The following is a 549,424-nucleotide window of genomic DNA, read 5'->3' as shown; positions in this document are numbered from 1 at the left end:
TGAGAAAAGGCTGCAGGGAGAGTCAGATGGGCAGCATGATTCTAGTCTGATATTTACCACTTTTCAATCATTAGATTCTATTAGGAAGCACCTTAACACAGATGTTTTCTAAATAATCAGTTATTGAATCTGAGGCCTGGAATGCTCTTATCAATACTAACTACACTATAAAGGTATTCAAGGGAAATTTTCATGAAAATTTAAGAGCATTTAGGGTCATTAGTCTATTGTGGTGAAGTCAGAGAATAATTCCTGGAACTGGAAAGTGGAAGTTGAACACAGAATGAAGTGGAGAGGTATGTTCTAGGAGGAGTGAAGAGTAGAGAGGTTAATTGTAAGAAGCACAGAGGCAGAAAAGCACAGTGGAGTGAAAGAATTATCTTGGAATTAATAACATTTGGGGAGTGACAGGAGATGGTATTAGATAAGTCAGGGGGCAAGTAATGGAAAACAAATAAGTGATGGGGACCCACTGGAAGATTTTAAGCAAGGAAATGACATGCTTTTAAATAGGAAGGTTCAGAAAATGGGATTGAAGACTAGAGAGATTGGTATAGTCATGATACTACTGCAGTGGAACAGGTTAAAGACAGAAGCCTGATGTCCAGGGGGAAGTAGTCTGGATTGGAAGTTTTAGAGTTATATTTTGGAATTATCAGTTCATAATAGGTAATTAAAATCAGAGTAAATGAAATAAACTAAGGAGAACATGTAAAGTGAGAAGAATTTCAAAAGAACCCCATGATGTATTATAGACTTGTTTGCTTGAAAATCATATAATTTTATTAAACAATGTAACCCTAATAAATTCAGTAAAATATTTAAAAAAAATAAAACAAAAAGCCCATGAAACAGCATCATTTAATGAGCACGTGCAAGAAGAAGAGCCTGGCCCTGGCTAGTGTGGCTCAGTTGGTTGGAGAGTCATCCCATAAATCAAACCCATAGGTTTGATCCCTGGTCAGGGCACATACCTAGGTTGTGGGTTCAGTCCCTGGTTGGGTACATACAAGAGGTGGCCAATGGATATTTCTCGCTTGCATCTATGTTTCTCTTCTTCTTTCTCTCCCTCCCTTCCCCTCTCTCTAAAATCAATATGCATGTCCTCAGGTGAGGATTAAAAAGAAGAAGAGGAAGAAGAAAAGGAGCCTGAGAAGATTTCTCATCCAATAATTCTCATTCTCAAAAGTCCTTTTTTATATCTAACTTAGATCTTTTATATTGTAATCAAAGTTCATTTTCTTCCATTCACTCCCCAGTTGAGACAGAAAGCATCTGTGCATCATCTCGAGTACTGTTATTAAGAAACGTGGTAGTCTTCTCTAACTTAGGCAAAATAATTTCTAGCTCCTATTTTTCTAATGTGGCTCCCTGTTGAGTCCCTTCTACTTTCTCCACATCCATCTTTAGGTTGTGGAGTCTGTTGCTGGACGTTGTACTTTTGAGATCCACTTTGAGTATCGTGGAAGAATTTTCTAAATATCTTATATCACAACTTTACATATCCCAGTGCTATGCTTAGATTTGCTCCATGTTAAATACGGATTTCCAGTAAACCAGCCTATTTTGTGTATTTGAACCAGCTAAGTCCTTGTATTTATTGTTAACATTAAATCCCTGCTTGCTATGACGTATCAGAGGTAATTCTCAATACCCTTATGTGATTGAGTGAAATAAGTTGATCTGCCCCGGGCTTCATGGATATCAGTTTCAGTAGGAGGTAAGAGCTTTGTACTCCATGTACGTGCATAGGTTGACATAGATTAAGAGTATTTTTTCATCTCCCTTTTCTTGTTTTAACTGTGAAATCAGATTAAACTGTAAATATGAAGGAACCTCCCTTGTTCCATTTACCTCACACATCTATCTCCCTTACTCCACTGTGAAATCCTTTTAATTCAAGAAAAACACATTTGTTGCCTGCCTTAATTCGAGTGGAAAAGGAAGATCTTGACCAGCAATGGCACTCCAAGCAGTTGATAGTAATTTAGTTACTGTCGAGCAGTGTGATTAGGATGCTGAAGCAGACTCCTGGATCATTAAAAGAAAAGCTGTGGATTTGTTGGGAATCAGAATTCTGAATTGCTATAGCAAACTGTTTGCCATGGACATGGGACATAGGAGAGGGGGCACCGGTAGCCCATACTAGCCATTAAAAACAACAGGAATTATGCCTTCATTCCTAAACAATGCCCTGGTCTCAGACTAGTAATGTACTACTCCCATAAGATAGAAAATAGCATTTTGTTCAGTTTATAGATCATAGCAAAGACAACAGGAAACCTCAGAGGTCATGGCCCTACTTAAAAAAAAATCTACCCACTGATTTTGCATAATTGTACATGGTCTAATTTTAGTAGCTCTTGGAAATGGTGTGAGTGCTGATCAGCATGGTTGCGATACACAGTTCTGAAGTGTCATTACAACAGTTTTTTCATTCTTTCCTTGAAGCTGCTCAAAAATAGATTTGATTTAACTTAAAAAATAATAAAGTATTAAAAAAAAGTAATCAAAGGATTTAGCTGCCATTTTAAAAGTTCCCCAAAGAAATCTGTCTTATGGTGCTATTGCTAATTATTATCTTGATGGCATATTGTCAAATTATGTATTAATGTCAAAGAATTAAATCACTAAAAAATTAATGACACCTTTGCTAGACAGGTAGAGTTTGGATAAGAGCTGAACTAAGAGGTAAAACAAACTGAAGAACATAGCCCAGGACATCCAGCAAAGATGGAGGCATAGGTAGACATGCTTGCCTCCTCCCACAACTGTAAGAAGGATCTCAACTAACTTCAAAACAAAAAACAACCAGAACTGCCAGAAAAATAAAACTGTATGGAAGCCCAACAACCAAGGATTTGAAGAAGAAATATTCATTCAGATGGGTAGGAGGGGCAGAGGCAGGGAACCAGGGCAGGGAGGATACAGTGTGGCAGTGGCAAGGTGGTGGTGGCAAGGCAGCAGCAGTAGCTGGTGGAACAGGTGGTCCCACACTCGTGTATGGTGGATAAAAGCCAGGAGGAACACCTGGGGAGTGATCCCAGCCCCAGGCCAGACCATGCAGCCCAAGGTTTCAGGACCAGGAAAATAAAACCTCATAGCTTCTGGCTGTGAAAACCAGTGAGGGTTAGAGTGGTGTAAGAAACTGCCCATCTCTCAGGAGAGTCCATTTAGAGAGCACCCCAGTTGTAGAACATATGCAAATCCACCCACTCTGGGAACCACCACCAGGGCAACAACTAGAGGGGCACCAGTCACATACAGGAAGCAGTTGAAATGACTGGAAAAGGGGCTAGTGCTGAGCAAGCGGCATTGGTCCCTCTCTGACCCCCCACCCACAGCACCACAAAGTGGTGAAACCCGTCACCCTGCACTGATGAATACCTAAGGCTCTGCCCCTTACTAAGTAACAGGTGCAACAAGATGGAGTCAAATCAGCTCTACCTAATACACAGAAACAAACACAGGAAGGCTGCCAAATTGAGAAGACAAAGAAGTATGGCCCAAATGAAAAAACAGGTCAAAACTCCAGAAAAAGAACTAAGCGAAATGGAGCTAGCCAACCTATCAGATGCAGAATTCAAAACACTGATGATAAGGTTGCTCAGAAAACTCACCAATTTCCAGCCAAGATGGAGGCTTATACTGACATGCTCTATCTCCCTCCACAACTAAGAAGGACTACAACTACCACAAAACCAGAAATAACCAGAAGTTCCAGAAAATAAAGCTACATGGAAGTCCAACATATGAAGTTATAAACAAGTGGTGCTCATCCGGATGTGTAGGAGAGTGAAGCCGGGGCGGAGAGATCAAGCTGTGCCAGCGATGGCAGCAGCTGCGACAGTGGTGGTAAACACAGACACTCGTATTTAAGGGGAGGAGAAAAGTGCCCGGGGGACCACCCCTGGCTGCAGACTGAACCCATCAGCTCGTGATTCCAGCACCAGGGAAGGCAGACCCCCGTTGCCTCGGACTATGAGGCCCAGAGGGTGTGGGGACAGAGGAGGAGGCTCCCAGTCTCTCAACGGAGAGTAACGGCAGGAATCCATCTTGGATCCCCACCCCCACATGAAGCACCACACTGTGGTGAGAAGGGTCGCCCAGTAGTGATGCATGCACAGGGCTCTGCCCCTGATAGTGTAGGAGGTGTGACAGCCCCGCCCAAGAAGGAAAGATAAACGAAAATGGTCATGATTGAAATACCAATCACGCAGCTGACCAAAAAGCAAATACGTGAATTAACCAACAAACAAATAGATAATCTTTCTGAGGCTCAGTTCAGAGCTATAGTCATAAGGCAGCTTACAGAATTAACAAAAGATATTGAACAAGACGGGGAAGGAATAAAGGCTAGTCATGCTGAAATGAATGAAAACACATACAAGACAAATGGTGAGGAAAGGAAAACCAGTTTTCAAATCAACAAATCGGAACATAGGGAAGGAACAAACAGTAAACCAGTGCAGAAAGAGGAAACAAAAAGTGAGGAATATGAGGAGAGGCTCAGAAACCTCTGGGACAGCTATAAGCGAATGAACATCTGAGTTATAGGGTTACCAGGAGATGAAGAAGAAGAACTAGAAACTGAAAAACTATGTGAAAAAATAATGAAGCAAAACTTCCTGAACTTGGGGAAGGAAATGAACTTATAAGTCAAGAAAGCACAGAGAGTTCCAGATAGGCTAGACCCAGGGAGGACCACACCGAGACACATTATCATCAAAATGTCAAAAATTAAAGATACAGAGAGAATCTTAAAAGCAGCAAGAGAGAAGAAAAGAATTATGTACGAAGGGGTCCCAATTAGACTATCAGCTGATTTCTCAAAGGAGACTCTGCAGGCAAGAAAGGACTGGCAAGAAATATTCAAAGTAATGAAAAGCAAAAACCTACAACCACGATTACTCTATCCAGTGAAGCTGTCGTTCAGAATAGAGGGGCAGAGAAAGTGCTTCCAGTACAAAGTAAAACTGAAGGAGGTCATTAGATCCAAACCACTGTTATATGAGATTTTAAAGGGACTTGTTTAGAAGAAGGAGGATCAAAACTATGAACATTAAAATGAAAACTGTATCACAACAACCAACAACAGGAGTTAGGGAATTGAAACGAAGGCAAACTAAGTAGGCAACAAGAGTGGGAAAAGAATTATAGGTATGGGGAACATATTGGGGGGAGATCAGTGGAGGGGGGGAAGGGGGAAAAGGGAGGGAGATGATGCAGAAATTAAGAAGCATAGTAGGAGGGAGTGGAGTAGACAGGAAGATGTTGAGAAGAACTATATGCACAACCAATGGGCATGGACTAAGTGGGAGTGACAACTGGAGGGAGGGGGGTCACTGGGTGGAAGGGAGCAGAGAGAAAAGAAATTGGGACAACTGTAACAGCATAATCAATAAAACATTTTTAAAAAAGAAAGAAAACTCACCAAGTACAGCAAATGCATAAAGGAAGAAATTAAGGTGACACTGAGTGAAATAAAGAAAAATACACAGGGAACCAATAGTAAAGGGAAGGAAGCCAGAGTTCAAATTGACGATTTGGAACATAAGGAAGAAATAAAATGTCAATCAGTACAGAATGAAGAAACAAGAATTTTAAAAAAGAAAATGAGAGCATAAGAAGACTCTGGGACATCTCCCAAAGTGCCAACATTTGAATCATTGGGATGCCAGAAGGAGAAAAGGAAGAGCTAGAAATTGAAAACTTACTTGGAAAAAATAATGAAGGAAAACATCCCTAATTTGGTAAAGGAAATAAACATACAAGTCCAGGAAGCACAGAGAGTCCCAAACAAGGGTTTTAAGCCAGGGAGTGACATAATTTGATTTAAATTGTTCTAACAGTGGTGTGGATAATGGAATAAAATAAGAACTGTCACACTGGTGTCCATGTGTTCTTTTTCTTTTTTGCTTGATCCCTCCACCACCACCCCAAACCCTCTCAGAGTTGTCAGCCTGCTCTCTATCTATAAGTCTGTCTCTATTTTGCTTGTTAGTTTAGTTTATTCATTAGAGTCCACATATGAGTGAAATCATATGGTATTTATCTTTCTCTGACTGGCTTATTTCACTTAGCATACTGTTCTCCAGGTCCATCCATGCTGTTGCGAAGTGTGAAATCTTCTTCTTTTTTATGGCCAAGTAGTATTCTATTGTGTAAATGTCCCATGGCTGTTTTATCCACTCATCTACTGATGGGCACTTAGACTGCTTTCAAATCTTGGCTGTTGCAAATAATGCTGCAATGAACATAGAGGTGCATATATTCTTTTGAGTTAGTGTTCGCTGTCAGCGCATAACTTTGGGGAACCGCAGGAACTGGAGAGCAGGCCAGTGCAGCAGAAGTGCCCAGAAGCTGAGTCTCGGGCCCTGGTTCCTCCCAGACTGAACTGGAGATTCTAAGCAAGATGTTTAGCTTCTCTGAGCCTTGGTGTCCCTTTCTGTTAAATAGGAATAGTACCTTACAGGTTCAAATCAGAGTATTTCATGAAGTGATATACTAATGTTCATTGTTGCTATATTGAAAAGTAAAAGCAGACATTGTCAATAAACAAAAGTAGGAATTTAAAGAATTGAACTTTGGAGACTCTGGTCCAAAAATACCTTGTCTTAACCTGAATTTACTCCTTTTCTATTGTTGCATTATGTTTTTCCTCCAAAAAACATAAATGTTAGAAATAATATATATTCTGGGTCTTTTAAAAGATGTGCTCTGCAAATATTCAGAATCCATTAGTAATTCACGTATGAGTATTAAATTAGAATATTTTAATGGGAAGTTAAGTTAACTACACTGAGAGCATGGGCATTTTATTAGGAAAGAAAGAAGGAATCATTTAGAAATATGACATTTTTAAGGAGCTGGAACCAGCCCAAATGGACGGAAGCAGTGAGAACTGGGGATAGCATCGGGTCCTGGAGGAGAGGGAAAAGGAGAAAAATGTGGCAATAAGACAGACTGCAAAGTTTTCTAGAATTTTCCTCTTTATGTAGAACATAGGAGGGGGGCTCTCTTTATTCCACTCTCTTTAGTACTGCTTTTAGGTCCTTGAATTCAAGTAAGTGGTGCACACCTAAGGTTGACGAGGTTTTTGTGCACATGCCTGGGAACTCAGCCATCACAGTGTTTCTGGAAGAAAAGTGTGTTCCAGCTTTTAAAGAGCTAACCCTCATATGCATTTTTGAAATGCATCTTTTTGGAAGTGAAATAACCAGGAAGCCTATATAAGTTATCTTTTCTAAAAGATTTTGCAGTTAGAAATACATCAACTTGTGTGAAAAACTGGTTTTGAATGGGAGCTGAATTTTTTGGAAGGAGATGGTCTCTCCATCCATACTTGAATTGTTTAGATAAAAAACACTTAAGCATATTTTAATATTTTTAAGACAGGTACAGAATAGTTTCACCACATTCAGACACCCTGGAAATCTCCCTTTTCCATAACCTTGTATTCAGCTCTTCATTTTAGGATATAATAGGGTTTCCTTAAGTATATTCTAAGACTAATCTCATTATAAGAAGCACATCTATGTGAAAAAATATTCTGCAAAACTTTATGATCTCATAACCAGGTCCATGTCTTATTAAACCCCCATGGAATATTTAGAATTACTGTCACTTATAGTTATAATTTAAAAACTAAAGTGGCAGGTTGGGGTGAATTGGTTTTCAAAGTTCAACAAGTACTTGAACTTTTTTCAATAAGGATATAATTTAGAACTTCTACAGTAATTTTATTCAGATAAATGAATAATGAATTATTACTAAAGTATTCCACCACTTTGGCCAAAAAGATTGTTTTGTTTTGTTTTGTTTTTTTTTTTTTGTAATCTGGCTCTCATATCTCTTAGTTGCCTTTAACTTCATTCGAAACAATTTTTTTTGGATTGTATTGTGGCAGCTGTCATATCACTGTGCATTTTAAAAACATCAATATTGGTGAATTTTTGTGTAGCCATTTTAATATTGAAGATGGAAGAAAATAACCAACAGTTTTGGCATATTAGGCTTTGTTATTTCAATAAAAGTAAAACAACTGACAGAAAAAGAAACCAAAAGATTTATGCAGTGTATGGAGAAGGTGCTGTGACTGATTGAACATGTTGAAAGTGATTTGCAAAGTTTTGTGCTAGAGATTTCTCCTTGGACAAAGCTCCACGGTTGAGTAGATCATTTGAAGTTGATAGTGATCAAATCGAGACATTAATTGAGAACAATCAACATTATACCACACGGGAGATAGCTGACATACTCAAAATGTCCAAATTAAGTGTTGAAAATCATTTTCACTAGCTTGGTTATGTTAACGCTTTGATGTTTGGGTTCCACATAAGTTAAACAAAAAAAACCTTCTTGACTATATTTCCTCCTGTGACTCTACTTTTAAACGCAATGAAAACATTCCATTTTAAAATAATTTGTGATGAGCGATGAAAAGTGGATACTTTGCAATAATGTGGAGCGGGAGAGTTCTTGGCGCAAGTGAAATGAACCACCACCAACCACACCAAAGGCCAGTCTTCATCCAAAGAAGGTGATGTTGTGTGTGTAGTAGGATTGGAAGGGAGTCCTCTATTATGAGCTCCTTCCAGAAAATGAAACAATAAATTCCAACAAGTACTGCTCCCAATTAGACCAACTGAAAGCAGCACTCGACGAAAAGTGTCTGCAATTAGTCAACAGAAAACCCATAATCTTCCATCAGGATAATGCAAGACCACATGTTTCTTTGATGACCAGGCAGAAACTGTTACAGCTTAACTGGGAAGATCTGATTCATCTGCTGTATTCACCAGACATTGCACCTTCAGATTTCCATGTATTTCAATCTTTACAAAATTCTCTTAATGAAAAAATTTCAATTTCCTGGAAGCCTACATAGGGTCACCTGGAAGTTCTTTGCTCAAAAAGATAAAAAGTTGCCTGAAAGATGGCAGAAGGTAATGGAACAAAACAGTGAATATGTTGTTCAATAAAGTTATTGGTGAAAATGAAAAAGGTCTTTTATTTTTGTTTTAAAACCGAACAAACTTTTTTGGCCAACCCAGTACACACTAGCTAATGACTACAATTCCAGTTAAGTTTGTATTATAGAAAAGAACTAACTTATTTTTCCTTCTAAAGGCAATCAGTCATAAGTAAGATGTCTATAATTTATGGTCCAGACCAGGACACTCTGAAAAAATGTTAGAACAGTTGAGGTATCAGGAATATAAGCATAAAATAAAACTGTCTTGAAAAATATTAACTATGGTACCTGATTCATAGCTGTGTTTTTAGCCACCCAAATTTCCCTCTCAACACACCATGATCTGCAGGGTTGGAGAGAGAGCCTGACTTAGTGCAAAGGACAGTGACCCAGCAGATTTAGGCTTCATCCTAGGGAACAGACACACCATCTACCAGCTCTTTAAACCAGAAGACTAGGAAACACGGGCCTCCTTCCAACCAATTATCAAGTCTCATTATTTTCATTTGCAAATTCCATCCACTTCTACCCACTCCACACTCACCGTCTCAGTTCAGGTCATCATTATCTATCACTGGCATTATTGCAACAGCTTCCTATGGGGCTTCTGTCTTACTTTCTGACCCCTCCAGTGCATTCTTCACACTGATGCCTAATCTCTCTTGATTAACCATTTTCCTTAAAATTGTTATTGGTTCCCTGTTGTTCTCAGATCAATCTTTAGCTTGTCCTGTAAGGCCCTGAATAGTTGGATACACATCTCTAGCCTCCTGTCTTAATCAACCTTAGCCTGCCCACTTGCCCACCGCAAGTCAGCATGTTGGATTACCTTCATTTCCTGAATGCACCTCCCATTTCACTATATTTTGTGCAAATTTTTCCTCCTCCTTACTCTGCATTCTAGCCCATCCCACCTCACACCTGTGCCTGAAGTCCCAGTCTTCATTATTTAGATCTTAGTTAAGAAAGGATGTCATCCTAGAAACCTACCTCTCTCTAGGCCCCACATTTTTCCTTTGTGCTATCACAGTAATCTTTACTTCCCTCCTCAGAGCCCTTCACAGTTCACAAACCGCCTGCGGGTCACTTCTTTGTGTGAAATCCCACTGGAGTGTGAGCTCAGTGAGGGCCTGGACTTCAAAGGGTCCTGGACTTGATCTTTCAGAAATCTGTTTTGCATAATAACTCAAGAAAATCCACTTGTTTTCATGAATACTAGCCTGATTTGTGGAAATTCCTCATCCCCAAGTCCCCAGTCCCAATTTTGATATCCTTCTGCATATCAGAGTAAATAGCTGATCATACCACCCTGTCTCACTCACCCCCTCCTCCCACTCCCTGCTCTAAGGCTTCTCCTTCAGAGGAATTAATTCCCAGATTCCTCACCAGTGCCCCACACCAAACAGCATATGGTTAGAAAAATTGGCTTACTGCCATAAGAAAACACAAACTCAGCAGATTTCTCTTTCCTCCTAAATATAACCCAATGAAGAAAAGTGCTTACATCACCAAAGTTTCAAAGACCCCAGGGAAATCACTGACAGCTGATTTCTCAGTCTCTCCTCAGAGGACCACAGAGGGCAAAGGCCTCCAGTTACAGAGTTTGTGCTTCACCAATGAGTGAAGGTGCTTAAAAATCATAAAGTACACTATAGATATTCATGAAGTTATGTGTATGATTACTACATTCTTACATCAAGTTTGAGGTTGTCCTTCAAACACAGAAGGATATACAAACATGGCCTCTCCTCGTTTGGGAGAACACCTTAGGATGCAAAACTTCAGCTGAGGTGAGAACGATGATAATAAACACATCAAACAGTATGGTGATCTCATGGAGTTCAGGTGCACAGGCAGCAGCACCTGTCTCTGGCTTCAGTGGGTCTGCTTCTTTGGGTTCTATCTCAGGTCAGACCCTGTTGGAAATTTTACAGCCAAGACAATAACCAACAGGACAAAATGTTGCCGTGTGAACCCAGTGTTCCCAAAGTTAAAGAGAAAAAAAAATTGCTCTTTGGATCCTGATTTTAATGGCCCTCTTTTTCTCTGTAGATACCTTTTGAGGTTTGTTGAGAAGGGTGACATGAAGGTCCAAGCATCTATCAATACCCAGTAAACTAGCTATATCAGAATAAACCTCTTATTTTGGGGAAACGTTCAGTATGCAGTGTCCCTTCTATATTCTGAAAAATAAATATTTTCATTAATACTGCTTGAGTATCTGAGAAACACAAGTACTTGTTTGTAGGCAGCACAAGTTAGCACTGTCTTAAGTAATTTAGATAGACAGTAGCCTGCCCCTCGTCATGTCCTTCCTACTGTGATTAGAAGGAAATCCCATACTTCTAATGTCCCATACCAAGGGACACAGGTTTGCCTGCTTCTCTAAATTTACCTCACTCCTTGCCCAATATGCTGTATTCACACTGGCCTTGCTTCAGTTCTACAAACACCTGAGCAGCTTTCTTGGCTGGCCCTTTGCATATGCTGACCCCTCTATCCAGAATGATCTCATCTCTTTTCATTCTGGCTGCTTCTTACACCTTAGATCTTAGTCTAAAAGTCATTTTCCTGGAAAGGCCTTGTTTGGATATCTGCTTTCTTCTCTGCTATTGTTTTATAACTTAGCTCCCTGTTTTTCCTTCCCCAGGGCTTGCCCAATTTCTTGTTTGTTGTGTCTTTCCTAGTAGACTGTAAACACCTTGAGGGCAGGAGCCACATCTAACTTGTTCAGTGTATACCAGTGCCTGACACATACAATGCTCTCAATATTTATTTGCTGAATAAATATATGAGTAAGTAGATTGAAAAATATATGTAATGATGTTGCTTTTGTGCATTAAGTATTGCTTTAAATGGGTTTATATTTTATTTATCTCAAATATCAACGTGCATTTAAAAATATTAATATAGCATCATTATTGAATTACACAAACCTAGAAATTTAAGCTACAGTAGATTAAAGATCATTTTAAATAGTTTTGAGGAACCTCATTTCTCTGAGTTTTTGTGGCCCCTGGAAGAGATGTAGAAGGTTTAGAAAGTTGTGTGAAATCTTGCTTATGCTATGATATGTCCTAGAAATTGCCTTTTCATTCTTTCATTCATTTTTAAGAGATCTTTGGTAAAAATATTTTCTTTCTTCCTGAGATATTTTTTAAGCATAAGCAGTGGAAATCTTCTCTCTTCAGAAATTCCAGCAAATTCAGTTAGTTGGTTTAATTAATTGAGGTTTTCTTGCACCTAACAATCACTGAAATCTAACCTTTGCTTTTTTGTAATTTAATTTTCTTATGCAAATGCTTATTTACTGATTTAACTTTTATTTTACTCCTACCAGGTACTATGGAGACAAAGACAAGCTCCTTTCGTTGTCCATGGTCCAACGGGAAACGGGTATAAACAGTAATAATCCAGTAGTCCAATGATGGAGTTATGCACAAGGACTACCCGACTCAATTTGAGGGCATCAGAGATGGTTTCCTAAGGGAAGTGGCATCTGAACTGGAAGGTTATGTAGAACTCAGGTGAGAGAGTGGAAGGTCAGGGTGTGGTGGGCACCAAGACACCGAAACAAAAAGTGTTCCACTGTGTTCCAGGAATTACAAGCTGTTCACTGTTGCAGGAGCTTAAACATTGGAGGACTGCAGACTTTTGTAGCCTGAGAAGCAGGCAGGGCTGGAGGCAGGAAATGGAGCTTGAACCTTATTAAAGCCCTTGGACTTTATACTCCAGGCCATAGGGAACCACCAAAGGGTTTTGTGGGAATTGTTGTTAATAGTTAATCTCCAAGAACATGTGAATTGAAGAATTTTATGGAAATTACTTTCCATTTTTACACTACTAGCAGTTGGAAGAGATATGTCATAAACAAAAACTTCAAAGGACTTACAAGCTGGCACCCTTTTAATTATGTTTATTCCAAACACTTTCCACATCAGAATGGATGTTTAAAGTGAATAAAGTTGATATTGTGGAGTGGTTCATCTTTAGTCCTGATGTTTATTAAATAGAAAGATTCAAAAATCATCCGATTATTCTTGGAAAATGTGCATGAGTGTGTGGTATTTGGAACTCTGTTTTAGAACCCAAATGTCGTAGACATTTGGACACAAAAATTATGCAAGCGAGACCTTTAGAAATGTGTTACTAATTATTGACTCTTCCCTGCAATAGCACAACTGAGCCTTTGTTACAGGCACTGTGTACACCAGTGCTGTGGACTGTGTCTTTTTTCATGTGTGATGGTTTATTTTCATAAGATATTCTTCATAACTTGATTCACAAAGCCCTTCATAGAGTTAACAATAAAGCCAGTAAGCCTCAGAAATAAATGAATTATGTTAGCACTGTTGAATGAACAAAACAATAGCTTAGAGAGAATGTACAAGGAAGGAAGAGGAGATATATGAACAAACCAGCTGAAGAATTAGGGAAAATCGAGGGCTACCAGCCACAACAGAGAGGTGGGTTCTAGCGCTCAGGGATGGTATCTAAGGGCAAGGCGGGACGTCTGCGGAGCCGCACAGAGAATACTTGCACATTCACTCACACCTGAGCATCTGTGACCAGGGAAAGGCAGAGGGAGGTGATGGGACAGAGAGCCTCTCTTTCTGGCCTCTGGCAGTGAGTAATTCTTCTCACCTAATATAATTTTGTGACTGTCACCTCCTATCTTCTGCTTTTGAGTGATGGCAGAAAGGGAAGTGTTTTGAAGGGTCAGTAGGAGAAAAAAAACAGTTCTTTGTGTTTAAGTTTACCTCCTCCTCTTCAAAAACTTATCTTGGGGCAGTGGTTGTCAAGACCACCAGGGGAACTACTGTTAGGTGCTTCTAGAATGTTATTCTCTAAAAATAAAATCAGAAAGTATGAAAATATGGAGGATGAGACCTGTCTTCCATAGATGAGACACATTTTAAAATTATATTTTTTCCATTACCATTTATTACCCTCTTCCACCTCCACTCACCCCTCTTCCCCCCAACAACAAATGTGACAGATTTTAGTTGAATGCATGACAAAACTGTGACCATCATCCAGATCTTATCAGGGGACTGCCTTATTCCCTGATCTACCTGTAAGGTGACTAAGAGGAAGTGACTAGGATAATAAGGCTAGACCAGAACAGAAGGCCACATAGTGAAGGTGGTTGGGCCAGCCCAGAGTGAGAAGGGATGACTTTGAGGTCACTGTCTACTAAAACAAGACTGTCAAAACAAAACTGCTAGCAGAAGGCAAGAACCTAGGCAGTGGGAGTGAGCAAGCCCATCCCCTCAAACAAAAAGTTTGTGATGTTTCTCCTGTGTTGTTGGAGGAATTCAATTACTCTGCCAGACATAGTGTGTCCAGATCCTGGAGAGGAAGAGTGCTCTGCTACAGAAAAGACAGTGATAGGTCATCAGGCTTTTTTCTGGTCTGGCAGAAACGTCACATAAGACCAGCAGTCTTCCTTTGCTCCAAATGCACACTCAACAAGTAGCCTCCTGATTTCTCATTTTACTCCCTGTTTAAGGCAGGAGTAGATAGGTATTCAAGGTCTTTGAACACATCTATGTATTTTATTGTTAATTAATACATTTTCATTTTTTTGTATCTCAAGCTTTTATAATATGAGCCTGTTGAGGTTAATACTTAGGCCTCATAATCTAATCAGTTCAAGTTTATTTTCAAAATCAAGTTTCTTGGACACACCTAGACATATCTGGACTAGAGAACTTAAAACGTGATTAGAACAGAATAAGGCAAATAAGTTAAGTCAGCTAACTTTTCTCTGTGATTCCTTTATGCCATGCTGATACAACTTCAACTCCAGGAAGGTTTTGTGGTAGATGAAACCATTTTTCCCATAAGACAAAGAGTGAGTGAATGCTCCAGGTGACGGAGCTGCAGGTGATGAAGCTCTTTCAACTCCAAGCATCTGGCTTTTGGAAACATTTGTATGAGAGAGAAAAAATGTTTAAGAGTTATCCATGCCTAATATTGTTGAACATAGTGGAAGCCTATTTATATGGTGTTAATGAATGTGATCATTCCTTAAATTATGTGTGCCTATTTTGTGTCAGGCCTTGTGGGAAATGTATGGAGATCTGAAATGAATACGGCATACAAATAACCCCAATAATAAGTGATGGGTTATGAGATTATGTCCAAAGCACAGTGACAGCAAAGGGCAGAGAAATCCCTGTCCTGTGCTCACAGGGCCAGGAAGGCTTTCTTTGAACTAGGTATTGAAAGAAATACAATGCATTATTTCCTTTTTGGCCTAGGAGAAGAAAGGGAATAGCAGGTAGAGGAAATGGCTGGAAGCAAAGCCTGGAAGGTATGAATAGATTGGCCTTTAGAGCAAATTGCTGGAATATCCTTGGAGAAATAAGAGGAGATGGGAGGAATGCCTGTGAAGGACTTCATCAGGAAGGGGTGATGGAGAGGTGGTTGGTGACATTTAAAATAGGAAAACAAAATTATATTGAGAAAAGTCATCGTCGGCAGCCGTCCGTCTTGAGAGACGATGGTGTAGCTTCTTAAGAGTCTATCTGCACCGCCGAGAATGGCTGTGCAGTCCAACTCGGGAGTGACACGGTATCTGTCTCCTCCCGTGTTGAATCGACATCTTGCGATGACGCTGGAGTGTCCTCTCCAGTGAAGCTGAAGCTACAGAGCCTGGGCAGGGTGATATGGAGGGTCTGCTGTTGCCCATGCAGCAGACCCCCCCCTTCTCTTCGCAGCTGAAGGGTCCAAGGGAAAGACGGAGTCAATACAGCTTGGCTTCAGGTGCGCCGCAGGAGTTGCCGGTGTTGACTACAACGTCAAACCGCCTTAGGGACTCCGGCTCCGGATTTTCTGTCGGGGTTTACTCCCTTAGCCTTTCCCCTGAAGAGGTATGCCGCAAGGCAGCGGAGGTTTTTTTGGAGTCAGAGTTTTCCTTCTCTGATGTGCCCTGACTGGAAGATCGAACCAGCGACACTTAGCTTGCAGGCCGACGCTCAATCCACTGAGCCAAACCAGCCAGGGTATTGAGAAAAGTACAATTATGATAATGACTCAAAAGTGAGCAGGAGAAAGGAAGACTTACGAAGAGTCTAAGGTCCTCCATTGTAATGACAATGGAAATGAAAAGACAGGTTGAGGATGCTTTGGCAGCCAGAGTCTTCAGGGCTTGGTGACAAATTGTGTTTGAGGGTGAGAGACGGAGGAATAGCATAAATCCAAAATTACTGTTATAGCTCTGTCTACACCATTATACACTACTCGTTGTGAGAGTAAAGATGCGCCTACATTGTGAAAGACCTCAGTTTTCAACTAAGGGAGCCGCTACATTGGAAATCAATCCCACCCACCCCATCTGTTTTTCCTGTTCTTTCTGGGTTTTGCTCAGGAAGCTGTGAGATATGGCTTCAGGCAAATAATGCATACAGACCCATTGTCCTAGAGAAAACTGTGAAAGCCAGAAGATACAATTAAACACATTTGGGATCTTCAGAACCAGGTGTCCATGAGTTTATCACTGCGGGTAGCTGTGCCGATATGTACATTTCAGCCTGGTTTTCATTAAGCAAAGAAACTGGCTTTCTAAAGAAAAACATAAAAACTTACTTAGTTACAGCATAACCAGAGGCTTTCACTTGGCAATTGAGATGTTTATTAGCAAATTACACCTTGATTTTTTTCTGCCAGATAAAAATAACAAAGCAAATGCATATTATTCTAAATAGATACTGCATTAGGGATATTTGAGCATTAAAAAGTTTATGTGAATATTACTTATCTTTTTAAAAAAATATTTTAATTTATTGAGAGAGAGAGAAACTGATTTGTTGTTTCACTTATTGATGCGATCATTGGTTGGTTCTTGTATGTGCGCACACAACCGGGACTTGTCAGGATGGCGCTCTAACCAACTGAGCTACCCGGCCAGGGCATTATTCCTCAAATTATGCAATTTAGGGTTTCCTATTGTTTTCTTGTCCTGTCTCTGTGTGGCCGTTAGGGAGGCATTCTAGTACAGTGGTTAGGAAGCTAAGCTTTGGAGTTAGATTGTCTGACTTCGAACACTGGCTCTGTCACTTAGATCTTTGGGCACTCCATTAGTCATCCCTATTATCTCGTTGTGGACACACACATGAAACTTTTAATATCGACATGATCTTTGACTAGAGCCCAATCCCAACAGGACTTGTTAAGCCCCAGATTGTTGGGCCCACACCCAGAATTTCCAATTTAATAGATTTAGGGTGTGGATCAGAAAAATTTACATTTCTAAAAAATTTCAGGTTATGGTCTGGACTGATAATTTGAGAAATGCTGATCTAATTAGAAAGGGAAATCACTTAGGAAAAAAAGAGACAGAGACAGAGACATAATAGCAATTAGCAAACGTGTAAAGGTTTTAAGAAGCTAAATTGTATTTGGGAAATCCAGAAGCTGATGAGCTGTTCATTTAAAACAAAATCACTAATTTTATTATTAGGATTACCTTAAGTTTATACCATTCTAGGAATATATCCCTGTAATTAGAGTATACATAGTAGTTACTGCAACTCATTTTTTCCAGTATTTCAAGATTTTATGCTTGAACCTAAACCCAGCCAAACCATAAACCACTTGACTGGGATATACTAGGCTAATTTGGTGAAGTCAACAACTAAATCAAATCCCAAATACCCTTTCCCTGAAGTGTGAACTAGTTCAAATTAGAAACAAACATTTTGTTTTTTTTAAACAAGTGAAATGCAAGATTATATTTCCTAACAAACCAATTTATAAAAAAACAAAACAAAAGAAAATTCTGTTTAAGATACCTTTATACTCAGTAACCCACAGTTGATTGAAATATTAAAGTCATAAATCTCTATAAGAGTCTAGGTCCCAGCAAGAAAGAGCATTGCACTCACAGAGTTCAAACCACAACACATGTGAAGGAACTTGTGAAGAGACGTGGGAGGGGAGCTTAGGGAACTAGAGAGGGGTATTGGGGTCCAAAAAACCAGCAACGCAGAAGTCATTACCACCCTCACGCCCGGGAGCTGAAGAGGCTGAGCAAGGACGTGGTGTTGTGGTGTTGACTGAGCGTGGGGAGAAGAGGAGCTCTGGAAAAGAGGCAGGAGACTGAATGTGGGAAATCACTTCCATACACCCAAATTAGGAGAGGGTTGCTCAAGGAGGAAGTGGGGAAGGAATACCCAGGCTCTCTCTCCTCTAGCCTCTATATCTCTTGCTGTCACCTCCCCCACCTGAACTGAAAGTCAGTGTCAAGGGTGCCCTGCCAGGGAGCTGCAGGGTCTATAGAGCCCACCCAGTTCTCTGCCATTTTTGCTCAGTGAATGTTACACATTGATGAAGTGTTATTGACACTGACTTAATATATGCAAACTCCCTAGAAGAGCCCCTATCACATAGGAAGCATTACCCTCTAAATCTTAGCTATTATTATTGCAACAGAAATTAGCCCTGTTTTACGGAGAAAGACACTAAGGCTTGTGGACTTGGAGCAACTTTGCCTCAGTTAACATTAGTGACAAAGCCCATAGTCAGATCCAGATTTTCAGATTCCAACTGCTGTGAGTGTTGACTATAGCACCTTGTAAGTGTGAGGTAATGTGTTGCATGACTAATTAATTTTATAATTTATTATAGAAAAAAAGCATCTTTATTCTCTGGACCTGAGTGAAGGAATCTGTAACCCAATCAACATCTTATACATAAAAATAACCAAAAAAATCATATTTCAAAGACAATTCTACAAGTTCAATAAAAATAGTAATAGTAATGGTGATATTAGTAATAGTTAAAATTTTTGAATGTTTATTATGTGTTTAACAGTGTATTTTTCCTAGTATTGTACTAATATAACCAATGACCCATGTCACCCATTTGTAATTTCTTGTTCATTCTTTCAGGTCTTTTTTAAACTTGGGAATAATCTACTTTGGAGAATTTCTTAATGGGTGAGTTAGATACATTTCATCTGACTCTGTTGTCCCTTGTCTGGCCATTTAAGGTTTTATAAAATCACTGAAAATGTATATGTATTTACCCTAGATAATGATATTTTTTTCCTATAACTGTTGGAGAATTTATTCATCCCATTATCCCACCTTGATAGAAAATTAACCCTGAGGTTGGAGGCATGAATTGGCCACACATTCAGAATTTTCATGAAATAGGACTTCTTGAAAATAAATGTAGTTAGCAGCTTATTTGTAATAGGTCAGCTTTTTTGGCAGCAGATTTTAAACAATGAGGTAGCATTTACCCTTACATCTTTGCATTTTAGTTTTTCATAATTCCAATTCAAAGAAAGTATAATCATTATTAAGCTGAAACATCACATGTACATTTCCAGTCAGCTAAAGACACAAACGAGGAAGGTTTTTCTGTGGGGTGGGTTTCTACCCTGTCACACTATCTGTCAGCTTTTCTCTGAGGATGGGAGTAATTCTCAGGCAAGGGCACTCTAATCAATGGCTCATCATGAAATTTAGATGCTCTCTTGGCAGTCAAGTTTCAGGGTTGTCATTTAAAAAGTCTGGGTAACAACGGCATTAACCAAATGGCTCTATTTGAGAATCACCCACATGAAAGAAAACAATCTTCCAAGCACAACCTGTGCTTTGACTTCCACTTTGTTGGCTAGTTAGAGCATAGATTGGCTCAGACGAAATTTCCTGATTACAGTATAGGCTGAACCATATAAAATTGCCATAGTTGGCTAATAGTTGATGGTCAAATGTCGGTTTGACAGGGAACAGCCTAGTGCTGATTGAAGCTACTTGTGGAGTTTCCTAACTAGTTCTGGTGCTGCGTGAAGCCATCTGTGAATCATCTTACTAGTCCTCATGCTGACTGAAGCCATCTGTGGATTGTGTTACTAGTGCTGGTGTTGACTGAAGCTACCCATAGAGCATCTTACTAGTCCTGGTGCTGATTGAAGCCTTCCATGGAGCATCTTACTAGTCCTGGTGCTGATTGAAGCCTTCCATGGAGCATCTTACTAGTCCTGGTGCTGATTGAAGTCATCCGTGGAATACCTTACTAGTCCTGGTGCCGATTGAAACCAGCTGTGGATTCTTACAGTCCTCATGCTGATATAAGCCATCCGTGGAGCATCTTACTAGTCCTGGTGCTGATTGAAGCCATCCATGGAGCAGCAGCATTTCATTCACAGCCTTTTTAAAGCTCATGCCATTAGAACACATTGCTTTTACACATTCTACAAATGAAGGTCATTTCTGGCTTTTCCCCCCTCTTGTTGAGGATTTTAGGCATATGTGAACATCCAAGAAGTTTTTGAAATTAAAATTTTAAGGTGTTTTTATGTGTGATTTTCCTGGCACATAGTACATGCTCAGAAGAATTGAGTGGTTAGGTTTCTCCACAGAAGTTATAACTGTGAGACATCTGATGACAATAGTAACATATTGTGATATGGTCTTTACAGGTTACACAGTCTTTCCAATATATCATCTTACTTGTTTAGAGTCATCTTACTAGTTTGGAGTCAAATTTCCATTCCCAAGACATTCAGTTGAGATGTCAAACCATACTACAAGTATTTATAGCATAGTATGCATGGTGATTTATATAGTCTTCCAACAGTTAACAGAGAAGTTGAAAACAAAAGATTTTTCTATGCATTTGTATAAAATGGATATTAGAAAATGTCAGAGTTATGATTATTTCTTCTGCTGAGATTGGGAAATGGTTTCTTACACAGAGATGTCTGTCTTGTGGTGAACTTGAACTGATTTAAGTGATTAAAAAGGGCACATCAGTACTTATAAACTTGGAGCAAGGAATTGAAAACTCTTGTGAAAAAATAATGAAAGAAAACTTCCCCAATTTGGTGAAGGAAACAGACATACAAGTCCAGGAAACACAGAGTCCCAAACAAGCTAGACCCAAAGAGGACCACACCAAGACACATCATAATTAAAATGCCAACGGTTAAAGATAAAGATAAAATCTTAAAAGCAACAAGAGAAAAGCAGAGAGTTACCTACAAAGGAGTTCCCATAAGACTATCAGCTGATTTCTCAAAAGAAACTTTTGAGGCAAAAAGTATTCAAAGTGATGAAAAGCAAGGACCTACAACCAAGATTATTCTATCTAGCAAAACTATCATTTAGAATGGAAGGACAAATAAGGTTCTTCCCAGACAAGGTAAAGCTAAAGGAGTTCATCATCACCAAGCCCTTATTATATGAAATATTAAAGGAACTTATTTAAGAAAAAGAAGAAGATCAGAATTATGAACATTGAAATGACAACAAACTCACAACTATCAACAACAGAATCTAAAAAATAAAAAATGGAAACAAACTAAGCAAACAACCAGAATAGGAACAGAATCATAGGTATAGAGATCATCTGGAGGATTATCAGCTGGGAGGGGGAAGGAGGAGAAATGGAGAAATGGTGCAGAGATCGAGAAGTATAATTGGTAGGAACAAAATAGACAGGGGGGGTGTTAAGATTAGTATAGGAAAGGGTGAAGCCAAAGAACTTACATGCACGACCCATGGACATGAACTAAGTGGGAGCATTGCTGAAGGGAAGCGAGGTATTGGGCAGAGAGGAGCAAAAGGAAAAAATTTTGGGACAACTGTAACAGCATAATCAATAAAATGTACTTTAAAAAAAGAAGAAAATTCTCATGAAAAAAAAAAAGCACAACAAACACGAAAAATTATTGGAAGCAGAACTGTCTATCCCATGTGCCATACACAGGACTCACCCTCACTCCACATTCACAAATGCCCTCTTCCAAGGTCCTATGAGAAGCTCTAGCAATGTATGCTCTAGGTCCTGTTTTGGAAAATGTAGAAGACTTTGGATTCTATTTCCTAAAGAGTGCTCCAACATTGTATAAACTTCAGGTTCCAAACCCCGGATCCTCCTGATTGAACACCTGCCCTGTACCACACACTACACTCAATGCAAGAGACAGAGAGGAAGAACCCCTCGGAAAAAGCATGATGCAGAAGAGAAAGGAGAAAAATAATAATCCAGGTCTCTGTTTGGTTGTGGATTGTTGAATGGAACAGAGGCCCAAGGAATGCTTTGTGGTTTGTATTAATCTACTCATTAAAAATTTTAACTTACTGAATTTCTTATACTAAATGAAGAATGTTCATTAAGTAAATCCAACTATACAGAAATGTAGAATAATCTCTCTAGATATCCTTATTAGCCTCCAGGCTCAGTGAAATGACACTTGTGACACAAATCCCCAGGCTCTTTTGGGTGCTTAGGACAGTGGGTAGCCTGCATGAGACACTTAAAGTAACAGAGGACCTTTGGACCAGTGAGGGGAACCAAAAGCATTAAAGATGTATAGATCATGGGAGGTAATTTATTAAGGTTCTTGTAAATGAACATTGGGAGGTAAGAATGGAAAAACTGGACCAGGAGCTTGGGGCCTGGGGTTCCAGGTCAGGGACTCTGGACTCTATTCCAGGTGGGTTTTCAGCAGAGTTCATATCAATAACTGTGCTTTAGAATGGCAAGTGTGGGTGGAGTTGGAGTTGGTGGAGTGGAGACTGGAAGGTCTGGGAAGGAGGGGTCCTACAGGCCAGGGTCCTGGGTCAGGACAGTTAACAGTGGAATGAAAAGGGATGGACATGGGAGACACAGGGAAGGATCAGAAGAAGTTCAAAACCAATTTGGATGTGATGGTGGGAGGGATAAGAAGAAGCCTCACATTACTGTATTGTTAGATGAAGAATTAATAGTGGCAAAAATTAGTAAGAACTCAAGAGGAAGACTGCTTTTGGGTAGAAGATGACAAGTTTGAGCTTGATTTCATTACCCCTGAGATTCTAGTAGGCCAAAAAGGTGGAAATTCCTAGTTCTTTGCTACTCAGAGTAAGAGCGGTTCATGGACCTGCCACATTGGAATCACCTTGGAACTTACTGAAAACACAGTGCTCGGAGCCTCAGGCCTGCTGGATCCAGTTTGTGCCATCTTTCTGCACCTGTAAAGCCCTGTCGCTGACCTGGCTTCAAATTATGGAGGAAATCACCAAACTTCCTCTGTTCTGGAGGTTAAAACTTCTAAAAGTTCAGGTCTGTTCTGTAGATGTGGTTACTGCAAAGGGGCTGTGGAAGAAATAGATTTGTGAAGTTGTGTGGGACCCTTTAAAAACGTCTGCCCGTAAAGTACACTGAGGCCAGACGCATACCTGTGGCCCATGTGTACAGCTGTCACAGCTGGCTGACTCATCTGCCCAACCTCAGTTCCATCACACATTTTCCTCTGTATTTCAGAGCAGCAATGATAACATCAAAGAGAAAATAACTTACAGGGGTCTTAATGAACTTACCGAATTGTAAGAAGTGGGGTATCCACAATAAATGAGAATTTGAGTATAGCATTATAATTGTAAAATCAGTTTCCCATTCTTCAAAACTCTCCAGGTTTATAAATACTGATGTGCCCTTTTTAATCACTTAAATCAGTTTAAGTTCACCACAAGACAGACATCTCTGTGTAAGAAACCATTTCCCAATCTCAGTAGAAGAAATAATCATAAGTCTGACATTTTCTAATATCCATCTTATACAAATGCATAAAAAAGTACTTTGTTTTCAACTTCTCTGTTAACTGTTATAAATACTTGCAGTATGGTTTGACATCTCAACCGAATGTGTTGGAAATGGTAATTTGATTCCATACTAGTAAGATGACTCTAAACCACTAAGATGTTACGTTAACACTGTGATAGGGACCCACGTTGTTTGTGGAGCACTGAGGAGGTGCACCTTGCTCAGAATGAAAATGGGGGCATGGGGTTTGCAGAAGAATCTTCAAAGGAGACAACAGTGGGTCTGAGTCTTGACAGACACAATGAAGTAGCCAAGTGGAGACACAGGAGGGTGGTAGAAAAGTGGGGGAAACACCGAGCAGCTGGGGGGTGACAGCTGGGCAGCTCTGGATCCCATGGGCCTGGTATGCCAAGCCACAGAAGAAGTTTTGAAGGGTCAGGGAAGCCTCATGAACAGAATGATAACATTTGATTGATGGCATTGGCAGCACCATGGAGAATACGGTGAGCCTGGAGTAAGCAGAGGCTGTTACAGAGAGGCCTGAATTCAGGCAGTGGTGACTGACATACAGTCAATTGTGTCAACAGCGTTTGTTGACTAAATGGTAAAGTGATAGAGGGCAGGATGAGCAGGGGGCTGGTGCACAGGAAAGGGGAGGGAAAGCACCTGGTTTGACCCTCTGGATTTTCTGGTACTACTGCTCAACAAGACAGAAAATTTGGAAACACAAGCCATTTCTTATAGAAAGATGTTAAGTTTGAGGTGCCTTGTTGGGCAGCCAGTGGGGAATTCCAACAACTAGATACATGCCTAGGTGCAGAACTCAGACTGCACAGCACCTAAAAAATAATTTTCCATATGCACATAACTGCTAGATGTGGTTATTTCACCCCAGAAGATTGACAGTGCTGAGGACCCCAAGATAGTTTTGCTGTGTTGGCTGTATTGGAAATTAAGATCATCATGTAACACTTTACATCCTTGGTACAATGCTCTGGATGAACAGCAAAGCTGGACCACTCTGCTGCTATAATCCCAGAGGATTCGTAGAGCCCCTAATGCAAGACTGTATTTCAGTGGAAAATGAGAACTGAAATGAAACAAAAAGTTCTGCTTCTTGGGCAGCTGGGGGGTAATCTCAACCCAACCACCTCATTCTACTAGAAAAGTATTAATTTATCCTAGATAACCCAATTAGATAGAAATTTAAACCTATAAGCATCTTATCTTCCCAAAGGGGAGAAAGTGAGTATGTGTTTTAAGAAGTCTGAGTTTAATGCTGGAAGATGGAGGAGGTTGGGGGCTGGGGGTGGCAGGAACCTCATCTGTACCCTCTCAAGCAGTTATGTCCCCTTGTCCTGTGAGCCTGGCACACAGGATATGGTGACCTGGATTGTGACCGCTCAATGGCATGGAGGTACCCACAGTTTTGCAGGGCAAAGTCTATGTGAAAAGTGGCCACCACAGATTCCAGTCAGTTGCTGCTGGGCATCAACAAGGAGGGGACGACCTGAGGATGCGCAGGAGCTTCAAGCACCATGGCAAGCCCACATCTCCCTAGGAACTTGCAGCTGCTCCCAGGCCAGTGGAGCATGGGGCTGTGAGAAATGAAGCTGTTCTTTTTGGCAAAGAAATACTGTATCTTGCAAAGTCTCAGAGGCAGAGATGCAAACAGCAACTAGACTTTCCCACAATTCCACGCAGCTGGGAGGTATGGTGAACACAGAATCCAAAGTGATCTCTGTAGGCTGGGATGATCTATGGCCCATGTATGTTAGAATTCATTAAGGATAAATGATGAGACAGCACACTAAGGAAACCAACAGCTAAACAAAAAACTGCACAGGTACTGATGAAAAGATGTGGTCAACTAGGAGCTTATGTAAAAAACCCTGAGGAGCTCTGATTATCTCAGTGTGAGTCAGCCGGGTATGATGAGGCTGCTGAAAAAGTTAACATGGGTTCAAGCTGTGTTGGTTGTGTTCCAGTCCTCAGGGTAGGGAGGTGACAGTTCTTTCCCACCTTATGTTGATAAAAGTGGGAATATGTTTAAATTTTATACATGGCTAAGGTCTACTAAATGCTTACTGTATGCCAGGTGATAGTCTGACACTATCCCTCAGTGAGGCTGGGCCCCAAAGCAGATCAGGCCAGGGGCTGAGCCAAGGCCATCTGACCCAACTCTGAGCTGGGAAGAGTGTTCCTGAAATTCACTATTGAGAAATGCGGCCTAGAGCAAACAGAGAGCTGGATGGGGAGGATCTAGGAAATCTAATGCACGAGGAAGAGCAACAAGTGTTGAATGAGATAAAGAGACTATTCAAAACATGTGGAGTCCCAGAGAAGAGGATGGAGGCCATGCAGCACAGCTCCAAGGACAGAACAGGACCGGCTGTTAAAAGAGCAGAAAGGGAGAAGAGAGTCTTTTTAAAGATGAATTTTCTCTATAAAATAATTATATGTGTTCCAGAATGGACCTGGCTGCCTTCTGAGGCCAAGTGCCATCTGTGAAGGGATACCCATAGGAGGTAAATGGTCACTGAATGGGAAGAGGCCAGCACATCCTCAGTGCAAAAGCAGAGCATTATTTTTTAAATAATGAAAATGTATTTACATGACAATATTCTGAAATCTGGCACTTTATCTAGTGAGGAGAAAATCTCAGGTCAGGTCTGAAATGCAGGAAGTAGTAAGGTATTTGAGTTTAAGCAGATATGGTGATGGCAGAAAAAATGTAGAAAAAAAAATCTTGATAGTTTCTTTTCTGAAGAAAGCAGGAAGATCACAGCATTTGATTTATAGAATCTAAATGAAGCTTTTGTGTCCCCATTTTTGCTTTGATAAAAATATAATAAATTTATTTTATGAAATTATAAAATAGTTTCTTAAAAGCAAAGTTAATCAAGGGACTTCTGCCTGCTTCTTTAAGACTTAGCAGAGTCTTCATCTCATAATAAATTAAGATAACATATAATATCATAGATTCTACAACTGGCCTTTGGCTCTCTTTACCTTACTAATCCCAGAGCAAACAAAAACCTCATGACAAGCAGTGTATTTCCACCTCTCAGCAAACTTTCTGGAAAGAACATATATTGATAAGAACAGCAATGAACCATTTTACTGTCCATTGTAAATGAACAAAAATAATTTAGCAATTAAAACTCAAATTACTCATTATTAGGTTGGCACACATTCTTTTTCAGCGACATTTTTTTCTTTGTCCTAGGAATCTGGTGGCAGAAAGGTAGTATTATTCTCAGTGTAAACTGATAACAAAATTAATTAATCAATCCTGAGTGCTCTTTCATGTGAGTTCACTTAGAAGTAAGAACACAGCTTGTTGTTAATAGCGCCAACAACGCAACTTTGCTGTGGATTCTCACTAACTTGGAATATAAACGTCATAGAAAACCACTGTGCTAGCCACACTGGATGAGAATGACAGGTGGGGAAAGGCTAGGAGATGTCCCAACATAAAGAGAGGCCATCTCTCTTCTCCATGGATAGGGACACCAGGAAGGTTTTGAAGTACACAAGTTTTTAAAAATCTTCCATATTCTCCTTTTGTAAAAGAATGAAGTTTACCTTTCTTAAATGAAATATAGGTTTGCCATTTGGCACATTAGGCTGGCCTCCTAGGAATCAGAGCTCCTGCCTGCCTTCCTTAGTGCTGTGGCAATGGGGTCGCTCACAACGTCGTGCTCACATGCAGCTTAGCCAGAGTGACAGGAGGAAGGTGGCATGTAGCCTGAACCTCATGGATGGAGCATGTGAAAGACCTCCTCTGGGCACATTTGGGAGATCAAATCAATGGCCTGTGTGCTCCAGTGCAGGTGCACTGAGCACAGTTGCGGGGCAGGTGAAGCCTGCTTTTGAGTGTCTACTTCCCTCTTTTCGGGGTGGCCATCATTCACAGAACCAGATCAGGGACATGGTAGTGAGTAGAGACTAGTCTCATGGCACTGGCTCACTCTTTGGTGGACACATGATGGTCATGTGACTGTCTCAGGACAGTGAAGGAGGCATTTCAGGGTGCAGCTCTCTATGCCAGGGACACCTAAACCAGATTGGAAGTCAGAAGAAGCTTCCAGGTGTGCACACATTTGCACTCTTAACTTATGACCCAGACCTGTCCTCTGATGCCAAACCCAAACCAGTTGTCTTCTGGCAATTCCATTTTGATGTCTCATGAGCTTCTCCAACTACTATGGTAAGTCCAAAACGAGTCTTTTGAGTCTAAGCCCACTCTTTTCCCAGGCTTCCCTTTCAGGAAATGACCCACTTAGGACTTTTGGCCAGAAACCTGGAGTCAGCCTTTATTCCTTTCTTCCCAGACATCTGTATCAAAATCATTAGCAGGTCACACCAGTCCCCCTGTCATCTGCAGCCCTGGTTAGACAGCAATCCCCCTTTCCTCTGCCACCACACTACTGTGGGCATCTTGTCTGGTTAGACCTCTGCAGCCTCTTGCCTGTTGGCCTCCTTGCCTCCATTCTCGATGTCCCAACCCATCACAGAGCGGATACTTATTTCAATGACAAAGGGTTGTCCTTTTTCTTGCGATAGAATCCAAACTCTGTCCCAGGGTCTGGGGCCGAGAACCTCAGCTCCTGCGTCTGTTCATCTTGTCCTAGCCATACAGACTTTTTAAAGTCCTTGATTATTCCCTACTGTCCCCCACTTAGAGCCTTTAAATGGTTTTTCAGCCAGTTTTCCTTCACCCAAAGAAGCCCTAGATGCCACCGCCTGCAAACACTGCTTCTCTCAACTCAGTTCCCATTAAGAGTAGCTTGTAAATGCCTGTCTGTTTGTTGGCTTGTTTTTCATCTGTTCCCCCTATTAGAGAGGTAAGTAGGACCCAGACTACATGAAGGTCATATTAAAGGGACTTGATCCTAAGAGAAAAGCAGAGCCAATGAAGAGGTTGAAGCAAGGGAGAGAGGAATGAAATTATACTTCCAGCAACAATGTGGCAGAACAGTTCTCAGAGTAAAGAGCAGTTTGGAGAGTGGTGACAGAGGGAGGCCATCACATGACTCTTGTGGTAGCATGAGCTAGGGGTGGTGGTGATGTGACCTCAGTAATCAGCCTTTGGGTGGAAAGAGTTATATGGATTTAAGATATATTTAGGAGGTTGTATAAACAAACATAGTGATTTGATGCAGGGAGAGAGGGAGAAGAAACAATCTAGGTGATCCCCAGTTTTCTGGCTTGCTCAACAACAGATAGCATTGCCTTGGCTGCAGGGGACACAGGGTGAGGAGCACACTTTAGGGTCTGTGAAAGGCCTGCTTAGGATAGTTTGAGTTTGAGGATCATGAGAGTGGAGGTAATCTGTTGACAGAATCTTCCAAAATACATCGGGCTTGGAGATATAGATGTTTATCCTATACATGTCTTTTAAAATATATAAACTAATAATTGTAGTATCAACAAGTGGTATCAAAAGTGTATTATCATAGTCTAAGAATATTAATACTTATATAGGTTAATTGGGGATGCAGGAGGGCGCAGTGGTTAAGAGTTGTGCTCTGTTGTCAAAGTCACTAAGAGTCCCAACTGTGTACCTTGTGACAAATTGCTCTGCCTTTTGGAGTTTTAGTTTTTTTATATGTCAAATTGGACATGTCTACCTACCCATGGTATTGGGCAGAGTAAATACAGTGACAGAGGCAAGGTGCTTAACACATACAAAGTGCTCCATAATGTTAATTACTATTGCTGTCGCAATCACCCCTCACCTTCAAAAGCATCTTCCTGGACTGTGTATGGGAGAAAGAAACTTCTAGCCTACCCCACTATCTGCAGGTTATTAATTGCCTTTAAAGCTGATTCCAGCTCAGATATATAAGATTAATGTCTGTAAGGCTAATTTAATTCAACTTAATTTTTTTGGTTAATGTAAGACTTTACTTGGGATTAAAACTATAAGCATTCTGACTAAATTTACGCAAATGTCCACAAAAGGTTATGATGATTTCAAAGCCAAACACCCCCAAGTGAAGAGAATATTTGGGTGAGCAATGTCTTAGCTTTAAGTAGTCAAACTTCAATAACAGCTGAGGCACAATCAGGGGCAAAAAATGTAGTATTAGGAAGATTAGACACCTGTTTAACTAGGACAAAATTCAAAGACTTCTTTCTAATGCGTGTGTGGTACTATATGAATGGGGGGAGATGCTAACAGTGGTCCCTATACTGAATTGGAATATTCTGTACCAAAGCAACTCAAGTGTACAAACACTTGTGGAGACAACAGATGCCACTCCTAAGTAAAGCTCCCCATTTTGTAGCTTTATGCTACTGGGACACTCCATGAGTTATAATTAACTACTAATGTTCTTCTTAGTCCCTTACTCTCTGTGATATTCTCCTCTTCCTCTTTTCCCCACAGAGCTGTTTTGGAGATAAACTATACTTTCCTTCTCCTGAGCAAAACATAAAAATAAAATAGCAGGAGGGAGTGTATATTTTATCAAGAAGACATGCAACCAATTTGGGAAGTAATGTTCTTATTAAGTTAGTCCCTAACACTTTGACATTTGTAGAAATTTGAAAATTTGTGTCTATGACTGCCAGCAAGTCATTAAAATTTCTTCTACATTTCTTTAGGCAAGAAAAGTGGTTATCTAATAAGTGGCTATAAATGACTTATTGAGTCATCTTTTCTGATTTTCTAACTCTCAGATGCTTGTGAATGAAGCAGAATCAGTGACTGAGTGAATAGAAATGAACTTGAAAGTAGAGGACGTACATGATGACTCTCCAAAGAAGCAAGTTTGAATCTGTCACTCCTTCTCCAAGAAGTTTTTCAGGGCAGTAGGGCGTATTAAGGCATGAGCACTGGAGACACACCATAAGGCATTTTCTGCATGACTTTATTCTTTCTCAGACACAAAGAACAGATTTTGATGATTTACTATGATCAGTTTGAATTCATAACATTGGATTGCCAGCAGTAAGGAATTGCAGAGTATTTGTTTAAAGGAGAATGAAGGGGGGGGGGATGCTTATATTGTCATGGTCAGCATATGTCCTAGATTTTCTTGGACAGTCCCAATTTCAAAAATTCTATCTTGTTATTCCTTTAATTATTCTTGTTACCAGACCACTCATTCAGGCTTGCAAAATATGTTCTTTAAAGATTCTCTGTGTTGTTCTTAGGTATATGTTAATATTTCCAGAATAAAAGGAAATATCTTTAATATATTACATGAATTAAAATATCCCAGGAAAAGTACATTTCTTTCTTCCAAATTATGGCAAAGCAGCTTTAGCAGCTAGCTGTTGGCATAGATTGATGATGATTTAGCAATTTTCATATTATTGCAGTGGTGTTAATACACTGGGAATTTATGATTGTCAGACATGCTGAAACATTTTTGAAGGACAACTAAGAAGTAGCATTTTAGTTGAATTCAATTCTTATTGCTACTTTCTAGAAACTGTTAAAAGAAGTTCTAGAGTGTACATGACAGAAAGTTGCTAATCAGAAACAATGGGACCTTTTTTTTTTGTCTGTTTGTTGCTTTTTGTTATTGTTGGGAACAATAAGATATTTAGACTACACGATTCAGATAGCCACAAGACGACCTGGAAAAATTGTATTTATACTAAAAATGGTTAACATTTTTATGAAAATGTTAATGTGAAGTACTTACACTGCTGAAATTTGATTTGGATTAAAAGTGAACCTTCAGATAGCCTCTCTAGAAATGAAAGTCATGGAAAAATTTTTTTAATTCCCCCAAATTCCTAAGTGCTTTGGAACTAATTTTGAAAAGGGGCTGTTTAGCCTACAGAAATACTATTTCCTTATTTACATTAAACTTGTCAAAGATTTCAGAGTTTGTTAGGTACATTCTGGTAAAAAGGTAATATTATATGTCTTGCAAGTAGTGTAGTTTGCTGATATCATTTTGAGGAGCCTCCATTATGTTTTTTTATGTTTTTAACTACTGTCCAATACTAATATTGTCATTAGTACTTTGCATCATCATTTGTGTAGCACCTGGCAACTTAAATCACTTTCCTATTAATCCTATGTAAACTGCCTTGCACAAAATTTCTCCATTTATCCTTTTCCTGCCCTGCGGGCTGAGGTCTTATTTCTATGGTTTATACACTGAAGAAGTCAAAGGTATTAGCCAATGGATTGGAATGTTTTCCCCCGTCCAGAACCTTTCCTTCCTTTCCAAGGCCAGGGGCAAGATCCAGAGACATTCTGGGTATGTTTTCTGAAATTTCATTCTTATTTAGCTGCACAAGAATACAGTGCTCACCACAGTAAAGTGGAAAAACTAGGTTTACAGTAGTGCAAATGAGAGTTCAGATTCCTGTACTGTTGCTTACTGCTTACAAATAATAATATATTCCAAGACACTCTAAGACTCAGTTTTGACATCTATAATGTGGGGACAACCCTAAGCTCATGGAATATTTTTGAGGACAGGTATATTTAAAGCACCCACCTTTAGTACCTGGTTGGTAGTAGGCTCTGAATAAATGTTAGCTGATTTGTTTAAAAATTAAATAATAAGTATAAGAAGTACAACACAGAAGAGAGTTTCATGTCAATAAACAAGGCATCCTAGATGCTGATGTAGTTATGATATACAATGGAAAGAGTGTGGGATTTAGTGGCCAACCTTCTTCATCAGATTTCCTTTTGATTGAGCATTATGTCTCTAATCCATGAAAATGAGCATAATCGCAGAGCCTCATGGAGTTACTGTAGTGGAGTTATGCTCATTGTGTGAGAATACTTAATCTTAGTTCCACTTTTTTTGCTTCTCCTTTAATATTCTTTTTTTAAAGTATATTTTATTGATTATGTTACAGTAGTTCCAATTTTTTCCCCTTTGCTCCCCTCTGCCCAGTCCTTCCCTCCAGCAATCCCACCCCCCTTAGTTCATCACCATGGGTCATGCATATAAGTTCTTTGGCTTCAGCCTTTCCTATATTATTCTTAACTTCCCCCTGTCTATTTTGTACCAACTAATTTTGCTTTTTAGTCCCTTCACCATTTCCTCATTTCTCCCCCTCCCCCCTCCCAGCTGATAACCCTCCAAATGATCCCTGTACCTATGATCCTGTTCCTATTCTGGTTTGCTAAGTTGGATTATGTTTTTATCTTTTAGGTTCGGTTGTTGATAGTTGTAAGTTATCATTTTAGTGTTTATAGTTATGATCTTCTTTTTCTTAAGTAAGTCCCTTTGACATTTCATATAATAATGGCTTGGTGATGATGAACTCCTTTAGCTTCACTTTGTCTGGGAAGCACTTCATTTGCCCTTCCATTCTAAATGATGGCTTTGCTGGATAGAGTAATCCTGGTTGCAGGTCACCTTTCATCACATTGCATACTGCTTGCCAGTCCCTTCCTGCCCGCAAAGTGTCCTCTGAGAAATCAGCTGATAGTCCTATAGGCACACCCCTGTAGGCAACTGTCCGCCTCTCTCTTGCTGCCCCGAGGACTCCGTCTTTATCTTTCACCTTTGACATCTCAGTCATGATGTGTCCTGGTGTGGTCACCTCTGGGTCCAGCATGCCCGAGACCCTCCATGCTTCCAACCTGTATTTCCATCTCCTTCGCAAAATTTGGGAAGTTTTCATTATTTTTTCAATTCTTGCTTCCTCATTCTACACTGGTTGACTCTTTTTTTCTTCCTTATGTTCCAAATCATTTATTTGAACCCCGGTTTCCTTCTCTTCACCATTGGTTTTGTGTGGATTTTCCTTCATTTCCCTTAGCATAGCCTTCACTTCTTCTCTTAATGCATTTGCCACACTCAAGCATATCTGTCAAGCCTGTGAGCATCTTCATCACCAGTGTTCTGAACTCTGTGTCTGTTATGTTGGCTATCTCCTCGTTGCTTAGTTCTCCCACTGGAACCTTGATTCATTTCCCCTTTTGGGCCATGCTTCTCTGTCTGCTGATTCTGACAGGCTCCTGTGTTTGTTTGCCTCTGTGTCCCAGGTAGAGCTGTCATTCCTGTTACATTGTAAGGGGAGAAGCCTTAGGGATTCATCAATTCAGGGCAACCTGTTTCACCACATTGTGGTACTGTAAGTGGGAGAAAGGTCCGAGAGGGAACAATGCCACCTGCCCAGCACTCACCACTTTTCCAGGCACCTCTCCCACTTCTGCACCAGTCTGCCGCCCCTCTAGCTGCTGCCCTGGCCATCGTTCCCAGAGTGGGTGGGTCTGCCGACGTTCTTGGACTGTGGGGGCCCTTTAAACAAGTGGACTCTGCTGAGACCAACCGTTTCTACCTATACCCCAACCCCCACTCATCTGCACAGTCAGAAGCAATGAGGCTTGATTTTCCTGGTGCTGGGACCATGGGTTGTGAGCGCTCCCCAGGTGTCCCTCCTGAGTTTTTAAAATGTGTGACTGCTTTCTGTTGGCCTGCTGCTGCCGCCGCTACCACACTGTGTCCTCTCCACCCAGGCTCCACCCCTCCTACCTGTCTGGATGAGTATTTCTTCTTTATATCTTTGTTTGTTGGACTTTCATGCAGTTTGATTTTCTGACTTCTGGCTGTTTCTAGCTTTGAGGTTGTTGTGTTCCTTCTTAGTTGTGGAAGGAGACACAGCATGTCTGTCTACGCCTCCATCTTGGCCAGAAGTCTAATATTCTTTCTTTCTTTTTTTAATAGTACATTTTTTGAACACTCTTTTGGACAGAGATTAACCTATAATTTAATATTACTCATGATGTTTGAAGGATAACAGAAAGGGAACCAAACTTGAAGCAATTTACGTTCTTGCTTTTATTTCTGGTGGGAGGAATATATTTATACTGACAATAACATATCTTTGTTGCCTGTGGGTCTCAGCTTCGAGGCAGATGACTGAGGACTGTAAAGTGAATGAATCAAAGATGCCTGCCACAGCCCAGTAAAAAGACCTAGCTGTTCTGATTTACTGATTGCAGTTCATTCATCCTACTTATATATACTGTATTAACTTCCTGCTGTGTATAGGCATTATACTGGGTGCTAGGCATGGAACTATGAGTAGAACAGTTCTTGTTAACAGAGACTAATTACTACAGCAATGTAATAAATGGTATACTGTAACCTGTTTATTTACTTAATCAGAATTTATTGAGTTCCTGTTAGATACCAGGCACACTGCTATTGCCTTGGATACAGTAGAAAGGAAGAGAGATCCGGTCCTTGACCTAATTAAGTCTATTGGGGAAGACAGACAATTACTCAAGTAGTAACAATAAAGAGTTATGATAAGGGGAACAATGAGATCCATGAGTGATCTTAAATAAAGGGGACTTAAGCCCATGTAGAATCAAGAAGGCCTCTTAAGAAAGTGATATTTAGGCTGGCACTAAATGGGGAAAGGAAGTTCCTGATATAAGAGGGAAGGCCAGGTGCCACACAAAGTCTGGCATATCTAAGGAACTAACAAATCACATGTGGCTGGACAGAACATGTGAAGGGTGGTAGATACAGGTATTATGTAAACTCAGAAGAAGATGCACTTAACTATGCCTATGGAGACAGGGAAGAATGACCAGGTGAGAGGAAACTAGAACCAAAAGATGAGCACATGCTCACCTGCAGAACAAAGGTGAGGGCATGTATGATGGAAGGAAGGAATGTGTATGTTGTCCAAAGATGAGAATGAGACTGTCCTGGAACTGAAGGTCAGTTATGGTTTGAGTAAAGGGATGGATGGTGGACACAGTGATGGGAACAGACAGACAGAGGTCAAATAGGTTGAGACTTGGTTCCAAGGAATTTGGAGATGATGCCATGAACCAGGACAGGGGTCCAGAGGAGAACTTTAAGAAGAGAGACGGGTGGGAACATAATTGTGTCTGGGAGAGTAATACAGAGGATGGATTGTAGGCTGGGCCAGACTGGATGCCAGAAGACCAACTGGGAGATTAGTGTCATTGTTCAGATGGGATGTAATGATTGTGTAAGGAGATGGGGATTATTTATGTAAAATTGGCAGGTCCAGATAATTGCTTAGATGAAGACATGAGGAGCAGGAGGGATCAGGGATCATTCTGATCATGACCCCAATGAAGAAATAGCTATGGAAGGAAGAACAGATTTTGGAGACAATATAGACAGTGCAGTTAAGAAAATGGTGAATGAAGGTGTCTATGGACATATAAGTATGGGCAGTCTGTACCCAGGAGAACCTACCTGTTGGCCTGGGACTCAGAACAGAAGTCTGGGCTGAAGGTGTGGATTTTGAAGTCAACCACAGTAAGTGCTCAGTAATAATTGAGAGAGACAGAGTAGAGCTGAGTTCATACAATGTCTGATTTTCTCACTTTCTACATTCAGTGTGTAATATTATTATGTAAAAATTTAGAGACGTAATCTCCAATGCTCCTAAACATTAGAAGAAATATCTGTGGTTCTGAGAACAAAGGTAAGGATACCAGGTTGTACATTAGTTTCTAGGCAAGAGGAGGAATGGTAGACAAGAAGTTTTTGAAAAATGGTCTCCTTTTGGCTTTCCCACCAGAAAAATGATTGAGGATTGTTGCTGAACAAAGAGGGTAGGGATTGGAAAGAGTGCAGACTTGTGTCACCGGCCACATAGTGAAGAGATGAACAGTGAATTGTCCAAAGATACATTTAAAAAGATTGAAATGAGAACTACATTCTTTTTTCAAAAATGGTGCTACCAGCAGACAATGTTCTTAGCAGACAATGAGACAGGGTCATTGAAATCTGGGCTGCACGTGATTTTTCTAGACAATAACATGAATTGGGCCACAGAGCATTATTTACAGAATGCTGCGCATTCCTCAAGTTAATAGTTGTTATGCCGCCAAGACAATGCAGTGCTCTCTGAGCTCAGTGAGCAATAATTATATAAGCTTTACATTTGTCCAAATGCTCTTGAAACTCTAGCAGACTAACACATTTGCAGATTTAATAAGGTTAGACCAGTCCAGAGAGCCATCACACAAAAACTTGTAAGGGTACATGTCTTAATTTTTAGGTCAGAGGGAGAGATTGTGGATGTAGCCTACAGTGCTGATATGGCAAGAATTCTCTGTGTCTCTTTGGAGTACATCAGCTAACCCATTTTGTGGCTCCTTCAATAATCCCAGGAGAAGCCACAAGTCCCAATGTGTGTGCATGGCTACTTCCAGCTGAGAGAGGTTGGTTCACTTAACGAGAGGATTGATTGAATTTTTTAAAAGTTTTCCTTTTAAGGACTCATGGGCATGGACAACACTGTGGTGATTGCTGGGAAGAGGAGGGTAGAAGGGGACTAAATGGTAATTGAAAAAATACAATAAATATTAAATTAAAAAATAAAATAAAATGTTTTCCTGTTGTGATTTTTCTGACCCAGAAATATGCTTCCTATTTCAGCAGCTCTCTCAAAACAGCTGCATAAATGAAAACTTCCAAACAATTACCATTAACTATAAATCAAAATGTTGTGTTTCTCCAGTCATTCTAGGATTCTTCTGTTTGTTTTCTTCCTATCACCAATGAAGTATAATCCACCACTAGAATGATGATTAAAGGCATTCTACCAAAAATATTTATCTCATCCTGTGGCAAACACTGTCATCTCTAACTTAACTTGAGCAGCCCTTGGTTAACTGTCCTATGCTGCTGTGATATAGAGGCATCTGGAATTTATTCTCTGATTCTCCTTCTAATTATAGCTTCATTTATCAACCACACATTTTTAAGATGGTTATTCCTAGTAGGCTTCTCTATTACAAAACATACCAGAAGTATTCATCTCAAAATAACATTGTTTCTACTCTTTTTAGGGGTAAATATCACATCACATCTATACATTTTTCTCTCTATACTGAGAAAGTTCTAAAGTTCACTGTTTTCCAAAATTATCTCCCTATACAACATCCCCACAACCTCAGTCAAAAATCTCATCTGTTCAGTGTGACACTCCCTACTCCATGCAGACTGCTGGCCATGACCTTTAGAACTGGGACGGTCGTGGACATCATTAGTTCAATGACCATCAACTTTGCAGCACATTAAGACCCTCCTTGAGTCTTAAAAACAGATTTAGACTTCAGTCCCAGAGATTCTGATTCAGTAGTTCTGTAGTAGAGCCTAGAAATGTACTTAAAAAAAGAAAATCACCCCAACTAATTCTGAGCCTAAAGACCATACATTACAAAACCCTAAATTACTCCAAATTCTTCCTTCTGTAGGTGAGGATGTTGAGGGTATGTGTTGTAACATTGTCCGTGAGTTTTGGAAATCTAATTAATGTAATTGTCATCAAAGTGTTTCCACAGCTATTCTTGAAATCCCTCTACTTATATTCTCAAAAACAAACAAACAAAAACAAAAAACAGGGACCAAACGTGGTTGCCTTCTTCAGACAAGCTGCTATCCCTGCCCTAAAGGGGGAGGTTGGGCTAGAAATTTGTGAATATTCACACATCGTTGCTCTACAAAGTAGATTAATCAAATGTTGACCTCATCAGCAACAAGAACCATAATAGTATATTAATGTTTTTATGTGTTCCTCTGACAATTTTTGTGGACAGAGAGTAGACAATGAATGAATGATTTACATGGAGAACACATGAATGAGTGAGCCAGAAAGTCCTGCCCAAAGACTGGACAGAGAAGGTTCAGATGGTGTGATGACTGTCCCAGGGCTCCTGAAAATTCCCACCCTGGCGTCTCCTAGTTAAGGCCTTTGTCAGGGAGCAGGAGAATGAATTCATCCTTAGAAAAGGAAATGCTTCCATGGTAAGTCAGTACAATTTTATTATACTAGTAATGTCTTTTTTATTTGTTATAAGTAGATGGAAGGCAGTTGCAGATTTCAGTAGTTTAGGTACAGTAGTAGGTTATAATTGGATTGTTCAGAAAAGAGTTTCTCTTCCTTTTCTTTTGCTTACCCTCCTGGGAGGGGGAAGGGTGTCAGTGTGGGTGGTTTCATTCTGTCTTTAAGATGACTTTTGCTGATGAAGAGGTTACTTCAGTTTGTTTGGCGTCCTGATCATATACATTATTCATCTGCAGTTTTGCTTCTAGACAAAAGGCAAAGCATCTATAGTTTGCCACTCTTTAATGCTGGAAGATGACAGGAAGCTGGGTTTTATTTGTTTTCCTCTTTGAAGTGATACAGCTGAGTAGGCAGACATAAGAGTTTTCATTTTAACCAGAAATTGTGCTTAACCTTATAGAAACAGCCATTTCATTAAAAACTGGCCCGTTGAGCTTGGCTTTTGCAGAATTATCAGAGGAGAAGGATGGGTGATTGATGGTTCCAGAAAGTATTTACACCAGTGAATCCCGAAACACAGTTAATTTCATACTTATAAAACAAAGCAGGCCCAACTAAAACATGCCCTGTGAGCCATATGGGGCCCATGGCCTCCCTCACGTCTTTAGTCCTAATTTAGATTCTCTACAACTATGAATGGAAGCACCTACACCAACCAGAAACAAGATGCCCTTCAGAGACTTTGTGAAGACTGCCACAGGCGGCGGCGTTCCAGGCCCAAGCCCAGCTCCAGTGAGCACCAAGTGGGGATGGCGGTGTTGTGGACCAGGGCCCAAGAGCTGCCTCAAGACGGACAGCTTACCACATGCCTGCATCTTCATGTAAAGTCTTCATGCTGGTAATGTTCATTATTTTCCCCCTAAGTTTCCTAGATTGTAGCTAAAACTACTCTCTGAAGCCAAAGCTTTTGCATTCTGAAGTCTAGGGTCGACTTTGTTCTGTAAACAAAGGAAATTCTGAGTCGCTTGCCAGATTTCTATATCAGCCTATAATATACATTTATGAAAATAATTCTGACATGGGGATTGTAATTTTTAATGTCCTATAAAGCAAAATTACAAGACACATAAGAGGCCTCTTGGGATGGAGTGGTGGAGGGAGGAAAAGCCGTCCTTATCAGTGGGCCATGCTAAGCGCAACAGCCAATGGACTGGAATATTTCCACTGATGATAGTGACATAAAAATGAATGTTAGGAAAGAAAAAGGACTTATTATTTTTATATGTGGCATCTTGGTAACCTTCCTAAAACACAGACCTTGTGGCCCTATCCTGTTTGCTGTCATCAATAGTCACCCATCAAGAGCTCCCATTGCTTAAACCCGACCTCCTCAGCACCCTGTGTCATCTTTCCTACTCATCTTTGCTACTCTCATGTTATTGCACTAATCTAATGGAGCTAATAGTCATATACAATGAAATGCACAGAATCTACATGCATAATTAATTGAGTTTTGAAAAATGTATATACTTGTGTAACCAGTCTCTCTGTCAAGATCTAGAACATTCCATCACTCCCTGAGTTTCCTTTGTGTCCCCTCTGTGTGGATGAGTTTCACCTGTTCCTGGACTTCACATCAGTGGAACCACACAGGGTGTACTCCTTTGTGTCTGGCACCCATGTGCTCCTGTGTATCAGTTGTTCATTTTTTATAATTGCTGAGGAGTATCATATGGTATAAATGTAGCACAATTTGTGTATCTGTTCTTTTCAGGGACATTTGAGTCGCTTCTACACTTTGGCTATTATGCATAAAGCTACTAGGAATATTCTTGTGCAAGTGGATATTTGTTTTTATTTCCCTTGGATAAACAAGTACCTATGAGTGGAATTTCTGTCTGTTTTTATTTTTATTTTTTGGTAAGGAATTGCCAAATGTTTTTCCAGTGTTTGTACCATTTACATGCCCATCAGCAATGTATGAGAGTTCCGGTTTTTTCCACATGATCACCAGCACTTGGTGTTTTCAGCTTTTAAAATTTTAGTTACTCTATTAGTGTGAAATGGAATCTCACTGTGGTTTTATTTTGCATTTCTCGGATGACTGATAATGACGAATACCCTTTCATGTGTTTATTGACCATTTGTAATTTTTTGTGAAGTGCCTGCTCAAGTCATACTCATTTGTTTATTGGGTTGTCTCTTTATTATTGATTTTGTAGTTTTTAATATATTCTGGATATACTACTTTTGTTAGTCTTTAGTTGGTTACCAGAATATATTCCTCCACAGGAACTATTTGGATGATTTAGAAGGCCACAGCTATGGGCAGTTGGTGATGGGCAGCTTCATTACAACAACACGCCCGCTAATGTATCATGTCTTGTGCAGTTTTTTAAATCACCCAGATGACTCAGTCCTGCTACAACCCAGATTTGGCCCCCTGTGACTTCTGGCTTTTCCCAGAACTAAAATACCTTTGAAAGGAAAGCGATTTCAGACTGTTGATGAGATTCAGGAAAATATGACAGGGCAGCTGATGGCAATTGGAGAACCATGTAAGGTCCCAAGGTGTCTACTTTGAAGGGGACTGAGGCATCATGGTTCTATGTACAATATTTCTTGTATCTTGTATTTTCTTCAATAAGTGTCTCAATTTTTTGTATTGTATGGCTGGCTGGATATCTTATGGACAGACCTCATATTTATTATAATATATGTATAATATATATTAATATTATATGTTATATATTGTAGTTATAACTATATTAATATTAGTGGTCTCTATTATCAAAATTGATTGCAGTAGTTTATGTCTTGATACTAGTCTGTAATGAGATTTTATGGATTTTATCTTTGTTTACAGAGTTAAGAACTGTCAAATACTGTTACTGCTTCATTAGCTTATGATTTTAATTGAACACATTTGTTGCTTAAAAGGCACTCACAGAATCCCATTAATTACTTTCTAAATGTTTGTCTCTCAGGGTGTCATTACAATACAGACTTAATTGCATAGTTAAACTGATTTTGAAACATGGAAATCTCCTTTGGATCCTGCATTGAATTGCAAAAAAATCTGCTGGTACTATAGTTAAAACTTGGAAAACATATACTATGAAAAACTCTAAGGAGATGGAGATCTCTCTTCTTGTTCTCACTTTTTATAACTCAGGAAGTACATAAAGCAATTTGACGTTATTTGTGATTTAAACTATATTGTGTTCAGAATGACTTTGCCACAATAAGTTTCACATATAAGAACTGTTTTAACTAGTAATTTTAGGTTGAATTCATTAAGAAACATGGTCAGGCCCACCCCAGGTGGCTCAGTTGGTTGGAGTGGTATACTGTACACCAAAATGTTGTCGTTTTGATTCCTGGTCAGGGTACACACCTATGTTTGGGGTTTGATCCTCAGTTGGGATACATATGGGAGGCAACCAATCGATGTTTCCCTCTCACATCAATGTCTCTCTCTCTCTCTCCCTTCCTCTCTCTCTAGAATCAATAGAAACATATCTTTGGGTGAGGAAAGAATGAAGGAAGGAAGGAAGCAAGGAAGGAAGCAAGGAAGGAAGCAAGGAAGGAAGGAAGGAAGGAAGGATATAGGCAGATCTGAAGCAAATGCTATTCCAAAGTCATTCAGTGTTCAATAATAGTAGGTGAAGGTGGTCCTTCTCATTGAGAACAAAGTTAATCTCAGCTCTAAACTAAAAGTCACAACAAAACTTTACCACTGCTGCTGCTGTATGGTTGGGCATGTCAAAACATTCAGTTTCTATTTCTGGCAAAAAAAAAGTTGTGGAATTAACAATGGTTAAGTCTTCAACAGGAAATGAAATTTACCATTGACTGCACAGTAAAACACACAATAGATTTCAATAACACACAGTTGATTCCCATGTTTTCTGCAATTAACTGCTGCTGAACAACCTTATGTTTTTACAAGCTCTGTAAATTTGTCCAACAAAGCCTTTTTCTGCTGCACACATATCTTTTCTGCCATCAATTGTAACACATCATAGCAGATTCCACTTAAGGTTGTACTGAACTTTTTTTTTTTGAGGTTTTGTTTTATTTTATTTTTTAATTCTCTTGCTGTGCCTAGTGTTTTCTGAACTTCTATACATTTTCCATGCATACTTCTCATGGAGGCTAATTCTTCAGTCAACTTCCAACTAGGCTTGGACTCTTTAAATAACCATTGAGGATTATCTATAACATCTGCCAATTCATCAAGAACCGAGGAAAACAATTAAAAATCATTTGCTTTGTTTTTAAATTGACTATTGACATGTCTCCCCATACCCTCAACTCTGCAAGCAACTGTTCTTACCAAAAGGCTAATAGTCTTAAAATGTTTATTTTTATGTACACATTTCTTCAGCTGGTGGAATCAAGTACAATTTAATTAACTCATATTGGTAAATGGCTTTCCACTTGAATAACAAATCACTGAGAAACCTGCTTTGATTGCAGCCTCATTTTCATTTTTTATTTTTGTGCAGAAATTTTGCTGTGATGACATATTCTATTTTAAATGAAAACTTTTTTTTTTCTCCTGACTGGCACTTTCTTGTGAGTTGGAATGTTGTAATGAGAACTTGGTATGGTAATGCTAATGTGGATTGTATTCTTTGAACTTAGCTATCATGTTGTCATGGCATAATAAACACAAAGCTTTGCCATATAATAACAAAATAATCCACCCTCCCCTATGCCTTGAAACATGACAATTGAAATGTACTTTTCTGTTCTTGTTTTAACATGATAGGCATGCATTGGTAGCAAACAAAAATGTTTTGGTGTAATGACGTGTGTGGCACTGACAATCTGTAGAGTTGTGACTGTGATACTAGTGTACCTAGCAGCACTGAAGCAGTGAGGGTGTCCCACACATTCTAAGTTTCAAGGACCCACCTCTGCAGGTATAGTGCAAAAGCAACCAGGTATAACATGTAAACGAATGTGTTTGTGTTCCAATAAGACTTTACTTATTGACACTCAAACTAGAATTTTACGTAATTTTCATGTGTCACAAATTATTCTTCTTTTGAGCATTTTTTACATTTAAAAGTGTTGTAAAAACCAGTTTTAGCTCATGGACCCTATGAAACTGGGTGACTGGCCATATTTGGCCCATAGGTCCCAAGTTCACCAAAGTCTGCTCTAAAGCAATCCTGGACCATTTTCACTCTTCTCCTTGTCTCCACCTCTCATACCTTCATGCCCCTGCACACACTAAACCCCTCACTGGGATGTTCCTTCTCTGTGTCTTCCTGATGTCATTTTCCCAGATACCAATACATTGTCATCTATGAGATTTTTTATGTAGCTCAATAGCTGTACTTTCTGGGTGATTTTGCTATTGTGTAGCTAAGTCCAGAAAGAACACATAAAAGAGTGAGAATCTATCACTTCACTGTTCCCTAAATCATGATAAAACAACCTGTTGTTTCACTTTGTTTTGTTTTTAAGTAATTCACTAGAAATTGTCCTGAGAGGGAGTATGTAACTTGCAAGATCAGAAAAAAAGCAAAGAAAAATGTCATTTACACCAAAAGATTGTTATGAGGATTAAATAAGAGAATAAACATTCTAAGCACAGAGAAGTCTAGTAATATACTTTCTTCTCTCTTTCCTCCTCTGAAGATGTTTGGTTTTAAGAGCAAATTGGTAAAAGGATACATGTGCTGCCCCACACAAAATTCAGCTGCTGAGCACCAAATCAACATACATTTTCTTAAACACTTATCACCTTTATTATCCACTAGATTTCCCTGTGATCCCATTTCTATTTCTGTGAATAATATCTAACTTTCAAAAGTATTTAACTTTGTTGGAATGCTTTAAAAATACGTAGGAAAAAACTGTTTCCTCTAAGAACCTATTTATGTTACAAACCAGTTTTGTCACAGGCTTGTGGCATGTTGTGAGATATAAGTACCTTGTGAGGTCTGAGAACCATGTTAAAGCTTTTGTTGTGTTGGAAGAAGCTAGTTCTTGGATGTGGACAGATCTTAGATCTCGTATACTATATATACAATGAAGAACAGGAACTGGAGGACCAAGATTTTGTTATGCCAAGGAGAGCAGAAGAATCTTATAGAATCCAAGGGAGGAAGAGGATTCTTTGGGCCAAAAAGAAAAAGATAGTTTTTTAAAAAATGCACATCCTCAAGAAAGGAGAATAGACTGAGTTCTAGGTAAAGTACTGAGGTTAAGTTAGGTCAAGTGGTACTTCCCTTCTGAAGCCTTCCCTGATGTCACCTCATCCAGATGTTACCAGATTTGGCCTCTGTGCCTCCAACATTGCACCTAGGTGGCCTGGGCAAACTACAATCCTGATCTTGACAACTTCTCTTAGCATTTTTTTATTTTTTTATTTTTTTTACATTTCTGCCTCCCACACTGCTGGAAGCCAAAGTTGGGTTTGAAGTGTGATTCTACCACCTACCTCTTTAATAAGTGGAACCTTGTCTTACTGCTAAATATCTATCTGTATCTAGCAACTAGCCCAGATCTAATAAATATTTAGGGAAGAGAGAAATGGAGGACTGGATGGATGTGATGAAAGACAGGGGAAGACAGCTACGTGGAATCTGTTATGCAGATGGGTGGGCCCTCTGACTTCCATAGCACTTCCCACTGCCACAGCCACCACCCACACACCCACACACCCCAGCTCTAGACATTGGGTGTTGCCAAATTCTGAATCAAGAAAGGAAAAATCAGAGTTTAATTACGGCAATTGACAATGAATGATTGCTAAATTGTATCATGAGAGAAAGCACTTGGTCTATAGAGGGGTGTGTGTGTGTGTGTGTGTGTGTGTGTGATTGTTTATAAACAAAGCAAGAAAGATCAAGAGTAGTAGGAAGAATAAATTGGAATCATAGAAAAAGAAAGGTGCTTATGAATATTGTTAAACAATGTACTAACAGGGTCAAATTTCCAATAAGCCTCAATTTCCATAGATGGGGTCACCTAAAATAGTATCAGCATGGCTTGGTGGCCATAAACATTCTTTTCTCCATTCTACATAGCTTAAAATATCTTCTCTCTCCCCTTCCTGTTACCTGGGGCTTCCTGCAACTAGTTAAAATTATTTACCTTGTCCCAATGCCTAGACAGGCAGAACAGTCTATGACAGCAACATAAAGTTACCAAAGAGGGAGAGCTGAAGAAAAGGGAAGTTGGAAGAATAACTTCTTGGGACACCCTTTTTCCCCTTCTGTTACCTCTCTGAATTCAAATTTGGCCTCCCAGCAGGTTTCTAATCTTCACACCTGTGCTTCTCAAAGTGTGGTCCTCATTAGAGAGATCACCAGGGAAGCTTATTAAAAATGTAGTTCTCTGACCTATGCCCACCGGATCAAACTCTCCAAAGTTTGGGCCCTGGCATCTTTGAAAGCTTTTTAGGGTGGCAGTTTGTTTGTATGGTATGTTCATTATTTCATCTTTTGAATAAATAATATAGTCATGTGGTTCAAAACTCAAAAAATTTACAAAGGTACGTGGTGAAAATTCTTTCTTCCACCTGTTTCTTCTCTTCCCAGGCCTCCAGTTCCTCATTACAAACTATAGCCATAGCCACTACTTTCTTATTTATCATTTTAGAGTCTCTCTCTCTCTCTCTCTCTCTGTTTGTCTCTCTCTCTCTCTCATCTGTCTGTCTATCCATTCATCCTTATCCTTGCCACTAATTTTACACAAAGGAAGCACAAAAGCAAGCCATGTACATTGCCCTCTACTATGCTTTATTCACTTACTAACATATCTGGGAATCTTTTCATGTTAGTACAAGGGAGTTTCTACATTCTTTTTTAACAACTGCATATTTTTTCATCGAATGGACATACCATTATATAAATTGTGTGTGTGTGTGTGTGTGTGTGTGTGTGTATTTACTGTATTGTACCAAAATTTATCCTTTTTGGTTATGTTATTTTTATGCCATGCAGACTTAAAAAATTCTTTTATGAAGTCAAAATGATCCATCTTTTCTCTTAGGCTTTCTGGAGTTTGAGTTATATTTAGGAAAATGTCAAGCATTTTTCTAGGTGCTTTCACACATTACATAATCTAAAAAGTGTTTTTGCTGTATAATTTCAGCTAGAAGGAATTCAATAGGGTAAAATTACTATTGTTCCATCAAGTGTTTTAAGTGTACCTAGTGTAGCTAAGTCAATTTAAGGCAATATAGGAATAGAAATTCACCCATGTGTAGTGATTTTACAGGTTTTTTTTTTAACCCTGAAATCTTTGCTTTTGTGTTTTAGCAAGTCCCCTGGATGATTCCTATATATGTCAGAAAGTTTGAAAACCACTTCTTCATCAGATCTTTCTCCTTGTCTCACCTCGGAAAGTCTCATTCAGCTTCAAAGATCCACTATTATCACCACTGTGGTCTCTGTATTTTCCTGGAAGAAGACTTGGTGCAGCATCAGGAAAAGCCCATTTCTATGGTGTTACTGGGTGTGTCACTTAGGCACCGGTGCTGCTTGTCTCAGGAACTGAACCGAGATAACAGTGTCCAAAACATATCTTCACTACTTAGGGTCTTGGTAGGTAGTTTGAGCTCTCAGGACTTCAGTTCCTGGCAGGGAGACAGCAATGCCTATCTTCAGATTGTAGTAAAAGTTAAACAATGTTATGATATTAAGTGTATAGTGGAGTACCTGACACCCAGTGAGTGGTCAATAAACACCAGCTGGTGCAAAAAAGGTAAGCCACTTGGGAAGCTGTCTTCTGCCCTCACTGTACCAAGGGAGGACATGAATGCAGTTGGGAGTAACAGGTGGGAAGCAAACACGCTAGCCAATCCCTGGGGCTCAAAGAAGAAAGGAAAGAGGGCTTTTGGGAGCTGGCCGAAGACCCGGAATGTCCTATGGGTTTTCTGTTGGCAAGAGGTCTTGGCCTCCCACAGCTGCTCACCTACCAACTCTCTGGAATTTTATATTTCAGGCATGAGATGTTTATAGTGTTGCTTGAGAAGGGTCAATAATGAAGAAATAAAATATTCATAAAAGAACAATTTAGTAAAACTTCTGTTTTTTCTTTCTTTGCTGGTAGCGCCCTGTTAAAACCTCCATCCAAACTTAGCTCACTGTTCCTCTAATCTGTGACCCAGAGCTTCTTGGTGAGGTCACAGGCTGGTCATTGTCCCTTAGCCTCACTGGCTGTTAAGCCTCACCCTAGACTTCTGCAGTGTGGAGGCTCAGGGCTCTCTGTTATGCCATGAAAACATGCAGCACTATAAATGGTCTCCTGGCTACTTGATAGAAACCAATGAGGAAAACCTGCTCTACAAGCTTCCACTAAAACTTCTGGTAGAATAAGCAACTGATAATTCTACACCAAATGTCTGGCTTTTAGCCAGGACTAACAACTGTTCCGTTTTTGCAAGCCATATTCTGGTGACCATCAGAGTCAAAATAGATGTTTTAATTCTAGGACATTTTTTAAAGGAAGGTGGAAATCACAGTGCCATTATGCAAATTAATGTAGATTTAGGATGAGAAAAAAATGAGCTTAAAAACTTAAAAGAAATTGGTTGACCTCCAATCAAATATTCTTTTTTAAAAATAAAAGGCCTCAATAAGTTATTACTATTTTTCGTGTTAGTAGTACTCATTGTTGTTAGATTAGGGTTGACAGATTTAGCAAATAAAAATACAAGGAGTCCCCAAATATTACATGGGATATACTTATGCTAACAAATGATTGGTTGTTTATCTACAGTTCAAATTTAACCAGATGCTGTTTGTTTTATCTGGCAACCTTAATTTGGTTGCATTTTCAGTCTGATGCCAAGGAGTATGAGGAGGGCAGAGTAACATTTTAAAATTCCAATGAGGCAGTTAAACCTCTTTGCTAAGTCAAAAGATAATACTGACCTTTTCTTTTTGCCATTTGTCCTCTACTAAATTTAATTTTATATTTTCCATGATACTTTGGAGTTAGGGTTTTCATTATTCTTTTAAAATATGTGAGGGAAAGAATACTATGTATTGAGTACTCACTAGGTGCCAAACACCTTTCTAAGCTCATTAGATGTTATATTACTTACAAATTATTGTCCTGTATAATTTCCACTTGAGAGTGCTCAGCAGGATAAAGCTATTATCATCTGAATGGATCTTTGTAATATATAGAGTAGCTAAGTCCATAAAAATTTACTGAACCCAAGAGAATCAGGAACTGTGCTAAACAATAGCTCTAAGGTGGAGTGATATTTATTTACAGTATTTATCTTTAGGGAAAAATAGTCTTCATTTCAAGCAGTAAAGCCTTATTAGCAGCAGACCATACTAATTCAAGCTTGAGAGGAAAAGAATAAATGAACTTTAACACATTTGCTAATTATTCTTGCATGTGGATATAATTATTTGCTCAGCTAACCTTCATGCAGTAGATATAAATGCCAGGCAAAGAGGCTGGCGGGGGTGTGACCTTCGTTGCAAAGGACCCCCTAGGGTGTGAACACAATTGTGTCTTCCAAAAAGGTTTCCCACAGGCAGACAGTCAACAGTATGAGGGTACCTCAGCGACACTACACTCTGCACGTGCACTCAGATGACCCACTTGTCACAGTCTGGAAATCCAAAAGGATTATAATGGGAACAGGTAAGTAGAATTCTCTATGAGTTAAAGTAAATACAATTTACAGGAATTGCCTTAGTGACTGACATTAGATTTACCAATGCAGGTACACTTTGTACTACAGTATTCCCTCACTTATCACAGGTATTATGTTCTAGACACACACACACACACACACACACACACACACACACATACACCCGCGATAGGTGAAAATCTGTGAAGTAGGAACCTTACATTTATTTTAGTATTTATATATATTTTAAGGCTTTATAAACCCTTCCCACACACTTATAAACTGTTCCCAGACCCTTATTAACCTTTCCCACTCCCTTATTAACCTTTTCCACACTTTTATAAATACTACTTATGTTCTTAAACATATTCTACACTCTTAAACCTATGTAACTTTAACAACATATGTATATAGTACTGCAAAATCCCACAAAATAGCAAAAAATCAGCGATAAAGAATTAAATATATTTTTTAAAATCCTGTGATACAATGAGGCTGTGATAAGTGAACCACAATATAGAGAGGGACTACTGTAATTGGACTGATAACATCACCTTGATAGATGATCTACTGGAGTATAATTTTAATTCCATTTTTCAAGTAGTCTATCATAGGCAGACAAGAATACTCCATCGTGATGAGTATAATATGTTTGGTTTTTTTGTGAGGGAACTTCATGGGCATCTTTGTGATAGCTGTATTAATTTGTTTGCTATGGCATGTTTGACAATAAAGACAAGTGATGCACATTTTCTAAAGCTGCACATGTCATATGGTCATTTATGTAAGTACATGCACACACACAAGATCTGTCCAGAAAGTATTCATCATGTACTATGAAAAATAGAGACATTTATTGAGGAAGACACAGGATATAAGAAACATTGTACATAGGACAATGACACCTCAGTCCCCTTCAAAGTAGGCACCTTGGGGCCTCATACTGGTCTCCCAGCATCTCTTACACTGTTTAAAATACTTTGTTGGAATTGCCATCAGCTTCCCCATCATACTTTCCTGAATCTCATCAATGGTCTGAAACCACTTTCCTTTCAAAGGTGATTTTAGTTTTGGGAAAATCCAGAAGTCGTAAGGCACCAAATCTGGGCTATGGCAGGGCTGAATCACCTAGGTGATTTGATGTTTTGTCAAAAAACTACAAAACGCTGCATGAGACATGATGTAAGAGTGGGCACATTGTCATGATGAAGCTGCCTATCACCAGTGGCCTGTAGCTCCAACCATTTTAGTAGTATTACATCTCTCAACTGACAAATAACATTGAGGTAGTACTCCCCTTCATTGTTTGGCCTGGAGGGGTATACTCATGATGGACAATGCCTTCCCAACAAAAAACATAGTTAACATGGTGCTGATCTTGCTGGGACTCTGCTGCTCCTTTTTTGGGCATTGAGAGCCAGGTAACTTCTATTGGGACAACTGGGCCTTCATTTCCAGATTATAGATGTATGCGTAGATCATAATCCACTTCTGATTATGACCTTCTTGAGGGAATCTGGTTCATTGGTAGAGGTTTGAATCAAGTCATTAGCAACTGCAACATGATGTTTCTTCTGTTCTGGTAGCAGAAGACGAGGAACAAATTTTACCATGACACATTTCATGCCAACATCTTGTATCAAAATCTCAAGACACAGTAGTTTTGGGAGTCCCCAGATCAGCTTCTAGTCCTTGCACTGTCAGTCGCTGATCTTTGTTGATTGAAGCCCATACACATTCAACACTCTCAGGTGTTCTGCTTATTGCAGGCCTTCCAGGACATGGATCACTTTCAATAGATTTTTGACCATTTTTTGAAGCACTTGTGTCACACTTTTATTTGTGTTCCACTCATTGCATCATCCCTGAAAGCTTTCTGAATCATCTGAATAGTTTCTGAAGAGGAATGTTCAAGTTTAACACAAAATGTGATGGAGATTCATTGTTATACTCACTCAGTCATTTTGAATGCAATGACTACACCAGTACACATGCTCACTCACTGGCATCTACTACCCCCATTGACTAGTACAGTGAAGTCATCATTGTTCACACAGGTGCATTCCAGTCCACTTGCCTTGGCTGCCAGATTGCGTAGGCGTTGCACAAACCATTCTTGCTATATTAACAATGGCTGTACTTTTCCCAGGCAGACCTCATATATACCATGTACAGATAACCACAAATCTTTCCAAAGATTAAATGCACCAGGGCTACCTCATAGCTGTAACTTCTTGGAAAGGTGCTGTTTGTCTTAAACTAAGAGTTAACCTGAGAACAGCAGTTGGCATCATGTTCTTAAAATCATAGGTGCTGTGGGTGTTGGAGATATTTAGTTAGATAGGCTGAAACCAGGCAGTGGAAAATGAAGCATTGAGACAATCCTCCAATTTCACTTAAATTTTTAAAAAATTTTAACTTCAGATAATTGAGTTAAAATGCTTAGAGACATCAATTTTTCAGATTCCATAGCTACTTGATTTTTCCTCTTGACATGCATTCTCTTCAATATAAGAGTATGAAATAGATCATTGAGGACATTGAAATTTTAATTAGCCTGGGTGTCCAAGTGGCCAAGACTCCAGTGAGTTCACTCATGATATTCAGAACCAGGACCTTCAGTTTTCTTCCATGTCATCTGACATATGGTTGAGTTGGTACTAATTCCATCTTGTGTCTCGGTTGCCCCAGGACCACCTCCAATGTATTCAGAGAGGGGAAGCCTGATTAAGTGAACAATCTTGAAGACAAGAATTCATCAAAGGCATTATGCAAAACAAGATGTTAGTTATTTATGTAAGAGGAAGGAGAATTCCTACAGTTCTTTGATGATAAAGCAGGGTGAGAGGAGTTATGAACATGGGCCATTCCTTTTTATCCACTTGGAGCCTTTCATCTTTCTTGAATATCTGCAATGGATTCTTCCCTGACTTTCTATAATTTAAACTCATTGTCCAGTTAGAATGAACTCACACTTCACTATTTATTTCCTCAATCTGGTTATATTATTTCTGAGGCTCTAATTCTATTGCCACCCAACATTTTGGCAATCATCAGTTTGAGACTAATTAAGAGCAAAATAATTACCACACATCCTGCCACAGTGGAATTTCCTTTTTTCAGTCATCTATAGAGTCTCAATTTAGTCTTTTACAAAGTAATTAATCTAGTTAACTTAAGTCTTCTGTCCCTGTTTCATTTAATGCAACAAACACTCATCAAGAGCCTGCTTTGCATTGGACACCAAGTGATGGTTTCACTCAAATTGGTAAGGATTAGATGTAGAATCCTGGAATATGTAGTTTGCAGCTGAGAAGAACTTTATAAATCACCTGGTCCAAGTTCCTCACTTTACAGAGGATGATACTTCTTGATAAACTATAAATTTCGTGCACAGAAAGCAGGTTAAGATCAGGCCTATTCCAAATTACAGTTTATCATTTACTGTCATTCAAAGTGCTGTGTGTGCTTCAAATGAAAGTTTGAGTTCATTTCAAAGCATCTTTCTGAGGGAATGAGAAGGGTGAGATTTAAGATTAGAAATCACAGCATTGCCCTGTTCCCTCCTCCTGAGGACAGAAAGGCCGGACCTCAGATCCCCAGAGGAGGTGAAAGGCAAGAAGCTGGCTCTTCCCCAGAATATTTGCAGAGGAGCTCAGAGTCTCTGGGCTGCCTCCACTCTTCTACCAACACTGTGCTCACCAGTGCCTGTGCAGCCAATCCCTAGGACTATAGATGGTTTCATCACCGAAAAATAGTTGAATTCCAAGGGTTTTAAAGGAACAGATAAAGCAACATTCACAATTGCACATACATTTTCAAAGACATTCAGTTCCAGGTATATATTCTAAGGCAAACCTTTTTGCTTTTGTTTTAGTGAGAGCTCATAATCATATCATTGGATGCATTTTGGCCCCTTTGGTCCTCCTTTTAAGACATATAGATAATCAGAGAATTTAGAAGGATAGAGATCACTCTTTTATGAGTGTACGTATCTCTGAATGTTGAGTGTGATTTCTCTTATGAGATTTTGCTTACTTCTGTGTCTTTTGTCCATGAATACCTAACCAGAAAAAAATTTAAATCATGTTTCTTAATCTATCAAGAGCATGTGGGCATAGGAACAAGAATAAATATGTTCTTTGTGAGGTGTTTATACTAGCACAAAGACAAAACAGACAAGCAAACCCAGTGGTTAAAAGAATTAAAGACACAGAATATTGTGACTCAGTCTAATGTCTTTCTATAGGCATTAGTGAAAGCCAATGAAAGATTATAAGCCTATAAAAAGGGCGCTGAATATTTGCATGAATTTCATGGGGAAATATTTATGATAAATGTTACATAATGTGATGTATACTGTGAACCCATTTATACTGGAAAGGATATACTAATCTCTTAATAGTATTTTGTTTTATTCTGAGGGTGGGATTATAAAATAAATATAACTTTCCCATTTTAGATATTGTATCAGTTGTGTAGGGTTGCCAAAATACCAGACTGAGTGGCTTAAACAACATAAATTTATTTCTCACAATTCTGGGGCTAGAAGTTCAGGAACAAGGAGTTGGCAGGTTTGGTTTCTTCTGGGTTCTCTCTCCTTGCCTTGCAGATGGCTGCCTTCTCTCTGTGTCTTTACACAGGAGTCCCTTAGTCTATATGTGTCTGTGTCCTAACATCCTTCTCTTACAAAGACATCAGTCAGATTGGATCAAGGTTGACACTAAAGGCCTTATTTTAATGTAATCATCTCTTTGAAGACTTTGTCTTTAAATTCAGTCACATCTTGAGATAGTAGGGTTAGGACTTCAACATATGAATTTGATGGGGGAAGAGGGTACATAATTCAGCTCATTACATATACCATATATTTCATTTTCAGTGAGCTTGCAATCAAGTTGAGGACAAACAGATAAGTAAAACAGTGACTAATACACAGTATTAAAGAAGGGATGGTAAATTATAACTGGGGTGGTAGGTCTAAGAAAACATAAATCAGTGTGGATTTGGATAATCGGGGACATATTGAGAAGGAACTGTGATTAGACTGAGGTGTTTAGGATTGGAAGTAAATAGAGGGAAGAAAGTAGGACATGCCAGACAAGAGGGTAAAATGATGATGAGGGTAAGGACAATGGCAATGAGAATGGATAACTTTTAGAACAATTAGTACATCACTCCTGAGTGGAGTGAGACAGATGAGAATATAACATGAAAACCAAGCTGAATAAATCAATTAGTGCTAATTTACAGAGAGCTGTGAAAACCAGGGAGAGAAATTGGGAATGAACCCTGTTACACAATGGAAATACAGTTTATTTCATTCTATGGAGAATGAGAATGTTAAGTAGCAGTTTAAGGAGACTCATCTGCCACCAATATGAAGGGACCCCTGGAGAAAGGGAGAGTCTCGGGCATAGAGACAACCAGGCAGAGAGACAACCAGGCTGAGCTGGTTTGAGGTGAGTGGAGAAGAGGGATGGTCTTGGGATATTTCAAGGGAAAAAATGTCCATGATGTAATGAAAAAGAAGGTACTTGTCTGATGCAACATGTGTCCATCCAAAGATAGGAGCATATAAATCCCCACCTGATCCATTTCCAGACCTGCCCTACTCTGAGAAATCAAATCTTCCTGGCCTCTGAACCAGCACTCAGTGGTTTGGCATCAGATTGATCCCTTGTGGTATCCAAGCCTGATTACTGAACTCTTACTTTTTATATTTGAGCTTTTGACTTGGTTCCGCATTAATTTCCCTTCTTAGAATCTTTTAACTATAGTTCCCTGTTAGGATTGGGTCCTACCTTCTCCTTATCAGATCTCCTCCCAAGAATGAATGTGTTTTTCCTGAAATTAAAAAACAAGACAAACAAAAATATGAAAAGTTATAAGCCAAAATGGTATATGTGAATATCTACATAGTAAGATTACACTTTCTTTTTTCTTTTCCTTTTCTGAGTTATGTGAGCTTTCTTGATGCATGTAGTATTTTTAATGCAAAATTAAATAAGGAAAAAATTTAATCCCTCATATTAAAGGGAAAAGAATTGGCTATATAAGTTACTGCCCACAGTACAAAGTTGATGTTGTTGTAATAAGAAACACATCTTGTCATAGGAAATTAACAAGAAACTCATCTCCTGTCTGTGAGTGAAAAGGGTGAGGACATTTTTTCATTTTTACAGATTCAGGGAAATCATGTGCATTCTTGGTTCTCATTCTAAAATGGAAATAATGTTTTCTGCTGAAGTCCAGCCATGAGATACATCTGTGCGCCCTGAGGAGACATGCTTGTTTCAGTCAGTGACCCACTGACCTGTAATACTCAGTTCTTTTCAGGACACACAAAACTGCTTTGACCTGATCTGACAACCCATGCCGAAGGGTGACATCTAGGCCAGACACAGAATAGAAATCTGACCTGAGAAGTCTTCTGTTAAGTTCTAACCTAAAAATATTTTTCTCTTTTGATTTTAGGCAATGTCCAGGTCTCTAACAATGAGAATTCTGTTGACATGTAGGGAGGGGTCTTCACAGTTGAACTCTGATCATCCACCTGACGGGAGTCGACCCTAAGAGAAGACGTGGATAGCACATCAGCACTCATGCCAAATGACCCTTGGGTCCTCCCATGGAGTATAGCACTGCCATTAGGCCACAGTGATGTGGATGACTCCTGGGCACTCCATCAGACCTGCTTGTTCTGGTACCATAAGTCTTGCTGACTGTTGTATCCAGGAAGGACACTAACTAGCCTATGTGACCCGAGCCAATATTTCTATAGCCACAACTTATGGGTTCCACAGGGAACTATGGAATTAAGTACTATTTAGTTGGTTTTTTCCTAAACACAAACTTTTCCTTTCTATAGCCTAATCTTTTGGATCTGATGTGTTCTATATATAATCATATTCTGTCGTGTTTGTTCAGCCCAGAACCATTGCTCCATGAAGACCCTTGTTCTCTACTTGACTCACTCTAAAATGAATGTCACCTGTGTGGGCACTTGGCCATTGTCATTATTTTCTCACCTTTAAAATCACCAACATTAGTGTCACTGTGGCACACTATTGAGAAAATATAAATTTTTGTAGAATTCATTTAAATTCTTGACTCTTTTAAAGTAAATTCTCAATTCCTTTATCCCTTGAAATCTTTTGCCTCATATCTGCAAAATGTCAACTAATGAATTCACTTTATAAAAATCCAGATAGAAAATATAGGCTTTTCAGTATTTAAAAAAGAAATCTCAAACTCTGTGGTCCTCAATTTCCTCATCTTCAAAATGAAGAGGTTGAAAAAACTAACCAAGTCCCATCTAGTTCTTTGACTTTGTGATACATTCACAACTTACTTATTCTCTAATCCATGAGAACCAACTCCAAGTAACACATATTTGGTATTATCTTTAATAAAACATATTTATCCATGAGACATGACACATGTTTTAATGAACTAAAAAAAGTGTTAACTCTTTCTAATAAAATCTAAAGAGCCTATTTCAAGACCTGGTTCTACTAATAAGTCATGTGACCTTGGACAAGGTACCAAGGTGGCTCAGCTTCCCAAAAACCACTACTATTTATCTCAAAAGTGTTTCAAATATTGAAATATTGCCCTAACTGGTATGGCTCAGTTGGTTGGACATCATTCCACAAAGCAGAGAGGGTTACCAATTTGAGTCCTGGCCAGGGCACATGCCTGGGTTGCACCTGGTCCCTGTTTGGGGCATGTGAAAGAGATGGTCAGTGTTTCTTTCTCACATTGATGTTTTTCTCCTTCTCTCCCTCCATCCCTTCCCCTCTCTCTAGAAAATAAAATAAATTTTTAAAAAATATAAAACAAATAAATATTGAAATATTTATGAATGAAAGTTAAAAAATATAATGAAACGTTTTGGATTTGTTTCAAAATAACCTAGAGAGCTAGAGAGAGTGGGAATAGTTTGGGTGTATTATAACAAAATGCCCTATGTATTAAAAATTGCTCAAGTTCAGGATTTATTTCAATTTAAGTCACTGTAAGGATAAAATTAAATAAAATGACCAAAACCTCTGAAAAAGATTTTTTTTAACTTTGAAATCTTTCCTAATGCAAGATCTTTGTAGCAAATTTTGAATGACATACACAGGAGCTAACATAGGCATTTTTATCTTCCGTGCCTTTTTAATAGTAGAAACTGACTAAATAAGGTGATTTTTTTCAATGCAATCAATTTTAAATTGAAAATATATGTCAACTGGACAGTATACCAGTATTTCACCTCTGAAAAATAACTTATAGTTTCTAAAATATACTCACCTAGATTATCTAATTTAACCTTTGACAGGAAAGGTAGGTATTTGCAACCTCATTTTCCAAATGTGAAAACTAAGACTGAGTATAATTTTTCATTAGGCCAGAACAATTTCTTAATTATTTCATGTTTATCATGCTTACCAGGATCTAAAGAGATGCATGTGGTTTGGTTTTTATAGTTCCAATCTAGAAGCTCAGAATCATTAATATGACTTTAAACTGGATTATACTACTCCACATTTTGTTCAACATGTGGCTGCTGTAAACTGTGTGCTGATTGTGTTCCATGAAAACCCAGAGGCTCTTCTAGCTGCTGGGGAAGCAGGTCTCAATCCAGGCCAAACTGGAAAATCATGTTATGACCATACTAACTTGTCTGAAATCTAACCTGAGAAAAGGTTAATTGTAAATATTTTCAAAGGAATTTGGTCCTGAAAGAATGTGAAGCAGTGGGTATAAACAGCCACGTACCTTTGGGAGTGCACTCTGCGGCCAGTGTCCATGTGGAGAGACCAGGGAGCATCAAGGCCCCGGGGAGTTTCCAGGGGTGATGACAGACTGCTCCTCCTCCTCTTCCCATGAGACAGAGTGGGGATTTCTTCCATTGCAGAATAGTCCTTAGGACTTCCCCAGGCTCCTTAGGAGAAGGTACCAAAGTGGGGATCCCCAGGCTTTGAGACTCCCGAAGGTTCCTTTGGGCTGGGGTTCTTGGCCCAGGCTGCATTTCAGAATCACTGGGAGTTTATAAAATCAGCTCATAGGCAATGATCAGGAACCTATTCACATGAAAATATATTAAACTGATTACCTAAAATGATCACCCTCTCAGGACCATCAGTGCATTACTCATGTTTACTATAGAATAAAGCCAAGGGAATTAAGCTTTAATTCACCAAGGACACTGGGCATTGGTGTAGCCCCATCATGCCACCTCCTTCACTATGCCCATGCTTAGGACATGTGGCATCTGTCTGCCAGAAGACACCTGCTTTCTATGGCCTCCTGGTCATGACTCTGAGGGCTCCACTTGACACAGCTGTGTCTGGATCGGGTCCCTTGGGAGCAGCCTCGTGCAAAACCTGAAAGAAGCAGAGAAACAGAACAGCACACTTAGACACCCAGAGACATTCTGTGTGACTTGACAAGTGATTGAAAAGCAGAATAATTCTGTTATGCCAGGAACCAGCTTTCTTTCCCTGAAAAAGGAATATATGCTGTGAACAAACATGGGGAGATAGAATATGATTCAGGAGTAAGGAAGCAAATAGACATTTAGCTCAATCCTGCTTACCTATATGACAAGGAGTCAAAACCAAACTATGTGTCTTGGGTGGTTTGAATTGAAGCCATAGATGAGAGTGCAAAGGCTGAGCCATTTCCTGCTTTCAGGATGTTTCATTGGAGAGTGGGCACCAGGCACTCCTGCCCAAGCAACACAGGCTTCACACAATCCAAACAGCCTGTTTACATCAAATCAGATTTACTGCATTTACATTCTCTGGGAAAGTCACCGTAGAACAAATAATAAGGTGGTGCATATGGCTTAGCAAGTATCAGAGAGAACCAAAAAGTTGTCCTTTTTGAGTGGTTGGTTCAAAATATTTATCAGTTAAATGCAACCAATGTTTGAACCCTGGTTGCTTATTAAATATGTAGCCCAGAGTTCTAAATGTGACAAGCTAAGTTAATTATAAGTGACATATAAATAACATAGGAGACTTAGCTATGTTGTTAACTTGCCCAAAAGCTCTCTGAACCAAACTTCTGTTTATAACATGTCATCAGAGAAGGTGAGCAGAAAAGAGATATAGGCTATATAAATATAAATTTATATTCTGTCCTAAGAGCTGGCACGTGACTGATGAATGGTAGCCATGGTCAAGGATGAGAACAAACAAGCAATTGCTACATATACATTAAACTTACAAAAACTCTTCTAGACTTGTCTTTATTAAACAGAAACAGCACCAGTCAAGACATTTTTAGATGGTACTGTTGTGGTAAAAATAATTTGAGGTTATTCTATTATTAGAAATTTGGAAGGAATCTGTTGACATATGGCTATAACAAATTAGACACCCCCAAATTTTTGTTAGGAAAATATGTTGTCAACTGAAATGTATGGCTCATGACTACTGGGAAATGCTCCTGTAGTAATTTAATAATAACCATAGCAATACATCTAACCTCTGGCTATTTCAGAAATTCTGTTTACCATATCTTGGCTAAGTTTGCAGTGGAGCCTTCAAGTTTACCTTAATAATGAGGATGATGACATCTAAAATTAATGAAGCCCTATCCATGTGCTGAGGATTGGGTCAGGCAGTTTGGTGTATTATCTCCTAAAATCATCATTATTTCATTTTGCCTATAAGAAAAGCAGCTCTGAGGACTGAGTTGCCCAATCAAAACCACTGTGCAGAGGCTGCAAGTTTCAGTTCCAGATCCATCTATTTTGCATGTCTTTACTCTTGAGCACTATGATATCTTGTCTCTCTATAAAAACTCATTGGCAAACTAAGACAAGTCAGTTTAGTGAAGCTGTAATTGGAAAGTGTAGACATTTAGTTAGGTTATATTCAAATATTTCTCAAGTACTTTGTACCACTTAGTAGTATTTTTTTTTTATGGGAAACAAAGTAAAATCATCAAAAAATACATTTTGATACAGGAGAAAAGCTTAACAACATTGAGGCAAGCAAAGATTCTTTAAGACACAAAAAGCTAAAATAATAAAGAAAAAGTCCATTAAGTTGAACTGCATTAAAAAATTTTAAATATCTTCTCTTCAAAAGACACCATGAAGAAAATAAAAAGCAATTTGAGTACTGAGAGAGACTATATGTAGTACAAATAACTGACAAATGACTTTTTTCCAGAATCTATGGAGAACTCTAATATCTCAATAAGAAAACAGTAACCCAACTAAAAACATGGGCAAGTGATTTGAACCAACACTCTACTGAAGAAGATATATGGATGGCTGTTAAGCAAATGAGAAGACACTTAACATCCTTAGTCACAGAGCAATGCAAATTAAAACCACAGGGAGATAACCACTGTACACCCATCAGAAGAGCTAAAATTAAGAAGACTGAAAAGAGCAAGTGTGACCAAGGATGCAGAACAACAAGAACTCCCACACACTGCTGGGAACAGAAAATGGTGCAATTGCTTTGGAAAACAGTTTGGCAGTTTCGTATAAAGTTAAATATACACTTACCATATGACCCAGCAATTTTAGCTAGGTATTGGCCCAAGAGTAATGAAAGCCCAGCCATGCGAAGTTTTGTCTATGAGTGTTCTGTTAGTGTTTATTCAGCTTTAGTCATAAGAGTCCCAACTTGGAAACCAAAATAACCATCAGCTGGCGAATTAATAAACAAGTTTGATTCATTCTTAAAATGGAATATTCCTCAGAAATAAAAAGGCATGAACTACTGATATGTGCAGCACCATGGATGAATCTCAAAAAGTTATGCTGAATGAAAGACACCAGACACAAAGAATACATAGTCTAACAATTCTGTTTATATAAAATTCTGGAAAAGGCAAATATAATCTCTAGTGATCTGCATCATCTATTTTTCTTCTCTGCTGGATCCTTCCCATTAGAATAAAACGTGTTGTTCTCTCTCTTGCTCCCACCCTCATCATTAAAAAGCATATCAATTGTTGCCTAGAGCCAAGGTTGGGGAGATAAATGTACTGCAAAGAAAGGGGAACATGGAAACTTTTTGCTGTGATAGAAACTTCCTATATCTTCATTTTGGTAGTAGTTACATTGATATAAATTTTTCAGACTCAGCAAAATACACAAAATGGGTGTTTGGAATTGTATATAAGTGTGTGTGTGTGTGTGTGTGTGTGTGTGTGTGTGTGTGTGTGTAATTTTATATATGAGTCAAACCACCAAAAATTTTAATTGTCTTCTCTTCAAAAGATACCATTTATATACAGAATGGGGCAAAAGTAGGTTTACAGTTGTGAGTATACAAAACAGTTTATTCTTGTATTATTATTTATCAATTATTACATTACTTTCCATATGCTCAATGGTAGACTTATTTTTGCTCCACCCTGTATATATAGTTATATTTATAACTTTATATGTATGTTTATAAAGTTAAATGTTAGTAAATGGTACAGAGAAAAACAAAGCCAGGAAGAAGAATGCTGGTACATGGGGACATGGTTTGGGTGTCATGTTTCAACAGGTGGAGACAGGGAAACCAATGCGGCTACCGCAATGATCCCTGAGAGGGGCAGCGGTGACTTGGAGCACATTGGCCACAGTGGAGATGGTGAGGAGTGGTCAGACCCTGAGGGAAGAGACAACAGGATTTGCTCATGAACTGTATTTGGGGTGTGAGTAAAAGAGGGGAGTCAAGCATGACTCCCAGATGTGAAGCCTGAGCAGCTGTGAGAACAGCATTGAGATGGGGAGATCTTCACAGAGAGACCATCAGGGAAAGACCAGGATTCATGTGGGGACCTGTGAAGTTGGAGTTGTATGCTAAACATCCGAGTAGAGAGAGGTTGAGTAGGTAGATAGGAATCTAGAGTTTAGAGGAGAATTCTAGACAGGAAATATAAGTTTGGAAGTCATTGGCATATCAGTGGTTTTGAAAACATAAGACTGGATGAGCTCACCAAGAGGGTAGAGAAAGAAAAGAGTTCCAAGCACTGAGCCTGTAGCACTTCAGCGTCAAGAAGCCAAGGGGATGAAGAGGAATCAATTTAGAGGTTGAGAAGGAGGGGTCAGTGAGCTGAGAAATCAGGAGCCTGTGTTTTCCTTGAGGCCTTGTAGTGGGTGGGGTTGGGGAGAGGTGTTTTTAAAGGAGTGAACAGCAGTGCCAAATGCTGCTGACAGATCCAGAAAACTGAGCACTGACCATTGGGTTCAATAATGTGATGGTCAGTGGTAACCTTGACAACAGCAGTTTGGATAGACTATGGGGCAGAAACCTCATTGCTGAGAATGTGAGGGAAGTAACTAGAGACAATGGACTAGAAAACTTTCTGAAGGTATTTTGTTACAATGGGAGATGTGAAATAGCAAAGAGCTGTAGGGACAAGGGGCGATAAAGAAGGGACTGGGAGAAATGACAGTGTTCGTGCTCATGGGGATGATCCAGTAGAGAGGTGAAATGGATGATGGAGGGGAAAGAAGGAGCAGGTAGACCATAACTGGAGAAACATAAGACAGGAAAGGACCCTCCAATGACACATATGTTGTGATTCTCCGGGTGCTCCCAGTGCAGTTCTGGCTCAATACCTTCCAGATGGTGGACCATTTGTAGGTAACAAAAAACCTCCCACTGCCCAACTGTCTGCAGGCCATGTTTGCTCCTACCTCTCCCTGGCAGCCTAGCCACAAATGCAATCACCCAACTTCTGAAGGTTGCAAACACCCTCCTCCAAAGTGTAGGATATGACTTCCTTAAAAGTAGTAAATCCATTTCACATTTGATGAATTCTCCCAAATACTTTCTGGCAACATGAACCCACGTGAGCTTATTTTAGCTCTCTCTGTTGTGTTTCCTGTGGCATTTTTACTATGCCAACCCAGCTAAAGAGTGAGGCCTGGTCAACGGCTGCTGTGGTGCTAGTGGGCCGCGGATACAGGTCAGGGAGCAGTCCTGTAGAGTCCACCAAAACCACGAAGTTAAAAAAAAAAGTAAACAAAGTCACCAAAAAAACAACAAGGGTTACACAAAAGTTCTAACCAGGCAGTTATATCAGCCATGATAAGGTATAAGAATTTTAAGCAAAAAAAGCCCAAGGTATACAGCACTGTAGGATGTTGCCCTAACCTATGCCTAATCATTTTGACCATGGTAGGTATGCCTTGACTGCCAGGAGGATAAATATTTTGAAAGTCTTTGCAATTTTTATTATTCTAAGAGTGCGCTTCTAGTTTCCATGTAATTGAGTTGAAATGCAGACTAGTACAATTATCTTGATATCTCTGGTTACTAATGGTTATGTGAATTCATTCAAAAATCCTTAACCATGGCCTTGTATATGTTAGGTATTATGCTAGCCAGTGGGGATTTTAAGAGGTTGAGGACAGGCTCCTGCTTTCAAGGACCTCGCTGTGTAGTCAGGGAGACATGGAAGAAGAGGATGGCAATATAATGCGGCGATGCGATGGAAGCAATTGCATAGGTTATTAGAACAATACAAATGAGGAAACTTAACCTATCTGGAGGATCTCTGAAGGCTGAGAAGCTGATAGAAGCCTCATAGATAGTGGAATCACTGGACACCAAACAGATGACAAGGAGATGCATGGGGACCAAACATTACTGCACCGTAGAGCAGGAAATTGGGGTGGGTGAGACTTGTAGCTGGAGATGTGGGCAGAGGCCAATGGCAGCCAGACTTGAAGGTCACACAAAGGCATTGCGGAGGTAAGGAACATCTACTGAAGGCTCTACAGGGGAGGGCCATGGCCAAACCATTATTTTTAGATAGGCTTCTGTTAAAGGAATTTTAGGGATGGGTATGAGTTGGGTTCTCTCAGAATCAGAGCCTGAATCAAGAATTTGAGTTCAAGTAATTTTTTTTAAAGGAAGTGATCCGATAAGAAACTTGTAAAGAAGTGGGAGAAACAGAATAGAGAAAGTAAGAAGCTAAGCAAAGGGGAGATTTCAAGTGAAATATAGCATCAGCCTGTCCCTGAGTAACTGTCAATGACACCTCAGAGTTTCTCTCACCTGAAGGCAAGTGGCTGGGTTTGTGTTCCCATCCTGGGCCATAATCATCTGTTGGCCATGCAGGGAAATGAAGCCTCTTGGGCAGGTCCCATGTTCCCTGTAGGTCAGGCAGCTCATTGACAAAGGACAGTCCCCTTGCACCTACAAGAATCAGCAAAGCATGCAGGAGCTGGGGGTTTACAGACAGAGCTGGCGAAAGGGTGGAAGCAATTTGAGCAGGATGCCAATAGCATCGACAGGGGACTAAACTGGAATAAAGTGGGACTTAAAAAAAACTTTTCTATCCCCTGTCCCATTCCTGAATCTTACCCCATCCCTGATTGCCATTTCACTTCCAAATGAGTGGTGACATGATTGACATCCTTGGGCTAAGGAATTAAGGAATAAAAGGCAAGGTGATCATCAGGGATGAGGTAAGAATAGCCAGAGTACTCATTAATTGGTAATGAAACCAAGTCTAACATCCCCATCTACAGTATTCTAAGTAAAAGAATATGTATAGAAGTGACATTTACCTGGCTTGAGACAAGAAACCAATCAGGAGGTGCTGCAGTATCCAGGTGAGAGATAATGAGGGCTGAACTGAACTGAAGAGAAACCAATGAATTCAGGCATCATTTAGAATTTTAAAGAGGCAGAATTGATTAAATGTTAGTGATGAACTAAAGAAGGTACTCTGGTTTCTAGCCTGGGTGTCAGAGTGGATGAAAATATCATTATATGAGACTGAAAAATATAAGAAAGGGAATGAGTTTGGGGTAGGGAGAGGATGGTGACCTATCTCCTAGTATTTTATTCTAACACATTTTGAAAATTTTGGTACTGAGACCCAAACCATCTATACCCACAGAGTTTGCTGTCTACATTAATATGACATGATTATTCAACTGTCTACATTAATGGAGCTTGACAATTCCAAGAAACTCTTGCCCTTGAAAATAAAGTTGCAAATAGCTTTATTGTTAGAGGAGCATCCCCAGATCTATCTATCTGAACTTTAGACTACTCTGCTAACCCTCAGTACAGTAAATATCCCCTTCTTGGGCAATACATATTTCATCAATTACTACTTACTTTGAAACCCTTTCCTTGCTGCGTCCTCCAATCTTAAACTATTATGTCACAAATTTTGCCTAATTCCAATTAGGCCTCACATTGAAAGACACACTTGTAACCACATGCCATAACATCGTAAGAATCCTGCCTTTGCCCTCCACCCTCTGAAACACCTTCAAAACTCTGTTAGACTGAAAGCTTCTCTTACTGCAATACACAATAAATAAAGTCGCTCTCCTTTAGTTAGAATAGTTTTGCATAGTGATCTGCTTTATAAGAAGGCTGTTCCAGTGGTATTGGGGCAGGGAGCCAGGTTCTGACAGGATCCAAGATCATTTATGACAACCACTAGATCCTAGCAGAAGAAATGTAGGCTGGTTTTAGTTCTCACACATTTCCTGTTGGTCTTCATATGTGCCCAGCTAGAAGCAAATGTTTATTTCCTGGGTCATGTTCCTTCTTCAAAGGTGTCGCATACAGACGTGACACTAAAACCTTTAGCTTCAGTTATTTGCCATTTTAAAGGTTTAGGAAACTTTATAAAGGATTGGAAAGGATCCAACAACATTTCCAAAGCTTTCTTTCTGAAGAGGAAGAGAGTAAACCTGAGATATTTTGGACTTAGTGTATGCTATCATTTGAAGTTATAAAAAATAGAAATTGTGTGGAAGCTCTTGAAGTGTGAAGAGAGGTACATGGGTTCCTCTGACCTGTCTCTTGGGAAGGACAGCTGGGTGAGCTCTTCCCTTGGAACGTTATGCCTTCTATTTTTACAGACAACGTCTGTATCTCAAGAATAGAGGTGCTCTGGACTGGCTGAGTTGTGACAAATAATAATTATGTATTTCAGAGCTTTTGATCATTAAATCTTTGATGTTGGACAACAGCTAGAGAAACAGGCTTCTTAAACTCTGTCAACCCACAGCTGTGACTGATTAGCTATACGTCATATTGGTCTCAAATCGGAATCTGAAGTAACAATTAAAATGGAATCTACATCAATGGTTCTCAGTGGGGGGTAGGAGGTACAGTTTTGACCCTCAATGGACATTTGTCAATATTTGGAGCTACCGTGGGTGTCACAGCAGGGTCTGGTGTGCAGAGCACCTTAGTGGGTAGAAACAGGAAGTGCTGTTAAACATGGTGCCCTGCACAGGACAGTCCCCTCAGCAAAGAATTATCCTTCCCAAATGTAAAAACAAAACAAAGCAAGGTTATAAACTACTGATTTAGGTAGTGTTTTTGTAGTGGGGAAATAGGGCAAGCATCTCCAAGGGCTCAGGTGACTGTGTCTTCGCTTCTACAACCCTCATCCTACAGAATCTGCACCCTGTCCCCCATCCAGGTCCAGCTCACAGCCAGCTCCTCAGACATGCCTGTTCCCTGCTTTGGGTCCCTGATGCACTGTGGTATGTCTGTTGTGACATCATCTCACTTTGCCTTGTGTCAGTGTCTTTTTGGAACTTGCTTCATCTTCCCCTACATGACAGGAAGCCACTGAGGGCCCTGAGCTTGACACCCTCCAATATTCTTGGGTTTTTTTTGTTTGTTTGTTTCTTGGTTGAATAAAGTTGAAATGGGTTAAATTTAATAACTGGATCCCTTTATATACAGCAACGGAGTCACAATGGACAGGATGTTTACTTTTAGTCTTCTGGCCTCCTCTTGTCAACCTTCTCTCCTGAGGGTTTCATTGAACTGAGAGACCATCTTTTGCCATTTTCCTTTTGTATGACAGCCAATTCCCTTGTAAGAAGCAGCCCCTATTGTGGAATTCTTTGGAAATCAAGTCAAGAACTCTAGTGAGTAGATGGTCAATAAGGAATCTATACTGATAACGATACTACTCCAAGCTTTAAACTAGATGAGTGTTTTAAGATGGATGGTGTGGTAGGCAGAAGAATGGCCTCCTAATGATATTTGCATCTAATTCCCAAAACCTATGACCACATTACATGACAAGGCAAAGGGCAAAAGGGAATGAGGTGGCAGATGGAATGGAGGTTGCTAATCAGCTGACCATGCATTGGAGAGATCAGCCTGGATTCTCCAGGTGGACCCCATGGGGTCACAGGGGTCCTTAAATGCAGAAAAGAAGCAGGAGGGGCAGAGTCTGAGTAATGTGGGAAAGACTGGTCCAGCCAGTGCTGACTTGGAAGGGACCACGCACCAAGCAAGAGCAGGAAGCCTCTCAAAGCTGGAGAAGGAAGCACAGACTTCCCTGGAACCTGAAGAAGGAACACAGTCCGGCCAAAATTTTTATTTCAGCCCATTGAGACACATTTCAGAATTGTGACCTTCAACATCATGTTGTTTTAAGCCCCTAAATATGTGCTGATTTGTTAAAGCAAGAATAGGAAACTCATACAGATGGAAACTTAAGTTTGTTGTCTGGACAAATAAGTGACACTTTCATGTAGCAACTTCTAAAACTTGCTTCTTACTGTATAATTTTCTAAAGTTTCCTCCTGATCAGCTTCTCACAAACAGTTCCTAACACTAAGGGGAAGAAAATTGGAAAAACCTACATTGAGACGATTAAAGACAAGCATGAAGCTTATCAAGACTAAGAAAAATGGGGCAAGACAGACTTATTTTCTAGGACTTGTCTGTTCAGATTCCCAATGCCTCATATTTGGGCAAGAATGAGAGAAAAAAGCTCTAGAGCTAAGAAACTTTGAAATCCTGTGCTTCCCCAGCAGGCAAAATACTTCATTTGAATATGACCATAACAATGGAGGGGTTACACCTGAAAGTAATACAAAATAATTTAATGTAAACTGTAATTTAAAAAAAGAATGGAGTGGGGGATTTGTATGGATGGGGCAAGATTAAGTGGCTAACTAGTTAAGGTGTCAGATTTTAAGGGGATGCAAAAAGTGGTACTAAGTAATAAAACATCCTGAAAATGTAAATGGACATAGACACAGTATCTGCCAGGATTTCCCTCACAAAAGGTATAGACAGACAACTACTCTGCCAAGCCCTGCTGTTTCAGGAAAAGGGTCTCTCTGAATTCATGGTAGCTGTGGTCTGATGGGGTAGGCAGAGCTTGGAGACACAGCTGGAGTGCTTAAAACAGTAAATGTGATCCTACTTTTCTATCTCTTACCCTGTTTTTCCTCAAAATCAAGAGTCTTACAGAGTATCATTTTGCAGGGTTCTTCCCGGTTATCCTGTCCCAGGGTGGCCCTGGTGTGTGAAGAGATTCTTCTGCAATAATGTTCAAGGTCATTTTTCTAAACCATGTTAGGGTTTTAAAGTAATCTCTGACTTTTAGGAGCCTAAGGATATTAACTTATCCCCTTGGTTTTATTATAACCAGGTTCTCAGAAGTGACAAGTTGTTTGGTTGACATGTCAGAATGAAGTTGCATTTCAAATAACCAGAACTCTTAAATGATTCTGAACCTCTTAGTATTACAGAGTTTACATGTTATAGAACAACATCTTATGGAAAATATAAACACACTACCTTTAAACAAAACAGAGCAAAACCCACACTGGCTTTACTATAAAAAGGGTGTATTTTATGATGAGTCTGATGTTGAGGAGTTGAAATTAGAATATAGTATTTTAGGTGTAAGATCCTCTATCCCCTTCTTACTATGCAGTCAAAATTAAATTAAAAGACTGTGAATTAGTCAAATGTATGTTATTCAGTTTTTTTGTGCTTGGATGGTTTTGAAAAGGGTGATATATATGAGATTTCATCCACTAAAGAACCATTTTAACTTTAAAGGTTTGAAAATAATATAAAAGCAAAGCTAAACTTTCATTCTCAGTAGAAAAGATGTGCATTTCAATTATATAAAACAAATCAATGGGGCTTGAATATAGGCATTTAAATATAGGTAAGATTAACTGATAGAAATCAAGACCTCCTTCTGGTTTCTCTGAGAAAAATCAATTACATCAGTTAGGTGAAGAAAACCAGTGGGGAATAAATAAGTTCAAAGAATCCCTTTTCTTCTCACCCGTGGCCTTTGCAGGGGTGGCTTGGGGGCAGGGGGGATGGACTTCAGTTCTCTAGAACCGCCCCAAAGTCATTTACCAAAACCAAACAGACTGACAAGTCAAACTGTGCTTGTTTGGTCAACACAGCTTCAAAACAAAACATTTCTTCCAGTCCATTGGTTAACCCCTTGCCTATCCCTATACCCTCCTTCCCAGAGATTCTGAAGTCTTCCCGGCTCCTCACTGAGGACTCAGTAAGTGGAGTTTACCAGGCAGGGCCCTAGGTTCTTCACATACCTCATTAACACCTGGTTATAAAGAGTCATCTCTTTGACATTGGTATTTTTTCCAGAAAAGTGAACTATTTATTTCTTCTTATAGCCACATATGCTGTCCAGAAGCTGCCCATTTACCTGACATGTTTTATTAAGGAGACCAGATGTCCCCATAGTAAGTTTTAGGTATCACATCCTCTAACAGAGTCCAGAGGAAAAACAGACCTTTAAGTAACTGTGCACAAAGACTTCATCTGCCTGTGTAAATTAAATTTATTTTCTGAGGTATTAGCATACAGATGCTAAGAATTGACCCATTCTACCTCCTAAAATGTAAATAAAGAATCTATTCATATGCCTTTTCTTGCCCCTATCCTCACCCACCAACCCCATTGCCTATCCCTGCCCATTCTCCTCTCCCTTTCTCCTCCCCAAACCCAGGAGTTATTGAAAACTATTAAAACCTCGAGTTTTACTGCCTATATCTCTGTTAAGTTGATTCTGGACAATAGTTTACTTTGATTCTCCTGATGTCTACGCAGGCCAAAGTAATTAGTCATTAGCATTTATATGCTGCTAATTACCACACGGAGAGGTGCCTGGGAGCTGCCAATTTGTTTTGTGGGCTAGGGAGGAGGTGTGACTCTATCTCTTCTGATATTCACGATGACTCCAGTCTAAGTGGCTGTAGATTTGAAGTGGCATTTCACTTTCAGCAGGGGACATTCTTCATCCCACGTGGGCATTTAGATGCTAACACAGCCCCTGTCAAAACTCTTAGTGATTGTGGTGACAGATGCTACATGATACATGTCTAAGTAGAAAGCTGGCATCTAACACTTTGAGCTTCCCCAGAACACATGTCATTGTGCCGTAAGCACAGGCACTCCTCACAGGACCTGGATACACACTTCTTGCCCAGCCTCTGCTGGATCACTTTGGAACAGATGGGTCACTGTTTTTCTGATGTATTATGACAAGCAGCAGCTACTAATCCTAGCTTCAAGAGTTGCTGGTGTCTAACACTGCTCTTTTTCTCCATCATCCATTAAGTCACTGTTCTGTTTTGAAACAGAGAGTTTTTAAAAAGGGAAGAGGAAAAAGAAGATTACTTGATAGTCCTAAAGGAGAATGAGAGAACCCTTGGGCCTAGGATTTTTCTCTCCCTTTTTATGCTCTCAGATCCGCGTTGGCACACTGTCATTTATACATATTCCTAGGCCTCAGGCTTTGAAACCAGGTATCTGGGCAGTGTTTTCGGGAGACAGGACAGGGGAAGGGCTGGGACGACCAATGCCAAATCAAACCTGGAGCTCCATCAGAACAATTAACCTTTCCTATCTCTCCCTCTTTGTTCAGGTGCTACGGTTATTCCCTTTCATCCCTCCAACATATGCCATTTGAGGGTCTGTAGATTCACTTTAACCTGATTTTTTTTGTACAAAACCATCAGGGGTTAGGGTGATTGAAGTCTCCTGTGGGAGTCACCCCATGCATAGCCCAACGCTGTGTGGCAGCCTTGGGTCACGCATGACCTCAAGGTGTCCCCGGCACCTCAAAGCAAGCATATCAAATCACAGGGGAGCCTCAACATCCGATTGGATAGCAGAGGGTGGTTTGGGGAACCAGAGCACCAGAAAAGGGGATCAAAGTGAGCTTAGAACATCACCATCCAAGTCCAAAAGCAACACTACCTTCCCTTCTGACAAAGTCCACCTTCATAGCGTGGGGGCCGCCTTCCCTGGGCACCATGTGGTGGTGCTGGCCAGGTTTGTTTGCTTTCGAAAGAGAGTGTAAAATTATTCCGTTACTTTGGTGACAGTTACACTGCTTACAAGCTGGCTGATATATAAGGAATTCACTGAGTGTGAAATGGGCCTCTGTGGGTCAATAGGAGCCAAGGGAAACCACAGCATGATTGATTGCCTGAAGGCACTATTCACAGATGATGGAGGAAAGCAGCCTCCTGTCTGGAGACCAGGTAGTGAAAGACAAAGACAGCTTAGCCAGTTACTCCATGACCTTGATATTCCTGGTTCACTTCGAGGATGCAAAAAAATCCACCTGAAATTTAGAAATTGTATCCCAGCAAAAGAAGCAAAATATAAGTGCCATGGTTAGCAGTGTGGAATTTGGAGTCAAACATTTACATTCAAGCTGACTCTTCACTTGCTGCGAGACCTTGGAAAAATTACTCAAATTTGGTTTCCAAATCTGTGGAATGAGGAAAATGATAGGGTCTATTTTACAGGGTAATTTGAGGGTCAAATGAAGCCTTGTCTGTCAAATGCTCAGAGCAGTGTCTAATACAGAAGAAATGCTGCAGAGATACACATATTATTATTATTAGTTATATTAATAAAGCAAGGTGTGGGGAAGAGATGGTGAAGGCACGAAGACACAAGATTTATGTATATATGATCATGGTTCCCTTTAAAGATTTTTCCCTAAAGTGCATATGCTATTTTGAGGATTCAGTAAATTCAACCTATTTCCCCAAAAGGGGATTGAGAATTGTTTTGCATTACGATCTGCAGGATACAATCTGACAGGTTCTATCACTTTACCCATTTAACTTTGGGGGGAATTTTCTCTACTCCTATAAGTCTAACCTCAAAATAGCTACATTTTCTCCAGATGGTGCCTGTTAACACAGCTGAGAAGCCGTCATGCCCCAGAGGGACTGCACACAGGTTAGTTCTCTCTCCCACTCAGGGTTCTTTTATTTTTTTCTCAGTAAATGACATAACTTTATGTAAAACAGCCATGTATAAATATTAAGCAATAATGATAAAGCCAAATGTTTAAATAAATTTGGAAGTACCCCATTCTCAAGTTCTTCAATGTCATAAAATTCAGTTTAATTTAATGCTGGTTTCATCTCCAGGCTTAAAGAGAACACTTTTTTCTGCTCACCATAAATCTTGTCCTTTAGATATTAAAGGGCCAGCAATTTTATTCTGATAAATATCCAGGAATACTAAACAGCTCAGAAAATAGTCCTACAACAGCTTCCTTAAGTGAGGGAAAGGAAATGTTTAATAATCAGATCATAATATTTTATTTTAGTATCAAAGATTCAAATTTTGTCTTGAGTACAAACCTTTTCAATGTCAACAAAAATAAAAGGTCTTCCAGAAAAAAAAAAAAAAAAGCATACTCTTCAGAGGTAACTTAGAGATTTGTTGCCTTTATTCACCATTCTTGTAAGACAACTGGTCACTAGTCACAGTAACAGAGTAACAGTAGCCTTACTAGTGTGCTTTCTGCTCTTAGTCTAGCTAGTTTTATCTTTCCCAGTGTCTCCTCTGCTCTTCGGAGTTTTTGATTCTTCATTCTACTTAAAAAGTGAAGGAGAGATTAAAAAACAACAACCAAACCCTCCCAGGTAGTGCCTCTTAATACGATCAGTGCGGGTCATATTTTATTTTCTAATAAAATATCTTCCTACCTCACTGTGGGTAGCCCTCTACTTGCATATACATTTCAGTTCATTTCTATAAAATCATTTGTAGATCAGAAGTGTGAAAGCGGAGAATCAGATTCATATGTTGCAATAGGCTGAATAGACATCCATGTCCTCATCCCCAGAACAAGCAAACACATTACCTTACGTGACATAAAGAATTTTGTAGCTATGATGAAGTTAAGGATCTGGAGTTGAGGAGATTAGTCTGGATTACCCAGGTAGGCCCAATGTACTCACAAACATCCCTATGGGAAGGAAGCAGAATATCAGAAGAGAGGCTAGGCTGCTGGCTTTGGAGATGAAGGGAGGAGCCTAGAGTCTAGAAGCTAGAAAAGGCAAGGGAACAGAGCCTCCCTGAGAGCCTCCAGGAGGAAGGCAGCCCAGCAGAGCTGTGTTAGACTTCTGACCTCCAGAATGGTGAGCAAATATATTTATCATGTCTTAGTCGTTACATGTGTGGTAATTTGCTACAGTAGCAATAGAAAACTGATACACATGTTATATGGGGGCTTTGGGTACCAAAGGAATAAACTGTATTATAAAACACCTTAATTATAATTCCCACTTTTGCTGCTGCTTTCAGGAGCTGAAAGGTTCTGAATAGGTAAGAATCTGCACAGGTACCCAGGTCCCAGGATGGGAAGTGGCAGGATGTGTGTATAAAGTCTATCTGTTCTCTGTCACCCCAGGGCTTCAGGAAGTTAAGGTGGATATTGACAAATCCACCTCCACATCTCTCTCCTCTTGTGCCCAGTCATGCCAACTGCCGCTCACCTGGCCATCTTTAGACCATAGGCAGTTCTGATCTCTAACGTGCATCATGATGTGTGAGCATAAAAGGAGTCTGTCTTCTTCTATTACGCCAGCCAAGTGGTACTCTGGTCCACTGTCCCTAAATCCACATGGCTGCCAGCTGAGGCTCACCTGGCTGATGGTCCAGCTCACCTGGCTGATGATCCAGCTCACCTGCCTTTGCTCCATGCTCACCTGTGAGAACTGTAAGGAGGCAAGGCAAGGGGTTGATACCTGCCCTGGAAGGTTTTTAAACAAAGGTACACACTTGTTTCTACACCTACCCCAAATTTTTGCTCATCATGTAATAAATGTGATCTAAGGAACAAAGGCTTAGTTCACTTGATGTGGTTTGGAATTGCCTTAATCTACTTTATAGCAACAAACTTAACAAATGTGACCTTCATAACTTTCAATATTGAGGTAAATGTGATAACACTTTGTAAAGATGAGCTGTTGGGATAGATAAGCCAAGTATTCTCTACCATGAACCAGTTCAAGCTGAATCAAAACCTTTTTTTCCTAAACTTAATAATCTAGAAAGTCAGTTTCCTAAACGAACTAATATTCTATTGGCCTAAAATCTTTGTGTTATGGTGTTGCTGACTTTGGTACTAAATTGTGAACTCTTTTATACTATGTAGAGTGGTTTTATTACAAATTACAGATTTTAGATCTCTTAGATTTTATTTTAAAGAGCTCAACCTTTTCTTTCCAGTTGAGCAAGGATAGGATTTCAAGTATTGAGACAAAATTTGGTTTAATGAAAGACCAGATTGGAATGGAAAGAGCCCTGGGTTTATCAGCAGAAGACCTTGGTTCTTCTCTCAGCTCTGAAGTTTCTTACAGAGACACTGGCTAAAACGTTGAACCTTTCTATGACTCTGCCCATATTCATAAACTCAAATATTCATGGTACCTACCTCTTGAGTTTATTCTAAGGAATAAATGAAATACTCTATGTGAAATGTGTAGCATAAATCCTGGCACATAGGATGTCCTCAATCAAGATTAGTAATTCTTGTTATTTTATTTTTATCATTATTATCTTTGACTCGCACTAAATCACTGGATGAGAGGTTACTAGATCCACTTATTTCTTGAGTTCCTGCAATGTGCCAAGCATTCATTCCAATAGGTGCAGACTATAAATGTGAGTACTTTCAAGGAACTTATGCAAGAAAGGCACTGGTTTGATAAAACAAAGTTCTACAGCTCTGAATATAGGTATAAATATAAAATGCAGTTCTGTAGCTCTACAGTAATAATAAATTAATATAAACCTACCCTCAGTTCACCAAGCTTAACTAAAGCAGGCATTTTCCCAGGCTATCTCATGAGGAAAATGCTTTGAAAAATGAAAAACCTACAATAATTTTGTACCACATGAATTTTATCTTTAAGAGTTATAGGTCCCTTGGTTTTTCTTGAAAGTCACTGAATATTTACCTATAGGTACCAATGGAAGAATCAGCAGAAATATAAATAAATGTAAATAAATCCTAGTTAGCAAGATAATATTTAAGCACATGCTACAACTAGACAACAACTCAAGAAAGTATATAATTGGTGTAATCTGTGTGGGGAATCAGAAGAGGGGAGGTATCGATGGGTGGAGATATGTTGCTCATCCTTAGTGTTTGGTTCTAAAATGATGGCAAAACATGTAGAGTGAGAACCATCATCAATAACTCTGGCTGAGCCAAGACACTGAGATCCTTTTAGAAACCGCCAAGCAAGTGAACTTGAAAAGCTTTCTTGACCCTGCTTTCCACTCAAGAATTCTTCCCAATTCTTTTTTTTTCCAGTGACAAATTTTTCTTATAAAAATAATGTATGCTCATTATGGAAAATTCAGAAAACTCAGAAAAGTTGAGCTAGAGCAGCCTATCTCAACCTTACCACTACTGGAATTTTGTTCAGATAGTTCTTTGTTGTGGGCACTGTCCTGTATACTGTATATTATTGAGTAACGTCTCTGACCTTTACTCACCAAACACCCATAAAAAATAAAAATCATTTGTAATTCAATACTACAGAGATAACTACTCATAATAGTTTGTCCTTTTCCTAGGAATTTCTAAAAAGGTTAAAATTTCGTGTATGTAACCAAGATGTCAACTGAGATGATCCTGAATTTTGAGATATAGAAAAGGCTGACTCAAGGCCCCTCCTGTATCTCAATGGAGTTGCAGTTCATTCTCTAAGTTGGCTTCAAAATCCCAGGGGTTTACAGTCTCAGTCATTTCTGGCTCCACTTCTAATTTCACTGAATTTAACCATGGATTCACCCTTTCAAGCTGTTTTTTTTTTCTTTTCTCTATTCCTCAAATCTAAAGGTTTGATTTTTCTCCCTTGAAACTACCACAAAAGGCATTTCTATATTTAGCAGATTTTACTGAACATCTAGGGAAATGAAAGGGAAACCTTATATTATTTGAGACCTAAAATTGAAAATTAATATCTCTTTTCTGAAAACTTTTGATTACCTCAGCGAGAAGGATTTCTTACTGATCTCCCTCTCTCTGCAGGATCTAGCCCTTCTGTCTAGAATCACTTTGTCAGATGATCCCAAGAGTGCACTGGGATTTTGATGAAAGTTGTGCTCAACATTTAATTTGTGAATAACTGATACATATATAATATTGAACATCTTATATCCTTCTACTTATTCAGTCCTGGCTCTTTCCCTGTGTCCTGCCCTCTGTGGGTCAGACTTCCCTGTCCCTTCTTTGCCTGGCTAACTCCTACTCATTATCCTTCAAGTGTCAGCCAATATTTCACTTCTTTTAGGAAACCTCTGAGGCCCCTGCTGACCTTTCCCCAGATCACAATGAGTTGAGCTAGAGCAGCCTATCTCAAACTCACCACTACTGGAATTTTGTTCAGATAGTTCTTTGTTGTGGGCACTGTCCTGTATACTGTATATTATTGAGTAACGTCTCTGACCTCTACTAACCAAACACCCATAGACACTTCCCACTCCCACCAGTCATGACAACAGAAAACATCTCCAGATATTGCCAAATATCCCTTGAGGGGCAAAAGCACCCACAATTGAGAATCACCAGGCTGCAGATAGGCATGTGACCCAAAATGGGTTGATGGGAGTTCCTCCCAGGGGTTTTTTGGATTACAAGTGAAAAAGATGACCTCATCCTGTCTGAGTCAAACCCTGGGTTGATGTGAGGCTTAGAATTGATGGGAGCTTTGCTTCCTGGTCTGTAGAGAGGGCTGGCCTGCAGTGAGGGAGGAGAAAGCCCACAGGGGAAGAAATACAGGCTGCTGGGGATAGCCAAGTGTTTGGTTCCGGCTGGTACTGAGTTCTCGCTGTATCCCAACCTCCTTTCCTTAAGCCAGGAAATATTAATACCTACACCTAATCAATTTTTGAATTAGGTATATGGCTCCTGTGCCCATGAGAGTACTGACTACATGTTATAACACTCCTCTTTCATGATCCCTCACCTGTATATGTTATATTTACTCACCTGTTTCTGCAACTAGACTATAAACTCCTTGAGGGTAGGAACTTCTCATTCACTGTTATGTACCCAGCACCTAATATGCTACCTGGCACATGGTAGAAAAGCAATACATATTTGTGTAGTAAATTTAATAAATAGGTGGGTGGATGAATGAATAAAGCACAGTGTTACTCTCCAGCTCTCCTTACACTCACTCTGCTTCTCATCCTTGTGCCTCCAGAGGGTCCTTTGGACAGGAACTAAGGTGGTCCCCTGCAGAATTCTCTTTCCCGAACACTGTTTAGGAACTGCAGTGTTCCAAAAGTTCCGAGGACTAGCTGCCATGGCCCCAAGGGCAATGCATGACTAGATAAATTCCTCTGGCAGTAATGAAATAAGACAAAGCCAACTCCCCAGAGAAGAATCTGTGATGCAAGAACAGCACATGACAGGAGACAGTCCTCTGAGATCTCTGTGAGCTGGCTTGGAAAGATTCCCGTCACTGTCAGAATCCAGTGTCACTGTAAAATAAGGGATGTGTTAGTGACAGGTGGACAGTGCTCCCATGCTTAACCATCATACTGATACCAGGGTAAAAATAGTAGCTACCTCATGAGGTTGTTTTAAATTTATTAATACAGTCTTTGCACTGAGGACTGTCCCAGAAAAATGGCAAGTGCCTAATAAATGACAGCTATTGCCATTAATGAGTGAACTAATCAATGAATCAATTTAATTAGCATGTCCAAAGTAGAAGTTTTTATTTCAGAAATCTTTTTCTTCTTTACAGTCAACACCCTCTTGAGGAGAAAAATGAGAGAAAGTCTTGGAGAGAAAAATAATTTTTTTTCTCAAACCTTCAATTAATTTACACTTGATTTTTCAAGTTAAAAAAATCCTCATACCTCCAATTATTGCAATCTAATGAGTGAAACCAATTATTGAAATGTGTTACCATAAATAAATCTTAAGTTAATGGCCAGATGTAAAAGATTTATGAAATATAAATTATTCTTTCATCAAATATTTATTTTATGCCCACTGTGTGTTAGATCCACTGTCTTCATGGGACACACAGATTAACATCTGGAAAGATATTGAAAATTTATGCAAATATAATTATGATAATGCTGAGGACTACATACTGTTATGTAAGGGTCTAGGGAGGTTTACAGAGCCTTTTCTTGAGGATGGGATATGTATGCATAGACCTAAAGAATAAGGTGGGGTGGGGGAAGGTGTGGAGAATTGTGGGGGATGACCCAGGAGGGGTAGCAATATTGATATATTCCAGGCAAAGTCCCAAGGTAAGAAGATGTGTGTCTTCTCATTGCAAAGAACTGAGAGGCCAGTTTCTGGAATGAAAAAGAATGAGACAGAATGATACGCATTGAACCTCTACAGCTAGGTCTTAAGGATTTGGGCTTTTATCTCAAAGGGAAACCTTTAAAGAGTGTGAGGAGAGACATATGTCAATCAGATGTGCTTCAGTGGGAGGATGAGAGGTTGTCACAGAATCCACCTGAGAAATAATGGTCCCTTGGACTTGGAGTGCTGACTGTGGCATATAATGTGGAGAATGCATTGAGAGGTATTTAGGAAATAGAATGGAAAAGAGATGGTAATTCATTAATGAGAAGAGGGCGCATAGTAAGGAAGAGGTAAGTAGAGGGTAGATCATGAATGACTTCTGGTGGGTGGTGGTGGCCTTTACTAAGAGAGCACTTGAGAAGACACAGATTTGGGAGTAGGAAGACAGTGAGTTCTGTCTTAGAATACATTAAAGTTTGCATGCCTGTACTGAAACATCTTGTGGACACAGCCAGTCCACCATGAGATGGACAGATAAGAAAGGTCTTCACTGGAGAAATGAGTTTGAGGCTCACTGGTAGGAAGACAGTATCTGGAGTCTCAGGAGTGAGACCACTGAGGGGTTTGTAGAGTGACATGAGCAGAGGAGCTCATGAGCTCTTAGGAAGTCCAATATGAAATGAAACAGAGAAGAAAGAGCCTTCTGGGGACACTGAGAAGGAACAGACAAAGCAGATGGGTTTCCAGGAGGAAAGACAGGGGTGGATATAACATCATAAAACTAGGGAAAGAGAAGATGTCATAGAGGGTGATCAGGTGCATCAAACACTAGGAAGTCGATTTTTCAGTGTGGATTAAGAGTTCATTAGATTCAGCAGCATGGAAGTCTTTGTCGATCATAATAAGAATGTATGCAGATAAGCAAAGGCAACAATCTCTTCGGTAGAAAGTGAAAGGCCTCTGATCCCAGACCAGTTGTTCTTGAAGCAGACTGTGCTTTCTTCCCAGGGTGAACTGAAAAGTCAGGAGACCTACTCATGAGGGAAAAGTCATGCAAGCAGGAGATGGGAACATGGGGACAATTTATGGAATGGCACCACAGGCAAATTTTATTTATTTTTTCTTTTATTATACTACTTGTATAATGGTACATAAAATATCCCATGGATTATACTTTAGGGGAAAATTCTTAAGAGTTAAGGAAAATATAGAGGCTAAATTGGGAGGCAGGGAATCCAGAGGATGACAAAATAGAACATTGAAAGTGGAGTTCTTTGGACATGGTTGACTTTGAACATAAATGACAGAATCAAAGAAGTACAACCTGGGAAACAGTGCTCAGGGGAAGGTATGAAAGTATTAAATGCTGATGGGAAAAGGCTGCAGAGAGGGCAAGATGAGAGTCACAGGAACAGCACAAAATCCAGGGAGAAGGGGAAGGTAGTGTCATCATGGAGGCTGGGGGGCAAGGAGTTGGCAGAGGTCTGGTTGAATCACTGTGTTTTCTCTATGAAGTTAAAAGTGAGGTCACTAGTGAGAATAAGAGAGGACAGCCAGTAGCCAAGGAAGTGAGGAGCGTGGAGGAGGGCTGAAATATGTTTCAAAGAGTTTTTTACTAAAGTCAGCATGGTTCAAGTCTGAGGGACTCGCAGCCTTGACCATTCCTACATGTTGCAATTAAGTAATAAATATTCAGGACAACTGATATGGCTAGTATTATATTCTAAGTATCAATTAAGAAAATTATATTAGTCTAGGAGGAAATTAATAATTGCAATGGAGTACACAAAAAGTTACTGTAAAGGTAGCTTTTGATTCATTATATATGATTAAGTTTAAAACTTAAGTCCAGTCAAGATGGAGGCATAGGTACACACACCTCACACACTTGTGCAACAATAGAAAAAATTATTACCAAATCTCAAAACAAATAATACCCAGAACCATCAGAAACATCAGAAAATCAAACTGTATGAAAGTATGACAACCAAAGATTTAAAGAAGACACATTCATCCAGGCAGTATCACAGAGATGGGCAGAAGTGGTGTGGTGTGGAAAGGTGGCAGTGGCAGAAGGGACAGGAAGGATAACTTGTGAGTGAGAGATCCCAACCCCAGGCCAGAACGCACAGCCCAGGGTTCCAGCATGGGGAAGATAGACCCCCTTTACCTCTGGCTGTAAAAACCAGTGGCAGTTGGGGTGGAGAAAAAAATTGCCGGATACTTACTGCTTAAAGGGCCAGCATGGTCTTAGAATGTATACAAACCCACCCTCTACAGGATCCATCACTGGGTTAGCAGATGGAAGGGCACCAGTCACACACGGGAAGGTGCTGAAGTGACTGGAAACAGGGCAAGCACTGGGCAAACCACCAGAAGCCAGGTGGAGGCATTGTCACCTCTCTGAGACCTCCCCACACAGCTACAAGGCAGTGAAGTGGTTTTCCGAGCCCTGGCAATTACCTAAGGCTCCGCCCCACATAATTTCTACATAGGCCACACTACTTAGATAGGAGGTAAAAGCAACTCTACCTAATACAGAGAAACAAATACAGAGAGGCTGCTAATTGAGGAGGCAAAGAAATATGGCCCAAATGAAAGAAAAGAACAAAACCCCAGAAAAAGAACTAAGAGAAATGGAAATAGCCAACCTATCAGATGCAAAGCTCAAAACACTGGTGATTAGGATGCTCAGAGAAATCCTGGAGTATAGCAAAAAATAAAAGGAAGACTTGAATGTTACACTAAGTGAAATAAAGAATAATCCATAGGAAACTAACAGAGAAGGAAAGGAAGCTGAGATTTAAACCAACAATTTGGAACAAAGGAAGAAATAAACATTCAACCAGACCAAAAGAAGAAAAAAAAATTTTTTTTAAATGAGGTTAGGTTTAGAAACCTCTGGGACATCTCCAAATGTGCTAACATCCAAATCACAGGGATGCCAGAGGAGAAGAGTAAGAGTAAGGAATTGAAAACTTATTTGGACAAAACAATGAAAGAAAACTTCCCTAATTTGGTGACGGTAATAGACATACAAGTCCAGGAAGTACAGAGAGTCCCAAACAAGTTGGATCCAAAGAGAATCACACCAAGACACATCATAATTAAAAGCCAAAGGTTAAAGATAAAGAGAGAATCTTAAAAGCAGCAGGAGAAAAGCCCCTACCTACAAAGGAGTTCCCATAACACTGTCAGATGACTTCTCAAAAGAAATTTTGCAGGCAGGAAGGGACTGGCAAGAAGTATTCAAAGTGATGAAAAGCTAGGACCTACAACCAAGATTACTCTATCCAGCAAAGCTATCATTTAGAATGGAAGGGCAGATGAAGTGCTTCCCAGACAAGGTAAAGCTAAAGGAATTCATCACCACCAAGCCATTATTACAGGAAATGTTAAAGGAACTTATTTAATAAAAATAAGATCAAAACCATGAACATTAAAAAAACAACAAATTCATAATTATCAACAACTAAATCTAAGAAAACAACAACAAACTTAGCAAACAACCAGAACAGGATCAGAATCATAGATATGGAGATTATTTGAAGGGTTATCAGCTGGGAGGGGAAAGGGCAGAATGGGAAAATGGTTCAAGGATTAAGAAGCATAATTAGTAGGAACAAAATACACAGGGGGAAGTTAATAATAATATAGGAAAGGGTGAAGCCAAAGAACTTATATGCATGACCCATGGACATGAACTAAGGGGAATACCAGGTGGAGGGGGGCAAATGGGGAAAAATTTGGACAACTCTCATCTCATAATCAATAAAATATACTTCTAAAAAGTTTAAAACTTAAAAATATAAAAGTTAGCCCTGGCTGGGTAACTCAGTTGGATAGAGTGACATCCCAATACACCAAAGTTGTGGGTTTGATCCCCAGGCAGGGCCACATTCAAGAATTAACCAATGAATGCAAAAACAAGTAAAACAACAAATCAATGTTTCTCTCTCCCTCTCCCTTCTTCTCTTGCTAAAATCAACCAATCAATCAATAACATTAAAAAATATACAAGTTATATTTTCAAATGTCTTAGAAACTTGCCACAATTTTATGTCGGGCAAGTACTAAGAATTTTTTTTTAATCAAAATGAATTTAAGTAGAATTTGCCCCTGTCCTTCTGCAGTATTTTACCAACTTTTCTAACCCATCTAATAGTGCATTGTCGTACATCTGTTCTGTAAAATATAGATGTTTTCCACACCCTTCCACCCTGCTGAATAAACTTCACTGCTAAAATATTACCACATTCTTCTCCCAATACACTAATTATATTCCCTTTATTTAACAACTATAGCTAATAATACACAGTAAGTCTTAAATTTTAAAAAATACATTGTCTTATTTATCACCATAACAACACTACAATGAATATGATCATCATTCTATAAAGAAACTGAGGTAACTTGCTCAAAATTACACGACTAGCAAAGAACAAAGCTAGGATTTGAATCTGTCTTCTGATCCTTCAAACTCAAATGCACTTTTCTTTTTTTTTTTTTTTAATGTTTTTTATTGATTATATTGTTACAACAGTTCCAATTTTCTCCCCCTTGCTCCCCTCCACCCAGCACCCCCCTCCCCCAGCAATCCCCCCCAAGTCCATACCCCTGGTTCGTAAAAATTAACTATCCCCCCCCCTCAAATATTAGGACCCTTTGTAATCTTGTAAAGGACAATGGGCAAAGGTCTCAAGCTCCTCTAGCTGCTTCAAGCTGGACATGGTCGTCATCCTACCTACCCTTGGGTCCAGAAAACCCTAATAAGAGTGGGGGTGTGGAGGGGAGGGTGGCCTTCCCACATGGGGAAGGATCGTGCAGACTCCAGGTCAGTTGACTGTCTCCGGACAACGGCGTGCTTGGTTTAACAGGCTGGTGTCCTTGTTGTGTTCTGGGGGCAACAGATTTGGCGAAAAGGGTTAAAAGACATCATTCAATCCATAACTACTAGATGACAAAAGGCAGGGATTAATTTTTCAATGTTCCATATTAGGAAAAAAAGGGGGGGGGCTTTTTTGTAAGAAGGTGTGCTAGGCACATCTCACCTGTCCAAAACCCTTTTGCCCATTATACTTAGTTTGGGCTGAGGTAAATAGTTTAGGTTTTCCCCCTCTCAGACCTCTGGGCCTTTTCTGTCCAAGCCATTAGGATAGAAAAGAGAAACCCGTTTTAAAGTGAAGCCCACAGACCACCCCATTCTTCCCCAACCCAGCCATTTAGTTCAGCCAAACCGTTGAGTCTCAGGAGGCAGCGCTGCAGAGAGGATTAAGTGAGGCTTATGCGTACAGATAATCACTCAGGTAATGCAATCATAGGCTTATGTCCTTTGAAAACAAAAAACACGTGTTAATTTATGTAACATAACCCACAAACAAGTCTCTAAATCTGTAAGACTGTCTTATTGGGAAGACATCTAGTTGCAAGGCACTTGAAATTCTATTTGCCTGCAACTTGAATATCTTTGATGATATCACAGACATGGTTTAATTTTCAAGTGAAACCATATTTTAAATGAGAAGAAACTTTTAAGACAGTTAGTTGCCCTGTTTTATACTCTACTACTGATCATTGTGATTTTCCTTGAATAATAATCTTTCTCCCTAAGGTTACCCTCCTTGTCTTTAAAGGGACTACATTAAGTCCATTTTTAATTTATCCTGTTCGTTTGCATAAACATAACAAGAGCAGCAAATGATCACTTATGATCTTTAGTTCTGCTTTGCTGGAACTTACCCAAGGAATATTTGGGGTGACCTTCAGTCTGTTCTTCAGGGCACAGAAGCTGAGCCACATATCTGGCATTCATCCTTGCCTGTACACACCTGTTTTTTCCAAGTCTTTCTGGTTTTTCCTTGTGCCTTAAGGTCCCTTCTAGCCATCTTTCAGGAAAACAACCTTCGTTCCTTCCCTGGAAAGATTGCTATGGACCGCACAACCAACCATGGTACCAGGCCTTTTATCTCACGGGCTTTTATTACCTTTGAAAGTCATTCCCAGTTCCTCAGGGCTTTTTGGTAACAATCTGAGCCCAAGTATGTTTCCTTTAGGCTTGACATTCCAGTCAAAGACTTGGTCAAAAAAAAAAAAAAAAAGGAACCTCTGTTGACAACTGGTCTTATTAGTTCTATGCAAAGAAACTTATGTCATTACTTACTTGTTTAGAATGCCAAACTCTGGAGGGATCAAATAGGGAGAAAAATATACAACGTGAAGGAAAATCTTTGTCCTAATATTCACTGAACTGGCATTTCCATTCTTCATATTTTCATTTTTCCCCCACTTAAAAAAATTTTTTGTTTGTTTTTCCATTACAGTTGTCTCACTTTTTTAGCCCTCTTGTTTCCCTGCACACTGTCCCTCCCTTCCCCCACATTTAGTCCCCACTCAGTTGCCCCTGTCTGTGGGTCATTCATATATATATATATATATTTTTTTTTTTTTACTTGACCCTTCCCCTTACACCTTTCTTTTCCTCCCCCCCGCCCCCCTTGTTACTGTTAGTCTACTTCTTGTTTACATACCTCTGGTTCAATTTTGCTCACTTGTTTGTGTTGTTCATTAGTTTCCTGTAATAGGTGACAGCATAAGGTATTTTTCTTTTGTTGCCTGGCTTATTTCACTAAGCATAATTTTCTCTAGTTCCATCCATGTTGTTGCAAATGGTAGAAGTTCCTTCTTTCTTTCTGCTACATAGAATTCCATTGTGTAAATGTACCATAGTTTTTTGATCCACTCATCTACAGATGGGCATTTAGGTTGTTTCCAGCACTTGGCTATTGTAAATAGTGCTGCTATGAACATTGGAGTGCATAGGTTCTTTTGAATTGGTGTTTCGGGATTTTTTGGATATAATCCTAGCAATGGAATTGCTGGTTCAAAAGGCAGTTCCATTTTTAGTTTTTTTAGGAAATTCCAAACTGTTTTCCACAGTGGCTGCACCAGTCTGCATTCCCACCAGCAATGCACCAGGGTTCCCGTTTCTCCGCATCGTCTCCAGCACAAGTTGTTTGTTGATTTGTTGATGATTGCCATTCTGACTGGTGTGAGGTGGTATCTCATTGTGGTTTTAATTTGCATCTCTCTGATGGCTAGTGATATTGAGCATACTTTCATATGTCTATGGGCCCTCTGTATGTCTTCTTTGGAGAAGTGTTTGTTCAGGTCCTTTGCCCATTTTTTAATTGGGTTGTCTGTCTTCTTGGTGTTGAGTCGTATGAGTTCTTTATATATTTTGGAGATCAATCCCTTGTCTGAGATGTCATTGGCGAATATATTTTCCCATATGGTTGGTTTCCTTTGCATCTTGCTGATGTTTTCTTTAGCTGAGCAGAAACTTTTTAGTTTGATGTAGTCCCATTTGTTTATTCTTTCCTTTATTTCCCTTGCCTTAGGAGATATATCAGTGAAAATGTTGCTACGTGGGATATCTGAAATTTTCTTGCCTATTTTTTCCTCTAGGACTTTTATGGTATCACGGCTTACATTTAAGTCTTTGATCCATTTTGAGTTTATTCTGGTGTATGGTGTAAGCTGCTGGTCTAGTTTCATTTTTTTGCATGTCCTTGTCCAGTTCTCCCAACACCATTTGTTGAAGAAGCTCTTTTCACTCCATTTGATGTTCTTTCCCCCTTTGTCAAATATTAGTTGACCATATGAACCTGGGCTTATTTCTGGGCTCTCTATTCTGTTCCATTGATCTATATGTCTGTTTTTATGCCAGTACCAGACTGTTTTGATTACCGTTGCCTTGTAGTATAGTTTGATATCAGGTATTGTGATTCCTCCTACTGTGTTCTGCCTCAAAATTGCTGTTGCTATTCAGGCTCTTTTTTGGTTCCATATAAATTTTTGAAGTATTTGTTCTAGGTCTGTGAAATATGTTGCTGGTATTTTAATAGGGATTGCATTGAATCTATAAATTGCTTTGGGTAGTATGGACATTTTAATGATGTTGATTCTTCCCATCCATGAGCATGGTATATGCTTCCATTTATTTGTATCTTCTTTAATTTCTTTCTTCAGTGTTATGTAGTTTTCTGTGTACAGGTCTTTTACCTCTTTGGTTAAGTTTATTCCTAGGTATTTTATTTTTCTTGTTGCTATGGTAAATGGGATTTTTCTTTCAGTTTCTATCTCTGAGTTTTTATTGTTGGTGTATAAAAATGCCTTCGATTTCTTGATATTGACTTTGTATCCTGCTATTTTGCCGAATTCACTTATTAGATAGAGTAGTTTTTTTGTGGAGTCTAAAGGATTTTCTATGTACACTATCATGTCATCTTCAAATGCACTTTTCTATACCAGTGTTTCTTAGTAGCATATGAAAAGTCAATTTTTAATTTAGAGAGCTCAGTACTTTAATGTTATTTTACATAAATTATTTAAATTAAAAGTTATTTAATTTAAATAAAATAAGTAAATAATAGTGATGGTATGCAGATTTGCAAATTTTTTGAATATATGTGTATATGAATGAAATTTTCATAATCAATGAAAGATGGGCAAAAACCAGGGCTAATTCTCCCCTGTTAAGATAAAGGATTAGTCAAATGAGTGGCTGTGACATTAGCTAGGGTAAAAAAACCCTGATATTAAAATCCAACTTCCCCCCATTAAAAAAATCAACTAAAGGAGATCGAAATAATGACCTCTCACTGTGAAGATGTTTAAATCATAGCTATAAGTAACAGTTATATTTCTGGTGCTTGGCTCTGGGCTCTTACAGGCTAAATTATATAATCCTTCTACCACCTTGTAAGGTAAGTACATTTATTAATCTAATTTTTCAGATGAGGAAATATAGTAAGATTCAAAACTGTCATCAAATTAATAAACTTTCATAAAGCAGAAAGCTCCAATTAATGACAGCATAGAATGAACAATCTTAAAGGTTCTATTTCCAATTTTTTTCTCTAGAATAAGAGTCTGGAGACTCCGATTCCAACTCTGGTTTTGTCTATCACCAGCTGAGTCACAATCCTCAGATAAATCTTAAATTCTAGGTCTTGGTTTTCCACACCTATAAAATTAAATGTTTGAATGTTGTCATCCCCAATATACACTTTATTTCTAATAATCTATACATTTACTCTTCAAATTGCTAATAACATTTATTTGTATCATGTCAGGAATGCATAGATGGCACGTTAGGTGTATTGTTGAGGATTTAATGCTGAAATAAAAAATTGTTCCCAATTCTTCTGATAGAGCACTCGCATAGTAACACCTACTGCTTGTCCTGAAAGAGGGAAACTGGGTTAACTGACCTATTTCAAGCAGCTATTAATGCAGAACACTGTAAGTGATAACCTAGAAAATTCACAAACCTAGAGCAACTATGCTAGCAGCACATTCTGGGAAATACAAATAGTCTCATCCTTAACAAGTTTACAGACGATTGAGGAAATGGATCAAATCCATGTAAATTTAAATTGCTGATCAAAGTGTAGGTTTGGAAAGGCCCTTTGACCTCATCTAGTCACAAATTCACAGAATGTGAGTACCCACAAAGGATCTTCAAGATGGGTCCACTCCCTTCCCCTCCCTGTAGCATCCCTAGCTCATGGTGGGACAACCCAGGGCAAGCAGGGTGAGCTCACTGGTCTGCAGTGAGTTAAGAAAGAGCAGGGAGGGATTAGAACTCTATTCAAGAGCCACAGTAGGTCAGTTTAATTGAAGTGGAGAATTTGGGTTAAAGAACTGTTGCCAAGAGGGACATGGTTGCAGAGGCTTTTCTGTGTCATATACCTCAGCCCTGAGAAGCCATAAAAGGTCTTCCTGGTAGAGAAGGGTTCACCGGGCAGTCAGGAACACAGCCGTTAACAATTAATTTAGGCCTGTCTCTCTGTGTACCAATGTACAGCCATCAGCATATGCTGTTAGAGAAAGAAGAAAAGTAAGGTGTACAATGTTTTGTGTGTGTGTGCATGCGTGTGCAAATGCATACTATTTCTTTGGACAGATGAATAAAAAGGTGGTTACTGTGTTTGCCTGCAGGGAGGGGAATTAAGTGTCTGAAGTGTGGGCATAGGAGTTGGATAAAGTTTTCATTGTATGTTCTTTTGAACATTTTGATTTTGGGAAGTTTTGTATGTTTTGCTCAAATAAAATCATTTTTTTTAGTGGTGATATTTTTTCTAATTTAAAATAATTTTCAATTATAGTTGACATTCAGTATTATATTACTGTCAGGTATACAACATAGAGATTAGAGATTCTTATAACTTGTGAAATAAATCATAATTTAAAAAAAGATTTTTGTCTAGTCTAGAAAGTTTTTTAAATTAAATAAAAAATTTTCTGTTATAAATAGTACCTTTTGGTAAAGTAGTCATCTGCCTTCAGAGCAATAAGATCAAGGTTAATGGTACAATTACTGCCTCATTCATATTTTTTAAAATGTTACAGAGGGTGTGATATCCTGACATTAAAAGTTGATTTATTTCCCTCTGTGGTTACTCTGCAAGTAAGGACTGCAGTTGTTGAAAGAGCGCCAGACACTGTCACACACAACTTGGACGGGAATCTAAATGAAGACATCTTGTCCCACAGCTGGCTGAGGACTCAGTGTGTACTATAAATAAAACAAATTCTGCTTTTAAAATGCAATTCATGATACATCTGCAGCAAAGTGGGCCTGACAACACACTGGGATCTTTCTCTCACAGAACTGGAAGAAAGAGGCAATCCCTACCCAGTTTGATCAGACTAAGCCTTTCCTGGTTGTGTAGTTTCTGGAACACAAGGGGACCCATAGCAGGTCCAAATCCACTGAACAAGCTGTTACAACAGGGGTAACCAGAATCTACAAACGCAAAGTGCTCTTCCCCCAGAGAAATATGTGTCCACCTGGGTGTGGTTATGTAGAAAGACAATGTCTCAGAGCTTTTGTGAGTTCATCCACAGCCTCACAACTGCATGTTTTGGCTAGGTTTAGATTTTCTAGAAAATAATAGAGCATCTTCTCAGGACTGTATGCAATTTACTCTTAAAGCCCTTTTGGGGATAGAACAAGTAGTCCCAGAGGTCTCTTCTGGAAAGTCTGCCCAGTGACTTGCCACTTTGAGTATTTACCTGGCCTTCTTTGTAAACTTGAGTCAAACCCTGATGCTAACAGGTACAAATTCATAGAAAGCCTAGGATGCATGTTTCAAATTGGCTCCATCACAGTCTAGCTGCTTTCAACCATAGCAGTGGTTCAGAAGCCCCTAAAGAGCTTTGGAAAAATTCAGGTACCTGGAACTTCCCTCTCCCCAAATGCCCTGAGCTGTGAGGAGCCCTGAGATCAGTGCAGTGCAAAGAATGGAAAAGTCATGATGTGAGGTATGGAGAAGACCAGAGAGGTGAGCAGGAACCAGCTTGTTCATGGCCTCTAGGCTACAGTGTAGATTCTGATCTTCAATCTAAGAGCAAAAGACAAGCTACTGGAGTCTGTTAAGGAGATGAAGCACTGCTCAGGTATGTGTGTACTTTTTTAAGCCATCTGGCCACAGTGTGGGGACTTGATTGCAGGGGGACAAAAGCAGATGGATATCACCCACTAATGCAACCAGTTTGGCCTGGGAAAGAGATGGTCGAGTAAAAGGGGAGTGGACAGCCCTGGCCAGTGTGAACTCAGTTGGTTGGAACATCATCCTGTGGACCGAAGGGTCTTGAGTTCAATTCCCGGTCAGGGTACATCCAGGTTGTGGGTTCAATCCCCGGTCAGGGTGTGTACCAGAAGGCAGCCAGTTGATATTTCTCTTTCACATTGATGTTGCTCTCTCGTAAAGCAATGAAAAAAATGTCCTTGGGTGAGGATAAAAAATAATAAAATTTAAAAAAAGAATAAAAGGGGAGTGGACCGGTTGGAGGAGTGTTCAGGGGGTAGAACAAGTTGGGGGATGTTGATAATTGCCTTACCAGTGTAGCTCAGTTGGTTGGGCATCATCCAACAAATCAAAAGGTTGCTGGTTCCATTCCCAGTCAGGGCACATGTCTGGGTTGCAGGTTTGGTCTCTGGTCAGGGTGTATATGAGAGGCAACCGATAGATATTTCACTCTCACATTGATGTTCGTCCCCCTCCCTATGTCTCTTCCTTCCCCTCTCTCTAAGAGTAAATAAATATAAATAAAATCTTTAAACAAACAACAAAAAGAATAATTTCCAGACACATAGGATTCTGACAAAGGCAGGAATTTGTACATCTGTCTAGTCCTTCCTGGATGATTTCCTGGTGCTGGCTGCACTTGCCCTGGGGTCTGGACGAAGGCCATCCCTGGCAGTGTTCCGTGAATCAATGATTCACCAGCCTACCATGTCCTAAGGGGCTGAGTGCCCGCATTATCACAAAGAGTAATGCAGTCACGGAATTTTTTGTGCCTCTTCCTAGCTAGAAAATATAGTTTGCAAGTGTTGGGAAGACATTTTATTTCATATTGAAAAACCCAATCACCAAGTGGAACTTGGAAAAATTTGTACTATGTAGAAATAAAATTGAAAAGGGCAAGTATTTATTTAGAGAAATATTTTTCTAATGCTTAAAAAAGTGATGTAGAAATATATTGTAACTTAGTTATTTACCTGTACATGTGTTAGGTATGTGTGCATGTAGGTGTGGCCATTTTGAGAATCTGATCAGCCTTTCGTGTTTTCCTTCTTAATTAATCCCTTAAAAGCAACATAATATCATTTTGATGAGTATGTTAAGAAAATGATGCCATTTTACAAAATAAGTTTGGTTTTTAATATGTGAATCCATGCTGAACTATGAGTTGAGTCTAGACAGACTGGGGCTGAACCTCCACTCCCTTGCTTCCATGACTGAGAGTCTGGGAGGTACAGCACCCCTTTTATAGCAATAGAGCAAGGGGTCCAAATTTCAGAGAGTCCCCTCTGAGTGGCTATCTGCTCTTGCAAGTGTTGGTTAAGTACCAGTTTCCCTCTCCACAGACTACCACAAAGCACGTTCCCTTTGCAGAGGTGCTCTTAGTCCTCCATCTTACCTCTCTTGGTGAAATGACTTTACCAGTAAACTGCTGGTAATGAGGTGGTTTATCTGCTTTTATTGCTTTTAATTTTATTACTTGCCCAATATAATCTTGGCTCAAGCTTCGCCTGCTTAGAGGCATAGTAAAAGCTTTATGTCTAGTTAAGCCCAATCCTAGAAGAGATTTGGCTTTCTGAGCTGTGAGTTCTGAACCAGGCCTGCTGACTGAGGCTCTGGTCCCTCTCACAGCCTAATTTAGGAGCTCTCAACCATTCTAGTATCTTATTTTCTGGCCTAGGTCGAGGCAAAGACAATCCAGAGGATGGAGATTTGATGAGTCCACAAAGAGAAAGACATAAAGACCAAAGACCCATTTCTCCATCCGCAAGAGTATCAGAATCTCTGTTTCAGATTTGACTTTAGTATGAAGCACTCAGAGGCATTTGTGGCCAGGGGGTACACATCCATCACCCAGTGTTGACTGGGGCTGAGCTCTAGCAAAGGCCCTCACAATATTGAAGTAAAGAAGCAGAGCTAAGAGCAGTGGGGTGAGAGAAGACACAGCAGGTGGAGAATGGAGGAAGTGAAGTCTGGTTTTCAGTGAAGGAGGGTGGGGCCTTCCCTGTCCTGGCTCTGAGCCTAGTCTGGCTATCTTGCTATTTCAGTTCTCTGAGGGGTTCTGTTTCCCTCCGCCCCCCCACAACCTCATCCTCTCACCCTCTCTCACACCCACGTCCACAGATTATGCTTTCATATGCAGCTGTCGCTACCACTTTAACAGCCCAGTGTTCCTGTATCCACAGCCTTTTAAACCCTGTAGAGCATTCTTCCTGATACCTTTTTTTTATTTTAAAAAATAATTTTATTTTTTTTATTTTTTTTTATTTTTTTATTTTATTTTGGTTTTTCAATTACAGTTGTCCCCTTTTCCCCTAATTTCTCTCCCCCACCCAACCCACCCCCTCTCCCGCAATCATATCCGTCCCCGTTGTCCATGTCCATGAGTCTTTTATACAGGCTCTTTAATTAAACCCTTCCCTTACTTATCCCCCTTCTCTCCCTCTCCCCTCCCCCCTATTGACTGCTATTCTGCTCTTTGTTCTATTTAGTTCCTTTGTTTGTGTTGTTCTTTAGTTTCCTGTATTAGGTGATATCCTACGGTATTTTTCTTTCTTTGCCTGTCTTATTTCACTAAGCATAATTCTCTCTAGTTCCATCCATGTTGTTGCAAATGGCAGGAGTTCCTTCTTTCTTTCTGCTACATAGTATTCCATTGTGTAAATGTACCACAGTTTTTTGATCCACTCATCTACAGATGGGCACTTAGGTTGTTTCCAGCACTTAGCTATTGCAAACAGGGCTGCAATGAACATAGGGGTGCATAAGTTCTTTTGAATTGGTGTTTCAAGATTCTTCGGGTATAATCCTAGTAGTGGAGTCGCTGGTTCAAAAGGCAGTTCCATTTTTAATCTTTTGAGGTAATTCCATACTGTTCTCCATAGTGGCTGCACCAATAAATAAATGGAATTACATCAAACTGAAGAGTTTCTGCTCAGCAAAAGAAAACATGAGCAAGATGAAAAGGAAACCAACCATATGGGAAAACATATTTGCCAATGACATCACAGACAGGGGACTGATTTCCAAAATATATAAAGAGCTGATACGACTCAACATCAAGAAAACAAACAACCCAATTAAAAAATGGGCGAGGGACCTGAACAAACACTTCTCCGAAGAGGACATACAGAAGGTCCATAGACACATGAAAAAATTCCTGATATCTTTTATTTAAACACATGGAATAAAACACTTTTGGGTGCTAATACCTTACATCAGTTTGATTTTGCTCCTGTTGCTCTTTCTCAACGACTCCAGGAGAGTGTTTTTTTCTTCCTTCTTTGCTACCCCAACACCCACCCACACCCTATCTGCTGCTGGTGTGACCACAACCCACCGCAGGCCAAGAAAACATGGGTGAGCAGGTGCCAGTCTCTGCTGAAGCTATGGGGGCTGAGACTGGGGAGTTCCAGGGGTGACAGGGAATGAGGGTGTAGCCTGCTGAATTTCTCACCAAGCTGCAGAGAGCTTCTTTAAAAAAGTTGTGTCGAGAATATTAAGAAATACTCTCTAAATATGAACAGCTATGATGCTCTTAGAAAACACACCAGTACATACTAGTAAGTGAAAATGCTAGTGATAACCAAATAGTAGTATCTGATTCCGTTTGCTGCTTATTTTCTAAAGATATGCATTCTTTTTATACTTTTATATGCATAAGGTGTTTCTCGGGGTTGGGGGGGCAAAGAATTGTTTATAGTGATTACCTCTGAGGAAAGGGTTGTGTGTGGCAGGGGGTAGTCAACTTTTTGTTGAACATGCTTCTGTACTGTTTGAATTTTTTTTTTACTCTAGTGCATGTATTGCCTTAATAATAAGCAAGTGTAAATATTTTTTAAAGAAAAATTAATTTTCTGTCCCTTGGTGATTCTCCAAGAACCATTAGTAAGATCTAAATGGGCTCTGGTTGGTGTTGCTGATTTGATTCCCAGTCAGGGCACATGCCTGGGTTGTAGGCCAGGTCCCTGTTTGGGGGTGTGTGAGAGGCAACTGATCGATATTTCTCTCACACATTGATGTTCCTCTCTCTCTCTCCTTCCCTTCCCCTCTCTCTAAAAAAGTAAATAAAGTCTTAAAAAAAGAAATCTAAATGAAAATTGAAGCTGAATAATACAGAAAATTCTGTCTTAACTGATAGGTTGAACAACTTACATTAATACAATTTTGAGCACTTACTATATGCTATAATAGTTGTCTTTGCTTTATATAACTACTTAATACTTATCAAAATCAAATGAGGTAGCTACTTTACTCCCCAGTTTATGAATGAGAAGACAGGCGTAGAGAGGTTACATAACAGTCAGAAGCTCACACAGCTAGCAAGTAAGTACTTGGGAGCTGATCCTTCCATAAGGGTAGATTAAACATCTGCCTCTTCCATTGAATCCCCAGATCCTAGCAAAGTGCCTGGTACAATGCAATGGTATAAATGTTTATTGAATAAATGATTAATACCTAATATAAAGCTATGCCCTTAAATGCCCCTCAGAAGATATACTTAGGGTAGGCAAAGGCACATTGTCAGTACATTCACAGGGCAAGCTCAGGTCCTGGATCACTGTAGCATGGAAGGAGCCCCCAAACCTAAGGTGAGCCCTCACCTTCAAGCGCTGTTCTTACTGCCTGCTGGTTCCTGTCATGCCCCTCCCCCATTTTCTGGGGCCATAAAAGACATTTTCATTTTTCCTGACTCACTTACTATCCTAGCATTTCATTAGTTCATTTATTCACTCATCAAATATTTATTGAGACGTTGAAGATATAGAAGGAAAACACAGATAAGGCCACTTTTTACCTTTTGTATTTGTCCTAAAAAACAGCACAGACAAAAGAGGAATTAAAAAATTAATAAATGAGAAAATAGTAGGTAGTTTAAATATTTTAAAGAAAACATGGTGCAACAAATCTTGGTTATTTTTAGGAAAAATGTAATATTTATTTTTCCAAATTCTTTTTTAAAGTTATTGGATGAAAATAACTCACACCATAAAAAAAATTAACTTAATGAATCAGAGACAAAAATGTAAAGGTGAAACCTATAAACTATTAGAGGACAACTAGATAAACAATCTTTGTGAACTTGACTTAGGCAAAGATTTCTTAAATACAACACCATATTCAAATACATTAAAGAAAAAATTGATGTATTGGACTTTATCAAAATTTAAAACTTTTATCTTTAAAATACATTATTAATAAAATAAAAAGATAAGTTGCAGATTATGAGAAAATATTTGTAAGTGATATATCTGATAAAAAAGAACATTTGTGAAAACATATAACAAACTCTTACAATTCAATAGTAAAAAGAAAAACAATATAACTTTTAAATGGGCAAAAGATTTAAATATGTGTCACTAAAGAAGATATATGAATAGCTAATAAGTTTATGAAAAGATGCTTATCATCATTAATCATTAGGGTAGTGCAAATCACATGTAATACCACTTCACACCCATTAGAAAGACTATAATTTAAAAGACAGCTAACCCTACTCAGACACATCATAACTAAGATATCAAAGTTAGAAACACGGAGAGAATCTTAAGAGTAGCAAGAGAAGAATAACATGTTACATACAAGGGAACCCCCATAAGACCATCAGCAGATTTTTCAGCAGGAACTTTGCAGGCCAGAAGGGAGTGGCATGATATACTCAAAGTACTGGGGAAAAAAAACCAAAAAATTGCCAACCAAGAATACTCTAGCTAGAAAAGTTGTCCTTTGAAATAAAGGCAAGAGATAGAGTTTTCCAGACAAGCAAAAACTGAAGGAATTCAGCACCACTAAATTGGTGTTAAAGGGACTTCTCAAAGCTGAAACCAAAGGATGCTAATTAGTAACAGGAAAACATATGAAAACGCAAATCTCATTGGTAAAGGTAAATATACAGTTAAATTAGGAATACTCTAATGTTGTAATGGTGGGTAAATCATTTATAAATTTAGTATGGAGGTTAAAAAACAAAGCATTAAAAATAAATGTACATCAATTTGTTAATGGATATACAAAGGAAAAAGAGATAAATTGGGACATTAAAATGTAGAGCTTTAGTATGGTCAGAGTTTCCAGCTTAAAATAGACTGTTATAAATGTAAGATGTTTTATGTAAACCTCATGTTAACCACAAAGCAAAAATCTATAGTATGTCAACAAAAGATAAAGTGATATAAGCATACCACTACAGAAAATTATTAAATCACAAAGGAAAAAAACAAGAGAGAAATAAGGGAATTACAAAACAGCCAGAAAATAATAACACAATAGCAAGTCCATACCTGTCATTTATTACTTTAAGTGTAAGTGTACTAAATTCTCCAGTCAGAAGACATAGAGTGGTAAATTAATGAAAATAAATAAACAAGACCCAAGTATACGCTGCCTACAGGAGATTCATATCAGTTTTAAGGACATACACAGACAGGTAAATGAGAAATTCAGAAATGGTTTTAGTACAGCTGGTCAAGATGGTGGCATAGGCAGACATAGCTTGCCTCTTTGCAGAACCACATCAAAAATACAACTAAAATATAGAACAACTATCAGCCAGAATTATCATAAATCAAGGTGAATGGAAATCTGACAACTACAGAATTAGAGAAACCACATCCATCAAGACAGAGCTGGCAAGTTGGTGCCGTGTCTGAGACTCCATCATCCTGCCTAACACTGTTTGACTCACCTTGTAAATCACCAGAGACTCCGCCCCACCTAATTTATTAGCTCAACCAAGCTGCTTTTCCATATGAATGGCTGGTCTTGGCTTATGCTTCACAACTTCCTAAATCCTCTCAAATAAGCAACAGCTGGCCTCAGTGAGCTCCAGGCCCCACACTAGCAGCAGGCATTTTAGACTCACTGCTTGGCTTCACCTGGGAGTCCTCAAGCTCAGTACAAGTAGCAGCCATTTCAGGTTGCTTTATAGCTCAGGCAGGGTGTCTCAGGCAGAACACAAGTTGCGGCTGACCTTGGCCTGCACCAACTGAGAAATCCTAGGATCAGTGCACCCAGTGGACAGCTACAGATCATGTTAGAGCACCACCATCATGACCCTGCACAGCTGATCCTCCACAAAGGATGGAGGTTGGTGGTGAGTGGTCCCAGCCAGTCCTTGCAGCTGACTGGCCTAGGTAAATCCCTCCCATTGATCTGCCAACAGCAATCAAGGCTCAACTACAAAAGGAGGGTATACTCAGCCCACACAAGGGTGCGCCTTGAGTACCCACCTTGGGTGATAGGGGAGGCTGTACCACTGGACTCTACAGGACACCTACTATTTTAGGCCATACTGCCAAGACACGGAGTCAAAGCAGCTTCACCTAACACACAGAGGCAAACACAGCGAGGCTGACAAATTGAGGAAGCAAAGAAATATGGCCCAAATTAAAGAACAGAACAAAACCCCAGAAAAAAACTAAATGAAACAGAGATAGCCAACCTATTAGATGCAGAGTTCAGAACACTGGTTATCAGGATGCTCAGGGAAATGACTGAGTACAGCCACAAAATAAAGGAAGAACTGAAGGTTATACAAAGTAAAATAAAGTATACAGGGAACCAACAGTGATGGGAAGAAAGCTGGGATTTAAATCAACAATTTGGAACAAAAGGAAAAAATAAACATTCACCCAGAACAGAAAGAAGAAATAAGAATTGTTAAAAATGAGAAGAGGATTAGGAACCTCTGGGAGAACTTTAAAAGAACCAACATCCAAATCATAGGAGTGCCAGAAGGAGAAGAGGAAGAACAAGAACTTGACAATTTATTTGAAAAAATAATGAAAGAAAACTTCCCTAATTTGGCAAAATAAATAAACATACAAGTCCAGGAAACACAGAGAGTCCCAAGCAAGTTGAACCCAAAGAGGACCATACCAAGACACATCATAATTAAAATGTCAAAGGTTCAAAATAAAGAGAGAATCTTAAAAGCAGTGAGAGAACAGCAGAGCATTATCTACAAAGGAGTTCCCATAACAGTGCCAGCTGATTCCTCAAAAGAAACTTTGCAGGCAAGAAGGGACTAGCAGGAAGTATTCAAAGTGATGAAGAGCAAGGACCTACCACCAAGATTACTTTATCCAGCAAAGATATCATTTAAAGTGGAAGGGCAAAAAATTAAAAAATAAAAAAAATAAATAAAATGGAAGGGCAGATAAAGTGCTTCCCAGACAAGGTGAAGCTAAAGAAATTCATCATCATCAAGCCATTATTATATAAAATGTTAAAGTGACTTATTTAATAAAAAGATTGAAACTATGAACATTAAAATGACAACAAACTTATGACTATCAACAATGGTATCTAAAAAACAAAAACAAACTAAGCAAACAACCAGAATAGGAAGAGAATCATAGGTATAGAGATCATTTGGAGGGTTATCAGTTGAGAGGGAGAAGATGGAGAAATAGGGAAATGGTGCAGGGATCAAGAAGCATGATTGGTAGGAACAAAATAGACAGGGATGTTAAGAAGAGTGCAGGAAAGGGTGAAGCCAAAGAACTTATATGCACAACCCATGGACGTGAACTGGGGGGTGGAGGGATTGAAATGGGTACTGGACAGAGGATGGCAAAGGGAATCAATGGAGACAGCTGTAACAGCATGATCAATAAAACACACTTTAAACAAAAGAAATGGTCTACACTGTGATATTTGAAGGAGGGCTTTGTCTGATTTTTTAAATATAGCTCCCAAAAAGTACAACGAGCATACAATATACAAATTCAGTTGTTAATCCAGGGGTCATCTCAGTCACTGAAAAAAACACATTGATTTCACTGTAAAATGTAACAAAGTTTAGGCTAAAATAATCGGACAAAAAGCAATAGCATCTTTTTTCTACTTAATTTTTAATCTATTTTAAAAAATAATCCCTCCTACTCTGAATAGACAAGGCTATCTTGAGAGAAAAAAAAAAAGCTGGAGGCATCATGCTCCCTGATTTCTAACTATATTATGAAGTTCTAGTAATCAAAACAGTATGGTACTAGCATACAAACAGGGACATAGATCAATGGAACAGAATAGAGAGTCCAGAAATAAAGCCATACATATATGGCCAATTAATATATGAGAAAAGGACCAGAAATATACAATGGGGAAAGCACAATCTCTTTAATAAATGGTATTTGGGAAACTTGACAGCACATGCAAAAGAATAAAACTGGACCAATATCTTACACCATACACAAAAATTAACTCAAAATGGATTAAAGACTTGAGTGTAAGATCTGAAACCATAAAAATTCTAGAAGAAAACATAGGCAGAAAGCTCCTTGCCATAAGTCTCAGCAAAGATATTTTGGATCTGACATGTAGAGCAAAGGCAACAAAATTTAAAATAGACAAGTAAGGCTATGTTCAACTCAAAAGCTTCTATGCAAAAAGGGAAGCCAACAAAATGAAAAAGCAACCTATGGAATGGAAGAAAATATCAGTAAATCGTATATATGGTTAAGAGTTAATATCAAAAATATACGAAGAACTCATACAGCTCAATAGCAAAAAAAAAAACAACAAATTTTCCAACTTTTAAAAATAGGCAAAGGAGCAGAACAGTTTTGCATAGAAGACATTGATTTGCAGAAGTGCTTAATATTGTTAATCATCAGAAAAATGCAAATTTTTTAAAAATCAGCAGAGGACCTTAACAGACATTTCTCCAAAGATGACAGACAGATGTCCAATAGACATACAAAAAATGCTCAACATCAACATCACTAATCATTAGAGAAATGAAAATTAAAACCACAATGTGATATCTCCTAACACCTGTCAGAATGGCCATCATCAATAAATCAACAAACAACAAGTGTTGGCAAGGATGTGCAGAAAGGGGAATCCTTCTGCCTCATTGGTGGGAATGCAGATTGGTGTAGCCACTGTGCACAACAATATAGAGTTCCTTTTACAAATGAAAAAATAGAACTACCTTATGACCCAGCAACTCCACTTCTGGGTATTTATTTGAAGAAATAAAAAACACTGAAAAGTTAGATGCATTCCTGTTTATTGCAATATTATTTACAATAGCCAAGATAGAAAAACAACCTGCATTTGTCAACAGATGAATGGATAAAGAAAATGTGATATATATATATATATATATATATATATATATATATATCACACACAAATATATCTCACATAAAGACAGACAATAACATAAGTTGGAAAGGATATAACAACAGGCACATACATTGTTGTGCCTTCATATCATGTTGGTGAGAATGTAAAATGGAAAATCATGGCAGTTTCTTAAAATATTAAACTTAACCTTATCAAATGATCCAGCAATTCTACTCCTAGGTACCTAACCCAGAGAAATGAAAGCATATGATCACATGAAGACTTGCACTTGGAATGCTCTCAGCAGAGTATTATTCATAATAACCAAAAGTGGAAATAGTCCAAATGTCCATCAGCTGTTGATTAGGTGAACAAAGTGTGGTATAGCTGTATAATAAAATACTATTCAGCAGTAAAAGAATGAAATAGTGATATTTGCCACCACATGGATGAACTGCAAAAACATTGAAAGAATCCAGTCACAAAAGACCATATATTGTATAATTTCATTTATATGAAATGTCCAGAATAGTCACATTTTTAAAAACAGGAAATAGATCAGTGGTTGCCTGGGGCTTGGGGTGGGAATGGAAACTAATGGCAGATGGGTGATGAGATCTTACTGGGATGAGAGCAAAGTTCTAAAACCGGATTATAGTGATGGTTGTACAGATTCATCAAAGATAATTGAATTGTGTGTTTAAAACTGGTGAATGTTATGGTATGTTACTGTACCTCAATGAAGTTATTAAGAAAAAACATTTGGGGGCTTTGGGGTAAAATATCACAGTCAGTTCACACTCTCAAAATCAATCCCATCACTCAAGAGCAAATTAAAACATAAAAAAAAATTCAAAGTAAAAAATTATTAGAAAAATAATTTTTTAACTCATCATAGAACCCTATCCTAATTTTAAAGAGTTTACCAAGTAGATCTCAGTAAAAACTTCATGATTTACTTTTAAAGTTTCCATTCAGTCATCCACTAGCCAAATAAATGAAGAACTCTTCTATTGGATTTGCAACTGTTTTCTTGGTGGAGAGAAGAGGAAAAGGAGAGCCTGGTGAATGAACAATGTTCAGTTTCTGAATTGTGTTCCTCTTCCTTCTATGTCAGTCCTTAGTGATCGATGTCTGATCTGTTCTTTGCTCATCCTCCCTTATTGTAATTGGCCTCACCTTTGGTTTGATTTTTTTGTTTTGTTTCTCGTTTGCCCTTTGTTTTCCTGTCCCATTTCCTTTTATACTGTCCCTCCAAGCTTCTTCTAGTCCTCTTTCTACGGCAGAAAGGTTCTCATCCATTGTCTCTGCAGTCCTGGCTGGTGGAAATTACTGGAATGTGACTTCAGCACATTCCAGTTTACCCTAACTGCGCTGAGGAAAAGGGAGCCCTTACACAATTAGGGAGAGTGTTTTATGGTCTATAATTGTTACTTTCACGTCGTCAGACTTTTCAAAGAAACAAAGGATTAATTATTGACAAAGCTGTGATGAAACTTTCACTAAACTACTTCCACACCTGGGGGAAGAAAACCAAGCATTTCAAGGAATTAAAAAGAAAAAATGCATCTGATTTTAATTTTCATTTCTCTCAAACATTCTAAAATTGGAAGAGAGAAAGGCTCTTTGTAAGACAGGAAACTATTGGAATTTTTTTAAAGGTACTAAATAATTCTTATCATTTTTTTCTAACTACAAATAGAGACATAAGTGAATAATAAATTTATTTTAATGTCTGATTTTTTCTTTTACAGCTTATAGAGGGACTTTCATGAATAATGATAAATTTCCTTTACTTCCTGAGAGCCTGTGTGAAAAAAAAAAACAAAAAACACCATCCATAAGAGAGAGATTCTAATCATGGGTGGTAATTACACAAAACCCTGAGTCATTAGACACTATTAATTGTGTGAAATATAACCAGAAGAAAAATAAATGCCAAGAAGGAAATTTAGCATGACTGCAATTGAGTTTAATCACGAATCCTCCAGTCTATAGGAAAAAAAAAATCTCTAAGTATTTCAAAATTGACTTTTAAGTAACTATTCAGTAATGTGGAAGTAGTTTTTTAGTTACTGAACCAGCTAGAAATCATTGTTCTTTATTTAACTAGGTCTGACTCCAAAACTCCTTTTACCCAATGTTTTCGGATACCACTCTTTGAGAAAAAAAATCCAATGATGTTCATGCAATTAACGTTTAATAGGGATCCACTCAAGTAGAACACTTCATGCTACAACCCTCATGCCTGGGCAGATGGCTACAAATTTGAGCTGGAGGTCAGGACCTTGCTCGGATGTCCTCTGAATTGACAGCTTCTGAGCTGTCATTGGCCTCATGAGGCTTTTCACCTCCTCCCATCACCTTGATTTCCACACACCCACACCCCAGGTCCTTTGCTCTTCCTGCCCTCCTTCCCACACTTCAAACCGAGCTCCCCTCCTCATAACCAAATCGAGCATGGTTAATAGGATCCCTCTTCTGTGATCCTTCCCAAATTTGACAGTCTTCATGATGATTCCCTTCCTCTCCTCCATGCCCCATCTTAGCCTTCCCTAGTTGAGCAAAGATGTCAGGCAGGTATCTCTGTCTGCTGGCCTTTACCTGCTTTGGACACCCTTCCCCAAGAAGGCTTCTGGAAGAGGCTGCCTTCAGCAGGAAATGATTTCAACCTCCCCTTCTTTCTTTCATCAACATGCTTAATCCTCTCTTAGACACTTAACATGGTCCTTCATCTTTATGGCTAAACTCTTCCTCCCTAAACAGATTAAAAACTCCAAGAAAGTAGGCAAAATGTTTTTTTTTCCTACTTCTTTTTTTGATATGTCAGGCAACAAAGTATAGTGAAAGAATATGGGTTTTAGAGCCAGCAGGTATGAGTGAATCTTGACTGTGCTACTCACTGGCTGAGTCACCCTGAGGAAGTTACTTAACTTTGCTCTGAGGTTATTTTCTCATCTATAAAATGGGGACACTGAGTAATATTAGTGTTAGCCCTTAGAATTAAATGATTAAATAGCATATATTCAAGATAGATTCTTCAAAAAGCATGTTTATTTTCCACTTTTTTCCTCTTTATTTGTCAATGTTGATATTACTGTATCTCTATGTAATGGTGAAAATAGTGCTCAGATGTAAGAGAGACAATAAGACTTCGCGTGATGTGTCTACCTAGATCCCTGGATCCACAGCTTTGAGAGTTCCCTCTTGATCAAGAGGTTGTAGGCTCACCATTGTTTTGCAGCCATTGAAATAACATCTGCCACCAAATTGACCACCATGTATGTTACTTGCTCTATACTTTCTCAATTTTCCTTTTGAATCAGTCAGGATTTGGGTTGGGGGAAAAAAGGGAGAAGGGGAACCAAAAAATCACCTGGGGCCTTTGCTGACCACACAGAGGACCCAGTGGTGAACACTGGAAATACTTGTGTTCAGGAAAGTAGTTAGAACAGTTATAAATGATAATTGAAATTATGTGGGGGGGGGGGGCTCTCCAAAAAGATTAATAAAAGCAGCCAATAATAGAGAGAGAATAAAAATAAAAATAATTTTAAAAAGAAAGAGAGAGAATAAAAAAGATCTAACACCCAAGTACTAGAAGAAATAAAACAGTGCTGTCCTTTAGAGCATGCACAATGTCCAGATAAGAAGTCAATCCTGCTGAAAATGCAGATCCATGGGCCCCACCCCTAGAAAATCAGATTCAGATCATTTGAGGTAGGGGCCCAGAAATCCACACTTGTCGCAATGTGCCTGAATTTAATGTGGATCTACTTACAGAAGCATTTATACCTCTTGTTTTATAAATAAGAACCCCCCCAAAAAACAAAATGTTTAATGTAAGTTCATTTGACATCCAATTTCTTCTTTATATTTCTAATATTGACTTTATAACATGTGAGACAAGAAATTTTCTTTTTTTGCTCAAAATGTGAGCTAGAAGAAACTAATTAAATTAATAAAATTCAATTCAAGTTAAGCTATATCAGTACAAAATAGGTTCTGCTATAGTGGAGTGGGGAAGAATAATTTTGTTTGTGTACAAGATTCAGATGTTCAGCAAACAAGACCACAAATGTGATATCTGTAGTACTAACTACCTTCGCCATACTACTAGTAATAAAGCCTGAGATGGTAAATGCTATAGGAAAGGAGGATCAGACTGATAGTTTTATTAATTAATTAATTAATGCCTTCATTCAACAAGTATTTATTCAATACCTATTATGTTAGATACTGTTAGATAAGCGATACTAAAGTGAATAAAATTCTTGTTGCTAATTATCGCTACATAGGCAATCACATAACAACATATAAAAATCCCAGGTTAACCTGTCCACCTTAAATTTATACAATGTTATATGTCAAATGTATTTCAGTTCAAAAATCAAGTTCCTGTCCTCATGGAATTTACATTCCATAAGTCAGCAATTCCCCCAATATTTATTGAATACATTCTGTGTGTTATTGAGCTAGGCGTTGGATTAGGAGGCTTAAGTGAGATGCCCTCTCCAAAAGTGGTGATGGCCAGTTATTCAGAAAACATTCATTTCTCAGGCACTCTGCTAGGTACTTCAGATACTGAGATTCATAAGGGCCGGTCCTGACATATGGAGTTGAGACTACAGAGCGAAAGCTCAATGACTAATTCCAAAACAATGTAGAGACAGAGTTGGAGAGCTTTTGGAGCATGGGCTAGGGAGAGATGAGGCTTGGAAAATGCTGGGGCCAGATTGTGGAGACATTGAATGCCATGGTCAGGAGCTTGGACTTCACTCCACAGGCTGTGCAGCCTTTAAAGGTCTTTAAGTGGGAAAGAGGCTGATCAGACTTGTGTTTTAGAAAGCTCACCTGGATACAGAGCGGCCCATCAGACAGTGAAAATGAAATAAGTAGTCAAATTCCAGAGTTCCAGAATAAAGAATGACAAGATACGTAAGAGGAAGGATGTGGAGGGGACAGAGGGAGGAGGAATTGAAACTCGTAAGACTTAGTTTGGAGACTGTGAGCATGGAAACAATGGCCTGTGAAAGGTGTGGCTGGAGTATTTATGAGCAGTTGGAAATACAGGTCAGGAGTTCAGAAGCAAAGTTGAAGGTGGATGTGGAGATTAATTATGGGAGGAAAATACATGTTGAGGGGTGGCTGGGGTCAAAGAAAGTGATGAAAGAGATCAGAAATGATCTATTGCCCAAGTAGCAGCACAAGTAGAACAGAATGATGTTCTTGGAGCCACAGCAGTTTCTACAAAAATATAAAAAGTCAAAGATGAGAGATCATGAATGAAGAAGGCTTGTATTGATAATCTCATCTTTCTGTTAGTTTAAACATCGCCCATATGCTGATGATCCTATTCTGTATTTTCCATGCAGACCTTTCCTCTGAAGTCCATCTCATTCATCCATTTATTCATCTAAATAAAATGTATAGACTAACCCTCTACAGGCCAGCACCTCTTGGAAGATCATGTTCCATAGGACAGCCAAGGTCTTGCCCTCTAGGAGTTCCCAACAGCCTAAGATTCACAGACATGGTGTTATAAAGGCTATGAAAATACATAGAAGGATGCTTTGCCCAACCCAGGCTTCAGGAGTTATGGAAAAGTTTCTAGAGGGAATGACATCTTATCTGAGACATGAAGAAGGAATGTAGTTAAGCAGAAAAAGGGGGAGGGTGGAGAGTTCTCAAGTCTGGAGGAGAGAAGGCCAGTGTCCTCAGTGAACTGGAGCAGCTCTTACGTAAGCAAGAGGAATGAGGCTAGGTGAGTCTGGACATGGACAGAGGACAAACACAGGGCTTTGAAAATTATATTAGTTACTTATAGAATCATAATTAATTATGATAGCAAATGTTCACATGGTACTTACTATGTACACTTACTAGGTCTTAAGTATTTGATTTGCATTAACTAGTGTTTATACTAATTTAGGAGGTAAGCACTACTAGAATCCCATTTATCTAAGAGCAAAGTGGCTCATTGGCAAGTTTTGAGCAGGAAGTCTGTCTGAGCCTGTGTCGCCACATGGAATATGGAAGTCATCATTATGGGCCCCTGCCCCAAGCCAGCCTCTCCTACATTCTCCATCTCAGTTCTGGCACTACCACCCTCCCAGTCCCTAAGCTGGAAACTGGGGCATCCACCTTTACTACCCACCTCTGACTACTCAGAACCCTTGTCAGTTATACCTCCAATTCTTTCTGCTCCTCACTCAACTCTTGATTTCAAGACCTCCTCTCACTCAGATAGACCCTGCCACAACCTCCTCCTCCCTGGCTCCTGGCCTCCTCAAGACTTATCCCCTCCTTTCAATCTGCCTCTCTCTAAAATGCAAACATGACCACATAGGCCTCTACCTTAAACACACCTAAGCTTCCTGCAGCCCATGAGTGTGGTTGCAGCCAAGGAACCCTCACTTTCAAGACAAGAACACACTGTCCGGGTGACAAGTTAACAGCCAGAGCATAACCAATATTTACTACATGCTGGGCTCTGCCTTCAGTTCTTTACATGAATTAACTTAATTCTCACAATAATCATCCATGTCACAGTTGGAAAAACTGAGGCACAGGAAGGTTAAGTAACTTGTCAAAGGACACAGGTTAATGAGACTGGTGTGGGCACCCTGACTCCAGGGTGTGTGCCCCTAACCTCCACTCTTACCTGGAGGGCAGGGTAGAGAAAAGCAGGCCCAATGAGGTTTGGGAGGAAGCAGCTGTGCTCTCCCGCCACACACTTGGACAATCACACATGTACTAAGTCCAGATGCTTGAGGCTCTGGTCTACCTTTTCCAGTCCTCTCTATCCTCAGCCCTCTATCTGGCCCTTCAGTTTCCAGGTCCTGGCTCACAGCCCTTCCTCCCTTGCAGTGGTGCCACCCCTGTCTCATCTCTATTTCTCCTCTAGGCTCTAAGACCCCTTTCCTCTTCTTTCACCAATTGCCCCAAGTCGAGGACAGGATGGTGCCACCAAGATAATGTTGTAGATTGACCATCGAGTTGAGCCTGATCTTCCTAACAACCTTCCTTGGCTTTCCCTGCCTCTGTTCAGTCTTATAATGCTATACCAGTATTGTAGCTTGGGAGTTTTTCTTGAAACTGACAGAGGTCTAAATTGGTTCTATTCATTCAACACATATTTTTTCAGCTCTGTAATTACATGGCAGGCACTGCGCTAGGTCCTGGAACAAACAGTCCAGTGGTGAAACCTTTCATGGGCCACAGTAAGATGAGACCCCAGGGAAAGCCAGCTGCTGCTCCCTGCCCAGTCCCACAGCATAAAACATAGGATTGTCATTACCTTTCCATAGGTCTGTGTTTACGTCAAGACCCAATTCCTCAAGGTTGGGACATTTTCTTCCTCCTTGTATCCCAAAGCCTAATGTGCTATCTGTGCAATGGAAATGATTCTGACTGCTTTTTAATAATCTAGCCCTCATGGTATCTATATTCTAATGTGATGCTCCCCTCACAGTATCTTATTTAATCCTCCCAAAGGAACAAGTGGTGTAGGAACTAAGACTCTCTATTTTCCAAATGAGGAAACTAGAGCAGAGAGAGGTTAAGTGACTTGTCCTAAGACACTCCTCAATGTGAAAACTATGTTCCTTTTTGTCTTGCTTCAGCCAGAACCCGAAACTCCCTAATCCTATTAAATTGTCCAATCTCTGTGGGGAAAATTATGACTTGCAACAAAGTCAGGAATGGAAGAGCATAATTCTCTTTTATGTTAGCACTCTGGGTTTTAAAGGAGCCCTGGTGGGTTAGGGGTACTGTTTTACAAAGCAACTTCACCTTTACTTCTGTAGGTAGTTTATTTTTGAAGCATTTTAATTCCAGCCACACACACAAAAAAAGCCTTTGTTATGTGAGCTGTCTCTTTGTCCTCCCACTTCCCTACCCCCCACCCCCAAGACTGGATTTAGATAAGCCTAAAGCCAAAACCACCTTGTAGATTACAGAACAATTGGCCTTCAGGTGGGGCTTCGTGAAAGCTTTGTAGATTCTTAGGGGTCACCTGAGAACTGGTTTCTTTGCTAACCTTCCTCTGTTCCCCCTGGGGGTGTTTCTGTCTCTGTCTCTCTCCCCACCCTCATCTATCTATGTAAAGGCACTTCAGAGACTACTTGGTGACTCCCCAGAAGGAGATATTCCAGGCTTCCTGCAATCCCCACCCTCTGGCCCAGACTTGGTTACCCAATACTCCAGGACCAAGGGGGGCAGGGCAAGTGTCCTTCCCAGCAGACCTGCCTCTTTCTCTCCAGTCCTTTCCCAATAACCAGCAAGCATACCTTCTTCAGCCTTGGACTTTGTTCCTGGCGTGCCACCCCCATTTCCTACCTGCCCCCTAAATGCTTTCCACTCTGGGCCACCAAGTTCCAAAGTAAACTTTACATTCCATCTCTAGACCCTACTTTAAAGAGACTCCAAAACAAACTTTCCTTAACTAAAACTCTGGTATTTTTCCAAAGACAGGCCTCAATAACTTTATTAGTATTAATCAGAAATGTATATATATTTACATATCTTCATTCACCTAATGTTTTTATTGAGCATCTGTTGCATGCTTGTCTGGTATGGTATTAGGCACACAAAAGAACAAGTTTTTTCCTTAAGGATCAGGAAGGACCCTGGGGGACAAGTGTCCACAAGAAAACCCCCAGTGTGAGAGGCACCAGGAGGTAAATGGAGCCCAGGAAGGAGCCTTTCCAGGTTCCTCTACTCTTCCCCTCTGCCCTCACCTCAGATAAAGGCAACAAACCCTCAGCCTCCCTGGGGCTTCAAGTGTTTTCTCCTAGAACATCTCTTAGTCCATCAATTCATGCATCCACTCATTCATTCAACAAATGTTCTTTAAGCATGGTCTGTGTCAAGGGCCTATTCTAGGCACTGGAAAAGATGGCGGTGACAGGAATGAGACATCCTGGTGCCAACATTGTTGTGATGGGAGACTCAGAAAGTACATGTGTGAAAAAGCAAACCAATGAGTTCAGAGAGTCATTAAGTGCTGAGAAGAAAATGTAAAAGGGTAGAAGCTCCAGAATGCCTAGAAAGAATGGTAGATTACTTCCTAGAAATGAGAACCTCTCTAAGGAGGGGTGTGGGGCTGAGACTTGAGTGAGAGGAATATCTCCTGTGCCAAGATCAGGTTGAAGAAAGAGACTGGGGCAAGGCCAGAAGCTGGGCATGAATTTGTCAGGATTGAGGGGCAGCAGGCAGGTTGGGTCTGGTGTCCCAGGAAGGTCAGGAATGGGAGGGTGAGGTGGCAGTTAGGGCGGATCAGGTCGCATTAGGCCTGGTAGGGACAAGAGATGTGGATTTGATTCTAAGGTAGTAAGTTTGGAGGCAGTGAGCAAAGCTAGACACTCAGTTCATTGTTTTGTAAACAAAATTTATACAAACCTTTCTCTGTACTAGGCTCCTGTCTCAGTACTTTGTACGTGTTCATGCATATGATCCGAACAGCCCTGTGGGGTAGGTATTACTATTCATTTCGGGCAGGAGAGACAGGCCAGCTTTGCCATTTGTCCCTGGTGACTAAGTTGAGTGTCAGGATCTGAAATGCATCATTCTAGAAGCATGTCCCCATGCTCACCCAGTGTTCCCTGGCCCAGAGTAGGCTGAAGAACCCAACTTTAGATGCGTCTTTAAAAATAAAAGGTTTCTTCCTCTTTTGGTCTTCAACAAGAGTTTTATCAGATTCTCAGAAAGCACTTTTTTTGTCCCCAAGTCAGGGAAACTTAAAAATCACTCCCACATTCCTTCGATAGGTTTCCCCCAGGGGCAGGGAAGTTTGGAGACCCACTCACCCGCCCGCACCCGCGGCAGGGGAGCTGCAGTCCTTGAGTCATGTTTTGTTTTGTTTTAAATACGGTCGATTAAATGTTCTTAAGACTATAAACCTTCCTTTGTCCCGCTTTGGCTTTTTCAGAAATGTAACTTTGTCTCCTTTGGGATTCTAATGGCACTGCACCAGTTCATCAGTATTCATCGTTGTGGGTTCCTCACCTGAAGCCGCCCCGGGCGCCCACCTTACTGTGAGCAGGAATCACCTGGGGTCTTACTGAAAATGCAGATTCTGAGCCTTACGCTCTAGGGTGGGTCCCAGATGTCTCCCCTTCCCTCTGGCTCTGGAGGTCCACTAGTGCTGCTGGGTGAGGACGACCTCTGCTCCCCCTCGCAGCGCCCCCCCCGCCCCCCGACACCCCCAGACCGGCCAACTCAAACGTTATCTCTGGTGGGCGGTTTTCCTGGGCTGGGCACAAAGGAGAATGCGTGCTGAGGTCCAGAGAGCCTCACTCGGGGCTTTTCGCTGCGGACCTGGACAAAACATTAAACAATTTCACTATAAACTTTGCACGCTCCGGGACCTGGATAAGATCACCACAGACGGGGCTGGCTGCAGTCTGAGCTGACACGTGCCTGGAGGACTGACTCAGAACCTGCAAACCCTCAGTCCAAGGGCAGAGCTGGGTCCACCTTCCCAAATTCCTTCCACTGCGGCCCAGCCTATGGTGTCCACGCACTCTAAGGAGCACCCTTGACAGCAGAGATGCTGCTTGCCGCGGCCTGCGGCACGGGGCGGACAGAGGGTAGGGAATGTGGGGGTGGGGTGTTTAAGGGGGCCAGGCCCACCGAACCCCACACACCTGAGGCCTAGCTCTTTCCCTGGACTAGCAACTGGCTGACAGGGCTCCCATCCAATAAACTCTCAAAATCACTCATGACGACTGGCGTAGGAAAGATTTAGTTTAGTGCATTGTCAAGTGAGCCAGCCCGGAGTTGAAGCTAAAATAAAAACAACTTGAAAACAAAGACTGTCATTTATAAAATATAGGAATTAATTATGCCTTAAATAATCAATTTCAGTAACTGTCTTAAAACAAGTAAAAAGAAAAAAAAGAAAAATGATTGTGGCCTGTTTTATAACTGGTCCATGCTTTTATCCATATCTGATTTGAATTCTGTCTGATAGTAGAATTTTAAACATTTTTATTTTATAAGCTATAAAATTTAGCAGCAAAATTAAGGCTCAGGTTAGATATCTGTTACTATATTACATTATTCTGTACACTAGGAAATTAAAAAGTAACATATGGGTTCTTCTGACCTCACCACACCGTTCCCAGTCCCAGGTTTTCCCTTTGAGGCACGTACAGTGTCCCTCACCTCTGGTCTACACTAGCTTGGTAGGTTGCTTCCTTACTGATTTAGCCAGGCCTTTCCTTTCCCATCTCAATCAACTTCCTAAAGCACATTTTCCATCAAGCCATGCCCCTGCTCAGAAGCCTTCACAACTCCCCCACTCTCAGAGAAATTGTGCAGCCTAGCCCTGAGATGTCCTTCCTGGCTACTCCCATCTTTCCAGGTTGATTCAAATCACTTAACCTCTCTGAGCCTCCCTTATTCATTTAAAAACTGTGGCTCATCATGCCAACCTCTTCGATGTGTTTGAAGGATTGTATGTGATATAAGAAAAGATCCTGTCTCAGACAGCCTGGCACACGGGGAACTCTCAGAAAATGCGATTTCTGTTTCTGCCCAATGAACAATACTGGATATATGTATTGGATGACTTATTCTTAAATTTACTGAGCACTTTCCTGACTTGGCCCATTTCCTGAAGTCTACAAATACTCTTATACCTCTTACATTTTCTTCTTTTGCTTACCATTTTACTTTACATTTATTTTTGTAATTGTCAGATGATGCTGTCTCCCACACTGTCTCTCGAACTTCCACAGGGCAGTGGGGCAGAATCCCTTAGGGACAGTGTCATATCCCTGGCCTCCAGCACAGGACCTTCCATGCACAATGGGCAATTTAAAAATTCATTTTAGAATACAAGCCCAGTTGACATGCCACCTTTTCCTAACCTTTTGTCATTTTTCCCAACCTACCCCAGCTGTTGATCTCTTTTAACACAACTCAATTGGTCTTGTTCAATGGTTATTTGAGAATAAACTTTACCCTCTTAACTGGCACCATGTATGTACAATGTGAATTTATGTAGATTATAAAAATTAAGTAAGGAGAGAGAGAATAAAAAATATAGCAAGGTGATGAGCAGTGATGTTCCTGAGCAAGGAAGCAAGCAGGTCATGGCAAGGATGAGTGACCCCGAGGAGCAAAGAGCCAGGAAAGTAGGTAGTGGTGGCATCTCCAAGAAATCGAAGAATTAATTGAGAACTTTAGAAAACCAATTCAGAGTTAGCAGAATCTCACTCTGTTAGAAATGCAATTGCATGGAATATTTGTGTATTCTATATTTAGAAGGTGATTTTTAAGCATTTTTAGGGGTTATTGTGACTTGGTACAATTTTTACTTTAAAATCTTAACCACTACCATCCCCATAAAATTAAATTCTACTAAATTATAAGCACTTTGAGGCAAAATCTGAGTCTTTTACACCTTCGTGTAGTCATATGTCACAGACAGGGAATAATTTAGAAACCAGTATATCTTCTGGTGATCACCAGCCAACACACTCTTTTAAGTAATTCTCTTTGGTATATATCAAAGCTTATTGAATTAACATATATTTGTCAAAAATGGTATTGTTTAGCCTTAATAATGCATCTGAAATCTCTAACATGCACTAGTTGAAAAAGTTTCTTTGCTCTGTAAGTCTGCTACATTTTCCCAACTGCTGACTATGTTTTTGGCTGTTTAGTACTAAGTGGAATTATATATTTATTACCTAAATTATACAAGCTCTCCATGCTTATTGGGGAAAAAAGGTATATACTTAAGCAAAGAGAAGGAAAAAAATAAATATGATCCAACTACCCAAAGACAGCGATTATTAATAGTTTAGGTTGTAATTATTCATACTTAAAGTGTGTGTGTGTGTGTGTGTGTGTGTGTGTGTGTGGCCTCTAAGTGAATACAGGTTTCCCTTGCTATTTGAAAGTTCCTGTGAAACCTTTCATAAGCCAAAGTGGCATAAAGCAGAGAAGGGATTACCTTGGACACCTGTAGGATACCTGTACTTTAAAATCATATTAATTTTACATAAAAATTAATCATAGAATGTCAGCACCAAGTGACTATAGCCTAAGCCCTTCATTCAATCTGCAAGATTCTTTCCTGAGGGTAGAATGTAGCTGGACTGTAATTACAGCCACTGAAACTACGAGGCCTTTGCGTACCAGAATGTAATTCATGTTCTTGCTTGTCCAAATCACAGGTGCACAGTGCTCTAAACCCTTACTATGTTCTAGATACACAACAGGAAAGTGAAATTAGATAGAAGGAGGTTCAAAATAGTCAGATAATGTTATCATAGTGGTAACTGTTAGGTTTTGGGAGGTGGATGGAGGTAGAGAAGGCCAGCAGCCAAATGTTGAACAAGATGGTTTATGGGACATGGGGAGCTGGGGTCTTGGAGTCAGACACCAGCAACCAGGGTCAGGGCGGGGTGGGGGGTGAATTCTAAGGAGTTCTGAGGCTTGGAATGCGGAAACAGCACAGAATGGGCTAAATTGCTCCTTATACGGCCAGCAGGTTGGCGATTGGCCCAGTTGCAACCTCCTGATAGCTGCCTGAGTCTAGGGCAGCTAGGGACAGGGTGGGGGTGGGGAGAGCTGCCTCATGTCGAGTTTTTGTTTGGAATGGCAGGCTTTTGGATGGCTTGTTTAGAATTGCAGGCTTCAAAATGGCGGGCTTCTTCCTCACAACAACAAGGTTACTTATTCTACTAGAAAAGTACCTTTAACTAAGAGTTAGAAAACTGCATTCTAATTCTTACTGGTATTTACAAGACATATGATTTTGGTAACTTCTTGCTGCCTATTTCCTCATTTGTAAAATGGGAATTATTCTTATTATCCATTCCTATTTTAATTAAATCAAATGAAACACAGAATTGGAAAGTCCTTTTTAGAAAAATTCTAAGAAGAGCAATATTTTATTGAGCATCTCTTCATTTTTTTTCCATCTTCCTATCCCCTTCCTTTTGGAAACCACCAGCTTATTCTTGTATCCAGGGTCTGTTTCTCTTTTGTTTGTTCATTTATTTTGTTTTTTAGATTCCACATATAAGTGAGATCATATGGCATTTGTCTTTCTCTGACATATTTTACTCAGCATAATACTCTACATGTCCATTCATGTTGTTGCAAATGACAAGCTTTCATTCTTTTTTATGGCTCAGTAATATTCCATTTTATGTATGTACCACAACCTCTTTATCCTAGAATAGGATAAAGTGTCACACAAAGTGATATGTTGTTGAGAGAGAGAGAGAACAAGAGAGAGGGGGGAGAGGTGAGAGGAGATTGATTGATTCAGAGAAGCAATAAATGCATAGGCTAATAGTCTAACAACTTGTACAGGTCCTTGTGTCTTCCCTCAGGCTGCAGTGTTCTTCCCTGCCTGGTACCTCTCAACTGGAATCAATGTTGTGTGTGTGTGTGTATGTGTGTGTGTGCACATTCATAGTATGTGCATATCTCCTTCATACAACTGTCACATTTTCTTGTCATCCTTGGTTTCTAGTTCTGTTTCATTGCGTGTGTGTGTGTGTGTGTTCATAGTATTCTGTGCATATGCCCTTCATACAATGATCACATTATCTTGTCATCCTTGGTTTCTAGTACTGTCTCCCCCACTAGACAGTAAACTCTAATGATTAGAACCAAGTCTTACAGCAGTAGGTGGGTGGACAACACTTTGGCCCTGTTCTCCCTCAGCCCTCCCCAAGACAGAATCCCTTCACTCCCTCACTCAGGCTTTGCCAACCAGATTCTCTAGCCCCCCTCCAATTCCTCCCAGAGTTTTAGAAGCACCATGAACCCTCTTCATTCTTATATCTCCAACCTCCAAAATACTGCATAGCAGAGAACACTATAGGTGGTTAGTGAAAGTTGGATGAGGAATGAATGAATGAGACAAATGATTTATTATAACATTCTTTAAGAATTTTCTCTCCTTGTCACCCAAAGGTCCCTCTATTTAAATATCTGAAAACTGATCATGGACCATTTTGAGTTTGATTATTCAAGAAGGGTCATGATTTGTGATAACTGGTGATTTTGCTGAAAAAAGACTGTGGATGAGGTACAGGACAGGCTGGGGTCAGTAGCCATGCCCTTAGCTCCTGGGTTGGCCTTCCCAGTCACCCAGCTCCTCAGTGAGGCTTTGTTATCACACACTCTTTAATGTGTTGGATAAAGTTGGGAATACACCTGTTTTGAATCTGAAACTCACATTTTCTTCTATAGCACTCAAAAAGATGCAAATTTTCAAAGCATTTTGTTATCTCTCTAGACTCCCACAGCAACCCAGTGAGAATGGATGGGTTATTTTATCATCCCCTTTTTACAGATTAGGGAAAAGGCTCAGAAAAGTAATTTGCTGAAGGTCATTCAACTGATAAGTGACAAAAAGGGCCTTAGAAATTAAGATCTCTGACTCCAAATAAATGCTCTTTTCTCTAAATCACAATACAATGGTGTTGGACAGAGAAACTACCAATACATTTATTAATTACATGAAGGAAAAAATAAAAGTTAGTAGAAGGAGGGGCAAAGTGAGCATTAGGATCAGTTATGTATGTAATATTTGTTCTGTACGAAAACTTTTTGGAGACTTAATAAGTATTAGTTGATAATAGTATTTATAAACCCTTGGAGGAGATGCTATTATATCTTATATGTATGTTCTCATGGTTTTACACAAAGCTTTCTGTGTGGACTCAGTAAATGTCCATTGAAATACACCTAGAGGGGACCATTGGATGAATTTATCAGGTGACTTTCCTGCCATGACAGGTAGTGGAGAATAGGTCTTGTTAGAAGAAGTATGATCTGGTGAGTGGTGCAGAGGCTGAGAATGGGATGCAATTTCCTGGGTCACCCACAATCTGGAGATACCCATGACTGGTGGAGACCAAAACAAGAAAGTGTCCAAGTCCAGGGATACAGCGTGTCACCCCAGCTCTGCTTCCAGCTTAACCCTGGATTTCAGTTTCCTTATTTTAAAAGTGCTTTCTAAGAGTTGTCTGATGGGTGACTGATTGGGAAGTCCAACATTTGGGTCAAGCATAAGGCTCTGGAGACAGAGTGGGTATGTGTCCCAGTTCAGCTTCTTACTGTGTGTGTGGTCTTGGACAACTCCTATAGTTCATGGGCCTCAGATTCCTCTTCTGTAAATTGGGAGAAAAATTCTTACTTCATAAGTTTGCTGGGACAGTGAAATAACTTTTAAAGTGCTTAGATCAGTGACAACATGTGCTAGACGTGTTAGCTATTGTTATTAGCATCAGTATCTATGATTATCTATTCATTTTCCATTATCCATTAGAGATGAGAATCTCAGGTCAGTCCATTTTTAATTAGTTCAAAGCCAGGGAGCTGATGTTGGTGTCCAACGTGTTGGTGGAGGGCAGGAGAAAGACAGGAAACTTAGCAGAGGAGCCCAAATGCCCTACCCTTCCCAATGACATAGATGGTGACTGGGTTAAGAAAATGTTTATCAGGGATGCCACAATAATATGAACAAAAATCCCTTTAAGTATTGTAATTTCACAATGCTCACAAGAAAAGGAAAAAGAAAATGACTTTTACTTGGGACAGAATACAGTTTCCAAAAATAGACCTGCACTTATATGGTCAATTAATTTTTAACAATGGTGCCAAGTTAGATAATTCAATGGAGAAAAGATAGTCTTTTCACAATAGGTACTGGAACCACTGGATATTTTATATGGAAAAAATTAACCTTGACTCTCACTTCACACCCTTCAAAGATTAACTCAAGGTGGATTCATAGACCCAAATGTAAGAGCTAAAAATGAAATCAAGCCTCTTTCATATGCCACATGAAAAGAATAAATTCAAAATGGATTAAAGACTTAAATTTTAGACTCAAAACCATAGAAATCCTAGAAGAAAACATAAGCAGTAAAATCTCGAACATTGCTCATAGCAATATTTCTTTCTGATATATTGCCTCAGGCAAGGGAAACAAAAGAAAAAATTAACAAATGGAACTATATCAAACTAAAAGTTTTTGCACAGCAAAACCATCAACAAAATGAAAAGACAATCCACTGAATGGGAGAACATATTCGCCAATACATCTAATAAAGAGTTAATATCCAAAATTTATAAAGAACTTATAAAACTCAACACCAAAAAAACAAACAATCCAATTTAAAAATGGGCAGAATTCCTAAATAGATTCCTCTCCAAAAAGGACATACAGATGGCTGACAGACACATGAAAAGATGATCAACATTACTCATCATCAGAGAAATGCAAATTAAAACCACAATGAGATATCACATCACACTGGTCAGCATGGCTATCATCAATAAATCAACAAACAACAAGTGCTGGCAAGGATTTAGAGAAAGGGGAACCCTAGTGCACTAGTGGTGGGAATGCAGACTGGTGCAGCCGCTGTAGAAAGCAGTATGGAGTTACCTCAAAAAAATTAAAAATGGAACTGCTTTATGACCCCATGATTCTACTTCTTGGAATTTAGCTGAACAAACCTGAAACACTAATTCAAAAGAATATATGCATCCCTATGCTCATTGCAGTGTTATTTATAATGGCTAAGATTTGGAAGCAGCCCAAGTGTCCATCAGTAGATGCGTGGATAAAATAGCTATGGTATATTTACATATGGAATGGAATACTACTCAGCTGTAAAAAAGAAGAAAATTTTACCCTTTGTGACAGCATGGATGGACCTGGAAAACCTTATGCACAGTGAAATAAGCCAGTCAGAAAAAGACAAATACCATATGATTTTACTCATATGTGGAACTGTGGAATCTAATGAGTAAACTGAACTAACAAGCAAAATAGAGACAGCTTCATAGATAAAGAGCAGGCTGACAACTCTGGGGCAGGTGTAGGGGGTGGAGTAATTGAGCTAAGTATAAAGAAGAGTCATGAACACTGACAACAATGTAGTAATTGCAGGGGTGGGGGTTGGGTGGTGGTGAATGAGGTTATAAGGGGGATAAATGGTAATGGAAAAAATACAATAAAAATAAACTATTAAAAAACTTATAGAAGAAAATTGTTGTGATATTAGATAGGGAAAAAACAACATAAGCAGGACACAAAAGCACAAACTGTAAAAGAAAAAATGATAAATTGACTTCATCAAGATTAAAAATTATTGCTCTTAAAAGTAAGCCACAAAACTAGATATATTTTTGCAAAACATATATCTGACTTAATTTACAAAAAACACAATAAAAGAAGAGGTAAAGGACTTGAAACAAGGGGGGGGCAAAAGATTGGAACAAATTCTTCATAAAAGAAGACATATGAATAACAAGTATCAGAAAACATTTTCATTATCTGTAGTCATCAGAGAAAAGCAAAGTAAAACCACAATGAGACTTCTGGCCAAGATGAAGGCGTAGACAGACACGCTGCATCTCCCTCCACAACTAAGAAGGAATGCAACTACCTCAAAACTAGAAACAACCAGAAGTTCCAGAAAATCAAACTACATGGAAGTCCAGCAAACAAAGATATAAAGAAGAAATACTCATCCAGACAGGTAGGAGGGGCGGAGCCAGGGCAGAGAGGACGCGGTGTGGCGGCAGCAGCAGTGGCGGCAGCAGCATTGGCAGCAGCAGGCTGGCAGAAAGCACAGTCACACGTTTTAAAAAGTCAGGAGGGACACCCGGGGAGTGTGCCCAGCTCCTCACTGGACCTCACAGCCCACGGTCCCAGCATGGGGGAAAATCAAGCTTCATTGCTTCTGACTGTGCAGACCAGTAGGGGTTGGGGTGGAGGCAGAAACTGCCGGTCTCAGCAGAGTCCCCTTGTTTAAAAGGCCCTCATGGTTCTAGAATGTCCACAGACCCAGCCACTCTGGGAACGATGGCCAGGGCAGCAGCTAGAGGGGCGCCACTCCAGCGTGGAAGTGGGAGAGGTGCCTGGAAAAGGGGCAAGTGCTAGACAGGTTGAATTGTTCCCTCTTGGACCCCTAACCCACATACAGCGTCACAATGTGGTGAAACAGGTCACCCCATACTGATGAATCTCTAAGGCTCTGCCCCTTACAACATAACAGGAGCAACAGCTCTACCTGAGACGTGGTGGCAAACAAACACAGGAACCTGTCAGAATGAGGAGACAGAGAAGTATGGCCCAAAAGGGGGAATGGATCAAGGTTCCAGTGGGAGAACTAAGTGACAAGGAGATAGCCAACTGAACAGATAAGGAGATAGACAACCTAACATATGAAGAATTCAAAACACTGGTGATAAAGATGCTCACAGGCTTGACAGATATACTTGAGTACAGTAAACGTATAAGAAAAGAAGTGAGGGCTATGCTAAGTGAAATGAAGGAAAATCCACACAAAACCAATGGTGAAGGGAAGGAAACTGGGGTTCAAGTCAATGATTTGGAACGCAAGGAAGAAAAAACAGTTAATCAGTGCAGAATGAGGAAACAAGAATTTAAAAAATGAGGAATACTTCCCAAATTTTGCAAAGCAGATGGACGTACAGGTCTGGGAAGCATGGAGGGTCATAGGCAAGCTGGACCCAGAGGGGACAACACCAGGAAGCATCATGAGTGAGATGCCAAAGGTAAAAGATAAAGACAGAGTCCTGGGAGCAGGAAGAAAGATATGGAGAGTTGCCTACAAGGGGGTGCCTATAGGACTATCAGCTGATTTCTCAGAGGACACTTTGCAGGCAGAAAGGGACTGGCAAGCAGTATTCAATGTGATGAAAGGCAACCTACAACCAAGATTACTCTATCCAACAAAGCTATCATTTGGAATGGAAGGGCAGATGAAGTACTTCCCAGGTAAGGTGAAGCTAAAGGAGTTCATCATCACCAAGCCATTATTATATGAAATGTCAAAAGGACTTACTTAAGAAAAAGAAGATCAAAACTATGAACACTAAAATGACAACAAACTCACAACTATCAACAACTGAATTTAAAAAATAAAAACAAAATCCAACTAAGCAAACCAGAATAGGATCAGAATCACAGGTATGGGGATCATTTGGAAGGTTATCAGCTGGGAGGGGGAGGGGGAGAAATAGGGAAATGGTGCAGGGACTAAGAAGCATGATTGCTAAGTACAAAATAGACAGGGGGAAGTTAAGAATAATATAGGAAAGGCTGAAGCCAAAGAACTTATATGCATGACCCATGGACATGAACTAAGGAGGGTGGGATTGCTGGAGGGAAGGGGGTTACTGGGCAGAGGGGAGCAAAGGGGGAAAAGGTTAGAACTACTGTAACAACATAATCAATAAAATATACTTGAAAAAATACCACAATGAAATATTTTAAAATTATATTATATACATTAAAGTTTAGAATTGTTATATATAATGGCACCATTCTTTAAATTTGAATTACTATGTACAAAGTTGTGAATATATTCTCAGAACAATATTATATCTTAAACTTCTTTTCTTTAAATATATACAAATATATTTAGAATATATATGCATTATAATCTTGTTTATGTTTTTAAAATTAGTTTTAAATAATGAAGACTTTTAGTAAAAAAATAATAAGATACATACATGTCCACAAATATGGCTAAAATTAAAGAGCTTGACAGTTGCATGTTTTGGCAAGGATATGGAGCCCTTGGAACGCATACATTGCTGGTGGAAACACTAAAGGGTACAACCAGTTTGGAAACTAGTATGGCAGTGCTCTATAAAGTTGAACACACGTTTAGCTTATGACCCAGCAGTTCTATTCCTAGGTAATTAATTACCCAAGTGAAAAAAAATGAAAAGGACCAAAGTTTTGCCATCCTAAAATGTGCCCTTTGGCTTATTGATTATAAACTGGTTATTAAAAAACAAATTCAGAAAACTTTTGACCATCTCCCTTTCCTGCCTAAGGTAATTGAGAACGAAAGGCCTGTTTCAGGAAGGAAATTGTAGCCTAAATGAATTAAGTATGGTAGATGGGAAGGATCCAAGCAGGGTCCCGTGACCTAGATTCTCCACTGTATTTTTGGGTTGTCTGGGAGGAATCTGTTTACCAAGTGTATTCTGCTCATTCTCAGCTATCCGTGAATTGCGTATTTCCCCTTTGAAATCCCAGACCAGCTTCTCTGTCCATAATGGCATATAAGCCTCAACTGCCCATGCATTCTGGGTCTCATTATTATGACACCTTCCCTTGAGTTACAACCATAATACTCAATCTTGGACCTATATCCTATTAATTTATCTCTGTTAATTTGATTATTAGCCCAGAAAGAAGAACTTAGAAGGTGGGAGGAAAATTTTTTTTATGCTCCACAAAAAAAAAAAAAAAAAAAAAAAAAAGTCCACATAAAAACATGGACTTGAATGTTTTTGGCATTATTAATAATAGCCAAAAACTAGAAACCACCCAGTGTCCATAAATAGGACAATGGATTCAAAAAACAACAACTGTGGTATATTCATAAATAAAAACATTATGCAACCATAAAGCAGAAATGAACTATGGTCATGCTACAACATGGGGTGTCTCAGGAACATGATGCTAAAGCAGAACACAAAACATGGCTCGGTTTGCTGGTCAGCTAGTTTCTTCAAGTAGTTCTTGTTCCTTGTCTCAGCCAATCGTACCTTCCATCCTGGCATTTTGGCCTCAGGAAGTTGATAGTTTGATGAATGAGGTGAAGAATTGATCTGAGGGCCCTCGCTGGTATGACTCAGTGTCTCATACATCGATGTTTCTCTCCCTCTCTTTCTCCCTTCTTTCCAGTTTCTCTAAAAAAAAAAAAAAAAAAAAACACTGAGCAAAGGGAGACATTCTGGAATAATATATGTTGCTACCATTCCAAAGGTGTCCCCGGGGTCAGAAATACCACTGGTCCCTCTTTTAGAAAGAGTCCTAGGCGTATAAGTAATAATATCAACAGATCTCAAAGAGATCTTGAAAGATAGGATAGAACACATTCTGTATAGTATCATGCAAAATTTAAAAGCCTATATATACAATACTGTATTTTGATGGCAGAACCATATCGTCGTCGTCGGCAGCCGTCCGTCTCGAGAGACAATGGTGTAGCTTCTTAAGTGTCTATCTGCACTGCCGAGAATGGCTGTGCAGTCCGACTCGGGAGTGACACGGTATCTGTCTCCTCCCGTGTTGAATCGACGCTGGAGTGTCCTCTCCAGTGAAGCTGAAGCTACAGAGCCTGGGCAGGGTGATATGGAGGGTCTGCTGTTGCCCATGCAGCAGACCCCCCCTCTCTTCGCAGCTGAGGGATCCAAGGGAAAGACGGAGTCAATACAGCTTGGCTTCAGGTGCGCCGCAGGAGTTGCCGGTGTTGACTACAACATCAAACCGCCTTAGGGACTCCGGCTCCGGATTTTCTGTCGGGGTCTACTCCCTTAGCCTTTCCCCTGAAGAGGTATGCCGCAAGGCAGCGGAGGTTTTTTGGAGTCAGAGTTTTCCTTCTCTGATGTGCCCTGACTGGAAGATCGAACCAGCGACACTTAGCTCGCAGGCCGACGCTCAATCCACTGAGCCAAACCAGCCAGGGCTTAGCAGAACCATATATATGTTAATAAATGTATAGCTACATAGACAGAAAGTATATGCATTAACTTCAGAATGATAGTCACTTCTGGGGAAAGAGAGAATAAGGGCTGAGGAATAGTAAGAGGGGGACATTAATTACATCTGAGTCTATTTACTATCTATCCATACTAAACAGAGATCTAACACAAGTAAGAAAAATTGTTGAAATTTGTTAAATTTGTGTTGGGGTGGATACTTTGTAACAGTAGTCTCTGTACTTATCTCTGTGTTTGAAATTTTCATAGTCAACCATAATCTAATAATTCAGACTGAGGTCTTTCCTTTAGTGCTGACCAGTCCTGGTCCTTGTAGCATCTCTCCCAGTTCTGCCAGCCTTTAGGTACTTAACAGATGAAAATAAAAACCGCATCTTGCCAAGAGTCTTCTCAGTAGCATCTTGAGGAAGGAACATCTCCTTTCCCTTTTAGAGACTGTTCTCAAGAAAATCTATTGATAAATCTTCCCTTTCCTGAATATTAACATCTATGAACCTATAATTCCCAGGAAATGAAGCTCCAGTCCACCATGGTTTAAGTCAAACTAGTCACATCAGAACCAAAGCCCCTTCCAACCTGGAGTTTGTATGGTTAATTCTTTTTTTCAGGTTATGAGATGTTTTTCCCCTTACCCATCGATAGAATCAATACCTATAGTTCTGGGTTTTTTACTTTGTTTTTTAATAATGCAGTCAGCAAATTATCCACTGGATACTACTCTTGTTGCAAACAGAACACAATAGAAAATTAGCCACTTATCTGAAAGTAGCATATAAAAATTTAAAGGGAGCTCTTAACTGTCAGAGGATGAGGAGGCTGCTTTGCCTGGGACACAGATGATTAGAGAGAACACAATGTACTATTAATGAAAGAAATGAACAAAAAGGTCATGGTCCAAGACCAGCATTAGTCTCCAAGCACATCCATGACCAATGTCAGCATTCGTTGATGATGGTCAGATTCAATGGGTGTCCACATTGAATACATGACTTGGATAGTCACCTAAACCTCTATTTATATTTTTCCTGGAACACAAACCACATTTCAGTATAATGTGTAATTCACTCATTGATTTAGTTTGTTGTCCATGTCCCCACTCCAGCTGACAGCTCTGGGAGATCAGGATCTCAGTCTGTGCTATTCAAAGGGTGCCTGTAATGAAGCTGGTTGTAGAATAAATGAATGCATTTCTGCCTCTTACACCCCCTGTCTACCAAATGATGATCCTGATGATAAAACAGACATAGTTGCTCTTTATTGAGGGCTTCCAACATACCAGTTCTGGAATTAGTACATGACTTACATCTCGCTTAATGTTTCAGCAACCTCCATGACTGAGCTATTAGTCCCACTTTGTGAATAAGAGAAACATGAGTCTTAGAGAGGCGTGCATGGTCTGAGATCACTCAGCTGCCAAGAAGCAGAGCAGGGATTGAATTCCAGTCTGGCACCCGCCACACTGGTGTTCACCACTATCTCACATGCCACTCCATGGGAGGGTGATGTGTATGGGACCAGAAGAAAGCAGACTCCTCAGCACCCCAGTAAGAACTGGTAACTTCCAGCACCCATTACCCACAGCTGATTCATGGGAGGAATCACTGGGCTGCCCTTCCTGAGTCCAGCCTTGTCCACCCTCCCACCACCTGCCATAGGACCTTGTCATGGTGTCACCCTTGTTAACAGTTATGTGGATTTGGCAGACACACTCATTTCTTGAAGTTAAGATACAATCATGATATTCTTAGAGGTGTTGCTGTTTAGGGGGAAGAGTTTGAGCTTCGGAGTTCTACCAACCTGGAATCCAATGCTATTTGCTCCCTGTATGACATTTAGAAAGGATTCAATCCTTCTGGGCTTGGTTTTTTAATTTTGTTTTTTGTTCTCCACTGGTACAATGGAAATGTGGATGGCTACCTTGCAAAGTTGTTGAGAAGTTAAAAAAGATTCTTGCAATAAATATTTCACATGGTCACATAAGGGACAAACCAACATTAAAAAAAAAAATTTTTTTTTAATGACAGTTGACATTAAACCAGCATTCTTTTTCCCTGTTAGAAAAAAGGAAGATGAAGAATAAAGTGAAAAGCTATTTAAGATCTCCACACACTAAGTTGTCTCATCTTTTTGGGTCCTGCTACCAGGAGAGAACATGGGTCAAGGAGAAAGGAACTGGGTAGTTTGTCATCAAGACCCCCTGGCCTGAACAGGTGAGGGGTAGAGAAATAGGAAGCCAGGGGAAGATTTGCAGTTGACACAGAACAACCAGAACAGGTTCTCTTTTTCTTATTGTTTTATAGGGCTATTTATGTGTTCTGGGTAGATACAATCATGCAAATACTTCTTTACAGCTTATGAAATATCTTCTAATTTTTTTCTTTGTTGTTTGGTTGTATAATTATTTATGAATTTAAAAGTTTAAAAACAGCAAATGAAGGCCACTGTTAGCTTTAAGAAAAAATGATGAGGTAAATGGGCATTTGACTAGTAAACAGTGTTTTTGAGCCTCTTGGTTATAGTTATGCTTTTCTATATTTTGTGATATTTCCAAAAACAAAAATAAAATACACCAAAGTAAAGTCTGAACCTCACTGCCCTCCCATCAAGCCCTGAAAGAGCTAACTCCACAGGCTCCTTTCTCTTCCAGATCCAAAACTGACATTGTTGAGGGCTACTGAACACAGGATAAGAAAACCACATCTCGAAAAGACTTGGACTTCTGGGAACATTCTTGGCCAAGACACCCAATCCCAGGGACAGCCCCAGGCCAGATTGTGAAAGAGGCTACGTGTCTCTGGGTACCTCCATTCCTGAACCCCCACCTTGGCCTTTCAACATTTCCTCCTCCCCCAGGCACCTGGCATTCTCCTTGGATTCTCAAAGTCACCTCTCCCATCACCAGACACACACACACCGGGTCTCGCAAATGTTACTGAGAGTGGATGCAACCCCAGAAGTATTTACATTTGGAAAGTCTGTAGGGAGTGGCCAAAGAAAGGCAAATGGAACCAGGCTCCTCAGGGGGTCTCTCACAAACCAGCAGAGTGGCCCCAACACTTCCACAGTGACACTGCTTCTGGAGCAGACAGATCCCTCATGTCAACAAGCCCACACACTGTGCTTTGTACACAACAAACAGATATGTGTGGAGTAGATGAAATGGCATCCAGTCCATCATCTGTGCCAGGCATAGGGGCTCTGTCTGTGAAGAAAATGTCAAAGTTCCCCATTTTAAGTAGGCAGTGGGGAGGGAGGGGGTGAGGGTGCCGAGAAAGACTATCAGTACAAAAGTACACCTATATTGTCTTTGACAATAAATACTCAGAGCAGCAAAGGTGACCAGCAGTGCAGTGGGAGGAGCCTTGCACTCTGACACAGGAGGGTCAGGGTGTCATTTGAGCAAAGACTTTAAGAAGGTGAAGGGTGAGCCAAGGGGCTATGTAGGGAAAAGAGAACAGCAGTGGGTGCCCCTCTCCCCAACCCCAGCCCTCTAACATTCCCTGTCATTCAAGACTGAACCTCTCAAGTCCTAAGACATTATGTAAGGTCTTTCTTCAGTGGTTCACAGACACTGTTCCCTTGGCTGGGTATCAACCTGCCTGTCTTTTCTGCCTGGCCAATTCCTCCTTGTCCTTCAAAACCCATATCAGATGCTGCCTTCCCTATGAAAACCTTCCTCAAGGTCTCTGGGCAGAGTAATGTTACTGCCTTTGCACGTGCATGATACAGTGTCCACATCTTGTTAGAAGCTCTGCGTTCTTCTCCTGAGGCGTCCCACATGTCCTGCAGAACTATCACAACAGGAGGTGAGCTGTTATCACCATCAACATGGTCACAGGAGAAAACAGGTTCCAGCAGGTTAGGAACTGGTGCCAGCCACAACCAGATTTGGAAGGCAGGACAGTAATGTCAACAACCCACACTCCACATCAAGGCTCTTCCTGCCATTCTAGGGATCTTGCTTTGTGTTGGTGAACTGGATTTGTGTCAGAATGCTCAATTACTTCTTAATTAGCTTGAAGATAGACACCATTTCTGTGTGAGGGGAAGGATTTGTCTGTGGAATACTAGATACATATTCAGTGATTTAAGGGCTGAATTAGTTACCAACAGCATAGGCATTCACGCAGAGTATTTTTGAGTAGGGATCTTTCCATGCTACCTGAGTCCTATTCTACCTGACCTCACCAGAACCAAGGCATGCTAGGGAAGGGCTTCTTGGGATTTGGCTAGTCCTTCCACATCGGGCATTTTTAACTAAGTTGATTTGCAATGGTTAGGGAGGGAGAGGCCGGCAATGGCCCAACAGAGAGTATGGGAGGCAGAGGCAGCAGCCCAGACCCCGGTACTTAGCCATTTTCTCCTCAGCATCTTTCTTGTCTGTGTATCCCTTTCAGACACACAGACACACATCGCATTCCACATCTCCAGGCAGGCCTGGGAAGGGACTGTAGTTCCTTCAGTCCTTCTGAGAAGGTAGATTATATAGTCTTTTGTTGGCTGGACCCTGAGATAGTAAATGAGATGCTCTGTTTTCATAGTCCAACAGGGGAAAAGAGGAGGGGAAGGAGGTTGAAGAGGGACTGAGATTGGTCTTCAATAAGACAACTTTCTCATGAAGGACTTACCCCTGAACCTGAAATATTTACTGAGTGAATCAGCTGGATGCATAGGAGGGAAATACTTTTGCTCCTCATAGAGATGGTGTTTTTCTTCCAAATTAGGGTAAGGACACATTCATGTAGCATATTTTGGTTTCTAAAGGGCTTTCTACATGGACCATCTCAGTATTAAACTCAGGGTTGCTAACTGTTTTTACCCCACCTTCTCACTCTCTCCCTCAACATTAAGATCTCGAACGTGCCAGGTATATACGATGAGCCTGAGGTACCCAGAAGCCTGGCCTAGCTTCAAAGAAGCTTTAGTCCAGAAGAGGAGACAGACAGGTAGGTGTAGAAGCAGGAACCATGATAGGTGTCAGTGAGGCCACTACGGCTGCCCAAATGGGGAAGGCACCAAAGATGAATCACAGTGAGCGGCTTCTTGGAAATTTGTTTAGTGGTTTTTCTTTGGGGGTGGCTGGGTATGGGGAGAAGGAAAACAGTTCCCTTTAAAAAATTTATTTATTTATTTATTGTTTTTCTATTACAGTTGTCCCACTTTTCCCCCCATTGCTCACCCCCACCCAGCCCACCCCTTCTCCCACAGTCAATCCCCACCTCGTTATACATGTCCATGGGTTATATATACTAGTTCCTTTATGAGGAAAATAGGTCTTTTAACTGAATTATTTTGTTGTTCAAACTTGAAAGCAATTCCTTATGTTTGTAAGGGGGATGGAAGGACTGATGCAAAGCTTGTGAGTCTGTCTTCTGTTTCCACAGATCTCTGGGGTGGGTGTGCTCTCAGCTCCACAGGGAGCAGAGAGGGCACCCCATGCCACCCCACCTGCTCTCTCTAGCCCAAAACACCAGGTTCCACAGTCCCAGCTCAGGTCTAAAGCACTGACAGAGGGAAGCATGGCCCCTGGGGGCCTCTGTGTAACAGAAGAGTCACACTAGGTGATCTCTCCAAGGTTGAATCTGCACTCCCTTTTACAACTTGGGTATATCAGCCATTTCATCTCAGCATGCTTCACAGTTTGTTATCTTGAGAGTTGAAGGTTTGTGATCAGGGAGCCAGGGCAGGGAGGGGGCGGCTCTTAGGGAGGTTGAGAGTGAGGGAGCACCCTGGGGTGAGGTGGGTGTGGCAGGAAAAAGGTCCTTATTCTTCCCTCAGTGGAGGGTGTTTTCTTTTCTCCTTGGGTCCAGCATTCCTTCACTCAGAGAACGATAAATGACCAGTGTCACCGAGGTATCAGTGTAAGCTTTGGCCCCCTTTTTAGGTCCTACTATGGACCAGGCACTATGCCCTTTCACACACAATGCTTGGACAGAGAGTTGAAACAGATGCCTTCAAACTACACCATAAAAGAATAAATAAGTAGAGTTAAAACAATTAATCTTTGTTTAGAATCTTGCAATTTACGAAGAGGTATATCACTTCATTCCACCCCAGGCACAGCCCTTTGAGTTGGGCCGTGCTTGTCTGCACATCACATGAAGAAAGCAGAGCTGGGTAGAGTTCAACCTACTACTCGTGTGGTTATTACTGGACATGAGCAGCAGGACACCAACATTATGAAGACACAATATGGCCAAAGGTCAGTGAGGTAAACACCACCCACTCACTCACACCAGAAAAAAAACAAAAAAGGCGACCCCCTCCCCAATTGTACAACAGAGTGAGTCCATGTCATCTTCTGCTGAAGATTTAAAAACTTAGTAAGGATAATAGATTTTCAGATCATGACCTGTCCCTGGGTCTCCTTCTGCCATAACCAACTCCATAAGGAATACCTGTTCTCTGGGGCATCTAGAACTGGCAAGTCTGTGAGTGCAACAAACAATTACTTTAAAGAGCAGCCTTCTCCACCCATCCCTGTAGGGAGGGGGCCATGACTCAGCAGACACCTGGGAATGTGGAGTGCACCACAGTGTGACCAGGCTTTATTTGAAGTACCAAGTCCCCTCCACCCCAGCAGTCAGAGGCCTCAGCTGGGTGGCCATGTGCCTTTTCCTAGCTCTGAAGGGGCTTCCACCCAGACCTCAGGCTTGGACATAATCCTCACTATAAAAATATAACAATTAAAAATAGAAAAACAAATAGACACATTATTGCTTGTCTTTTAAAAACATAAGTGCATTATACAGGGTCTCTATTATAATTTCTTGCTCAAAGACTTTTTGGTATTAACACCTCCCAACTCTACCACAACGTGAATTAAAGTTGAACTCCCAGAGCCTAGCAGGGTGTTTGCTGCTCAGCAAGTATTTGTTGACCATGGGCTGACTCTTCCAACTCCCAACCTCACACACCTGCAGCAAAAACGTAGGGTCAGGAGATGAAGCAAGCTCTGAGTCTGCTATAGGGGGCTGGGATCTTGGCTGGTGTGTGCTCATGAGAATTTTAAACTTTAGCCAAGGATGCTATAGTCTGGGGTGGTCGATGAGGACAGGGTCCCTGAAAGCAGGCATCACAGCCTAGTTTACTTCTCCATTGAGGACTATCCTGGCTTTGCCTTTGGCCTTGAGGACATCATTTAATCCTTCCTCCCTTCAGTTTCTTGTCTGCAAAATATGAAGAGTAGATCCCCATCTCAGTGGCTTCAATCAGGCAACATGTGTGAAGTCATTTGGGAACTGGAGACCATAACTGAACATTCCCCAGGTAGAGATGGTCACATTCATGTGTGTGTCCACATTGTACAGAGGGCATAACGAGCATTCAGCAAAGGAGTAACCCAAGGAGGGTGAAGAGCGATTAGCAGATTCCAGGTGAGCAGGAAGTTGGGAGGGTATTTCAGGATAAATGGAGGAGACAGGAGGAGGTGCTTAAATGAGGGGATGGAAAGTATTAGAACAACCAAACACATGGTGTGTCCTTGGAGAAGTAGGGGTCAAAGAGGAGTCATCAGGGACCTTGACATGTCCCTTGAGCATCTATCTCCACATAGAGTTGCGAAGCAAGGGGGTCCTCTCTCCTTAATCTACCGCAGGCTTTGCTCTGCAGATGCAAGTGATGCTTTGAGAAGAGAGGCAGGGTTAGGGGCTCTTCTCTCTGTCTCTTTCTTTTTTTTAATTGGAAAATTTGAGTACACATGCAATCTGAGAGGAAAGGACCAGCAAAAAGGGAAAGACGTTATTTATTATTGCCATATTTTACCAAACACAATATGCCATCAATTAAAAGCAATTGCCAAATTATGACACTCATCTTGATTTCAGAGATATTAAAATAGGAGGAAATATGCAACATAGTCAAATAAGCACTACCATGCCCATTTTAAAGTTCAGCAAGTAATCAGCAAAGTATTAGATAGCCAGTATTTATTTAACAAATCCTTATTTAGTGTTACTGTGGGACAGACACTGTTCTAAGGACTTTATAAATAATTTATTTAATCCTTAAAACAACCCTGTGATGTCAGTACTATTGCCATCCCATTTTACAGACCAGGAAATTGAGGCACTGAGAGGTTAAGAAATTTTCCCAAAGTTAATAAGTGACAGAGGCAAGCTTCCAACCCAGGTCATCACCCCAGAGTCTGTTTTTCTCAGCACCAGGGTATGTGTTGACCCACAGTTAACATTTGATGAATGAACAAATGAGTGAGTGAGTGAATGAATGAATGGAAAAAATAGTTGCATCTGGGCTTCCTGCATAGAACTTAGCCTGAATGTCTCTTGTCCATCCCTGTTTCTCTTAGAGAAAGGGCCAGCATGTCTTCCATAAGTTCAAGGTTGTAGGGCACAGGTGAAATTCTCAAGAAACTGAGAAAACAAGAGCAAGGAGTAGGGTGTGACATATGGGAGGGAAGAAAGGTTGCAAAATCATCAGCATGACTATCTTGTATTGCCACTATGTTGTTCATCTATCTGTAATATAATGATTAATCAAGAAATCTTCTGGACTGCGAGGAAGGATGATGTTGTGGGAGAGAGTGCCATCTATCGAATGACCGTCGCAACAACCTGAGAATTTTATTAGGGTTGTGCAACACTGTAGTCTCTGAAAGAGGACAAAGCTTCAGAAATGAACTTAAGGAAGGGTGGGAAGGCCAATCTACCAACACATGATCTTGAACTTAAAGCTAAATTCTTATCCAGGCCATGTACAAGGGAGTAGCTCAGGAAGCCTTCTTTGTAAGAGGTCAAAAGACGTAGCAAAGACCTGCTTGTCCCTAACAATGAGGACTTGCTGACTTCCAATGCCTGACTCAGGCAGGGATTCAGTCCAAGTCATTTTCACATCACACGCTGCAGAGGGAAAGCTAAGCTCTTAAGGAGGAAGAAAACCAAGTTACCGAGTCTCTATTATGTGCTCTACAGATGCAGTCATCTCACCTTCATTCATTCAGTTGATATTTAATGAGCAGGTATTACATGGCCAAGCACTCCCCAGACAATGAGAGAACAGCACCATGGAAAAGCAGCAGTCCAGGCGCCTGCCTTCAGAAGCTCATGTAGGGGAGGGGCCCTGGATGGAAAATAAACAAGCACTCCGTTAATTTCAAATGGACAAGAAAATAAAGCCAGAAAATGGGGTAAGAGTGGTCATATCATTTAAAACTACCAATAATCTCTCCTCTGGCCAGTGTGGCTCTGTTGTCTGGGGATCATCCCTTAAAGCAAAAGGTCACAGGTTCCATTCCTAGTCAGGCATGTCCGGGCACGTAGGAGAGGAAACTGGTCAACGTTTCTCTCCCTTCCTTCCCACTTCTCTAAAAATAAATAAATACAATCTTTTAAAAAATAATAAAACTACCAATGATCTCATGAGACAATATTATTCACATCCTTCAGGCTCTAGAGTTGAATGCCATTGCGAGCAAGTGAGTGAGCCCTCCAGCTAGCTGAGCTTTCGTCCTCTGCCTCTCTGAATCCACAGCCTGGCTCTCACTTGGCATTGAGGCTGCCAGGAAAAGAGGTAAGGTGCACTCAGTGCAGGGAGTCCCCATGGCCCCTGGCCTCAGTTATCATTTCTAGTTCATTGTCAAGGTTGTTTCCACTACCTACATGTCTCTAGCATGGCACATAGTTAAAAATTAATACTGTGTGGGTATTTACATGGATTCTCAGCATCTGATGTCCCTTGATCTTTAAGGGTGCAGCCTTCAGAGGGAAAAACGAGCCAACACACCGAGTTCTTATATTGGTGGTGTATTTGTCAAGGAGGCTTCTACTGATCTTGTACATTCAAGAAACTTGTATAATTTTTTACTACATGAATCTCATCATGTAGAGGGTATGTGGAGTTCCTTGTGCTTTCACAGCAAACTGTCATTTCCAAGAAGATGAGAAGAGAATGTCTGGAAAGTTCAGTCATGTGGTTCCTGCTCAGTCATCTGTGGGACAGGGATATTGGGTGAACTCCCTGGAGGAAGGGCTCCTTTTGTGTTTGAGCTGGGAAGGATGTTGCCACCTCCTCTGGATGTCCAAGGCAGGATCCCCACACTGTTCCAGCCCCTCTTGGACAGCATGCTGCTGTCACACCCCTCGGAAGCCAGAAAGGACACGTGTTTCCTTTCCTCTACTGCTCTCCTTCTCCAAGGGGGCCCAGGGTCAAAGATGCCAGTGAGCAGAGTGGCTAAAACTACTTCAATTCAAATGAAGTCTTGGAGAATTTATGGTAGCGTCTAAGCACTAGGAATGACTGTGTATCCTACAACCTGGCTTAGAATTGCTGTTTGCAAGTCCCACTGCCCGCTGACTTAGAAAGCTGACTCTCCTCAGACACATAGGTGACAAGTGGGCAATGCATTGTTAACACACAGGCCCTGAATACATTGTTGTCACTGTGGACAAAAGAGTGACTTATGCTAACCCAGGCACTACTTCTTCCTCAGGCCCTCCCGTATTACCCCTAGGACTGCGTTCCTTCCAAAAAGCAAGACGCCATATCATGTGCTCTCATTGAATTTGAAAATCACTGTGAACATTTTGAAGAAATAACACATCAGGAAGCATAAAACAGCTAGAGCAGATACTAAAGTGCTTTTTAAAAATTATGACATGGGCTCAGAGTGCCAACACTTCACTCTGTCATCCCTCCCTGCATGATTCAGGGTGAGCTGCATCCTGCTCTAATCCTTGAAGAAATGTCTATAAAATGTTCCTGAACACGGATGGGGCTCCGCTGAGAAGATCCTTCCTGGGCAGAGCTTGGTGGACTATGCTTTTCACAATTTCCCCCTCTTTCAACATATGAATTCCTGAGCCCAGGACAGAGTTCTCTCCTGTGTTTAAGTCACTTCTTTCTCTCTGGGTTTTGCGTTAGGTACAGTAAGCAGGCCAGAATGCCCTTGAATGAACCTACATGAAGTGGTGTTTCCCCCTTACTGTAACATCTCCCAACTGTCTTGACACTCAGAATATTTTCATGTGACTCTAGCTTCTATTTTCTTCTGTCATTTTATTATCATGGGTTTTTTAATATGGATCTCTTAGCAACTTGGTCTGTTATCTGAATGTCTTGAGCTACAGAAATGTGTTAAGCAGGACAATGACAGTATATTTCCTCTGAGACAGTTCATTTATTCAGTCAGCATTTTGTGGAGAGTTGGCAGTTTTGAGCCAGCAGTGGTTAGGAAACCTATGCTAGGTAGGCCAGGGAAGAAGCGTGGGAGAGAACAGTTGAGGCAGCCTTGGAGACATGCCAGGTTTGGAGAAACTCGAGCTGTGACTCAGTGCGGCAGAAGTGAAAGGGACACTTGAGGGACACAGGGAAGAGTGAGGGGACCTGTGACATAGGTTCACTTGCTTTAGTACATCAGGAATGCCCCGTCCTTTGATTACCAACCAAAAATCCTCTTAGACTTCTTCATTTACCTTGAAATTTTAGAGACACACACAGATATTCACAAGCACATCTCTTTACTTTTTGGGGGGGAGATAAAAAATATGTTTCTAAAATTTTAAAAATGTTTACTTTTAATTTTTTTAACATATGAAAAGTTGCATATAATTAATGTATACAACTTGATAGATTTGGAGACAAGTATATTCCCATGAAGCTATCACCACAATCTATACCATAAATTTTTTATCAGCTCCCAAAGTTTCTTTATACCCCTTATTATCAGTAGTTTTACTTTTTACCCTTTACTTTTGGTTAAAAAATAGTATGTCTGTCATCACTGGGAATGTGATTATGGCATATGGGAAGATTTACATTATACCTGGGTGCCTCTTCGACAGCTTCCATATATCCATGTACTCGTAAACAGTGTCTGTTCTTGGTTATATAATTTGGCTTACAATCTCCTTTTCAAACTCATTTTTCCATCTTAAGTAGTAGAATATTTAAAGCATAGGAATATATATATATACACACACACACACAAACACACACATATATGTATGTGTGTGTGTGTGTATCTTTGTTGATGCGGAGGCTTGTTTAATATAAGCACCTATATATATTTTGGGAAATTCTGAGAAATTTGAAAAATCAGATGTGCAATGAAATGGGCATTGAATTAGCTGTGAATTAGAGAGCCCAAAGTACAATGGTCTGGAAGAGCTGTTTATTGTTCGAGTCCCTGCACAAACAGTTGCAGTTCTGTGCCTGTCCCGGCACAGCAGTCATGAATTGTTCTCCTCTGACTGGTGCCTGCGGCTCTCTACATGCTACTACCTGACTGTGCAGATTTCTATAAAGACACATTTCAGTGTTTTTCTACTAAAGTGATGTTAATTTCAACTCAGGCAAATAGTTGTTTCCAGCAAGTTAAGAATGGAGACCCTTCTGCAGATCTTTTAAATTTTATTTATTCATTTAATCCTCATCAGAGGAGGTTTTTTTTTTTTTCTTGTGTGTGTGTGTGTTTTCATTGTGTTTAGAGAGAGAAAGAGAGAGAGAGGAAGGGAGAGAGGAGAACACCAATGTGAGAGAGAAGCATCATTTGGTTGCCTCCTGTATGCATCTGGACCAGGGATCACATACACCAGCGCTCTGATGGTGGGGTGTCAAACCTGAAACCTTTTGGTTGCAAGATGATGCTCCAACGAAATGAGCCACACTGTCCAGGGTTAAGTTCTTTTTTTTTCTTTTTTCTTTTGCTATTATAAATTATGCAGTGACATGAACGGGGGTGAAATCACATCAGTATGACTCAAGACAGCCAGGGAGAGAATCAATTGGCTTTTAAATGAAATAAAAAATAAGTTGGATACCCTGGTTGCAGGTTCAATCCCTGGTTGGAGCCCATAGAAGAAGGCAACCAATTGATTTCTCTCTCTCTCTCTCTCTCTCTCTCTGTCTCTCTCTTTCTCTCTCTCTCTCTCCCTCTCTCTAAAAACAATGAAAAATGTCCTCAGGTGAGGGTAAAAAAAAAAAAAAAATCAAGCTGGGCATCTTAGTTTCCAGCTGTAAGAGTAAGGAACTCAGAAAAAAAATCAGTGAAAATAATTTATATCACATACATTACTTATCTTCAGTGAGAGTATCTCATAATAACCAACATTTTGGTGGAAATTCAGACATGAGTGAAGTAGCAAAGTAATGGGTCAGAAAACCATGCTTCAAAAAAATGTGAAAACATTCATGCTGGTGGTCATGTATGGAACTGTCAAGAAAGAAAAGCTCAGCGATTCTGAAGAGGTGAATAATATACAGGAGCAATTCTCTGGGTCAAGGCCTGCACTTTTGCTCTTGAGGAATCAAGGCTGACTCATTCGTATGTTGGATGCCTCCCGATCATTATTCTAGAAGCATTCTATTTAGTCATCAGGATAACAGTATTTCCCTTTTACTGCTCTTTATTCTTAGGTGGGGGTGGGTTATGAACTTCTACTTAAAGGAAAAAGAATGTGAACAGTGTGGCAGACCCACAAAATGTTAAGCCTAAAGTTACTGTATGACCATTAATTCCATTCCTAGGTATCTACCCAAGTGAAATTAAACCTCACATCCACACAAAACTTGTCATTGACTATTATATAGCAGCATTTTTTAAGTATATTTTATTGATTATGTTGTTACAGTAGTCCCAATTTTTTCCCCCTTTGCTCCCCTCAGCCCAGTAACCCCCTTCCCTCCAGCAATCCCACCCCCCTTAGTTCATGTCCATGGGTCGTACATATAAGTTCTTTGGCTTCACCATTTCCTATATTATTCTTAACATCCCCTGTCTATTTTGTACCAACCAATTATGCTTCTTAGTCCCTGCACCATTTTCCCATTTCTCCCCCTTCACCCTGCCAACTGATAACCCTCCAAATGATCCCCATACCTAAGATTCTGTTCCTATTCTGGTTTGCTTAGTTGGATTTTGTTTTTATTTTTTTTAGATTCAGTTGTTGATAGTTATGAATTTGTTGTCATTTTAGAGTTCATAGTTTTGATCTTCTTTTTCTTAAGTAAGTCGCTTTGACATTTCATATAATAATGGCTTGGTGATGATGAGCTCCTTTAGCTTCACCTTGTCTGGGAAGCACTTCATTTGTCCTTCCATTCCAAATGATAGCTTTGCTGCATGGAGTAATCCTGGTTGCAGATTGCCTTTCATCACATTGAATACTGCTTGCCAGTCCCTTCCTGCCTGCAAAGTGTCCTCTGAGAAATCAGCTGATAGTCCTATAAGCAACCCCCTGTAGGCAACTCTCCATCTCTCTCTTCCTGCTCCCAGGACTCTGTCTTTATCTTTCACCTTTGGCATCTCAGTCATGATGCTTCCTGGTGTGGTCTCCTCTGGGTTCAGCTCGCCTGGGACCCTTAGTATTTCCTGGACCTGTATGTTCATCTGCTTTGTAAAATTTGGAAGTTTTCCTCATTTTTTTCAATTCTTGTTTCCTCATTCTGCACTGGTTGACTATATGTTTCTTCCTTATGTTCCAAATCATTGATTTGAACCCCGGTTTCCTTCCCTTCACCATTGGTTTTGTGTGGACTTTCTTTCGTTTCACTTAGCATAGCCTTCGCTTCTTCTTTTATGCATTTGCCGTACTCAAGCATATCTGTCAAGCCTGCGGGCATCTTTATTACCAGTGTTTTGAATTATGCACATAGGTTGTCTGTCTCCTCATCTGTTAGGTTGGCTATCTCCTCATCACTTAGTTCTCCCACTGGAACCTTGATTCGTTTCCCCTTTTGGGCCATACTTCTCTGTCTCCTCATTCTGACAGGCTCCTGTGTTTGTTTTCCTCCATGTCCCAGGTAGAGCTGTCACTCCTGTTACGTTGTAAGGAGTGGAGCCTTAGGGATTCATCAGTATAGGGCGACCTGTTTCACCACTTTGTGGCGCTGTATGTGGGGGAGGGGTCCGAGAGGGAAAAATGCCGCCATCCCAGCGCTCGCCCCTTTTCCAGGCACCTCTCCCACTTCCACGCTGGAGGGGCGCCCCTCAAGCTGCTGCCCTGGCCATCATTCCCAGAGGGGGTGTGTCTGCAGATGTTCTAGGACCATGGGGTCCCTTTAAACAAGCAGACTCTGCTGAGACCGGCAGTTTCTGCCTCCACCCCAACCCCTACTGGTCTGCACAGTCAGAAGCAATGAGGCTTGATTTTCCCCCGTGCTGGGACCGTGAGCTGCGAGGTCCAGTGAGAAGCTGGGAATGCTCCCCAGGTGTCCCTCCTTACTTTTTAAAACGTGTGACTGTGCTTCCCACCAGCCCGCGGCTGCTGCCACCACACTGCGTCCTCTCCACCCCAGCTCCGCCCCTCCTACCTGTCTGGATGTGTATTTCTTTTTTATATCTTTGTTTGCTGGACTTCCATGTAGTTTGATTTTCTGGAACTTCTGATTGTTTCTAGTTTTGAGGTAGTTGTAGCAACATTTTTGTTATGATAAACAAATAGTGAAAACAACCCCAATGTCCATAAACTGGCAAATTGATAGATTGGTATATCCATACAATGGAATACCATTCAACAATAAAAAGGAATGAAGTGTTAATATATATTACAAGTTAAAAGCATGCTAATGAAACATGTCATTCATAAGAGGCCACATATTGTATGAATCCATTTCTATGAAATGTCTAGAATACTCAGATTTATAGAGTGGATTAATGGTTGCCTGGGGCTGAGTGGGTGGGGAAAATGGTGAATGAATGCTGATGGCTAAGGAATTTCTTTTGAGATGATAAAAATGTTCTAAAATTAGATTTCAGTGCTGGTTGCGCAACTCTGTGAATATACTGAATAGCACTAGAATATTAAGAGTATGCACAATAATAGCCTAATCACAGTGAACCTAAGCTGCTCTTGCTTAGTGGGCAGGAGGTTGTAACCTGAGGGCTGGCTTGTTTCCCCAGGTTTCTCCAAAGGTGGAATAAGGGACAGGTGACTTAACTAACCCTGAGGAGTAGGAGGATGAAGGATGAAGAATGAAGATAGCTTAGTGTGGAAAGGAGGTTAGTAGAGTATCGGTGCTTGTGAGGGACTGAAAACTGCAACCAGCTTTTGTCTCCTCTCCGGGAGCCTGGAGACCAGCCCTTCCCGGTGTGGACAGCCACTGGACTGCCATCCTCTCTTCTTTAAGGACAGATGCCACTTCCCTGCATGGGGTCAGTGATCCAGTGTGAATTCTGCTTGGCAGTTCTCCAGGTGGAATTCGGGAGCAGAGATTTGACTGCCAACAGCAGAGGGCGCTGTTAGCATGTGAGGTCTGGGCTGAGGAGCCCAGGAAGAAGTGGTTGGGTTAGTGGGCATTACATAGGAATTCAAGGCAATCAGACCATAATAACATGCTTTGGATTTTGAACACGATTGCCACATCTTGAAATAATTATTTGGCTTACCAGTTATTGTATTACAATAAAACCAGCTCTGGCTGGTGTCCTTCTGTTGATTCGTGTGGTCCTGCATACTAATAGGTTGCGCATTTGATTCCAGGTCAGGACACATGCCTGGGGTGCAGGTTTGGTCCCCCGGAGGGGCGCCTATAGGAGGCAACTAATCAATGTTTCTCTCTTACATTGATATTTTGCGCTCTCCCCCTGCCCTCTCTAAAAACAATGAAGAAATGTTCTCTGGTGAGGATAAAAAGAAAAAAGTAAAAACAAAACAAAACAAAAAAACCCTCCAACAGAACTGTTCATTCCTAGAAGGATGATTTGTATAAACAAGACAGGCCATTTCTTTCATCCGATGTGTATTTATTGAATCCCTATTTTGCCCAGATATTGAGTACTCTGATATAGCTTAAAACCACAAATCCAAGGTACGTGCTGCTATTTATGGATCTTAAAAATGAAAAACATTATCTGTATGCACACCCATCACTTGAACTCAGAATACAGTAGAATGCTATTCCAGGATGTGTAATTGTCAGGAAATATCTGATACAGAAGGAGGAAAATTATTGGCTTTTTAATCTAGTTTTCTTGTCAACTCAACCGTGTGGAAGCATAATGATAGCTGAATTTATTTAGTGCACACCATGTGCCACGAACTGTTCAAATGCTTTCCATCCTTCATGTTACAGCAAAAACCCAGGGGGCACCCCAGACCCGCTGACTCAGAATCTGCATTTTAGAGATTTGGAAGCACATTAATGTTTCAGAGGTACTTCCCTACTATGTATGATCTTATTAAATCCCCATAACCATCCTGCAACAGAGGTACTATTGTTATCTCCATTCTAAAGTGGTAAACTGAGGCAAAGAGAAGTTAAGTAACTTGCCCAGTACAAAATTAGGATTTTTAACTCTGGCAAAATAGCTTCCATGCTCACAGTCTTGTTCATATTGCCTAAATTTTCCTCTTCTTTATCTCCTCCTTCTGTTTTCAGATGCATATAATGGACATAGTGAACACATCTGCCTTGTTGTTATATTGGTTAAATAGTCACTGTTTATAAATGTAGTTGAGATCCTTAAAGTAAAACTATATGGGCTACTTATACAAAATAAAGTATAAGCATTCCTTTCTTGGGGGTATTTTATTTAGCACAAGTACTATTTATCAGAAGTGTTTTTTTATGTTTGCATCACTTATTTTTAACACATCAGGTAAACTCCTACCTCGGAGCCTTTGCACTGGCCCCACAGATCTTCATCCCTGACTCTCAATCCTTTTGAGTCTGTGCTTAAATAGTACATTTTCTAGAAGCCTGCCTTCACTACCCTATTTGAAATTACAACTGTTCTTCTCTAAGAAAATAATTCATAAAATTAATAGAAATAATGAAATAAAAAGGAAATAGTAAAAATAAAAATGAAATAATAAATAAATAATAAAATAAAAAGGAAAGAAAATCCTTTCTCAAGACTGAAGCAAAAGAGACGGTAAAACTGAGAAGACTGTGCAGAAAGAAGTTGACAGCTACAAGGAGAAAAAGATCTATTCATCTCTCACCTTCTGGTGGCCCAGGAAGACTATACTTGACCATTGTGCTTCCCTGAGGTTGCCCCCAATTTCCAAGTGGGTAATGACCAAATGGACAGCAACAAAAGGCATGCTCTGTGTGATTGTCAAGGGCAGAGCAAGCAGGCTGTGAAGAAGCTCTGCGAACCCTGTTGTGGCCAAGGTCAACACCCCAAGGACAGCAGAACCCATACCTGATGCTAGACCTCACATAATGCTTTAAATCTGCTGACAAAGCTGCAATTGCCTAAACGGAGTCTAGCTCATTAATTTTAACATACTAAGGTTTCTCTCTGATCCAAGAAAAGGAATTACAACTGTGCCCCCAAAACACACACACACCCCTACTTTATTCTTCTTCTCTGCTTTATTTTTCTCAGTAGCACTTTTTACAACTTGATAAATGTATTTTATTTCCTTACTTGCTTATGGGTTGTTTTTTTCACTTAGGATCAAGGAAAAGGATAAGGAGTTTTGTTTATTTTTGTTAATTTTTCTGTTCACTGTGCACCATTCCCTGACCCAACTCTTAGAAAATCACCTGGTACAATACAGGTGCTTTATAATATTTGCTGAGTGAATGAATGAACAAGTGAATAGTCCCTACCTGATTGCAAACTTCTCAAAATGTTGGATCATATTTTACTCAGTTTTATAGCTCAAAATTCTAGCAGTGCCATTGGTAAAATGAATGCTTATTGAAATGGAGTTGTTGTCTTGAGAGCATACTTATAGAAATTTGTGTCACCACTATCCTTTCCTCTGTTGTTCAGAAAAGATCAGGTCACAAATCTGGGTATTGTACCACAATTCATATGAGAAGTCCACTCAGCTGTAAGTAAAGACCATTATATGTTCTGCATCTCCTGTGTTCAAGTTTTGAGAATTTCATACTTCATAGGCAAGAATGAAATATAAAATTTTTAGTAGCTTGTAAAAAAATATCACTTTCTACTTAATGCTTTTGTGTTACTTTAAGAAGTTTCTCTGTACGTCAAAGTTGTAAAAACTATTATTTGATGTAGCAGTTGCCAGCATAACCATCTTAACAAGCAAATAAGTATGTGAAATCAATGGAACTCATCCATGCACAAAATGTTAACGCCAGTGGTTCAGAAAGAGATACATCATTATTTTTATGTTTTAAAGTGAAATTTAAATTTTAGTTATGTGCAGGAGTCAAAGGCATCAAGTTTCCTTCCATACTAAATCATCTGACTTGAATTTTTGGTCTTCTTGGGATTTGTAGGGTATTCTGTAAAATACTCTTCTTTCTGAGCCCTGGCTGGTTTGGCTCAGTGGATTGAGCGTCGGCCTGCGAGCTAAGTGTCGCTGGTTCGATCTTCCAGTCAGGGCACATCAGAGAAGGAAAACTCTGACTCCAAAAAACCTCCGCTGCCTTGCGGCATACCTCTTCAGGGGAAAGGCTAAGGGAGTAAACCCCGACAGAAAATCCGGAGCCGGAGTCCCTAAGGCGGTTTGACGTTGTAGTCAACACCGGCAACTCCTGCGGCGCACCTGAAGCCAAGCTGTATTGACTCCGTCTTTCCCTTGGACCCTTCAGCTGCGAAGAGAGGGGGCGTCTGCTGCATGGGCAACAGCAGACCCTCCATATCACCCTGCCCAGGCTCTGTAGCTTCAGCTTCACTGGAGAGGACACTCCAGCGTCATCACAAGATGTCGATTCAACATGGGAGGAGACAGATACCGTGTCACTCCCGAGTCGGACTGCACAGCCATTCTCGGTGGTGCAGATAGACTCTTAAGAAGCTACACCATCGTCTCTCGAGATGGACGGCTGCCGACGACGACGACTCTTCTTTCTACTGCATGAGTTTCAAACTAATAAAGAAAGAGACATCAAAGTCCAGCAGAGAGAGAGAAAGTGATCCATCCTGTGATTTATGAAATTGAATTGAGGACAACAGCTTGAATCTTTGGTTACAATCCAGTCTGTGCCAGGTCTAGATCATGCGATGACTTACCTGGGGAGGATTTAAAAACTCACTCAGAATCACTGCTCTGAGTGCATTGATCTGTCTTGAGCCCTAGTCATGGGCGGAGACAAATGGACCTTCTGGAAAGCAAGCTAAGCCTGAAGTCTACCATGTTTACTAGATGGAAGAGGGAGAAGAGTAGACCAAAACACAACCACTCTACAGCCATTTGGAAAAAGTAAGAACGAAGCCACTCTAGGTCAGTTCTTCTCCACAGCTCACAAAGTTCTCCACCATCATCTGCGAGGATCCATGGAGCACAAACAGGAGGTGGGTGCTCTCTTCCCATTACATTTTTAAGGAAAACTTATTACACATATTTATAAATCAGAAGGTCCAATATTTTTAGATGCCAATTATCCCCCAAATGATCTGACGATGCAATATATTCAAAAATCAGGAGGCACTTTTGTAGAAATTGAAAACCTAATTCTAAAATTGATGTAAAAATGCAAAAATCCCAGAATAGCCAAAGCAATTTCTATTTAAAAAAAGAAAAAAGAAAAAGAAAAGAGCAAAGTTGGAGGATTTACATAACTTCTTTCAAGATTTGATTTAAAGCAGTGGTTCTCTGTCCAGGGCGACATCGCCCCCTAGAGGACATTTGGCAACGTCTGGAAACATTTTTAAATTTTCATAACCTGGGGGAGGGGTGCTATTGGCATCTAGCGAGTAGAAGTCAGGATACTGCTAAACATCTTTTAGTGTACAAGAGAACCCACCCCTGTAGCCCCCTCAACACATGGGTCTAAAATTTCAATAGTGCTGCTGTTGAAAAATCCTGCTCTTTTTCTATAGTAATCAGGGCAGTGATAACATGTTTAGGAGAAATGAATAGAGTTCAGAAACAGACTCTCACAGTTAATTGTCGACAGAGGTGCCAAGGTGATTCAGTGAGGAAAATGATAGCACTGGGGAACACAATTTTTGTTGAGTTAGATCTGACCCTTGTTTTTTACTCAGTTTTGGCACCTGAATCCAAAAACGACTGCAGTTTTTCTCTATCGTGTCAACTTTTTCAAGTACAGGATGCCCTCCATTTGTCCCAAAAATCATACAAAATGTACATACAGAGGAAAATAAAAAAAACTTACCTGAATATACTATTTATTTAGAATCATTTTATTCACATAAAGGCTATATATTGTTACTGTAAGTCAAATTGTGTACAAGTAGTAAAGTTCTGCTACCAAACTTACATATTAAGGTATTTTATCTATTCAAATGACAGGCTAGGAAATGCCAAAATGAGATACTTGAAACAGTCTCCTTCAGTTGACAAAGCTTTAACAAATTGTATCATGAGACACAGTTTTATGTGCAGAGGTGGGAATATAATGTGCTTTCTGTCAATAAGTGGCTCATGCAGAATGTTTGGATCACCAGATTTGAGGTCAGATCTTGGAGGCCAATTTGACTCCACCCAATGCTTCTCATGAGCTCTGCTGTCCCACATACAAAGAAAACAGGGATACTTGGTGTATCCACGTTGCTGTCCAAGAAGGAAGCAGACCATTTTAAGGTCAACACAGATGATCCAATTGTGCTTGAAATATTGCAGCAGATCAATGACTCTCTTTATGTCTTCATATTCTTTACGAAAACAAACTGAATGGCCAACTGGGACTGCACCAAATAAATTGCCATTGTGGAGGAGGACACACCTCAAGCTCCGCTTTAAGCTGTTGATGAACAGTTGCCATTCAGTTGCGTTACAAATTGGAATTCCTAATTCCTCCACTAAACCATGTATGTTATGGCAATACACAAAGCCACTGTCATTTCAAAAACACTGCAGAAATGTACTTTCTCTTGATTGAAGGTAGGTTACCTTCACTCCTTTTTCAAGCAAGTTTTTCTCATGCAGTCTTGATGCTAGGAGTTCTGAAGCCTTTTTGGATAGTCCCAAATCTCATGCCAAATCATTCAACTCATGTTGATCAAATCCCTTATGAACTGAGTCATCTTCAGTTTCAAAATCTTCATCATTGCTGTCACTTGGTTCTTCAACATAGTCCTGTTTTTCAAAAGAAGGTAGTTCAGTGAAAACTGGCACTGGGATTTCAGCTGAATGAGGCACTGGGCATATACTGATGGTAGACTAGGATATTCTATTTTACATCTATTTTTCTTGTTATATCCTGATGTTTTCACTATACAAAAGTAACAATCACTTGAATGATTTCTGGGCTCTCACCAAACCATAGGTATACCAAACGGCAATTGATCACATGTTCCCTTCATCCACATTCGTAAACTATCAACACACTGCTTGCACACCTTGTGAGGGGCCCAAGACTTATCTTGACCACCAAGTTTTACTTTAAAATATGCAAAATAGGCTTGCCTGACAAATGCACTGATGTTTGTCCTTTGACTGGGAATGCTGAAACTGTCACAGATATAACAAAATGAATCAGGGTTGTTTAGGCACTTACGATGAGAAATAACAGAGGCAGACATGATCTGAAGGAAAGGAAATAAGTACATATGTAAATAAAAAAATAAATTCTGCTAACTCCTTGTATACAGACAAGAACTCGGACTACATTCTGGAATACAATTCACTATATAGAGTGGCACACAACCTCTCATCACACTGTCTCATGTGTAACTGAATAGCCTAAACAAGTATGAACCTGTCACTGGTCTCCAAGGTCATCCCCACCCCTCCCCACTTGAGGGAGGTTTGCTCTCAGCCATAGGAGAGCACTAGTGCTTCCCTCCATCCAGACTCGATCCAGCCTAGAGTGGTCGCATTAAGATAAGCTGTAGAGAAAAACTTGACATGACAGAAAAAAACTAACTGCATTTTTGAAATCAGCATGCCTTTTTAAGTCTAAACAGCTGAAAAATTGAACTCAGCAGGAATTATGTTAAAAATTGTTCTCCTGTATAGTTTTTTCAATAAATCGTGCTGGGATAACTGAAGTTCCTTATGAGAAAAAATGAACCTCAATCTTCACTACATACCATATACTGAAAATAAACTGAAATGGGCAGGAGACATCATTGTAAGAGGAAACATTCTAAAACTTCTAGAAAAAAAAGTACAGGAGAAAATCTGAGCAACAGTAAGGCAAGAATTTCTTAAATAAGAAAAGCATGAAGCAAAAAGAAAAAGTTGATAATTTGGATTTCATCAAAATAAAAACTTCTGCTCTTCAAAAGTCAGTGTTGAAAAATAAAAAGGCAAGCCACAATTGGGAGAAAATCTTTGCAAAAATATGTACATAAAATACAGAATTTGAATGTGGAATGTAAGGACTTCTTACAGCTCAATATAAACACACAAACAAAAATAAATAGGCAAAATATTTGAAGACACTTCATCAAAGACAATATATTTGTAACAAAGACATTAGTCACCTGGAAAAAGCACATTAAGACCATAATGAACTACCATAACATATCCACCAGTATGGCTTAAAAAGATTGATACTACTGAGTTTGGTCAAGGATGTAGGACTCTCATACATTGCAAATAATACAGACAGATTGGAAAACACTTTGGCAGCTCCTAATAAAAATAAACATACATGTATCATACAACCCAGCAAACTTGCTCTTACGTATTTATCCAGGAGAAATGAAAAACAAAAGGTCTCTGCAAAGACATGTATATGAATGTCAATGATTTATTCATAGTAGCTCTGCACTTTAAATAATCAAAATGTTTATCAATTGGGAAATTATAAAAACTCTGTAGAATAGCCAATCATATCTTCTAAAGAGATGAAGAGAAGACTATGTTTGTCTATGTGTGTATGTATATATGTGTGTGTGTATATGAAGGGGGTCAGTGGGCAGGTGTGTTTAACAGCTCCATACACTTTTCTCTACTCTTCACTCTTCTTGCAGGTAGAGTTTAACATGATGTCAGTCTCCTTTGGCCTAAAGAACTGCTTTTAGCATTTCTTGTAGTGCAGTTCTGCTGGCACCAAGCTCTCTCAATGTGGGCTTATCTGTAAATATCTTCAGGTCAATTTCCTTTTTTCTTAACAGCTTTATTGAGCTATGACTTACATGCCATTCAACTCTCCCATTTAAAGGAAACAATTCAATGGCTTTTAGTATATTAACCGAGTTGTGTCTCCATAATCACCATCACTTTTAGAGCCTTTTCATTACCCTTCAAAGAACCCTTTGCCCCTTAGGCATGACCCCCAATTCTGCTATTCCTCGTAGCCCTACATAACACTAATCTACTTTCTGTCTCTATGGATTAGCTTATTCTGGACATTTCACATAAAAGGAATCATTCCATATGTAGTTACTTTCCTCAGACCATCACACTTTTGGTTGGGTTCTGGGCTGCAGGCACTGAGATGAAGATCAGCACAGAATGTTCATTAGAGAGTGGACCTGGGTGCACACTTGGGCTGAGGGAGGACCTAGGCTTTGATGCAGGCAGCTCTTTATTAACCAGACATTGGATGAAGACCACCACTAGGAAAGGGGTGCAACTGTGGGGAAGGGGATACTCTTCAGCATGGACAACTCCTAGGGGAGGCTGACAGCTGGATGTCTGGGTGGCATATCACAGTGACTGTGACCCAGACTGAGCTAGGAATAATGAGGAGGGAGGAGAAATGATGCCCTTAAGAGTCTTGTCAGGGCAGAGCTGTCTTCTCTTAAATCTTTAGGCTAAAAGGAAAAATCTGTTCTTGGTGGTGTCTCAAGTTGAGGGAGAAGAGGCCAAGATCCTAGCCGAGGTGTTGCCAACTAAATGAGGGTTTCTTAGTAAGCAAATCTTGGAGGATGTTGGGACAGAGCCAGCAAAGGCACCACCAGCCTTTTACAAAATGCTCTAGGAGGACATATTGCTCTGGTTATAGAAGCTGAAGCCCAGAAAAATTGTTCACTGAAGGCTACTATGGACCCCTACTCTTCATTCCAAGTAAGGCTACCAGCCAGTGAAGTGGTTGGTAACAGCTAATAAGTTTAACACGACAATGGCAATAAGTGGTCAATTACATAGCAGGGTGGGATAAGGTCACTTTAACTCCATACAGGCCTTTAAAAGCTAAATTAGTTTCTCTGCCTTTCATTCAACTATCTTCTTCCTACTATTCTCCTGTTCTTTCTTTTCAGGCACGCCTCTTGTGTTTTTCTCTTCCACTTTTGACTTCATTCCTTGCATTTTTCTTCTGCTTATTTTTTTCTGTCTTTTTCCTTCCCCCTCTGGCCCCTTTCCACCTCCTTTCTATATGTTACTTTAATTTTCCCATGTATAGTTCACTTTTTGTACCAGCTTTATTGAAATGTCATTTGCATTCCATACAGTTCACCCATTTAAAGTAAAAATTTCAATGGTTTTTACTATATTCCTAAAGTTGTGCAACCAGCACATTCATTTAAAAAATACTTTCATCATCCCTAAAAGATGCCCATTTCCTCCAGTCCTAGGCAAACACTAATCTCGCTTTCTCTACAAATCTGCTTATTCTGGGCATTTCTTATAAATGGAATTATAAAATATGTGGTCTTTTGTGATTGGCTGCTTTTACTTAGCACTTAGCCTAATGTTCTGAACGCTCATTCCAATTTTATGTATCAGAGCTTCATTTCTTTTAGGCCAAATAATATTCTATTATATGAATATACCACATTTTGTTTATCCATTTATCAATTGATAGATATTTGGGTTGTTTCACTTTTTGCCTATTATGAATAATGCTGCTATAAACATTCATGTAAAAGTTTTTGTGTAGGCATAGCTTTTTATTTCACATTGTCCAGGAGTGAAATTGCAGGATCATATGATAACTATATATTAAACATTTTGCGGAATTGCCAGATCATCTTCCAAAGTGTTTCCACCACGTGGCATTCCCACCAGCAGTGTGTAAGAGCGTGGATTTTTCCATATTCTCACCTACTCTTGTTATTATCTGTTTTGTTGATTCTAGCCATCCTAGTGGCTATGAAGTGGTATTTCATTGTGGTTTTGATTTGCATTTCCCTGATGATTAATGACACTGAGCATCTTTTCATGTACTTATTAGCCATTTTCATATCTTTTTTTGAAGAAACATCTATTCATATACTTTGCCCATTTTTCAGTTGGGTTGTCTCTTTATTATTGAGTTATAAAAAATTTTTTTTAAATTCTAGCCAGGTGAGTACTTGAAATATTGAGGGCACCACTCTGCAAAGTACATGATTCTCTATCCACTATGCTGTACATCTGAAACTAATAGAAAATAATATTGAATGTATACTGTAATTTAAAAAATGAAAAAATGATATATATTCTAGATACAAGCCCTTAACAGATGTATAATTTGCAAAAATCTCATCCCATTCTGTGGGTTGTCTTCTAATTTTTCTTGGTAGTGTTCTCTGAAGCACAAAACTTTTTATTTTAAAGTTCTATTTATTTATTTTTTCTCTTGTTGCAGGTGCTTTGATGAAATCTCTAAGACACTATTGCCAAGTCCAAAATCATATTTACTCTCATGTTTTCCTCTAACCGTTATAGTTTTATCTTTGATCCATGATCCATTTTTAATTTTTATGTACAATGTGGGGTAAGTTTATTCTTCTGCATGTGGCTATCTTCTTGTCTTAACTACATTTGTTGAAAAGACAATATTTTGCCCATTGAATAGTCTTAGCACCCTTGTCAAAAAAAAAAAATCAATAAGCCACAGATTCCTGGGCTTATTTCTGGACTCTCAATTATATTCCCTTGAACTATATGTCTATCCCTTTGCTGTCCTGATTACCTTTACTTTGCAGTAAGTTTTGAAATTGGGAAATGTGGGTCATCCAACTTTATTCTTCTTTTACAAGATTGTTTCTTTTTTTAAAATTTATTTATTTGTTTGTTTGTTTATTTATTTTATTTTTAGAGAGAGGGGAAAGGAGAAAGAGAGGGAGAGAAACATCACTGAGTGGTTGCCTCTCACTCGCGCCCCCAACTGGGGACCTGACATGCAACCTAGTCATGTGCCCTGACTGGGAATTGAACCAGTGACACTTGGCTTGCAGGTTGATGCTCAATCAGTTGAGCCACAGCAGCCAGGGCTTAAGATTGTTTCTTAATTTATATTTTTTGATATGTGTGTGTATGTGTGTTTTCATCTTCTGTGTACCAATGAAGGGAACAAAATAGGACTGGTCAGCCAGGAGAAAGATGCACTTAAGGAAAATGAACAATGTGTGCTGGAGATTAGGAGAGGAGAACTACAGATACTTGTATAATGAGGAGACTTAGCCATATCTGGGGTTTGTGAAAGACTGACTGAGGAGACAAGGTTCAGACTGACAGCTGGGGAAGGCATAGAAGATAAGCAGAGGAAGGGAGAACATACTGCATTCTAAGCCATTCTAAGGAATAGCTTCTATAAATCCTGGGGCCCAGGGATGGTTGTAAAAAGACAAAGCAAAGTTCAGAAAAGCTTTAGTGGAGAGTGGTAAAGCTGAGTTTAGAGAAGAGGCTAGGAGGGCCTGCTTTCTGTCTCAGTGTGGATGAAGAGCCATTGTGGGCATTGAAAGAAATGATGGGAGCCGTGGGGTGTCATCATTTTATATGGGTAGGGACAACCCTGGCTCTAGAGTGGAAAAAGGAGAGCAGGGAGTGACACCAAGAGAGGAAAACCAGTTAGGGGGCTTCTGAAGTGAAAGGTAATATAACCCAGAATACGATGGGGGTGGGGGTGAAAACAGGTGTGGAGCGACTCTGAGGTTCTTCCTAAGCAGAGTCCATAGGATTCAGTGATTCCTGAGAAGGGAGGGACAAAGGAGAGACAGGATCAAGGATGGCTCCTATTTTGTCATTATGTGGAACTCATACATATTTTGAGCAGGTTGTAGATATTGAATAAAGGTAAGTCCCAATTAAAAATAAATAAAATAAAATGGGAAAGTGGAATGTTATATATTTCAAAAATCTCCCCACAAACAAAATTAAGTTGCTTGCAACTGGTGTGGTCTCTTAGTATTGTTTTTTTAAGACCACTCTGAGTGATCCTCATTTTTTTTTAAAGCAGGTGCAACCAGGAAATACAAAAACCAAGTGAGAGGCTATATCTGCAGGAGTTTCCCAGGCATCTCAGATAGTGGGCCTAATGATAGACAGCTTCCTTCCATCAGCTATTGTCTCCTACCTGGGCTAGCAGGACAGCTTCCCAAACGGTTTTCCAGCCTCCAGTCCTGTCCTGTCCTTTCCGGTTGTTCCCTTTACCATTGCAGTGCAACAGGAATTATTTTTTTTAAAAAGTACATATCAGCTTGTCACCTTCTCTGATTAAAACTTTTTAGTGGCCATTAGGACAAAGTTCAGACCTTTCACCCAGTTTTCAAGTTCCTTCATAAATTGATTTCTGCCTGCCTCCTTGACCTCCTGCCATTTCCTCCCTTATATACTGAGGTCCAGCCACACTGAACTTTCTTCAGTTCCTTGAACATTCTCATTCTCTCTCTCTCCCCTCTCTTCTTCTCTCCCTCTCTCCCCACCCCTCTCTCTCCTTCTCTCCCTGTCTCTCTATCTCCCTCCCTTCTCATCCTTGGCTCTTTTTCCATCACTTTTCTTTGCCTGCTATTATGCCTACTTATCTTCCAGGTCCTGCCTTAGACATCACTTCTCTAGAAAGCCTTCCTGACATTTCACATCTGGGTGAGGGATCCCCTTTTGTGTAAGCAACCCTATAAGCCCATGCCCATTGACCTACTGGGGCTCAGCTCTCTTTTGCTCCAGCTTGGGCCAGGGATAGATATTAGACTTTCATAAGAGTGAACGGAATGTGTTCCCTTCAAGTGGCCCTAGAAGAACATCGATGCTCTCAGCCGCTGGGTTAATGAGCTGCCTGCTGCTCCTGGCTCTACAGGCACTCCACTTTTGCCAAGAGGCAATGCGCCTGCCCATGTGAAGTCCAAGGAGATGAATGGGGAATTGGGTCTTATTGGAAGGCCAGTGCACCTCCCTGCACGGAAGAAGAACAGCCAGTGTCAGTGTTCCTCTCCATCTCGTTAGCCCGGGTGGTTTCTAAAGTGGCTGTATCCACACTTCCTTGTCAGCAGCAACAACGAATTTTCTCCAGTAAACCATTCATTCAGTACTTGGCATTGAGGAATGCCACTTTCTGACATTTCTTTTACAATGAACTCCCTGCAAAATGGACTCCAAGACAGATAAATGAGGAAACCTGTTTAATGAAATTATTATTTATAAACCAGTTAAAAGTGAAGCAACTGCTTATCAAAAGCAATCAAAATTGAGAAAGCCAGAAGCAAGAACAATTGGACTCTAATGCTCCCTTCTGGTAATAATTACCCAGCAGCTCATGTATCTATTCAGGTGACTCCAACTTCAGGTGGGGGTTTGTGATAAAAACACACCTGTCTTTCTGGTCTCTTTAAAGGACAGGCATTCATACAGCTCATCCCAAACTCCTATCAGTCAAAACACAACTGGCTTTAAAAATAAGGAAGTAGGAGAAAGGAAAAGAAGGAGAACACACATATCTTCCATAATTCACTGGAAAGTCTTAGGACCTCTTCAAAAAGCTCTCCTCTTTGACCCCAAATTTCATAGTAGTTCCAGGTCCATATAAGCATCAACTAATGGCTCTCTGGCTGGAGCACCTGCCACTTAGGCTAAACATATTCCCAAACCCAAAGTCAAAAGCTCAGGCTCAGAAAATTCCAACCTTAAATAATCCAATCAAATCTATTCTCCAGGTGATGGTAAATGTATCATAATGTCTGGGATAGAAAATCCACATTTGAGAAAGTTTTCTCTCTCTCAGTCTCTCTTTCTCTATCTCTCTTTCTGAAGGTGAAAGGTTTAAAAACAAGTCTGGTGGACTGAGCTAGGCAGAGAGCTGGAAAGGATGAGAGGATAACTCACCATAAGGACAGGAGGACACAGGACAGGTGGTCTGGCTTCAGTACTGTGGTCTGAAGGAAAAAAGGATTATTACTGGCTCTGGGTCTGAGAGGGACCATGCTTGGAACAAACTTGGTTTGGAACAAACTGGTGGTAAGCTTGCACCCTAAAGGCTATTCAAGTGCACCTGAAGGCTGATTTCAGTGTGGACAACTTTTAACAGAGGTTGACATAAAGGGAGGGGGGCACTCTAGTCTGCAAAGGGATTAATTTAAGTAGCATCGGCAGCAACGAGAGCATCCTTGAGGCTGTCTGGGATTCAGTTGGGTAGCTACATCAAGCCTCTGGTTTACATAGTGACAACAACAGCACAGTGGTTCAAAAGCAATTGCCACCAGAAAGAGGACTTGGCCCTGAGTGCATCTGCCTTGGGCCAGCCTGTAGTGTGGGGGTTCTTAGCTTCATGCAGGGAAGATTTCACATGAGTCCAGGTGACTCTGAGAGAACATTTATTAAAGCTGGGGACAATGAAACAAGGGAGGGCTTAGGATAGAAGAAGCAACAGGAGAGAGCCTAGGTGGGGCTGCTTTGGCTTGTTGGAAAGTCAGAGAAAAAGAGGCTTTGGTGACAGGTTCAGGGGATTATCTTGGGTCAAGCTGCAGTTGCCCATTGTTCCCCTTGGCTGTAAGCCTCATGAGGCCCCTTAGAGTTTCAGAGACTCATGCCTGTCAGGGAAGAAGACAGGGAAGGGAAAGGCATGGGCTTGCTCTTGGGAGGGAGAGCGTGTACTGGGACCTTCATTATGAAGGTTTTTTTTTTTTTTTTTAGTTTCTCTTTTTTTTTTTAAATTTTGGTTTTTCAATTACAGTTGTCCCCTTTTCCCCTAATTTCTCTCCCCCACCCAACCCACCCCCTCTCCCGCAATCATATCCCTCCCCGTTGTCCATGTCCATGAGTCTTTTATACAGGCTCTTTAATTAAACCCTTCCCTTACTTATCCCCCTTCTCTCCCTCTCCCCTCCCCCTTATTGACTGCTATTCTGCTCTTTGTTCTATTTAGTTTCTTTGTTTGTGTTGTTCTTTAGTTTCAAACAGTAATCCAAAATCTCCCTGCACACAAAAGCCCTGGACCGGATGGCTTCACAGGCGAATTCTACAAAACATTCAGGGAAGAACTAACTCCTATCCTCCTCAAACTGTTCCAAAAAATCCAAGAAGAGGGGAAAATCCCAAACTCTTTCTATGAAGGTTTTTAAGTGGTGGGAGTTTAGGGGAGGTCTTAGGAGAGATCTCAATAGAATATCAGTTTTCTAGGTGTGCCCTTTCACAGTTGAGGTCTCCAATGATTGATCAGCACCAGGGCAGGGGGTCATTAGTCACTGCAGCTGGTCCTGGTTTCACCAGACCTGTTTTGCTGCTTTTCTGGGCCTGGAGCTGAAATACAACTGAGGACTAGATGTTATCTCTAGGGAGGTGACCTTCTGTATCTGGCTGTAAATTGCTCGGCCAGTTTGTCTGCTCAGCTATCTGTCTCAGTTTATCCCTTCTACTTGCCAAGGAACTTTCCTAGCTTCTTACTATCCTACCTCACAATGAGCTTTGGGGGCAGCCATTGTGATGTGTCCCAGTTCAGGGGCACTTGCCTGAGATCCAGCTCCACTGAGAAGGGCAGCTGCTTCCAGGACACTTGTGGAACAAATTAGAATGCATTTGTTGGGTGTTTTCATATGCACCATGGAGCAACAACCTGGTAAAAGCTGAATTCTTAAAGGCAGAACATCCTAAAGTTTTTTCAGGTGTTGGCACACATTAAATAACACATTTAGATAAACTGAAGATTCTACTCATTATCAGAGACAGCTGTCTTGGGAGCTCAGATTGATTTAAACTCTGCTCGATTACCATGAGGGCTGAGGAAGTCCATATTGAGGCTAACCCATTTGGGCCTTACAAGCCTAGTAAATTATCTGTGAGGGGGTAAGGCAACTATAAAAAATCAGGGCCATTAACCGAGGACCAGATTTTAAATTTTGTTTAAACCAGTTTTCAGAAACTTTTTTTATCATGGATATCATCACATTTCCTTAAATGGTGGGCAAGAAATTTTCACAGCCCCAACTCAGCCATGTCCCTATATTTTAAGAACTTTCCAAGAGATCTGGTCAAGATGGTGGTATAGGCAGACATTACTCACCTCTTCACACAACCATATCAAAATTACAACTAAAATATATAACACCCATCAGGCAGAACCATCAGAAATTGAATTAAATGGAAGACTGACAACTAAAGAATTAAAGAAACCAATGGGTAGGAGGGGTCCAGACATGGAATGGGCTGGTCTCTCACACACGTGTGGTGGATAAAAATTCAGCAGGGATATTGAAGGAGTGAGGATTCCCAGACCCATACCAGGCCCCCCAGCCCACAGTTCCAGTGACAGAGCGATAAGTCCCCACATATTCTGGCTGCAAAAAAACAGTGCGCATTGAGTCGGTGGAAGAAACTGCTAGAGTCTCAAGCAGTTCCTTTTAAAAAACGCATACATGGACTCACCTGCTCAGAGTCACTCCCTCTGGACTCCAGTACTGGGATAGCAGCTTAAAAGGCACCAGTGATATACGGGGAGAAATTGAAGAGTCATGGCATCAGGCGAGCAGAGGTCTTTGTCTCTCTACTAAACCCTCCCCCTACAGAGCCAGCAAGCTGGTGCCATATCTGAGACTCCATGAGCCTGGCTAACACTGTTTGACCCACCTTGGAAATCCCCAGAGACTCCATCCCACCCAACTTATGGGCCTAACCAAGCTGCTTTTTCATGTGAACAACTGACGTTGGCTCATGCTTCATAATTTCCTAACTCCTCTCAAATAACCAAGGGCGGACCTCAGTGAGCTCCAAGCCCAGTACTACCAGCAGACAGCTTGGATTCACAGCTTGGCTTCACCTGGGAATCTCCAAGCCCAGCACAAGTAGCAGCCATCTCAGATTGCTTCATAGCTCAGTCAGGATGCCTCAGGCAAAACATAGGTTAGGGCAGACCTTGGCCTGTACTACCCAGAAAACCCCAGGACCAACAGACCCAGTGGACAGCTACAGACTATGTCAGAGCACCACCACCCTGCCACTGCACAGCTGATCCTCCACGAAGGGTAAAGGTTTGTAGTGAGTGGTCACAGTCAGTCCTTGCAGCTGACTGGCCTGGGTAAATCCCTCCCATTGATCTGCCAACAGCAACCAAGGTTCAACTACAAGAGGAGGGTGTACTCAGCTCACATGAATGGTGCACTTTGAGTACCCAGCTTGGGTGATAGAGGAGGCTGTGCCACATGACCCTACAGGACACCTACTACATTAGGCTATCCTACCAAGACACGAAGTCAAAGCAGCTTCACTCAATACACAGAAACAAACACAGGGAGGCTGCCAAATTGATGAGGCAAAGAAATATGGCTCAAATAAAAGAACACAACAAAACCCCAGAAAAAGAACTAAAAGTAACAGAGATAGCCAACTTATCAGATGCAGAGTTCAAAACACTGATGATCTGGATTCTCAGAGGAATGATAGAGTATGGCCACAAAATAAAGGAAGAAGGGAAGGTTATACAAAGTAAAATAAAAATATGCAGGGAGCCAACAATGATGGGAAGGAAGCTGGGGTTCAAATCAACAGTTTGGAACAGAAGGAAGAAATAAACATTCACCTGGAACTGAAAGAAGAAACAGAATTGAAAAACAAATGAGAGGATTAGGAACCTCTGGGACAACTTTAAAAGGACCAACATCCAAATCATAGGGGTGCCGGAAGAAGAAGAGGAAGAGCAAGAAATTGATAACTTATTTGAAAAAATAATGAGAGAAAACCTCTTTAATTTGGCAAAGGAACTAGAAGTTGGACCTGAAAAGGACACATCATAATTTAATGCCAAATGTTAAAGATAAAGAGAGAATCTTAAAAGCTGCAAGAGAAAAGAAGAGAGTTATCTACAAAGGAATTCCTAAAAGACTACCAGCTGATCTCTCAGAAGAAGCTTTGCAGGCAAGAAGGGACTGGCAAGAAATATTCAAAATGATGAAAAGAAGCACCTACAACCTAGATTACTCTATCCAGCAAAGCTATCATTTAGAATGGAAGGGCAGATTAAGTGCTTTCCAGACAAGGTAAAGCTAAAGGAATTCATCATCACCAAGCCATTATTACAAGAAATGTTAAAGTTACTTATTTAAGAAAAAGAAGATGATAAAAACTATGAACACTAAAATGACAACAAACTTAAAATTATCAACAACTGAATCTAAAAAACTAAAACAAACTAGTGAACAACCAGAACAGGGACAGAATAATAGGTTTGGGTATCATTTGAAGGGTTATCAGCTGAGAGTGGGAAGGGGGAAAAAGGGGGAAATGGTGAAGGGATCAAGAAGCATAATTGGTAAGAACAAAATAAACAGGTGGGTATTAAGAATACTATAGGAAAGGGTGAAGTTGAAGAATATATATGCAAGACCCATGGACATGAACTAAGGGGGGGGGGTGTACTGCTGGAGGAAAGGGGGGTGCCAGGCAGAGGAGTTCAATGAGAAAAGAATTGGGACAACTGTAACAGTATAATCATTAAAATATACTTAAAAAAAAGAGAGAGAACCTTCCAGAGTGCAAGCATAGCTAGTAATTAAAGACCATTCTTTAGACCATTGCCTCTAGACCATTCTTAATAGCCAGATACTAAACCACCCACCATAAAAGCAATGGATCCATTAAACATCTTTGAGAGATCACGGTAACTCTAGCCAGCTTCTCTTTGATCCCCAAGAAAAGAAAGCTGGAAGCATCTATCATTTATGACTCCTGTGATTCTCTAAGGAGGGGACTCATTATGGTATTAAGAGGGTAGAAACAGGATTTAGAAGTGGTGCCGATATTTTGGCTGCTGAACTTATTCTCTGACACCTTCTTTCAGGGTCAGAGTCCAAGCCATCACCTGATCAGTTCCTCCCCCATGCCATCAGACCATGGGTTTTAGGACAAACCATTTTTTATGAATGTCCAATATTGGAACATGTCTATAAATAACACTTTTTAAGGAAATCAAATATGCTGTCCTCACTGTGGAATGTATGGCCCTGGAGAGACTTAAACCCATGAGTTTGCAAAGTTTCCTCAGAGGAAGTTCTTCTGAGAGACTTGTTAAGTGCATTAGAAATTTGTTTTCACGGAGGACCAGGGGACAGGTACCTAAGCAGATGGTGAAAGGTTTTTTGTTTACAGTGTCGCACTCCTCCAGGCCCACATTCTGGGCAAATAGTATAAAGACAAGTCATCATAAAGGAAAAACAAAGAGGAAATGAAGGAATATAGAGGAGGGGAAAGTAATTAAATAGATAAAACCAATAATACTTAAAATGGGCCCTGTAAGGCCATCGCTCTCTAACACCAGTGCTGCCTCTAGCTCCCTGAACTTCAGACAAAGGAGAGGCGGGGTAAGTAAAGAGGTCTCTATGCCATGGCTTGGACAGAGAAAACCGGCAGACTGCCCACAAATCGAGTGGTCATAAAGCACTAAGGAGGCAAGAGGCTACCAAAGCCACTCACAAGAGTGGACCTTCTACTGGTGGGGTAAAGAAACCTCATAGTTACAGCAGGCCTGGTACTGTGGCACTCTGTGAAATTAGACATTATCAGAAGTCCACTGAACTTCTGATTCACAGACTTCTCTTCCAGCATCTGGTGTGAGGAATTGCTCAGGACCTCAAAATAGATCCATGCTTCCGGAGTACCATTATTGGTGCTTTGCGGGAGGCAAGTGAGGCCTAACTGATTTACCTTTTTGAAGACACCAACAACCTGTGTGCTATACATGCCAAACATGTAACAATTATGCCAAAAGTTGTCCAGCTAGTGCGCTGCATATGTAGAGAATGTGCTTAAGAATCCACTATGATGAAAAACATTTCATTTTTTATATTTTCATTTACTTATTTTTAATTATATTTTATTGTTTATGCTATCACAGTTGTCCCAGTTTTTCCATTTGTCCCCCCTCCACCCAGCCCCCACTACCCTCCTCCCTCAGGCAGTCCCCACACCATTGTCCATGTCCATGGGTCATGCATATATGTTCTTTGGCTAATCCCTTCACCTTTTTCCAAACAGTCTCTACCTACCCTTCCCCTCTCACAGCTGTCAGTTTATTCCATGTTTCTATGCTTCTGTTTCTATTTTGCTTGTTAGTTTACTTTGTTCATTAGATTTTGCTTGTAAGTGAGATTATATGGTATCTGTCTTTCACTGTCTGGGTTATTTCACTTAGCATAATAGTCTCCAGGTCAATCCATGCTGTTGCAAAAGATGAGTTTCTTCATTTTTTTCTGTTGTGTAGTATTCCATTATGTCAATGTACTACAGTTTTTTAATCCGCTCTACTGATGGGCACTTAGGATGTTTCCAGGTCTTGGCTATTATAAATAGCTCTGCTATGAACATGGGGTGCATGTACTCATTTCAATTGGTGTTTCAGGATTCTTAAGCTATATTCCAAGAAGTGGAATTGCTGGGTTAAAAGGCAGTTCCATTTTTGATTTTTTGAGGGAACTTTATACCTATTACCAGAGTGGCTGCCCCCGTTTCTCTTCTTCCTACTATTCATAGTTCTGAATGTTAGATACTTTTTTCCCAGGAGATCAAAAGGTACCTAAGTATATGACTGCAAGAGGAAAATTGTCGGCAGCCGTCCGTCTCGAGAGACGATGGTGTAGCTTCTTAAGAGTCTATCTGCACCGCCGAGAATGGCTGTGCAGTCCGACTCGGGAGTGACACGGTATCTGTCTCCTCCCGTGTTGAATCGACATCTTGCGATGAAGCTACAGAGCCTGGGCAGGGTGATATGGAGGGTCTGCTGTTGCCCATGCAGCAGACCCCCCCTCTCTTCGCAGCTGAAGGATCCAAGGGAAAGACGGAGTCAATACAGCTTGGCTTCAGGTGCGCCGCAGGAGTTGCCGGTGTTGACTACAACGTCAAACCGCCTTAGGGACTCCGGCTCCGGATTTTCTGTCGAGGTTTACTCCCTTAGCCTTTCCCCTGAAGAGGTATGCCGCAAGGCAGCAGAGGAAGAGGAAAATAAGGAACAGAAATCAGGTATTGGCAGTTTTTCCATTTTCATATGTGTGTGAATTTTTAAAACACAAATGTGGGGACATAAAGCCTTAATACAAGACAAAATGTTTCAGTGAACAAGTTTCAGCAGTTCAACTTTATAACAACATAAATAAGCCCATTAAATATTTTTTGGAAAAAATAAATAAAACGCAACCTGTAAGAGTCTAAAAAGACAAAAAATGTTTAGAACTAATATTTCCAAGTTCAAATTTAAGAATAAAGAAATGAAATATTTTGGAAGGTGATTTTCCATTATCTTAATAATATTTAAACTATTTCTATCTTTTGAGTTATCCTCCAGTGAGAACTTGTCTTTCAGTGACAGTCACATTAGTGTATAAACATAAATATACAAGGATATCCAAAGCAGAATTATACTAAAAAAAGTGGAAAATTAGACACAACCTAAACCATCTCAACAAAGATTTAGTGAGCCCCAGTTAAGTCCTCTGGCTCAGCCTCATGACTTCACCTCTGCCCTAGAACTCGTCCCTTGTCACATTTTCAAGGCCTTTGCTCCTGCAGTCATTTCTTCATAAATCACTATTTTTCTCTCTCAAGTGGACTGTTTGCATTAGTATAAAACATGATGTCATCATTGTCATATAAAAACAATCTAAAAACCAAGGAATACTCTTCCTTGACTTGATTCATTTCCAATTGCTCCAGCCTTTACTTAGCTTTGAGACAACTCTTTCATCAGTATTTTCGCTCCCAGATGTTTTGATTTCCACACCTTCCATTTTCTCTTTAACACCTGACTCAAATTTCTGCCTCAACCACTCTGGGACTACCTTGTAAAGGTCCTCATTGACCCTCATCTTGCCAACTCCTATAGCAATTCTTAGTCCTCATCTCACTTTTTTCTGTCAAAATGTTGAACTGAGTAGACCTTTACAAGGCACATTCCTATTATTTCTTCACATTTTCCTGCCCTTTCCCACAGCTAAGTGTTCAAAACCCTGGCAATGGAGGCCTCTCCCCCTCAGAACCTGTATTATCTTCCAAAATGACCTTATCCCATCCTATGGCTTTAAATGGCATCCATATGTTGAAGACTTCTAAAGCGATATCTCCAACCCTCTCATCGCCCCTGGTAGAACTCAATCACCTATATAACATGTCTATTTTGATAGCTAATAGGTCATTAAGCCTTAACACATCTAGAACAGAGTTCTTTCTTTCTTCAAGTCTCCTCTCAAAACCTAGCTTTCCTAGTCTTTTCCATCCCTGCTTAAATCCTTTCAGGACTTTTGCTGCCCCTGGAATAAATTGCAACCCTTTTACCATGGCACCCAGAGACTTTTCACACCAACCACCACTCTCCCTTCCTGCCAGTTCCAGTCCAAGCCTATCGGTCTTCTCTGGGTACCTTAACAGGTCAAGTTCACTCCCAACCCTAGCACTTAGCACCAGCTCTTCCCTCCCCTTGAATGCCCTTACCAGAACATCCTGTGGTCTGAGATTCTTATTATTTACATATTGGCTTCCATTCATCTTCTTGAAAAGATTTGTTTACAAACCAACAAAGAATAAAACTTCTCCTATTTCTGCCTCCTTACTGAGTTTATTTTCTGTGTAGCTATTACCACCTATTTATTTATTTGTTTGCTTGTTTTACCCCTTCTACACATGAATGTTGATGTTGGGGACATCATGTTTTTCACTGCTGCATATCTAGTACCCAGATCAAAGCCTGCCACATAACAAGTGTTAGTATATTTTAAATGAGTGAATGAATGCTAGAAAAATTCTCAAGATACAGCTATATATTAACCTGAATAAAAAAGCAAGCTTTAAAATGATGTATACAGTCAAATCCCATTAATATTTATACTAATAAATACTTTAGTACATATTTATATTTGTATGTAGTATTCAAATGAATGCATGGGAAAATCTTCAAGAAATAGTTTTCAATTGAGATATAATTGACATATAATCTTACATAAGTCTGTTGCTTTGCTACATTTTTAGATATATTGCAATATGGTTATCAACATAGTGTTAGCCAACACCTCTATCACATCACATAATTATTTGTATTATTATTTTTAATCCTCGTCTGAGGATATGTTTATTGATTGAAGAGAGAGAGAGAAAGAGAGAGAGAGACAAAGAGAGAGAAACATCAATGTGTGAGAGAAACATGGATTGGTTGCTTCCCATACCCCCCTCAACTGGGGACCAAACCCACAACCTAGGTATGTGCCCTGACCAGGGATTGAATCCGCAACCTTTTGGTGTGTGGGATGATGCTCCAGCCAACTGAACCACCACTCACTTTCTTTCCTTTCTTTCTCTCTTTCTTTCTTCCTTCCTTCCTTTCTTCCTTCCTTTCTTTCTTTCTTTCTTTCTTTCTTTCTTTCTTTCTTTCTTTCTTTCTTTCTTTCTTTCTTTCTTTCTTTCTTTCTTTCTTTCTTTCTACAGTTCCTCAGGGATGACAGCTATGGCTCCCTTTTAAAGTGGTTCTGTTTGTTTGTTTGTTTGTTTGTTTATTTATTTATGGTATGTGGAGTCACATTGGATCATTGTGCTGTTGTCTGATATCTTTGTGGGGTTGTTGTAGGGTCATGTGGTGTTTATGGGGCCTTGTGGGGTTACCTGGGGTAGGGGTGGGGCACAAGTGTGCTTGTGGGGTTGTGTGGGATCACATGAGGTTGCATGGGGTCATTGTAGAGTGGTTGTGGGGTTGTGCTGGGACTTGTGGGATCACAGTAGTATTAAAAGGAAACTACAGCACTGGCCAGGTAGCTCATTTGGTTAGAGCATCATCCAGATATGCCAAAGTTGCAGGTTGGATCCCTGGTCAGGGTACATATGAGAATCAACAAATGAATGTGTAAGTAAGTGGAACAACAAATTGATTTCTTTCTCTAGTCTCTTAACAACTTTGAGATACATAAGACAGTCTTGTTGACTGCAATCTCTATGCTATGCATTAGATCTTCAGAACTTACTCATCTTTTAACTGCATATTTGTGCCCTTTGACCAATAAAATATCTCCCTAATTCTTCTAGCCCGAGCCCCTGATAAACATCATTCTTCTGTCTCTATGAATTCAGCTTTTTAAAATTACACATAAAAATGATATCATACAGTATTTGTCTTTCTCTGAGTTATCTCACTTAGCATAATACTGTCAAGTTTTATTTATGTTGTTGCAAATCGTAGGGTTTCTTTCTTTCTCATGGCTGAATGATAGTCATATATATGGCATGACTTCTTTATCCCTTCATCCATTGACAGACATTTAGGTTGTTTCCAAAAGTCCCAAAATTATATAGTCGGACAGTAGTGGTAATCCTTTGATACCATGTTCTTTGCTTTTGTTACCATGCAGAATTTCATTGAACAAAGTATTATGAAGGCAATATTATTCTAAAGAATGTTAAGACAGTGAGATTTTTGAGGCTAACAGGGTTTGAGGGTTTGTTGAAAATCATACTATCAATTGGTAGGCCCAATCTAGACAGGAAATACCACTATGGGATTGTATATATTATGACACTGAGACTCTAGAAAAGAAAAGAGGAATAGTGTGACATTTGTCACTCTAACTGGGTTCTTCTGATATCACAGAGCTGCTGCTAAATCAAACCATTGTGGAGGCTGCTCTACCTTGAAACCAATTCTAGTTATTGTTGACCAGTTCGATTGGGCTTTATGTCTTGTAACTGAAAACAGCCAGAACTTCCTGCTATTTATTGATCGAAAAGCCAGTGAGAATTTTTAGCAACCTGAAATTGTCGAATGCATAATACCATAGATCTATGCTTATTTTCTTCTGATTTTGTTTTCTGAAATGCTATAGTCTTTCCCAAATAAACAAAAGTTTTTATTTTGCATATCCAGGAAAACTTATTAAATATTTTAAATTATCCAGATAGTATTTAACTTGTAACATATTTGAATATTTGTATTTTTTGAAAACTACTCATGATATAGGGTGAAAGCAGGTTATGAAGTTATGCATTTTATCACTACATTCTCCTCTTTTTTAAACTAGTGGCTCTTGTTTAAATTATGAAGTGCTAATTTAGTTATTCATAAAATTAATTTGGGAGAGGGATGATCAACAAGACTATTAGTTTGCAAACAAAGAGACTGCAATTCTGCTGCAAGAATACCATTAACTGTTGCTTTCCAATAAGAAAAAGTGGACATTCTGGGGGAAAAAACACTTCAAACATTTTTAATGCTTTGTCCGATCTCTGATGTTCCCTCTGTTCTGTTGGAATGCCAACATCAATGAATTCAGTACGGATTCATTTCAAAGGCCCTACATCTTGAAGGATTGAGAGAGACTGAAAAGAAGGAAAGAAAATTTTTCCATAGACTATATCAGTTTCCAGGCACAGAACCCATACAGAGAAGAACACATCAGAATTACTGTTGTCCCTTTCTCAAATGTGGAAAAGAAGTCTATGGTCAGGGTGGGAAGAAGTACTACTGATTAATGAGTAGATTTATATTTTAACCAAGATCTCTGCATTCCACCAAAGTAAACCTAGAGTGTAATGTTGTGACCATTTTTGTTTTCCATATTGGTCTGTTACGTTCACACTGCACACTTTGCCAGGCCTAGTTGTATAGGCTCAAGTTTGCACATAGCGGGCATTCAGTAAATGGTGCATGACTGAATGGGCTGGCTGGCTGAGATAATGGGAGACTGTAAAATTAGTTTAAGTATCTTTATGATGTAATTTTTCCTTCAACATGCTCACTCAGGCATGTTAAATATTTTGATTCTCTACTTTCAATGACAAAAAATGTAGGGTAGTAAAAAGAGTTCCAAGAAGGTTTTGTGACTGCTGTCATTTAATACTTCCCGTGATATAATACATCAGCTCACCAAAATTTTAAATTTTGGCAGTAGCTGATGTAAATAGTAACATTTATTGAGTTCTTACTGTATACTGGGTAATAAGCTATGTTCTTTACATGAAGTTTAAAATTTCTTCCTCACAATGACTTTTTAGACAGATAGTTTTGTTTCTTGTTTAAAGATGAGAAAAAATGAATAGCCTGTATTGTTTCTTGGGATATATAAAATATATACTTTTGCACAGAAGGAAAATAAGGACATTAGTGATCTTTTTACAAAGAGATTCTTTTTTGAGTGATAGGAGTCACTGTAGTTTTTTAATATAACAAATATTCCTAGTTCATTCAAAACCTTCCAATTATAATAGTTAAATTTTTATGCTTTTCAGTTATAACAACTCTGCAAGAACACAATTTTATACATGAAAAAATACCATAGGTTATTGCTTCATCATGCTATTTTTAAAAGATTTTATTTATTTATTTTTAGAGAGGGGAAAGGAGGGAGAAAGAGAGGGAAAGAAACATGATGTATGAGAGAAACAGCAATCAGCTGCCTCTCTCATGCCCCCACCTCGGAACCTGGCCCACAGTCCAGGTATGTGCCCTGAATGGGAATTGAACCAGCCACCTTTTGGTCCTCAGGCTAGAGTTCAATCCACTGAGCCACACCAGCCAGGGCGTTAATGCTATTTTTATATTTGAAAGAGACACAATTGCTTGAACTTAAAAATAAATTAATAGTCTATATTTGTTTAAAGAATAACTATAAAAACTCAACTATAATATAAATATATTTAAGATCTTTATTATGTAAATTAAATAAATCTCCATATACCAGTCACCCAGCTTCAAAATTATTGAAATTTTTCAATCTACAAATATATTCTAGAAATATAATTAATAAGAAGGGCACCCATATAATTTATTACCCAAACCAGGTCACTTTTGAGAGTAAACAAGGGTGTTATATTAATTCCACCAAGGACAACATGCATAGTTCAAGATAGTGGGGGAAAACCAGGACGTGTGATCACCTTAGGAGAAATTCACTTTTGTAATATTTAATGTATTTAAAAACATACCCATATAAACAAAATAGTTCTGATATAAAAGAAGAAGAAGAAGAAGACATATCACCTCTCTTGTTAAATAGTTTTCTATATTCGTCATTATTATGGGTTGAATGTGTTTTCTCAAAATTTGTATCTTGAAGCCCAAACTCCCAATGTGCCTTCATGATGGTACTGGTATGTGTCTCAAGAAGAGACACATCTCTCTCTCTCTCTCTCTCTCTCTCTCTCTCTCTCTCTCTCTCTGTCTCTCTCCCCCTGTCCCCTGCATGAGGTCACAATGAGATGACAGCTATCTATAAACCAGGAAGTGGGCTCTCAAAAGGAACCAATTGGGCCAGCACCTCAATTCCAGACTTCCAGCCTCATAGCTGAGTAGAGATGTCTGTCATTGAAGCCGCTCAGTCTGTGATACTCCATTATGACAGCTTGAGCAGACTAAGGCAATCATGTTGAATGGGATTTGTACTATTCTGTGGCAGAATTAAATAAAACACATATTTTTAATAGTGTGTATTTGGCAATAAGTCTATGCCTATAATCTAGCAGCCGTGTAGTCATACTGACTCTAGCATAGCAGCTACCATATCGAAGAAGACACCCCTGAATGTGTGATTTACACCTGCCAGTTGCTAGCTGAACATGCTCCTTGCCTCTCAGAGGCACCTTTTCTTCCTTCACTCTGGAAATAAGGATAATGACAGGATTCATAGGGTTTTTGTGAAGATAGATAGGTGATGCAGGGAAGCACAAAACATGTCACCTGTCTCTCTCTTTTTCTCCTCCCTCTCTCCTCCCTACTCTGGGGGCTGAGTTGAGACTTCCCAGGCATGCTGGGGTGGAAGAGCAGGGGCTGCTCCAGGACCCAGACACTCACCAGATACTGGCGACAATGCGATGACAAGTCATTTCCTGTCCTGAGTCAGAGGGAGTTCAAAGTATCATAGCTTGAGTACTTAAATTATGAACTTATTTATAATCAAAGACTGGTGCAACATGAGTGTATCAATTAAAAGTAAAATTGAGATATCTTCACCTTAGGGAATTGCTATGAGGTGTCAATCAAATAGCATATGGAACAATTTGGTCAGGCTAGTGTAGGCTTCACTAGAAAACCTTCTGAGGAGACACGATGAATGGAGAAAAGTCACCCAAAGTTTCTTTCTCTGCCGCAGAGGAGGCAAATCTTTAACACCTCATATCAGTCCAGGGAAGATTCCTCCTGAATGGTCAATGTACTCTTTTACCAGCTCAGAGCACCAGGTCAACATGTAAACTTAAAAGATCTCACTCATGACTAGATGTCAACAGAATAGCAAAAACATTTATAAAGAAAATTTTTATGACAAGATTTCTATTGGTTATTAAGTTCCATAGCTTATGACTTTTGTCAGTCAAAAAATCTTCATGAAATAACTAACAAATATTTCATTTTGGGCAGTGATGCACGTGTGAAAAATAACATTGTTCTCTCGTTGTGTCTGTGGTATATAAGAAAAGAAAGCTTCACAAACCAGTATGCATATGCTACAGACACTAAGAAAGATGAATCTCCTCCAGGGAAATGAAATGAAGCCAGTGGCCATCAGCTAATAAAACTGGAACACTTTGTCTTAGTCACACAGAGGAGGAACACTTAAAATCTGGCAGAATACCTGAGGTAAACAATCAAAGGAAAGCTGTTTGTTATATCATGTCTCCATTTTTCAGCAGATAATATATTACTATTGAATCATGTGAAGAGTGAAGCAAAAATGTTACCAGACATGAATACCTTGACTGAGTTATGAACATAGAATTTCAGTGTGGGATATATAAAAACAGGAGCGTATTTTTGGCATTGAAATCAGGCATTAGTTATTTTCAAAGCCATAAACATGGACACTGGAGAAGCGAAGCCACAGAGAGAGAGAGAAGCTTCAAGTTCGACCAGATAAGCAGTAATGACCTCATTATCTTTACTGCACGCAAGAGGAGCACCTTCCCTTTTTCACATGGCTTTTCCCGGACCATCTCACCTCTGAGATATTATGGTTTTTCAAATCTCCCAGGAAAAACAGGGCAGTCCACTAACAGTGACAAGAGCCAGGGGCTTCTGGGAACTCAGTTTCTTTCTTTTGTCTGAGGTTCACTTTCCTGTTTCCTTGAGGGACATGTGGTTTCAGAGCTCCAGGTCAAAGGCACATTTTCATCCACATCTACACACATTCCATGCACTTTAGAATCTGTATGTGCAATATGAACATCCCAGAAATGGCCAATGCAGCAATGATTCATGTTCTCCAAAGGCCAGAGGTCAAAGGCCACTCAGCCAGCTTAGCACCTGACCAGCAGCCCCAGCAAGGCAGTCCTTTCTTCCCTCTCTCCCTTCTCCTCTCTTTCCCTCCCTCTTTCCAAAAATATTCTCATCCTAACTTTAGGAGCTAGAGCCCAGCCGGAGAGAAGTCAGTCACCTTGTCTCAGCAGTGACATAGATGTCCAGCATCTAGGACCTAACCACATAAGTGTCTCATTCTATCTCCTCTTAAATTAAAAAAAAAAAATCAAAAGTGCTTAAAAGAGGATGGAAAGTGTGATTCCTTTGTTCTCACTAATAGAACTGGAGGTTTTACTGTCTCCAACTCCCCTGCAAACGTAGGTCTCTCCTCCCCATTGCCTTCTTCCTTTTCTCTCCCCTTCCCTTTCTTTCTGGTCTTCCTTTTCCTGAGATTCATAGTTGCTGAAACCTCAAATCCCTGTGCTCCCTCCAGGTTTCCTCCTTGTAAATAAACAACATCAACTTTTTTTTTTTTTTTTTTACCAGAAAGAAAGCTGTTTTAAAATCTGGCAAAAGCAAGCAATAAAAAGAGGGAATGTTTAAAGGACATAGCAAATTCATTATTGGGAGGCTTACTTCTATGCCCCTCTAAATTCTAAGCCTAATGAAATGTTCTTATCAGTTTCTATGAGGAAATATTGGAGTCATTTGCTTGAGCAGAAGTCACAGCCAAGTAGTCATTACTGCTTGAATTCCTACAAGAAGCCTTAACCACCAAAATATATAAATCTAAAACGAGGTTATAGAATCAATCAGTACTTTCATGAAGTAATAGTAAATAAGATTAAGTAAATTTACTCCAATAGTAAATAATGGAGTAAATCAACTCCATTTCAAAAGATCCACAAAACAATTCCATATTAGTGAAGGTGCTAATTGTCCTACCCTGTGGCTACAGCAGTTTCCACTGGTTCTCAATCTGACACATACACTTCTGTACTTTTATACTGTCTGTCTCAGAAGTTGCCTCAGGGACAATGAATTGAGTCGGTTTAATTCTCTGTAACCACTGGTACGCTGGAAGGTGATCAGTTGGATGGTAGAATAAACATGGCTGCTGGGTTCAAGACGGTGCACAAAAATAAATCATGCTGCTCCTGTTTATCAAATGTTGTCACCACAATCAGTAGTTACCACACCCCAAATAAAATAAGCCTATTCTTCTCAAATGGCAGTATTGCTTCTGGATACACAGTGAATGGAGGAGGTTGCCCTCCAGACTCAGAACTGGGTTCTGATACATGAAGTGCCAGATCTGAGAAGCCTCAACCCCCTTGTTTGTTAAGTAGGCGTGTGCATGGACAGAATGATGACTCCTCAGAGATGCTCATGTCCTAACCCCGAAATCTGCAGCTTTCTAAAGAAAAGGATAAGAATTTAAGAGCATAGAGAGAAAGACAAAATTTATTGAGCTGGGCAATTTATATACTGGAATGCCCACAACAAGATAGGTAGGTGGAGCCCTGGCTGCTGTGGCTCAGTGGATTGAGCGTCGGCCTGCGAGCCAAGTGTCGTTGGTTCGATTCCCAGTCAGAGCACATGACTAGGTTGCACATCATGTCCCCAGTTGGGGATGCAAGTGAGAGGCAACCACACAGTGATGTTTCTCTCCTTCTCTTTCTCCTTTCCTCTCTCTCTAAAAATAAACAAACAAACAAATAAATAAATTATAAAAAAAAAAGATTGGGAGGTGGGCTCCCTGAACTCAGAGAAGTTAAGTAACCTGCCCACCATCATACAGCTAGATAGATATAAATCCACATTTAAATCCCCTGTGTGTGAATGAAAAGCCCGTGATTTTTCTAACATTTCTTTAGACTTTACAATAGAAGATAAAGCAAAATTTCTATCTTGAAACATGTGTTTGGTTTAAGAAAACATATATCTTCATTATCAAATAATTCTGTGTGAAATCCTATCCCAAGTTCACAGTACAGTGATACAGTGAGTGTCATTTTGCCAGCTCTGCAGGGTAACAGTGATAGTGGGATTAGTAATAAGTTTATTATATTTGTAAAGCACTTAATATATAGATATATATATGTATATATATCTTGATCCTTTCAGGAGTGCCCTGGAAGGTGAGGTGTACTATTCCCTTTTGCTGATGAGAACTCTGAGGATCATGGCCATGTTGCCCAAGGCACATATCTAAATGACAGAGCAGAAAGCAGTCTCTGGGTTCAGAATTTCACTGCATGTTCATTTCATGGGTTTTTGAAAGTGTCCTTCCCCTCATGGTCTGAAAGTGATTTGCAAACTCCTTTGGTACAGGAACTTGGCTGTGGTCAGCAGGCAAGTGTGCATTTAGGCAAATGAATCCGGAAACCATGTGCTGAGCATGGGAGTTATTTTAAGGTCAAAAGCCAGATCTTCTTAAGCTACACAGGAGACTCCACAAGAAGGCTTATAAATTGCTTCCATGCAGTTTGGGGTACAGTTTTACTGAAGGTCATTGTATTCTTCAGCCTGCTTTAAACTCTCTATTTTGTGTACTAGCAAATACACACTTACAGTAGACTCTTACATTTTATTTTTAGTTGCAGTGGTGTAAAAAAAACAAATAAACCATATTTATCTTTGAAGTTCTTTTGTACAGACACAGTAGTTTCTCTTCTTTCTCCAAGTTTGGTAGCCTGTGTTCATTTGTTTCCAGGAATTTTTCTTTACACAATATAAATTTATTCCCACAGCCTGGAGATAATTTCTCAGCAGTCAGTTCCCTTCCTTTGGAATTATTTACCATCCTCTGTCCTCCCTGAGGACATGCATAATTGGTCAAATAAATGCACTTAGTACCCTCTCACTTTTTATATAAGTGCACATGCTTTTCTAAAATGTGCATAAATTATATAGAGAACCCCTAATTTTGCATTTATTTGTTTATGATTTTAAATGTTATTGTGTGGCTCCGCCGATGTTTCTTGTACATTTAAATCTTTTTTTTTTTTAACCACAATTTTGACATTCATTGAATTTTATGCTTGATTTTATTTTGGAAAAAAAATGTGCACATTTCTGATCTCTTCCTCCCCTTCTACATAAATGCTATACATTCATGTGTATAAAGGATCTGATTTTTTAGCATTTTTATTGCTAGAAATTTTGAATGAATTGATGCTTAAAGTGGTAGATGAGACAAACGACTTTCTACTACACATACAAACTCATTTTAGCCAGTTGTAATGATGATATACTATTAGTGGAGTTTTTATAAGCAAGCTACTGTAATTCATTCACTCTAAGACCGGAATTTTTTCACACTTTATCATTTCTTAAATTGAGATATGACTTGCAATCAATGTGGCCAGAAAGCATCCATTAACAGTGTTTTCCTTTCTTGGCAGTATGCTATATAAAAAACAATGCTGTATTATCACTGTGGTAGCATCTTAGATTGGAGTAAATGCAATAAGTATGAAGACTATTTTAGATATTGGACAGATTATCTCAAGTAATCCTCTAAGCAATCCCATGACATAGGCACAATTCTCCACATTTTACAGAAAGAAATAGATGAAAGAGCCTGTCCCCACTGCCTATCAGCTACACCAAGGTCTATGAAATGCTGATAACCAGCTGCTTGTGGGGTTGTGGAGGGGTGGCTTCAATTTGTAGCATTTGCTAATTTCCAATGTGTAAAGTACTCTCAGTGTGGCCAGCTACAAGGTACCAACATGAAGTCACATAGACCCAGGAAGATGTCCCAGCACGTAAAACATCAATATCAATTAGACATCATCCTAGGAAAACAGTATAGCATGGGGTTCCACTTAGAAGACCCTCTTACTTCTTTTTCCTACATTAAACCATGGTCAAACCCCATTAGCTCAATCCGAACCCAGTTACACCTGAATCCTACTTCACACTTGTTATTTCCAGTTATATGAACCACTTAGAAAATCCCTTTATTTCTATTTTTTAGGTAAATTTTATAGATTATGCTGTTACTGTTGTCCCAATATTTTTCCCTTTGCTCCCCTCTGCCCACTAATGCCCTTCCCTCCAGCAATCCTTCACCACTTAGTTCATGTTCATGAGTCCTACATGTAAGCTGTTTGGCTCTTCCATTTCCTATGCTATTTTTAACATCCCTCCCTGTCTATTTTGTTCCTACCAATTATGCTCTTAATTTCTGCAACTTTTCTCCCTTTCTCCCTCCACCCCTCCCAGCTGATAACCCTCCAAATGATCCCCAAACCTACGATTCTGTTCCTGTTCTGGTTGTTCACTTAGTTTGTTTTTATTTTTATTTTTTAGATTCAGTTGTTGATAGTTGTGAGTTTGTTGTGATTTTAATGTCCATAGTTTAGATCTTTTTTTTAAAGTATATCTGATTGATCATGTTGTTACAGTAGTCCCAATATCTTTTCCCTTTGCTCCCCTCTTCCCAGTATCTCCCTCCCCTCCAGCAATCCCACAGACCTTAGTTCTTGTCCATAGGTCATGCATATAAGTTCTTTGACTTCTCTGTTTCCTATATTATTCTTGACTTCCCCTGTCTATTTTGTACCAATCTATTATGCTCCTTAATCCCTGCACCATTTCCCCATTTCTCCTCCTTTCCCCTCCCAGCTGATAATCCTCCAAATGATACCTATACCTATGATTCTGATCCTATTCTGGTTTGCTTAGTTGGATTTTGTTTTGATTTTTTTTAGATTCAGTTGTTGATAGTTGTGAATTTGTTTTCATTTTAATGTTCATAATTTTGACCTTCTTTTTCTAAAGTAAGTCCCTTTGACATTTCATATAATGGCTTGGTGATGATGAACTTCTTTAGCTTTATCTTATTTGGGAAACATTTCATCTGCCCTTCCATTCTAAATGATAGCTTTGCTGGATAGAGTATTCTTGGTTGTAGGTCCTTGCTTTTCATCACACTGAATACTTCTTGCCAGTCCCTTCTTTCCTGCCAAGTTTCTTTTGAGAAATCAGCTGATAGTCTTATAGGCAACCCTTTGTAGGTAATTTTCTGCTTTTCTCTTGCTGCTTTTAAGATTCTCTCTTTATCTTTCACCTTTGGTGTTTTAAGTATGATGTGTCTTGGTGTGGTCTTCCTTGGGTGTAGCTTGTTTGGGATTCTCTGTGCTTCCTGGACTTGTATGTCTATTTCCTTCGCTGAATTTGGGAAGTTCTTCTTCATTATTATTTCCAATAAGTTCTCAATTTCTTGTTCTTCCTCTTCTCCTTCTGGCACCCCTATGATTTGGATGTTGGTACTTTTAAAGTTGTCCCAGAGGTTCCTAAGCCTCTCCTCGTTTTTTTTTTTTTTCAATCCTTGTTTATTCTTTCTGTTTCAGGTAAATGTTTATTTCTTTCTTTTGTTCCAAACTGTTGATTTGAATCCCAGCTTCCTTCCTTCACTGTTGGTTCCCTGTAGTATATTTTCCTTTATTTCACTTTGTATACCCTTCACTTCTTCCTTCATTTTGTGGTTGTACTCTATCATTTTTCTGAGCATCTTTATCACCAGTGTTTTGGTCTGCATCTGATTGGTTGGCTATCTCCCTTTCATTTAGTTCTTTTTCTAGGGTTTTGTTCTGTTCTTTAATTTGGGCCATATTTAATTTGGCAGCCTCCCTGTGTTTGTTTCTGTGTATAAGGTAGAGCTTCTTTGACCCCATGCCTTGGTAGTGTGGCCTAATGTAGTAGGTGTCCTGTAGGGTCCAGTGACACAGCCTCCCCTATCACCCAAGCTGGGTACTTGAGGGGCACTGTTCGTTTGGGCTGAGTATACCCTTCTCTTATAGTTGAGTCTTGGTTGCTGTTGGCAGAACAATGGGAGGGATTTACCCAGGCCAGTCAGCTGCAAGGACTGACTATGGTCACTGACCACCAACCTTTGCCCTCTGTGGAGGATCAGCTGTGCAGGGGTAGGGTGGTGGTGCTCTGACATAGTCTGTAGCTATCCACTGGGTATGCTTGCGCTCAGGTTTTCTGAGTGGTGCAGGCCAAGGTCAGCCCCCACCTATGTTTTTCTGGGGCACCCTGCCTGAGCTATAAAGCAATCTGAGATGGCTGCTACTTGTGCTGGGCTTGGAGATTCCCAGATGAAGCCAAGCTATGAGTCTAAGCTGTCTGCTGGTAGTGCTGGGCCTGGAGCTCACTGATGCCACCTGTTGCTTGTTTGAGAGGATATAGGAAGTTGTGAAACATAAGCCAAGATCAGCCATTCCTTTGGCAAAGCAGCTTGGGTGGGTCCATAAGTTGTGTGGGGTGTAATCTCGGTGGACCTCCAAGGTGTGTCAATCAGTGTTAGCCAGGTTGATGGAGTCTCAGATATAGCACCAGCTTGCTGGCTCTGTGGGGGTTGGTTTATTAAAGAGACAAAGACCTCTGCTCACCTTGATGCCAGAGACTTCAGTTTCTCCCGGTATACCACTGGTGCCTTTTAAGCTGTTACCCCGGTGCTGGAGCCCAAAGGAAGAGAGTCTGAGTAGGTGAGTCCCTGTGTGGGTTCTTAAGAGGAATTGCTTGGGGCTCCAGCAGTTTCTTCCACCAACTCAATGACCACTGTTTTTTGCAGCCAGAAGTTGTGGGACTTATTTCTCCTTTCAACTCTGATGGTCTGGCTGATGGTTGTTTTATATTTCAGTTTTAATTTTGATGTGGTTGTGTGAAGATGTGGGCCATGTCTGCCTACACTGCCATTTTGACTGGATCCTCCCCCACTTTTATCCCCTTAAATTAGCTCAAATTGGGTTTCTATTGCTTGCAATAAAGAATACTGATGGATTCAGCAGAAACTTACAAGATGTGACAAGAAGTATTGTTTATACTCTGAAAGTCACAAATAATCACAAGTGAAGGATTTTAATCGAATGAGTGATATGGTCAGTGTATTTGACTTTCTCTCGTTTGGTCTGAGTTGGAAGCGGGGATGAAAAATAGGGAACTGGCAGTCATTGACCAAGTCCTGACTGTTCTGGGCTGTTCTGCACAGAGGTTGTGGTTTGGCTTCTTGAACTGGTTGTGGTTCAGGCTATATTGTCATGTGTGGTCTCTGGTCTTTATCTATTTCTATATCTAGTCTCTCAAGCCCTCTTTTGGTCATTTTTTCAGTTTTGAGAAGTTGACCATCTCAGGGAATGCTTGAGATCTAGATCTTTGCCTCATTGGGATTGTCCAGCTATCTCCATAGCCAAGTGTATTGAAAGTTTGCCTTGATGTTTTGTTGGGTCATCCTGATGATCATCCAGCAGGACTGTGACTTAGTAGGTGCATTTAAAACTCTCAAGAGAATACAGTGCACCAACATCATGACTGCTATGATATTACCTGTAAGGTGCTTCAAAACCAGGGACCCCAATTGCCCAACCCAGGACAAGAAAATAAATCTCATTAATTATCAGAGAGATTCATATTAAAACTACAATGGGATATCATCTCACACCTGTCAGAATGGCTATCATCAATAAATCAGCAAACGAGTGTTGGCAAAGATGTGGAGAAAAGATAACCCTTGGGCTCGGTTGCAGGGAATGCAGACTGGTGCAGTCACTGTGGAAAATAGTATGGAGTTTACTCAAAAAAATCAAAATGAAACTGCCATTTTGCCCAACAATCCCACTTCTGGTGATAAGAGTCTTGAAACACCAGTACAAAAGAATATAAGCACCCCTATGTTCATAGCAGAATTATTTACAATAGCCAAGAACTGAAAACCGCACAAGTGTCCATCAATAGATGAATGGATTTAAAAAATGGTACATTTATGCAATGGAATACTACATGGCCATAAAAGAGAAGGAAATCTTATCCTTTGTTACGGCATGGATTGACCTGGAGAGTATTATGCTAAGTGAAATAAGCTAGTCAGTGAAAGACAAATAACATAATCTCACTTATATGTGAAATCTAATGAACAAAGTAGACTAATAAACAAATAGAAACAGAGACATAGATACATGGGACAGACTGACAGCTGTCAGACAAAGGGGGTAGGAGTAACTGGATAAAAGAAGGTAAAGGGATTAGCCTAAGAACATATATGCATGATCCATAGAAATGGTGGGGGGGGGGGGTAGTGGGGGTGGGTGGAGGAGGACCAAGGGGGGAAAAGTGGGGACAACTATACCAGTGTAATCAATTAAAAGAAAAGAAAAGAAAAGAAATCACATAGACCTCGAAGATTAATCTTAGAAAGCCGAGTAACTTTATCCCTTCTGTCGAGGCATAGTCTGTTTATCTAGCCTTCTTTCTTTATCCGAATACAGCAAGCAGTATTAGCAATGATACAAATGCCCCAATGACCAGACAATCCTGCTATTGTTTGTCTGTTCCCATTTGTGCCAAACAGTTGTAACTGACCTGCATTCCATTATGGGCAGAGTGGTCTTGTTAATAACTTCTACCAGAATTGGTGAAATGTTTCTCACAGTCTTTTTTATTTGTACTATTTCCACCCTCTTGGAAATATTGCTCTGGTTGTTCAGCTAAGCAATGAGCCGGTAATTGCCCCAGAAAGAGTACCTGAATAACCACGTGTGACCCTGTTTCAGAGCTTGAATATGAGTTAGAATTTCCAGCCTTGGTGATTTGTAGAATTAGGAGGGTCTTTGCTCTAGACAAGTCTTGGAATACTATTCCTAAAGTGGCTGGCATGCTGCTGTGTACCTGCCATAAAGCATATAGGATCCAGGCATCCATCCCACAATGTTTTCATCCTAAGTCTGGCCATTGGGAGGGCACCGGGGTCATGGGTTAAGTACTAAATATTTACTTGTGGGTTTTTTTTCCTGAGTGAAGCTGGATCAGTACATTAATTCATCCTTGGAGCTGTTTTGCTGTCATGATGTGGCAGAACAATCTAAATTGAAAAAGGGATTTCTGGTGGGTTACAGGTCTGACATTTAAGGGGTATGTGATTTTGAGTAAGTTTCTTAATATCTTTGTGTCTCAATGTCCTCATTTGCAAGATGCTATTTTGTTGTTCCAAGGTTGTGGAGAAAGTCAGAGTTATATTAATGTACCCTCACATTGATTTTATCTTCATTAAAATACCTGTATTGACTATAATGAAGTGTGAATTGGAGAAAACAGTTTGTTTGTTTGTTTGTTTGTTTGTTTTCAGTGCAGAATTTAAAACTTAAAAGGAAATGTTGAGAACCATAGGAAGTATTTTTCAGACAATTCAGGCCAGCAAGTAGGACTCACGAGTCCCTTGACTAACAGGAAGCCCTCAGACAGTTTATTAGTGGAGACTGAAAAGAAAATGTTTTTCTCTCCTATGTTAGAAGTACCAGCTCTTTGGTAGGTGATTTCACATCCACATCTAATAGTTTACTTCAGAAGTCTCTGCTTCTTGAATTTTCCCTGGGGAGGAAGCCAGAGAAAAGGTAAGTGAAAGAAGAAGGGATTCTCTTCAATGATCCATCATTTTAATTTTGGTACATTTGTGGAGGAAGGGCACTTACCCAACTGTGTATCTTGTGCTTTAGGACAGATCTATGATGTGGCTTCCTTCTATCCTTCCTTTATTCCCTCCTTCCTTCCTTCCTTTCCTCACCCTCCTCCTTCTTCTTTTTCTTCTCTCTCTCTGTCCCTTTCTTCCTTTCTCACAATTAGGCTTAAAATGCACCATGAGTTAAGTTTTCTTTGGAGCTTCTTTAAAAATATTTTAGTGACAGCATCATAGATTATCATTACAATGTCATTAGGAGTACATTTTTGGCCTTTTGAGGAAGGTTCTTGGCCAAGGACCTATCATCTGGGCAGTGAAATATTTTTCTTAAACTTCAGTTTCATTGAAAGGTAGGCTTAGTTTTTATTTCCTTGCTTGACACTCATTAGTTCTACACTGATTCATAGTAATAATTTATAATATAGGTAGAAAAGCTCAAGAAATTCATGGAGTATGATTGAGAGGATGCTAAGTAGTACCACCCACTCAGTCCTGAAGGCCTGGGAGTGTTAGCAGTTGATGGCTGTCCTCCATGTTCCTCTTGGAGAATTGCCCTCAGTGGGAGAAAGCCACCTTGCCCAAGATTCTTACCTGAGGGCAGCTACTTCTTAGGATGGGTCAGCATAGGGTACAAAGGCAGGACCCCTTGCTTCAATTTGGGAGAACTCTGAAGGGACATCCCAGCTCTAGAGCTCCTGGAGGAATGGGATGAGTCCTTCGCTGTGACTGCACTAAAGGTCACATTCTCTCAGTTTAATTTTGCTTGCTTTCCTTTCCACAGGTGTGATTCCCCAGTCTGCTTGCTGCACACAAATCTTCAGCTCACAATTCATTTCTCAGGAAATCTGACTGTAATAATGACCAAAATATTTTGCATAGGGGAACTATATTATTTTAATTTTTTCATTCTGTCTTCAGAATTAGACGTTTCTTAAATTCATGTCCTCAGTGGAACAAAAAACACTTATTTCATTAAAGAAACTTTGAAGTTATGTCCATCAGGGGTTGCCTTCAGGAAACATGACTTATTCAGTCATTTACAGCATTTAGCGTCTTCCTCAAACTTGTTCAATTCCTATGATGAGATCTGAGAAACACAGAATTCAAAGTGGCTTAAAAAAATACAAGGAAGAGTAAGTGGTCTATGGCTTTCTTAACAAAATCAATAATGCAAGTCACTTCCTGTGACTGTCTAGGGATCCACATGTCTAACTTCCATTAGTATGAAGTGCTCTTTCCTGTCAATTTTTACACACTTTCCAAGTCGTTTATTTCACATTCACATTCTTTTCCATAGCTGAGAGAATGCAAGGCTGTAATATTTCCTTTAGCAATTAAATATTAATTACCTGACATTAAATCAATATTTCTCCAAAACTGGTTACTGATTTCTTGGACTTTCTAACTCTGGATTATGGTAACGTTTTCAAAATTGTGATATCATCTGCCTTCAGTTGTTTGAATAATGAGAGAGCCAGAACTGCCCATAGGATCAGATAGGGCTGACAATCAGCAAATAAAAATACAGGGGACCCATTAAGAATTTCAGATAAACAATGCATATTATTTAAATATACGTGTGTTGCAAATATTGCAGTGGCTATACTTACACTAAAAAATTATTTGTTGTTCCCCTGAACTTCCAAGTGAACCGAGTGTCCTGTATCTTATCTGGCAACCCCAGCCTCAGGCTCCTAAGTGCCCTGGATAGGGCCCAGGGCTTTAGAGACTGCCCACCAGCTCCTGTCCAGTGGGAGAGCAGTGCCTGGTGCCAAATGGACAAGCCCACCCATACCTATGCCCTCTTTATAGATCATGCACTGTTTGCCTGCAGCTCCCTCCCAAATCTCCCCCCTAAACTGTTTTCTGGACCTTTGTCTTGGCCTTTTCCCTAGGACAGTGTTTTTGAGTGCAACTTAGGCTGAGATCTGGCCAAGGGGTAGCTAATGGGAAAGGGTGGCAGGAGATGGGGTGTGTGGCTAAGATGCCCACACATAGGAGCATGCAAGCTCTATGGATATAAGACAGACCCAAGGTGAAAGGACAGAGCTGGACAGGAAAGGCAGGACCTGAGTTTGAACCCTTGCCTTGAGCCCCATAATGGGAGGGGAAGCCTGTGGAGAGTACCACCCTCTCCACATTCTGTATGCTTTCTGCTGGCTATCAGGGGCTGGGTACATTGAGGGCGGAGTGTAGAGGTTTCCACTTACAGCATACAGCTTCCATGCCTATCCAGCCCCTTGAATATTTTCATGTTTCAATTCACCTGCTTTGGGGGGAATTTCCTTGAAGACATTTCACCAACAAATGGGTCTTTGAAAAAAGAAACTTAAAAAAGAATCTACATCACCATGAACAACAAGAACACTACAAAGTAAATCTCATGTCTTTCTTGTGTGCTGAGCCTTGAAGGGGTGGTTCAGCTAAGTGCACCTGGGTGCTCTGTGTTAGCGCTGGCCACTCTCCAGAGATCCCCCCCAGGTGCAAAAATATCAGCTCTGTTGATTTCAGAAGGAACACAGCCTGAGTTGTTTGTGCAGTTTCTGTTTTCCAGGAAAAAAAAAATAAGTAGAGGGAAAACACCAGCGAAAAGCAGGATTTTGTAGAAATATGATATATTGGACTGATGGTGTGGACAGTGCTTATTTAACTCCATAAAGAAAATAAGTTAATATTTATTTAAGGCTCAGGACTGCATGAACACACCTGTGTTAGTACATGACAAGAAGGGATTTTTTAAAAAATGGCATGATAGGATTGCATTTGGCTCCATGTAGCAGGAAGCTAACTAGAGCAACTTCAAAATGTCAGGTGTCTGTTTCTTCATGATGCCCTTGAAGACCCTGCTTTTTTCTGCCTGTCTCCTCTGCCATCCTTGGCTTAGCTTTCTTCTTCTGCTAGTGAGATGGCTGCTGCCCTTCTAGGCAGGAAGGGGATGGGAGAAGGGCAAAACAATGTTGCCAACTCTGTCTTCTTAAATTATTCCTTGGAGGTTCCAATTAGCAAATCCTGCTCATATCACCCTGGCCATTAATGTGCCATAGAGCCAACCCCAGCTGCAAGGGAGACTGAAGTGGTTTCAGCTGGACACTATGCTTCCCCAAACAACATCTGGGCTCTCTTAGAAAGGGCAATGGGAAAGCAAGATATTGGGTAAGCTGTTAGCCTTTTCTGCCACGAGTGTGAACAAACAAACATCTACATTCTTTAAAAAACAAGGCATTTTTTCCTTCCAACATACATAATGGTCAAATCCATCACTACACAGCAAGTTAAATAGATATAAATAGAATAAATAATATTTCCAACCAACAGTTAATGCTATTTATTTGTCCACAAGTTAGTCCACAGGTTTGAGAGATGGTCTCTCCAGATGTTATAGCTATACAGTAAATCTGAGCAGCAGCTAACCAAAAATTCTTTACATAATGGAATTTCCTGCCAATGCCAAAATTTACCTTACCATTATTACACTTAAAAATTAAGTTTAAAGAAGTATATTATTCATATCTTTGTTACAAACACTGGATTGTTAGCAGGTACAATATACCTAGTTTTAAAATGCAAACCTGAAAGCTAAACTTACAATATTTTTCAATGCACGTTATAATAGAAAGGATGAAAACATGACCAAAATGATCCTTGACCCACTGGAGATTATAAGCTACTAGGCTATATATAACCTAGTGGTACATTAAGCTGGCCTGAGGGATGAATGCCAGGTGCGAGTGGCACCAGACAGGAGGCAGGTGCAGTGGGAGCAGCAAGAATCCAGAAAGAAGGTCTCCGTGTCTGCATACAGTGCACCAGCACAGAGTCTTCAGCTGATTATGGTAACTCAAAAACACATTAGTAAGAGCCTAGGCCACATGGTATTCTGCCACGCTGCCAGACAAAGGCCAAGGCCAAACCCAAGGTGGAGTCTCCAGGTAACATTGAAGAAAGAAATTGCATCACTTGCCAACTCAGCTGGCTGATGAAATTAAGGTGCCACCTTAGAGTGACAATCAAAGTGACTTCATGGAAGATGAGTAACCACAAAACACACTTTGAAAACAGTGCTAATGCTAATAACTACAAGTCCTGTTCCAGGCACTTCAAACTGTCCCTTGATCAAAGGACAGGAAGCCTCAAAGTACATTTTCAACAGATCTCTGTTAATAATGCTGTCCTTTGTTAATTTAATTCATTTCAAATATTTCATTTAATTCATTTCAGAATGTTGTCCTTAACCCTGTACTCAAAACATTTCTTATTACGTGAAAATCTTCCTAATTTGTCACCGAAAACTGCACTTCCTGTGAAAAGAAAGTAGTACGTAAAATTTTGAGATTCTGTGCCATTTTTGCCTGTTGGCACCTAGCTGGTGAAGATGGCACAGGGTATGATTTTCGTCAGAGGAGAATAAGAAGAATATGAGGGAAAATGCAACTCTAAATATCCTTCTGTGCATCCCACTCAGTAACACCTGAGGACAGGTATTCAGAAGGCAGAGAAAGGACATCGTGGAGGCCTCGGAGGAAACTTGATGTAGAAATGACTTGAGGGCGGGGCGCGCAAACGCCACCCCAGTCCCAAGTCCCCGTTGCTCTCCCCGCCGCCGGACCCCCCCCCCGCCGCCGCCCAGCTACGTGGCGGGCATACCAGTCTGGTAGGCGGTCAGGTGGTTGAGTGGCGCTCCACGCCTCCTCTGGGGGCGGGGACTTGCTGGGAGTGTCAGCGGAGGCAAGGAGGAGCCGGTGGCGCAGTCTGAGAGGGGACTGGCTGCGGGCGGCACAGAGGACAGGAGGAGGAGGCGGCGGGCAGGCGACATGGACCCCGGCGAGCCAGGTGAGGGCCAGGGCTTGGGTCGACTGGCGGGTGCAGGAAGGGCGGGCTCGCGGCCCAGCAGGTGCACAGCGTAGTCTTCCAGCTGGCACCCCGCACCGCTGTCGCAGCTCCGTGGTCCGATCTCGCTTCCTGGTGTGGCCGGCTGGAGGAAGGGCGCTGGCAGTCAGCTGGACTGATGACAGAGAAGGTTCTGGGAGGTGGCGACAGGCCGGGATGCGATTTTGATGCGCCTTGGGTGGAAGGTGGTGCAGATTTATTGCCGCACAGCTGGCTTTTATCACTGGTAGAAACTGAGGCACTGGGACCAGGTCGTTTTGCCCCTCCGGATGGGAACACGAACGTCCTCCTCCATGTTAAGACTCACTCTGCCCTCTCCTACTTAACATAGGATTTTGGTGACCTTTGACCTCATGGTGATGGTTTGGATGCAGATATTTAACATGCCAGGTGTCCCCAACTGTGGAGCGGTGTCTGTGGGTTTATTTGAGGCGGGGTGGGAAGGTAGCTTTTCATAGTAAGGGTCTTTTACCCCACCACAGAAAACCCTTAGTCTTATTACTAGAGCTTTGGACGCACATAATTCTGAAAACAATTTGTCAACTGCAAGTACCTCCAGTAGAGTCATTATTTAAGAGATGTGGGATTGTAGGGTAGGGTTTTCAGATTTCAGTATTGCTATATCCTAGAGATCTTTGCCCATAATAACCCAGTAACTGTAACAGATGCTCAACATGCGTTTAAAAGATACATAAATGCTAAAAAATACAAAAGGGAACAGTAAGGTCAGTTTATGAAAGTCAGGATAGGAATGACTTCTGTTTTGAGTCCCAACACGACAGTTTTCGTTTTTTGCTTATTACTTTCCAGGATTTACCTTCATGCATATGTGTTTTTATGTAAATAAAACCATATTCCATATATATAATTTTGTATTTTACCCTTGAGAAGTTTTAAGCTAGATTGTTTGGAACCTTCCAACCCTTACTTTCTTCTGCCCCTCAAATTAATCTCACACTTATTATCTGAGTGCTTATAATATATATGTTTTACATATATGCATATATAATACCTTTTATATGTATATATATACACATGCACACATATTGTCTACATTTTAAACTAATTGAAGTGAGAAGCATGTAGTTCATCTTTGTCCACAGTTGGGTAACATGGTGATTTGCACATAGTAGACTTAAATGTTTGAGCCAGAGAGCTCGTCACAGGTTTTATATGTATTGTTAGGAGAAGGCCAGGACCACCATGTAACCCAGCACTGTTTTGTCTGATTTTTTATGAGGAAAATGAGGGTGTTAAACACATGAACATGGACATTTGTACATGTCTTCCCCTGTCATATTTAACGCAATTATATTTTTAGAATGGCTAAGTTTGGTACTTGTCAATAGCTGACTTAGGTGAGTAGAGTGACTAATTTTATTAGATTTTGTATTCTAGCGTAGCTGGTAGAATCAGCCAGTAAGCACCTCTGCCATATTCCAGCTGACTAATAAATTTTGTGTTGTTTTTATAGAATTATTTGTGTGTGTGTATCTAAGACATATTTTATAAATTCTTTGGCTTATAAGAGGATTCTTCTGTCTCTAATTTTCAGATGTTTTCTCTGGTCAAGATATTAGTCAGTCATGTTAGTCCTTGTTTCTAATTGTGTTCCTTGAGGGCAAGGGATCCATCCTCTTCAGGTAGAGAGTCTGGAGACTGGCCTCAGAATGACAGATGAGTTGCCTGCCTTGGGAAGGCCAGTGGACTCCCTGTGCAGCCTTGCTGGGTGACAACCACATGGCCTGGCCTTACATTTTCGGTTCCACCTGCCTGTCTCTTTTGCCTTTTTGTCTTTATGTTCCCATGGCATACAGTAGGTGCTCAGAAATGTCTGTGGACTGCCTGTGATGGAAAGGGAAATGCCCAGAAGCACCTTCCAGCTGTTGGAACCACTGTTGACTCTTCAAGTTGGACTTTTGCTTCCTACTTCCTCTTGCTCTTTTTTCCTCTGTAATTTAAAGAAGGAGAAATCTGTGATTAGGTGGAGAAAGTTGCTGATGAGGCTGTGCAGAGCTTGAAGGGTAAGTTACATGTGAGGTTTTTGAGCTAGTGGAGTGGATGGCTCAGTCGTTAGTGACTCTGTGAGACGCCTGGAGGAACCTGGGATTGTAAACCTGCATGTTCACTAGCAAATAATGTTGGCTGAAATAAGGCTTATAAAACTCTGTGTTATCTCTTGAATTGTGATTTTTTTTTTTTTTTTTTTTTTGGCAGGGTTTTAAAAACTAATCAGAACAATTTGAGGATTTGTTTAACTTACTTTTTTTGTTTTAAATCCTCACCTGAGGATATGTTTATTGTTTTAGAGAAGAGGGGGCAGGGCAGGAAGGGAGGTAGGAAGGAAGGGAGGAAGGAAGGAGAGAAGGGAGTGGGGAAGGAAGAAGGGAAGAAATAGAAAAAGAGAGAAATAAAGGAAGGAAGGAAGATGTGTAAGAGCAACATCAGGTGGTTGCCTCCCATACTCGCCCTTACTGGGGATTGAAACCGCAACCTAGGTATGGGCCCTGACAGGGGATTGAACCTGCAGCCTTTTGGTGTATGGGACAACTAAGTCACTTGGCCAGGGCTCTTTAATTTACTTTTTATTTAATACATGTGGACTTTCCTGCATTTGTCTGTCCCTTAAAAAAAGGAATCTCTAGATGCAAAATTAAATATCTTGCCTCTTGTCCTAAATGCATTTCTCTACTGAAAATCTCTCTTTATACCTTCCTTCTTATATGAAGCTGTCAAAATGTATCCTTTGCTAGTGGTTTTATTTAACAGAGCTATAGAGTTTGGAAATGAACAGTTTTCTTTGTGTTTTTAATGAACACATTCTAATACTCTTCAGTATCAGGCTCAGATTCTACTAGTTCCTCACAGGTTTCTGTACTAAGACTTTGCATAAAATATTCTGCTTATATTGAGAGCTCCATCAACGTCAATTGATGTAAAATATACTTTAACCTGCTGATACCTGTCAAGAATTTCAACCTGTTAAGCCCCACACAGCACATCTAATGTGTGTGGTATTTCCTCCTCCGTGCTAACTAGAGCATACATTGTGTAAAAAGAGCTCCTGGCTACCTTTTATGGCGCTGAATATTTATACTCAGTACTCTCTTCTGTTAGTAATAATCTAGTTTAGCACCATAATCTGGAAGTGATAATCAACTAGCCACTAAGCATTTTATCTGTGTTTGAATTAAACACACACATGCACACACAGAAATTTTATTTTAAGGAGAAGGAAGGCCAAAAAAAAAAAAAAAAAGGAAAAATGGGAAGAGGGGGAGGCTGCAAGAAAACATTGAGACAATAAAACAACTGTGATTTCAACATTGTAATTATGCCTTCGAGATAACAAAACTGTGAGATGTCACTTATTTAAAAGTAAAAGAAGTGTGGAGATGGCTGGATAACAATTTTGAAGGTCTGCTCACAAATCTTCCAGTGTGACTCACACAGGTTCTTGGTTTCTTTGGTCAAGTCTCGCTTTCCTTATGGTGCTGGTGTCTTTGTTAGCTCACGTTCACTTCCTGCATTTATTTTTATGCTAAAGTCTGCCTTGGTCCCAAGGGAAAAGCTAAGTGGTAGGAGGGGTTGTGAGTGGTTCACAGGATCTCAAAGCAGAATAATCCATGCACATAATCTAAACAAATACTCCCACAGTTCAGAGCAAAAAGAACACCCAATCCCCTGAATTTATGTGCTACTGATCCTTTTGTTGTAGGTTACAATTGTTTTATTTTCCTTTGGGGGTTCATTATTTATGTTTTAATTGTTGACTGCTGTAAAATCCTTCTCCTGAGACTCTCCTAAATTTTAATTAAACTGGGTGGGTACCATAGTCTTATTTTTCTTAGAAAATGTCGAAGGGATCAAAGGATTTAATTCTTAGTGGAAGTTAAAAAATGTTTGAGTTAAAAATACTTTTTGGTAGGTGAGAATAGTTGTTTGTTTTAGAAAAATCAGAAAATATAGGTGGAGAAAAAAAATAAAATCACCTATGATCCTACACTGAAAAAGCACTATTACCATATTGGTTTATAGCCATTCATATATCGAAACTTTTCAACGAATCACAAAATAATCTCTTTTGAATATTTCATTTTATTGCTTGCCTTAAAAAAACTCAGTATATTTTTAAAACACTTTACCAACATCATTTTGACTAGTGTGACCAGGTAATTAATGCACATGACACAAAATTTAAGATGACTAAAAGGTTGTAAAATGTATATCTTCCTGCCATTCCTGTCTCTCTCTTGGGCTATGTCTCTTGGAGTGGCAATGCCACCACTGTTACCAGTTTCTTCTCTATCCATCCAGAGGGAGCCTATGTATGTGCTCTACATACATTTACATTTAAGTACATATTTCCATATATACATTTGTATGGATATATAAGCTGACACAACTCATTTAGCATAAACTTCACTTAAACAGTGTATGTTTTAGAGGTTACTGAACATGTTATGTAGAGTGGCTTCATTTTTAATGGCTGTTTGTAGATGTACCATGTTATTGAGGGGAACCAAAGTTTTGCCACTCCTGAAAAACCTGCTTAAAGGAAGGGAGCATCACCTTAGCATCATAATTTGAGCTAAATATGGCAGATTGGGAAAATTTAGCAGAACTAAATTTCTGTGTCCCATTTTTTCTGGGTGGCCCAGCAAGAATTTGTTTACCACATGTTTGCTCTTTCTTGTCTCCCTGTAAATTACCTCTTTCCCTTTTGAGCTCCCAGACCCCTGCCCTCTTCTCCTTTGTCCAAAATGGCATATAAGCCTTAACTGCTCAATGCAGTGTCTTCAGGTCTTATATTCTTATGGCAGCCCTGAATGTACATCTGTAATAAACTTTGGACTTTTTCTCCTGCTGATCTGTCTCATGTGAATTTGATTATCAGCCCAGCTAGAAAAATTTAGAAGGTAGGAGGAAAGTTATTTTTGTGCCCCCACATTATATACCATAATGGGTGATATTTAACTTGTTCCCTACTGATGGACATTTAGGTGTCCTTTAATCATTTGGCTCTTAAAACAAAGCTGCAGCGGATAAATCTTTATCCAAGCCATTCCATAAATTTGCCAGTTTGTCTGTGGGAAGAATTCTTGAAGAATGTGACTGTTCAGTTTGACAGTGTTAAATCCTGCTCCATGGAAGTGGTGCCAATTATATACCACCAGCAATGTGCGAGCAGCTGTGTCCTCCATCATCCAGCCAGGGTTGTCACACTTTGTCATTTTTGTTTATCTCACAGGGAGCAGAAGTTTCTCAGTATATGTTTCATTATATATTTTTCTTTATATGAAGGTGGTTGTATTTCTTTTGATATGCTTAATATCTACATTTCATTTTTTGTGAAATGTCTGTTCATAAACTTTGCCAATTTTACTATTGTGTTCTTAATTTTTTTCTTCTTGATTTGTAGATATGACCCTCTGTCCATGATATGAATTGCTAATATATTTTTTCCTAATTTGTTGTTCCTCTTTTGACTTTATCATATTTGTTTCCAAGCAGAAAAACTAATTAATGGGTTTTTTTTTTTTTTTAGCTTCTAGCTTTTGACTCATTCCTAGAAATGTCATCCTCACTTTGTGTGTACATTTTTATGGTTTTATTTTTTACATTAAAATCTTTCATCCATCTAGAATTTGTTTTGATAAAAAGTGTAAGGTGTCTTGAAGCATTATATACAATCTCCCTTTTTCTTTCAAAAGTATTTTTCAGAAGAGCAGCAGGCTATGGTAACAGTCATGGGCAGGGAGCAGTGGGAAGTGTGTCTACAGCAGAATATGTCCACATGTCTGTCCATGTGTCTCAGGACTAGTTATAAATGGTTTTTTTGTTGTTGTTGTTGTTGTTTTTTTTGCTGTTTGAAAGTGATCATTTTAATGAGAAGTTCTTCACCTGTGCTAAACTTCCACCCCTCAGAAATCCCTTTCCTATTGAAAGTCAGTATTTTTAATATCCCAAAACCAACACCTAAACTCCAGCTACAGCTGTCTTCCACCTTCCTCAACCTCTGAGTTCCAACTTTAGAGGAGAGAGCATCGTGTGGACAGAGGGAAAAGACTTGTTGGAAAAAAGTGATGTTCCTCATGGTTTGCTTCTGGCTCTCTTCCCAAGTTGATTTACAACCTCCACAATAAGGTCAAATACCCAACGGCTTGCACTTGCATCACAAAGTGTTTAGAAAGTGTGCTAACATCTCTGATTCAGACCAGGTGCCCTCTCCACATCAGCAAGGCCTGGTGGGAAGAATACTCAGGCTTTTCAAACAGTGACAAATGATAACCGGGTGGCCTGAGTAGTGTAGAAGGTTGGCCAGGAAACTGTCCACTGTTACCGCTGTGGGGCCAGGCTTGTGTCATAGCCCTCCGTCCTCATGTCGTTGAGCCCTAGCTCCTCATTTTGTTCAAACGTGCGCTCATAACATTCCACCTTCGTCTCGGGATCATCTTCAGGTGCATATACATTTTGTAAGTAGCTGTTTCCTGCTGGATCATTCATAATAAAGTGGGCCTTCATTTTACCCTCAATGATCTGGTCCAACTTCTGGCTACACTCCTGCAGTTCGTTCACCTGGCCAGGACTGGAACTGTCACCTAGTGTGCACCTGGCCAGGACTGGAACTGTCACCTAGTGTGAAAGGGTCACCAGTTCCCAGATATCTTTCAGCAGCCCCTCCAGGGTAGTGAACTTGCTGGACTTAAAGTTATGCCTGGGTGGGAAATTCAGCTTCCCCATTTTTATGGTTATGAGATATTGGATAAGTCACTAAAACTCTTGGAGGCTGATGATACCTCACATATTTGTGGAAATTAAGTAAAAATCTGTGACTAACACTGGGACTCAATACATACTGATTGCAAAACAGAATATTACTTATTTCTGTAAAATGCTAATTCCCAATTCAAATTAAACATTTCATTGCTTTAGAGACAAATACAAACATATAATGAGGCCACTGCAGTAGAGTGGGCATTATAAGGCTGTATGACCATAACCAAGAAGGAAGTGAGCAGCTTAGGTTGGGTCCTCAGAAAAGGATTCTCAAAGTGGATGACCTTTGAATTTGGACTTGAAGGCTAAGCAGAAAATTTTTGTGAGAGAAAAAAGGATAAGAAAGGGAATTGGGAGTTAGATCTGGGGTGGGAGGGCGTCTGAGGACAAAGGCCGGTAGAGAAGGGCTTTCAGATTGAAACGTATAGAATCTATAAAAGAAGAGCAGATGTGGGGAAGGAGGGACTGAGCTTAGTTTGGGGGTCTGTCACAGTTGAGGCCTGTTCTCGTTATCTGGAGCTGTATGACAAACTGTTGCGAAACCTAGTGGTTTGAAACAGCAACATGGATCACAACCACAGGTCTGTAACATGGCAGGACTCCGTGGGGACAGCTTGTCTCTGCTTCCCTCAGCCTCAGCAGGGACCACTTGAAGCCCGAGGCTGGGATCATCTACAGAACCACCCGAGGGCTGGCTGTACTGGGAAGATTTGGACATTTGGAGCTCAGGCACCTGTCTTTCCAACTTGGTCTCCAGCCCAAACAGCTAGCTCTGTCTGCTGATGACTGTTTGCTTGCCTGTATTGAATATTGTTTTTTGCTGGAGACCATGCTGTTGACATAGCAGCATGCCACTCAGGATGTTAGCTGAGGGCTCCCAAGTTGTGAGTCCCAAGAGAGAGTCGGGGAAACTGTGTAGCTTTTTATGACCTAGTCTTGAAGTCATGTGGCATCAAAAAGGCCAGCCCATATTCAAGGAGAGGGGACTTAAACTCCACTTTTGGTGGGAAGAGTGTCAATGTGAGACATCCATGTGCATAGGAGTGAAATCTGGATCTCTAATTGGATCTGGGTAGGGTGTCACAGTTTGGGAGACCTTAGCACACATGATGTGTGAAGCTGTTAAGTTGCTGGATGACCCAGGAAGAAAAGTGGAGCAAATAGGGGACAGAGCATGGAGTGTGGACATTTCAGGTGCAAGCCCAGAAACAGGGAGTTTGACGCTCAAAGGCTGGGAAGAGGCCAAACAGATTGAGGAGGAATATAGCTACTGACCTTAGTGATGAGGACAGTCATGGATAATGCTGAGAGTCAAGCCCCATGGATTCAGGTGGGGGTGCAGAGAAGGGGTAGGCAGGTCCAGTGGACTGGGAGCCAGTGGGAATGGTAAAGAGAAGCAAAGCAAAAGGCCAGGCTGCTCTTTCCAGAAGCCAAGTGCTGTTTGGAAGGGACATTTGGGTTAAGTGATGGTGAGTTGCTTGTCCGTGTTTGACATTTGTGTTTGTTTATAAAATAAGCGAAGACAGTAGAGGCAAGGGGGAGTAATGGGGTTTGCTATTCCTATAGTATATGTCACTGATTTTAGTGAAGATGCTTTTAATGCAAAACGTATTTGAATAGTCATATCTAGAGACTGACCTTCAGGAGCTCAAGTCTCTAAGCAAATTAACTTTACTGTGTAAGAAGAGCCTTGCAGACAAGAACTACTTATTAAATATTAGTGGAATGAAAGTATTATACTTTCCCTCGGTGATGTGAGAAGCAGTTTAGCCAAGAGGTGACATTTGAGCCAAATCCTAGGAATGCTGTGATTTTTTTCCCCATGCCAATGATTTCAGTTGTGGAGCGTCTTGGTTGTGGGATTGACTTGTGCAGTGTCTGTATTTATCCCAAGTTCTCTTGGGAAATAATTTTCATACCAAATGGCAGTCCTCCAACTGGAGAGTCAGTCAGCTATTTCTTAAGGTCATTTTTGAAAGAGGAACCGACCTCCTCTGGCCTGTTCTGCTGATTTTGAAATGGTTGCTACTTCTCCTTGCTTCTGGAGAGAAGGAGGATAGCATGACAGATTCTTCCTGCTGAGGGGACTTATTTTTCCCAGTCCCTTCTCCGGCTTGCTTCCTCTTTTCACCTTCTGCAAAGGGCTCCAGGCCTGGGGGTCCTGGCCTCTACCTGGGCTGGAGTCACTATACATAAGGGTCTGATGGCATCTCCTAGCCTGGTTATCCTGTTTGTCATGGTGATTGTGGATGTTACATGGGAATAGCAGTGAATGCTGATGAAATAACCAATTTTTCCGAGTGCACTGGACAACTTTGATAATTCCCTAAAATCCAGAGTGACACATCAACCTCCAGTCACACATCTCTTTGCACATCTGTGTTTCTGTGGCCTGTCCTCCGTTTTCCTTTCTCCTGCCATAACCTCTCTCTTTTCCTATCTTTTTCCTCCACCTAATTCCATTTTCTTCTTTCTCTTTTTATCTTTCGTCACTTGAGCCATAAAGTGGAACACAAGAGGTTTGTTGTTTCCATTTTTTTTTTGCTTTGTTTTTTACTTAAGGAATTTCATGGATTTATTCAATATATTTTATGTTTATTATTAATTTTTTTCCAGTAAGAATTTTTAAAAAAACTCTGAAAATAGATTTTTCTTATTTCTTCATTTATTATTGATTGATTGCATTGCTATTGCAGAGCTAATTTAGACCTCTCCTCTCTCTCTCTCTCTTGTGTAATGATTCAAATCTTAGAAAAATACTTCACATTATTAATTGGAATTTTTAAAAAACCATAGTTTATTAGTTTAACTCTTTGGGTCTCTATGAATTCTGGGCAAAGTAGAACACTTAGAGGCCATATACAGTATTCCCTCACTTATCATGGGTATTGCGTTCTAGACACACACACCCCCGCCCCCGCGATAGGTGAAAATCTGTGAAGTAGGAACCTTACATTTATTTTAGTATTTATATATATTTGAAGGCTTTATAAACCCTTCCCACACACTTATAAACCATTCCCAGTCCCTTATTAACCTTTTCCACTCCCTTATTAACCTTTTCTACACTTTTATAAACACTACTTGTGTTCTTAAACATATTCTACACTCTTAAACCTATGTAACTTTAAAAACATATGTATACAGTACTGCAAAGTCCCACAATATAGCGAAAAATAATTAACTATAATATTTTTTAAAATCCCGTGATACAGTGAGGCCGCAATAAGTGAACCGCGATATAGAAAGGGACTACTGTACTTTAAAAAACCTGTTAGAAGATGAGGAGGAAACTTGATTTTTCTTTCTAATCTGGTGTCATGCCAGGATGTGAACCTCTGTCATATTGTCACTGAGTCTCTTACACACCAGTCCCAGCAACTGCTAGAGCTTCCTGAGCTGAGGGCAAGGCTGCTAGCTGGGCACCCTTTCCCTTGGGCCCCTTGGGACTCTCAGGACACTTGCCCGCAGGTAAGAGCATGGACCCCAGGGCCTGACTCCCCAGCTTCTCCTGACCATGGTGCCCATTTACCATTTCCCTTGTGCTTTGGGGGGAATTTTTCATGTATGCCCATTTTCCCATTAACAGCATCACCTCACATTCATATTTTCTCTGCCAAACAAAAGAAAATGTCATTGTGTCCTTCACAGTGTGACAGTTCTGTTCATCTTTCTTTAGAGGTGGGAGAAAATGAAGGGAGGGAAGCAGAGAATGAGATGGGGGCTGGTTTGGGCCTTTCAGTTTTGGAGGAATTAGAAGTTCTTAGTTCTTTTCCACCAGCACTGTGTGGAGAAGGAGGAATCTGTTGATGATGCCACATGTACTTAAGCCTCCTGGGTCCTGGCTCTAGCTACACATTTATGGGCCTTATTTGATCCTTGCACTGGGCAGCATCCTGAGCAGCCCCCTCACATTTGTGGGTTTTTTTTTTTTTTTTTGGAAGCAATTATGACCATCATTGAGTCCCTCCAGTTACTGGGCCTAGTGTAAAGCAGCTGTGGTTACTCTATTTAGTATTTTTCTGTGGTTTTCAGTAATTCTTTATCATTTTTTTTGCATAAGTTCAATGTAATCTTAATAGAGAAACATACGTAAACACTTCTTTTTAATAAAAAGCCTGGTGACCTCAGTAATCTTAAGCACTCTTCTCCCACATTTACTCATTGGTGTCTAAGCATCAATCTTCCTTTGAATATACATGTTAATTAAGGGACCAACACACTAATGGAAACATAAACTTGTTCTAATGAAAGTGAAAACCAAGGCACAGACTCGTGTTCTTTGTTTAATAATATTTGTGCTCCACCCTCTCCTTCTCCCCACATACACCCCATCAAGTCAATATTCAGGTTCTTAATCATAGCATTGACTTGACTCGCAGGCTGCTAGCCTTGGAGGTCAGGTTTCCTCTGTTCAAAGGGAAACCGAGAGCCTTCGTTCCTGACTCCTGTCATAGAATAGGTCTTCTGCAAAGCTGCATGCCAGGTGCAGCCCTGGTTGTTAATGTAGTGGGTGATTGGGTAGGAGTGTCGAGGAAGAAGGGTGTTGGCCCAGTGGCTTCTCAGACCTGGTTGTGATGCAGAGCTGCCTTAGGTTGCCCTGCCCTAGCCACGTGACTGTGTCAATGACTGAGGAAGGTTGGCCTGACTCCTGCAGCTTCCCCTCCTCTCCAGATCATCCCTCTACTTCTGTATGGGGGTATCAGAGCAGGGGGAGGAACAAGAGGTTTAGGATTGATCTGTTTCTAAGATGGGGGGCCATGGAGGAGGTATAGCCAGATTCAGTCCATTTCCTTTCCTGAATATTCACAAATGTCGACTCTAGAAAGTGTCTACAAGAACCATCACGCATGAAACTGGTTTCCCATAACAGACGGGTGAGGGTTCTTGTGTATATTGAAAGCAGTTTATTAGTAAGTGCCCAGACCTTCTCTAAAAAATATTCACATAAAGGCAGTACTATCCATTGTCTTGCTTTTAACTTAACTTGTTTTCTAGCTCACTCAGGAATAGATGCAGTACAATAGATATAATATAGAATGACATTATAATGTATCTTACACTGTACACATATTCCTCTGCTCAGGTTTTAAGTCTGTTCTCTTTAAGGTAAAGATATTTATATGTATATTTATAATACATATTATAAATATAAATATAATATAAATAATATAAATATTTATAATAAATTTATAATGTTTATAAATATTTATAATATAATATCCTAATATAAATAAAAGGATATTTATATATATAAAGCCATCTTGTAGCACATGTTTTTTTTCTTTTAATTGGATATTTCTGTTCTATGAGGCTATAATAACACTTTTTGCTTCATTTTCTCTGGGTACAAAATCCAAGTTTCTTAAATGGATATAACTAAAAATTTGGTCTTGCTAAAGGAAGAATTGACTAAATGGTGGGAGATGAGAAGAACTGAGTAGCTTTCAGATTTAAAAAAGCAAGGATTTTTTTCTGCACCTCGGAGAAGCATGGCCCAGAAAACTGGATGGCACACAGATGCTTCTTTGTCATTGTACAGTCACTTCCAGCATGGGGCTTCACTCATATCAGAGACCATGCAGGCTGTGATGGCCTTGTAATATCCAGGACAATGAAGCCTGAAACTGAAGTAGCTGGTGTCCCTACACCCAGGCTCGAGAGTGTCCTTTTATTCAGCCTTTTCTCCTCAGTGAAATTTGAAGAGTTCTTTTTATAGAGAGTGAAACTTTTACTTGATCATTAATTGCAGAGTTGAGGTAAGACTATCTAGGCTGTCTTAGATGTTGGCTTTTACATTTGTTGCAGGGTATGAGTTCAGGGTGATACCATGAACTTTTGACATCAAATCAGCTAAACTTACTTTAAAAATTATTTAGAAGCAAAAAACTCATAATTCTTTATAAAATTCCACTTATTTTTATGCCTCATTTGGAACAGGATTTGTAACAATAGTATAGAAATTAATAGATTACCTCTTATTGCTAAGTCTCAACTGAAATTTTAGTATAGCTAATCCTATTATTAGACATATAGGTTTTTATAAACCTTATTTTAAAGTGGATTCCTGACTACAGTTGTGCATCAATTTTATCTTCATAAATATTGGCAGTAATGATTGGTTTTGCTTCTGACTTTGAAGTTATTGGGAAACAAAGCATTGTATGTGCACGTGTATTTGCATGTGTGCATGCTTGTGTGTATTTCCAGGCCCCTATACCATTTAGAGAAGTGATATGATCTCCTAACTAAGATTCGTGACTTAGATTTCAAAGCTCCCTTTCTTGTCACCTGTGAAACTGTCCCAGCAAACATAAGGATGACGGTGGGGGCTGGGAGCGGTATTGTCTGCTGCTGTGTGTAGTGCCACAGAATCCACAAAACAGGACAAAAAAAAAGACCTTATAAAGGTTTAGCTTTTCCAGAACACTGTCTGCATTGTCCTGTCATTTTGATCCTTTGGGAGATAGCTGTTCTTCCTATGAGCTGACTGTTATGTACTCTCTCCTTGGGAGACACCACCAGTAAGACCAGCTGAACCCTGTTGAGAATTTTCTTTTTCTTTTTATTCAACTACAGTTTACATTGAATATTATTCTGTATTAGTTTGAGGTGTACAGCATAGTGATTAGACAATCATATACTTTACAGAGCGTTCCCCTTGATGTTTCTAGTACCCACCTGACACCATACATAGTTATTACAGTATTATTGAATATATTCCCTATGCTGTGCTTCTGTGCTTTATAACCCTATGACTACTCTGTAACTACCAATCTGTACTTTTTAATCCCTTTACCTTTTTCACCCAGTCCCCCAACCCACTTCTCCTCTGGTAACTCTCAGTCTGTTCTATGTGTATCTGAGTCTGTTTTAGTTTTTTGCTCATTTATTTTGTGTTATTTAGAGTCTACATATAAGTGAAATCATATGGTATTTGTCTTTCTCTGACTGACTTATTTCGCTAAGCTTAATACCTTCTGGGTCCATCCATGCTGTCACAAATGGTAAGATTTCATTCTTTTTATCTATTGTTGGGCACTTGGATTGCTTCCAAATCTTGGCTATTGTAAATAATGTTGTAAATAATGCTGTGATGAACATAAGGTTGCATATATTCTTTCAAATTAGTGTTTTGATTTCTTTGGATATATACCCAGAAGTGGAATCACTGGGTCATAGGCAGTTCCATTTTTAATTTTTTGAGGAACCTCCATACTGTCTTCCATAGTGACCACACCAATCTGCATTCTCACCAACAGTACATAAGGATTAAATTTTCTCCACATCCTCACCAGTACTTATTGTTTGTGGGTTTATCCATGATAGCCATTTTGCAGGTGTGAGGTGATATCTCATTGTAGTTTTAACTTGCATTTTTCTGATGATTAATGACTTGGAGCATCTTTTCGTATGTCTATTGGTCACCTTTATGTCCTCTTGGAGAAGTGTCTACGTATTCAGATCCTCTGCCCATTTTTTAATTGGATTGTTTTTTTGGTGTTGACTAGTATGAATTCTTTATAAATTTTAGATATTAGCCCTTTATTAGATGTATCATTGGCGAATATGTTTGTCCATTCAGTAGGCTGTCTTTTCATCTTGTTGATGGTTTCCTTTGCTGTGCAGAACCTTTTAGTTTGATGTAGTCCTATTTGTTTATTTTTTTCTTTTGTTTCCCTTGCCTGAGGAAATATACAGTAGTACCTCCATGTTTGTTGTTAATTTGTTCTGGAACTTGTGACAAGTGCCAAAACCAACGAGTACTGAACAAGCAATTAGTGATGAAGGATTTTCCCTTGTGGGGTGGTGTCATGACTAATACAAGTTCTAGCAAGTGTGACAAGTCCCAAGCAATCACCAAGTGCTGAGATATATATTTTTTTCTCATCAGAATGAAATGAGTACAGGATTTGACAGGTTCTAAGCTGATGAATACCGAGGTATAGTCATAGAAAGAATGTTGCTAAGAGAAATGTCAGAGATTTTACTGCCTGTGTTTTCTTCCAGGATTTTTATGATTTCAAGTCTTACATTTAAATCTTTAATCCATTTTGAGTTTATTCTTGTCTATGGTGTAATAAGGTGGTCCAGTTTCATTTTTTGCATGTATCCAATTTTCCCAACACCATTTATTAAACAGACTGTCTTTACTCCATTGTATGCTCTTGTCTCCTTTGTCAAATATTAATTGACCATAAAGATGTGATTTTATTTCTGGGATCTATTCTGTTTCATTGATCTATAGGCCTGTTTTTATGCCAGTACCAAGCTGTTTTGATTATTATAGCCTTGTAGTATAGTTTGATATCAGATAGTGTGATTCCTCCAACTTTGTTCTTCTTTCTCATGATTGCTAAGGCTAATTAGGGTCATCTGTGGTTCCATATAAATTTTTCGATTTCTGTTGAATATTTTGGATTAAAAAACTTTCTGGGTTTTGTCATAATTTTTGTGACTTCAAACATCTCAACAGGTCTTGGGAAGCCTCTCTTCCCACAATCCATCAGCTTTCCCTCCACCACAGTGGCAGAGTTAACCATTGCTCTCTTCGTACCTGCAGTATCTAAAAAAAGGTTACTTTTAACTTGAGGGAGCAATGCATGAATATACTGTACTATCCCTGTTAAAAAATGTGGGGTGGGGAGACAGAGGCGGGAGCCGGGAAAAAGACTACAGATAAAGAAAGTTGCTCAGAGACCTTGGTTGGTATGAGTCCTGTTGGATCTCTTCTGAGTCATCTGTATACAGACCTGTGTGGACATCTGAGGCATGTCCAGACACCTATGGCTAGATTCATGCTGCTGATTCAGTAGGTCTGGGGAGACCTGAGAATTCTCATTTTTAGCAAGTTCCCAAGTGAAGCTGATGCTACTGGTTCAGGGATCTCACTGAGACTTTACGATGTTCACCACCTTAGTGCCTAGCATGGGTCACTTGTTTTATTCTCCTTCTAATCTGGGCTAAACCAGAGCTGCTAGGAAAATTATAAAATATGCTTACTGGGCTCCTCACAAATTCTACCTTAAATGGGCTTTGGGCTGCTGGTCAATCTTTTTCATTATTTGTAGAATTCCTAAACAGAGATATTCAACCATTTTTTCCTCCTCTTGGGACACTTGGTTGATAAGAATTGCCCTCAGTAACAATGGCTCACTCACTAAAGTTTCCAGAGGATATTGGTCCAAAGGTATCTTTTTATATGAAGTCATTATTAGACTTCTCCAATCTTCACATTCTTCCTCCTGTCAGACTATATTTATAGTCAAATGCAGCCTTCCCTGTACCCCTTCCCTACCCCACCCCCAACCTGAACCTTCTAAACTGGTTATTCCTCTTTTAATGTTCTGTCCTGAAGTGATTCATATTAGGTGAGTCCGGCAGGTCTTAGATAGGGCTGCAATCACAGGGGAGTTGTACACATATGTAAATGGGTGTGACATCTTAGCACCACCATTCTTAGTATTTGGGATCTCACAGATTAAAATTAAAATTACAGGGTTGCCATTTCTTTGTTTTGCTAAATCATTAAAAACAACCAACAAAAAACCAACGTTTTAAAATATGAGATCTTAAAACACCTTTTTACCATCTCCAAAATCAGGAAGAATATTATATTATAATAACGGGCATTGCTTATAAGTTTAGTTTTAGGGAAAAAAATTTTTTTCTCCTTTTGCCTTACAGAAGTGCAAATGTTGATTTTGTCTAGAGTTGTCCTAGTATGTGGAGGAACCTGCCATTTCTTGAATATAGGATTTGATGTCTGGATTAGTCTTCCCTAGTTTGCCATGCCCTTCTTGGTGCTCCTGTCTGAGAGTGGCGGCTGGGGTGGGGTGGTCCTGTAACATGCTCCTCTCCTGAAGGAGGAAGAGTCTGAGGACTGCCACAGTCACTCATTCCCATCCTTTGAGCAACTGCTGTCTGCCAGGTGCTGAACCAGGTCCTGCATAAAATAAGCAGAAGGGGTTCTTGTATTTCAGCTCCCCCTGATAGTCTGAGAACATGTCCAGACTTTTGTGGTGACACTGCTCAAAGTTCACTCAAAATCTTTACACATGTTCATCACTTCTGGCTACAAGCCTGGCTTAAACAAGGTGCCTATTGTATCTTTGAGCTTTTTGGGAGCATCTGCTTTTAAAGCAAAGAAATCCTTTCCATCATTGTGAAATCTGAATACCGTTACCTACTTTTGTGCTTCTGCTTTGGGATGTGAAAATACTCTAATAAATAATAACAATTTGTACTAGTTTTAACACAGGGCTTTCCAGATTTAGAGCGAACCCCCTCCAGAAGTACTTCAGCCTGAAATAGTTATGCATTTTGAACCTCATGTGGTGTGTGGAAACAAATTAAAAAATAACCCACAGAGTAACCCATTATAATGTGAATTCTTTCCAAACAACCAAGATATAAGGGGCTTATTATGTTTTAAATAGATGCAGTGCTTTATTAGATTTTTGTTTTTCTGTTAAAATTTCTTGGATGTGGTGCTAAGGGGATTGAGATGACCTAAAAAATTTTAAAAGCCTTGGGTTTGGTTAAAACAGGCTCTTAATGCCATTTAAAGAAATGGACTCTGAATGCCATGTGAAAGGGTCAGTCCATCCCCTGCCTGTCCCAGGGGACCGGTTGTGGGCAGTCCCTTTCTGGGTTAATTCAGCGAATCTGATTGAAAGGGTTTTTTTTTGCAGGAAAAACAGTGGGCTCTGAGTTGTGTATGCATCAAACGAACTTCCCCTAGATGACCACTGTTCTGAAACCTAATACATATTTAATGTAAGGGGTGGTATCTGATGCCTTCCTGGCACTGACGGGCTTGCTACAGTTGCTATGGGGAGGTTGGGAGTGGTCTCAGCTATGTGACAAGATTCTGAAGGAACCTTTAGGAGGGGGAAGGGTCATTTGACTTCAGGCAGCTTGCAGAGCCCTGCTGTTCCTGCTGAGTATTGATCCTTTCCTTATGGTGTCCATATTGTAATATGTCCACTATTCAGTGTGCAGATTCCAAAATAACTTCATTATTTTTAAGTACTGTATTAGTTTAGTCAGAATTAGCTTCCTATGGCAAAATCCTAGCCTTGTATGTTGGTAAAATTAAGATGTAGTTTATTTACTAATTGCTCATATTATCATGAGATTCTGCATAGTAGCTAAGAGAAAAAAATATTACAATACCTGTCTGCTTGACAAGGGTTACTTCCATTTGAAGAAGTATAAATGCCTTGGTTGTTTCTGACTATACCTTGAATGTTTTTTGAAAAGCTGATTACAGAATTTGTTATATATTATTTCAGTTTGGAAGTCTCTTACATGGATTTCATCTTATAGATTATCCAATATATGAACTAATGTGTTGTTTGTGATTGTTTAAAAATTTAATCTCTGTATTTCATGAACATTGAGAGAGCACAGATAACATTTTTTGAGAAGTGTTTTGCTTCTTTTTGTCTGCTTTGGTGCCTAAATGCACTAGAATCTTAAACATTTAGCAAATGACCTTCATGTTGAAAATGGATCTATCCAATCCCTAGTAGGTTTTTTTTTAATATACTTTATTGATTATGCTGTTACAGTTGTCTCAATTTCTTTTCCTTTTGTTCCCCTTCACCCAGTGACACCCCTTCCTCCAGTTGTCCCCCCACCCCTTTAGTCCATGCCCATTGGTTGTTCATATAGTTCTTCTCAACATCTTCCTGTCTACTCCACTCCCTCTTACTATGCTTCTTAATTCCTGTATCAGGTCCCTCCCTTTTCCCCCCTTCCCCCTCCCTGCTGACCTGCCCCCATAATGTTCCCCATGCCTATAATTCTTTTCCCACTCTCGTTGCCTACTTAGTTTGCCTTTGTTTTGGTTCCCTAGCTTCTGTTGTTGGTTGTTGTGATACAGTTTTCATTTTAATGTTCATAGTTTTGATCCTCTTTCTCCTAAACAAGTCCCTTTAACATTTCATGTAACAGTGGTTTGGATCTGATGAATTCCTTCAGTTTTACTTTGTCCTGGAAGTACTTTCTCTGCCCTTCTATTCTGAATGACAGCTTTGCTGAATAGAGTTATGGTTGTAGGTTTTTGCTTTTCATTACTTTGAATATTTCTTGCCAGTTCCTTCTTGCCTGCAGAGTTTCCCTTGAGAAATCAGCTGAAAGCCTTATTGGGACCCCTTTGTACATAATTCTCTTCTTCTCTCTTGCTGCTTTTAAGAGTGTCTCTATATCCTTAATTTTTGACATTTTGATTATAATGTGTGTTGGTGTGGTTCTCCCTGGGTCCAGTTTATTTGGAACTCTCTATGCTTCCTGGACCTGTAAATCTATTTCCTTCCCCAGTTTAGGGAAGTTCTGCTTCATTATTTTTTCACATAATTTTTTAATTTCTAATTCTTCTTCTTCACCTTCTGGCAACCCTACAATTCGGATGTTGGCTCACTTATAGCTGTCTGATAAGTTTCTGAGCCTCTCCTCATTTTCCTCACTTTTCATTTCCTCTTTCTGCACTGGTTGACTGTTTTTGTTCCTTCCCTATGTTTTGATTTGTTGATTTGATCCCTGGTTTTCTTTCCCTCACCACTAGTTTCGTATGTATTTTTATTCATTTCAGTAGGACTAGCCTTCATTCCTTCCCCATCTTGTTTAAGATCTGCTGTTAGTTCTGTAAGCATTTTTATAACCAAAGCTCTGAACTGAGCCTCAAAAAGATTATCTATCTGCTGGTCCACTAGATCAGATATTTGCTGTCTGGTCTGTTGTGTCACTGGGATCTCTATCATGATCTGTGCCATCCTGACAGTTTTGTGTTTACCTTTACTTCCTGAGTGGGGCTGTCACACCTCCTATGCTATAGGGGGCGGAGCCCCATGCACTCGTCACAACCCAGCGACCCTTCTTACCACACTGTGGTGTTCTGTGTGGGGGTGGGGGTCCAAAATGGATTCCTGCCGTTCACTCTCCGCTGAGAGACTGAGAGCCTCCTCCTCCATCCTCACCCCCTCCTGGCCTCACAGTCCAAGGCAATGGAGGTCTGTCATCCCTGGCTTTGGAATCACAAGCTGACAGGTCTGGTCTGCAGCTGGGGGTGCTCCCCAGGCGCTTCTCATCTCCCCTTAAATATTGGTGTTTGTGCTTACTGCTGTCCCGCCATCATTGCTGCTGCTGCTGCTGCTGACTGCACAGCTTGACCTCTTCACCCCAGATTGGCCCCTCCCACCTATCCAGATGAGCACCACTTCTTTGTAACTTCCTACATTGGACTTCCTTTTATTTTCTGGAACTTCTGGTTATTTCTGGTTTTGCGGTAGTTGTATTTCTTCTTAGTTGTGGAGGGAGATGGAGTGTGTCAGTCTAGGCCTCCATCTTGGCCAGAAGTCTCCCTAGTAGGTTTTTCAATGTTTATACATTCTTAGCCCCCATAGCATAGTTATGTGATACCTGTAAGTTCTAGAAATAGTCGATTTCTAGTTAGTTGATCAGTTGGTGGACATTGCACTAACTACAAAGCTTGAGGAAACAAAACAAGAAATAAACCCATGGCTCTGGCACCTGAGGAAGGTGTGGCCAGGTGGGGGCTGCTAACATAGAGTTCACTACAGAAAGTTACATGGGCTGATACTACATGTAATTAGCCTAGGACATGCTTATGCATGGCATTTGCCAAGTTGTAATGAGTTTTGGTCAAAGAGAAAATGTATATTCCAAAAGATCCAAACTCTTAAATTGCAGCTGATGTAAATTGAGAAGTGAATTTGGGGGTTTTCTTTCCAACCCTGGAGTTTCTTTTGGTATTTTTAGCAACAAAAACAAAAAGAGATGACTTACTCGAGTCCTCCTATTAGGGCTCAGACCTTCCAATGTGGTGCACAACTTCTCAGAAGGCCAGCTCTGGAGAGGGGAAGGAAGTAGATGAACTGACAAGTCCTTTCTGGGTGTTTTCACAGAAACTTGTAGATTGATCTCATTTAGTCTATTTAATAGCCACCTTAGTAATTTGTAGTAATTGACAGGTGGGAGATCTGAAGGTCCAGGAAGTAGAAGCTTTCTTCCTGGGTCACATGGTTCCTATGTGTGGGCTCAAGATGCAAACCCAGACCAGCCTGATTCCCAAGTTCATGCTCTGTGACCACTGCCATCAGCTGCTGGAAGCCATAGCAACTACCTTTCGGGTGCCGTTCTGTTGACTCCTGATCTGCCTGCTTTACCTCACTTCACCACTCTCTTCTGATGGGGTCACCAGGGAAAGGGTCGAATTCTACCCATGACCAGTCTGATTTGTACTTTCTCTTGACTGTCCCCATTTGCCAAATGTGGACCTGAAGTAGAGCAGCCTCTCTGCAGTAGCCAAGTCTTTATTACTGGGGACGAGCCCAACCCTCATGTCCAGTGGTTTCACTTTCTAGTCTTTCTGTGCACAGGTGTGGGATGGCTGAGAATCCCTGATTTGACAGGGCCTGATTGCTCTCAGTGAGAAGATAGAGACCCTATGCTTCCTGGCTAGTGAGGGATGCAGGCCTGTGAGCTTGTGTAGCATAAGACAGAATAACCTCTGTTAAAGAGATCCCTGCAACTGGACTTCAGAGAAAGGAGTAAGTAATCTTGGTGAGGGAGTGTCCAAAGCATTTTTATAAAAGATAAGTCATATATGAGAATAGAGTACATGCTGGATTGTGTGTGTGTTTGTGTATGTGTGGTTGTGTTTCTGTGTGTGGTGTGTGGATTCAGGTGGACGTCAGCATTGGGTGCCCCGCCCAGTGGGTATTTTTCCCCACAGGGAAGCCTTAGCCATTCTTACTCACAATGGATTACTTTTCAGAAATTTGTTAATCTCTTTCAGGCTATTAAAGGCTTAGTGACTAATGAGCACACCCACTAAGTACTCCCTTATGTCTGAAAAAGTGTTAATGTTCCTGGAAAAAGTGAGCTGTTCTCTCTAGTTAACAAGGTAGAGCAGGTGTTCCCAGTGGGTCAGATTATATCAAGCTCTTGATGAGTAAGAAATGATGTTATTCTGGAGACAATTGGAAAGTAATTAGAATTTAACCTCATTTTAATTAAGTTTCTAAGTCTCACCTGTCTTCCCAACTGTGTGGGAAAGGCACGGATATGAATGCTGGTTAGTTATGTCCCTCTGCCCTTTTGAGGTGACCTCAGGGAACCCAGGACAGGCTACAGAGAGGGCTTATGTTCTCTCTGTGAAACAAGAGAAAGCATTTGCCTTGGCTGTGGGACCAGCGTCTGTGGGTCACAGTGGGACCAATGCTGAAAAAGTCTCCAGGGCCTTAGCATAAAACAAAGGCACATTTTGTTGTGCTGAGGGCATACATAGGCTTCTTTTCTTTTTTCCAGTTAGATATGAAATTGGAATTGCTTAATAGTAATACAGAGTCTGCTCATGGAGCCGATCGAGTGTGCGTTCAGGAAAAAGACCAGAAGTCAGGAGAACTGGGCTGGGGCCCTGCCTGGTTGACTGTGAGTCAGGTGTGTGCCCTGGACATCAGGCTTCCCACTTATAAATGCTGGTCTTTTAGGTCTACTACCTATCAAGTGGCTCAGGAGGATAGGAGAAAGCCATTGCGTGTGAGCACATTTTGTCAGCCCTGAAGCTCTGTCCAAATCCACACTGCTCTTTACTGTTGTTTTAACAGCCCTATTGTACTTTCCCCCAAGGCAAAGATTTAGTGACACCCTTTCAGTTCTAGATCACATACTGTACATGAGTGTTTTATAATTTAAATGTTTTAAAAGTTTGTAAGACTGAACTCTGAAAAAATATTTTTTTCATAAAAGCACTATCCTGGGTACTGATGGGTATAGGGTTTCTTTTGGGGTTGATGAAATGTTCTAAAAGTAGATCATGGTGATAGTTTTCCATCTCTGTGAATGTACTAATTACTACTGAATTGGACCCTTTAACTAGGTGCATTTTATGGTATGTGAAATATGGCTCAGTAAAGCTGCTACTGTATTAAAAACAAAACAAAACAAAACAAAACACTGTCCTAAACATTATCTAGAAAAATCCCATCATTTTCTCCTTCCTGCCAGTGTTTTGGGTCTGGCAGGTATTCAGTACACAAAGGTGTCTGAGTGTGGAATAATGTATTGGGAATAATCCAAGCAGCAAGGTAGTTGGGGCAGACAGTAGGGGCACAGTGCCAGTTGGGTGTAAACTCCAGGAGGCAGTGCAGCAGCAGGGTGGGCCAGTTTGGTGTGAGCAGGCTTGGTTGGGGGGTGTGTCTTAGGGCAAGAGGTGACAGTGATGGTAGATGTTGTCAGGGTGGCTCAGGAGGAATAAGACATGCCACATTCAGGTGAAGATCTGGGTAGGAGGGGCCACAAATAATCCTGGATGCAGGTCAGATGTGAGTCCTGTGCTTGAAGGTTGAGAACATGAGTATATTATAGTCCAAGTTCTAGTTACCCTGGCTTTCTGAATCAGGGAGCCATGTGATGATAGAGTGGGCTGGAGGGCTAATGATGGCTGCATTTGGGGGTGTTCAGGGAGAGGGTGATGTGGTGAGTCACAGATCTTCATTTGCAAAGTGTCTATGTTCTTGAGTAGATAGGTAAAGAGCCTGATTAGGTACCTAGACTGACAAAGGCCAAGAAGTGCCCATGGCAAGAAGGCAGAGCCCAGGCTGAGCAGCTACCAAAGATCTGCTCACAAGCTTTGGTGTTGGGTGGCTTTGGGGGGCTCATTTTTCAGTTATTTTTTCTTTGCGTATTCTTTTTATTTATTTTTTGCATTTTTTAAATTTTGCAATTACAGTTTATTTTCAATATTGTTTATTTTCCATATTATTTTTTATTGATGTATAGCATTGTGGTTTGATATGTTTTTTGTTTTTGATAAATGTTGATGAAGAGTATATTTTCAATTCCCAAGATGCACTCTGTTCTCTATTGAATGCCTTTCCAGACCTACAGTTGCAAGCGTAAATGACTTGAGTTTTGTTCCTACACCAACAGAAGCTGAAGACAAAATCTTATGAAACCACATTTTCCTCCTCAAAAGGTATGCAAATTCCCCTCCTGTGGGTTTTTATGCAATGAAGTTTCAGACTGAGGATTCTGTCACTTTTGCCATCCTCTTGCCAAAGATAGTCTGCTTTTTAACATAGTCTTCTACTGAGAACTGTTTCAGTTCTGAAGGTTTGAACTAGCCCCTCCCACAAAAGACAGTGTTAACTAGCACTGTACTTAATGAACATGGGACTCCTTCAAAGGGTCTGCTGCTGAGGCCTTCTACCAACTTAATTTTGAACTTTTGAAAAATAATACACGTCAAGCCAAAAACATTCAAGCAGTACAAGGGAGTATACAGTTAAAATCAACCTGTCGCTCTGGCCGATGTGGTTTAGTTGGTTGGAGCGTTGTTCCATAAACCGAAAGCTCACAGGTTCGATTCCCAGTGAGAGCACATACCTAGGTTTTGGGTTTGATCTCAGTAGGGCAAGTACAAGGGGAAACCAATCAATATTTCTCTTCTCTCTCTCCCTTCCTTCCTTTCCCTCTCGATATAATCAATAAACATGTCCTCGGGTGAGGATAAAAAAAAAAAAATCAAACTTCACCCTCGACCCATTTCCCAGACACGGCTGCCCTGATCAAGCTCCTGGATGTCCTAGAAATATCCACACAGATAATATGTGTAGCTATTTAAAAAATCCAAATGGCAACACATCATACACACTATTTGCACTTTGATTATTTTGACTAACATGTATCTCCTGGATGTTTTTCCTTCTCTAACACATATGGGTAGATCTTTTTAGAAAAACAGCTTTATTGAGGTACAATTTGCAATAAGTAACTACCATACAATTTACCTCAAATTTCACTTGTTTTAAGTGTATGAGTCAGTGATTTTTTGTAAACCTACAGAGTCCTGCAACTGTCCCCACAGTCCTATTTTGGAATGTTCCTATTAGCACTTTGCCTGTTTTTAGTCATGCATGTTCTCACCGCCAGGCAGCCACGAATCTTAATTTCTGCTTCTGTGGATTGATTTCACTTTTTAACTGCAACCAGTGGTTCATTTTGTGGAAGTACAAAAAATGTGTTTAACTGGTCTCTATTCAAGCACATTTGGTGTTTTGCTGATGTTTCATTTTGCTGCATTCCTACTTCCTTTTTAAAAATTTGACAAGGTTGAAAATTTGCCTTTGAGCCAGACTTGGTAAGAGTGATAAGGAAATTTTAGTACAAACTGTTGTGGATTTTTCCAGTCACCAGCTGTAGGACTAGAGGAATTGCAGGGCATGGGTGATTATGAACATTTGAATAGAAACTGTCTCAGGTTCTCCCTGATTAGGTGGAAGCGAGAAGCATTAATACATATTTTATGGCTGTGGGAAAGTGGAACTAAGTATTTACACATGATTGGCACTGAGGGGAATTTATCATGCTGGCTTTTCCTTTTTCACTTTTGTCTCTAACTAGGAGAATTTCAGGAGTTGCTGACTGTTCAGGAGTATGTCTTAGGATTTATTTTTCAAACTGTGTATTGGGACCCATTATTGGGTGTGGATTCTGACCAACTGTTTTCTAAAAAAGAAAGAAAGAAAGAAAGAAAGAAATAGAACATAATAATAGTAAGCATCTTACATGTTGTTGTTAACCTAAAATTAAAAAGGCAAAAATGAGAGGCAATAAGCATTTATTTGGGATCAAATAATTGCAATTTGGGGGGCACAGATTAAAGCAGAAACTCAAATAGTGTCCTGGCTACAGGGTGAGGACAAGGGATTTTTATGAAAAAAATGTAAGGAATTAATTACATGAATAGAAGAGATCTCTATTGGTGTTAATGAGCCGAGTCACTCTTTAGCTGTGCATGGCTGGTTGCTTATTTGGTCTTCAGATAGAGAGTCCATATCAGTCCTGTTTCAGTTCTGAAGGTTTGAACTAGCCCCTCCCTCCAAAGACAGTGTTAACTAGCACTGTACTTAATGAACATGGGACTCCTTCAAGGGGTCTGCTGCTGAGGCCTTCTATCAACTTATTTTTGAACTTTTGAAAAATAATACATGTCAAGCCAAAAACATTCAAGCAGTACAAAATAGTATACAGTTAAAATCAACCTGTCGCTCTGGCCGATGTGGTTTAGTTGGTTGGAACATTGTCCCATAAACTGAAAGCTCGCAGGTTCGATTCCCAGTGAGAGCACATACCTAGGTTTTGGGTTTGATCTCAGTAGGGCAAGTACAAGGGAAAATCAATCAATGTTTCTCTTCTTCTCTCCTTTCCTTCCTTTCCCTCTCGATATGATCAATAAACATGTCCTCTTCCTACTGGCTTTACTAACAGCTGTTTGGCAGATACCATTGGCTTGGCCCAGTGCAAAGGTTCAAGGAGCAAGACAGGCATGGCAGCTCCTCTAGAATGGCTGCTCCACTGATGTCAGCTATCATGTTGCAATCCTGAACATTGGTTCTGAAAATTTAGTTTCAGTTGTAAATTGTGTGTTTATGTGTGTTTGTGATGTAAATATTAGAAATGTTGAAAAGTCAATGCCTTAGGAGATAATTTCAAATTTCAGCCAAGGATACAAACACATTATGTTCAGTCTTCCTCTTCGTCTCGGCTGTGTTGGAACTCTTCTTGAATCAGGTATGTGAGAAGATGAGGACAGGGTCCTTCACTGAGATAAAAATAAATTGGATATTAGCTGGGAAAGTGAGCCAACTTGTCTGGGAGGATGGGAGCTAGAAAAGAAAATGTTCAGGCAAAATTCCTGTATGACCCCATTTCTAAATCAAAATAGTGAGTTATTTTTAAAGTTCTCAAGAGGAAGCTTTGGGTGGATGCTAGTCAGTGTATCATCTATTCAATTCTGGATTTTTCTTTCTTTTTTTTTTTTTTTTTTTTTACAGTAACAAGATACACATCTAGACTAGGGAGATCTTCAGACTATTTCATTGGGTCTTATAGTTGGAAGCAACTTAAAGTTACTGCACATGCATCCCTTTTATAGTATCTGTTTGATAGCTCTGATCCTGCACTGTACAGTATTCCCTCACTTATTGCGGGTATTACGTTCTAGACCCCCCTGCGATAGGTGAAAATCCACAAAGTAGGAACTTTACATTTATTTTAGTATTTACATATATTTTAAGGCTTTATAAACCCTTCCCACACACTTATAAACCATTCCCAGTCCCTTATTAACCTTTCTCACTCCCTTATTAACCTTTTCCACACTTTTATAAACACTACTTTTATCCTTAAACATATTCTACACTCTTAAACCTACGTAACTTTAACAACATATGTATACAGTACTGTAAAATTTTATGTGGGTACTCACCAGTGAAGTATACTACAACTTGAATGATAAAGATGATGAATTAGCTGTGCAGTACTGATGATGATGAAGGTGATGAAGATGAGATGAACGTACTGCACAGCAAAGAAGAGCATTACAGCTCTTCTAAAGGCACCACTTCATCAGGCGCTTCTTCAGGTGGTGCAGTAGTATCTTCGGCCTCGTTTATAACTTCTACTTCCGCTAAAGGCATAGGCGTAATCGACCGCTTCGTTCGAGTGATGAACATAGTTATGGGGAGTTGCTGGCACTGCTTCTTCTTCTGATTGAGAATGGTTTTGTAAACTGACATGGCACTGTTAATTGAATTTGAAAACTGCAACGAATGAACCATATGGGGGTCCCATTCTTCAGCCACTTGTTGAAGTTCTTTGACCATTCTGACCATGGTTGCAAGATGATCAAGTGTTAGGCCAACCTACTCTTCTTCAACCCGTTGTTCGTCTTGTTCCTCATCCTCTTCTTCACTTGCTGACTTGGTCAGCTCCTCCAGGTCTTTGTCCGTCAATGGTTGAGAGTGCACATCGATCAGGGTATTTACGTCTTCAGTAGTCATGTCACTGAAGCCCTCTCCTCCCAGTACTTTATCAGATTCATGGCCGTATCCACTGCAGAGTGATGGATTTCATGAGGAGAGAATCCCTTGTAATCATGGACCACTTCTGGCCACAGTTTTTTCCAGCTGGCATTCAAAGTCTCACTCTTCATCTCCTTTATGGACTTTTCAATATTTTGGAAACACGATGCAATTGTGTACTCATGCTAGTACGCCTTTAGTGAGAAGTCTTCATCTGAGTCCATAGCTTCAATGAGGTTTTGCAGGGCATTTCAGGTGTAGGGCACCTTAAAAGCATGAATAATGCCTTGATCCATGGGCTGAATGAGCGATGTGGTGGTCAGCGGCAAGAAGTCTATCTGGATGCCATCATACATCAGGTTGACAGCATGGCCTTCAGCATTGCCCATTATCAGAAGTACTTTGAAATCAAGGCCTTTCTCTGCCAGATAAACCTTAACCTCTGGGATAAAACATTGATGAAACCAATCAGTTGTGAGGAGTTTCGTGATCCAAGCCTTAGGGTTGTGCATCCATTACACAAGCAACACATTCTTATTTTTGTTTTTTAGGGCCCTTGGGTTCTTGGACTTATAAATAAACACTGGCTTTATCATAAAGCCCACAGCATTCCCACACATGATTAAAGTTACTCTATCTTGTTGGGCCTTGAGACCAGGGGCTTTTGCTTCTTCCTTCATAATGAAAGTGAGAGACAGCATCCGTTTCCAGAATAAGCCCGTTTCATCCATGTTGAAAACTTGTTCAGGCTTATAGCCTCCTTCCTCGATGATGTCTTTCAACGTGTTGTTCACATACTCCTCAGCTCTGGCTTTATCCGCAGAGGCAGCCTCTCCATGCAGAGAAATGCTCTTGAGTCCAAAGCGTTTCTGAAATTTGTTAAACCAGCCCTTGATGGCACTGAAAGGGGTTGGTCTGGTTGGAGAAGCACTCAAAGGTCCTGCTTCAGCGTCGTCATCATCGTCCTCTTCTTCATTCTCTTCACCATTGTGATCATCTCTTTTTGCTGCTTGGCCTTTATCCAGATGGTGTTTGTATCCAGCGAGATATTCTTTTTTCTGCAGTCGTTTATCCACACAGCTAATGCAGACTCCATCTTCACAATGATCTTATTGCAGGGAGTAACCACCCTCTTTGCCATTTTGTTGAAAGTTACTGATGCTGTAGACCTGATATTCTTCTCGTCCTTCTTTATATACTGAACTGTAGACTCATTGATCCCGTAATGGCAGCCAACAGACACATAGTTTCTCCCTTCCTTCAACACGTCGAGAAGTTCAACTTTCTGTTTTATGGTAAGCATCTTCCTCTGGTGCTTGGGTTCACTGCCAGAATCCTTAGAAGATGCAGAACGTTTGGGTGGTATCATAGGGCTTGCAATAAATTCAGTCTTTAAGGAAAATTTCACAGAACACAACACTGCAGAGCAAAACTACACACCGCAATCGGAGGTAGGAGTGAAGTGGACAAGACGAGATGCTGAACGTATGCGCAGAGTGCGGGATAGCAGACAGACTGATGCTACGGTTACTGAGCCAATCAGCACCCAGGATACACAAGACAAGGCTCTGGTTGGTCACCTTCCATCAATCAGCCAATCGTGTGCTGTGTACACTCTCATGTAGGCAAACGAGCTCAAGCTACATCTCGTTTTCAGCATATTGTATGTGTTCATCCACAAAAAAAAATACATACTATAAACAGTGTGCAGTATTTTATTTCGATTTAATATTCTTTAAATGTTAGAATCATTTATTATATATTTTATATATTTTTTGAAAGTTTTTAGGCAAAAATCATTAAAATCATAAATACTATGCATATAAATATATATACAGTACTGCAAAATCCTGCAGTATAGCAAAAAATCTGTGATAAATAATTAAATATAATATTTTTTTAAATCCTGCGATACAGTGAGGCCACAATAAGTGAACTGCAATATAGAGAGGGACTACTGTATATATCTATTAAGAGGAATTTAGTAGCTCTCCAGGCATCCAGCTTCATGTTGAGGACCCTCAGGTGTCACGTATCTCAGGTTTGGGATAGGGCTCTGTTGCTGCATAACGTATTTCCTCAAAATCTAGTGGCTTAAAACAAAAATATTTGACCTGGCTGGTGTGGCTCAGCAAATTGAGTGCCGGCCTGTGAACTGAAAGGTGGCCGGTTTGATTCCCAGTCGGGGCACCTGCCTGGGTTGCGGGCCACGTCCCCACTTGGGGGCCTGTGAGAGGCAAGCGATTGATGTATCTCTGGCACATTGATGTTTCTTCCCTCTCTCTCTTCCTCCCTTCCCCTCTCTCTAAAAATAAATAAATTTAAAAAGTTATTTTAAAAAAGAGCAAACATTTATTATGTCAGGGATAATCCAGGAATTTGGGAGCAGTTTATCTGGGTGGTCTGGCCTAGGGTTTCTCATGAAATTGCTGCCAAGTTGATAATTGGGCTGTAGTCATTTGAAGGTCGAGTGGACCAACGGATCCACTTCTGAGATGGGCCACTCATGTCATCCTTGACAGGAGGCTTCAGTTCCTGGCTGTGGGACCTCTGCATGGAGCCTCTTAAGTGTCTTTATAACTCTCTTTCTCAGATCTGACTTTCCAGGCAGGAGGCAGAATGTCTTTTTATGACCTAGCCTTGGAAGTCACGTATCATCCCTCACTTCCCCATTTTCTCGGTCATGTAGACCAATGCTGATAGGACATGGGAAGGGTCTTCATGAAACTGTGAATATCAGGAGGCAGGGATCACTTGGGCCATCTTGGAGGCTGGCCACCATCGCAACTGAGTGGATGGTGGTTGTAACTTTCCAGGGCACGTAGGTGAAAAAACACAGTTCATTTTAACTGAAAATGATGAGTTGGGTTTTGCTGTGTTGGGTTTTATATACTTTAAAACAAATATGGCATAGCTGTCCCTCAAACAGAAATGCTCTCCCTGAACTACCTGGGTGGGAAATTGATGCCAGCATCAGGTACTAACTCACATGTAATAAGTAAGAAAAGGAATAATCCTAAAAGGGGACTGAATCATTGCTCCATAAAGTAAATTCCCTGCTGAAAGAGCATCTTTTAAGATTTGGATGCAGATGGCAGAAAGGTGTGCCACGCCCCCCACTTTTCTACCTATTAAAATGTGGCTGGGATGGGTTGCTCTGGGATTTAGGTAAGGAACAGGTTAATTGGGAATGCTGACCATGGTTAGAAGAGAAAGCAGCTGTCTTCTGAAGGTCATGCTTCTCAAAGGTTATTCAACACACCTACAACATCAGTGGCACTGGGAGCTTGTTAGAAATGTATGTTCTCAGGCTTTACGTCATGGAGTGAGAATTTCTGGTGGGGCCCGGCAATCTGTGCTTGGAAAGCTTTCCAGGTGATTCTGATGACTTGTAAAGTTTAAGAACTGCTGTTGATTCCACTACCAGGTCAGTCTCCCAGGGTAAAAACAAGAAAGACTTTTCCATATCCTGCTTGTCTCCCACCAGAATGACATCTGCTCCATCTAGAATGCTGCCCTGCATTTCTCCAGCCTGGAGAGCTGAAGTAGCAGCCACATTTTGTAGCTCTGTGTTTTTGTTTTTGTTTTGTTTTGTTTTGCCCAAATTGTTTTATTTTACATAACAAGTTTATTTTTCTAAAGGTATATAAACAATAAGCAAAGTAAACATTCAATTGGATCTTAACTTCTGCCAAGCAGCATCTGTCCTGCAATTGTTCCATGAAGTTCCAGTGCTTAAGGATCCTAAATAATCATCATCTTCATCAGGGTCCATTACTTTCCTTCTGTTGAATTTCACTGTGGTTTTCTTTTCTGTTTGTTGGCTTAGTTTTTCAAGGATTTCTATTAAACCTTGTTCTGTTACCTTCCCACTTAGTTGTCCATATCTTACCATCTGTATAAGGTAATTCTCTACGCCTTTAGTTTTCTCAGGCTTTACAAGTGCTAAGTTACGTTACTGGGCCCAGGATGACTGATCCAGAACTCGGGCTAAGGTACTGTTTCTCATTTCTGCTTCTCTGTGTTTTGCCTCCTGTTGTGCTGCATTGCCAGGATCCTGGCACACAGTAGACCCTCAACAAATGTTAGTCGACTACTGTAGTCAGAGTTTTAGAAAACAATTCCGCTGGAACCAGTAGTCAAAACAGGCTAGCAAGGAATACCGAGAACCGAGGACCTAAACATTTTGCTTCTAGACCTGGCGCGATCTGTGGGGGGAGCCGAACTCTGCCTGAGAGAGGCCCTGAGCCGGACCCATGGGATACAGCACGCGGTCGGCTCACTGCCTGACACCCCACGCGATCTGCCAGGGCTGTAGCACGGCTTTTTCCTAGCTGCATTGGCTAGCTTTATTCCTGGGGAAAGGGTCCAGGCACCGTGGAAGACAGGGCACAGAAAGGAGACATTGGCAAGTCCAGAAAACCCCTTCCGTCCCCTCACCACTGGGCACGGATGCTGCCTTTCTGTGCCAGCTTGAGATGGAGACCGTGCAGAGATGTTTCAAGTCAAGAAGATGGTGGCCTTCACTGATTGTGGCAGCTTTTCTCAATTGCAGGTCTAGGGTAATAACCACTGTTATGCCTGCCATGTAGGATAACTGTGAAATCCAAGGAGATGATGGCTATTCCGGGCTTTGGAGACACCAAGCTAATAGAGCAGTATTTTCTTTCTTTTTTTAAGAAAAAGATTTTATTTATTTATTTTTAGACAGAGGGGACGGGAGCGAGAAAGAGAGGGAGAGAAGCATCGATGTGTGAGAGAAACATCGATTGGTTGCCTCTTGCACACCCCCAGCTGGGGGCCTGGCCTGCAACCCAGGCATGTGCCCTGACTGGGAATCAAACTGGCAACCTTTCTGTTTGCGGGACAATGCCCAACCCACTAAGCCACATCAGTTAGGGCGAGTAGTATTTTCTTATTGGGGGCAAAGTGTTTTCCTCATAGCCCCACACTGCCAGTTCTGGTATTTCAATGATTGCAACACCCTCATTGGGCTGTAGTAAGGACCAAGACACACACAATTAATAGCTGTTGTTACTGTTAATGAAACAGATATGACCACAGATTAGGGTCCACTTATGTCTGCTGTCTCACCTGCTGCTGGGAATACTGCACATGGGAAACAGCTCTCGTGTTTATTTTCTGTATTTGGGTGACCTCCCCAATCTAACTTCCAACCATGACTTCTAGACCCCTGTGTCTTCATCTTCTTGTGCTGACATGATCCACCTTAAGTCCAAAAAAATGAAGGTCATCCTACTGTTTCTCCTTGCTGTGTTTTAGCTGTCCTTCTCCTCAGTGCCCAGCTCCCTCCAGATGTACCAACAATTATGGGTCCCTTTGCTTTTATAAGCACTAATGGTATCATCAAGTTCCTGGACTCCAGGATGGAAAATGAGGCAGTTTCTACAGGTAATTCATGGAGAATTGAGGAGGTGATGTGAACTAGGGCTAAGGGGTGGTGGGAGGTGTGCAAAGAAGAAATGGGGGTGAAGGGGACTGGAGGAAGAATTGTTTGTCCTCTGGCCAAATCTCTAGATGGTCCAAAAAGTAAAAAGTATGGAAGGTTTCAGCTTGGGTAACTGGAGAAAATGGGGGTGTGGTTCATAAGAAATCAGGAGGAAATGCATCAGGAAATGAATAGAGGAAAGAATATATGGCATTGGAGGGCAGGAGTAAAATTCAGTGTCAGTCTTGAATTTGAGGGGTTAGCATCCACCAGGCAGCAGACGACCCATGATCGGCCACAGCCCTCCTTGCTGCCATCCCTGGAACCTCTCAGAGTCATATGGGGGGTGTCAAGTCCCTGTTTGCCTGAGAGTCTTGTCCCCTACAGCAATATTTGGGGTGGTTTAGGAAGAGGGTCCTATCATTACAGAAGGAAAGTAACAAGGGAACAAACACATCGGAAACTGGTTTTGAAGGTCACCTTGATTCTGAGAAGCAGCTATACAAGGTTTATATGGTTACTCCAGGTTTTACAAGTACAGGTTGGTAAAAAGGACCGAAGAGGTACATGAGATGCTAGAGCTGATTTGAACTCTATGAATGAATGAATCTTCTTTTTCATAAGCATCAAAGGACATGATGGCTGGTTGAATTGTTGGAATCTGAAAACTATAAGAACTCAAAAAGGGAAAGGACCCCTGGTAATGAATTAGTTACTAAGGGTAAATAATTGCCCTTCCAGCTAGAGGAGTTTCTCATGTGGTACCATATCTTCGTAAGGACACTGTTCCCTCAAGTTAGTTAAGCAGGAACCTGTGTGTGTTTCTCTGAATCAATAAGGAAGCAAAAGGAAGTCTATTTTCATATATCCTGTCCTTAACAAACCATGCTTCATGAACTCCTCTACTGTCCTAACCATGCTCATGGTCAGTCTAAGAGACACTAGTCTCTGTAGGCCACTGGCTATTGCATTGTGTCACATGGAGGACAGAGGGCTGGTTTACAGATAAATTTGCACATAAGATCCTGATCCTTTCTCATAAACAATAGTCATCATAATTTCAATGATCAATTATGAAACATGTACCATGTACTGAATGATTTGCAGAGAGAGATTTAATTCTCACAGCAACCATGGGAAATAGATTTTTCTTTTTTAATTGAATTTATTGGGGTGACATTGGATAATAAAATCATACAGGTTTCAAGTGTACAATTCTATGAGATATCAACTGTGTATTGTATTGTGTGTTCGCCACCCCAAGGATAGCTATTTATTAATCCAGTCTTTTTGATAAGCAACTTTAGGTTCAGAGAGTTTCTGTTTCATAATTTTAGTGGTAGAGCTGCCTTTACATTCCTGGATTTTCTGAGTCTACAGCTGTGTTCTTAAGTAGGATACTGACTTGCCTTTCCTTGTAAAATCTCTCTCCAAACAAAAGCCTTTGCCACCCACATCTGGTCTTATACCATTTGGTATAGATGGCTGCCACCTGGAGGAGCTGTAGGGGATGTGTGGCTGCAACTGGCCACTGGTACCTTGTATTTCAGAGTGAAGTCTTCTCAGGTGTCACTGCAGGGTACCTGGTCCCAAGGAGGACTGGATGTGGCCAAATTGAAGCACTGTTGAGTGGGAGTGGGGGAATGAACTGTTTAGCAGTGACCTAGCAAATCTGGCCACAACAGCCACCAGGTAATAGCAGTGGCTAGAACTCTAGGAAATCAGCTGGGGTCTGGCCCAGAAGGAGTTGGACTGGAGGAGTTGGGAGACACACTAATCTTTTGAAGACAGAGGAGGAGAATTCCACCTGGATGTTAGACAACATCAGAGTAGTGCTTAAAAGGGAGTCTGTATTCCTTAGTGTTCCAATTAGTATTTAGGGCATACATCGTGCTAGGTGTTTCACTGTGAAATATGTATACTGTGTCAATAAAGCAGATTTATCAGAACAATAGCTTAGTGATATCAAAGAAGAAAATGTAACAGTCAAGGAGAATGGACTCTGGGCCAGTTGGTCACATTGTTTCTTCTTTATGAGGTGAGCCATTTTGGATAACTTGGCCTTCTGTGCTGCTTCCTTCTCATCACCTCAAAACTAGGCTTTCTCCTTGGACTTCCTCAATATAAATTTAGTGGATATATAAATTTTAATATTATAATGTTTAATACAATTTAATTTTAGTGTAAATAATATGCTTATACGAATGTCCTATTTTATAATTAAACATTTATTCAGTATTTTGTGTCTGGTTGTGATTTTAAAAAGTAATAACAATTATTCAAGAATTGTTTTTTTTAAGAGTTCATGTTCTGATACAAGCAGATGTGAGTAGGAACAACCAAAAACTTTTCATTGTTAATAAACCTATGTAGATTTAATATAAATGAGGAGATGTTGAGAATGAAGAGGTGTCAAGCTGGGACCTTGCTTATACATTTAAATTCTTGAAAATAAGTGAAGGGACATATCAACCTAAATTTACCTTCAAGTTATAAGACATTCAAGCAAACCTCATAGGTTTAAAGTTTTAAAGATCTTATAATTTATATTTTTTTGTGGTTGGAGCATAATCTTACATAGGATGAAGTCATTCTGGTAATCTATCCTGCCTCACCCCCACAAAATCCAGATGGGAAAATGATGTGGAGAAATTTAGAAAACATGAAAAAAGTGAAGTGCATGTTTTAAAAATTATGCAAAATTTGATGGAAATGACAAAATTCTCACTGATCAATTATTACTGCTTCATGTAAGATAGGTAGAAGAAATGACATGTACCTAAAATCCACAAATATTTTACTTATTGAAAATAGAGTACTATAAGGCATGATATGATTTTTTCCCTTTTTGTGCATGAAGTAAGTATAAATCAGAATAAAAGCTAAAAGTAAAAAACTTTTTATTTTATAAATTCTTAAGCTAATGAGTACAAAATGAACAAATTCTGAGTGAGATAATAAAGGCTGAAATGTAGGATATTATAAATGAGATAATTATTTCTTCTGTTTATTCAATAATGTGATGACAGTCTATACTGCTATGGACAGCTGACAATTTGTTTAAGATAATCCTTGACATTTTTCAGCAACTATCTGATTTTCATGACTCCATTTTAGTAAATATGTATATAAAAAAATAAACAGTACAGAGAAGTTATTAACTGAAAAGCAAAATAATTCTTATATACTTCCCTTATCTCTTAGTTCCATTTCTGAGAGGTAACAGCTGTTGATAGCTTAATATGTACCTTTATATTTTTTTTATAATACATCAACATATGTGTGTGTATGTGTTTTTGGAAATTACAAACGGGACCTGTATTTGTCGGGTTACAGTTCACAGGGTAACTACTGTAACACCCTTGAAATTTCAGTGTCTTATGTAATGAAATTTTAATCATCACTCACATAATGGACCAATATGTGGTGCTATTCATTGGATGGCTACCTTGGCAGCTTTGTATTAAGAAGAAACTGGACAATTCAGGCTCCTCTATCCACAAGTTTTATTCCCACTCATGGAGATGTAAAGAAGAGAACATCAGAAGTCACGAGAAAGGTTTTCATGGGTCAGGCCAGATAGTGATGGGGACCACATTTGCACACAGTGGGTTGCAACAGAGAAAGTCCTAGTCACACTGTTAAGACCTAATTTCTCGTTTTCATGAGATTTTAGCCTAATTAAATAATATACTTGACTTTCAGTTTTTTTAATCTATAAAATGGTGATGATGATAAAACATTACCGCCTAGTGATTTTTTTCTGAAGACTTAAATGAGATAGTATAGTCAAAGCACAGGGGAATATGTAAAGCGGAAATAATAATGATAAACATAATTCCTTTAGTTTTAATTATATAATTACTAATGGTTGAAAAAACAATATCATGGTGTCTTATTTCCCATAGTTCTAGAAACTCAGCTAACACTCTGTGGAAATATTCCAAAAGAATAAAGAAAAGGACACAGTCAACTGGAGCGCTGTCTGTAAACCAGGCAGCCTGTGTGAAAGGCAAGTAAGGTGGTTACCCAACACAAGTTTGGTGTCTTATAGGCAACCTGGCTAGGTCTGGGCTTGCTTTATTTTGGAATTGATTTCAGGCATTTGTACTGAGAGTGTCATCGCAGTAGGAAGTCCACGTACAGACGTACAGAGTTCAGGGGAATATAATGATATCACGCATTCCAAGTGACCCCTGAGGCTTCAGAGGCTGAATATAGCTGGTCTGTCTGGCATTGTCTATTTTTATACAACGTTTTTGTTAGTTTTGCAATATGGTGTTCATGTGGATTAGTGAATGGCTGCATTAAGAAAGAACAAGCCTAAGACTTTGAGAGCTCGTTGTAAAAGCATTTAGTCAAAATGCCTAGTCTGTGTGACCATAATCTCTGAATGAATTGAATAATGTGACCTGTTATCCTGCACAGAGAGAAAGGTCCTGTCACTTCATATATATTTAGAGTTCACACCTTCCCTTTTCTAGGGCTGTGAAAGGGTGGCAGTTTTGCTGTATTCACCTTAAATAACCCCTGGTTTTAAATTGATTATTTGTTCTTAATGGGAAATGGTAGTGTTGATTTTTGGTTATTTTGGTAATGATCTTGTACCTAAATGGATAGATTCACAAATTTGTGTGAGTAGAGGAAGAGAAAGCAACATAAATAAATTTGAATGTTCAGTGCAGACTTTTTGGTATTAAACACCACATGAATACTGTCTCTATAATGTAAGACATGTGGTCATTAGAAAACCCTGTGTACTGAGAAATATTTGTCTTAGTATTTTTTAGCTGAAATAATTACAAGAAATATTGTTTTATACTGCTCACTGAGGAGGGTTAGATAACAGTGTTGGTAAAAATACAAAGTGTTCTTAAGATTAAAGCTGTAGTTGACTTCTGTACATACATTGTGTTGAAGTTCCTTCATTAACTTTTACAGAATCAACCAGTAATTTAATCCATCATTATTTTATTTAACAATTTAATTCCAGTTTTGTTATTTTAAGATACCAGCTATTGAATTCTTATTATATGTATGATGTAAAGTATGTAAAATTCCATCTGTTGAAAATATTGTCTTGCCAGCCAGCATTTGACTTTTCACTTAACTTATGCTATCTTTTGTCATAACAAAGTTTAAATTTATATATAAACAAATTTGTCATTCTTTTAGTCAATTTTTGGACTTTTATCTCAAAAAATTCATCACTTATATTAGGAGATTAATTTTCTATAGTTTTTCTAACATTTTTATTTGGTATATTAACTGTTTGTCTATAGCTTTTTATTACATTTGGAATTTCTGGTCTTAGTTAAGGAAGGGTTATCTTTTCTCTGTTGATATTAATTCTTATTACATATAAATTCCTTTGTGTATAAGGGTCTGTTTCTGGACTTCAGTTGGTTTGGTAGATTTGTGAATCCCTTCTTATGCCAGTACCGTGTGGTTTTCATTACCATTCAGAGCTCTTATTCTTTTAGTTTTTTTAAAAGGTTTACATTTTATATTACATGGTATAAAACAAATTTTAAGTGAACAAGGGATAAAATTAAAATTTCTTTATCTTTAACCCATTCTCCATAGTCTCTCCCTTCCCAGTTTTAATTACTGTTAAATTTCTTGACTTCTTTTTTCACAAAATTTTTATCTGTGTTCTAGCACACACACACTTACCTACAGGCAAAAATGTGTTCAAATGGGATCACACTCTATATACTATATACAGTATTCTTCTTTACCTTTTTTTAAAAAAAAATAACAGTTTTTATTGACATAAAATTCTTATACCATGCAACTCATCCATTTAGTATACAATTCACTGGTTTTTAGTGTTTTCACATACTTTCACAACTTTATTTTACCACAGTCAATTTTAGAACACCAACCCAAAAGGCATCCCTTACACAGTAGTAGTCATTCTTTCTCCCTCATCCCCACATCCTCCAGTCCCTTGGCAAACACTGATCTTTCTGTCTCTAGATTTGCCTATTTGGGATATGTCATATAAATAGACTCATATAGGAGTGGTCTTTTGTGACAGGTTTCTTTTCACTTAGCATGATATTTTCAAGATTTATCCACGGTATAGCATGTATCAATCAGTACTTAATTTCTTTATTGTCAAATAACACTCCATTTTATGGATATACAACATTTTATTTATCCATTCATCAGTGAAAGCTTTGGGCTGTTTCTACTCTTGGGTTGTTTTGAATACTGGTGTACATTTGTGTTCGGTTTTTTGTGTGAATGCATGTTTTCATTTCTTTTGGGTATATACCTTGGGGTGCAATTGCTGAGTCATCGAGGAACTGCTAAGCTTTTAAAGTCACCGTGCTATTTTACATACCTACTAGCAGCGTGTGAAGACTCTGGTTTCTCTATATCCTCACCAACACTTGTTATTAACATCTTTTTTATGATAGCCATTCTAGTAGGTGTGAGATGGTATCTCATTGTGGTTTTGATATGCATTTCGCTGATGGCTAATGATATGGCCATCTTTTTTATGTACCTATTGGCCTTTTGTATATCTTCTTTGGAGAATTTTTTATTCAAATCTTTTGTCTGTTTTTAAATTGGGTTATTTGTCTTCTCATTATTGAGCTGTAAGAATTCTTTATATATTATAGTTACAAATCCTTTATCAATCAGATATATTTTAAAATATTTCTTCCCACTCTATGAGTTGTCTTTTCACTTTCTTGCTGATGTTCTTGAAACATAGATGTTTTAAATTTTGATAATATCCAATTTACTTATTTCTTTTGTTGCTAGTGCTTATCGTCGTCGGCAGCCGTCCGTCTCGAGAGACGATGGTGTAGCTTCTTAAGAGTCTATAGCTCTGCTAGTGCTTATGGTGTTATATTTAAGAAACCATTGCCTGCTCCAAGGCCAAGTAGATTTAGATCTATGTTTTCTTGTAAGAGTTTATAGTTTAAGCCCTTACACTTAGGTGTTTAAATCTTAGTGTGTAATTTGAGGTAAGAGTCCATCTTAATTCTTTTGAGTGTGGATATTGGAACTGTCTTGGCACTTTGTCAAAAATTGGTTGACTTTAAATTGTGAGTATTCATTTGGGCTCTCAATTATATTCCATTGATCTCTATGCCTAAATGAAACTGGAAAAGCCAGTGTTCATGCTGCCTTTCATCTACCAGACCCAATAAGCAGAGACAAGGATTGAATCTTTATGGGCGCTTTATTCAGATGGTGAGCGATATGAGAAGACAACAGGTTTGTAATCTAACAGATTGTTTTAAATTCCATTATAAATGGTCCATTTTTATAAGAAGAAAAGTGTAGGTAAGGGGTTTGGAATTCAGGAAAAAAGTTAATCAGCATTATTTTATCTGTGTCTTGCGGGGTGATATTTGTGTTCTGGACTGTGGTCATCTCACCCTGGAGTACAATGGCTCACATACCATCTTGACTGCTTGAAGTCCTCCTGAGGCACAAAGGTGGAACTGCTTATGGTTTCCTGGAGTCAAGGTGGGTCATGCCTCCAGTTCCTGAAACAAAAGCTTTTTACATACATTGAATTACTAAGCTTATTAGCTGTTACCTGAAACTAAAATTTTCCAACATTTGAGTCCCCCATCATAAATACTATGATCGCCTCAAAATTTTTATGTTGAAGCCCTAGCCTTCAATGTGACTGTATTTAGAAATAGGGCCTTAAAGAGAAAATTAAGGTTAAATGAGGTCATAGGGGTGGGGTCCTCCTTCGATAGGACTGGTATTCTTACAAGTAGAGACACCAGATATCTCTCTTTCCATGCTGCACAGAGGAAAGGCCATGTAGCAACGGAGCAAGAAGTTGTCTACAAACCAGGAAGGGTGACTTAATCAGAAACCAACCCTGACAGCACACTAATTTTGGACTTCTGTCCTCCAAAACTATAAGAAAATACATTTCTGTTCTTTAAGCCACACAGTCTGTGTTGTTTTGTTGTGGCAGCCTTTATCACGTCTTCTAAAATTTTTTCTTATTTGTAGTTTTTTCTTACCTTGTTGGGCATTTTTGCCATACAGAAGTGTTTTCATGGTTGGATTTATTCACCTCTTGCTTTCTAGGCTCTATCTTGGTACCTAGTTCATGTTCTCAATCACTGCTGATTGCTGCCTCTCTTGTAATTAGGCTCTTTAGGCTTGAATAAACAGATGTGATTGGTTCACCTAAGTTGATAGGTTTTATTGTAAGAATTTATAGAGAATAAGAAAACTAGGATCAGCCACCTAATCAGTTTGCGTTGTGTTGTTGGGACATAGCAGTAGTCCAGAAGTTAGACTGTCTATACGTCTGTTGTCTCCTTAGAGACAGTATTCCTTCCTAGCTCTATGCTGTGACATTCCACCCTGACACTCCCCCCACCTTTTCCACTGCTGAATGACTTGAACCTTGTGGCGTCTGCTCAGCCATTGCTCTCCTTGTCCTCTCTCTTTATGTCATTGTGACTTTTGTTCCCATCACCAAGTTCTGACTTTCTCAAAGTCCCCAACTTAGTCTCCTGTCAGAGAAAAGATGAGATTAGTTGGTCCGGTCACTGTTCCTTGGAGGCCACCCTATATGGGTAGAGATTTTCTGCCAAACCTCTCAGTCTATTAATTGACTGCTCTTTGGGGTGGGCTTTCTAGCCAATTGGATGTGGCTTCAAATGTTGAGTCAAGTGATAGAAACTAGGGCAGCCTCCGTGTTTAAAAGAGTTAAAAAGCTTTAAAAAAGTACAAGGGACAGGAATTTTGAAAAAATTCAAAGAGAGCATAAGTGACGAGAACCTCACTTGGCCTGACTTGCAAAATGTACAGCTCTCCTGTAGGAAGACTGGCACCATCAGTTCCCTCCACCAGCTCCCGTTAGTGAAGAACAGGTGATCCAGACACGACTAACTACAACACAGGGAAGTGGGGGAGTCGGGAATTTGGGAGAAGATAAGCCTTTAGAGTGGAGCCCTCTATGCCTCTGGATTCGAGGAAGTATTTGAAAAAGAACACCATTTCAGAGGTCTTGGAGGGTGGTGTCTGCTTGACTGTAGGGTGATACTAATAGATATCGGGCAAGGCATTCTAGGAAGAGGGGGTACAAGAACAAAGGCAGCAGGAAGGAGCGGAAATAGTGACTCCCTGGATTTCTGAGTCTGATTTAATTAGGTAAGTTAAGGATTGGAAAGGTCAATTAGTGTCTGGAACCCCTAGAGGGTGCTTGGACTTGATTAAATAAGCAGTGGGGAGTTGTTGAAAGGTTTAGAGCTGGGCGTGACTTTGATTCAACAAATATTTATTAATATTAGACACTGTTTAGGAACTTTGGGATAGATCAGTACACAAAATAAACCAAAAAGAAAAAGAAAAACATTCCTGCCCTTATATAACTTATGTTCCATTAGGAGGAGACAGTTACTAATCAAAATGCCCAATGAATATATTATGTAGTACGTTAGCAAATATGTATTATTAAAAATGAAATAGAGCAGGATAATGGGAACCAGTTATGTGGGGATGGGTAGGAAAGAGCACAGTTGTGATTTTAAGTAGGTAGGCAAGATAGAGTCAGTGGGCATGTGGTAGATGAGAGGTAGCTCAGTGGGAGAACAGTCTGGGAAGCCAGGTTCTGTGGCATTGAATGTGGAGCGGGGGGATGGAGAATGTGGAGACAAGATCACTCGTTTGATTTGATGCTTCCCTTTGGGAGTGGAATTTCTTTTCCACTTGGGTGTGTACTTTTGTACTTTAGCAAAGAAGTCCAGCTGTTAACTACCCTGATAAGTTCTGCTTTGTTTTTTTTTTTTTTTTTAGATATGGAGAGATACAACTCTACTATTATTTTTTACCACCAGGAGCCCAGTGTATTCATGGACCATTCATGTCAGAATTACTTGGGATATGAGTTAAAAATATGGATGCATAGGCCCTCCTCTAGACCATCGTGGAGGTGGAGTTGGATGCTGGTTAAAAACACAGTCTTGAGATAGTCTGTTGCTGTAACAGCACAGCACTCAATAAGCCTTAGCTGGCCGCTGAAAGGAGCTAACTCCTACTCATTTCTGAGACGCCACATGGTGAAGCAGCCTTTACTCACAGCCAGAATGAGCCTTTTAAAAAAATTATTTTTTATACAGAATAAAGTTTTTATTCACTCTCCAAGAAAGGAGAGGAGCCTAGTGTGGAGAGATACAGGAGCATTGAGGAGTAGGGGCTTTGAAGTTTTATTGGATTATAATAGGGTTAAAAAAGGGTGTGGGGGTTGCTGTTGTATGGCTCTGGGCTATTGGGCATTGTAACTTGAGGCTGCAGTTTGTTCCAATGTTATCTTCTGCCTATGGCTGTAGGGAGTGCTTAGTCATGTTCTGTTCTTGCTTTCCAGTAATTTCCAGTCCTGGGGACATAAACTCAGAAGAGTAAAATGGCAGTCATGTTTAACAGGGTCATAGACCTGCTCAGCAAATGGTGCCACAATAGCAACTGGTGCTAATTTTATCCTTTCATTCCCTCTTCCGGTTTTAAAATGGATTTATTCTTAATGACCTGGCCCAGTTTTGGTTTTGGGGAATATGGACAAAGTTCTCTTCTTCTGTAATTACTTCAGGTGGGCTAGGGGTATAGAGCTGTCTCTATCTGTGGGTCTGGGTCTGAGTCATTAAGGAGAAGAGAGTGGAATTGGGCAGCCTGAAAAGTGAGAGCTGTGGCCAGAGGCTGTTTGAGGAGGGAATCTTCCAGAGCCTGGACCCTCTGTTGAATGAAGGGTATGAGATATTTGAGGAGATGTGGCCTAAAAACAAGAATAAAAGGGCTGTTATAGGTCCTAGGAGGGTAATTAGCCAGGAAAACCAGGACCAGATATTGGCCTTAAAATCCCAAAAAGAGAGAGTTGGAGCAATAGGTAAATTCTGTATGGCAGACACTGCATCAGTAGCTCTCAATAATTCCAAGTCGAAGGATGAAAGAAAAAATGAAACATTAGCTTGAAAGAAAACTAGAAAAACTAGGATTTAATCAGTTTGTGGGTGACAGTTGAACATTGTGATTTCCATTGAAACACAATTTATCTCCCTAAAATCACCCTCATTTTATCAAAGAGACTGAACTAAGTCCAGTTTCAATTTGGTCTGATTATTTACATGTACACATCAAGAATAGTAATTGATCATGTAGACCAGCAGTTCTCAACCTGTGGGTCGCGACACCTTTGGAGGTCGAACGACCCTTTCACGGGGGTTGCCTAAGACCATTGGAAAACACATATATAATTACATATTTGTGTGATTAATCACTATGCTTTAATTACGTTCAATTTATAATAATGAAAATACATCCTGCATATCAGATATTTACATTATGATTCATAACAGTAGCAAAATTACAGTTATGAAGTAGCAATGAAAATAATTTTGTGGTTGGGGGTCACCACAACATGAGGAACTGTATTAAAGGGTTGCGGCATTAGGAAGGTTGAGAACCACCGATATAGACTCTTTCAAATCTCTTTTGCTGGAATTTTACAAGGAACCTTCAGATTGAGCTTTAGTCAGCCCTTCAGGGCACAGAAGCCAAGCCACACAGTTGCCATCTGGCTTTGTCTGCAATACCTACAGGTTTGGGTGGATTCCTCAATCTTGAGGTCCCTGAGATGTCTTTAGGTTACTTCCTTGCCATCTTTCAGGAAAGCAACCTTGTTCCTTATCTGGAAAGTCTACTGTGAACCACGTGATCAAGCAAGGTACCAGGCGATTTTCTCCAAGGGGCCCTTACTGGCTTCAAAAGTCAATCATAATTCCTTAAGGCTTTTTGGTGACATCCAGAGTCCAGGCATGACTCTTTCGATCATGGCATTCCAGATAAAGACTTGGTTAATAAAGTCACATTTGAAAACTAGTGTTATTATAAAAAATAACAGATTCTAATTGGGTTTATGCAGACAAACATATTGCCATGAAAATAAGATTTACTCATTAAGAGTTGTCAAATTTTGGAGGGACCTGGTAGGTAGAAAAATATAAATGTTTCAATATTACTTATGCGGATATAATTTACAAATTGTTCTAGGGGGGATAAAAACAAGTTTTCTTATATCTAGAAAACAAAGATTTAAAATTAGCAATATTTTGAATAAAATCATAAGAATAACAATTATCTTTATTCCCATATAACCAATTTTGTTGTTTTGATTATTTGCCAGTATTTCCATAAATTCAGTTATTCCTTAGGGTTCTATAAGTCTTAATTTACTTTAAAGATATGACCTACTTAGATACCTGTAATTTAGAGTAAGTCAGAGTCTTTTTCATCAATCTACACAAAACACATTTGTAAATACATTTAAAAATGTGACTTTTTATAAATGCCAGATTTAAAATGACATGGTTATAGATTCAATTAATATGCAATTGATAAAGAACTTTGCTCCTTTGTAAAATATAATATTTCAAGATAACAATTTTTTGATAAGTAATTATCACTATGAAATGATGTAAAAGAATAATATAAAGCCCTTATTTTTAGATTTAACACAAAATTTTAACACATGTATAAAGACCAAATGGTGTGCAAGGTTTTAGAATGCTGTACAGGACTTATTGGAAGTGTGCGTTGAGCACTGGAAACAATTCATAAATTCCCAATGTGTGGGTTACAAATACCCAGAGTACCACTGCTGATACCCCCATAGGGAACCATCACTCTTGGCTTGTCCTGTGTCACTGACAGGACATCTGCTACCCCTGAGAGCTTCCTGTTTAAACTTGATTCTGAATCTTTGCAAGTTCCTCCCTGGGGCAGGTTGGGATTTCTAGAAAATCTATTTTGATAAAAATATATGTATAGAAATAAAATAATTATTATTATTCTGTTTGGCAAAGCTTCCCATGTAATTTTAAGCATATTGAATAGGCCTAATTAGTTCAAAAACTTTTCTTTTGTGAGGAGAAAACAAATCCTTGAGGTATTCCAGGGGGTCCATTGGAATAACTCAAAGTCACATCTCAGTTTTTAAAATTTAAACATTGGGAAGGTTTTCATATTTAACCAAAAGATTATAACATAAAATTTTTGTAAAACAACACATTTTTGGTAATAACCCTAAAAGACATTAATCAAACTTAAAACAAGTTTTAATATCAAATTTTTTGTCCAGATTATAGGACCCTGCCTAATTTATATAAGTACTTAATATCTTTAGGCCAATAAAACATTACAACCTAGTTATACCATGTGGAGGCAGAACACACATCACATATAACACAGAGACAAATACATATAATGTTAATAAATACCACACACATGAAGACTGAACACATAAAGACCATACACATAATTTGAATTACTAATTTTTGTAGAGAAAGTATAAGATTTCTCTTATTTGCTTTTGACAACTTTTAAGAAGACCGAAAAGCAAGAAGACCTGCTGAAACTCTCAATAAAAGCTTTAAGGACTGTTAATGAAGGGTGGAAATAATTATTTCTTGGCTCCAAGGAGTCTAGCGGCAGGGAAGAGCCTGGGCAGGGCTGCTTTGGCCTCCTGAAAGGTCAGAAACCTGGTAACAAGATATATGCTCCAGATGGAGGACCGGGAGTCATAGTCACACCAGCAGAGAAATAGAAAGAGATAGATGTGTTTAGCCTGTGCCTGAGGGTGACCTTACCAATGACTAGAGCATCAGCCAGATGCCTTGGGAATGGATTTAACCCACTTAGACAGGGCACTCAATAGAAAGCCCATTTCAGAGAGCCACATTGGTGGAGAGAGAGGGGGGGTGGGGAGGGAGGGAAGGAGGGAGAGAGGGAGGGAGAGAGAGAATGAGAATGTTTGAGAGAGAAAGCCCATTTGACCCATGGATGTGTTTACCCCATGCTCTGACGGTGGCCTTATCCATGACCAGAGCACCAGAGCAACAAAGGGGAAGGAATAGGTCCCATAGATCCCTTCAAACATCAGGGGTGATAGATTCCTGACTCACTGGACCCTGTGTCCCAGGTGTCATGTGGGGACGGTTACGTAGAGTGACTCTGTGTCCAGAGGGCAGCCTTACCTTCTATTTCAGCATGGAAAATGCATTTTGATGAAGGATTTATTCCACAGCTGACAGGTAGTCCCCCCCACCATCCCCACAATGAGAGCAAGAGAAAATGTAATGAAAAAACTCCAGGTCCCACCAGAGTCATCAAAGAATGTCACCAGAGAGAAATTAAGTGGAGGAAGGGGTACTGAAGCCTGAGGTTTCTTTCTTCACAAATTTAAAACTTTCCAACTTTCACAAACTTTCTTATCCCTTTAGAAATAACCATCTTTAGAATAACTCACTTTCAATCCTTGTCCTTCCAAATTGCATCTCCATGCCTTATGCCTTCTATTATTAAAAACCATAGTTTCTTTCCAACTTAATTTGAACTTTTAACTTTTAGAAATCTCAGTTTCCAATGATAAAGAGTAAGCAACTGGCATTCCCCAGATTGACTTTTATAAACACATGTTGTAATCTTTAGTAACATAGGTTTCTCTATTGGCAAAAACACTCACTTTCAAGAAATACACCTCCAACAAAAGTACAAGGCATTTATCTACAGCTCCAAATCCACTCCACAGCCTCTTTGTAATAAAAAGCCCTGCTGAAGATTAAAATTTTGTCTCCTCCTCTCAAGAACTAAACCTAAGGAAGGGATCAAGACAGTGACAGTAAAGGTCAAGTTGGAGGATAGTATTATAGTTAAGAGATCAATGGGCCAGACCTCCTGGTCACCCGGTTTGTATGGAGGCCAGGCCATGTTGCAACAGAGAATCAAGAGTTTGGGCTTGAGATTAGTGGGTCCCAGGGCCTTCAAGTTACATCCCAATGGGGAGTCTTTGAGAGGGGTTGATTGAGTATTGCCCATTTTAAAAGGAAAGGAAATCTCAGGGATGAGAACAAATGGGTGACGGCAGGCAAGGGAAGTTTGTGAAGGATGTCCCCAATTTGAACCACCTAGAAGTCTGTGGTCAGAACTGAGCATCCTCAAGCCTGAGGTCAGACTGAACACGAGGATCTGCCTCAGAGTCAGGCATCCCTGGGCCCTTAGAGCAGAATGAATCATGAAGGTCTGTCTTAGAGCCAGGCATCCCTGGGCCCCGAGAGAAGACTGAACAAGCAGGGAGATGATTGGAGTGATGGACCCAGTACCAGGTTTACAACAATGACAATGAGACGAGGAGATAGCTATCACTTCTCAAAAGATGTTTTTCACCAATCACTAGCTGTGAAGATGGGTGAGGAAGAGGCTGTCCTCAGAATATGGAGAGACAGAGAAGGATTAGAACTCTCTCTCCAAACCTCACAGAAGCAGGGTTAGGGAGTTAGCCTGGGTCAAGCTTCTGCTGCCCACTGCACCCCTAGTTGCAAGTCTTAGGAGGCCAGGGGAGAGGGAGAAATAGAGAATGTCCCGTACAGGCCACCAAGATGTTTGGGTGGTCAGTGATGCGGGCTGTGAAAGAATTCACGAAGTGAATAGAGTGTAGAGAATAAAGTTTTTATTCACTCTCCAAGAAATGAGAGGGGCATGGTATGGAGAGATACACAGCCACAGCGAGAATGAGCCTTGATTCAGATAGTTTCTCAGGGAGGCAGATTCTGGTTTCTGTGGTTAAAAACTCTTGGTTTTGGATGGAAGTGTTGAAGGTATCCACTATCTTCCTGCTTCTCTCCCTCTGCTTAATCTTATTAAGCCTCAGAGCAAATTCTATAAAAAGTGAGCTTGAATAGTGTTTCTGGTTTTGTTTAAAAGTTAAAAAAATGTGGCAGAGGAAAGTCATTAAGGCCTAGATCATTTTGCTTAAAGCAATCATCTTCTTATTAAGGTCATCATGTTCACTACAGTTCCTGGCCCTTCAAAGCTGGTTTCTGTGCCATTCTGCCCTCTGCAGTTCTTTTCTTTTGATTTCCAGATCCCAAAATTGGGAGGCCACATTTGCCCAGAGGATTATCTTTCTAAATCGAATCCTCTTATGGAGAATCTGAATTTGGGATTGCTCTCTGTTTTGATAAACACTCTGGTTAAATGTTTAGAATGTTACTTCCTGGAGATGCTGGGACTGCATCTGCCTTCTGAGAAATCTACGTGAAGAATGAGGCTGCCAGTAATGATTGTATCATTGGACAGGGATGGGTTTGTCATCTTGCTCAACTCTTTTCACTGTATTTTTCCAAGAAAAAAAAAGAAGAAAAAGACTTGAAGGACCAAGTGTAGACCTTGAATGTGGTGTCCTACTTCTGTACTGAATAGGTATCTGTTTATGTTTAGTGTTAGAAAGATGTTAGACCCCTCGCGGGTGAGGGAACACATGTGAGGGAACACTCCTTGAAGATGATAATACTCTTCCATAAATTTAATAATACTCTTCCTTTAGCTAGGAAGCAGACATTTAAACCACTATGATATTTAAAAAAATTCATTGGAGGAATTTAACCAGGTCTGCCCAAGTGATTGTCTACTTTGTATTAATAATGAAGCTTGATCATTAAGTCATCCTTTCTCTTATCAGGAGCTCAGGCCTGCCATGGAAACTGCACATAAAAGTGCTTTCTGTGGTCCTTCAGATGCCCAAGCAGATGAGTTTCAGTGCCCTGGGTGTTTTCCCCCAGGTAGAGTGGCTGAGCAAATGAAACTTTTTTAAAAAAATTAATAGATTATTTTTAGAGCAGTTGTATTTCTACAGAAATTGAACAGATAGTATTGAGAATTCCCATACTCACCCCCAGCATAGTTTCCCCTAGTCTATGGTATGTGTTGTAATTGATTAACCAATATTTATACATTATTATTAACTAAAGTCCATATAGTTTACATATGAATGTCTAACCACTATGCTGTACACCTAAAACTAATACAATATTAAATGTCAACTATAGTTGAAAAAAATGTAAACACAGTAAATCAATTTGGTGATTAGTTAGTAGTCTTAGCCATATGAAGTAAAATTATTAAAGCACACACCTGGTTTTTTATTTTGAACTTGCAGGGACAATGTGACAGAGCTCTGGATATTGTCCAAGAAAGCAAGTGTCTGCTCCATGCTCCCGTCCCACAAAGAATCTTGAATTATTCTGCCCTTTACCACTGGGAGAGCTTACTGAAATAAAGAACATTATATGCTGTTTTGATAAATACCTGTTCAGTAATGGTGTTTGATAAAACTGAGGAACACCAGTAAGGAGACTTCATAGCAGTAAATATAGGTATTGTCATAGTCTGATGGTTAAAAGTGTCAGGCTCACAGTTAGTCTTATGCTAGGAGACAGAGAGGTTGTTTGAAGCCTCCCAGTGATTCATTTGGTTTAGAGGTGATGTGTAGTGTGAGGAAGAAGCCCACCATTTTGAAGCCTGCTATTCCAAACAAAAGCCCACCACGAGGCAGCTCACCTTCCTACCCTCCCCACCACCACCACCCCTAGCTGCCCTAGACTCAGGCGGTTTTCAGGAGGTTGCAGCTGGGCCAATCACCAACCTGCTGGTTGTATAAGGAGGCAACTTAGCCTATTCTGTGCTGTTTCCACATTCCAAGTCTCAGAACTCCTTAGAACTCACCCCGCCCTGCCCCTGGCTGCTGGCATCTGACTCCAAGACCCCAGCCCGCCACTTCACATACTCTGTAAACCATCTTGTTCAACATTTGGCTGCTGGCCTTCTCTACCATGCTGACCCCCCCAAAACCTAACATGTAGCATTGGTATTCTACCTTAAAAAGGAAATATGGAAGATACATCTTTAAAAGGGAAAATATGTGAAATGTGTCAAAGAAATGACATTTCTTAACCAGCATTGTAGATTCAGATAGAAATGCTATACATTTTGGCATGAGAGTATTTGTTAATAAAATTGAGGCTAAAATGGGCAGTATTCATACTGTGTATTTTTTAATGGCCGCTCATTGTAGATGCCTAATTAAGTTATTAGGGTTTGACAGCAGCTTAGCTGTTTAAATGTCTGACTTGGTGGTGGAGTATTTGGAGTGTGTTTTGTTATGCTGCAGCCTGCTGACAATGGAAGTCCATGGCCAAATATTAATTTTAAGTAAGTGCCTACTGGTCTGGAGCAACTCCCCCATTCTCTGAAGGAAAAATGTTTCATGTGAGCCTATATAGTTGCTGGGGATAGCTGTGCAAGCAACGTGGAAGGTTTTCCAAATTAAAATCTGTTCTGCCAGCTCATTTATTCCTTTAAGGTTCTGACAATTGGGTGTGTTTATGCCCCCTCCAGAGCTCTCCTTTCACCCAGTCAGAAAATTAGAAACACTTAGCTTGGAAGAAACCTCTTTATCTTCCAATACTTTCACTATAGAGACCACTGTGCTCCTAAATACATTGTTAATACTCAGAGATGAAGTAGCTGTTTTCATTCCCTTATTCCCTAGCCATTTTCCAGACTCTATTTACATGGCTGTAAGTCCAGACTACTGAAACGACTAGACAATTGTGTGTCCTGCCACGACATAGCCAATTTGTCTCCTTTCTAAACTTGCACACTTTGTGACCTATTAGGATAGTAGAAAAACAGAAACACACCCCACAAGCAAAAGCTCTTCAGCTACAAAATCTGTCTCTTATTTGCAAAAAGAGATACCTACTTAGAAAGTGCTAAGACTATGGGGAATGACAAGTATTCAGTTTGCTCAAGCTTTTATCCTTAGGCAGATTCAGCCACTGCTGTCTAAAGCAGGCATTACCAGACCCCCGGAGCTTGTCCAAAGGCAAAATCTCGGCCCCACCACAAACCTGTTCATTCAGAAGGAATCTGTCGTTGAACATGGTCCCCAGGTTGTGTATGAACATATGAAAATTGGAGAACTTTTCCAACAACCCTGTCATGGAAATCACCAGGGCAAGGAGGGACCAGCAAACTCTGTTTATTAAAAAAAGAGAAAATTTTGGATATTGCAGTTAATGATCTGTGTACCTAAGGAATATTGAGCTATCTTTCTATTATTTTCTCATTTGCTAATGAAACTTGTTTAGTCTGAGAACAGGAACATGACCTGAATAGATAAGAGGTGACCTCGTTGAAATAATGATATCTCTTTGTACATTTTGGAATCTAGTCTCTGACTCCCTCATGACAGAGAATTTGGGAATTTTTGAGATTTCTCAACAGGTCCTGGTTTTCCTAGTTAAAGGCTCAATTAGAAAAACATGTTTGAAGATAGGTTGAGGGGGGAATGCAGTCTTGTTATCATTATAACTCTTGCTTTTTAATATTTCAGAAAACATATTTAAAGCAAAAAAAAGGTTCCTGGCCTATACATTGGACACAAATTCAATTTCAGTTATTTTGGGAGGGCAGGAAAACATTCCAGCTTGAATGCCGGGAGTACCTGTCAAGTGAGAACTTCCCTACAAATTAATTGGTGAAGTAAATGGGGTCATATTTTGTAGGGATTCCTTTACTCAAAGAATATTTGCACCCTGTTTGGTGTGGCTCAGTTGGTTGGAGCATCATCCTGTAACGGGGTTGCAGGTTTGATTCCTGGTTAGGGCACATGCCTGGGTTGGGGTTTATCCCTGGTCCAGGCCAGAGCACCTACAATTCCTGGTCTGGGTATGTGCAAGAGATAGCTGATCCCAATCGATGCTTCTTTCTTGCATTGATGTTTCTCTTTCCCTTCCTCTCTCTTTCTAAAAGCAATGAAAAAAAAATTACTTGTGAGTCTAAATAATTCAAATATGTTTGCTAGTTTGTGCATTTTTATTTTGGAGATGAGCTGCAAAGAGGGTAGTTTTTTCTTATTTTATACCAAGCCACAATAGGCTTTCCCCTTGGGATGGACAGTATAGGGAGAAAGTGCTGGAATTCCCAGGGGATTTCCTAAAATTTGAGTGTAAAGTTTCTAATCTGAGTGCTCACCTATTTTTAAGGGGAAGTCAAGATGGTCCCATCTAGGCACAGATGCCCACTGGTGAGCTGGGCTGAGGTCCCTGTCTCCATTATCTCCTGCATGACACACCCTACAAACAGACCCCTCCAGACCTTGACTCATTTCTGCCATCTCTTCCCTGCACTGGCCTCTACTTATCTTCTCTGTCTCCCATCATTGTCCTCATTAAAATTTCTTGGCAAGATCACCAGGGCACCAAGTCCCATGACTGTTTTTAAGTCTCTTCTCCCATTATTCCTGTTACATTGGTCACTCAGAGTTTTCCTCCATGATTTTTGCTCTTTGAGAGCACTTGAACTTCAAACTGCCCAAGTTTGAAACCAGGCTTCACCACTTGCTAAATGTGTGCCTGCCTGGGGCAATTTCTTTAACTTCTTTGTACCTTAGTTTTCCCATCTGTAAAAAGGGGATAGAGCTAAAACCTATCCTAAAGGTTTGGTGTGGAGTGCATAGACAGACATCTGGCACGTAGAAAGGGTTCCTTAGGGATGAGTCATACTGCAATCATTGTTGTCATCACCAAAGGGCATTTCCTGCTCCTGTGCAGGCTCTATGACCTGCTTCCCACTTGTAGGCATTTATACTTCTTTTCTTTCTTTCATAGGGACTCTCTTCTCTTTGAGATTTTCCTTGATAGCCTGGGGTTTCCCATGAGTTTAATTTCTAATGGCTGGCTGTCTGGTGACCTTCAGAAGTGTTCTGAATATAATAAACCAAATATGCCTGAATGGGATCCATTCTCAGGTCATCTGAAGGCTCCTTTTTCCCTCTTACCATTGATCTCTTTGCCACCATCATAATTAATACTGTTACCGGCTTATACAACTTCCACTGGGCAGCCAGTTACCTCTGGGTTTCAGAATTTTTTGGTGATCCCTCTGTGTGTCTAACGACATGTCTTTGCTTTTCTGTTCCCACTGTGTTCCTGGAGCACACTCTTGGTATTAGTCCACTCAGGCTGCCATAACAGAATGCTACAAACTAGGGGCTTAAATAACAGAAGTTGATTCTCTCACAGTTTTGGAGTCTGGAAATCCAAGATCAAGGTGCCCACAGGGTTCGTTTCTGGTGAGGACTCTCTCAAAGGCTTGCAGATGGCTGCCTTCTCTCTGCATCCTTATGGACTCTCCTTGTACATGTGTGTCTCTAGTGTCTCATCCTCTCCTTATAGGGATATCACTCCTATGGGGTTAGGGCTCCACTCTATGATGTCATTTCACCTAATTACTTCGTTAAAGGGCCTATCTCCAAAATACATTGTGGATTCAGACTTCAGCATACGAATTTTGGGAGAGGGCACTATTCAGTCATTGGAAATAGTTTTCATTGATTTTCCATCTGCCCTCTGTAATCTGCCTTCATACAGTGGCGGGAACAATCTTCCTTAAAGCACAGCTCTGAGCATCTCCCACCTGTTACTGATAAATCGACTTAGATGCAGGGTGAGGGGGATTATTGTGAGGAGATGTTGGGCTTCACCCTTCATGTCTTAAATCCTTACATTTACATATCTGGAAATTGGAGAGTACATCACTAACCCCATGTTGCTGTAAGAATGAAACAAATGCTAACAAACACTGTTGCTAAAATTGCGGTCACATTCCTCAGCAGGGCCTCCATCACCAGGTCTCTCCAAGTGTGGTCCCCACTGGCAGCCTCCCATCACCTAGAGCTTGTCAGTGGTGCAACCTCTGCATTGTAATAAGACTCTCGGGTGATTTGTATGTGAGGTCCTGGCTCCTAACCTGGTTCTTAACCACAGTCTACTTTCCTCTTCTCCAGAAAGGACACAAGCCTTGAAGCAGACCACCTGGTTTCACATCCCAGCTCTTCACCTACAGCTTTTGTGGGTATGGATGTTTGCAGAAACTGTCTTTGCTTTGTTTCTCATTTGAAAAATGGGAACAATTCCAACTCCCAGCCCTTACTGCACAGAGGTTTTGAGGCTTACCAGGGAAAGTATGTAAGTGAGGGAGCATCTACCCTTGTGATTTTCAGTTGAACTTTGTATTTAAAATGAAGTTCTCTTTTGCATGTTGTTCATATTACTCTTGTATGTGCGTGTGTGTGAAGGAGGTGTTTGCTAACTCTCACCTTCCATACTGTCTTATCCTGACTGTGGAACATCCTCCTAGCCATCTCCCAGGAAGGTGTGACCAGTGAAGGATGTGGTGGTGAGACTTATTTATTGGGGAGCATCAATCAACTGCTGCTCCAGCAGAAGGTGGAGCTAATCCTTTCAGTTCTCAAAAGTGGCCGGGAACCAAGATGGGCCTGTATATCTAAGTCTCTATAGAGACTTATTATGGGGAATTGGCTTACATGATTATGGAGGCTGAGAAGTCCAGAGATTTGCAGTTGGCTGCAGTGTAAAAATTCTAGTCCAAGACCAAGTCCAAAGGCAGAAGACTGATGTCCCAGCTCAAAGACAGATAGGTAGAGAGAGTGAATTCTCCCTTCTCAGCTTTTTTGTTCAATGCATGTCTTCGATAGATTTGATGTGACCCACTCACATTGGGGAGCAATCTGCTTTGCTCAGTCTATCAATTCAAACGTTAATTCCATCCACAAATAACCTCACAGACACAACTGCAATAATGTTTAATCTAATATCTGGGCATTTTATGGCCCGATCAAATGGACATAAAAATTAACCTTTACCTATGGACTCTTGGATTCCTGTTTTCAGTGATTTATAATTTTGCTGTCCTTGATTAGGTTGGTGGTTAAGTTGTCCTGTATTTGGCCAGCTGGAGCACCTTCCAGCTGGCTGCTATGGTGACACATCTACTGTATCTGGTATGAGTGGCCTGCCTGTCCTATTGGGTAATGACATCATCTGTGTGCCCTTTGAGGCCCCCCTCTCAAGTGAATTTTTGTATGCATCTTAATAGCTTTTACATGAGACCATCCCTTAAGTATCTTTCAAATTAGGGACAACCTACCCAAAACTGTTTAAGTGATGTGTTAATGGGCAGGTGGAAACTTAATATTCTTTATAGTCATTTTTGCTTCCTCTATTTCCATTTGCAATAGTATGAGTCATCTACTGGGTCCTTGCTCTGTAGTGTGCCCTTTGCTGGCCAGACTGTTAACAGCTAAGCTGCCCAGTGGTGCCCTCTGCTGACACTGCTGTACATAAACACTTTTCTGGGGGTGGACTACATGGATTTCTCCTGACCATTTTCTTTCTTTTGGTATCTCTCTGTCTGTCTGTCTGTCTCTCCAATTACTACACATTTATGGATCATACAATACAAATAGTTTTGGAACCTTCTTTGTTTCCTGAATGTCTCAAGAATATCTTTATATATACTTGTTCACATCATCATGTTAATGTTTGCATAATTTTCTATTATATGGGTGTTCTATTTAGCATTTAAATAATTTACTTTTATTAGGCATGTGTGCTTGGGTTTTTTTTTTAATTTTAGGTAGCACTAAAATGAACATCCCTTGTACTTATACCATTCATATGTGACTTACTAAGTTGAACTTCATGATTAGGTAGGAATTTGACAGGAAATAAATATAGGGAAAAGGGCTCTAGTTTGAGTAAATTGTCTTGGCCAAGTTCAAAATGTGTTCAAGAAACAGAAATACCAAATTTGGCTGAAACGTGGTGCGGATAATAGTGGGAAATGGTTGGAAAGTAGGACTTTTTCTACTGAGATGGTAGAATCCAATTTGAACCATAAGTGAAGTTGCACAGAAATTGGTTTATAACCAGGAAGCCAGTTAGGTGGATCATAGGGCTCAGATGCGGCTGTTCCATCCCTTACCTGTCTCTTTTCTTTTTCTGCCCCTTTCCAGTCTCAGCACTGGGTCTGTTGCCTGTTGACCTGGGCAGAGAAAGGGCCCCCTGACCCCTCCAAACTGGCATCCGACAGCTCAGGTTACAGAGTCATGTTCTCTCATTACCTTCCCAGTGAACATCAGGAAAGGCCTGTAGGTGGCACTGTTTGGGTCAGTTATCTACCCTTCGGCCAGTCCCTGTGAGCTGGGGCATGGGGAGCCTGCATGGGCTTAATATGAAGCACACTCGCACTTGGAGCCGGGGCAGAAGTGGGAACTGTGGGGTACTCTCCCCTGTGGAGCAGATGAGGTAGAATTCCTCAAGGAAAGGAGGGTGCAAGATAGACAACAGCAGGGATCTACCTGCTGGTCATGATGTGGATGGGTCTCTGCCAAAACACTACAGGTACTACAGGTAGGTCTGAGCTAGGGTGTTGTCAGAGACAAACAGAAAGAGGAAAGGACACACAAGGCATAGAGTGTGGGTTGGGTGAACAGCTCTGGTGGGTGCTGCCTTAGAGTGAGAAGACTTGGGAATGATTCCTCTGAGGCCAGGCCTCTGTGACTCAGCGTGGTGAACGTGGACATAGGAACATTGTGAGGAAAACTGTGAATTCAGTCTTGTGCATGTCGATTTTGAAGTACTTTTGGAACACCCATGTGGTAATGTCCAGCAGGACAGGACCCTAAGTCTTACTTGGTTTTTCCTCCTTTGGATCCACGGCAAGAAATAGAAAGAGCTGCCACTAAATCAAAGGCTTCTCTCTCTTGCCTAGACTGTAGCAGTAGACTGCCTCTGAGTCCACTCTCTTTTAGCCTCTTTCTACCTACAGTGCCTCCTGTATACCATTTTCAGACTGATCTTTTTATAAAATTTTATCCTGTCTCTACCTGGCTCAAACACTGTCAGTGGCTTTTTTTCCCCACACTGTATTAAGTATAAAAGTTTGTCACTCAAGGTCTTTAATGGTTTGTGCCCAAGCTACATTTTCATTTTTTGTATCTTACAACTCCCTTCTCCATGGTACCTGACTCTTAAGTCAACTGAATTTCTCCCATTTCATTGAGGTGCTTTTCCCACCACTGGCCTTCTAGAACATCTTGCTAAATATTCTAGAATGTCTTGACAGGGATCTGACTGGAGAATTGTAGCAGAAACAGGATGTTAGGGGTTTTACAACATGGCCGCTATCCAGAAACAGATGTTAAAAAAATGTGCCATGGAGATCCAGTCAAAATGGCAGTGTAGGCAGACCTGGTTTGCCTCTTGCACAACCACATCAAAATTATAACTAAAATATAGAACAACCATCAGCCAGAACCATCAGAAATCGAGGTGAATGAAAGCGACAACTATGGAATTAAATCACATCCATCAAGACAGATAGGAGGGGTGCACGCAGAAAGGCTGGTCTCTCACCCATACATGGTGGATAAAACTCAGGAGGGATCTCAGGAGTGAGGGGTCCCAGCCCCCCAGCAGAGGGCTCCAGTGCCAAGAAGACAAGTCCCCACACTTCTGGCTGCAAAACTCAGGGGGGATTGAGTTGGTGGAAGAAACTGCTGGAGCCCCAAGCAGTTCTTCTTAAGAACCCACACATGGACTCACCTACTCAGACTCACTCCCTCTGAGCTCCAGCACTGGGTTAATAGCTTAAACAGCACCTGTGCATATAGGGAGGAACTGAAGTGTCTGGCATCAAGGTGAGCAGAGTCCATTGTCTCTTTTCTAAGCCCTCCCACCACAGAGCTGGCAAGATGGTGCCATATCTGAGACTCCATCAGCCTGGCTAACACTGTTTAACCTGCCTTGGAGATCCCCAGAACTCCACCCCACCCAACTGATGGGCTGGCCCACCCAAGCTGCTTTTCCATGTGAATGGATGGTCTTGGCTCATGCTCCACAACTTCCTAAATCCTTTCAAAAAAGCAACAGTTGGTGTCAGTGAGCTCCAGGCCCAGCATTACCAGCAGGCAGCTTGGATTCACAGGTTGGCTTTGTCTGGGAATATCTAAGTGCAGCCCAAGTATCAGCCGTCTCAGATTGCTTTATAGCTCAGGCAGTCAAGGAACTAGCATAAATGACCCATGGACATGGACAACAGGGTGGGGATTGACTGAGGGAGAGGGAGCGGAGACAGTGGAGAGCAACAGGGGGGGGAAGATTGGAACAACTGTAATAGAACAATAAAAAAAGAAATCAGACAAAAACAAACAGCTCAGACAGGGGGCCCCGGGCAAAACACAGGTGGGGGCTAACCCTGGTCTGCACCATCTAGGAAACCCCAGGGCCAGCACACCCAGTGGACAGCTACAGACCACATTGGAACACCACCACCCTGCCCCTGCACAGCTGATCAGTTGGTGGTCAGCGGTCACAGCCAGTCATTGCAGCTGACTGGTCTGGATAAATCCTTCCCATTGATCTGCCAACAGTGACCAAGACTCAACTACAAGAGGAGGGGTGTACTCAGCCCATATGAAGGGTGTACCCTGAGTACCCAGCTTGGGTGAAAGGGGAGGCTGTGCCACTGGACCCTACAGGACACCTACTATATTAGGCCATACTATGAAGATATGGAGTCAAAGCAGCTCCACCCAATACACAGAGGGAAACACAGGGAGGCTGACAAATTGAGAAAGCAAAGAAGTATGGCCCAAATTAAAGAACAGAACAAAACCCCAGAAAAAGAACTAAATGAAATGGAAATAGCCAACCTATCATATGAAGAGTACAAAACACTGGTGATCAGAATGCTCAGAGAAATGATTGAGTTCAGTCACAAAATAAAAGAAGTGAAGATTATGCAAAGTGAAATAAAAATATACAGGAAACTAACAGCGAGGATTCAAATCAATGATTTGGAACAAAAGGAAGAAATAAACATTTGCCCAGAACAGAAAGAACAAAGAATGCAAAAATATGAAAATAGACTTAGGAATCTCAGGGACAACTTTAAATATACCAACATTCCTTGTTGGCCCCAGAAGAAGAAGAGGAAGGGCAAGAAATTGAAAACTTATTTGAAAAAATAATGGAAAAAAAACCCCCAAAAACCCCAAACTACCCTAATTTTGCAAAGGAAATAGACATACAAGTCTAGGAAGCACAAAGAATCCCAAACAAGTTGGACCCAAAGAGGACCACACCAAGACACATCATAATTAAAATGCCAAAGTTTAAAGATAAAGAGAGAATCTTATAAGCAGCAAGAGAAAAGAAGAGGATTAGTTACAAAGGAATTGCCATAAGACTATCAGCTGACTTCTCAAAAGAAACTTTGCAGGCAAGAAGGAGCTGACAAGTAGTATTCAAAATAATGAAAAGAAGCACCTACAACCTAGATTACTCTATCCAGCAAAGCTATCATTTAGAATGGAAGGGCAGATAAAAGTGCTTCCCAGACAAGGTAAAGCTAAAGCAGTTGATCATCACCAAGCCATTATTATATAAAATGTTAAAAGGACTTATTTAATAAAAAGAAAATCAAAACTATGAACATTAAAATGACAGCAAACTCAAAACTATCAACAACTGAATCTAAAAAATAAAAACGGAAACAGACTAAGCAAACAACCAGAACAGGAACAGAATCAAAGGTATGGGGATCATTTAGAGGGTTATCAGCTGTGAGGGGGAGAGGGCAAAATGGGGAAATGGTGCAAGTATTAATAAGCATAATTGGTAGGAACAAAACAAACAAGGGGATGTTAAGAATAGCATAGGAAATGGTGAAGCCAAAGAACTTACATGCATGACCCATGGGCATGAACAAAGGGGGAGGCATTGCTGGAGGAAAGTGGGTATCAGGCAGAGGGGGCAAAGGGAAAAATAATGGTTTAACTGTAACAGTATAATCAATAAAATATACTTAAAAAATAAAGAGACAGGATGTTATATATCAGCCCTGAGATTGTACCCAAGAAGGCAGAGTAGTAATTTCAGATATCACTTAAATACTAAATCCTCATATTCCACATTGATCAGAGCCAAAACTTCAGGGTAGGTAGCACAGTGGAGACTTGGCACCCGCCTGCCAGGGAGGATGTAGACACAGAGGGACTGGTGCACATCCCATTCTGCATTCTGCTGCTGTGAACACAAGAGCTGGGAGGGAGAGGGCTTCAGAGAAGAGAGGTGGTGTTTCTGCCTGGGTCTTGAAAGATGAATGACTTTTTTAAGCAGATAAAAGGTGGCATTTCAGGCAAAGGGTATAGTGTAGCCGTTGACACTAAAAGTCAAGGGCAAGGGGTTTTTGAGGGATAGTGAAAAGTGTGGAAGAGGCCGTGGTTTACAGTGTGTGTGTGTGTGTGTGTGTGTGTGTGAGTATTGATGTCTCTGTTTTAGTTCAGGTTGCTCTAATAAATTACCATAGACTGGATGGCTTTTATCACAACAGACATCTATTTATCACAGTCTGGAGGCTGGGAAGTCCAATTAATTTGATTCCTGTTGAGAGCCCATCTAATATTTTTGTTTCTAGGTAAGGAAGAGCAGTTTAGTGACCAGCACAGAGAGTATTGAAAGGATACGGACTCCATTAACCACACTCTGGTCCATGGACATAACTTGGTGCATGTCCTATTGCAGTAAGAGATACTGTGGATCTCAAGAAATCAGACAGTTCATTCTTTCAGATAATAATAAAAATTAATCTATTTCTGAGTATGAAATGAATAGCCTTTATAGTTGCCCAAATTTGGGTGTCTTTTAGGAGAAAAAAATAGATTTTTTTTGTTGTTGTTAAAAATCAATTTTATACAATTAAGATAAAGATTTGCCAAAAATAGAGTACAACATGAGAGAAACAAATAAAATATGAATCATAAGTCGAGATGAATATAGAGTGTCTTGGTGTGTTTATAGTTTATACACTAGACCACTAGACACTCTGATTTTTTTTTTTTTTAATGCTTAAAATATTGTAGGTTTCCTGTTTGTTTACAATTTAGGGAGAGTATATTGAGTTCCTTTTTTATCAGGTAGATTTGAGAGGGTAGAACAGCTTTTCTTTGTTGTCCTGCAATGACAGACCATGCATCCTAAGGGATGGTCCCCTTTATTTTTACCTCCATAATAGTAGATGAGCCATGCAAGTAGAAGCATGCTGGCAGGTTCCTTGAGCAAAGGCCCGAGTTCCCGTGGAAAGGGTCTGCTGAAAGACTGGTGTAAAGGAAATGAATCTGGTGGCTTAAACATTTTGTTTGATGGGTGAACTGAGGGCCAGTCCTTTGCAGGGCATACTGAGCAACAGGAAATGCGCTCTTCCTGCATGTATGCACACAGGTTTGTTGCACCTGCATGGGCGTGGCCAAAGTTCAACAAAGAAGGTGCAGGAAACTGAGTGCTTTCTGCCTTGTGAGTTGATTATTCTCTTTGCACTACCTGTAACCAAAACAAGGTCTTTCCAGAAAAGGAGGGAAGGAAGGTCAGACTGAAGTTTTGTTACACAAGGTCAGACATTGCTTTAGATGAAATGATAGCAGAAATAATTCTGTCACAAGTTGTACTTAGAAAGCTAAAGGCAAACGCAGGAAGGTTGACTTTAGAACTGTGCTGTAAACCAAGTGGAAAACTGCATCGCCCAGATGCCCAGATGGCATTTATGGGAGATTACTGCCTGGTAATCCTTTGTTGTCCTAGAGGATTAAGTCTGCCCTGGTGTCATTTCGGTCAGCTGACTGTTTTTGTTTTTCTTGTTTTGTTTTTAAAAACCAGGTAGATTCTGTGACTGTGTAGCATGTGGCATTTCTGGAACAGTTGGTACCTGTGGGTGGCATTGCAGGACCCAGCCCTTCTTTGTTGATCCAAGAAAGTGCCACTCCTGCATGCTTGTTCCTTGTTGGCCCCAATGAACAGCAGGTGGGGAGCAGAGCCCTTCTGAAGTCATTTATTAAACAAGCCTGTGCTATCTGTGGGTGTGAGGCTCTCGGAGGCCTGTCACTAAACCCTGGGTGGACTCTTTGGCCAGGAGAGGGTGTGGCCATGGAAAGCAGTGTGGCCAGAGTGGCCCACAGCTGAAGGACACCTGGTGGTGACAAGCCATGTGCCCCACATTCTGGAATGGACCTCAGGGACATGGAGCTTGACGAGGACTACCAGTCCCCATTTGATTTTGCTGCCGGAGTGAACAAAAACTACCTCTACTTGTCTCCCAGTGGAAATCCATCTCCACCTGGATCACCTGTTCTTCAGAAATCTGGTAACTATGAATTTTCTCAAGTTCACTTTGCTGTAATAAAAGCTGGACCCCATTTGGGGTTTCCCTGGCTTTGAAATTATTAGTGTTGAAGATGGACCAGGGTGTTTCTGAGTTGAAACTGGTGAAGAAAGTTGTTACAGATTTTAAGAAAAGAGACAGATAGCTCATTAAATGTGTAGTGTGTGTGCATAATGTGTGCATGGATCTAGATTTTAAAGGTAGTACTATTTATATGAACATGAGTGTTCCTCTGATCACTCTGAATTCATTGGGCTGATAAGTAATCAAAAAGGGGCAATCTGAAGGCCTTTGTTTCCACTCACCTATCTAATTGATGAAGACCCCCAGCCCGGATTTTGTCTTTGCTAAAATGACAACATTCCAGGTCGTACTTAATGGAAGTTGTCCCAGATTTTGTTCTGCAATACTAAGAGCAACATTCGGAAGTACCCAGGCAAGAGATTTTTTTTAAATAGAAGAACTCAAAGTGGTTGTTTCTTTGGCCATTCTTGTATCCACAAGTACGAGAGTGTTCTGAGAGCCAGGACTACCGTCAGAAGTGTCTGGATTCATGAGCACCAGGTAGCTCAGAGCTGGTCTCAGCCTGAGCCACTGCCCGTGCCAGTTCCCTAGTTTTACAGCTGACGCTTGGCAACAGGGAAATGACCTCCTCTGTTACTTGCCAGAGAAGTAAGCAGATTTTTTCTTAAAAGTTCATTTTTTTCTTATAACATTTTGCTTTTTGTAAGTTTAGAAAGTGGATGATTTAGGGGAAAAAATGGTAAAGGAGGCAGGGAGAAACCTTGTTATCAGTGTTTAGGCAGTGGGTTTGCAGCCTTCCCTGAGGGGTTGGTTGCAACCCATAGTCACCCTTGGGGTGTAGTTCAGGTTTCCAGAAAGGGAAAATGTGGAAAATACTAGGTTAGAGCTGGTCTCTAGAAATTGGGAGCTGGTAGCCAGTGGCGAGGTATCTGCTGGGGCCACCTGGGACCTCTGTCTTGAGGAGGATCTTCCCTTATGCCTGGCCCCTAAAAGAATGGGGCTATCCATCCTGACTTCTAATCCTGTGTGTAGGAAACAATTTAAGAGCAACACACACAGTGAGAGTGGGGGAGTCTGATTTGGTGACAGAGTGAAGCCCGAATGACCAGGGGCGTGGAAGCTGGGTTGCAGTGACCTGACTTCAGGTCAAGCTTCGGGTCAGCGTGAGTGGAGCACGAGGTTCCAGGAGGATTTGTGCTGCTGGTCCTACTTCTTGTCCATTCTTGTATCTGTCTCAGCTCCTTTCACTTTCCCAGTCGCCATAGTTGCTGCCTTCAGATGTTTTCTGTTAAAACAAAAGTATGTGGTAGGGTTGGGTCTATCTCCACGCACATTTCCAACAATTTGTATTTCAGTTCCTAGGAGCAACCCATAGGAGTCTGGGCTCATGGGATTAAAAACAAAATTATGAAACAGCAAGTGAGCAACAGAAACCGAACTCCCATTAGCATTCAGATTTAGTGGTTTGCTTCAGTTAGAAAAGAGGAAGGGGAGAGAGCATTACAGTAAACAGAAAACACCATAAGGAGTCATCTAGTAAGAACACAGTGATTCTCAAATATGCAAGTGGAGTGGGACCTGGATTAGTCATCCCCAGTCTCTATTCGTGGGGCCCCTCAGGGCACAGGTAGTCTGCCAGCTGTTTGAACATCAGTTGATGCATGGGGCCTAGATGGAATGAATCCTGTGTCTTCTGTGTGCTGGTTTTCTTTGTTTCTATGTAGGAGCTCTCAGGACAGATATACCATCAATCTTGTGTGGGTCCTGGCTGGTGTGGCTCAGTAGATTGAGCACTGGCCTGTGAACTGAAGGATTTCTGGTTCTATTCCAAGTCAGGGTGCATGTCCGGGTCACAGGCCAGGTCCCTAGTTGGGGACGTGCAAGAGGCAACCACACATTGATGTTTCTCTCCCTGTCTTTCTCCCTTCCTTCCCCCCTCTCTAAAAATAAATAAAATCTTAAAAAAAAAAAAAAAAATCTCTTGTGGCTTTTGGCCACTTTGTATTTTCTCTTTCTCCCTCTCTCCCTCTTTCCTTTTCTTCCTTTCTTCTTTCTTTTCCTCACCTAAGGATATCTTTATTGACTCTAGAGAGAGAGAGAGAGAGAGGAATGGAGAGAGACATTGGTGTGAGAAAAAAAACATTGATTGGTTGCCTCCTGTATGCACCCCAACTAGGAATGGAACCTGCACTGCAATCTATGTATATGCCCTGACTAGGAATCAGACCCGCAACCTTTTGGTGTATGCGCTGACACTCCAACCAACTGAGCTATCTGAACAGGGCACTATGCATTTTCTTAATCAGCAGAAAAGTAGTGCTCAAGAAAGGACTGATGTTCAAAGAACTCCTACTCAGAAAGGTTGGAAACACTGATCTGAAACACAAATTCTTTGATATTTATCCAAAATGCCACTGTGAGGCCACTGAGGAGATAATCAGATTTAATCTATGTGCAGAGTGTTCCTAAGAAGCAATCTGCATTCAGGACAGGATGAGAGCTAGTGGCTGGAGCAGAAAGAGCTCTTTACCTGGTCAATAGAGACAGCCCACATTCAGAAGTGTCTTCTACTTCTTGACTCCCTTCCCTCGTCAATGCAAATATCAATGGCTGAAACAGAACTTAACCTTCCCATCTATGATGTACTCTGAGATTTTAAACTGTTCCATTGATTCTTTTGAAAATGCTCATTTGGTCCTGCTAACTGGGTTTTACAACCTATAGTCTGAAAAACACTGATTTCCAATAAGCTTCAGAATCTGGAATATAAGGTCCATTAGGGATGTTTCCTGCTTTCCCCCAGCACTTGGAATAGAGCTCAACATCTGTGGCTCAACAAATATTTGTTGAATGAATGGATGATGAATGAATGACACAAAACTGGCAATGACTAGTTCCCACGTCAGTCCATTTTACACATGTGAACATTGAGGTCAAGAAAGGTCTTGTGAAGTCCCCACTGTGAGAAACGCTCACACACAAAAAAACTGGGACACAGGACTTGAGCAGTAAAGCAAGGCGTTTATTCACGAGTCTGCAGACCTGGGCGCACCCTCAGCCAGGAGAATGTGTGCGCCAAGTAGACAAAGATGGCTGGTTTTATAGTCTTAGCTTCCCCACCCTAAAGCTTCCCCGCCCTGAAAGTGCCCTGAAAGTGATTAGCCTCCTCACCCTAAAGCCCTAAGGCAATTAGCTCTCCCCAATCCCTCTCCTTCTTCCCCATTTCTCCATTACTGGTTACTCTGGAGTTGCAATCTAAGGCAACTATCTAAATGCCCCTATTGTGATTTGTGAATATGCTAATGCTGTCAACTCCCCTCTCAGAGACCCTTTAATTACATTTGCCCTTTGTTATTACTAATTTTGTACTGGTTTGGGAGTTATTTCCTTGTTTCCTACAATTCCCCTCATCTTTTTTGGAAAATTGACTACTCAAACCACTCTATCCCTTCAAATCTAAGGAGGATTTCTTGACTTTCTTCCTCATAGTTAGGATTCCCTTTGGCATCTAGGAGGAGGAGATTATGAAAAGTTGCTGCATCTGTTTAATTAGTGCAGTCTCAATTAGTCTCTGAACCAGACCTCTGGCACATGGAATACAGCAACCTAAAGCTGTGAGGACACCTGCTACCACTACAAGGGATATGAGAGCTGATGAGATCATTCCTTTCAGTTGGCAAACCAATTTTCTAACCATCCTGTTATGGGATTGTCAATACCTGAGTTTTCCGCTAGCTCATTTACTAAGGTAGTTAGTCCCTGTAGAGCCTTAGTGATAGATCCATCAGGGGCCGTATTATTAGGGATAAAGGTGCAACACTGTCCCCTGAGCATTACACATACACCTCCCTTTTCTGCCAACATCATATCCAGTACCATCCTGTTCTCCCAAGCCACTCGACTGGTGGCATCTAATTGTTGAGCAATTCCTTCTATAGCATTCCTACTATATAATTGATAAACCTCTGTTGGTTATAATAAATATAGTTTATACAATCGGCATTTTTATTAATGGTTGACCACCAGAAGAGCACTGACTCAAACTCTGCTGCTATCTGATTTCTAGCTTTAAACTCATCTGGAACTCCTCTGGGGACCCCAATGGCGTAAATATAGATATGAGGATCAAAGGATCCACCAGGCGCCATTGACCTCTTTTTCCTAACAGGGGCAGTCTGCATCGGTTTTGGAAATGCTAGGGTAAATGGGATAGCCGATTGAACCAGGGCACAGGTTCCACTCCACCTGTCAGGTAGGATTTTCCAGAGACTCCTCTGCCCACAATACCACCAGACATCTGCTCTGGCGATTTGGAGGGGAATATAGTTGCCTGCCCTGCTGTGAAGATGGCTCACATTTCTGGTATCAGTGCATATTAGGAGTTCTCCCACAGGGGTATCGGAATTCACTTCCCACCTAGAGAGGCAAGAAGAGTAATTCATGGGCCCCACTGAGTATGAAGGGAGGGATTGAGTCCCATTACTCCTTATAGAGGGAAGAGGAGAGACAAGCTTCTTTCTGCAAGTCTCATTCCCCATGCATTCTCATCCTGGTAGAGAGCGAGCATACAGGCCATTCCCAAGAGGTCAGAGTCCTAGCCTAGAGGAAATGGTACGACTTGTGCCTGCGGTCTCACTGTGGTACAAGCATAACAGTTGCTTTTATTCAGGGATTTAACGGTAAATTTGACCCATTCTACCCAAGCATTTGCGTCTCTGTACCCAGTCTCTATCTCTAAGGTTTGTCTGAGATCTAATACTTCAAAAACTTTTACCTTGGCTGGATCATTCTGGGGTCTTTTCTGAGGTGTTTCTGAGGTCTAGCTGAGAGAAGTTAGATTTTCTAGGGAAGGGGGAGTGTCACTAAGTGAAGACCTAGCCACCCTACTGGATTTATGCCAGATACATCAGCTCCTAGGCCATAAACTCTGGTAGCCACATGGGGTTCCTGACTTAAGGCCTGTGGCTGGTTAAGTGTTAGAAGAAGAGGGTTGCACTGGAGAGGCTGGCAGTTTGGGGGAGGAGCTCCTTTGCTTAAAGTTATTTTAGGCAAAAGAGAGACCAGTTTTAAAGTGAAGCCCACTGACCAACCCATACTTCACCAACCCAGCCACTTAGTTCAGCCAAACTGTTGAATCTCAGGAGGCAGCAATGCAGATAGGCTTCTTAAGTGAGGCTTGTATGTACAGACAACTACTCAGGAAATGAGATCATAGGCTTATGCCCTATGAAAACAGAAAGAACACACATGTTAATTTACACAACACAATTCACAAACCAGTCTCTAAAATTGCAAGACTGTCTTATTGGGAAGACATCCAGTTGCAAGGCATTTGACATTCTTCTTGCCTGTAAATTAAGCATCTTTGATAATGTCACAGACCTGGTTTAACTTTCGAATGAAAACAAACTTTTAATTAAAATAAACTTTATAGACACAGTTAGCTGCACTAGTTTATAGTCTACCACTGAGCATTGTGATTTTCCTCAAATCATGATTTTTCTTCCTTAAGATTACACTCCTTGTTATTAAAGGGACTGCATTAAGTCCAGTTTTAATTTAGCCTGTTCATTTGCATAAACACAACAATAGCAGCAATTGATAGCATAAATCTTTTAAGTCTGCTTTGCTGAAACTCACACAAAGAACCTTAAGGTTGACCTTCAGTCTGCCCTCTGGGCACAGAAGCTGAGCCACACACCTGCCATTTGGCCTTGCCTGTAAAACCCATGCTTTTTATAAGTCCTTCAAGTTTTCCATTGTGCCTTAAGTTTCCTCTTAGCCATTTATCAGGGAAGCAACCTTTGTTCCTTCCCTAGAAAGATTGCCATGAATCGCACAACCAACCAAGGTGCTAGGCCTTTCCCTCATGGGCTTTCATTAGCCTCAGCATGCCTCCTTCAGGCATGACATTCCAGTCAAAGCCTCAGCTGACAAAAACCACTATTAGCAACTGGTCTTATTAGTTTTATGCAAAGGAACCTTATGTCACTTCTTACTTCTTTAGAATGCCAAATACTGGAGGGTTCCAGTAGGCAGAAAAATATAAAGGCATGAAGGAAAATCCTTGTCCTTCAAAACTGCATTTCCATGCATTATACCTTCCATTATTAAAACCATACAATTTCTTCTCAAAATCTTTATAAACTTCTAACAAGCCTTTTCATTTACATGCCTTACACTTTCCCTGGTTCCCCTTCTTTCATGTGAAGTTTTAAATTTCCCTGGGAAACCTTGGTTTTTCCTTTCAGAGCATAAACAGAGCAATAATTCAAAACACAGATAGCTGGGCCCTTTCTCTCCAGTATGTCCACTGGCCTCCTAGAGAGACATGCCCTTGGCAGAGACATGCTCACTTGCCCAGGCTGGAGCACTTGACAGCCCTGAATGACCCTTCCTGGATCCTAGGTGGCAAAAGGAATTTTTGCCAACTGGTTTACAGACAACCTTTCCTAGATCTCATTGGTCAAAAACAGATACAGAGAATTCCACAGCAGAACAGACAAAGGTGCACTTTTATAAAATCAGAACACAAGCAGCTGAGGTTTCCTTTTCCCAGGTTTAAAACTTCCATAACTTTCCTTTTTATTATTATAACTTTTCTTTGACCTTCTGCAACATTCACAAACTTTCTAAATACCCTTTACTTCTTTAGATTTAACCATAACATGCTTCCAATCCTTGTTCTTTTCCACACGGTGAAGGACTGTACTCAAACTCAGTATCTGGCAGCTAAAAGTTCCTAGATTTGCAGAGATATCCTGCATCTTTTTGAAGTTTCTGCTTCTCCTCCACTCTTCTAACATACACTTTCTGAGCTTTCCTGAGGAGTTTTTCAATTGCTTTATTTGGCCCATTCATTTACTTTTTGCCATTTCTTACAAATATTTGGCCAGTTTCTGTTACAATGGTGACTTTTAAGAATCCCTGTCCTACAGCATTCTCTGGATTTAGACCAGAATACTTCCTCATTTGGTCCCTGAGCTTCTGTAGGAATCTGATGGAGCTGTATTTCGAATGCCTTGGAGACATTCTGTGTTTGGGGAACGGACTCCTTGATTCCCCTGATGACAAGGCTCTTAAGGTCTCTCATCTGAGCCCTATCCTCCAGCCTGTTATTCCATTCAGGGTGTATACTGGGAAACTTTTGTTAGGCCGGGACAATTCCCTGACTGGGAGGATGTTCCCCTTTCCCATATCCTCATAGCAGCTTGTCTGATCACTCCCTTTTCTTCCCCACTGAAGATGTCTAGTATAGACATTAATTCCCTCCACATGTATATGCTGTGTCCAGGGAACTGATCTAATTGTTCTGCCAATTCAAAGGGGTCCTCTACCAAGCGCTTCATATTGAGCTTGAAGTTTCTAACTTCAGTGCCTGTTGAAGGAGCATTTGACATATCTAATATGTCCTGGACCCATGGAGACCTCCCTAAGGGGAAACATCGGCTGCTCTGAGGGAATGGGGAAGTTCTTTAGGTCTTGCTTACATCGTTTCAATTCCTTTCTTAATTTAGAATAAGTTCCGACCAGTGCTGTAGGTGTCATGGGGGCGGATACTGGTAAGGTATCTGCTAGGTGTTCCTGGCCTCTTCTGCCTGTATTGTCTGTCCTGGTGCCTCCGCCCAGTTGGCTGTTGGCTGGCCAGGGCTATAAGGCAGTGGGAGACACGACAGAGGGTCCCAGGCTTTATCTTCTTTCTCTTTTACAGGGAAGAGACCTGTGGATCTGCTGGTAGGTGGTGATCAGCAGAGAGCATATTCCCTCTCTTCCTTAAAGGCTGATGCCTGGCCCTGGCTGCTGTGGCCCAGTGCGCTGAGCGCCGGCCCACAAACCAAGTGTCGCTGGTTTGACTCCCAGTCAAGGCACACGACCAGGCCGCATGCCAGGTCCCCAACTGGGGGCATGAGTGAGAGACAACCACACAGCGATGCCTCTCTCCCTCTCTTCCTCCCTTCCTTTCTCTCCAAAAACAAACAAACAAATAAATAATCCAAAAAAAAAAAAAATAAATAAAAGCTGATGCCTGATCACTCATATATAAGACCAGGGCTTGATAAACCCAACATTCATTAGACCCAAATTAGGGCCAGAAGACAGATTTCCCCTAAATGCGTTCCTTTAGCTAAAGGAAACAACGATAATTTACCATTGTCTGTTTTTCTATACTTTTGGTCTGGGGATCCTTTCCCCGGTGCTCTAACATTCTCCCTAATGGACTGTTGGGTGGAATGTCTGTGGGGCCTTCCTTGGCCCCACCCCTAGGCCTAGCATTTCTATTTCCCATCCTCAGCTGATTCTCGTGGCTGAATCTGGTTGTGTTCTCAACCTCCTTCACCAGAGATTTATTGAACACAGACCCCGTGAGCTCAATCCCCCTATACCAGAGAATTTCTACCCACGTCCTGTATACTCAACCTTCCTTGCTTGAAGTTTCTTGTATACAGTCCTGTGTGCTCAAGCCCGAGATGCTTCATCCGCCTCCAGCAGTTTCCGTCCCAGGAGAACAGACCCAGCGGAGAGGCACTCCACACTTGTACCAGCCACACACACAATCAGCTTCCCAAGGATGCCCAACCACCAAGGCAGTACTTAAGTCCAATTTTCTTACCTTGGCCACTGTCCGAGGTTGCCTGGTTGCCACGGTGTTTGCTTTTATTTTCCCCCTGCGTCGATCCACTGCTGTCCCAACAAGAAGTCTCGGGTCGTTTCCGGACACTGAGGTGGGTGGGCCCAGGGTCAAGCAGGCCCCCCTAAAGCGGGTAGGACGTGTCTCCCCGCCTTGGCTCAGAGCCCCTTCCTGCACACAGGCAGAGGATCCCAGACGAGCCTCCAAATTGTGAGAAACGCTCACAAAAAAAAAAACAAAAACAAAACTGGGGCACAGGACTTGAGTAGTAAAGCAAGGCGTTTATTCATGAGTCTGCAGAGCCGGGCATACCCTCAGCCAGGAGAATGTGTGCGCCAAGTAGACAAAGATGGCTGGTTTTATAGTCTTAGCTTCCCCACCCTAAAGCTTCCCCGCCCTGAAATTGCCCTGAAAGTGATTAGCTTCCTGCCCTGAATGTGATTAGCTTCCCCGCCCTAATGCAATTAGCTCCTCCCCACTCCTCTTCTTCTTTCCCGTTTCTCCATTACTGGTTACTCTGGAGTTACAATCTAATGCGATTATCTAAATGCCCCTATTGTGATTTGTGAATATGTTAATGCTGTCAACCCCCCTCTCAGAGACCCTTTAATTACATTTGCCCTTTGTTATTACTGATTTTGTACTGGTTTGGGAGTCACTATTTCCTTGTTTTCTACACCACATCACAAAGCTCAGTTCTCAGGCCAGTGAGTGGTTGGATTGTTGGGTTCTTTTCTTTAGTGTTCACTATTTTAGCCTCCCTGGTAATGGATATTATAGGTCAGGTTATTCATTCAAGGTGTAACCTTTCCTTTGGTCAAGAGTTTTACTGGGGGTGTGGGTAGGTGGGTGGTGGACCTGAACATTCTATCTCAAGTCTGCAGTGGCTAGTCAGCACAGGCATGCCCAAGGATGGCAGCTAGGGTCCTGTGTGCCATTCTCTCTTTTGTTCTGTGATTGCCCATAGGGGTAACTTCCCAAGTGATATTTATGTAGGATCCCTCCTCCTCTTAAAAATTTTCTGGTGTACAGAAGGAGGCAGGCCTGCTTTATAAAAAACAAAAGAAAACAAAACAGAACAAACAAAAAATCTTGGGTTATTTCTAGTGGCTTCAGGAAATAGGAGCCGATTAAAAATCTGTTATTTTAGTTTTATGCAGTTACATTAAAGCCTAAAAGCCCTGCGGAAAAAAAAAGACAGAAAGAAATGAAATGAAATCCTTTAGCTCATTCTATTTTATTGCCCTTCGTGATTTCTGCTCTATTGTCATTTTCACTTTCTTTTAGAGAAGTTCTGATTACTTCTGGAAAGTTTTTAATGATTGTAAATCAGAGCGAAATTCAAGAAATGTAGTGGCTCCCCCCCCCCCCCATATCTACAGAGGAATTTTAAGGATGGAAGTGACTTCCCCTCTAATTTCTCCATGGCTGAACTTTTGCTTCTCTTGTGGGTTGCCCCATTATGAGTTTTACACTTAGAGTTGTAGGAAATGATGGCTCTGAAGTCACTGACTGAACATTTTTCCCTCTTTTTATTTTTATTTTGACATGAAGGAGGTCCATTTTGGAATATTTGGAGGAGGCAATTCAAGCATTTTGAAAGTACCACCTTCACGATTTTTTCTTCCTCTCCCATTCTTTCTGTGTGGTGGTTTTGTGAGGTAAATTTTTGGGAGGGTGACCTTTTTGGGGTAGGAAGTTCAGGGCCATGCTGTCAGAGCTGGGCCTCAGGTGTATCTGGGTCTGCAGCTCGCTTTCCTTTTATGCTTTAGTGCTGTGTGCATCCCCTCCTCAGCCCCTGCACCGCCCAGCTAGTCTCTGAATTCTTGGCTCTTTCTCAAATGGATTGTGTCAGGGTTCCTCACCTTTCCTGTTCCTTGCTGCCTCCACTACAGTAAGTTATTTTCCTCTCCCATTTTACTGATCTCACCATGGGCAAACCTGGGAAAATTGCAGCCTCAAGCAATGAAAAGTTTTCATGGCTTGTGCTACTGAATCTCTTTCTTCTGAAGAGAATCAGTGTCAAACAAGAAGTATCAGATGCCCCTTTGCCTAAGTCCATGGGTTTCAACCTGGAGCTGTTTTGTCATTCCTGCCTCCCACACTTTGGGCATTTGGCCACTTCAGGAGCTGATGTTGAGGTGACTTTGGTTGTCATAGCTGGATGTGGGAACAGACTGGTACAGACATCAAGTGGGTAGATGCCATAGGGGACAATGCACAGGAAAGCCCCCACTGCAAAGAATTATGTGCCTCAAAGTGTCCCTCACCCTGTGGTTGAGAAACCCTGTCTTAAATGTGTCCTTTGTTTTTAGGGCCTCTTAAGAGGAACCACTTTGGTATGGGGCCCTTTAAACATCCCCCTGCCTCTTCTGGGATTCTGTTACATCGGGAACAAAAGACTAAGCACAGAATTATAAGGGGAAAAATATCTTTACCTTGTTATTTTTTTGGATATTACCACTAAAGGTATTTTGAACTATAAATTTTACCTCTTCCTATGTCTCTAGGTTTAAAAAAAGGGGTGCCTATTTCCCCTTGTTTGTGCTTAAATAAAATAGTCTCTTGAAATTAAAGTTTCCTAATCCTACTTTGGTCTTAAAACTGTTTTTGCCTCTTTGAAGATTAGGAGAGGTGGATACAGTTTTTTTGCCCGAAGCTTCTGGGGCTTGATTATAACTGTGACCAATCAGAGCTTCCCTGTCTGGGCAGCCGACATTATATTCTCTCTTCTACAGTATCATGTGTGCCCCACCCAGACCACATGTACGTGGCTCTCTACACACGTTCTCTGTAATGTGAAGGTAGGTGGCCTGCTCCAAATGTAATCATCTTTGGATAGGTTATGGGACACAAGTTGTATTTTTTTTTTTTTTTAGAAAAGAGACATTTTATTTATTTTAAGTAGGAAAACCTTGGTAGGTGAAAGCAATGAAGTGAAAGTGAAATACGGAAAATAGATAATGAGAAAAACTGAGTCCTTACCTTTGCCCCTAACCCACCTGTGGACATTCTTGTAATTCACATGTTCAGGGCATGTTGCTGAGTGTCTGTGTGCCAGACACTGGGCAGGAGGCATCACATAGCTAAAAATGCAGGGTGGAACTTGTGCTGGGGTCCTGGGGTGCCCAGCCTGACAGGCTGTGTCCCAAGAGCAGTACACATTACACTAGCGTTTTATACCCAGAACGGGGACTGGGTCATGGGGTCCAGGAAATCCTCCAAGGCCAGGAGGTACTTAAAACTGACTTATTGGAATGAATGGGACCTGGAGATAAGGGTGGGGGTTTCAGGAAGAGAAAGTGATGGGTGCAAAGATAAAATGAAGGAGCATGCTATGGAAAGAGATGTTGCAAGTGATTGTACAACACTGAAGATAACTAATGCCACTGAATTGTACATTTAAAAATGGTGAAGATGGCCAATGTTATTTAGACATTTTACCACAATAAAAAAATTAAGTGGGCAAAAAAGTATGGTAGGTAGTTTATGTTATTTTACTTTTTGAGTTAACACATTCTCTTGGTGGGTGAGGACAGTAGCATGAGGTAGAGTGGGTAGGCCTCAGTTGTCAGGAGCAATGAGCTTTATGAGGAGATGGGGGCCATGGGAGGAGTTAAGGCAAGGGAGTGCTGAAGTTAGTCATGCGCAGGAGCTCACTCTGGTGGCAGGGTGGTCAGTGGTTGGAGGGGGCAGAGACTATCATGGAGCTTTGGGGGCAAGAGTCTAAGCAAGAGCTAGTGAGAGCCTGAACTGAGGCAGGATGGTGGGACTGGAGATGAACCATATCCCAGAGAGGTCAGGAAGACCCAGGAAGGTAGATGGGAGGTACCAGAGGGGCAGAGGTGTTAGTCTGAAGTTCAGAGCTGGATGTCTTGATGTCACATGTGACCATAACCAAGAACTGTTCTTAGTTGAAGGGGTGGAGGAAGGGACAGATGCCCGGTTGCAGGGAGTTGAGGAGTGATGGGAAGTAGGGAAGTGAGCCTGTGAGCCCAGCTTCATGGAAGAGGAGAGGAAGGAGAGAGGAAGTAGCTGAGATGACTTGTGGACGTGGAGATGTGGGGAATGATAAATCCTTACGAAACATAATATGTGCCCACTCTTCTACATGTTCATTATCCTTTAGAATAGTCTCATTAAAACCTAGAGGGCTTTGTGGTATTGCCTTTTTGTTTTTCTTTAACAGGGAATGGGTTTTGGGCTCAGTTTCTTAGGGCTGTTGCAACAAGGTGCTATAAACTGAGTGGCTTAAAACAACAGAAATTTCTAGAACAAAAATAAATTAATTACAAACAAAACAAAAAAGAAATTTCTTTTTTTACATTTTATTTTTTAAGTAATTTTTTAATTACAGTTGACATACAATATAATATTAGTTTCATGTGTACAACCCAGTGCTTAGACATTTATATAACTTATGAAGTGATCACCCCAATAAGTCTAGCACCCATCTGACACCATACATAGTTATTACAGTATTATTGACTATATTCCCTATGTCGTACTTTATATCCCTGTGACTGTTTTATAACTGACTAATTTGTACTTCTTAATCCCTTCACCTTTTTCACCGAGCCCCCCAACCTCCCTTCACCTAGCAACTGTCAATTTATTCTCTGTATATGAGTCTATTTCTGTTCTGCTTACTTATTTTATTTTTTAAATTCTACATATAAGTGAAATTATACAACATTTATCTTTCTCTGTGTGACTTAGTTCACTCAGCACAATACCCTCTAGGTCCATCCATGTTATTGTAGGCAGCAAGATTTCATTCTTTTTTTGTGGCTGATTCATTCCATTGTATATATGCACCACTTCTTCTTTATCCATTCATCTATTGATGGGCATTTGGGTTGCTTCCATATTATGGATATTGTAAATAATGTTGCCATGAACATATGAGTACATGTGTCTTTTAAGTTTAGTGTAAAATGACAGAAATTTCTTTTGTTTTTAAAGATTTTATTTATTTTTAGAAAGAGGGGAAGAGAGTGAGAAAGAGGGGGAGAGGAATATCAATGTGTGTTGCCTCTCATACGCCCGCAGGTAGGGAGGGACCTGTCCCACAACCTGGGCATGTGCCATGACTAGGAATTGAACTGGTGACCTTTTGGTTCACAGGTCGGTGCTCAATCCACTGAGCCACACCAGCCAGAGCCAGAAATTTCTTATGTCTCAGTTCTGGAGGCTGCAAACCCAAAATCAAGATTTTGGCAGGGCCACACTCCTCTGGCACCTGATGGAAAGCCTTCCTTGACTCATTTTAGCTACTAGTGGTTGCCAGCAACCCTGGGCTTGTGGCTGCATCACTCCAGTCTGTCTCCACCATCACACAGTGTTCTCCATGTCTCTTTGTCTCTGTAATTTTAGGTGATGTTCTCCTCTTTGGATCTCTGGGTCTAAATGACATTCTTAACAGGACACCAGTTTTGGATGAGGGCCCACCCTAATCTAATATAATCTCATCTTAACTTGATTACACCTGCAAAGACCCTGTTTGCAGGTACTAGGATTTAGAAAGTCAAATGTATCCTTTCATGAGACACAGTTCAACTCACAATACCATCTCATTTCAAAACTCATGCTTGTCTTTTTATTCTTTAAAAAAATCTCTCCACTTTCTTCTTTATACAATGAAATGTTTGGACTAAATGATGCAAAATCTTTTCAGATCTAAAATTGTATGACAATAGCCAAAAATGTTTTAATTGATGATCACAGAAAGTCTTGAAGGAAGTAGTTGGTCTTAACTGGATGCAAGGTCAAGGACTGTTCAGGTGGGTGCTCCAAAATGGGAGTGCATGGGCTGTACCCACACCACCTGAGCAGAGAGGTGCTCACCAGACTCTCTATCAAGGCCTTATTGTAATTGTAGGTTCAAATTTTGTATAAAAAGGCTTTGCTTCCTTCCCTGGTTGACGTTTTTGGGAGCGTGTGGTGAGTATGTGGTTGTCTATGGGAACGTAAAGAGAAACTTTGTTTGAATAAATCCATTACCAATAAATCAGTTCACATGAAACATTTCTTAACACTTGCTCTGTTCTAGGCACTGCACTCAGATGAAAAGATAAGGGTGTGACATCAGGACATTATAGTCTAGAAGTAGAGATGTGTTCACAACTAAAATCTTTCCCCTTTCTTCCTCATTCTTCCCAAACATTCCTTGCTCACCACACACATTCCCACTGAAGCCAGAAATCCAAGAACTTCATTTTCCTCAAATTACTAACAAGTTCCTTGAAGTCTGAAGTATCGTATTTCAGCACATCTAAGACACTACAGATTTTTTTTTCTCTTTTTTTAAATCTTAAAAAACAAATTTATTATCTTACAGTTCCCATGAGTCAGCAGTCTGGAAGACACCACACATTTTAAGATGTACCATTATTTTATGTTTCAGTAAGTTGAAAGATTGGCTTCAAGTTAAAGTAAAAAGAAATTTGTATAAAAAGGCTTTGCTTCCTTCCCTGGTTGGAAAGCAAAATTTTCACTTAGAATTTTAATTTTAATGCTCATGAACATTCTTTTAAATTTATTCAGACACATACATTGACCATAACACTCCTGTGCACACTTTTTAAAAAAGAAATAAATGAAAGTTTCTTGAAACATCTTTACATGCCCTAACTTACCTGAATTGATTGTCAACTAGGAATAACCCGTGTCTATTTTGTTTATTGAATAAATCACAAAAAGCCTGTGATACAGCCTTTCTGAAAAGAGAGGTCTATGATTGTCTAAGCCACTCACATCTGTTTGGCAGAGTTTGAGGCACAGTTACAGGTGGTAAAACAACTCCGCCCTAAAGACTGCTCACCTGGCTGGTTGTTCATTACATCTCAATTCAAAGATGTAAAAGGGAAAACTTTGTTTTAGGTTTCATGGGGATGAACCTTCTGGTTTCTGTCCACCTTCTCCATCGCTCCCTGGGCTGTGGGATCTCACCTGGTCACCCATCCCAACAGCCTGTCTGTTGGGCTCCAGGATCCCAAAACTCTCCAGGGGGACTTCATGGGTATAATTGAAGACTGGCAGGTAATCCATGTGCACAACAGAAGAAGAATTAAGAAAGTGGCTAAAATGTTACTAACCCAGTGGAACAAATTATCACTAATATTCAGTCACTTGGGCTCGATTGTGGTACCTGTGACTTTCGAGCCAGGAATCCCCATGCATTCTCACACTCTCAGTGAGGTAAAAAGCCCCTGTGGAGAAAGTCTGGCCCTCTACCTCCACATTTCCTCTGGACTTGCCATTCGACCTCCCTGCTCATTGGAATTTCTCTATAAGAATAAGTATATGTGAAGGATGAAGAGTTTAGAGTCAGAAAGACCTATGTTTGAATCTAACTTCTGTGACTGCGCAAGTTACTAACCTCAGAAGGCCTTGATTTCCTAATGGAAATAAATATCACTCCAGTGCTTTTGGTAAGGTCCTTTTGTTTTTAATTTTTTAATTTTTTATCTATTATGAGATAACATGAAAATCTCCCTGACTGGCTGGTGTATTAGACCTCAGTAAATATTCATCTTCTTCCACATTTTAAAAATTGCTTTCCATCAGATTCTGAAGGAGAATATTAAAGTTAATAATCAAATAAGAATTTTTTGATTACTTACGGTTTTATGTAGACAAGGTCTATCCAGAAAAAGTCCAGACATCATTAATATAACGAGAACAGTTTGCATGATATCAATGTAACCTGGTAGCCAAGAAGAGTGGACCGGAATGCCCATGTGTGAACAATGACGACACCACTGTACTAGTCAGTGGGGGCAGTAGATGCCGTTGAGTGAGCATATATACTGTGTGGCTGATACATTCAAAATGAGCAAGTGGAGCAATGGAGCTGCATCACATTTTGCATTAAGCTTGAACATTCCTATGTAGAAACTATTTGGATGATTCAGAAGGCTGCAGCTGTAGGCAACTGGTGATGGGCAGCTTCATCACGACAATGCCCACTCATGCATCATGTCTTGGGCAGCGTTTTTTGGCGAAACATCAAATTATCCAGGTGACTTAGCCCCACTACAGCCTGGATTTGGCACCCTGCCATTTCCAGCTTTTCACAAAACTAAAATCACCTTTGAAAGGGAAGAGATTTCAGACTGTCGATTAGATTCAGGAAAATACTACAGGGCAGCTGATGGAGATTGGGAGAACTGTGTGAGGTCCCAAGGTGCCTGCTTTGAAGGGGACTGAGACGTCATTGTCCTATATACAATGTTTCTTGTATCTTGTGTCTTCTTTAATAAATGTCTCTGTTTTTCATATTACTTGGCTGGATACCTTCTGGACAGTCCTCATACATTAAAAAGTTCCCATTTCCCAACTTTCATGTCAGTGAAAAATTAATATATTGTCTTCCAAAGGCAAATTTTCATCTCTAATCTTTTTTTTTTTTTTCAGATTTAATGTGTTTTATTGCTTAAAATATTACATTTGTGCCAATTTCCCTTCCCTCTGCTCCCCTCCACCCGGTGGCCCCCCTCCCTCCAGTTGTCCCCCCTTTTAGATTATGTCCATTAGTTGTGCATACAGTTCCTCCCAACCTCTCTCCGTCTATTCCATTCCCTCCTACCATGATCCCCAATTCCTATATCATCTCCCTCCCTCTCCCCACTCCCCCTCCCTGTTGACCTCCCCCCAATATTCTTCCCGTACCCACAGTTCCTTTTCCACTCTTGTTGCCTGTTTAGTTTGCCTTTGTTTCATCTCCCTAGCTTCTGTTTTTTAAACCAGTCCCTTTAACATCTCATATAACAGTGGTTTGGATCTAATGAACTCTTTCAGTTTTATTTTGTCCTGGAAACACTTTCTCTGTCCTTCTATTCTGAATGACAATTTCGCTGGGTAGAGTATTCGTGGTTGTAGGTTTTGGATTTTCATTACTTTGAATATTTCTTGCCAGTCCCTTCTTACCTGTAGGGTTTCCCTTGAGAAGTCAGCTGATAGTCTAATTGGGACCCCTTTGTACATAATTCTTTTCTTCTCTCTTGCTGCTTTTAAGATTCTCTCTTTATCTTTAATTTTTGACATTTTGATTATAATGTGTCTTGGAGTGGTTCTCCCTGGGTCCAGTCTCTTGGGAACTCTCCTTGCTTCCTGGACCTGCAAGTCTATTCCCTTCCCCAAGTCTGGGAAGTTCTCCTTTATTATGTTTTCACTCAATTTTTCAAGTTCTAGTTCATCTTCCTCACTCTCTGGCAAACCAATGATTCTTATGTTGGGCCTTTTATAGCTGTCCCAGAGGTTTCTGATCCTTTCATTGTTGCTTCCCATTTCCTCTCGCTGCATTGGTTGACTGCTTGTTCCTTCTCCATATTCCAGTTTGTTGAAATGAACTCTGGATTTTTTTTCCTCACCATCTGTCTCGTATGCGGTTTTGTTCCTTTCGTTATGAATGTTTTTCGCTTCTTTCTTATCTTTTTCCTGCTCTTTTGTGAATTCTGTAAGCCACCTGATAACAATGGCCCAGAACTGAGCCTCTGACAGGTTTCTTATCTGTTCATCTGTCAGGTTCTCTATCTGATGCCTGGTGAGCTGTGTCACCGGGATTTCTATAGTTGTCTGCCTCATTTTGACAGATGCGTTTTGTTTTCTTGGGCCGGCTGTAAGGGGCAGTGCCTGTGTACGCGTCACAAGTCAGCGACCGGCGCCTGTCTGCGACCTATTTCACAGCCCTGTGGTGCTTTCTTTGGGGGCGGGGGTCCAAGATGGATTCACACAGTTATTCAGCTAGGAGACCGGGATCCGTCCTCCCGCCCCCTGGGCCTCACTGTTCAAGGCGATGCGGTGGCTGCTTTCCCCAGCGCTGGGGTCGCGCACTGCCAGGGGCTTGACTGCCGCCGGGCTTTTTCGCCGCCCCGCCGCTGACCGCAAACAGCGCTGCCCTCTTTAACTCTTACCTGCCCAAATGGCACCGCTGGTTTATAACTTCATATGTTGGGCTTCCGTGTAGTTTTATTTTCTGGAATTTCTAGTTATCCTTTGTTTTGAAGTAGTTGTATTCCTCTCTAGTTGTAGAGGGAGACCTAGCGTGTCCGTCTAAGCCTCCATCTTGGCCGGAAGTCCCCTCATCTCTAATCTTTTAAAAAATATATATTTTACTTATTTATTTTTAGAGAGAAGTGGGGGAAGGGAGAAAGAGAGGGAGAGAAACATCAATGTGTGGTTGCCTCTCATGCGCCCCCAACTGGGGACTTGGCCCACAACCCAGGCATGTGCCCTGATTGGGAATCAAACTGGTGACCCTTTGGGTTTGCAGGCTGGTGCTCAATCCGCTGAGCCACACCAGCCAGGGCTCAATCATCTCCACTCTTACTGAACATAGAGGAAACAGGGTAATACGAGAAAGACCTCCAAGACAATTTGGATTCCCTAGGTTAGGGAAACTGTGTATTCGGACATGATGAAGCAATTGCTTTTGATCTAATGTACAAGGTTCTTTTACTTGTATAGGGTCTTATTTGTTGTTGCTTCTAAATAGCATCCCAAATCTGATCTATTAGCCCCTACCTTCGTCTTTATTTGTATTTTGGATATCAGTGATTTGAAGCATTTGCTTTCAAATCAAACCATCTAGGTTCAGAATGCTAACTGCACCATGTTTTCAGATGTCACCAGGGGCAAGTTACTTAACTTCTGTAAGCTTCAGATTCCTCACCTGTAAATGGTAAGGGTGATCCCACCTAATGGATGTGTTGCACGTGCATGATGTAATACATTCAGACCAATCAGCTCCGATATAGGTATAAATAGCATGCACTCTGTAGTGGCTGTGGTTATTAATAATTTTCCTCAATCATGATTGTCATGTTGTGATGGTGATCTCAATATCTATCATTTTGTTCTCCTTCAGGTCCTTTATTTTCCCACCCCCACCCCTTGAAACCTCACCTTTAAATTATAATATTGATAATTTGCTGCCACCTGCAAGCTAATATGGAAAAAGCAGACCATGTAATTATGTGCTAACTTTTCTTAGATTCTGAATATAAAATCTCAAGGTCATTTTGGAGCCCCCGAAGCCAACTATGGGCAACCTCATGACCCCATTTTCTAGAACATTGTTTTCCCCTGGACTCTTAACTAAAAACACTTGAATAGTACAGTATTAGAATCCCCTTAGATTCTTTCTGGAATTGGGCAGGTATGCATAAAGCATTAATAATAATCAGATCCTACATTTTCCTGCTTACGTAGATTTGCAAAATGCTGTTTATTAAACAGTATGAAAGAGGCTTTGCTGTTTAGGGCATAGTTTAACATTGAGTTTTGGGTTTGGGGGGCTGTCTTGTTTTAGTTGGAGAATTTGAAAGGTCTGAAAAAAACATTGAAAATAAACATTGTTTATAAGAAACTGTATTATGGTTCTTCCCATATTGCCTGTAAGGTTGCTACTGGTGTGCTTGTCTTCCATTTTCAATCTCATACTCCTTTGTAACAGAACCTGGTGTCAGGGTAAATTTGTACACACACACAGATCCCCCTAAATGGTTTCCAACATCACATTGTATGGCACCTTGCCCACAGTTTGAATTGTCTGGAGTTGGAGTCTGAGGGGCCAGCTGCCAAACAGCAGGAGATGAGCCCAGTAAGGCCTGTGTGCTAACCTATGGGGTTGATTTTGTCCTGAAAACCGTAGGGGACAACAAAACAATTTTAAGCTGGGGAGTGATGTGATCTGATTTCTATCATAGAAATACTCATATTACTCAGTCAGCCTGTTCACAGCTATTCAGAGGAAACCCATAGAAGCAATTATTCTTTGAACCTTGCCACCACTGATTGCACATGTCCTGTGTTGTCTCTGCAGGAGAGGGCATACTCCTGGCTTATTTGCCATTCCAGTTTGTAGTTTCAAATTGTTTTATTTGTATTACTTTGATGCCTTTAACAATCCTGTTAACACTTTTTAGGCAGGCATTGTTTTTGATACTGTTATGCTCACGATTAATGTTATTATAATCACTAACTACCATTATGCAGTTAATATACAATAGACTGTGTAGCAAGTGTCTTTGTACCTTTTACAAGATGTTATGTCATTGATTTGGCCACTCCTCTTAGGTTGATCACAGTGCTGGCTGCTTGTTGAATGTATGGTATTCCTTCTTCCTCTCTGCCTGGCTGCTAAGTGTCATGTGCTGCTGGCACCTTGCTTTGGATGGGTGCCACATAGCTGCTGTGGCTTAACTAGTGTTTCTCAGAAATAGATGTGTTGGGGGTGTAGGGGTGGGAGGAAAACCATGGTGGCATTAAGACGAGGAAATCTTCTCTTGGTCCCCTACATAAAAAAAATCTGCTACCATGGGAGATTACGAGAACACAAACCTGAGACATGGAAATGGACGGGCTGAACCTTTGATAAGGGTGTGGAGTTTAAGGGGCACCCAGAAGCTCAGTGATCAATTATAAGTAATGTAAAGTAACCCATGATCAATAATATACTAAAATTTTAAATAAAGACAAGATCAGAAACAATGCTGTGCAAAGCTATTTTTGAGCCTGTGGCAAAAGAAAAAATTAGCACCATTGAGCCTGTCAATTTAAATTTGGGTATTTTGTTCATCTGGGATTCTTTGAATTAACTTTGATTTTTACAAATGATTGCATTAAAATATTAAAATTATTCATATTGAGTTTTGGGCACCCCCTTAAGTTTTACACCTAAAGTGCAGGGGCCTCAGTGGCTTCACCCTCACCCTGTGCATGGTTCTGTGGGCAGGAGGAGAGGACAAAGGTGCTCAGAGGCAATGCCTTCCTGGTGTTCTCTAGAAATACTGGAAATACTGAGTTCTTCCTGATGGACGGGCAGAAACTGGCTCTGTTCTAGGGGATGGGCGCCATGGGATTGGTCTTAAATAATGTGAAAAGCCTTCACATGGATGTTGGTCTTCTCTCCAAATAAACACATTAAGAATTTTTAAAGGGTATCTGGATAATATATATATGTATAAGGTGGGGCAAAAATAGGTTTACAGTTGTTCATATGAAAAACAATACAACAATTAAATAATAGTACGAGAATAAACTGTTTTATGTTTTATGTACTCACAACTATATACCTACTTTTCCTCACCTGCGTATGTATGTATGTATGTGTGTATGTGTGTGCGTGCATATATATATATATACAAAGCTGTAAAAAGGTGTTTCTTACATCCACTAACTAATGGAAAGAAATAGATAGAATAAAGCTTCTTTAGCACTGAGTCTGCTCAGCATTTTTTCTCCAAGATTGTTCACTGTTGGATCTGACAACCAGAGGATTAGAGCTAACCCCCCTCCCACCTGACTTCCTGTGAATTACTAATCCTGTTGATTTACTGGTTCAGCATTTGAAGCCTTGCCAAGATCCCATTCTTGGTCTCTTTACTCTTCTGCTTTGCAGTGACTTTATTGTGACTGTGGGCATTAATGGAAGCTGAGCAAATGCTGTAATTTCTAAATTTGTATTTTGGCAAAGTCTAACGTGGTGCTTTTTAGTGATTATTGCCAACTTTTCTGTGGTCTTTTCTGAAGGAGCTAGGTCGTTTGAAAGTGCAGCAGATGATGCCTGGATATAATCTCATTGACTCGATTCTGACTCGGGCAGTGAAGGAGTGTAAAGAAAAATTGTACTTAGCTTTCATATCTTACAGACTTTTTTGTAACCTTCATCAAGGTGTCCTGAGAACAGACCCAGTATACGAGGCTGGAGAAGATGTTGCTGCCACAATCAATGCCACAGAGACCTTGTCAGAGGAGGAGCAAGAGGAACTAAGGAGAGAGCTTACAAAGGTAAGGAAGCATTCTTTGTGGAATCTCCTGCTTTGCACTTAAGATACATTGTTTGTTTTTCTTAAACACGTGGTAATATTTTATAGGTACGTAGTTCCACAGGAGAGAAAGCAATGTTTGTTCATTCACTTGTCCTAGAACGGGGAAGAGGAAATAGAAGAGATGCTACTTTGTTTTTACCTGAGAAAAGGTATATATAGGTAAAGTGAGTCTGGGAAGTAGAGTGAGAAGTAGGAAATGGACGAGAGAAGTGCTGGTCAATGTCTTTTAGGAATCTTCCTATGTTTAATACACTTTGCTATTGTCTGCAGCAATGATTTTGTTCTACTCTTGTCTGTGTTTTGGATATAGGCACCCTTGAGCTTTTTTTACCCCCCCCCCCTCAGAATTAACCATTATAAAGTGTACAATTCAGTGGCATTTAGCACATTTCATGATGCTGTGCAACTGTCATTTCTATCTAGTTTGAAATAATTTCCACAATCCCAGAAGAGACCCATATTCATTAAGCAGGTGTCCCCTAGTCTTCCCTCCCCTGACCCCTGCTGTGAGAAATGCTCACAATAAAAACCGGGACACAACTTGAGCAGCAAAGCAAGGCATTGATTCACAAGTCTGCAGAGTTGGGTGCACCCTCAGCCAGGAGAATATGCTCACCAAGTAGACAAAGAAAACTGGTTTTATAGTAATGCAATTAGCTCCCCCTCTCTAACGCAATTAGCTCCCCCACCCCTCTCCTTCTCCCCCGTTTCTCCATTACTGGTTACTCCGGGTTCACAATCTAACTCGATTAACTCCTTAACTCAGGGTGTGATTAACTAAGGGTAATCTAGTTATAGGTCTATCTCCAATTTATTTGCCAAGTTATCTAGCTACATCTTCCCATTTCTCTGTGTTTGGTGACAACAGTCTTCCTCCTTTTGATCCCAGAGATATGTATGAGGAGCTGCAGAATGTCATTTCCTCGCCCCTTTTCCATGATTCATCTGTTAATTATCTCCTACTAGTTTTGAGAGTCACTGGCTTGCTTCTTTATCCCTAACACTGCTAATCTGTTTCTATGGATTGATCTATTCTGGATATTTCATATAAATAAAATTTTACATGTGCTGTTTTTATTGGGTTTATTTCATTTAGCATGTTTGTGAGGTTCATTCTCATGTAGTATGTGTTGGTATTTCACTGCTTTTTATGTCTGAATAACATTCCATTGTCTGTATCTACCATATTTTGTTTATCCATTCATCCATTGATGGACAGTTGGGTGGTTTGCAGCTTTTGACTCATAGATGCTGAGGAACATTTGAGTGAAAAGGACTTCTTTAAATACTTACTTTCAATTTCTTTAGTTATATACTTAGAAGTGGAAATGCTGTGTCAATATGGTAATTTCATGTGACTTTTGGAGGGACAGTCAAAGCTGTTTTTCACAGCAAGGACACTATTTTACATGCCCACCAGCAAGTTCTGTACATCCTTACTGCCAACATTTGCTATTTTCTGTCTTTTTGGTTATAAGCATCCTAATAAATATTGAGTGATATCTTACTGTGGTTTTGATTTGTATTGTTATTTTCCTAGTGAGTAAAGATACGAGGGGCGACCCCCCAAAATGGAATTATCTTCTGGAGGGTAGGCCCCTTGTAGTACAGACTTCCCCTGCTAGGTGAGTGTTCTAGGAACCCATCTGTTTCAGTGTACCACCTGGCGTTGTTGTGAGAGGCTATGTTTGGCTTCAGTGAATTTTTTTTTAAGATTCTTTCAGCGCATTTGCTTATTTCATGATGGGTGATTTATGAGCTCTCCTGCCTATACCATGCTGACTGTTCAACAGTTTTTGACCAAAGATGACACGCCCTCTGTGTGCCACCATCCCTATTCAACTAATCTCACCCTGAACAACTTTTTTGTTTGTTTGTTTCCCCAGATGAAAAAGTCCTTAAAGGGAAATATTTTACTGATGTGGAAGAGGTGAAACAAAAAACGGCAGAAGCACTAAAAAGCATTAAAATCAATGAGTTCAAAAACTGTCTTGAGCAGTTGGAAAAAAAGTCTCAATAGGTATTGCAACAGATGGAGAGTATTTTGAAGGGGACTGAAGTTTAAACGTGTAAGATTAAATACACAATTTTTAATGAATAAATTTTATTTTTTTTGCCCTACCCTTGTATTGAGCCTCTTTTCATGTGCTTAATAGCGATTTGTGTACCTTTTTAAGAGGTATTCAGATCCTTTGCCCAATTTTTCAAAAATTGTGTTTTGTTTTTGTTTTTGTTTTTTTGGTCTTTTTGTTGTTGAGAAAAGAGCTCTTTATGTGATTTGCAAATGTATGATTTTTTAGATGTTTTCTTGCATTCCATATGTAGACTTTTCACGTTCTTCATAGTGTCTTAACGCACAAAAATTTTGCATTTTGATGAAGCCCAAGTTATTTTTTCTTCAATTCACTGTGCTTTTAGTATTATAGCTAATAACTCATTTCCAAAACTCAGATCATGAAGATTTATATCTGTATTTTCTTCTAAGACTTTTAGTTCTTACATTTAAGCCTTTGATCCATTTTGAGCTAATTTTTGTATGTGGTTTGTGGTGGAGGTCCAACTTCATTCCTTTGCATGTGGATATTTAGTTTCCCCTGAACCATTGGTTGAAGAGACTTTCCTCAATGCATGCCCTTAGCATCCTTGTCAAAAATCAATTGACTATCAATATAAGAATGTATTTCTGGATTCTCCATTTTGATACATTCACCTACATGTCTATCCTTCTGAGAATACCACAGTTTTAATTACTATAGCTTTGTTGTAAGTTTTGAAATTGGAAGTGTAAGTTATTCACCTTTTTTTTTCCAATATTGTTACTTAGGGTCCCTGCAATTCCATATGAGTTTTAAAGTCTACTTTTCCACCCCCCCCCCAAATTACATTGCAATTTTGATGGCGCTTTTATTAAATCTATAGATTGATAGGAGAGAGTATCGCCTTCTGAATAGTATTAAATCTTCCAACCCATGAACATGGAATGTCTTTCCATTTATTTAGGTCTTCTTTAATTTCTTTTACCAGTGTTTTGAGTTTTTAGTGTACCAGTCTTATACCCTTGTGGTTACATTTATTTCTAAGTATTTTATTCTTTCTGATGTGATTATAAATGGCATTTTCTTAATTTCCTTTTCAGATTTTTCATTGCTATAATACAGAAATACAGCTGCATTTTGCAGGTTAATCTTGTGTCCTACAGCTTTGCTGAAATTTTTTTTAACTCTAATAGACTTTTTGTGGACTATTTAGAATATTCTCTATATAAAAGTCATATCATCTGTGTTAAAGGTAATTTTACTCTTTCTTTTCACTTTAGATGTCTTTTACTTATTTTTCTTGCCTATTGCTCTGGCTAAAACCTTCGATATGATGTTGAATAACAGTGGTGAAAGTGGGCAAACCTGTCTTGTTCTGCATCTTATGGGGAAAGCTTTTAGTCTTTCACCATTGAGTGTGACATTAGCTTTCAACTTTTCACAAATGCACTTGTTCACACTGAGGATGTTTCCTTGTATGCCTAATTTGTTCAGTGTTTTTATTGTGAAGGGTGTTGGATTTTGTCAAGTGCTTTTCTGCACCAATTAAAATGATCATTTATTTTTTTCTCTTTTTATTCCATTAACGTGGTATATTACATTGATTTTTTAAAATATATTTTATTCATTATTTTATTACAGTTGTCCCCATTTTTCCCCCTTTACACCCCTCCACCCAGTATGCCCAGTCTCTTCAGCAATTCCCCCGCCTTAGTTCATGCCCATGGGTTGTGCATATAAGTTCTTTGGGTTCTCCATTTTCTATACTGTTCTTAATACCCTCTGTCTATTTTGTACCTACCAATTTGTGCTTCTAAATCCTGCACCTTTTCCCCTATTCTCCCCATTCCTCCTCCCAGCTGATAACCCTCCAAATGATCTCCATACCTTTGATTCTGTTCCTGTTCTGGTTGTTTGCTAAGTTTGTTTTTTAGATGCAGTTGTTGATAGTTGTGAGTTTATTGCAATTTTAATGTTCATAGTTTTGACCTTCTTCTTTTTCTTGAATAACATTTCCTGTAATAATGGTTTGGCGATGATGAATTCCTTTAGCTTTATCTTGTCTGGGAAGCACTTTATCTGCCCTTCCATTCTAAATGACAGCTTGACTAGATAGAGTAATCTAGGTTGTGTGGGTCCTTGCTTTTCATCACTTTGAATACTTCGTGCCAGCCCCTTCTTGCGTGCAAAGTTTGTTTTGAGAAATCAGCTAACAGCCTATGGGAACTCCTTTGTATGTAGCTCTCTGTTCTGCTCTTGCTGCTTTTAAGATTCTTTCTTAATCTTGAAACTTTGGCATTTTAATCATGATATGTCTTGGTGTGGTTTGGGTCTAGCTCATTTGGGACTCTCTGTGCTTCCTGGACTTGTATGTCTATTTCCTTTACCAAATTAGGGGGAAGTTTCCTTTTATTATTTTTTCAAATAAGTTTTCAATTTCTTGCTCTTCTTCTTCTGGCATCCCTATGATTCAGATGTTGATGTGCTTGGTGTTGTCCCAGAGTCTCCTTCAACTATCTTCATTTGTTGGAATTCTTTTTTCTCCTTGCTGCTCTGATTAAATGCTTTTTTCTTCCTTTTGTTCCAAATCATTGATTTGGTTCTCAGTCTCATCCCCTCCACTGTTGGTTCCCTGTAAATTTTTCTTTATTGCACTTAATGTAATCTTCATTTCTGCCTCGGTCTTTTTTATGCTGTACTCAAGGAGTTCTTTGAGACTCCTGATAACCAGTGTTTTGAACTCTGCATCTTATAGGTTGGTTATCTCTGTTTTGTTTAGTTTTTTTTCTGGGGTTTTGTTCTATTCTTTCATTTGGGCCATATTTCTTTGTCTCCTCAATTTGGCAGCCTCCCTGTGTGTTTTTCTGTATATTAGGTAGTGCTGCTTTGACTTCCTGTCTTAGTAGTGTGGCCTATTGTAGAAAAAGCACCTGTAAATTGTGGGGGATGGAGCCTTAGCTAATTGTCAGAGCAGGGCAACCCACTTCACCACTTTGTGGCTCTGTGTGTGGGGAGGCTCAAAGAGGGGACCGCGCCACTACCTGGCTTCTGGAGGTTTGCTTGGCACTTGCCCTGTTTCTAGGCACCTCACTTTCTCACTGTATGTGACTGATGCTCTTCCAGCTGAATCCCAAGGTAGTGGGTCTGTGCAAGTTCTAAGTCCATATGGGTCCTTTAAGAGGAGTCTCCTGAAAGTCCAGCAGTTTGTTCCACTACCCCAACCCCAACTAGTTTTTACATCCAGAAATTATGGGGATTTAACTTCCTGGTGCTGGAACCCTGCGCTGTGTGGTCTGGCCTAGGGCTGGTATCCTTTGCTCCTGAGGAATTCCCCCTGATTTTAATCCACCACATGTGAATGTGGGACCATCCTTTCCACCTCCTCTCTATGCCATAGTGCACCTTTGTGCCTCTCTGTCTGTCTCCATTTCTCCACCCTGCATACCTGTCTGGATGAATGTGGCTTCTTTAAATCCTTGGTTGTCAGACTTCCATACAGCTTGATTTTTTTCTGGTGGTTCTGAGTGATATTTGTTTTGAGGTCTAGTTGTAATTTTTTTTCTGTAGTTGTGTAAGGAGGCGAAGCATGTTTACCTATGCCTCCATCTTGACTGGAGGTTCCTGATTGATTTTCATGTGTTGAATCATCCTTGCATTCTTAAGATAAATCCTACTTGGTCATGGTAGACAGGCATACCTTGTTTTATTGTGTGTCACTTAATTGTGCTTCACAGATGTTACTATTTTTACAAAATGATGGTAAGACTCTCCATTGGTAAAAAAAAAAAAAATTAGAACTCACTTTATGTCAAGACTAACTTTATTGTGGTGGTCTGGAACTGAGCCCACAGTATCTCTGAAATATGCCTCTATAATGTTTTTATTATCACTTGGATTTGGTTTGTATTTTGTTGGGTGTTTTTATATCTATATTCATCAGAGAAATTGGCCTGCAGTATCTTTTCTTGTGATATCTTTGTCTAATTTTTGAATCAGGCTAATAACTGGCCTTTTAGAATGAGTTAGGGAGTGTTTTACGCTCTTCTATTCTGTGGACAAATTAATTGGCATTAATTTTTTAAATACTTGCTAAAATTCACGAGTAAAGACATCTGATCTTGGACTTTTCTTTGAAGGTTTTTGATTAGTGATATAATCTCTTTACATGTTATGGGCCTATTCAGAATTTCTATATTTTTGGAGGGTCAGTTTTTTTTTTAATTGAATTATTGGGGTGGCATTGGTTAATGAAATTATGTATTTTCAGGTGTACAATTCTATAATACATCATCTTTAAATTGTGTTGTATGTTCACCACCCCAAGTCAAGTCTCCTTTCATCACCATTTAACCCCTCCTTTATTTACCCTATTCTGCTCTCTCCAACTCCCCTTTGGAACGTCAGTTTTTATTATTTATGTGCTTTTAGGAATTTGTCCACTTTATCTAGGTTATCTAGATTTTTGGCATACAGTTGTTCATAGTATTCTCTTATAATCCTTTTTATTTTTATAAGATCGGTAGTAATGTTGCCACTTTATTTCTGTTTTTACTTATTTGTGTCTTTGCTTTTTTTTTTTCCCCATCAGTCTTGCTCAGTGGTAATCAACCTTTTTCATCTCATGGCACACATAACCTAATTACTTAAATTCTGTGACATACCTAAAAAATATATTTTGCTCATCTGACAAAAAAATAGGTATAATTTTTAATTCACTCACCCTGGACAGCTAATGTTGTGTTGGCTGTTGTCATTTTTTATTTGACAATCTAAGGAAAAAAAGAGGTCAGTGCTCTTGACTAAATTGTCAGGTATTGCATGTTTTAAAAATGCTTGTGGCACACTGGTTGAAAATTGCTGATCTAGCTAAAGGCTTGTCAGTTTTGTTGATCTTTTTAAAGAAGCAGTTTTTGGTTTCCTTGATTTTTCTCTATTGTTTTTCTGTTCTTTATTTTACTTATCTTCACTCTAATCTTAATTATTTCCTTCTTTTTCTTAGCTTTGGATTTATGTAGTTTGCTTTTCTTTTTCTGGCTTCTTAAGGTATAATATTAGGTTATTGATTTGAGATCTTTCTGTTTCTTAAGAATTTCCTTCTGAGCATCACTTTCACTGCATCCTGTAAGTCTCAGTGTGTTGTGGTTTTGTCCTCATTTGTCTCAAAGTATTTTCTAATTTCCTTTGTGATTTCTTCTTTAACTCACTGATGGTTTAAGACTGTGTTGTTTAACTTTAAGACTGTGTTGTTTAACTTTTATATATTTTGAATTTTCCAATTTTCCTTTTTAAAAATTTTTTATTTCATTCCATTGTGGTTGAAAAAGATACTTCATATGATTTTAAATCTATTGAGCCTTGACTTTTTTCCCTGATGTGCTCTATCCTGGAGAATGTTCTATGTGTATTTGAGAAGTATGCATATTCTACTCTTTGGGGTGACATTTTCTGTCTGTATGTCAGATCCATTCAGGTCATGGTGTTGTTCCAGCGCTCAGTTTCCTTATTGACCAGAAGGTCTGTTCTCTCCACTTCCTTACATAGGTTTTATAAATAAGGAGGTAGGATGTATGAGGCAGATTGGTGATAACCCTACAAGGAATGTGAGAATTTAAAATGCTGAGTGTTTAGTACATGCCTAAGAGAATAAACAAAAATATGTTTTCTATACATTACATATGTTTATGGTGTAAACATAAAAAATACTAAATAAAATTGAAAATACCTACAGTGTGAGTTTTAGATAATCTGTTTCCAGACTTTTTCTTTTTTTAAATAATACTATGGTTTTTTTTTTCAGATATATTCTCACTTTATTTTATTTTTATATTATATTTATTGGGGGTAACATTGGTTAAAAACATACATTTATAGACTTTATGTATGTAGTGCTATAAATAATTATATTTTAAGAAGGCATTCGAATATACATCTATAACTTTTCCTCAGTTGATACTAAATTTCAAAACATTATTATGCCAATAAGTAATCTAAAAACCTCATTTTAAATGTTGCATAGTCCATTTTTAATTGCTGCAAGCTCATTTTTAATTAATAGACATATTATTTATAAACCCTTGGATTATTTCCATTTTTGCTATTATGAACAATATTTTGATGGAAATACTTGCATATAGTTCTTCATATGCTTCTTTAATTAATTCTTTAGGAGAAAAATCCCTAATAGTTTTTAAAGACACACAGACATTCTCATGGACACAAGGCCAAAATGCATCCAGAGATTTCTCATAGCACATGAGGGCAATTTTCCAAAACCTTGCCAGCTCTCAGTATTATTTTATTATATTTTAAAAATAGTTATAGCACTTAATACCTACATGCTGCTTGCTAGATGGAGTTCGTTGATGACTGTGTTTCAAGTGTCAAATGTAAGAAAGCATTGCCTAATCCATGATTATGAAGGTTAAGGTCACACAGGTGATGCGCTGCAGCACTGAGTTTTTGTATCAGGTCTTTACGACCTGATGCTTGTGAGGTTACCTACCCTTTTATTTCTATAATATTCACGCTTTTTCAGAAGCATATCCTAATTTTTATAAAACTTCATGAGATATGGCAGATATACTATTACTTTCCTCATGGTTATAACAATAATATTATATGATGATAATAATTAGATACAATAAAAATTATTTACATTTAAAATAAATAACTGATTTGACTTTGGAAAGGTTTTACATCAGAGTCAACTGCTTGAAATAGTTGGAGAAACTTAAATAAAATGAATATAAAAAAACTCTCCCACTCATATTTTTACTCCTTTTTGAGATATAATTTATATACCATCAAATTCATTGTTTTAAAATTTACAACTCAGTGGTTTATACATATTCACAAAGTTGTACAACTATCACCACTAATAAATATTTCCATCACCCCAAAAACCGTGTTCCCATTGGAGTCACTCTTGATCCTTCCTCTCCCCAGCCCTTAGCAACCACTGATCTACTTCCAGGTTTACCTGTTATGGGCATTTCATATAAATGGAATCAAACAACATGTGGTCTTTCGTGACTTGCTTCTTTCACTTTATATAATGTTTTTAAGATTTATCCATGTTGTAGTACATATCACTGCTTCATTCCATTTTGTGGCTGAATACTTTCCATCGTATAGATACATACTATGTTTTGTTTGCACATTTATCAGTTGATGGACATTTAGGTTATTGCTGGGTCATATGGTAACTCCATGTTTAAATTTCTGAGGAATTACCAAGCTGCTTTTGCTGCCAAACTGCACCATTTTATTATACATTCCCACCAGCCATGTATGAGGGCTCCAATTTCTCTACACTCTCATGAAAAATTTTTGTTTGTTTTTTTTTCATTAAAGCCTTCCTAATGGGGTGAAGCAGAATATCATTAATTTTCAAAATTACTAATGAATGGTATTGAGCATTATTGATTTAATTGTGATCCCGGACACACGAATAATTCCAGCAAGCAGAATGGAGACGATTGAGGGGCCACTGCACGCTCAGGCAAGTCTGCAGCGAGCATGAGACCCCAAGTCCTTTTATTAGGATTTCAAAAGTTACAAAAATAGAACAGGGGGTGAGAGCTCTACAGCCAATAGTGAAAGAATTCTTACAATGTATCATTAATGTGTAAAACACAACCAGGGTAACTCATGACTTAGATAGTACCTATCAAGGATACAAAACAGACTGGCTAATCCTCAAGGCCAGCTCCAATTAAGAGTTTATTTACAAGGAGGGAGATGGAGTACTTAACAGACCTCTTTGTTCTCAGGATTCCGTGACTCAGTGGCCTGTGCAGCCTAGAGCTTCAAGCGGAGACAAGGCCAGCTTATCTCCTGAGCCACAGAACACCTGGACCGAGGAGCATGTAAACATGCCCCTACCCAGAGATCTGAGTTCCTGCAACAGAGCATCTTTTCATATAATTATTGGCCATTTGTATAACTACTTCGGTAAAATATCTACAGTAGTCCCCCTTTATCCACAGGGGATATGTTCCAATATGTCCAGTGGATGCCTGAAACCATGGATGGTAGCAAACCCTACATATCCTATGCTTTTTCTTATACACACGTACTAATGATAGTTTAATTTATAAAAGGCACAATATGAGATCGGCAATAATAACTGATAATAAATTAGAACAGTTATAACAATATGCTGTAGTAAAAGTTGTGTGAGTTTGGTCTCTTGCCTTCCTTAGAGTATCTTACTGTACTGCACTCAATGTTTCACTTAAAGGAAGCACATTACGGCTTCTCTTTGGCATGTCCAAATTGCCAGCATCACTGCTCTTGTGCTTTGGAGCCATTATGGAGTAAAAGTAAGGGTGACTTGAACACAAGCCCTGTCATACTGTGGCAGTCGATCTGATAACCCAGGTGGCAACTCAGTGGGGAGCTTCTACAGCACAGAGAAACTGGACAAAGGGATGAGTCATGTCCTGGGCGGGATGGAGTAGGGTGTCATGGGATTTCATTTTGCTATTCAGAATGGCACGCAATTTAAAACTTATTGTTCATTTCTGGAGTTTTTCTTTTCCAGAGTTGTAGTTTACCATGGGTAACCATGAAGCCATGGAAAGTGAAACTGGATAAGGGAGGACTATTGTCTTTAAAGCCTTTGTCCATTTTTTAATTGGATTACTTGTCTTCTCATTGAGTTGTGAGAGTTTATTATATATTTTGGATACTAGACCCTGATCAGAGATATAATTTGCAAATATTTTCCTTGTTCTGTCAGTCATCTTTTTACTTCATACTATGTCCTTTGACATATAGCAGTTTTAAATTTGATGATGTTAATTTATGTAGTTTTTCTTCGGTTGTTTGTGCTTTGGGTATCATAACCAGGGCTATGAAGATTCCCCCCTCTGTTTTCTTCTAAGAGTTTTATACTTAGCTCTAACATTTAGATTTTGAATTCATTTTGAGATAATTTTATACACGGTATGACTTAGGGTTCCAACTTTATTCTTTTGCATGGAAATCCAGTTGTCTCCACAGCTTCGTGGAAAAAATGATTCCCACTGAATTGTCTTTGTACCTTGTTGAAAACCAATTGACCATGAATGTATAGGTTTATTTATGGATTCTCAACTCTGTTCCATTCATTTATTGTATATGTCTATTCTTATGCCATGGGTACAATCTTGATTACCATAGCTTTGTAGTAACTTTTTCACTCATTATTTATTTATAGCAGAGATTCCTAATCATGCTTTCCTTTAGTCTCTTAATGTCATTCTATATACATATATTTTAAATACATAATCTATTAATATACCATTTACTGACTATAATAAGTTGAATACATATTTTTTGAATTAAGAAATTGTAGTCACTTCCTTCCAAGATGGAGGTGTAGACAGACACGCTGCATCTCCCTCCACAACTAAGAAGGAATACAGACAGGTAGGAGGGGTGGAGCCAGGGCAGAGAGGATGCAGTGTGGTGGCAGCAGCAGCGGTGGCAGCGGCAGGCTGACAGAAAGCGCAGTCACACATTTTAAAGTCAGGAGGGACATCTGGGGAGCGTTCCCAGCTCCTCACCGGACACCGCAGCTCATAGTCCCAGCACCAGGGAAAATCAAGCCTCATTGCTTCTGACTGCAGGCCAGTGGGGGTTGGGGTAGAGGCAGAAACTGCCAGTCTCTCAGCAGAGTCCACTTGTTTAAAGGGCCCCCATGGATCTAGAACGTCCACAGACCCACCCACTCTGGGAACGATGGCCAGGGCAACAGCTAGAGGGGCGCCAGTCTGATGTGGAAGTGGGAGAGGTGCCTGGAAAAGGGGCAAGTGCTGGGCAGGCAGCATTGTTCCCTCTCGGACCCCTCCCCCACATACAGCACCACAACGTGGTGAAACAGGTCTCCCTATACTGACGAATCCCTAAGACTCCGCCCCTTAAAACATAACAGGAGTGACAGCTCTACCTGGGACGTGGAGGCAAACAAACACAGGAGCCTCTCAGAATGAGGAGACAGAGAAGTATGGCCCAAAAGGGGGAACGGATCAAGGTTCCAGTGGGAGAGCTAAGCGACCAGGAGATAGCCAACCTAACAGATGCAGAATTCAAAACACTGGTGATAAAGATGCTCACAGGCTTGACAGATATGCTTGAGTATGGCAAATGCATAAGAGAAGAAGTGAAGGCTATGCTAAGTGAAAAGAAGGAAAATCCACAGAAAACCAATGGTGAAGGGAAGGAAACCGGGGTTCAAATCAATGATTTGGAACATAAGGAGGAAAAAAACAGTCAACCAGTTTAGAATGCGGAAGCAAGAATTGAAAAAAATGAGGAAAACTTCCCAAATTTTACAAAGGAGATGGATATACAGGTCTGGGAAGCACGGAGGGTCCTGGGCGAGCTGGACCCAGATGATACCACACCAGGATGCATCATGATTGAGATGCCAAAGGTGAAAGATAAAGACAGAGTCCTGGGAGCAGCAAGAGCGAGGCAGAGAGTTGCCTACAGGAGGGTGCCTATAGGACTATCAGCTGATTTCTCAGAGGACACTTTGCAGGCAGGAAAGGACTGGCAAGCAATATTCAATGTGATGTAAGGCAACCTGCAACCAGGACTACTCTATCCAGCAAGGCTATCATGTGGAATGGAAGGGCAGATGAAGTGCTTTCCAGATAAGGTAAAGCTAAAGGAGTTCATCATCACCAAGCTATTATTATATGAAATGTCAAAGGGACTTACTTAAGAAAAAGAAGATCAAAACTACAGACACTAAAATGACAACAAACTTACAACTGTCAACAACTGAATCTAAAAAATAAAAAGAAAATCTAACTAAGCAAACCAGAATAGGAACAGAATCGTAGGTATGGGGATCATTTGGAGGGTTATCAGCTTGGAGGGGAGAGGGGGAGAAATGGGAATATGGTGCAGGGATTGAGAAGCATAATCGATTGGTACAAAACAGACAGGGGGACGTTAAGAATAATATAGGAAAGGGTGAAGCCAAAGAACTTATATGCACGACCCATGGACATGAACTAGGGTGGGGTGGGATTGCTGGAGGGAAGGACTGGGCAGAGGGGAGGAAAGGGGAAAAAGATTGGAACTACTGTAACAACATAATCAATAAAATATACTTTAAAAAAAAAAGAAATTGTAGCTTTGGTGTGCTGAGCTAGGTATGTTAGCAGCACAATCTAAGCAACAAAGATGGGAATACACTGGGCCATGTGTTCAGAAAGATTTACAGTAATCATTTTTCTTTCCAGTTTTCACTAGGGGAAGTTAATACTTTATAGAACATCAAAGGGTTGAACACTTACATCTTTCAATGTAACTGAAGATTTAGAGTTTGGGTTAAAGAAAGAGGTTTTAGAAAACTAACAGTGAGCAATGAGAAACAGACAGTGAACTAAGATGGAATCAGAAAACCTGTGTTGAAATTCTAATTCTTGTATTATTAGTTTGATGACTTAGTGTAAATCATTCAATCTTCTCAATTTTTAACTTCACTTATTCATTCATTCAGATTGTTGCCTTTCACTTTTCATATTCCACTTTGCCAATGTACTTCTTAAAACATGATTTCCAAAGCTGATATAACATGTAAGGTTTTTTCTGACAGAAAATTATCTTGGTTCTGGACCTGCATTCAGATTAATGTCACCTAAGAGTTATATTATTCTTTATTTATTTATTTGGCAGCCACATTACATTTGATTTATCCTTCTCTCCTTTTGCTGAGTACTGTTTTTCTTACTTTATCTTCTCTAAAGATTTAATTAACAGTGAAACAGTTGAGTTAACACTCTATGTTGTTTTTAAAGGCCATGTTGTCTTTGCAATTGTGTTATGCAGGTCAAGGCTGAGAATATGGCTCTGCTACCAGCCAAGAGAAGCATTTTTCTGTAGTCTTGAATATTAACGAATATACTTTATGGATCCAGTTTTCAACTTCCTGGTACAGAATGTCTTTTGCACATTGTGTCTGTTTTTCTCTGTGCATCTGCCCTTTTCTTCTGTTTTCCTGGCTAAACCTTTACTTTGTAAGTCTTTTTTTGTTTTTGTTTTAAATCCTCACTTGATGATATGATAGAACCTGCAACCTAGGTATGTGCCCTGACTGGTGATCAAACTGCAACATTTTGGAGCATGGGATGATGCTCCAACTAATTGAGCCACCTGGCCAGGACTGTAAGTCTTTTTCTTTATTTCAGAGCTTCTGCTTAGAATTTGGCCTTCCTCAAGTACATTTAAGCTTTCCACAACATGTCATAATCTCACTGTGTCCTGCCTATATGCAGGGCTTCTTTATCTGAGTCTTTCCAGCTCTCCTCCAATGTTATTTCAGTGTCTCAAGGTAAGTGCTTGAATGAAAGAGACTAATGAATCAAGCATCTCTTTTCACACACAGTACACATCACTCGTTGGGGTGGCTGTCCACTTCTAACCACCCAGCTAAGGCTGGTCAGTCAGCATCAGGTGGTCTACAAGGGCTTCTGCAGGAACCTCTGGGGGAGACAGTTTGATTTATTTATGACTTTGGCACATGCTAGGACTGACATTCCCTGTATAAACTCATCTGAAATATGCAAAGAGGTTGGGTTTTGTGCATGTTTTGGTAGGAGATAGAGATTAGTTTGATTTAGTATGCAAATATGAGTTTTTATGGGCATTCAACTAGAAATGTCCAGCAAGAAATGTGGACCGGAGGTCAAGAGAGAGGGTGCTAGAATAATTTGGAGAGGTTCTAGTCCTAAGCCTCCATGGGATAGCTGAAGTATAGGGACAGGGGAGAGGGACTGAGGACAAATCAACATGGAAATATGTAGAAGAGACAAGAGAAGCCATACAGGAGAGATGAGCACATAACTGTTTACTTAATGACATATTCTATGTTATTTTTAAAGAGACAGATAAATGAATTAAAAAGATGTTTCAAAATGACAAGAATTTTGAGTACAGTTTTACACTATTAATCTCATCAAATGACCTTGCTGCATTCTTACTCCAACCTCTTCCTCACAGGTGGAAGAAGAAATCCAAACTCTGTCTCAGGTGTTGACAGCAAAAGAGAAGCATCTAGCAGAGATCAAGCGGAAACTTGGAATCAATTCACTACAGGAACTAAAACAGAACATTGCCAAAGGGTGGCAGGATGTGACTGCAACACCAGCGTATGTTCCCCTGATCACACACTCTTCTAGAGAATGTAAAGGACATTTTTGCTCCTTTTGTCTGGGAATAGGAATAGAAAGGCAATGAGGACAATTCTGCATCTTTTGATATGGCATCATCATGATGCATTTTGTTTCCCGGTGCAAAGAGGAGCACAGGTCTAGTAGCTTTCTACCCATACAGGGAGGTGGTGGGAAAACATGCAGGAAACAGTTCTGCAACTGTATCACCATAAACTGCTGTTTGTTTTTAATATTGATTATTAAAGGGTAATTCTTTTTTATAATGTGGGCTCTTGACCCTTTTGCTGTAGGTATCATATCCTTCTTTTTTGTTTTTGTTTCCCCTTTGCTAATTGCTGGGGAGATAAGAAGAGGGAGGTGGTAAATCATACCTTTGTGTCCCAGCAAATATCACACTCAAGTGTTACAGCTATTTTAAATACTGTACCTTTACATCCTCTTTTGGGTGTCTAGTCCACAAGCCGTTATTTGGTAGCTCTAGAGACATGCAACATTAAGAAAATTCTTTGTGCTCTTTCAATTCATTTGGATAATTTTCTAGCCCCTTTTTAGGAGATAAACTTGTAAAAGGCATGTGAAGAATTTGATTTCATTTTTGTTTTGTTTGGCTTAACTGACAAAGGCAAGGATAAGAGGTGTCATTTCTTTCAGCCTCTGGTTTATTTTCATTCTTGCTCCAGAACTGTTTTTAGCCCTAACCCTAACCATCTTGGCCCTGCACAGGCCTCTATCTTTCCAACTGCGCAGAAGGTTGTGCCCAAAGTGATGGTTAAGGATTTAGATGCTGTGATGCTGCCGACCTGGTGTTTGTGAAGGATTTTAGATGTTCTAGACAAAAAGGGTTTAGCTTACTTTGCTTTGTTCTTTTATAATTTGTTGTAGATACAAAAGGACATCTGAAACCTTGTCTCAAGCTGGACAGAAGGCTTCAGCTGCTTTTGCCTCTATGGGATCTGTCATCACCAAAAAGCTGGAAGACGTGAAGTATGTCCTGTTTTTTCTTGCTCATTAGGTGGCTGAGGCAAATGACAAATAGGACTTAGTGTCCTGACTCTGATTCTGGGTGACACTGAATTCCATTCCAGGGTAGGTGGGAATGCCTTCAGCCTGAAATATTGCCTCAGTTCCTTAAGGCCTGGCCATCTAACTTTGAGGCATAGCATTCAAAATGATCACCTTATGAATTCATTTAAGATTCTTGAACAATTCTGGTTGTGAATTTTTGTCCTTTGAGTCCTTCCTGATCATATAGGGTAAGTATGCCCCTTGTGGTTGCAAGTTGTGGTTGTGAGCTGAGCCTGGTGTCTCACTGGTGCAGAGTCTAGGAGCACCAAAGCGCATGCACGGCCTGAGACCTGCTCTCTCTTCTCTGTGGTGTTTTTACACCACGCTGTCACTATACCATACACACTTGTGCATGATTTGCAGTCATTTGTAAGCCATGTCTGTTCCATCTTACGCCTAAATCTTGATTTTGCAATGTTGCTTTTTATTTTGCATTTCTATATATTTTAGATGAGTCTGCAGAATTTTCCTAGTCATTGTGATAATCTCACTTCCCAGTGTTTTTGTGCGCCCCTACCATATGGATTAGAATAGTGCTGGAAAGGACAGACATGGTTTCAATTGGCTGTGCTTCTGTTGGCATGAAAGATTTGTGTTTTAAAAACAAAACCCTTAGATTGCATGACTTTGTGTTTTTCATTTGCAGGGACAGTAGATTTTACAACCAGAATTTTGTTGACTGAACGAGTTTGGCAATCTGTGTATTAGACTTTGTGACCAAAACACCAAATCAGAGATGCATTTAATGGCGGGTGCACCCTCGGCCCCGACTTCTGAAGGGCCCCTTAAAACCCCAACTTTACACCTTTTTCTAATGACATCAAGTACATCAAGTTTGGTTTCATACGTGCAATTTTAATTACTTACAAGTTGTAAACTTGCGGGGCCCTTCAGAAGTCGGGGTCCAGGGCGCGTGCCCAGTGTTCCCGCCTTTAAATCTACCTCTGCTGCTCTTGATATTTGTTCTATAGTCGTTGTAAGAATAACGCAATGAACACAGCATTCTTGAACCTTGTTGATGGTGACATACACACCTTTCACGTGCTCTCATTTCCTTTTGTGCTGACTCAATATTGTAGCATTTCATAATCCAGTTAAAACCTTATGCAACTTTTAAAAAGTGGGTGATTTAATTGGTTTAGGTTTACCTGAACTTCCTTTCTTTTTTAATGCTTATTCTGGCTTCTTGCAGATTGCAAGTCTTTTCACACTCCTTTAGGTAAGGAGTCTGAGCCATCTCTGAGGCTCAGCAGTTGTTTGACACTAGTGTGCTTCCTTAGGTTGTGATGCCACAGCTGGATGGTCATGTTTGTCCACTCCATAATTTTCTTGCATTTGGAATATTTTTTGCTCTAATGCTATTCCTGTTTTCTGTTTTTGTTTTTTCAAGGGAGGGTTTCTTGTATACCATGGGTACTGGATACATTTTAAAAAGAATGATACTGTGGTTTAAGGGCTGTGAAAATAATTTTGACATTTCATTTTTACTTTTTTTTTTTTCTTAAAGAAGCATCTCTACCATGGCATGCAGAATTCCTTCCTTTTAATGTCTGACTTTGTTTGTGTTTGATGCTGTCGTTTCTTTGGTGCTCTTGTATGGATGGGTCCTTCACCAGGGTCCCATTATGCATTCCCAATAGACTGGTTCACACTGATAATCTTCCATCTTATACAGCTTACCCTGAATATTTTTATGTATATGGTAAAATATATATAAGGTTAAATATACTATTATAAATATACTATAAAATATACTATTACTTTTTAGTACCTGTCTTATTAGTTTATAGATTTTACTATTTATTATTTTTATACCATAGTTATATTTTTAACTGTGCACACAAGAAAATTCCATGGTTGTAAAAAGGAAAAAAACACTATTAGGCCAAAAAAGAAGGCTAATCAAAAAGATGTCAGCCCAAACCATAGCTTATAAGAGGAATCTTTGCGATACAGACCTCTCCTCTTCCACCCACACAGACCATGTATCTAATCTGTGGTCAGAGGAAATGAGGTGGGGGAAGGTCTTCAGAGTGCAGCCAAAAAAATGATGAGTAGTCACCATCTCTATTCTGTTCATGTGAGTTGTCTTCTCAGTCATTCCCTATCTAGCTATTTGTCTTCTTAAGCAAACAGGTACTTATTGCTGAGGCCCTTCTGTCCTAGGCACATTCAGCCCTGGAGGTCAGAGTAGATCATAGGGATAAATCAACTGTATATATTGAACCATTTAAAGCTAAAATTGTGCTTTAAAAAAAGCAAGAAATCAGTGACGGGAGGTGATTCTGTATCTTTGGTGTTTACTTAAAAAGGTCTAAGTGTTCCAGGCAACTATTAAGACAGTTTATCTGAAGTTATGTGAGTTTTGCGAATATGTATTCAGTCCCATCGTCCATCCTGCTAACATCAGAGTGGCTACTGGTGGCAAGTCCAAAGGATAATCAGATGTGGTTCTTGTTTGGAAAGACCTTAACATGTTGGAGTGGATGGAGTTGGGGAAGGAAGTGGGGACTGGCAAAGAGTTGGGAATGGGAGAGCCCTGTTAATACCTGGTTATAAAACAATGTTAGATGTGGTATGAACACAAATATAAAAATCTGTAGGTGCTGTTGAGAAATGATGTTTCATTAGTATGATCACTGTTCTTTTGCTCTACCTTTAAAAGACTGAGCAAATGCATACACAATGGAGCCGCATGTGTCATCTTACTGGTTCTCCAGAAGAACATTGAGTGTTGTTGTTCTTCTCCAACTCCTTATACAGTCAGTTCTTTCATTTTTTAAAAAGTGGTAGAGATTATATTCTCTACCGTTTTCAGTCCTGTTTTTAATGAACTATATCTTGCATATCAATACATGGAAGTTAAAGTAAGGCTCTTGATTAAAACTTGAGAGAAATAAGATTATCTTCTGAAAGCTAAATTTTATAATTCTTACAAATTAAAAATTAGGTAGAGTCATTAAAAAATAATTTATAGGCCAAGAAGTCCTGATTGTAATCTGACTTAGTGTGTTTATATATAATAAAATATGTGAAAACATGTATAATGGGAAACATATATTAAGAAAACCACATTTTTAAAATCAGTGAGTCACAGAGGCAATTACTGGTCACGTGCCCCTGAGGACGGTCTAAGGAGAGAGAGCTAGGATAGACTTAGTGTTTCACTCCCAGAGCAAGGCCTCTTCAGGATGCAGGACACCTTTGAAATGGTTGGTTAATCCCGTTAACTCCTCTTTGTTCGGGGTCCACGCTTAACCAGCAGACATGTGGCAGTGATTTCACTTTCTGAAGGAATTGTGGATGTTTTGCTGAATTGAATTGTTAGACTCAGCAACAGTTTTTATTTTATGTTTTCAATCAATAAATTACACTTGGAATTTAGATATCTGTCTTCAGCCTTGGGTGGATGTGTGAGGAGAGGAGAAATCTCTTTTTGATGCCATGAGAATTAGGTGCAGCAAGGTTGGGGACCAGGCTTGGGATGTGGTAATGAGCATTATCCTGGGAGGCCGTCTGGGGACAGCCAGCTTTTCTCTTAGATGGTCTGTTCATATCCATCCCTCTCCTGTTTGCTTAGTTTCTACACATATGTGGTAAGTACTGACTTATGCTTTAATATTTTGAGAGAAACTTTAAAAGTCTTCTTATTCCACTTGGTTTGTGTCTTAAACATCAATTTTGGTGTTATTAATAGCATTATAATTCAGTAGCCTATTCAATCAAGTATTTTGATATATTTAAGAGGAAGTGCTAATTAACTTTGTCTTTATTACCAAAGGAAATTTCTTTTTCTTTTTCTTTTTTTTTTTTTTCATGTGTGTTTCATATAAACCTCAGGATATTTTTCACTTGTTTTGGGCTCCTCTGCATTCTTGAAGCTGGCACCTGTTCCCAAAAAATGTTTTCTTCCACATGTAAGCTCAAGTATCTACCACTAACTGACGGAGGCTGAGAACTCTAATTACAACATCTCTGGACAAGAATCTCAATTACCTTAACTCTTTTCTTTATTCAGTCCAAAGGGTTTGTAGGTCACCAGGAGGTTAGCTGTGGTCCAGGTGTCATATGATGATGGCAGAAATACCTGTGACAATGCAGCTTTAGGCAGCTTCTTTAGGGTCCGAGGAAGGGCTGATAACATCTGGAGTTCTTATATTATAAACTAAGAAGGATGATTTTTATTAATTTCCATTCTTCAAATATGGATCCAGCATCAAGCAGGAAAATAATTAGCAAATTCCTCCCAGAATCAGTTCCCACTGTTCTAGGATAGAGAGAATGCTGAGCTATGTGGATCTTTCCTGTGTTATGAGTCATTATGTCAGAAGATGCCCAAGTGGCTTGTTTACTGATTATCATGACTACAACAACTGCTGCTTATCTTTTTTTTAAGGATATTTTATTGATTATGCTGTTACAGTTGTCCCGTTTTTTTCCTTTGTCCCCCTCTGCCCGGTACCCCCCTTCCCTCTAGCAATATACCACCCCCCTTAGTTAATGTCCATGGTCATGTATTATAAGGCTTCACCCTTTCCCATACTATACTAAACATCCCCCTGTCTATTTTGTTCCTACCAATTATGCTTCTTGACCCCTGCACATTTCCCCCTTTTTCCCCCTTACCCTCCCAGCTGATAACCCTTCAAATGAAACCCATAACTACGATTCTGTTCCTGTTCTGGTTGTTTGCTTAGTTTTTTTTTTTTGTTTGTTTGTTTTTTAGATTCAGTTGTTGATAGTTATGAGTTTGTTGTCATTTTAATGTTCATAGTTTTGATCTTCTTTTTATTAAATAAGTTTCTTTAACATTTCATGTAATAATGGCTTAGTAATGATGAACTTCTTTAGCTTTACCTTGTCTGGGAAGCACTTTATCTGCCCTTCCATTCCAAATGATACCTTTGCTGGATAGAGTAATCTAGGTTGTGTAGGTCCTTGCTTTTCATCACTTTGAATACATCTTGCCAGTCCCTTCTTGCCTGTAAAGTTTCTTTGAGAAATCATCTGATGGTCTTATGGGAACTCCTTTGTACGTAACTCTGCTTTTCTCTTGATGCTTTTAAGACTCTCTCTTTATTTTTAACCTTTGGCATTTTAATTATGATGTGTCTTGGTGTGGTCCTCTTTGGGTCCAACTTGTTTGGGCCTCTGTGCTTCCTGGACTTGTATGTCTATTTCCTTCACCAAATTAGGGAACTTTTCTTTCATTATTTTTCAAATAAGTTTTTGATTGCTTAGTCTTCCTCTTCTCCTTCTGGCACCCCTGTGATTCAGATGTTGGTATGTTTAAAGTTGTCCCAGAGGTTCCTAATCCTTTCCTCATTTTTTTTGCACTCTTGTTTCTTCTTTCTGTCCCGGGTGAATGTTTATCTCTTCCTTTTGTTCCAAATTGTTGATTTAAATCCCAGACTCCTTCCCATCACTGTTGGTTCCCTGTATATTTTTCTTTATTTTACTTTGTATAACCTTCTCTTCCTTTATTTTGTGGCTGTACTCAATCATTTCTCCGTGCATCCTTATCACCAGTGTTTGGAACTCTGAATCTGATCAGTTGGCTATCTCCATTTCATTTAGTTCTCTTTCTGGGGTTTTGTTCTGTTCTTTCATTTGGACCATATATCTTTGCCTCCTCAATTTGGCAGCCTCCTTGTGTTTGTTTCTGTGTATTGGGTAGAGCTGCTTTAACTCCATGTCTTGGTGGTATGGCCTAATGTGGTAGGGGTCCTGTAGGGTCCAGTGGCACAGCCTTGTCTTTCAAGGTGGGCTGAGTACACCCTCCTCCTTGTAGTTGAGCCTTGGTTTCTGTTGGCAGGTCAATGGGATGGATTTACCCAGGCTAGTCAGCTGCAATGAGTGGCTGTGACCACTGACCACCAACCTCCATCCCTCGTGGAGGATCAGCTGTGCAGTGGCAGGGTGGTGGTGATCTGATGTGCTCTGTAGCTGTCCACTGGGTGTGTTGGCCTTGGGTGTTTCCGGGTGGTACAGGCCAAGGTCAGCCCCTATCTGTATTTTGCCTGGGGCCACCCAGCCTGAGCTGTAAAGCAATCTGAGATGGCTGCTACTTGTGCTGGGCTTGGAGATTCCCAGGTGAAGCCAAGCTGTGAATCTAAGCTGTCTGCTGGTAGTGCTGGGCCTGGAGCTCAGTGAGGCCACCTGTTGTTTGTTTGCTTGTTGCTTGTTGCTTGTTGCTTGTTGCTTTAGGAAGTTGTGAAGCTGAGCCAAGACCAAAAATTCATATGGAAAAGCAGCTTGGGTGGGCCAGTAAGTTAGGTGGGGCAAAGTCTCTGGGGATCTCCAAGGCAGGTCAAACAGTGTTAGCCAGGTTATTGGAGTCTCAGGTATGGCACCAGCTTGCTGGCTGCATCTAGATGGATGTGGTTTCTTTGTCATACATCCATTCAACTCAATTTCTGGCAGTTCTGGCTAATGGTTGTTCTGTATTTTAGTTGTAATTTTGATGTGGTTGTGCGAAGAGGCAAGTCATGTCTGCCTACAATGCTATCATGGGCTCCTAAGGATCTTGGGCTCAGGAGGTGCCAGAGGCATACAGGGAGAAACTGAGTTGTGTGGCTTCAGAGCAAGGGCTGGAGAGACCTTTATTGCCTTCAATATATTGCATATATTGACTTCTGTCAAGCTCCTACTCCATATTATTGCATATTGATGCAAAACTAGATTTAGGGAGCTATGCTTGAAACACATTGTCACTTATAACTGCGTCTTTGAGAAAATTAAATCATAAGCACACAATATTTAAAAAGAATAGAATTAATATCTTGGAATGTCCAACTTACCATAGTAAATTATTTACCAAAAATGCTGTGTCAGTGATCAAAGTATTTTAAGCATAGTAACAGTATCATCAGGACACAGTGACTTTGTGAGCCCAGGAGAGGAGTTATATCTTGTGTGGGGACATTTATGGGAGATAGCTGAGAGTAGGTAACCTTGAACCTGACTAGTCAGTTAATTGCATTGCCCTTGAGTAGGCTGTTGGTCTTAGTAAAATAGGGGTTAAATGTTATTTGAATGACCATTAAGAACATTTAGTTTATCTGGGATGATGTACAAATGTCTCTTATTAGAAAATCGATGCTCCTACTACTAAGGAGAGATATAAATCACTTAATGTCACCAAGTATTATAGATGATTTATTTTGAACCTTCCTGTTCTGGTAACAAATATGTGGGAGAAAGATGGCTGAGGAGCCCTCCCCTGGCCTGGCTTGTGCGTGTGTATACCTGTATGTGTGTACATTAGTTTTTGAGGGGAGGTGGTGAATATTAAATTAGGGGTCCCAAAGACTCAAGTTCCTTTCTTGGTTCTGCTATGACCTTTGGTAAGTCATTTAACTTCTAAGCCTCAGTGCTTGATGACCAGCAGTTACAAGTGAATACACTTTATGGATTCTAACATGCTATAAAAATGCAAAACTGAATTATTAGCTCTGTTAACTACTGGGGTTAAATTGGCTCAGGAATAAATATAAATTATATTGGAATAAGTTTGATCCCCTCCACCTCAAAAAGTAGATAATTCTTCACGTTGCCAAAGAAACAAGCTTCTAGGAAGCTAAGTTTTGTTTATTTTATAATGTCTAATTACCACTGTGCTAACTTCATTCCTCTCTCTTTTTAATGCTTCCTTAGTATACGCTCAATTCAGCATTCAATTAGCATGCCTGCTATGAGGTAAAGTATATATTTACAGAATGTAGTTGGTTTTCTGCTTTCTTATTTTTTAGTGAGATGATTACCTCAAACTGTTCTGAAGTAGGGATCTAAAGTTCTAAATAGGCTGCATGTTTAACACTGGATCATTTTTCATCTGCTCTTCCCATAATTTTTGGATGGGTGCAAGAACTCCATTAAATCTTGTGATTAAAAAAAAAAAAGTTTTCTTTTGTAAGCCTGTTTTGTATCTGAAATCTGTTTCATTGAAAATGTGACTACGACTCATCTAATAAACTCTTTCTTCATGGATAGAGGTGCGCCAGATGTTCACAGTAGCTTATTACAATTCCCTTTCTCCACCCTCCCATTTCCAAGTCCCTCATCCCACTGTGACATTTGGAGCCACCTGTGATTTTTAAAAAAATTTTTTAAATTTTTATTTATTTATTTTTAGAGAGGGGAAGGGAGGGAGAAAGCAAGGGAGAAAAACATCAATAGGTAGTTACCCCTCATGTTCCCTCAACTGGGGACCTGGCCTGCAGCCCAGGTATGTACCCTAACCAGGAATCAAACTAGCAGCCCTTTGGTTTGTAGGCTCGTGCTCAAGCCACTGAGCTACACCAGCCAGGGTTGGAACCAGCTGTGATTTAATTCTATCCTTTTTCATCAAGAAGCATTTGCAAGTGGTTCATGTTATAACCTCTAGAGAGGCAGACAGGGGTTGTCTTAACAATGTATTTGGCTTAAATGTTAGTGTACATCAGAACCACCTGGAGGGCTTGTTAAAAGCCCCATGCTTGCTACCCTCCCACCTAGTTTCTGATTTTGTCAGCTTAGGGTGGGACCTGAGAATCGGCACTGTGAACAGCTTCCTGAGAGCTGCTGATGCAGCTGGTCTGGAGGTCATATTTTGGGAATGGCTGCCCCTCACCATTGTGGGAAGGAGGAAGCCCATTCCCATCCTCACCTTTTTCATCTAGGTGTAGTAGGAAGGATATTCAAGGTTGAGTGGATAGTACAAAAGCTTCAGACACCTGATGTGAGTGAGCTACATAGGCACTGTGAACCTCCTTGATGAGTGTGGATTAATGCGAAGGCATGGGAGAGGCTTTCCATGGGCCTAGAGAGCTTTTGTCAATGGGGCAGCTTTGTGAAGAGGCTGAGCCATGTTTCTATTCTCCTTCTTTAGTCTCTTCTTCCCTGTCTTATTATGAAGCCCCCTGGGAACCTGATCCATTATGGGATCTCCTCTGTTCTACTTGTCTGGCTTGGTGACGTGGGTTCACATAGGAATTGTGCTAGACCACCAGTGAACACGAGTTCTAGAGCATAGTACTTTAAACAAAATGAAACTGACCTAATAGTGGCATTTTCTGGTACATGACAAGTTGGTTGGGGAAGTGACAGAATTGATGTGTTACCTGACTTGTTTACTTGTCACGCAGATATTTGACTATATCCTATATTTATATGTCTAAGACTGGCTCTGTTCATGGGATCAAAAGCATCATTGTAGAAATCTTAGAACAGAAACTGATAATCCTACATAATACATACTTGTGTGTACATCCACACACCTGTGGTATAGATAAATACATCTGTTCTTTTGCTGAAGTAATGGCTAAGAGGAATGCAATCAACTAATGATGTTTTCAAAATTGGTAGGGTTATTTTTCAGTATTCATGATTTTACTATTTGTTTTCTTTTTTCTCTCCACAGAAACTCACCAACTTTCAAATCATTTGAAGAAAAGGTTGAAAACTTAAAGGCAAGTAGAGAGGTGAATGGGGTCTTTATTTTAGCTTCTTTGGTGCCTGAACTTTCTTTGGTGTGGGTAAATCACTCAAATTATTTCTTTCTAAAATAAGAACTTTAATAACTTTATTCTTTACATTATTAATGGATATTTAAGGTGATCAACTTTAAACAATTTTTTGACTGTATGCTGTAGCAGGGTAGCATTCTAAGTGCTGAAAAAAATGCATGATTTAAAAAACAATAGTGCTTTAGAAGTTTGTGATGCTTTTTGCATTATATACTTAAAATACTTTTGTAACTGGAGAACATTTAATAGAAATTTTATTTTAGAAAATTAAAAATATAGAAAAGCACACACAAAAAAATTGGTCCTACCACCCAGAGACAGTGCTATATGTATGCAAGATTGCTAATATGGTTTTTAAAAAAGAATTAACTATACATCATAAACATTTTTAATATTATTTAGTATTCTTTTTCAATATTATGTGTAATGGCTGTTTACATATGCCTTATGATGGATACTGTTTGTTCAGTACTCAATTATTGAACATTCTTATGATGATGATGATACTATAATAATTGATGATTAAATTTTATTTTTTGATTGCTTTGATTTCAGTGAAGGTTGACATTTTCCCATAATGATTAGCTTTATTAACTTGTAAATTATATTATCTTCAAGATTATATTCAAAACTATTAAAGCATCCACTCTTAGGATCACAGGTCTCCAGAAAGGTTGTTTAGTTCCCATCCATTGTCCAGACTTCTCTACAGAGTTTGTGTTCATTTCTTCCTAAACTAATTCTGATAATTATGGTGGATATTTTTTAAGGATTAAAATGAGTATCTTAAATGTTTTATACAAATCAACTTAAAAAATATTTAGATTTAGTTTTTTCAGAATTGTGATATAGTTCCTTATTTTTAAATGCATCATTTTTAAATTACAGAAGCAGGGATTGCTTATGGAGAGAAAACCAAACACTGTTAGGTTGTAATCCAGGCCAAAGGTGAGGGCAAATTAAGGTAGTGCCAATGGTACAAAGTCAAGATATGTTTAGAATTTAGAAACAACAGACAAAAAGGTAGTGATTGATCGGATATGGAACAAGATGGGGACAGATCACCAGATCACAATAACTCCCAGGTGCTTGAGGACTTGTTTGAGACATGTTGAATTGTAAGGAGTCTTAACATTTTCTTATGAACAAGGAATGTATCTTAATAGATTAATATACAGTGGGTACAAGCTATTTACATTTTCCAAAGATTTTGGGTGTTAGGCCAAAAAGGAACGAGAAAGAAAATTTCAACTAGATTCCAGTTGTTAATGAATCTCTGGCCTGTCAGTTAAGACTGAGCTGAGAGCAAGGTCAAGTTAAACCCACTGTGAGTTTTATCCTTGGTCACTGACTGGTTTCTCAATATAGTCACTGTCTTGTTGTTCAGTAACAAGATATAACATAGATACATGAGTGTTGTTAAGGATGAACTGACATGTGTAAGGGCTTTGAAAGTACATATAGAATATTGTACAAATGTAAGGCAGATATCTTCATTGAGACACATTTATTGACCCAATTTCTGGCCAGATAAGTTGGAGTAGTGCTTCACACTATACAGTGTGTAGGAAGCACTCAGAGCTTGTGTTAAAAGTACAGATTTCAGTTCTATATATGGAGGTGGGGCTGAGATTCTGCATTTTTAACAATCTTCCAACTGATGTCTGCATCCTTGGGCCACTCTCTTAACTAGCAAAGCGATAGAAAGCTGGCACTGTAACTGGGGAGAATATGTATGTTCCTTTCCTTTGTTGTAGTCAATCATATATGTGAATGAGTGTTGGTGAATGCACAATTTGATGGACTACAAAGTATCATCCAAATATAAAGAGAATTCAATTCACATTTTAGAATAATAGGCCTTTCAGAGTTGTTCAGACAGATTTCCCTGTGAAGAACAATCAGCAAATAGGGAAAAAAGGAAGAGGGGCAGAATTTACAGAGCTGAATATTTCAGCAGGAAAGACATGTTTTTCTATTGAACTGCACTGAACACTACAGCAGTACTAAACTTCCTACGTGTAAAATAATTAACCACTGAGCTATTGGGTTTATGTTTGTTCTCCAAAGCAAAATTTGAGTTACTTTATGAAGACTCAGTTAAGTGTATGTTTCATGATGTCTTTTTCCTTTCTGAACTTTTTAGTCTAAAGTAGGAGGGACCAAGCCTGCTGCTGGTGATTTTGGAGAAGTCTTGAATTCAACTGCAAATGCTAGCGCCACAGCCACGGAGCCTCTTCCAGAACAGACTCAGGAGGGCCTGTGAGGTCCTACCTTTGTTCTGCTACCCACTGCCAGATGCTGCCAGCAAGACCCAAGCACATCTTGTCAATGTTCATTGCCATGAATTCCTACCCCATGTGCTTTTATTTAGCCTTACATATTTTTTTGACCAAATAAGTCTGTGGATTGAATAAAATTATTTTCACCTCTGTCCCTGGGAAACATCCTTCAATGTGCATTCCAGGCCCTTTATTTAGGAAGCACCTTTACAAAAACATGTGTAGTATACCTGGGGACCCTCACTAGAATAATCTGAGTAGCAGTACATTACATAATGGTTTTCCTACTTTATAAAATTGTTCTGGGTCAGGGATGCCAGTTCGATCTTTGTTTCTACATGATTTTTTCCCCTCCTTTTTGTACCTCTGTATATTTGATTTCTAACTAAAATTGTTCCTTTAAATTTTCTGAGTCCTGGTTATTAAAAGCCCTGGCATAATTTTATTTTACTTCCAAGGGAAGAACTACCAGCTAAAAAGTTATTTTTGAGTAGACACTGTTTTGGTGTAAGATCATCTTATATCTTGGGTGTCTGAAAACCCAGACTAAGTAAATCAGCTCTACATCCCACTTGTTAGTTTTGTAAGTGACAATATGTACAGTAGTTTAAACATCCTTTAACCATTTGACAGTAATCATTATGCCACTTATATTAACCTGTTTTTCACCAGATCAAATTTGAGTTTCAGAGTCAATTGCTTATTTACTCTGAATCAAGTATATTGTATTATCAGTAGGTTGAAATAGGAACACTCATCAAATATTCAATTCAAAAACCAGTAAGTTTTTTAGATCTTGTTATAGGTAAAAAATGCTAAAATCAATCATATTAGAGGAATCATTCCTCTCTTCATTTAATTCATTTAGCACCATTTAAAAATAAGAAGCACATAGACTAATATAACTTGAAAAAATTTTGTACTATGGGGTTGGTGATAACTCCAGAAGATTTAATGCATTAATAAAAATCAGCTCATTTTCTACTTATGTTTTCAGTGTGTTAAAAATGATTCTGAAGTATAATAAATGATTCTGTAGACATTGCCCCCTACTTTAATAACTGAGTATCAGGGCTGAATGCACCAAATCCTTTGGAAATATGTGCACTGAGGCAATGGTGCTTTATTAATTCTAATACTTATTCATCACCACTACCTTTTTCTTATGTTGGGTATGGTTATGCCTACAATGCTGTATTTGTTATTTATCAAGTTGTGGTTGTTTTATTATTGTTTATGCCAAATGTTAATTGCCATTCTTGGAGTGAACTAAAGCATTTTTATAAAGCATGACTACATTTACTTCAGCATAAATTATCTTTATGAAAACCACATTTGAAAATGCAATGTTGACTATTATAAAATAACATGCTGCCCATCTTGATTATTAGAGCTTTTGTTAGCACTTTAGATACAACTGAAACTCTGCTCTGTTACGTGTGAAAAGCTTAATAAATTCTGTACACCAATAGCATAAGGTCTCAATATTTATATCATTATGAGACCAATGGTCTGGAAACAGCTAGTTGTATTAGTCAGTGGATGTCTGTACTATTTTTAAAAGGGGGGCTTTTGTTTTTTGTTTTTTTTTTTACCATCTGCTTTAAGTCATTGCACATATTATAAATTATTTCCTTATAGAGGATTTAAGGCAAGGGTTGTTGAAGCATTGTCCCAGAGGAGTGGATTTATTTATTTTTAATGGAAATATTGTGGTTACTCAGCATAACTGTTAAGTTATATTTTTCTATCAACTATGTCATCTTCCAATTTATCAAAATAACTTTTCACCATATTGTTTCTTAAGCATCTTGCTGTTACTATCTTTTCAACAAGGCAAAATGAAGTAGGATGGCTATTTCTCTAGCTAAGTGAGATATCCTCAAGTCTCTAGCTTATGGGGAGAAGTGACAGAAATAAGGGTGGAAAATGGGATGGGTGTACATGGGTATTGGCAATGGCTGTGAAAGAAGAAATCAAAGAATCACAATACTTAATCTAAAAATGATTTAATCCGTTGCACAATAAGTTGCCTCTTAAAAGTAGTCAAATATAGAGGGAGGATGAATTTAGAAAAATAGAAATGGATTTAGAAATATTATTCAAAATGTTCTTTGTGGAAAATTCAGTGTCATGAACTCAGTGCCATTCTACTGTATTTTGTGTTTGACACTTTTAAGGAAACAGCAACTTGAGAGCAAATCTCAGATATTCAAGGATTCAAGAAGCACCAGAGAAGAAAATAACCCCTGAAATTGTCTTCTCCTTACAAAGGAATGTCTTTGGTTTATGGAGTTTGTGCGATATAAAGCAAGAATTCTTATGCTTATGAGACCAAAGTAATCGACGGGAGACAGTAGAACTCACTGGATTATCATCTTAGTAACTAAAAGAAACAACTGAAATAGAGAAAAAGCATGTTTAATTTGGAATCACTTATTTCTGGATCTGTTAATCAAGAAATGCACACTATCTCTCTTTTGTATGGCATTTGTAAACAATAAAATTCTATAATTTGGGTATGGGTCTTTTTGTATGTATTACATGTCTATTGAGGAAAAGTGTGACTTCTCTCCAGACCCTCTATATACTGGACACAGAAAAAACCATAAGCAGCTATCAAACAAAATAGAATCAGTGTGTCAAACAAAACAGCCCTGACTGGTGTGGCTCAGTTGGTTGGGCAACATCCCTCAAAGTGAAAGGTCACTGGTTTAATTTCTGGTCAGGGCCTATGCCTGGGTTGCAGGTTTGTTCCTGATCAGGGCATGTTCGAGAGGCAACCGACTCATGTGTCTATCACATCAATGTTTCTCTCCCTCTCTTTCTCCCTCCCTTCCCTTCTCTCTAAAAATAAATAAATAAAACATCTAAAAAAAAAAAAAAAAACTGAGAAGGGTATATGCTGACCACCCATAGGCATTTGTCATTATGTCATATGTGTCAGAAGCGATGCTACATAAGACTGTCATGGTCACATATATTTATTTATTTTTCTTTTTTAAAACAATTTTATTTAGGTATAACTGAAATACAAAAATGGCTCAAATTTCAAGTGTACAATTTGATGTTTCAACATATATATCCATGAAACCATCACCACAATCAAGATAATGAATTTACATATCCATTGTCTCCTTCACCAAAGTTTCCTTATACTCTTTTGTAATCACTCCCCTCTGCCCCTCTTTCACTTACCCCACCTGCTCTTTGTCACTATAGATTAGTTTGCATTTTCTAGAATTCCATATAAATTGAATCATATTGTATACATTTCTATATAGCTCTTAAAACCCAAATGAAAAATCAGATTTTGCCCTTAGTGAGAAGACATTTGGCCATTAACCAGTGACTATCCCATTGTAATTGGATCAATTAAAGACTATGTTGGGTGACAGTTAACATAAAAGCATTCACTTTTAAGTAAACTTGCAAACCTTAGATTTCACAATTTTCATATTGTTCTGATTCTGAAATCAAAATAAGTCAATTTGTAAGTCACAAGAGGGCAGGACCTGCATGCCTGTCACCTGCCAGGATTTCATATTTAAATAAATGCTATAGGTCAATTAAAATTCTTGTAAACGCTCATATGCAATTTTGATGTTACTTAATGAGGTTGGCTGGTCGTGATTGTTTTGTGGTGGTTTTCCTAGAATACAGCATAAAACCATTTTGTTGTTTGAATATTTTAGGTGGGTAGTATCTTTCACTTTAACATTCTCCATTTCAACGTGTTTTGAAGTCTCCTCCTTGGATTCTAGGCTTGAATATTCTTATTTTCCAGTTTGACTACTTTCTGGTATTCCTCTCTTTCAACTCCTTAAATGTTATTGCCTATCCCCACTCACCTTCTGTTGGGTTGGCCAAAAAGTTTTTTCTTTTTTTTTTTTTTCCATAAGATGGCTCTAGTAGTGCTTAGTTGTCTTGAACTTCATTTGAAACAATTTTATTAGATTGTATTGTGACAGCTGTCATATCAATGTACATTAAAAAAAAGAACTTATCAAAATTAGTGAATTTTTGTGTAGCCATTTTAATACTGAAGATGGAAGAAAATACCCAACATTTTGAGCATGTTATGCTTTATTACTTCAAGAAAGGTAAAAATGCAACTGAAATACAAAAAGATTTGTGCAGTGTATGGAGAAGGTGCTGTAACTGATTGAATGTGTCAAAAGTGGTTTGCGTATTTTTGCACTGAGATTTCTCACTGGACGATGCTCCACTGTCATGTAGACCAGTTGAGGTAGATAGTAATCAAATCAAGACACTGAAAACAGTCAACATTCTACCACACAGGAGAGAGCTGACATACTCAAAATATCCAAATCAATGAAGTTACTGGTAAAAATGAAAAATGTGTCTTTTATGGAAAAAACTAAACAGACTTTTTGGCCAACCCAATACATACATTATCTTAATGATCTTATTCCTCTCCGTGGCTAAAAAGACTGTCTTTAGAGTGACACTAATATCTCTCCAATGTACAGCTAGCCCTTTTTCCAGGTTTTCACGCATGCTTCAGAGGCATGAATTTCTAATCACCTCCTGGTCACCTCCATCTAAGCCATCAGTAGCCACTATTTATTGAGCTTTCAGTAGGTGTTAGGTCGTGTACAATACACTCATTTTCTTTAGTATTTTATTCAAGGGGTAGCAGTTACCTTTTTAATATTTTTATTTCTTTATTTTTAGAGTGGGGGAAGGAAGAGAGGGAGAGAAACATCCATCAGTTGCCTCTTGTGTGCCCCCAACTGGGAATCAAACCTACAACACAGGCATGTGCTCTGACCCAGAATGGAATTGGCTTTCTGGGACAATGCCCAACCAACTCAGCCACACGAGTCATTGCAGTGTCACTTTTTTATAGATAAGATCACAGCCAGGCATCATTGGCCATTACTCATGTTTTTACAAAGCATACTAACAATTTGCAAGCCATAGGGGAAAAAGGAGGCCTGTATAATAAAGGTGGCGTAGTTCAAGGGGTAGAGCAGGATCAGAATCCTTAAGATGTCATGAAGATGTTAAAACACTGCATTAGAATTGATGTTACAATTGGTGCTTGAATATGCAAGGAAAGTGTGGATCCTTGTTGATCTGACCAGTCCTTTACAGTTCCTCTTATTTGATGCTTCTGATGCTCTACCAAAGGCAGAGAACTTCGCATAACTTTAAATCAGTTGATGTGAACTAACTCATACATTAAAAACTTAAGGATTTGTCCCAAAATGCCTGTTGTCACAATTCTCAAGGAATTTATTATCTAGCTGAGGCAGGAAAGGAACATAATACATCTATTGAATTTAAGAGCTGGGATATTACTAATCCCACTTATCCTGTAGATACTGGTGTAGTTAAATTTAGACATTTCCTTAAGTTTAACACAGGGTCTAATAATTTGGTTTTACAAGTGAGGAAACCAAATTAACATTAAATTGGCTTGCCTGGGGGCAGGATGAGAATCAGGACTAGAATTAAGTGTTCTTAGCGGTCACAGGCCAATGCTCATTATAATTTACCACACTTTTCCCTGAAGGGAAGTAGAAGGAAGTAGCAACACCCATATAGAATAACGCAAAAATGTCTTACCCACGGTTTCTGTAATGGCCTAGGAAAATAAGTGGTTTAAGTGCCAGGAGGGTAAAACTCACATGGAGTAGAATTTATCTTAAGCCCCTTACTGAACTTGTAAGGATTACCTTACAGTTGGCTAATAAGTCTGTAAGCATGTGATTCATACAGTTATGCACCATTCCAAGGTTAGTGTATTACCAGTGTTCTGTATTTGTCTGATTATACAATTGACAAGAACATGAACAGATTATTAAAGTAGGGGTTGTGGTCATACATAAAAATCCCGTCAACGTACTTGTAAATTAATCGGAAATGGTGCTTTCCACCTCCCCCCAAAATAACTAATTACATATAATTGCATAACTAATTAATATAAAATTGCTGGGTAGAAGATGGATGGACAGCTTAATTCGCAAAACTTCTAGTATGGTGTTAGGCTCGGGTTTGAAGAGTGTGGGCAAATTCTGGGAATTAACACTGGGAGAAAAAAGGGAGAAAAATCACAAGCGAAGTGGTGGTGGTGGGCTCTGGTAGTGCATATTTAGGCACATTCCGAAATGTGCCTAGAAGAGATTGTAGATACGTAGAAGTGATCAACAGGTCTCGGAAATATCAGTATTTTTGGAAAGTGGGTGGACTGAAGGCAGAAGAGGCAAAGACAAACAAACTGGATCCAGGATTTCACAAACATCTGAAATGGTGTCAGTCATCCAAGAGCAAAATTCCTGCCCTCATAGTTTACCAAATCAGGGGAGAAGCTGAACAAATTACGGTAGGTCAACTATATGGCACATTAATAAGTACATGTAACAGAGAAAACCGGAGGGGGGCGGGGCACGATAGTGGGTATTTTGGATTCCAACAAAGACCTGAAGAGCGGTGGGGGACAGGTCTTGGCGCCCACCTGGGGCACATTTGAAGGCGGCGGGATCAGCGAGTGCAGCATTACAGAATTTACAGCAGGAGACGGCCTATGGGATGCACAGGAGGGCGAAATTCCTGGGATGAAGGACGCTTTACACGCGAAACTAAGTATCTCTGACAGAAGTGAACCGTTAGTCACTGAAGGCTACAAACACTACTCTAATCCACCTTCAGTTCTGCGCGTGCGCCGACTACACTACGCCGGCCGGTTGCTAGTGCTTTGCGGCAAGCGGGCGGAGCTCCCGTTGCCCCACCCAGGACATGCACGCTGGCGGAGAGGTTAAAGGTCAAAGGTTCTAGCTGGAGCCGTCATGGCGGCGCTGTATCGGACCCATGCAGTGACTTACGAGAGTCATTTCCTGCGCGTGTTACTCTTCTCTCGGCCCTGTCGAGGCGCGGGCACTGAGAGTGGCTCCGGGAACGAGAGTTCTGAATCCACGGAGTCTAGAACGCGCCCTAGCGGCTTCGCGAGCGCTCTGGAGCGGCACTCTCAGCTGCAGCGCAAAACGGAACTCGGGCGGACTCCGGTGAGACACGGGTACTGTGCGGGAGACGCAGTAGGTGGGGCAGGACGGGCAGAGCCCGGCGTTGGGGGTGTGTCCGAGAGTCGGGGTGGGGCCCGGCCTAGGCGGTGGAGCCGGGGGTCGGGGCGGAGCCTGGCTTTGGGGAGGGGGCCTAAGATACTGGGGCGGGGCCTAGCGTAGGGAGTGGAGTGCAGACCTGGGGTGCTTCTTGGCCCCCTGGCCACTTGGAACAGGGCGCGTGATTGCTGGTATTCCTTCGTTTGTTGTGCATTTGCGCGGCATTTACACGCTGCACCTACCTCGTCTACTCTCCTTTGCTCGTGTCTTCTTGAGGCGATCTAGGGTGACTCCTGGACTCGCAGGCGAATCGGACTCTCACTGAAGAGGCAGAGCTCTCTTGAGTGTCTCGTTTTAGACTGTAGCTCCATTGTGGTGCTTAGTGCCTGGCGCGCAAGTTTCTTTACGTTTGTTAATTTAGTGGATAGGTGAATGAGAGAATTACTGTCTATGAACTTGAGCATAGCAATCAACCTATCAGTGTTCCTCACTTATCTGTAAATGACTTTAAAAAAATTCCCATCTGATTCAGGCAATACTTACGTAAAATACAATAGAGTTAGTATATAAATGAAATGGAAGAAATAGACATAAATGAAAGCCAATTAAAAAAATATTAGATTCAGTATATTTAAAATTGGATGTCTGACAATGTTAAGTTGTTTGAAGACAAACTCAGTTTCTCTACTTACCTCCTTCGGAACCAGTACCAAGCAGTTCACAGACTAGTAGTGTTCTGGATTATAGAAGGAAAAAAAGAAAAAAAGCTGCCTGGCATCCAGCACAGTGCTTGACCCTTAGTGAACTCTCAGTAAGTGTTTGCCGAATGGATGAATGAATGAATTGTACACGTGGTGCATATTCGAACTTTAGAAACAGTTTTACAAGTGAAAATAGTACAGGTTTGAGCATATCATTTGTGAGCTCATCCAGAATAATAATTGATCAAAAACAATTGTAAGAGTAATAAGATAACTGAAAATACTTTTGTTTCAATTTTAATGTTAATTGGAAATTTTCAGTGCTTTTCTGACATATTTATGATGTGATATTAGGTGTCGATAGAAATTCAGCCTTGTGAAAAAAACTTTTTTAAAAAATCCTCGCCCGATGATGTGTTTATTGATTTTAGAGAGAGGACAAGGGGGAAAGAGAAAAATATCGATATGAGAGAGAAACATCTAAATATTAATAGAAATATCGCTAGGTTGCCTCCCATGTGCCCGACCTGGGATGGAACTTGCAATCTAGGTATGTGCCTGGACCAGGGATCAAACCCTCACCCTTTCGGTATATGGGACAATGCTCCAAGTACCTAAGCCACTCTGCCAGGGATTCACTTTACTTTTTGAAGTTTCTGGCACTATTGAAGAGTATCCTAAGATTACAGGATAGATAAAATTAATCTTTATTGTGTGCTCAGGATGTTTGGAAGAAGTTAATTTTACAAAGTAATGTTTGCTTACTTTAAAAAATTTAAATAGCACTGAAGATCATTACAGGAAATGTAAAAGCCCCCTTTTCTCTTTTCCTCATTTTCTTAAGGCTGCAGGGCATATTTTTATAAAATGACAACTTCCAGAGATTTTACATATTCATATATAAATATAAGCTAATTAAGTATAAGTAATCGTACTTAAAAACTCACAAATTGGTTGGTACAGTTTTGAAGTACATTATTACTGTTTCAGAGTGTAAGCTCTGGATTCAGACAGTGTTGGTTTCAGTTATGGTTCTGTCATTGGATGTATGTACCCATTGATTTAATTTCTTATCCTTAAAGTGCAGACTTATGTGTCTATATGTGCACCTCAGAAATAAGTGATATTCATTAAGAGCCAAGCAAGTTATCCTTAAAAGGAAATTTTCTCTGCCGGTAGGAATTTAATCAAGGACAGTTCATGAATTCCTTATCTCAAATTTCTGTGACATTACTAGTTAAAAGGATCTGAAGTTTAAATGACATGAAATATGCCATTGTATTGTGTGGAGGGATGCCCTCTTCCCATGCTCACTTACCCACTTTTGTTTTCCTTTGCTTCATTACCTTTAATATTGGTTTATTAATCTGTCTCTTCAAATAGTGCCCCACCCCCGTCCCCTACTCCCCACCCCCCAGGGTTGGGACCAAGTTCTTTTCATTTTTGTAACCAACATAACATGTATAGAGGACTAGTAAAATATATGTATTTTAAGTCTGTTAACCTTTGTCTCTTTAAAAAAAAAAATTTTTTTTAAGTATTTTAAAACCCTTAACCCTCTTAGGTCTGTACAGATTTGTAGAACTAGTTAAGCCAAATGGGAGCTAGGCTATAGCTGATCACCCATCTTATAGCCACAAGGTGGCAATAGTCGAGCAAAGAATTGATTTTCTACTTTATGAGTATTGCTCTTTCTTAAGGATAGAGGGTGGTATATTTACTCTTCAGCACAGTGAAAAAATGATTTGCAGGAGTTTTTAAGGTCACACAATAAAACATTTTATTATTTTAAGATGGAGAATAACATTTTGCTATTTTAGCTTATCTGTGTAGAATATTGATGTTACAAAACAGTTTATAGCTTCATTTTAGTGATAAATAGATCTTATGCAAATATTTTTTAAATTTTAATTTTCACTTTTTCATGAATATTTTTATTGGTATTTTTTATTTCAAAATGCCCTGGCTGATGTGGCTCAGTGGATTGAGTGCCGGCCCGTGAACCAAAGGGTTGCCGGTTTGATTCCCAGTCAGGGCAATGCCTGGGCTGTGGGCCAGGTCCCCAGTTGGGGGGGTGTTCCAGAGGCAACCACACACTGATGTTTCTCTCCCTCTCCTTCTTCCTCCCTTCCCCTCCCTCTAAAAATAAATACAACCTTTTTAAAAAAATGGTGGGATATTCCAGACCACAGAATTTAAATCAGATATTTTATATTTTCAGAATACTGGGAAAACCCAAAAATATAGTTTATTTAATGTATTTGTTTTACTATAAGGGGGAAAGTCTCATGTTTTTAATGTAAGTTTTAAGTCTGCTTAATTAATATAGTAGTAATAGATAGTTTTATTTAACCCTTAGTTTCCTCACTAGTTTTATATTGACAACTTAAAAAAATAATACCCATATTTTAAAGATAAATATGTCAAGGAATGTTGAAAATATTTCTGATTTTAACCATGGTGCTCCTCGTTTTACATTAGAGAATTCTAGGAGTGTTATTTCTGAGTTAGTAGTACAAATTTCTGAAATCTAACATTTTCATAGCATGTTTAGAGGAAATGACCAGTTAATATAAAAACAATGAAAGAGTGTGTTGAAAGAAATATAAATCTCTAGGGAAAGTAAGTTTTTAATCAACACCAATAAAATGCCTATAAATAATGCTATACCTTTTCTAAAGGAAAAGATGAAAATATTCTGCGTGTGTTTGTTTCGTGGGTGGTCATACGATTGATTATAAGCAAATAGACTCTTATGACTTCTCAAGTCAGCATTAGCTTTCACTATTTATATATCTTTCTTAAGTCTTGCTTTTGCTTAGTAATCTTACTCCCTTCTTTTAATGTGTTTGGGTTTTGTTTTACTTTGTTTTTTTCTATGAATATACTAAATTTTTCTTTTAATTACATTAAATTTTGTAACACAATTACAACTCTTAGGTTTATTTTGATCAGCATTAAATAATAAGAAATAAAGGGATATTCACATTTAAGTGGAGTCTGGTTTATAGAGATTTGGGAATAAAATTCAACAGGGTTCATTCAGTTTAAACCTTGGAAACTTTGGTGTTCACAACTGACAGAGGATGAATGGTAGATGCCTTGGTCAGGAGTAGGTAACTCAACAAGTCCACTGGCCTAAGTTGAGACGTTGGGTTCTTCCAAAGGAAATAAGTGTACACTGAGGTAGAGAGTATTGATCCTAGAGAAATTAAAACTTACAGTACTTTTATATAAAAACCTGTACACAAATGTTCTTAGCAGCTCTACTTGTAATAGCCCAAACTGGAAGCAACCCATATGTCCTTCAGCTGACAAACTTTGGTCCATTTGTACCATGGCATACTACTTATCAATAAGAAGGAACAAGCAACTGATATACACATCAACTTGAATGACTCAAGGAAATCATGCTGAGTGAAAAAAGCCAGTCCCAAAGGTTATGTATTGTTCCGTGTGATTCCATTTGAGTAACATTCTTGAAATGACTGTTATAGAGATGGGGAACAGATCAGTAGTTGCTAAATGTTAGGGAAGAGGTGGACAGAAGGGAGATGGAGAGCTGTAAAAGGACAATACGGGGTCCTTGTGGTGCTGGAACTGTCCTCCAGCTGGACTGTGATGATGAATACAGGAACCTCTACATGTGATGAAATTGTATGGTGAAATCCGTTTCCTGTGTCTTACAAGGTGTTACCATTGGGAGAACTGGGTAAAGGATGTAGGGGTCCTCCATGTATTATTTCTTATAATGGCATATGTATTTACAGTGGTGTCAAAATAGAAAGTTTAATTTTTAAAAAATCATTTCACTAGTCTGTCAGGTCCAGCACTGGAAAGACCAGAGAATTCCATAAGCATGAGCCCATTATCCCACATCATTTCCTGTAAAATGATATCTTTGGTCAGAAGCAATACTGTGTGGAGAACCATAAGAAGGAATACAAAATTCTCTAAGTTTATGGATGATGGTTTTGGTAGAAGCTTTGTAGGCAGGAAAGGCAAATCCATATTCAGAGTACCTATTTCAGTGATAATACATTCATTTAGAATTGTCCTATGTAATCAACCTGCCACCTGGTGCCTGGCTGATTCTTCCAGGGAGTGATGTTATATTGGAAGCTTAGTACTGGTCTCTGTTCTTGGCACTTGGTCATTTAGCAGCGTCAGTAGCCAGATTAATCTGGGCAAGTAGAAATCAGTGTTTCTGAATCATACATAAGCTCCATCCCACAAAAATTCAGGGTCCTACTGCCTTGGTGATATTGCTAGTTGACTGGTAGTCTGGGACATGTTGAGATACTTCTCTGACTCTTCAGACAGAAGTACATCCCTGCTGCCATGGCCACTTTGTTCTTGAACCCATTTGCTAGGGACAGGAGTGACTAGGGAAAGTGGTTGACTGACGTGCACAGGACTGGTTATCTTGTCCCCTGATTATTAAGATTCCTCTCTGCTAAATAAATGTGACTCATTTATTTTCTCACTCTGTCCATTCATATCTTTCCCAGACCTTCTTGTCATGATTTCCAATCATGTTCCTTATAAATCCCTGACCATCTAGCAAAATCATTAGTCACTTCACAGAAATCAACATAAACCCATACCTTGGCCAAGTCTTTGTCCAGGCAAAAGGATCATTTGGGTGTGCTGCACAACATTCTGCTCAATGGGAGGCTATTTCTTCACCACTGTCCTTCAGGGCTTTTGCAGCTCAGCCCTGTGAGTCACCTGGAGAGGTCTGTCAGCATCTCCATTCTGCATCTGTATGTGGCACAGATACTTCCAGGCACCACCACATGTGCCAGGTAATAAAGGTCAAGCAGTAGAATAGCTTGTCTGGTGGCATGGACCTGTTGCAGAGCCTTGTCTTGTTCTGGGCCCTACTCAGAACTGGCAGCTTTTTGGGTTACTTGGTGAAGTTGGAGAATCATATTCAGATAAGGTATTCGTTGCCTCCAGAATTCACAGAGACCCACTAGAGCCTTGGCTGAGTGGCTTAGTTGGTTGGAGCATTGTCCCATACACCAAAAGGTTGCAGGTTTGATCCCTGGTCAGGGCATGTAGGGGAGGCAACTGATCCATGTTTCTCTCCCACATCAGTGTTTCTCTCTCTCTCTCTTTCTTAAATCAGTAAACATATCCTCTGTACCCATTAGGCACTGAGCTTTTTTCTAGCGATAAGAAAGGGTATCCTGACCTAACCCAGACCACTGGCCTCAGGAATTTCACCAAGGCCCAGCATTTTTGTGGGGCTTATTTCTCACCATCCAGCATACATCACTTACCATGTGTCTAGAGTAGTTGCAATTTTCTCATTCCAGGTTCAATCAGCATGTGTAACGGACTAGCATGATGCCCAGTAGAATGAAGTGGCCATCAAAGTCCTTGTAGATGAGATTGTGACATAGAGCTGGAAAACTCATGTAACCCTGAGGTATATAGTTATTACTAGCAAGTCTAGGAAAAGAAAGCGTTTATTAGATCAATTATTGCCGACCAGGTGCTGGGGGAATATTTGATTTGCTCTAGCTGTGAAATCACATCCGGAATAACAGCTGCAATTAGAGTTGTCGCTTGATTAAGTTTATGATAATAAATTGTCCTCTAAGAACATCTGTTTTCTGCAGGGCACATAAGCAAGTGAATGGGGATGTGGTGGGAATCCCCATGCTGCATCTTCACATCCTTGATGTTGGCCCTAATTGCTGCAGTGCCTCCAGGAATGCAATGTTGCCTTTGATTTACTTGTTTGGTAGGCAGCGGAATTCTAGTGTCTTCCACTTGGCCTTTCCTACCTTAACAGCTCTCACTCCATAGATAAGGATACAGCTTTTCTCTTTCCCTCCTCATACCTGCCCCTTCTTTGACTTCAGCATGACAATGATGACAGGACCAGCACTTTGGCAGCACAGTTTTCCCTATCATATTCTAACCCCTTTATTTCCAGTTTCCCTCACTTGCAGATGTAGTAAATTGGCCAAAAAGTTTGTTTGGTGTCTCCATAAGAGGGTTCTCGTAGTGCTTAGTTGTCTTTATCTTCATTTGAAACAACTTTATTAGATCGTATTGTATTGGCATGCATTTAAAAAAAATTTTTGTGTAACCATTTTAATATTGAAGATGGAAGAAAATACCCAGCATTTTTAGCATATTATGCTTTATTATTTCAAGAAAGGTAAAAACAATTGAAGCACAAAAAAAAGGGGGGGGGATTTGTGCAGTGTATGGAGAAGGTTCTGTGACTGATCAAACAAGTCAAAAGTGGTTTGTGAAGTTCTGTGCTGGAGATTTCTCACTGGATAATGCTCCATGGTCAGGTAAACCAGTTGAAGTTGACAGCGATCAAATTGAGACATTAATTGAGAACAATCAATGTTATACCACATGGGAGATAGCCAACATACTCAGAATATCCAAATCAATAAAGTTATTTGTGAAAATGAAAAATGTGTCTTTTATTATGGAGAAAACCATACGGACTTTTTAGCCAACTCAATACTGTAATTTCTGTACCATTATCACTTGGAATGATCTTACATTCAGTTTCTCAAACTCCTGAGCCCTTTTTTGGACCACAGTTTAACCTCGTCATGTTCTCTAGTTCCTTAATTGCACCTTTATCTACCAGTCTGTCAACCTTGCTTCTGGATCTCCCTCCCTTCATACTCAGTCTGGACCACTTGACAGACATTCTGATATCCTGGAACCTCACCTCTTACTCTTTTGTCCAGGCTCTATCCTAGATCTTCCTTAATGCACTCACATTGCTCTGACATCTGGTCTCCTGGATGCTACTCGGTCCAGTTAGTCTAGAGTTTTTCAGCCTTGCCACGAGTGACATTATGGACTAGACAATTCTGTGTTGTGTGGGCTGTTTTTTGCCTTGTGGGATGTTTAGCAGCATCCCTGACCGCTATCCAGTAGCTTCCACTAGTGGCCACAGTCATCACAATCAAATGTATCTCCAGACATTGTCATTTTCCACTGCCAGGTTTGTCAGTAAAACTTGGTGGTGACTGGGTCTATAAGAAACTGATTAATTTTTTAAAGCTACATTTTTTTAGGCACTGTTTGAGAGCTGTGTACTTATTTAATCCTCACAGCAATCCTATAAATATGTATAATTATTCACCCATTTTGTAGACAAATGAACAGCAGCACAGAGAGTCGGAGGGCACTGCCCCAGACTCGGGGCCAGGATTGGATCCTTGTGGTCGGTCATCCTGCACAGCCCTCCAGTGGGAGCCCTCCTGCTTTAGTCTTTACTAGCTTAGCTGTTCATACTTAGTCCAACAGCTGTCATTTTGATTCTTTTCTTTACTGCTTGGATAAGTGATCTGTTGCTCCATATCCGGTCATCCCAAACTTAATTGTTTTCTAAATAACTTGTTCAATTATTTTTTAGAGCAGAGGAAAAAAAAACATTGAATGTTATTAATTTGCCAGGGTACTAATTGCCTTATTACTAAATGCCCTACTGCCGGGTATTTTGTGCTTGACAGAAAATTGACTGCCCTACTTATATTCTTTTAATTCCCCCTTTTTTCAGCCACTCTTCTCATTCTAGCTCTGTAATTTCCACAAGACTGAGTCCCTTACCTTTCTTTAGAATAAACTGACTTCTTTTCACAGCATCATCCTTCCACATGTATTTTAGCTGCAGCTTCCCTCCCTCTGCTTTATTAATTGCCACTCTTCCACATGCTCTGTCCATTAGAAATTATGAAATGTCTTGTATGCTTTTTGTCTTCATTCTGTTCTCTTCAATATTGAGGGCTTCTAATTGTTTTCATTCATTCTTTACCATCATTTAATAGGATTTTAGGAGAGAGAGGTAAATGTAAGTACTCACTCTGCCATCTTGAATGACTAATCCATTTATTTTAATAAAAGAACATTGTTATGAGCATCGCATTTATGGGTTAGGGTTGAAGAAGCAAAAGGTGTTGCTGCACAGTTGATAGAAGAGTCATTCCATTTTTAATGTTTGTTACTTTATAAAATCCTTTTTATATTTTAGAACATTTAAGAATTCCTACTACTAAAATTATAGGTATCCAATTCTTTTATTTACAGATGGGAAGACAGAGCCCGAAAGAGGTTAAATGACTATTCTAGATTTTTTAAGTTATTTAATGGCTGAGTTGGTCACATAACTTACTAGGTTTCCTAACTATTTCTGTTTTTCTGCTGTACTATTTTCTTTTTAAGTTTTTATATCATGTTTCTATTTTCCATCTTCTGAGGCAACTTGTATTAGAAGAGTCGCTATTGAGTATATCATGTAGCTTTGAATATTAGGTATGGTACTCCTGTGTAAAATGAGGTAGTTGGGCTAGTCGTTATCTCATTTCTTTTAGAATGAATAGTCTCTGATCCCAAGCTATATATTAAATACCCTCATATGCATGATAGTGATAGTACATGTGTGCTTAATATATATTAAAATTTTAAATGTTATATTTTTTTGTGTTCTAGATTTTCTATAATAACAAAGGAAATATAATTCTATACAGAAATTATCACAGCTAGCACATTATCACAGCTAGCACTTGATACTTTTCTTTCGAGGGATTATATTGCTATATAATATCACTGTAAATTTATGTAAGTATGTGTATGAATATGTGCACTGTTATTTTTAACTACCTATCGGGGTAGCCAGTGTTCCCTGAAATTTATGGGTTTTACAACACACTATGTGCAAAACTAACTTGCCCTCTTATTTCTTCAGCACTGTTCTTGTGCCCTGTCTGTCGTTCCCTGTCTCCCTTACTCTCTACAGCCAGTTGGGGATCAAGACCTTGCTTTACTATGTGGTAAATAACTCTGGATTCTTTCTGTATTCCTGTGGCCACAACTTCAGGGTAGGCCATTTATCATCTCTTTCCTAGCTAATTGGAGACGCTTCTCAACATTTTACTTTCTTTTATTTTTTCCCTCTCTGTTCCATTTTGCAAACTGTTTCTGAAATCTTTTTAAAACAAGGAATAAGTAGTCACCTCATTAAAGCAAAACCTCTTTTGATTCCTCAGTGCTCATAGGATAACGTCTAACCCTCTTAGCCTGCGCTGTAACACTCTTCATAGCCTAAGTGAGCACAGCAATTGTTTTCAACAACTATTTGGGCCCTAATCTATGTTGTCATGTTGGTTTAACTGTGTATTCCTGTACCACTTCACAGATTTTTATATCAAGGCTAGACCAGAGCTTGGTGTATGACAGGCACTCAATATTCAACACATATTTGATGAATGAATGAATCTAAGTGGTACTGTTCCCTATTCCAGTTATCTCTTTACCCATCCCCATTCAACCTGGAGAGTCCTCTTCAACTTTCAGTCTTCAAAGAGAAAAAAAAGTACAGCAGGGCCTGGCCAAGTGGTTCAGTTGGTTGGAGTGTTGTCCCATGCACTAAAAGGTTGTGAGTTTGATCCCTCATCAGGGCACATACCTAGGTTTTGGATTCTATCCCTGGTTCGGGCATGTAAGGGAGGCAATCGATTGATGTTTCTCTCTCACATCAATGTTTTTCTCCCTCTCTGTCTCTCTCTCTCCCACCTTCCCTCCTTCTCTCCTTCCTCTCTCTCTAAGATCAATAAACATATCCTCGGATGAGGATTCAAAAAAAAATAGTGCAGCAGAATAACAGGACTACTTAGAGAATCTGAGCTCTATGATTGTTTTTTTTCTTTCTTTCTTTTCTGTGATTTATTCAGATTTCTCTTTGACCTATCCCTTGATCTTTAGTAACCCTGAAATAGACTCAATAGAAATTAGTTTGGGAATTATTTGTGCATAAATATTCTCCTTTAAAGTGACATACATATTTCTGTTTACTTGTTCTGGGTTTTTAAAAAAATATTTTACCGGAATATCACATTTATTACACACTTCACATGCAGCTTATTTCAATTTAGAGAAAAAGACAGAATAGCCAAACTCTTATATCAGTTCTAGTTTTTGGGGTTCCTGCCAACTTTGGCTAACATTAACAGTAAAGAAGAGTTCACACCAGGTAACTAGGGACAAATTTAAAAATAATTTTCTGTCAAAGATCACAATTCTCTTTACTTAAGGATTATATTATTTCTTGTACAGTTCTAGTGCATCTTGTTATCTTGTATAAATTAATTTTTACTACTTTAATAGCATTTACTCAGCATTCCCAGTGTCTAAAAGTAGTTCGAGTGGCAAATATGACATTTTTCCACTATATAAGAAGCTAGATTTTATAGGACCAGAAAATCAACTTAGGAAACTAGACTGTTTTTAATGTACATTGCTTTTTGTATTCTTGTTGAAAACTGTAAAGAAGGTTAGAGGTACCATGCTGAGGTGGCAGCCATCAAACATTCTCTACAGAGGGTGAGACCACAGTGTGACAGAATGGTTCCACTTGAGCTGCACCATACAGGGGTGTTCTCTGCTGCTGAGGCCAGATGAGACCGAGAGTGGCCCAGGACACAAGGACTCTCTCCTCATCTCTCCTGGAGTCAACTTTCTTTTCTTTTTTTTAGTTTTTTTAATATATATATATATATATATATATATATGTATATGTGTATACACACACACGCATATATGTGTATGTATGTATACACACACTTTTTTAGTTACATATATATTTTTTAATTTATTATTTTTCTGTTACAATTGTCCCACTTTTTCCGCCATTGCTCCCTGCCTCACCACCCACCCCTTCTCCCACAGTCTTTATTTCCCTTACTGTATCCTTCATTTTTGCCTGGAATTTTTTTTTTTTTTTTTTTTTTTTTTTTTTAGTGAATTATTGATGAGTTTATTTGAGCCAAACTGACAACGATTGCCAGGAAACGTCTCAATGGATTGAGAAATGCTCAAGAGAATGGCAGTTTGATATCTTATTTTATACATTAGAATCAAAGAAGGAGCAATAAGGGGTGTTACATGAAGTCCATCAGTGATAGATTAGGGGAGGCAGGAGAAAGCAAAGTGGGGAAACCTCTGGGATTGGATAAAAGGTAAAATGATAGACACATATTTCTTTTACATAGGTGGGTAAAGGATCATTAACAATCAACAGTTAACATAATAACAATGAGGCTATTTGTGGTCTCAGCTTGTGCTCAAGGGGCTTTGGGAAAAAAGGGAAGCTACCTTGACATTCCAAAGGTGTGTTCTCATAGATGCAAAAAGACAATAGACGGGCTTAGGTAAGGTAAAGGCTGACCTTTGTTAGGGAAAAAATACTGGCCTAGGACAAACTACCTGCCATGAACTGCGTTTAGTTAGTAAGTTTTAATTTTAGACCATCTTTTGTGGTTATTTTAGGTCTCTTGAGTTTGTAAGGCTGTCTCACAGGCTTCTTCTCCCTGAGCTTGTCAGGTAATATGTGGCCTCTTTTCTTCCACATGTCCCCCCCTTTTGGTCATAAATCAATCCAAAGGATACATTGATGACCAACCATTTGGTTAGATAATGAGGTCCCACCATGCTAGGAAGGCTCATTCCTAGGAAGTCTCAGAATTAGCATTTGTCTTGCTGAATAGGGCAGATGCTGGGAATGTGGCAAAACCATAACCTTAGGTGGCATTTAAGGTTAAATTGTTATTATTCAAAAAGGCAGGCGAATGGGAGGCAATCAGATCCTGTATGCCCTCATTCAAAAATATTCTGGATCATTTCTACTTTTTGAGCTACCATGATCCGAGTCTTTTTGCTACTTGTCTTAAATTTTATTTCTCTGCATCTAATATAATATTTACATAGGAGTAACAGTAATAAACCAGTAACACCGATTAGGAACAGAAAGCATCTAATACTAGACAAGGAAGAGTCTGAGGGGGTGCAAGCATCCCAGCCAACCAAAAAACCTTTTACATGTATCATCACCAATGTTTTATTGAACTGTTATTTGTACCTTTGATATGTTTGACCAGACGAATTAAGACTTTCTACTATTTCAATATCCAGAAGCTCTCATTTTTCTTCTGGCAGGTTAGTTTCCATAGAAATGACTAATGGAGAGGAGTAAGTTCAATTTCCCAACATATTGGATTTTCAGTATCAGTATTATCATAGGTTTTTTTTAACCTCAAAATTATTTTGCCTATAATTTCGATATTACACTTATTCCAGTAGCATATTACATAAACTTGGTGTTATTACAATAAAAATAACCTTATTATAACAGAAGAATTCTCTAACCCTCCCAGGAAACATCCCTTTCTCATATAGCAAATATTTCTATTTGTTGGGGTAGATACAGTAGGCCAGGACTGGGTGAGTTCAGCATTCCATATAGATTAGGGGCATAACCATTCACTTTTTCAATTTTCACAAATACTGAGGTGGGTTTCCGTTGGTCATTATTTTAAAATATGGCCCATCTACTTCCCATTGGAAGTATCCTTGTGTTGAGGGTGGTCTCTATGCCAGCCAGTTGAACTACTAAGAATTTAAGCTTAAGATCTAACCAAGGTGCTTGGGCTTTTAAGACACAGTGTTGTAGATTACATTTCCCATTCAGAATTTTCCAAAATCCAAGGGGACCATATGAGTCCCATAAATGTCTGGCCTGGGCTTCTGTACCCATTATAGTAGGCCACTGTTTCAGAGCTATTTTAGATTCCATTTGCATTAGCATGGACACTGGACCCTGCTGAGTTAAGGATCGGGCACATTCCCATTGTTGGGTTTGTGCATGAGTTTTTATAGTCAGGTCTGTTCTCTCCATTGAGCTAAGGTCTTATTGGCTTTCCATGCTGCTTCCCACCCCTTTCCCTCTTTTTGAAACAGCATTCCCTCTGTATGACCTATTTTAGATAAAGAGTTCTTCATTAACTGTAAGTTCAGGTTGTCCCAGAATACCAAGGCCAGCCCCTAATCCTCCAACTAGCCCCCTTTTATTTCTTCTAGAGGTCAAAAGTTTTTGGATCTACTAGAAATGTAGCCATTGAGTAGCTATGGCTAGGGAGCAGTTAGGGTATACTGAATGGATCCAAAAATACTGAGTTTCCCATGCCATAGTTAAATGGGTAGCAGTAACCCCAAAATGAGCTAGAATTTGAGTATTCCATAGGGCTTCCCACAGTCATCCAGGATACAAGGAGGGTGGGCTATTTACAGACATATCTATACCCATAAAGTAATCCCAATAATTTTTGAAATGAGGACTCATTGATTTTTTTTTCTTGTTTCATGGACATCTAGCCATGAGAGCATGGCTGGTGAGTCCGAGCACAGGAGAGTATTGTGACACATAGGGCAGTTCAGTGCAAGCTTTTCCCCATCACATCCAGGTATTTTTCTTAGCTTTTCATCATCTGTTCCTATAACTATACAATACTCATCTATATTGGATCCATGTATAATTTTACTTGTGGAATTATCAGGGAGGTGTTCTTGAAGATATTTGCCCAAAATGGATCTTTTATAATAGATATATTCAGAAAAATATACCAAAGCTTATATTGATAGTAGGAGAAAACCAGTGTGTGGTCAACAAAGTGTTAACTTCATTATCATAACTAATAACTAAGACGATTATTTTCTAGTGGGTGGGAGAGACTAGCAGGTACCTATGTTAAATTTTTCATATCTAATAAGGGAAGGGGTCTGGAAGACAGATATTGTTTCCATTAGGAAGCCATAAGGAGGATAATAACTATAAAATTATTTTAGATATATTTATTCAATAACAGCATCAATTTGTGAGCATCCAAGGCTTACTGATGTCTTGGGATAGCTGTTGGCCTTCGTGGTCGGCGACTCTTTGATCTTTGCTGTAGATAGAGGCCAGTGTCAAGAGACAGGCAAATGTCTGTTTGCAGTTAGGCTCCAGATAAGGTCCTTTCTAACCATGTCAGACAGTCTGTAATATCTTTTCCAGTAGACAAAAATTTCTTCGTTGTAGTCTTTGTCTCTGAGGAGCGCACTGTGAAATGTTACTAATTTATTAGTCCCTATAAGCTGGGTAATGAGTCCTTAATAATAATGCAGAGTGTCTCCTTTTAGTAAAGCTAATTCGTACGTCCCTTCATCTAGATTCAGAGGGTGGTTGGTGACTGTTTCATAAGGAGAAAGGCTATATTTACCATAGATTACAGGCTGAGGAGTACTATAAGGAGAGCTTTTGGTCAAGGGAGATTAAAAGCTTCTGAAAACTTACCTAGTTGAGTTTTAATCATATCATTTGTATGTTCTACCAATCCAGAGAACTGGTGATAGGCACAATGAAAATAATGTAGAACAGGCCAAATATTACAAATGGATTGCATTGTTTTTCTAGTAAAGGAGCACCTCAGTCACCCACTCAGAGGGAATTCACTAATTTGGGAATTAATTTAAATTTAAAAATTTTTTTAAAGATTGTATTTGCTTTGGGAGAGAGGGGAAGGGAAGGAGAAAGAGAAGAAGAGAAACATCAATGTGTGGTTGCATTTTGCACACCCCCAACTGGGGACCTGGCCTGCAACCCAGTCATGTGCCGTGATAGGGAATCGAACCAGCGACCCTTCGGTTCGCGGGCTGCTGCTCAATCCACTGAGCCACATCAGCCAGGGCTAAATTTTTAATTAAACAAAACAAAACAAAACCAAAACAAAAACCTGCCATTAAAGCTATTGCTCTTCTGCAAGGGAATGCCTCAACATACAAAATCATAACCAATACATTTTTTGTATTCTTGAGATGGTGACATTTGAATAAAATCCAGTTACTATATATACCTGGATATAAAGCAAGTGAGAAATGTCCTTGAGCCCCATGAAATGATTTTCCTGGGCTATATTTTGGACAGATAGAACATTTGCTCTATACTTTATGAGATACAATAGGAGAAAGAAGGTTTCCAGTAATATTGTTTATTCCATGAAATCATCCTTTAGGACTCTAGTTTTAGCTCATATACGTGTTACAGTACAATATAGGTAATTAATCGCCTATAGGTAAGATTGGTTTGTTTGTTTTTTTAATTTGTTCGTCTATTAATTTTAGAGAGAGGGGCAAGGAGAAAGAGGGGAAGAGAAACATCACTGTGTGGTTGCCTCTCACTCGCTCCCCCAACTGGGGACCTGATGTGGAACCTAGTTATGTGCCCTGACTGGGAATCAAACCAGCGACACTTGGTTTGCAGGCCGACACAAGATTGGTTTCTGAATGGGTCCAGGTCATATCTATTTCGGACAAAGGTTGCCCCTTTTGTTGCCATATTCTCTTTTTCTCTGGATCTGTCCATTGGAACTAGCAAAGAGTTTTTATTGATTTACTAGGAATCAAGGGGCATTCTCATGTCTAGATAATTTGGCTGTTTAATGCTGCCTGTCTAGCTACAGCATCAGCTAAATACTTTCCTTTTGTTTCCATGGTGGCAGCTTTAGAAAGCCCTGGAATTTTGACACTGGGGAACACAATTTTTGTTGAGTTAGATCTGACACTTGTTTTTGACTGACTTTTGGCATCTGAATCCAAAAATGACTCCAGTTTTTCTCTGTCACATCACCTTTTTAAAGTACAGGATACCGTTTCTTTGTCCCAAAAATCATACAAAATGTACATACAAATGAAAATAAAGAAAAAATTACCTGAATATACTGTTTATTTAGAGTTATTTTATTCATATAAAGGCTATATATTGTTACTATAAGTTAAATTGTGTACAAGTAGTAAAGTTCTGCTACCAAACATACATATTAAAGTATTCTATCTTTTCAAATGACAGGCTAGGAAATGCCAAAATGAGATCCTTGAAACAGTCTCCTTCAGTTGACAAAGCTTTAACAAATGTTTCATGAGACCCAGTTTTCTGTGCAGAGGTGGGAATATAATCTGCTTTTCTGTCAACAAGTGGCTCATGTAGAATGTTTGGATCACCAGGTTTGAGGTCAAATCTTGGAGGCCAGTTCGACTCCACCCAATGCTTCTCACGAGCTCTGCTGTCCCACATACACAGAAAACAGAGATACTTGGTGTATCCGCATTGCTGACCAGACCGTTTTAAGGTCAACACAGATGATCCAATTGTGCTTGTGATTTTGCAGCAGATCAATGACTCTCTTTGTGTCTTCATATTCTTCACAAAAACAAACTGAATGACCAACTGGGCCTGTACCAAATAAATTGCCATTGTGGAGGAGGACACACTTCAAGCTCTGCTTTGAGCTATTGATGAACAGTTGCCATCAGTTGCGTTACAGATTGAAATTCCCAATTCCTCCATTAAACCATGTATGTTATGGCAGTACACAAAGCCACTGTCACTTTGAAAGTACTGCAGAAATGCACTTTCTCTTGATCAAAAGTAGGATACATTCGCTCCTTTTTCAAGCAAAGTTTTCTTGTGCAGTCTTGATGCTAGGAGTTCTGAAACCTTTTTGGATAGTCCTGAATCTCGTGCCAAATCATTCAGCTCATGCTGATCAAATCCCTTATGAACTGATTCATCTTCAATTTCAAAATTTTTATTGTTGCTGTCACTTAGTTCTTCACCATACTCCTGTTTTTTAAAAGAGGGAAGTTCAGTGAAAACTGGCACTGGGATTTCAGCTGAATGAGACACTGGGCGTATAGCTGATGGTAGACTAGGATACTCTATTTTACATTTATTTTTCTTGTTATATCCTGACATATTTACTATACAAAAGTAACAGTCACTTGAATGATCTCTGAGCTCTCGCCAAACCATTGGTATACCAAATGGCAATTTATCATGTGTTCCCTTTGTCTACATTCGTAGACTCCTGAGACACTGCTTGCACACCTTGTGAGGGGCCCAAGACTTCTCTTGATCACCAAGTTTTACTTCAAAATATGCAAAATAGGCTTGCATGACAAATGCACTGATGTTTGTCCTTCAACTGGGAATGGTGAAACTGCCACAGATATAACAAAACAAATCAGGATTGTTTAGGCACTTACGACAAGAAATAGCAGACACAGACATGATCTGAAGGAAAGGAAATAAGTATGTATATAAATAAAAAAATAAATTCTGCTAACTCCTTGTATACAGACAAGAACTTGGACTACACTTCGGAATACGATTCACTCTATAGAGCAGCACACAACCTCTCATCACACTGTCCCATGTGTAACTGAATAGCCTAGACAGGTATGAACCTGTCACTGGTCTCCAACATTGTCCCCCACCCCTCCCCACTCAAGGTAGATTTGCTCTCAGCCAATAGGAGAGCACTAGTGCTTGCCTTGATCCAGGCGCGATCCAGCCTAGAGTAGTCACATTAAGATAAGCTGTACAGAAAAGACTTGACGTGATAGAAGAAAACTAACTGCAGTTTTGAAATCAACATGCCTATTTAAGTCTAAAACAGCTGAAAAATCGAACTCAACAGGAATTATGTTAGAAATTGTTCCTCTGTGATATTGCCAATTGTTTCAATTTTTGTATGACGTTTAATAATTTTGCAATCTACTTTGCTTTTATTTATTTTTTTAATGAGATGCCTTGAGAAAATTAAGAAGTCTTGCTGCTTTGACAGTATTCTAAAGTTATGAGGTACACCAAAGGCATAGCTGTTATCAGTGTAAACATTGGCCATTTGATCTTTGGCTGATTGACAAGTGTGAGCTAGAAAAATTAATTAGGCTTGTTGGGCAGATCTTCAGGTAAATAAAAACTGTGTTATGTCTACCATGGATGTTATTGCATATTCAGCTCGGTAACAACATTCTTGTTTATTTTTCCAAGATCCATTTGTAAGCCAAATTAAATTAGCAGATCAGCATTATCAAGGAGTTTCTTAAAAACCATTCCCAGGAACAAGAAGGTGATCAGGTCAGTTTGATTTTAATAAGAGATATAGAGGCTGGACCATTAATAAACATTTGGAATTCAGCTATGACAATATCCAGTCAAACCCAGGAATGCTCTAAGTGACAGCCTCAGTTCTCATGCCCTCCCCCCGCTAGCCTGCAGCTGCTTGGAAGAGTGTGATATTTTAGGCCGGAAGTTCCCCACAGTAGCAGGCTGCGTCAAGCTGAGCCGTGTTTTGCCTTGATCAGTCCTTAATGCTTACAGCTGCAAGATAACCACAGTTCAACAGTTCCTTTTTTCTTCCCCCTATAAAACAACCCCCTCCTTCCTTAGGAGTCTGGAGTCGGAGCCACTCGTGTCACGGCTCCCTACCTGCTTGCTGATTCCCTCAATAAACTTCTTTTTTCCTGCTCGCTGCATCTTGATGGCCTTGTGAGTGACTCCATTCTTACATTATGGTGCCGAAACCCGGGATTGGGACACCAGCTTGACCGGGACTCCCGAGTCAGACTCGGGCCTCGAGTCAGCCCCCAATGCTTGGACCTGGAGTTGCTCAGACCTCCATGAGTCGGTGGCTCGAGCTTCCCCTCTGGCTTGCTGGCCCCATTCACCTCCTTTTTCCTCCAGTGCCTTCCCCAGCTGCCGTTTACTCCCAAGCAACAACGGCCCTCAGATTCATGGGTGAGTCCCCGCCTTCGTCTCCTCCAGTGGTTCTGTTTCCTGGTCTTTCTGAGACCATTCTGGGCAGTCCAGCTCTAAATCTGAGTGCTCAGTTGCAACCACTCTCAGAGCTACCAGACTCCTTGGGTCAATCCGGACCCACTCTCTGGGGCCTGATGACTCCTAGTGATGCCTAGGACGAATCAGCACCTCTCCTCTTGGTCTTTGGCCCTCCACTCTCTGGTCGAAATGGGGACGCTCATCTCAACAGATTGCAGAGCCGGGAACGTTGGCTTGGATTCACCCTCCTCCTCCTTCTCGGCCTCATATTAACCCTAACAGTCACCATGGGAATCGGCCAGTCCCTTCCACCCAGAAATACCACTCTTGGGTGTTTAGTCTGTAATCTCAAATCTCTCTTAACTAAATGGAGAAGTCCAGGCCCGTCGGCATATCTTTCTGTCCACTGTTGCGTGGCCCCGCTTTCCTCTAAATAAGCCTTCCACGAACCCTACTCTTTACTCATCTCACAAAAACTTTTATTGTACAAAAAGCCCTCGCCCCCACACACACTATCTTTCAGTTTTTAGAACGTGTCTCTGATGCCTGACTACAGGACACTCTCAGCAACTACACTCCTTCCCCAACATACAAGACACCCCTCTACCCCAGGCGGAATCCTGGTTTATAGAAAAAAGCTTCTACAAGACCGACCCAAAGGGAGCAGAATATACCACCACTACCCTTGCCTCCATCATTGAGTTGGGACATTTGCCCTCCCCTACCTCTTCCCAACAGGCAAAACTTATTGCCCTAATGCGGGCCTTGGCCCTTACAAAAATCATTGGGTCAATATATACACTGACTCTAAATATACCTATCACATCATATATTCACGCATGTTAATTTACAAAAGAGGGGGATATCTCACCTCTAAACACACTCCCATCATCAATAAACATCTCATTCTCAAACTTCTACAAGCAGTTCAGCTCCTGACAAAAGCAGTGATTATCCACTGCAAGGGACATCTAGCCAGGACAGATCTCATAGTTCAGAAAAATCACAAAACAAACACTGAGGCAAAAAAAAACAAGCACATGCCTCTTCCATCCTCCTCACAATGCCTACCGAGGCACCCCCTTATGCAGAGGAAGAAAGACAGCAAGAATCCCTAAACAGCCTAGCAGACATAGTTCTCCAAAACAGGAGGGTCCTAGACATCCTCAGAGCCGAAGCAGGGAACTTGCTCCATACTAAACGAAACTTGCTGTTTTTACATTAACAATACAGACATAATAGGAAAAAATCTCAAGTACTTAAAAAACACATTAACATTATTGCCCAAGGTAGGGAACGGGCATGTGGAAAATCCTGGTTCGGAACCTTCCTCTCATACTTCTCCTCTCCCTTCAAAGTGATCCTAATACCTCTCATAACGCCACTGCTTCTTCTCCTATTATTCCTCTCCCTTAGCCCTTACTTCCTCAAACTGCTAGTTAACTTTATTCAAAAAATGGTTCAATCCATGACAGCCTCTGCCGTCCATAATATACTCTTATTAAGATCTTTCAGATATCAACTCGTGGCAAGAGATGACCCCTGAGCCGCAGTCAACCCCCTCCCATTGCCCTAACTCAGCAGGAAGTCGTTATAGAAGAGAGATTCGATGACCCCTCTCCCAACCAGTCTCTGCCACACAAAACCACTCTGCCACCCCCAAAAACACACCCCACCCCTCACCTCCTTTTATTAAAACAAAAAGGCTAGAATGACAGCCTCAGTTCCCATGCCCTCTCCCCGCCCACCTGCAGCTACTTGGAAGATAGTGATATTTTGGGCCGGGAGTTACCCACAATAGCAGGGTGCGTCAAGCTGAGCCGCATTTGGCCTTGATCAGTCCATCATGCTTACAGCTGCAAGATAGCCACAATTCAATAATTCCTTTTTTCTTCCCCCTATAAAACAACTCCCTCCTTCCCTAGGAGTCTGGAGTCAGAGCCCCTTGCGGCACAGCTCTACCTGCTTGCCGATTCCCTCAATAAACTTCTTTTTTCCTGCTCGCTGCATCTTGATGGCCTTCTGAGCAACTCTGTTCTTATACTAAGCTTCTTTCTTATTTTTAAAAGAAGAAAAGATAGGATTCGGCTGAGTCTTTCAGAGTTAATTAATAGCCCCTCCTTATATATCAGGTAACCAAAGTATTTTATCTGGAGTAAACAGAATCAGAGCTTGTCCTTTGATATTCTGTTGTGTTCTTTTGGGAACGTAGTAAATTCCTAGAGTGTAAACTAAATTATCCACATATTGGATTAGAGTGGAATCTCTAGGAAATTTAACATCATCTAAATCAGTTTTCAATATCTAAGGCAGTAGGTTGAACTCTCCCTTGGGCCCTACTATCCAAGTAAACTTATAATCTTCCCAGGTGGAAGCAAAGAGGTATACAAATAGAACGCAGTTATTCTTATTATTATTTTGGCAAAGCTTCCTATGTAACTCCAAGCATCTCAAATAGGCCTAATTTGTTTTAAATTTTTCCTCTATAAAGAGAGAGAATAAATCCTTGAGGTATTCCAGGGCTCATTGGAACAACTCAAAAGTCATTTCTCGGTTAAAAAGTCTCTTAAAATTTAAACTTTGGGAAGGTTTGTCAAACAAACTTAACCGAAAGACCATAACATAAGCCTTTTTTGTAAATCTGGGTAAAATAAACACATATTTTATGGTAATAACTTTAAAAGACATCAATCAAACTTAAACCAGGTTTAATTATTAAATACTTTGTCTAGACCACAGGATCCTGCTTAATTTACATAAGTATTTTAATTTTTTTAGGCCAATAAAATATTACACTCTAGGAATGCCATCCGGAGGCAGGAAAAAACACACTATACATATTATACAGATGAACACATATTATATTAAAACCATATACATCAAGACCATACATGTAATCTGAATTACTAATTTTCTAGAGAAGACAAGGGCAATGTTAGCCACTTAAGCTTGTAAACTTAAAACTTCCACAAACTTCTGCAACCTTCACAACCTCTTACAAAACTTACAAATTCTTATATTTTCACAAATGTTATCCATTCAGAAATTGCTATCTCTATAACTCACTTTCTTCCTTTTCCCTCAAAAGTATTTTTATCTCATTCCTTCTATCTCATGCAATTTGTCTCTGACTTAATTTGAATTTTTAACTCTTAGAAACCTCAGTTTCCAATAATAACCAAAACTAAGCAGCCAGTATTCCCTAGATTGACTTTTATGAACACATTTCATAACCTGTAGAAACATAGGTTCCTCTGTTGGCAAAGACTCACTTTCAAAAACATACCTCTAACAAAGACATTTATAAACAAGACACTTACTATTAGCTCCACATCCACTCCACAGCCTCTGCAACAAAAGCCAAAAGCAGGGGAACCCAAGACTTATCTAGCATCAACATTTTAGCATTTCAAAATATCTAGATAGCCAAAAACCTTAATCAAAATTTACTAATTTAGAAAGGAATAGCTGAAGTAAATTAAATTGATTTGATCAGATATGGTTAAAGGTTTTTTGTTTTTTCAACCCTTTTGATAAGATTTCCCTTCCAAAAACTTTGCATTTTAAGAGATGGCCGGCTAAGAGTTCTTAGAGACCTGGTGTTTGCATTTCAAAGACAAACTTTGGTTTCAGAGTTGTAGAGAGGAAGGAATGGATTGTTGGCATTTATTAGCTTCAAAAGCCTTCTTTAGTTCAGAAACAGTCCCTAAAATTTCTTTTTTTTTTTTTTTCAGATTTAATGTGTTTTATTGATTAAAATATTACATTTGTGCCAATTTCCCTTCCCTCTGCTCCCCTCCACCCGGTGGCCCCCCTCCCTCCAGTTGTCCCCCCCTTTTAGATTATGTCCATTAGTTGTGCATACAGTTCCTCCCAACCTCTCTCCGTCTATTCCATTCCCTCCTACCTTGATCCCCAATTCCTATATCATCTCCCTCCCTTTCCCCATTCCCCCTCCCTGTTGACCTCCCCCCAATATGCTTCCCGTACCCACGGTTCCTTTTCCACTCTCGTTGCCTATTTAGTTTGCCTTTGTTTCATCTCCTTAGCTTCTGTTTTTTAAACCAGTCCCTTTAACATCTCATATAACAGTGGTTTGGATCTAATGAACTCTTTCAGTTTTATTTTGTCCTGGAAACACTTTCTCTGTCCTTCTATTCTGAATGACAATTTCGCTGGATAGAGTATTCGTGGTTGTAGGTTTTGGATTTTCATTACTTTGAATATTTCTTGCCAGTCCCTTCTTGCCTGTAGGGTTTCCCTTGAGAAGTCTGCTGATAGTCTAATTGGGACCCCTTTGTACATAATTCTTTTCTTGTCTCTTGCTGCTTTTAAGATTCTCTCTTTATCTTTAATTTTTGACATTTTGATTATAATGTGTCTTGGAGTGGTTCTCCCTGGGTCCAGTCTCTTGGGAACTCTCCTTGCTTCCTGGACCTGCAAGTCTATTCCCTTCCCCAAGTCTGGGAAGTTCTCCTTTATTATATTTTCACTCAATTTTTCAAGTTCTAGTTCATCTTCCTCATTCTCTGCCAAACCAATGATTCTTATGTTGGGCCTTTTATAGCTGTCCCAGAGGTTTCTGATCCTCTCATTGTTGCTTCCCATTTCCTCTCGCTGCATTGGTTGACTGCTTGTTCCTTCTCCATATTCCAGTTTGTTGAAATGAACTCTGGATTTTTTTTCCTCACCATCTGTCTCGTATGCGGTTTTGTTCCTTTCGTTATGAAAGTTTTTCGCTTCTTTCTTATCTTTTTCCTGCTCTTTTGTGAATTCTGTAAGCCACCTGATAACAATGGCCCAGAACTGAGCCTCTGACAGGTTTCTTATCTGTTCATCTGTCAGGTTCTCTATCTGCTGCCTGGTGAGCTGTGTCACCGGGATTTCTATAGTTGTCTGCCACATTTTGACAGATGCGTTTTGTTTTCTTGGGCCGGCTGTCGGGGGCAGTGCCTGTGTACTCGTAATGACCCAGCGACCGGCGCCGTTTGGCGTCACAAGTCAGCGACCGGCGCCTGTCTGCGACCTATTTCGCAGCCCTGTGGTGCTTTCTTTCTTTGGGGGCGGGGGTCCAAAATGGATTCACACAGTTATTCAGCTAGGAGACCGGGATCCGTCCTCCCGCCCCCCTGGGCCTCACTGTTCAAGGCAATGCGGTGGCCATCTCCCCAGCGCTGGGGTCACGCACTGCCAGGGGCTTGACTGCCGCTGGGATTTTTCGCCCCCCGCCGCTCCGCAAACAGCTTTGCCCTCTTTAACTCTTACCTGCCCGAATGGCACCGCTGGTTTATAACTTCATATGTTGGGCTTCCGTGTAGTTTTATTTTCTGGAATTTCTAGTTATCCTTTGTTTTGAAGTAGTTGTATTCCTCTCTAGTTGTAGAGGGAGACTTAGCGTGTCCGTCTAAGCCTCCATCTTCCCTAAAATTTCTTATTAACTTAAAAAATATATATTATCTGTGTTCCTCCTAGAAGCTTTTAATTTCCAAATCAATATACACTTCCCATTCACTCAGTTTAGTTTTAGAGTTGGGATTTTCTAATTTTGCATGCATAAAAATTAATTTAGTAGCCGAAAGAAAACTGCATTTTGGCCATTTTAAACTGATATTATTTCTAATTAAATCTTACCATTTCTGTAATGCACTTTCAAGTCAAGGCTTCATACCAGGCGGATTAATGAAGGCTGGGGTCTGGGAGTTTCTGGCCTTGGAGGCACAATCTCCCATGTTACTTTTAGTTTTATTTTAAGATCTGTAGTCTGCACTTCACATTCTCAGAAAGCAATACCAATTGAAAAGCCCAAGTTGAAAAACAGCCACTCGTTATTTTTTCCCCCAGTCCTGCCTTACCCTGGGTTCTGTCAACCGTTAACCTTTAGTTCCACCTCAAGAATGTAAGAAAACAGCTCAGATAAAGTCAGGACCTCCTATCTTAAAACAGGGAGATCCGGAATTCCAGTTGAAACTCACCCAACTTCACCCTTTGCAAAGAACTAGAATACATAAAAGCACAATGGACCCCTGCTGGTAGCTAGCACAGAGTCCTAGTCAGCAAGGTGGCGCTGGGTGGGCTTCTTTGGAATCCTGCCACACTACTCCAAGTTAATGTCCATGTAAGAAACATTCAGACCGTACAGAATTTTTGATGAGTTTATTTGAGCCAAACTGAGTTGCCGGGAAGCAACATCTCAACAGATTGAGAAATGCTCCCTCCTTGGATCTTTTTTATGCTGTTGAAGTACTAAGTTCCTTGAGTATCCTCATAACCAGTGTTTTGAATTCTGCATCTGGTAGATTGCTCATCTCCATTTTTTGTTTAGTTCTTTTTCTGGGGTTTTGAACTGTCCTTTCACTTGGGCGATCGATGTTTCTTTGTCTCCTCATTTTGGCAGCCTCTCTGTGTTTGTGTCTATGTGTTAGGTAGAGCTGCTATGACTCCCTATCTTGGCAGCATGGTCTAATGTAGCAGGTGTCCCGTAGGGTTCTGTGGCACAGCCGCCCCTTTCACCCGAGCAGGGTGCTTGGGGTACGCCATCCGTGTGGTTTGTGTACACCCTCCTTTTGTAGTTGAGCCTTGATCGTTGTTAGCAGGTCAATGGGAGGGATTTACCTAGTCCAGTCAACTGTAAGGACTAGCTGTGACCACTCACCACCTACCTCTGCCCTCTGTGGAGGATCAGCTGTGCGGGGGTAGGGTAGTGGTTCTCCCTGACCCTAGGTGTGCAAGCTGTGTGGTTTCCCAGGTGGTGTAGGCCAGGATCAGTCACCCAGCGTGAGCTACCTAGCAATCTGCAGAAGGCTACTGCCTGTGCAAGGCTTGGAGGTTCCCAGGCGAAGCGAAACAGTGACGCAAGCTGGCTGCTGCTAGTGCTAGGCCTGGGGCCACTAAGCCAGAGGTACGGAAGCTGGGGGCTCACTGAGGCTGGCTCTTTCAAGTTTGAGAGGATTTTGGAAGATGTGAAGCCTGAGCTGAGACTAGCCATTCATATAGAAAATCCACTGTTGACAGCTTGGGTGGCCCGTAAGTTGGGTGCAGTGGAGCCTCAGGGATTCCTCAGGTTGGAGCCAACTTTGTTAGCCAGGTTTATGGAGTCTTAGATATGGCACCCACCTGCTGGCTCTGTGGTTCTGGGGTTGGGGGAGGGGCCTCAGAAACGGAACATGGCCTCTGCCTGCCTTTCTGTCTGAGTGAAACCTGTCCCCCAGCTCTTGCCCCGATGCTGAACAATTCAGTTCCTCTCCGTATGTCACTGGTGCCTCTCAAACTGCCACTTTGGTGATGGAACCCAGAGGGAGGGAGTCTCAGTTAATAGGAATTGCTTGGGATTATAGTAGTTTCTTTAATTGACTCCAACCTGCTGGTTTTTACAGCTCATCCTCCCGGCACTGGAACCCTGGGTTGGGGGGTCTGGTGTGAGTCTGGGACTCCTTGCTCCTGAGATATTCCTCCAGAATTTTTATCTACCACATATTGGTGTGGAACAAGCCTGTTCCACATCTTCGCATCTCCACGTCTCCTACCTGGATGGATGTAGTTTCTTTAGTTCCATAGTTGTTGCACTTCCATTCAACTTGGTTTCTGACAGTTCTAAGTGATGGTTCTTATATAATTTAGTTGTAATTTTGATGTGGTTGTGTGAGACGGTGAGCCATGTTTGCCTATGCCTCTGTCTTGACCAGAAGTCCTATGATCAGTTCTTAAAGAAAGCAATCAACTTTAAGGCATCTGCTTTACCTATGACAGTTCTATAAATGAGCTTTATGACAAGTTTTCATAACCAGGGTTGGAAATTTAGCTCCATAACACACCCTGCAGGTGACAGTGTGCCTACAGTCTCTGTGTCAGCATCAGCAAGAGTGGAGCTAACAATGTTGGTTTTCAACATGAATTGAGAGAGTTGCTATGCTACATTTAATATTTTTAGAAGCCATTTGACAAGTAAATGCGGAATTCAGAGATAGTTCTACACTGTGATATTTTTGAAGGAGAGCTTTGTCTAATTATTTGATATAGTTTCCAAAAAGTACAGTGTTGGTACAATTAAAAAGCAAATTCAGTTGTTTATCCAGGGGTCACCAGAATAGAGAGCTCAGACATAAACCCACAATATGATGTCAATTAATTTATGACGAAGGAGCCAAGAATATATAATGGGGAAAGGATAATCTTCTTTAATAAATGGTGTTTGGAAAACTGGACAACTACATGCAAAAGAATGAAACTGGACTACTATCTTTCACCATAAAGAAAAATTAACTCAAAAGGGATTAAAGACTTGAACATAAGACCTGACACCATAAAACTACTAAAAGAAAATAGGTGGTAAGCTCCTTCACATCAATCTTAGAGATGATTTTTTAAATCTCACATGAAAAACTAAACAAAAACAAAAATAAACAAATGGGACTACATCAAATTTGAAAGCATCTTGTGGCAAAGGAAACCATCAACATAATGAAAAGTAAACCTATTGAATGGCAGAAAATATTTGCAAATCATATACCTGATAAGGGGTCAATGTCTAAAATATACTAAGAGCTCATACAACTCAATAGCAAAAACAAAAACAAACAAAAAAATCCCGATTTAAAAATGGACAGATCAGGACATTTTTCCAAAGAGGACACGTGGATGGCCAACAAGTACATACAAAGATGCTCAACATCACTAATCATCAGAAAATGCATATCAAAATCACAATGAGATAACACTTCACACCTTTTAGATGGCTATTGTCAAAAAGTGTTGGAGAGGATGTGGACAAAAGGGAACACTTGTGCGCTATTGGTGGGATTGCAAATGGTTACAACCACTTTGGAAAACAGTATAGAGGTTCCTCAAAAAATTAAAAATAAATCTACCATATGACACAGCAATTTCACTTATGTGTATTTGTCCAGAGAAAATGGAAACACTAACTTGTAGTGGTATATGCACCCCCATGTTCATTGCAGCATTATTTACAGTAGCCATGTGTCCATCAATTATTTGGCCATTAAAAAGAAGGAAATCTTATAATTTTTGATAACATGTATGGACCTAGAGGGCATTGTGCTAAGTGAAATAAGTCAGACAAAGAAAAACAAATAACGTATGATCTCATTTGTGTGTGAAATCTAAACAAACAAACTAAAACCCCAAATTAACAAGAACAAAAGAACCTAAGCTCATAGATAACAGAACAGATTTGTGGTTGCCAAAGGTGGGCAAATGGGTGAAGGGGTCAAAAGGTGAAAACTGTCAGTTAAGTAAATCGTGGGATGTAATATACAGCATGTTTATGTATAGTTAATACTGTATTGCATATTTGAAAGTTGCTAAGAGAATAGATCTCTAAAGTTCCCATCACAAGAAAAAAATTAGTAACTGTATGGTTATGGATGTTAACTAGACTTACTGTAGTTATCATTTCTCAGTGTGTACAACTTTCGAATCATTATGTTGTACACCTGAAACTAATATAATATTACATGTCAGTTATACCTCAATAAAAATAATTATTCACAGTTTTGTAAAGTTTATAATGTAATATATAGTCAGAACAGATTTACTAAAAATCTCAAGATACCTTTTTAAATATTTGAGAACCCTCAATTATTTTCTGAAACTTAAGGGGAAATACCATGTACTGTCATACTATTTTAGCCCAAAGGTCTCTTCACAGTTATGAAAGAGATTATGGTATTTTACAAACAGGTCCTAGTGATGGCCGAATTATTTTCCATAAATGTTTTACTATTGGATTTACTACTGGATCTTCCTGTCATCTAAAAATGTTTTATTTAGACCATGGCTTCAATTGAAAGTCTTTCAAAGGAAAACAATGGAGGAAGGGGCGGGGTAAGGGAGAGGAAAGGAGGAGGTGCAAGAGAAGGAGCTATCTGCCACAGGAGAGAGAGAATCTGAAAGCAGGTCTTAGAGCAAAGTGGGAAGAGCCCTGTTTGATTGTGAGCAGGATGAGACCCTCAAGCTGATAAGCTCTCTGCTCTTCCCATGAGCAGTGCTCTTCTCAGCTACTCTGGTGGCAGCTCCTGTGAATGATTTAGGGGTCCCATCAGAGGATCATAGTAGCTGCCCTTGTCACTGGTGGCTTCCTTTGCATTACCTGTAGAGGACAATTCATAGCTTTGTCTGTTTTGAGCCTGTAGAATGTGTTTCATCCTTGGCTCTCTGCAATAAGAAATGATTTTTTCAAAATGCTTGATTAAGGACTGTTAATATATTGTGTGGAGTTATAAAACTACTATTATGGCTCAAAGTGTAATATTCCTGGCTACCCTTAGCTCTACTTGGAATCTACATCTACTGACTTGTCTTTGGTTTGGATTGACCCTTATATGCTGAGGATTCCTGCCCAGTGTGTTTTAACCCACTGAAACAAATCCATCACTGCACCCCCTCCAGTCTCTAAGGGACTTGGCATTAGCCAAACACATTTTGAGTTTATTTTTTTTGAGGCAAAGTTCATAAACTTTTGGACCATGGGCCAAAATGTGTTTTGCTAGATTTATAAAATGAAAAACTTTTTTTCAGTATGTAAACATTTAAAAATTGGAAATTTTACATTAATATATGGATTTCTGGCTTTTCTTGGAAAATCAAAAGGTGATGCAACACTGGACTAGTTGCAGATGGAAATGAGTAGTGGCTGTACTTTAGACTGGCCTGTGCTCTTCTGCTTACCAAGTGCCACCTGGCCTGCATTCAAGTTTGTCATACTGGGAGTACCGCATGCATTAACATTAAGTCAGAAATATAGTTTTGAGTTTTTAAAGTAAGTATACTACCAAACTCTTAATAATTCTCTCTTAAAAAACAAATGTAAAACTCATCCCAAATACATGATGTACATAGTCAGATCAAATTGTTAATATTCTGTAATTAACTCTCTCACATAAACTTTCCTTAGTTTGAGCCAAGGTGCACACATATCACACCCTACATGAACTAAAGATGAATCAAAGGCACAAATCTGTACTCGCAGAAAAAATGTTGTAAGTTTTTAAAAAAGTAATCAGCCTGCATTATTCTTTCAGCCACACCTCAAATAAATTCATTATGTAAAATGATTCCTAGAAATAAGCAGCACAAAGCAATTAAACAAGCTGTTTTTCCTTTGGAGAAAATTATAACAAGGTGAAGCCATTTAAAATATTACATAACGAATATGTGTTCAGCCTGCTTATTGAAGGACATTTTTATCTTAATGTGTTAAAGTTGTATTAAAAGAATAGTAACTCCCACTAAACCTTAATTTAGAGGCTTTTTTTTTTTTTTTTTTTTTGCAGATGGTGGGTAGTAAGAATAAAATCCGTTGCCTTCTTGGGTGCCCTCCTCATGTGCTCAGACATCCCATACACTTCTAACCCGGCTAACTTTCCGTACTCCATTCTGTGCCACCCCATTCATGCTGTCCCTTACTGCATGCAAATGCCTGCTTTTCTCTGGCTCCTCTTCACAAAGGAAAGGGAGAAAAAGGAAGTTGAAGAGTATACCTGGCTTTTTTTTTTTCTTCCAAAGTTAGCTTAACATTTTTTAAAGCAACATTTTATGTAATTATTTTTTATTATTGCTACAGCAGATTGACTTTAAAAATTTTTCCCTGTAAGACTTTTATACCCACCATATTATACCTTTATTGAATTACATGCATTTAAATATATCTTTTCATATTTAGGGCTCTCTGAAAAATGTGGAATCCTTTGCATCTATGCTGAGACATTCTCCTCTCACTCAGATGGGACCTGCCAAGGATAAAATAGTCATTGGACGAATCTTTCATATTGTGGAGAAGGATCTTTATATAGATTTTGGCGGCAAGTTTCATTGTGTGTGTAAAAGGCCAGAAGTGGATGAAGAGTAAGTAGAATCATTTCTAAGTACTTTAAGAGTGTTCATAAAAGGTGAGATACCTCAAAAGTATTATTGGACTTTAATTGGTGGTTTTTGAAAAGACAGAAAATACATCTATTTCTCTTTATAGTGCTAGGTAGTCAAGTTAGGCCAGATCCATGTGTTCTCAAAGCAGTGAGAATAGTTTTGGGGAAGAGTTGAATGTTCACCCTTTGTTTTCCCAAATGATAAATAACAGTCAAGACTTTCACCCTATTGCTCTCTGGTTCCACAGTTTAGTAGTTATTTCTAAAATGTGATGAAGGGAGTAGTTCACTTCAGCCAGGATTGAACCTGAAAGGTCAGTTACTTCCTACCCTCCTACCAACCCTGATGGATATGTCGTCTGATAGTTTTTTCTGAGAAGAACTTTCCAACTTAGCAAATTCCTTGTTGTCCAGTTTTCAATTTATCATGGAAAGAAGGGTTATACTTCTCACAGAATATTTATTAAATCTCTTGATTGCTACATGTAGAAATGCTTAGGTTCTTTCCAAAACCCTTTTGGATATCTTATAGTTAACTCCCTTAGCTTTGAAATTATGCTGATTTGGTACTTTTGCAATACTCTTAATTTCTGTTTCAATTACTTTGCCTTTCTACCTGTATCTAAAACAAAATTTGTGGGTGGGAAATATTTTATACAAATCTTACCTATTGTCTTTATCGTTGTGGAAGGATGATAACAGCAAATGGAAAAGTCATGAGATCCAGTTGGGTCTCTGGTTTTCCCCTTTTCATACCTAGAGTTAATGACTGACCAGATAGAACAACTTACTGGGCTGAATACATGTTTGCTCTCTATTTTCATGATGTCAGGCCTATGACTGAGCAGATTCTAGGAGACTCAGTCTCAGTAATAGATTCTTGCTTTGATACATTTCTTCAAGTGACTCTAAGTAAGATGTAGGTATTTATAGAATTTGTTTATTATTAATCAACAACCTAACCTTTTAAAAATTTTTTTGGGGGGAACCACTTTTCTCTTTATTTAGACTTGTGCATAGTTGAATTTATTCTACTTTAGGACAATGTAAAGATTAATTAAGTGCAATGAAAAATAACTCATTTAATAAAATACCCAGCTTAACAAAATGTTTTAATTGTTTTATTATTGCTTTCAGTAAGTTCAGTGGCATTTCAAATTTAGAGTAATTGATAAGAATCACAACTCATTTTTGTTAGCTGAATATCCTAATTTGTAAAGTAACACCCTGTTAATAAGTTCTATAATTTCTTTGTTTAATAATTAGTTTTTGATTATAGTTTAAAGAAACAGTTTTCATTCTTTATCCCAAGAAGCTCTTAGAGCTGTGCAGAAAAGCTTCTGAGATTGCTATGGGGGTAGAGGGGGAAGTTAGGCCCTAATTTCAGAGCAATGCTACATTCCTTGTTTAAAGTGGATGTGGGTGAGTGGTGGTGAATATTTCAAGTACAAAAATGTAAAAGTGTTTGAAAACACTTTTTTAAAAAAAATTTAGTTCTAGAAATATACTACACTGATAGTAACATTCAGAATATTATACTTAAGCATGGTCAGAGGTATTGTGATCTAGTTAGAATGAATTGCAAAATAGAAATATTATGTAAATTTAGAGATTTTGGAGGTGTGAATGGGGCCTAAAATCTTACTGCACCGACCTCAAAAGTTGTAATCATTATATTGTTTTTATTTCATATCGGCTTATATTTTGAAATCAGAAATAAGATTATAACAAATCTGGACATCTCTGGCACTAACTTCTGGTAATTATCATTGAATAACAACTTGCTGAATTAATTGACATTCTCTTCTCTTCTGTAAAACCCACTGACTGATAACCAACATTGCGTGGACAGTTAGAAAGTAGTCATCCTCTACTGGACCTGGGCACTTTGGCTTCTTTTAGTTGAGGTATATGTTTAGCAAAAGCTAGTTGTGTTTGTTCCAAAACCTGTTTATATTCTTGAGAAATAATTTATTTGATTATTGCATAAACTAATAAAATATGAGTATAGAAAGGGTTTTTGTTCTTATGAAAGATAATTAGACTCCATAAAGGAGAGATTTTGTTTTTAAACGGAAGTGTTATTGAATTAGTTTGGACAAGTAAACCATAAAGACTGAGGTGGAAGGGATTATAAAAATCTGGAAGAAATTGCTTTCTGAATGTCCTTCTGTTCCTGTTTTATTTTAAAGTGACTGACCCTGGCCGTTGCAGACATTACAGTGGGATATTGTTTATTTAAGGATATCAGTGTTGAGCTCCGGAGAGTAAACATCTACTCAACTCAAAGGCCGGGCCCTATATCAGAATATTTGTATTAATTACTAAGTTAATGTCTTTACAGTATATGTGTGTACTTTTTAAATGAGTCCTCATTTTAACCTACTTTTTTATGAACTGAACTGAGTCAGAGAGCTTCTACTATGACTTAAAAATATAAAACACTTTGACTTAAAAATATAAAACACTTTGCCCATCATGTGAAGCTGTCTGCCCTTTTCTTTAATCATGGTTTTTATTGTGTCATTAATACAGCACACAGTTTCCTAAAATTTGTCCTAGTGTGCATTAAGATCCCTTTCCATATCCCATCTGATAATCATAATAACTAGGTTTTTGAAAACCTACATTAGGATATATACTTATATATATCATCTGATTTATTTCTCATAAGAAGTATTGAAAGTAGATGCTGTTATTCCCATTTACCAAACGAAGAAAAATGAGTCTCTGAGCATAAGTTAAGTGTTCCAGTCACACAATTGGACATTACCAAGGCAGGGACTCAGGCCCAGAGCTGTGTATAACCAATGCTTGTGAATGTTCTTTTCACTCTAAAATGCTGTTCTCTAAATCCTACAGCATAAAAGTTATTAATGTCATAAAAGCCTCCTAAAATAGTCTCACATATGAATCAGTTTTATATCAAGGACCTTGAAAGGCATATAGTAGTGAAGCTCTGTGGAGATCTGTTAAAGAATGGTAGTTCACCTATTATAATGTCCTTAGCTATGGTGTCCATAGTTATGGTACACCATGGCCCTTCGTATGGTGTCCATAGTGTGTCTGGATAGCGTTACCACCAATAAACTAATGAGCAGCAGGTCCAGGTTTTGTTTCAAAATGGATGTGTTATAATTATAATGATACCAGTTGTTACGAGAAATGGTTAATGTCTGACAATGATTAGTAGCTTAAGTAGCATCCCTGTTGTTATTTGAAAATGCTATATTTCAAAACAGTTTATTCTACAGATAGAAAGTTGACTCTTTATACATGTAATACTTTTAATTGTTTGATTGATTCCTTTATAAAATATGTCATCTACTGTCTTTGAACCTTGTTAGACCTAAAATACTTGGGACTTTTTTTGTCTTTGTTTTTGATGGCCAAGGTCATAATTATAAACATTAATTTCTGAATTGTGTCATAATTCAAATATATAGAATTATTGCTCCTGAACCAAATAACCCCCTAGTTATATAGTTTTTATGTTTCACCTTTGGGTGTCATCTTTTTCTGCTGTTGCTCCTGTGTTTGCATTTTTAGCTTAGACTTCTTGATTTCTTCTTTTAATATTCTGATGCCTGGGAAATTGGTTATCAAATTTATTGTGCTTAAAATAAAAACAACTAGTGTTTGAATAAGAACCTCGCAACCTCTACTTAGGTAAGTTTATGTACTTTAGTACATGGACTTCAGCATGTATTTTGACAGCTCCAACAGTCCTCTGCTTAATTCTCACTCGGTTCTGTGGAGACTTGATGTCACCAGATAACTGACTTTTTGGTAAGTGAAGTGTAACCATGTTGGAGTTTTGCCTGTGTTGACTGCCTGTTCACTGATGCCCTTGATAGGGTTTGTCACATATCGAAACAGTGGTTGTTGAATCAGTCAGGTGCTGAGTATCTTGGACATGAGCAGTTCTTGTCGTTGAGAACTTAACACCTCCAGCAGGAGCAGTAGTGAAAATAAGATGGGGTTATTGGATCTCAAGTACTATTTGAAGTGGTACCAGTTTTTACTGTGAATTTGTAAGTAAATCAGTAAATTTCTTAAGAACATTGTTAAGCCCAAAATATTGCTTTATGGGATTGATTGGTTTGGTTGACTTTGAATATATCTGTAATACATTTTATTTATGAGTTTCAAGAATTAAGCTGCTGATTTGATTTTTATTTTTAAATAAACTGGGACATGGTACCTTTTTTTCATGAAATCAGCTGTTATGTGCCACCTCTGTGTTTAATGCTAGTGATGTACAGATTAAAGGCAATCCCTCCTCTCAGGGAGGTGATGATTTGGTCATGGGGATAGAGAAGTGATATATATGTTCCATTTCCTGGATTCTCTAGGAATTTGGATGAGAGGAGATCGAGGAATCTGTCAGCTTATGCCAGAAGGTTTCTCAGAGGAACTAACATGGAGTTGAGTTGTAACGGATGGGTGGAGGGTAAGAGATACAAAGTGCGGGAAATGGGATGGCCCCACACCTGCAGAATACGTAAGTGAGAGAGAGCCTGGCTCTGCTGGGAATGCAAGTGGCTTCGTTGGCTGAAGTTCAGTAGGAATAATGGGAGATATGCAGGAGCCATGTCAGGGGATTTATATGCCATTCTAAAAAATGGGACTTTATCTGAAAGTGGAAAAGAGCCATTAAAAAATTGTAACAGGTAACATGGACTAGATTTATGTTTCAGTGAGTGCATTCTGGTAGTGGAGCATTTATTTTAAAAAAGAAACTGGAGTTAGGGAGGCCACTAAGGAATCTTCTGGAAAGAAATGATGAGGACGTGAATTACACCTGAGTGTCAGGGAAGACTTTCCATTAGCAATTTAGGAGACAGAAGGAATAGGTCTTGGTGACTGAGGTTGTAAGGTAGAAGGAATGATGTTTGACTTCAAGCATGAATGACTAAGGGGAATAAGTTGTGTATTGGTCAGGTGGGGTATTGATTTTGTTGCCTGCTTCAAAAATAAGCTCTGCCAGGTGCTTCAGTTTGTTAGAGCATCATCCGAGACACCAAGAAGTTGTGGGTTTGCTGTTTGCTTAGGGTACATACCTAGGTTGTGGGTTCGATCCCTGGTTCAGGGTACAAACGGGAGGCAACCAATCCATGTTTCTATCTCATATTGATGTTTCTCTGCCTCTATCTCTCTCTCCAATCAATAAACATATCCTTGGGTGAGGATTAAAAAATATTAAAATCAAAATGCCCAGATTTAGATCAGTTTGATTCTCTCATTCCCACACGTGGTTATAATATTTCTGATTACTATCAGATGGGAACATTCCCCTTTTTACTGAAATATAAAATCCTTGTGGTTAAACCATGCTTATCCTCTTGGCTAAAGAACTAAATTCTCTAAATCTTTTCATAAAGTTGTATTTTAATTTTGATTTTTCATGAATGGTACACATTTCTGTAAAAGCTTGAAGTCCAGTTTTATAAGTAAAATTCATTTATTAATTAATGTGTTCATGAAGATTACATCTTTTAAAGCATTATTTCTACACTGGCATCTCTATCACAGCACACATGATTGACAGCTCTGAAAATTGAAGCATTTCAAAACAAGTGTGATTGGCATTTCTAAGGTAACTAGCACATGCACTGAATATTATTTTTACTTTTGTTTGACACAATGGTGGAATAAATAAATAAGCTAATTTCCCAGTCCTTGTTTCTCTTTCAGGTTGTGTGATATATAATGTTAAATGAAGAGGGAATGGATATTGAATGTTTCAAAAACTAAAGTTTTCCAGTTGTATTGGTCGGGGAAAAGAAAATAAGAATTTGAATGAAGTGGTTCTTTTTATTCCAACAGATGTGGTACATAATTAAAAGTGTGCTTGTTTTTCAATAGATTGGTGATTAAAAATCATTCTGTTAGATTTTTCTTAACAGATCTCTGATTATATTTTTAAAGATTTTAATATTCATTTTTTAGAGAGAGGGGAATGGAAGGAGAAAGAGAGAGAGAGGAACATCGATGTGCAAGAGAAACATATATCGTTTGCCTCTCACATGCCCCCAACTGGGGTCCTGGCCTACAACCCAGGCGTGTGCCCTGACTGGGAATCAAACTGGTGACCTTTTGGTTTGCAGGACAACGCCTAGTCCACTGAGCCACACCAATCAGGGCAGGTCTTTGATTACTTTTTAGGGTAAAAAAGCATCTGTTATATTTAACCTTTTAGTAAGGAACCTTAGGAATATGTATAAATTATAAATTATGACCTCAGAAATTAACTGAGTTCATGAAACATGTAATTCAGTCTTTGAATAGCATTAGACTAAAAAGACAAACAACTACAAACAAACAAAAAAACCCAAGCTCATAGATACAGGGGACAGATCAGTGGTTGCCAGAGGCAAGGGTTAGGGGGGAAAAATGAGTGAAAAGGGTCAAAAGATACAAATTCCCAGTTATAAAATAAATTAAATTATGGTAACTATAGTTAATGGTACTATATTGCATATTTGAAAGTTGCTAAGGGAGTAGATCTAAAATGTTTTTATCACAGGAGAAAATTTCTTATGTATCTATGTATGGTGACAGATGGTAACTAGATTTATTGTGGTGATTATTTTGCAATATGTACAAATATTGAATTATTACATTGTACACTTGAGGCTAATATAATGATATGTGTCCATTTATATCTATAAATAATTTTTTTTAAATTAATAGCATCAGAGGTTTCCTCCCCAGCATATATGACATACAATATTTTATTGACTTGATTTGTTCTATTAGATTATATTTGATTGATGTGCAAAGTTGATTTGATTCTGTAGCATATTCACATATGGACAGCTATATTATTCCAGAGATTGTGTAAATTTATGTTTAGTAAGTTTACCTTATATGCCTTACCAGGATTGGAAAGGGTAAAAGTGAATCTGGAAACTACTATGGTGGCTATTTGTTAGGGAATGAAAGCAATTAAGTATTCCCACAAAAGCTTTGAAGTAAAGTAGTCCCGCTCTACATCGCGATTCACTAATTGCGGCCTCACTGTATCGGGATTTGTAAAAATATTATATTTAATTATTTATTGCAGATTTTTCACTATATTGTGGGATTTTGCGGTACTGTATACGTATGTTGTTAACGTTACGTAGGTTTAAGTGTAGAATATGTTTAAGAACATAAGTAGTGTTTATAAAAATGTGGAAAAGGTTAATAAGGGACTGGGAACGGTTTATAAGTGTGTGGGAAGGGTTTATAAAGCCTTAAAATATATATAAATACTAAAATAAATATAAGGCTCCTACTTCGCAGATTTTCACCTATTACAGGGGGGTGGTCTAGAACGTAATACCCACGATAAGTGAGGGAGTACGGTAAATGTCTTAATAGGAAAAGAGGAGAAAAAGTCAAGGCTTCATTCCTACAATTGGTTCAGGTTATAGTTCTGTGGCCTTAAGAGTATATTTTAAAAAATTACAAGTTATATTAATAGAAAGTTGAGTTCTATTTTTAGTTTGTAGAATTTTGTATTAATTTAAATTGCCACTTGATAACATGTAGAGATTTTCACCGTCCCAGAATATCAGCAGGTATTTTGTAATTTGTGATTAATAATAGTTAACATTTGTTGAACACTATGCTAGGTACTTTGCTAAGAGATTTGCAAGTATTATTTTTCAAGTCTTTATTACTCTAAGATACTTACTATTAGAGTCCTTATTTAAAAACATCAAGGAAAGAATGGCTAACAGAGGTGTTAAGAAACTTGCCCAAGGATAGAAGCTAGTGAGTTAGCAGACCTGAGACAGTGTAGCTCTTAACACTTCCAGGGTGTATGTCTGTGATTTGTTAATTTTCTCAGGAAATATTTATTGAACATCTTAATTACAGTGTGCTGAATGCAGTCCAGAAAGAACCGTATGCTCTTTAGGAGGAAAGATACATGGAGCACGGTAACACAGAGGAATACATGAATAAATGCCTAAATGAATGATACAGTTAGGCATAGAAGTGTTCGATGGAGAAGCCAGAGAAATGGAAGTTGAAATGGTTTTATAAACCAGCATAAAAAGGGCCTCCTCAAAGAGATGGAACTTGAACTATATTCTGAAGGCTAGGAAAGGGCTGTTAGGAGATGGAGAATGACAGGATGGAATGAGCAACAGCACAGATTTGAGAGAGAGCTTGGCATGATTGCGTTAGTTATCTACATCTGTGACACATATTACTCCAAAACTTGGGGGCTTAAAACAATAAACATTATCTCACACAAATGCCATGGATCAGGAATCCAGGAGTGTCTTTGCCAGAAAGTTCTGCCTCAGGGTTTCTCATGAGCTTCAGTCAAGATTTAACCAGGCCTTGGCAGGGTCACTCAGCTGGTTGGCTGGTTGGGGTGTTGGTCCATACACCGAAAGGTTGTAGTTGGGGCACGTACCAGAGGCAGCCGAATAAAGGTTTCTCTCTCACATCAAAATTTCTCTTTCAGAACAAAACTCTCTCCCCCTCCCCCCACCCCCGACCCCACCACTCCCTCTCCCTTTCACTAAAATCAATAAAGCTATTCTCGGGTGAGGATTAAAAATAAAATGTTTGCAAGGGCTGTAGTCATCTGACAATTCCAACATTCTGGCTATGTTCAGGAGGCCTCAGTTTCTCATCACAGTGGTCACCTCCATTGGGCTGCTTGAGTGTCTACAACATAGCAGTTAGCTTCCCCCAGACTGAGTGAATCATCTAAGAGAGCGAGCTCGAGCTCAGGGCAGTTGTAATGTCTTTTATGACCTAGTCACACATTGTCACTTCTACCATATTCTATTAGGAGCAAGCCACTAAGCCCAGCCCACACTCAAAGGAGGTGGGGAATTAGTCTGCATCTTTTAAAGAGTGGTGTGTACAAAATGTGTGTACCTATTTTAAAATCACATGGTGGTCAAGTGCCTGTGGCGTGGCTGAAGTTTCAGGGAGTAATGAAATATTTGCTTTGCTAGACAGGCAAGATCCTTGTGAAAAATTCTTTCTGAGTTTCTGCCTAAAAAGTCAAGACATGGTAGGGACAGAGGTGTAGTATTAGGGATTGGCCTTTTTGGATGATGACCTTGCAGAGATGTGTGAGGTGGCATGGGCTCAGCAACGCCAGTTCTGAGACTGCTGTAGTAACCCAGGAGGGGTATGTTAAGGGCTTGAATAGAGTAAGAAGAAATGGGAAAGGAAGGTAGGAGAGACTGTTCTGAGACATGACTGAGGTTTCCAGCCCAGGTGACTAAAGAACAGAGGTCCCCGCAATAGGGAAGTTGGGTAGAGTTGCTGTTCATCGGGTTGTAGAATAACAGATCTGGAATTAGCAACTTCATATTGGGCTCTAACTTTCTCTGTCTTCTAACTTTATCAGCAACCAAACCAAACCAAACCAAACCAAAAACCAAAGGCAACAGTATTAGTGCAGATTTGGATTTGGGCCACATTAAGCGAGAGTGACTGATTTGGAAAATTCTTGCAGTGTTTTCAGGTTCAGGCATCCTGTTAGAGCTGATCAGCTTTATTTCTTAAAGTGGCATGCAAGTGTAAAAATAATTGAGTTGGCTAAAAAGTTTGTTTCTTTTTTCCATAAGATGGCTTTAGTAGCATTTAATTGTAATTAACTTCATTCAAAACAATTTGGTAGATTGTATTGTGACAGCTGTCATATCAGTGTGCATGTAAAAAAACTTATAAACATTTTCAACATATTATACTTTATTATTTCAAGAAAGGTAAAAATGCAACTGAAACGCAAAAAAAGATTCGTGCAATGTATGAACAAAGTGCTGTGACTGATTGAATGTGTCAAAAGTGGTTTGCGAAGTTTCGTGCTGGAGATTTCTCACTGAACGATGCTCCATGGTTGGGTAGACCAGTTGAAGTTGATAGTGATCAAATCAAGACATTAATTGAGAACAATCAATGTTCTACCATGTGGGAGATAGCTGACATACTCAAAATACCCAAATCTATAAAGATATTGGTGAAAATGAAAAATGTGTCTTTTATTTTACAGAGAAAGCCATACAGACATTTAAGCCAACCCAATAGCAGGTGGGATCCTTTTGGAGTAGTGTAACCTTGCCTGGTGTATTCAGTATATGTTTTTATTATCCAGTTTCAGCCAGAGTTCTCAAGATTCTTTCCTTCATTTCTGGACTTACTACTTTACTTTTTTTACTCCTAGGCCTCTTTTTCCTCTCTTCCACCTCCTTAGCTTGTAACCTTATCTCTTTCTTTATTGAAATCAAGTTCATCAATTAGTTTAATTCATACGAAATTGCTGGATTTTTTAAGTAAAAAATAGTTGAATATCTGAAATTTCACGTGATTTAATCTAATACTCCCTAAATTTTCTGTTCTCTACTTTAAATTTTCTCTGACCATCTTTTCTAAAGAACTTGATAAAATCTGAAATATTTTACCTGTTTCTCCTTTAAACTATCGTTCTATTCCCTTATTCTATTGCCCTTGTTTCTAATTTTCCATTTGTTCCTCAGTTCAGCCCACCTGACCCTGCTCTGTCATTGTACTAATTGAAAGCACCTCTTAAATTCATCAGTGACCTTTTGGTTACCTTCCCAGCAGTTTTGCTCAAGATCTCTATAGTAGTCAATGCTGTTCCTAGGCTGTTCCCTTTTCAGAAAGTGTCATATACATTCATTTTCTTGGTTCTCTTTCTGCTTCCCTGTTCTTTTTTACATTCCCTTAAAAGTGCTTTACAAAATTTTAGAGGATAAAAATGGTAGGGAGGAGATACAGTAGTTTTTGAACGGTGTGGGGAACTTGAGCAGGGCAAGTATTAGGAAGAACATGGGAGTGGAGGGCACGAGGCTTGGTTCTAATTTTTTTTTAAGTATATTTTATTGATTATGTTGTTACAGTAGTTCCAATTTCTTCCACTTTGCTCCCCTCTGCCCAGTACACCGCCTCCCTCCAGCAATCCCACCCCCCTTAGTTCCTGTCCATGGGTCGTGCATATAAGTTCTTTGGCTTCCCTCTTTCCTATATTATTCTTAACTACCCCCTGTCTATTTTGTACCAATCAATTATGCTTCTTAATTCCTGCACCATATTCCCATTTCTCTCCCTCTCCCCTCCCAACTCATAACCCTCCAAATGATCCCTGTACCTAAGATTCTGTTCCTATTCTGGTTTGCTTAGTTGGATTTTGTTTTTATTTTTTAGATTCAGTTGTTGATAGTTCTGAGTTTGTTGTCATTTTAGTGTTCATAGTTTTGATCTTCTTTTTCTTAAGCAAGTCCCTTTGGCATTTCATATAATAATGGCTTGGTAATGATGAGCTCCTTTAGCTTTACCTTGTCTGGGAAGCACTTCATCTGCCCTTCCATTCCAAATGATAGCCTTGCTGGATAGAGTAGTCTTGGTTGCAGGTTGCCTTTCATCACATTGAATACTGCTTGCCAGTCCCTTCCTGCCTGCAGAGTTTCCTCTGAGAAATCAGCTGATAGTCCTGTAGACAACCCCCTGTAGGCAACTCTCCACCTCTCTCTTGCTGCCCCCAGGACTCTCTGTTTATCTTTCACCTTTGGCATCTCAAACATGATGCGTCCTGGTGTGGTCCCCTCTGGGTCAAGCTCACCCGGGACCCTCTGTGCTTTCCACACCTGTATGTCCATCTCCTTTGTAAAATTTGGGAAGTTTTCCTCATTTTTTTCAATTCTTGCTTTCTCATTCTGCACTGGTTGACTGTTCCAAATCATTGATTTGAACCCCAGTTCCCTTCCCTTCACCATTGGTTTTGTGTGGGTTTTCCTTCGTTTCACTTAGCATAGCCTTCACTTCTTCTCTTATGCGTTTGCTGTACTCAAGCATATCTGTCAAGCCTGTGGGCATCTTTATCACCAGTGTTTTGAATTCTTCATCTGTTAGGTTGGCTATCTCATCTGTTAGGTTGGCTATCTCCTTGTCGCTTAGTTCTCCCACTGGAACCTTGATCCATTCCCCCTTTGGGGCCATACTTCTCTGTCTCCTCATTCTGACAGGCTCCTGTGTTTGCTTGCCTCCACATCCCAGGTAGAGCTGTTTCTCCTGTTACATTGTAAGGGGTGGAGCCTTAGGGATTCGTCAGTATAGGGTGACCTGTTTCACCACACTGTGGCACTGTATGTGGGGGAGGGGTCCGAAAGGGAACATTGGCACCTGCCCAGCACTCGCCCCTTTTCCAGGCACCTCTCCCACTTCCACACCGAACTGGTGCCCCGCTAGCTGCTGCCCTGGCAATCCTTCCCAGAGCGGGTGGGTCCTCGGACATTCTAGGACCATGGAGGCCCTTTAAAGAAGCGGATTCTGCTGAGAGACCGGCAGTTTCTGCCTCCACATCAACCCCCACTGGTCTGCACAGTCAGAAGCAATGAGGCTTGATTTTCCCTGGTGTTGGGACTGTGGCATGTGAGGTCCGGTGAGGAGCTGGCAACCCTTCCCAGTTGTCCCTCCTGGCTTTAAAACGTGTGACTGCGCTTTCTGCCAGCCTGCCGCTGCACCTGCTGCTGCTGCTGCCACCACACCGCGTCCTCTCCGCCCTGGCTCCGCCCCTCCTACCTGTCTGGATGAGTTTTTCTTCTTTATATCTTTGTCTGCTGGACTTCCATGCAGTTTGATTTTCTGGAACTTCTCGTTTTTTCTAGTTTTGAGGTAGTTGTATTCCTTCTTAGTTGTGGAGGGAGACGCAGCGTGTCTGTCTACGCCTTCAGCTGGGCCAGAAGTCTTTGGTTCTAATTTTACTTCAGTATGAAGAGGATAATTTTGTTCACCCAAGAGTCTAATAAATCATAAGCTAATTGAACCAAGAGAATTGTTTAAACAGTAGTGTTTTGGAGTGCCTTTATTTTTAAAACTATAGCATTATCATAATTGAAAAACAGTTTGCCTACCTATAAATGACACTTATAAATGTCTCCATTCATATGTATTCCTGTTGCTTTTATTTGGTAAATTAGGGATCATTCCAGTTCAATATAGTCCTGTACTTGAAACTATGATACTTTGTTTTTAACTTCTTTTAATTTTTAAGCAAAGGGTTTTCCATAAATGTACTATAGTTAGGTTTCTTTTAAACTTTGAATTTAGAACCTTAACTTGGACCTAAAATAGAATACCTGTGTTCCTTTAGAAAATGCAAGTTAGCTATTAAATAGGTATCTGTGGATCCTTAATTAGTACTGTTGAGCATATTATAACTGTTCACGTGGATTTGATGCTGTTGCCCATGTCATTTTTTGGTTTATTAAGAAAATCAGTTCTTCTTGATGTATTTTCCTTGAAAGCATTTTCTTTTATATACAGTACTTTTTCAAAATGAGATTGTCAGCTATTTGCTATGATACATAATGGAGAGAGCTATACTTCTCTTTGTGTAGAACTTACCATTTGAAATTATTTGGCTTCCAAAATATATTGGTATGAATGTACATATTTTGAGACTCAGAATTTTTACTAGAGTTAACCTTATCTCAGAAATTCTGTTTTACTCAGCACGCATTTTGAGGGGTGGGAGGATATTACATTCATTTTATATTTATTAAATATATGCCAAATTACTTTTTAAAGTTAACAGCTAAACATAAACTCTTTAAATCTCAAAATCTATTCCAGAAATGAAATATCTTTTTCTTTTGTAAATATTTTAGACTTCCTGTTTCCTGAATGTACTTTATTTAGAAACTTTAATTCTGAATTTAGCTTGTTTTTCAAATCAGGTGCCTTCAGCCTGAATTTTTTAAGTTCTTTATTTTATTTATTTCACTGATGGAAATATATGAAGTTTGAAGAAACACATTTCAAAAGTAAAGGTCAGCATATGCTAGTTTGTGGGGTAAGTCCTACATGTTAGTAATGATGGTGATGGTGATGATGTTCATAACTGATAATAGCAGCAACCACTTCCTAAATTTTAGGACTAGGACTGTTGTGAAATTCTCCCCCCAAAGGAATCTTAAGTTATTTTAAGAAAATTAAAATATGCTCTATCTTTCAGCAAAAATAATTTTAAGTGTGTGGTATAGTGCCTTGTAGATTCTAAATTCACCATAAGTACTCATTGCTTACTTGTTTGATAGACAGGAGTCACAGAAGTATTTAGCTTACAACAGTAGGGTATTGCATTTATTGGTTGAGATATACTGTTCTTATTTTTCCATTGGTATTATAAAGGAATAATATTACCTTTGTTGAAGAGGATTGAATATTCCTGTTCTAGTAAATAATTGAGAGCCACTCAATTTTAAGAAGAAAAATAAAATTAATGTTGAAGTCAGTATAAGTCCATTATTTTCCAGGACTGAAAATCAGGAGATACATGTTATCTTCATAATTATCTAATATTATCATAATCTTTATGTATGTTCCATGTTGTTGAGTTGGCTCAGTCTCCTAGTGAACTGATGTGTGAGTGATGTCCACAATGTCCTTTCCTCAACAGCCATGCTCAGCTCCTACAGACTCATGCCTATGGCTTCTTGTATGGAATCAATCTATCTCATATTTGGTTGTCTTTTCCTGCTGCCTTCTGTTTTTTCCCAGCATTATTGTCTTTTCCAAGGAACCCTGCCTTTTCATATGCCCAAAATGGACAACTTCAGTTTTGTCATTTTTGCCTCCTTCCAGGTTTTGGGCTTAACTTGCTCTAGGACTCAGTTAGTTTTGACAGCCCTATGTATTTGTAGAGCCCTTCTCTAGTAATGTATTTCAGATGAGTGAATTTTTTTCCTGTTAGCCTTCCTCACTGTCCAACTTTTGCATCCATACATATAGTAATTGGAAATATGACAGTGTGGATGATCTTAGCTCGGTTTATAATGACACATCTTTGCTGTTGGTGACTTTAACTAATTCTTCCATTGCTGCCTTTTCAAGTCTCAAGCCTTCTCATGATTTCTTGGCTGCAGTATCCATATGAGTTGACAAATGAACCAAGGTAAGCAATTTTTTAACAATTTCAATGTCTTCATTGTATGTTAAAGTTGTGTATTTTTTCTGTAGTCATGATTTTTGTCTTGATATTCAAATGTAATCCTGCTTTGGCCCTTTCTTCTTTCACTTTCATTGAAAGTCATTTCAAGTTATTGCTACTTTCTGCCAGTAAGGTGATGTGATCTTCATTTCTTAAGTTACTGGTATTCCACTAGTTTCCACTTCTCCTTCCTCTGAGTTTAGTCCAGGTTTTTGTTTATTTTCTACCTACAGATTGAACAAATTCGGAGACAGATACATTGTTGTCTGACACCTTTGCCTCCAGGAAACCATTCTGTCTCCATATTCTTCCCTATAGTGACTTCCTATCCACAATACAAGCTACACAACAGAATAATCAAGTGCTGAGGCACTCCCAGTTCTTTCAGAGTGGCCCATAGCTTTTCATGATGGACACAGTCAGAGGCTCTACTGTGCAGTATATAACAGACTAACCTGAAATGCTTTGGAGCATTCCAGTATCCAGCGGATGTTTGCTATTTGATCTGAGTGCCTCTTGTTTGAATCCAGCTTGAACATCTAGAAATTTTATTAGCTTTTACTATGTTGAATCACTTTTCTAAGCATCATTGGCCCTGAAATAAGAATTTCTGAATTTGAATCCTGGTTCTGCTACATATTAATTATGTGCTCTTAGGCAAATTGCTTTACTTCACGGGAGCCTCAATTATCTTGTCTTTAAAATGGCTGAATGAAATGATAATGTATACTTACTCCAAATGATTGGTATGAGAATTAAATGAGGTCATCACCTTTATCATCATTATCGTGACAAGCTGACATTTTTGACTCTTTTACATTTCAAACAGATATTGTATATCCATACCTTGCTATCATTATACTTACTTGACAGATGAGGAAAGTAAGCCTCAGAGAATTTCTGACTTTCCAAATCACTTAGATTTGTTTCAGTTGCACATAGAAGAAACCTTGATAACTTTTGGCTTAAAAATAGAGAGACTTATTTTTCTTGCATAAGAATTCTTCTGGACACAGGAGACTTCCAGCGAAGATGGAAGCCTAGACTGACACACTCCGTCTCCCTCCACAACTAAGAAGGAATACAACTACCGCAAAACCAGAAATAACCAGAAGTTCCAGAAAATAAATGGAAGTCCAGCGTATGAGGTTAAAAAGAAGTGGTGCTCATCTGGATGGGTAGGAGGGCCGAAGCCAGGGCAGAGAGGTCAAGCTGTGCTGGCAGCGGGATGGCAGTAAGCACAGACACCCATATTTAAGAGGAGGCGAGAAGCACCTGGGGAGCACCCCTGGCTGTAGACCAGCCCTGTCAGCTCACGATTCCAACGCCAGGGACGACAGACCTCCATTGCCTTGGACTGTGAGGCCAGGAAGGGGTGAGGATGGAGGAGGAGGCTCTCAGTCTCTCAGCGGAGAGTGAACGGCAGGAATCCATTTTGGACCCCCACCCCCACACAGAACACCACAGTGTGGTAAGAAGGGTCGCTGGGTTGTGACGAGTGCATGGGGCTCCGCCCCCTATAGCATAGGAGGTGTGACAGCCCTGCCCAGAAAGCAAAGGTAAACACAAAACTCTCAGGATGGAACAGATCATGATAGAGATTCCAGTGACACAGCTGACCAGACAGCAAATATCTAATCTAATGGCTCAGCAGATAGGAAATCTTCCTGAGGCACAGTTCAGAGCTTTGGCTATACGAATGCTTACAGACCTGATAGCAGATCTTAAACAAGACGGGGAAGTGAACAAAAACACATACCAAACTAGTGGTGAGGGAAAGACAACCAGGGATCAAATCAACAAATCAGTACATAGGGAAAGAACAAACAGTCAATCATTGCAGAAAGAGGAAACAAAAAGTGAGGAAAATGAGGAGAGGCTCAGAAACCTATGGGACAGCTATAAGCAGGCCAACATCTGAATCATAGGGTTCCAAAAGGTGAAGATGATGATCTAGAAATTGAAAAATTATGTGAAAAAATAATGAAGCAGAACTTCCCTAACTTGGGGAAGGAAATAGACTTACAGGTCCAGGAAGCACAGAGAGTTCCAAAAAACCTGGACCTAGGAGAACCACACCAACACACATTATAAACAAAATGTCAGAAATTAAGGATAAAGAGAGAATCTTAAAAGCAGCAAGACAGAAGAAGAGAATTACGTACAAAGGGGTCCCAATTAGACTATCAGCTGATTTCTCAAAAGGAATTCTGCAGGCATGAAGGGACTGGCAAGAAATATTCAAAGTAATGAAAAGCAAAAACCTACAGCCACGATTACTCTATCCAGCGAAGCTGTCATTCCAAATAGAAGGTCAGAGAAAGTGCTTCCAGGACAAAGTAAAACTGAAGGAGTTCATCAGATCCAAACCACTGTTACATGAAATGTTAAAGGGACTTGTTTAGGAGAAAGAGGATCAAAACTATGAACATTAAAGTGAAAACTGTATCACAACAATCAACAACAGAAGCTAGGGAACCAAAACAAAGGCAAACTAAGTAGGCAACGAGAGTGGGAAAAGAATTATAGGCATGGGGAACATTATAAAGGGAGGTCAGTGGGGATGGGGAAGTGGGGAAAAGGAGGGAGATGGTGCAGGAATTAAGAAGCATAGTAGGAGAGAGTGGAGTAGACAGGAAGATGTTGAGAAGAATTATATGCACAACCAGTGGGCATGGACTAAGGCTCAGGGACAACTGGAGGGAGGGGTGTTCTGGGTGGAGAGGAACAAAGGGGAAAAATTGGGACAACTGTAACAGCATAATCAGTAAAGCATATTAAAAAAATATTCTTCTGGATGTTGGTGGCTTCTGAGGTCGCTTTAGCAACTTGACAGCGCTGGGTTCCTGCCTCTTGTGTTCTGGGTGCAGTAAAATCACTGATTCTCTGGGACAACAAGTCTCTGTGTTTAAGACGGGAAGAGAACAGAGAATGGAGAGGGTCAGTCAGCTTCTCTATCCTTTAGTCTGGAAAACCAAAGATTTTTTCCAGACTTTAGCCTACGTTTCCATGACTAGCCCTGTGTAAGATATAAGGGAAGGTTGTAGGGAAAGCACTAGTAACATTAGGAATAAACACTACCCAGCAGCTACACAGCATATTTTTCCTTCTTGCAATTTTATATTTTTCAGAATAAAAATTATTTACCTTTTTAGGGTGGCTGAATTTTGAAGGTTATGTGCCCCTCCGTATTGTCAAATAAAAATACAAAATAGACATTAGTAACTAAATGTTTTTTATATTGGAAATGACTACTAAGATATGTTTGTTTCTGAAAACATTTTTCAACTTTCTGTAGCAAAGAAAATATAATACATAATTAAAGTAATGAGTTTTGCCTCTTTCCATTCTAATTATTATGTTTTAACTCATGGTAAATGAATTTGTTCTTTGCTCATTTCCTAAGGGTGGCTATTCACTGATTTCATTTTCTGGAAAATAAAATTATGTCACAGTTCTTGGAAACTGCTTGCTTATTTATTTATTTATTTATTTATTTTCCAGAGATGGGGGTGGGGTAAAGAATGGCTGAAATTAGGTCATAATCCAGATTCTTTATTCAGTTCTCAAATATATATCCATAGCTCTTTTATTCTGTCTTTTCTATATTTGCTGCAAATAGCATTGAGTTTTGTAGAGAAAGGATAAGATCCAGTAAGATTTTGAGCCAGGCAACATTATTTACTCTTGTAGGCAAGGACAGTGAGGCCTGGAGAAGTTATAAAAGTCATGCAGAGCAGTAACCTAGGGCACCATAGAGCTTGTATTGGAGCCTGCCTGTTCCACAGTGCATTGTGAGGATGAAATCCTGAACAGTCGGCCCACTGAGGACAGAGCTTTCTGTTTCTTTTACAATATTAAATGACATGTTTATCAAATAAAACATGCCTCTGGTATTGCTTTTTACATTTCAACTTTTTTGTTGCAATTAACTTCTCTAAAATAATTAAGAAATATTATTAAGTATAAGCTGTAGTTTATCTTAGGACACACTGTGATTTCTGTTTTACCAAATCACTTTACCAGAGATATTATCAAGTAATTTTATTTAAGTTAAGCTAAATTCAGCCACACCATTGTCAACCATAAACTACTAATAAAGGAATGGACTCTTCCCATGTTGACCTTTCTAGTCTGAATTTCAAAGTATGTCTTTTTAACTAATGACATTATAGTGTGGTCTTTCAACATTTCTGTGTGTGTAGCTCTATTCAGGTTCATTTTTTTGAATTGGATAATTAACCAAGCAAAATATTCCTGCTTGCATTTTTATAATAAAAAGGAAAGTAGAAAAGTATTTATACATCTTGTCATTGTGAATATCATCAGATGCTGTGCCCTTTTATGTTAAAATTTTATGGCTTAAAATACATAAATTTGTATTTATGCAAGTATTCTGCCACAGTTTTATATATTATTTTGCTTACTCTAAAAATATATTACTGGCCAAACCAAACTCAGTTCTCTTGTTTCTTCATTTTAGATTGAAACTTTAATTTGTTTGTTCCATGTGTTAATTACTGCAGTGTCAAAGCTAATATTCTTCAGTGATCAAGCCAAATTACTAAACTTATATTATGTTGGTATTTCTGTTAACTAATTTTTTTCTTTCAACTTGTAAAAGCAATTCATTCCCATAAAAAAGCTATGGGAAATTCTCTAAGTAGAAAAACTTTAAAACTTCATAGGTCCCATTTTGTAATTGTGTGTGGTGATGGATATGAACTAGACTTACTGTGGTGATCATTTCACAGTATATACATGTCTCAGGTCACTATGTTGTACACCTGAAATTAATGTTCTATGTCAGTTATATCTCAATTTAAACATATACTGCTAAAAAAAAAAAAAAGACCTTCAAATATCCACCAATCATTTTGGTGAATTTCCTTCCAGTTTTTTCATCTAAATTCAGATTTTTGGGTTTTTTTTGTATGTGGTTTTAGTCATTTTCTCTCGTACATAGGAAACATACCCAATAAATAGAAGCAAAGCCCCATGCTGTCCAGAATATATAGTTTTCTGCATAGTTTATAAGTCATTCCCAAATTGCTTATTACCAAAACATTGGACAATAGCTCTTCAATATTCTTATATGGTTGTAGATGCTAGATTTTCTTTTCTTTTCCAAATCAACATACTGCATTAACTTTGCCTGTTGAATAACCTACCCATCAGTTTTCTATCTTAAAGCTAGTTCCTTTTTTCTTCTAATGACTGAAGGTATGTAGATATCACATGACTAGATAAATTAGTTTTTGAGAAAATTTAATGTGTCCTTTTTTATTCATGTTTAAGATTTTTCAATATTCTAGAAATGTTGAAACCATACTTTTATATGTTTTAAGTAATAAAGAGTATTTACTACACGATAACCCTTTTTAAAATAGCAACTTAAAGCTATATTTCTGTGTTCTGAACTCTGCATCTGAATTTCATGAACTAATAGTATGTGGTTTTTTAAAATACATTTATCAGTACTTGGGTTTTTTCTTTAGTTACCTATTAGCAGAAAATAAGGAGTTTGTATTCATGATCTGATTAGTTGTTTTTTTTAAGATTTTATTTATTTATTTTTAGAGAGAAGGGAAGGGAGGGAGAAGGAGAAAGAGGGAGAGAAACATCCATGCGTGGTTGCCTCTCATGTGCGCCAACTTGGGGACCTGGCCCGCAACCCAGGTATGTGCCCTGGCTGGGAATTGAACTGGCAACATTTCAGTTTGCAGGCTGGCACTCAACCCACTGAGCCACACCAGCCAGGGCAATCTGATTAGTTTTTATGATTTTAAAAGCAAGAACTTTCTAATGGATAGGAATTAAAATGGTGCAGCCACTTTGGAAAATACTTCAGCAGTTCCTTAAATACTTAAACAGAGTTACCATATGACCCAGCAGTTCCACTCGTAGGTATATATCCAAAAGAAATGAAAACATATGTCCAATCAAAAACTTGTACACAAATGTTCATAGCTGTATTATCATAATAGCCAGGAGGTGGAAAAACCTCAAATGTCTACCAGTTGATGAATTGATAAACAAAATGTATATTTGTGTATATATTCCATACAGTGGAATATTATTTGTCCATAAAAGGTAATGAATTACCAATAAATGATACAACTGGCTGAATCTTGAAAACATTATGCCAAGTGAAAGAAGCCAGTCACAGGGGCTACAGATTGTATGACTTCATGAACTGTCCAGAACAGGCAAATATTTACAAGTAGAAAGTATTATACTAGGAGGATGAGGGCTAGGGGCTTGAGGGATGATGGCTAAGGGGTATAAAGTTTCTTTTTGGAGTGATAAAAGTGTTTTAAAAAAAGCTGTGGTAATAGGTGAATCTTTAGATGAGTGAATTGTATGGTACATGAGTTACTGTATTTTTCTCACTGTAAGACACACCTGACCATAAGACGCACCTAGGTTTAGAGGAGGAAAATAAGAAAAAAAAAATTCTGAACCAGATGGTGTACTAAAATATTGAATAAAATTTAACAGAATAACATTTCAACCATGTAAAGTGAAGAGCAGTGAAGAGCAGTCAACAGCAGTATTAAAAACCATCATCACTGCCATTAACAAATGATGAGAGACTTTAAGGTTGAAGTACTCTTCCGGTTTTCTGCAAACCCCAAGAACTCATCATTGCTAGTGTTAGATTTTGTGGGGGCCTTTAATAACAGGCATTGAGGAAGTTAAGAGGTACCACTAGTTGTAACAGTCACTGAGAGTATCACTATCCTATTTACAGGTTCTGGCAGACTATCCCCAGTGCTTGTTATGGCTAGTGATACCCTTTAATCCCTTCAGTGCCTGTGCTACTACCAGAGTAGTGACCCTACCATAACTCCCTTTATATACTACAAACTTCAGCATTCATGGCTGCTCACCTAGTTACTGCTGGCCTCCTCACACAGAAATCTGGTGTGCACTGGAAACAGTATGGAGGTAGACGAGACAGCTACTGGCATCTAAAGAAGCCAGTAGCCAGCAGCCAGCCAAGCACATGTTACTTCAGCTTCACCCATCTGCCTCTCATGATTGGCAGAGCTTAAGACACAGTGATTGATGATTGGAAGCAGTTCTCCTGACACAGACCCCACCCAGTGTCAAAGACAATTGGCAATTGGCACTGTGCCTCATACCCGTTATTAGCCTCAGCTGATTCTACAGGTTAGCAGTTGTAGCTGGGAGTGTCAGGCGGCTCTCTCCACTCTCCCAGGTCCCGGATGATGGGCAGAGGCGGATGGTAACTGACTGGATGCTCTGAGATTCAGAAGTAAAGTGGGACATTTAAGCATCCCCAGGGGTTTTGTGTGGGCCCACGGCTTCCTCTTCTAACAGCTGTTGCCACCGCTGACATGTCAGGTAATACACATCACGGTCTGTGACGCAATATTTGCTCCATAAAATGCACAGACATTTCCCCTCACTTTTGGGGGAAAAAAGTGTGTCTTATGTAGTGAAAAATATGGTATATATTAATTTTTTTAAAAGAACTTTTCTGTATAAAAATGGCAACATAAGGGAGTCAAGAAACTCAATTTCTGTTCTGTCAGCTTGAGCAAATCACACATCTTCTTTGGTCCTCAGTCCCATTGTCTTGTTGATGTTTTTTTAGAGTCTTCCCAGTCCTAACATCTATTATTTTAATTTGAGGGGGAAATGTTCTGATTACAACTGTCAACAAGTATGCATTTAGACACATCGATTGCTCTTATTCAATGTTTTCTCAAATTGCAGGCATGCTGATTTAGTGGGACTAAGCCTGCTGCCCTCTTCTCCCTTATCATGGTTTCTAATGGAAAGTGCATTGTTTGTTTATATTAAAGGCAACACTTTTCCAAAGTTACTACTCAGTACAGTTCACCTCGTTTCTTAGCCCAAACGATACATGTGGTGCCACAGAATCTACTGTCACATAACTTCATTTACTCCATTATAAAATATGCTAAGAGCAGTCCTTGTCACTGCAGTGTTAGAAGACCTCAACAAATAACCACAGACTTTATTTATAGCAATGTATGTTTTGGATTTATAACATTTTATCTGTTATAGACATAGTGTGTTATTTACTTGGTTACTTTATAATTGTGATAGTTTCACACCACCCACTGTAGGTCGTGCAGTGCTTATTCTGACCACAAATTAAGGAGTTATTTTTTCTGTGGTTCAATCATACACAAGGATTATATTACAAGAGTTCCCAGAGCCCAGGTTCTATAAACAGTTTTTTGGAAGATGTGTTTGTGTAATAGGCCAACTAGATTCTTGGTACTGAAAACATCAGAGGGCAGAACTCAGATGAGCAAAACATAATTTTTTAGTCATAAAATTATTGAACATCATGCTATATTAAATGTCAGGTGAGGAATTTACCAAGTGCTCTCCTGTTGGAATATGGCAGCAGTCTTTTCAATAGGACAGAATTGTAGGAATTTTCTTACCCATAGAGCAGTGACTGTTTAGACTTTGAGGGGCATTAGGCCCACATGAAAATACAGTGAAATCACCTTATCTATCTAGGCAAATTTATACAGATTTGTTCATCCACATATTTGCATGTAATATTAGGGGATTCACAGACTCCCCTAACACACCATTTAAACTTAGGGACCCATGAACTTAAAGACCCATGATCTGAAGGTGTGGGAGCAAGATTGGTTTTATCTTCTGGCATTTTCTGGTGACATTTTGAAGGTGGAGCCATGTGGTCCTGTCTTGATGGCAGTGTATAATATGTGCTGAATTTGAAGGATAATAGAGGTTGTCCCTGTGATAAGCACCATAGGAATGCATCACATGTGCCTGGCTCTTTTGTTTATTGCTGTATCCAAGCATGTACAATAATAGGTGCGCTGTAAATATTTACTGAATAAATGAAGAGGTCCAAGGAGAAGTGTGTTCTGTGGAAGAGCTGACCCTTGTTTCCAGTAATAGCTGATATTTGAGAAGCAACATAAGAAAAAAAAAGAGTGCATCTAGTAATATCAAAGATGTTCACTTTACATCTGAACACAAGATCTAGTTTTCCTGTTTAGTTCTCTCCTTGCATAATCATAATTGGTTTTCCTTTCATTGCAGATGACCAAGTTTTTCTATCACTCTGCCTTTTCCATTTCAGATATTCAGTAATTAGAGAAAGGGCAGTTTCTCTAAAAAGTTTTTGTACTGTTTCTAGCTTTTTTGAAAACCTACAGAATTTTTGAAATATATTTTTGGCTAAAATGTTTGTTTTATAAGTAATGGAAATTTTGCTCTGTGAGATTTTGTTCCAGATTTTTCAGTTCTTTCTCTATACATTTAGAAAAGAGTGACCCAAAGTTAGGCCTTATTTTTTCTTATTTCTTTGAAAACCAAGTAGATGTTATGGTGCATTTGCAAGCAAAGAGGAAACGAGGCAATTTAGAAGCAAACTGCAGCGTTTATTTACCTGGCCAGGGACGGTTCTTTCCTACACAAAAACAGAAGATGGGAGAACCGCCCCGCCTCACAAACTAAAGGGTTTTTGAAGGCAAAAAATTATAAAGGCAAAAATTATACTCATGCTCCTGCAGCTGTCAGGTAACAGGCGACAGGTGGGAAAACTGCACACACACCCCTTTTTTTTTTTTTTTTTTTTTTTTTTTTTTTCTTTTTTTAGAGGGATTTTAGCTGATAAACACTTGGCACGTTTGGGCTACTGGGGGTTAAGATAGCAGCTGGGGTAAGCAAGTGAAGAGGGGCTACATGGTTGCTGGGGTGAACAAGCAAAAATGACCTGTAACATAGATAGCTAAGATTTCCATATTGTTCCTGCCTGTCTAGTGAATGACTTCAAAAGACAATCTAAGTCTTTTCCGTACAAATGACTTTATACAAAAAAATTAATTTAGTGTATCATCTTCGGTCACCTTTTGAGAAATAAATGAAAAGTTGTATTGTTAAATTACTTTTTCTTTTTTCTTTTTTTTCTTTTTTAGTTTTGTATCACAACTAAGAAAAGGGGAGTTTTAAATTGATCAGAAGCAAATATGTAATGACTAATTGCTATATTCCAGGCAAATACTTTATATACGTTAGCTCACTAACCCTTACAACAGTTGTATTGGGCACATACTATTGTTATTCCTATTTTGTAATAAGGGCAACAAAGGGCACAGAGAAGTTAAATAACGAGTTTCTCACTCAGCAATTTGCAGAGCCTGGATTCCACCATTAACAGTCTAGTTGAAAAGCCAATACTGTTAACCAACACACTAAACTGCCTGTTAATCTCTTAAATCGTGAATAAATGCTAGAGGCAGTCAAGGAAGGCTTCTCAAGAGGAAATAACACTTGAGCCAGTTCCTAAAGAATGAGAAGTTTCCTAAGTAGATAAGAGGAGCGGAAGGCAGATGCATGGATGCCCAGCAGTATAAAAGGAAAGGCTGGGCAGGGAAAGTAGGAGGGGATAAGACTAGGAAGTAGGTTGGTATCAGATTCTGAATTGACTTGCATTTTGTTCAGGGAGCCTGGACTTACTCTTTATTATAGAGCAGTCCCATGATACAAATCCAAAGACTGATGCTGGACTAGTTACCTAAGAATCAGGCAACTGATTATTAAAAAGGCAAATTTCTAAGCCCCACTCTAGGAAATTCTGATTCAGAAAGTCAAGAGTGAGGGCCAGAAATCTTAAGTAGTACTGATGGATATAAAGGCACACTTGGGACCTCTGCTAGTAGAGATTTATAAGCACAGGGTGTGACAAGGACTGTATTTTTCTTTAAAATGGAAGTTATTGAAGCTAGTACAAAATATATTGGAGATTTGGAGGCAGCAGATCAATGGGAAGCTATTCCAAACTTTCAGATGGAGGGGACAGATTAGAAAGATATTTTAATATAAGAGCGATTGGTAAATAAGCAGAAAGGCAATAATTGGGTTAGCGTTATTGGTTGAGCAAATAGGTGGATAATCATGCTTTACCTGAGTGATAAGCAAAATCATTTTGCCATACTAACATAGTTAAATCTGTGCAGTTGCAGTCAAGGTAATATAAATAGTCTGTATCAGATTATATGACTTGAGGCCAGGCAGAATGTTTACTATAGAAAACAAAAACTCAAGATTTTTTGTACAGGCTCTAGGGAGTAAGGGCTGAGCAGTTCTGTCAGAGGAGACTTCCTGTGGTGGCTAAATGTAGAGGAAGTGGAAACCTGTCAACTGTGACCTGTCAGCTTCTATGGGGACCCAACTTTGTGGTGCTGCACACTCTTTTGTAAATCCAGGTCTTTGCCTAAGGCCAAAATGGCATACTATTTCCCGCTCAAGGCCTCAGGCAATGCCTTCAACCTTGATTATCCAACTTGACACCTGAGACAGTGCACAGGTTGGTGTAAAAATTCCATCAGAAAGCAGTCACTCAAGCATAGCACTTGTTTCCTGTTTATGCTGAATGCCTCTGGAAGTTTCCCCGCACACCTTCAGCCACCCCTGACCACTCAGGGAGTGGTCTTTGTGCAGCTATGTCAAAACCATGTGGCCTTTTCCAGATTGGTCTAACCCGATTAGACTAAAACAGGTAGTCGAATTGAGTTGGAACCAATCCAAGTTCCATCCCTTGAATTTTGGGATTAGGAAGAAAAGAAAGAGAATTATTAGTCTCTTCACATGTGTTGGGCTTTAACTTGTAATTCAAGGGCCTTGAGCAGCCATATATGCCATGAAGTCTGGAGAACAGAGAAAGCTGGTTTAAAGGAAGAGGGAAGGATTATGCAGACATATAGAGTGAAGAGAGGTGACGGAGGAGGAGAGGGAGATACATATCACTGCCCCAGTCTCATGGATCTCAGTGTCCAGACCCAGCCCTTGAATCTGCTCTGGGGTTTCTTAAGGCACCCATGTACCCTAATAATAAATACATCTTCTCTCTCTCTCTCTCTCTTATTAAGCTAGTTTAAGTTAATTTCTATTTTAAGAGCCAACAGCCAGTGTCTGCACATCAATGATTCCTACTCTGATTCTTTCTCTTGGCTGTGGTCAAAAAATACGTTACCAGGAATGTGCTATCAGGCACACACCAGGCTTACCAGTTTTGAAAAATATTTGGCCTTCAGCTGACATACTAGGATTCAGTGATTCGAAATACAGCCCAGGCTTCATATTTTCCTCACAATTTAGGCATTTAGATTGAGTGTTACCAGAAAAAGCACTTTAGGGTGGTAAACGCAGTGGTTTGTGTTCCAACGTGAAATTTTAAATTCAAGTACATATCCAGCATATCTCTAAACACTTAATTCAGGGTTCTGGTTTTTGTGTTCCTTTCCTTCCTTTTTTCAAATGATTTTTTGATTCTTGCCAAGGTTTGTAGCCAGTTTATGACTATAGAAAAAATGGAACTTAATTCAGAGCCTTGGCTTCAACAACATTTTTTTCTCACAGTTTTGGAGGCTTGGAAGTCCCATGACCTAGGTACTAGCAGATTCCATGTCTCGGGAGGATCCACTTCCTGGTTCATGACAGCCGTCTTCACACTGTGTTCTCACATGGGAGAAGGGAGCTCTGGGTTGACGTCGTCATCATTTTTTTTTTTTCTTTTTTCTTTTCCTAATATTCAGTAGGTTTTTTTTTTTCTTTTTCTTTTTTATTGTTTTCCTATTATAGTTGTCCCAGTTTTCCCCCTTTCCTCTCCCCTGCCTCACCCACCCCCTGTTCCCACAGTCAATCTTCACCCTGTTGTCTGTGTCCACAGGTCATTTATACCTGTTTCTTGACTAGATTCTTCCCCTTTTTCTCCACTTACGCCTCTTTCTCCTCCCCTCTGGTTGCTGTCAGTCTGTTCCTTGTTTCCATGCCTCTGGTTCTATTTTGCTCATTTGTATGTTTTGTTCATGAGGTTCCTTTTATAGGTGGGATCATATGATATTCGTCTTTCGCCACCTCGCTTATTTTACTTAGTATAATACGCTCCAGTTCCATCTATGCTTTTGGGAAGGGTAGGAGTTCCTTCTTTGTTTCTGCTGCCTAGTATTCCATTGTGTAAATGTACCACAGTTTTTTGATCTACTCATTTACCGAAGGGCCCTTAGGCTGTTTCTAGCACTTAGCTATTGTAAATAATGCTGCTGTGAGCATAGGGCATAGGTTCTTTTGAATTGGTGTTTCAGGATTCTTCAGGTATAATCCCAGCAGTGGAATTATTGGATCAAAAGGCAGTTCCATTTTTAGTTTTTTGAGGAAATTCCATACTGTTTTCCACAGTGGCTACACCAGTCTACATTCCCACCAGCAATGTACTAGGCTTCACATTTCTCCACATCCTCACCTGGACTTGTTTGTTGATTTGTTAATAATGGCCGTTCTGACCTGTGTGAGGTGGTATCTCATTGTGGTTTTAACTTGCATCTCTTGATGGCTAGTGATGTTAAGTATCCTTTCATATGCCTATGGGCCCTCTATATGTCCTCCTTGGAGAGGTGTCTATTCAGGTCCTTTGCCCATTTTTAAATTAGATTGTTTGTCTTCCTGGTGTTGAGTCCTGTGAGTTCTTTATATATTTTGGAAATCAAACCCTTGTCCAAGGTATCATTGGCAAATATGTTTTCCAATACCGTTAGTTCCCTTTTCATTTTGCTGATGTTTTCTGTAACTCTGCAGAAGCTTTTTAATTTGATATAGTCCCATTTGTTTATTCTTTCCTTTATTTCTTTTACCTTAGAGGATGTATCAGTGAAAATATTGCTGCATGGGATATCTGAAATTTTCCTGCCTATTTTTTTTCCTCTAGGACTTTTATGTGTCACAGTTTATGTTTAAATATATTATCCATCTTGAGTTTATTCTGATGTATGGTGTAAGTTGGGGGTCTAGTTTCGTTTTTTTGCATGTACCATTCTAGTTCTCCCAACACCATTTGTTGAAGAGGCTATTTTTACTCCATTTTGTGCTCTTGTGCTCTTTCTCAAACACTAATTGACCATATAGACCTGGGTTTGTTTCTGAGCTCTCTGTTCGGTGCCATTGATCTATGTCTCTGTTCTTATGCCAGTACCAGACTGTCTTGATTACAGCAGCCTTGTAATATAGTTTGATACAGGTATTGTGATCCCTCCTTCTTCGTTTTCTTTCTCAAGATTGCTGAGGCTATTCAAGGTCATTTTTGGTTTCATATAAATCTTTGAAGTATTTGTTCTAGATCTGTGAAATACGCCATTGGTATTTTAATAGGGATTGTGTTGAATCTGTAGATTGTTTTAGGATATATGGATATTTTAATGATGTTGATTCTTCCCATCCATGAACATGGTATATGCTTCCATTTATTTGTATCTTCCTTAATTTCTTTCTTCAGTGTTCTGTAGTTTTCTGCGTACAGGTTTTTGCCTCCTTGGTTAAGTTTATTCCTAGGTACTTTATTTTTCTGGTTACTAGAGTGAATGGAATTTTCTCCCTAGTTTCTGTTTCTTATATTTCATTGTTGTACAAAAACGCCTTTGATTTCTGAATATTGACTTTGTATCCCACTGTTTTGCCAAATTCACTTATTAGGTCAAGTGATTTTTTGGTGGAGTCTGTAGAGTTTTCTAAGTACACTATCACACAAATAATGACAGTTTTACTTCCTCCTTTCCAACTTGGATACCTTTTATTTCTTTCTCTTGTGTGATCACTGTAGGCTGGAACTTCCAATACTATATTGAATAAAAGCAGTAAAAGCAGGCAGACACACTTGTCTTGTTCCTGATCTTAGGGGGAAAGCTTTTAGTTTTTGCCCATTGAGTATGATATTGACTTCAGGTTTCTCATATATGGCCTTTATTATGTTGAGGTATGCTCCCTCTATTCACACTTGGCTGAGCATTTTTATCATAAATGGGTGCTGTACTTTATCAAATGCTTTTTCAGCATCTGTTGATATGATAATGTGATTTTTATCTTTCATTTTATTTATGGGGTGTGTTACATTTATTGATATGTGAATATTATACTATCTTTGCATCCCTGAGATGAATCCCATTTGTTCATGATGTACGGTCTTTTTAATGTTTTGCTGAATCCAGTTTGCCAATATTCTGCTGAGGATTTTAGCATCTGTGTTCATCAGCGATATTGGCCTGTAGTTTTCTTTCTTTGTTGTGTCTTTACCTAGTTTTGGAATTAGGATAATACTGGCCTCACAAAAAGAATTTGCAAGTCTTCCCTCTTCATAATTTTTTGGAATAGCATAAGAAGGATACTTGGAGTTGGCTCTTTTTTAAGTGTTTGGTAATATTTACCTGTGAAGCTATGTGGTCCAGGGCTTTTGCATGCTGGGAGTTTTTGATTACTGCTTCAGTTTCACTAGATGTTATTGGTCTGTTCAGGCTTTCTGCTTCTTGATTCAGTTTGGGAAGATTATGTTTCCAGAATTTTGTCCATTTCCCCCAGGTTTTCAAATTTCTTGGTATATAGTTGTTTGTAGTAATTTGTTACAATCCTTTGTATTTCTGTGGTATTGGATGTAGTTTCTCTTCTGTTTATGATTGTATTTATTTGGGTCCTCTCTTTTTTAAAAGATTTTATTTGACTTTGGAGGGAGGAAAAGGGAGGGAGGGAGAGAGAGAGGGAAAGAAACATCAATGCGTGGTTGCCTCTTGCGCACCCCAAACTTGGTACCTGGCCTGGCCTGCAACCCAAACGTGTGCCCTGACTGGGAATCGAACCTGTGACCCTTGGTTCACAGGCCGGCGCTCAATCCACTGAGCCACACCAGTGATGGGGGTCTGGGAGGTCCTCTCTCTTTTCTTAATGAGGCTGGTTAAAGGCTTGTTAATTTCGTTTATCTTTTTAAAGAACCTATTCCTGGGTCCTTTGAATTGTTCTTTTAGTCTCTATGTCATTTACTTCTGCCCTGATCTTATTTCCTTCCTTTTACTTGCTCTGGGATTTGTTTGTTGTTTTTCCTCTAGTTCTTGAAGATGTAGGGTTAGGTTGTTTATTTGTGATTTTTCTATCCATTTTAGGTAGGTCTGTATTGTTTTGAACTTCTCTCTCTGGGCTACCTTCACTATGTCCCATAGGTTTTGGGCTGTTGTGTGTTCATTTTCATTTGTTTCCAGAAATTTTTTTATTTTTTCTGTGATCTCATTGTTAACCCATTCATTATTTAATAGCATGTTATTCAATCTCCATGAATTTGAATGTTTTTGATTTTTTTCTTTTAAGGTTGGTTTCCAGTTTTAAGCCGTTGAGATCTGAAATGATGCTTGATATGATTTCAATTTTCTTGAATTTGTTGAGGCTTGTTTTGTGTCCTACCATGTTGTCTATCTTTGACAATGTTCCATGTGCATTTGAAAAGAATGTATATTTTGTTTCTTTGGGGTGAAAGATTCTGTGTATATTAATTAAGTGCATTTGATATAGAGTATTGTTCAATGCCATAATATCCTTGTTGATTCTTTGCTCAGAAGATCTAGTCATTCTTGACAATGGGATGTTAAAATCCCCTACTATGAATGTGTTGCTGTCGATATCTTTCTTGAAGTCCTCCAAGATTTTTCTTATATATTTGGGTGCTTCTGTGTTGGGTTCATATATGTTTACAAGGGTTACATCTTTTTGATGTATTATTCCCTTAAGTATTATGTAGTGTCCTTCTTTGTCTGTTTTATGGCCTTTGTTTTGAAATCTGTTTTGTCTGAAATAAGTATTGCTACCTCAGCTTTTTTTTTTCCATGTCCATTTGCTTGGAATACATTTTTCCATCCCTTCACTTACAGTCTGTGTAGATCTTTTGTTCTGAGGTAGATCTCTTGTAGACAACAAATATGCGGGTCCTGTTTTCTTATCCATTCAATTTTGTTTGTCTTTTCAAAGAACCTACTCCTGGATCCTTTGAGTTGTTCTTTTAGTCCCTATGTCATTTAATTGAAACATTTAATCCATTTACGTTTAAGGTGATTAGTGATAGGTTCTTATTCATTGCCATTTTTTCCCTTTGTTCCTTTGTTCCGTTCTCTCTCTCCCTCTCCCTCTCTCCCTTCCCTTTTCTTTATCTTCTTAAAGCAGTTCCTTTAGCATGTCTTGAAATGCTGGTTTGGTGGAGATGTATTCTTTTAGCCTTTTTTTTTTTGTCTGGGCAACTCCTTATTTCACCTTCCATTTTAAATTAGAGCCTTGCTGGGTAGAGTAGTCTTGATTTGGGCCTTTGCTTTTCATTACTTGGAATATTTCTTGCCATTTCCTGCTGGCTTGTAGTGTTTCTGTTGAGTAATCAGTTGTTAGCCTTATTGGAGCTCCCTTTATGTTACTCGCTGTTTCTCCTTTGCTGCCTTTAAGATTCCCTCTTTGTCTTTAACTTTTGCCATTTTAATTATGATGTGTTTTGGAGTGGGCCTCTTTGGGTTCATCTTGTTTGGGACCCTCTGTGCTTCCGGGACTTGCATGACTTTTTCCCTTATCAAGTTACGGAAGTTTTCTGTCATTACTTTTTCAAACAGGTTTTTTATCCCTTGCTCCTCTTTTCCTGGTATCCATATGATATGAATATTACTACAGTTCATGTTGTACTGTAGCTCCCTTAAACCCCTTCGTTCTTTTTGAGTCTTTTTTCATTTTGTTGTTTTTGTCTGGGAATTTTTTCTACCTTGCCTTCCAGCTCACTGATTTGATCCTCTTCTTCATCTAGCCTGCTTTTAGTACCTTCTACCATGTTTTTCATTTCAGATATTGTATTCTTCATTTCCTCCTGGCTCTTTTTGATAGTTTCTTTGTCCTTTTTCACAGTGGTATAGTGCACAATAAGTTTCTTGTAGCTTCTCTGGAGTTCTTTGCAGGCCTCACTGAGCTCATTGAATAACTCTATAACTATTATTTTGAACTCAATGTCTGGTAGTTTGCTTGCCTCTATTTCATTTAGCACTCTTTCTGGGGATTCCTCCTTATTGATTGGGGGTTGTTTCTTTGTCTTCTCATTTTTGGTGACTCTTCTTGTTTGATTCTGCTTCTTAGATTGGTCTACTTTGACTCTGTCTTTGGGGTGTGACCTTCTGTGGTAGGAGACTAGTGGGATTCAGTGGTGCAGTCTCCTTGGTCTCCTGAACTTGATGTTCTTGCGATGCCTTTTATGCCATATATACAAGCACTCTCGTTGTACTTGGGTTTTGGTGGTTCTTTGGTCGTTCGTTAGTGATTTCTTCCCTCCGGCTGGCTGACTAAGAGGCACTCTGCCCACACATATAGTGTGCTGTTGTACAGGTGCACTGTCTTCTTGTTCTGGATGGGCCCCTGGTGATGTCAGATGATGTCCCATTTTGGCTCTAGGCAGCCTGTTGCAGATTATCAGGGATTTTCAGTCAGTAACTTTCTCCTTCAGTTGTTAATCTAGTCAATTTGTAATCAGCAGTCTGGTTTAAGCACACAGGGTAGGGCAAAGAGTCCTGCAGGTAGGGCTGTTGCTTCCCCCTGAGGCTGATACCACTTGGAGGGGATTGCTCTGCCTGAGCAAAATGGTCCTGCACTCTGGGGAATGACTCTGCACATGGATCCTGGTGGCTCTTCCCTCAGTTCTCTCCCCAAAGCCACCATTCCCAGACTCTCCTCAAGCATCTCTAGTCCATTCTGCACCTGTTTGCTGGAACCTAGTGTAAGCAGCTGCCAATGAAATTTTATGTGTTGGCCCTTTAAAAGGCTCTCTGTGTCTCCAGCTGTCTGCTTGGCAGACAGAAACCCCGCTGCTTTTCATAATTTGTAGTTAAGAGTTTTTTTTGGTTCTGGGTGCCGTATGCTGGGGAGTTCAGCTTGGAATTTAGACTGCATACTTCTCAGAGGGAATCCCCTGGATGAAATTTCCTTCCAGCACTTCAGCTGCCACCTGTGGGAGCCCAGCCAACCCTCTTGCCTCTCCTCTGCATTCTGTACCAATCACATTGTGGTGAAGTGGATTCTTCTCTCTGTCCATTGTTATAAGGCTTCCCTGGAGTTATTGTTTATTTGGTTATTCCAGATGATTTCTCTACAGTTTAGTTGTAATTCCAGATCGGCTGTGGGAAGAGGTTAGTGTAGCTTCTGGGTCTTCTTTTATAAGGTCACTACTCTCATTCAAGGGTCACTACCCTTGTGATCCAATCACCTTCCAATGGCCCACCTTCTAATACCATCACCTTTGTTGTTAGGATTTAAGATATGAATATTTTTCGAGGTGAGAGACATAAACCTTCAGTCCATAGCATTCAGGAATGTGTATATGCAATTGCTTGTCAGTTTTTAGAAAAGGATATGTACATTGTAGTCAAAGAATCAAAATGTGTATTTTCCAAGATGAAAAAATTTAAGATATCATACCAACTCAAGCAAATTATACCTTGGCATAATCTAGTCACAGAAGGGTCCTGATAAATACAAAGATAGAAGGGATTATTATAATTAAAAAAATTAGTCACATTTGTATACATAATATGCATGATTATTATACTGTGTTAATCAAGTATTTTTATGAATGAACAACTTTGCTAATTTATGTGTTTTCATGTACTTTTTATGCTATTTTATAAATTCTGTTATTTCTTCTTTGATTTGTGAGTTATATAGAATAATACTTTAAATTTCCAAACAAGTAAGAATTTTTATTAGTTTCTAGCATAACTGTATCATGATTAGGGGAAGTAACACCAGTTTTTTAAATGTGTTGAAACTCCTTTTTAGACCAGGATTTGGTCAATTTTTACAAATGTTCTATTTGTGAAAGTTTTGATGGTGGATTCCTTTTCTGGTAGTAATTCTTTTAATTTTTACTATATGTAACTTGAGGCTGTTATACCACTTGCATACAAATGTAGAATCTTCCTACCAGTAATTTTCTCATTCTCCTATCATGTAGTGTGACCCTTTGTGTCTATCAGAATATTAAAATAAGCTCAGGTTTTGAAAAATCCAGCCTCAGCGTTGTTTATTCTTGAGTTCCAGCTCTTTTCCTTTTGTGTTTTCTATATTTAATTCTAAATTGCTAAGTCAATGATACCATTTAAGAAAATGTTTTTGTTATTTGTGCTTATTTCTGTATAGTAGCAGCTTGGTCATTTACTCATTCTAACATACTGCTAAATATGGAAGTCTGTTAACTTTATTTTTAATTTAATTACCAAGATCATTCATGAATATTTGTATATGTTTATAAGTTGAGATTTTGAAGAATAAATTAAATCACAGCAATGTGGAATGAAACTTTTCATTTTGATTTATTTATTGTTTTTCTATTACAGTTGTCCCATTTTTTCCCCCATTGCTCCCTCCCACCCCACCCACCCCCTTCTCCCATAGTCAGTCCCCACCCCATTGTCCATGTCCATGGGTCATTTATACTATTCCTTGACTAAACCCTTCCCCTACCTGTCCCCCTTTACTCCCTTCCTCCCTCCCCCCTGGTAACTGTTAGTCTGCTCCTTGTTTAGAAGCCTTTAGTTCAATTTTGCTCTTTTGTTTATGTTGTTCATTAGTTCCCTGTATTATGTGATATCATATGGTATTTGTCTTTTGTTGCCTGGCTTATTTTGCTAAGCATAATTCTCTCTAGTTTCGTCCATGTTGTCGCAAATGGTAGGAGTTCCTTCTTTCTTTCTGCTGCATAGTATTCCATTGTGTAAATGTACCACAGTTTTTTGATCTGCTCATTTACCAAAGAGCTGTTTCCAGCTCTTGGCTATTGTAAGTAGCGCTGCTATGAACATAGAGGTGCATAGATTCTTTTGAATAGGCATTTCAGGATTCTTTGGGTATAATCCCAGCAGTGGAATTGCTGGATCAAAAGTTCCATTTTTAGTTTTTTGAGGAAATTCCATGCTGTGTTCCACAGTGGCTGCACCAGTCTGCCTTCCCACCAACAGTTCCCTTTTCTCCACATCCTCCCCAGCACTTGCTGTTTGTTGATTTGTTAATGATGGCCATTCTGACAGGTGTAAAGTGGTATCTCATTGTGGTTTTTATTTGCATCCCTGATGGCTAGTGATGTTGAGCGTTCCTTCATATGCTTGTGGACCCTCTGTATGTCCTCCTTGGAGAAGTGTTTGTTCAGGTCCTTTGCCCATTTTTTAATTGGGTTGTCTGTCTTCTTGGTGTTGAGTACTATAAGTTCTTTATATATTTTGGAGATCAGTTCCTTGTTTGAGGTATCATTAGCAAATACGTTTTCCCATATGGTTGTTTCCCTTTTCATCTTGCTGATTTTTTTTTTTTTTGCTGAGCAAAAACTCTTTAGTTTGATGTAGTCCCATTTGTTTATTCTTTCCTTTATTTCCCTTGCCTTAGGAGATGTATCGGTGAAAATATTGTTATGTTGGATATCTGAAAATTTTCCTGCCTATGTTTTCCCTTAGGACTTATATGGTGTCACGGCTTACATTTAAGTCTTTGATCCATCTTGAGTTTATTTTGGTGTATGGTGTAAGTTGGTAGCCTAGTTTCATTTTTTTGCACGTCCCTGTCCAGTTCTCCCAGCACCATTTGTTGAAGAGGCTCTTTTCCTTCCATTTTATGTTCCTTCCCCCTTTGTCAAATATTAGTTGACCATATAGACCTAGGTTTATTTCTGGGCTCTCTATTCTGTTCCATTGATCTATATGTCTGTTCTTATGCCACTACAAGACTATTTTGATTACATGGCCTTGTAGTATAGTTGTGATTCCTCCTACTGTGTTCTTCCTCAAGATTCCTGTAGCTATTAAGCATCATTTTTGGTTCCATATAAATTTTTGAAGTATTTCTTCTAGGTCTGTAAAATATGTCACTGGTATTTTAATAGCGATTGCATTGAATCTATAAATTGCTTTGGGTAGTATGGACATTTTACTGATGTTGATTCTTCCCATCCATGAACATGGTATATGCTTCCATTTATTTGTATCTTCCTTAATTTCTTTCTTCAATATTATGTAGTTTTTCAAGTACAGGTCTGTTACCTCCTTGATTAAATTTATTCCTAAGTACTTTATTTTTCTTGTTGCTATAGTGAATGTGATTTTTTTTCTAGTTTCTATCTCTAATATTTTATTGTTGGTGTACAGAAATGCCTTCAGTTTCTGAATGTTGAATTTGTACCATGCTATTTTTCCAAATTCACTTATTAGGTCAACTAGCTCTTTCGTGGAGTCTCTAGGGTCTATGCACACTACCATGTTATCTGTAAATAATGACAGTTTTATTTCTGTTTTCCAATTTGGATGCCTTTTATTTCTTTTTCTTGTCTGAGTACTGTGGCTAGAACTTTCAAGACTGTGTTGAACAGGAGAGGAGAGAGTGGACATCCTTGTCTTGTTCCTGATAGAATGAACTTTTAAATAAGTGCAAAGTTTTACTTAAACTTCTGACATGGTTCTTGCTTGGTATTAATGCTCTGTTGACCAAGAAATGCCATGAGAGATTTAAACATGGGGAGACATTCTGAATGTTAATGAAATAGGAAATTTTTTTTCTTGTAAATAATCACTTATATGGTTAAAGCATCTATTCTCAAAGCAGTTATTTTTCATTAATTAACTTCTTTGCATTCTCAGAATTATTGCAGATATAATTAATATATAAGAATGATTAAATTCATAAGCATGAAACTAAGTTGTGCGGTGATGAGGATTTATGAAAACAATTCTAGAAAACAGTTTACTTTGTGACTCTACTAGACTAGATGTGGTTAGCATCTGCCTGTTCTTCAAAAAGAATATACCTTATGCATATTTTAATTCACAGTACATCATCATTTCTGAGGCCACTGTGGATATACGTATGATTTTATTCTATGCCAGAACTTCCTAAGAAAGTGACTTTTTCCTTTGCTAAGCATAAGAATCAGGATAGTATTACTTAGCAAGTTGTTAAAGATGCTTTCATGGGAATATTGGACAGTAGAATGTAGTGCTTGTGAGCACAGGATCAATCAGAAGCCAAATTGTCTGGGTTTGCTTGTTTAATAGTATAATCTTAAGCAAGTTTTACAGTTTCTTCACTGTAAAAGTGATAGACCTTAGATAAATCACTTAGAAAAATATTTGGCCCTTAGAATAGCAAGCACTTAATGTTTGCTATTGTTTTCTTCCCTAGGAATAATTATGAGGTGTATATTGATGTAGATTTAGGGGGAAAGTCAAATGATATACATTTTTTAAAGTTTTAATATTAATAGACTTGTGTGTCTTATATGTAGCTGTGTAACATATAGGACATCCATAAAGTTGGACTTCATCTATTTATTAGACACCATTAAAAACAGCCTCTGGGTGAAGGAGATATCCTCATGGAATCAAGGATCAGTGATCTCTGTTATTTGGTAGGAATTTCCTGTAAAGTCATGAGTATAGCAGTTCCCTCACTGTAGGACAGATGATGTTAGTAGTAGTTGTAGAATTATAGTAGTGGCCCTAACAGCAGTAGAGGCTGGTACTCATTATAGGCAATATTTATTGAATGCTTAACATGGTGCCAGGTCCTCTTCTAGGTACCTTACATGTATTAATTTATCTTCATGACATCCAATTAAGTAGGTTAGATACTAGTATTGTCTCAATAAAAAAGTGGATGTGCATGCCATTTTACAGATGCTAAAATTAGATATGGAGGGCTTATACACTGCTAGTAGTTGGCAGAACCAGAATTTGAACACAGTCCAGTTCCAAAACATATGTACACTTAAATGCAGATGCAATTTTGCCAAGATGTTTTTGGCATAGGGCAATGACATTTCATTCAGCAGTGGTGCTTGTCCCTTGCCTTAGCTCAGTTTTCTTGGCCAGTATGAAGCGAACCAGGCTCCAGCTTATGAAAGCTGTCTATTCATAGTTTCCAGTGAATGTCTTAGGATTCTATTTTATCTCTTGGTTGGATTCTTTATTGTTATACCCCCATTACCTTGGGAAGTAAGCCTAAAGAGAGGTATGTATATACTTGGGACAATACAGTGTTAATATATATTGAATGAAATGCCACTCTCATCTTTGCTAATGCCTCAACCCCCAGCCTGGATCTTGCTTCCTCACCTGCTTTCTGGCCCTTTTCCAGTGGTCTCTGTTGAGTCCTGGCCTGCATTACTTTGGTTCCTGCTTTGAATCAGTCCTGATTTCTCTTTGCACATAACATAAGCTCTTGAAAAAGAAGTAGGAGATACATGACAGAAAAGAAAAAGCCAAGTGAACAATAATTCAATCAATAACTATATTAATATCAAACTAATGGTGACTTTTCTAGGCACTCTAAATAATGCATTCTTTGTATTTGAACACAAAAATCTCTTTGCTTGTGTGGGGTAGTATAGGAGTTTTATCTAGTGACTTTCCAGTCAGTTCTCACTTGACCTGTCCTAAGCATATGGACCCAACTGCTGGCCGCAGAGAAGAGGTGGAGCATTCTTCCGCCTTCACTTCCTTGGTTGTTTCGCCCCATTGAGCTGTGAACAGTGGCTGAGGACAAAAGCTGTATACACTGTACAAACAGAACCCCAAAGCAGCAGTACACTGACTCATTCTTCACTCTGTGTGAGAACTGAGGGGGACTCAATTCATTTCCTTTGTGCTGGTGTCTGTCAACAGCGCTGTTTGAGGCAAGGCCTATTGTGTTAGCCAGTGTTTCTTATTGACCTAAGTCTGTGCCTGCTCTGTTCCCAGGGTCTAAGTTGCGAGTGAGAGAATGTTTGAAAAAGGGTAATCATAGGCTAAGTGCATTTTGCTGCATTGTCATCTGACCTATTAAATCTAAACTGTGGTACACGTTAATGCAAACAGGTAATTATATAGCTACAGCTGCAGCTATTGGCATCTGACCACCGCCCCCATAGGAAAAAATGTGTTTTTTGTTCTGTGTCTAGGGCCTTATATGCTGCACATGAATGATTTTTAACTGAAAATGATAATGGGTTAGGAGACTAAAAGATCAACAAGGTAGATATTTTAAAATAACCTCTGTGAGAGCTGTTGGCATGTCTTTTCCTTTGATAACTCAGTGCTTTCCCATGGTTCAGATTGAGTAATCTTGGTTCACTTTTTGCTTTTAAGGAGTGTAAGGTAAAGATAATTTTTCTTTTTCCATTCTGTGTAGTGCCATCATCACTTTGAAATGTCTGCCTCCCATGGCCTTATTTTGCTTGTTACTGTGGTTTTATCCATTCTTTCATGCCCTCGTTCTCCTAAGGAGAATGTCCACCTCTCCACCAAGACAAGTACACTGGAGTGAGCCGAGGCTGATGACTATTAATTATGTTAGTAAAGCCTATCCTTTTTTGTTTTTTTTCAGTTTTCTAAAGAGCAAAACTTATGAATAAATCATATAGTTCTGGAGAAGAGCCACTCTTACGTTAGTAGAAGAAAAGATGTTTAGAAATGTATTCCCACCAACTATGAAAATCCAGTTAGCACTGGAGTACTGTACATGTGTTTCCATTCACCTCCACAATTCATTCTTTAACAGTATTGGTTAAAAGCCTAGTAGGTGGTAGACTCTGCTAGGCATTGGGATGGAACTTAAAAGTAAACATTTGTTAGTTTCTAATTCACGCTGTTGCAGGTAGTGTTGTGAAGCATGTCAGGAGTGGAATGACGCAGGAAATAGAAGAACACTTTTAAGACCTGTAACTTCAAGGTTTCTCTTGAGTTTTTTTTTTCTAGGGTTTTGACCCTTTGTCTCCTGAATGTTTTCATGCAGTGTTTCTCTAAGTGGGTAGGTTCAGATCCCATTGGGACCATGATGAGAAATCACTCAGGATACATGAGCACCTAGAGTATGCCATCTTTTGAGCCAGAGTCCTATACACCCAGCTTAGCTCATGCCTTCCTGCCGTGTACACCTCAGAGTGCTGGTGGGCTGCACTGGGCGCTTTGAGCTTACTTTAGTTTGTTTTGTCACAGGATGGCAATTCGTCACTACCTTTGCATCCCAAGTACTGGAGATGCAATGATGAGTAATATATTACTCTTACCCTCAGGGAACACAGAGTACATGCCTTCTTTTTTTAATAATCATCCTCACCACAAGCACAATTTTGAAAAACTGGCATAGTGATTAAATATAAGTAGAATATACAAAAAAGAAAGAAAAAACAACTAAGTATTTTCTACCTTTGAGCCAATAATTCCTTCTACTTCAAAAATAATATCTTTCTTGTTACTGTTCCTCAGTAAAGTTGGCCTCTTCTACCTGGAGCACTATGTGGACCTAAAGTATTTACTAAAATGCATGTTGTACATTGTCTTAACGCTCATAAATAAAAACTATTTTCAAATTGTTATAATGAAATCTCTCTTACAAATATTTTTACTTTTTGCGGGGTTAGGGCTGCTGTTTCACATACGGAATTATTTTGACAGATAGCAAGTGGAATCACTTCAAAAGGCTCTTGATACTTGTAAGAAATAACAAACCATATGCCGACTTGTGGAAGCCTTGATTTGGAAGGAACATGGCTGTTGGCCCGCAATTAATTAAGCCACTCTTTTATTTTGGCCATATTGTGGTGTCGTATAGGTGTGAAATATTCTGTCTTCCCCAGACAGAACTACTCCTGTGTATTCACCGTAGTCATTAAGGAAAGCAGTCAACTTTGTGCTATTTTCCTCACAAGTAATAGGAATTACAAGTAGAAGTAATCAAAACGCAAGAAGAAAGGGGAATTGGGATGAAATGGAAATTTGATTTGGCACTGGATAGCTGCAGAGTGACTTCTGTCAATTTGTTCCATTTAAAATCGCTTCATTATTGACAAGAACATCTGTGGTAGATGTGTGTTGCTAGATGGAGAATGTGGAATGAGAAAAGATTAGTTAATTCCACGTTGTATAAAGTGGGATACTCTGTTGTCTAAAAGAGAAAATAACGAGACTAATTGTTTCCTGTATTTCTTCTGAATCCAATTTAGATATTCTTAAATTATCTTCAAATATAGATATTCAATATCAGATTGGGCTCAGGCCACTCGGTGTTCCTCTCATCATGCATCTTCACTTCTCATTAGAGCAGAATTAACTTTTTATTCAGGATGTGGTAGTTAAACAGTTATAGGCCTTGGATCTAAAGATTGCAATCAGGGAAGGCTGGCCGCAACAGAGAGCTTCCTTTCACCCATTTTGACTATTGTCACTGCTTCCCCTCATTCATCCTCATTGCTGTTGATCTTAGGGAGACCCAGACACTATTGCTTTGATTACAAGTAGTTTTCATGTTTGATCTTTTCATTTTATGAAATATAAAGCACCTGCATCTTAAAAGGGTGCTTTCTCTTTAATGAACAGCAGTGGCTTTGGAAGTTTCAAAAGCCCTATAATGTTTTGTTCATATGGTAAAAAGGATTCACAACAGACATTGTGATCCAAATACTTGCTTTTTTTTTCTTCATGGAAATTTTTTTCCCTAAGATTAAACATGATTAAAATGGAATTCTCTCCTCCTTTTCTCCAAACCCTAACAAATAAAACCAAACCCCACATATACTTGGGAGTGGTTTCCTGAGCCCTAGCCTTAGCTACTGAGCCCCTCTTTCCTTTCAGTAAGTACTGATAGCCAGTGCTGAGCTGGTGACCCTGCACACACCCGCCCACACTCACCCATAGCAGTGCATTGGCACAGTCTGCTCTTATCTTTTATCTTTGAGAAAAGTGAAAGCATATCCAAGTGCTTTGCCAATAATTGTGGGCGGGTGCAGTGCACAGGGGGTTAACCATTGCAATTTCAGTGGTTTAATTAGCCTCTGGCAAAGAGCCAGGATCAGTAGAAAATGGGACAACTGTAGAAACCAGTAGGTTTCAGCATCTTGGCAAGGTCTGGAGCATTAAGCAGCAGGCTGTGCTTGTGCCTACCTGTTGTGGGAAAGTGAGAGGCTGTCCAGACAAGGGACAAAGCAACCAGGATTTTCCCACCCAGCTTTTCTATTGTGTTTGTCTCTTTAAAAAGAAAGCCAGAGTACCTGTCACCAAGCACAACTTCTGCAGTGACTCATTCGAGGTGCTCTGCTCCATTCAAGGAAGGGCATAAGGCCACTGAAGAAAGCCTGCACCCTGCGGAAAGTGTGTCCCTGTAAAACAGGATGTTGTCAGGATTTGAGGTTTGGGAAGCATCCATGTGGAGATTGGGCAGTTGTGAGAAGTTTCAGTCAGTCAATATTTAGCCTCAGTGGTTTTTCAAGAAAGGAAAGTACTGTAGTTTTATTGTTGTTGTTATTGATAAAATTAGTATTGCTCATAAGACTATGAGCCTTTGAGGTAGAAATATAAATGTAGTATTTTATAAAACATATACTAGTTTTCTGAAGTGTGCAAATCTAAAAGATCAAGAATTGTAATTCAGTATTTTCTGCTTGTCTTATTAGCTAAAATGAATTGGTTTGCTATTTGGATAGTTCATAACTCAGGGTTTGGGGACTAAACATCTTTCTTTTATACCAAAAACTCGTGTTATAAATGTGCTTGGAAATCTATCTGCTGAAAAACTTTTCTGGGTAAAATTATTTCACAAAGTGGAAACCATTTCCATTTCAGATGGAAGGAAATCTACTCATGTCACATTTATTTACAGTTGTACTGTTTAATCTTTCAGGATGAGATCCAACTTTTTAAAAAACTATAGACAACAAAAATATAACTTAAAATCTTGTAGTTCTCATAAAAAGCTTCATTATGTCTTTTTATGTAGAAAAGCCAATTTTCCTGTAGCTCTTAAAAATAGTCAGAATACCTTCCTGGAAATGACGATTCTTTTTTTTTCTTCATGTTTTATAGCCTTTGTGTAACAGATCGGCAGCTCACAGCCTGTGACCTGTTCTTAGACGCATTATTTAATACATGCCATTCACTATCATCAGAAATTAATAACTACTTTGGAACTGATTTACAGCTACAGTTCAAGTCACGTTAACATGAGTATGTCATTAGTTCAGCATCTTTGCTACAGTTAAAATAACATATTCCTTTATACTTTAATGTTTCATATACTCACATGTGAAAATAGGAAACAATTTCATTTTAAAATCTGTTGTGGCTCCAGCTGTGAAGGCATTTATTCTGGTGCTCATCCATTGACATGCTTGTGTTATCCCTTTAACTTTCCAAAACTAGCTTGTATCTCCATATCTGTACTTAAGGCAGTGTTGTGCATATTTGGAGGCTATATTATTAGGTTCCTAAAAATTTAGAATGATTTTTATCTTTCTGATGGAATTCCATTTGTCATTATGAAATGTTTCTTTTTGTTACTTGTATGACTTCTGTAAGGAGCATTTAGTTGGATTTTGTTTATCCAGTCAGTCAATCCTTGACTTTTAATTGGAATATTTAGACCTTTTACATTTTATGTAGTCAACACTTCACTGTTTGCTTCCCCTCTCCATTTTTCTATTTTTAAATGTGCTCAACGAAGAAAGGAGACAAATTTCTAGTAACCCGAGAAATTCAGTTAACTAGAGGGCCCTATCTCCAAGGTTTTGATATAATCAAGGTTTTTTATATGTATCTTCCTATTGTATTTTCAAGAAAGAAAAGTATATACACAAAGTATAGGTATATATTTATATATAACTATATATAATATAGTATATATTTAAAATTATAATTATGGTATAAATTACAGTTGTAAATTTACTTATTTTTAACTTATGTTACTTATAGCTTATATTTATGTACATTATATATTTATAAATTATAAAATTACAGTCTTAATATGAATTATAGTATAATATAAATATATAATTATAAATTATAGATATACAGGGTGGGACAAAACTAGGTTTACAGTTGTAACACAAATAAATAATACAATAATTAATAAAAATACAAGAATAAACTTTTGTATACTCACAAATATAAACCTACTTTTGCCTCACATTTATTTATATGTAATTATATTTTATATATAACAATACTTTAGATCCATATATATTTCTAATTTTATATATTAATACATATATTTTTTTACACATTATACATTAGAATCAAATGTAACAAAGGATATGGAATAGATCTTCCTCCAGCCAGAGGAAATTTAGCTGTCAATCAGTCTCAAAAGACTCAAACCCTTATCAAAGTTTAGCATAGTAAACTTAGTCCCCATGAGACCTAGGAGTCTATGTGCTTCTGAGTCCACTGAAGTATCTGGAATCAGTATCCCAGCCCTGACAGGATACTCAGTGTAGATTGAATGATTTAGACTTTCTACTCATAAAATAGAAAAGTTGATGTTACCATCTGTTTCATTCAGGGTTTCCCAGAGAACTGGAACCAATAGGAAGTATAGGTACAGTGGATACAAATGACTTATTTTAAGGAATTGGGGCACAGAGTGTGGGGACTGCGAAATCTGAAATATGCAGAGCAGGCAGGCAGGCTGTAAACTCAGGCAGGATTTGATCCTTCATTCTTTTTTTAAAAAAATTTTTATTGTTGTTCTATTGATTCTTCATTCTTGAGGCAGACTTTTCTTTAGGAAGTCTGTTAATGCTTGCAAGGTCTTCAACTGATTAGATGAGGCCCACTTACACTGAGGGTAGTATAGATTGTAGGTGTTAAGCCCATCTACAAAATGCTTCACAGGAACACCGAGATTGGTGTTTGATTAAATAACTGGGTTCTACAATCTGGCCAAGTTAACACATAAAACTAACCATCACAGCATATATAACATAAATCAGCGTAGAACTAAAGCCACAGAGAGATGTTTTTATTGGCAGTGCTGCCTACGAGATAAGAGAAATGACAGCAACCAAACCCAGGCAAGAGGCCCCTGGGTAAAGCATTGTTGGGGGTTTGTATAGTTATATCAGGAAGAATTCACAAGAACACTAATTCCATTATTCTTCATCATGACTCATCCATCTCTGTCCCCTAATTACAAATATGAAGAATTGTAGAGAAACCATTAGAAATATTGCCCCTGAGGGAGATTCCCACCCAGGATAGTACTGTCTCACACCAATGACCATCACCACATTAAGAGGGAGTGTTAGTCATGGCACATGACTAGGTTGCACATCAGGTCCCCAGTTGGGGGCGCAAGTGAGAGGCAACCACACAGTGATGTTTCTCTCCCTCTCTTTCTCCTTTCCCCTCTCTCTAAAAATAAACAAACAAACAAATAAATTTAAAAAAAAAAGAGGGAGTGTTAGCATGTCTTTATTATACTTCTCTAAGTTGATGACCTACATCTCTGTCTTTATCTCTTTATTTATCTATCTAGCTTTCTCTATATATGATTTGCCTTCTTTCCCTTGACCTTCTTTTATACTTCAGTTGTTTATTTTCTCAGTTGTTCTAAAAGAAATTTTAAAAATCACTGTTTCATAAATGAGATCAATGACTACTAAATTTTAACTTCATGGAAGAAGGTTCTAGAACTATTGACTGTCACTGGTTGCAGCCAATACACACAGATGCAGCTGCTAATGGTGAAGAGATTCTGGTAAACCCCTATCTTGACAGCAGTGTGCTGCTAGAACTGGAAACTCACTGTCCTGTGCAGCAGTGAAGAGACTGCGTACCCTCTCCTACCTCCCATGCGTCATGACACATGCAGCCAGGGTGGCACTGTAGTCTTCAAAGGCAAAATAAGGGCTGCAGCCCGCTGAGAGCAGCAGCTGCTGCTTGATGTCTTCCACTGTGAGAGCACCTTTCTGACAGGTTCTCAGGCTCAAGTCAGAGCAGGATTAGGACAAGAACCCATGCCCCACTGACATCTGCTGGGTTAGTGCATTGACTTCAGCCCCTGGGGCTTTTGAAGACTGTTTAATTAGTTTTTTCACTACCAAAATTTATCTTGAAGAAAGCTTGATCATGTATTTCAACTGGTTTTTTGCAAGACATTATGATTTTCCCCCAAATCAGATGAAATTTTTGCCCCTGGCCTATTTTAGATGTTTTACCTAATACAAATTAATCTGATTGTGAATGTTACTATCCAGTCCTCTCTTTGTAATTATCCAGGAGTAGATCATTTGCTTTGCAGAACTAGGCAACTCTCAGAAAGGCCCAAACAAATCACTTTTGGGATGTAAGGAGCTCTGTTGAGAGTGTAGGACCCTCCCCTGTGCTCAGGACCCTGCTGCAGGGAGGTAGAGAGCATGACTGGGGAGACCAGGGATGCAGCTGCCGGTGCACTTTCTGCAGTGGGTATTTTTCCATATCAAGATGAGGTCCCGGCCCATTTGGATTTTGGTACCAGAAGTACACGACTACCTGTACATGAAAACTACTTCATGTCATTCTCTTGCCAAGTAGAGTGTGCTGAAATTTCCATTCCCAGTGGAAATGTTTGTTCCTATTTCATTTATATGGTATTCAGCTCATTGATGATGAGCTTGGTTTTGGAAGACCCAGGGTATGAGTAAAATTGCTTGTATCTATTTGTGATCATAGAAACCACTGAGAATATTTTAACAGATTTTGAAAATGGGTGTTTTTGAATGGTTTGATTTAAAAAATGGGCTTGGTAATAAATACATAAATTTACTTGGGGAAAGGAGGGTTGGGAACATCTCAAAGGAATGGGCAGTTAATTTACGAAGATGATAAAATAGGTTCTGTGAGATCTGTATTACTATCACAGGTGCAATATCATGTGTGTCAAGATCCTGTCAACTTTCAATTGCAAGTAACAGAAAACCCACCTTCAACGTCTGAAACAATAAGGAAATTTTGTTTAAGTAATGAACATAACAAAGACTTTAGAGGTAGGACTGTTGTCATTCAGTTGTGATAAGAGCCTGACATCATCCTCTTTGTGATTCTCTCCCCTAGACCGGCCCTCCTCCACCTAGGTTTGTGCTCAGGTCTCATCCCTTTATGGTAACAGTGCCATGTGTCACATCCAGAACCAGCCATTTATAGATGCAGAAAAGGGCATCTCTTTCTTGTGTCTGTCTTAAGAGTCAGAAAACTTTTCCTAGAGTTCCCCTGCAGATCTCTCTCCATGTACCTTTGGCCAGAATATCACCATATGCCAAACTATAAAGCTGCATTGCCAGGGAGAAACCACCATGACTGATTCAGACTTGTCAGGATCTGCTAGGGCTGGAACCAGGCAAACCTGGCTCTTAACCTGGTTCAGCTACTTACCAAGGTTATTTCAGTTAAATGATTTACTTCTCTGAGACTGCTGAGCTCCTCTATAAAATAGGGTTGGTAAATCTTCCTTTTCAAAGGCATTACTAATATTTCTTAAGTTTCTACAGTGTTACAAGCACTGAGCTATATGATGTAAATAGATATAATCCTCAAACAAGTCTGGGGAGTAAGGGGATATGATATGGTTAGATCCCACGGGGGTTCATTTTCTGCACACTACTCAAGCAGCACATTGAGTTGACAGTCTTCAGGTAGAAGGAAGTTGAGATGGTCCAGAGGAGAGGTCACAGATAATTGCTGTAGGGAAGGTGTGACATCTTGATTATTTAACTTCGGGTAGTGGCATTGGAATGTAAAGCAAAGAAAGGCTTTATGAAATACTTAGAAAATAGTAAACAATGGAATTGGTGTTTAAAGTGGAGCATTGGGATCAAGAAGGGTTTTTAGATTTCCATGTTAAGAACCTTGGATAAGCAAAATTTGGTCTTGAAATTGTGTTAGACCCTTTTCAATTGGTTCCTAACACAAATAAGCTTTTTTAGTTTTAGGACTATTTCTCAGCACTCTCTTCCACTCTCAGTGTAAAATGGGGCTTACAGTATGTACCTTATAGGATTGTTTTAAGGACTTAATGAGTTAATATTAAGAATATTGACTCATGATAGTACTTGGCACATGAGTGTTCAGTAAGTGTTAGCTATTTTTCTTTTAATATGCACAGAATTACTTGCTTTTTAAATTTATTCTCTCATGCCTTTTTAGACCATCCAGATAATCTCTTCCTCTATAGTTTTGAAAATTTTCAAGTCACTTATTTTAACACTTAATGAGGTTTTACATTAATTCAGATACACATGGAGGTGAGGGAGCAGAATCTGGAGCTGCGCTTGCATCTGAGCTGAATCCTTGACATGGAAGCAGTACTTACACTCTGGAGAAAACAGAAGTGGTCACAGCTGAGAGGAACATAAATTTTGGAAATGTTAGCTACAGTGAAACTGTAGCATTCCTGTCAAATACTAGAGGAATGGCCAACTTTGTTAAATCTTTTGAAATAAAACCTCTTTTTAACTGTAAGAACTATAGGAAATAGTATAACAGCTACCTGAATGTCCATCATCTAGAATTAACAAAAGCTGACATTACCGTGGTGGTGATTTTACTAAAGACTTGTTTTTATCAAAGAAACAATCAATAGGTTTAAAAAAAAGTTGAAGCCCCCTTTTGTGTAATTGGGTGAAGACAGCTGAAAAAAAAAACCAAACCAGAATTCTATTGGCTGACCTACTTCTTACTGCTGTAAGACTGCCATGTGATTGTTTTTCTGGTTGATGGCTGGCATTCCGTGTGGCAATATAGAGACTCAGACTTTATGGTTAACAGACTTATCATCGTGATCATATCATAAGGTACATAAATGTAGAGTCACTGCTGAAAGAAACTAATATAATGTTGTATGTCAACTATAATGAAAAAAGAAAGAAAGAGAAAAACTCAGACTTTCTCCATTTTATGGTACCACCATCTTCAGCATAGCACATGGTTTCCAGGATCACATGCTCATGTGTATGAAGTTGATGGAAAAGGAAAGAGAGCTCTGGAAGACAGTCCCAGTGCTTGCATTCCTTGGTCTTCTTCATGTGACTGGCCTCGTTTCTGCTCATATTCCACCTCAACTGGGGTATAAGGGTGCTGGGAAATACAATCCTGGGATCCCCAGCAACAGCTATGAAGAGGGCACGGCACACAAAGCTTTGACGAAGAGCCAGTTTTCTTGGTATAGTTACTTCATTAAACTCGCCTGCAACATTTATCTTTCTCTCCAGAGGCAGCTGCCATCTTGAGCATGTAGCATATACTGTACTTGAACTTTTTATATTTTTACTATATGTGTACATAGCCAAAAAGAATATGATATTGTTTTGTGTGTATTTAAAATTTAAAACATAACTTAAAATGTTATTTTTAAATGTTCTACTTTGTATCATTTTATAACATTTTGACTCAACATTGTGCTTTTACATCTGTCCCAGAATCTACATTCGAGGTCTATTTCTTTCACTTCAACTGATAGAATTCACTCCGTGAATACACCTCAATTATCATTTACATTTTTCCCTCTTGATGAAGCTTAGGTGGTTTCTGGGTTTTGATTATTATGAACATTATACATGTCTCTAGGGACAAATGTATTTGTTTCTCCATGTTAACTGGAAATTTAATTCTTGGGTTGAGACTGTATACATTTTCTGTTTTATTCAATACTGTCAAATTGCTCTCTTAACATTATTTCATTTTACACTCAAAGTTTATGGCATTCCCATTTTCTCATATATTTATCAAACATTGGGGATTTTTTTATACTGCTTCTGACAGTTTAATAGATGAGATAATTTGATTTAATTTTTCCAAATTATTATAAAGTGACATTAAACATCTTTTTTCATATGTCTACTGGCCAGTTAGGTTTCCTCTCCTATGAATTGACTGTTCATATTTTTCATCCATGTTTCTATTTACTTGTTTTTCTTACTGATTTATAATTCTATATATCTTCTGGATATTAATTTTTTCTTACATCTGTTACACATTAACTCTTTTCAAACCATTTCATGTTTTACCTTTTTTCATGGTGACTTTTGTCATGCAAAGATTTTAAATTTTGATATGGTCAACTGTGCCCATTTTTTCCTTTATGAGTTGCTCTTGTAATTTTAAAACAGAGCCCTCAAATCCTTTGGCCTTCCTCCCATCAAGGGGGACTGTATCCCTCTCTGAATCTGGGCTATGTGATCCCTTGAACAGTAAACTATAGCACAGGTGACATTGTACCAGGTTTGGGGGCCCAGGCTTTAAGAAACTGGCAGCTTCCACTTCCTACCTCTTGGGATGTTTTTGTAGTATTGCCACCATCCTGTAAGGAAGCATAAGCCTGCAGAAGGGTCATGGATTACAGCTGGCAGCCAGTGCTGACTTGCTGTCCATGTGAGTGAGCCATCTCAGAAGTGGATCCTCTAGTCCTCAGTCCAGCGCCCCAGACAGTGGGAGCAGTGATGGGCTCTTCCTTCTGGGCGCTACCCAAATTGCAGATACTTGAGCAAAATCAATGTTTTTTGTTGTTTGAAGCCACCACTGAGTTTTAGGATAATTTTGTTACTCAGCTGGAATAGTGGTACTCCGTGTTTCTTATCTACAAAAGCCTTTCCTACCCTGAAATCAAAAGATACTTCCCCTCTTTTTGTATAATACATTCAAAGCTTGACTTTTTACTTAGTTTGTGTAATATAACTGCAAATTATTTTTTAATTGTGATAAAATACATATAACAAAATTTACCATTTTAAGGTATACAGTGTAGTGGCATTTAATACATTCACAATATTATGCAACCTCACTACTGTCTAGTCACAGAACATTTTTATGAGCCCAGAAGGAAACCCTATATCAAGCTTACATTGCTTGATACAGAGACCTAATTGTTTCCCCAAGTGTAAAGCCAGTTTTCCCAATGCAGTTTATTGAAGAGCCCTTCTTTTTTCCCCCCAAATTAAAATTAACATGCTTTCTCTATCAACTTCCAAGTTCCCTGTATATACTTAGGTTTGTCTCAGGGCTGTTTATCTTAGTTTTCTCGCCCAGGGATTTTAGAAAAGTAAATTTATATTTATAAATATACTACCTTTCAACATTCTTGTAGTTCTCTATTTGAGTATATGTTTCTCTAATAAACTATAACAGATTTCTGAAAGACCTTTCATGTAACCAGGATGCTAGGACTTTCCAAAATTACACACTGGCCTCATTAAAGCTTATGCTGTTTCACATGTTTTGTTGTAAAGTCATATGTTCCTATGCAGATTAATCTATATTAATACATTCCCCTTGATAGTCGTAGTCACATATTGTATTGAAAGTTTGCATTTGAAAAGATGTGGCTTTAAATGGGGCTATTTTTAAGTATACATTGTCTTACTGCTGTGCCACACTGACCTGAGCCAGTGTGTCCATGCCTTACTCTAGGCTCCTTTGGTAGATAATGGTAGCCTCCAAAGGAATTTGAAGTTAAGTAAGGACTAGCTAGTTTTTCACAACCTCATTATCAATCTGTAGTACTAGTAAATCTCAGACCTGATTCTGCTGCACATAAGTACACACACATACAGAGATTTAATTAAATTTTCACAAGCAGGCACAAGGCAATTCTTAGAACTTGAGGAAACCCAATCTCTCAGTCTTCAGAGAGGCTCTGACCAACACCTAGCAGAAAGCGGACCCTTAAGGGAGAATTGTGCCTCCTTCATAGCCAGCAACAGGCAAAAAAACTCATCCACCTTTCAGGCTGGCTAGAGGAGTGTTTCATTGAAAGGAGGGATTCATCCATAAGGGAAAAGTGCCCATGTCCCAGTGATTTCCTAGGCTCTGGTCATGAAAGCATGGGCCAGGTCATTAACATACAGTCAGCCTGTATTTCTTAATGCTTTTTATTTCACAAATGGGACCCCAGTAATATTCATCGTGGTAGTTATAGCTCAGTGAAACTTTTCTGATATTCATTTGGGTGATTAGCAAAAGGTCAGTTGTCCACTGAAATACAGATAAGAAAGACATTTATAGTAGCCACCTCTAAAATACGGATTTTTATTATGACTACAGTTGACCATCCCAAAATGTATATATTTTAAATAATTCAAAGTAAATTGCAGTATCGTGATAAAAAATAGTCAATATTGCCCTGGTCAAGTGGCTCAGTTAGTTGGAGCATTGTCCTATGCACCAAAAGGTTGCAGGTTTGATCCCCGGTCACGGTACATTCCTAGGTTGCAGTTCATTCCCCAATTGAGGCATGTGAAGGAGGCAACCAACTGATCTTTCTCCGTCTCTCTTGCTTTCTCCTTCCTCTTCCCTCCTTCCCTTCCTCTCTCTCTAAAATCAATTTAAAAACAAAAAACATATCCTTGGGCGAGGATTAAAAAAAAGAATAGTGAATATTTTTTAATAAAGTCAAAATATTCCCTAAAAGAAATATAAATATCAGTTCTGCTTAATAAACTCTACCTGGACTTTTTTTTTTTTTTTTTTTAATCCACCTGAAGATATGTTTATTGATTGTAGAGACTGGAAGGCGGGGAGGGAGGGAGGGAGGGGGAGAGAGAGAGAGAGAGAGAGAGACATCCCTGACCTGGGATCAAACCCATAACGTTTTGGTGTGCAGGACGGTGCTCCAACCAACTGAAGCATTGGGTCAGGGCAAAATAGGCTCTACCTTATAGGTGTTAGTTCCTATCAAACTGTCACCTCAAATTCAATTGTCTCCTGGTATGATTCTCAGATTATTTTAAAGCTTATAACAATTCTAATGTTAGAAATCAGTTATTTGTAACTCTTAAAGTTTTGGAAACAAATATTTAAGATCTTTATTGCTTAGTTTATTAAAATTAAAGTAGAAATCAGGAATGTTTATATAATTGTAAGGGTTTGCTTCTGTGCGTAGAATGCTGAGGAATCTAAAATTAAAATTATCAAAAACAATGTAATATCGCATGAATAAAATGATTTGGAAGTGGAATGTGTTACAGTAGAAAATACAGTAGTGTCTATATCGCAGTTCACTTATCATGGCCTCGCTGTATCGCAGGATTTTTAAAAATATATTTAATTATCTATCGCGGATTTTTCGCTATACTGTATCGCAGGGTTTTGCGGTACTGTATACGTATGTTTAAGTTACATAGGTTTAAGAGTGTAGAATATGTTTAAGAACATAAGTAGTGTTAATTAAAGTGTGGAAAAGGTTAATAAGGGAATGGGAAAGGTTAATAAGGAACGGTTTATAAGTGTGTGGGAAGGGTTTATAAAGCCTTAATATATATACAAATACTAAAATTTGTATTTAGAAGGTTCCTGTTTGCAGATTTTCACCTATCCCGGGGGTGTCTGGAAAGTAATACCCGCAATAAGTGAGGAAATACTGTAGTTGTGTTTGTTTTTCCTTCTTCTCTTGTCTCTGTTATCACCTAGCACACCCTACAGCAAGCAGTGTGACAGGCAAGCAGCTGCCTTCACCAGCACTGCCAGCACCAGAGATTTTTCTAGGCCTTTTGCACACCTTTCATCTGTCAGGACAGGCAAGGCAGCTGTCTTTCTGTCCTGGTGCAGCGTTGGCATGGTGTGCTGAGGCAGCTGCTACCCTGACTTCACAGCTGGGGAGATAGCACTTGGTTTCAACAACAAAATTTAACACAAGTATGAACAAGATAATCAGGCGAGGAGATTTTTTCATCTAAGATCTTGCCTAGATTGAATGAAATAGGGCTATTGATTCCTCCTAAAAAATACAGGTAATTAATAGAAGAATATTGAAGTTTTAGCTGAGTTTTATGCTAAGCTCTCCCTCCTCCCTTTCAAGAATCTCCCCTTCCTGAATGATTTAGTACTGGAACGTACTACTGTGGGTCTTTTGTTTTGTTCAGACATAGGCCACCTATTCAAAATTCCTTTCATCTGTATATAGCATACGAGGTGTTTTTTTTATAATAGCTTGTTAGAAAAATTTTTAAATACTATTTTTTAGTATTTTAAAAGGAATTTCAACAATACTTTAATTAACTTTAAATGATAAAAATGCATAGATACTAGTCCAGAGATTGGTTCTCATCGTCGTCGTCGTCGTCATCGGCAGCCGTCCGTCTCGAGAGACGATGGTGTAGCTTCTTAAGAGTCTATCTGCACCGCTGAGAATGGCTGTGCAGTCCGACTCGGGAGTGACACGGTATCTGTCTCCTCCCGTGTTGAATCGACATCTTGCGATGATGCTGGAGTGTCCTCTCCAGTGAAGCTGAAGCTACAGAGCCTGGGCAGGGTGATATGGAGGGTCTGCTGTTGCCCATGCAGCAGACCCCCCTCTCTTCGCAGCTGAAGGGTCCAAGGGAAAGACGGAGTCAATACAGCTTGGCTTCAGGTGCGCCGCAGGAGTTGCCGGTGTTGACTACAACGTCAAACCGCCTTAGGGACTCCGGCTCCGGATTTTCTGTCGGGGTTTACTCCCTTAGCCTTTCCCCTGAAGAGGTATGCCGCAAGGCAGCGGAGGTTTTTTGGAGTCATTGAAAACACTGGTATTCTTGAGAACTTGACTCCATAACAACTCTGAGTCCAAGCTTCTAGTACTGATCCTCTCAGCTTTGTTAACAGAAATTTCATTAAAGAAACTAATGTTGCAGAAATCAGAGAATACAAAAATTGCCTGAAATTGGTCATTGAACCAGAAATTTGGGAATAATTCTGGGATTTTGAGACTCATCTTCAAAATCCCAGAGACCTCATGCCTCCACTGTGAGCAGTTACTTCCCAAAATTTAGCCATCCTGGGTTCGTTATAAAGCATTGTTCATGTCAGTGACGATTTGTAAATCTTTTGAAATGCTCACTTTATTTCCCCCCTTCTTCCAAATGCAGTACTTCTTGAGTGCAGCCCAGATTGGCCAGGGACTCAGTACAGTACAGTGTCTGTTGCCATCAATTTACCCACTTTCCTGTGGGATTAAATAGAGTCCCTGAACCTCCTGAAGCAAATCAGGAATTTCCCCCACAATTTTAAGTTCATTGTGTTCCAGTATCTTGTCACCTCAGTATGAAACTTTGTGTGCATTAGGGACTCTTAAGTTGGTTCTCAGGTGTATTTGACTTAGTTTATGTATTATTTAATCTCTTCAACACACGAAAGTAGGTTTATAGTTGTACATATGGAAGATAATACAATAATTAGTGAATAAATTCTTTTGTGTACTCATAACTGTAAACCTACTTTTTCTCCACCCTGTATGATTAAATTTATAAAGTAACCACCAGAGATTGTATGTCTCATGTTTTCTTTCTTTCTTTTCCTTTTTTTTTAAAGCGACTACCAGAGATTGTATATCTCATGTTTCCTTCCTCCCTGTCTTTCTTTTTTCTTTCTTTCTTTTTCTTTTCCTCTTTTTTTTTTTTTTTTTTTTTTTTTGGTCTCACTTTTTCTTAGAAACACATCTTTTTAAGATGGGGGCGGGGCTAGCATTCCACTAGTCTGATTTAAAATTTTAATTTTACTTTTAAGCATAGGTTTATATCACTGATTTGTCCATTACTGGGAAAAGGGAATTTTACATATTTACAAATAATGGCTTCTTACCTAGGTTCAAAAAAATAATAAAATATAATCAGTGTTGTGCTCTTCATTGCCTTTTCATGTGTGAGAAAACTCTTCCAACAATTCTTCCTACCCCAGGGGTGCTATAGATTGCTTGTACTGTCAATACTTTTCTCCATCTCTTTGTCCAGCACTGTATGCCTCCTTGCCCCTCCTCCCCACCCCCTTTTTATTTTGTTGTTGAGAGTGGTGATAGAATTTCACCTAGCATTTCAAATGTAGATAATGTATTGTTTGGAAAAGTTGGCTTTGAAAAAAGTAGTTTGAATCTAAGTGAATTATCACCTAGGCTATGTGTGTACCTAGACCAGCAACCTGATACTGTGGGAAAGCTACATGCCACCTTTGGAGATGACAGAAAAAGAAAAATTCTGTGTGTAGTTTCTTTTGCTGTGAAATAAAGGCAGGGCTTCGTAATCATTTCTCTAATGTTCTTTCCACATTTGTAGTATATATCCCACCCTGAAAGACTGATGTCAAAGCAAAATTTATAAGAAACTTTACTCATTTGTCGAGGATAAGATTCCTATGACAGCTCTCCAGAACACAAAAGCAAACCTGCAGATAATGTGGCGTTCTAAAAACGGTCACCACAAAACCTGTGTGAAAACCTGGTATCTTCTTACCAGACATTTCTGCTCGATGTGTAATCCATTAATCTTACCCGAATGTAAAGAATCAATATCTGGGGATGAAGCCCAGAAATCAGTCATCAGCATATCCCCCAGCAACCTCAAGTGCTTACTAAAACTGAAAGACGGTGCTTCTAGCCCCAGAAAGAACTTTAGCAACTCTCATTAACATGTATTTCTGAATAAGATTACTTTATTTCCTAGCTAAGATGGGATTAGACAAAGTTTACTTTTAAAAACCTTCTAGGAAATTGATGAAAGACAAGGGAATGGCAGGAATGATAATGATAACCTTATGGAAGGAGACCTTCTAGCCAAAGGGTGCTCCTTCAAAGGAACATCTACAATGCAATATTTACTCACAGATTTTCTTAATGGTGACTGAGACCTGGCTGACTTTTTTGTTTTCTTTTTATTACAAAAATGGTAAGTTACTGCTTGTGCAGTAAATTTTTAAATGCGGTTATGTTCACAATGACCTAAAAATGGCAAGGAAGTATATGTATTATAGGCACTCTGCCTAGCAATGCTTTCTGCTTTAAAATTACCATGCAGGCAAAAGTATTAAAAAAGTAATAATGGGTTGATTGATGACATAGAAAATGTTTGATTGCATGACTGCATCAGGATGAGATTTAAGGAATCCCTATGTATCTGAGCAAGCAACTTTGTCTGAGGAGTGATGTCCTGCTCTCAAATGCGTGAGAAGGTGATTGACCACAGAAGATGTTATTTTTCAGCGTGAGTAAAATCATTTTGAAGGGAAGGATGAAAATCATAAGTGAAAGCCAAGTGAAGTTACTGAATCCAGTCTTAAGGAATCTGAAGAGGAACTCTGCCCTAGTCTTTGGATAAGTGTCTCTGAAACTTTGATTGCTGATGCCTGTCCACCGAAACTGCAGTGGATTTCACCACAGTCACCTTCCCACCCCGCCTCCTCTCCCACAGCCAGCTCAGCATGTCCAAGGACTCCTCTGCTCAGAGAAGGCTTCATGTTCAATGTTTGGTTCCACTTACTTCATAGATAACTTGTAAATGCATATAAAGATACTTTTTACTTATTTATGGTATCAAATCAGAGTTCCCTGAACAGAAAACCCATCTATATCACTGAACTAGAGTAGTCCAGGTACTCTAGAAATCCGTGGGGTCCTCAGATGGTCAGTGTACCTTTTTGACAAATTTTCAGAAAATTGTCCAATTATCTATGAATTCTCATATGCCACACACTTAGTTTGGATCTAACTCGCGTAAACAAATGGATTCTGTCAGTGCCTCTGAGGACAGGGAAACTAGCAACAAGCAAAATGATTTTCATCTGGTGGCATTCAGTGCTAAAATTCAACCACAAGGTAACCTGTGATTTTAGCTTTAATTAGTTTACTTATCTTGACCCAATAACACAGTGAAAAGAGCACAGGCTGGAGTTAGAGACCCTGGTTTGAGTCCCAGCTCTACTAGTTACAAGCTGTGTGACTCTGGGAAAGTTTTTCAGTTAGCAAATGGTGCTAGGACCAACTACTTGTAAAGTTGAAGTAACATGTCAAATGCAAAGCACCATCCATGGCAAATATTAGGGGTGAAGTAAACTCCCATTAAAAACAAGTGCTTGGTGAAGGTATGTGTATTTTTGTGGCATTTCCCCCCAACATTTGGTAACAAGTCATTCACGTTTTTCTGGACGTACAAACGTTCCCTTGCAATGTGCTTATTCAGTCATTAAATCAGAAGAAATCTGTACAACCTTTGAAAGTTGTATTATTTGTTGACAGGTCTTCACATACCTCGTTTACTACTTGCCCGTTAATTTTGTTATGGGAAAAACTCCCAGAAACTTGGTTCTTCTTGCTGACACAGTAAAGGGTTACAGATCAGCAAGTCTATTAGGATGCAAGCAGAGTTTATTGGTGATACGTTCTCAGGGAAGAGAAAGGGCCTTGCTGAGGTGGTGGAGAAAGGCAAGAGCAGGGGTGGCAAGGGCAGGGGTGGCAAGAGCCCTGAGCTGGGGTGGCCTGAGGCCAGGTGGCCAGAGAGAGTGAGTCCTTTGTTCTGAAGACTTATATGGTTGGCTGACAGGGTGAAAAAGTTACATGTTGATTGACATGTAAAGGTGGTATCAGCTGCCAGCTTTTGTGTGAGGGGAGGGCGGTGAACACTCAAAGATGTTAATGGGCTTCTTCCTTTGGGCACTTTGGGGTGAGCCCTTTCTGGCCTTCTGATGAAAGCACAGTTTCAAAGGCTTTCTTTCTCAGGTAGTGGAGAGGACGCGTAGAATTTCAAGGACTGCCCTCCTCCCATATTAGTATGGTGTTTTCTTGTGATGTTGTAACACTTGGCAATATTATCAGATCGGGCTCAGGACTGCTGAGGGAGTGGGTGAGACATGTCTTCCTCCTGCTCCCTGCCTTGGTTTGCTATCTATTCTACCTAACAGTTTTATTTATGAACATGATTCGGTCATATACTAGTGAACACAACAGTTGAAATAATTAATTAGCTTTTAGAATAAGAATACTTTAAAAATATAACACGAACTCTGCTGTGTACAGAGAAATCCAGATCACAAACCAGGAGACTATTGCTTTTTCAGTGATGGATTTTAAATACTGTGTGATAAACTGGTGTCACTTAATAGAGTACAGCTGTCTCGTTTATTTAACAGCTGCTTTGCAGACACCTTTTTTGTTGTCATTTTAAGCAAATGCAGTTTTTTTCAAAAGAAATACAGTGGACTAGTTATTGTATCAGAATCACAAAAGAGCTATGTGATTTAAAACTAGTTTACAAAGTGTGTCATGGAAATGGAATGATGTAACTAGAGGGCTCAAGCCCACACTTCGCATGCTTTGAGAACTTGTAGATTTTCTGCTTGTAGCTTCCTAGTTCCTATGCGACATGGCAGAGGAAAGTAAACATATTAAATATAAAGTGTTAGATAATACTTTTATCCTTTTAAAATAAAATCAAAGTGATTTCTTTAGTAATCCAGCTTTTTTTTATTTTATTTTATTTTATTTTATTTTCCAGTCTTTGAAGATTGGCTGGTAGGGCTCTCCCTCAGCACTTAGCCAGGCTTGCACTGAGCCTAGGGACCAACCCAAAGTGAAAACTTATTTCTTCAAAGGTAATGTTTGAGCAAGCATCTTTTTTTTTTTAATTATTTGTTTGTTTGTTTATTTTTATTTTTAGAGAGAGGAGAGAGAGAAACATCACTGTGTGGTTGCCTCTCACTCGCACCCCCAACTGGGGACCTGATGTGCAACCTAGTCATGTGCTCTGACTGGGAATCGAACCAGCAACACTTGGTTTGTAGGCCAACGCTCAATCCACTGAGCCACAGCAGCCAGGTAGTAATCCAGTTTTGTAGTGTAAGGTAATATTAAATATGGAGGTAAAAATACACTTCATATTGTCTTTGATTTAAAGAATCAAAAACTTCATTATTTTCCATATATGCTATTCTACCAATAATTACATACACACACACACACTCTCACTCACAGGTTTTAGTTATTTGTTGGTTATGTTGTTTCAGTTTACTAAAAATTAGGGACACATTTCACATGGACAAGTCTTTCAGATCTCTCAGGGATGAAAAGCAATGTCAGTCAGTTCTATCTCCATTAAACTTTCTGAGGTATAAGTTTGTGATTGCCTGTTACTGCTTAAAATGATAAATCTAAAAGATTATTCTGTTCCCAGTCCCTTAAATTATGGTACCGACTCCCTTTTTCTGTATATATCTTGCTACAGCTTTCATGTGAAATTTTACATGATTTCAATGGAACAGTTTTTGAAAACCCAGGAAAATGTTAATGTATGTTTGAGAAGGAATGAATTACCCTTTATTTCTTTAATGATAGTAAGTTAAAATTGCCATCAATCTAAGAGGCAGTAATTCAGGGACTTTTTTCTGGTTCTAAAACTAATGGTATGTTTATTATAGAATAATTTATTACCTTATCACCATGAGATAATACTATTACTAACATTTTTACTTTTTCTAAGGAAGCATGTGTTTTTTTTAAAGATAGGTTGCCATCATACATCATATTTTATAAGCTATTTTTATTCATTAACTGTATATACAGTGAACATATTTTTACTACATAGTCTCTTAAAACCTCATTTTTCTTGGTTGTATAGTACTCATAGAGATGTATCATAATTTATTTAACAATTCCACTGTAGTTGAATATTTGCCTATTTATAAATCGTTTCTATTTTAAATAAAGCTATAGTAAACATCTTGATGCTCATCTCTCCTCACTTAAATAGAATAAAATCCTAATAGTAAAATTGCTGGACCAATTGACATAAACACTCATTGCCAAGTTGGCCTCTAGAAACGTAGTACTAATTTAAAGTCTCAACTAGTCTATTCCTTTGCAAACATGGCCACTCTTTTTAAATACTAATTATATTGATAACAGGAGTTTTTAGATTTATCTATTTGATCATTAATCAAATTGAGCATTGTTTTTCTTTTATTTGGGAAGCAGATAAAAGTTCCACAACTGTAAATTATAATTTTTCTCTGCTGAATTCTTAGTCACAGTGTTTATCCATCTGTCTCTTGGTGTACCTTAATTTCTTTTACTTCTTTAAGCCCAAATATTGATTTCAGGTGAAGGCAGGCATAACAGAAGTCTTTTCTTGGTATAAAATTCCAAAATGTAATACTCTTATGGAAATAGTGGCTTATATTGTAAGTTTTCTACAGGGAACATGTAGCTTAGAAGACTTTAATTCTTAAGGGTATCTTACCTTTTTTTAGTGTTTTATTTGGCTTTATCACTCTATAAATATAAATGAAGTTTTAGAATATTCTCAGAATTGGATAGCTTCTTTTTATTAATATACTGTTAGGGATCTTCATCTTTAAAGTCAGCATTCTTCCAGTGATCACAGGTCATACAAAGTCAGAAAATAAACTTTATTGTGTTTTCAGGATTTGAACTTAATAGGAGATGGCAAATGTAGTTATTTGACTGTCATGTGAAACAAACAAGCAAAAGGGAAGACAAAGGGAATGAAAGACCATTCCTTTACCAACCAGTCATCCACTTTATTGTCTAGGAAATAAAAAAGATGAAAACAGAAAGCACAAGAAAGAAAGGAACAAGAAGAGAGCCAGTTTTGTGTCCTGTTGAGCACACAGATGTTCCTCTTGGCAGCCCTACAGTCTTAGGCAGGACTGGGGTTTCTGCAGACATAGAATGTGAGGCTTCTTTGTCAGGGACAAAGTGTTGCCTGTGGTGGGAATTGCAGCAGTGATGTATTGTTGAATTACTGTGATTTTCAGTGGAAACAGTACATTCAAGTAGCTTTGTGGGTAGTGGAATGTTTCAGCCAGGCCTGGCTAATAACACACTATCCTGGCAAACTCTGTTTAAAAGGTAGAGCTGGCAGAGTTTTGTGGTCATGGAGCCTGTCCCACTTGAGCATCAGAGTGACTTTGCAAACACTATAGTTTTAAACAACCAATTCATTTAATGTTATCCAACAAAAGGGTTTGTTACTGTAAAGTTAGAACTGTAATCACTTTTCAAATGGAACTATTTCTTTTCTTTTTTTTTTTTTTTGTAAACACTAAACTAGTCTAATTCAGAATTGTTAAAGAAAATATCTTTTTTAATTGAGTTGTTACTCTTTAACCCACTTGCTCATTTAAGATAAGTTTTTGTTGCAAAATAGAAGGTGCAAAATATTCAGTTTTATATTTGTACACCTGGAATGTTTTTTGTTTAAATATAAATACTATATTGTTTAATATATGAGCCATCAATGGAGAGCAAAAGTGCGTATTCTGCATTTGCTCGTCAGTGTTGTCTGTCATGGTCTTCCGTATTTTTCACTTAAAGTAGAACAATTAGCTATGCTGTACTAGATGTTAACAGAACTGTTATCTGTTTTAAGGTTAAAATGTACACTTTAAGAATTGATAATTGAATTTTTTTAGTTGTCCCTCCCTTCCCCCCTTTTAGTTGAATATAATATAGAATGAATTTTTTCACATCCATCACCTCACATAGTTTATTTTGTGTGTGAAAACACATGAGTTCTACTCTTAGCAAATTTTAGTCATACAATATATTGTTACCAACTATAGTCACCATGTTGACTATAGGCCTTATTCTTCTTACAGCTGGAAGTATACCCTTTTACCACTCTCTTATTTCCCCCACCTCTTAGCCCCTAGCAGCCACTTTTCTACTCTTGTTTCTATGAGTTTAACTTTTTTCTTTAGATTTCACGTGTAAGTGATATCATTCAGTATTTGTCTGTCTGATTTATTTCATCTAGCATAGTGCCTGGAAAGTCCATCCATGTTATCCAAAATGGCAGGATTTTCTTCTTTTTTGTGGTTGAATAACATTTCATTGTATGTATAAACCAACCACATCTCCTTTATCCACTAATCTGTTGATGGATACTTAGGTTATTTCCATATCATAGCTCTTGTGAGTTATGCTGCTATGAAAGTGTAGATATTGCGTCAGTATTCTTTGTTGTTTTTTGTTTGTTTTGATATGTACCCAGAAGTGATAGTTTTATTTTTAATTTTTTGAGGAACCTCCACACTGTTTTCCATAGTAACTGTACTAGTGAACATTTTCATCAACAGTGCACAAAGCTTCTTTATTCTCCATATTCCAGCCAATGTTCAAGTGCATTTGAAACCTCTGTTATTGTCCAAGTCACCCTTTTTTGGCTCCTAGTAGTTGAGGATTTAGAATGAATTTTAATGGCCTTTTAATTACTTACATAAAATCTGAACAAGAAGCCAAAGTAGACTATAAAAAGTAGAGCCCAGAACCTCTAAGATCACCCCTAATTAGATGGGTTGTTAAATGAGAGATTGAATTAGTATGTTCATGGACATTTAGTGCTTGTAAGAACCATTGATATCTAGTCAACTCTCTTTTGATAGAAAAAAGTGAGACCCAGAGAAGTTAACCGGTAATATTCTCTTTGTTAGTGAGGAGAGTTAGAACCTGATTATAAAGCTACTAATTCTTATATCTAAGCTCTCTTTGCTATAATTTTTAGTCTCAACATCAAATCAAAGCAACATTTATTTCCTGAGCTCCTATTCTGTTGAAGGATTCATCATATCTGATTCTTACCTTGAAGAAACCTACATTCTAGTTAAAAAACAAGGCAGGGTCTCATTAAAAGTTGTTGGTAACAAGAGACTTAAATAATAGTTCAAGACAGTAGTAGAAGCCAGATCTCAGAGCACTACTTTGTTAATGGCCAAGTGAACTGTGCAAACCAACTATTCTTGAAGCTCAGTAAAGGCATATATACCTTCAGGCTGGGGTAGTCAGAGCAGGACATTTTTCACAGAGGTTGAATTTTGAGGTAGGGCTAGACTTTCTTGACTGGCCCACTCCTATAAAATTAACGTAAATGTCAGCTTTTCTCCCACGAGTTCCCTGACCTTTTTTTCCTAATAGAATTCTTTGCATTCACCTATGCCTCTCGTATTAGGATTATACATTTTACTATAGTTGTTTATCTCCCCCACTAGACTCTGGACTCTTTAAGATTCAGACTTATATTCATATACTGAGTGACTGCTTGGAACATAATGGTAACAAGTATGTTTCAAATAAATTGAACATTTATGTGTACTCACACAAATAGGAATTTATATGACAATAACATTGTTTATGAACAGAATCGTTTACCACCACAGTTTGTATTCGAATGAAGCCCAAACTCCTAATATGACTGTATTGGAGATAAGGCTATATGGTACTAATAAAGGTTACGTGAGGTCAAAAGCATGGGACCCTAATCCTGTGGGATTATGTCCTAATAAAAGGGAGAGACAGGAGAGTACTCTCTGACTGTGTGCGTACTCAGGGAAAGGAATATGAGGACACATTGAGAGGGCCCACTAGAAGTTGAATCAGGCAGAACCTTGATCAGGGACTTCTAGCCTACAGAACTGCGAGAAAATAAATTTTTGATGTTTAAGACACCCAGTCTGTGGTATTTTGCTATAGTAGCCAAAGCAGACTAATGCTCACATATGTAAATAAGCAAATGTAGGAGCAGGCATTGCTTTAGAAAATTAAAAGTCCTGCCTCCCCAGATCCTACCACAACTTGTCTTGGAAAACTTTGTCAACTGGTGTCTACATTCTATTGCCAGGTTACCCTGCCCGCCCCAGAAAACCTCACAGCCAGGCCTGCACCAGTTATGACAGGAAGTGGGTTGCTGTACACCTACATAAGTTGTTTGTTAAACCAACAAGAGTACAAGCAATATGTTAAAGGAATCTCCTTGGCTCTGTTGTGATCATGAGTGAATTACAGCCAAGACAGGTAGTGTTGGCTGCAGGGTTAGCGGCTGCGGTCTTGGAATTGGTGTGCCCTCACAGCCCGCCCTCATTGCCATGCTTGTGCCCATCCCTCCGTTTCCTGTTAGCACCTCAGTCCTCCACCCAGTGTCTACAATTCCTTTTCCACAGAGCAGCCAAACTGGTCTTAAAAACAGAAATTTGATCGCTCTATTCCCTTCTATTGGCTTTCCATGAGCACCTACAGCAAACCTGTAAGCCTGTTACACTGATGTATGAAGCACTCTCTGGCCTGCCTCCTGCCTCCCTTGCTGCCCTCTGACTCTCTCTAGTCTCCCGGTCATCCCATGCTCTCTGTCACCTAGTGCTCTCCAGCCCACTGGCCTTGTCTTTCTTGTTTAAGCATGCCTACTTTTTCCTACCCTTAAACTGATTATGCCTCCACCTGAACTGCTGTGTGCCCATCTTTACCCACCTGGCTCCTTTCTCATTCACAACTCCACTTAAATGTCACTTCTGTAGAGGTTCCTCCCTTCACCACTTCAACAATTATTCCCCTCTAACCTATTACCTTATTTTAATTTTCTGCACAGCACTTACTCCTCTTGGACTTGTTGATTGTCTTTTTCTCCCTACCACTGTGTGAGCACTGAGTCTGGGAACCTCTCTTGTACTAGTTACTCCTGCACCTACAGTAGTACCTGCTGTAGATCGGCCTTTAATATTTGCTGAATGAATGAAAGAACCAATGAACACATGGATGGTCCATTGGAGCCCCAGGCCTAGGGCAAGCACTCATGCTCAGCCCTTCTCCCTCGGGGTTCATATTCTGTTCCCATGTCCCTGGTCACAGGGTCCTGCTCTCAACAGAAAGGCCCTCTGAGGCCTGGAAACACCGCTCCTTAGAGGTCCAGCTGCTATTGCTTATCCAGCAGATCAGCTAATTGACATCCATCAAAAGTTAGACCCCAATTTTTTGAACAGGACAAGCTGTTGTCCACTGCTCTCCATCCCAATAGGAGTCAGCCCTCCTGCCACATCAGTTTGCCAGTTCCAGTAAGCCTGACAGCTAGACCTACGTTAATTGTGACAGAAAGTAGCTAGTTATATGCCTGAACTGTTCAGTATGTTAATTCAAGGCCTGTTCTGACTAGACTTTCATTGAACATATACTAATTCCTCTGTATGCATTCTCTTATATAATTTTCCCAGCAGTCTTAGCAGGTAGATACTATTAGGGATTCCATTTCACACACACACGCACACACACACACACACAAATAACCTTCCCCAAGGTGACATAATGTTTATAGAGTTGTCCACATAAAATGAGTGAATTAGGGAGCAGAATTGTTCTTAAATAGTCAATTGGTTTTGTTATCCAAGGTTTTAGTTCTCTCTGACCAGTAAACCAATCAACTATGACATGATGTATGCTCTCTGAACAGAATTCTGTTCTTCATTCACCTTTTCTTGAAAAGTCAAAAAGCTGTAGGATCTGGAGATTCTCTCCTCGATTTTTGTAGGGACTGATTTAGGAAGTCCATTTACATGAGCAAGGAAAACTAGATACAGATAACCTTATACAGTATTTGGGAGAAGAAATCAATGCTCATCTAAGTTTCTTATTAGGTACCACTACCCTCTTTTGAGTAATGAAGGAAAATATTTTAATTCACTATTCTGCCTTGCTTTGTCTTATTTTAAAAGCATAGATTTTATTTGGAGATACTTATATTCGTCATATGCTAACCTAACACTGTTCTGGAATTTTAGCATTTTTGAATGTGTGTTCTGGGTAGTAAAAGCTTTAAGATAGTATCATTATTTTATCCCAAGGAAGTAGCTAGAACCACCTACTAAATAAAAGCAAAATGAAACAAAAATGCTTTTATTCACTATTTTAAATCATAAATACAGGGTGGGGCAAAAGTATGTTTATAGTTGTATGGGAAATAATACAATAATTAATAATACAAGAATAAACTGTGTTTCCCATACTCACAACTGTAAAACTACTTTCACCCACCCCTGTAGATTCTTTGATTTTGATTCAGAGACTCTGGTGTGTGTATTTTTTTTTCTTTTCTTTTTTAAAATTTTTGCAGAATTTTATTCCAAATATATTTGATTCTTGACAATATTTTACTCTATTAGCATTTAGAACAGAGTCACTGTAGCAATGCCAGTTTGCTAAGAAAAAATTTCGTTTCTCAGATGGGAAGCAAAAATATCATCAACCTGCTGGGCATAAGGCCCCTAGATATTATGAGTCACAGTCCTATTTTGATAGGAATGACCCTGAGAGCAGGGAATATTCCCAGCCTTCTGAGTCACACATTGTCAACACCTAGGCTGCTACTCAGGATTCAAAGTATGTGAATGCAACTTTGAGATGGGGAGCCAAGTTCAGGAGCACGTTTGACGACTGATGGTGGGATGGTGAGTTGTCCTTTGCAGACCCTAGCTTACAGAACCAGTTGCAGAAGTTTGGGTAACGTTTGAGAATATATATTTAATTTTCGCAAATGCCTACTGTGTATAGTATAGTGCAGAACTTCAAAGTGGAAGTTCAAAAGACCACGTGATTTATTAAAGAGCGTAACATAGGTAATAGGAAAAGATAAGTGTATTTGGCATTTTTTAAGTCTTCTCATTTGCATACTAAAGAGGATGCTTTTTTAAAATTGCTTATCTAGGGAGGGGTCAAATAGAAGGTGTCGAATAATTCTTTTTTCCTGGTCTGTTTAAGTATGCATTCTATGTGGAACAAAATTTAGCTGGCCATCTAGCCAGCAGTCATGCCAGGAGTCATCTTTAGCTTCAGGTTTAAGCCAGCTGGATAAGCTAGTCATGTGTAACAGATGTGTCTCTGGAAATAAGGCAGGATGCCTGTGGATGTGTAGGTCATTAATGAGTACTGTGCTTCGTGGTTTGCAAGAGTTAGGTGATGAAAGGTGTCCTGATTTAAAATTTTTACTGCACACCTGACCTACCTTCTGACTGTTCAGCTGCTCTTTTTTAATGTGCTTTCCAGCTTTCATGCTCTCTGATGTTGGAAGACCTAATCAGCACTCTGAGTCAGAGAATCATAAAAGTTTAGAAATGGAAGGAGTTGAATGTCATCTATTTCAGTCCTTACTGAATTGAAACTCCATCATGGCCCCAGCAGTCATCCATCTACAGAATTCCCTGGGATTTCCTCCATTAATACACAGCCAATTCCCTCTTCAGCCAGCCTCTCTGACATTCTTCTTCAAATTAAACTGAAATCTGCTAAGTCAGCTGTCCTAGAACTTCTACACATTTTTCTTATTTCTGCTTTTTTAGAGTCATACAAAACAGACAAAATAAATGTTGAAGCTTCTTTAATATTAAAACCTTTCACATTCTTCACACAATTATAAGGTCCTCTTTTTCCTTTTTTTTTTTTTTCTGCTGCGTGCCCATCTTCCTTTAAGTTCTTCACTCAACATAATACAAGATTCTTTCACCATCTTCTTCAGGATAGGACCCAGTTATCAGTGACCCTCCAATTTTGTTGCCTAGAGTGGATCACAATACTAAAGGTATGGTCAGAAAAGTGGAGGGAGATTGGGATTATTATGTGGAGTATTATGTAAAATATACTTGTATACTTGTACTAACTAATTCAGCCTAAACCTGAATTACCTTTTTGGGGAGCAAAACCACATTATTAACTGTTACTGATCTCGCAGATTATCTAAAACCACCTTGAAGTGCTTTTAAATTACTTGCTTTCTGTACTTATGTAGTCAATTGTCTTTTCTTTTTAATTTCACAGAATTCTTAGGCTTTGGTGCCCTCAGATTTTATTAAAGGGCATGAACTAGAGTGTTTAATAAATGTATCCAGTTTGAGGATACAAAAGGCAAATATTAACCAGGGCCTGTAAGTGTCTATGAAGTCACAAGCTCTATTTCAAGCCCAAAGGGTCTTTCTAAAACCAACCTGACTTCAGCCCTATCAGCATGTGATTGGAGTCTTTGCACTCTCCCTGCTGCCCTCCCCTCCTCTCAAAGACTCTGGGTCTTGTCCTGCAGAGGAAGCTATTCAAACTCTCTGGATGGCAGCCTGGGTCTGATTCTTTTATTAAAGGATTTTTTGGTCTGACCCTTGCCAGACCACACAGACTATTGCAATAACAGTCTCTTAAGCGTTTGGCTTTCCAGAAGACACCTGAGAAAATCTCTTCTCTTGTAGAAAAGGCACAGAAATCAGTGCCAACCTGCTGAAGTACTACTTCTGCCTCCCACCAAGGAAATTGCTAGAAGATGGCTTCTCACTCCATGTTGCTTCCGTGGGTTGAGGAGATGAGAGTTTCTCTATTTCTTCTTGGTATATCTCCTTACCTCATATAGATATTGAGTAGGTGTTTGTTGAAAATTTTGCAATACTCATTGTAAGAACCCTGTCGCTCAGAGAACCATGAGGACGCAGCGAGCAGAAGAAAAGAAGTTTATTTGAGGAAATTAGCAAGTGGGGAGGAAGCCGTGCTGCAAATGTCCTGACTCTGGGGTCCTAGGTAAGGAGGGGCTGTTTTATAGGGGGAAGAAAAAAGAAACTATTGAATCCAGTCGTTATCTTGCAGCTGTGAGTCTAGGGCTCATCAAGGCCAAACGGAGCTCAGGTTGATGTACCTCACTATCATGGGAAACTCTCAGACAGCTGCAGGCAGGCGGGGGGAGGGGAGATGGCATGGGAACTGAGGCTGTCATTCTAGCCTTTTTGTTTTAATAAAAAGAGGCGAGGGATGGGGTGTGTTTTTTTGAGGGGGTGGCAGAGACCGGTTGGGAGAGGGGTAGTCGAATATCTGCTCTTCTATAACGACTTCCTGTGGAGTTAGGACGATGAGAGGTGATTGACTGCTGGCTGAGGGTCATCTCTTGCCATGGGTTGATATCTGAAAGATCTTAAGAGTATATTATGGATGGTAGAGGCTGTCATGGATTGAACCATTTTTTGAATAAAGTTAATTAGCAGTTTGAGGAAGCAAGGGCCAAGGACGAAGGATAATGGGAGAAGCAGTGGGGTTATGAGAAGTATTAGGATTGCTTTGAAGGGAGAGGTGAAGTATGAGAGGAAGGTTTTAAGTTAGGATTTTCGGTATGCCTGTTTTGTAGCTTGAGCAATAATGTTGATGTGTTTTTTTTTTTTTTTTATGTGTGAATGTATGATGTGATAGGTATATTTGGAGTTATATACCTTAGGGTAATAAGTTATGCCTGTTGGAAAGAGGTACCGGAGGACAAGTGTCCCGACTTAATGATGGAGGTGAAGGTAGTGATGGTATATTATGCTTCTTTTGGGCCGACCTTGTAGGAGCTTCTATCTATAAATCAGGATTCCGCCTGTGGTAGAGCAGTATCTTGTATGTTGGGGAAGGGGTGTAAAAAGGAGGAGATATGTTGAGTTCAGCAGTGGGTATGGGTGTGGGAGTGGGGGAGGGGAAGTAATGAGGCAGGGTTGGGGGGGCGGAGAGCTGATTTATGTAGGGAGATTTGAGGATTTTGAAGTAGTTGGGCATGTAAGAACTGAATTTGGGAAGAGGAGGCTGCAGCGATGGCCTGGTGGGTTAGTAGGCTGGAAATAGTATGAGAGGAGTGGACTGTTACCTGGGCAAAGGGAACTAAAGAGTTTTTTGACTGAGAATTGATGGCACTGCTAAGGCGCGGAGGCAGGCTGGCCAACCTAGGAAGGAGGAGTTCAGTGGTTTGGAAAAATAGTCTATAACCCATTGGTCTGGTCTGTATTAGTGTGCTAACAGCTTGAGAGCAAAGCTATTTTTTGTGTTGGTGTATAGGAAGAAAGATTTATTTAGGTTTGGAAGAGCTAAGGCTGGGGCTTGGCTGAGTGCTATTTTGAGTGTGGTGATAGGTTTAAGGAGGGCTTTCCAGGGGTTTAGACAAGTCTTCAGCGTTGCTTGATATAAAGGTTTGGCTAGGGATTTAAAATTAGGTATCCAAGTTCTGAAAAAATTGGCGAGGCCTAAAAATGGCAAGTTCCTGTTTAGTATGGGGCAGGGGGAAGGTTGTTATTAGGTTCTGTCTTTCTGGAGTTAGGTGTTTTTGAGTAGGGGTGATAGAGAGCCCGAGATATGTGACCTGAGTTCAAGACAACTGGCCTTTGTTTCACAACATGCAGTATCCCCAACTGACAAGAAAGTTTAGGAGCTGGGCAGTATGGAGATGAGAAATGTTTTCAGATGGACTACAGAGGAGATTATCTATGTAGTGTAGGAAGACACTTGGGAAAAGGTCAAGCTGCAGTAAATCGGCTGCTAGGGCTTGACTAAAGAGGTGGGGATTATCTCGAAACCCTTGAGGCAGGGCTGTTTTCGTCAGTGTTGGGTTTCGTGCTAGGGTCGGTCCAGGTGAAGGCAAAGAGGTCTTGGAAGGCCTGGGAGAGTGGGATAGTGAAGAAGGCATTTTTGAGGTCTAGGATGGTAAAGTGGGAGGTATTTTTTAGGGTTACAGAGACCAGAGCATGCATGGTAGAGGTGACAGAAGGATTGATTGTGTTCCAGACATCAGGATTAACCGCCATTAACTGGGATGGCAAGGGAGTGCAGTGTGTGGGATTGTGTGAAGGGACTGCTTTAAAATTAGGAGAATGAGAAGGGTGGGTGAATGCCTGATGTTTAATGAGATAGATTAGAGGAGGGGTACTTAGGGGTTGGGTCGACTTACTGTCTATTTTTATAACCAATATGGCAGAGAAAGTTAGGAGCCCCGAAAATTCGGGCAGGACAGAATATGTAGGTCCCGTATCAAGGATAAAGGAGACAAGCTTACCTGCCACCAATATGTTTACAGGAAATACAGTTTAGTATTATAAACAATATCCTTTGTTACCTAAGGACATGTAGATTTCCCATCAGTTCGTATGCATTGTTTATTTTGATCTAATTGATGGTCACACCCTATATAGTGTTTTTTTTTGTTTTGTTTTTTAAAGTAATTTATTTATTTGCTTGTTTATTTCTTTAGAGAGGGGGGAAAGGAGAAAGAGGGAGAGAAACATCACTGTGTGGTTGCCTCTCACTTGCGCCCCCAACTGGGGACCTGATGTGCAACCTAGTAATGTGCCCTGACTGGGAATCGAACCAGTGACACTTTGCTCACAGGCCGACGCTCAATCCACTGAGCCACAGCAGCCAGGGCTTATATAGTGTTTTTAAAGGGATGAGCATTAGTGTTTTTGAAGGGCTTTTGGTTATAATTCAGATAACAGAGGTTATGATTATAGTAATTTTCGTTTCCCATTTACAAATTCTAATGACTGGGATGATAAATTAGGATTTGGGATTTGTGCTGTACTTTAAATTTTAATGAGTGGAAATATTGAAGAGCTATAGCACTTTATGAACATTCTACCCTTATTTGTTAACCGTGGCTGCTGTGCTTGATGGTTCAGTACAGAGAGTATGGTGGTCAGAGGATATTGGGAAGCATCTTACAGATTGAACAAAAGAAAGCAATAGGCTGGGTGGTCAAAGAAACACAGTGGATAGTCTTTGAAAAAGTGAGACAAATCCAAAATAATACCCAGTAGTCTCCATGTAATGGTTAATTGTTAATTGACTATTTAAGTGTATAACAGTATTTGATGTAGCCAATTAAAAAGTTTTAAATGTTTACATTTTGTATGTATATTTAATCAATTTTGACATAATATTAATTTTCAAACACTTAAAATTGTATAAAAGTAAAATAAATTCATAGAATTACAAAAGATCTTCAGTTTATTCTAACACTGCTTTTAATGATGAGGAATGCCTACAGTTCGTTCTCATTCTCTCTCTCTCTCTCTCCCTCCCTCCCTCTCTCCTCCTCTCTCTCTCTTCCTTTTTCTCTCCCCCTCTCTCTCTCTCTCCCTCTCCCTCTCCCCACATCACACACACACATACACATACAGACATATATATGGTCAAGTTGCTGGCTTCACATATAGATCAACATTACAGTGAACATTTGTACAAATTAGAAAAAGCAAATTGGTGTTAGTTAAACCATTATAAATATTTTAATTTTTTCCTTTCAAAAAAGAAAAGAATTTACTTCTTAAATCATAAAACTTTAAATAGGAATTGTAAGAAAATCAGAAAAAGTTCTAAACTGTTTTAACTTACTTGGATGAAAATATAGATGGTTAATGATTTCAAAAGAACTATTTTTAAAACCTCTGAGAATTATGATTACAACAAGACAGCTAAATTGACTAGCAAATTCAGAATTCTTCTCAGTATTCTCTTTGAATGCTGAGGTTCAATCTAAGCCTTGTAATTTTCAGCTTTGTATTATTTAATATATTTGTATCAAAGAACTCGTCAGAGAGGGTCTCTCTCCTTTCAGTCAATGAGAACCATCACCAGCATGCACTGACAGATGTTAAAGAATGTCTGTGGAAAGAATGTCAAGAACCTCTCCAAAGAAAAGTCTTTAAACCTTGTTCTTAATACAGAAATGCAAAACCAAATTTAATTGTCCTTTTCCTAAACAGCTCAGACATGCAAGCTCATTTACTACAGCATATGGTCTACAAAGTGCACAGTGGAAGAGAGCAGTCACAGTGAAGGCCGGGCTTGAATCCATGTAGGCTGGAGTTCACAAAGATCAGTCAAAGGCAAGCACTTCAAGTTAAAAACAAGGCTGTCTTCATTCTGAATCTGAATATGCTTATTGGAGACATCCTATTGACCTTTCAACACAGCAGTATTCATTAGTTTTAATATGAAAAATAAGATTTCTGAAAAATACCTGGGTATGTTTTCTATTTTTAAAAAAGTTTAAAAATAGACAACATGGCATGAAGCACGCAATAATTTTTAGTTTATTATTTGTTACCACTGAAAGTAATCATTTTTCTAAGGGAGAACAATTAAAATGAGTTGGATGGCAGCAACATGGTTTACATTTTATTTCAAAGGGAAGACATAATAAGGCTAATTGAAGTGGTAAATTCTTACCATCCCTAAAGGGATTAAGTTTACAGTTCTTGCAAGAAGTCACAGGTAATTGAGAACTCAAGAAAAGGAAAAGGAAAGAGTCTGTGAATCCTCTTATACCACTTTGTGGTGTTAAACAATGACTTTACTTCCATGTATCTGAACATTAGGTCTGTAACATGGGGAGAGCTGTCTTATGAAGAATATAATTTAACCTCTAAATGTCTAATAAGACAGTTCTTCTGTTTCTGTGTGGCTAGTACAATGTCACATACAGATTTGGGGAAGAATACAAAAAGTAACGGAAAAAATGTTTGAGTGGTTAGTAATAGAAAACATAGATCTGACTTTATTATATTGCTGTTTGAATTAGTAATTATTTATTATAACAAATTATTTCAAAGTGCCACTTCTTCTGTAAAACTAGGCTTTCTGCCAAGTGTATATTGATATGTTATAGGACAAGTACGCTTACTATTTTTATGGTCAGTTTGAAATTGTCCAGAGCTGCGCTATCACGTGGTATTTAAATCAAAATTAATTAAAATTAAATATAATTTAAACTTCTAATTCCTCAGTCACACTAGCCCTATTTCAGCTGCTCAGTAATCATATCAAGTATTTCCATTATCACAGAAAGTTGTCTTGGGTAAGAACATTAATAGGTTAGAACATCAGTTATATGTTTTTTGATGGCAGGTATAGAGAAGACTGAACTCCTACCAATGCAAAGATTAAGTCAAAGGTACATTTGACACACAGCAAAACACAAAAATGAAATGGTAGTATTGCTTATGATGATATGATTTTCTAAAATAGCGAAGAGTACTTGCTAAGATTCTGAACAGAGTCAGTCTTCCATCAATTTATACTGTAATCGCATTCTTGGAAGTATATACTTAAAATTTTATTTTAAAAAAAACAACTTTTATCTTCGGCAAATATAGTTTTAAGCTTGGATGTCTAGTTCAGAAGCAGTGCAACTTTGCTGAACAGAAGAGTTCTGTGCATTACAGAATGTCTTCATCTCAATGTTAACCCAATACTGTGACAGCCAAAAAGTACCTCTAAACATTTCCAACACATTCTGGTGTAAATATTCAAGATGGAGGACCTATCCAGGCTCTTCAGATAATGATGAATACGGGTTCCTTTGTTGGATACATTTTTGTTTTTTTCATTTCTTTTTTTTAACTTTATTTTTATTTTGTTGACCCTTTTATAGCTGCCCTGCCCTTTCACCCCTTGGATACATTTTCTTGATTTATCTTCTTGTTTCATATTTCTAAATTGAAAATTATAATGCTGCTATGGACCCAATTCTTTTTAACACCAGTCCTCATTCATTTCTTTTAGGGTTAAACTTAATTAGTTGGCCAACAGTAATGAAAGAAAAATTTCTTCTTTACATATGTTATGGCCTGTGTCTTATATTGATTAGAAGATAAGGCTGGGGAGCATTTGAAATTTTGCTCCCTGACATCTGTCATCAGTGTGGCTCAAACTCATAAAAAATAGGTATCCTGACTTCGGCCAGGATGGAGGCCTAGACAGACATGCTGCATCTCCCTCCACAACTGAGAAGGAATGCAACTGCCTCAGAACTGGAGACAACCGGAAGTTCCAGAAGATCAAGCTGCATGGAAGTCCAACAAACAGGGATATAGGGAAGAAATACTATCCAGACAGGAAGGAGGGGCAGAGCCGGGGCTGAGAGGATGTGGTGTGGTGGCTGCAGTGGCAGTGGCAGGCCAGTGGAAAGCGCAGTCAAACATTTTTAAAAAGTTGAGAGGGACACCTGGGGAGCGCTCCCAGCACCAGACCAAACCACACAGCTCATGGTTCCAGTGCCGGGGAAAATAAAGCCTCATTGCTTTTGACTGTGCATACCAGTGGGGGTTGGGGCGGAGGCAGAAACTGCGGGTCTCTCAGCAGAGTCTGTTTGTTTGGAGGGCTCCCATAGCCCTAGAAACTCTGCAGATCCACCCACTCTGGGAACGACATCTTGGGTAGTGGCTGGAGAGGCTCCAGTCCTGTGTGGAAGTGGGAGAGGTGCCCGGAAAGGGGGCGAGTGCTGAGCGGGCGGCTTTGTTCCCTCTCAGACCCCTCCCCCTCACACAGTGCCACAGCATAGTGAAACAGATTGCCTTGTGTACTTAGGAATACCTAAGGCTCCGCCCTTACAATGTAAATGGTATGACAGCTCTATAGAGGTAGACAAACACAGGAGCCTGTCAAGATGAGGAGACAGAGAAGTGTGGCCCGAAAGAGGGAACAGATCAAGGTTCCAGTGGGAGAACTAAGCGACGAGGAGATAGCCAGCTTAATAGGCGCAGAGTTCAAAACACTGGTGGTAAAGATGCTCACAGGCTTGACATATCTGCTTAATAAGTACGGCAGGTGCATAAGGGAAGAAATGAAGGCTGTGCTAAATGAAATGAAGGAAAATCCACCCAAAACCAACAGTGAAGGGAAGGAAACCGGGGCTCAAATCAGTGATTTGGAATATAAGGAAGAAATAAACAGTCAACCAGTCAGAATGAGGAAACAAGAATTGAAAAAAATGAGGAGAGGCTTAGGAACCTCTGGGACAACTTTAAACATGCCAACATCCAAATCATAGGAGTGCCAGAAGGAGAACAGGAAGAGCAAGAAATTGAAAACTTATGTGAGAAAATTATGAAGGAAAACTCCCCAAATTTGGCAAAGGAAATAGACATACAAGTTCAGGAAACACAGAGAGTCCCAAACAAACTAGACCCAAAGAAGACCACACCAAGACACATCATAATTAAAATGGCAAAGGTGAAAGATAAAAAGAGAATCTTAAAAGCAGCAAGAGAAAAGCAGAGAGTTACCTACAAAGGGTTGCCTATAAGACTATCAGCTGGTTTCTCAAAAGAAACTTTGCAGGCAAGAAAGGACTGGCAAGAAGTGTTCAATGTGATGAAAAGCAAAGACCTAACAACCAAGACTACTCTATCCAGCAAAGCTATCATTTAGAATGGAAGGGCAGATAAAGTGCTTCCCAGACAAGGTAAAGCTAAAGGAGTTCATCATCACCAAACCATTATTATATAAAATGTTAAAGGAACTTACTTAAGAAAAATAAGATCAAAACTATGAATATTAAAATGACAACAGACTCAGAACTATCAACAACTGAATCTAAAAAATAAACACAAAATCCAACTAAGCAAACCAGAATAGAAACAGAGTCATAGGTATGGGTATCATTTGGAGGGTTATCAGCTGGGAGGGGGAAGGGAGAGAAATGGGAATATGGTGCAGGGATTAAGAAGCATAATTGGTTGGTACAAAGTAGACAGGGGAAAGTTAAGACTAGTATAGGAAAGGGTGAAGCCAAAGTACTTATATGCAGAACCCATGGACATGAACTAAGGGGGGGCGGGATTACTGGAGGGAAGGAGGTTACTGGGAAGAGGGGAACAAAGGGAAAAGAAATGGGACAACTGTAACAAAATAATCAATACAATATACTTTAAAAAACAAAAAATGAGAAAGAAAGAAAAGAAGGCTGTGACTGAGAGTGGCTCTGCCACTTACTGTCTGTGTGGCTTTGAGTGTAGGCCCAATGAGCTTGTTCCGTGAAATGCTGGGGTTCCTTAAGAAGCACATTGAAAAAACAGCAACAAATAATGATCACAAGGTTGTGGTGCTATGCGATGAGATGAGGACCCTCTTCTTTTACCTCAAGAAGCTAAACACTTAAAATCTAGAGCGGGACTAAAATCTTAAAAGTCTGTAGATGACCTTCAGGTAATCCTTTGAAATTGTAGCAAAATTATGTTTATATGTATTTGTCCACTTTCTTTAGAAGATCCACTGATTGTTTATAATCAAAGAAATGAGGAAAAACTAGTTAAATAGAAGAATGATAAAACCCCATTAAGTAAGAAGAAATAGAGGAGATAGATTCAGGACTATAAATTGAGAAGGTGTGGGGGTAGTTGATTATTGAAGTTAACTATTGAAATGGTCAATTTTATAAAACTATAAAAATTCTTGTAGGAACAAATAATGAACCTGTAGAAATTATCTTCCCTTTTCAGGAAATGGTATGTGTTAAAAATAAAGTAGATTCATGTAAGGCTTAATTCTATCAAGAATTAAAGAAATGAGAGTGTTAGAAGATAGGTAGTAAAGTTAGACAGCTCTGCCCGCAGTCTTCCTTGGGCCACTGTCAAAAGAATAGTAGATAAATCACTTGGACCCTTTTGTGAATGACAATTTATGCTATTTTCTTGCAGTCAGTGCTGGGAAATGGGGACCATTAAATGTGTAGTTCTCTGAATTTTACTTGCTTTTGTTCAGTGCTATTTTGCCTCACATCCTCAAAGGAAATTCAACATTCATTTCAAAAGAAATTCTTTTCAGTTTTGTAGAACATTTAAGCTATATTTTAACAGAGGAATGCTTATACTATTAAAATTAGTAGTATTTGAGTCAAAGCAAATATTGGAAGAAAACCCACCTCTTAAATTTCTCCTACAGGAATTCTTTATTGATTTAATTATAACTTAGAATTATAGCTGGGAGTGCTCTTGTGCTCTCCATCACTCCTAACACTGGAGTGCGAGCTATCACTGGGTTTCTTTTAATGAAGGTGACAGTGATGATGGTGGTGGTGGCAGTAATGATGATGATGATGATGATTGGTGATGACAGCTTACATTTATTGAACATTTATTTGAGTTTGGCATATATTAACTAATTTCATGCTCCCAAGAACCTTGGGAGAGATAGGCATAATTAGTATCCCCATTTTACAAATGAAACAGAAACAGGTAAAGTAACTAGCTCAGAGTTGCATACTGATAAGTGATAGAACTGGAACATACTTAGTCCCCTGGCTCTAGAGCCCTCATTTTTAATCACTACATTGCCTCTTCTGGGTTTTCAATAGGCCAAAATCTTTAAATAAAGTGACCATTTAAAGACTGCACAAGCAAACTGGAAAAAGAGCTTATGGCATGTTCATTTTAAATCTTATTATATGAGACAGTGGGAGCCCAAGTGGGAAGACTGAGTAGTATAAGTGATTATCAAGGACTGCAATACTGAAGGTTCACCACAGATTACACTGGCAGAAATGGAGTTCTCAGAAATACATTTCTTCTTTCCCTTTAATAATGTGTTTCAAAGTTAAAGCAAGGGTAATTCCACATTAGTTGTGTGGCTGCTGTTACTCTGAAGGAGAAATATGCTGGCCTTTCCATGTTCTAGATTTCCCAGACGGACAGTCTGTGTGGAGAAGCGGCCTACTCCAGACTGCCAGTGGCCTTTGTGGAAAGGTCTCTTTTTAGATGCATTTCTCCATTATACCTAGTCATCACCTGACTTTGTCTAATTCCTCAACCTGAAAGACTCTATCACTTATGGAAAACATCTGTTACTCTTGAAGGTGGATAATGGGCCACTAAGTTCTGTCAGAGGTCCTCCTCTTGCTGGCATTCTGGCCTATTGTGTAAGCTGTCCTGCCCTCCTGCACATGATGTACACAAAAAAAAGATCATTCTAGGCAAGGTTTTCTCAAGTGGTGATCACAGTAGACAGCATGAGAATCACTTCAGGGAACTTGTTAAAAAGGCAGGTTCCCAAGTCCTACCTGACTTGCCAGATCACTGTCTGGGGTTGCTTCCCTCTGTTTGCATTTTAAACAAGCAACCAGATACTTCTGATGTAATGGAAAGTGTGGAGACCACTATTCAAAAGGCTACATGAGGTGAACTGTATTCATCACCTTACTGTAAGAGACAGATATGATTAAATCCCTGCCCTTAACCAGCTTGCAGGCTGATAGAGAAGATAACACTGATATAGAAATTACAATAGTACAAGGTAAAAATTGAGTACCATAACAGTAAAAATGGCTTCAGTAGCACGCCCCCCCCCCCCCCCGCCCCCAATTTACAGTTTTGCTTTCCACTGTTCAGTTACCTGCACTCAACCTTGGTCCAAAAATATTAGATGGAAAATTCCAGAAGTAAACAATTCGGAAGTTTTAAGTCACAAGCCATTCTGAATAGTATGATAAAATTTCCTGCTGTCCCACTCCATCCCTCTGGCACATGAATCATCCCTTTGTCCAGTGTCTCCATGCTGTATATGCTCCCCCCTAGCTAAATAGACAGTGGTCAGATCAACTGTCCAGGTAGAGCAGTACTTGTGTTCAGGTAACCCTTATTTTACTTCATAATGGCCCCAAAGCTATTCAGATAACCTTTGTTAGAGTGTATTGTTATAATTATTTTATTTTATAATATTATTAACTATTATTGTTAATCTCTTTATCATAGGTATCTATGTGTAGGAAAAACAGTATGTATCAAGTTCAGTACTATCCATGGCTTCAGGCATCCACCAGAGGTCTTGGATGTATCCCCTGCAGATAAAGTGGGCTACTGTACTTCCCGTAGCAGAAGTCAAGGAATCCTTTAGACTTTTTTTTGTTTGTTTCATGTAGATTTGGGTGATTCTTCCTTCATTCAGCACACAAAGTCCTGCAGTTTGCTTTTTATCTTCTTGACTAGCTCACTGAAAAGTTGCAGAATTTCCATAATTTTTAGAGATGAAAGCAAAGCTATCGTATTATTAACAGCTGCTGCATCTAAAAATAGGGACAGTTTTGCCTCTTGTAATTACCAGGCTTACTGGGCCTACACTGGAGATTGCCAGCATTTATATGACACAGAACCATCTACACCGAGGGCTTCCTCTTCAGCGTGACTGTGCTCAGAATTTTTATCCCAAGTGTTTGTGACATGTTCACCTCTTTTTTAATAAAATGTCAACAGTTCCCCTCATCATGGTTATTTTATAGTCCCCTATAAATAATACTCCTAAAAATAAGTAAAAAGAAATAGACCAATAGTGAACAACAGAAAGAGAACTAACATTTACTAAGCACTATGTGCCAGACAGATTTCAGAGAGGTTAAAGAAATTCACCAGTCCACATAGCCACTAAAGTCAGTAAAATAGAAATTCTAGTTCATCGGTAATTGTTTGGCTCTTATCAGCGAGCATCTTATTAATTTATTGGCAGACGTCTGAGTACTTGCCACTATGGCACTTGACGAACACCGATCAATACAGTGCCAGATTTGGGGGAGCTTACAGTCTAATGAGAGACCAGAGATTCACACAGGTTACCAGTACAAGGAAGTGAAGATGTTTGCACTGACTGTGCTGTGCGTTTTCAGTCTATTATCTCATTTAACCTTTACAGCAAGCCTGCAAAGTGGCTGAAATTTCTGTAATATAGATGAGGAAATTGTGGTTTAGAGAAAGCAAGTGACCCAAGGTTCCCAACATGGAAGTAGCAGGGCTCGGTTTTGCATCCAAGTCCAGAGCTGCAAAACTTCTATCTTCCCTTGGGAATTCCAGGGCTGGACTCTTCTTTCTGAGAAGGAGAATGTTGCAGCTCACAGGTGCATTTGATGCATTCTACCTGGATGTTTAAGAACCAATAGGATTTAGATAAATGGGAAGTTCAAGCAGTGCTGGCAACAGAAGCCAAGAGACAGAGGAAGACAAGTATGTGGACTTGGTAATTTCCACGTAAAAATTCCAGATGTGGACCCCATTGTGAGAAGTGACTAGATAAGTGGGCCCCTGGAAGATCTTGTTATACCTCATGCTTTAGCCAAGGGTGATGAGACTTGAAGGACTAAGTTGCAGAAATATCTGTGTCCAAAAGTGAATAAAACTTAATAACTAACTGATGTTGCAGGGGAGGAGAGGGGAGAGGTCAACATGAATCAAAGCTGATTAAATGAATCTCTATGTGTTGTGCTGTAAATACAAATGAAAGAATCCATTAGAAGACAGGTAACGTGGAAGACAATAATCACCTACTTTGCTTGTGGACTCACCTTATTTTCCCCAGGGGTTAATTTATATGGAATATGTTCTATAATTTCAGTGTTCTAAGAAGATAAAGCTATGCCTTAGTATTCTAGGATATCTCTTTAATTTTTTTAAAACAAAGACAGAAAATGTGATCTCAGCTGTCAAATACAAATATACATATATGTAAATATATAGAAGGGCTAGAAAATATGACTATACTATTTTCCAAATTTTACAAAAGGACATTTATTTCTATATTCAGGAAGAAAAATAACTTAAAAACCCAATAGCCTATATGTTTATTTCATGGACCATTTATAAATTCCTTCAGAATACCAAACCATTCATTGTATGGAGACTGTTCATTATATTGTCTACCAACATTATTTTCCAGTGCTTTTTGGGAGAACTTCGTTTCTTCATTTTCTTAACTTAGAGTATTTGAAGTATATGTTTTAATTTTTAAAGACTTGTTGTTTTAATTTGCAACAATATTTTCACCCTCCTGTACCTTTTTGTAATGTTGATGTTTAAACATTTAAAATAATTGATTAAGGAAAAAAAGTAAATGAGTATCAGTTTTTATTTGGTATTATAAAATACTTGAATATTTTATTGACCAGATTGAGTCACCATGCATGTATGACTGGCATTACTCTTTAACTACAATACAATCAGTCCCCATTACTAAGTACTTTGTATTTAGATTTTATTTTCTGTTTTGCTTTTATAAAATTTCCTTTAAAAGAAAATTTTAATTTTAGAAGAAAAAAAATGTATCTGAAGACCTTTTTGTCCCCTTGATAATCTTCAACTTTAAAAATAAATGATGCCATATTAAATTAAAAGTCAATTTCAAGAACCGCCTAGTTTGAATTTCAGTTTGGAATACATTTTTATTTTGGTTATAAAAATCTTTAAAGGCAACTTTAAGATGAAAATTTTGATATAAATAAATTATTTTTATATCAAAAACTATTTCTGAGATACTATTGTTAATTTCTTTATCTTGAGCCAACACAAATTAGAGTTAGAATCTGGATTATATTTTAATCTGGTTATTCATGTTCTGATATGCAGAATTAATGGTGTTTTTGTCTGTTTGTTTGTTTATTTGTTTTTACTATTTAGGAAATACCAGATAGGAACCAGAGTCCGGCTGCGGCTATTAGATCTTGAACTGACGTCTAGGTTCCTGGGAGCAACAACAGACACAACTATACTAGAGGCTGATGCAGTTCTCTTAGGACTCCAGGAGAGTAAAGACTCCAAATCAAAAGAGGAACATCATGAGAAGTGAATGAACTTTACTTAGTGCATTCACTCCTTCTTTGTACAACCTGGATAGTCTTCAAGAATACAATTAAAAATTGTGAGTAAATGATTGAAAGAAGATGTGATGAAAGTTATAATTATAGCTGTTATTTGTTAGAGTTCTTTTTAGCTGTATCTCCCTTTCTGTTTTTTTATACCCATGTTTCTCTTTATTTGTGATAGTGTAAACTGTACTGAGAAATTCTGTTATTGAATAAATATGTTTTGAGTGCTCTCTGTGTGCTCAGCATTGTTCTAAACACCAAAGAAACAGCAGTAAGCAAATTAGACAAAATTGCTTGCTTCATGGAGCTTACCTTCGACTAGGGGAAATAGACAATAAATAAGTGAAATATATAGTATATTAGAAAGTGACATGTGCTAAGGCCAAAAGGGAAAGGAGAGCTAAGGATCTGAATAGACATTTTTCCAAAGAGAACATACAGATGGCCAGGAGGTCTATGGAAAGGTATTCAACAACCTGGAAATGCAGTTCAAAACGGCAATGAAATATCACCTCACACCTGTTAGAATGACTGTTATCCAAAAGACTACAAATAAGAAGTGTTGGGAAGGATGTAGAAAAAAGGAAACACTTGTGCATTGTTGGTGGGAATGTCAGCTGGTACAGCCACCGTGGAAAACAGTATGGAGATTCCTCAAAAAATTAAAAAATAGAGCTACCATCATTCTGCTTATGAGTATTTATCTGAAGAAAATGAAAATACTTAACTCAAAAATGTGTGTGTGCCCCCATGTTCATTGCAGCTTCAGAGTAGCCAAGATATGTAAATAACCTAAGTTGATGGGTGAATAACAGATAAAGAAAATGTGCTAAATATATACATTGGAATATAACTCAGCCATAAAAAAAAGAAAGCAAAAGAAAATCTTGCCATTTGTGACAACATGGATGGGCCTTGCAGGCATTATGCTATGTGAAATAAGTCAGACACAGAAAGATATATATACCATATGACCTCACTTATATGTGGAATCTAACCAAAAACAAAAAACAAAAACAAGCTCATGGATATAGAGAATAGATTGATGGAGGGAGTAAGGAAGATGAAATGGGTGAAGGGGGTTAAAAAGTATAAATTTCTAGCTATAGAATAAATAAATCATGGGATGTAATATACAGCATGGTGACTATAGTAAAAATACTGTATTGTATATTTGCAAATTGCTAAGAGAATAGATCTTAAAAGTTCTTATTACAAGAAAAATTTGTGACTGTATGGTGACTGATATTATTAGACTTATTGTGATCATTTAAAAATATATGAAAATATAGAATCATGTTGTATATCTGAAACTAATATAATGTTACATGTCAATTATATCAAATAAAAAAGGCAGGGAGTGGGGTTGTAAGGTATCAAATTGACAGACTGAAATTTAGGCATGGTATCAATGGAAGACCTCAAAGAAGAATTCACTTTTTCATGTAAAGAGTTTTGTTTATTTTTCCACTGCTGTAATATTTAGAAAAAGCTCTTCTGAGAGTTTTTTATTGTTATTAAGGTTTAACTAACATGTGCTAGTTTCAAGTCTGCATCATAATGGCTCGGTATTTGTACATATTGTAAATGATTGCAATAAGCCTAGATAACATTCATCACCAGGAACTCACTTTTGAAGACTTTCTGAAGGAAGTGAGGGAGCTAGCCAAGTGAGTCTCTGGGAAAGAGTATTCTAACATAGGGAACAGCTAGTACAAAGGCCCTGAGGCAGGACTATCCTGACCAGTTTAGGGAACAGGGAGGAAGCCTGTGTAACTGAGCAGAAGAGAAGTAGTACATGAGCCCAGAGAAATGGGGAGGACTTGAGGTCCAAGTGTGGACCTTGACCTTTATTTACTCTGATTGAGATGGTGGGGTTGTGGTCATTGGCGGATTCTGAGCAGAAAAGAGATGAAATGACTGACAGAAGGATCCCTTTCAGTAGACTAGTTGAGTAGACTGAACATGAACTACTGCAGCAGCAGCAAGACCTGCAGGAAACACACAGTGTTCCAGGGAAGAGGTAATGGCAGCTTGGATCAGTGTCGTAGCCATGGGATAGTGGGAAGTGGTTGCTATCTGGATGTTTTTGAAGGTAGAGGCAAAGGTATTTCCTAACACTGGATATGGAGTATGTGATCAAGACAGGAGTGATGGGTAACACCAAGGGTTTTGGCCTGCACACCTGAAGAATTGCCCTTAACTGGGATAAGGAGGGGCAGGTTTGAGGGACCTGTGAAGAGCTCAGTTTTGGACATATTAAATTTGAGATGCCTCTTAGCCATCTAAGTGGAGATGTTCTCAAGGCAGTTGGATGCATGGATCTGGAGTACATGGGAGACATCTGGACAAAAGATAGAACCTTGCAAATCACAAACATTTTATCATACTCCACCAGTTATGTAGGTCAAGAGCCCCAGAGCAAACAGTGCCCAGTAGAAGTGTCCCTTATTAGGCAGGAATGGCTTGTTGCTGGTTGTCCCGCCAAGCTCAGTCACTGGAGATGCCCGGGGAGTACCGCCATAGCATGGACACAGCAGCTAGACTAGGCTGTCTACAAGCTATCTCCCCGAATCAGACTCTCTTCTTTTAAGCCATGTTACTGAGGTATGATTGCATGTAAAAGCTGTATATACTTTACATATGCATTCAAGGAGTTTGAAGATAAGTATGCAGCCATAAAACCATCACCACCATCAAGGTCATAGGTCATCCATCACCTCCCAAAGTTTCCTCCCACTCCTCCCCTGCTAACCTTTTTTTTTAAGGAGACTTTTTTTGAGAAAGAGACTGCTAGCAAGATGGAAGCCACTATTATATGTGACCTAATTGCAGAAGTTCCATTCCCCCAACAGTGCTCTATTATATAATACAGGGCCATGAATACCAAGAGGTGGGGACCCTGGGGGCATCTTTAAGGTGCCTATCATACATGTGTAGAAGGCAGATAATTTTCTATTCAATTTTTAAGTCTCTGGATCAGGAGTAGCAAGATTTGAACCTGATAGCACAAGATCTGGCCTTTTGGCAGATACCATGATTGGAGGAGGCTGGGAAGTGAGGGGGTTCATAGGATGTAAGTTAGTTTTGCATTTGGGAGGGATGTGAATAGTTGTAACCAAGAGGACAACTGTTATAGATTGAATTATTCATCACAGTCCTTCACTCCCCTGTAGTAGAATCCTTGCTATAGTCTCATTATGGTAAATGGAGTGTAGATTCCTTGCCATTGAGGAACTCATTGTTTCTGTAATTGATATAAACCAAAGATATAAGTAAGTTCAGAAAGATTTAGATGAATCTGTGAATGGTAATTCTGGACTGGGGTATTAACTGAAACCAAGGAGTCTGAAACAAATCCCAAAACTTCTGAAGCCAACATGAATGGAATACTATGAGACTCTGAAACCACAGGCTGGTCAGACCATTGGGCTGACCCTGTATTACATTACTTATATTCATATCATTTGGTTTTTAAAAATAAATACACATTTTAGTATAAATTTCTAAGGGAAACATGTATTTTATTTGAGAAGACTGTAACCTTTTCCCCCATGTTTCTTTTAAACTAATTACAAAGACCTCAGAAGTTCTAAGCCAAAGGATGTAGGAAACTCTGTGAACAAATGTGTCTTTATTTTACATTCACACACGTACATTCTATTTGTGGGAAATAAAAAACAGGATTTTGACTGTAGAATCTTAGCCTCCAGGTAAGAAACTGTATGGACCCTAAAATCATCTTGTGGACAGTTGAAATCTTTAGAAACCAAAAATGGCTCAAATTGCTATCATTTGCTTCATAAAATTGCCTGTTTGAGAAAACAATTCCAACTCTTTTGCTATACTCCATAAGTCTCAAATCATTTTGGTTTGGGAAAAATGTACTTGAGACTGTGATAGCAATAATTATTTCAAATGAATGAATAAAAGAAAGCAAGATACTGTGTTTTTTTTCCAGGCAACATTTAAATACAGAATATTTCATTGTAGATGCAGTAAATACCACAGGAGCCAGTAGATAAAGATGATGTCCCAACTCCCCAAAGCATACTAAAATGACTTGGAATTCCACTTATGCAGGCAACTGAGACAGAGATTGTGGGTAAATGCTGCGAGTTTACCGGTCAGAAATAATGGTGTATCTCAGTTGTGTTGCTACATAACTATGTTTTAGACATAGTTCGTGATGCCCAATATACTAGTAAATTTCCAAAATATAACCACAAAATGGATGACAATTTAGGTGATCCCATGCTTGTAATTTTGTTTTTTAAAAGTTTCTGCTGCATTAGTCATTCCTGTCTTTGATAACACCTTTCCTTTCCCACTCACGTTCTGATGCAAGAGTTAACAAAATTTGAAATGACTAATGGACCAGAAAAAGTTCTGGAGAATCTACCAATTGGATATTATAATCAGCCTCCACATAATCTGTTATGAGGAACAAGAACCAGAAAAACCAGAAAAGACATTATTCCACAAAGAACAAGAAAGAGTGAATATGAAGTTGGTTCCTCTGGTAAACCAGAAATTTAAGTCTTGCTTACTCATGTGAGGTTAATTAACTTACCATGGTTATCTTAATAATTCTCTAAGCCTGCCTGGGGTGAGTAGGATGTGATCTGTCGTGATTATTTATAGTGTGGACTGTCTGGATGGCCACTTGAGAAAGGCTGTAATGTGCAAGGAGGACTCTGCAAAGCTTCCATGGTTATTAAGGGAAACAGACACAGAACTCACCTATAGCAAAGAACTTTGGCTAATTAGATAAGGCTCATTCATCCTGAGAGGATCCAACAGTGTGTTTTGGCTTTGTTCCTGCCCTCCTACCCTAAGACAGAGACCAACTTCTGCTTTCTGCAGTGTTTCTTCAAATGACCTTCAAGATATCTAGGCAGCTCCATGAAACAAGGTCCTGAGTTTTTTATGTGTTTAGGTGTTTCCTCTCTCCTATGTCAGGGCCCGTTTGTCAGGTTTATTTCCTATTCCAGTCCTTCCAAACAAGACAGGAGCCATCCACAGAAGTGTGGCCCTTCCCTGGGGCCTGGACAAGATTTACACATTGGGAACAAAACACTAATCTTCAGCTCTATTGCATAGAGACATTTAGAGGCATGGGTCATCTTCTCCAAACCCCCCAGCTTACGTGTGTTGTCACAAGGTCTCCGTGCAGTCAGTTCCTATGAGCATGAGCAGACGGGCCAGGTCACCACACATCGTTCATGCTGATGCTGTTTCTATTGCTATCAGCTTCTCCCCATTATCTCTCCATCTGGACTAAGTTGACACAGGATGCATTTTTCCACTATAGACCAGGTTTAGTATTTTAAAATTATTTCAGGGATATATGGAAAATACCTATTTTTCTGACCATTTCTAATAGCATGTGACCATGGCTGATATTTAGTAGAGAACGTTATTTTAAGCTTTATTGATCAAAAAAGAAAATTGTAAACTCTTGATTAATCAGATTTCAGTTGCAAGGGAATATGTAAATGTGTACATTAACAAATCTTGCCAATAAAACTCTAAAATGAATTACTCAAGTCGCCTGGCCCCAAAACATTTTCTGCTTTTTAAAATAGAGAATACTGAACAGGATTTAAAGTTTTCCTTGATAACTCAGAGCCACCATTATAGAAAAGAACTTCATAATGTGATTTTCCAGGGCTTAAGATGGGTAGAACTGCTCGCTTGTACTGAATGGCCCAGGACCATGGCACTCATCGCAAATTTTTTTAACTTGTTACCTATCGCCACCCTCACTATTGGCTGATACTTCTTATGTCAATGCAGCTGCTGCTTCTAGCATCCCCCATACTGCTCTTTAACTGCAGGGCCTTTTTAATGATTATACTTGACTTTCACTAATTATCCTTTAGTTCTTCTGTTTGTTTTCACCATTTCTGCCACCTCCTTTTTCTGCTGTCTGCTGTCACTTTTATTGGTGTCAGTGTCCTCTTCTAATTTGTAAGCTTATTTTACAAAAGTCTGGAAGAGAGTTGAGAGCAATTTTGTAGAACTATAGAAATGTGCATAAATTTTGTGATATCTTTTTTTCTGTTTCAAAGCTTTTTATCCATTCTCTCCAGGAGTACAGCTTTGTTGTAGATTTTAAAAGTAGTGATCAGTCTATCACTGAAATTAAAGGTGTTAGGACAAAAGAGAAAACAAATAAGAAAATAATTGATTATTTTAAAAATCAATTTTAAGAGTGACCTGACATATTTTCCTAGGCCTGAAGTATCTAAATATGTTGGTTGAAGAATGGTTGGATTATTTCTGCTTCTTAAAAAAGTTTATTTTGATAGACTTCCGGCCAAGATGGAGGCTTAGACGGACACGCTAGGTCTCCCTCTACAACTATACAGGAATACAACTACTTCAAAACAAAGGATAACTAGAAATTCCAGAAAATAAAACTACACGGAAGTCCAACATATGAAGTTATAAACCAACGGGGCCATTTGGGCAGGTAAGAGTTAAAGTGGGCAGTGCTGTTTGCGGTCGGCGTCGAGGAGTCCCGGTGGCCAAGTCCCTGGCGGTGCGCGACCCCGGCGAGGAGTCCCGGTGGCCAAGTCCCTGGCGGTGCGCGACCCCGGCGAGGAGTCCCGGTGGCCAAGTCCCTGGCGGTGCGCGACTCCGGAGCTGGGGAGAGCGGCCGCCGCATCGCCTTGAACAGTAAGGCCCAGGGGGGCGGGAGGACGGATCCCGGTCTCCTAGCTGAATAACTGTGTGAAGCCATCTTGGACCCCCGCCCCCACAGAAAGCACCACAGGGCTGCGAAATAGGTCGCGGACAAGCAGGCGCCGGTCGCTAATTTGTGACGCGTACGCAGGCACTGCCCCCACAGCCAGCCCAAGAAAACAAAAAGCATCTGTCAAAATGAGGCAGGCAACTTTAGAAATACCGGTAACACAACTCACCAGGCAGCAGATAGAGAACCTGACAGATGAACAGATAAGAAACCTGTCAGAGGCTCAGTTCTGGGCCATTGTTATCAGGTGGCTTACAGAATTCACAAAAGAGCAGGAAAAAGATATGAAAGAAGCGAAAAACTTTCATAACGAAAGGAACAAAACCGCATACGAGATAGAAGGAAAGGAAATAAAATCCAGAGTTCATTTCAACAAACTGGAATTTGGAGAAGGAACAAGCAGTCAACCAATGCAGCGAGAGGAAATGGCAAGCAACAACGAAAGGATCAGAAACCTCTGGGACAGCTATAAAAGGCCCAACATAAGAACCATTGGTTTGCCAGAGAATGAGGAAGATGAACTAGAACTTGAAAAATTGAGTGAAAATATAATAAAGGAGAACTTCCCAGACTTGGGAAAGGGAATAGACCTGCAGGTCCAGGAAGCAAGGAGAGTTCCCAAGAGACTGGACCCAGGGAGAACCACTCCAAGACACATTATAATCAAAATGTCAAAAATTAAAGATAAAGAGAGAATCTTAAAAGCAGCAAGAGAGAAGAAAAGAATTATGTACAAAGGGGTCCCAATTAGACTATCAGCTGAATTCTCAAGGGAAACCCTACAGGCAAGAAGAGACTGGCAAGAAATATTCAAAGTAATGAAAATCCAAAACCTACAACCACGAATACTCTATCCAGCGAAATTGTCATTCAGAATAGAAGGACAGAGAAAGTGTTTCCAGGACAAAATAAAACTGAAAGAGTTCATTAGATCCAAACCACTGTTATATGAGATGTTAAAGGGACTGGTTTAAAAAAAAAACAGAAGCTAGGGAGATGAAACAAAGGCAAACTAAATAGGCAACGAGAGGGAAAGAGGAACTGTGGGTACGGGAAGCATATTGGGGGGAGGTCAACAGGGAGGGGGAATGGGGAAAGGGAGGGAGATGATATAGGAATTGGGGATCAAGGTAGGAGGGAATGGAATAGACGGAGAGAGGTTGGGAGGAACTGTATGCACAACTAATGGACATAATCTAAAAGGGGGGGACAACTGGAGGGAGGGGGGCCACCGGGTGGAGGGGAGCAGAGGGAAGGGAAATTGGCACAAACGTAATAATTTAATCAATAAAACACATTAAATCATTTAAAAAAAAAAAAAAAAAAAAAGAAATGTGCATAAATTTTGTGATATCTTTTTTTCTGTTTCAAAGCTTTTTATCCATTCTCTCCAGGAGTACAGCTTTGTTGTAGATTTTAAAAGTAGTGATCAGTCTATCACTGAAATTAAAGGTGTTAGGACAAAAGAGAAAACAAATAAGAAAATAATTGATTATTTTAAAAATCAATTTTAAGAGTGACCTGACATATTTTCCTAGGCCTGAAGTATCTAAATATGTTGGTTGAAGAATGGTTGGATTATTTCTGCTTCTTAAAAAAGTTTATTTTGATAGACTTCCGGCCAAGATGGAGGCTTAGACGGACACGCTAGGTCTCCCTCTACAACTAAAGAGGAATACAACTACTTCAAAACAAAGGATAACTAGAAATTCCAGAAAATAAAACTACACGGAAGCCCAACATATGAAGTTATAAACCAGCGGTGCCACTTGGGCAGGTAAGAGTTAAAGAGGGCAGTGCTGTTTGCGGTAGCACCCGGAGCGGCGGGCGGCGAGGAATCCCGGCTGCGCAAGCCCCTGGCTGTGCGCGACCCCGGCGAGGACTCCCGGCTGCGCAAGCCCCTGGCGGTGCGCGACTCCGGCGAGGAGTCCCGGCTGCGCAAGCCCCTGGCGGTGCGCGACTCCAGCGCTGGGGAGAGCGGCCGCCGCATCGCCTTGAACAGTGAGGCCCAGGGGGACGGGAGGACGGATCCCGGTCTCCTAGCTGAATAACTGTGAATCCATCTTGGACCCCCGCCCCCAAAGAAAGCACCACAGGGCTGCGAAATAGGTCGCGGACAGGCAGGCGCCGGTCGCTGATTTGTGACGCCAAATGGCGCCCGCCGGTCGCTGGGTCATTACGAGTACACAGGCACTGCCCCCGACAGCCGGCCCAAGAAAACAAAACGCATCTGTCAAAATGAGGCAGACAACTATAGAAATACCGGTGACACAACTCACCAGACAGCAGATAGAGAACCTGACAGATGAACAGATAAGAAACCTGTCAGAGGCTCAGTTCTGGGCCATTGTTAACAGATGGCTTACAGAATTCACAAAAGAGCAGGAAAAAGATATGAAAGAAGCGAAAAACTTTCATAACGAAAGGAACAAAACCGCATACGAGACAGAAGGAAAGGAAATAAAATCCAGAGTTCATTTCAACAAACTGGAATATGGAGAAGGAACAAGCAGTCAACCAATGCAGCGAGAGGAAATGGGAAGCAACAATGAGAGGATCAGAAACCTCTGGGACAGCTATAAAAGGCCCAACATAAGAATCATTGGTTTGCCAGAGAATGAGGAAGATGAACTAGAACTTGAAAAATTGAGTGAAAATATAATAAAGGAGAACTTCCCAGACTTGGGGAAGAGAATAGACTTGCAGGTCCAGGAAGCAAGGAGAGTTCCCAAGAGACTGGACCCAGGGAGAACCACTCCAAGACACATTATAATCAAAATGTCAAAAATTAAAGATAAAGAGAGAATCTTAAAAGCAGCAAGAGAGAAGAAAAGAATTATGTACAAAGGGGTCCCAATTAGACTATCAGCTGACTTCTCAAGGGAGACCCTACAGGCAAGAAGGGACTGGCAAGAAATATTCAAAGTAATGAAAATCCAAAACCTACAACCACGAATACTCTATCCAGCGAAATTGTCATTCAGAATAGAAGGACAGAGAAAGTGTTTCCAGGACAAAATAAAACTGAAAGAGTTCATTAGATCCAAACCACTGTTATATGAGATGTTAAAGGGACTGGTTTAAAAAAACAGAAGCTAGGGAGATGAAACAAAGGCAAACTAAATAGGCAACGAGAGTGGAAAAGGAACTGTGGGTACGGGAAACATATTGGGGGGAGGTCAACAGGGAGGGGAAATGGGGAAAGGGAGGGAGATGATATAGGAATTGGGGATCAAGGTAGGAGGGAATGGAATAGACGGAGAGAGGTTGGGAGGAACTGTATGTACAACTAATGGACATAATCTAAAAGGGGGGGACAACTGGAGGGAGGGGGGCCACCGGGTGGAGGGGAGCAGAGGGAAGGGAAATTGGCACAAATGTAATATTTTAATCAATAAAACACATTAAATCTGAAAAAAAAAAAGTTTATTTTATTTATTTTTAGAGGAGAAGGGAGGGAGAGAAACATCAATGTGAGAGAAAAACATCGATAGGCTGCCTCTCATATGCACCCCGCAGCCCAGGCATGTGCCCTGCCCAGGAATCGGACCAGCAACATTTAGCTTTGCAGGTTGATGCCCAACCAAGCCACACCAGTCAGGGCAATTATTTCTGCTTTGAAGCCAATTAGTACTTAATAGATTTATGTCTTAAAGAGGTATTGATACTTTCATAATAAATTGTAAATATCTCCAAGATAGGGATTGAGTTTTACTCATTTTTGTATCTATTGTATCTAGCACAATGCCATACACACAGAAAATATTCATCTGTTTGTGGACTGTAATTTAGTTGATTAAGTAGCCATCAGTGTACGAGAGTCTCTACCGAAAGAGAATGATTAGATGTTCTGCAAACTCTGCTCCCCAAGGTAGGAAGCAGGCATTTGAGCAAGGAGATTGGTGCAGATAATCTAGATTGCCTTCATTTCTCTCCTGTCTTCCAGCCTTCTCCACCCCTACTCCACTGTCATGCCTTCTGAGTTTGTGGGGTTTCACCACTTGGTCTTAGAGGTTCTGAACAGAAATTAAAAGGTCCCGCTACATGAACAGATTTCATGTACACAGATTTCAAGTCTTCCTCTGAGTCAGGTTCATATCTCCTGCTAATATTATAGTAAGAAACTGGTTGCTGAGCCATGTCTCCATGTTCAGCATTTTCCCAGCCTGCAGGGCAGGGATGGAGGAGATGACTTGACTGAGTGACTTGAAAGGATGTCTCATTAAGGCTATGGGAGGTTTGAAGAGACTAAGGAGGCAAGGCATAGAATTGCATTCTCTTTTTGAGCATTCTGGTTCTTTCATGAATTGCAGCAGGTGGGTGGGCTCTCAGTGGCCCCTGCATACTTTCCTTCCATCAGTCATAGATAATGTTTACCCAAGTGTTGACAGGCAGCTCTTTCCTCGAGATGCTGGCGAGATGGTTACATAGAAGCTAAGCATTTGGCAACTTGTTTAGTACCACAGTGTGGACCATGGTGCCTCTTAACCAAATTTGTCCTCACAAAGAGATAATCTCTGCTCTTTGGTTTGAGAACCACTCATATGCCCTCGTTCTCATAGTAAATGATGGCTTGTTCAACTTTTCACTCAACCAGAGTGAATGACCACATTGTCCCCTCAGTAAAACTCCCATCAGTTCCATTTGTGTTTCTTCTAGCCCAAGCCCCACAGGTTAAAACGTGATGTAATGGGTGAAGCATTTCCACTCTTCACAGGAAAATGAAAACACCAGCAGTGGATGGAAGCTGTGAAGGAGGCCCCGCTGGATTCATACGTGAACACTGGACAGCCTTCTTACATATATTTTCAGGGGCATGTTCTAGGAATTGATTCTTCATTTGTTCACCTAGTAGGGCTTCAGAACAGAGAAGTAGAGCTGCTCTTTGTTGTGTCCCTTCCAAGTTGTAGTGAAAACTAAGCAAAACAGCAGCAACAATCAGTAACAATTTTGCAGCAATCGCATACATTTGATTGGCACTCATACCAGCTGAATGCTGGGAGCCACTCCTTTTTCTGACCTTGAGTTCAGTTTTCCTAGTCTGATTCCCAGGGAATAGAAGAGAGAAGACACCAGTACCCCTGTTTCTCTGGACTTGAAAGTGACTTTAAATATAAGGTCATAACTTCCTAATGGATGTTCTGGTCTCATCAGGTTTTTAAATTTTTTTCCCAGTGGAATAATGTTCAAAGACAGTATTTCTGTCTCTGACAAAAGCAACACCTTTCTAGATTTAAACTCATTACCCTTGTCATAGTGATACCAAACTACAAAAACATGCAATTCTTCACCTTAGGTTCATTAATTCCATTGATACTTTATGGTCAATTCTTTATGACAGTGACCTCTATGATAGATAACTTACCAGTAACCTTTAAAAAATTTCCTGTCTAAATGCACTGAAAAGTATTATCAGTTTAAAAACTGTTATTTTCTCACCTTTTAGTGTATTGAAGTTACATTAAAACCATACATTATTATAATATATGCTTATGTTAAAACCATATATAATAATAATGTATATAATGTTTAAATATATGCATTATAATATATATCATATATAATATGTTCCCCTCTTCAAATAGGTGTCTACCAAACAAGGACTAAAGGATTGGTAAGTTGATTGTATCCTTCCTCGTATAATCTACTTTTAAATTACTTTTATTTAGTTAATTTTTTTGTAGAGTTTCTAATTCCAGTAGAAAATGAAGCAACTTACAAAATTACTACCCTGAATTAAATCACTGCTAAATCATAGTCTTGTTTGTTCATTAGAAATCTTTCTACCTGGCTCCTTTGGAACCTGGGTAATCTGTATATAAAAGCAGCCAGTATTCAAGAAACCTTGTCTCCAGCTGTTACTGAGACTGCTGGGCCTGAAATGCAGCTCCAGCCCACCTCTACCTCCCTACTTCTCATCCTACTTCCTGCCTCCATGTGGCTCAACCCACAGACAGTGTGGATTACCCCACCCTTTGGGGCAGGCAGGGCTCACTTATGGACATTTCGATTGTAGTGGGTGCATAAAGGAAACAAAATAAGCAGCAAACTAATATATTTTCTAAGAAGGTATTATATTTTCAAATTTTCTTATGACTTGGATTCCTTTCCAGTTTTTCCTGGTCTTTTCATTTGGGTTTGCACATGCTTTAATATTCTCAAAATATCTTATCTTGAAATCTTGCCTTTCCTCTGTACAGAACCCAGAAGGAGAATAGCACCTTTTGAAAAGCCAGATAACTTTGTGTCATATTGTAACAAACAGAACCTTTACTCAGGAGCAAAGTAGCACCATTGTTAAATGCTCTCCAGATGCCTGTTCTGCCACCAGAATATAAACATATATCTTCCAGTCCATATTTACCTCTTTAAAATGCAACCTTTAAATATAAAAAAGAAACATGAGAAAGCATTAAGAGGTTCTCACCTCTAATGGTGGACAATTAGTATTTTACCTCTGCTTAGAGCAATTAACAGGGATTAGCACCTTGGAAACTCTATGGCTTGACAAGCAGGGAAGCGTGCAGAGGGAGGTGACCAGTCCCTGGGCACATTCTTGATCCCTAGAGGTTTTCAGTGAAGAATAACCTAAAATGAGAAAAGCAGAAAAGCTAAACATTTCAATGAGCAGAATACAGTGTGGGGATCATGTTTTTAAATTCTGTACATCCTTGGAACAATAGCTCTCCACCTGGACTTCCCGGGACTTCTTAAAAGACAGTGTGGACCTGAAACCTCAGGACCAGGAGCACAGGTGTGAACACAGCCAGTATAGCCCGGGCCTTGCCAAGCTTACACTTAAGTGTGAAAATGATATTACACACGTATTCTTAAAAACAAATATATAAGCATAAATTTGGCAAGTTCCAGAATGAAAAAGTTCAGTTTGCATTGGAATGTAACTGGGTAACTTAATTTAGACTGGAGTCAGGAAAAGCCTCTGCAAAGAAATGTGGGGAAAATTGGGAGTAGGGTAGGGAAAGATGCAGGCACATAGATGAAAAGACTGGCATATATGAAGATCCAAAGGTATGTGAGAGCTTAGCCAGTTACTGGGACTGAAAAAAAGGCCAATGTGTAGAAGTGTCAAGGTCACCATGGGGCAAATACTTTTTCAGAAGAAAATCAATGATGGTGTCAATTGATGGTCATTGGAGCTAATTCAATACCAACAGGAATTCACAATTTGAGGTGGATGAAGAAGGAAACAAGTCAGTGCAAACAGCTCAGTTGTGCTGCAGCTCAATTATGAAGCAGCAGCCACAGCTGTGGAACAGCATGGCTGTGAGGTGGCCCTGGGGTGAGGCCCCTTTTTGGTTAGACAGTGCTGCTTTGCTCCACTCCTGTCTGCTTCGCCTGCTCTGCCTGCTCTGGTCTTCTCCATCTGCTACACTCTACTGTCCAGTTAGATAGATGTCTTCACTGTTTCACCTCTAGCCAGGAACATACACTCTTCATTCTTGGATGGAAAGAGAATCTATGCTCCCTGAGCCAGAGGAGAGCTAACTTATAAGTCCCCACTCCTGGTTCCTGACTGGCCTGTCCTCATGCAAATGAGAACTCCAAATCCTTGCAGTTTGTTCCAAACAGCACTGTCCTGATTAGTCAGAATGGAGCCGTTCTGATGGTCATTGAAGATGCTAATGGAGATATAGCTGCACAGCTCCAGTTGGACAGGGAAAGTCTCAGTCCTGTTGCTTAAAATTTGATCCCAGGAGCTCCTATATAAGGGCTGTCTCAGATAATGGGAACATAGTGCGGGCACACAGTTCAGTGCACACTTCCCTCAAAGTGCAACTTGTGTAAGAGGCCTTTGTTTAGAAACAATTGCTAGGCTCTGCCTTTTTTTTTTTAATTATTAATTTGAGAGAGAGAGAAAAAACATTGATTTATTATTCCACCATTTATGCATTCACTGGTTGATTCTTATATGTGCCCTGACCTGGGATTGAACCTACAACCTTTACCTATGGGAATGACACTCTGACCAACTGAGCTACCTGGTCAAGGCTATGCTCTGCTTTTAAATTTGACCCCAGTTATCCACGGGAGCCCTTCTTGGTAGATATCTTCTTTTTCAGGGTCCACAATGGTTTTATAAATCTGATAACTTTGAAACTGCTTCTTTAAAGATAATGAAAAGTTTTTAAATTGAACAGTCAATGGACTAAAATGGTCACTTGTTTAGGAGTGATATAAAAATATTTGTGTGGGACTTCCGGCCAAGATGGAGGCTTAGACGGACGCGCTAGGTCTCCCTCTACAACTAGAGAGGAATACAACTACTTCAAAACAAAGGATAACTAGAAATTCCAGAAAATAAAACTACACGGAAGCCCAACATATGAAGTTATAAACCAGCGGCGCCCTTTGGGCAGGTAAAAGCGAAAGGGGGCGGAGCTGTTTGCGGTCGCACCTGGGACAGCAGTGGGGAGAACAACCTCGGCTGCAGTCGAACCCCCGGCAGCTCGCGACCCCAACGCTGGGGAAAGCAGCCACCACATCGCCTTGAACAGTGAGGCCCAGGGGGGCGGGAGGACGGATCCCGGTCTCCTAGCGGAATAACTGTGTGAATCCATCTTGGACCCCCGCCCCCAAAGAAAGCGCCACAGGGCTGCGAAATAGGTCACGGACAGGCGCCGGTGGCTGGATTGTGACGAGTACACAGGCACCGCCCCCTATAGCCGGCCCAAGAAAACAAAACGCATCTGTCAAAATGAGGCAGACAACTATAGAAATCCCGGTGGCACAGCTCACCAGGCAACAGATGGAGAACCTGACAGATGAACAGATAAGAAACCTGTCAGAGGCTCAGTTCTGGGCCATTGTTATCAGGTGGCTTACAGAATTCACAAAAGATCTGGAAAAAGATGAGAAAGAAGCGAAAAACACTCATAACAAAAGGAACAAAACCACATACGAGACAGATGGTGAGGAAAAAAAATCCAGAGTTCATTTCAACAAACTGGAATATGGAGAAGGAACAAGAAGTCAACCAATGCAGGGAGAGGAAATGGGAAGCAACGATGAGAGGATCAGAAACCTCTGGGACAGCTATAAAAGGCCCAACATAAGAATCATTGGTTTGCCAGAGAGCGAGGAAGATGAACTAGAACTTGAAAAATTGAGTGAAAATATAATAAAGGAGAACTTCCCAGACTTGGGGAAGGAAATAGACTTACAGGTCCAGGAAGCACAGAGAGTTCCAAAAAAACTGGACCCAGGGAGAACCACTCCAAGACACATTATAATCAAAATGTCAAAAATTAAAGATAAAGAGAGAATCTTAAAAGCAGCAAGAGAGAAGAAAAGAATTATGTACAAAGGGGTCCCAATTAGACTATCAGCAGACTTCTCAAGGGAGACCCTGCAGGCAAGAAGGGACTGGCAAGAAATACTCAAAGTAATGAAAATCCAAAACCTACAACCACGAATACTCTATCCAGCGAAATTGTCATTCAGAATAGAAGGACAGAGAAAGTGTTTCCAGGACAAAATAAAACTGAAAGAGTTCATTAGATCCAAACCACTGTTATATGAGATGTTAAAGGGACTGGTTTAGAAAAAGGAGGATCAAGACAATGAAATCTAAAATGAAAACTGCATCACAAGAAACAACAGAAGCTAGGGAATTGAAACAAAGGCAAACTAAACAGGCAACGAGAGTGGAAAAAGAACTATAGGTACGGAGAACATATTGGGGGGAGGTCAACAGGGAGGGGGAATGGGGAGAGGGAGGGAGATGATATAGAAATTAAGGATCATGGTAGGAGGGAATGGAATAGACAGAGAGGTTGAGAAGAACTGTATGCACAACTAATGGACATGGTCTAAAAGGGGGGGACAACTGGAGGGAGGGGGGCCACCGGGTGGAGGGGAGCAGAGGGAAGGGAAATTGGCACAAATGTAATATTATAATCAATAAAACACATTAAAAATAAATAAATAAATAAAATCTCTAAAAAAATAAATAAAGCAAAAAAAAAATATTTGTGTGAGCTACATTCATTAGAGATAGAGTTCAGCTATATGCAAGACAAGAACAGACAACAGTGGCTAAAGCCATAGAGAGGTTTCTTCTTCTCACCAAGAGCTAACCAGGTTGTTTGGTAGCTTTAGGTCTCTGTGATCCTCTTGGCCTTTCCCTCATGGCTATAAAGTGGCTACGTGGGCTCCAGCTCCAGTCACTATCTCTACTTCCCAGGCAGGGACAGGAGTAATGTGTCTATCAGGAAAGCAAAACCTTGGAACTCATCAGCAGGGTTCACATAAATTTTATTGGTCAGAACAATGTCATATGCTCGTTCAAGGTTGCCAGACAAGATGGGAAGTATTTTAAAGCTGGGCATGAATATCAGGATCTGTTAATAAGGAAAAGGAAGGATAGATGCTGAATGGGCAATTAGTCTTTGTAACCTGGAGTTTTTCAGCCTACTCTATGGGTAGAAATGCTTTTTATCCTACATCCATCCAAGTGATTTTTATTACATGTTTTCAATAAATCATGACTTTGAGGCATGTGTTCATCAATCTCTATGACCCAAAAAGTCCAAAGGAGTCTGTTGCAATATTAACTGGACTAAACCAAAAGGAATATACTTGTGATGAGTCATTCAGTGAACATTTGTGTTTGACCCAGATTTGTTTCCTTTGGGGTGTGTCTTGTCCTGTTTCATGAAACCAGGGCATCTGGCTTATCTGCTATAGTTTGAGGGTGAATAAAAACCAGCAAATAAACTTTCTAAATTATTTAATCAAGCTCTATGCCATTTCAGATCATCTGTTGTATTTTACAACTCAAGATTAGCTTTGTCCATCAGTATTTTCTGAGATCTTTATTTAATTGAACATCCTCCTTAGAGGAGGCAAGGAAATGATGCAGTCTGAATGGGGAAGGCAAAAAGGAAGCATAGCTCAAACAGCCATGTGGAATACCATGACATATCATCATGGCCTCAGGGGTTATTTCAGACATGTTTGGGTTAAACAGTTCTGTGTGAATTTTGGCACATTTTGTGCTGACAGTGCCCCTTAAGCACGTGCCCAGATGAAGTATCCCATCTATATGATGACCTCAATTAATTCTACCTTCTGGTATTCCTATACTTATGTAGTCCCCTCCCACACTGTATCAGGGTTGATCTGTGTGACCAACAGCATAGATACCATTGGCTCAGTTATAAGAGACATTGTGGCTTCTACCTTGTTCTCTCTCGGACCACTCCTGGGAGAAGCCAGCTGCTATGCTGTAAGGACTCTTAAGCAACCTTCTGGAGAGGTCCATGTGTTGGGTAAATAAAGCCTACTGCTAACATCCAGCAAGGAACTGAGATCTGTCATCAGCCATGTGAGTCAGCCGACTTGGAAGCAGGTCCTTCAGCCTTGGTTAAGCCTTCAGATTACAGGAGCCTGGTGGACCTCTTGACTGCAATCCCATGAGTGACCCTGAGCTAGAATTACCCAGCTGCTGCTATATTCCTGACTCACAGAAACTGTGAAATAATAATTCTTTGTGATTTAAGCCACTATCATGTAGCAATAGATGATATCACATTTTTTCTTTCTACCTCAGGGCACCACGATACTGATGAGTATTGGCTTGGCCCGAGCACATGCATATATCAGGAAGCTAACACTCTGAGGATGTTCTTTGACCAAAAGGATGGGAGCTGATGGATAGATGGCCCTGCTTCCTACATTTTATCTATAGGGACAATTCTGGAAGACATTAAGTGTACACATTAGGTGGTCCCTGAGAATAACCAAGCCTTGTCTCCCAAAGTAATGTGTTTCCCTCTATTCCTGTCTTATTTCCTTTATCTGTCTCTCTCCTCTTCCCAAGGATCAACGCCCGAATGATGTCATCACACAATTCTGATATCAGGTTCGTCCTTCAGAAACACGTAGGCTAAGACAGTGCCCCCAGGACTGTTCCAAATGGGAATGTGCACATTTGACTTTACAGATGAGAGCAGTAGGCTTAGCCTGACTTGAATGAATGTACAGAGAAGCTCATTTTATTAGAGGTTTTCTTTAGCAGTGTAATGATGTATTTTTTTTTCTCTTCTTGTTCTTTAATAAAAGAAAAATATGAGCATCTTTTAGGTGTTAGCTTTGAAAGTTTCCTTATTAGACATTTACATATCAAGGACTCTTATAAACCTTTTCTCTTGGCATTAATGAGAACTAAAATAGCTTCTGAGGGAAAAAAAGGTAAATTGTGCATATTGCATTCCTTGGTCCTCAAAAAAGAAAGCTCTATCTAAATAGGCATGATTGCCAAGTTCAGGCACAGTTAAGAAGTTTCTCAGGGCTTTGGTGTCCTCTCCGATCCCCCACCCCTACCTCCTCCCACCTGCCTACACAGTGATCTGCTGGAAGACTGAGCACATTGGAAAATATTTTTCTGAGGATAAGAAGTTCAAACTTCTTTCATTGTATGGGGTATCTTTTTTGGTCTCTGTCGACATACAATTATTTGGGATAAGGCATTTTTAGAGTAGCAGTGGATGAGTTCTTCCAATTTCAAGCCAGAACTGGAGCACCAAGACAGTGAGAGAGAAAGGCCAGTCTTTCAACACATGTTTTAGTCCATTTGTCTTTTTTTGATGCAAAGAATTGTCATCATGCACTAGAGTTTCTTTTTCTTAACTAAAGGAGTTCTCTTGTACTAACCAGCTGCAGTCTGGCACCTTAAGGCCATTTGTCTTTAAAAATTAAGGCTGACTTCATTTGGCTCTGACACTTTCTTCATGTGCCTGAGAGATGGGCAGCAAGAGGAGGGTGGAGTGTCAATCCAAGTCTCGCTGACTCAGGCCCAGGCTTACATAGCATCCACTTACTGTTCATAGCCCCCACAAACCTTCCAAGTTCAAACTCAGAGCTGCGATGAAGCTATAAGCCATTCTGGCCATGGGCAAAATTTTACTATATGTTTGGGTTTAAACATGAGGATTACTGAATGAGAGAAAATCAAGTGGGAACAAGACAGAAATGAGGACCAGAGCAAAGGACAGTGGACACTGGAATTACAGAAAGTGAAAACCTAGTGAAGGTGCCTGGCATGGTGCTGAATATGGGAAGATGGTGAGGGTACAGACCCCATCCTCAAGAAGCTCAGCCTTACAAGAAATAGGAGTTTGTTTTTGAGGAAAATAATGTGGTTCTTAGTGTCATTTTTGAAATTTTCCCATGGGATATTTATAGACAAGGATGACCCGTAAAGCCAGGCATTGCTATGATAATGACAATTGATGCATGATTTTTATTCCAAACTTCCCTTTCCCAGTAATAACTTCACAAGACAATATAATTGAAAGGTTTTCGGAAAGTGTCCAACAAATGTCTCCACCAAGTGCACATGATGGCTCAAGGCCCCGATTCCAAGTCAATTACTTCCATCAAGACACAAAAACCTAGTTTCCTAGGACTTGCTCTCTTCTCCATCTCATTCAGTGTTTCCATCATGATCCAAACTTTACTTGTTCATTCTGAGGGCAGGGACAGAAGGCTGCCAAAGAGCTGCCCCTCAGCTGAGCCCCACGGAGAGCCAATCCTTTTGACCAAAGCATCAAAGCCATCCAACTGCAGATTAAGGCCATGGGAGGCTTGGAAGCTTTGGTTTAAGAGTCAGGTACTGGGTCTCTGAAGAGCTAGAGTGAAGAAAAAAAAGGTGTGAAGCAAGTCCCAAATGCACACGCATTATATTTAGATGGAAGAGGCAGGAATATATAGTAAAGTGACAGATTCTTTAGCAAGTATAACAGAGCACATATCTTAAAGAATGTTCTGTCCTCTAATGCAAGTCACCATGATAGACAAAGTACTGATTTCAGCTCCATTGCTTTTGCTCAGTTTCCTCTCATAATTGCCTTTGAAGTTAGCAGAGTATTCTTCTGACTATCCTCAGTAGAAGAGAAGGTTCAGTATTTTGTTAAAGGGTCAAAAGTCTATAGTCAATAACATTGTAATAACTATGTATGGTGCCAGTTGGGTACTGGAAATATCAGGGGGAATACTTTGTAAAGTATGGTAAAGCTGAAACTAATACAAAATAATGTTGAATGTAAACTAATTGAAAAAATGTTTTCAGTCAAAAGCCATTTAAAGCCAAATATGATGGAAAAAAGCTAGTAATATTGTTTGTGACTAGAAAGTACAGAGGCTGATTTTGGTGCATGGGCTTAAGCTGATTATGAGGTAATGCTACAAAAGCACCCAAAATGGTGGTTTGGTTTGGTTTTGTAACAAGATGTATTCTTCTGTTAGGGCTGCCATAACAAAATACAGAAGACTGAGTGGTTTAATCAACAAAAAGGTATTTTCTCATGGTTCTAGAGGCTGAAAGTCCATGATCAAGGTGCTGCAGGGTAGGTTTCTCCTGAGGCCTCTTGCCTTGGCTTGTTGATGGTCATCTTTTTGCTGTGTCCTCACATGGTCTTTTCTGTGCACCTGCACCCTGCTGTCTCTTTGTGTGTCCACATTTCTTCTTCTTATGAGGACACCAGTCTCACTGGATTAGGGCCTACCCTAAAAGCTTCCTTTTAACTTAATCACCCCTATCTTCAAATGCCCTCACATTCTGAGGGTTAAGGCCTCAGCATATGAATGTAGGGAATCACAGTTCAGCCCATAGCATGTCATCACTGAGTAAGTGTGTAAGTCTCCAAGTGCTCTAATCTGAAAGACAATGTCATTTTTACATGTAAGTACTGGTGTGATGGTTAAAAAGTAATTACTTCCATCTGTGGATGAATGGACAAACAAAATGTGGTATATACATACAATGGAATATTATTAGCCTTAAAAAGGAATGAAATTCTGGCACATGCTAAGACATAGATGAAACTTGAAGTCGTCGTGCTCAGTGAAATAAGCCAAACCCAAAAGGACAAATATTGGTGATCCCACTTATATGAGGTAAGCACAATAGTCAAACACAGAGGCAGAGAGTAGGGCAGTGGTTACCAGATGCTGGGAGGAGTTGAGAATGGGGACCTGTTGTTCACAGGGTGGAGTTTCAATTTGGGAGTTTCATTGGAGAAGGATAGTGGTGATGGTTGCACAGCAATGTGTCTTTAATGACAACTATACACTTAAAATGGTTGAAGTACACATTTTATGTTATGTATCTCATCACAATAAAAAACAATTTTCAGTAATTACTCTGTAGTTCTTGGTCAAGAAATAGAACCTATGTTTTCCAGTACATGTGGCTTAATTTAGACTATCTATTGAGACAACAATAAATATATAAACCTAAAGTATAAACAGCCCAAGAACAAAGAAAAACTGAATGGTTATAATTGAGGATGCAGAGCTCTAATTATTTCTGAGCTATAGTCTCAGTCATTTGCAATAATAGAAGTTTAGTAACCTCTACTTCTGACATGCTGGAATGGTCCACAAGAACCTTCCTTCCAAGATCCGGCCATGTCCCAGGGTCATGTATGACATTGTTGCCCATGCCCAGGGCCTAATTAGTTAAACTGTAAAGCAAATTAAGTCTGGTTCCCTCCCTGACCATCATGGCTCAGTTGGTCAGGCATCATCCCACAGAACGGGGGTTCACTGGTTTGATTCTCAGTCTTGGGGCACATACCTGGGTTGTAGGCCTGGTTCCTGGTTGGAGCACATGTGAGATATGGCTGGCCAATCGATGTTTCTCTCTTTTTCTCCCTCTTTTCCCCCCTCTCTCTAAAATAAATTTTTTTTAAAAAAGCCTAGTTCCCAGTTCCCTTTCTCTGCTCCTTATCAATCTACTGAAAATTTATTTCCCCTCCTACTGGGCAGTAAGTGACTTCAGAACTAAAGTTGTGAAGCCCTAAACCTCTTGCCATCAGTTAGACCATTGCACCTCCAGGTTTGTCATCCAGGCACAATTGATCAGAACTATCCCTACTTTCACCTCTTGCTCTACTCCATCAAACCTTCCAGTGATCTAATAATAGAGGAGCTATGGATCATGGAAAGAAACACTGTTTACTATAAAACATGGTGGTTTGTCAGAAGATTAAACTGGAAAAAGTGTCTTGATTCCATCCATCATTTACAAGGAAAACAAATTCGTAATAAGATGTAAATGACTAAATGATTACTGACAGAAGGAGGCAATTTTTCAGGCCAGTACTATAGCTGTCATTTCTAGTGCTTCACCACTCAGGGTCCAGTGCACCATTTTTCTTTTCTAGGCATTGAGGTCAGAGAGGAATTTTATTAAAACTTGGCAGTCCTCAGTTCCTAGCTCTCAACCACAAGCAACCAAACCTACAGAAATGTCACTATAAAGTGAACAGGAAATCATTGCTTCTGTCATCCATATGCTTGACCATGATAAGCCTTCTCAGGATTATTCTTTTTCACATGTGGAGAGACATAATAAAGTTTTGGATCAATCTGGTCTTGGACTTGATTTTCAAGTACAGTCATACTGTACTTGTAATACAATTGTATTACGTATGATACAATTACATCCTGAAGTAGGTCTCATGCCATCACACCCTGAAGATGGCAGTAAACTTCACTTTATGGTATTTGCAAAATAATGACTGTTGAGTCAGGGATTCTAAAATTTAAACCAGTCTATAGCAGCAACACAGCATCACTTTTGTTCTTTCCTTTTACTCCTACTTCATTTCCATTCATATCAAAGCATTAACTAATAGCTGCTGCTGAAGGTACCACAGCTCCCTGACCTTTCCCCCTAGTTTTGCCGATATAATTGATATACATCACTGTATAAATTTAAGGTTCACAGCATAATTTTTTATTTACATGTATTGTGAAATGACTACTGCAGTTAAATTTGGTTAGCATCTATCACCTCATGGGTACAAAAAAAAAAGTAGGAAAAAGTTTTTCCTTGTGATAAGAACTCTTAGGAGCTACTTACTCTCCTAACAACTTTCATGTATTTTATATAGCTATATTAGCTAGAGTAATCATGTACATTCCATCCCTAGGGTTTACTTATCTTATAACTGGAAATTTGGTGCTGGAGCTTAGAATTCTGGAACTTCACTGTGGACTGACTTATGTCCATTCCCCTCACTCCCAATCCACATGTTGAAGTCCTAACCCCCAATGTAACTGTATCAGGACATAGGGTTCTTAGTGGGTAATTAAAGCTAAATGAGGTCATAAGGGTGGGGTCCTAATCTTACAGGACTGTGGCTTTATAAGAAGAGGAAAGGAGAGTTCTCTCTCTGCCATATAAGGTGGCCATCTGCAAGGCAAAAAGAATCCTCAGCAGAACCCAGCTATGCTGATGCTCCTATCTTGGTCTTCAGCCTCCAGAACTGAGAAACTACATTTCTATTGTGTAAGCCACCCAGTCTCTGGTGTTTTGAGCAAACTAATGCAACTGGTTTTACACTCTTCATTAGCTTATCAGAATGTTGGGTGAGGAATGAAAGCTGGGATCTTCCCTGTGGAGAATTTAAGAAAGAGCGACACCTTTGATACTGGTCAAAATCTCAAGCCTTTGAGGAACTCCTTTTCAAAGAAAATTAGAGGGAAAAGCTAGTGCGGAGCCCTTCCAGTGAGAATGTGACTGTTGCCTCTGCAAGCTGGGTTTCTAAGCTCATATCTGACAAAAAGTAAAATGTCTCTCCCTGCCTCCACTCCCACCCTGTCCTTTCTGCCCCTTCACCACACACAATATTGATCCTTCTCTTTCTGCTCCAAGACTGTGGAACATGTCTTATGAGCATGGAGTTGGACAGACCTGACACCTACTAACTGGGCAGCATGGGCTACTTTCTGAAGCTGCAGAAGCCTGTTATACCATCATAAATCATTTTGAGACGTAAATAAGACAATAAATGCATGCAGTAGGTACCAAGTGTGCTCTGTAGGTGCTGCAGAGTCTGGGGCTTCACTCAGGCCCACCAGCTGTGCCCTTTCCTGAGCTCATCGCACAGGTTAGGAAGTACAGTTACTACATGGCCATTAGTGGTGACCCCTTTAGCCAGCAGAGTGAGTGATGCAGAGAGGGGGAAGGACTTTCTGTGTTTCCTAAGAGCTCAAGCTTCCTCTCCCTGGAGCAGAATAAAGGTGTTGCAGAAGCTGCTGAAGGGATAAATGGGGAAGTGTGTGCAATTAGGAATCCTTGAACTGGGAGAGGTGTAGTCTAGGCCAGGGCTGACCAGTGTGCTCATGGTTCAGTTTTAGATGAAATTATTTTAGAGGAAGGAGTTGGTATCTAATTGAATTGGGTGCAATGTCTCCTTTACGGTACACATTACATAAAAGGGAGAATCTAATATAATAGTGAACCAGGATGAATGCAGTTCTCTCTACAGGTCTGACATGATGACTAGACTAGATTGGGTTTTCCTTCATGGTTGTCTCTCCAGGGTTTCCTCTCCAGGGTTTCATCTTGGCCTCCGGGTTTCAGATAAGCTGCACCAGGGTAAAAGGCTGCAGGAGCCTCAAGTGTGGGCAGGAGCCCTGGAGAGCCGGAGAGCGGAAAGGTGGCGCCAGGCGTTGGCAGGCCTGGGACTGCGAAAGCGCAGTGCTGTCGACCCTGCGCCCTCCACGCGGATCACAGGGCCTACTGTCCATTTACCGACTGAAAAACCCCTGTTCTGGGATGCGGTGGCAGCTGAGCGGGGCGCGCCCCCGCGCGGGGGTGAGGAGACCGTGCCAGGTAGCTGGTGGGAGTCGGTCCCCCACCCCCCACCCCACCCCCAGTCATCCCTGACGGCGTGGGAACGCCTGGGCCGGCCGCTAAAGGACACTTGTAGGCTTTCGGACCCGCAGTTCCGGCACCAATCACTTCTCAGGACCTTTTTTCTTTCTCTTTTCTTTCTCTTTTTAGTGGCATTAAAAAAACAAAACAAACAACAAAAAAAAAACTACAATAGCGCTGCTTGGTTTTCTCTTTCGCTGGCTGTGGGACCTGGTTATTGTCGCTAAGCGTCTCCAGAGGCGGTGGCTTGCTTCCCCGTCGGGCCCCACTGGCGCCGCTGCGCAGCTCTGAGCCGGTTGCCCCGCTGCAGTGTGCTTGTGCTTTTTTCAGTGAAAGGCAGCGTTTGAACCCCCAGCTTCACTGACTTGTGCTTAAACATTTGCTATGAGTAAGAACAGGCTACATTTCACCTGCCACTTTGCACGTAGGCGGAAGGCATCCTGATCGGAGATCAGTGAACCTGTTTACCAGACACCTGGCAGGAAGGTGGCGGGTGGAGTGCAGAGGACAATGGCCCGTGCGTCAGGAGCCTGGGGTTCGGTTTCCAGCCTTACCACCGACTGGCCTACCTCCCTGTCTGTGCTGGAGCACCGCTGAGGATTAGAGATCCTATCTGTGCAGAGCTCAGTGACGCTGGAAGGAAATGCTGCGCTTGTTGTAATCCTGTCTGTTCTCCTTGCCCTTAAAATCTTGACTTCCTTGTCTGTTGGCATCATTACATAACCCGATGTGTATATGCCTGTGTCGCGTTCCTCTGTGTGTGTGTGTGTGTGTGTGTGTGTGTGTGTGTGTGTGTGTGTTTGGGGACACGGGGTGGTGGCATTTGTGCTCCAAATAAAAACCAACCCATTAAAAACTACTAAAGCCAGGTAAATTTCAGAACGCCCAAGCTTGACAGATGAAAGTAATGTCTTAGTTTCAACTCCACTGCTCCATAGTTCCCATTTTCCTTTCTTCCTCTGCTACATTAATTTTCAGAAGACTTCTCTGAATGATCAAGAACATCAAAATAAAATGTGTTTTTTTCTTTTTGCTTCCTTCCCCAGATACAAGTGGATAGGCTTATGTTTCAAAAATTGTAAGGGACTTGAGCAGAATTTCATGTAAAATATAAGTAATTACACGGAATAAAGCTAACGGTTCACTGGGCACTGCCTGATTTTTTGTGGACAACAAGTTCTCTGTCCAGTGCTACAGTTTAGGGTCAGGCCATGGACAATGACACCCTCTTATCCAAGCAGTGTTCCACTCTGTGGAGGGAATCCCTGGCAGGACATCAGCAGTTAACCTCCCTTTCAACGTCCTCCCACTCCTGTAACCTGGTGTCCCCGCCCACCCACACCCAACATGGAAGGCTCAGGGGGAACTTCTGGGCTGGAAATGCATTGAGAGTATTTTCCTGCTGTGGACTGTGAGGCTGGTGCTTGCATCTTTTTATTTTAATGTAGCCTGATCTATCTGTTAATCATACATACTTCTTCACTTCTGATAAAAACAAACAAAAACTTTGTGTTCTAAAGATTTAGGCTAAATGTTGATTTGTTTGCAGAATTAGAGAAATCAACTAAATGCCTTCAGTGTATCAAGTAGTATTATAGGCAACTGACAAAAAACACCTTGTTCCTTTTACTTTATTACATATTCTCAAGGGACCACATGATTGGCAGTAACTTTCATTTTTAAAAAGATTAAATAAGCCCTGACTGGTGTGGCTCAATGTACTGAGCACCAGCTTGTGAATCAAAGGGTTGCAGGTTTGATTCCCAGTTAGGGCACATGCCTGGGTTGCGGGCTGGGTCCCCAGTTGGGATGTGCAAGAGGCAACCACACATTGATGTTTCTCTCCCTCTCTTTCTTTCCCCCTTCCCCTCTCCCTAAAAATAAATGAAATATTTTTTTAAAATTAAAAAAAAAAAAGTCTAAATCATGTTCAGATCTCTAAGTCCCAAGTGGCAGAGACGGGCTCCATGACACATCAACTCCATTAACTCGGCTGATAAAGCTCTTTTTTATTTGGTAAGACCTCCCTCAGTGCTTCCACTCATGAAAACTAATCACTTAGGAAAATCACTAAATACAGTATTGTCATAAACAGGTACCACTCTTACCATAACATTTGATCTACAAGAAAATACTCAAAATTATTATGAGCTTACTGAATTGATCAGAAAAGATAAAAGATGCAATTTCTGTCTCTGGTTCTGCAACTACTGTTACTGGCCTTGCATAAGTCACTTCACTGCTCTATTCCTGTCAATAAATCCAGGAAAGCAGGACTTGTCAGAAAGCTGTTTTGAAGTAATAGGACTAACTACTTTATGTTCTTTTAAAAGGAAATGCTCTGGTCAGTAGCATGTCATTCAGACCATGACTTCAACCTTAACTCTAGCATACACAACTACCAAATTAAAAACATTTTTTTTAAGCCCAAGAAAGCTATGCACTACAGGTTATATGTATATCTTATTATTTCCATTCACAAAACTACATTAATACATTTGGTAATGTCCACGTTTTTCTTGCTTTAAGAAAAGGGGATGAGAATTATAGCACATAAACATTTGAAAAAGAATTTCATGCTTTCTCTCTAGTAAATGATGTCTATTCCAAATAGCATTCAAAATATCTAATTTTTCCAGTAACTGTAGTTGAGTCTATTTCTCTGCATTGCTAATGTGGGGTGAGGAGTGGGGAATGAGGGGGTGGGGATATCATATTTGTTGAGCACCAGCCCTGTTATAGATCTTTACCTAAGTTATCTCCATTAGTACTCACAATAATACAATTGGAAAGGTACTTATTATGTTCTTTTTTTAGACAAGGAAGCTGAAGCTTGGAGAAATAAGGTACTTGTCCTCATACACATGGGTAGAAAAAGTGATGGAGTGAGTCTTCAAAGCCTGGTGTGTGTTTTCTAAAGACGGTACTCCTGCATCTGCTTCCCAGACGAATGAGCTTCCAATTGCCTGTACTGTCTTGCTCTTTCCGAGGTCTGGTGCACACAGTATCCAGGCCCCTACAGAGGTATAGGATATGTTTGAGACTCTGAATACCTGTAAGGTGTTGGAAATTTACAATTCTCTTTTTCCCCTTCCTTCAACAAAGATTCACATTTTTGAAAGTAAATAACAATCTGAATTGAGTTGGGTGTCTGCATCACATTTATTATTGCTAAGTTGCTTAAAATGCCATTGAAGTTGCCTGATGAGTATAAGTGCAAGTTAAGAACATGACTGTTCTTTCTGCAACTTGAAGAGAAGATGGTGAGTCATGCAATGGGCCTGGGTTAGTACTGTATTCTGACACAGAAAAAGGATTCAGAGCCTTTTGTGGTTTTGTGGTTTCTACTTCTTTGTTTAGACATTGGAGGAATTCTCAGAGGTAGAATAAAGTAATAACACAAAGTTTAGGTTTGTGAAAAAGAAAATTAGAAAGCACTTAACCCATGGTATAACATTTTCTTTAAAAAAAAACAAACAAACTACATTTCCTATGATTTCTTTCCAGATAATAGTGTTTGGTCCTCAATGAGCTAACATTTTTACTATTCGGACTTCAAAACTAAATAAGATTACCATTCTCTCCCCACCACCCCCTCCTCCAGTGTGTGGTGGGAGGAGAGGGAAATCAGGAAGTAGCTTCAAGTTTTATTTAATATAATTTTACTTTTTAAAGGTTTTACAGTGTTAAAACCTCAGGAGTCAGGCATAAAACACACATGAAAAAATAAGTTTTAAAAGGCCTCCTTTGAAATGAGAGAATTTCTGGATGGGTTGGGTTCAGGGCTCATATAGTCTCCAAGTATTCTGCAAAGACTCCAGCCAAGGACATTGGTCCTGTTTCAATTTTTTAATTTTTTTTCATTAAATTTTTTTCAGTTACAGTTTGCATTCCATATTATTTTGTATTAGTTTCAGGTGTACAGCATAGTGGTTAGATAATCACCTACTTAATGTGGTCCCCCTGATATTTCCAGTACCCGCCTGGCACTGTACAGTTATTACAATATTATTGACTACATTCCCTATGCTGTACTTCACATCCCCATGGCTATTTTGTAACTAACAATCTGCACTTCTCAATCCCTTCACCTTTTTCACCCAGTCCCCCATCTCCCCTTCCCTCTGGCAACCATCAGTCTGTTCCCTGTATCTATGAGTCTGTTTCTGTTTTGTTTGTTCACTTACATTGTTCTTTAGGTTCCACATATGAGTGAAGTCATATGGTATTTGTCTTTCTCTGACTGACTTATTTCACTTAGCATAATACCCTCTAGTTCCATGCATGCTGTCACAAATGTTAAGATTTCGTTCTTTTATGGCCAAGTAGTATTCCATTGTATATCCTTTTATATCCAATCATCTATTGATGGGCACTTGGGTTGCTTCTATAGCTTGGCTATTATAAGTAATGCTTCAATGAACATAGATAGGGATGCATCTATTCTTTCAAATTAGTGTTTTGTGTTCCTCTGGATATATACCCAGAAGTGGAATTGCTGGGTCATACAGCAGTTCTATTTTTAATTTTTTGAGGAAACTTTATATTGGTTTCCACAGTGGCTGCATTAATCTGCATTCCTACCAACAGTGTAGGGGGGTTCCTTTTTCTCCACATCTTCACCAGCACTTACTGTTTATTGATTTATTGATGATGGCCATTCTGACAAGCGTGAGGTGATATCTCATTGTGGTTTTAGTTTACATTTCTCTGATGATTAGTGATGTTGAGCATCTTTTTGTGTGTCTGTTGACCATCTATATGTCCTCTGTTTTCATCTTTTTAAATGACAGTGACTAATGTCTTCATTAGGAGGATAAGATAATTTTCATGTCTTGGTATTCAAATACATATGCATCTTGTAGCTGAGCATTCTAGAATGGCTTCACCTGAGAAATATTGTGGAAGGGATCAAGTAATGTCTTTCTCCCACTATTCCCTTCAGAAGCAAAGAGAGAAGGTGGGCTTGGAATATTGGGCCAATAAGCTCAATAGTTAATTTTTGGAGCCAAGTCAAAGGTGATTTTCTGGGAAACAGTAGCTAAGGAGCTGCCATTCACAGAAGTTGTTGGCTTTGTGCAGAGGCATCCCACTGGGTTTACTCTTGAGGAGCTTGAAAGTGAGGAGTTGGGGAATATAATTTAGAAACAGATTCAAAACACACAGCACTTCTCATTTCCCCACATATTAAAGTCAGAGCGAGGGACTCGGTTCTCTCATCTATTGTCTTCTTGACTCACTGCCCAAGTGACTCATATGGTCTTAAGGCTTAATCTCAAGCTTGGATTTGTAGCTTGAGGACTTTCAACACACCAGGCTTATATATGTAAATGTTTACTCAACACCTATTTCATGATGTCTGATCAACATTGTAAAACATCTCCCCAAATGAACTTATGATCTCTCTCACCTCCAATCTCCCACAATCTCTGTCCCCACTTCATTTGGCCACTTGCTCAGGTCAAAGGTCTTGGAGTCACCCGTGACCCTTTTCTTTCTTATATATCTCATTTCTGATTTCGTAGTAAATCTTTTGGCTCCATCTTCCAAACATATTCAGAATCCAGCCCCTTCTCACCATCCCCTCTTCCATGTTTCTGGCCCAACCCATCATCAGCTCCTGCCCCAATGATAACAGTGGATTCCTACATGGTTTTTCTGCTGCTACCTTTGCTCCTTTACAGACATTTCTCAGCATCGAGGCCAAAGTTAGTGTCCAAAAACCAATCAAATTATGTCATTCCTTGCTGAAAATGCACCATCTAATTCAGAGTAAATGCTCAGGTCCCTAGAATGACCTACAAGGCCTTGCCCCCTCAGTCCCCAATTTCACTCCTGCTATCTTCTCCATCAACCCCTCCATTCCAGCCACACTGAACTTGTGGTTCCTTGAGTGGCCAAGGCCACTGCCCTCAGGGCCTTTGCACTTGCTGGTCCCTCTGACTGGAATGATTTCTCAAACTCCCTGAGCCCCCACCAACTTAGACATCCATAAGCCTTGCTTTTTCTACTCATCATATATTTACTTCTCAATGAGTCTTACTGTGATCACCCTAACTTAAATTTTCACACCCTCCACTTTCTCCCCATCCTCTTCCTCATTTTAGTTCTGCCATTGCTCAGACTTGGTGCAGCAGGAAAATTCCCTCCTTAGGATGAGAATCTGAGCTGCTACTTTCTAATTTTGAGTCCCTGCCTATTTCTTTTAAAGCAAAGAAAGCAGAAGCCATCGGGGTGTCTGCTCAATGCTATGTTAGGTACCAAACCCATCACCAGGTAGGTGAAGAAGGATTAAGATGCCCAGGTAGATCTGGGGCACATTTAGTGGCTCAGCTCAAAGGAAAAGCAGAAGGGAAACAGGTAGCTTAATGCTCTATAGACGGAAGCAACCCTTATCTCTTCATCTCAGTATGGAAGATAAGAGTCTCTGAGTCCAGAGAATAGCCTGTGCCAGACAAAGAGCAGTTGTTGAAGATTATGTAAAAAAGGCTATTGGAAATTAAAAAAACAAAACAAAAAAACATATCACAGGGTTCTGTTTGTTCCTGTTGTCAAACTAAGCATGAGCCAAGGAGAGAAGGAAGGAAGATGACCACTTGTCAGATAGTACAGGAGGACACGTGTCAGCCAGAGCTGCTTGGTCTATGGTGCTGTCGGGGTGTGTCCCGAGGGAGCCGGCTCCTGGCCATGCTATCAGGGCACGCCTGGGCACTGTGTGAGGTTTTCACACCCATGCTATTCCCTCTCATGGCTACAGAAGGTGGTCTTCCTCCTGGGCATCTGTCCTAGTTCATGGCACCTTTTCTACCCACTTGCCCATCAGTGACTCTGTGTCTACCTTCTCTCCCAGATCCTGTCCATTATCTAGTCCTGATGGTTCTCTGCTTCTCTCCATCTCTGATGCCACATCCTGGTCCAAGCTGCTCTCACTGTTTTTGCTGAACTTCCTCTATATCCTCCAACTGGCTTCCCAGCACCCAGTCTTGATACCTTCCCCAGTCCCTTTTCCACTTGCAGGCTGTTACCTTTTACAAGTGCAGTGTAAGGCCATTGTGACTTATAGAGCTCTCCATCAGGCCACCTTCCTCTCCACGCTCACCTTCTCCCTTTTGTGTGTCCCCTGTGGTAGGCATGTCTGCTACCCTGACATCCTCCCATTTGCTCAAATGCCCCATTTACTGTCTTGGATCCTGCAGCCTACACTTCTCTCCACCTGGAAGTTTCCTACCACAACCTGGTTTAAGTTATTTTTTTATATCCTTTACTTCCTGAGAAAGAATGTCTCCAGCTCCCTGGCTAGGTCTGCTATATGCTCTCTTAGCACTCACACTTTTTCTTCATGCAGTTATGAACCATTTATGCAGCATTTCTGAAGTTTACAATTAAAGATCAATTGGTATTTGCTTAGCATCTGTCTCTTCCAAGAACAATGTGTACTCATTGTGGGGGCAGACACTGTCTCAGTTTGCACCATCAAGGGCAACACACTGGGCGTGCCACGGCATGCAGACTTGGCTGAATGAATGGAAAGACATCTTCCACTATGTACCACTAGTCTGTGCTCCTTGAGGTCAGAAGAGCCTGTCCCTCCCAGGCCTTGCACAGGATCCAGTATACCGGAAAGGTGGTGTGAACTTTCCCCAGGGTCTTTTCAATCATCAGGACACTGATTTGGAAGTACAACTCCTAAAAGTTTCTCCATGAGAGCTGTTTCTATTCTAGAAAATCCAACTTAATAAGTGGAACCTCCTAATTACTTTTTCTTATACTGGTTTGGCCTGAGTCTGTTGGTTCCAGTTCTTTCATTTGTGGTTTGACTAGTTTAGCTCTTTGTCTGTGTTTGCATAGATCCTGTAGACTGGGGATCATTTCCGGTGAGCATAGCTGAGAGGAACCACGGAAGAGCCCCGTGAGGTAACTGGGCTGCTGAATGACTCCTTTCCTTCCCCCAGCCCCTCCAGCCCTTCCCGCCTTCCTGCTCAGCCCTCTGAGACTTGCCTTGACTTTCTCACTCCCAGCAGAACCTGCTCATTAAGGGGGTGTATTAAGACAAAGCTCTAACTTATTTCCATTTGGTTGTTTTCATTAATGTTCTTTACTTTCTTCCTCTTCATTTCATCCTCTCCTTCATCCTAGTATCTCAGAATAGTTGGCATTTTATTCTTTTCCTAAATATACCCTCCGTCTGTACTTTTAACCCCAGTGCTCCTGTTTTTCTTGAGCCTTTGGTCTCTTTGTTGTGACTTCTCTCTTTTATCTTTAGTTTCTCTCTCTCACCTGGTCCCCTTCCCTGCCTACACATATGCTGTTCTTAAAAATCAATCAAGACTTCACTGTTTTCATGATTCCTTTTCCACTTACATGTACTTCGGTCTCTATTTCCATTTTTATAATCAAATTCCTCAAAAGAGTTGCCCACTCTTACCATTGCTTTCTCTACACCTGCTGCTCTTATAACACAGGGGGACAATTTTTAACATAACTCCTGGTGAGTTTGATTTTTCAGCTGCTTTAGACTTAAATAAGCATGCTGATTTCAAAACTGCAGTTAGTTTTCTCCTATCACGTTGAGTATTTTTCTGTACAGCTAATCTTAATGCAACCACTTTAGGCTGGATTGAGCCTGGATCGAGGGAAGCACCAGTGCTCTTCTATTGGCTGAGAGCAAACCTCCCTCTGAGTGGGGAGAGGTGGGGGATGACCTTGGAGACCAGCGACAGGTTCATACTTGTCTAGGCTGTTCAGTTACACATGAGACAGTGTCGTGAGAGGTTGTGTGCTGCTCTGTACAGTGAATCGTATTCCGAAGTGTAGTCCAAGTTCTTGTCTGTATACAAGGAGTTAGCAGAATTTATTTTTTTATTTACATACGTACTTATTTCCTTTCCTTCAGATCATGTCTGCCTCTGCTATCTCTCATCGTAAGTGCCTAAACAACCCTGATTCATTTTGTTATATCTGTGGCAGTTTCACCATTCCCAGTCAAAGGACAAACATCAGTGCATTTGTCAGGCAAGCCTATTTTGCATATTTTAAAGTAACACTTGGTAACCAAGAGAAGTCTTGGGTCCCTTACAAAGTGTGCAAGCAGTGTGTCGAGAGTTTGCGGATGTGGACGAAGGGAACGCGTGATCAATTGCCATTTGGTATAACTATGGTTTGGCAAGAGTCCAGAGATCATTCAAGTGACTGTTACTTTTATAAAATAAAAATGTCAGGATATAACAAGAAAAATAAATGTAAAATAGAATATCCTGGTCTACCATCAGCTATACACCTAGTGAGTGCCTCATTCAGCTGAAATCCCAATGCCAGTTTTCATTGAACTACTCTCTATCTAAAAACAAGAATGTGGTGAAGAACTAAGTGACAGCAACAATGAAATTTTTGAAATTGAAGATGACTTAGTTCATAAGGGATTTGATCAGCATGAGTTGAATGATTTGGCATGAGGTTCGGGACCATCAAAAAAGGCTTCAGAACTCCTAGCATCAAGACTGCATGAGAAAAACTCGCTTGAGAAAGGAGTGAAGGTATCCTACTTTCAATCAAGAGAAAGCACATTTCTGCTGTACTTTCAAAGTGATGGTGGCTTTATGTATTGCCATAACATACATGGTTTAATGGAGGAATTGGGAATTCCAATCTATAACGCAACTGAATGGTGACTGTTCATCAATAGCTCAAAGCAGAGCTTGAGGTGTGTCCTCCTCAATAAATGGCAATTTATTTGGTGCAGTCCCAACTGGTCATTCAGTTTGTTTTCATGAAGAATATGAAGACACAAAGAGAGTCATTGATATGTCGCAATATCACAAGCACTATTGGATCATCTGTGTTGACCTTCAAATGGTCTGCTTCCTTCTTGGTCAGCAATGCGGATACACCAAGTATCCCTATTTTCTGTGTATGTGGGACAGCAGAGCTCATAAGAAGCATTGGGTGGAGTCGAATTGGTCTCCAAGATCTGACCTCAAACCTGGTGATCCAAACATTCTACATGAGCCACTTGTTGACAGAAAAAGCATTATATTCCCACCTCTGCACATAAAACTGGGTCTCATGTGCCCTGGCTGCTTGGCTCAGTGGATTGAGCATCGGTCTGCAAACCAAGTGTCACTGGTTTGATTCCCAGACAGGACACATGACTAGGCTGCACGTCAGGTCCCCAGTTGGGGGCGCGTGAGACGTAACCACACAGTGATGTTTCTCTCCCTCTCTTCCTCCTTTCCTCTCTCTCTAAAAGTAAATAAATTAATTAACTTAATAAAAAAAAACAAACTAAGTCTCATGAAGCAATTTGTTAAAGCTTTGCCAACTGAAGGAGACTGTTTCAAGGATCTCATTTTGGCATTTCCTAGCCTGTCGTTTGAAAAGATAAAATACCTTAATATGCATGTTTTATAGCAGAACTTTACTACTTGTACACAATTTGACTTACAGTAACAATATATAGCCTTTATATAAATAAAATAACTCTAAATAAACAGTATATTCAGGTAATTTTTTCTTTATTTTTCTTCGTACGTACATTTTGTATACTTTTGGGGACAAAAGGGAGGGTATCCTGCACCTTAAAAAGTTGACATGATAGAGAAAAACTGGGGTCATTTTCAGATTCAGATGCCAAACGTTAGTTGAAAACAAGTGTCAGATCTAACTCAATGAAAATTGTGTTCCCCAGTGTAATAAGTTTCTGAATTCTTTAATGAAAACACAGGAAAACTGAAGGCATAGTGACCTCTACATAATCAATGAGCAAGTGAGTGTGTGATATGTATTGTATATGATGTGTAAGGAAACCTGTTGGGTGTACAATGTTGTAGAGATGGTATTGCTGCCCTCCTAAAGCCTAGAGACAGAGACGCTAATAAACTCTATGGAAGTACCAAAGTATAATGAAGTTATGGAGCAGTCTACCTAGAAGAGATGATTATGCTTCATTAAGAAGTGAGTCCTCCAGTTGACATTGAAGGGAGAAAAGGAGATGGATATGGTTGAAAATTCTAAGTGCTATAAGAGAGTAGAGAGCAGATACAATGGTAGAAGAAAACGGGAGAACTTCTAAGGAATGGAGAAAAAAGGGTGATCAAGGAATGCTTGAACAAGTTGATACTTGATCTGGAATGGATCAGATGTGAACATTTTGGAAGCTGAAATCTTGAAGGATTCCATTTCTAGAAGTCTGACCTATAGAAGGTGAGAAGAGAATTTCATCTCTGTGTGGGAAGGCCCTTGATTTTAAAGAATTAGGGATGGAGTGGCAACAGCGACTGGACAAATGGTGTTTCCAGGGGATTATCAATTAGGATCTTTTCTACCTTTAATCCCATGTATTAAGTGTTTTCACTGAATGGCGACCACAAGCAGAAGGTTATAGGGGGAGCTCTAAGTGTTAGTTCTTCCCTTGAAAACTGTCTCCATCTGCCCTAGATAAAGAGGGACAAGGTCCCCACATAGGTCTCTCTCTCTCTTTCATACATGCATTTGACTCATAAATGAGCCACTTTATATACCCCTATCCCTGCTCTGTTTCTTAAGCTCTCCCTTGCCTCCCCTCTGGGTCTGCTGGCAGAGGGAAAGGGAACAATATTCGATTTGTGAGTGAAAAGAGGACATGCAGTGGAGTGGTTTAGAAATGGAATTAATGCCCCAGACACAAGACTGCCCTTGGCGCTCCCTCCTTGCCCACAGCATCTCTTTGAACTGTCAGGATACTTCCCTTCATCCACCAACCCAGGAACCCAGGAATGGTTTCTGTCCAGTGGTTTTTAAGTTTCGGTCAATGTCACTATGAATCAGAACATCACAAATTAAAAAGCAGGAGTGCTCTAGGAAATAAACACAGAAAGCTAACTTAAGAATAAAACTGAGAGGGGCAAAAGGACTCAGACTTTTGCTTTCTGGTCCCAGGATGATTCACGTGAACATTAGGGAGGGTTGCTATATCTAGTCATATTGTGACCACTCAAAGATCAGCAGTGAACACATTACCAGACTGAGCGAGGCCTGAGCCCCATGGGGAGCACACAGAGGACAAGAGCCAGCCTCACACAGCAGCTGTGCATAAGTAATACAAAACAACAAACAGTACAGGTGAACAGGCCAGAGGAGGAAGAATTTAATAGCCTAAGGCTCTTTTGCCAAAGGAGAATGGCCCTTTATAGCCATTGTCAACTCCTTTTCAGTCAACTACCAGACATAGTAGGAAAGGGAGGTCAAAAATGTTCTTTATGTTTTAAAAGCTTTGTCCAGTTCACACAAGTTACTGGCTTCACTGGGAACATTTTGTGTGACATGTACCATGTTGTGTGAATAAACTAAACTCCACAAATACTTCATAAATGGAATTTAATTTCTCTAGTAATCCAAATGGGACCTTACCTTTTGTCCTCGGCCCAGCTACAAATTTTGTGAGAGCAGGAGCTGAGTCACCTGGCCATGTGTGTGTGTGTGTGCACATGCATGCATGCATACTCAACTAACACATATCAGCATAGATCCAAAGTGTTAATTTGGTGAGTGTTGACAGTTGTGGACACTCTTGTAATCACTACTCAAGTATGTTTGCATTATTACAGAAAGTTTTCTTCTGACCCTGTCCATCCTTTCCCATGCTGCTCCACCAAAAAAACAACCACTTTTTGACCTCTATCACCATAGATTAGTTTCGTCTGTTCTTGGAATTTCTATAAATGGAATGATGTGGTATGTAGCCTTTTGTATCTGGTCTCTTTCCATAGCATGATGTTTCTCTGGTCATCCACTTTGCATATGTATCCATTGTTCTTCTGTGAGTAGTATTCCATTGTATGAATATGTCACAATTTATCCATTCTCCTGTTGATGGACATTTGAGTTGATTTCTATATGTATTATGAATGAGGCTCTTTCTGTGTACCTATCTTTTTATTTCTCTTGGGTAAATACTAATACTAAAATAGCTTGTTCGTTGTGTAAATGTAAGTTTAATGTCAGAAGAAACTCTAAACAGCCCTGACCATGTACTCAGTTGGTTGGACATCATTCTGCAAAGGAAAAGGTCACCTTTTCAATTCCCAGTCAGAGAACATGCCTAGGCTGCAGGCCCAGTCCCTGGTTGGGGCATGTGTGAGAGGCAAATGGTAAATGAGTAATGTTTCTCTTACACATTGATGTTTCTCTTCTTCTCTTTCTCCCTTCCTTTCCATCTCTCAGAGAGAGAGAGAGAGAGAGAGAGAGAGAGAGAGAGAGACAGAGACAGAGACAGAGACAGAGACAGAGAGACAGAGAGACAGAGAGAGAGGAAGAGAGAAAAAAGAAGGAAAGAAAGAAAGAAAGAAAGGAAGGAAGGAAGGAAGGAAAGAAAGAAAGAAAGAAGAAAGAAAGAAAGAAGAAAGAAAGAAAGAAAGAAAGAAAGAAAGAAAGAAAGAAAGAAAGAAAGAAAGAAAGAAAGAAAGAAAGAAAGAAAGAAAGAAAGAAAGAAAGAAAGAAAGAAAGAAAGAAAGAAAGAAAGAAAGAAAGAAAGAAAGAAAGAAAGAAGAAAGAAAGAAAGAAAGGAACTCCAAACAATCCTTCAAGTGGCTGTAACATTTCAGCATTCCCTCTAGCAATGCATGAATTTCGAGTATCCTACATCCTTAACATATACATTGTCAGTCTCCTTGTTTTAACATTCTAGACATGTAAAACGACATCTCATTGTGCTTTTAATTTGCATTTCCCTGATGACTATTGATGTCATGCATTTTTACATGTGCTTATTGGACAGTCATATTTCTTATTTTGTGAAGTGCCTATAAAGTCTTTAGCCCCTTTCATTGATAATTTGAAGGAGCTCATTATATATTCTAAATATGTCCTTTATCAGATATGTATGCAATTATGTTTGCTATTCTGTGGCTTGTCTGTCCATTTTCTTAATGGTGCAGAAATTTTTAATTTTAATGTTGTCTGATTTATAATTTTTTATGGTTAGTGCTTTTTATAAACAATTTAAGAAATCTTGCCTACCTCAAAGTTGTAAAAATATTCTGTTTTTCTTCTCAGTGATTTGTGGTTCTGGGTTTTATGTTTAGGTCTGTGACATCTCAAATTAATTTTTGCATATTGAATGAAATAGGGATGAAAGTTTTTGTTTCCATATGGATAGTCAGCTGTTCCAACAACTGAATTTATTAAAAAGACTTTCCTTTTCCTATTAGATAAACATGGCATTTGGAAATTGGAAATCAATTGACCACATATATATGGGTTATTTCTGGAGTTGCTATTGTTTCATTGATCTCTTAACCTATCCCAACGTGTGTTTGTTTTTAAATGCAGAATGGCAACCCCCTCATGCTACCCACCCCCCAAAACCAAGCAGATATTCTCTCTCTCTCTCTCTCTCTCTGTCCAGGATATGGTACTTTTCAAAGCCTTTAGTATATTCATAATAGTATTAATAGCTCTTAGTATTAATAGTATTATTAATAGCTATTAACTATCTATTAGATGTTAGTATAGCTCTCTGCTTCTCCTACACATTTTTAAATTTAATTCTTATAAACCATTTTATATAGGTTATATTTCCATTTTGTTAACAAAGAAACTGAGGCATAGGGTAGTTAAACTAGCCTAACTGCCTAATATCACATAACTAGTAAGTCCAAACCAGCTCTGATATTCTTAAGGGTCTTTGCTCTTGCCCTCTACTAGTGATATGATGGGGTGTTGTAATCCACTCTTAGTTAAAATGTGCTCCGTGTAGACAACTTAGAAAGAATATTGTTTTGGGTAAAACCTTAATAAGTGCTTGTGCTATAGTTCCCATCTGCACATTGATAGAAACTTTTGTATGAGTGGGTCACACTGTTAGATGTGAAATCTAATTGTTTATTAAGTAGCAAGAAATAAACAGAACCTTAGATGGAAACTGCTGAAGAGTGGAAACTGTCTGCATTTCTCACTCCTCTGGCTGATGGTGGGGAGTTGGAACAGTTTCTGTGTGGGTCCTCTCTCAGCCTGGGTCAGAAACCCCTCCCAGTATACCACACAAGCAGCTGGCTGTCAGTGTGCCCAGGACAACAAGTAAATACTTTGCGCTCCCCTGACTTTCTTGGGTTCATAAATGACTCCCTGGAGTGGAAGGTGGGGAACTTAATCATCTCTGGTTGGAGTAAGTATGTACTTTGTAAGTTTGCCCATCTCTACTTAGAGTCACTTACTATCAATTTTTAATAAAAACAAGCAAACAAAGAGATAAAACCAAAGAGAATACCGAAGACATTTTGAGAGAACCCTTCTGTAGTTACTGAAACTATATCACCGGGGGACACAATTTTTGTTGCGTTAGATCTGACACTTGATTTTGACTAACTTTTAGGATCTGAATCCAAAAATGATCCCAGTTTTTCTCTACAAGGTCAACTTTTTAAAGTACAGGATACCCTCCCTTTGTCGCAAAATGTACATACAAAGGAAAATAAAGAAAAATTACCTGAAAATACTGTTTATTTAGTTATTTTATTTATATAAAGGCTATGTGTTGTTACTGTAAGTCAAATTGTGTACAAGTAGTAAAGCTCTGCTACCAAACATACATATTAAGGTATTTAATCTTTTCAAATGACAGGCTAGGAAATGCCAAAATGAGATCCTTGAAACAGTCCCCTTCAGTTGGCAAAACTTTTTAACAAATTGCTTCATGAGACCCAGTTTTATGTGCAGAGGTGGGAATATAATCTGCTTTTCTGTCAACAAGTGGCTCATGTAGAATGTTTGGATCACCAGGTTTGAGGTCAGATCCCGGAGGCCAATTCAATGCCACCCAATGCTTCTCATGAGCTCTGCTGTCCCACATACACAGAAAGCAGGGATACTTGGTGTATCCGTGTTGCTGACCAAGAAGGAAGCAGACCATTTGAAGGTCAACACAGATGATCCAAGTGTGCTTGTGATATTGCAACAGATCAATGACTCTTTTTGTGTCTTCATATTCTTCATAAAAACAAACTGAACGACCAGTTGGGACTGCACCAAATAAATTGCCATTTTGGAGGAGGACACACTTCAGCTCTACTTTGAGCTATCAATGAACAGTCGCCATTCAGTTGCATTATAGATTGGAATTCTCAATTCCTCCATTAAACCATACATGTTATGGCAATACATAAAGCCACCATCACTTTGAAAGTACAGCAGAAATGTGCTTTCTCTTGATTGAAAGTAGGATACCTTCACTCCTTTCTCAAGCAAGTTTTTCTCATGCAATCTTGATGCTAGGAGTTCTGAAGCCTTTTTGGATGGTCCCGAACCTCATGCCAAATCATCAACTCAAGCTGATCAAATCCCTTACAAACTGAGTCATCTTTAATTTCAAATTTTTCATCGTTGCTGTCACTTAGTTCAATGAAAACTGGCACTGGGATTTCAGCTGAATGAGGCACTGGTGTATAGCTGATGGTAGACCAGGATATTCTATTTTACATTTATTTTTCTTGTTATATCCTGACATTTTTACTTTACAAAAGTAACAGTCACTTGAATGATCTCTGGACTCTTGCCAAACCATAGTTATACCAAATGGCAATTGATCACGCGTTCCCTTCGTCCACATCCGCAAACTCTCGACACACTGCTTGCACACTTTGTAAGGGACCCAAGACTTCTCTTGGTTACCAAGTGTTACTTTAAAATATGCAAAATAGGCTTGCCTGACAAATGCACTGATGTTTGTCCTTTGACTGGGAATGGTGAAACTGCCACAGATATAACAAAATGAATCAGGGTTGTTTAGGCACTCACGATGAGAGATAGCAGAGGCAGACATGATCTGAAGGAAAGGAAATAAGTACGTATGTAAATAAAAAAATAAATTCTGCTAACTCCTTATATACAGACAAGAACTTGGACTACACTTCGGAATACGATTCACTGTACAGAGCAGCACACAACCTCTCACCACACTGTCTCATGTGTAACTGAATAGCCTAGACATGTATGAACCTGTCGCTGGTCTCCAACATTGTCCCTGCCCCCTCCCCCTCAAGGGAGGTTTGCTCTCAGCCAATAGAAAAGCACTGGTGCTTCCCTCGATCCAGGCTCAATCCAGCCTAGAGTGATCACATTAAGATTAGCTGTACAGAAAAATACTCGACGTGATAGAAGAAAACTAACTGCAGTTTTGAGGTCAGCATGCCTATTTAAGTCTAAAACAGCTGAAAAATCGAACTCCCTAGTAATTATGTTAAGAATTTTTCTCCTGTGTAATTCAGAGCTTGTCTCCTTATGTTCTTGTAAGTTTGGCCATCTTGGGTTCATTGCTGTTTGGGTGGGATGGCACCAAGGAGGGCAGGTGTCAAGTACACAGGAGGAGAAAAACCAACCTGGTTAAACTACTTTGACTTTTTTAAAAAAACCTGAATCATATGCTTATTTTTACTTTGAAAATATTTCTGGACTATTATTTAAGTGCCACCTTAAACTAAGGAAAGTCTTCTGAGCTACCAGATTTGAAAAAAAAATAAGCCAGGTACTGGCTTAGAATTCTTTCCAAAGCAATCACAACAGTTGGATTTTCATTCATTCATTCATTCATTCATTCATTCTTCCATTCACTCATCCATTCATAATTCAACTGGATTAAATGAACAGGCTTGAGCTAAATGCTGCCTGGCAAACACTTGTAATCTCTGTATTATTGCCTGAGCTATTCTCCTCTATTCTCAGAGAAACCACAGGGATAAATAACATTATTACCTTGAATGGAATTCAGTTGGGTGATGGAGGAAGAACAGATCAGTCAGGATGTTTTAACTGTAAACTATATTAGAAAGCAGAATATAAGTATCTTTATGGTTCTGTTTCAACGTTGTTACCTTAGATAGTATCCCATTGATTTTGAGAAAGTATGTTTTTATAACTCATCAGTTGTTTTTTTTTTATTAATGAGATTGTTACAGTACGTTTTGGGTACTGTACTTTTTGAGTAAATTTGAATACATTATAATCACTTTTTGTGATGTGAATATTTTGAGAATACTGCAAGATGAATATTTGCAGATACTTCATTTTTTAGTTTAAACATTAAGTGTTCTCAGTTTCATAAGCTGGTCAGCTGTGTGTATGAATGTGAACCTGACAAATAAACACACCTGACATTTGGGGGGGGAGGGAGGCAGGAGAGGTATTCACACTTTCTGCTACATTTCTCCTAATTTTCATCAAATAACAGTATGCTGTGTCTGATGGTCAGCATTTCTGTTCATGGAAGTGGCTCTACCCTCTCATATCAGCTCACAGTCATTTTCCAGAATACTTGTATGTTTGATATGATAAATGAATACATATATGTGTATACACACATGCACATATGCCATCTGCCGACGATGTATGTTTCTACTTTAAGTAATGTTGCGATGCCAAGACCCTGAATTGGGGCAAATATCTGCTGCCAGGATCAAGAACTGCCAAGGTGAGGCTGGGAATGAAGCAAAAGAGAGCCAGACCTGCAAGCTGGCAAGAGGACCTGGAGTGCTTAGAAACTAGCAATGAAAGGTGGACCCTGGGGAACAGTGGAGGGTCAGGGAACACACTGATGTCAGAGGAGCCCTTGGGCAGGCAAGTGGTCAAGAGAAGAGTACTGGCTGCAGGGAGCCCTAAAAATGGGGCCATTTCTTCTGCCAAAAAGTCTTTCCAGTGCTTCTCAAGTGTCTGAGCATGGGACTGACCTCCATGGAGGGGGCGTTATGGCCCATCTGGGATCACGGGAGAGCTGGGGTGGGAGCAGCATGCGTCTTCTTCCCACAGCTGCGCTGCTGCTTCTGAGCTGGAGAGCTCCCCTGGTGCAGTGGTGGCCCTCCTTCTTTGCCAACTCTAAGTAGATTAGTTAGTTACAGGCAGGAAATTGAATAGCCTCTGCTTTAATCTCATGGTTATTCTGAGGATATTTGATGTAGTCCTTCCTTGCAAAGGGATGGTTCTTTTTCTGTGACAGAGAAATGACCAGGAGCAGTCATAGTTGAAGTTCCAAGGGCTTTCACATCTATTCACTTCATACATTCTGTGTAAAAATATACATGATGATTTTTAAAGAACATTTATTTAATCTCTCTCTTTAATGCACTATTGTTTCTTAGTCCTGTGTGGGCTAAAAAATATTAATACTCCCCCCCCCACCCTCTAAATTCTTCTAGGCTGGGCCAATGACCAATTAGCAGAGATAGATTAACAGGAGAAAATAAAAGTTTAATACACGTGCCTGGAAAATTCACATAGGCCTCAAAATTCCAAAGACAGTGAGGCAACTTTGAGTATATAAAACATTTGTGGACAAAGGAGAGAGGGGTGAACGGTATATTAGATTTCAGAAGTAAGAATGGACAATTTACAGGTAGTTGAGAAAGAGTGGGAAGGAACAAATGTACAGAGCAGGACAACTCAAACTGCGGGGACATGGTTTATCTAGCTAACAGGCACCTAGCTGAAGCCCTCTGTTTACCATAACTTAATTCAAATTAGGCTAAGAACATCCTAAGATCTTTTTCTTGAAGCATGTTTCTCTGTCTGAATCTTGTGCAGGAAAGAGGGGAGGAAGGGTGAAAGATGCTTTCTGAGTCTTTTGTTTCTAAATAAACAGTTTAAAATTAATATCCCAAAAGGGAGGCTTCAGGGTGGCAGAATTTTGGTCCCTTCACTCCTTTTCCCTCTTAGCTCATTTTCCTTTCTTTAGGTTCTAACTGAGCTGATACTTCAAGTGTGCTTGTTGGGCCTGAGGGGTAGACAGGATTAAGGAGAGGGGCAGAGATTGACAGTCACCTTAATTGTTCCTACTTAGCACATAATAGCAGGCTTCTTACTACAGTCCTAGCAGCTGCAGTGATCAGTCACTACAGATGTTGCTACTACTGCCTAACTTGGGCAAATTTAGTCTCAATTATAGAATCTTTAAAAAAAAAAAAGTGTAAATTTAATGCTTTGAAGGTATCTCACTAGAATAACAAAACATTATTTGGGGGGGATGTTCTTAGGGGTTCTATTTTACTAAAAAAAGAGAAAACTTTGTAATTAACATATCAATTGTATTCAAATGATACATTTAAAAAGTTCACAACATTGAAAATGTGGTGCTTTTACTTGTTTACAAATTCTACAATCAGTTTTAGATCATTTGATGGCTTAGTAAATTATTTTTTATTCATAATACAAAAGTAAAATTCATTTTGTTTCTATCTGCATTATATATAACTTGATTGTATATGTATTTGTGTCATTGGTTCCTGTATGTGAGCTGTATCCATCACCAATTACAATTTCCTTTACTAATAAGTATAATGAATAATTTTGGGGAGGACAATCAGACTCCCTTGAATAATCAGTTGAATCTTATTGTCCAGCAAAGACAAAAGTATCTGTATGACCTGAGCTTGGTTGAGTAGAAGCAGTACAATATTTTGGTCATGGGCCTTTAAAATAGATAGTACTCTTTTCAATAGATGATGATGGGTTCATCATCTTTGTCATGAAACATTTCCCTTAGTTTTTTCAGAGCACTCTGATCTTTTGTTCTATGGAGACCCAAAAGATATTCACTTTGTCACTCTGGGGCCCAAGTCTGAACTAGACATTTTAGAAGGAGAAGGAAAAAGAGTCAGAAAAGGACAAGGATTCAGAAGAGGAGAAGTGGTGGGTAGGTTTGGGGCCCTCATGCTCATCGCAGTGTGCTCTAGGGAAACCCTGCAACTCCCACCACTAAAAAATGCTTCCCAAAGCTGTCAGTGAAGCCTCAAAGCACATTTTCCCTTTTATCTGAGAGAACATTAGGTCTTTCTAAGGAGGCAGCATATGGAAGCTGCTGGGCAGGCCTTCCAGTCCAATGAAAAGGCAGCTCAATCAGAAAACACAGAGCTGCTGAAGCTGTCTGATCTTTTGCCTCTGATTTGTCTCAAGTGTAACTGACAATTACAGTGCAAGGACTGGGACAGCCAGAGTCTCATCCAACCAGGAGGGTAGCTGTGACTATTTACATGCAGTTAATTACTAAGGGCTGTCAGATGTCAGAATGGGAATTGGTAATACTGTGGTTAAACGCCCACCACATGTCTAATTTGAGTTGTGCCCACTACCTCCAGCACCAGTTCAAATTAAGTCCACATTGTGTCTGATGACTCACAGCTGTGCAACACACCACCCTATGCAGGGGGTGGGGTGGATTTGCATGTCACTCAGTGCCAGATAATGATAATGAGAGCTGTGCATCTCCTTCTGTTGGAATAGGTACCATATAAACCCAAGCCACAGTTATTTTACTTCATTTTATTTATTTTTTTAGAAAAACACCTTCGTGCTTCAGAAACTGTTGATCTGTAAATTAGCTTCTTAATGCAATTAATCTAGTTTCAGAAAGGCCATTTCCAGGTGAAACAAGATGATGTCGCTGATGGGTGCCAAAGAGCTCAGAACATGTCCAGCCAAATGAGAACTGACGTCAAGCCTGTCTCCATACTAATGCTTGATTAAGCTTGATGAGAGTGTATATTTTGGGCTGCCAGAATACTCTTTTTTTTTTTTAATATGACAATGATTTTGAATGTGTGCTCCAAGTCAGCTCCTGGAGTGGTGGCCTTGGTGTCCACCTGCCTAGCATTTGGTTAAGGGAGTTCTCTGGGGGTCTTCCCATGTGCCAGCGAACTCACAGCAGGCTTTTCCCCATCCAGACAGGCAGGGAGCAGGTGTCACTCGGCTCAGAGGGGCACTCTGATGCTGTCCAGGGACTTCGGAAGCTTTGAGAATGGTGGCTGACTTCCAGGAATCAGAGGATTTATGGGTAACACTTCATGCAGAAATATTTTGGGGCCCTGGGCATACATATGGTTTCATGATATGTGGTGAGCAGTAAGCGGAAAGGGGTGGAAATTATGGTGGAAGGAGGAGCCAGGTGGGCACACTGGCATTCCAGCCCTTGACTCTTCTGGGCTGGCTTGCAAGATACACCACACTTGGAGTGAGCTAGAGGCACTGTTTCTTAAGGAAAATAAGCACTTCTGAGAAGACCAAAACATGAGTCCTTTATTTACATAAAATGGATGGTATGGGCACTTCAATCAGAAATCATACCATGTCACCATTTATAAGCAAATTGGCATAAGATCAATTCATGGACATAAACCAAAAATCACACCAAAACAAACTAAAAAGTCCATTCACTCCTGATACCAGAGGTTTTTTTTGTTTGTTTGTTTTGTTTGGTTTTACTAAAAAATATTTTATTTATTTATTTTTAGAGCGAGGGGGAAGGAGGGAGAAAGAGAGAGGAACATCCATGTTACAGGATGTGATAGAAACATCAATCAGTTACCTCTTGTACACATCCTGACAGTGTACCAAACCCACAACCCTTTGTTTTGCGGGATATCACTCAACCAGCTGAGCCACACTGTCAGGGCTAAAAGCAGATGAAGGAAAAATAGTACTTCAGTAAGATTTAAGCATATTCAACACTGACCCAAGAAATGTTTAGGAAACAGGAGTGAATGCGAGTGTGTCACATGCTTGGGTTCCTTGCAAACAGCTAGCAAGCCATGGAATGGAGACCTCACTTGGGGCCAAGACACTGTCTGCCCATTTCCACTGGAGGGACTTAAAAAAGCCTGCAGGGGTGGTGGCCTCTATGCAGGAGCAGCGGTCCAAGTGCAGGCCACAGCCTGGTCACTCTGGTTAGTGTTCCCTTTCTGTCCTCCAAGTAGGCAATTAAGAAGATCAAACATAACGATCTGTTATGGATGAAGATCACAGTTGTCCGCGGTTTCCAGAAGCTGCTGCTGACATTGTCTTGACAGGAGCCCCAGCTCAGGGGTCACTTGGGTGGAGCTGTGGGCTTTGTCCTGAGACAGCTTCAGGCCCCAGGACTGCTGGACGTAAAGCAGACAGGAGCTGCTTGCTTTCCGCAAGTTTGTGTGTGAGCTGGACTGGTGCTTCTCACTCGTTATGTATTTAGAGCAGAGTCACCCTGTGCCAGGGCCTGGAGAATGGTCTGTGACTGCGGAAATGGCAATGCTGCCTCAGTGATGACCAGGTGTAATGACTGTACACCACAGTTCTGCCACTGGGGCCCATCGGAAACCAGCCACATGTGCTGTGATGAACACCTGCCTGAGTTCCACCTGTTTGCCAGGGCTTTTTTCTGGCTTGTCTGTTCCTCTGATTTCCTGTTTTCAGAAACAATAAAAAGCCCTGCTCTTCTGCCTTGATAATGATTTCTCTATCTTTCAGAAGCCATAGGTTTGATGAGTTTTCTGTCTTGAGTATCACACTTCTTAAAGGACCTGGTGGTTAAGTGCAGTAGAAAGATTGAGGTAGAAATTACATTTGTGTTGTAATGTCTACCAGATCTTATGAAAAGGGTCTCATGCCTGGGAAAGGATAACTATTCTTCCCAAAATGATACTAGCTATAACATGTACCAAGTGAAGGGGTGGTCTGAAGGAGCCATGGGATGTTCAAGTCCTGTTTGCTCTGGCCAACAGATGTGGTGATATGCCTGGCTGTGAACTAGTCCCCAGTCCTGAAGAAAGAAGTCTACTGGGGTGCTGATGGGTACATTCTTGGTGAGGAGGGATGGGGGGGAGGCCACCTGCTTGGCCCAGGCCTTACCATGTCCTCCTTTACTGGCTGGATGGTCTTGAGCAAGTTTCTCAACTCTTTAGCATCTCTGGAACTTCTGGGGAAACAATAACACCCTGCAGGTTTGTTATGAGAAACCAGTGACACAGCACGTGCAAACACAGGCCCAGTACCAGACACAGGGCCAGAACCCAACTCGTGTTCTTCCTTCCTCTTCTTTCCTTGACTTCATGTTAGATATCTCAATGACAATATCTCCCATTTTATTTATTATATGCAGTTTTCAAAAGTTACATACAGACGATGACTTCTGATGATGCACTTCTCTAAGTTTTAGCACTTAACATACATGTCATTAATTTATGTTTATATAACTTTTTTTTTTTTTACATTTGTCTTCTTGGGATAGTCTGGAGGGGCCATACCTGCCTTGTTCCCTTCAGTATCCTTGGTGACTCCCATCACCTGGCACAGAAGATGCACTCAACACATTTGTTGAATAAATAAATTGATCCTGACGAAAACCCAGATGTATATGTGATGGGGTAGCATGGTGCTCATAGGATAGACAGGTGGTTGGTAGTTGTCCACTCTCCCAGGTCCTCTGATTCCTACTCTAACATTCACCCAGTAACCCTTGTTGTTTTTCAGTTGGACTGGGTTCCCCTGACATAGCCTGTCTAGTACTGAGATTCCTGAGGTGAGGTGAAGTCAGATGAAAGCAGAGAACAAGGATGGATAGTGAAAAGTCCATTAAACTAGAAGCTTTGTAATTTCTACTTGGAAAACCTTGAGACAAATTAGCTTTAAATATCAACCTCCTCTGGGCTATACCTACATTAGTCTTCCACTCTCCTGAATTCTCCATTGCAGCAGGGTTTCTGCGTATGATGTTTCTTTTATCTTTTCCATCCCCCACAGCCATGCTGACCTCTGTTTTTTTCCCTGCTGAACTCCTTTTTTCCCCATCTCAGCTCAGAGGTCCCATTCTGTGCCTCATACATTTAGGTCTGGTCTTATTTTAGGTGCTTCCAAACCTTATATTTCACCATTTGTAAGTTGAATCATGCTGTGTTATAATTTCCTTATTTCTGTGTTATTTTCCAAACCATCAGCTTCCTACAAGCAAGAACTTCATCTACTTCACATGCCCAAGACCCAGCACTGTGCCTAGCACAAAATCAGTGCTCAAAAATATTTACTGACCAAGGATAAAGTAGAAAAGGAGAGTCCCATTAAACACCTCTCCCCCATCAATGAGCACTTTTATTAGTGGCAAGGCAGGTTGCATCGCCAACTTAAAGATAATCTACCTGTGTTTGGCACCTGGATACACACTATATACATATATGAAGATAGAGAAAATATTTTAAAATAACTTAAGACAGAAGACTTTTGATTTTATGTACAAAATAAGCCATTGATTGATCTTCCCCAGTGTGGACTGCTTTTTTGAAAATGAGGTGAATGAAGTTGGTTTGCCCTTCTTGAACCCCTTATTATTTCTACACTGTATTTTTTTTTTTTTTTTTTGGATTTCCCAAGTCACTTTCACTTAGGGCTCCATTTATGAAAGAAAATGTGCCCACCCACTGGGATACCCATGTCCTTCTCTGGTCTCCAGCACAGGTGAGCAGCACAACATATATGCACTGGGTCTTAGCAAGGATATTTGGAAGTCTTTCTGTTAAATGAGGTCTGAGAATGTTTGGGGTTTCCAAAGAGGTTCTAAGCAACCAGGAACAATTCCCCACTGTTTTCAAGTAAGGCAAACAGAAAAGAAGGGGAGGGGGGAGAAAGCCCTGGTCTCCGATAAATAACCGTTCCATATGAAGTGCACACCAGTCTGACATAAGTAATTAGCTGTCAGGTGTTGGGCTTTGCTGTCAGAGGCCAATTTTCAGATTAGTGTTAATTGCAGGGGGCCCTGGTGGCCTTTGCTCCTGTCCCATCCACCCCACCCCACCCTACCCCAGTAGTAGTTCTTTCCCAGCTTGCTGCCAGTGATGAGAGCCTGCATTGATGAAGCTGGCAGAGTGGAATCAATTACTGGCCAATGGAGACTTTCCCACAGGCCTGGGCTTGGGAAAGGAGGCCATGGCTGCTACCGGGACAGCTGGCCTGACAGTCCACTGAGACAAGAGCCTACAGGAGGGACAGGGACGTACTCATATACCCCGCCCACAGCCCACATGCTATTGACAGGCTGTGGCAGACGGGTCCTTGCCACCCAGTGGTTTAACCCTTCCCCAAACCTTTGCCCACCTGTCTGCTGCTTTACCCAACAATTTGCTGTCTGAATGAGAGCACAGACCCAGAGAAGCCATGGTCAGTTTGTTGGTGAATCTCAGCTCAAGAGGCAAAAACAAACAAAGGTGCCACCTAACAGCAACATTTAGACGTGCCATTTGCAGGTTGTTTTTTTTTTTTTTAATTTAAAATATTTCATTATTAGGGTTGTGCTTTTTATCATTTAGCTCCACTGGGATCAGCACATATCAGTCCCGATGGGGCCAGGCTGCTACCTCCTGGATATCATTGTCACTTCCAAAGTGTCCAGACATTTTGGGCTTCGTCAACATGGGATGCACTTTGGAACAGCATTTAGAAAATCTATCCCCCCAACCTCCATCCCCAAGCCTGTTTTTCTTTTTTTAGCAATAATAATAAAATATTCATAAAATAGTTTTTATTTTTCAATATCTTACTATGGTTTATACCTTGAGCTGAAATTTTGAGCAAGAATAATCATTTAAATGCTGGAAAACTGTGCCTTATCCTTTTTCTTCTGCTGTTGTTTTTTATTATCAGGTTAATTCAAACAACTAATCCAACATTAACAGTTTTACTGACCATTCAAAAGCAAAGAACTCATTAAATAATGTGCCAGAATCCTTTTGCCAATGACATAAACATTTCAGGAGAACTTTCCTTTTTGAAAGATGTATTTAACTATTCAACTTTTCATTAAAATGCATTAAAATGAGATAGGTACACTGAAAGAAGGAGAGGAGTGATGTAAAAATTATTGCCACACTATAAAAAATCAAAATATTTATACATGAAAATATTTTCTTAACCTGTTATTTAATTTCCTTGGTATTGTCTTTCCTCTTCTTTCAGGAAACTAATTTTCATTCTGAATTCTCTCTCTCTCTCTCCATTTTTTATGTAAAACTTTTGTGGCTCTTACAGGAAGTTTAGATGTATAATTGAAATGGTCTTTAATTACAATTACTACCAGTTCAAAATTAAATAAGAGTGGACAAATAAGTATGGGTTAGGAATGTCAAAAAAAAGTTGTGGGGGAAAAAACAAGATGGCGGAGGAGTAAGTGGAAGCTACACTAAGCTCCTCCCAAAACTAGTCTGGATTTACAACTTAATTTTGGAGAAATCATCTGGAATAACCAACCAAACACCAGCTGGAGAGAAGTCTCATAACCATGGAGAGACAGAAAAGGCCGCTACATCACAACGTGACCGGTAGGGAGTGCGGAGACGCGGAAGGGCTGGCTGGGCTCACACGGGTGGCAGCTGAAGGGACTGAGAAACAGCTCAGCAGCTGGGGATTCCCCCTAAGAACGGCAGGGTCTAAATCCCTAGCTGAGCTTCCCAGCCTACAGAAGCAGAGTGGAAAGTAAAATAGTATCCAGCTGAGAAAAGCGAAAAGCCACAGGGTTTCTTGCTAGCCGGAGAGAAACAGCTGGAGAAAAAGAGCTCTTAAGCGGATCACATATGAAAATATTCTGGCCCCACATACCCTGGGCACAAGCAGAGGGAAGACAGAGAGGGCTGGAAATGCTTGGGGAGAGTTTGGTGTGGTGGCTTTGAGGGGAGAGCTGGGGAAGTGGCCGGCCAGGTCCCAGTGCTGACTCATCCCCACACTGCAGGCAGACCATTCCCCTCCAAGAGGCATCAGTCTGAAGGGAAGCAAAAGCCCTGCCTACAGGAATTAAGCTGCCACACCCACAGTCCTTAAGCCTGATGGCTAATCACAGATTGAATAGATTATCAACTAAAGGAGACAGACAAAGGCAGTAGATCCCTGGGAGTCTCCAACAGGCTGCCGAGGCCCGGACTGGTACAGGATCTGACGCCACCAGGGGCAGATCCAGGAAGTGCAGATCATTCTAAGAAGCACCAACAAACAATAGGAGTCACAAAAATGGGGAGACAGAGAAACAACCCCCCATCAAAAGGAAAGGTAGAATTCCCAGAAAGAGTGCTAAATGAAATAGAAGGGAGAAAACTATCAGATATGGAATTCAAAACATGGATTGTGGAGAAGCTGAATGAACTCAGCGGAAACTACAGGGAACTCCAGAAAAACTACAAAGAACTTAGTGAGAATTACACCAGCATGAAAAAGGATATGGACGCTATCAATAAGAGCCAGGAGGAAATGAAGAATACAATCTCTGAATTGAAGAACACAGTAGAAGGAATTAAAAGCAGGCTAGAGGAAGCAGAAGATCAGATCAGCGAGCTGGAGGACAACTTAGACAAAAACTCCTAGGCAGCGCAACAAAATGAAAAAAGACTGAAGAGGTTCTAAGACAGCTGCAGGACAACAGGAAACGTAATAATATCCATATCATAGGAATTCCAGAAGGAGAGGAAGAAGAGCAAGGGATAGAAAACCTCTTTGAAAAACTAATGACAGAAAACTTCCCTAACATGAGGAGAGAGGAGTCATGCAAGTCTGGGAAGCACAGAGGATCCCAATGAAGATGAACCCCAACAGGCCCACTTCAAGACACATAATTAAAATGGCAACATTGAAAGACAAAGAGAGAATCCTAGAAGCAGCAAGAGAGAAACAAATAATAACATAAAGGGAGCTCCAATAAGGCTATCATCAGATTTCTCAGCAGAAACACTACAAGCCAGAGGGAATGGCAAAAAATATTCCAAGCAATGAAAAACAAAGGCCTACAACCAAGAATACTCTACCCAGCAAGGCTCTCATTCAAAATGGAAGGTGAAATAAGGAGTTTCCAAGACAAAAGAAGGCTAAAAGACTACATCTCCACCAAACCAGGAATGCAAGAGATGCTAAAGGGTCTGCTTTAAGAAGATGAAGAAACAGAGACAGACAGAGAGGAACATGAGTACAAAGGGGGAAAATGACAATGAATAAGTACTGAAAGAAAGAAGGAACTTCTACCATTTGCAACAACATGGATGGATCTAGAGAGAATTATGTTTAGCGAAAAAAGTCAGGCAACGAAAGAAAAATACCTTATGCTATCACCTATTAAAGGAAACTAATGAAAAACACAAACAAATGAACAAAATTGAACCAGAGGTATGTAAATGAGGAATAAACTAACAGTAACAAAGGGGGAGATGGGAAGGAGAGAAGGAGGTAAGAAGGGGAAGGGTCTAGTGAAAGAACATGTATAAATGACCCATGAACATGGACAACTGAGTGGGGACTGAATGTGGGAGAAGGGGGGGCAGGGTGCAGGGAAGCAAGAGGGGGGAAAAAGTGGGACAACTGTAATGGAAAAACAAACAAACAAAAAAAGTTTTTAGTGGGGGAAAAAATGAAAATATAAAGAATAGAAATGCAAGTTCAGTGAATATTAGAAGGACAAGGATTTTCCTTCGCACAGTATATTTTTCTCCCTATCTGATCCCTCCAGAGTTTGGCATTCTAAAGAAGTAAGTAATGACCTAAGTTTCTTTGCATAAATCTAATAAGACTAGTTGTTAATAGAGGTTTGTTTTTTTTTTTTGTTATTTTTTAACTAAGACTTTGAATGGAATGTCATGCATAAAGGAGACATGCTTGGGCTTTGGTTGTTACCAAAAAGCCCTGAGGAACTGGGATTGACTTTCAAAGCTAATAAAAGCCCATGAGATAAAAGGCCTGGTACCTTGGATGGATGCACAATCCATGGCAATCTTTCCAGGGAAGGAATGAAGGTTGTTTTCCTGAAAGATGGCTAGATGGGACCTTATGGCACAATGGAAAACCAGAAGGACTTGGAAAAGACAGGTGTGTACAGGCAGGGCTGAATGTCAAGTATGTGGTTCTGCTTCTGTGCCTTGAAGGGCAGACTGAAGGTCACCCTAAATGTTCCTTGCATAAGCAGAACTAAAGATCATAAGTGATCATTTTCTGTTCTTGTTGTGTTTATGCAAATGAACAGGATAAATTAAAAATGGACTTAATGCAGTCCCTTTAATGACAAGGAGGGTAATCTTAGGGAGAAAAATCACGATTCAAGGAAAATCACAATGATCAGTGGTAGACTATAAAGTAGTGCAGCTAACCATCTTTAAAGTTTCTTTTCATTTAAAATTTGTTTTCATTTGAAAGTTAAACTATGTCTGTGGCATTATCAAAGATGTTTAATTTACAGGCAAGAGGAATGTCAAATGCCTTGCAACTGGATGTCTTTCCGATAAGACAGTCCTATAGATTTAGAGACTTGTATGTGGGTTTTGTTACATAAATTAACATGTGTTTTCTGTTTTCAAAGGGCATAAGCCTACGATATCATTACCTGTGTGATTGTCTGTATGTATAGGCCTCACTTAATCCTGTCTGCATTGCTGCCTCCTGAGACTCAATGGTTTGGCTGAACTAAGTGGCTGGGTTGGTGAAGAATGGGGTGGTCTGTGGGCTTCACTTTAAAACTGGTTTCTCTTTTCTATCCTAATGGCTTGGACAGAAAGAGCCCAGAGGCCTGAGAGGGGGGAAACCTAAAATATTTCCCTCAGTCCAAACTAAGTATAATGGGCAAAAGGGTTTTGGACAGGTGAGATGTACCTGGCACACCTTCCTCCAAAGAAGCCCTTCTTTTCCCTAATGTGGGACATTGAAAAATTAATACCTGTCTTTTCTCATTTAGTGGTTATGGATTGAATGATGTTCTTTAACCCTGTTGCCAAATCTTTTGCCTCCAGAATACAACAAGGATGCCATCCTGTTAAATCAAGCATGCCGTTGTCCGGGGACAGCCAACCAACCTGGAGTCTGCACGATCCTTTCCCATGTGGGAAGGCCACCCTCCCCTCCACACCCCCACTCTTATTAGGGATTTCTTGACCCAAGGGTAGGTAGGACGATGACCATGTCCAGCTTGAAGCAGCTAGAGGAGCTCGAGACCTTCGCCCATTATCCTTTATAAGATTATAAAGGGTCTTAAGTCTGAGAGGGAGGGACTGTTATTTTTTATTGTTAAGATAATTAATTCATTAATTAATTTAAAAAATAGAAGAAGAAGAATATATGAAAGGGTGAAGTGGGAGAGCTTGTATGTACGACCCATGGACATGGACTTTGGGGGTGCAGATTGTTAGGGGAGGGGGAACTATTGTAACAATATAATCAATAAAATATACTTAAAAAAAAACTTGTGGGATGTTGTAACAAAACAGGGCCATACCCCTTGAGTGACGCGTTTCAGAAACCAGGTCTACAAATTCTCTTTGAAATGTAATAACTGGGGTGAGAAATGCAAGCCTTAGATCCATGTGGCCATTTCTTCTGTAATCTTGGGGACCATTTTGTTCCCCCTGTGAGAAGCAGCTCTCTCCCCTTTGTCATGGAGAAGGCTGCATGGGGGACAGGAGTGGAGGTGGGAAGCATGGAGGTGGCGGTGGGAGGACTCTTTTAAACCACACCTGTGACAATGTTAAAGGATTCTAAATTCCACAGTAAAGGACTTGTGACTGCAGTCCCTTTATGCAATGCCCTGGTTGACCTCTATGGAATCCTGCATCCCTGGTAAATGAAGTTTAATATGGTGTCAATACTTGTTTTTTAAGAGTCACTACCAAATTGTTTTGCTTTCTTTCTAGTACAGAGAAGTCTCATATTAATTAGGATATAGTAGTTCTGTGATGTGATTCAGTAATCTAATCTCTGCTTGCAGAACATTCAACAAGTTTATTTCATGGTTTTGTTGGCTGGCAAATATTATTCTCCCCATTAAAAAAAAAAAACAGAGATAAAAGCTGGGCTCAGGTTGCTCTTCTGAGTTGTCAGAGTCCTGAAAATTCTGTAAGAGTAGTTATCACATTCTAGGTTCATTTTCCTCTATGCCTCTGGTATATAAGATCTTCAAGAACAGGGAGCTCCTGTTTTATTTGTATCTTTAACATCTAGTACATAAAAAGCTGTCAATATATGTTCAGTAAGTGAGAAAAAGGTGGGGGGTAGGGAGGAAGGAATGGAGAAAGAAGACAAAATGACAATAAAGGGTAGAATTTACCTGCTCAGGAATGGCGGCATGTTGCAATAATGTGTAGACCAAGTCATCACAGAAATGAAGTTTCTTAATGGCCGTTTTACTTCTAACACTGCCATTGGACATAGAACTGAAGGCCAGCTCAGAAAGATCCATCATAGAAGTAGTGATTAAAAAAATATTATGTTACATCATCAATTGTATAACTAATTATGATTTATTTCTGTGACATTGTGAGACTTTTCCTATAAATGTAATGGGTACAAATTGCTCCATGACCCTGTGACTCAAGAAATGCCACATTTATTTTTATAAATAAAATTAAATGAAGTTTAACTCTTAACAATCTCATTGGAGGTACCTCCAGTTTTAGTTACTGTTTTAGGGTTCTCAGTTCCTCCCCTTGTGATCATAGAAGGTTTCTGGCCCTTGTGCAATCCAGGGATGAAATGGGCAAGGGCCTCTCATCTTCAGCTTAAAATGTTTGCTAAAGAAAAGTTTGTGATTGAAGCCCCTTCATCCTCTCAAAGGAAGGTGACTCCTCTAGTGTGGGACCAAGTGAGCATCTTAGACACTCACCACAACCCTCAAAGACACCCAGCTCAGTGTTGGTCCTTCTACTCTGTCAGGTGTCCTGCCACCTCCTGGGGCGCTGCTTGAGGTGGGCCCATGGTCCATCAAGCTAATGACTTCTCTAAATTTCAGAAGATGGGGTGATATTGAGGATATCTTCATTCCCTATTATCCTCTTTGGGGATCAAGAAGAGCTGTGACTTATCTCCAGGGTTGTTCTTACAATAAGGAGGAAAGGGTAATTAAATTTCATTCACTCATATTCAAACATCCTTTGACAGAGAGGATACTCCAGTCTTTGATTCAGATGATAATGATATGGTCCGGCACAGAGGGAGGCTAGGTGCCGGGAAGAGCTGGTCCCCCGAAATGTCGAATCATTTTGATAATTGGGAAGTATTTTGAAGCAGAAACTCTTTCCCAATAAAGATTTATGTAGGCCATTTACAGTTTGGCCATGCAGCTCTGTGAAGCCAACTGTGTACAGGGATCATATATTATGAATGTTTTTAAAAATTAATACATTTTATCCCCCTTTTTGCATTTCCCTTTATCTGATCACTTCCACCCCTAAGAAACCAAGGGTCATGAGAGTCCTCAACACAGAGGCTTTAAAACCAAGAGGAAAGGAGAGTTGTTGCAGGTTCCTATATTAGGGTTCTCCAAAGAAACAGAATCAATAGGATGTGTAGACACATACCACATATGTACATTCATATAATATATCATATAATATTATATATGAGGGGACCCAAAAACGGAATACACTTATAAAAAATTGTGTATTTATTCTTACATGTTTAAATTTCAGTCACCTTTAAAGTACTCTCTATTTGTTGCAATACACCTATAGAGACATTTTTTCCACTGCTCAAAACAGTTATTGAATTTGTCAATTTTGATGCCTTTTAGTGCTTTCATTTTTTGTTTCACCTCTTTCAAATCAGCAAAATGTTTCCCTTTGAGAACTTCTTTCATCCAGGCAAACAAAAACAGTCACCTGGGGGGAGATCAGGTGAATAGGGAGGGTGCAGCATGGGGATCCTGCCATTTTTATTCAAAAACTGCAGAACACTCAGCACAGTGTGGGCAAGTGTGCTCATAAATCACTGATCATTGGCAAATGTATTGCAAGAGTCTTCAAAAAAAATTCACAGAGGCTGAACATAGCCTCTCACAGCAATGCCAGCTGGCACACTGACACAGATAAGTTTCTAGAACACTCACCTAGCTGGGGAAACATGTACTACAAGGGGCGCACCCTCCAGAAGGTAATTCTGGGGTTTTTTGGTGGGGTATTCCTTCATACATACACTTTATATATATATATACACATATATATGCACACACATATTATATTATGTTACATGCATATAATATACATATACACATATATAATATGTATATAAATATGCATGTATAATGTGTATATTAATATACTACACATAAGTGCATATAACATATACTGTAGAAATACAAAATAAAACATAAAAATATTTTAGGAAGAGATTTACTATAAGGAATTGGCTCACATGATATGGAGGTTGGCAAGTTCCAAGAGCCGCAGGGTAAGCCGGCAGCTGGAGACCCAGGGAACTGATGGTTTAGTTCAGTCCAAGTTGAAAGGAGAGCATATGCTGTTCCATTTTGAAGGCCAGCAGGCTCGAGGCCCAGGAAGAGCAAGTGTTTTATTTCAAGTTCAAAGGCAAGAAAAAGTTTATGTCTTAGTCAGGCAAAAGGGAGTCTCTGTTACTCAGGGGATGGTTGGTCTTTTTGTTCTTTTCAGGGCTTCAGTTGATTAGATGAGGCCCACAGACATTAGGGAGGGCAACCTGCTTTACTCAGTCCACAGTTTAAGTGTTCATCTCATCTAAAACACCCTTCCAGAGAAAATGTTCAACAAATTATCTGGACACCCCATGGTCTAACCATATTGACACATAAAATTAACTATCATGGTGCCTTTGGTCTCTCATTAGCCCTTCAAGAGGCGACTTGGCCCATCAGATCACAAAGTTTTCCCCCTATAATAAATTCCTGCCCCCAAAAAACAAAATGTTAAATACACAGAAGTATTGCCTCTTTTCAGCCAGTGGATTTGGGGAGGTCCAGGAGATGGGGAGGGAGAGAGGAAGGAGAGACATTGAGATAGGTGCTCCTCTTTGGCCTCTCTAGGTTTCAGTCCCAAGAGGGGTGGGTAAGTTAGATAAAGTTTTGTTTTGTTTTGTTTTAATACATATATTTTTATTTATTTTTAGAGAAAGGAGAAGAGAGGGAGAAAGTGAGGGAGAGAAACATTGATGTGTGAGATGTACATCAATTGTTGCCTCTCGCATGCCCACAACTGGGGACCTGGCTCACAACCCAGGCATGCATCCTGACCGTGAAGCAAACCCGTGACCTTTCAATTCACAGGCTGACATTCAATCCACGGAGCCACACCAGCCAGGGCTGAGATAAATTGGGGACCACATCTGTCAGGGCTCCCTTTCCCTGCTCTGCCTCTGGTACTCAGGAGCATGGCACTTGGCTGAGGTCCAGTACTCTGTTAAGCATAGTTCAGTCAGTGGGGGAGGGTTGTTAGATGGAGGGAAGGTTGACTGTGCATCTGGAGCTGCCCTTGACTTGCAGGTAACATAGTACATGGTCTTGGGAGTCAGCGAGTCACCACAGGCCATGCTATGGGAGGGTAAGGTGGCCTTGCAGCAAAGACAAAGCGGAGGCCAGAGATGGCAAGGCTACCAGACCAGGGGGAGGATGGGCAGGAACTCAGAGGGGTCAACTATCAATGAAAGTCCAGGAGAGGCCAAGTCAGTAGGCAGGGGCCCTTGAATGACCAGGCTGACAAAGAATAGACTGCAAGTTTATCACCTATGGGATGTTTGCAACAGATAGCAGCTGCATGCTCAGAAACCACACAAACCAGCCATTCCCCCATGACTTCAGGAGAGCCATTGTACAGCTGGTCCAGTGCAGCAGGTCGGCCTCAGATCCAGTACCTGCCTCCATGAGGGTTTGCTTAGGAAAGCATACTTTCCAATGTAGAAGTTCAAGTCCTTGATCTAATGACCAGAGGGAAAATGCCTCCACCCCCAACAATGAGGTCTTCAGTTCCCTCATGCAAAATAGTCCTAATCTAAACCACAGTGAAGTGAAGATATCACTTCACACCCATCATGATGGCAACTATCAAAGAAAAAAATAGCAGGTGTTGGCCAAGATGTGGAGAAGTTAGAACTCTAGGTCACCATTGGTTAGAATATAAAATGGTGCAGCCACTATGAAAAAACAGTATGAGGGTCCCTCAAAAAAATAAAAATAAAAAATATCATAAGACCCAGAGATCTTACCTCTGGATATATATCCAAAGAAACCAAAGAAGAATCTCAAAGAGATAGTTCATTGCAGCATCACTCACAGTAGCCAAGATGTGGACACAACCCAAATGTCCATGAAATTATAAATGGATAAAGAAAATGTAGAACGCTGAAGAAGGAAATTGAGGAAGATATATACAAATGGAAGCATACAAGGTCTGTTCAGAAAGTATCCAGCCATGTAATATGGAAAATAGAGACATTTATTGAAGAAGATACAAGAAACATTGTACATAGGACAATGACACTTCAGTCCCCTTCAAAGTAGGCACCTTGGCACACAGCTCTTCCAGTATCTCTTCCACTGTTCAAAACACTGGAAAATCCTTTGTTGGAATTGTCATCAGCTGCCCTGTTATATTTTCCTGAATCTCATCGACAGTCTGAAACCTTTTCCCTTTCAAAGGTGATTTTAGTTTGGGGAAAAGTTGGAAGTCACAGGGTGCCAAATATGGGCTGTAGGTGGGTTGAGTCACCCGGGTGACTTGATGTTTTGCCAAAATCTTGGCATGAGGCATGATACATGAGCAGGCACGTTGTTGTGATGAAACTGCCAATCACCAGTTGCCCATACCCGCGGGCTTTTGAATAATTTGAATAGTTTCCATGGAGAAAATTTGATGTAGATTTGTTACTCCAGTCATTCATTTTGAATGTGATGGCCACACAGTACACATGCTCACTCAATGGCATCTACCATTTCCACTGACTAGTAAAGTGAAGTTGCCATTATTCATACATGCATATTCCAGTCTGCTCTCCTTGGCTGCCAGGTTACATCGACATCATCCAAACTATTCTCCTTATATTAACAATGACTGGATTTTTTCCAGACAGACTTTATATACCCTGTTCATGAATTGGAAGAATTAGCATCATTAAAATGTCCATACTACCCAAAGTAACCTATAGATTCAACACAATTCCTATTAAAATACCAATGGCATATTTCACAGATGTAGAACAAATACTTCAAAAATTTATGTGGAACCCAAAGAGACCCTGAATAGCCTCAGCAATTTTGAGAGAGAAGAACAAAGTTGGAGGGATCACAATACTTGATATTAAACTATACTACAAGACCACTGTCATCAAAACAGTCTGGTACTGGCTTAAGAACAGAGACATAGATCAATGGAATAGAACAGAGAGCCTGGAAATAAACCCATGTCTCTATAGCTAATTATTTGACAAAGGGGACAGGAGCATACAGTCGAGTAAAATATCCTCTTCAATAAATGGTGTTGGGAGAACTGGACGGGTACAAGAAAGAAAGAAAGAAAGAAAGAAAGAAAGAAAGAAAGAAAGAAAGAAAGAAAGAAAGAAAGAAAGAAAGAAAGAAAGAAAGAAAGAAAGAAAGAAAGAAAGAAGAAAGAAAGAAAGAAAGAAAGAAAGAAAGAAAGAAAGAAAGAAAGAAAGAAAGAAAGAAAGAAAGAAACTAGAACACCAACAACAGGATACATAAAATAGGATAAATTCAAAATGGATATAAATTGTGACACCATAGCAGTCATAGTGGAAAACATAGGAGTAAAATTTCAGATATCCTACGTAGCAGTATTTTTCCCAATATATCTCCTAGGGTAAAGAAAATAAAGGAAAAAATAAACAAATGGGACCTCATCAAATTAAAAAGCTTCTGCCTGGCTAAAGAAAGAATCATCAAAATGAAAAGCGAACTGACTGTTTGGGAGAACATATTTGCCAATGATACATCAGACAAGGGTTTAATCTCCAAAATATATGAATAACTCATAGAACTCAACACCAGGAAGACAATCCATTTTAAAAATAGGCAAAGGACCTGAATATACAGTTCTCTAGGAGGACATACAGAGGGCCCGTAGACATATGGAAAAGTGTTGAATATCACTAGCCATCAGAGAGATGCAAATTAAAAACACGATGAGATACCACCTCACACCGGTCAGTATGGCCATCATAAACAAATCAACAAACAAGTGCTGACGAGGATGCGGAAAAAAGGGAACAGTGCACTGTTGGTGGGAATGCAGGCTGGTGCAGCCACTGTGGAAAACAGCTGGAATTTCCTCAAAGAACTAAAAATGGAACCGTCTTTTGATCTAGTGACCCCACTACTAGGATTATACCCCAAGAATCCAGAAACACCAATTCAAAAGAACCTATTCACTCCTATGTTCACAACAGCACTGTTTATAATAGACAAGTGTTGGAAACAGCCTAAGTGCCCATCAGTAAATTAGTGAATTAAATAACTGTGGCACATTTACACAATGGGATACTAAACAGCAGAAAGAAAGAAGGAACTCCTATCTTTTGTGACAGCATAGATGGAACTGGAGACTATTATGCTAAGTGAAATAAGCCAGTTAGTGAAAGAGAAATACCATACAATCTCAGTTATAAGAGGAAACTAATAAACAAAATAAACTAATGAGCAAAAGAGAACCAGAAACATGGATACAAGGAACAGACTGACAGCTGGCAGAAAGGGAGGTGGGGATAATGGTGGAAAGAAGGGGAAAGATTAGTCAAAGTACATGTGTGAATGACCCATGGACATGGACAAAGGTGTGGGGATAGACCGTGGGAGCCCAGGGTGGGCTGGGTGAAGAAGACAAAGGGGAAAAAATTGGCACAACTGTAATAGAATAAACAAGAATAAAAAAATAAATAATTAAAAAAAGAAAATGTAGTATATACCTAAAATGGAGTATTATTAGGACTTTAAAAGGAAGGAAATCCTATTACAGGTTGCAACATGGACAAATACTGTGAATCCACTCACATAAAGCACCTCAAGTAAGCAGCATCGTAGAAACAGAAAGTAAAACAGTGGTTACCAAGGGCTAACATCAGAGAAGGAAATCTCTGACTCCAAAAAACCTCCGCTGCCTTGCGGCATACCTCTTCAGGGGAAAGGCTAAGGGAGTAAACCCCGACAGAAAATCCGGAGCCGGAGTCCCTAAGGCGGTTTGACGTTGTAGTCAACACCGGCAACTCCTGCGGCGCACCTGAAGCCAAGCTGTATTGACTCCGTCTTTCCCTTGGACCCTTCAGCTACGAAGAGAGGGGGGGCCTGCTGCATGGGCAACAGCAGACCCTCCATATCGCCCTGCCCAGGCTCTGTAGCTTCAGCTCCACTGGAGAGGACACTCCAGCGTCATCGCAAGATGTCGATTCAACACGGGAGGAGACAGATACCGTGTCACTCCCGAGTCGGACTGCACAGCCATTCTCGGCGGTGCAGATAGACTCTTGAGAAGCTACACCATCGTCTCTCGAGACGGATGGCTGCCGACGACGACGACCAAGGGCTAAGGGAGGGGATGGAGGGGTTGGTGTTTAGTGGGTTTAGAGTTTGTGTTGTAAGGTGAAAATTTTGGAGATCTGTTGTGCAACAATGTAAGTGTACCAAACACTACCGAACCATACACTTAAAAATGTAAGATGGTAAAATTCAATTACATGTTTTTTGCCACATTAAACAGAGAGAGAGAGAGAGAGAGAGAGAGAGAGAGAGAGAGAGAGAGAGAGAGAGTCCTTGTTTAGATGACCAGATTTGCTTTGAAGAAGCAGAGAGAGACTGGCTCACCAGATGTCAAGGTGGACTTTTCCTGCAGCCCACGCCTGCTTTCCTTCCCTTGTCCCCATAAAGCCTGAGGACAAGGTCCTCCCCCTTTGAATCTTGCTGGCTCTTCGAAGGTTACAGTGCATGTGTGTGTCCCCAATGGATCAGGGAAATGACTTGTGGGAAACTTGCTGCCAGTTTTGTCTTTGCCTTGCCTCAATTCCATTTTGTAGTTTTCTTTTTCTTTTTAATGTTTTATTGATTATGCTGTTACAGTTGTCCCAATTTCTTTTCCCTCTGCTCGTCTCCACCCAGTGACCCTCCTCCCTCCAGTTGTGCCCCCCACTTAGTCCATGCCCATTGGTTGTGCATATAGTTCTTCTCAACATCTTCCTGTCTACTCCACTCCCTCCTACTATGCTTCTTAATTTCTGCATCATCTTCTTCCCTTTCCCCCTTCCCTCCCCCTGTTGACCTCCCCCTTATATGTTCCCCATACCTATAATTCTTTTTCCACTCTCATTGCCTACTTAGTTTGCCTTTGTTTCGATTCCCTAGGTTCTGTTGTTGGTTGTTATGATACAGTTTTCATTTTATGGTTCATAGCTTTGATCCTCCTTCTCCTGAACAAGTCCCTTTAACATCTCATATAACAGTGGTTTGGATCTAATGAACTTGTTCAGTTTTACTTTGTCCTGGAAGCACTTTCTCTGCCCTTCTATTCTGAATGACAGCTTCTCTGTATAGAGTAATAGTGGTTGTGGGTTTTTGCTTTTCATTACTTTGAATATTTCTTGCCAGTCCTTCTTGCCTGCAGAGTCTCCTTTGAGAAATCAGCTGATAGTCTAATTGGGACCCATTTGTACATAATTCTCTTCTTCTGTCTTGCTGCTTTTAAGATTCTCTCTTTATCCCTAATTTTTGACATTTTGATTATAATGTGTGTTGGTGTGGTTCTCCCCACGTCCAGTTTATTTGGAAGTCTCTGTGCTTTCTGGACCTGTAAGTGTATTTTCTTCCCCAAGTTAGGGATGTTCTGCTTCATTATTTTTTCACATAATTTTTCAATTTCCTGTTCTTCTTCTTCACCTTCTGGCAACCCCATAATTCGGATGTTTGCTCTTTTATAGCTGTCCCAGAGATTTCTGAGCCTCTCCTCATTTTCCTCACTTTTCATTTCCTCTTTCTGCATTGGTTGACTGTTTGTTCCTTCCCTATGTTCCAATTTGTTGATTTGATCCCTGGTGTTCCTTCCCTCACCACGTTTCGTATGTGTTTTTGTTCATTTCAGCAGGACTAGCCTTCATTTCTTTCCCATCTTGATTAAGTCCTGCTGTTATTTCTGTAAACTTATAACTATAGCTCTGAACTGAGCCTCAGAAAGGTTATCTGTTCATCCATTAATTCATGTATTTGCTTTCTGTTCAGCTGCGTGATCGGGATCTCTATCATTATCCCTGCCATCCTGGCAGTTTTTTGCTTCCTGGGTGGGGCTGTCACACCTCGTATGCTATATGGGGCGAAGCCCCGTGCACTCATCACTATCAGGTGACCCTTCTCTCCAGACTGTGGCACTTTGTGTGGTGGTGGGGGTCCAAGATGGATTCCTGCCATTGCCTCTCTGCTGAGAGACCGAGAGCCTCCTCTTCCGTCTCTATGCCCTCTGGGCCTCACAGTCCGAGGCTATGGGAGTCTGCCTTCCCGGCATTGGAATCGTGAGCTGATGGGTTTGGTCTGCTGCTAGGGGTACTCCCCAGGTGCTTCTCGCCTTCTCTTAAATACGGATGTCTGTGCTTACCACATTCCAACTGCCAGTCACCACTGCTGCCACCGCCAGCACAGTTTGACCTCTCCACCCCGGCTTTGCCCCTCCTACCCATCTGGACAAGCACCACTTGTTTATAACTTCATACGTTGGACTCCCATGTAGCTTTATTTTCTGGAATTTCTGGTTATTTCTGGTTTTGCGGTAGTTGTAGTCCTTCTTAGTTGTGGAGGGAGATGGAGCTTGTCAGTCTAGGCCTCCATCTTGGCCGGAAGTCCTCCATTTTGTAGTTTTCTTATTTGGGTTGTTTAAATTCCAATAGCATTAAAAGATATTGAGAATAAAGATGAATAAATATAATCTTCCCAGATGGTTTTGGGTAATATCAATTCATTTTCACTGCCCTTACTCCCACCCCAGTTTTTCCCCACAGTGAATGTGATGAATTCACATCCTGGTGGGGCTGTTTCATCAACAGGATCTGACAGAGGAAACAATCTCAGTCCCATCAGAGACCTCCTGTGGCTGGAGTTTACAGGGAATACTGCCAACTCCCACTCTGGGTGGATAGACTGTGCAGACTGTTGGGAGGGCAAGGCATGGGTCTTAGTCTCCACAGAGAATTGATCCAAGTGCTGGTATTATTTCAAACTGTTTTTCCTATGGAGCTGGGAGTTGGTGGGGTCGGGGTGGGAAGTGCTTTTCTTGTTTCTGGTATTTTCTGGAGATGAAAATTAAAGCACAGTCACTAAGAGCAATCAGCAAGCCCTCAAAAGAATTGCATGGACTTTTGATTTCTATGAAAACCCACACAAGAATTTTTTAACCTTTAATTATATCAGGGGCTCACAGCTGAGCGGGAGGTTTTCATCTCAGCACAGATATCAGCTTCCTAATCCTTTTGCATAGTGACAAGTGTTTCAGAGGGTCATCAACATCGGTGAATGTTTTGCCTTCACTTATTTGCATCTGTATTTTCTCTCTGACCTGTAATTTATGTAGAAGTATGCTGCTTAATTTCTAAACATTTGATGGTTTTTATATAGCTTTTTGTTACTGATTTTTTATTCCATTTTGGTCAGAAAGATGTTTTATTAACTTATTTTTGCTGCTTTTCTCTCTTTTTAAATGACTTTGCTTAATTCTCTTTTTCTCTCTGAAATGACTTGCTGTACTTTACGATGTTTATGGTATAAAAAGATTACCTTAGCCCTGGCTCTGTATGACCTCTCAGCTCCAGAGCCCAACACCAGGTAATCGTGGGATTCTCATTCTAAATTTTCAGGAGAGTATCTGATTGGGTCAGCCTGGGTCAGCCTGGGTCAGCCTGGGTCAGGTTAAATCAGTTGGCACACAGAACTAATAGGGAGGTCTGGTCTATCACTTTAGCAGGATTGTGGATGAAAACAATTTAGAAAAAGAAATGGCATGTCGTATAGATGGCACTCCAAAAGCTAGTGCATATATTCAGTAGCAATAGTTCTCAGATTTTATAGTTGATGGGGGTGGGAGAAAGGTTTAGAATAAAATTGTAACATAGGCCTCGAAAGAGTGTGGCTTGCTCAGTGGTTCCTTTGATAGTTAGGTTTGGTTTCTTATGCTGTAGTATACAGTGGTGTTACAGGGGTACTGAGAGTTGTGACATAAACATCATGCCTCTTCTTGAAGTATCCATTGTATTAGAAGTTGTGGGAGGATTATCTGATGGACTAGACTGAAAAACAGTCATGATATTGAAAAACATATAACAGAACTGGAATTTCATGCTGGTGGATGCATCCTTTGTGAAAAACATCCTGTAGGTTCCTTATTAGAAGCTGTGGAAAACTCCATGAATCAAGAATCCTATCTAAAAGCATGAACTATTCCAGAATCTAGAATCATGTCAAGAATCCTGTCTAAAATCAAAGTCCATTTCAGAATGTAGAATTGTATCAAAAAGCCAATCTAGAATCATGAAGCATTCCAGAGTCTGGAATCACAAACCATTCCAGAATCTAGAATCATGTCAAGAACCCTGTCTAGAATTATAAACAATTTCAGAATGTAGAATCATGTCTAAATCCTATCTTGAATCACGATGCATTCCAGAATCTAGAATCATGCCAAGAATTCTATTTAGCCATGACCAGTGTGGCTCAGTTGGTTGAGCATTGTCCTGCAAGTGAAAGGTCACTGGTTCAATTCTGATCAGGGCACATGGCTGGGTTGTGGGTTCAGTCCCATGTTGAGACATATGCAAGAGGCAGCTTATCGATGTTTCTCTCACACATTGATGTTTCTGTCCCTCTTTTTCTTCCTCCTTTCCCCTATCTCTATAGATGAATAAAATCTTTTTAAAAATCATCCTATCTAGAATCATAAACCATTTCAGAAACTAGAATCATGTCAAGAATCCTATCTACAATCATGGAACATTCCAGAATCTAGAATCATGTCAATAATCTTATCTAGAATCATAATCCTCAAGATAATCCTTGTGACTATCTGATATTTAACACCACACTCAATTCTTCAGGGCTTCTTGACTCATAGGGACAGAGGAAAGAATTCTGATCATGAGAGTAATTTCAGAGTGTTTATTGCATGCCTGATATGCGAGGTCAAGTGTGTCTTCAGAATATAGTTTCTTTTGCATTTACCTTGCTAAAATAAATGGGAAAAGAGTGGGGAAAACAGGGATGGAGGTAAATAGAAATGGCAAATTTATTTCCAATCTTTAAAGGAGAAGGGATGGGGATGTAAGAAGACAGTGAAAACATGTTCAAGAAACAACACTTATTACTAGGCACAATGGGCCTCCTTGCAATCTAATTGGGCTTGACCATCATGGAGGTGAGTAAACACAGAGATTTTCTGGGTCCAAGCCCATGTCCATGACCTCACCCACATATTAGTCCCTGTCACCTGCTCAAATTAATAGCTGAGCAATCACTAAATTGACAACACAGTACCAAGAACAACTGGAAAAGGAAATAAGAATTCCTTCTTGGCCAAAATTTCCTCTGGGGGAAATAATGCAGATGGCTTCATGTACAAGAAGAAGGCCAGGGTGAAATGAAGCTGGTACAATGTTTAGACTGTGCAGTAGAATGTTGTAGTCACTTCACCTGTTTTCCTCTATGACTGTGAAGGCATCAATATGAGTTTAAGAGACAATGAAGCTTTGTATTATGGTTAATTAAACCCCTGTGATGCTGGAAGAGATACATACTAGAATATTAAGTCTAATGACTTCCGTAACACCTGCTGTGCCTTGTGTTGATCCCTGGTGATCTATCCCCAGAGATGGCTTATCTTGATTCTTTGAGCCCTGGTAAAGTGTAAATGACCCTGGGAATGGTAATAATGTTCTTCAGCATTGTGTGATTGTGAAACTAGAAAGAGATGATCTAGGTTCTAGCTGCAGCTCTGCCCCTGGGTTCCTGTGGCCATGCGCATAACACCTCTGAAGGTCCATGGACTCATCTGCACATGAACTAGATAGACGGTCTCTCAGGTTCCACTTCCTATGAGTCTGTGAGGAAAAACTTTGTGGGCAGAGCATCTTGGGAATGGAGATCTGAGTGAGCAGGTTTCTACCTGATCACCCTTTACCTCAAGTACTCGTGATTCAGGACAGTTGCTGACATGTTGGACCGTGGTCTGTACTGCTACCTGGGTTCCAAATCCTGTAAACTCCTTTGAGATTCAGCCAGTTCCAATGTATTTCTATGGTGTGGTGGAACATGTGTTTATGATCACTCAGCCTATTAGTCATTCTTCATCTCAAGAACTTGCCAGAAAGAGAAGTGACAACAGACCTGCCTTGGGAGGAAAGCAAATTCAAGTACAAAGTTGAGAAGTTATGGGATATCCAGGAGATGTCCAGTAGGCAATTGGAAATGTGGGTCCAGGACTGAGAGAGAGCTAGCTTTCAGAGTTATTTTTATTCAGGGAGTGGTTGATAACCAAGACCTCGTACACTTTTTAAAAATACGTCATGTATTTGTATTTTTATGATCGATAACACAAATTAGATGATGTGACACAGAACTAGAAAGTATTTCTGAAGGACTTATGTTTCAAGGTCCTAAACATGGTTCCTTTTTGTCAAGTGTCTTGGGAGAAGGTTAGGGCTGAAATGAGTTATATCCTGGTGAGAGTTGTTATTGGTTCTTGTTGGGGTCCTCACACCATTTTTCCGTTCAGTTTCACATCAGTTGAGATGAGCTCCTTAGTTGGTAGGAGGTGTTGGGAGTTTTCAAGGTCTGTGGGACATTGGTGCAGAGGTGAGAGGCAGGTAGCCTGTGGTGGGGGACCTGGTGCAGAGGTGAGAGGCAGGTAGCCTGTGGTGGGGGACCTGGGACCACACTCTCCTCAGCTCAGATAGGTTCATGCTGAAGATACTTCTCTGCACTCTAGCTCATCCTAGGCAGCACTGGCCAGCCCAGAGTGTCCTTGAAAAGAGGCTGGAGCTCTCTGAGCAGAGGCAGCCTGCTGACTTCAACACATGGAGATGATTAACTGGTAGCTTCTGCCTCAATCTGCTGATCCCCTTATAGGAACCACTGTACAGATAAAATGACTTACTGCTTTTTTCCTTAGTGTTCATGGCACCTATAACTTTCCTAGTAATCATGACACTTTGTGTTTATCATTCATATTCTACCTGAAAGCCCCTCTTGCCCCTGCCATGGCCCGTCTGTAGTTTGGGTTATCGCCTTGTCCAGAAAGGGCTCTCTGGAAAGCCCAAAGTTTGGCAAGTTAGTTTGGCTCCTTTTCAGCACCCCATCACCCGTGTGTGTGTGTCCCACCACACACCATGGCTGAAGGCCTAGGGGGGGATGCTTTCAGGCCACGGGTACCTCATTTGTCAGCACTGTGTCCCTTGTCTCCCTCCTCACAGGCCCAGTATCACAGACCTTGAATCACTGTTCTCATTCACCATTAGTACATTACTTCTCTGACTAGTAGGCTACACTGAGCACCTTTCTGGCTCCTGTGCTGTCATTAACATGCTTCTTGTGTGACTCAAAACAGCTGCTCCCTCCCCAATCTTCCTTCTTTAGACGGACCTTGCTTATCCAGAAACTTTGGGAAGAAAAGATTTTTGAATAAGTGAGAGTTCTGAAAAGATTAGGATTTGCCACTTTTAGGTTGGAAACTTCTTTAAATTTAACAATTTTAATGGAAAACTTCCCAAAATACATTGTTTGTTTACATTGTTTAGTACCTTCTTAAACAGAGAAACTAGAACATAATTAAACTCTGCCTTGATGTCTTGGAATCCTTATTTATGAACAAAGATTTTAAACTCTATTGGGGTACAATAGGGTCCTGGGGGTCTTCAGGGGGCATGAAAGGTCATAGATTTCTGTACTTCTAAAGTTATTTGTAAACTTTTAAATAGACTGTCTCCCTGTTTTTTATTAGGCCATTGCCTATCTCTTCTGTAAATTCTTCTACCCTAATTTTCTAGTTTTCATTGTTTGCATGGGCATAGAGAACAATAAACACACACATGAGCACAGGTACACATGTGTGTGTGTTAGAACTGTGTGTAACGAATTGTGAAGAATTTCTTGAGTCAATTAAATAGGTTCTTTATTTTGATTTCCTAGAGGCCATTTTTGTTCATGTTTTAGCTCATTTCAGCAAATGAAAGTTTCAGAAAATAGAAGTGAGTTTAACATTGGTGGAAAGTTACTCCCAGATTTCTAGGAGTCATCTCTCTTTCTAGAAACTTCTTCCCCAGCTTCATTCTTTGTTTTCACTTAATTCTAGGGTAGTCAATGGTTAGTGGAAAGGGATTCCTTTTATAAGCGGTTCTTCATTTTATTTTCCCAACTTCACATACAAACTGTTTCACTGACTATCTTTCAAATCATTCTCATAATGTTCTCAAACTATTCTCATTAAAAAAATAACCTCAGGTGCAAAAACAAACTCAACCACAATGCTCTTTCCCAAACTGTCCTCTTTGTCATGATTCTGTGGAAAGCCATTATACAGAGTGTAACCCATCTCTGCCCCATTATGCAGTGCCATGAATATAAGTCCTTTTCAACTAAATGGAGGTATATTTTCTTTTATATTGTTCACTTTGACCCTGCAACTTAGCAAAGAACACTGTGCAACATTTTCTGGGTCAATTTGTCATCTTCTCAGAGCAGACATGTGTTTTTCTCATCATTGAAGGGAAACAAAACCCATCTACATGATCATCCACTCTGCTTTGTTTCTTCCAGTCCTTCATGTTGATACTGAAATATTAATGAGGGGATGTGAAGGTAATGCCCCCTGGTTCCCAGTCCCCATGGGGACTAAACATGGTCAGAGAGCAATGTCCTTATTTTGCAAAAACAAAATGATTCTTCACATTGGCCTTTTGACCTGTCTGTCTCTACTCTCCTAAGGTGTCTGTTTAAAATACAGATTCCTGGGTTGGGCTCAGCACCTACTGAATTGAAACTTCTGAAGGACAGGGCTTTATAATTTGCATTTTAAGTCAACTAGAAAATTGGTATATTTTCTGTTGACTTACTGAAGTCAGTGCATCTGACTCTTATGTGAAAACAAGAAATAGTTAAACTTAAATACTTACAAAATATTATTCATAATTAGGCTTTATTATGGTAAAGGTCATACCTTTCATTTGTATGGCAGCATTTTTAATCTTTCAAAGTGTTTTCCTCTATCAAAGGAGGCGTTATTACCTCCATGTTAGAAATGGAATGGAGGCCCCTGTGACTTCATGGCTTAGCAAAAGAAACTGTAACCAAGTAGCCAGGAGTCAGAATTGGCACGCAGGTCTCGCCACCTCAGTTCGCTGCACATTAGGTGTCCTGGGACTCAGCACACAAGAACTCTTTATTAAAGTTTCTCTGAGGAGTAGGCCTGAGCTGAATCAGTGCCCCAAGCTACTCCATGTGCTGCACAGTAGGCTGTACATTTGCTTCTGAAAGATGAACTCACAGATGAAACACCGGCACCAGGCAGAAATGGGGATCTGAACACAAAAACAATCTCATTGCTCTTTAATTTTCTCAATTCCTCCACTTCCTCTTTCTTATAAAGACTCAAATTCTGCAATAATTATATGAAATTAAGTTGGTAAAGAACAGGCTCCTTTCCTTTAGATTGATGTGTTAACATTGGGGCAGTTACTCAGGACTCAGGGAGACTCATCTTCCCCGAATGGTATTTCTTTATCCCATGACACCTCCTATGACGTAGCCTGACTGTCACTAGACTAAATTAAAAATATTTTCTTTTAAGCCCTCAAGACTTCTTCCCTCTTCTGGTCTTTATTGCAATCTGTGAGCTCTGTCCGTGAGACTGAATTCAGGGGGAGCTGTTCTGGTCCCGGTGCTGGCAGTGTTGCCTGTCCTAGCTGGCACACCAGACCTGGAGTCTGGAGGAGGTGAGGGAAATGCTTTCCAGCCCCACCTGCCTGTTCTGACCTCTGTATCAAGATAAGCAAGCTAGCTGGTTGTTGACCAGAAGGAATCTTTTTATGCAAGCTGTATTACTCTTTAAAAAATAGTAACAGTGAAAATAAACGTTTGACCTTGCCCACAACTTTCTGACTATATATTGGGTTGGCCAAAAAGTCCTTTTTTTTTTTTTTGCATAAAATAAAAAACACATTTTTCATTTTCACCAATAACTCTATTGATTTGGATATTTTGAGTATGTCGGCTATCTCCCACATAGTATGATGTTGATTGTTCTCAGTTAATGCTTGGATTTGATTGCTATCAACTTTAACTGACCAATCTGACCCTGGAGCATTATCCAGTGAGAAATCTCCAGCATGAAACTTCACAAACCACCTTTGACATGTTTGATCAGCCATAGCACCTTCTCCATACGCTGCACAAATCTTTTTCTGCATTTCAGTTGCGTTTTTACCTTTCTTGACATAATAAAGCAAAATAAGCCAAAAGTGTTGCTTATTTTCTTCCATCTTCAACATTAAAATGGATACACGAAAATTCACCAATTTTGATAATTTTTTAAAATGCACGTGATATGACAGCTGTCACTATACAATCTAACAAAATTGTTTTAAATGAAGTTAAAGACAACTAAGCGCTACTAGAGCCATCTTACAGAAAAAAACAAAAGAACTTTTTGGCCAACCCAATACAATAAAGTGACTGAAAGGTGGAATGATTGCTGAGCTTCTTGGCATTGGAGAATTGCTGAACTCTAGAGGCAGCTGTGAGGAGAGGAGGCAAGCAGAGTCAGGTTCAGGAGGAGCTTGCATGTCTTGCCACATCATCCCTAATTACAAGGCCTCTGTAAATACCTTCCTTTCCCTATACAGGACTTATAAAAGTCTAGAAAACCTCTGCCTTCCTGTGCCTCCCTGCCCCTAGGTAGAAATCCTCTTCTTGCAGGAAGTGCAAAGCAAAGTTCAAAGCTTTCTCAGTCCAAAGAAAGTGTGTCTGATCCAATTTAATGTGATTATGTGACAATTAAGAAAAAAAAAAAAAGAAGCCAGGGCCATTTACCACATCTTTGGCTAATGTTGGCCCCTCACAGTCCCCCACCTTTTTAAAGATAGTCATTATTTCCTGGTTTGATATAAAGATGCACATGCAAACTTAGGGTCAAAGCTACCTGTAACTTTGCAATATCTGGGGATGGAGAGTTACAAACAGGTTGTGATGCAATGTTTCCACCAAAGGGTCCAGCTTAAGGCAGAGAGAGGAAAAAGAAAGAAAGCCAGAGTCCCCAGACCCCAGATCACGCTGCGTAGCCCATGATTTTCTGTGTGACTGCAGGCTTGTTTCCTTGCTATAAAACAAGCCCAGTTCAACCTATGTTAAAAGAGGGTTAAAAGGGGTAATAAATCTTACTGGGCATTGAAGATTCTTGGAGAACTCAGCCTGATGTCTTTTACATCTGTTTCAGGTTCTCAGTCTCATCTGGCTCAGCCGCCTTTTTTTCAGCGATAACTAAGCAGCTCCTTTCAGCCTGCTGAGTGGCAGGGATAGGGTGTTCCCCCTCAAAGCCCTGGGGATGAAGGGTGAACATCCGGGCAGCAGGCAGGCCCCAGGGCTGGCCCACTGACACCGTAAGTCTATACCCAGGGACCGGTGGAGGCCAGCACACATAGCCCAGAGCTGAGTGGCGGGTGGGAGAGCTCTGGCTGAGGTTGGTCACACGGAGATTGAATTTCATCTGAATTAGATCAGAGCTGTGGGAAACAGCACCTCCTTCACACACACACAGCCGGTCTCTAGGATGATGTGGGAGGGCAGCCAGGGAGACAGGGCAGGCAGCTGCAATGAAATCCCTATCAGCTCACAGCAGCTAACAGCTAACTTAATTACTGCACATGTACCTATCCCAGTGTGCTGGCCAGACTCCGCAGATGCTGGGGTATTAAACTGCGAGGCTCCACGGTGTCAGGGAGAGATGGGGCGGTCAGCATGAAACACACCCTGCTTGGGGAGGAAGCCTGTGTGTGTCTTTAAAGGAGGCAAAGCATGATTAGGGAACTATGAGAAAGGCATGGGACCTCTAGACCCACAGCTGCAGAAGGCAAACTGCAGAAGGGATTTTGGTGGCTTTAACTGGTACCTTTCAGGTTTGATGTTTTATAGCATTTCATTAACGTGCAACATGAGCCTTCAATGCCATGACTGTTGGGTCCTCTAATCTTTTTCTGCTTAATAACCTGACGCCACTCCAGTGACCCAGAATACCAGCCTTTTGTGGGGGGGGGGGTGGCATTGGTGGGCAGGAACATGAGGGAAAATATTTTAGAATTAAAACAGAACACTTGCAGTCTTATTAGAAAGGGCAAGAAGTCTGCTTCTTTGAAATCCAGCCCTCAGCAGGGGTGGGGAAGCAGGAGAGAGTGGGAACACATTTTGTCCTGGGCTTGCACCCGGGTGTCTTTCTCCAGGGCAGTGAGGGCCTGGCATTCTGTACACTCCAAAGCTGTTTGAATCGGGAGCCTTCAAATGATCCTTTTTTCTTTCCCTGTCATTCAATAAAAGTCTGGGGGCAAAAACAAACAAACAAACAAAAAACCTACAGCAGCTTCCTCTGAACCAGGAAAACAGCTGCCCAAGCTGCCAGCATTTCTTAATCTTCTGGTTTGCACATCAAATTTGAACTCAGTCCTGTGGATGAGAACATGACCTCAATAAGTACTCATTAAAGGTCCCATGTTTATCACAATGCAGTGTGCTTTCTGCACAAAGCTCCTTTTCTTGGACTGAGAAGCTTCTGGAGTTTGCACAATGTCTGGGTCTGAGGAAACCTGCCAGGATGTTCCCAGCAAGATGAATGATCACCCCTCTGTTACAGACAGAGACATCCAGAGCAGAGACAGTCTGCAGTGCAGGATCCGATTCAAGGCTTGAATTCTTAGGCACTCGCCCCTTTGCTGGATTTCTCATGATTCACAAAAGGAGAAAATTAGAATCTTGACAAGAACTTGGGTGCCGTTAAAGCTTCTGCTACATCAGACACATATCCAAAGGGTGCATGGGAAGATGTCGGGGGGTGTGAGTCCTCTGAAACTGTATTAAACATGTATATGTAAAAAAGTTATATATTCCTCTTCTGCCCCACCCCAGGAAGAGCACTCTTATGGATTCAGCACGCAAGAGTCTAAGACTCCCCCAGATTTAAGATCTACTCTTTTATATTAAAGATTTTCCAAAGGTCATCTTGGCGGGGGAGGCATTGGCAGCCACAGGGTCTACAAGTACAATGCCCTGCCTACTGTACACTGTGGAGCCTGGCTGTTCAGTTCATATATCTTGATGGAAATAATTGAGGGATGGCAAATGAAAACAGGCAGGGTACACCCCACCCACAGAGGGGCTGCTTGATGTGGGTGTCCCAGTGTGGATATGTCATCTGGATCATACCCTGGTCCTAGAAGTGGTAGTCCCAAGGCTGTGTTGTGGGAGGACATGTTAACAAAAAAGAAACATAAATGAGAAACTTAAAGAGTGTTCAGCCTAGTTCAGACTTGCTATAGCTCTGGATAAAGAAGTTAGGTGAGTGCAGAGCATGATTCAGATCCATGGAAAGTGTGTGCAGGCCCGTGATGTACACACTCCTTTCAGCTGGGATGGGAAGAATGCCTGGGGACCAGGAGGTTGTTGTCATACATCCTGAAAAATGACAAGGGTGCGAGGATCCCACAGTCCTCTATTCTGGAGTTGATGTTTTGTTGCAAATTACAGGCGTGATTTTTCTTAAGAAAATCCAATTTTATAAGTAAGCTGATCTCTCAATGCAGATCAGCTGTGGGTGGTGATTATTTGCATTAAGTAGTAACTACTGTTGATGCCAGATTCATATGAACAAAGCTTTACATATTTTATCTGAAGTTATCTTACAACATGGTGAAATAGGTCCTAATTCTTCCATTTTTCAGATTGTCATCACTGCTCCACAGAGTACAAGAGAGAACTAGGTTGAAAGCTAGACAAGGCTGTCTCCAAGGTCCGCACTCTGATATTGTCCACTAGATAGCTTCTCACTGCAGTAAGATTTGATACTTTGCCAAAATGTCAAGATCCCAAATTCATCTTTAACAAAATTTGATTTTCAAAGCTAGGAGAAAAAGAAATGGATATTTACTGAGTGCCTACCATAGATCGATCCTCTGCCAGAGGACACAAGTATCTCATTTTGTCAAAAATTAAATTTGATAAAAAATTTAATTCCTATGGAATATTTTTAAATGAATTTATCGGTTAAATGTATTTGTATACACATGCAAATTATGTCCTACCAGGAAATCACAAACTTCAGAATTTCCTCAGGGCAGAGGGCGGACTGTGCTCAATGTTCATCCCCTTTTCCAGGTGGAATATCTTCCCTAGATCAATAAATATTGAATGAATGAGCAGGTACAAGAATGAACCTGTTCTGAGGACAGCCATCACAAAGTCTTATTCCTTAAAATAGTAGCAGATCTCCTTGGGCACCAGACATCAAGATATGGGTATAACTCATTAGGCATCCGAAGTGAGTTCATAGTAGAAGGCTAAGAAAAGTGAAAGAGAAAGCAAGAGGGTATGGATATCTCAATTTTGAAACTTGAAAAACTATACTTTGTTATTCTAATGTTTAGTTGTTTCTGTTCATACTGGGGAAATGAAACGCTTTTGCTAAATGAAACTTCTATACCCATGAACACAATAGCTGCCCTTTTCAGAGATCTCAATGAAGGAGACCTTTTGTGATTCTTTTTTTCATTGTTGCACTCTGACCTATATGATATTCAAACATAATATCTCCCCTTTCCTCTCTCTCAGCGAGCGTGTATTTGGAAAACGTTGATATGCCTTGGGTCTTTGGTTTGAGGAAATTAATATTTTATTTTGGGGTTGGGAGTGCCCATAGTTAATCAAAATGCAATGTTGGTGGTGAACTGGAGATGGAAAGAATGAACCAACTTTGAGGACAACAGTCATGGGCTTGAATTGCAGCTTAAGAAAGGTTGAGAGTTTCTGCTGAGAAGTGCCCTGAAGCAAGAGCTCCATGGGAACTGGGCACTTTTGGACTTGAATAGTCACTTCAGGCTGTGGATAACCACCCCTCATGGGAAGTGCAGGGCTTCGTATGCTTAAAGACTGAGGGTTGGTGCAGATGCTGTCTTCAGACTACTTGCGGGTCTGGCATGGTCAGAGTTCATTGATGGCCAAGTCATATAAGGAATTAGATGCTCCCTGTGTTTGGGTCAATGTCTGCTTGCCATTATTTCTTTAGGCCAGCAGCAGAGCCTGTAGAATCTGGAAGAGGTGATACTCATGAGGCTCAGAGCTCTTCAAGGAGTTTATCTCGCTCCTGCTCCACGTGTTACAATTAAGTATCCCAGTTAGATTATTCCAGGTCTCCTTCCATCCTCCCCTCCTGCCTCTCCTTCCTCTCTTCCCTCCTTCCACCTGTGAGTTTACTCACTAATTTACTCACTAATTTGTTTGTTCATATAACAAACATTGATGGAACCTCTCCTGTGGCTTCATAGCAGCCACATCTGCTGGGATGGGACTCACCAATAAGGCCTTAGAGTTCAGTGTTACATGCCCAGCTGTCAGTGATCAGAGCAGAGGGGCCCCAACAACTAGCAGTCAGGGGTAAGGAGATTCCCATGGAGGAAGTGAGCTTGAGCTGAGCCTTGACGAATACAAGAAACCTTTGACGGGAGCAAAAGACATGGTGAGACCAGCAGTGAAAGCATGGAGGGGGTGCAGGAGAGGGCAGCCAAAGGAAGTTGTGCAGATGTTGGGAAAGGAAGTAATCCTGCCTGGGCCCCCCAGGCTATATGTGGGGCCAGGAGGGGAGATGAGTCAGATATGAGAGACAATTGCTAACATTTATTGAGCACCTGCTGTTTTCTAGGCACTGTTCTAACTACTTTATACGTTTTGATTTAATCATTACAACAGTTCTGTAAGGTGGGTATTAATGTGAAGCCTACTTTATATATTCACAGAGAGCTAGAAAGTGGGAAGGCCAGGACTCAATCAAGACAGCTGGACTCCAGAGCCTGCACTTTAATCGCTATGCCATGCCACTGTTCTGACAGCTTCAGTCTTCCTTGACCAGTGACAAGGTGATTCTGCCTTACCAACTGGTTCAGTTTATAGTGGACATCACTATGAGAGTGGAGATGATTTTCTTATATCAGGTTTTTCTTCCTTAGACCAAGGGAAATGGAACTGTTTTGATATCCGTATGACAGTGATGAGGGTAGGGACCGTATCTCTTTATTCATCAATGTATATCAGTACCCAGCACATAGTTCACACTAAAGACTCACTAAGTATTGAATATTTATGGAATAAACAATAAATGAATTCATTAATTTTTACTTTTTCATCTTATGAGAAAGTAAATTCAGACTTCTTCAGGATTATGCTTAATGTCTCATTTGAGATGTCAATTAACACCAGTGAATTTCACTAAGACTTTGCTTGTCACATATATATATATATTTGGAAATCTGAACCATTCAATCCCAAGTCAAAATGTAGAGAGATCAACTTCTCCTAAAATTTGAACCAATAAACTGTGTTGGGAGTTGTCCACTGTATCAGATGTATTTCCTTTATCTAATGTGTGCATTCTTCAACTCACAAATTGTCCCAACTTCCTGCTCCTCTTGCAGTTAAAATACAGTGAAAAGAGGGTCTTGTGTGTCTATGATTTCCATAAAATCTGTGCTGTTTCTTTTGAGGATGATCAGAAGTTGATTGTGTTAGACTTTGGTTACAATGAGGTCCAGGGATGGAGTTTTCCCAGTGACATTAATGCATTGATTGCTTTCTATATACTTCAGTGTCACAAAGAAACTTGGTCTTTCCTTTGCAAGAAGAAAAGAGCACAGCAGAAACAGAGAAGTGTGTTTTCTTTTTGGTCAGTAAGGCAAGGCCTTCTGTAGTCTGTCCATCAACACTGATAAGCTATGACACCAGGAGGCTCGGAGGATCTCCAGCTGTTCTGACTGCGCTGGATCCCAGAGCTTCATGATCCCTGTCAGGAAGGAAGGGGAGTGCCAGGAACACCAATTATCTACTCAAATGGAGTTTTATGCATTATTTGGGAAGCTATATACTTTGAACTTCTGGAGACCTGCATTCATTTTCTGGGTTTCTTCAAAGGCATGTGCTTTCATGATCTCAGCTGGTGTAGCTTCTCTATAAAGCCTCCCTCAAAAAGAAGCAAAGTTTAAGAAAACCAGTAAAAACTAAGGCAAGATCATTGCTTTCTAAGAAAGAAACATTTTTTTCTTTGATTTCTTAAGTGTACTTGTGATTTCAATAGTATTTGATATATTTAATTCCATTGCAAAGACTATTAAGATGATAATTGCCAATATCTATGTGCTTCACAATTTACAGATCTATAGATTTATATTTGCTCATTTGGTTCTCGTCAGCCCTTGCTGAAATGAGGAGAATTATCATGACCCTATTTTTACAGATAAAGAAACTGAAGTTCAAGGGGACACCTCATGAAGATAAAGTAGCCTGAACTTGAATTAAAACCTCTCCATCCCATCCATTCTGTGGATAAGTCAAGAAAAGTAGGGAATTTGAGATTGAGTGTCTGCTCAGGTGAGGTGATTTTACATGCACAATCTCATTTACAACTTCAGGGCAGGGAACTTTTATTGAAGATGAAGAAATTAAGGTTCAAAGAAGATCAACAACATAGATTCCTATGAAATGGCTGAGCGCTTTTAGTGAGAAATAAACCACTCTGAGAAGAGAGGTGTTTGTCAGGTGACTGAAATTTTTGGGGGGTGCCAAACTGGGCAGAACAGCTCACAAAAGTCATCATATTTGTAAAGAAGTGTTTGGTAGACGTTTTTGCTTTTCTAAGAAATATTTTCTTCTCCTTCCCAGGAAATCTCTATCAGGTACTTTTGCTCTGCTGTCTACAAACAGACTTTAGAACGATACAAATGCCCCTCTGCAGAGTGTCGATTCTGATTGAGCAGATATATCCATTAAGCAGAGTGGTGGCTTTTTACCTGAAGGAATTCCAGACCTTTCCTGAAGCCCGTCTTTCTGGGGAAATGAGCTACAGAAAACCTGAGTAAGAATGAAGATTTATGACAGGCAACACTGGGCGGAAGACAGCTATCTGCTGGGCTATCTAGAAGCTCATCTTTGTGTCATTAAAGAAACTCTCTCTTGACAGGATACAGTCTGGTTATCACAGAATCTCCTCAAGTTTCATTCCCATTCTGCTTACAAATACAACCCCCCGAACCCCATAAAGAGATGCATTTCATGAAGACAGCCTTTTAAGAGGCGGTTTATCCCAGCTGTTGTCATCTATCTTAAACACCTACCTTTTCACCTCATGTGGAGCTTACATGTCGATAAGGGAGGTGAAAAAGGAAACTTTAGAAATCTCGGCAAAGGAAAAATGCTCAGGCTGCCAGTGGGAATTGGAGTCAAAACAGAGGCCAGGAAGCTCTACATTCCAGGACAACTGGACTCACTGGGATGAAGCTGGCCTGCTTGGGGCTTTGGGCTGACCCCAAACATCAGGCTGTAAACACCTTTCCAGTCACATAAACACAAGGCTGCTCTGCCTGCTGCTCTAGCCTTTATGGGTCAGAGATGGTAATAGAATGGCAGTGACAGATGCAGGTAGGACAAGAGAACCAGACCAAAGGTTTTGGCCCGCCCATGGGCTATCTTTTCTGGCACTGAGAATTCTCAGGGCCTGATGTCAGTATACGTAGACCCTGTTGGCCCCCGGGTGGAAAATGCCCCAAGAGCTTTCTATCACCCTGGTCCAGAGCCAGAGGCATGTGGAGGCCACTGAGATAAGTCTGGAGGACTTTCAAGGTATGGAGGGAGGAGGAAGTGGGAAGGGTGGTCCCAGAGCCCTGCCAGGGTCCATTGCAACCTGTTTTAACTGATGGGGTGGGAGTAGGCCTGGGGGGGTTGGTGCTCCTTTGTTGGAGAGGAAATAAACCCCTGACTCCAGCCAACCTGGTCCTGCAGGACAGGACTGTCGCGTTTGAAGTCAAGACAGGCGGGTTTCAGGAAGCTGGCACGTCAGGTTCCCATTAGCTCAGGCAGGGACATGACTCACACCAGCCATGGTAACAATTAAGCCTCCTGCTACAGGTCCTTACCCCGAGGTGAGGCCCTTTTCTTCCTTACCCATGTGACTGTATGTTGCCCTGGTTTCCTTATGGCTTGATTTCCTGCAGATTCCCGTTACTTCACGTCTAATCTTCCAAAACCACTTATTAGACCACACAAATTGTCTCTAGCACGCAGACCCTGTGCAGGCCCCCGAAGTGCCCAGAAGAAATACCATGACTCTCTGAAATGTGAGTTACTTCCTATGTAAGTAGTCAGGTTACCAAAAATCAGAGTTGTAAATACTGAAGGAAAATAAACTCATTATATATGCATATCCTGAGGCATACTCAATTATTTTCTTCCTGTTTTTTTAAAAGCAGTTTAGAACAATTATTTCCATCTTCAATGATGAGGGAGCTATGACATGAACAAATGACTATAATATGAAGCAGAACACTAAACAGATATAGTTACGATTTATCCAAGGAAGTAAAGTACTTCTGTATATAGAAGAGGCCAGATCACAGAAAGCCCCATTTGAGCTGAACCTCACAAAAGAGGTAGAATTTGAGTACATGGAAGCTGGTGGGAAGGAAGAAAGGGCACAGTGGGAGAGAAAACTCCTAGCCAGTTCTTGCCTTCAAGAGCCTTTAACTTCAGTTGAAATGATAAAACAAACAGAGGTGAGAAATGATTTGGAGGACAATATAAGACACAATCTGATTAAATCACCTCAGATACAGGTAACACTCCACCGCATAGCACGTGAGCCTCTGATATCTTCCTTCTTCCAATCAGTTCTCTGATGCCCTGACTTTGTCCTGCAGCCTCCCCGCTCCATCCCTCTGACTACTTTCTTCAACCCTGCACATGCTCTGCTTCTGGGGATTGCTGGGTGGCCCTTTCTCTTGTCCTCAGTGTCTCTCCATTTCCCATGGCACCTGTCTCCAAACTTCACAGCTCCCCTCAGGTCTCTCTGCCTACTCCCTCCCTTGCTTTGTACTTCACAGAAAAAATAAAGTACCTAATAAAAGAAATAGAAGGGAGGAAAGAAGGGAAAGAAAGGAAGGAGTGAAGAAAAGAAGAGAGAAAGGGAGAGAGAGAGATGAGGGGCAGAGAGAGAAAGAGAGAGAGAGGAAGGAAGGAAGGAAGGAAGGAAAAACGGGAGGCGGGGAGGGTAAAAGAAAACACAACACCAGGCCAGGGGTCACCCACTTGCACCCCATCTCCCAACCCCTCCCTGTAGCCCTTCTTCGAGGTCACCTCAGAAGAAACCATGTCCTCTATATTTTTCTCCAGGCTGTCCGCATCACCCCCAACTTCCCCACTACATGTGCACTTTATCTTGGGCTTCTGTACTCCTTCTGGAACTTTCCTTACAAACCACCTTCTTCCCTATCTTCACTATTTCTTCCCTCCTCCCTTTCACCCACAGTTTGTGACCTTCCCTGTTCTCAAAAATAAAAACACTTCCTTCACCCTCTGTGTTTGCCAAGCGACTACCTGTGTGTCTCAGAAGAAGATCTCTGCTCCCACATTCTTCATGCACCCAGCCTCCAGCACACAGTCCCACTCTGTGACCAGGGAAGGATACAGCAGACATGCACCTGGCTCTGCCATTTGCCAGCTTTTTGGGCCTCAGCTTCCTCACTGGTGAAATAAGGACAATAATATTTTTGTTTGTGAGTAAGCACAATAATGAAATAATGCTAGAATGATCATTTCATTACAGAGCCTGGTAAGAATAACGTATCAGAGGGACAAAGAGAGAGACCTCATAGTAGGAGAAAGATGACTCATGCTGAGCCCTCTCCCTCAAATACTCTTGGCTTCATCTGATGCCCAGAAAGTCCTTGGGAGTCATTCTAGTCCCAGTTCACCACCAATGTCTTCCTGCAACCTTTCCCCATCTGTTCACTCTGATGATGGCAATGCCTGCTTTGTTCTTGGTGCCCAGGATTTCTACCTCAGAGCTTGTCTCATATTCCCAGCCTCCCCTTCTCTGTGGTCATCAGTAGGAGTTATCCAATTCCTTTGCAAGGCTGCCAGGTCTTGCAGGCTGGGGTATATTGTACTCATTGTATTAGTCTGCTCAGGCTGCCATAAAAAAGGACCACAGACTGGATGGCTTATACAGCAGAGCTTGATTTTCTTACAGTTCTGGAGGCTGGAAATCCAAGATGAAGGTGCTGGCAGGCTTGATTTCTCCTGAGGCCTTGCTTCTTGAATTATTGTCGTCTTCTTGCTGTGTCCTCATGTGGTCTTCCCTCTGTACGTGTCTGTGTGCTAATCTCCTCTTACAGAGACGCCTGTCACAGTAAATGAGGGCTACCCACATGAACTGATTTTAAATGAATCACCTCTTCAAGGGCCCCATCACCAAATACAGTCTCATTCTTAGTTCCTGGGGGTTAGGACTTCAGTGTATGAATTTCGAGGGGCCAAAATTCAACTTGTGACCCTCATTTTTGTTACCTCTCAGGATTCAACATGGTGCCTGTCACATTTGTGTCATTAATGTATCGAACAACTTGGGAAGAAACCAGGGAGGGGGAAGCAAGGCAGGATGCAGGGAGGAACAATTTTTAAAACCAGTTTCTGATAGGATCTGTGGGAAATCAGGGAGAAAGCAAGGAAGGTTAGTCATCATCGCTAATGTTTCCTTTCAATAATGTGTCCTCACACAACAGGATTATTTCATTGGAGTTGGGTTTCATTCTTCTTGCAAAATGATACCCCTGAGAAGGATGACATAATAGACTAAATGAAGCAAGAAGGGTTCTGCTTTGTTACTCACTACTATGAAGCCACAGGGCCCAGCACATAGTAATTGTGTATTAGCCATTGTTGGTTTCTTCATCATCATCATCATCATCATCATCTTCATCACTGACTCTAAGCTCTATGCAGACAGAGATGCTTCGGATCTCATTTCTTGCTCTACTCCCTGGCCTCACATGGTTCTGAGCAGAAAGTAGAAGCTTAACATGTTTGCTCAATAAATTAAAATACTTAACCTCTGGGCTCTCTTTTCTCATCTCTGAAAAGAATGAAGATTTATTGAGCACTGACCACGAGTGAGGTCTTGTGCATGTTTGACATGCATTATTTTATGTGCATTCTCACACCACTCGTTTCAAGTAAGTATTATTTTTAACTAATTGAATTTAATCAATTAATTTTTATATGAATTTTAATGAATTCATGTTTCAGATGAGGAAACTGAGGTTTGGAGAGTTATGTAACTGATCCAGGTTAGCACACAGCTAACCAATGCAGGGTTCAGTATGTTACAGGGCCTTCCTCATGTCCATAAAGGGGATGAGAAGCTTCCATGTCACAGGCTTTTTGACAGGATTAAAGGGGCATTTGTATAGGACCTCAATAAATAACAGACCCCCTCTTCTCCCTCCTTACTGTGCAGACAAAGACTGTAGGATTTTTCTAACACCTCTCTCAAATCCTCCATTGACCCAAACACCTGCAGCCACTGCCCCATTTTTCTTTTTCCCTTCATAGCCAAGCTAATCAGTCCTCAAGAGATGTCTCTGCTCCTTTTTTGGATCATGCATTTTGTCTTGAACCCACTCATATCCGACTTCTTCCTTACTCTTTCTGAAACTGCTCTTATTGAGATAACCAAACACAACTTATGAGTGAAATTCAGCAACCTCTTCTGTCTCGTTTCCCCAAACCTCTTAGCATCATTCAACAGAGCTAATGACTCTCATTTTTAAAACATTTTTTTTTCTCAAAACTTTCTGGTTTTTTTTGAGTCACTTTCCTAGATATCTCTTCTTAGTCCCCTGTGACAGTTTCCCCACCTTCTTCTAAATGTCTAAATGTTGAAGTATTTCAGGCCTAAACTTCTTGGTCTCCATTCTCTGGCCAGGAAAAACATCCAGAGCCATGACTTGAATGCCATCTGTATGTGGATGGTTCCAAAATTCTGTCTGTAGTCCTGGCTTCTCCCTGGAGTTTTGGGTTCATGTATCCAGCTTCCCATATGGCATGGCCACTTGCAATTCTAATGGGGCATCTCTACCTTAAAACACAATTCTTCACTCTGCATTTCCTTCCCTTTCGCTTTCAAATTCTTCCCCACTCACGTAATGGCCCCTTCAGATGTTCAGGATTAAAAAATCTAAGTTATCTTCATTCCTTATTTCCCCTTATCTCACATTCAATCCATCAATAAGTCCTGCTGAAGGCTTTACCTCCAGAATACATCTCAAATTCATGTATCTTAAGTCTCCCCTTAGAATTAGAATAGAATCAGGGTTTTTGACCTGGCTTGCATGGTTCTCCATGGCCCAGGTTCTGCCCTGCTCTAGGACCTCCAGGATGGCCACAAAACCCCCTTGCTCATTATGTTTCTGGCACATTGGACTTTACATTGTTCTTGAACACAGAAGGTGTATTTTTGTATCAGGGCCTTTGCAGCTGCTATTACTTCTGCCTGGAATTCTTTCTCCCAGATCCTCACATGGTTAGTTCCTTCTGATCAATAAGGTCTCAGTTAAAATGTCATCTCCTCAGAGAAAATTTCCATGAAAACTTTGGTTAAAGTAGTTTCCCACCACAGCTCCCTGTCCCTCTGTTAGTTAGGGAAGTGTGTGGCTGAGAATAGGAATAAACCTAACATGGGCCTAAATGAATAGATCTTTGTCTCACATATTAAGAAATCTGGGGGAGTTGGTCAAGGCTATCTTAGTGATGCCATCAAGGACTTGGGTTCTTGCTTGCTTTCTGCTCTGCCACACTTAACATCTTGACTTTCTTCTTTGTGATTACCACATCAAGGTCACAAGACAGATGCTGTACCTTTGGGAATTATGTCTGTCCCAGGCTAGGAGAAGGGAAAGGTTAAAGGGTCAAGACTTTTTCTGTGGCTTCACAAGGAAACCCTCCTCAGGGTATTCTGCCTGGACTCATGGGTGTATGGCATTCTATACCCCAAGCAGGAAGGGATGTTGGGGACATAATAATTTTATTCTTTTAGCATTTACACTGGAGAATGTAAAGGACAAAGGGGATAGGAATGACCTGGGGCAGCTACTTCCAGTAATTTTTTTGTCATAATTTTGTCATAGAATTTATACTGACCTGAAATTACCTTGTTATTTATCTGTTTTTGTACTTCGGTGTGCTCTTATTTAGGTGTACTTAGGTAAGCTACTTAGGAATAGTGACCCTATCTCTTTTGTTTATGAATGTGACTAGAAGAGTCCTTAGCACACTTTCAACAACTATTTGTTGATTGTTGAGCAAACAAACAAACAAAAAGGTGAAATTTGCCTCCATTTTCAAATGGGTTTCTACTATACACAGAACACTCAAAAGCACTTGTTAAGCAAAGCTGAATTGTGTGTGTCCTCTGTGGATTCCTGATATGCTGTCCAGACACTGTTGAGTGAGCTGTCCTGATCTGAGGAATGATAGTGAGTAGTCTTTTCACTGAAGGTGTATTGATAGGACCGATGGTGTCTTCTGTGAGGTCCACAGTATCTCTCCCAATTGCCTTTGTAGTAGCTTAACTGGCAGACTGCCCATAGGTTAGAGAGAAGCTAAGTGTCCTCCCACATTCCGCCAAGGGCTATGTCATCTGGATTTATGATTAAGTTCACTGAAGTTCCTGGGCACACACAAGCTCTAGAATACTATGTAAAATATAAAGAGCATACACACAGATTTGGTCAGGCTCATGATAAGTTTCAATGCTAACCCAAGTTTCCATTTAAAAGAAGGGATTTCACAGTGACTCTCAAGTTCAGGGTTGACTACGGCCACTGCTGGAATCCAGGTGTGTCTGGTAATGGCTGGTAGGCTTACAGAGCAGTCCGTTTTGCAGAGGGCACTGAATAGCCGCATGGGTCTTCCTTACCCTAAGGGAGAGTTGAGCTAACAAGTTTGGCCCCATTCCAATGTCTCACTGATCCTCAGAGAGAAGGGAGTCTGAATGCTGCCCCTTATCTCCAGAAAAGCTCCTCATGAACTCAGTTCTGGGTCCCAGGGAAATAAGGAGCTGTAAATAAGTATGAGAAGGAGGATTTTCATTACAAATTCCCAAATATAAGACACAGAGCCATACTGCTTCATGGGAAAGAGGTTATCCAGGAGAGGAAGAGGTGCTCATCTCCCCTCATGGCTCACAGCCGCACGTTGATGTGTAGAGGGCAGCCAGAAGCACAGACTGTTTCAGGTCCTCAGGTCTCCAGTGTCACACCACATTATACCAACTGGTTCCCAAACACAGTGAGGACATGTCCAGGAACTCTCAGCAATGAGCAGGAGAGACCTGGTGGGCAGGCACGGGATGTCCTGGTCATTATTTGTAATAGAAACTTGTATTAGACATGAGTGCAGCCCCCACTTCAGCCTAATGAAGCCCAGGGGAAATGGGCTACATACATTCATTGGACTGTACTGGATGTTGAAGAGCAAGTAAGGAGACAAATTCTGCTCTTATAAAGCATATTGCATTGTAGAGGGAGAGAAAATGAACTCACTTCAGCTATGAAATTGACCCAAGGGCTAAAGTTGGATATAAAAAAATTAATTTAGAATATTGAACTGAGACTTAAAAGATAAAAAGTTTAGGGACAATTCCTCTTAGGAGAAAGACACCCACCATGCTCTATCTCCATGACCAAAAGCCAAACCAGACTTTTTTAGGCCACACTTTTTGTCCCCTCCTTGTGCACTAGAGCCCTGTTATCTTCATCACCCAAAGTGCCCTTTGCTGTACATGACCTGGCTTTGAGATTTACGAGTGTGTGGCCTCTGTGGCTGAGCTATGAGTGCCCATACCCCATCTCTGTGGAACCCTGTGCAATGGGGAGCCCACAGCAGATATGGGAAATAGGAGTATCTGCTGACTGTCTGACAGAGTGAAGAGGAGTCATGTTGCAACAAGTGAGGGTCAAGTCAGACTTAATGTCAGGCTCATGAAATGCTGAAGCAGCTGTGAGGGGGAGGTGGTGGTGTGCACCGTGTCAGCCTTCAGCTCAGTGAGGCTAACCCACTGGCTGCAGCCAAGCCCTCGGGAGTGTGTCTATTGCAGCCACTGCCTCTGCTGGAGGACCATGCAGTCAGTCTGGCTAACTGGCTAGAGGGCTTTTGCAGATATGCATGGTTTTAGACGCCTAATAATGGGGTGCCAGGATGTGTGCAATTCTGATGACTCAGGCCAATCCTAAAACATTCTACCTTTTGCTACCTGGACCAGAAAAAGTGTGTGTGTGTGTGTGTATGTATGTGTGTAACCAGCTTAAGTTCTGCAACATGTTTGGGGAAAAGAAAGTCCTCCTTCCAGCCCCTCTTTTAGCCCCTTTTGCCAGTCACATAATCTGAATCAAGAGACTGACTGGAGTGCCATCCTCTTGGGTTTTACAGAGGTAACATTTGGCCTCAGGCTCTCAGGACTGGAGTCCTGCTAACCAGAAAAACATTCTATTGTCAGTATGTTATTAAACAGTGCTGAGATACAAGAGCATTTTTAGTGTTAGGTGTTCGTGTTATTAAGTAAGAGATGTCCTGAGGTCCACAAGTGAGGAAACAGGAGGTCTGGATCCTTCATTGTTGGAGAAACTTAAACTTGAGTGGAGGATTCATTTCATGGTGGCTCTGGGACCCAGGCAGGCACGAAATCCTTTTATTCACTGACGTCTATCTGGTGCCAACAAGGGCCTGGAGTGTTGTGGGTACTTTTAAAAGTAGTGTGGGACAAACCAATGACCAAGGACATGTTGGAGCGGACCCTTTTCTGGGAGGCCTAGGCCTTGAAGGTTTCCTTTCATATGGTTCAAGGGCAGTTGACAAGAGCCAGAAAGTCCACTCGATGCTGTGACACTGGCTCTTCTTAGAGATGGCCCCAGCTTTTCAAATAGCGAACATTGTGTACAGTGCCAGGCCATGTGGTGGTCGGGGCCTGGTGGGAGTAGGGGCAGGGAAAGGCGTTCCATGTCGATGCTGGCATGGCATCCCCTGGACAACTCCAACTGCAGGCACAGATGACAGACTGGAGACTCAGCCCTCTGAGAGCAACACTTGGGTTATGAGAATTGATGAGGCCTTTAGAGAAATCCCAAAGACATCTGTTCTTGTATGGTTGGTTGGCTAATTTTTACTTCCAGTCAGCATTCATCTACTGCCTTAATGATATAACAACTCTTGGAATTTCTATGACAGCATTTCCAATCCTAGAGAGTTTTTCTCCCCCTAAAATGCTAGTTATGCTTTCAGAAAATTAGACTTTATTGAAAACTTTAACATGTTTAGCTCTTTCTGTTGGTGAAGACCTGATGTTGGCCACATATGTAGGAGATTGACTGAGACTTAGTATACACTAGTCCACTCTTATGTATACACTTTCCAAGACCTTATGGATGCCTGAAGCTGTGGATAGTACCTAACCCTATGTATACTATGGTTTTTCCTATATATGTACCTATGATAAAATTTAATTTATGAATTAGGTACAGTAAGAGATTAACAACAATAACTAACAATAAAATAGAGCAATTATAGCAATGCACTGTGATAAAAACTATGTGAACATGGAATTATGAAGTCAAATAAGGGTCACTTGAGCACAAGCACTGCAATACTGGAACAGGGGATCTGATAACAAAGACACTGCTCAGTGACTAACAGTGGGGAGCGTCTACAGTGAGGAGATGCTGGACAAAGGGATGAGTCATTCCCATCCTGGGAAGAATGGATCGGGATGGCACAAAATTTTATCAAACTACCCAGAATTGCATGCAATTTAAAACTTATGAATTGTGGAGGACACATCCTTAGCTAGGAAGTGTATGGGCCCAAGAAGCTACTCACTCTTTTAGGAGCTTTCTTTCACTGCCAACCCAGATTCTACCTTAGCAGTGGCAAAGACAATCCTGCCACATGGTGGAAAAACCATGTGAGGACATTTTTATGCTTCCAAGGCAGGTGAGGGGCTGGGGACTGGGCTTGGGGATGTAGGCTCCATAAGTGCTCCTTACTAAATCAGCTCAGCATCATTCTCAAAGTCCAAATGCAATGTGTATGAGTAAAGAGTTTGTGACATTTGTGTCTCTTAGTAATTTTGATCTGCTGACTCAGTCTTTGATGGGCTTTTCACCTCCCAAATGCTGTTCATACAGTTATTATACCCCTGTGCAGAGGTGGGAGCATCTTGCAGACATGGCCATGTGCAGGTTCTTGCTTCTGAGGTGTTTTGAATCCACAGTTAACCAGGAAAACGTATTTAAATTAGAGCTGAAGAAGCAGTATGATTTGGGAGTTAGGAACCCAAAAAATGGAGTCACACTGTCTGGGTTCAAGTCCCAGCTCTGCTGGAAGCTGTGTGACCTTGAGTCAGTCTCATGGTGCCTCAGTTTCCTCACCTGCAAAGGGGGGTTTATTATGATGATGCTAACAGAATCTGTTCTGCAGGCCTGTTGGCAAGTGAATTATATATAAAATGCTTAGAAAAGTCCCTGGCACATAAGAAGTGCTCTTTACTTGCTTGGTTGTTGATTATTTTTAAAAAAATAAATTCTTTTAATTATCCCATACCTTTTTTCCTTTTCTCAGCACATTGTAAACCAAACAGGACCCTCAGGTTTTGACTGAGTATGTCTTTGTGTCAAGTCTATGTAACTTGATATGGCATCAAAAGCTCATCCCAGCTGACCTTAGGGCTGCTCAACACCAAAGCTGTGCTCCTGAGACCTAGCTCCAGCTCAGTCGCAGGTGGCCTATTACCTTGTTTAACCTATTATACCCAATTAAAAGGAAGGGCTTAATTTGCCTCCATAGCACCTATAATCAGTTAAAATGTTTGACATCACTTCCTGATGCTAAGATCCTCTTCCTCTTTCCCATACAAGCAGCAAAGAGACACAGATGTATTGGAATATTTCAGGGATTTGTAGTCTTTCTAAGTTTTTACTAAAAGATGGTTTCTCCTTCCCTTTGGCTTTCAACACATTGATATAATAATCTCTTGCAGCTTTGAGCTAAGTGCAGGTCAACTCTTTTAAGTCAAAGGAATCATAGAAAATCCTGTAGGAAAATTAAGAAGAAAGGATTTACATAAGTTGCATTTCCTATTAAAAAATAACATGCTTAATATAGAACTTTAGAAAATATAGAAATAAAAATGGGGGAAAAAAATCACATATGGCCCCAACCAGAAATATCTACTATAAACATTTTAGTATATTTTCCTTCAGGCCTATTTTGTTGAGATTGTGTTTGACCTAGTTGTCACCAAACTATAAATACAATTTGTTTCCTGAATTTTGTTTCACTTAACTTTTCATGTTGCTGTAAATTATTTGTAAAATTTTATAAGTTATATGGTACTTGACTATGTTTGATTATTTATTTTTCTATTTTTGAATACTTAATTTAAAATTATATCAAATATTTTCAATTAACTTTTCCCCCAGTGTTTGGAAGGGAGTGTTGTGTTGATTTCAGGCAGTGGAATATGTAGGTCAAAGGGTATAAACATTTTTAAGGCTCCTGATTAATACTGTTTAATACAAAATAGTTCTTCCAACATAACCTTCCCTGCAAGAATGGGCGAAAGTGCATCAGCAGAAGGCAGAGAATCTCATCCTCATGTGGGCCAGAGGATGCTGGTATGGTTATTTCCTTCCATCCTGAGTCCCACCCACAGCCTTTTAAAAAATTATTATTGTGATTTTAAAAAACAATAAAATTACCATATTAAAAAAAGATTTTATTCGTTTATTTTTAAGGAGGGGGAAGGGAGGGAGAAAGAGAGGGTGAGAAATACTGATGTGCAAAACATTGATTGGTGGTTGCCTTTCCTACATATGCGCCCCAATAGGGGACCAAACCTGCAACCCAGGCATTGTGCCCTGACTGGGAATCAAACCAGCAACCAAATGACAAGGCCCAACCAAATGAGACACACTAGTCATGGCTAAAATTTACCATCTTAACAATTTTTAAGTGTTTAGTAGTGGTAAGTATATCCACATTACTGTGAAATGGGTCTCTAGAACTTTTTTCATCTTGCAGTCTGAAAGTCTGTACCCATTAAGACATAATGCCTTTTTCTCCTCCTCCAGACCTCTGGCAACCCCATTATCTACTCTGTTTCTGTGAATTTGAACACTTTTGATACCTCCCAGAAGTGGGATCATAGAGGCTTGTCTCCCGGGTCCCTTTTGGGAGCAGCGTATCCAGAATCTGCTTGCAGTGGGGCAATCAAACAGGCGGCCTCTGTGCATGAAAGAGGTAGACTACCTGCCTTCCTGACTTGGATGGTTACAACTCCAAGCCCTTATTGAAGCTCCATATTCATGTATGTATTTGCTTGGATGCCCACAGTCACTTCTAGCACAGGATGGCCCAAAGCCTGGTCTCTATCCTCCAAGTTGCCTACCCCAGTGAACCCCACCATCATTCATCCAAGTGTACAAGATAGAGACCTGATGTTGTCCCAGACTCCTCCTAGGTGCTGACTGTCAAAGTAAGTTTGATCCTGTGCTCTGTCATTCCACCTTCTAAACACCTCTTGAAGCTACCCATCCTCTCTATCCCACTCCTCCTTTCAGTCCCTCAGTGGGTCAGTCCCCAACCTCCTCTCCTTGTCTCTAGCTTGAGTTCCTTCAATTTATCCTGCAAACAACCACCCAAGTTATATTTCTAAAGGACAAACCTGATCTTTCATGGCACTTAGGATAAAGTCCAAGGTCCTCAACAAGACTTCCATGACCCCACCTCTCCAGCTCTGTGGGCAGTTGTGCTCACCTATTTGCACACACCTCACATTCCATCAAGGCCTGTGGGCCTTTTACACACCATGGCACCTCTTTTCAGAATGTTCTTTTCACCCTTCTCTTGGCCATTTTTCATTTCAGGGTCAGATGAATCATCCCTTCTCCAGGAAGCCTTCCCCAAACCCCCTGCTGGCTCTGGTGCCCCTTATCTCTCTCTCATAGTCCCCAAAGCAGACCTTCACTTCTGAGTCATCCTTAATGACTGGTTTACAGACTTACCTGTCTCCTCAGCTGGATTTGTAAGCTACTTAAAGGCAGGTTCTGGTTGTCTCATCTCTCCACCTCCAACCCTAGGCAAGTGCCTGGCACATAGGAGATGCATATTGAATGAAGTTACCCTTGGTCTTATTCCTCCACTGCTCTGCCAATCTCCAAGGAAAGGGCAGAACCATAACATTCTCTGCTGCTAAAGCATAGATACAGTGAGTGCTTTTAAAAAAACTAGCTTTCAAAAATAAAAATTAAAAAGCCAGTTTTCCTATTATTTATAGAAAAGGAGTGTGGATAATATTGTCTTCAAAGTGGGGGCTTCCATTGTGAGCATCAAAGTGTTACTAAATCTTGTAACCTGACAAAAGCCAAGAAAGTTAGAAAGCACATTTACTGTCATCTGTCTGTGATTTCTCACAACTCCTTGAACCCCTTCTAAAGGCTTAACACCCAAGTGCATAAAACTCGGAAGCTTGCTTGAGCCCACAGACAAGTCAATGACTCAAAAATCACCACTCACGACTTGACATTTGACTTTCTCTCTTTTCCTGTTGCATGTGCTTGTCTTAGAGTGTGAAAACAGATTTTTTTTTTTAAGGGAACACACTATACTTGAAAGAAATTGTGGAAGGAATTTTGTAAAGCTTTTCTTACATTATAAGTCTAATGGGAATTTCTCCTTTAACCGTGTTTCTTCCACTCTTCGGTGGCACTTGCTCCACAACCAGCATTTCGTCCCCTTCCCACTCGCCCCATCCCAAGAGACAGAAGCAGAGGCGCACAGGGGAAGGAGCGAGAAAGAAACCCTGGGCGCCTGCAGCCAGCCAGGCTCCCTACAGGACGTGATCTTTCTGCTGTGGGGCCGGCCACACGCCTCCTGGCCAGCCAGCGGCTCTAACTAATTAGCACACGTGATGGGAATTGGAAACAAAGTCGCCAACAATAGGAGCGTGGGAATCGAGGCTAACCCCCTTACAGCTCCCCTCTCCCACCCCGGGGAGGGGCCAGCGGATCCGGGGCGCCGGGCTTCCCAGTCCCGTCCCTCCAGCGGGTCCCGCCATCGTCTGCCTTCTGTGAGCGTCCTCACACAATGGGGGGAAATGTGGTTAGGGAACCGCAGCTCTTGCCAGGTCGCGCGGGAGGTCGGTTACCCTTTTGTTGGGGAAGAAGGGGAGGAAAGACAGTCATCATATATCCTCCCGGCGACAGCTTAAGGAGCCGCCCCCTTAGGAGCACATGTCCTGCGGCACATTGGAAACGAGTGGCGGCTGGGGCGTCCTGGGGAACGCGCTCGGGTTGTATTCTTGTGGGACAAGTGGTCCCCGCGCTTTCCGCGTGCGGCTGCTCGGGGAACAGCTACGCGCAGCGACAGCAGGCCGGACAGCGAGAATCAGGAGCGGCCCCTGTGAACCCCGCTCCCTTTAACCAGCAATAGGAAGCTCCCTGCGTAGGCGCCCAGAGTCACGTCCAAGGTGATGTCAGCAATGGGCTGATGAAAATTTCCTTCTGACATTTCTCAATAAGCCATGTTCCATATATGATAGCTTTACTGAGATGTAATTCGCATACCATACAATTTCCCATTTATAGTGGACGATTCCATGGTTTTAGTACATTCACAGATTAACGCCACCAGCCGCAGAGTCAATTTGAGATCGTTTTCATCCTTTCAAAAAACCCTTGTGCCCTTTAACTTTCACTTCCCTAACTCTCCCTCCCTCCTCTATGCCTCAGATCTAAGCAATCATTAATGTATTTTCTGTCTCTGTCTCTTACAGACTTGCCTATTCTAGATATTTCAGCTCAGTGGAATCATGTACTATGTCATCTTTTGTGACTGCTTTCTTTCATTTAGCATGTTTTCAAGGTTCATCATTTGATGACATTTCTACATTTGGCCATTATGAATAATAGTGCTATAAACATTCCATGCACGTTTTTGTGTGAACATGTTTTCACTTCTCTTCAGTAAATACCTAGGAGCAGAATTGCTCATTGTGTGCTTGATTTACATTTAACTTTTAAAGAAACTGACAAACTGCTTCCGAACTGGCCCTAAGTTTCCAATCTAATGCATTTGGCCTTCAGTTTGTGAAGATCCTCACCAACACTTCTATGGTTAGTCTTTTTTGTCATACCCATGCTAGTGGGTGTGAAATGGCTTCTCAGCTTTTCCAGTGCTAAATTTCTGAAGACTTTCTCGGTGTAAGAACTGGAACTGGCATAGTATATTCTAGAAGGGTCATGAATGGTAACTTACTAAATCAGCTCCTAAAACACAATGGTTTCCAGTGAAAGCTGAAGTACAAAATAATTATTTACAAACATGTATTTGATATCACAGAACTGGCCAGGAAAGCTCCCATTAGGGGCTGACTCCATCTGCTACTTCCCCAATCCACAATTTACCCCATCCCCAAATCTCAGCTTCTATTGTCTGTAGCACACAAGTTATTCTCATACTATGTGATTAAAAATGACCCTGCATATTCAAAAGTTGAGCTGGCAGTAAACCATTACTCTGGTTTGGGTTGTCCAAACCCAAAAGTTGTTTTCCTGGAGCCTGGGTGTTTGGTCGGGTTTCAAGTTTATTCAGATATGAGCATAAATTCTCATTTATAGAAAACTGCTTTTATAATAACAATTATAATGTTCCTGTTTACATGACTAGCTGCAGATCACCAAAGGGGTGGGTTACCATGTCACATTAAGAAAAAATTACAGGCGGTAAGTTGTATTTATAGCAACAAAAGGGGGGATTCCCTCCTAACTTAACCTAATTCTTTCTCAGGTTCAGAAAGAACTGAAACTTCTATTTATTTCAATGTTGTATTTTTCTTAAGCAAAGCTATATGTTGCACATAATGATGAAAGCAGGAATATATTGTAGTTGGGAGAGGGCATATCTCACAAGGTGAGTGACAAATGTTATAGGTGAGACATTTATTGCACCCTCACCTTTGGTAGAGTGGCAGTGATTCTCAGTCTTAGCACAGTAGATATCATAAAAAACATCAGAATGAATTTCAGCTTCTGGTGGATCAGGCCAAAAACGTATACAAGAAAACTACTGAAATGCCAAAAAAAAAAAAAGTAACAAAAAAAGAAAATGAATCTACAGAAAAGTTACTCTCTGTATGCATGGAACAGAAAGATAATAAAATGAAATTCTCAGATATGCCCTTGGTAATAAACCACTTCTCTCAGTCAAAACTGGGCTCCCTGGGGAGATTAGAGCCTGATACACCTGATGGTTCTTCTAGCTTACTGATATTTGGGAAGATGCTCTTTCTTCATCAGAATCAGATTCATGCAATAGTTCCAAGTTCAGACATTGTAAGAGATCTTCTAGTAAAAGAGGAAGCTTGAGAAGCATAGCATAAAACTGGACTTCAAGACACAGAAATAAGTCCAAGACAGAATTGTCACACATGATCAGAAAGTGCTGAGATGGAGCCAAGAAATAAGTGGAATAGGAATTAGTGTTGTCTTTGGCTGACTTTTCCAGTTCAGTGATCAGAATACTGTACTTTTTGTTGCTGAATAGATTTCATGTTCATAAATGCCCAAGTAAAGGTGTTAAATTCTAAATAAGTAACTAAATAAATAAACAAATAAATAATAAAATAATAAAAAGTCTGTGGCTTAGAATCACCTGGGGAGTTTGAAAAGCATACTTTTGCCACACACCATCCCAGACAAATTAAATCCCAATGCCCAGTTTTTGTTGGTATTTTGGGGGGTGGGGGAGACTAACATTGGTATTTTATACCAGATCCCTAGTAGATTCCAAGTTCAGATTCAAGTTGGTCTAACTGATGTTTCTTGAAGTGTGGTTCAGAGACCAATTAGCAACATCACCTGGGAACATGATTGAAATGAATGTTCTCAGACCCAACCAGACTTACTGAATCAAGAACTCCAGTATACAGGGGCCAGCAGTCTGTTTTAACAAGTCCTCTGAGTGATTCTGATGTGGCAACTAATTATATAGCTAGAAATTCTCCACTTTGGCTCCACAATGGATTCACCAAGAACTTCAAAAACCTACTGATGTCTGGGTTTCAGTCCCAGAGAGTCTGAATTTGTTTTGAGGTGTGTGATAAGAATTGGGGTTTAAAACAAACAAACAAACAAAAAACCTCCTCAAATCATTCTAATATGTGGCCAAGTTGTAAACTACAGATCTTAACTAGCATTCCTAAAATATGGCCCTGAGCAAGCATCAATCTTTCTGGCAATTTGTTCGAAATACACATTTTTTTTTTTTTTTTTATCCTCACTGGAGGACATTTTTTTCTATTGCTTCCAGACAGAGAGGAAGGTGGGTGGGTGGGGGAGAGGGAGAGAGAAAAGAGAAGAGAAGAGAAAAGAAGAGAGGAAAATCGATGTGAGTGAGAGAGAGGCATCAATTGGTTACTTCCTGAACATGCCCAGACCTGGGATCATAGGTGCCCAGACTGGGAATTGAACCGCAACCTAGTTGTGTGCTCTGACCAGGAATTGAACCCGCAAACCTTCAGTTATGGGATGATGCTCCAACCAACTGAGCCACACTGCCCAGGGCTGAAATACAGATTTTTGACCCCACTCTAGATTTACTGAATCAGGCCCTCTACAGTTTGGGTCCAAGAACCTGTGTTTTCTGAAGTCCTTCATGTGATTCTGATGCTCACTGAAGTTTTAGAACCACTGGTCTGAGCGGCATAGTTCTAGGGTCTGAAGTTATATATATATATTGAGTGTATCAAAGTTCAATACAAAACGATGGAGTAGGCCCTGGAGGAACACAGTTTGTCTGTTTATATAATTAATACATATTATTAAGTTCTATCATTACCACTGTAATGTTCACCTAGTTTTTAATTATTTTGCCTTTGTAGATCTGAAGGATGGTCTCCTTTATGCTTTTATCTTTTATTTGCTCATCTGTTTAGGGTTCAGAGTCCTGCACATTTCATTTTACACAGAGGAAACAATGCTTCCTTTCTTCTCCATGGAGCCCTTCCCATGGGAAACATATTTTTGAGAGTCCGTGGTTTCTCAAGTCGGCAGTGACATTCCTAACACATATAGCAAAACCATTACCACCACCAACAAAACCATCCCAAAATGCAAATAGCTCAATTTAGGAATTTAACATATATCCTGAATTAATAAGAAAAGTACAAAGCTCTTACCATTTGAAAGATCTTGACTGACTTCAAAGACGCAGCTGAATGTTGTATATCTCATCATGGTCTTTTGATAGACTTGAAGCCACACACCCTGTCTTCTCAACTGTCTTCTATTAGACCTCGTTTCTCTGTTAGCAAAGAGAAATGATCTTCTAGAACAGAGGTTCTCAAAGTGTGGTTCTTGGATCAGCAGCAGTGGCATAGCTCTCCAGGTAACTCTGATTGGTATTAGGACTACTGTTTTAGAGCAAGCAGTCTGGGAGTGGTCCTCGACTCACTACCTGGTTGGGCAGCATTATTTCCATCTAATGACATGTCAAATGTTGCTCAATGTTCTTTCAGAATTCCTTTCCCCTTTTCTTTCCCTTTCTGAAACCATAGCCTTAATCTAGGTTCATTCCTAGCAGATTCCCAACTAACTTTAGGACTTCTTTCTTCCATGTGTGTATTCATTTTGTATCCCTTCAACTATGTGTGATGGGGATTCATAATCTCCCCGTTCTGTTCTGAACCTAACTAGGTTGTTTTATCCTGTTTCATTCTTTGTCCTCATGATGTGGTCATAATTTACAATGGACCATCTCTCTCCTGCCTCATGTCCTTATCTTCAAGGCCTTTTTCTCCCCACTATGGCACAGCCCACCACACCCCTCCTGTTTTCTCTCTGAACTCCACAAATGCCACAAAAACAGAAAGAGGGAATCATAGCAGCAAGGTGTTCTTGACCCATTGCATTGAAGTGTCTAATCCTGCACAATTCTTTCTTCACTCACCATCTATCAACATACTCTCTCTGTCTTGCACTTAAGAAATGGGTTCCAGCAACCAGATTTCAGGAGTTAACACAGGGAGACAGCAATGTGAGGAGTCCTCTTAGAGAACACCATGGGGCCTTGTGGGTTCTTCACATGTCGGTCTTGTTACAAAAAATAAACAGAGAGAAAATGCTGACAAAGGCGACACTGTGGTCTGCTCTTGTTCAGTCTTCTTGTCCACACAGTTTAGTGCTGTGGGCCTAAGAGTGTCTGATTAAACAATTCAAGAAGGAAAGATTTTTATAGTCTATACTATTGTGTCTTGTGTGGAAAACTCATGCCTAACTGTAGAGCAAAATCTGTACATGTGTCCATATGTGTGTGTTTTAAGGGAATCTAAGTTCAGAATGATAACATCCAAATAATTGTTCATGAAACTTCTCTTTGTAAACACTTCTATTAAGATCTGATATCTTGTATGATCCAGAGAGAGGGCAAACAATCTGCCAGTACTTGGGAAGTTGCTTGTAGAGGAATGGTCACAGTTGCAAGACTGGAGGAAGGAGAACTTAGCAAAGTGAATTCTGGAGATTGTGTGTGATGGGTGGGTGGGGAAGAGTCCTGGATTCATTTCTCATGGCCAGTTAGAGGGCCAGAAGATCAGTACTGTGGTGGGAACCTGTAGCAGAGATCAACTGCCTCTTTACCTCATTGTCATTTGATGAGCAGCTCAAAAAGGAGAGAGACAGGAGGAAGATCCCAGACTGAAACTCTACATTCCTGTTAAATCATGATACTAGGCAGAAACGCCAGGCCCTCTGCCACTTATTTGGAAATAAATTAGTCCTATTTCATTAATGTATAGTTGATAAGGGATTTGAAAAAAAGTTATTGAAAAATATATCGCTGATCCTGTCAAAATGGGGCCTTTTAAGTGGGAAAAATTATAAAAATCATGTTTAGTTTTTTCAATTACTGACAAGTATATCTGTTTTAAAAGGTGTGAAATTGAATATCTCTATAACAAAAATGTCTACTTACAAAGATACATTAACATTTCATAAGTTTTGAAATAGGGATTGTCTTAATCAACTGCCTTAACAAAATACCATAGACTGGGTACTTAAACAACACTTTTTTTTTCCCCCCAGAGTTCTGAGGCTGGAAGTCTGGGATCAGGATCGCAGCACAGTCAGTGAGAGCTCTCTCACCTGGCTTTCAGAAGGCTGCCTTCTTACTGTGTCCTCACCTTGCAGAGAGAGCACAATCTCTCTGGTGTGTCTTCTTATAAGGGCACTAACCCAATCATAAGGGCACCAACTTCTTCTAAACTTAAAGGCCCCATTTCCAAATACTATCACATCAGGGATTAGGGTGTCAACATATGAATTTTGAGGGAACAATTCAGTCCATATCAGGAATGATATCCAAATACCTTTTACTTCTTTCTTCATCTTGTAACTGGAATGTTGCCTGGCCCCACTAGTCTTTGTGTACAAGCAAGGCCATGTTAAGGGTCAGATTATACTGACTCTGAATTCTTCCTGCCTGCATGTGGGACCCTGGCTCCTCTCTTAAGTTCCACCTTGCCTGGGCAGTGCCACATTGATGTTCACGACCAAGGTCACCACCACCAAACCCTCCTTAAAACTACTACCTTGCCAAACCCCCCATCTCCCTATGCCACCATGCATTTCCCTGCACATCAGAACACCCTTGGTGGTAAGTATGCATGTAGTGGTGGGGTGTGAGTTGCATAATGACACCTCTGTATGCATGTTACTTCTCAGAGCAATTTTTGGTCTTGTATGCCCTGAGATCTCCAAGTTCCCCCAGTATATTTGAAAACATATACTTTTGTCTACAAAGACTCTTGAGAGAGTAATGTTCTGTGAAATGCACTTAGGCATTTAAAATATCCTTGGGCCAATTCTGTAGGAATTTACTGGCAGGAGCAAGAAAACCTACAGAAAATCTGCAGAAGCAGCCTCTTATGTGGCCCAGCCATGCTCTGGATGAAGCAGCCCATGTTATTACCACCATCATCATGTTAAATCATAAGCATCAGGCTTAACATTTGTGTGGTATTTCACAAAATACTTTGTCTCATTTCACTTTTCAACAAAACAAATATTGAGGGATTATTCTTATTTTACAGATGAGGAAACTGAGGCTCAGAGAAGAAAGGTTAAGTCTCCAGTGACACAGCTAGGAAAGGCTGACAAAGCAGGAGACCTGGAATCCTCCTCTCCCGCCATCCCACACTGCAGCCTGTTAGGTTTCCAATTAAACAGTTCCTTCAGATCAGACGTCTTCCATCTGACCTCCATTAGCAGTGTGGGTATAGCAGGGCATCTGTGTACAGCATGGCATAACAAGCCACAAGGCAACGGAGCATGTGAGACAGCATCTAGAGAAAGCAGCAAGCATAAGAACAGAGGAAAACTGGCACTTAGTCAAAATTTTGGTGTGACATTTTGGGAGATCATTTTGTGGTGTCTGAGTTGGTGTGTTCCCATAAGAGTGTCATTTCTGAACTGTGAGTATGCTACTTATTTACACACATATTTACAGCACAGTCTGCTCAGGGGATGGTCCCTAATAAAAGACTTAAAAAGCACAACTTTAATTAACAATAAATAGGTGTTTATGTTCTAGCTCCAATCAAAATAATCAAGTATACCTAACAAGAAGCACAAGTTCTTTCTCATCATCTTAACAGGGTATTACTTTCTAGAGACACTGTTTTTAATACATCCAATTACTAGATAATGATTTTGTCATCCTTCAAACTTCATTAGATGTGCGACAGAGTATCAGAAGAAAACCAAGGGGTAACCTAAACTCAGTTTATTTACTCACTGGTAAATCATGATATTAATAGCTAATAGTAACAGCTGCTGTATATAAAGTATTTACTAATGGCCAAGCACCTTGTAAATGCTTTCCATAATTGATCTTATTTTGTTTGTGCCATTGGAAAGTAATTTGGGTGGATGAATGAGAGCTGAGAGGCAGGAGAAATGGAAAATTTTTAAATAGACCTTATTTTTTACAGAAAAATAATATTGAATGTGGGAGAACTATTTTGTTTAGGTGCCCATGTAGAGTCAGGAATCCTCAACCTCACTTTGCCTTTCCTCTGACCCACCCATCGGCACTTGTCCCTGTTTGTGAAAGGCAGCAGAAATGGGCCAGAGCAGGAAACGCTGACTCACTGCAAATCCAGAGGCTGGGAACATTTACAGAACCTCAGATGGGTAGTGGACACACTGATTTCTGGGGCAGGATGTCCTGTCACTTTGGGGAAGAAACTGAATGTCAGAGGAACTTCTGAAAAGCTGATGGAAGTGGGTGGATGGTTCCATCAGGTTTGGGGAGGGAAGAGGCAGGTGGCAGTTAGGTGCTCGACTGAAGACTGTGTAAAAAGAGCACAGGAGGCTGAACTTCCAAGTTCTGTGATGATAGCACACACACACACACACACACACACACACACACACACACACCACCCTGAGCTATTATTGTGAGCAGCAACAAGGAAAGCAGGCAGCAAGATTGATCTTGGCTGGACAACTGACAAGTGGCACAAGGTGGAGTATCAGGGAGCCAGGGTGTCAGATGTGCAGGCAGGAACAAATCCCAGATGGCAGGTGGAGGGGCCCAGCCTAGAGAGGGGAGCACAGGAAGGGCTGAGGGGCTGAAGTGAAGGTGAAGTGGAATGAGGTTCAGTGGGAGCCAGTAGGTGGCCTAACGTGTGTTGGGGTGAAGGCTGAGAAAAAGAAACAAACATACGTATGAGGCTCAGGCCACTCACTGTGCGGCGTCCAAAACGTATTAGGATGGCATTGAGATCAATAATTGAGGAGTGATAGAAACGAAGAAGCTATTTGCAGAGGTGAGAACTTTTGTATCATCCTCAACATTTACCAACCCTTCCTCTGACAGACTGCAAGGCAGCAGCAATAACAGCCCTCAGGAAAACATGGCTCTGCTCTGTTGTAAGGGACAGAGAAGCCTGGATTTCCACATTCCAATCAACCATCCTGGCTGCTTCGCCAAATCCTTGAATCACGACTCAGTCCGAGATTTACAACTGTCTTAAAAAAAAAAAAAATGTCTTCATTGGGACTTCAACTAGCACTCAGTGCTCGCCAGGCCACCACCGAGGCTGGATGTATGTGTGTCTCTGGGTCGGAGACGTGCAGTTCAGCTGAGAAGGCGACCTTAGACTCAATGCTGGGCCCGCCACCCAGTCGCCCGCTGAGCGGATGAGACTGCCAACGCCTGAAAAAAAAAAAAAAAAAAAAAAACGAGTATCACCAGGGGCCGCCCCCCGCCCCCCGCCACCGTAGTCAGCCGAATCAAGGGCTCCACTTTCCCTGAAATTGGATGCACAGGTCAATTCATTCTGTCCCGGAGGCTGCGAAGCCGCTGCGAAAGCGAGACCGGACGCAATTGGGGACTTGACCCCAGAAACCGAAAAGAACATTCGCTGACACCAAGTCCTGCCACGCCAAGCTCCCAGCCCCAGAGCTGTCGATCACTGTGGAGGGCGCCCTGCACCCTCAGCTGAGCAGCCAGCGGGTTGGCCAGGCCAGGTGCACACGCCTCCTGCCGCGGGGCACGGGCAGTCCTGCAGCCAGGCTTTACCACGGCGCAGGGAAGAGGCTTCCAAGGCAGCCAGGCTCCCGGACTCAGATTACAGGTTCACACAGGAGGCCCAGCCGCCCAGCCCCCAAGCCCCGGCGCGCCCTTGCGCGGCCCACAGGCCCCACAGCCCCGCCCGCCGGCCCATTCTTCTCCATTCATGCTGACGTCCAGCACCGCCGCCAGCGCCGCCGCCAGCCGCCCGATTGGCTGGCGGCCGGGGCGCCGGCACTTTCCCACGGCCCGCAGTGCGTGTGGCTCACCAGCGGTGCTGCAGGCGCGGCCCTGGCGCGCGGCCAGGCCAATAGGGCGTGCGGGGCGGGGCGGGGCGGGACTGTGGCTGCTGGCTGGCTCGCTGCTGTCCAGGCCCGGCCTCCGCCGCCCGCTTCCTCTCCTTCCCCTCAGCGGTGGCCCGCAGAGCACCCGGGGAGCCGACACACTGCCGCCAGGCAGGGGCTGGCGCAGGGGGCGGGCGTGGGGTTAAGCCTTGGCCATCATCCTCTCCCGCGCCCCTCCCCTGGGCGGCTGCCAATCAGCGGAGTGAGAAAACGGATTGGCGGAAGGGAGACTGTTGCCAGGGAGCCCCTGTCCCGCCCCCCCATCCCGCTCCTGGGGCACCCCTCCCTCCCCAGGGCCCTGGAAGGGGCACAGCGTGGGAAAGGGATGGTTGAGTTTTAACGGGAGGCAGAGCTCGAGCGGGATCAGTGTGTGCAGAACTCAAGCAGCCCAGTGCGAAGAGTCGCGGCTGCCGTTAATTCCTTGCCCGCTGCACCGATCCTTCCCAGAGCCCCCGCACAGCCAGCATGAAGCGAGCCCACCCCGAGTACAGCTCCTCGGACAGCGAGCTGGACGAGACCATCGAGGTGGAAAAGGAGAGCGCGGATGAGAATGGGTGAGTTGGTGGCTGCAGAACGGAGCCGGAGCGGGGGGCGAGCGCGGGCTGGACTCGGTGACAGCTGGCGAGGGCCGGGCGCGCCGGTGCCTTGCGCTGACCTCCGCGTCTCCCAGGCCGGCTGCTGCTCGGGGGTGACCCATGGCACTTTCAAGCCCAAGTTGCCAAAACAGCCCAAGTGCGGGGAGTGTGGGGGCGACCCCACAGATCACCTACCCTCGCCTAACGGCGATTCCTGTTCTCTTTTTTTCCCCAATCATTCAGAAACTTGAGTGCGGCCCTAGGTTCCATGTCCCCAACTACGTCTTCACAGATCTTGGCCAGGAAAAGACGGAGAGGCGTGAGTCTTTTTACAGTGCTCTTAAAAATAATTAACGGAAAGAGCCGCCTTTCTTCGCTTTGGGATTTACAGCCATAGTGGACATGCCCTCTTTTGTTTTGCCTGCTTTCTGCAGATCATTGAGAAGCGCCGACGAGACCGGATCAATAACAGCTTGTCTGAGCTGAGAAGACTGGTACCCAGTGCTTTTGAGAAGCAGGTAATGGAGAAAGTAGGTAGAGCTTCCAGTGTTGCTGTCCGCACCTTCTGACTCCTTCCCCCTCATTCATCTGAACCCTATCGGTGTCTTGTAAAGTTACCGTGTTGCTTGTGCCAGGAGAAGAATTCATACAGATTCCAACACATTTTGTGAGGACAACTCATTTTGCCTTAGTCTGTACTTTTAGGAAGTACGAAGTAAAATCTGGGTATATATTTTAAATTGTTTCCCAAGGGCACGTGGTGCCAAATCAGTCTTCTGCGGTTTTCTCTCCCAGGGATCTGCTAAGCTAGAAAAAGCTGAAATCCTGCAGATGACCGTAGATCACCTGAAAATGCTGCACACTGCAGGAGGGAAAGGTAGGTGTCACTAGTCCCCTGGCTGGGCCCTGAGTGTTGAGGCAGAATGAACCCCTGTGCAGTCGCTGCCTTATTTTTATTGTGTGCTTTGGAGGGTAGGGAGGGTCCTGTCCCTGGTGTGTGTGGTTGTCTGTCTGTGCATTTTGAAATGCAGAGAGGTTTTTCTCATGTGAATTCATCACCCCAACTCTCTCTCTGCACATTGAATTAATGCACCTTCTTTTGTAAAATGCCTGTTATGTGTGTCAGCATGGATTAAGATCAGGTAGCTCTCACCACATTTGTGTATCGCCATTCTGAAAAGAAAGCTTAAAATGTGTGTGTGTGTGTGTGTGTGTGTGTGTGTGTATGGTCTTAATTTTATATACAGGTTTTTAAAAAATGAGCTGCAACATGACACTTGAGGAAAGAAACCTGTTGTGGTTAAGCAGAGAAAACCTAGCTGAAGGTGGGGAACCAGGGTCTGTGTGTCTGTCTCCAGCCGGGAAATGCTTTCCTCGGGACCAAGTGCCTAAAAGCTCCATGGTGATAACTTACATCTGTGTGTCTAATGAATTCCACTGTTCTGTGGTTTCCCTACCCTTGATGTATTTTTTTGTTATTGTTGAGGGAAAACATTAAAGGAATGAACATAATTTCATCTGCCAGTAGGGTACAATTCTAATTTCTGCTCAGCAGCTTCTAATTGAGCTTTGAACTTGCATTAGTGAACCCATACATCTCATGTTGATTGCAAAGATTTTGGTCGACTCCAAAGTATTTGTACTTTCAGAAGAGCCCGTGAATGCCATCTTTTCAGTACGTAGGTCTTTGCCGGGAAGGGCTTCCTCTGGGATAGAAGAAAGGCGGGCAGTGAGCAGAGCCTAGAGGTTTTTCTTTTGTTCTCCGCCCCAGGCTACTTTGACGCACACGCCCTGGCCATGGACTATCGGAGTTTGGGGTTCCGGGAATGCCTGGCAGAAGTCGCCCGCTACTTGAGCATCATCGAAGGACTTGATGCCTCCGACCCGCTTCGAGTCCGACTAGTCTCGCATCTTAACAACTACGCCTCCCAGCGGGAAGCGGCAAGCGGAGCGCACGCGGGCCTCGGACACCTTCCCTGGGGGAGCGCCTTCGGACATCCCCCACACGTGGCACACCCGCTTTTGCTGCCCCAGAGTGGCCACGGGAACACCGGCTCGACGGCCTCACCCAAGGACCCGCACCACCAGGGCCGCTTGGCTCCGGCACATCCCGAGGCTCCTGCCCTGCGAGCGCCCCCTAGCAGCGGCCTTGGACCAGTGCTTCCCGTGGTCACCTCCTCCTCCAAAGTGTCGCCGCCCCTGCTTTCCTCCTTGGCTTCCCTGTCCACCTTCCCCTTCTCTTTCGGCTCCTTCCACTTAGTTTCTCCCAATGCACTGAGCCCTTCAGCACCCACGCAGACAGCAAACCTTGGCAAGCCATATAGACCGTGGGGGACGGAGATTGGAGCTTTCTAAAGAACTGGTGCTATCGCATGAGGGAGGGGACAGCTTAAAATCCCAGCTGAGCTGGGCTGTTGCCAACATCACCTTAAAGTCGTCAGTAACACAAAGAGGAAAAAGGTACAATTCCAGATAAATTTTGTTGAAAGACTAAAGGTTTGTTGGTTTACATTTTTTCTTTTTAAATGCTTTTTTAAATCATGACATGTATTAGCAGTTTTTAAAAACTAGTTGTTAAATTTTGTTCCAAACATTAAAGGGAAATACTGTAAACCAACACTTGGTGATCCTATCCATCTAAGTATGATTCCATTTTTGCCTCAAAGTTTGGGAAATTCTAATATTTAGTATTTTGAGGATGTTTTTCTCTGTATAGTTACATTCTATTCTATTCTTAGAATTAAATTCCACACCACTATGCTCAATGTTAACATGATGTTATATGTTAATATTTTGACAAGGTGTTGTATAAATAATATTTTGGGGGGATATTGAATTTTATATTTCTGAACAAAGCGTTGACAAATCAGATGATCAGCTTTATCCAAGACAGAAGACTAGTTAATTGTTTGCCTACTACAGCAGGAAAAGTGAATGTACAAACAAAACATCAGGAGCCCTGAGTTCATATGACCAACCGCTGTTGTCTGCCAGGACCAGACTCATACGTCTGGCTTAGTTAGGAGGAAGCCACTTGTACTTTAGGCCCTCTTTTGCAGTTGGCTCGGAGGAGACTGAAGATAATTGCATAGACTATGCCTGCATTTACCAACCCCAAGCAATGCAATGCATTTTTAATCTCGCAGATATCAAATTCACAAATGTTAACATGGATAAATGAACAGGGTGAGCAAGCAGTCAGTCAGATAGTCCAGTGGAACCTGTTAAAAGCATAACCTAATTCTTCCTAGAACGGCCATATTTTCTTGTCAATGGAAATTTTTATGTTTGTGTTTTCTTTTTGGCGCATGGAGATGTGGCTGTTGAAATATTTAAAAGGACTTTGCTGTGTTCTTTTTGGTTTACTTCATTTAATTCAGGCTATGAGAGCATCATTTTCCAGGTTTATTCGTTTAGCAGGTGTAGCTTAAGCACCCTTCACTGAGCTGGGTTTGACCTCTGTTGTACTGATGTGTTGTGACTTAAATAAAAAAGAAGAAACAAACTATTCTTCTCTGTCTTGCATACCTTTGTTTTTCCCTCCAGTGGCTAAGAAAAGATAAAATTTCTCTTGTTTTCATTTTGACCATCAGTTTATCGATTTCATTATTCGTGGAATTCTAAACTGAAAATTTGTGCTATTCAGTAAGATGACTTCATGGCAGGGCAGAGCTTTGGCCTGACTCCCACAAGGGGACATAGCCCTTTAGTTGTTATGTCCAATGATATAGCTCTAAACTCGCCATCTGTGGACTAGACACCTCAGTATCAGGCTGAATTTGCAGGGTGGGAAGGAACTCTGATGAGATCTTATAAAACTCTGTTGATCATCCAGGAGCATCTCCTGTGTGCTCGGTTCTATGCTGGGAGAGCAGAACGTTTATTTCATGCTTTTTTCTTAAAATGGCAGAATAAGAAAAGCCAAATGTTGCTCTCTTTTAACATGGGAATCTGTGGCATGATGAGCAGTGGCAGGCTGTAATTCAGCACCTGCACAGCTCTGGGACTCTCTTGCCTGGTTTCCAAGGTGTTTCTTTAACTCTTTACTTGTTTTTGACTCCTGAGCTGTGTAGTGAGGAAGCTGACGTATGCTTCAGGTTAGAACAAAATGCTGCCTGGGCAGGGGAATGCCTTCCCATTGCCTTAAAAGTTCCTCCTGTGATTAAGGAGTGTCCCTTGCTCAGAAGGAGTTCGCCTTGATCCTAAGAGTGGTGGGGAGGCAAGGGAAAAAAACCCGCTCTGGCAGATGACAAAGTAGAGCTTTCCTTTTCGTTGCCAAACTACTGAGCGCCTCCTCCCTGCTCTGATTTTAAAAAGGGGGAAAAAAGAAGGCAGAGAATTTTGGACGTTGACCGTGAGCAATGACTTTCGGGTCACCTTGAAGGGACTGGAGACTGCAGTATTTGGGGGGTTGGGTTTCAAAGGTTTTCTCCCACTCAACCAGTCTCTGTGTGGTCCCTCTTGTGATGCACAGTTGTGTTCTGAGGGCTGCCTGAGCCACACAAGCATCCTCACTGTCAGAGTGTGTGATGCTACATGTTATGGTAATTTCTGTGAAGTGCCAGTTTAATTTTAGCAAATGCAATTTCAAGTGACATTATAGCATTACCGAACAGCATTGTGCTGAGACTGTCTTACAGGTACCCAGATTTGGGTGGCTGCTAAGGTGGTAAGAAAGGAGTAAAGCATGTGACATATTTCACTTGTTACATTAATGATCCATATATTACCATCTAGTTAGTACTTTTTTTTTTGAAGGGGGTGTGTAGGGTCATTTTCAAGATTACATGGTTTTCCAAAGAAATGTTTTAGTTTATTTTTCAATGTTTTTCAATTACCATTTACACTCAATGTTATTTTGTATTGGTTTTAGGTGTACAGCATAGTGGATAGACAATCATACTTTACAAAGTGTTTCCTCCAGTATTTCTAGTAACCACCTGGCACTGTACATAGTTATTACAGTATTATAGACTATATTTGATTTCTTTTTAAATCCTTTCAGGGTGACGGGTACAGGAAATGGTACAGGTGGAGCTGGAGCTTCTGGGGAAATAGGATGGAATAATAAGCCAGTGGTATGTAGAAAAATGAATGTAGGAAAGCTCTTATTTCTTTTCTGAATTGATGGAGTGAGAAAACAAATTAATGTCAGGGTCATTAGTGCCCTCATACTTTAATATTACACATACATTTATAATACTTCTACCCATGTAAACAAACATGTTTTATATGGCCTGTAAATTTACCTTGTGAAAAAAATAATATCCCTGGTCACGAAGAATCTTAAAAGGCCTCAATAATTACCCATTTATTTTAATCATCTGTGTTATCATAAATTAACGTAATGATGGGCAGAATTTTTGCATTAAAAAACTCTGAGAAAAGGCCAAGGAATATCATTTCTAATTTACTCACCATAATTAAATTAGGATGTGATTTTGATTTAGACTTGCTTTGCTCTGCTCTGTTACTAAAATCATGACATTTAAAATATAGATTACTTATATTTTAAAACCCTCAGGAAATGTCGTGTGTCCTGGTTATATTTCCCCAGCCTCCTGGTCCAATACCAGTATCACAGCTTTGATGCCTTCATTAGTTTCCAGTGATGATTTATAATTAAAAGAACTTCAGAGCTAATATCATCTGAGGTACTGCTTCAAATGTGGCCCAATTTATTTCACAACCAAAGCTCCAAGAAATAGGGGTGTCTTGGGAAGAGGACCTGGATTCTGGTTCCTGATCAGCTTTTACCTAATTGAGTGACCTTGGGGAAGTCATTCAAAATTCTCCATACCTGATTTCCTCATCTGTGGGATGAAGTGGTTGGACTGGATGGGGGTCCAAGTGCACCCTCACAAGGACAGGCACTGATGGGGAAGCTTGTGGGTGCTAACCCAGGGAACATGTCTTCCAGCACCTTTTCTCAGAAGGCCAATTAGTTCTTTGGAGGAGTTTTGGTTCAGTGTTGTCAGATCTTTCAGGTTTTTAAGAGGATCGCTAATTTTAGATTTTTATGTGAAACTGTCAAATTTGTATTGTTGGGTAACCAATTCACCAAAACCTGTCTGCCAGCAAGATGGGGCCCTGGGCAGTAGCCGTGCCAGCTCCCAGGGCTGATCTCTCAATGGCCCCCGAGGGCTAGAATTTTCCAGTATCTTTGTCATCCTTATGAACATGTTTAATGGATGAAAACTCAGTTCATATGAAATAAACCAGGCAGTAATTAAGCAGCTGTGGGAGACATCCTTTGGAGTACCCTGTAAAGATAAGGGCAGAGGTTTTTGTAATTACTTCTGAGTGACTATGTTTCCTTAAGGACACTGAAGCTAAAATCATTCTTTTTGTTCCAAGTCTGGCTGCATTACAAGAATCTCCTCTGAAGGTCCTCTCCATGTGACCCTGGTGTTCTCTTTATCAAGGAGGAGTTGGGGGCTCAGCCTGGTGGCCTTAAATGGAAGAGAGAGTGTACAGCTAGCTGGTGACTCAGCACACTGAATTCCTAAAAGGTGCCCTCTGTTTCAGGAAGTATGGAGAACATGCAAAGGGTAAGCTGTTGGAACCTCAACTTGAAGTATAATGCCGGCCTTGATTTGGATATTCTGCCCTGGGGTGGGAGCATAGAGAGGGAGAAAGGAGGACTGAAACAGAACCCAGGGCCTTGCTTTTCCTCTATCAGCAGGTGTCCCCAGGCATTTGCAGCCAGTTCTTTCCCCAGGTCCACAAGTCCTGAGAACAAGGTGAATAACTGTCCTTAGAAGATGGGTCTGGGGACAGGGCAGTCTTCAGATTCTGTGTGAATAGGCTGTGATATCATGCTTCTTTAGAGTTATGTGGTAAAATGTCTCACCATATTTACTCTTAGGTTAGTGTTTTTCATTCAGCGTTTTGTTTCATTCAGTGTTGGGTTTGACATATCCTTAAGTTAAAAGACCATGCCTGTATTTGAAAACTTAATCATTCATATGTTGTGATTAAGTGGTCTATGGCTTGATTTAGCAGAAGAGACTGCAAAATATCACATTAGGCAGAAAGAGATTGGCTGTTACCTCTGAGAGAGCTGATTAGTGAAAATTTTCTGTGGTTACTTTTACTTAAAAAAAAAAAAATATCTCCCTTGGGGCATGATTTTGTTTCTGGTATGTAGGAATGTTCCCTAAATGCAGAATTTAATCATAAAGTTAAAGAATGACTTATCTAAGCTGCTAAGCATCCTCTTTGACCTCATTCCCTATCTTTTCCTTACTCTTTGCTATTGATGGAACATGCCAAGTATGCTCTCACCTTCAGGCCTTGCAACTGGCCTTTCCTCCACCTGGAATGTTCTCAGCTGTCTGCTGATCTACTGCAATCTGTGATTAGGGGCTCTGGTCAAAGGTCACTTTTCCCATGTGGTCTTTCCTGACAACTCTACTTAAATAGTCACCCACTCTCACCCTCCACCCCCTCTTGCCACTCCCTCTCGCCTCCCCCCTCCCTCTCCTTTTTGTTTTTTCTGTAGTAGTTAGCATTATCTGACAAATATGTCATCAATTAACTATTTACTGTCTGTTTGGCCTGGTTTGTTCACTTCTTTTTTTTTTTTTTTAAGTTTTTATCATAAAGTTTAATTATGGTTCAGAAAAAACTGGGTGAATAACTTTCTCTGAAAAAATATATTGACTCTGTGTAGATTGCAGTTATGGGGGGAGCTGGTAAGTTAAATTACCCTATTTTCTATTCCAAAAATGGCAAAAAGTCCCATTTTCAGTCTGATTACAGAGATGCATATGCCTAAAATGGCTGAGAATAAATACCACAGGAAAGGCTATAAAGCTGTAAAGCTAGGGCATGCTATAGGCTCTAGGACAAAGTCTCAGAAATACCCAAAATGGAGACAAGGAACATTTGGCTGGAATTTGGAGTTATTTTCAGTCATCTTTGTCTTTTGCTCCATGTTTAAGGATGCGCGTGAACTCAATGTAATTGAAATTTCCCTTTTTGTCAATAGGTGCTTCTCTGTACAGCTCATCTACTTCCTCCTCTGTAAACCTATCTCCCATTGTTGTCAGCAGTTCTCTCAGGTAATCTTCCTGAATGGTGCCAGTTGCTTCTTCATCAAAGCAAGCAAAAGCATTTCTGATTACTTCTTCTGGATCTGTACCATTTAACTTCTCACCAAACATCGTGAGGAACATGGTGAAATTTATGGGACCTGGTGCCTCATTCATCACGGCATCTAGATACTCATCAGTTGGATTCTTCCCCAGGGAGGCAAGCATATCATGTAAATCTTCCTTGTCAATGAAACCATCTCTGTTCTGATCAATCATGTTGAAGGCCTCTTTAAACTCCTGAATCTGTGACTGGTCAAACATGGCAAACACATTGGATGTTGCGCGCTGGGGGCGCTTCTTGGTGGTCTTGGTGTTTGCCCTTTTGCTCAACATGGTGGCGGTTAGATCCCTGCACAGTCGCGAGAATCTGAGCGCTGCGGTGACACGTCTCGCTGCCCTCACTGCCTCTATCACCAAAGACCGCTTCTACAGTTCTGTCACTTAAGCAGCACCTGAGCCTGACATCTAGGAAGCATCAGTAATTATCTGTCAGAGAATTCTTGAATGCAATCCACCCCTTTGTTTCCTTGAAGAAGCAGAGCAAAACAGATACAAACAGATATGTCTCTATCCCCCACCCCACCTCTAATCTTTTATTTTAAAAACTACCAGGGAAGGTAATTTTATGTTTCACTTCAGCATTTTCACTTCACTATCATACAGTTCTTCTTAAAAAAAAAAATCTAACTCAAACATGCATCTTCAAGCCTATTTCCCTTTTTGTGAGTGCTTAGTGGGGATGGTGGGATGTTGGTCCCCTATTTGCTATTCGCACTAAAGACCTATTCTCCCTGAAGACATTTACCTCCTTTTTCTTTTTTATCACTTTCCCCTTTTAAACCAGCCCCCCAGTTCCCCTCCCATTCTTCAGCCATTAGGTTGTTCTCCGTATCTACAAGTCTGTTTCTGGTTTGTTTGTTTGTTTGTTTATTTTGCTTGTGAAATCATATGGTATCTGTCCCTCGCTGTCCAGCTTATTTCAGTTAGTATAATACACTCTAGGTCCATCCATGTTGTCATAAATGGTAAGATTTCATTTTTTTAATGGCCAAATAGTATTCCATTGTATACATTATATATGTACCACATCTTTATCCACTTGTCTATTGTTGGGCATTTGGGTTGCTTCCATATCTTGCTTGTTGTTAACAATGCTGCAATAAACATGGGGGTGCATATGTCTTTTCAAATTAGTATTTTAGGTTCCTTCAAATAAATACCCAGAAGTGGAATTTCTGGGTCATAAGGTAGTTCTATTTTTAATTTTTTGAGGAACCTCCATAATGTTTTCCATTGTGGCTCCACCAATTTACAATCCCAACACCAGTGCAGGAGGGTTCCCTTTTCTCCACCTCCTCACCAGCACTTGTTATGTGTTGATTTATTAATGATGGCCATTCTGACAGGTGTGAAGTGATATCTCATTGTGGTTTTAATCTGCATTTCCCTGATGATTAGTGATGTTAAGCACCTTTTCATTTGTCTGTTGGCTATTTGTATGTGCTCTTTGAAGAAGAGTCTATTCAGGTTCTCTGCCTATTTTTTAATCAGATCATATGTTTGTTTGTGTGTAAGTTGTATGAGTTCCTCATATATTTTTGATATTGACCTCTTATTGAATGTATCATTGGTGACCATATTCTCCTGGCCTTCAGTTCTTAATTCACGTTCATATTCTCACCAGTTACAGGGTCTCAGCAGTTTTGATCTTGCTATATTTTAGTTTAATCTTTTGGGGTGAGGTTTGGGGAGCAGAGCATCTGTATTTAGAGAAATTGGGAGAATAGAAGATGTAGGAGCAGACTTCATCTACCCAAGGTTCCCAGGAGAGCAACATAGATAAAATGTTTAGATTAAATGGTGTGGGATAAATGGGAGGCTGAAGGACTAATAGGAAAATCATCATTGGAGCATGTAAAGAGAGGGTCTTCTGAAAGTGGAGGACAGGTTCTCGCACCCACATCCTTACTCAGGGCAGAGACAATAGGGTTGTGACAGGGAGGGGACCTTCCTTCTTGACCTTTATTCTGACCATCACACAGCAATGGGTTAGTGGCAGGATTTTGAGTGCAGTTTTTCTAAGGTAAATCCAATCCATTTTTGACAGAGAGCATCATAATAACATGAGGAAAATTCAAGAAACCAGGTGGAGAATCGGACAGAGCTGTGAAGTGGCTGGCCTGAGTCATCTCACTCAACCTTCGCTCTACAGCTGTATATCGAGCAGGTCCTAAGGGTGAGTCCTTTGCTAGGAGCTGGGGCACAGGGACAAAGCCATATTCCTGGCACCCTGAGACTGTACAGTGGGATCAATGGGCCATTCTCCCCACACTGTGCAGCAGTTGTCTCGAGGTAGGCTTTGTGGGGGGCACTGTTCAGTGACCCCTAACCAGGATCTGAGACTGGCCCTGGGGATAGACCACCAGCAGGGGGGTTGAGTTGCTGATTATCTGCAGCTTCTTGTAACTTGGAGAGAAACAAAAGAAACAAGAGAAAAAAATGATTGTGTCTACCTTTTATGTGTTCAAGACTAAAGAGAATGCACATAGCAAATCATGCAGACCTCCATTGCATTTGCTCTTTCTGTAACACGCCCATGTGAGTGTAAAAGCACACCCGGTCTCTCTGTCTGTCTCTCTCACAGGCCCATGTACCCAGGAAACCTCATGCCTGCATTTCTTTTGCTCTTTAAAAACATCTTGTGTATTTTGGTGCATATTTATGTGGTTTATGTGGAATGGGGGTGAGGTGGGGGGCAATAAAACAATACAACCTCTGAGAGCCTCTGGGGAGAATCTTAGAATTGCCTGGGAGAGGAAGTTCCCTAAGAAAGCAGGAGCCACTTACATTCCCACCAAACAACAAGGCCAGCAGCCAAGATAAAAGGAGAGGAGGGTGGAGAGGAATAGAAAACAAAACAGCTCACTCTGGTTTGGGGAAGCAGGTGAACCCACCACAAACAATACTGTTTCTTCTATTATTTGTAGAGTTTAGGAACAAAACAAAACAAAACAATACTTACTCCTCCCCTTGGGTGGGAGAGCGCCAGGGATGTTCAGTGCCATAGATAAAAAAGCTGTTTTCTCAGACCATGAAACAGCAAAGAAATGAAATTCATGACCAAGGAAAAAAAGAAAAGCTCCAGACCACCAGACAACTGGGAACATTGGGTCAAATCAAGTGAAAATGACCCAAAAGGTTACCTTTGGGTGTGATGGTGGTCAGCCTACCCACTGCAGTCAGAGGAAATGAACTTCAAAAGGTACTTTTTTTCCTGAGAGTTACAGGGCTGCGACTGGCTCACAGCTGTCAGCTGCTGCAAAGTGTGTGTCTGTATTTGCACTGCCTTTGCTGCACATCTGTAAGGTTAATGGCTCTCTGGGAAGCCAGAACCACAGGCAAAGTCAGAGGCAGGTGCCTGGTGAGGCTTCAGGGCCCCCCACTCGCATAAGCCACTTCTGAAGCCTGGGCAGGGGTCACAGCAATGTGTCTGCTTAGTCATGTGCTTTTTGTAAAATTTGTAAAAATAAATTATTTTGTGCACTGTCAGTGGCCCTCAAATTGTATAAGCTTCAGGCCTTCCAAAATCTGGCTGTACCCTGAGTGGGGTTTATTAAGGTTTCAACTAAAAGTCCTTTTTTATAAAGCCCCAGAGCTCTCGGTTCACAGTGATGATAATGACATATGTGCAGGGTGGGGCTGAGGCTGGAGTCCTCCTGACACGGCTACCCTAGACAAGAGGTGTGTGTGGGGCATGAGGAGATGAGTCAGCTATAACTTGGGGACCCTGGTGAGTTTTGGGTCAGGGTCCCCTTGGAAAATTGTAGTTATGTTGATGATAGACTCTTTCACTTGCTACAATCCTCAGGAGGGATCTCGGCTAGCTCTTTGATATTTATCGTGTAGTATTTAATGATATTTTGGCCAAATAATTCAAGGCTTGATGAATTGCACTTCACCTCTGCAGGGATGGATGGAAGTCTGCAGGCTGGGTCTGTCCAGGGGGCATTCAGGTCCATGCTGGTCTTGAGGACAGTAGCTGTTACACAAGGACCAGGTAGACTTTCCAGAAGAACACAAGGAAAGAGGAAACTGAGAAAACCAAGGACAACCAGCCTTGGAAGACAAGGGGTGGTTCTGAATGCAAGGTAATGTCTGTCATCTGGATTTCCTTCCAGCTCAGTCCCCAAGAACCTGAGCTAGGTCCTGCAACAGAGGGTCCAGAAAATTAAAAAGTTGTTTCCCAAAAATGACTAATGACAGTGAGACACCAGACTGAACCATTGCCCAGTGTGATTTGGGATGAAGGGTATCTTCTCTACATGTCGCTGTCCAAGCCCAATGGAGAACAGAACTAGCCCCAGCCCCTGAGAGGATGTCTTCTGAACACAGAGCATCTGGAAGGGACTCAGGGAAGATGTGAAGAATGGTCCTGTAGTCCTGGCAGCTTGAGGTGTTGTCACAACTTTGGTAGTAACTGTTAAGCAGGACAGGAGAAAAGGGGCATCTGGAGTCCAGAAGAACTGTAGTAATCTCTGGGCCACTAAAGAAACTTGTGAGGCAGAATTGAGCTTGAGAGTAATCACCACAACCAGCACAAGACAACAACAATGTAATAATAATGTTGATGATGAAAACATTTTAATAATATATAATTTATAATCATGCACTTGTTTATAGTAGCACATAATTTGTAGGGGTCAGGCATCAGGTTTAGCTTTCCACACTCCTACCTCTTTTTTAACATTCACAGAACAATGAAGCAGGTCCTCTGATCATAGCTGCTCTACAGATGAGGAAATTGAGTAAGAGAACATAAATGACTTACCCAGGACCCACACACAGCTAGCTGAGTATTGGGGCAGCATTTCTAACCTGATCTGTCTGAATTATTAGCCTATCTTCTTACGTTTTACATATGTGGCAGTGGAGCAGATGAAACCAGAGAAATGGTGTTGTTTTCCTTATTGTGACTTTATTTTAACTCTCAGATAGCTGGTGTGACTTGGAAAATATATATTAGCATGAAAATTAATTAGATTGTAGATTCATTCTTCATTTATTTATTCAAAAACATTAAAAATTTTTTTCAATTGATGTTGACATACACTATTTTATTACTTTCAAGTATACAACATAGTGACGATACATTTATATAACTTACAAAGTGATCACCCTGGTAAGTATTACCCACCTGGCACCATAAAGAGCTATTATAATATTATTGATTATATTTTTTATGCTGTCCTTTATATCCCTGTGGCTATTTTAATATTAGGCAATTTGTACTTCTTAACCCCTTCCCCTTTTTCACCCACCCTCCTAAACTCCCTCACACCTGGAAACCATCAAAGTGTTCTTTATATCTGTAAGTTTGTTTCTATTTTATTTATTCATTTATTTTATTTTTTAGATTCTACATATAAGTAAAATCATATGGTATTTGTCTGTCTCTGTCTGACTTATTTCTCTCGGCACAATACCCTCTAGGTCCAGCCATGTGTCACAAATTGCAAGATTTCATTCTTTTTTATAGCAGGGTAATATTCCATTGTATATATAGTCCATATCATCTTTATCAATGGACACCTGGGTTACTTTCATATCTTGACTATTATAAATAATACTGCAATGAACACTGGGATGCATATGTCTTTTTGAAATAGTGTTTTGGATTTCTTCAGATAAAACCCAGAAGTGGAGTCATTGGGCTGTCTGATAGTCAGAAATATTTCTTCAATGTTTGTCTTGAGCTCTGGGCTATGCTGACTGGTATCCTTCCATTTTATGAGGTTCTCACACTGAAATTTGAAAAAGTATGAATGATGATGGGCTCTTATAGGTTTCCTGTTACTATTTCATGACACCTTTCTTCTTTTAGGTGGTTTATTTTCCATAATTGTGGCTTGATCTAATTCAACCTAAAGTTGGAACCACCTTCATTAGGTATGTTTATGTAATTGGACAAAAGGCTAATCTTAGTTTATTTCTAACAAGTCAGGCCAAATTTTGAAGGTTGAATTGTGCCTCTCTGACTGAAGGGAATAAATTGGAAAAATGTTCTGCCAAAATATGCTTTGTGATTTACTGCTTTTGTACACAGGAGAGTCAAGGTTGATTCTCTGCTTCAAGGCTTGACCATATATAACTGAAGGTATCAGCCTCCATCGGCAACTTAAATTGATTAGCAGATATATGTCAGTATTGTAGCAAAGAGGAAGGTATTTAACTTCATGAAGCTTAAGGACCCTTTTCTAGGCACCATACCTACTGAGAAGATAGGACCCATTGAAACTGTCATGACTGAGCCAGAATTTCCACAATTCAAAACTCTGTGGCTGGTAACGGGTTGCCTGCTGAATGAGAATAGAATTTGGCATTTAAATTTCCTGTTGTTGATAACTTATTTCATGGAAATGTGGACTTTGGAAAGGTACACGATGTGATTATGACTATATATAAAACTAGATAGGGGTGGGAGAATCTTAAGTTTAGGGGGAACCTATTCTGTTCTGGATAAAAATAGTTCCACTCACTCTATTGCCTTACAAGGAAAACATCAATTAGGTTGAACAATGCTCCCCACAGAACGTAGATGCCGCCTTGTCTCTGGCCACCTCCTTTGAATTTAGTTTGGACTGCATCGTGTCTTCTGTTAGGAGGAAATTATCAACAACAAGAGGAAATCCTGTACTAGTATTGAATAGTCCTTATTTTAAAGGTACTTCCCTTCTTGTGGGAATTGTATGTAATCAGAACAACACTAAAACGTCTGAATTATTTTACAAGGTTTGACTTTCAGCCCCATTTTTTTTTTGTAAAAGAGCAACTTATTGTGCTTAAGATATAGTCAATTGTTGGGCTAGAGGGTATTCTTCTCAAGCTGCATGAACCTCACCAAGGTGGGGTGGGGGTAAGTCATCACTACAGGAAGCAGGAGGTCCTTTGAGACACCAAGTATTCTAGCGTGTACAATGACCAATAAATTCTAAAATTACTCTGGAAAGAACTGTTATGACACAAACATTTGCCCTTTCTGGAAAGAGCTGACCTGTTTCCAAGCTGGAGAACTAATTGGGTAAGCTGCCTGGGATCCCCAGCAGGTGGTTTGCTCAGCTGAAGGATGGAAAGAGTGGGGTGACCAGGTCTTAAAGACCTTGAGTAGAAAAAAATTGTCAAACTGAATTTTCTGCTTCTGAGAGTTGCTAATCATTACCTGTGAGCAAGGAGCCTCTTCGAAGCAGAAAGAGCCCAAGAGAATAGCCTTACCTCCTCATCTAGCTTCTCCTCTGGGTCATCAAACCAATAAGCAGCATGTATGGGATGCCTGACACCATGTTCTAGGTACTGACCTCTATGCAATGCTTCTCATTTTCCTGGTGAAGTGATCCCACCACGAGCAGGATGCATAGGTACACCTGTGGGCCCAGGGCCTCAGCTCAAAGCAGCCAGGTGCGAGTAAAAATATCCACTGAGTTCTTATATCTTGTCTTAAAAATTCCTAAGACACTTGTCCTGTGTCCCATTTCCATATTGATATTGGCTTCCTTATAAGTTCTATAGAACAATCTACGAAGATGAAAACATTCTGTGTTTACTCAGTCTGATATAGTAACCACTGGTTACATGCAGCTATTAAGCACTCAAAATGTGACTAAAGTGATCAAGGAACTGAATTTTTCATTATATTTCATTTTAATTACTTTAGCCACATGTGGCCAGTGCCTGCCATGTTGAACAGTGCAGTCCCAGACACATTGCATTTAGCCACTGGCTTCATTGGATTTCCTGGGACAACAATAATTATTTCTGGGGACAAGTACCACCCTAGCTGCTCAAGCTGGTCTGCTCATGAGCACATGTGATGTGCAGAGATAACACCACACCACCCAATGCTGTTCACCTGCCTGTGGCTCCTTTGTGTCTTGTACAACTCAGCCCTTTACCCTATTTGGTCCCAAGAAGCAACCACATGATTTCAGGAGACCTAGAGAAGTGCCTCAGAAGGACAATGTGGGTGATCCCTGCTCATGGTGCTGACTCCAAAACTGTTTTTATTTCCTAGGAGGGAGCTGGCATTTCCCCCAGGGGACACTGCAAAGAATAGTTCCTGTTGCTATTGTCCTCTTCCCAGAGCATCCTGTGGGTCCCAGAGTGAGACTTCACCGGCTTCTCAATGGCAAAAATTCTTGTCTTCTAACCTCTTTACAGCAGTTGTACTGAAGTTTCCCTTCATGTACCTTTGCTAATGGAACTTGACAGTCCCAACATCACCTTATCTTCAGACAGAGCCATTCTGCTTCTCTTGAGCCACCTGTGGTATTACTTTTTTTCACCAATCCCTTAAATACTCTGTTTTTGTAATTCCCAGCCCCATATCCTAATGGCAAATTAGAGTCAAGAGCCCAAAGGCTTTTCATACTGGCACTTTCTGAACAAATTCCTAGCTATGTACAGTGCACTTCAGTTTATTCAAAAACATCAGGGAATAGGGATTCTGATTAATAGACAATTTTAGCTTACTGAAAGTAACTATACCTGCCGAATGTAGGTTAGCCAGTTTTCAGAGATTTCAGCACAATCGAACAGTCTTAAAACAACGATGTTATTCTAAACATAATGAAATCATTCTTTGGTGGCTTAGGAGGCATTTCAGGGTCTTACAATGCCTTAGAGTCATTATTATGAACAGTAATTATCCTTCAGTTGTACAGCATGGACTAATTATGTTTATCTTAGTTTTCCAATAGGTTAGATTCAAGATAAACAGACATTTGCTGCAAATATAACAATTTCTATTTTTTTTCTAATAGTAAGCACATTTTAATTTTAGGCCTCCAATGTGAGTTATATTTATTATGTTACATTATTAACTTTAATATTGCTCATATGGAATGCATAAAATTACTTATACATTTTATATGTTCTAAAAGCATGAAAAAATTTCTTTTAAAAATGTGTTTTTGAGGCAATAAGTACAATCTAGAAAGTTGAGTACAAACCAGCTTTTGAAGAATGAATCTTGTATAAGGAACTTTATTTTTGAAAGTAATATATTCATCATAATAAATATGGAAAGCATAGATATTTTTTAAGAGACCCATAATCTCATCACAATTAATAACTTTGGGATTTCCCTCCCAGTCCTTTGTCTATGCATGAACATGTAACTATGTATTTTTAATATTTACAAAACAGAATGATAGAAAACATAATTTTACTTAATTACAAAATATACTTTCATATCATGTTTTTTAAAAATGTTGTCATGTAATTGGAGGCATTGAATTTTAAACCAAAATAGTGTAATTTATGTAACTGTTTCTCTTCTCTGACACGTAGCTGTTTCCACTTTCTCTCTACACTACATATTGATGCTCTGAACATCTTATTAATCAATTTTTGGGTAAATCTTATTTCCTCAGCATATATTCCTAAAGATATTGTTTACAAAGAGTGCGATTGTTTTTAAAGACCAGAATATGTATTGCACAATTATTTTCTGGAGAGATTGTACTATTTCCTCTCTCCCTCTGCAGGACTGTGAGTTAGGAGGCCAAATACCCAAGCGCCGCGCTGAGGTGATGGGATCTTCGGGGTCTGGGTGGGCTTCACCTTTAGCATTTCCTAGCAAGTGACTTAATTTTCCTGAGCCCCATTTTCTCAAATGTTAATGGAATGACATCAGGACAAATGGAAGAAATAATAAATTATAGCAGATGAGATTTTTCTGACATACTTACACAATTGAGAAAGCATTTTTCTCTGATTTGTTAAATGTCATATTTACTCAGCCTCACAGAGATGGGCCAGCAGACTGGACAATGGGTGTAGAGAACTGGGACTTCACAAACCTGCAGTTAGTACCATTTCTGAAGCACCAGAGAATGGGGGTTTGTGTCAATAATGATACCTATAGATTTTAATTTACGGCGGTGACTAAGTGACAACACAGATGGGCTAATGCCTTTGACAGTTCCTAAAGGGAGGGGGCATACCACACCATGCAGGGACACATGGGAAGTCACCAGTGTTGGTCAGAGGACAGAAAGGAGTGAGGGGAAAATGGAGGCCAGAGCCTTTATTTTGTTTTCTGTTGGAAACAGCCTAGGATTGGTTGGTTGAATGATTCTGGCAGGCTTTGGGGCATAAGGGTGGTCCCTAGTTGTCTGGAACCTAGCCATGGGTGAGTTTAGGGCGGGGAAAATTCTCACTTGGTATGTGAAATTTAGATAAAGGAGCTGGACTCTGGAGTGGTTGGTTTGCCTATGACAGATGTGTTCCAGTTAAGTTATTATCTTAGGAGTTAACTAGGCCTGGGAGAGACCATCTCTCCCTGGCTAGCTAGGCCACCCAAGATGTCAAAACTTTATAAAATACAGAGTACAAAAAATAAGGTTGATATAGTGTTCCATCAGAATTTTTGCATTACTAGGAGAAGCACGTATGCATTTCTAAAAGAGGCCCGAGTTTATTGTCTGTCTTGTAGGTCTCACTGCATTTAGATTAGATAATGAGACTAGATCAATCCTGGGCAATTTGTCATCGGCTACATTTCCTGGTTCTCACACACGAGCCTGACATTGTTGTGTTTGGTTTCACAATAGGCCACAGCATATTTACACCTGCCCCCCACCCCAGACAGCTGTGCTCATTTAAATGAAAGAGTTGGTGATGTTGTTTGTTCCTAAAATGGCAAAACCCTGAATACCCTGGTCTCTAAAAATAGGTCACTATTTTACTTACAGGAGAATTGAAACTGTTTCCCTAAACTCACCACTGTCTGACCATAGGTTTCTGAAGTCATTGTAACTTGAGAGATGGTCTTGTATTATTTTGAAAGTATTCAAAATGGTAGGTCTTTGAAATTCTACAAATTTTTATTTTTGGCATAATCAGGAAATTTTGAATCATGTTTCAGGGACTGTTTTCATGTATTTGCTTCAAATTGGTCAAGTCTAAGAAACTATGGATAGAGCTGGCCCTTTCCTTGTGAGTTCTCTAAATCAGAATTGTTTGGATGATGGCTGAACTCTGACCTTCCTGAAGAGTTTCCAAGGCTGCCTTAGTCCTAAACCACACTGGGCCAGTGAGGAATAAAACCAAAAGAGCAGAGGAGTCCACTTTATAAATAAGAGGCCATTTCTGGTGGCCCTGGGGTAGCAAGATAATCCTCTTTAGGGTTGGCTTTAAAAATATGACACAATTTTCACTCTGCAAGTCTCAAGATCAAACTTAGTTCTGTGGACAAGCTGAGCTCTCAGGAAAGAGCCTCAGGTTGGTGACTATATGTGTAATGGGAGCATCTTTTCACTGTTTAACTCCCTAGACCCAGCAGCAATCTTCCCAGCTCTAGAACTGTACTTCTCACACTTCATATTTAGCCTCATTAGTCTAAGCACTTATATTGCAGCTAGAATTAGAGAAAATTTTGACAGGTGTCAGAAACTTATGCTTTCTTGACAGGAAAAAATCTATTTTATTAAAATACGAAAAGATCATTAAAAATATAGAAACAAACTTCAAAATATGTTTTCAAATCTTTCCCTTCTTTGGCCTGTGGAAAAGTTAGGTAAGAGGCTCAGGTTTCCATTATTTACATGCAAATGAAATCCTATAATACTGTCTGAGTTTTAATGAATTGTTGGCTTCCTTGCTGATTCAGGTTATCTGAGAAGCATAGCCTGTTAGTTGCCTGCTCAGTATCTCTTCTGGCTTTCCTCTGAGTGACAGAATTTTAGGTGCACATTGCTGCCTAGAATAACACCCATTTCCAGATCCCCTGTGGCTTGGAATGGCCAATTAGTTCCAAGTGGAATTTGTTGAAAGGGACTTTTGAAAAGGGCACCTATGAAAGGGTATTTTTCCATGTCTGTCCTAGCTTCCAGAGACCTGCCTGGGTCTTGGACTTGAGGGCTAGAGCTTCAGTACCATGTTGGACCTTGAAGTGACCTTGAGGATGGAAGCTCCTGTACTAAGAATGGTGGAGCTGAAAGATAGGAGAGTGGGTCCCTGACTGCTTATCCCTGGACTTCATTCCTGTAAGGGGATAATAGACTTTTATCTGGTTTAAGCTACTAATTCCATTTGATCGACTGCATTAATTAATGCTGACTCTGTTCATATAATTGAGAATGAAGTTTATTTGAGAATTTTACTTACCTAATGCTTAATTAATTCTTGTTGAGAGCAAACTCTTCCTGGACTAAATGTAATGTTGATAGAAAAGCATTAAAAAAGAAAGAAACCTAGGTGCCAAATATAGAACTTGACTTTTAAAGCCTCTGCTAAGAAATCATATTTTCTAATTTCTTTAGATAGCTGGGAAACTGTATATACTCACACACACACACACAGTGTTGGCCTTCAGCTCAGTCAGACCTGTGTTGGAATTCAGGGCCAAGCCTCTGTCCCACTATCTGCTGGTCATCTGCATGACTTTGGACAAGTTACTTCACTTGCAAGCACCTAAAAAACTGAGGAAAGAAGTATGCACTTCACATTTGCTGGGACAGTTAAATGAAGTCATGTGTGTATAGCAGAAGCCAGTAAGATACAGTGAACTGAGCTGACATAGCAGAACACAGGAGAAAAATGTAGAGTTGAAGGGAGATAAAGTCCTAATATAGACATTCTTGTGTTGACATATTAGTTGTTCTCTCACTTCTAGTCCCTCTGCTCTGTCACCATGGCAGTCTCTTCAGGCCTGTTTCTGCTTCATGACCCTGCAAGATATTGTCAGTCCTATGGTCTCCCACATCACACCTATGCTTCAAAACCTGAACCTTCTGCTTTCAGTGTCCCCACTTCCTTCATCATCCCACACATTTTCATTTTTATTCACTGTGCCAGGCACCAACTCTCCACTCCATAAACCTACAAAGCCACATCAAGCCATGCCTTCCACAAGGCCCTCCTCAGCCGTTCCTCCTGTCCTGATCACGAACCTGCAATTTAACAGTTGTTTTTTGATTTATATTATTTTCTGAAGCCTGCCCATCCCCCCATCCCACCCCCGGGTCAAAGAGTTGGCTTTATTTGTTAGTCTATGTTAGAAACATGTTAGCTGTGTTAGCTGTGTGTTTGACTGGGGGTGAGGGTGGAGGGTGGCTCACAGCCCAGGGAAGACCAGCAACCTGACCAGTTGCTCACAGAGAGCCTTGCTGACAGGTATTTATTTCTCCAGGCTCCAGTCTAAGTTTCAGCCTTGCAGGTGCAGAGGCCTCATTTTATTTGGTCACTTTGAAAATGTTGACTGAGTTTGCTACAGGCACTGGACTTTTCAGCAGATCCAACCTCGTAAGGGGACACTTATATGAACTAAGATGAGTAAATCAAGTAACAAAGTCAGTTTACAGGAACTAGCACTGCTGGGGGCACTTGGAGGGGGCACTGTTGACTGTCAGCTATTGCACTGTCACTCCATGGCCTAGGGAAGATCCCCATCATGAGAGGGATCTAATGAGTTAAAGGAACTGCCTTGGGTTGCAGTCTACTGCACCTGTCTCCCCATGGGGCTCCACATGTCACTGGCTACAGAAGTCCCTGCTCGATATAGGTCACCCTATCCTTGGATATGCCAGCTGAGCACTGCCACAGTCCTAGCTTGGGTGACCAGCCCACGGCTTCCCTGTCCGATACTGCAAATGACTGACATATTTGGAGAGCCATTCTGACCCTATAACATGACTTGGCCTATTTTCCAGGTACTGGCTTTACATTTTATCTCTCAAGGTCTATCTTCTTTGTGTATAACTTTCTTAGGCATGGCTTAATGCTGCACTGAGTAAGACACCAGTGTGCTCTGCTGCCTCTGTGGAGACCAGAAAGTTTTAACAAATATTTGTGATTAGATCAAGACTGGGTTGAAGGAGCACAGGTTTCTGTAGATTTACACTCTGAAGACAGTTATGTCCTATTGCAAATTAAAAGGCGGTGACTATTTCTTGTCAATCCTGAACTACTTGAGTTGGAAAAGAGGAGCTGTGGTCCCATTGCTCACTCCCTGTCTGCTTCATTGTCACTGGGGTTCCCTCTTTATACTCCAGGAACCCAAGGGGAGGATAAAAGAACCCCAGACACTGCCTCTTGGATCACTGCATCCGAACTCAGCTCTCAGAAAGCATCTGCAGTCAGAGGAAGATGAGCTGTAATGGCTGACATGGACATGGACGTGGTGAACAGTTTATGTCAAGAAGAGAGGAAGGGAGATTTTTGGGCTCACACTGCCAATCTGGCTATGAACACAGTGCTAATTGACATGCTCACACAATTCCTTTGCTGGAGATGATGGCAGCGAGGTCTCTGCGGGTGAGGTACCACTCTGATCTCTTGTCTGTTGTTTTGTCAAACAGGACATGACCTTCAATAATTTAAAAGCTATTTTTCTTACTTCTTCCTTGAGATAGCTCATTCTGCCTCTAGCTTGTGAGGGAAGAGAGAGTAAGGAAAAGAAAGAGGTTAAGTTCCTATTCCATGTCGAGTGAGCTGTCTCCTTCCCCAGAACACTCAGGGATTCATTTTGGCACATCCCCCCTCCACCTCCCATTAAATATCCCCTGACTCAGCCTCTGCAGTGGTCACAAATGGTCACACAGATCTCCTACAGGCAGCTTCCCCTCCTCCTTCCAGACAGACTGGGCCGAGACAGGAAAGAGTAAAGCCCACCCCAGCACTCTGTCTCATGTGTTAGGCCTCTGCCTCCAGACATCCTCTCCACTCTGCGAACTGAGGAAGTCTATCCCTTTGCTGACAGCTTTCCTGGCTCCCTGCCTTCTCTTCTCTGCTGAGAAAGGACATCTGTGGCTGAGGTTTACAGCCTGAGTCTGTCCATTTGGTGTGTCCTGGGTTCTAAACCCACCATTCTGCTTGGGACATTTGAGCAGTGACCTTAGAGAATTCTGAATATAAGAAACTCCCCGACTATACAGTGTGTGTGTAGGGGGCAAGGAGGGCGCTATTTATGCCCCCAAGTCTCCATAGCACTTACATTTTTTGATGGGGTAACTGACATTTTCTCAATCCCATGTAAAGTGCATCACACATTCAGCTATCCTGGTCCACTTCCATCCAAATTGCTGCCTCCAAGTCCTTCCTAAATGGAAATGTCAGAGCTGCCACTGCCATCACCCCTCTGAGACCTACCTGCCTTCCGATTTTCCTGAAGTCTGACCCTGACTGCCCTCCCCTGTGCAACCTACCAGCTACTAAGTTTGAGCTGTGCTGGGCCTTGGTTTCTGGCCTCTGGGCCCTACCCCCTGCTGTCATCACTGGTTTGTCAGACCCGAGGGTTTGCCTGGACTGCCCTGTGGTGTGCACAGTGACAGGTATCGGTACTTCTGGACCAACTGCCTGGTAGGGTGTGGGGGAGCAGGGGCTGGGCATGGGGTGGGGGCTGTTTCTAATTCACTTCAGAAACTTGTCTCCTTTTGTGGCAAAGGAACCAGTTCACATTTGACCTAATGAGTCCTGGATGGTGACCCGGGCTACCACACCTTTCAGATGTCTTCCAGATTTCAGCAGTCCTTGCATAGGAGCTCTGAATAGCTCCTAGGTCTCTGGGCCTCTGCAAGTCACTTTGGCACCTGGACATCCATCCCTCACCCATCGCTGGGCTGCACAGATGTCTCCAGCCCTCTCAGTTTTCTGTGTAATCACCTTGCCAACTCTCTCGGCTTGAGATACAACCAGAACTTTGCAAAAGAACTGTAGTTGTTAGAAATGAGGAAGAACTCCGACATGCAGTCTGTCCTCTGGGGCCCAGTGGAGTTTCCTCTGCAGGCTTTCCCTGGTCCAGACAAAAATGACCCTTTACCCAAGACTTCCAGCTGATCCCTCGGGACATGTTTCTGCTCTCATGAATTGTGCTATCAAGACAATTTTAGGGAGAAAAGACCATTTTTGTTTCTTCTCCAGGAAATTGATTCTGGCATTTCCATCCTCCCTGGAAGATCCCAAGGCAGACTTTCTGTCCAACTGAATGAGTGTGATGTGGGATGGACCCAAAAGTCCTTGAGAAAGTAGAGGAAGTGCCAAGTTCTTCGAAGGAGGATCTACTTCATGACAGCCTTCCAGATTTTGACAAGGACACATATGACTGGTTTCAGTGGCCCAGTAGGTCAAAGAGAATACCCAACTGTATTTGGAATATTTTCACATGAAATGCAGGGTCAGGAGTCACATTGATCATTAGGTTATGCCCTTGCTCAGGGACCTACCCCACAGGACGCATAGTGGACAACCAAGGCCCTTGCTCTGTGTTGCTGGTCAGTATGTCCAACCTCAGTTAGGGTGCATAAAGCATTTTGTTGTAATTAGACATTTGCACTTTTTTCCTTCACAAGCTGGCACATTCACTGGGGGGGGGGGGTGACCATTTCTTATATAACCATCCATCCCATGATAGGCACTTATAAGTATGTGCTGCCTAGCCTACTCTATGCACAGTATTAAGTTGTCATTTAAACTCACTGCAGACTTCTGGAAGGCATAGATGTAGCTCCATTTGCAGAGGAAGAAACTGATATTGAAGTTACTAAGTTATCCACCCCACACCATGCAGTTAGTATGTGGAGGAAGCTGATTAACAACCCAGAATAAAGACCCAGAAAATGGTCCCCAAATCTTCTTGATTCCAAAACCCAAGTCCTCTAGCCCAATGCTGTTTTGTTGACTAGTTATGAGGAGGGCTTGGCAGACATTCAAGTCCTGTGCTTGATTGACATGATGTGACATGCTTGCTGTTTCTAATGTCGCTGATAATAAAAATGAATTCTTTTCATGTTGCTGCCTTCTGAGGCCCAGAGATGTTTTCTTTCCCATCAAATGTATGTTCCCCAAGAAGTACTAAGTTACTGAGTAAAGGACATGTAGTATTTTTACTTCTCCTTCTCTGAATGTCCTTTTAAAATTTTCTTTTTTGGAGCATTTCAAATCAGTTCTGGATAGATATATAAAGCTTTCTGAGGAATATGGCAACTTTGGCCTCTGTGGGAAAGTGTGACTTTGGCTTCTAGTCATGTCTTTTATGGCCTCACAGGGATGCTAACATAGGAGGCAGTGTGAGCTATTGCTCTACTGAAGATAAAACCAGGCACATGTGGGAATTTATTGTGACCTTATTGTTTCCAGACCACCAGGGACAGCCAGACATGTCCTCATTAACAATCCGCTGGGGTAGTGATTTGGAGGGTAGTGGGTGTGGGGACCCAGGGAGTGGATACTGGAGAGCAGAGTTAGCAGGCCCCAGGGGCACAGCTCTTTTAGCGAGTTCGAAGGTTTCCAACACCCAGACTTCATGTGCCGACACCGCGGGTTGAGGTGTGGGGAAATCATCACAGTTCAGCAGTGGAAGTTCAGAGTAGAATCAGACACAGGGGGCTGCTTACAGGAATCCCAGAAGGTCCGGAGCTGAAAGAGGTGTTGAGCCAAAGGGGGCAGGTATGCGTGAAATCTGAGTCCTTCTGGGTTACTGGGCAGGGAAGGCTGCCACCCAGTTTGGGAGCCTAGCACTTGTCACTGGTTGATTCATTACAATAACGGTAATCTGGTCAACTGGTTTCACCTGCCTTCTCAGCCAGAGAAGCTCATAGAGATGCTGGGCAGGAAAGCAGAGCCAAGAAGTCCAGGTTATGCCTGAGAAAAATAAAAAGAGGAAGGTCAGCATCGAAGACACCTGGGCAAATCTGAGATGCATTACTTTGAGTCAAGGGACGACTATATGAAACAATTGAGTAACACACGTGCACACACACAACCAAATCTCAATGCCACATGTTGAAGCCTGACACACTGACAAGCCCCTGGCCATGTGTAAATTATTTTACTTTTTACAGTGATTGATTCAAATCCGGTGTTGCTCAAGAAATTGGGTAGGGTCTTTATCCTCTC

The 549,424-nt window shown here is 40.2% G+C and overlaps 3 protein-coding genes, 1 long non-coding RNA gene and 1 pseudogene across 11 annotated transcripts; 3 read left to right on the top strand and 2 right to left on the bottom strand.

Moving 5' to 3' along the window:
- The first annotated feature begins 181,648 nt into the window (after positions 1-181,648).
- On the top strand, positions 181,649-296,994 carry TPD52 (tumor protein D52). Of its 5 annotated transcripts, none has more exons than XM_090283759.1 (8): positions 181,649-181,772; positions 267,197-267,312; positions 282,389-282,537; positions 283,444-283,545; positions 284,819-284,845; positions 291,283-291,324; positions 293,027-293,087; positions 295,279-296,994. In XM_090283759.1, exons 1-8 carry the CDS (start codon positions 181,754-181,756, stop codon positions 295,396-295,398), a joined length of 636 nt encoding a protein of 211 aa, XP_090139885.1. In that variant the 5' UTR covers positions 181,649-181,753; the 3' UTR covers positions 295,399-296,994. The 5 variants fall into 5 exon arrangements, with proteins under 5 accessions (XP_090139885.1, XP_090139886.1, XP_090139882.1 ...); XM_090283756.1 differs by lacking the exon at positions 181,649-181,772 and adding an exon at positions 244,411-244,847; XM_090283757.1 differs by lacking the exons at positions 181,649-181,772; positions 284,819-284,845 and adding an exon at positions 244,414-244,847.
- Positions 296,995-302,184: 5,190 nt separating this feature from the next.
- On the top strand, positions 302,185-417,069 carry MRPS28 (mitochondrial ribosomal protein S28). Of its 2 annotated transcripts, XM_090283761.1 has the most exons (4): positions 302,185-302,445; positions 333,359-333,540; positions 354,112-354,210; positions 416,652-417,069. In XM_090283761.1, exons 1-4 carry the CDS (start codon positions 302,230-302,232, stop codon positions 416,818-416,820), a joined length of 666 nt encoding a protein of 221 aa, XP_090139887.1. In that variant the 5' UTR covers positions 302,185-302,229; the 3' UTR covers positions 416,821-417,069. The 2 variants fall into 2 exon arrangements, with proteins under 2 accessions (XP_090139887.1, XP_090139888.1); XM_090283762.1 differs by lacking the exon at positions 354,112-354,210 and having other exon boundaries at positions 302,192-302,445.
- A 100,056-nt stretch (positions 417,070-517,125) lies between these two features.
- On the bottom strand, positions 517,126-522,851 carry LOC150004568 (uncharacterized). The gene is made up of 3 exons (XR_016512395.1): positions 522,787-522,851; positions 521,669-522,160; positions 517,126-517,246 (listed from the first exon to the last, which is right to left on the bottom strand). It is a non-coding gene; the product is annotated as an uncharacterized LOC150004568 (long non-coding RNA).
- A 40-nt stretch (positions 522,852-522,891) lies between these two features.
- HEY1 (hes related family bHLH transcription factor with YRPW motif 1) lies at positions 522,892-526,944 on the top strand. Of its 3 annotated transcripts, none has more exons than XM_090282900.1 (5): positions 522,892-523,415; positions 523,680-523,755; positions 523,871-523,966; positions 524,232-524,313; positions 525,208-526,944. In XM_090282900.1, the coding sequence occupies exons 1-5, from the start codon at positions 523,327-523,329 to the stop codon at positions 525,789-525,791; spliced, it is 927 nt and encodes a 308-aa protein (XP_090139026.1). In that variant the 5' UTR covers positions 522,892-523,326; the 3' UTR covers positions 525,792-526,944. The 3 variants fall into 3 exon arrangements, with proteins under 3 accessions (XP_090139026.1, XP_090139027.1, XP_090139028.1); XM_090282901.1 differs by having other exon boundaries at positions 522,894-523,415; positions 523,871-523,954; XM_090282902.1 differs by lacking the exons at positions 522,892-523,415; positions 523,680-523,755; positions 523,871-523,966; positions 524,232-524,313 and adding an exon at positions 524,707-524,761.
- Positions 526,945-531,032: 4,088 nt separating this feature from the next.
- LOC150004566 (myosin regulatory light polypeptide 9 pseudogene) lies at positions 531,033-531,951 on the bottom strand (annotated as a pseudogene).
- Positions 531,952-549,424: the final 17,473 nt, after the last annotated feature.

This window comes from Furipterus horrens, unplaced genomic scaffold (assembly GCF_987537825.1).
Source record: "Furipterus horrens unplaced genomic scaffold, mFurHor1.1.pri manual_scaffold_7, whole genome shotgun sequence".
Taxonomy (NCBI): Eukaryota; Metazoa; Chordata; class Mammalia; order Chiroptera; family Furipteridae; genus Furipterus; species Furipterus horrens.
Note: the sequence above shows the minus strand (reverse complement) of the source record. Positions and strands in the feature narration are given on the sequence as shown.

Coding starts and splice junctions, on each gene's coding strand:
- HEY1 (XM_090282900.1), top strand. CDS start 523,327: ATGAAGCGAGCCCACCCCGAGTACAGCTCCTCGGACAGCGAGCTGGAC. Junction 523,416..523,679: donor GAGAGCGCGGATGAGAATGG/GTGAGTTGGTGG, acceptor CCAATCATTCAG/AAACTTGAGTGCGGCCCTAG. Junction 523,967..524,231: donor AGAAGCAGGTAATGGAGAAA/GTAGGTAGAGCT, acceptor TTTCTCTCCCAG/GGATCTGCTAAGCTAGAAAA.
- TPD52 (XM_090283756.1), top strand. CDS start 244,709: ATGGACCTCAGGGACATGGAGCTTGACGAGGACTACCAGTCCCCATTT. Junction 283,546..284,818: donor AAAAAGCTGGAAGACGTGAA/GTATGTCCTGTT, acceptor GGCTTCTTGCAG/ATTGCAAGTCTTTTCACACT. Junction 284,846..291,282: donor GTCTTTTCACACTCCTTTAG/GTAAGGAGTCTG, acceptor ATGCTTCCTTAG/TATACGCTCAATTCAGCATT.
- MRPS28 (XM_090283761.1), top strand. CDS start 302,230: ATGGCGGCGCTGTATCGGACCCATGCAGTGACTTACGAGAGTCATTTC. Junction 302,446..333,358: donor CGGAACTCGGGCGGACTCCG/GTGAGACACGGG, acceptor TTTCATATTTAG/GGCTCTCTGAAAAATGTGGA. Junction 333,541..354,111: donor AGGCCAGAAGTGGATGAAGA/GTAAGTAGAATC, acceptor ATTTATTTTTAG/AGAGAAGGGAAGGGAGGGAG.